The 487,587-nt window shown below is 33.4% G+C and overlaps 22 protein-coding genes and 1 pseudogene across 45 annotated transcripts; 10 read left to right on the forward strand and 13 right to left on the reverse strand.

The window, feature by feature from the left end:
- Window positions 1-44,411: 44,411 nt before the first annotated feature.
- LOC113515192 (T-box transcription factor TBX3) lies at window positions 44,412-186,779 on the forward strand. Its single transcript, XM_052895847.1, has 9 exons — window positions 44,412-44,884; window positions 96,739-96,852; window positions 98,239-98,352; window positions 99,222-99,375; window positions 148,262-148,357; window positions 171,164-171,322; window positions 172,178-172,254; window positions 181,787-181,923; window positions 182,424-186,779. The coding sequence occupies exons 1-9, from the start codon at window positions 44,565-44,567 to the stop codon at window positions 183,005-183,007; spliced, it is 1,755 nt and encodes a 584-aa protein (XP_052751807.1). The 5' UTR covers window positions 44,412-44,564; the 3' UTR covers window positions 183,008-186,779.
- On the reverse strand, window positions 100,779-103,620 carry LOC128200915 (uncharacterized; annotated as a pseudogene).
- Window positions 107,834-108,832, reverse strand: LOC128200914 (uncharacterized). Its single transcript, XM_052895846.1, has one exon. It carries the CDS (start codon window positions 108,789-108,791, stop codon window positions 107,877-107,879), a length of 915 nt encoding a protein of 304 aa, XP_052751806.1. The 5' UTR covers window positions 108,792-108,832; the 3' UTR covers window positions 107,834-107,876.
- Window positions 186,780-226,465: 39,686 nt separating the features above from the next.
- LOC113515083 (Fanconi anemia group J protein homolog) lies at window positions 226,466-310,426 on the forward strand. Of its 2 annotated transcripts, none has more exons than XM_026899222.3 (19): window positions 226,466-227,191; window positions 227,799-227,910; window positions 269,922-270,056; window positions 290,245-290,340; window positions 293,950-294,112; window positions 296,721-296,970; window positions 297,833-298,063; window positions 298,726-298,845; window positions 299,129-299,223; window positions 299,755-299,882; window positions 300,677-300,790; window positions 301,390-301,508; window positions 302,782-302,973; window positions 303,758-303,942; window positions 304,957-305,050; window positions 305,782-305,895; window positions 306,684-306,808; window positions 307,853-307,979; window positions 308,634-310,426. In XM_026899222.3, exons 1-19 carry the CDS (start codon window positions 226,748-226,750, stop codon window positions 308,733-308,735), a joined length of 2,946 nt encoding a protein of 981 aa, XP_026755023.2. In that variant the 5' UTR covers window positions 226,466-226,747; the 3' UTR covers window positions 308,736-310,426. The 2 variants fall into 2 exon arrangements, with proteins under 2 accessions (XP_026755023.2, XP_026755024.2); XM_026899223.3 differs by having other exon boundaries at window positions 296,781-296,970.
- LOC116412854 (fatty acid-binding protein, heart-like) lies at window positions 282,271-284,860 on the reverse strand. The gene is made up of 4 exons (XM_031908457.2): window positions 284,490-284,860; window positions 283,663-283,832; window positions 283,321-283,431; window positions 282,271-282,422 (listed from the first exon to the last, which is right to left on the reverse strand). Exons 1-4 carry the CDS (start codon window positions 284,560-284,562, stop codon window positions 282,363-282,365), a joined length of 414 nt encoding a protein of 137 aa, XP_031764317.1. The 5' UTR covers window positions 284,563-284,860; the 3' UTR covers window positions 282,271-282,362.
- On the reverse strand, window positions 287,075-289,412 carry LOC113515084 (fatty acid-binding protein-like). Its single transcript, XM_026899224.3, has 4 exons — window positions 289,207-289,412; window positions 288,763-288,932; window positions 288,092-288,202; window positions 287,075-287,460 (listed from the first exon to the last, which is right to left on the reverse strand). The coding sequence occupies exons 1-4, from the start codon at window positions 289,277-289,279 to the stop codon at window positions 287,401-287,403; spliced, it is 414 nt and encodes a 137-aa protein (XP_026755025.1). The 5' UTR covers window positions 289,280-289,412; the 3' UTR covers window positions 287,075-287,400.
- A 77-nt stretch (window positions 310,427-310,503) lies between the features above and the next one.
- LOC113514992 (zinc finger protein 585B-like) lies at window positions 310,504-317,916 on the reverse strand. Its single transcript, XM_026899103.3, has 11 exons — window positions 317,679-317,916; window positions 317,365-317,596; window positions 316,482-316,644; window positions 315,977-316,053; window positions 315,340-315,470; window positions 314,729-314,877; window positions 313,665-314,608; window positions 312,486-312,646; window positions 311,862-311,971; window positions 311,119-311,223; window positions 310,504-310,657 (listed from the first exon to the last, which is right to left on the reverse strand). The coding sequence occupies exons 1-11, from the start codon at window positions 317,709-317,711 to the stop codon at window positions 310,642-310,644; spliced, it is 2,121 nt and encodes a 706-aa protein (XP_026754904.2). The 5' UTR covers window positions 317,712-317,916; the 3' UTR covers window positions 310,504-310,641.
- A 286-nt stretch (window positions 317,917-318,202) lies between these two features.
- Window positions 318,203-324,628, forward strand: LOC113515022 (transport and Golgi organization protein 2). Of its 6 annotated transcripts, none has more exons than XM_026899146.3 (8): window positions 318,203-318,356; window positions 320,089-320,199; window positions 321,380-321,525; window positions 322,074-322,178; window positions 322,680-322,803; window positions 323,177-323,395; window positions 323,843-323,941; window positions 324,198-324,628. In XM_026899146.3, the coding sequence occupies exons 3-8, from the start codon at window positions 321,384-321,386 to the stop codon at window positions 324,319-324,321; spliced, it is 813 nt and encodes a 270-aa protein (XP_026754947.2). In that variant the 5' UTR covers window positions 318,203-318,356; window positions 320,089-320,199; window positions 321,380-321,383; the 3' UTR covers window positions 324,322-324,628. The 6 variants fall into 6 exon arrangements, with proteins under 6 accessions (XP_026754947.2, XP_052752091.1, XP_031764331.2 ...); XM_052896131.1 differs by having other exon boundaries at window positions 318,215-318,356; window positions 320,111-320,199; XM_031908471.2 differs by lacking the exon at window positions 318,203-318,356 and adding an exon at window positions 318,854-319,151.
- On the reverse strand, window positions 324,576-326,179 carry LOC113515023 (serine--tRNA synthetase-like protein Slimp). Its single transcript, XM_026899147.2, has one exon. It carries the CDS (start codon window positions 326,176-326,178, stop codon window positions 324,823-324,825), a length of 1,356 nt encoding a protein of 451 aa, XP_026754948.2. The 5' UTR covers window position 326,179; the 3' UTR covers window positions 324,576-324,822.
- Window positions 326,168-326,925, reverse strand: LOC113515024 (zinc finger protein 593 homolog). The gene is made up of 2 exons (XM_026899148.3): window positions 326,695-326,925; window positions 326,168-326,511 (listed from the first exon to the last, which is right to left on the reverse strand). The coding sequence occupies exons 1-2, from the start codon at window positions 326,804-326,806 to the stop codon at window positions 326,168-326,170; spliced, it is 456 nt and encodes a 151-aa protein (XP_026754949.2). The 5' UTR covers window positions 326,807-326,925.
- Window positions 326,926-328,100: 1,175 nt separating this feature from the next.
- On the reverse strand, window positions 328,101-357,800 carry LOC113515193 (clathrin heavy chain). Its single transcript, XM_052896128.1, has 29 exons — window positions 357,647-357,800; window positions 357,389-357,497; window positions 354,085-354,310; window positions 347,188-347,442; window positions 346,285-346,473; window positions 344,374-344,628; window positions 343,517-343,717; window positions 342,679-342,855; window positions 342,118-342,311; window positions 341,494-341,720; window positions 340,864-341,035; window positions 340,015-340,293; window positions 339,190-339,408; window positions 338,775-338,917; window positions 338,249-338,383; window positions 337,608-337,830; window positions 336,970-337,144; window positions 336,599-336,753; window positions 336,108-336,332; window positions 335,640-335,880; window positions 334,883-335,040; window positions 334,191-334,358; window positions 333,659-333,808; window positions 333,012-333,254; window positions 332,565-332,679; window positions 332,072-332,238; window positions 331,534-331,620; window positions 330,840-330,966; window positions 328,101-330,404 (listed from the first exon to the last, which is right to left on the reverse strand). The coding sequence occupies exons 2-29, from the start codon at window positions 357,428-357,430 to the stop codon at window positions 330,304-330,306; spliced, it is 5,049 nt and encodes a 1,682-aa protein (XP_052752088.1). The 5' UTR covers window positions 357,431-357,497; window positions 357,647-357,800; the 3' UTR covers window positions 328,101-330,303.
- A 632-nt stretch (window positions 357,801-358,432) lies between these two features.
- Window positions 358,433-362,493, forward strand: LOC113514964 (ubiquitin fusion degradation protein 1 homolog). 2 transcript variants are annotated; one of them, XM_026899063.3, is made up of 7 exons: window positions 358,433-358,587; window positions 358,658-358,778; window positions 358,861-359,015; window positions 359,128-359,257; window positions 359,567-359,709; window positions 360,360-360,581; window positions 361,085-362,493. In XM_026899063.3, exons 1-7 carry the CDS (start codon window positions 358,585-358,587, stop codon window positions 361,244-361,246), a joined length of 936 nt encoding a protein of 311 aa, XP_026754864.1. In that variant the 5' UTR covers window positions 358,433-358,584; the 3' UTR covers window positions 361,247-362,493. The 2 variants fall into 2 exon arrangements, with proteins under 2 accessions (XP_026754864.1, XP_052751763.1); XM_052895803.1 differs by having other exon boundaries at window positions 358,462-358,587; window positions 358,664-358,778.
- Window positions 362,494-362,552: 59 nt separating this feature from the next.
- LOC113514965 (actin-related protein 2/3 complex subunit 4) lies at window positions 362,553-363,977 on the reverse strand. The gene has a single exon (XM_026899064.3). It carries the CDS (start codon window positions 363,858-363,860, stop codon window positions 363,354-363,356), a length of 507 nt encoding a protein of 168 aa, XP_026754865.2. The 5' UTR covers window positions 363,861-363,977; the 3' UTR covers window positions 362,553-363,353.
- Window positions 363,978-364,695: 718 nt separating this feature from the next.
- On the forward strand, window positions 364,696-369,354 carry LOC113514988 (ras-related protein Rab-35). Its single transcript, XM_026899097.3, has 4 exons — window positions 364,696-364,925; window positions 365,015-365,314; window positions 365,864-366,012; window positions 367,022-369,354. The coding sequence occupies exons 1-4, from the start codon at window positions 364,874-364,876 to the stop codon at window positions 367,121-367,123; spliced, it is 603 nt and encodes a 200-aa protein (XP_026754898.1). The 5' UTR covers window positions 364,696-364,873; the 3' UTR covers window positions 367,124-369,354.
- Window positions 369,355-371,242: 1,888 nt separating this feature from the next.
- On the forward strand, window positions 371,243-372,324 carry LOC113515107 (cytochrome b-c1 complex subunit 9). Its single transcript, XM_026899253.3, has 2 exons — window positions 371,243-371,469; window positions 372,210-372,324. The coding sequence occupies exons 1-2, from the start codon at window positions 371,329-371,331 to the stop codon at window positions 372,246-372,248; spliced, it is 180 nt and encodes a 59-aa protein (XP_026755054.1). The 5' UTR covers window positions 371,243-371,328; the 3' UTR covers window positions 372,249-372,324.
- A 660-nt stretch (window positions 372,325-372,984) lies between these two features.
- LOC116412624 (leucine-zipper-like transcriptional regulator 1) lies at window positions 372,985-387,163 on the reverse strand. Its single transcript, XM_052895983.1, has 16 exons — window positions 387,009-387,163; window positions 386,463-386,617; window positions 385,437-385,608; window positions 384,054-384,190; window positions 383,220-383,334; window positions 382,805-382,968; window positions 382,030-382,200; window positions 381,758-381,899; window positions 381,374-381,537; window positions 380,648-380,823; window positions 379,366-379,561; window positions 378,004-378,164; window positions 376,645-376,823; window positions 375,667-375,793; window positions 375,009-375,166; window positions 372,985-374,467 (listed from the first exon to the last, which is right to left on the reverse strand). Exons 2-16 carry the CDS (start codon window positions 386,603-386,605, stop codon window positions 374,273-374,275), a joined length of 2,400 nt encoding a protein of 799 aa, XP_052751943.1. The 5' UTR covers window positions 386,606-386,617; window positions 387,009-387,163; the 3' UTR covers window positions 372,985-374,272.
- Window positions 387,164-387,616: 453 nt separating this feature from the next.
- Window positions 387,617-390,375, forward strand: LOC113515047 (ran-specific GTPase-activating protein-like). Its single transcript, XM_026899179.3, has 4 exons — window positions 387,617-387,802; window positions 387,932-388,123; window positions 389,097-389,331; window positions 389,844-390,375. The coding sequence occupies exons 1-4, from the start codon at window positions 387,791-387,793 to the stop codon at window positions 390,089-390,091; spliced, it is 687 nt and encodes a 228-aa protein (XP_026754980.1). The 5' UTR covers window positions 387,617-387,790; the 3' UTR covers window positions 390,092-390,375.
- A 3,338-nt stretch (window positions 390,376-393,713) lies between these two features.
- On the reverse strand, window positions 393,714-395,631 carry LOC113515061 (protein windbeutel). Of its 2 annotated transcripts, none has more exons than XM_026899196.3 (3): window positions 395,532-395,631; window positions 394,863-395,420; window positions 393,714-394,435 (listed from the first exon to the last, which is right to left on the reverse strand). In XM_026899196.3, the coding sequence occupies exons 1-3, from the start codon at window positions 395,532-395,534 to the stop codon at window positions 394,226-394,228; spliced, it is 771 nt and encodes a 256-aa protein (XP_026754997.2). In that variant the 5' UTR covers window positions 395,535-395,631; the 3' UTR covers window positions 393,714-394,225. The 2 variants fall into 2 exon arrangements, with proteins under 2 accessions (XP_026754997.2, XP_026755000.2); XM_026899199.3 differs by having other exon boundaries at window positions 395,566-395,584.
- Window positions 395,632-398,146: 2,515 nt separating this feature from the next.
- Window positions 398,147-405,670, forward strand: LOC116412878 (seminal metalloprotease 1-like). 2 transcript variants are annotated; one of them, XM_052896125.1, is made up of 6 exons: window positions 398,147-398,288; window positions 399,408-399,491; window positions 401,161-401,345; window positions 402,358-402,496; window positions 403,451-403,584; window positions 405,086-405,670. In XM_052896125.1, the coding sequence occupies exons 1-6, from the start codon at window positions 398,216-398,218 to the stop codon at window positions 405,461-405,463; spliced, it is 993 nt and encodes a 330-aa protein (XP_052752085.1). In that variant the 5' UTR covers window positions 398,147-398,215; the 3' UTR covers window positions 405,464-405,670. The 2 variants fall into 2 exon arrangements, with proteins under 2 accessions (XP_052752085.1, XP_052752086.1); XM_052896126.1 differs by having other exon boundaries at window positions 398,209-398,288; window positions 399,389-399,491.
- Window positions 405,671-406,074: 404 nt separating this feature from the next.
- Window positions 406,075-411,528, reverse strand: LOC116412858 (uncharacterized). The gene is made up of 12 exons (XM_031908555.2): window positions 411,330-411,528; window positions 410,692-410,978; window positions 409,685-409,865; window positions 409,404-409,600; window positions 408,934-409,072; window positions 408,640-408,767; window positions 407,902-408,145; window positions 407,508-407,819; window positions 407,250-407,407; window positions 406,950-407,091; window positions 406,703-406,836; window positions 406,075-406,200 (listed from the first exon to the last, which is right to left on the reverse strand). The coding sequence occupies exons 1-12, from the start codon at window positions 411,415-411,417 to the stop codon at window positions 406,075-406,077; spliced, it is 2,136 nt and encodes a 711-aa protein (XP_031764415.2). The 5' UTR covers window positions 411,418-411,528.
- A 3,524-nt stretch (window positions 411,529-415,052) lies between these two features.
- On the forward strand, window positions 415,053-441,726 carry LOC113515190 (retinaldehyde-binding protein 1-like). Its single transcript, XM_052896035.1, has 5 exons — window positions 415,053-415,246; window positions 425,937-426,052; window positions 433,988-434,179; window positions 436,609-436,861; window positions 439,135-441,726. Exons 2-5 carry the CDS (start codon window positions 425,961-425,963, stop codon window positions 439,492-439,494), a joined length of 897 nt encoding a protein of 298 aa, XP_052751995.1. The 5' UTR covers window positions 415,053-415,246; window positions 425,937-425,960; the 3' UTR covers window positions 439,495-441,726.
- Window positions 441,727-444,803: 3,077 nt separating this feature from the next.
- LOC113515188 (peripheral-type benzodiazepine receptor-associated protein 1) lies at window positions 444,804-480,885 on the forward strand. Of its 15 annotated transcripts, none has more exons than XM_031908478.2 (21): window positions 444,804-445,566; window positions 461,389-461,610; window positions 461,970-462,168; window positions 462,253-463,167; window positions 463,301-463,421; window positions 463,945-464,122; window positions 464,635-464,767; window positions 465,545-465,759; window positions 465,985-466,188; window positions 466,275-466,472; window positions 467,047-467,241; window positions 467,498-467,752; window positions 468,729-468,788; window positions 469,897-469,986; window positions 470,811-471,026; window positions 471,115-471,336; window positions 471,536-471,769; window positions 473,446-473,623; window positions 474,814-475,008; window positions 476,476-476,549; window positions 478,050-480,881. In XM_031908478.2, exons 2-21 carry the CDS (start codon window positions 461,392-461,394, stop codon window positions 478,413-478,415), a joined length of 4,467 nt encoding a protein of 1,488 aa, XP_031764338.2. In that variant the 5' UTR covers window positions 444,804-445,566; window positions 461,389-461,391; the 3' UTR covers window positions 478,416-480,881. The 15 variants fall into 15 exon arrangements, with proteins under 15 accessions (XP_031764338.2, XP_031764334.2, XP_052751941.1 ...); XM_031908474.2 differs by lacking the exon at window positions 444,804-445,566 and adding an exon at window positions 460,456-460,605 and having other exon boundaries at window positions 478,050-480,883; XM_052895969.1 differs by lacking the exon at window positions 444,804-445,566 and adding an exon at window positions 461,049-461,141 and having other exon boundaries at window positions 478,050-480,883.
- A 1,161-nt stretch (window positions 480,886-482,046) lies between these two features.
- LOC113515187 (phospholipase A2-like) lies at window positions 482,047-485,790 on the reverse strand. Its single transcript, XM_026899349.3, has 4 exons — window positions 485,539-485,790; window positions 484,618-484,777; window positions 483,144-483,296; window positions 482,047-482,446 (listed from the first exon to the last, which is right to left on the reverse strand). Exons 1-4 carry the CDS (start codon window positions 485,711-485,713, stop codon window positions 482,362-482,364), a joined length of 573 nt encoding a protein of 190 aa, XP_026755150.1. The 5' UTR covers window positions 485,714-485,790; the 3' UTR covers window positions 482,047-482,361.
- Between the last annotated feature and the right edge of the window lie 1,797 nt (window positions 485,791-487,587).

Below are 487,587 nucleotides of genomic sequence, written 5' to 3' on the forward strand. Positions count from 1 at the left end.
ATTTTATGATATCTTGATGTTGAAAATATCTATATTATTTCTTAGAAAAAAATATGACAATACAATATATCATGGTCAAGTAATATAATTACGAGCTACGTTTCCATTTTGTTGAAAGCTAGAAAAACAAAAAACGATAAATAGATCGTAGATACATTAGACTGGACACATTTAAATTTAGAATGCTGAATCGTATTTACAAGTAAGAGGTTCAATAATCTTGTATCGACCCCATATTTCGGGAAATATCTTGTAGACAGTACAGTAGTAGATTACAACCGAAACACAAAATGAATTATAAAGATCGTTTCATCATTGCCAACGTCATCGCATAACACATACACAGAAAATACAGACGATATTAAAATCTAGTAGCTCTACATGTTTTAAGCGATTTGCAAAATAACTGATTTTAAACACTTAAAAATATTAACGCAGGAATCACAGTTTAAATTAAAAAAAAAATCCAATCTACTCCACTAGCACTCGTGTCCACACAGGGCACATTCAAAAGAATCGCGAGTTTCTGAGTCCCGCGCCACTTTCATTTCATATTTTATTTTATATTTTTATTTATCCCGTGCTGTATTTTTATAACGTCGGCTAGAGTCCGCTTTTTATGGAGGTTCGCGTTTGCCGCGTTTCGCTTCGCATCAGCGTTTTGCTATGATATCTACGTATAAGAGAAATGTCCTCATTGTCGTAATGTATATACCTTCCTAGAATTTCGTATTATTTGATAGTAGTACTTAAAATAAATTTTTATATGGCACGTATTACAGACTACATACAGTATTGATATTGGGTTACACGCGAGAGAAACCTATAACCTGTTTCATAATTAAAAAGTTAACTTCATAGAATATAATACTATACTAGGTAGAATATAATTTTCATATCCCATGTTTCTGAAAATCTGGTCTCTCTTTCTGTAAATAATCGACAGAAAAGGCGGCCAAATATAAAGCATAGAGTTTTTCCTAATAATTCCTTATATACAACACTTAAGCATTAGAAAAAGAGATTGCACAAATTTTTACGACATCTAATGATAGAGTAAAATAAAAGATTCAAAGTACAGCCGCGTGCAACTGCTAGTAGCAACATACATTATAAAAAATACACATATTGCTTCGTTAATGAAAATAAAATTATTTTTACGACTTTGTCACTTTAAATATCTTATCAGTTTATTCGCTGAAAATACATAGAACTGTCTCTTAAATCTATTTTAGGATACTAATAGTACGAAACTTGGTACACGAAATTAATTTCTTCAAAAGTTTTACGTGTGAACTTCTAATTTACTAATCAATGAATTCGTTTCACGAAAGTAAAACAGTACGTACCTATTGTAAATTAAGAAAAAATAGTGTTTGTTAATAAGTTATTTTTCATAATTTGCCATATGATCCCAAAATAGAACAGGCTACCTCTTTTTTTCCATGGGTCTCATAAGAGGCCACTAAGGAAATTTAATAGACGAAGAATGGGCAGCAGCGTCTCTCATAAAATATCACCAAACCCTAACTGCGGGTAATCGGATCTAACTGACCCATTGCTAGCACCTAACTTATCAGGTAACGACACCCCTGGAAACCTCCATGATTAATTCTAGTGGAATTCGTCACGATGGGCTAACTGACCTGCTTTCATCATCACCTATAATCCCTCGCTGTTGCCTCACCAGCGTATACCGATAGCGCAGGCGGGGTTACCATTCCATTATCACCCATTAAAAAAAGCCTAATTGCGGTTACCAACCAGCATGTCAAGCGTGACAACTACTGGCAAACCCTCCCAACGGCCTATGTTCAACAGTGGACTAACTGTCCACGGCTGATATCATCATTATTAAATGTGATTTGAAACTAGTGTTACAAAGTGTTAAATAAGGACGAGACCATTATGGTTTTATCAATAATGGTGATTGTATGACTCTTTTCTAGTACTATTAAAACTACATTGTACTTTTGTTGTACAAAATTTATCCTAATTTCAGTTTAATGACTATACTGTTACCTATCATTTGTGATCGTAATTCTTACACTACAATGCATACATTAAAACATTTTCTAAATTTTAATTATTCTATCTTCTATTGACTCAAAAAAATTACAACAAATAAGTAGTTTTACAATCTATCATAAGATTGTTGACGTCATCAATAATTGAACTCGGACGAAGTCACAGCTGACACTTAGCTAATTCGTAATAAACTAATACCTAATACCTATAAGAACTTTTTATGATGTCCACAAAAATGGACGCGCAGCTTTACTTTTATGATCGTTACTATTTATTAAGGCGATAGAGTGGAACAGTTTCTTTATTATTTGGATGGACTTAGTGATCATAAAAATCGAGTGAATCCATTTTTGCTTTCACAAGCTTTTATACTGTTCAATCGTGAATAATTTTAATGGACAGTATCAGCACTTTTAGTTAAATATGCATTTGTATTAATAAAAATATAAAAAAAAACATTCAATGTTTTAAAGATTATGAGTATTGGCGACCGGCCAATGTAGTATACATTGCCGGTCATTGCTTGCACTTTATCACATATTTTTTATACAGTTTAGGTAACTTTTTAGAATGTTATAATTTATAATTTCATATTTTTGACACTATCATTCTTTGCTTGTTCTCTGTATAATATATTTTCTCTACTAAAACCCACGTCTTCATGATTTAGCACTTCATTACATTCCACCGCTCTCTAATAATGACGGTTTTTTTTATTAAATCCTGAGTTCAATATAATCTTTTTCCACCGTCAACCGAAAAGAGATTTTTATGAATATTACAGAAAATGGAAAATACTGGATAATTCATTCATATAGAAAAGTAAAAAAAAAAAGTTTTCTTCAAAGACAACTGCCTGGACTGTGACAGAGTCAATGTTAAGGATAGATATGTTATTTTAAATAAACATAATTTTTAAGAAAAAATGAAATGTTACATTTAAACTGTCATTTGATTATAATCCATTTGAACAAAATTATTATTATCATTGTTATTACCGACCGATATAATTTTATTTAACATTTAATCTCTTTTCATGTATAATCAAAGAAATTAAAATGGCCTTTTATATAAATAGTGCCTAATAAATTGTTTTCATTTTGTATAAACTGCCGATTTAAATAGGTTTCTAGCGCAGAGTGCGTAATATTAAGGAACTAGTACATTTTTATCGGTGGGGTTATACGAAACGAATCGCTTTTAAATTCGCATTTCCTTTTTACAAGTCTATAAGAAGCCAACCAGAAGCTTGCACGACACGTCAATAATATAATAATTGTTAATAATTTCGTTTACAGATGGCGTGCCGAGATATATCTTGTCTCTTTAGGTATCCATACAATACAATGCAGTATATTTTTTGTATTGGTTCCCTGCAGTCTCTCATCTTTCGTATCTGATGGGATTATGAGACGAAATTGAAATGGTAATTTTGGTAGATGAAACTAAGTTATCTAATCTGTAGTAATATAATTAGATAACTTACTTTAAACCAACTTGCCACGATAATTTATACTATATATTGTATTAATTTGTATTATATAGGTTTTATAGTCTTTTTCAATACCTAGAGTTAACAAAAAAAGCAAAATTTATTTGATATTTTACATCCTTATAATTAGAAATCACCAAAACCTAACTGCGGTTACCAACTCGCGTTTCAAACATGGCGACTACTAACAACCCTTGGGGGGAAAGGGATTGTTAGTAATGGAGACTGAGAATCCCATCCCAATATACCCAATCAGGTCGCCCTCCTCGCGGTTCTCCCTGGAAACTATCATGGTTAATTCCTTATAAATTCATCATGATAGGCTAACTGGCCTGTTTTCATTCTCATCTATCACCCTTCACTGGCACACCGCTAGCGTATCCCGTCAGCGCAGGCGGGCTTACCATACCATTTTCACCCATAAAAAAAAACCCCCCCACCTTTTTGGAGAGGCGTATGTTCAGCAGCGGACAGTTAACGGCTGATATGATAATGATGTTGACACTTATAATTAATTTTTTGATGTACTCTAATAACCCATTCACTCATTACATTAACTCCACTGTTGAACATTGCTCTCTCTCCCCATAAGATGAGAGTTAAATTAAATTTAAATTTATTGCTCTAGCGATAAGACCGCCTTTTGTACTTTATAAGAGTAATATATATGTTTTTTTTTATGATTCTTTAAGTGGTGCAATAAAATCATTAAATTTTATATTAATTTAATTTACAAATTGTTTTTTAAATCAATGCACCGCGATTTATTCTCTCTCTCTCTCTTTAGCATAACGGTTGACTGATAAAGAATGCCATCAGGCATTAAGTCCGCACTGTAAACAGATTTTAACGTGTTCAGAAGAATAAATAAATTTATCTTTTAATAAAATTTCGATTATTAATAGAAAATCTTCACTGTATTTAAAAAACAACTCTCATTAATCTGTTTTATTGTCCATTATACAAAAGCAAATTATATAGCTTTACCACAACCTATATAATATTTGAGAGGTACATGAACATTCCGCGCCATGTCCCAAGACCTGTAATGTGTTGTCACATTAGTCAATGTCCCTTACAGTAGTACAGACGCCAACAAATTACTTTTTGTCTTTTTTTTGTATTAATTTTTCAATTAATAAAAAAATATTTATTATCAGAAGTGGGGGTTAAATGTTTAATACATATTTATGATGCCTTTAAATACTTAATACTTGTATAAAATTTTCAGAAACGTGTTAAATAAATCCTGACAAATTTCTGTTTTCGATGTTTATTCAAATCATTTAAGACTAAATGTCTTAAATGATTTGAATAAACATCGAAAGAAAGAAAAGCTTGTGTTTCTTTGATTAACAACCTAAATATGATTACGTAATGATGATAAGGCTAAACCTCTTTTGCAAAATATATCTTCTTATGCACAATGTATGAACATCAGAAATAGGTACGTATTTTTGTATAAATCAATTAGTAAGTCATTATATTTATATCTAAATATAATGTATTGTATTGTAAATATTACCAATATATAAATATTGATTTTAACCACCTTTTAATCATTATTACAAATGACAAATGTGTAAATTTTTACCAAAGATCAGTTTTAAAATACAGAGAATAGAGCTTTAAAATATAAATATTATAGCTCATTTTATCTTATCATAGCTGCTTAAAAATCAAAGCACATTTGCGCTAACTCGTAACACAAGTTATCGAATTGCATTTATCGATATGAGAGTACAGTCGCAGGCAGAAGTGGCACGCGGGGGGACCGAGGCGCTGCTCGCGGCGCCTGCAGCCAGCGCCCGAGATAAGCGACGCCCGACGCCCGTCCTATGAAATTATAGCACCCTCCTGGCCAAGGCTCGCGGTATGGTGAGGGTGCTAGATTCAATATATATTTTATTTTTCTAATAAAACGTATCTATTGATGATTAGTAGATTATACCAAGAATGACAATGCATAAAGGGTAACGTGAGCGTTATAGTATATTCTGTGATTTCCCTAGTGCTATTCAAATCTATATGCGACGATTACTGCTTTTCAGTAGACCAACCGGTCAGTCAGCTTTCTTACTGAAAAACCTCTAAATGCACTACAAATATTCAATTATTTATTTATGTTAATAATAAGACAGCTCTGTTATCATCACTCATATTGATTTTAAATATTTATTAAAAGAAAATTTAAATGCCTGGATAATTCTAGAATATTAATCCATGTAGTTTAATATACTTCAATTATACATATAGATCAATTAAAGATTTGTTGATAACTAAAATTTGTACCATCATCGAAGTTATATACAGATTTGGATAAGTTGTACAATTGAAACTTGGTATATCTATTAAGAATTAATTAAATGGCAAGTACCTAACTATAAACAAATTCAAGTAATTAGTTTTTGTTTTCCTAAATAAAAATGTATATATATATCCTAATTATCTCTACGCTAGATTAAAAGGTAATCGCCATAAAATATGGCGTATCTTAATCTACTTTAAAAAAAATTTATAATCGAAGAAAAATTAACAAATGGTTTTAAAATATCCAAGATACACCTCTACAACACTGCGAGCCTAGAGAGGGTGCCGGGGTCGGGCTCTCCTCCGGGCCATTTGTCAGTGACAGGACGTCGCACGGGGGGTCGGTGGCACCCATCCCCTAACCTCTATATTCCTCCTCACTAGTGTTGCCAAACATTTCAAATTGTGTGGAAAATTCTGTGATATACAGGAAGCCTAATCTACGGTTTCTTGTCCGTCGACATCTGTCTTCCATCGTCTGTCTTTTCAACTTCTTATCTTAAATTATAGATAAGGTTTTTATAATACTACCCACAATTAATAATAATAGTTTACTGAACTAAACACATAGAAACAAATAATAAAATAAATAATATAAATACACCATGTACACAATTAAAGCTTTTATATTGTATATTGTGCTATAAATTATAACCTAATACAATTTTCCAGTTAACGATATATTTAAAACTACCTCCAAAAAACTAAATTTTCAAATCGACTTTTTTAAATAAAAGGATTTTGAAAATGATCCTATAGATATTAATTTAAATCGAAAGTTCAACAATTTTGTCGTCAAAAACTAATTAACCGCCCCTCTTTGTACCGCTTTGTACGAGTATACTATACTAATGAAGGAAATGAGACGTAGCTGATCCTTCTTTAACCCATTTTTTTTTACTTTTCCTTACAATTTTTGAATTTTTTCCTCTAACTACCAATACAACAAAAAAGAATTAGCCAAATGTATGCAACAGTTCTGTAGTGATGCATTTATATACGTACATACAATACTTTAAGCAATTGCTTTTTATTTATTATTTCACGTTATTCTTTCATGTCCTACAATTAACATAAAACATGACAACACACGCGTTTGTGGCTTTTGCCTGCGATTGTACTAGTACGTGATAGTGTTAAATTACTGCGAACGCTTGTTGTGTTATAAATGGGGTGCCGTTTGGCTAGTCTAGATCTTGTGAGATGGCTAAGTGAATACACGAGTATATATCCCGGTCTGTACACAAGCTAGCCAAATAAGCTGCGTTTACCTTGTTTCTATATTAGGAATCGAGACTGTTTCGTATTTATTTCGGTTACCCTATGTTAAACAGTGGAGTTTACTTATTCATAAATAAATAGTACTGTTTAGGTTTCAGATTTTCGAGTCTAGTTTAATGTAGTACTTAAATCTAAAATGTATAAATACATAGAATTTCGATTATCAAATTTATTATCAGAATGTTCAGGTGAACAAAACTGTACTTACTGAATATTACAAGTAACTCGAGCATATTAGAATCCTACGCAGTAAGGATTAACCTATTGTAGTCTCAATTAGACTTGTTAACAGTGTTTATCGTCACAAGAGAATTAGTAGGAAATTTAAAACGAACTTGAACTTATGGTAATATTTAATCACTACAAGTGAATTGACACAGGATGGCAAGTTCTACTAGGCACCTACTAGTTTGGACAATACTTTTTTTGCTATCTTATTCTCTGATATAACGTTAATAAATGGCTTATTATACTCTTAAACTAATTTAAAAATATACCCATATTCGCCAACGCTTCGTCATATACATTTAGTAAACTTACTTAAAATCATATATATTTATATTCTTACAACGCATTTCGTGGTATAATTATAAAGTACCGGTGTTACTTTTATGTATACTAGTATGTTACTTCGTTTTTATTTAACAAAATGTGAATTATATAGTAAATAACCGACATTTTATTAAAAATAATTTCCAGTCAAAAAAAGATCCAGTGAAAAAATGGAATGAACTAGAATTGTAAATAAATAATGTAAGTTTTATAATGAATCATAGATAGATATTCTTTATTGTTTCCTCCAAAAAACTACAATAATAAACTTATTATAGATGCAAATATTTACAATTACAATAATCACAGTGGAAAAACAATAGGCGGCCTTGTCGCTAAAAGCGATGTAATTAAGCAACCTAATAGTTGTAATTTTTTTAAACCTATTTATATTCCTAATTAGTAAGATAAAACAAATAATTGCAATTAAACGATGTTTGTATTTAGAAAATATTTAATAAAAAATATATATATAAAAGAGCAATTAAAGTCAGAACAGTCATTTTAAGATTTTTCTCTGTTTGTCTGTATGTTTATTCAGGTATCACGCAAAAACTACTCTATCAAATTAGATTCAGTACGTACCTATGTTTCTAAAAGATCTAATTTAAAATCTGGTGTATGTCTTATCTTGATACGTCATCCAGAAATGGGCATTCCGTTGATTTTCCTACTTCTAAAATACATTCATACGAAATCGCAGGCAAAAGATAATTTAAGACAATTTATTAAATTTAATATAAAATCCTTTATTATAAATCTACAAATAGCTGAGCGACTCATCAAATAGTGCAAAGTAGGCATTAAACTGAAATAAATCTGTACACAGTTATCTGAACAAAGACAGTCCGATCTGTCTACAAATAAACAAACTCTTGGCGATTGGCAGAGCTTGTATTTGGCAGCTACCATGCAAATGGTTGGGACTATTTGGAACTGCAAATGATAGTTCCACATTCACCCTGTAATTGTTTCATTCCGCAATTTTTTCCCAACTCTACCGATTTCTATTTCTTACTTTTATGGCAATTATTTTTGTTTTCTTATTAAGCATTTCATTTTATTTATTTTTTGTGTAGTTAGTCTTTTTTTTTTTGTCTTCTAATTGACATTTTCCTTTGTAGAAAAATTATTGCTTTATTTTATTCGTTTACTTACTCTTTATTGCACCATTTAAAGAATAATACAAAGATATACATATACTTCACTTACGAAGTACAAAAGACGGTCTTATCGCTAAAGTAATCTTTTCCAGACAACCTTTGGATAGAGGTGAAAAGAAAAAAGACGGTAGCTATTTGGCGCAAGAAGTGTAACTTAAAAAAAATAAGAAAAACGCTCCTGTCAATAAAACATATGAAAGATCATGAGATAAAAATGCACGCCTTACATTTAAGTATATATATATGACTTTAGGATAAATTTATATCATTTCTGTTTTATATTGAGAAAATATTAATAATAAAAAATACTCTGATTGAAAGAGTTTGAGACAAATACAGAATATTGTATTTAATAAGATGAATTCTAGTACATTATAGCTTCTGGTACATTTTTGTACAATTGGAGCAGAATTCTTACAACATAAGTAGGTACGGGAATCAAATGTACAATAGATAATCAATATTTTTTTATGTAACTTAGAATAGCAAACAAGCTGACGGTCCACCTGATGAGAAGTGGTAACGGTCGCCTATATACATGAACAGTAATGGGCATACCAGAGTACACTGTCTCGCCCATGATACTCCCCATGCGTTGCCATTCCTGAGAACTAAGATGTTATGCCTCTGTATCATGTAATTTCATTGCCTTCAGAAAACCGAAACACTGCTGTTTAAGGCAGAAACACGAATGGGACAGAGGTACCCAAGAAGATGTCTTTTATGTAGTCTCCCTCTGATGATAAATTTTGAGTGAATTCATAAATTATACTAACATAAAAACATTGTAAATTCTGAAAATGAATTCTGAAAGAAAAGTGACTTGGCTTATTCTAAGCCTCTCAAAACTTCGCAAAAATCTCAATTAGTCTAACAGAACGGACTTCTGCATTCAAAATTTATTAGATGAACTAAAATAAATATATCTATAAATAAGTAGATATTCACTTTCAGGGATCACTCTCCTTCATAAACGTAGTAAAACCAGCTTTATCTTTATATCTACGCAGTATTCCTCGTACGGCCGACTCACCCATATTATAAGCCTACAAGAAAACCACATAACGGCACTAGGGTCCAGTGTAAGGCGATTACTCCGTCACGCGAGCCGAGAAGGCGCGCTCTGAAATTGATCCCCAGGGGAGAACTCATCCCACCCGGGGGTGGGTGGGGGCCATCCTTTGTGCTGCCCCGCTGGCCCTTTATTCGGGGACTATGACTTACGGGTGGGTTTACACGGTCTTAGAGGAATTTTAGAGATTGTATACGATCACGAACATGGAGTCAGCTGGTGTATTCAGACGCTACAGCGCTGTTAGCGTTTCAACTAAATTAAAGTACGTAGGTGTAGCGTGCGTAGCGCACTCAAACATCGATCTCGATATATCAGTAAATACTAATAACTGGGATTATTATTTTACTGAAAATGCCTGTAACTTTCTTTACATAATAGTTAAGTGATAGAAAATAATTAAAGATTAGGTTTAGAACTTGGTACCATTAGAGTAAAAAGTATAAAATAAATATAAATAATATTAAAAAAAAGTTATAAAGATAATAATTAAAAACAAAGATTATTTTTATTAATAATATTAAAGATTTTTCAATGTTCTTAAATCTGAAGTTATACACCTGATGTAAAAAGTAATAAGGTAATAAAATGCTGCTCATAATATTTTATTTAATCTGTGTCATAAAGGTTAGAAAAACAATCCACCATATTATAATTTAACATTTACTATGTTAAATTATAATATGGTGGATTGTTTTTCTTGTCCTGTCTGCGTTTTGTGTGTCCTTCCTGGCCCTAAAACTAAGATAAACAAGTATATGAAATCTAGACAAAGATATCTATATCAATAAATAGAAGTTACACAATATATAGACTATAAGATATCTAACTATATTTTTAAAAACTGATTAAACACATAGGCAGTTTTTATTTTCCAATTTCTTCACTTCATAATTAAATAGTATCTAAAACTTATATAACATACTTAGAAATACTTTGACAAATGCCCTATACGCTTTTCACTCTCTTCTCTCAATTAATACTTTTATTAAAACTAGTTGTACGAACTTATCTACAAATCTGTACAAAACAAAGAAGACACAAATACAACCTTATACATACACTGGACACAATTCAAAATACACTTTATTTTCTAAAGGGTAAAGTCGATATGAAGTGAAAACTCTATTTATATGATATGAAGCGACACGCGCGAACGTCAATATTAGCACGATAAAGAGAAGAGACCAAGTAAACGACGCACTTGGAATAAACCGACGCAATTTTAATATAAACCTAATATCAATTTAATGCAATTTTAACTTTATTCTGTTAAAAATAAAGACTACAATGGATATTTAAATGTGGTATATTTATTTTTGTCTTCGAACGCCTGCTCTTAACGGTTTGCTTTTGATACTTGTTCTGAAAATAAATAAGTAATGGTTATATTTTTTGTTCTTTAACATCTGAAAACTGTAAACATAGTAAACTGAAAATACTTTTAATCTACAGAGAGGATACATAAACGGATATAAATTAATACGGATAAACATTTGTTTAAAATATCTTATTTTCTATATGTACCTACTTTCATAGACAGGGGGGAAAGGGATTGTTAGTGATGGAGACTGAGAATCCCATTGCTAGCAATATACCCAACCAGGTCGACCTCCTCGCGGTTTTCCCTGGAAACTATCATGGTTAATTTCTGATGAATTCATCATGATGAGCTAACTGTTTCATTCTCATCTATTACCCTTCACTGGTGCTCCGCCAGCGTATCCCGTTAGCGCAGGCGGGGTGGGGTTACCATACCATTTTCACCCATCAAAACTTTCATAGACATCAGAGGAAGACTTTGTACAAAAGTCGTTTGCTTAGGCACCTCTGTCTCATTCGTGTTTCTACCGTGAAACAGTTGTTTGCATGGCTGGATTTCGGTTTAAAGGGCGGCAGTGGCAGTACCTATGGCAGTAAGTTTACAGGGTACAAAGGAATAACTCCTGAGTCCTCGGGAATGACAACGCATGGGGGGTATTATGGGCGAAACAGTATACTCTGTTATGCCTATGGTACTGCTCATGTGTTTTAGGCGAAGATTACCACTTTCCGCCGTGGAACGTCAGCTAGTTTGCTATTCTAAGTTACATAAAAAAGACTCCGTAAGATTTCATAGTCACATTTCGAAGAAGGTAATATAATTTTATCTTGTATGGTATAGTCCAATGGTTACAGACAGTGAGGCAGTATAACCCCAATTGAGCTAACGGTAGACGCTGGTGGGGCACCAGTGAGGGATGATAGGTGAGAGTGAAAAGGCAGGTCAGTTAGCCCGTCGTAATGAATACACCGAGAATTCATCATGATCATTTCCAGAGGCGACCACGTGGAGATCGACATGACAAGATATATTGCTAGCAATGTAACTAGCAATCTGCATTAGTAACAGTTCTTTCCCCCCATACTACCAAGGTTGTTAAATAGTAGATATATGTACGTACACCTGTTAACAACGACAGATGCTATATTTTATGACTTACAATATTATTTTTTGGCCACGCTCGATTTCCCGCCACGCCACAAGATGGCGGATGGCGGTAATAGTTATTTCTAGTGTTGGACACAACCTGCGCTGCCAGTTTGGGTTTTTTAGCGTTTTTAAGTAAAATTTCACCCGGAGTTGGAAAAATGTTTGGGAAAAAATGACGTGAAGAATTTCGAATTTAAGTTGCTATGTAGGTAGGTCGTTTCAGTTATCGGTTATTTTTTTCTTTGTCCTATTGGCATTTTTGAAATTATTTTCAGGGGAAATTCGCTTTTTAAAAAAAGGCACATTAAAATTTCTTGATAATACATAATGCAGTCGGTTTGGTCGTACAAAATCTTAGTGTTTAGACAGAACTAAAGAAGATAGTAAAGTAGAAGATGCACTGTTGTCCCGGCGTAGAATCGACCACCCTTTCCATTCCCGTGGGTGTCAGGCGATTAAGGGAACTTAATGGTCAATGGATGGGCAGCAGCATCCCTCTTAAAACATCACCAAAAGCCAAACCGCAGTTGCCAACCCGTTCGTCAAGCGTAGCAACTATTGGCAAAATCCCCCCAATGGTAAACTCTTATAAGAACGGCCCGGTGTCTTATGGCAGTCTATGGGGGAGACCTCTGTTAGCAGTTAACGGCTGATATGATGGTGATAAAAGAAGATATTACATAATTTAAAAAACAAAATAGACAGATACCTACTCTTTATCTTAACTTTGCAAAATAAAAAAAATTCAAGACAATATTACCACCAATGATGTAAGTAAAAGGGTGAGTTGTATTCTAACTTAATACATTTTATATATATTTAATCGGACACTTTTTATATTGGTACAGTAATATAGAAATAATTTCAAATTTGGATCTAAATAAAAGACATATGTGGCAACCCTGGCTCCTACCACGTAACACGCACCGCGCGCCGCGCCGCGTCCTGACTGCTGACGCTTCGTCGTGACGCAAACGGAACGTGATAGACGCGAGATACCGGCGACGAGATTTATCGGCTCCGGCTTCTAAGAAATTGGCCATCTATTTTAAATGCAGCATGTCGAGAATTATTTTACAGTGAACATTGTTGTAGATTATTACAGACGACCGATTGCCATTGAAGACAAGAAGAATATGTAATTAAAAAAAAATAAAACTCATTAAATTAGAATTTCAAATTATTTTAAAAATATATTGAAGAATCATTATTTATATAGTTTGGTTTTATAAGAAGTAATGCCTAAATAAGTGGAAAAATAAAAATCCTATAAGTGCTCTTACCTATGTTTTTACTGTTAACTCTTGTAGTATTAAGTACGTATGGGTATGTAATAAGTGCATCGCTGCATTACTAGGTAAATATTACATACATGCAACATAATCTTTCGTAATCAACACCTAGCGAATGAAAGGAGGGAATGTTCACCAATCAGGACACAGGACGACGACCCTTCACACCCGAGGCGAGAAACCCGACACCTTTCTAAGTTATATTTCTAAAATGACTAAAGTTAATACATTTCGATATTTGAATATACGTCGTAATTCGACTGTGAAGAGGCGAAAGTACAATGAAGGCCGAGGTGTGAAAATTGACGCCTATACCAAAAGAGTCGATTTAAATTGCATTTAGTCTTTAATGTATTGTAATAAGGTTGATTTTACATTGATATTTGTATTTTTAATAAGAGTCCTACAGAGTGAACTCGAAAACAGACCAATATGTACTTTATGAGTGCGATGGAAAGTTGATAATTGTGTGATGGTTGAAGGTGTTAAATTTAACACCTATAGACCGTTGGTTGTATACTACGTCAGTTTGCTATTGGTCGGATCTATTCGATATATTTATATAGAGACCCAATTCCAAAGTTTATAAGTGTATCTCGTAAGAAGAAATACGACGGAAAACTTTAAATCTTTTTATTTAAAAAATGCATAATTAAATTTATTAAGCACATAAAAAGATCTTTTTTTTTTTATTAATATATATATTTTTTTATTTTTAAACTATAGTTAAGGTATTTTAGTTAAATTTATAATAAAATTATGATTTATGATTTAATAAAATATATAAGTAAATATAATAACAATTAGAATTTCAAACAAAAAGAATTTCAAACTCTTGTCTCGTGTCTGAAGCTTGGCACTATACCAATATAGAGATAAAACAAAATTTATGTAGACATTTAAATAAAAATATAGGTATGCATATACTATATAGGTATACCCCCCAATAGAACGAGGCCTAAGTTCAGCAGTGAACAGTAACGGCTGATATCATCATCATCATATGATAACTGTCCACTGCTGATTATAGTTCTCCCCCATAAGGGGAGTTTTACCAGTAGTTGCCACGCTCGGTAGGCGGGTTGGCAACCACAGCTAGGCTTTGGTGATGTTTTAAGACGGACACTGCTGCCCATTCCTTGAACATTAAGTTCACTTAGTCATCCCTGACGACACCCGCAGTAAAGGAAAGGATGACCCATTCTATGCCAGGACTTACTTACTTATAATTTATATGTAAATTTATGTGTAAAATAAAGTATAAATAAATAATAAATAAATAAATTTAAATACAGGACAATAAGATATTTACAAAACAAGGTATTGTATATACAGAGGTATACACTATTTTCCAGGGCCGTATCTAGACCCACGTTTAAGGTAGGACAAAAGAACTTTTTGGTAGAGCAGAAGCCTAAGTATAAGTGACTTCGAAAAAGCGAATCTGTCTAATTTTCTTGGGGCCTTTCATTTTAAAGTAGGGCATTGCCCCTCAATGCACCTACTCTATAGCCATGCTAACATATCATTGTTTATCAGTGCGTTCATAAATGAAATTGTTTCTTAATTGCAGAATAATATATACCCTATTATTATTGTTGGTTTATATATTTTGTTTTTTTTTTTTGTATTATTACTTTTTTTTATTTTCATTCTTTTATCTCTTTTACTATGTATTATGTATATGTTTTTATTGTAATTTGTATGCAGTAAGTAATGTAAATAAATTATCTATCTATCTGTCTGTTAAACTATGTTGATATCTATATAGTTATAAGTAGGTGCTTATAAACATTTCCTATCCACGCAAAGCCGAAGGGTTGTCCGCTAACAGTATAATCCGAAACAGACATTGGATTTCATATCCAATTAAGTTCCGCCTCTTTGTTTTTGCCGCCACAAAGCTGTCACATTCACGCGTCGTTGGACAATTTATTTTTTAATTTTCACCGTTCATATTTTTTTTTACGGTATCTAATGTCAATTTCGAGTTAGTTATCATGTTACGTTATGTTGCCGCGGTTTTTGAACACGCCTTTAACACGAGTAAAAAAAAGAAACATGATAGTTATCATATTTTTTCAATCTGACCTATATTGTCTATGGATTTTTTTTGTTATGATTAGTAGCTATCGGCTAGCTATCGGTTACTATACGTATCTTGATTTTTAATAAATACTTTTTGTTTTCTGTCCCCATGTATAACAGATAGTTTGGTGATGTGAACAAGCCTCTGTCGCCTTTGTATGTTCATAGAATGTGTTTTGTGGCATGTATTTGGCCTTTTTTTTCGAGAAATGTGGGTGTATGGTGACAAAATGTCAGTGAGGAATGATAGGTAAAGGTAAGAACATCACCAGGAATATATATATATATATATATATATATATATATATATGTCCAAATTAATTGTACAGCTAAAGTTTGTTAATTCTAGTGAAATCTTTAGAAACAAAATGTATAATTGTTACATGTATTTTTGGTTCCAATAAATAAATTATTATTATTAATTCAGATGGAACTACAAGGCGACCAGACCGATCGACATCGTCCTAGACAAGGTACAATCGAATCTTTTGATATAATCGTTTTCGCTAGTGAGTTCATGAGAAAACATAGTGGTTAATTTTTGTTCAATTAATCACTATCGGCCAAATGACCTGCCTTCATTCTCACCTGTCACCCTTCACTAGTACACTGCCAGCGTATACCGATAGCGCAAGCAGGGTTACCATTCCATCGTTACCCATAAAAAAAAAGAAAAAAAGCACTGGGGATTGACGTCTCCATTACAAACATGAAGTCTTTAAAGTGGGCCGTACATTATCACTATTATCGGTTGCTCAACGGCGGAATAGATAATCCTGCAACTCTTAGCCGTTGTTCTTTGTACGCACCCCAACGCTGTCGACTACTATCGGCACCGCCGGTTCGCACTTGTACTGCTCAGTTTGCTCCCACTTATCAGGCTATTTCTCTACTCAATTCTCTGATTGCCCAGCAGCCAGATATTGATATATTTAATGGCAAAGTAGATATATTTTTAAAATGTTATACAAAATTTGTAAGTTTGTAAAATAAACCTATGGCTCACTACAGGTTTTGGGAGACTGTGAGTGTGGTGAGTAATTTTCAAATAAATAAATTATGTCATAAAAATCCAATCACTATAATACATATAGATAGGTAAGGTATATTTGAATACAAATAATCAATATATGAGTAGGTACGTCGTAACCCATTGTAAAACACCGACAATGGGCTACCGTTACGTTCACGACTGATCGCTCGCCGGCTTGCGGTGCCAATTAGTAACCCCGGCTTACACTTTACGCGGACAACCGTGTACTCGACATAATTGCTTGCCAAGTAAATAGGGATCGCTGTCTGAGAGGTAGTTGCGTCTTAGAATATTGTTCTTTTGAAGTACATCACTATTTTACCCAGGTAACGTAATTATCCATGACATTGTCAATGCAAATGTAAGGTGGTTTTGTATATTCTATACATTTTTACCACAAGAAAAGCAAGAACATGATGTTGCAATTTTGCGTTTTGTTTTTTATACAACTTAGAATGGCAAACAAGCTGACGACCCACCTGATGGAAAGTGATAACCGTCACCTATAGTCATGTGCAGTACCATGGACATATCAGAGTATACTGTTTCGCCCATGATACCCCCCATGCGTTGCCATTCCTGAGAACTCAGGTGTTATTCCTCTGTACCCAGTAAATTCACGCCATATCCCACCCTTCAAACCGAAACACTGCCATGCAAACACAACTGCTTTACGGTTGAATTTCGAATGGGACAGAGCTACTCAAGCAATCGACTTTTGAACAAAGTCTCCCTCTGGTATAATCACTCTGGTATCTAGCGTTTCAAATTTCTTTTTTTATTCTTTATTATTTCTTTAGTACAGTACACAGCTGACCAATTAGCAAAGGAAGGGGCAAAGAACGCCCGAATAGGACCAGAGCCTTATTGTGGTATACCTCGAAACCAAAAGCTTAGAAATCTCAAACTTGGAAGCTTAGAAGCAGCAAATAATAGCTCTTGCAAGGATTAAATAACTCAAAAGCCCTGATTAAGAGAAGATTTCAGAAAATTACTCTAAGAAATAAATTCTTTTGAGTAAAAAATAATATGTGTGTGTTAACAAAGGCTTTCACTAGACACAGCAAACTAAACAAGCACATGGCCTAACTGGGCTTATGCCCAAAACGTGTTTGCAGATTTTGTCACAATGAGGTTGAAACACCGCAGCACTTAATTCGTGACTGTAGCCCACTGTAGCGGGTTGCCAACCCGTCTGCCAACCTCCTTTTAGGGAGGCTTACATTCAGCAGTGGACAGTAACGGCTGATATGATGGTGAAGTAAGTATAATATTACATCATGTAATGAGAAATCTATGTAGGTATATATTCTATCGTACTCCTACTAGTTTAAATATGAAAGTTTGTAAAAATATTTAAGTGTTTTTTTGATGGGTGGAAATGGTATGGCAACCCCACCTGCGCTAACAGGATACACTGGCGGAGCACCAGTGAAGGGTGATAGATGAGAATGAAAACAGGCCAGTTAGCCCATCATGATGAATTCATCAGAAATTAACCATGATTAACCGCGAGGAGGTCGACCTGGTTGGGTATATTGTTAGCAATGGGATTGTCAGTCTCCATTACTAACAATCCCTTTCTCCCCAATATTTAATTGTTTGTTACTCATTCACTCTTAAATGAATAATAATAATACGGAAATACGTACCTATCGTGATACAATTTCAATGACTGGATAATATTGTAACAGATCCTTAGACTATTTCTAAAGTGAAAAAAGTGTCGTCCTCCTCTGTACTTGCTGTGCCCAACAGGGTCCATAATTGAACTTGAAATGTTGTCTACTAATTATATTATGGAATGCAATAAGAAATAAATAAATAAATAGTTGCACGAATTCGAATAATAGAACGATCCAATATTAACACAGGACTACTTTCGTCATAAGTCACGCGGGCAAACCCCACCATACACCATAATGTTTAAACTGTCCTATGAGAAAAAATATGAGATGAAATCTTTCAATAACTTTGGCGTTTCATAATTTTTTTTTTATAACTAAGCTATGTGGGTAGTGAACGTGATCTACGGAGGATTATTTTAAAGCGGAATATTCCCATGTCGGAGGGGGAGTGGAGAGGGTGCGGGGGTTAGTCGATCGTCAATTAATATTAAGTTGGAATCTGTGGGATTCCGCGCCACTGTCCGAATTTTATAGCGGCGGGCGCCACCCAAGCTGCGGCACATGGCAACTGTAGAGCTGCCCTACAACATTATTTTAAGATTAGCCGATAGATAAGTGGTATATAGTTCAAATTCAATTTTTTTTTCAATTCCTTAAAATCTATTAATCGAACTATTTCAAATTAAAAAAAAAATGATAATTTTACTTTACTTTTTTTTAATTTTTTTCACTACCCATTTTCAAGTAACATTATCAATACGCGTACCAACGAATGACATGTTTTGTGGTATGAGATTATATTTTTTATACGAGTTTCACCTAATATTTTAGCCAATTCTAAACTGAAACTAACCAAATTTCGATAATTCTTTTTGCAGTTGATTGTACGATTTGCGTGTTTGTTCCATACTATTTTTGGCAGCTTTAAATTAGAGTTAATTTAAAGAAGCTAATAGGTAATTACATGCCTAATATTTGTAAACATATATGATAATATAGTTTTATAAATTTTGTGCAGTAATTATTTGAATTCACACATGGGGCTCATTATGAGATAATTATTTTAATTAAAACTTTTGTATTATTATTAGTAGGTATTATTAGTTTTATATGAATTCGAAACAATAATAATTTTTTAAATTAAATAATTAATTGAAGCTTTAAATTCATATTACCATACAAAAATTTCAACTAATTTATTGAATTAAATAAATTATTATCTTTAATAATTAAATAAGTAATTCAAATAATTAGAGATATTCTCCAATTCAATAAGTAACTGTATTATTTTTTTCTATAATTAATTCATTTAATTACTTTTAATCAATTTATTAATTATTTAATTACTCATGTATTTTCTGCATATGAATGAGTAAGGGCGTCTCCACACTGTCCTGTTCGGTCGGCGGCGCCTAGGCCGCAGCGAGCGGCGCGTTGTGCCGACCGCGCTCCATTATTTATACGCGGGGCACTCGAGCACCGACACAACACATAATGTACAACATGATATTAACGCCGCTTTTTCTTGTCCGCCCGTTGGCATTCTTTTTTCTACACACCGGTGTGACTCATGCCCTATTACCTTATTAGATTAAGGCCATAAACTCATTCGACCATAGATCACAGAAGTCTTTTATCAAATTGTGTTTTCGTGAACAGTGAAAAGATTTCCATACGACTGTCATGATTTGGTATCAAATAGGAACCTTGAGCATCTTTACACTTTCATAGTAACGCTATTTTTTTTTTTCATTACTTTTGTATTCTTTTTTTTTTACTAACCAATGTGACTTTTGCCCTATTATCTACGTTATTAAATTAAGTCCATAGACTAATTTAAACCATAGATCGCAAAGAAAATATTTTCTATATTTCCGACATTCCTTGAAAACTACTGTTTTTTTTTAATGGATGATAATGAAATGGTTACCCCGCCTGCCCTATCGGTATACCTACACTGGCGGGGCACCAGTGAGAGATAATATATGAAGATAAAGCAGGCCAGTTAGCCCATCGTGACGAATTCAACAAGAATTATTCACGATGGAGATCGACCTGGTAGGGTATATTGCTAGCAATGGGGCTGTTAAACACCATTGCTCACAATCCCTTTCCCCCAACTGTACTGGGTTACCAACTAATATCATGATTAGGCAACTAATAGAAACCCTAGTCTTATATATAATATGATCACTACATTTCTTGTTCGTCCGTTAGCATTTTTTACACAAAAGTCTGACTCATGCCCCTTATTAAATTAACTTCATAGACTCACTCGAGCATAAATCATAAAAATCATGGAAAAGAATTATTAGTAATAAGGGCTAGCAGCACTATTTCTAATAAAATATCCTAACAGACAGATTGCCGTGTGGTCCCGGCATATGGACGATAAAAAAATCACACTTGTTAAAATGTTACTTTAATAATCTCTTTTATCATCATCATCATCATCATCATATCAACCTTTAACTGTCTAATGCAGAACATAAGCCTCTCCCTTTGGGGGGGTTTTCCAGTACTTGCTTAGAAGGCGGATTGCAACCGAAGTTAGGCTTTAGAGATGTTTTAAAAGGGACGCTGCTGCCCATCCTTCGCCCTCCTTTAGTCGCCTTTTACGACACCTACGGGAAAGGAAGAAGTGGTCTATTCTATGCCTGGACCACGCAAATTTCTTTTATGATCACCATAAACTACCATCATCGATCTTGATGAATGCAGATTGCCAACCATATCCTGACGATGACACATGTACCTATGTACCTACCAACTTTCACAACAATTTATGACTTTTTAATTCAACACCAATTTCGGAAAACCGTTTTTAACAAGCTCTCCACATAAAAGAACGCAAAGTAGCTTATTAATATTGTTTGATTTCAACTTCCCTACATTTGTATGTAGGTGGTGATTCGAAGGGCCCCATACACGATCACCGGTCGCCGCAAAATTATAGTAAAATCGTATAATTAGGGATGTTCCCGGCAATTTTGACGTCTTGCGGTCTCCGCTTCCTTCCCTATTGTTCGATATATTTTTTTTTTATTTTCAAGTTTTTAGCCATCGGTATTAACAACGGTAAAGACAGGAAGGCGTCTTGTTAATCGATTTTTATATTTTGACAGTTGCGGTTGGCGCGCGATTTTTGACGTTTCTTACGTATGAGAACTAATTTTGTGTTGTCTGGGTCACTTTTTTTTATAAAAAAAACTAGGGTCGTTTTTTACGAAAGTTACTCACATTAATATAGAGACTTATTTATATCTTAGAAAAATAATAGATGATTTATTAGCATGTAAGAATTTATACCTTAATTTAAAAGCAAAATTAAGGTACCGATTTTGATGTGCCCTTTCTCTAAACTCTAATTTAATAATTTCGCGAAATTGCAGTTTTATGGACCATCGTAAATTAAATTTATAATAATTTTGACATATTTCTATTATAAAAAAAATAGATCACATCGGTCCTTACAATGAATATTTTGCTGTGACATCAAATTAAAATTGTAATTTTAGAGATATATTTATCAAAATAGCATCTTAGAATCCATCCCATTGAGTCATTTTGCTTTTAAATTAAGGCATTAGTACTGTCTGCTAGTCATTTTTCTATTATTTATCCAAAATAATAATAAATCTTTATATTAACATAAGTACCTTTTATAAAAAAATCGGCCTTAGTTTTTTTATAAAAAAGAAAGTAACTTAAACAACACAAAACTCAATACCTCAGAATCGACACCACTATTAATAAATACAATTAAAATATATTTTTTATGTCCCAAAATAAGCATTCAGCTATTGCACTCGTGTGTCTCTTGTGACATTATACACGAAGTTGACATTACGTACCTGAAGCTACTTATTTCAATCAATAATATGTAGGTATTTAATAAAAATACTTATGAACAAGAAGCCTGTCAGTTTAATTAAAAATAACTTGAGAGGTTTAATTAAAAATTTATTTCTTCATAGAATACTACAGTTCCTTAGAATGCAGTTGCATCCTATTTTTTTTATAGTTTGCCCCAAGACCACTGTTAATTTGAGCGTGTTTGGCTAAATATACTATGTCCCAGCTGCAAAGAATGTAAATTTTATTGAGGGAAGACTTTGTACAGCTGTACTTACATGGCTGTATTTCGGTTTAAAAAAATATGATATAGCAGTAAAATAACACGGATAATGATACGGAGGCATAATTCCTTGAGAACTGCAACAGATAGGGTGTTAACATGGGCGTCACAGTATACCTACTTACTCTGTGATATTCATGACTATGGATGATTTAACCCTTAGCGTGTCAAAACTTTGTTAGATATTTGGAGTATGCTACATACACCTTCTAGAATGGGCATAGGTATGTAAAGAAACTATCCTGGTAGCATTCTGATAAAGCTTTAAATAGCTCACGTATAGTTTAATACAATTATATTTACATGGAATGGTAGTTTTATATTAAATTCTTAAGTATATAACTGACATTATAACTACCATGCACAAAAAAAAATCAAATACGCCTCGTTCCACGCTATTCCACAGCTACAGATATCCGATACGTTCCAAAATCACCCGTCTATTCCACGTCGTAGCTCGAAATCCAACACTGGATTACTAAATACCGCCCTGTACCAGTGAAGCCGTAAAATATGTAATCCAACTACATTCAATGTAAAACCCATACAAAATTATATGGCAAACCGAATAAGGTTTAAAATTGTATAATATTTTTAACGAGTAAATAGATTACGTTTCGAATGCACAATGACGTTCGAATAGATTCGAAAAAAGAACGGTGACAATACACGCTATTGAGCGTCGACAGATGTTCAATTCGAAATTCGAAATCTCTTACCAATGAAAGGAAAATAACATACGTAGGTATAAATTGGTATTATTATAATGGAGGACAAATTGGTAGCTATGTATGTATCTGCTATGCTGTTGTGATGTGACAAACCGCAACACGACTGTTTGTTATTAGTAGGTATGTGTACAACATATGTATAGTACTGTATTAAATAAATATATCGTCTTCATCATCAATTCAACCATATATTCATTGTCCATCTTTTCGCATATACATATATACACGTACAATGACGTACCTACATAGAACTTTTCCATGGGCTACCACAAGAAAAATTCAAAAATTAAGGATCTAGGATAATGTTTTCCTCCTCATAAATTGTCTCAAATTCATAATCTGACTGATTACAATGACTTTTAATTGACAAGTATTTTTCTACGTCACCATACAGAGATATGTATATTATATATTTTTTTATGGATGAAAATTGGATTGTAACATCGCTTGTTGCTGTGATTAACCCTGGTGGAACACCAGAGAGTGATGATGATGACAAACAAGGATGAGATTAAGTCAATTGGCCTATCATGACGAATTCATGACGGGAAATAAGGCGACCGTTTAAATAAATTATCAAGTTTTACCTCGACGATTACCTAAATGATCGTGTTAATAGGTCGGCAACCCACCTGTAATTTTTCTGAAGTTGCGAGTGCCTATGGGCGGCGGTAATCACTTATCTTCAGGTCAGCCAAATACTCCTTGCCCCCTATAATATAAAAAAAAGATCCCATCTCTTATAAACCATAAACTACGCTGCGCTAAATTGTCATTAGATTAATGTAAAATAACCTTGTAATTGACTATATGTCTTTACTGTTTTTTTTTTTTAATTTTTTAGCTGTCGGTTTGTAGGATTTTCTTTTATAAATAATAGGTAAATTAATTAAATATTAGACAAGTATTTAAAGTAAGCAATAGACAACTACAGCAATTTAAAGTGTCTGTAATTAAATTATAATTGAGCACAATGGGCATTAAGGAAGCGGAACACGGGATTCTATTTCATGTGTGGTTGCCGCATGCTTTATTCAAATTTGACAGCCGGCGTCCTTTCCGGGTCCCTTCTGGGGGATAATTAGAGTAATTTGATACTTTTACACTGTTATGTTGCTGTTGATGTGAAACGCAATAGAACTATAGTCTGTTTCAGTTGAACTTAATGAAACAGCAACCAAGTTTTAATAATAATAATAATTTATTTGTAAAAAACATTGCTAGTAATAATAATATGTTATAAACAGGCATCTTTCGCCAAAAAAAATGGCACGCAAAATTTTAGTACCTATTTATAGTATTTTTTTTTTTTAATTCCAATGGAAAAGTATCCTATTTTGAATGTGTTTATAAAGAAGAAATTTTTTTTCTAGTCTATCTAGTCCTTAATTGAATAATAACACTTCTCCAAAAGCCATTTGTACACTTAGCTCTTAAATTGTCTCAGTGTTTTTTTTATATTTATAATGTTTTCTGGTATATTATTAAAAATTCGTATACCTATCCATATTACAACAATTTTTTTAATAAATCATAGTCCTAAGTCATCTATTGTATTTAATAATAGCCTATTTAGATTTTTATTTATTCCAAGTTTTCTTAAAATTATCATGGAAACATTCGTTAAATGAAATTAGTAACAAATTGAAACATTCAGTCCGTTAAGTAACCAATCTATTGTTTCTTACCGCTACTGGAAATCAGCAGACTGCTTATGATTGGATGAATTAATAGTTTTCTTCTTATACAACTTAGAATGGCAAACAAGCTGACGGCCCACCTGATGGAAAGTGGTAACCATCGTCTATAGACATGAGCAGTACTATGGATATAACAGAGTATACTGTTTCGCCTATGATACCCCCCATGCGTTGCCATTCCTGAGGACTCAGGTGTTATTCTTCTGTAGGTACCCTGTAAATTCACTGCCATATCCCACTCTTCAAACCGCAACTAAAGCCATGCAAACACAACTGCTTCACGGTAGAAACACGAATAGGACAGAGATGCCCAAGCAAACGACTTTTGTACAAAGTCTCCCTCTGGCCATAATAGTTTATTTATATTTTCAATAAGTTATATTGAAATTAACTACAGTGTGGATGGTATTGCTATCTTTATCATTATCATCATCATAGCCTTTAACTGTCCACTGCTGAACATAGATTTCCCCCTATTGGCAGGTTTTGCTAGTAGTTGCCATGCTTGGTAGGCGTGTTAGCAACCGCAGTTAGACTTTGGTGATGTTTATTAGGCATGCTGCTGCCCATCCCTCGACCATTAAGTTTCCTTAGTCGCCTCTTACGACACCCACGGGAAAGGAAGGGGCGGCCTATTCTATACTGGGACACGCACGGCGATGTTACATATATTAAAATAACTTTTTTCTTATAAGTATTAAAGTGATTTTTTTTTAATATTAATTCTGGTAACTAACTTATTTTTGTTATTCAATTACAAACATTTACATATTACGCATAAACCATAAGAATAAAAATTGATAAATTTAACTTTAAAAAAATATGCAAGTAAGTATAGACCAAGATTTGTTAACTAAATATGATGACTGGACCGCCAATCTCAAAATCGATTTGTAAATTTATGAAATCCGCACATGGATATTTATTCAGCCATCAAATGCAGATATAAAACAAATAATCCACGATATTAACGATAACAATACAGTATGCACTGCGCCGGTGCCGATCTATAGATCATTTTACTCGATCCCTATTAGTGTGGATCACCGACGCCCCGCCTACTTGGAAGCCCACTGAGCATTAATTGGATGCAAAATTCGAAGATGGAACGCCCATATAATATCTGTCTCTTTCTATAATACCGCAAGGAGTGATTCCCTCTCGCTCGCCGAGCGTCGTCAAGCTCAGGCTATTCTTGTTCGTTTTATGCGCAGGCGCAGCGGAGTCGTCACAATGCGCGCGCAGGCTCTTTCCAGAGAAAAATAGGTGTATTTTTATTTTTATTCGTTGTAATGCTGTCGTCGTGTGCAATATTTGTATCGAATAGATCTTTTTTTATCCGCGTTTTAGACATCTAATTTGAAAGTAACTCGGAATCGTCGGGCTTATGTGGAGGCCAAACTTTTAGCGATACGATTTCTCAGTCTTTTTTCCAACGACGTCTCGAACGAATTGATGGAGTTAACAGTGTCGTGGAATTTTAAACGGAATTCAAACAGTAGATAGGCATCTACTTGCCTTACTTTAACTAATTTAGGGAATTTTTAGAGTAAGCAACCTCATTCTTAAGCATAAGTAGGTATTAAGTACAAATTATTGTAATATTTTTCGAGATATGCAGTTAAAATAAGGAGATATTTTTTATTTGATACGAAAATATAAATTACTTAATCTACTTTTATGAGGGAAAAAGGTAATTAATTGTTAGCAATGGGGTCTAACATCGACTGAGGGTGACAGTGGAAACCAACGTGATCATTTCTTGTCAAATTCGTTTTATCATCTCTCATTTAAGTAGGTACTGCCAGTATATACCGATAGCGTAGGCAAGGTTTACATTCCACCGCCTCCCATTAAAAAAAAAATACTATTTTAAATAGGTTAATATACTATTATTTTTTAAATATACTAATACCTATCTACGTGTAGTCATTTATTTAAGTAATCATTTAAAACCTTTAGAATTGCCATTATAAAACTAATTAGATACATCTGCATTTATATGTAAGTATTATTTAATTTGATTTTTATTTTAACTGTAAAGTTGTAACTTATAAATTGATAAACTCACCAAATCAATCTTTTATATCATAATAATTTGTTCTACTCAACAATAGATGGCGTTGTATGCACGGCAATTTTATAAAGGCGCTCATTTTATTTGCATTGGACCGGGTAGATAGATACAGGTATAGTTATAATAGATATATACCAGCCAAAAACTCGGTAATATCTGCTATAAACGAACAACTTGGCCCAAATAGCATAATAGTACTTTTCATTTGTATTCATTTTAGATTCATACGTAAAGACTTACTCCCTTTTTCGTAAGGAGTAAAACCTCCTATAAACCCATTTTAACCATAAAATGGTTATGTCACTGTCTTTCAAATTGAGAATTGAGCACAAAAGAAAAAAAACAAAATTTTTTAATAGCTAAAATAGGTTTATGAGCTATGACTTTTTTTTTTAATAAAGTAAAACTTTTGGGACACTGGTGGTCTCTGGTGTTTGGAGTGTTTATGCCACTTTCTTTATTCACGAAGGCTTACGAAATAAGAGTTTTACACACATTCCGAAGCATATAGACGTGACGTGAAGTTTTAATTTGTTTTACTTTTATGCTTAGTACGACAAACAAGCTGATGGCCCACCTGATGGAAAGCTATTACCATCCCCTATAGACATAAATAAGTACCAGGTACATAGATTATACTGTATCGCCCATGATACCTTTCATGTGTTACCATTCCTATGGACTAAGGTGTAATACCTCTGTACCCTCTAATTTCAATTTCATCCCATCCCATCTTTGAAACCGAAACACAACTGCTTCACGACAGAAACACAAATGGAACAAAGATATCCAAGCAGACTTGAAGGCTTGAAAGCAGAAAATAATAGCTGGCTCCTGTTGCCAAGATTAAGTCACTCAAAAGCCTTGATTAAGAGAAGATTTCAGAAAATTACTCTAAGAAATTAATTCTTTTGAGTAAAAATAATACGTGTGTATTAACAAGGGCTTTCACTGGACACTGCAAACTAAACAACCATATGGCCCAACTAAGGTTATGCCAAAAAAGTGTTTGCAGATTTTGTTACAGTGAGGAAGAAGCACCGCAGCACATAATGTGTGGCTGTAGCTCACTCATACATAAACGACATATCGCCTTTGGAAAACACACTACATCCTGAGAAGATAAAAACGTCGCTAGAAAAAATATATAAAAATTCCTATCATTGATAGGAATTAGGAGCGAAAGAAAAAAGAGAAGAGAAGAAAAAAGAGCGAAGAGTACAAAAGGGCAAGCACAAAAGATCATGGAAAGGTCGCAGTGTCACAGGTTATTCTGCCTGAAAAAATCAGTCTTTCAATAATAATATCTAATAATAATCCAAGCAGATGAGTTTTGAATTCAGTCTCCTTCTAATAAGAGTACTTATTACATAATAAACAAGCTTCAAAATCCAATGGTGATCGCGTGACAGCGTGTAATAATACAAAAATTATAATAACACCTGTAAATGAGTTATAATTATCGGCTGCAATGCATTCGATGGCCATAATCGTTCGTTATTGTTATGGTGCACGCCGCGTTTCCAGAAATCCCATGGTGACTTGAATAATTTAAGTATCGAAACTAAGAAAATTATAAATAAATATATGTTTTTTTATTTATTTATATCATTCGTATGATGGGAAAGAAAGGTTGTTGAGTGGCGACCCCGTACAGGCAAACGCAGTGTAGGACTAAGGCGAACTAGATAGAGTGACGACCTCAAATGCATTGCAGGAAGTCAGTAGATGCAGGTAGCTCAGGACTATTCCTTATGGCAGTCTAGTCTATAGGAGAGGCCTATACTCAGCAGTGGACAGATAATGGCTGAGAAGACCATACTGTTATTCTAATAATATTGATTTATATTAACCAACTGAAGCACTATTTTTTTTTCTTATAAATAACTCCATAGCTGTTAGCTCCATATCTCAACAGGAAAATAATCACATATTGCTATCTTATATTCACTCATGACGACAAAATACTAGAATTCTCAGAAATAGCGACGTAGGAGTAGTACAATGGGCATCACAGTATATACTGTGACGTCTACAGTACTGTTCCTGTCCTACCCCCTTAATATTTCGCACTCAGGTAGACATAAGTTGTTTATCTAAGTTACACAAAAAACATTGAGATTGTATGTAATGTTTGTTGTAATAAAAATGTAAAATTCCATTTTTATCCATTGAAAAATATACAACTTAAGCTGTAAAAAAAAAACTATTTTTGTACAGATGTTTTTTTTTCAAACACACAATCCAAGGTACTACTATTTTCCTAGTTCTATATCTAAGACTCCCTCATACACGCTCCGGTGCTCTCCATGAACACTCGAGAGCTAAACATATAGGTATGTAGCTAGCTACTTGCCTAGGGGAATTGTGGAGGAAGACAGCAAGCTAAATTTGTGCCGATTTAGGAAGCATGTGCATTCTTCCTAAATTTACTAAAAACTAATAAATATCCATCCATTGTTTCAAATTTTCTTATTTATAATTCAGACAGAATGTTACTCAATAACGCTTAAACGGTTTATCTGACTTTAAATAAATATTGGTACACAGATATTTTTTTATACAATTTAGAATGTTAAACAAGCTGACGGCCCACCTGATAGAAAGTGGCAACCGTCGCCTATAGACAAGAGCAGTACCATGGACGTAACATACTGTTTCGCCCATGATAACACCCATGCGTTGCCATTCCTGAGGACTCAGGTGTTATTCCTCTGTACCCTGTAAATTCACGCCATATCCCACCCTTCAAACCGAAACACGGCCATGCAAACACAACTGCTTCACGGTAGAAACACGAATGGGACAGAAGTACCCAAGCAATCGACTTTTATACTAAGTCTTCCTCTGGAATTGGATTGATTATAACCTGACTTGACACATCGTAACGTATCAACCATTGACTGTCCACTGCTGAACCTAGGCTTCTCCCATTAAGAGGGTTTTACCAGTAGTCGCCACGCTTCACAGCCGGGTAGACAATCGCAGTTAGGCTTTTAGTGATGTTTTAAGAGAGACGCTGCTGCCCATTCCACGACCATTAAGTTCCTATAGTGGCCTCTTCCGACATCCACGGGAAAGGAAGTGGTGGCCCATTCTATGCCGAGACCAGACGGCAAATTTAACACACTCTTAGAATATTGTATATAGATAGATAGATTGTTTCCTCTAAAAGAGTACAATAATAAACTTACTATAAAAACAAACAGTTATAACAAATAGGTATGTACTGCGGGCAAAACCGCAAGAAGCAAGTAGTATTCAGTAAATAATGTCCTTGTACTACGCGAAAGCAGTAGGTAGTAAGATAATTATATTTGGACTAATAAAAACTTTGGTTTGTTGATATTTCCTCGAACATTGTTGGCTATGTAGGTACTTCGTAATTGTTCGACTTGATAATAGTATGGAGAACAAGGGAAATATAAAGGAATGGTCTTTTTAAACAGAATTTAGAAATAGATAGCTATTTTTTACTTTTATAATGACATGATACATTTTTAAACAATTAACGACAGGTATATCTTTAATTGTTGAGAAATTATTTTTTTATGAGTTTAATAATTTACTAATTAACCGACTTCAATAAAACAGAAGGTTCAATGTTCCACTGTATATTTTGTTACGCAAAAAATACTGAACGAATTTGAATGAAATTTGATACACGAGTAGGTTATATCTTAACTTACCACATTACGCAGTTGTCTATAAATATAAATTGTTTTGATAAACAGCAAACCAGTTTTTTTCAGTTTCAATTAAGAAATTATGCCATAAAACACATATTATTACAGGTAAGTGTAAGTATATTAGGTAATTTGAATGAAGCTGTATTCTGCACCGTGCATTAAAATGTATCGTGCTTCATCACTATAGGCCACGTTTATCCCTGTTCATAATTTCAATATTCCAAGTTGCATAAAGTACTCGTATAACTTACCTAAGATTTGAATTTTTTGTATTAAAAAAAATCTAGTCTAATTTTAATACAATTAATTGAATATCGAATCATCAGACTCACAGCACTACCTATACTGCAGCAAAAATAAATAAATACACATCAAATGATAGAAAAAATAATAATTTAAAAAGTAAATTGCCCACAAGTTTATAATTATCTTCGTCTTTGTATTACTTTGTTGCACAACTTGCTAATTGAAACTTGTTACTGACAATTAGAATTGACGTCAGCAAGATTGTTGATACCTACGGTCAATATCAACAATCAACAAAATCAAAGGTCACAAATCAGATAAATTCAAACATACCTACCTAAGGTCGTCTGTTGATGAATTAATACGATAGCGACAGAATATTAATTAATTATTTTTTTAGTACAAGATAGAATCGTACAAAATGGACTTAATGTTAAAAGCATTCAACCTTGAGAAAGTGTTAGAGAGCTCGAATGCGGTACTAGAATTAATTGATATACATTCGTATTAAAATTTATATACACAAATAAATAAATAAAAATGTTTATTTGGGATCCTTAGTTTAATTTACAGTTTTCTTTTTAGGATCGATAATAACTGCATTAGTCACAAAGAGACTGTGTCGCAGCTATTAACGCCCGCTCCATGACGTGGGGTACAAAATTTTAATAATAATAACACAGGAACACAGCCATTTCAAACCGAAACACAGCCATGCAAACACAACTGCTTCACGATTGAAACACGAATGGGACAGAGGTACCCAAGCAATCGACTTTTGTACAAAGTCTCCTTCTGGTAAATATATACAATGTATATCTGATAGACTTACAAAATAAATAGTACAGTAATGTACAAAAAAATTGTATGAAGTTTATATTTAACAAAGGCAGACAAGTCTATTCGATTAAAAAGACTTTTTATCTATCTATTCTATTCTAGAATGTTACAAGTGTCAGAGTTTCTCGAATACGAAATAAGTTGGTTCATTAATTTAACGGCCCTTTACAATATCAAAGTGTCGCATAAAATTCGCTATTAATATATTTCTATATTCAAGTGTGAGGTGAGTCGCTCTTCTTTTGATACGGACTTTATATTCACAGGGCTGTCACCTGATGAAATATAAACTGTTTACTTCAGGACTTAAATATTTGCTTTATGCGATATAGAAAATAAAAGAGTATACCATATCATATAATATAACATAGGCCTCCCCTTATTGGTTGTTGCCAATAGTTGCCACGCTTGGCAGGCGGGTCGGCAACCGAAATTAAGCTTTGGTGATGTTTTAAGGACGCTGGTGTCTATCCCTCGAGCATTAAGTTCCCTTAAATCGCTTATTACGACACCCACGGGAAAGGAAGGAGTGGTCTATTTTATACCGGGACCACACATCAATAATAATAATAATATAAACAGTTGGAGAAAAAGAGAAAATATCTCGACCTGGCTCATGAAGTGACCGAAATGTGGGGGATGGCGTACACCGAAATCATTCCAATCGTTTTGTCGGTGAACGGTCTTATCCCAACCAGTCTGGAACAACATCTCAGCCGGTTGGAAATCCGAGGCGGCTCACTCCCGGGAAAGATGCAGAAAGCGGTGCTCTTAGATTCTGCCCACATTGTACGCCGGTTTCTGTCTCTGGGGCCCTGAACCCCGGCCGACTTTTGCCGGGGGTTAGTTTGCCATCTCCTCTCCTTAAGAAGGGAGATAATAATTTTTGTAAAATATAAACAGTTGCAATATATAAAATTGTATAAGTACGATAAGGTCTTACTGTTAAAAGCCTAAAAATTAAAGCAACCTTGGGTAACAGACTTCTTAATGAAAGAAATAAATATATAAAAATAATTAAAACAATATATTTCGCTATAAATCTGAATAATGACATGTTTAATTCGAACATGATTTACATTAAAACAACCCATGAGGCTGCCCGGCTGAGGAAGAAGTCTGACTTTGTTCCCTATTAATAAAGTCGGATATGTATATATATATAAGTAATTATATTTTTTTATGGGTGAAAATGGAATGGTAACCCCGCTTGCGCTATTGGTATACGCTGGCTGGGCACCAGTGAGGGATGACAGATGAGTATGAAAGCAGGTCAGTTAGCCCATCGTGACGAATTCAACGATAAATTAAACACGATGGTTTCCAGAGGGAACCGCGTGGAGGTCGACCTGATAGGGTATATTGATAGCAATTGGGACTAACCTCCCAATTACTAACAATCCCATCCCCCCAAGGAATTATATTACACATAACATTATACATCAGACTGTGCTAAATGGACAGCTTTACTAACTTTCCACTGCTGGACATAGCCGAATAAGAAGATTATTCAATATTTTATGCTATTTCCATTTTCACATTTGAAATAAATAAAATAGTTTGCTCGCAACTGACACCCCTTAATCTTTGCATAACCAAATTTTTTCAATCACACAATTTGAATCACTTATTATATCTTCCTGATCCCCTTACCGTTCAGAATTTAGAACCTTGTCACATTGTATTAACGTTTTTCTTCCTTGAATTCCGCCAACAATTGTGTTGATAAATTAATTTGTCAAGGTTCCTTGCTAAGGGACGTTTTAAAAGGATCTCCACTTATCGGGTATTATTGTGGTTCGTAAAATCCAAGTGTTATCGAATATTTCTCCAGAAATGAGGGTGAAAAGTTTATTTGAATTTCAATTACGTATTTCTGTATTTTGCCGTGGATTCGATTTCTTGTGATCAAATTAGTATATTTTACATTTTGTATAGAAACCTGTTATAATTTAATGATCAGCAATTCAAAGAGACAACTATGTTAAAACTTAAAACAAAATCCAAAGAAATTTTTACTATCCAACTTAGAATAGCAAACAAGCTGACGGCCCACCTGATGGAAAATGGTAACCGTCGTCTATAAACATGAACAGTACCATGGACATAGCAGATTATACTGTTTCGCCTATGATACCCACCAAGCGTTGTCATTCCTGAAAACCAAGATGTTATGCTTCTGTACCCTATAAATTTACTGCCATATTCCACCCTTCAAACCGAAACACAGCCATACAAACACTACTGCTTCACGTTAGAAACATGAATGGGACAGAGGTACCCAAGCAAAGATTTCCCAATAGTTGGCATACTTGGCAGGCGGTTTGAAAAGCGCAGTTAAGCTTTGGTGATGTTTTAAAAAAAGAGCATATGCCTTTTAAAAAGGTCGGCAGCACACCTACTGCAATGCCTCCAGTGTTGCGAATGCTCATAGGCTGCGGTAGTCACTTACCATCAGATCAGCCACATGCTCGTTTGCCCACTGTGTTATAAAAAAAAGCTGCATTCGTTTCGGTTTGAGGGAACTTAACACTGGAGTACTAAATTTGTTAGGATGTTATTCCTAAGGACTACCACAGGAATAGCAATACATGTAGATTGTTATTTGCATCACAGAGTATTTTTTGATGTCTATGATACGGTCTATAGGGGAGAAAAGGATTGCTAGCAGTGGAGTTTGACAGCCCTATTGATAGTATCATGCCCTATTAGGTCGACCTCCACGTGGTTTCCCCTGGAAACTATCGTGAACAATTCTTGTTGAATTCGTAACAATGGTCTAACTGACCTACTTCATCTTCTTCTATCATCGTTCACTGGTGCCCCGCCGGTGTATACCGCTAGCGCGGGTGGGGTTACCATTCCATTATTACCCATTAAAAAAACGCTCTATAAGTCACACTTCCCACTTACCATCATCTGTTAATGACAGGAATAGCAACTATGTAGATTACCATGAAAGTTACAATATTATCATTTATCAAGTACGTCATTTGCTTGCTTGCCATTTCATGTAACACTAAACACCAAAAAACAATTCCATACAGCATCTTCTTTTTTTTAAGTCGTTAAAGTTATTTTCCCAAATTGGTCCGATCGATAATCGATCATGAGACCTCAAAGTAATGTAATGTACCTTGAAACTGCGCTATATGGAGGTCGTCCAGTGGAACAGGATTTAACAGGAAACTTAATGTATTTTTAAATGTAGGTATTAAAAAAAATTATAAAAACTTGGTCAAGAGTCAAGATGTTAAAATTAACGTTCCCATACCATAAGTAGGTACGGCATAACATACTTATTTACCTAAGATTGTCACATAAACTTGATAAACTGTGAAGTAAGTAATTGATGTCTTGCGAACGACAGATGGGGAATTGAAATGCAATTAATTCGATGCATGTTTTAGGGTTCCGTTACAATGCGACAATATTTATTTTCTTATGAATCTTAGAATAGCTGACGGCCCACTTGATAGGAAGCATTTAATTATTTTATTTAAATAACTTTATGGACCAGAAGCAAATATGATACAAAAGGCGGTTTTAATGTTAGTAGCATTCTCTACCAGCTTACCTTTGGGATAAACAGTGAATCACGAACGCGGTAGGTACTTCATTATTGGAATAGGTAAAGGAAATAACAACTAATAATGTATAGATAGATACTCTTTATTGTTTCCTCCAAAAGATTACAATAGTAAACTTATTATAGATATAAACAATTACAAGAAATGATCACAGTGAGAAAACAATGGGCGACCTTACTGCTTAAATCCTATACGAAATAAATAATGTATACATAACATACAATTATAATTATTATATACATATATAAATAAAACGATATCCGTCGCCTGTAGACATGAACAGCCACCATAAAACATATAGTGTAGAATAGTGACAGAACACACTGTGATATCCATAGTATCCCTCGTGCATTGCCATGCTTAAGGACTAATGGTGTTATACCTCCGTACCTTGTAACTTCACTGCCATATCTCTTACCACATCCTTCAATCCAAAACACAACCAAGAAAGTAAAAAGAAACAGGGGTAGAGCTGATTTTTTTTTTAATTAATATACTAAATCGATCACGTGATTCATACAACAAACTGACAGGCGGCGAACAAACTGGCAGCCCAACTAATGAAAAGCGGTAACCGTCACCTGTAAACATGATTAACACCATGAATTGACATTTAGAATACACTATTATGACTACGGTTAACCATCTCGCAGGATTTACAGTTCAACAGACGACGAATTTTTAAAAAATAAAAAATAGACATGTATATAATATGGTATAATCTTCCCTTTTTGTGCCTAATCTGTTAAAAAAATCAGATATAAATGTTCTATACGGAACCCTAATAGCAATTAAATATCATACTCCAATTAAATATTCCATATGGGTTTCTGGTATTTACGGACGACCCATAATTATGTACAACATAATACATATGGGTAGATATAAACATCTCGGTTTCCTTGTCACTTGATGTTTTTGATTGACAAGAAAAAAGTATAGATACTCGGTTACTCACTGTTCGGTATTTTTTTATAGGTGAAAATGGCATGGTAACCTGCGTTAACGGTATACGCTGGCGGGACACCAGTGAGGGATGACAGGTAAGAATGCAAACGCAGATCAGTTAGCTATACAGCATATAACATATAGTAATACACCTAAAATTCAGCACAATGGTTTTCAGGGGAGACCACGTGGAGGTCGACTTGACAGTATATTGTATAGCTAGCAATAGAACTAGTAGTCCACATTACTAACAATCCCTTCCCCCCAACCGTTAGGTATTTTTTTAATGGATGATAATGGAGTGGTAACCCCGTCTGCGCTATCGGTATACACTGGCGGGGCAGCAGTAAGAGATGATAGGTGAGGATGAAGCAGGTCTTTTAGCACACCGTAACGAATCTAACAATAAATCAATCATGATGGTCCCAGGGGGAATCGCGAGGAAGTCGACCTGTATATAGTATATTGCTACCAATGGGACTACTAATCCCCATTACTAACAATCCCTTCTCCCCCCTACCGTTAGGTATAAAGTACCAGTAGACAGAAATACATACCTATATAATTTTTATACGACTTACTGGCATGACAAATGGACGACGCACCTGATGGAAAGATAGATAGTCGTCAATAGACATGAACAGCATTATTAATATATAACTAGCCGTTTCACGCAGCTTTGTCCGCTTGAATCATAATATAAAGTATTTTATGTGTTAGGTTAGGATATAACCTCCCCGTGTATCAAATTTCATTTAAATCCGTTCAGCCATTATTCGTGTTTGAGTAGCAAATATTGCAATACCTATACATTCTTTTTTTATTTATAAAATTAGTAGAATATACTTAGATAGTTGAATATAAATACTATTTATATGTGCGGGTTTTATTTTTTTATTTAAAGGTCGTCGGAGTAACAAGTTCATGTACTCTCCTTCGACCAACTCTATTCCAGGCCATATCTTTGACTTCCTTACACGACCCTAGTCTATCCTTTATCTGTCCAATATAGCTATTTCTCGGTATTCCTTTCTTTTTTTTTCTCTATATTTCCTTCCAGTATGCTCTTTGTAAAACTGTTGTCATATAAGGTGCCTAGCATTTTGCCTCTTTTTTCTATATCGTCATAGTCGTAGAATACTAACGGATCTATATATGTAATATTTGTCAGATCCGTCAGTATTCTACGACTATGACGATATGAATATATTTTATTATAATTTGTGGTTTAATTCTTATAGTAACGTCAAGCGAATGTTCCATATATGATGGCAAGTGGCCACATAACCCATGAACGCTTGTAACACCATAGACATTTTACTGAACTAAATGTTATCTTGCGGAATACTATATCACTGGTTATTTGATTAAGAATTATTTTGTTTAATTCCGCTACCATTAGTATGTGTGTGATTACCAACACTCGAAGATTGACCACCACTTTTACTACCTCAAGTTCCCCAATCTTCCATATTAGCCATCAATCTGACTGCCATTTCGTTCACGCACGTTTTGCGACACATGTTTCACCTCTAAACGAGGCATATTCAGGCAAATCATTAGATCGCTGCTCGTACATCTAAAAGGAGAATGACTAATTTTCAACCGCGTTTACTTTTTTATGTTTTGTTTCATATTAAGTACCTATTTGTTTTTTTTTTTGCTCCGCAAAGAAAAACGGTATCTTTGTTTATACAATTATCAAACAAGAGTTTTTTTTTACAACTAAGGGGGCAAACGAGTATGCGGCTTACCTGGCGGTAAGTGACTACCGCCGCCCATGATCACCCACAACACTAATGGCATTGCAAGTGTGCTGTCGGCCTTTTAAAAAGGAATATACTCTTTTCTTGAAGGTTATGTTGTCGTATCGGTTCGGAAATACTGCTGCTGGAAGTTGATTCCAGCAATTAATTACAAAAATAATTATGAAAATCGGTTAATAATGGTCTAATCGCAGCTATATATATACCTACTACAAAAATTAATACAAATTCTGAACCTCATTGTTTTGAAAGTTCTCAAAAATTGTAAGTAGATAAATCCTTGTTTAAAAAGAGGTTTATAAATACAGAGTTTTTCTTGGAAAAACAAAATCATGAACACTTAGATAATGTATCTCCCAAATTATAATGAAATAATTTAAATTACTTCAGTTTGAACAATTTCTATTGTGCATATATAATTAAGCATTATAAAGAGACTTTATTCAAAGGTCAGAATAGTGTATCAGTGTGTTTACTATCAGAAAATATTACTGTGGATCATTTCATACTAGGTACATTTAGGTACTTAGATAAAGCTACAATAATTATAAACTAAATCTCATGCACAATAGTGATGTTATTGTATTTTGATTATTTATTTATTTTAATTTCATTGCATAAAAAATAGATAGATAGATGATAGAAAGATAGATAATTTATTTACATTACTTACTGCACACAAATTATAATAAAAAAAAACATAGACATAATACACAGTAAAAGAGATAAATAAATGAAAACAAAAAAAAATATATAAACTAACAATTTATATATATATATATATATATATATATATATATATATATATATATATATATATATATATATATATATGTTGTTATAAGTTAAAAAATTAACATAAATTTTAAAAAGAACATAAAATTTATTTGTTTGAAAATTTTTGGAGAAATTATTATTGCTTTTTAAATCATTGGAGTAAAATAAAATCGCTACGGAGGAGCTTAATTAAATTAGTAAGCCGGATATCAACTACTTGACCCGGCAAATGTACCTCCACTTTACCGTTTTTTTCTAATCGGGATAAAAACTATTCTACTTGTCCTTCAAATTGAAGCAAACAAATTACATTTATAAAACTTCATTAAAATTTCAGAAATAAACCTCCTTTAATGAATAAACATCGAGACGTGAAATTTTTATATATTAAATTAATATATACCTAACATTGAAATAACAAACATACATACGGCCCACCTGATAGTAAGCGATACTGATGCTTATGGTCAGCCAATACTTCAACGTATCTATCCTTAACAGGTCGACCTCCACGCGGTTACACCTTGAAACCATCATAATGCATTGTTTTGAAATTCGTCAAGATGAGCTAACTGACCTAATTTCTCCTCCATCATCAGCCTCATCTATCATTCCACACTGGTTTACTTTCATTATCACCCCATGAAAACAAATATCTATATGTAAATTTGCAGTACATTTACAAAACATACCTATATAAATTTTCTGTTTATGAAGTGACCAATTTTTACGTCGATACGTGAACGTAATTTACATACCTAATATCTACAAATCAATTTACTTGTTAAACAAATGTGTAACATATCACATATAAGTAAGGATCTATTTACTTACGTAGCCAAATGATAACTGTAACTCATAAAGTACCTGTAAATCTACCTTATGCTTAATTATGACATCATAATTACGTAATTTTTATATAAATAGTAACAAATAATTAGGAATAAAATTTGATAAGAAGGTGAATTTTTGTAAAATTTCTTTCTTATAACAATTCCTTGTAGTCCACTCACCGATAGATGGCGCTCTTATTAGAACTAAAAGTTGGCAAATAGAATAAGAGTTCGTTATAGCCTGGCTTAAATCATCAGCATCCATAATTTATTACTAATATCTAGGAGAATACAATTTAAATTACATTTTAATAATATATGTGTAACACTACCTAGTAAACAACATTTATAAAGTTGTAGTCATTATTTTGAATACTTATTTTAAACTGGAGAATTTAACATGTATTATTTTTTAATTAATTTAATTTGTTACTAATGCCTAAATGAATACGATTTAATCTATATTTTAATAATATATGTGTTAAATATAAAACAACATTTATAAAGTTGTAGCAATTATTTTGAATATTTTTTTATATTTATTTTAAATTGGAAAATTTAAAATGACTAATACTGACCTAGGTTACACATTATATATTTTAAGATTTGCATTATAAAATATAACACTTTCATTCAAACCAGCTCGTAACACTGTTTGATATTAACACAGGTTATTCAATAGATACACACATAGATATAATTTATTGATATGCTAACAGATACATAATAAGTAACAAAACCTGTTTCACAAGCTGTTGATAAGGTAACTTTTAATGAAATAAAATTAGAAAAATAAGTGTGCAACCAAAAAAAAGAAAACTAGTAGTATGTAGATGAAGTAGGTATTATTGTTTTATCTATGGTACAGTCATTGTAACAAAAGCCATAGATGTAAATTTGAAAATAAAAAGACTCAAATGGAGATGGGCAGGGCACATGATCAGAGGAGAAGACAAGTGGAGTAAGAAAGTGACAAGATGGTATCCCAGAGAAGGCAAACGGAAAAGAGGCAGACCCTGCATAAGATGGGATGATGACATCAGGGAAGTGGCTGGAAAAATATGGGACAGAGTGGCTCAGGATAGGCGAGAGTGGAAACGGTTGGAGGAGGCGTTTACCAAATGGCAAACAGATCTTCAAAAAATAAGCAAGAAACAATTATTAGAATAAGTTATTTTTTTTTTTAATTTATGTTTGTTTTAATATACTAAGTTGATCTGAATAAAGGCTATATTATTATATATTATTATACAGTCATTGTACTCGATTCTGAAGCGTCGTTATCTATCCACCTATCTCTTTTCATTACTTTGCCTTGGGTAGTAAGTATGAAAAATGCACGAGACAAAATCGAAACGGAAGTGACATCTATCGTGAATACACACACGACAAGATATCTTGTAGACACGTTACATTGAAAATATTTGAATTTCGAATGTGGAATCGTGGATCTACTACGTGTTTTGCCTCGCAACAAGTATGTAGTTTTTTATTCCGTTAAAAAAAACAAATGAGAATATTTCTTATTAAGTTTAACAATTACAAAAAAATATATGTATCCTGTTGGCTATTACAAATAGGAAAGTTTATAAAGATGGATGGATATAATAGGATTAATGTTTGTTTGACTTTCACGCAAAAACTACTAAATGGATTTGAATGAAAACTAATACACAAGTAGGTTATATTTTAACTTAGCATATATAATATTTTATGCACTGACTTGCGCAAGCAAAACCACGAGAAATATCTAGTACTAAAATAGGTTTAGGATTGGCGACGTAATCGTCTAAAATATTTGTTAAAAAACTCAGATGCATTGAAAGATTGGATATTTTGAAACTTGCTTCATGTTTTAGTTTTCATTTATCTTTTATGTAGAGAATCTAAAAGCCGTTTTTTATACTACTGAGGTGGTAAACAAACATATGAACCTCCTGATAGTAAGCGGTTACCGTAGCCTATGAACGGCTGCAATACCAGGAGCATTACACGCGCGTTGCCAACCCTGATGAAACCTCTACCCTTTTTTCGAAGAACTCCAGTAAATAGAGATGTGAGCTGAGTTGAAAGTATCTAATTATTGGGTAGTTGGTAGTAATAGTAGTAATTCTGTTGATATTAGAACTAAATAGAATAGAAATAATCTATATTCAATTAGACTTGTTTACAAGCTCTTTTAAATCATCTATTTTTTATGATTCTACTGCTATGTTGAGAATGTTGTTATCCGCTGAGAAAAACCCAGCGAAAAACACAACAATTAGGCTCTTTTCTATTTATTTATGTTATAACTATAATTTTATTAGTATATTCACTTCTATTTATATGTATTATTCAACGTGAAATAAACAGGCAAACATGAGCAAACCAATCGCTACAAACAGCATCCGTTCACGAGTATGACTGAAAAGCCAGTCGTCATTACGGTCAACCACATTTGTTAGAGAACTCAACGATTCGGTCCATTACGCCGCCACTAGTCTAGACCTTAGTGCTCCCTATCAGGGGGGAAAGGGATTGTTAGTAATAGAGACTGAGAATCCCATTGCTAGCAATATACCCAACCAGGTCGACCGCCTCGCGGTTCCCTCTGGAAACTAACATGGTTAATTCCTGATGAATTCATCATGATGGGCTAACTGGCCTGTTTTCATTCTCATTTATCACCCTTCACTGGTGCTTCGCCAGCGTATCCCGTTAGCGCAGGCGGGGTGGGGTTACCATAGCATTTTCACCCATCAAAACTTTCATAGACATAAAAAAAAAAGACCTTAGAACTCAACTATTTCTTACTAACCTCGTAATTGAGTTTACAATAAAGAATTAGATCTCTTACGTCTATAATTAATTTTTAGTAAAATAAATAAATAATATATTAATAATAATGTATTATTGGGGGAAAAGGGGTTGTTAGCAATGGAGTTTGACAGCCCCATTGCTAGCAATATGCCTTATTAGGTCGACCTCCACGTGGTTCCCCCTGGAAATCATCGTGAACAATTCTTATTGAATTCGTCACGATGGGCTAACTGACTTGCTTCATCTTCACCTATATCGACCACATATGTCGATAGGAGGTCGACCTGGTTGGGTATATTGCTAGCAATGGGATTCTCAGTCTCCATTACTAACAATCCCTTTCCCCCCTGACCCAATATTAGATATCGGGTATTAAATATATGGAAAAGAAAAACCCGCTTTTAATGAATATAGATATCCAACTTCTATGGGCGATATCGCAATGGGTGGTCATCAATATCCAGAACTTAATATATAGTTATCGGACATCACTCGTCTCTACTTAAAAGATATGGATGAACTGTATGAAAAATGGGAGTGAATGCCTAGAGAAGAATGGAAGACGACAATATAGGTGGATGTCAAAGAAATAAAAATTGGGGTAAGTTTTTGACGAGTGATAATATAATCCCGCCTGCGCTTTCGATATACGTTGGCGGTGCACCAGTGTGCATCCCTCAGCATAGGTGAAGATGACATCAGGTCAGTTGGCACACCGTGACAAATTAAACAAGAATTAACCACGACTGTTTTCAAACAGAACTGCGTGGAGGTCGAATTGACCTATCAAATAGGTATACCGTCGACTGATAGAGATTGTGGAAATAAACTTAGTCAAGCAAATTTATGTGAGTGTAAATACGTCTAAAAATTAAAGACTTCATTCCAAAATCTAAATCCGGATCAAGTATACTTAACAGTCGACAATCTGTCTATTTCATCAGTGATTATAAGTCTTAATTGGTTATAGGTATATATTTATTTTTAATTTTTATCTACTTATGTAGATATGCCATAAAAAATTATAGGTACTATTGGGATTTAAAAAAGCCGTTCTTATTACTTTTCTTAATATTATAGTTTTACACCTTCATACAAGGTAGTATACTAACTCTTTACGGTCTACTTTCTTATAGTCACCTTGATTGGATTAGTAGACCTCAAGTCCTATTAGGTATATCTGATAATTATTCTAATATTTAAATATCTAGATTGTTTAGACTCTAAGTCTGTTCAAAATGAAAAGGTCCAATCAAACATAGGCAAAGAAAGAGATATAGACAATAACGATGCGAAACACTAATCTTCAGAATTCTCTTCTTAATTGAACAACTTCTGAGAAGTTTTGAACGTGAAGCCACGAGCGAACTTGGTGTTCGCAAAAACTTTACATTCCAACTTCGGCGACTAGAATAACTCCGGCTGGCGCGGCGGCGTCGCACCGCGTCGCTGGTGGGTCGAACGGATGAGCTGATGAGGACCACTATACAAGGATACCACTAGCCGCCGCACAAAAGATATTGCGAGAACGTAACGAGCTCAATTGATGAACGAACGGAAACGTGTCCAATTAGAAGGAGGCGGCGGCGGCGGCGGCGGCCGCGAGTGTCGCCCCCGCTCGCCGCATTAACCAGATTAGCGGAGCCCCCCGCGGGCCCCGCGCGCGTCTCCGGCGCGCGAGGTGTGGCGGCGGCGGACACCTCGCTCGCGACGAAAAAACAACGCGTCGTGGCGCCGCGGCCCCGCCTGCCGCGCGGGAGGCGCGCGCGCGGGGCGCCGCTCGGCGCGCCATTGGGCGGCGCGCGGCGGGAGGGGTGTCGGAGCCGGCGCCGCCGGCGGCCAGTCGTTTGACGCCTGCCGCGCGAGCGGGTGTCGCCACGGGACGAGCGAGTGTCGCGAACGAGCCGCCGGCCGGCGCGTTATGGACGTTGCATGAGCGGGCGCGAGCGCGACCGCTGGAGCCGACGGGCACGCCGGTCGTGGAGCGCGCGCCGTGGGCCCCGGGCGGCGCGGGCATGCGCTTCGAGGGCGCGGAGCGGCGCGACGCCGTCGCGTTCCACCCGTTGCTGGCGCCGCGGCCGAGCGACTTCTCGGTGTCGGCGCTGCTGACGGCGGGCGCGCTGCCGCCGCCGCCGTACTTGCCGGCCGCGCTAGCCGCCGCCGCCGCGCTGTCCGCGCCTTGTCCGCTGCTCAAGCCGCCACCGCCGCCGTACGCGCCGCTACCGCCTGACGACGACGGTGTCGTCGACGATCCCAAGGTCACACTCGAAGGCAAGGACCTCTGGGAGAAGTTCCACAAGCTGGGCACCGAGATGGTGATCACCAAGAGTGGCAGGTCAGTACGGCCCCTCGTCACCTTCGTTGCTCGTTACCAAACGTCGCTTGTGATCGTGTCGCGTTGTTGCCAAATTATGGACGTGCTAAATGTGTGTTGTGTGTGATATAAATCACAAATAACTAAAAAAATACATGTAAGATGGGGTAAGTAAAGATAGAACTAGGTTTTAAGGTGTACAAAACGTTACAAATACATACAAGTAGGTCACATGGAGTTGTTTACCAAAACAACAAAATTATTATTAAACGCATAAAAAGTCATAACCATAACAAATGTTCTACACGACAATGCACCTAATTAGACGCTAACTTATTTCATATAGATAGGTGAATATTTGTTAATTGATTATAGCGTGAAATGCTAAATTAGAAATAAAAAAAAAAGTACCAAAACGAAATTAAAAGTTAAGGATAAAACGGAAAATATTTGACTACAAAGAAAACTTATTTTATTACGTGTTAAATCTTGATTTATAAAACGCCTTAAGCTATCCAGTGCCACTGAACATTATCTACTCACTTGTCTTTAAACTATTAAATGTTGAACGTCTCTTAATTTGAAATTTAAGTACTATTATTATAGAAAATATAGATTATTTCAAAGTAATAAATGTTATCTACGAACAAGCCGTGTCTAGTATTAGGCGCATTTTTTCTTGCATCCTGCATCCGACGGTAGGTGCCGTGTCGCTGCATTAATTGCCCTCTCGAAATTTCGTAAGCAGGGATATATTTTTATCTACATATATTAAATTTCACACAAAATTTAAAATTAAGAAGAAATAAAAGTTTTATCTGATTAGATGTAAACAGTTTTATCGTGTATAATACTTATTCGCCCAAATTGTTCATTGCATCAATACCTATACTTTATAGGTAGGTTAGAGATCTTTTTACTGTCTACTAGTTGTATAAATCTATCAATAACTTTTTGGGATAAGCAGACATAACCAAGAACCTCTGTTGTCGACCGCCATATTTCATCATAGTTTTTTTTTTTTTTTAATAAATAAAACGGCAAACATGCCAAAAAAAAAAGCTTCGATATTTAAATTTAACAATAATAATTAATGAAAGTTCTATATTGTTCTACTAGGCACTTTAATAGCTATAAATTAGATTAGAAAATTCTTTGTAAGTTTTTGACCGTCCCTGTGGTCGGAATCTAATCTTGAATATTTGGTGTTAGTTACCATTTAAATAGCTGTCCAATAAGTATTTCCTATAGCCGAAAATTAGACCTGTATTGACTCTCGGTCATTTTTAGTATATAGCCAAACTTTTTACTCACTATCTTTACCCGCGAATTCGTCCACATAACCGGAATATATTGATTGATCTGTATAAGAAATGGCCTATGTTTTTCATCCATCAATAATCTCAAATACGTACTACTTTTGGTGGCGATTTGTTGAGCTGTTAAAAGGCAAACAAGTAATAAACAAACTGACTTTTATATTTATAATTTTAATAAAGACTGTATATATATATATATCTTTAAGAATATTGCATAAATTGATGACCGCGACTTTATAGGAATATTATAAAACGTTTGTTCATAATATTAGAAATTATGTTATATAAAACAAAATAAAAAAATAATAAGACTGATGATCATCAGGTGGTCGAAAATTAAACGTTTATATAAACAATTGTATTTATTTTTATACAACTTAGAATGGCAAACAAGCTGGCGGCCCACCTGATCATAAGTGGTAACCGTTGCCTATAGACATGAGCAGTACCATGGACATAACAGAGTATACTGTTTCACCCATGATACCCCCCATGTATTGGTTATCGGCAACAGAAAACATCATCATATCGGCCCTTAACTGTCCACTGCTGAAAATAAGCTTAGGAGGTTTTGCCAATAGTTGTCATGCTTGGCAGACGGATTGGCAACCGTAGTTAGGCTTTAGAAATATTTTAAGAGGGACGCTGTTGCCCATCCCTTGCCCTCCCTTAGTCGCCTCTTACGACACCCACGGTAAAGGTGGCCCACCTTGTGGAAACCCACCGCCTCTTGGTGGTCCATTCTATGCCGGGAGCTACACGGCAAAATACGTACGAGTAAATACAATGTGATTTTGATACATTCGGATTTCTTTCATTTAACGCTTGATATTCTGCGTAGCTACGTATTTGATTATTTTTATGCTCTAAATTGGATTGCTAACGCCGTCCGTGCTACTAGTTTATGCTGGCTTGGATGGATTATGGTATGAATGATGATGATGAATTGCTCAAAAATCAACTGGGAAGGACCGCGTGGAGGTCGACCTGGTAGAGTGTATTGATAGCAATGGGGTCGTTGCTAATAACGTTGTAATAATTACCTACTCATTCGCAATTGTGGGACTTTGGATATAATAAATTGTAGTGATGATGATGACTTTATCATTAAAAGAAGTCGCTGGTCAGTAGTCAACTTTAGTATAATAGTATAATAAAATGATTTAGTATAATAAAAGTATATAATATAATATAATATAACTTTAGTATTGAAACTGAAGGTAATCCAAGTAATTCGATATTTGTCCTTCTCCGGTTCAATTTATTTATGACTAGCTTTTACACGCGACTTTGTTCGCGTAACCGGTATATGTTTATTGACCGGGATAACAAGTAGCCTATAACCTTCTGTATCCCATATAGTACGTGTATAATAAGTTAAGAAGATATAAGACATCAAACAAACAAACTCACTTTCATTTTATTATTATTATTATATATAAGTGATATTAGTAAGAAATAGTTTTTTTTTTTTTAGTTTTAATGGCAAACAAGCTGATGGCCCATAAAACGGAACCGTCGCCCATAGGAAGCAAGATTTCTAGCATGTAGTAAGTACCCTGTCCTATCCTATCAAGTCGACCTCCTCGCGGTTTCCCTGAAAACTATTGAGCTCAATTCCAGGTGAATTCGTGACATTTTTTTTTAATGTGTGAAAATTAAATAGTAACCCCGCGCGCGCTATCGGTATACACCGACGAGGCACCAATGTAAGATGATAGGTGAGAATGAATGCAGATCAGTTGGCTCACTATGATGAATTCGACAAGAATTAACCATGATGTTGTCCAGGGGGAACCGCGTGGAGGTCGACCTGAGATGGTATATTGCTAACAATGGGGCTATTAGACCTCATTATTAACAACCCCTCCCCCCCCCCAGTTCGTCATAATTGGCTTACTGACCTGTCTTTTCATCCTGACATACATCTCATCCCTCGCTGGTACTCGGTCAGCGTACGAGGATACCGTTAGGCCAGGCGGGGTTACTATTTCATTATCACTCGTTGGACAAAAAACCCTTCGAATTTTTTTTTATACAACTTAGAATGTTAAACAAGCTGACGGCTTATCTGATGGAAAGTGGTAACCGTCGCCTATAGACATGAGCAGTACCATGGACATAACAGGGTATACTGTTTCGCCCATGATACCCCCCCATGCGTTGACATTCCTGAGGACTCAGGTGTTATTCCTCAAATATTGCGCCAAAATTAGTATTTAATACACCATGCACCCTCTTCTATAGACATTTCATCACCCGTATCCAATAGCGAGGACAGGATGCCTTAAATACTGTACCTATACCGGGAACCATAAAGGAAAATGTTCGCCATAGACATGAACATCTTGTGCGTTACAAAATACACTATACCTTCCGTTGCCTTTATACCCAAAACTACACTTCTGAACTTCACAACTTCAAAGCTGTAGAAACACAAATGGGACAAAAATACCCATACTGATGACATTTGTTCAAAGTCTCTCAGATATACATTAATCCTTGCTAATTTATCAATGTGAAAGTGAATTTGTTTGTTTGTCATCTTATAGCGCCTTAACGGCTTTACCAATCACTATGATATTTAGTATACACAGTATAGGTAGAAGAAGGGTATAATAGGCTCCTTTTAATAAAATTACGCCTATACTCAGGGATTTTTTGTTTGATCTACCAGATGAGAATGAATGCAATGAATTTATCAAGAAATACAATGTTATCCAACACGGACCGCGTAGAGGTCGACCTAACAGGATATATTGATAGCAATGGTCTTCTAGACCTCGTTATAACAATGTCTTTCCCTCTCTATTCTCAGGGATTTTTTAATGGATGACAATACAATGGTAACCCCGCCTGCGTTAACGCTACACGCTGGCGGGCCACCAGTGGGATGATAGGTGAGGATGAAAAGGCAGGTCAGTTAGCCCTTTGTGATGAATGCACTTGGGTTTCAGTACGACGATTTCAAGAGAAGGTTGACCTGTCAAGGTATTTATTATTACTAGCAATGGGACTAGTAGTCCATAATTACTAACAATCCCTTCTCCCTCCCATCTCCAAGGATTGTCCCATCTGGGATTGCAATCGTGAACATATCGGAATATTAGCTACCTGTAAAGTATCCGTGCGTACAAAAACACTTGAAGGGGCGTTCAGTGCCAAAATTCGGAGGGTAACACTCGAAACATCAAAGCGAAAGAAGTTTTCCGAAATAAAAAAAAAAAGAAATTTCTGGAAAGTGAAAGGTACGAATTTATTTTTCAAGGCGTCAGCTCCCTTCGTTAGAATCCTTTGGACGTTAAATATCGTACACAAAGTTTCTCCCTTTAACTTTTTTTTTTTTTATAGGGCCTATGAAATGGCACTCGGAAAATTGTTTCCTTTATCTTTGTATTTGTTTAATTTGAAAATTAAATGCAGATTTGAAAATGAGATAGCGATATATTTTTTTTATTAATTAATTTATTTAAGTAATATCAGAGAATGACTAAAAACAATTAAATGCTGTGAATTAAAATATGATCGGTGCATTAATATCTCCATATTTCAAGATATTGAAAACGGGGTCTGTTCTGAGAAAGTATTCTTTAAAACTATGTCTGAAATAAAAAAAATAATTTGATAGTTTAGGGAATCTAACCTAACCTCGCCGTGTGGGGGGAAATAGATTGTTAGTAATGGAGACTGAGAATCCCATAGCTAGCAATATATCCAATCAGGTCGACCTCCTCACGGTTCCCCTTGGAAATTGTCATGGTTAATTCCTGATGAATTTATCATGATGGGCTAACTGATTATAGTCGCTCTTTTCTTTCCCGTGGGTATTGTAAGAGTCGACTAAGGGAACTAAATGGTCGAGGAATGGGCAGCAGCGGCGCTCTTAAAACATCACCAAAGCCTAATTGCTGTTGCCAACCCGCCTGCCAAGAGTGACAACTATTGGCAAAACCCCCCCTTATTAGGAGAGACAATTAACATTTATTTAGCAGTGGGCAATTAACGACTGATATAATAATAAAAATAACCTAATTTGACAATGTTTCTACATAAAGAGATATTTAAGCAAAACCTATATTATAAAATCTTAAAGAGCAATAGAAGTCAAAACCATGATTTATATTTTTATTTGCCTGTTTGTATGTTTATTCCGGTATCATTCAAAAACTACTTGACCAAATTGAATGCGGTGTTCACAGCTATGTTTCTGTTTTAACTTAAAATCTGGTGTATGTTTTATCTTAATACGCCAGAATAAACATAAAGACAGGGGGGAGGGATTGTTAATAACGGAGACTAATGATCCCATTGCTAGCAATATACCCTATCAGGTCGACCTCCACGTGGTCCCCCCTGAAAACCATCGTGCTGAATTCCAAATGTATTTATTCATCACGGTGGGCTAACTGACCTGTCTTTCCATCCTCGCCTATCATCACTCACTGGTAGGTACCCCGCTAGTGTATACCGAAAGCGCGGGCGGGGTTACTGTTCCATCATCACCCATTTAAAAAAAAAACATAAAGACAGATAGACAACATTTCTAATTATTATTTTAGCATCTCTTGATCTTATTAAGATCCCCTCATATCATTTTTTCTTAAATATCTCTCATGTCTCTGGTATCTCATGCATTCATTCTAGTGTAGTTACAATTTTATTATATTAATAAGACACTAAATATAATGATATCGGTCTTTGGAGTAAAGATTACGCTAAGGTATGGGACTAAGTTTTAATTTTAGACATAGAAAATGCCGTTTCAGAATCAACCTAATATTAGTACTTATTTATTTATCAATTTCATTTTTTTTTTATCCTCTTTGAATATTGTAACTGTCAATCATATAAAAAAAATAATCTTCAAACTACAACAATCGCTATTAACCTATAGAGATAATAAACAATGGTTGCTAGCGGTGTACTCTGTTGGGTCGACCTCCACGCGGTCGCTGTGCTTCATCATTAGCATAGGCGGGTACACTATTCCATCTGCATTCTTAAAAAATAAAAACCTACCCTTAAAAAGTAAAAGTACTTTTGTCACTACAAGTAAAAAGTAAAGTCATAAATAGCTTTTACCCCCGACTTTATCTAGGTGAGTGAGATAAAAAGTCGCTTATGTTCTTCTCCATCACATTTTGTGCTTAGTGTACTTTATAATAAATTTAATAGATTTTGTTAAGACACTTAGTGGTAACAAACAAATAAATATTCACTTTCAGGTTTATAATATTTGTAAGTACCGGACGGTGACTTTGTACAAAAATCGTTTGCTTCGGCACCTCTGTCCCATTCATGTTTTTACCGTGAAGCAATTGTGTTTGCATAGCTGTGTTTCGATTTGAAGAGTGAGATATGACAGTGAATTTACAGGGTACAGAGGAATAACACCTGAGTCCTCAGGAATGGCAACGCATGGGGAATATCATGGGCGAAACTGTATACTCTGTTATGTCCATGGTACTGCTAATATTTATAGGCGACGGTTACTACTTTCCATCAGATGGGCCGTCAGCTTGTTTGCCATTTTAAGTTGCATAAAAAAAGTAAATATAAAACAGATATTCAACAAACGTGTTTAAAACTTTAAAACAGCCACGGAACCCTCAAAAGCATGTCCGGCTCGCAATTGGCCAATTTTTTCTAATCCATTTGCAGTATAGCTATCAACATACACTTACACATAATGCAATGATGAAGGCGTGCAAAATTACACTATCTTCCATCATTACAGAGGACAATGGCAATACCTAGTGTAAATAATATGGCGTTCCAATGTTTGAAAATTGCCAGTTATTTAATAATTTCCGAACAAAAAGATTAAAAAAAAATGCGGAAGGCGATGACGGAAAATATTTTAACCGCAATACATATATACGTTAGTCTGTAACTACATATAATAGTCGTTTCTATAATCTAACTGGATGACCCGGCATTTGGTATTGCCATCTACCGGGTCCAGTTTTTTTTTTTTCTTATCGGAATAAAAACTATTACAGTCTCTAACAAACTGTAACCAAATTCTGTTATTATCAATGAAATATATTAATTATATACAAAATTCTATATATTATATACAAATATGTAAAAAATATAATTTATCTATTATATACACACCTTCCATCTACGTGGTATAAATATCAAAAACAAGACCTTAAAAATTATTTAAAGATAAAAAATTTCTTTGAGATCACTGCCAACTGGTAGGGTACCTAGGAGACTTGCTGCATTACCACGCTGAATAGCTATGGAAACGCGTTGGAAACACTAAATGAAGTTAGTAATAAATTGAAACATTCAATCGATTAATTGATTTTTTATTTGTACTAGATGTTATTTTTTTTTAATGGATGACAACAGAATGGTTACCCTGCCTGTACTAACGGTATTCGCTAGCGGGGCACCAGTGAGAGATAGATGAGAATGAAAGGCAGATCACTTAGCCCATTGTGCGGGATACACCATTCAACACGATGTGGACCCCTCCTCCAGAGGGGACCACGTGGAGGTCGATCTGATAGGGTATATTGCTGGCAATATGACTGGTAGTCCGCATTGCTAACAAACCCCTATCCCCCACTAGATGCATTTTTTTTAAATGGGCGATATTATATATAAAACATACAAACAATCTTTTACTTCCCCATTAGATGCTATAAGGCTAGTACAGGGTTTCTTAAAGTGGGGTCCACGGACCACTTAGGAGTCCTTAGCATGTATATCAGGGATCCGTAGTAGGTCAGTTGACTGTAAAAATATTTATTACGAAATTGTGTAGTAAAGTCAACGAGACACATCGTCGTCGTTACGCAGCAAATTCAATAGAATCTATTGAAATTACCAATATTATTTTTATATTAAAAAGCCTGTTTTCCTCAATTTTAGGACCTAACTAAAATGTTTTTTAACAGGCATCCATGGAATTGTTTAAATTGTGAAAGTGCTCCGTGATTGCAAAAAGTTTAAGAAACCCTGGGCTACAGTATATACATACTTGTATAGTCATATATGTATATACATATATGAAATTATTACACGCAGAATGTAGCTTAATTATATCAAATGGGTGTATGTGTTAAACGAGAATATTGTAGGTCTGTACAGATTAATCAGCTGTTGTGAACAATAATTTAATACCGTGACTGGAGAAGATTTAATGGCACGTTACTTGCGTTATCTTTGTACACATACGAGTACATACATATTTACGCTAAGGTTGGACGTCTTCCATATTCGTCCAACGTATTTGCGTATTATGTTCTTGTGCTGAGTCAGGAGTTGGATACATTACCTACTGTGATTGTATATAATTTCAATTCGGGGTTCCGTACTGGGAAATGCGACAATAGAACACTTGTAGCTGTAATAACGACGCGCCACTGTTTGAAAGGACTCTTGTTTTAAAATAAATTATATAGCGAAGAAAATCGATATAAATAATTACAATAAAATATAACCCTTATTTCTCTCCTATAAGGTAGATTTTTGTACATGAAATAATTTTTAAAATAATAGTATAAGATTGATTAGTAAACAACTTTTTTTTAAATTGTGGCAAGTGTAAGCAGAACATTCCTTGTGGGTTCATTATACAGTATTAAAACTTCGCACCTTGAATATAATATTTATTTAATTTCTACTTCAAGGAATGTAGTAAACAATCATACAAATTACCATTAATAGTAAGCTATTGCTACAGACTGCGGACGCCTGCAACAGAAATTATTATAACTAGTGCCAGGGGTGTCACTCGCGTGTTACTGAATTGTGACGTGAAGGCCTTGGGTCACAGTACCTAATAATTTCACATTAGATATACCACTTTTTAAATCGAAATACAGTCATTTATTTATTTATTTATTACATTCACTGGGTGAGCCTTACAGTCTTCCAATACGCTCACCTAGAAAAGCATAAGTACAATAACATATAAAAAAGGAATATTACACATAAATAACAAGAATAATATAAAACTTATTATATATACTATACTATACCACTCCACACCACACCATACCACACCACACCACACCACACCACACCACACCACAACACAACACAACACACCACACCACACCACACACCACACCACACCATACAATACTATACTATAGTTATAGAAATTGACTACAGTTGTAGACGCCCTCAGAGAGTACAATCTCCCTGATGGCTTCATTGTTTATAGCATAATAAATATTCAGGTAGAACTAATAGCCCCGTGAATTCAGTAACAATAACCATATTAGTGTATTGACTTCTCGCGTTCTATTAAATCAGGACTTGCAAGCAACAGATATCGCAATGTGAGGGTGCGTCTCACTCGCTCATACCTCTGTACATTTGTAATAAATTTAGTTATAATAAATTTGAGACAACCCTCCCAACCGGTGCGCGGTCTGAAGGGAAGCATTTACAAAGGAAAATATTTGTTCTTATTTATAGTTTATTACTTCTACGTGGTGGTGTAACGTCACCTTTACGTTACGTTAACACGTTATCTTCATGTAGCAATATGTACTTATTTACATAAATATTTATTTACTTATTTATATGTTCTTTATAACACAAGAAAATTTGTACAAATGGCGACCTTATTGCCGTGTGGCATTCTCTACCTGCTATTAGATACTTAGATATGGGAAACTAATAAAATTTTCAAATTATATTTACTAAATAAATAATGACTTAATTACAGTTTTCAAGTCAGCGAATGAGTTTACAACATGATCAATCAATAGCAACATATTATTTATTATTTAAAACTCTATGAAAGCGCGGGTTTTGAAAACAACGTCAAATAGATACCTAGGTTTAATTTACTCCAATTTGCCTTTTATAGGTAAATCGTAACCTATAATTGTGCATATACAGAGTGTCCATTAAACAGTGGGCTGCACAATATAATAGTTTAATCAATTACAGGCCAGGATTTTATGCTTTTCCAATAGAATTATGCTATTAAAATAATATGAGTGATACATGTCTGTGGATTTTGTCATAAATCAATAACAATTATGTCCCCCACTGTACTGTAATTATACGTAAGTACAGTTGACTTAATAATTTTGTAAACATTCAATGTAGATTTTTTTTTTTATATTACATCTAAACTGACCTGTATAACTGCTCTAGAATATCTAGTTTATTTATCATTATAAATATGAATTAAGTAAATTTATCATTCTGTCTGTTACAGTTTCACAATTAAACTACTAAACTGATTTGAATAAATTTTTTAGCAGGGAAATAAAATGTAGGGTAACAATTGGTCCCAAGAAGATAGGTAGTAAATTTTTGTCAATATCTTGACAATACCTATTTTTCCAGTGGATTGTACTATATGTAATAGTAACAATAAATTATTTATAAAGTTCTTAAGTATTATTATGTAAATCAATATGCCTTAATCTGTACATAGATGTTTTTATATTAATTTGCCTTTTTAAAGTTAATTCCGCTAATATTAGCATAGTTTAAAATAACAATTCGTATTCGGAACAAATAAGGATTCTGTACGTACTATGATACTAGAAAAAAAAATGACGAAACGTGTTTTCTCCCGTTTCCATGGGATTTACCAACAAAAATCGTGCCAGAAACCTCTGTCCCATTGGACCCTTAAAAATCTTGTCTCTTTATACCAAACCGTTCCACTCACCCCTCGAATAATTTAGTAGATCCATTGGGCCCATCAGTAAAAATCTACTAAGTACACTTGCACAAGTAAAAGTGGGATTGTGATGTAAAAAGTTTAAAGATTAGTATGTATCTGTTAATGAAATAGTACTTGATGATTTTTAAATGTACATTTTCAGTTTTTCATTATTATCAAATTAGTTTCTTTTTTCAAATGCTTGTATCATTTTAGTTATACGATTAATATTGAATTAAGGCTAGTGAATACTAGACGCCGTAAACAAATTTTTAAATAATCAGCAAGATTCAGGGATTCGGTGGGCAAGTCAAGAGCGTGTCGCGCATTATTAGACTTACGTTATACTTTGGTAAAGAGAAAAAAAAAATTTTACGTATTTTCGACTCCTTGAATATAATTGAATATATATATTTATATATATTTTATTATTATATAATTATATATATTGAATATATACAATTCATACTCTAATGAATATATTCATTAGAGTATGAATTGTATAAATATCTACTATATATATATATATATATATATATATATATATATATATATATATATATATATATATATATATATATATATATATATATATATATATATACTTGATACGTCGACCTTGATTCCATTGAATAGTTAGTAACCCTTCTGAATCCCTCTATTGTCATACTATTGTACCTACTATTTAAAAAAATAACAATCTTTATAAACTAAAGTACTCCTTCGCAGCAAAAGTCGTTTAAAATTCTATCCAAAATGGAAGCATCAGAAATTCATAATTACATACTGAAGTACATACATAAATCCTTATAAGATTATCTTTCTACTTTCGCAGTTGCGTAAGTAATAAGATCTTTATGTATTTGTAACATTAATATGAAAAGAAACCTAGATACACAATCACAAACTAAAAACTGCACTGGAAATAGAGCGCAAGTGTGCTAAGTAAAAAATGAAATGGTTAAATGACCAAATTATGCATTTATTTTGAACGATCCTTAATGAATGATGAAGAATAAATGTATAATTGGATTGTAGTCAAATATGCCCAATTTTTTTTCAAATTTTCTATATATTTCTAATGGTCAAATGCGTCGAAATATTCTCATAAATTGGGTAAGGTTTAAATAATTATGTAGTTACTTATGTAGGTACATAATGCTACTTAATTCATGCTTTGATCTTATTTATTTTTTACATTTAAATGCAGGATAATTTTATGTGTAGTTAATGTCAATTCTGTTTTTTTTTTCTTTTATTTTAAAATTTTACAAACAAACAATGCCCTCGTTGTTGTTACGGTTGTTATTGTTTCATTAACAATTTTTTTTATTTAAATTGGAGACAGTTTTTATTAAATAATTACCAAGGAATTTTTCTAGTGGAATTAAAATCTTATGTATCATGCAAAAATAACGTTATGTTATTAATGTTGTCTTATTATTTATTTGTTAATTTAAATTTAGAACAGTTTTAAAACTGTTCTAGATTTAAAATTAGTTCTAAAATTAAACTAATACGCTTAAGCGTAACATTTTGTAACATGTGAATCTTGAGTTTTTGTATATCAATGGGTTTACAAATAAACAACGCTCTGACGGGCCGTTATCGTTATAATTACACACACTATCACAAAACATGACGTTGTGACACGCAACCGACATGTGTGTTTAATGTAACTAACTCACCTGTTCATAAATTTAGGATTTTGCTTCATTAAGAAATGGCGACTTCAATCATTGCTTTAAATAAACTTAAAGATGGTAAATTTTGTCAATTATAAAAATTACTATCAAAATCTCATAAGTCTCGTAAACAAATAGATAGAATTCCAAAAATAAAAAAAAATACCTACGATAATTTCAAGGGCCGCGTGGAGGTCGACCTATCACAATCAAACAGCCTTTCCCTCCTCTATGGATGGACAATGATATTGATGAATTGAAATGTATGAAATAAAATACAAGTGTTATAACGAAGTTTAAAGCCTGACTGCAGTTGCTAACCCGCCTGGCAAGCGTGGCAACTACTAGCAAACCCCATTATGGGGAGGCCTATGTTTGGATTATAATAAAATAAGTAACGTTTGGCGGCCATATTGTGGGAGCGGTCTGTAACACGATATGCAAAGAAACCGATAATGTCCAACACGCTATTATCACATCATTTTTATTATATATTTATTAATTAAACATTGTAAGAGGTGTGAGGAATTTATACGTATTAAAATTAATTTACAGATATTGTATTATTGCTTTAATAAAATATAGACTTGTTTACAAGTACGTTGTAGGTAAGTAACCGTGTGCCAATTACGTTATCTGGCGTATTGTGTCTCTGGCTACAAAGTGGAGAGAAGGACGCAGATTTGTAGTTTTATGAATAAATTATACTTGAAATACATGTGAAAGTATGTGAAAACTTATAACCAGTTTCTATTTTTTTTTTAACAAAAAAACACATGTCACCTTTTTATATATATATATATATATATATATATATATATATATATATATATATATATATATATATATATATATATTGTAGCTACAATATATATGTTATATAAAGAAATTCCACTGGAATATTCACTGTCATCACCTACTTCATCTCACACTTAGGTTGCTGGTTCAGGGCTCCCGTAATTCTCGTTACCATTGTTTATTTTTCCTCGATTTATGTGTATTCGTAGATAAACAATAAATATAATAAATAATACCTAAACTCACCCCAAATAAACGAAAGATTTTTGATATTTTCTAAAACTGCCGAGCAGGTCGATGTTACTTTTCCCGCGTCAAAGTCATACTGTCTTGTTGCACGGCATTCACACCAGAGGGCAGGCGTCTCCATATATTCCCGTCGTGAGTCATTTACATGGACGATATATATTTATTTATTTATATATGTGTGTGTGTTGTGACAATGACAAAGTGTAAATATTGCAGATAAACTAAACAATATAGATATTGCTAAATATTACCAACGCTTATAAATTACGAGTACTAACAAATAGGTATCATTACAAAGTCACCAGGCAACAAAGTTGCTTGCATAAATCGAAATCTACAAGAAACACGCGAACATGTAAAATGACGAATATGCGAATACCTGTAAATGATACTAGATGCGTAACGAGTGTCCGTGCGTGAAATTTACTTTTGTCGGTCTGTCAGCATGTTTGTAATAACCAATTAATGGTTTCTCAACATGCCACTATAGCCACTTAATAAAGAAAACTACATCGCACATTCTGTTACCCTAGTACAATTTTAATCCTGTTATCTACTATCATATATGGTTTTTTCACTCAGTCTAAATTCATGTTTATATAAATTCTTGGCTCTGTATAGGTATTAATATTCTATTAGGCGGTAATAAAAAAAATTATTAGTCAAAAATGCTTAAATTTAATAAAAATATTTCTTTCTTTTTTTAATATTGTTTTAGAGAGAGACAGTGATTGTTAATAATGGGGATTGCTAGCAATAATGGCTTTTATAATGGGTGAAAATGAAATAGTGACCCCGCCTGCACTATCTGCTCCCTTACTGGTGGTAGAGTAGTATATACTGGCGGATGATAAGAGAGAATGAAGCAGCAGTCAGCTATTTGACCCGAAGAATTCAACATTTATTAACCGATATGAAAGGATATATACAATAGAGATCTAATGGGGTAGTTAGACCCTTAATGTGTCCCCCTTCTCCCCCCCCCCCCTCCCGCCTAAACCATCGTCTAAACCAACTCTTGATAAATTCGTCACAATTGACCATTAAGCATGTAAGATTGCATCATCGCCTATCATCCATCATTAGTACCTATATACTGAAAGTTTATAGGTACCATTTCATTTTTACGAGTAGGTATCCCATAAAAAATAAATACAATTTTTTTGAAGTTGGTTAAAAATTGCAATTGCGAATCAAAAGCGCACTATATAATTAATATTCATAGACAATAATTATAGATATATAAAGTTTTCAATGTAGTCCACCTTATATTTATTTCCTCAATATGTCTACAAATGTTACGATTTGTTTAATGTAAATGTAAATTGTTTTCATTCTAATTGCTAGAGTGCTTACGAATTGGCTAACATGCCATTGGAAGTTAATTAGTGGGCCCTTTCTTATGAGAGAAAGTACGATCTACCTACTTACCCAATGACGTTAAAAACATTAGTAGAATCGTCACAATAGTACGCGTACACATGCTACGAGTGTACTCTTACTTGCTTGATAATTGTATATTTAACGCCATCTATTGTAGATCAAAAAATTATGAATTAATCTAGACTATATCAACTAGTGATGTTATAGCTATTTTACTAAATGAAATAGAAAATCTATTGTGGTATTTAAACTTGATTACTACACATTAAGTATACTCGTAATAAGTTTTTTTTTTTATGTTTTTTTAAATTTATGTTTGTGCTAATGCCAGTACTAAGTTGATCTGAATAAAAGCTTTATTATTATTATTACTATACTATACATTAAACCATAAACGAATAAGAAAAACATTCACAATGTAATATACATTTTACACCAAGTTCGTGAATGTGGGTGTCACTTGTAGGTCGTAATAAAATTAGTAATAATTTACTTTTGTGAGTGTAATTTCAATGCGCACTTATAGTAAATATAGAATTAAATAAAACAACATTGAATGTCTTATAATAATTTAATTAGGTATTACAGTATATTTCAGAAAAAAAAAACTGTTATGTTAAAGAAAAAGAGGCGGCCGAAAAATTCAATTCGAATAGTAAATGCAAGAGTAGCAGCGTCCCGTGGCAAGTCAAGGGGAATAGGTAAGTAGCCGCGACGCGATTGCGGGCCTAGCGACGCCTCAAGGCGACGGGATGCTATCAAATGTGGGAATGAAAAAGAATTTTGGAACGAAAGCATTCTATTTAAATTTTACTTTTTTTTAATTGAATATTAAAGTTTTTTATATATATTTTTTTCTCTAAATGACAATAAATATCTCAGTAGGTATATCAGGATCCATATAGGTTTAGAACTCGTTAAAAATTATGTAGAGGTGTGAGGAATTTGCGTTCTGTTACCCAATTTTTTGTTTATGTAACGCGTTAGGAAAATTCTATTTAAAAATATTGCATTGTTGACTATTTCCGCGAATGATTTTATATTGTACTTGCATTGTTCTTTTAATATAAATCCTCTTTTATAATATTACTTTATTTAAAAAATGTAACTGCATATTTTTTTTAAACACTAATTCTCTAACAGTTTTTCACTTACATTATCTGCTGTTCCCAAGATGTAAATGTAATAGGGAGAATCAGGTTTATCACTTTAGAGAGTATCACTTTAAAGAACTAAAGATATACAACAGCATGCATTAAGTCTTATAAAACAGTTGAATTAATAACAATTAAACTCGAACGCAATAGATATTAAGAGTCAATGTCAAAACAAAGGAAATTGAGCACAAAAAAAAACAAAGGAATAACTACATTTGCAATGAAAATTATTCTTGGAAACAGAACGACCGTTTGCGTTCCTACGTAGCGTAAACGTAGGATGGCTAAAGCAACGTGTACACTATATATTTCTGTAAGGATTAAAGTCTGTAGAACTAATGGGAAAAATGACCAAGTTGTATTGAAATTATTACTGAGACACCCTAAAATAAATTCGTAAAAAAACTAAACATTGATACAAATAATTAATTTTTGGTTTGCACTTCTATTGGGTATTAGCAAACTGTCTCTATTAAAGAAAGTTACTGTCCTAGAACTTATAGAATAAGTGGATACTTAATGTAGTTTTTAAATCGTTATAAAACATTATTACCTACTAAAAAAATTAGGTATCTTTCTTAATAATGCCATCATACCTATAGACATAAAATATCGTCCCTCAAATTGTTTCATATAGTATTACCTATTGTAACTTGTGAGATTGTGGTCCCTTAGTAGTCAAGAGCTTCTAGTCGATATATTACTAGTGTTTATTGTATAAATTAGATATTTAATTAGCTTTTAATTTATGGTAACGTTTAAAATATGCTATGTCATTTAATACCGTTTGTATATGGGATTGTATTCTGAGGAATTGATCAAATAATTCCCACAACCATCTTTTATCATCGCACCGCTAGTCATGAACAGGGAATTCTACCTCACACGCTAGAACCTAAATGGTCGTGTACAGTGCGGTTTCAGAGGAGTTTCCTCACGCGAATATTCAGGCTATGGAATGGACTCCCTACCGAGACTTTCCTTAGAAGCGTATGAAGTTTTCCAAAAAGGGTACAATAAGGTTTCCTCAGGTTCGGCAACGCGAACATGATATCCCTAGTATTGCAGGCGTCCATAGGCTACATTAACCGTTATTATCAGACGGGCTGTATGCTTGCTTGCTATCTTATGATATAAAAAAAAATCCGAAATTAAAACATTTTTTTTTACGAAATGTATTGGATAAGTGAACATGCAACTTTAGCGTAAGGTACTATTTACGAATATGCAACAATTATATCAATTATAATCCGTGTTGCCAACAATGGGCTTATAGTGCGAAAATTATTGTTTTTTCTTTACAGGTATTTTTATTCCACGCATAATCAGCAATGCTAAACATCGTCAATAAATATGTATTACAAATGTGGTTATTTATTAACTGTAGATAAGATATTTATGATATACTTCCAGTAAAGGTAGATGCATATTTATATTACTTAGGTATGGATTTAATCTGATTAAATTAAAGTTCAAAATAATATTTATCTTGATTATTAAATTGAATTTCTTATCATTCAATATGCTGAAATAATGTTTCCTTCGATATAACAAATAATAAAGGTCCCAATACACTCCCTTGCAGTACACCGTTTTAAAACAATAATTGCAGTTCGATGCAAATGTTTTTTTTCCGTTTAAGTTATCGGACATACCTCATTAAGTGTCTGAGTTGCTTGTTGTCTTTTTGTCAAATTAATTTCAAAGTATTCCCCTTATATATTCTTCAGTTTTTGTGGCGTTTATTTTCCTGTTTGCAGTTTAGTTTCTATTATACTTTTATTTTCAATGCAGTGTTAATTTTATGTTAAAAAAGTTTCGCGACAGACGTCGTTCTGTCAAAAGTTATAAGGAACAGTATGTATGGAAAAAATGGAGCTTACCTAGCAATTTTTAACTACAAGATCTTTTCTCAGATTACAACGAAAGTAAAATATATATAGCTGAAATTATCCAGCCGCTCTAGAGTTTTGCACTTACACGATCCATTTTTATTTATATAGATATTTAATTTATATAATTAATATAATTTAAATGTATACAGATAATAAAGAGTTTACACGTGTGTACTGATTTTACGCTTTACGTCGACTGGAAATGTCACAAAACTTATATGGGACTGATACTGCTGTAAATAAGTCTCATTGCTTGCAAAAATAATTGGCAAAATTAGTTCAAAAAAGAAATACAGACAAATTGATTTAATTCTTTTTGAAGTCCCTAAAAAAACAATCAGAATTATGATAGGTTTCAACATTTACTATAATAACTTAATCCGCATTTAGTTCAAATTATGGGAGATAAGGGTAATCGCGTGTCTCTATACCGAACCCTTCAAAGAGACTACCAATTTAAGGGTGTCACTTGACGGTCTTTATTATAATCTTCAACCTCTGTAATTTCTTAATTGATCTACATTTTTTTTTTAAATAATTTTTATATTTGATTTTATATTATTATGAAGGTTTACTGTAGATTGCTTACTTGATTTGTAGGTAGAAATTGTAATAAAAGATTTTTTTATGTTACATTGGCAAACAAGCTGATAGCCCACTTGATGGAAAGTGGTAACCGTCGCCTATAGACATGAGCAGTATCATAGACATAACAATGTATACTGTTTCGCCCATGATACCCCCCATGCGTTGCTATTCCTGACGACTCAGCTATTATTCCTCTGTACCCTGTAAATTCACTGCCATATCCCACCCTTCTAACAGAAACACAGCCATACAAACACAACTGCTTGATGATAGAAACACGAATGGAACAGAGGGGGTGCCTAAGCAAACGACTTTTGTACAAAGTAGAATAATATTTTAGGTAATATAAACATAATGACGTGTAATCTTGGTCATAGCTAGCTACTTATATTTAAATGCTAAAATACTAATCAGGTAATAATCAGTGTGTAAACTAGTCGTCAAATAAACATCGCTGCACCCATGTTTAAACAGTAAATAATGAGAGAAAGCAGTAATTGTCGTTAACATTATGAATTTTCAACTGTGTAATGTTGTTTATATTGGTTAGGAAATTAATTCAAAAAGCTTGGAGGATGTTTATATATTTTTAAGTTTTATTTGAATAGAATTGGCCTCAGACTTGTACAGATATGTACACAAGTTTCTAGAAATGCTTTTAGAAATATATCATTATCATATATCATCAAACTTTACAAAAAAATAGTCCCCTGGACATAAATGATTAAAGTAAGTACGTGTTTTGTGATGTAGAAAAATATATAGTTACAAAATTTGCACTAAAAATCGAAAGGATTATTATTTGTACTAATTTTATAAAAATAAAGATGATATTTTACAAAATAGATATTTGTGCAAATGCACGATTTACTTCTTGGCACTTTTTTCACTTAAAAAAATGTGTCTATTATAATATAGAATATAATCTATGTACCTCATTTCATTCAAATTCTTATAGCTTTAAAGCTAAATGTATATCCAAATGTTATAAATTTTCACAGTATTAAATCTACAATAAATTGTCTATATATGTATCAAAAGTTAATTAAATTCGTTCAACCATTAAACCGTTGATAAAGTATTAGGTATACAAAAATTTTTTTACGCATCTTCATTATAAACTTAGTTATGTTTGCTATCACCATAACAAAAGTTGCAAACGATAGGAAGTGGCATTGTTTTTTTTTTTAGATTTGCGTATTGTGCCTGTGCGTATATATAATAGAATAATATATAAAAGGGACCACCTTAGTACAGACCTTGGCATCAAGTCATGCATTCAGACCTCGTCGCGTCGCTTGCTCTATTGATTGGAGTCCTGTGCCAGCCACGTGAATATTTTGTAAATCGCCTGTATTTTTACATCGAAAATTTTGATAGTACCAACTTCACTTGGCATATTTATTTGAGTATATTTTTCATCTTTTTTTTTTTATTTCGCTTTGCCGTAGGGCTGGTGGTTTTATATAGAAAATATAAGTAGATATTTTAAATAAAAAAATATGTAGTTTTATAATGATATCGCATTAAATGGAGAGCTAGTAATTAGTAGGTACTTAAGTAGTAAGTATATAATTGTGCACACATTTTTTCTTATGCGTTCTGATGTTATACGATAATGACCATATTGTAAGATAAGGTAATTAAAAATTATAATTCTTATTGCAATTTTAAAAAAGATATTTAATTCGAAAATAAGGTAATTATCGCAATATCTTAACCAACTGGCTCTTTGCCACAGAATACTAATCACGCAGAGTAGATTGCGCGTTTCATCTGCCGTTTTATGGATACAAGTCGGTCGTGTCGCACTAATTAAAGCTCTCGTAAAATACGAGGATCCCTCGTCAATCAATGTTAAGGGCAGCCCTGAGTTATGGCGGCGTCATCGGCCTCTGAACCGACTGCGCGTACTTACTCTGCTCCATTCATTTCATACACTGCGGTAATTTCAAGAATTTTTATTGACTTTTTTTCGACGGCCAGTGCTAAATTGGAGATATTTTAATTGTTTTAATTTTATACTCTGTGGGTGTGCTAATTTGGGGTTTTTACGGGCGGTGTTTACTTGTTAAAATAGGCGTTTGAACTGTTTGGAATTTGCTGTAATTAGATATGTGTAACGTATTTAATTAAAATTATTCCTTACATATTTATAACATTATATAGTTATATAGGTATTAACCGAGTGTCCTAAATTAAATCACATATTTTTTATTTTTTACTTAAAACCTTTATAGTTAACATTAAATATTATTAGGAAAAAATTATAACATTTAAACAAATCTTTTTTTATCCGTATATTACTTTTTAATATTAGTAACCTAATAAATTTTCCATAACGACAAAAACAGAAATCTAACCTAAAACATAGAAACCTTAGTTGTCTGTTATGCGCACACTACTAATTTTATGTGCATAAACTAAATCAGAACCTCCGCAATTATTCGCACATCCGCTACCGCACCCAGCGTGGGACTAGGGTGTCCACAAAATCACAGCCGGCATCCGTCCAAAATACAGTGTGTCACAAAATACATTGGGCTGATGTCATCGAACCCGTCTGAAGGTTAAATGAATTGTCATGTATGCAGATTGCAGAGTTACGGCCAATTTCCGCGGGTACACGCTGACGAATATGTTTGCCCAATCAAGTGCAAACATTGATATTTGTTTAATCAACGAGAAAACTGTACTGAGTGAAATTAAAATGCGACGTTTGTTGCCCGACGACCATGCAACAAGTTAGTGATAATTGTACTGTACCTACAATAGCTATATATGCGTACAATATTCATAAATATACTTATCGGCGACATACTTATTCTCGTCAAAACTAGAACACACTCGTAATGCAAGCACAACCTGAAACCTGTATACTTTTACAAGTTAAATAATAAACTACATAATTAATATTAAGTCATTAATTAATAATTAACTAAAGTAAAGTTTTCTACTACCTGTCTAGATAGACAGTACAGTAGTAACTCTATTATTAGTGTTATAACCTCCTGCTTTAAAAACACAAGTAGGTATTTTGGTCGTATCTACCGGAGAAAAAAATTGTACATATGATAGAGACAACAGTACAAAAATTTGTACTGCTTAATGATTGTCTCTATCCTACTTATATTTTTGGAGTGAGGCAGCTATGCACTTGTATGGCTATATTTCGATTTGAAGGATGGAATTGATCTTAGGGTATCATGGGCGTTACAATTAATTTGTGATAGTACTGTTTATTCCTGTTCCAGGCAGAGTTTTAGCTTGTTTGTTATTTCCAATCATTTAAAAAAAAAGTAATTTTCAAATTCACGACAGAAAATATTACTCAGATACTTTACCTACCGATTCTTTTTAAATGTAAAGATTAAAAACAATAAAATACTTAAGTAATTCATTACCTCTATAAATAACAAAAACAAAACGTTCTTGAATTATAACATTAATAAAAAAGAAACGAAAAACAAAGACAATCTGGTCAGACAGTTATGTTAGACTTAATATTTATGAGAATGGTTAATTATTACATATTATTATTATTTGATCATAAAACATCCTCTACCACGAATTTAAATATAAATAATATATTAAAGCAAAACGAGATTCAAATCAGAACTCAATTTGCAAAGATAACGCGTAAAATATACACGAAAAATGGAAATCCTTAATTTATTGGCATTCATGGACCCTATAGGGTAAGCCTTATACTCATTGGCAGTAGTGTGGTCACAATGTAGAGGTATTATAAAAAAATCTGAAACCAAAGAATTCCGAAATAATAGATTTCCTATATGCAAGATTTCTAGCGAAAATGTATATAAGAACTTTTTTTATTTTATTTATTTTTTAAATTATGTGCCGTATAGGCCCCAGCAAAGAATAGACCACCCTTTCCTTTACCTTGGGTTGTCGTAAGAATCGATATAGGGAACTTATGTTGTAGGGATGGGCAGCAGCGTCCCTCTTAAAAGTCACCAAAAGCCAAGTTGCATTTGGCAACCAGCCTGCCAAGCGTGGCAACTACTGGCAAAACTTTCCTTATGGAGGAGGTTATGTTCAACAGTGGACTGTTAATGGCTGATACAACAATAAATGCTTATTTTATATAATATACCAATCATATTTGTCGTGACAACCTGGTGCCTCATATATTAAAACAACATAAGAACTGTTTTCTATTACGCTATCTCACGACCCCAGGGTCACTTTAAAAGGCCCCTTTCATGAGATTCAAGTAAAGAATCTTTGTTACTATCAGTAAGATAGTGCCCACTTAAAAAGCAGTATAATTTTATGATTTATAGGCATTTAAGTTAGATAAGTTGTTTTGAATTATAGCCGTGTCCGCTCATACTGGACTCATTTTGGATGTCTCCACTTATTGTATTTTTATGATTGTCGGTGTCTTTTTATTGGCTTTGAAAATAAACATGTCAATTCTTATCTGTATTTGTCATTACAGACTACGTTTTAGCCCGCGATTGCGTTTACTTTTATACGGAAACATTTTAAAGCAGTTGGTTAACAACCAAAATATGAAGTGAGATATATATGTATATAGTGATAAGAAGTAGTAAATAATCATACGTACTCTATTATATTTATAAATATATCATCATCATCATCATATCAGAATTTAACTTCCCACTGTTGAACATAAGCCTCCCCCATGGGTATAATTTTTAAGAAATTTATAATTGATTAATATACACGTCTCGAATACAGGGATTGAAATTATCTAAAATGGAATATTTAAGTTTTTATTTTAAACAAATTTTGCCCATTTTCGCACGTGTCAATTTTGAGTTTTATTAAATAGCTAAAAAACAAGGTTAAATAGATACTTCTAATTGTCTTGCCAAGATAAAATATACGCCGGATTAATTTGACCTTCAGAAACACAACTATAAAAGAATTTATATATATATATATATATATAAATATATATATATATATATATATATATATATATATATTTATTTATTTCATTCTTGAAATAGCGTTAGCACTGTATCAATCAGGAATCAGTTTCTTCCTATATACATACATACATCACTTCACAACTGATCCAACAAAGACAGACAATAAGTTATTAGTTTTATACATTAATATACAGTAAGTTATATACATTCAAACATTAGTTACATTGATATGACATATTTGTGCAATAGTACATATCGTATTTTGCTTGTGTATGTGCATTTAGTGTGTATAAAGTTTGTCCTTTACAAATAAAAAAAAGCCAATCTTTCCGCTTTATAAAATTAGTTTGTACATACATTTATTGCGTCTTTAATTGTGTAGTATAATGTTTTTTTCTTGGAACAAAGCAATTATTATCTCAGACTGTTAATGTCTAGGTTTTTAGGCTAATTTAGTGCCCCGTTGTTTGACCTTACGTGATCTGTTTGGTAATCATCGCCTATCTATTAGTAAACTAAAACAGAATAAAAAATACAACAATTTTAGTATTTTATACAGATTATCTGTAAATTCTTACTGTGTATTTACTATCCTTTGTTTGCTTTGTAACCTCTAGGCACCTTAATGGATGAACCAATCATTGCGATATTAGGCAAACACAGTGTTTGAAATGGAGAAGGACATAGGCTTTTTTTATCCCACTTAATGGATATATCTCTAAAAACTAGTATTTTATATTTTATATGTTAAAAAATATCCTACTGATAGTGTACCGTGTACTCGGTTTGGACAAATGATCATATATACATCGGCAGGGAATTCATCCTCACACCTTAGAATCCAAATAGGTACCATCAGGTTTCAGACGAATTATCTCATGTGAACCCTTAGGTAATGGTGTGAACTTCTTACAGAGAATTTTCCTAAAGACTACGTCATAGGATTCTTCAAGAAGGGCATAATAAGATATCTGAAGCTTTAGCACACACGCACACAAACAGTAAACAATCTATAATAGGTTATGGTAACTGTTTACCATCAGAAGAGCCGTATGCTTGTTGCCAAAAAAATCATGTTTTTGTCATCATATAAAATGCGTCACAAATTTGTTATAATTAACAACTAATTTTTAGCCGCGACTTCATCTGCGTGACCGGAATATGTTCACTGACTTGGATAAAAAAAATAACCTATGTTCTCTTCCATCGCATTTTGTAACTGTATACCAAATTACAAAGTGATTGGTTGAGCCATTAAGAGGGAACAAACAAACTCATTTTCACATTTTCAATATTAGTAAATACAATGGTACCTCGACATACGAGTTTCATTCGTTCTGTAACCTTGCTCGTATGTCAAATTGCTTGTATCTCAAAGCAATTTTCCTTATTGAAATTAATTGAAATGCCATTAGTCCGTACTCCCAAAAACCCATATCAGTTGTTTTTGTTAAGTGTTAGTCTGAAATAAGAGAAACTGTAAGACACCAACATCCTACCATCGTGTGCAGCGGTGTACTGTGCGATTCCTCGTATCTCAAATCTTGCTCCCATCTCAAAGCAAAATATCAGCAAAACACTTGTATAATTAGGGCACTCGTATATCGAGGTACCACTATATAGTCATCATCATAGTATCATATCAGCTGTTAACTGTCCGTTGCTGAACATAGGCCTCCCCCATAACGGGGGGCTTTGCCACTAGTTGCCACACTAGGCAGGCGGGTTGGTCAAAATAGTATTGCTATATATGTATGTATACAATATTGTAGTAACACTACCGTCTTACCTGTGCACCTGCAATAAAACCTTTGACACGCTTAATTCGTTTGTACAAGTTACAATTTTTTATAAAATAATGATATAGTATTGATTGAGAATAACATAACTGTTAATTTTCATAATTTTATAATATTTCTACATTAATTCATCATCATCAATATTTCAACCATCATCTGTCCATTGCTGAACATAAGCCTCGCCCATAAACTTCTATAGGATTATAGGAGGTCCTTTAGTCTCCTGCATCTACTGACTCCTTGCAATCTATTCACGGTCACTCCATCTACATCAATTAGTAAATTGCCAAGTATGTAATCATAAATAAAAAAATTATATAATTATTTTCCATAATTCTTGTTCGCCATCTTGATGGTAAAAGATAATGAAAAATTAGAGTGGAGCTTTGTATGCCAGTGTCAATAATAAATATCACCTCACCATAAACTTAAAGTTCAAGTGAGGAGGATTATTAATAATGGGGATTGGTGGCTCCATTGCTGGTAATGGAGACTGGCTGATCGACCTCGTGGTTCCCCATGGAAACCATCGTGTTCAATTCCAACTGAATTCATCACGATATGTTAACTGACCTGCCCTTTCATCTCTTACCTGTCATCCCTCACTGATGCCCCGCCAACGTATACCGTTAGCGTAGACGGGGTTACCATTTCATCATAACCCATTAAAAAACACTTGAAATTCAAAGTTGTATTTCTCCAGGAAAAAACCAGGAAGAGCGTTAAAAACCCCATCAAGAAGCATTTCGTAGATAGATTAAATATGTACTTATTATGTAATCGATGTCATTACGATTTGCAACCAGAGGGAAACTGAATAAATCTTGAGTACGTACCTCCGTCACATTCTTGTGTTTACAACTTACCAGCTACCTCGTTTTAAAGATTAGGCAGTGAAATCACTGGTACTAAGGCTGATCTTACTCTTCAAGAATAGTAACGCATGAGGACACAATGGATATCAGTTTATTCTCTGATGTCCATAACGCTTTTTATGTGCACAGGTGACAGTTAACACTTTCCATCAGGTGGGCCGTCAGCTTGTTTGCTATGCCATATTGTAGGTACAAAAAATCCATTCTTTATCGTTACTAATGTTATTAATATGAAAATGAGTTTGTTTATCATCTCTTAGCGTCTTAAAGGCGCAACTAATTACTGTAAATCTTAGTACATATATACTCTATAGTATTGAGATGGATTTAGGCTCCTTTTTATCTTGGACAATGAACAAATCTCGGCAACACAACGAATCTACGAGTAAATGCTAGTTATATATAAATTACAAGAACGATGACTTAATCTTGTCTACATCGATGTCCATCCATCACTCCGGCAGACTACAAGTCTCCAAGAACTAATAACAATTGCAAATTGAACAAGGAAGCTAAAATTTTACAATCCGTCCAAATTAAGTATTCATTAAGCGTTCATAACGTTTGTTACCGATTAGACATCGTCCGAAATAGTGTAAGATGTATGAGGCGTCGATATAGGAACATTAGTTCATCGTGACAGGAATAGTGTTGAGAACAATAGTGCCGACCGCACCCGGACGTGGATTGATGGTTTACGTGGAATCACTAACATAATATGGTGCGGCGGCAACAATATTTACACCATAAATGATGCAGCTTGCAATTTGTCACACGTGATATGCAAAATGCAGTTTTGTTGTTCGATGCCATGTTAGCGCTATATTTGCTTTTTACTATTCTCGACACAATTTTCTATGTAAATTCCGTAACTGGTCTGATGGTAAAAAGTTTAGAAAACTCTCGTTAGTCAGCATTTATTTATAAGGAGTATTGAGTCTTATTGTTACAGCAATTAAGTTCATGTTTAAAAGCTTTCATTACCTTACAATATTTGCATGTAAGGGTCAAATCTTGCACGTGACTTTTGAACTAGTTAGCGGTATAGTTTCTCAGCCATTATCTATCCGCTGCTGAACATAACCCTTCCCCATAGACTGTCATAAGGAACGGTTTTGTGCCATCTGCATCCACTGACTCCCTGCATTTGATGTTGTCAACACATCTAGTGAGAGCTCGTCTTACAGTGCGTTGGTCCATATGGGGTCACTACTCAAGAACCTTTTTTCCTCATTGGTTGTCAGTTTTTTGAGCTATGTGACCAGCCCGTTGCCACTTAGCTTGCTTATCCTTCGGACTATGTTGACCGACATATATACTTTGGTTCTTCTGCAAATATTCTCATTTCGGTTTAACCACGCAAAGAAACTCCGAATATAGCCCTCTCCATATCTCGCTTACTTGACTTAAAGCTTTTACATATGGGCAACCGTACAGCAGTTAGTGGTATTAATTGAAATTTATTATGTGACACCCACGGGAAACTATCTTATTCTTCGTAAATGTATCATGATGGACCCACTGATCTGACTTCGTCCCTCACTGGTACACCACAGGTTACACTCACTGGTTATTTCATTTTCATTCATCATCATTTTCATTGCTTGATAAAATTTTCTGGTGCCTATGGCTATGTCCAAAAAGTGTAAGAAAACTGCTGTGATGTTAATGTGGGCAAATTACCTTCCTGAGCGAATGAGGACCTATATGGTCCATGAATGTGCCTAGCCTATAATTAAAGATTCCGACGTTCCGACTTCAATTATTATAAAACCAGTTAATTTAATCTAAAAACTAAACTACTTAACCGATTTTGGTAAAATTTCTATGTGACCAATCTGTAACTATATCCTTTCAGATAAAAAAAAGAACTTTCCAAAATGATTTAGAACGGACAGACTTATGTGGTAACAAAAAAAAAACAAGCGAATTGAGAACCTTACTTTTGAAATCAGTTGAAAAGAGAATGTGGAGTCAAAAGAGAGACATTTCCGCTATAAGGTCGTCTACCTTACAAATAAAGTAGGTAATTTCATTGCGTCTTCCAAACAACAGTTGTAGGCGTGCGTGGTTCGCGACTACCTACTGCGCGCACTTCTTAATGTTTTGTGATTTAATTTTCTTGGAAATGTATTTCCGACATGAAAGTTCGGTGTGTTCTGCAATATTTACAATACTGCCAACTTTTAGCAACTGATCAACAAACTCTTGCGAAAGCACAGGCGAAAGTTCAAGTTATGAGTATAATATCTTTTTATATAAATCCTTACTAATATTATAAATGTGAAATTGTATTTATCATCTCTTGGCGTCATAACGGCTTTACCAATCGTCATAAAGTTAGATATACACATACTACATATATGGGATGGAGACGGAAATATTATTTATCACGCCACGGACACGCGGACGAAGTCACAGGTAAAAGGTTGTACCTCTATGAAAACATAGCAGCTTCTACTGCTGAAACATATACATATATATAAGTGGTATCGGTATTCCTTACACTATAAATGTGAAAATGAGTTTTTTGCTAAATCTTGACTATTGATCAGTTCATATAGTATTTGAGACGGATTCTTCTCTTTTCTAAACATTATATATAAATCAAATTTCGTGTAAATCATAGATATCTAGTGTCGATATAAATTGGCTACCAACGCCCGCGTAATTATAATGACTACAAAATGCTTAGTAGTAGAATTCTTTATTATATTTCAAAAACATATGCTTCTTTATTAATATTATGAAGTTTAAATAGTCTCTGAATGCATGTTTAGACAGATTTTAATATAGAAATAATCTGACTCGAACTAAAATATAATTAAATATATCAAATGCAATAACGTCAATCACTAAGTTCGATACTAGAACAACATTGACATTTAAATATGGAATACTTTTAAAATTCGTTTTTTCGTTTAAATAAATTCTAATGTTTCCAATATATCAATGTTATGGGATTTCTTCTGTTTTATAAGTTTTATATGGAAACAAGTTTAAGAACACTTTCAAAGCATTTTGTAAACATTTCGCAACTTCACCGATGACCACCACGAAAAGTAGCTAACATGCGTATGCGAAGAGATCGGTCAATTCGCTTCCATCAAGCGTCAAGCTACGATCGTTATTATCTATCGATATATATCTATGGTGTGAACCACTATCGATCTTACCACAAAAATAATTTAAAACGCTGTTTATCTGAACAAAGTTTTGTTAAACTCTAAACAATTAAACATGTCGATGTATAATGTTTATTTGTAATATGTTGTTCCGTAATCTATATATCTATTATAAAATATGATGTATCAATTTAAACACCTTTTACTTATAATAATACAGACTATTTTTATGACCGTTTAAAATCGATTATGTTTTGTCATATTGAGAATTTACCGCAAATGAAAAACACAAAGCAAATCAATAGCATAAATAATAGAGATTTTGCATTTTTATGAATAACATGACAGTTATAGCCCACGGTGCTTCTATTTTAAAGTCGAAAACACAACGTTCAGTAAGTCCATTCTCGTGTCATAAAAAATATAAACTGATATTATTAAATGGTATCGAGAACTTCAATTATTGTCACTGCAGACTATTTTGAGCGTTGCGTGTAGATAAATGGCCACAAACAAGGTAGTCGCGGCGCCTATGAGCACCATTCAATGTTCAATAATTACTTACATGACAACTTAGTGACAATTTGTTTGCATAGGCCCTGCGTATTAAAATATTGTATGCTCGAACACGTAAGCGCTTTTTTTTTCTTTTTTTCCTTAAAGTATCTACAGTTGGAATCGAAACATTTAGCATTCATTTTCAACCGACTTCGAAAAGGAGGTTCTCGATTCGGTTGTATTCTTTTATATTTATAGTATTACCTCGAAATTGTTTACCCGAAATTGAGAAAAATATACCCAATCCAACAACGCTGTACAAGATGTCTAATAAAACCAACTAAGTACCTAAATATTAATTCATTATAAAAAACTAGACCGAATATTGTACATATTTGTAATAACAACAAATCTATGTAAATTTTGCTTAATGTTCATGAAACTCGCTTCACAAATATAAAGTTTTCTTCTTTATGAAATTACAACAGAATAGACGAAACGCGATAAAATTTAGGAACAGTTAGTTCAGTCAAGGTTCATGCATATCGTGTGCAATGTAAATGTAACTTAATAATGTAACCTTCTAACTTTTTGACAAAATTCAAGATTTCCGTTCTTGTAAGATGTTATTAAACTTCGAAGTAATAATTCCAAGCTATACCTAGTGGAGTTTATCGATCGAGTTTTATGCAAAGACTATTTCTCGCGTCTTTGCCCTATATAAAGTATTCTATGGGGCACTGTGATTTCATATGGAATGATTTTTCATTCACTATAACCTAATATCACAGATGCTCGGTCATCTGTTATTTATAAACCGATTTGGGAACAATCTAAAATTTTATACTTTTAGATTATTCCCATAGCAATTTAATCAAAATCTATTCAGTAATTTAGTTTTTTAACCAAAATAATTGGATTAGCCATGATTAAAGTCATTAATTTTTGTAGAACAAAATATAAATTTTTTTTACACACAAGTTTTTAATTAATATATTTATCATTTTCCATATATAAGGAATTTACTTTGATTCAGAATGTAATGCGGTTTTGCTTTTAACACTCAATTTACCGTGTTGATCCAGGCGTAGAATAGGCCACCCCTTCCTTTCCAGTGGATGTTATAAGAGGCGACTAAGGGAGCTCATGCTGAAGCAATGGAGAGCAGCGTCCTTAAAACATCACCTATATCCAAACTGCGGTTGCCAACCGCTTGCCAAATATGGCAATTACTGGCAAATCTTCCCTTATAGGGGAGGCTATGTTCAGCAGTGGATAGTTAACACCTGATGCAAGAACTCAATTGAAATTCTAATTTAATTCGAGGACAGATTGCATAATTTGTTAATTTTAGTACAAAATAGTAGCAAACTGTTTAACATTGAACTCTGTCCATAAAATGTATTATTCAGCACCTGCATTTGCCTTTAGAATGGACTATTATACTCCTGATATTATATACTGAGCCACTTGCATCTTCCGACTCCCTGATGTAAATTAGAGATCGTCACTTCATGTAGTGGGAATTTTATGATGTAGAAAGCAAAATATGCGTCTCATCTAATGGTAAGTGATGACCACGGCCCATAGGGGTACCTAGTAACATTAGATAAACTGCGGTTGGAAGTCATCTTGCATTAATGAAACACTTGAAATCGGAATGATGACTGTGCTATCGGGGTGAGGGGGGGGGGTTGTTAGTAATAGAGACTGAGAAGCCCATTGCTAGCATTATACCCAACCAGGTCGACCTCCTCGCGGTTCTCCCTGGAAACTATCATGGTTAATTCCTGATGAATTCATCATGATGGGCTGACTGGCCTGTTTTCATTCTCATCTATCACCCTTCACTGGTGCTCCGGCAGCGTATCCCGTTAGCGCAGGCGGGGTTACCATACCATTTTCATCAATTGAAAAAAAAAAGACTGTGCTATCTGTATATGGTAGTGGGGTATCAGTGAGTGAGAATAGGTGTGAATGAAGCCAGTTCAGTTGACCCATCGTAACGAATTCCCCAGGAATTAACCACAGTAGATTCCGAAGAGGGCCTTGTGGATGTCGACCTGACAAAGTACATTGCCTTACTAGTAATAGGGTTGATAGACCTCAAACAATCCTTCTCCCCTTCCCCCTACACTAGGTTTGCCAGTATAGGGTCGCCACTCAACAACCTCACATTGTCAATTACTCCAGCTATCTATCCGGAACATCGCCACTTCATCTTGAACTTCCTTTGAACTTTATCGGTCACTTTGAATCTTATGTGGATGTGTCCATGCACATAGTCCTCCAATATTAAACGTACTAATATTATACATAACTAGAGGGAGACTTTGTACAAAAGTCGTCTGCATGGGTACCTCTGTCCCATTCATGTTTCGGTTTGAATGGTAGTACACGGTAATGAAATTACAGGGTAGAGAGGCATAACACCTTAGTCCTCAGAAATGGCAACGCATGAAGAGTAGAATATATAGGCGACACAGTATACTCTGTTATGTCCATAGTACTGCTCATGTCTATAGGCGACAGTTACCACTTTCCACCAGGTGGTCCGTCAGCTTGTTTACCATTCTAAGTTGCATAAAAAAAATGTTTGTAATGTTTCTAAATTAATCGCGTTTAAACGACTTAGTGGATTTGTAAGTAATTTAGTACCAAAGTAGACCTTATGCTAGATTAACACACGGATTAATTTAAATGCTAATTCACGCGCACAAAACCACTTGATACAACGAGTAATTAATAATGTGACTAGGTAATAAAATCTGTCAATTGTATCGGCCATCACTCAGATAATGGCCATTCGTATGTTGTAATAATCTAATTTTTGCAATGATACCTCACGCGTCACGGCACGTCTAGTGCGTGTGACCGGAATTGTTTATAAGGTTTTTCTTGTTATTCTCACACTACCTGGTCATTTTGTATTCAAACCATTACTGGCCAGTTCCCCATCTCGGCTGCGTACGTGGAATAGTCGGTTACAAATTTCGAGAAACGGAACCTTGGCTTTTTGGCCAAATTAGTCGTGTGCGCCTCGAGAACCTTTCGTTGATGTCAACTGGAATATAGTACCAGCTTAGATGGAGAACTAAATAATAGAATTGTAGTTTTTAAATTGCGAAATAATCATATTTATTCGTTTTTTTTTTATTAAAAATAAACGCAATTCATTATTAAAATAATTTAATTTCGAGTATAATAAAAAAAAAAAAATGTTCAGGTTACCAATTAGGTAGAACAAAAATTATAATATAATAGTTATTACCCACAAAACAAGAGTAAATAATCACGGTTTTAAAACTACATAATTAAGATTATTTAGGTAGTAAACCTACACTGACAATAGGTGCATATGTTTAAAAACCATAGATTTATTATATAGAATAAATATATTGATCGAAATCATTAACATCGCTTTATTGTTTCTTTTCCTTATCCTTTTCGTGTTTTTATCTGTGTAACTGAATAATTAAAAAAAATGGGGTTAAAATCGTCAAAAAATGTAAACGGCCACAAAGTAGTAACCCTCACTTAAGACATGCCTCTGAAAACTATGGTAGTCAATTCCTAGTGAACTTCTCACGTAGCATCAACTGCCCTAATTTCATTCTTACCTATTATCACTCACTGACGCCTCGCCTGCGTGTACCGATAACGCAGGCGATGCTACCATTTCATCCTCACCCGTTAAAAAAAAGACATGCACAGAATCATAGGAATCAAGGCATACACTATGTTGTCCATCGTAGCCTCGTACATTGCACTACCATATCTCATCCTTTAGACTAAACAGCTATATAAGCACAGCTTGCCAGCTGAAACACGAATAGGACCGAGGTATCTAATTAGACGTAAAAAATAACCTAATAAACGACCCACATTTGTTCTTATATAAAATAAAAACTCACAGTGCATAGTAGTAACTGTTATATAATATGTAGTACAACTTACATCTGCAATCTTGCTTTGGCCAGTTTAGAGCTAATATTCAGAGTCGCCATTTCGCCGACTAACAAAAAGCTCCTTGTAACTCATAAGTTCATGTCGGGACACATTCTTTTGGTCCAGTTTGATTCCGAACACGCTACAGGGTGTTACCAAAACAATTGTCGCGTAGCTATTAGACAATTAGACTTCGAGATTTCATAATGACAGCATTCCTTATTTACTATTTATTCATGAAGTTATTTAGTCTATTCCTTTTTTTAGATAAATCTTTAGATATTACTTTAGATATTAGAACAAAATTAATTTGAATACTACGAAGGAGTTTTAATTTGTGATCACATTTATTCATCAAGATTTGGTGTAAAATTTATATTTTAAAATTACAATGCCATGAAAATTTTGAGTTCATAATTCCAACAGGAAAAATTCTTCAAAGTTACAAACGAAATTAAAGAACCCAAAGTTCATTCCGAGTATTTTAAAAAATATTTGTATGTTTAAACTACTACATTAGATATAAGTAAATATCTATTGAAAACATAATTATATAGCTATTTCACAACACTACGAACTTAAACGTATATACATTTGCAGGATTATTAAATAATTTTTATCTACGACTTTATCCGATTGATCCACATATATTGATTCTTCCGGAACCGTGATAAAGAATAGCTACGTTCTTCTCCATCCCAAATACTTCATCGTCACCACTATATTGGCCATGATCTGTCCATTGCTCAACACAGGTCTCCCCCATAAGAAGAGTTCTGTTAATAGTTGCCACGCTTGGCAGGCAAATTGGCAACTGCAGATAGGCTTTTGTAATGCTTTAAGTAAAACGCTCCTGCCTCGATCATTAAGTTCGATTAGTCGCTTCTTACGACATCCACTGAAAAGCCCATGTACTAAAGGAACTCAGTGGTCAAAGGATGAGCAGCAGCGTCCCTCTTAAAACATCGAAGTCTAACTGCAGTTGCCAATCCGCTTGCCAAGCGTGGCAACTACTAGCACTGGTCTAACGACTGATATAATAATGACGATATATAAAATATAATTTCACGCAACACCCTGTAGTCAGGGCGGGTTTCGGTGGCGCCGTCCCGAATACCCTCGCGATGCCGCGATACGGACCCTACATGTATTATGTATAACAAATGGGCGACATCAAAAATAAAGCATAATATGGACAGCCTTTGCCCAAATTCGTGGGCCACTCCACGTGGATACATTCCCGGCATTTCGTCGTACCGTGCATACGCCGCCATTTTCTTTTGATTTTGGCTCGCGACTATGTGATATCTCGTTTTGTCGTCTAGGTTATAGTTTTTTCTTATATTCAACTGTTCTTGATAATTTTATTGTTGTAAAATGAATTATGCACGTTCTGTATTAATATTCTATGTATACAACTATTTTGTATGCAATAAAGTTTGTCGTATTATGCATCTGTTTTTACGCAGTTATTGAAACATGAAAATGATCTAAATTTTGATTGCAAAAGAAATATTAGACCAATTATTAACATTTCTATTCAATTATTTTAGTTAATTATTGTTCATATAAGTACTGTTAGTACTTTTGTTTTTTTTAATGGATGGTAATGAAATGGTAACCCTATCTGCGCTATCAGGATACACTGGTGGGGCACCAATGAGGGATGATTGATGAGGATGAAAAGGCAGGTCAGTTAGCCCATCATGACGAAGTCAACCACAAAATAGTCACGATGGTTTCCAGGGAGAACCATTTGGAAGTCGACCTGAGGGAGGTTAGTCCCTATTGCTGTCGATATGTATACCCTATATTAACAGCAATGGGGATTAACCTCCCCATTACTAACATTCCCGTTCCCCTTGAGCTCTGTAGCTTAGTGGCAAATATGCATGCTTTGCGCAATTACATCCTGGATTCAATACCTGTTCGTGTAAGAGTTGTACTCTCAATATTACTAGTGCCCACGTTATTCACCTAGTATTACAAGTGTCTATAAATGTATGCTTCTTATTAACCATATTTTTTTTAAGATTAGGTACTAAAAAGTCTTAGCCGTGTAGGTCCCGGCACCCCTTCCTTTCCCGTAGGTGGCGTAAGAGGCGACTGAGGGAACTTATGATGGACGCTTATAGGGATGAGCAGTAGCATTTCTCTTAAAACATTGACAAAAGCCAAGCTGCAAAATCCCTCCTTATGAGGAAAGCTATGTTCAGCAGTAAACAGCTAATGGCTGGTACAACTAAAAAAATATCGAAAACGGTTCAGAACGCTAATTATTGACGGATTTTGATGATTCTTTATTTAACCGAAATTTTTTACTCTCTTACTAGCCACATTCTAATTTATCGACATTAATAGCTATATCCTAAATCATCAAAAAAAATTGTAAACCTTTTAAAATTATTTATTACATTGCCGTGATCGCAATAGACAAGTGACGCTGTTATAGAATATTCTAAACATATACACTATACTATACTATCGCAAATAGTTCTCACGCATCGTCATAAGGAGTCACGTCACGTATATGGATCACTAAGACACTGAATGCGTATCACCCTCCTTCAGTTAATTAATCGTTGTTACTTAATTAGACCGATGTAATTAGACCACTTGTGAAACGTTCAATTGACGATGCAAAGAATACTAACGATATCGCACTGCGTAATCGTAATCAATCGATTGTTTCAAATCGATCTATATGTAAAATAGATTGTGTCGGACTCGAGTGAATTTAGAGATTTGGCAGCTATAACTCGCTGACCCAATCGTGTTTCTGCCGTGAAACAGCTGTGTTTACATGGGCGAGTCTCGGTTTGAAAATCGAAATATGACAGTGAAATTATTGGCTACAGAAAAATTTTCATTTTTTATGTAACTTAGAATGGCAAACAAGCTGACGAGCCACCTGATGGAAAGTAGTAATCGTCGTTTTAAGACATGAACAGTATCATGGATATAAGAGTATAAGACTAAGATATTATACCTGTGTACCCTATAATTTTATTGCCATATTTCATCCTTGAAATAGAAACACAGCCATGCAAACAACTGTTTCGCGGCAGAAACAAATGGGACAAAGGTACCCAAGCAGACGACTTTTGTACAGTTTTACTCGAGTAAAACATGACACTTTATTACTTAGGAATAGTTAACACATTGCATTTTGTGATGTCCATGGTGCTGTGCATGTATACAAGCGACGGTTACTAATTTCCTGATAGAAAGTGGACTGTCAGCTTGCTAATCATTCAATAAGAAGTAACCGCTTACCGTCAGTTGAGACATGTGAATCAAGGAGACAGGCCGTACCTCCTTGATATGAAATATTCTAGAAAAATCTGTTTTCGTAGCAAACAAAGAATAGTCTGGGGTTTAATAGAGTTAAAGCGAAAGTACATTTTTAAAGTACTAATGAAACAGTGTATTTTTCAATGATTAGAAAAAAAAGATTCTTGATTCACCTGTATCTTTTATGGCTCTATGCTTAGAATGGGTTGTAATTATTTAGTTAATAATTATTGTATTAAGAATTTATAAATGAACGAGTTAAAATTTTGTTCTACAAAATATGCTTTCAATAGACCCTGTCGATTGCAAACAGGAGATTGAAACATTAATCGGAAATTGAAATTGTCATTAAATAATGGTGTTGGCCATAATCGAAGAAATACCCTTAAGTCTATTTATAAAAATAATTATAGTAAACCTTAGGCCACTTTGCTTTCAGCGCAACAAGCTATATATATATATATAGTTAGTACTTTTTTATACAAACTTTTATTATTAGGTATTAGAACTCGTTAGTTCCTCTCGATTCCGGTTAAATTTTACATACACCTTTAGAGGTGACAGCGTAATATACAATAGTCAATATTGCGATATTTACAAAATGGCTTTCGACACAAAATGGCGGATGGTATACATTTTACCCTATTAATATGAGTATCAAATGAAAGAGCTTAACAATAGGTAACGATAAAATAAATGATATTGTTTTAAAATGGTAGCAGCCACAAGAGGGCGCATTACATTATAAAATCTTGTTTTTAAACAGACTTGTTACTTTACGCTTATTATAGACAGCATCAATCTTAAAACGATTTTATGACATTAAAATAAAAAAGAAAATCTCGGAGCATGTTAGATATATTTGAATAATTATTCATCTCTTATCACAAGATCTATTTCTGAAACGGGCCGTCGTACGACACGACAGCGACAAGATGTTACTGTCGACTTTTTGTCGCGCGCTAATCGACACTCGTCGGGCGACAAACGACATGTCGCTGCCGCCGCTTGGCCGATCAAACGCCCCGCGTTTCGGATACACCTTTTTTGTTAAACGAAAATAATATGACCGATGACAACGTCTGTAGAGATTATTTGTGCTGCCTTTCTGTAGGTGGTGCGTGTAATTTCTTTAATGGTGTAATCTGCAAGACACTTTACAATAAAAAAAAAATATTGGATTTTTACGATGATTTACTACACAAGTAACAAAAATAATATTGTCAACTTATCCCACTGTTCTTAATTTAAATTTAATTTGCCGAATATCAAACTCTACAGATTAGATTTTAAAATTGTTTGAATTTAGAACGCTGAACCGTGATAAAATTGATTAGTTAGAACCAACACAGGAATAAATCCTATTAATACATAAAAGCATACACATACAAATGTATGTAAGGGATGGTCAGTAGCGTCCCTCTTATAACATCTCTAAAAGCGTAATTGCGGTAGCCAACCTGCCAAGCGTGGCAATCACTGGCAGAACCCCCCTTATGGGCAAGGCTTATGTCAAACAGTGGATAGTTAATGGCTGAAATAATAAAAAATACACACAAAAAGCCAGGTAAACTGAAAACCTCTTTTAAGATACAGGTTAAAAAGAAAATATCTTTAAAAAATGTTAGAAACAGCCATAGTGATATGAATATTCTTCCTTGCAAGTTGAGTAAAAACAACTCATGGTTATTATTTGATTTAAATGCGAATAAGATGCACACAAGCCCAACATGTAGTCTATAATACTTACTATTTATCAAATAGAATAACATCACTAATTTGTTATTCTTTTAAAGTCATAATTTTTTGATAATAAAAAAATAATTATTATAGAATGCGCTCGATTTGCGTCGGCGTAGACTGTGCAGGTGCACTGTGAAATGCTACATTTTTTACCTGAAAGCCTTAAAGAGGCACGTATGTTGCGTTTAGCGGTTTGCAAAAAATAATTGACACCTTATTGTTTCGAGTGAGTGACGGCCGCTTTGTATCGAAGTCTCGTTTTGTTAATTGGACATCTTTTGAAAATATTCTTCTTTTTAAATTAAGCACTTAGGCGGCGGAGTTCCGTTGACAAATACTATTTCATTCAATAAAGAACACTGTTACCTACTAGTTTTTGCCTGCTACTCGTGGATTTGAAAATTAATAAAATATATTCCTTCTGGATAGCGTAACCTGGGTGTCGTAAAAGCCGAATGGGAGGCGAGAGATTGGCAGCACCTCTTAAAACATCTCTAAAGCCTGACTACGGTTGCCAATCTGCCTGCCAAGCATGGCAACTACTGGCAAAACCCACCAAGGGGGAGGCTTTTGTCCACCAGTGGACAGGTAAATAACTGATGTCATGATGATGATGATGGTATACATAATAACCATGGGCATAACAAAGTACTGCGTGTGTGTGTGTGTACGTACGGTAAACAGATTTATATGTAAGTTCGTATGAAAATGACACTTTATTCGTCATAAACTCTACCATAAAAATTATACAAACGAACAAATTGTACTACATTTTCTTTTGTTATTTTCACTTCATTTCTTTTTTTGTTTTATTTGGGTCCGATATTTCGTAAATTTTCACGTTACGTTGATTGGTATTGTAAGCCTTTATCATCTGCTCTGTAGCCGCTTAACATAAGTCGGACCGTATGCTTGATACTACATTTGTAGTCTTAAAAAAATATATAAGTTAAAGATAAGTATAATGATTAGACAAAATTTACTCCACCTGTGTTGTTAAGGGCGACTCTGTGTAGATGTAACGAGACGGGCCACCCCGCGCGGCGTGGCGCCAACCAGAGCCGGTTACATCAAGTTGGGCTTATCTTCATCTAGCTACTAGCAGTTACTGTGGAGTCGTTGTTAATTTAACTATTATAGAAATAACATGTTTTTAAACGGCTTCCGGAAAAAGCATATTCTCAATTTGTATTTTTTTTTTTGTGTGTAAACTACACGTCATTATCATCAATTTTGAACGGATATTGTTTATTCTCTCTTGAATTGATTACGTTTACTCATGTTAGACTAAATTTTATGATAACGGAAGCTGCAGTTTTCTTTGCGAAAAAGAATACAAAAAAAGATTGGTAGAGTTTTAATTGTTTTCGAGTATAATTTTAATAGATAATTTCTAAAAATTATTGTATGATATAACTATTTCCGTCTTTTATTAAATAATACATCAACGCGTAGTACATTTTTAGGTGACAGTTAAAAATTAAGATTATTTAATTAATAGAGAAAATATAATAAAATAAGATCATTTCGATATGTTTGATAGATTTTAGAAATTGCTTAAGCACCTTCTAAGGAAGTCTATTTTGAAAATTTTCACACTCTGCAAAGATCTACTTTGTATGGCATAAAACAATAATTGTATAACGCATCCGCTCCTTATCTTCCGCTGTCGATTAACCGGAGCTACCGTCAACAGGCCACGATCCTTCGATAAGGCGAACGAGATGACACCGCTTTTGTTAATCGTTATTTATAGCTTTTTTATTTCAAACTTTAACTAAAAACAATGCCGACTTTTGTTTAAATCACATTAGCTATGAGGGAGCGGTCCTTTTTGTTTTTTTTTCGAAGACAATATGGCTTTTGTTTTATTTTGTGAACTTAACAAAGTTACCGTCAGATTTGGCGTTCATTGTAGGATTAAGCTACGTACTGGGATCTGTAGGCACTGGTTACCACTTTCTATTAGGTGGGCCGTCAGCTTGTTTGCTATTGTTTCATTATAAAAATCTGTTTTAATAGAACTTAATAAAAATATAAACAAACGAATAATTGACCCAAACATAAGACTTGATAAGGCAGCTTGCTGATGTCCAATATTAGTAAAGGGTATATTAAGGTTTCTTCAGAGGCACCTTTATTTTGATTGATAACGAACGAAGTCGCGGGTGATAACTAGTAATTAGATTATTTCCATCCTAACCTATTACTTCCACATAATAAAAGCATAATTTACTTCAATTTGGATATAAAATTCTAACGATTTATTGTTCAGTCAAGTTTACGAATAGCAAAATCGCATGTTTAGTGTTTCAATGCTCGTAAATTGAATTGAATAAGTATCTATCTAGTACTGTAATAAAACTTCGTGTCATCAATTTGTTAACATACTTAATGTGGTTAGTTCTTAGATAAATTGAATGATTTATTAAGTGTAGTAGTGTAGACATTGCCATATAAAATATTGTTGTACGTAAAAATAAAATCTGTTGCCACTTCGGAACATAGTATTGTGTCAAAGATTAGAGATTGCAATTGATTTTCGAAAGTGGTTAAATCAAAAATAGAATATGAAATCCATTGTAATTATTCAAAATTAGAACATGGTAAAAAAAGTTTTACTAATAGGGATTTCACAAAAAAAATATAAACAAAAAAAAAATGAGTTCAGAAATTATTAAAGAATAATTATAGATTATTGATAAAATATTTTAGCTATTTATAATTTTTTTGATAGCTGACTAGTCTCGAAAAGTTATTAGATTTAAATAGTTTACTGAACTAAGTATTATCTTACGGAAATCCATATCACTGGTTATTTGATTGAGAATTATTTTGTTTAATTCCGCTACCATTAGTATGTGTGACTGGCCAACACTTGAAGATAAACCACCACTGTTACTATCAGTTCGACAACTTTCCACATTAGCTATCAATCTCCGACTGCCATTACGTTCACGCACGTATTGCGACACGTGATTCATCTCTCAACGAGGCATCTTCAGACAAATTAATAGATCGCTGCTCGGAGCCTAATGTTAACACTTCGGCAGCCAAACTGCGAATATTAGACTTAACCTGAAATGCTTGGAATAATTAATTTTAATTCAATTAATACTACTTTTTCTTACAATTTTTTTTATTGAAAACAACAGATAAAGTAAATCTATATCACATGTTTTTATTTAATGGGTGATAATGGTATAGTAACATCGCCTGCACTATCGGTATATACTGGCGGGGCACCAGTTATATATGACTGATGAGGATGAAAGCAAGTCAGTTAGCCCATCCTGACGAATTCAACTAGAATTAGCCACGATGGTTTCCAGGGGGAAGCACGTGGAGGTCGACCTGACAGGGTACATTGCTAGTAATGGTGCTATTTGAGCCCATTGCTAACAATCTCTTTCCTCTCTATATCACATGGTTACGTAACGCGCAGCACACGACATTGTTTTGTATTATTTCTACGAAATTCTATAATTATTTTTTATTAATTAGCTAGATGGTGTTCAGTAGCGGAATTTGGCTTATCTTTATAGTCGATCATGGCACTATATTATTCGGGCGCGGCGTAGGATGTACCCCACATGACGGCCGAGTGAAATGCGCATATTCCCTGGAAGTGGCAATCTTTGTGATTCTAAAAAAAAGCGTGTCCACCACGGATCGTGTACGTGACTACAATCATACAAGTGCTGAACGTCCATAGGCTACGGGGGGGGGGGAGGATTATTAGTGATACGGAGTACCAGTCCTATTGCTAGCAATATACCCTATCAGGTCGACTTCCTCGTGATCCCCCCTGGAAACCATAGTGCTGAATTCCAGGTGTATTCATCACGATGGGCTAACTGACCTGCTTTTTCATCTTCATCTATCATCCCTCACTAGTGCCAACGTACACCATTAGTGCCGGCGGGGCTACCATTGCATTATCATCCATTTAAACCATAGGCTATATAGTTGTTTGCCGTAGTATAAAGAAATAGCTTACAATGTCGAATTTTTCTTTTTTGAAGAGATTGCTTTAGCGATGAGACCGTCTTTTATTGTACTTTAAGTATAATATAATCATCATCATCATATCAGCCTTTAATTGTCCACTGCTGAACATAACCTTGGATGGTTTTGTCAGAACTTGCCAAAAGGGATGCTGCTGTCCATATACTGATTCCACTTTAATTCCCATAGTAAATATAGTCAATGAAATTCAAATACACTATACGAAATTGGGAAGTGTTCTGACGAATTGCTTGACCATACTATTGGATATATGCACTATACCATAATGCATAACTATACATCGTGCATACATGCATATATAACATCGCACCCATTCACTAACATTTCGTCACTTCTGAACAGAAATTGATTGATTCTAATTTTTGCAATCCAAAGAATCTACTTCCTTACAATTTAATTAAAAAACAAACAAAAACAACAATTTCTTTAATGAATTAAAATTAATAGGAAAGATCTAACCTAACTATAAAAATATTTTTTTTTTAATTCTAATCTAGTAATCAATGATGTTCATGTTAATGATATTTTTTTTACAACACAGGGGGCAAACGAGATAGTTATATTTAATACGCTAGCTGTAGCCACTTCCAAATTCCCTATGCCATGGTGTCGTCCCACGTATAGTGATACACAGAACTAGTTGAACGATGTTGTGCCATGTATTAGTAAAGAATTTTAATTCGCCCAGCTGACTGTGTTACACTTTTCATATTTTTAATTATATTTTTACATCTGTCTGGTTTTTATAACCGTTCAGTTATTATTATTTTAACAAATATACAGGGTGTGATGATGGATGTAATTTAAAAAGTAAAGCAATTAAAGTATTGTATATAAATTCAAGTTGTCGCGTGCATAAATAATAAAAAAACCTTAATACTAATTGTTTAAAACATAATGATAAATGATGATAAAGCCGTCAACTACCCACTACTGATAGGCCTCCCCCTTGGGGGTTTTACCAGCAGTCGCCATGCTTGGCAAGCGGGTTGATATTATTGGTTAGGCTTTGGTAATGTTTTATGAGGGTTCGTTGCTGCCCATCCCTTATCCCGACAATTGATTTCTCTTAGCCGCCTCTTACGACACCCAAGGGGAAAGAAGGGATGACCCATTCTATGCCATGACCACGCCAGTCGAAGTTCGACATAAAAAAATAATTTTTTTATGTATTTTAAAATAGTATCATTGCCATATATACTATTAGATTTTGTATATGACAACTTACCTAATAAACCGGCGAATTCAAAAGACTTGTTTTAGTTTGCACTGAGCAGAAAAATTATTCCTGCTCACTTCACTAATATTATAAAGAAAGTGAGTTTGTTTTTTACCTCTTAATGTTTTAACTAATCACTATAAAATTTGGTGTTTACGTACCTACTATATGAAATCCAGTAACGCAGACGACTTTACGAATATAAGCTAGTATTTTCATAGAAATATTAAAACAAAGTACAAATACAATATAGAATCGATATTCAATATCATTCCTTCACTATTATTCGATTTAAATTCTTGTACACTTATTTATTATTAAAACATACAATCGTATTTATTGCTACATGTATTTTCATTTAGTTTTCTCCCGCCAAAGCTAAGATTATAGATTGAGTTCCCTGTCGAGATTTTTCCTAGGGACTATAGGATGGGACTCAAAAACCCCAAGTGACAACCTAAGTGTTGTAGGTGTCTATAAACTACAGCGATTGTTTATCATCAGACGGGCTGTATTGTTTGTTTCCTTTGTAATGTAAATAAAAAATAAGTCTGTGAAGTTCATTACACTAATTCGATTAGGTTTTAGTAGATAAATAAATATACAATTAATATCATTAAACTATATTATGAAGCCTACATATTGACATTTTACAAATCAGTATTAAAACATAATGTTTTCTAAACACTTGTCAGTTACATTCTACTTATAATAATTCCAATTTGAATTTTGCAACTACCGCGCTAAAGATATTATATGAATGATCATTTCTACTAAATTGTAGAGACTCGATATGAATTATTCTGTATCGAATCCTATGCTATTTGAATAAAGTGTAAAATGTAATGTTGTGTCTCCAATATGAGGACAAGTAATTCACAAGTTGCTTAACTAATTACCGACAGTAAAGCGTTGATTAGGAGTGATGAGTTTAAATGGTTGTTGGGACAACAAATCTGTTACGTGGTTACAAGATTGTTTGTTCCAAATTGGACTGTATTATAACAAAGTTAATTGTTAATTTACTATGTATGTTTATTAATATTGTTGATTTACAGATATTAATATTTAACAATGTTTTCTAATATGTTTTTAATATTACTTTTACTTATAAACATAAAACATTTTGCAATCCTTTTGTAAGTATGAAATATGTAGATAGAAAGCTAACAATAAACATCACAGAAATAAATCAATAATATAATTTTATAATGTAAATGCGTATATTATTTTTAGATAAGAAAAAACTTGTGTTCTTGACACGAATAATTTAATACTTTATTTTAAAAACAATACCATTTTCAAACTTGGCATTTAATATTGACGGAATTAAAACGATATTCCTACATGTAATGTAGGAATTTCGTTTTAATTCCGTCAAATTGTTTAAGAATTGGCTAAAATGACGCGTGACATTCATGCAACAAAAAAATCTATGTATTTAAGATTTTCCTCCATTATGTAATCGGTTAACATGGGAGCTCATGACTCTAATGATGATGTATCTAGCACTGGTATATCGGTATAAGTGTATATATGTAGTTGAGAACTCGGTCGCCGCCGTTCGTCGTTGGAAGTATGCAGTGAAAGACGAACTGTGTCAGTTATTAGCGCCCGATATCACAATATTTTAAACTATAGTTAATCGATATTAAATTGAAATTCACTTGCACTCTTCAACAAGTTTATAGATAGTCTTCATTATATATAAATTATGACAGACAAATCGCCAACTACATTTGTCAATCGACTTCCAAAAAAAAGAGATTGTCAATTCCGTTGTATTTTTTTATGTTTGTTATCTTATTTACATCTTCAATTATAAACTGATTTGGAAAATTCTATTTCATTAAATTAAATCGGTACAGTAGTTTAGTTTCGAAATGAAAAAAAGTGGCTTTGCCACAATTGAAGCATTTTTTTGTGGAAAATAATCTTAAATTTTTAAAAAGACAATGAATTTCATTATATCTATTTAGCTAATCGTTTTTCTAAATTACTGAGTAAAATATATATATATAAATATTGATTACAAAAAAAAACTTTTTAAGGGAGTCTTTTTAAAGGCTTAAAATCTTAAAAGGCTAACATTTAAATGTTTATAAATTGGAAGCTTCCATCGCAACTCTTAAAGGCATTATGAGAAATTTACTCGTGTCGATCGAATATGGTGTTAACCTAAAATTAACACATCGATGCAACTTGTCCCCGCGGGAAGCCACAAGAATGCGTTGTATCGTGAGCAGATGCGCTCCCCTCCCTCGCACCCCACCTACCATTTTTAATGCGAATTTCCACATACCCCCTCCATCGATGTTCGTGTTAAATGACGAAGTAATGAACGACCTTTTAATTAATTACTTTTTATACACCCGTTTTTAGAGTTTGCTGCTATGAACTGACGGTTATGTATTAAATGGTTTTGCTACAATTACAGGTATAGTTAATGGTTATTGTACTTCTATGAAGTGAAGGAAAATAAAATTTACCAAATATGTAGACAATATTTACCTATAGGAAAGATATAAGAAGAACCCAAAGATACTGTCATATTATAAAAATATAGATTATTTTATATGAAATCAAACGAAATTGGTCACATTAATAAACCATATCTTGGATGAATAAAATACAGAATGTTCTTTAAGAGTGATGCCGCAGAATATAGTAGGTAAATTAATATTGCTAGAATAACAAAATATTAATAGCATAGCAAACAATTATTATAACTGTACCTTTGCATACGTAGCTCATAAATGCCTCTAGAAATAATGAAAGTACGTGCGGATCTTAAAACCTTACAACGTAACAGATATAAAACAGGTGGTACTCACTGTAATAGGGTTTTAATTCGAGTGATCAAATTATAAGCAAATATACCTACTACATATACAAACAATCTGTATATCAAATTCATTTATTTATATGTCATAATCAATTCCGTCTAGATTTATTCTATTTAGTATACATACTAAACCATAAAACTATATATTAGTAATCAACACTTGCTATACTTGACTATATCACGAATATTTACCTTACAGTATTACTGAAATTATTAATATAAATGCTTGTAAACATGTTTGAATATTACTCTGTAATGCTACAAAAAAGTTGATACTTTACATTTCCATTCAATGCGTAAGATAAATCAATCGTTAATTTTATGCAAAAAAAAAACTTTATAGGCAGATACGTGTGTATCTAGAAATTAACCGATAATTTATATGCTTTCATCTACTAATTGACAGTTGTTTACAAAGACCAATTTAATGAGCACATTTAACATACGAGTCGGACACACAAGAAGCTCTAAAAAACACACAGACTAAACCCATAAATACTCGTAATCATAACTCATATCGAACAAATCGTACAAACTCGATAAAACATTAAACGAACTATTAATCGTCAGATCATTAATTAGCGACTAACGGTCCGTCGATTCTATCGGCCGTATAATTTTACATTGCAATGATAATATTCTAAAGGTGGATTTACACTAAATGAATAAATAATAATATATTAATAAAGGCTAGAACGGTCATAATATTGAAATAGATTAGACTAAACGATCAACGAAATAATGATTTTAGAATGTTAGTAAAATGCCCTTAGCTCGTTCGTATTTAAACAAAAAAAAAATGCTACCTATAATACGAATTGGAATAGAAAATATAGAGATAACAAGCTTTTACCCGCGACGTCGTCTGCGTGACAGAGATATGCTAATTGACGAAGATAAAAAGTAGGCTATATCTTTCTTCGTAGTTCTAGTGCCAACGTCTATACCAAATTTCATAATCTTCAATCAATCAATAAAAAAGAAAGGATTGTTAAAGTCCTCCGCCATGTCTGTCTATCTGTATGTTCGCGATGATCTCAAAAACTACTAAACGGATTTTTATGTAGTTTTCATTTACCAACACAGTTCCATTCCTGAGGAAGGTGTAGGTGTATAATTCTTATAAGGTTTTATATAAATCGGTTGAAAGTTAACTATGATTGAAAATGTCGGAAGAAAACAAACTGTGTATTATGAGCTTTCGTCAAAAACGCAGCCTAATCCGATATAACAAAACAATGTATGATAGGATTGTTTCTATTTTATAGGTTTACAAAAAAGTCTGCGACGGCATATGTTTATGTTTCATAAACAGTTTACTATACCCATTATGATATTTGCAATTGCAAAATCTATTATCAGTATTTATGGGAAATAAAATTAAAAATTAACCAAGTAATCTGATAATATGCTACATTTAAATCTAATTCATACTCGACCAAACGAGCTAATGCAAAAAGAAATTAAGTATGCTCTACTAACCGTGCGAGGGAGAAAGGGATTGTTAGTAATGGAATGGTTAGTCCCTTTTTTTTATGGGTGAAAATGGTATGTTAACCCCGCCTGCGCTAACGGTATACGCTTGCGGAGCACCAGTGAAGAGTGATAGATGAGAATGAAAACAGGCCAATTAGCCCATTATGATGAATTCATCAGGGATTAACCACGATAGTTTCAAGGGAGAACCGCGAGGAGGTCGACCTGGTTGGGTATATTGCTAGCAATGGGATTCTCAGTCTCCATTACTAACAATCCGTTTCCCCCCTATACCTATATATTTGTTATTAGGCCAATATATAGATATTTTATGTGTAATATATATTTTGTGCTATGTTTTTTTTTACGGTAGATGAAAATGGTATGGTAACCCCGCCTGCGCTAACGGGATACGCTAGAATGTGCTATATGTTACCCACCCCTACTTGGCAGGCGGATTTGATTGATTTAATGTTTTAAAAAGGTTTTAAGAATAGGACAGTTAGTCCGCATTACTAGCAATCCCTTCCCCACCCAACATGCAATATTTTAGTGAACCTGTTTACTGAGAGCCATCTATATATTTGATATCAATAATGTGCGCAGGTCAAATATTTTTGGTTGATGTTTAGCGTATTTAATTACGTACCTATTGGCGTGTGGTTTACGAAGTGAGAGTGTTTGATACCACAGACCGCAGAATACTAATACAATGTTGCAAATATACTGCAAGATGCTTTAACTTACAGAATCTTAGCTTTGCCTTCTATACAGGTTATATTGTATAGTGTAATTAAACCCTTACCGGCCACTCTTTAATCCCGTAACATAGCACATAAGGGCTCTTTTTACCCCAATTTATATTGGAAGTCGAATATGCAGGTTAGAAAAGATTGTTAGTAATTAGGACTAGCGACCAAATTACTGGCAATAGACCTTGCAGATCGACCTCTACTAGGCTCCCTAGAATCATAATGCAAGTTAATTCGTCACGATGATCTAACTGGCCTGTCTCTTCTTGACTCATTGGTACCCTATCTATGTATATGGGTAGTACAGACAGAGTGACTATTCCATTTTCATCATAAAAAAAAAATACCTTTAAAAAATTCATAAACATTTTCTAACAGGTATTTTTCTTTTTATTATGGAAGTAACTTACATCCTTGACTATCGGTAGATGTTCCAATGAGTATATATGGCAGCCTTTAAATTGCATATATTTTTACCTGAGATAAATAATAACTTTTTGTGGCTTTAAAGATTAAAGAGAGACCCATATTCAGCAATGGACAGTTAATTGCTGATATCATAATCATCATTGTATGATATGTATTTATTTAAATACATTAACATTTCAAACAACAAAACAAAATTATACTACTTTCATTAACTGTTGAGCATAAATCTCCCCTAGTTGCCACACTTGGCAGACGGATTGGCAACCGTAGTTACGCTTTAGAGATGTTTTAGACCCTCCTCGGCCTCTCTTAGTCGTTTTTTTACGACACCCACAAGAAAGGAGGTGGCCTATTATATACCGGGATCATACGACGTACCATAAGTAGATATTAAAACTTACACTATTGATTCATATCAATTGAATCAATTGTAAATATTACAGTGCTATGACGTAATTCACTCTATAACGTAATTATGAGGGTTTTGTTACGTATTTTTCTGCAGAGCCCTGAAATATTGTCAAGCAAATTAGCTCAATAAAACGGAATGCACGGTATTTAAATCGTTTTATGATAAACGCGATTATTTAATAAAATCGTCCATTAGGTAGTCAAATTTATGGTGTCCTTCAACTTGAATAGAAGGCCATAAAACCAGATTTATTTATATATCATTTTAGACACTTTGAAACTTTATTTTTATTGTCCAAATTTCACATCACAAATCGACCACACATCGAATAAAAAAGAAATAAGCTCACGACAGTAATCTCAGACTGTGTGATCAGAAATAATCGTTGACTATGCTGATTTAAACAATATAACCGAAAAATATATATATATGTTGATAAAATACGATCTAGACCCATTTAAACAGGATTAGTTTGAGGTGAAGCTGGAAGTTTTAGAAGATGGGGAGACCTTTACCCAACAGTGGAACATCATGAGTTAATAATATAACAGATAAAAGTAGAAAAGGCCACATATTTATTTAAATTGTCTGATATCCTCGAGATTAATATATATTGCACGTATTGAGGTACAATCCAGAATAATCTGATTTGAGTTTTAAATTTTTTTGAAATCATCCGATTGATAATCCAATCAAACCCGAGATCTTTATATAACCTGTAATGGCAAACAATCTGACGACTCACCTACTTAAAAGTTGAAACTGTTACCTGTGGCCATAAACATGGTGTTCCATGTACATTACAGAACATTCTGTGATACCCATACCCTAAACATTAAGGTGTTATGCCCTCGTACTATGTAATTTCACTACCATGTCCCACTTTCAAACCGAAACACCATCATGCTCGTACATCGACAGTACTCGTACTTCGCGGTAGAAATACGAGCGGGACAAAGGTCCATACGACTTTTGTACAAAGTTTCTCTGGCAAACCTAATTTTTTACAGAGCAAAATGCTTAATATTACACCACGATCATTATTGAAGTCGCTCCAAATCTTTAATTATTTGAATTTAGAATAAAGTAGACGGCTCTTGTTAACACTCTCACGTCCAATTTTTTATGAACTGAAGTTTATCATCAATAAACAATTGTATAACTGTTACTACATTTGTATTGTAGTAATTGTAGTTCCGGGTACGATTCCCACAATGGCACACGGATTTGTATGTTCAAGACACGCGTAGAAGCTCATTTATCTAATTGAGACACCTCAGCGCATACAGATTTGTTCTTAAATCAGGATTAGATGCGGTCAACTGTACACTGCAAACGCGTATAAACACATTATATAAATGTTAATGAAGTAAGATTTGTACTTATTATGCTTAGATGATACAGTCGCTATTATAACTTATCTACTAAAGCAAAGAAAAAAAATAAGTTACACTTAATTATGCACGATTCTTAAATACACTTGTTCTTAAAGACTAACTTTTGGATTAAATTGAGTATACTCGTACGTCAACTGAATGATAGCTTATTAGCCTTCTATGCGATGTGATTTCAATCAGATCGAAATTCGATTGCGACAAAAGTAAGCCTGCCATCCTTCAAAGACAGGAACAAAATTTGGTAACGAGCAACATCAACTATGCTGTCATGTAGATATTAGCATATTAATCATTTAACTATTTAATATTAAATGTCAATGAATCACGAAATGTAGATGAGAATCAAGTAATTGTAGTAATCGGAAAATTCCGGATTACAGGCAAATGTTCCCTCAAATGAAGTTCCGCGTCTCCGGTTTGGACGCGAAGGCCAAATACATCCTGCTGCTGGACATCGTCGCAGCAGATGACTACCGCTATAAGTTTCACAACAGGTAGAGCCCACTCACTCACTGCTGGAACGTCATTTCACACTACGACCATCTCACGACACCGATCCGGCATGCTCGGGCCAGACTCTCCCATCACCGGCAGCCACGTCGTTTGTAAACAGCACATATAAATGATCCGTTACACGCTTCCATCATTTAGCTTGTGATTCTGCCCACGCATTGCACTAGTTCCCATCACAAACCATCGATTCTTAATTACGTCTAAACAATTTGTAAGAAACGCTTAATTTAGGGTCAACGACATTTTACGACAAGTCAGCACCGACTGGAATCATCTGTCGATTAAGAATTCAAGTCGCATCCAATGGGTAATATCATTAAAATATCTTTGTCTCAAACACCGCAGTGGTAACGAAAAAAGCCGACCGTCACCGCGACAGAGGTGAGAAATACTGCGCGCTCCTCCGTCGGATCGAACGAAATTAGAACTAACGATGATCTTGTTGATCTGGTCCACATTAATTGTTATCTTCCGGCTCTCGATGTCTAAAGCATCCTTCAAACTCACATCACAGAACGATAATCATCATATTTGATCGTGTACATTGTTTAATTCCCGATGACAAGCATCGATAAGGAACGTTCGTCCGCTTTATGTGCGCCCGATCGACGAATATCAAAACCGCCGACGCGCAGGTTTGGCAACATCAAGATGTGGCCGATAAACTTCGATTTAATAACCGTTAATTAATACAACTCGAGTGTTCTGACCGAAAATGCGCTGTGACTCAGCAGTAAATGGTAAACGCCGACAAAAGGCGGGCTGGCTAGCGCCGTTAATATGGTAATTAATTTACAAATGTTTAGCATATAATTTCTTCGATTTATAACCTCTTATGTGGGCGCAGACTTGATTGTTTTCCAAGTTCTCTGCGCACCAGAGTCATGTCCGCTCGTGTTAAATTTTCGCATCGTGCCACATTTGATCACGTGCGGCAGTTTCAATGTTGCACGTCTGTGCGAAACCGCACAATGGCCGCGTACCTCACCATTTTTGGTCGGTCTCTGGCGGAAACATTGTCTTTTTGTTCGTCAAGAATACTTTGTGACACCTCATTCGGTTGTCGCGCCTCTGATTAGACCTGATTCAGATGAATACACCGAATATAGGTTTAACAATTTCAAATGATCTTCCATTTTCTGTTCCGACTGGACATAAGTAGTCAGAATATTTGAGCCCAATAACGCTAACAAAAAAGCACTAATTAACGCGGTACAAGATCACAAGCTAAAAGGATCGCTTCTCGGGAGCAAATGGATGTAAAAAGTGAAACTAGTCCAACAGCATGTCTTACAATCGACGTGATGTCAAATCGTTGTCGCAAAGAACGAGTCCCAACCCATGTTTTTCTCTCGTATTGCTTGCAGACGTATGTTTCCTGCCTACAAAGTTCGCGTTTCTGGTCTTGATAAAAAAGCAAAGTACATTTTGCTAATGGACATCGTAGCTGCCGACGATTGCAGATACAAATTCCACAACAGGTATAAATAAAGAAATGAAGGAATTAAATTAAAATAAGAAAGTTCTAGTAGTATGACTTAAAGGGTTAGCGAGGTACTATCGTCAGTTTATCTTATTTTAATGTAATTCGTGATACTGAAAAAAGAATTAAAGAGGCAAGAAGCATGCGTATTGTTTACATATTGATGTGGAACAGATAGGGGATCTGCGTGTTTTGTACAATCCATTATATATAGGTACGTCAACTTGAAGCAAATATTGCGCAGATGTATTTCGGTTTTCTCAAAATCATACACCACCTTGTTTGTTGTCCAAACATTTTCTACCAAAATTTACGTTGTTAATTTAATTTGTATCTTTATATTTTAATGTTTGATTACTGACCCAAGTTTTTTATTTAAATTAGGACCATATTATTTTTTATTCCGTCGAACGCAGATCTCTTTTCGTTCATATTTGTTTTCATGCTATTGAATTGTAGTGTTATTTAATAAACTGCTTGAATAGCGCTATTTACTGACAGCATGAGCTTATTCATCAACTGAATCATAAACTAGATCACCGCATGCTTTACAAATAAATTCATAATTTATTATTTCCTTGAATGCTTTAGCTACCAATTTGATACATCAAATATTTATATCAGAATTCAGAACAGGTGTTCCTTTCTAATTAACATAATTGATTGGATAATTATACAGACACCTGTTAATATTTATATCTTTGTAATTTTCTATATCTTACTACAAAAAAGTATATAAAGCATTATAATTTTATCTTAGTAACACCCGTAAACCTCAGCTTTAATTTTAAACTGCTACCTAGACGGAAAATAAACAGTTTCTAATGCTTGAGCAGTTCATTATATCTTGTGCCTTTGTTTCCGGAGCCGATGGATGGTTGCCGGCAAAGCCGACCCAGAAATGCCGAAAAGGATGTACATACACCCAGACTCACCTTCGACGGGCGAGCAGTGGATGCAGAAAGTGGTATCATTCCACAAACTAAAGCTGACGAACAATATCAGCGACAAACACGGATTCGTGAGTACCGACTTTATTTGCTCTGGCTTTATAATAGTGAAATTTTATTTTAATGTTTATAACCAGTAATACGAACTCATCAAGTATATATATTATCTTTTAGTTATATAGAAATTATAAAAATTATAGTAGAAATACAAAATTACAATCGTTTAGGCAAAAAAAAAACCAAAAGTAGCAGTCCGCCGAAACATCGTATTCTTTTTTGTAGCTAACAAAAAGTTTATAATGTGGGTGATATTATAATTAAAAAGAGGATCACGGCCAGGACCCCTGTCGACGGACAGCGGGGGGGCATTGTGCCAGCCACGGTTATTATGGCTATTTACTTTGGGTACCCATCATCTCATGCAGTTTAGTAATTCTCTATAGATAATCGTGACATTATGCTTTCAACAATAGCTGTTGGAGGTGAATAATCTGCAGTTGAAGTGATGTTGCTTTCTAGACACCAAATGCTATTGGTATTTTAAATTTCGAATTTTGAATTTCATTTTAAATAATATAATACATATATGTTTTAACATCTCTGCATTTGCAGCTTCAGATATTCTTCACTAGATGGAAGCAAAAACTAAAATTAGAAAGTACACAATTGTACCTCTTATCATTCTGCTCCTCTTTTCACATAGCTGACCTCCCACCTTCCTCTTTACTCGCATCAAATATGACTCTAATGTGTACATTCGAAAAAAGAACTTACCACGATTTCTATATACCTATAGACATAAATGCGCGTGTAAAAAACATCGTCTATTATCCACGCAAAGATTCATTCATGATAATGACATTTTTGTATGAAGTATTTGTGATGTTAGGTAAAACGATGCCCAATAATGAGATATTATTGGGTTGTTATCGTTATAATCTTCGTAATATAATAATATATCCATACTCGTTCTTTTAAATTATCAATTGAAAAAACATCACAGAACTGTGCTAATTCATCACGCATCTTCTCGGTGGCATTTCAGCCAAATACATCAGTTTCTCATTCTAATAGATATTTCGCAAAAAAAAATTGTATTCTGTTATGGGGCAGGGTTTTAACACAGTTGGTATTTTTGAAATGACTAGACTCGTAGAGTATTCTGAATTGAACTGTATTTATTATTACAAATCGTCCATATATATAGTAGAGATATCTTAATTACTATTTACAATTACAATAGTCAAATACTTCCATCGAAAGAGTGACAACAAATACAGATAATAACTTACTAATGGAAATTTGTATGAGATAAACAAATATACAAATATGAATATTAAACAATATAATGATTTCGATATCAAATGGACAAATACAAATATACAAATAGGAATGTCAAATATTATAATGATTAGGTCGTAGGCTGACACATGGTCTTAGGTCACGTACTCTTAATATATGTAACACCTCCCCCTTAGAATAAAGATTGGGCTTGAGAGCTTGATCTTTGAACTCTCGGTGTTGAAGTTCTTGGATAATTTTCTTCATTTTCCTCTTCGTCTTCCGTTACGCAGGTACTTGTTGCTATAGTAGTCATCGGGACGGCAACTTGGATTCTCTGACGTCGTGATGTGTTTGAAAAACAGTTGTTAAATATTTGTATACAACTATTATCACGGCTTGGTCTTCGGTTACGCAGGAGTAGGTCAAAATTAGCAAACGTAGTCCTAATCCATTAGGACAACGTTTGCTAATTTTATAAATGAAGTATCCTAGCATTGTTATGAATAACACGAAGTATATCCATGTAAACGTTGACGAATATCTTTGTAAGATTGGTCGAGATCTCATATTTTCTAAGCTTTCCTTAAATTTATCGACATGATGTTTTATTTGTTTCAGTGAATCCAAAGGCATTTCATTAATTTTAATAGGAATTAAGTTTGGAGCTTCAAAGTTCTTGTATTCTTCAAAGCAATCGTCTGTTCTAATGTCTGGAACTATTACAGGATATGTTACATTTTCTTCAATAGATTGAAAGGCTGTTAGCGTACTATACCCAGTATAAAGTTTGCAGTTTTCCGGTAAGGATAAAATGCCTGCTCCTTGTAATTTATGATGTGTAACTTCCGTTTTACATTGAAGTATACAATTAGTGTCTTCTGTAAGTATGTAAAGCCATTGGTTGTTGTCAATGTTTTGAAAAGTGTTAATTCTTGCTTCAAATGTGGATGTGGTACAAATTTCAGGTAAAGTCTTTGAAATGCTTAACAGGATCTGGAGCTCACATAATGGACGTGATGCTGCTTCATATGCGACAAAAGAGGTGCAGATCTTCTTCTTTATAGCGTAGGACTTGCATGAAGTGAGGTCGCTCGTAGATACGTATATATTACCGCTAGGATTTGTAGCCAAATGCATGTGCTCAGGTAGGATGGTTGTATGCAGAGAGGAATTAAAATGTTGGATTGGAATGGAATATATGTGATAGAGATTGAGAGGTTCGCCTTGAATTAATGGAAAATCTAATATGTATACAAGCCTATCAGAATATACATAAGCAGAAAGAGAAGATAAGTTTAATATTTGATTTTACGAACAATATGCTTGCTAAACAATCATTAATTTCATTTTCTAGATTTATTACGGATTCTACTATCTGCAAAGAAATTACGGAAATGTCTACACTAGCCTAATCTAAAGATTTAAAATAAAGAACCTTTTAACTTGAATGTAAGTCATCGTTGAGACTGAATATTTTCATTAATTATTCGATCATCATAAGTTATCTTAAATATACTTTCATTGAAGTTTTTAGTTGTTGAAGAAATAATTAAGATTTGTTCGAGCATCAAGAAAGAAGATTCTATTACAAGTTTTTTTCTAATTTATTAAGGTAATATCGAATTGAACAAACATAAGAACTATTATTTATAAATTTATGTTTTAATTATGTTTTATTTTTTATTAGAAATAAAGACGATTTTAGGACGATTCGTAAGCTAACGAATATAACAAAAATGATATTTTGTATAATGATTAAAATTGATTGATTATTGAAGAATTATTGATTTAATTGATTATTGAAGAATTATTGATTTAATTGATTATTGAAGAATTATTGCTTTAATTGATTATTGAAGAATTATTGATTTAATTGATTATTGAAGAATTATTGATTTAATTGATTATTGAAGAATTATTGATTTAATTGATTATAGAAGAATTATTGATTTAATTGATTATTGAAGAATTATTGATTTAATTGATTATTGAAGAATTATTGATTTAATTGATTATTGAAGAATTATTGATTAAATTGATTATAGAAGAATTATTGATTTAATTGATTATTGAAGAATTATTTATTAAATTGATTATAGAAGAATTATTGATTTAATTGATTATAGAAGAATTGTTGATTTAATTGATTATTGAAGAATTATTGATTTAATTGATTATAGAAGAATTATTGATTTCATTGCTTATAGAATAATTATTGATTTAATTGATTATTGAGGAATTATTGATTTAATTGATTTTGAATATTGCTTATAATAAATTAATACTATAAGTTGTTTGATGTGGAAACAACTTAACATGTTAGAGCTATTCTTTGTACAAGCCGGCGTCTATACGGCTCATTGTTTGTTAGTCGCCTTATACGACACGTCAAATCTGAACGTCAGTGCTATTCTTTGGTAAAGCCGACTACTACACGGCTGATTGTTTGTTAGTCGCCTTATACGACACGTCAAATCTGAACGTCAGTGTTATTCTTTGGTAAAGCCGACTACTACACGGCTACTTGTTTGTTAGTCGCCTTATACGACACGTCAAATCTGAACGTCAGTGCTATTCTTTGGTAAAGCCGACTACTACACGGCTACTTGTTTGTTAGTCGCCTTATACGACACGTCAAATCTGAACGTCAGTGCTATTCTTTGGTAAAGCCGACTACTACACGGCTAATTGTTTGTTAGTCGCCTTATACGACACGTCAAATCTGAACGTCAGTGTTATTCTTTGGTAAAGCCGACTACTACACGGCTACTTGTTTGTTAGTCGCCTTCTACGACACGTCAAATCTGAACGTTGGTGCTATTCTTTGGTAAAGCCGGCTTCCACACGGCTACTTGTTTGTTAGTCGCCTTCTACGACACGTCAAATCTGAACGTTGGTGCTATTCTTTGGTAAAGCCGGCTTCCACACGGCTACTTGTTTGTTAGTCGCCTTCTACGACACGTCAAATCTGAACGTTGGTGCTATTCTTTGGTAAAGCCGGCTTCCACACGGCTACTTATTTATTTAATTAACGAGTTTATTTATTTCATATTAACGAGTTTATTTATTTCATAAGGTCTTAATCTATTTGCGTGAACTAACTGATGTCTCCCGGATTTACGAATAACATAATTTTCATTAAAGCCTACACGTATCACATCGAATGGCCCTTCCCACTTATTATCTAAATTATTTGGGTTAGGGACCTTGATCATCACCTTGTCACCTACATTAAATTTAGCAATATTTTTAATTTTCCCGTCGTAACGTTCCTTGGCTTTTTCTTTCATTTTCTGAACGTTCTGTGTTGCGACATCGCGGGCTATTCTAAGTCGTTCGTTTAAATCTTTAATATAATCGAATGCAGTATAATCGGGTATTGTTTTTAATGAATAAAAAGGTCTTGGTTTAAAACCAAATAGAAGTTCGTAGGGTGTGAAACCTGTAGAGCTATTAACTGAGGTGTTATGACATATAATAGCCAGTGGAATAATTTGATCCCAATTTTTCAATTTACGTGCCTGGTACATTCGTATGTGATCTCGAAGTGTGGCATGAAACCTTTCTAATGCACCATTAGTTTGAGGGTGGTAAGCTGTATTAAAAGTTTGACTTGTACCGAGAAGTCTTATTAATTGCTTCATTAGTCCATTCATGAATTCAGTACCTTGGTCAGAATGGAAACGTCTAGGTACACCGAAATGTTGACAGAAGTGAAAGAGTTGCTTAGCAACTGTTAGAGCTTCTTTATCAGAAATTGGATAAGCTTGGACGTACCTAGTTAGTTCATCTTGTAGTGTCAATATGTATTTGTTATTATTGTCACTAATGTCAGAATATGATACTAAGTCTATAGAAACACGTTCAAAAGGTTCATTAGATTGGGATGTTAATACCATTGGAGCTTTAAAAGTTTTTCTTTGAATCTTATTGCGCTGACATATTTCACAAGAGTTTATGTAATTTTTGATGTCTTCGGCCATGTTTTTCCAGAAGTAATGTTCTCGAATTTTCCTAGTGGTTTCAATTATACCTCGATGTCCTGAGAGCGGTTCATCATGGTATGTTTTTAGAATGCTGGGAATTTCCTGAGGCGAAGGATGAGTAATTTTATTCTCGCAAATGATTATATTGCAATTATATATTTCTGCCAAATAAGCTGAGATATGTAGCTGTTGGTTGCCCTGAAGCTTGCAAGTTTGATCATATTTCAGGTTCGGTATATACAAAGTTTCAATATTATGCTTATGTAAGCACGATAACAATGATTTAAAATAACTCTCCGCGTCCCATGGATCATAGTATGATGTTCTAGTATAACAAAGGAAAATGTTTTGCTGATATTCAGAAGTTATTTTATCTATGTCGTAGACTTGCTTTTCTGTTTCAGGTTGATTGCTTTGGGAAGCACATAGATCTAAAGCTTCGTTGTATAAGTTATTAAGATCTGATTTCTGACACGACACAGGGATGAAGATATTTTTATGATTAGACTCTAAAAGATTTTCAGGTGAAGTTTTAAGCTTGTGTGAATTAGCGCTACAACCTTGAGATAAGAATTGTTCATAGTTTGTTTTTAATAATGTTTCAAATTGTTTGTCAGGATTGTCTGTACCCATATTTAATATAGGTGGTCGTGATAAAGCATCGGCGTTTGTATTATTTTTTCCGGCTTTGTAATTAATTTCATATTCATATTCTTCTAGTTTCAGTCTCCAGCGAACGAGACGTGATCCCGGATCTTTAATGGAAAATAACCATGTGAGTGGTTTGTGATCAGTAAATATTTTAAATTTTCTACCGAATAAATATGGTCGAAAGTGTTTCACGGCCCATACTATTGCGAGAAGTTCGCGCTCTATGGTAGAGTAATTACTTTCAGCTTTATTTAACGTACGTGATGCGTAAGCAATAGGTAAATCTTTGCCAATTTCACCTTGCGAGAGAATCGCTCCGATAGCGTGGATTGAAGCATCCGTAGTTAATATAAACTCTTTAGTAAAATCGGGATATTGTAACAGAGGAGTCGTTGTGAGAATTTCCTTACAGGAGTCAAAAGCCTGCTGTTGTACACAACTCCATGTAAACGGAACATCCTTTCTTAATAAGCTTGTTAAAGGCTTAGTGAGCTTACTAAAGTTAGGTATGAACCTACGATAGTAGCCTGCGAGACCAAGAAATGATTTAATATCTTTACATGATTTAGGGACTGGAAACTCACGAACTGATTTTACTTTTTCGGGATTTGGCTTTACACCTTCACTCGATATAATATGACCCAGGTAAGCAACTTCTTTTCTCAAGAATTCGCATTTATCTGGTTGTATTTTCAGACCGTATTTTCGTAACCGATCGAATACTTCAGTTAATTTCTGTTTATGTTCTTGAAGGCTGGATGCAAACACTACGATATCATCAAGGTAAACAAAGCATCGTTCTCCTTGTAATCCGTAAAGTACACTATCCATGGCACGTTGGAATGTAGCTGGTGCATTTTTGAGTCCGAAAGGCATTCTTAAAAATTCGTAATGACCAAAAGGAGTGCTGAAGGCAGTTTTGGGAATATCCTTGGGGTCTAATTCAATTTGATGGAAACCGGATGCTAAATCTAAAGTTGTGAAATATACTGAATGTCCTAACTTATCTAGTATGTCAGTTATGTTAGGCAACGGGTAACTGTCTCCAATAGTGACGTCATTTAATTTTCTATAATCAATTACAACACGCCATTTTTGTTTTCCAGACGCGTCTAATTTTTTTGGAACTACCCAGATTGGACTGCTCCATGGAGAAGTACTATCTTTTATAATATTCTGTTGTAACATTTTGTCTATCTGATTTCTTACTTCTTGTTGGTGTACTTGAGGGAATCTATAAGTTTTAGTATTAATTGGTATATCTGACGTAGTAGGAATAGAATGTTTAGTGTGATTCGTGAACGTTAGTGGATCGCCTTCCACGTAGAAAATGTCCGAATATTCTGAAGTTATTTTATCGAGAGATTCGCTTTCTTCTTTATTTAAATGATCACACCTTATAAGGCTCCCGATATCTATTCTTTGTTTTATAGAGATGTTGTTAATTTGTGAATTGGGTAAGGAAACAGACTGTTGAATTAGTTCCGATTCGTTAACAGAATTTACATCTATAATAGGCGTTGAAATATATACGTCATTATCACTCGAGTTTACACAAGTAATGAGAAAGCTATTATTTTTGACATTAACAAGAGCATTAGGAATACAGATATCGTTACTAATGTTTTGCTTATTTATCATTGCAGTTCCGTCTGAGATATCATTAGTTAAACATGATATAACTGTCTCCGAACGACGTTTGATAATTTGTTTACCATTATCAAAGTACTTTGGTTCATCTCCCAGAAGGAACAACTGATAAGTCCTGTCATGTATTCGCATCGTTTTTGATTGAATATAAATATTGACATTGAATTTTGACATGAAATCATTACCGAGTATACCATCAGCGTGTATGTTTAAATTTGCGACATGGAATTTAAATTTTGGAAATTGATCTAATGAAATGTGGGATGTGCCACATGTTTGAAAAGGCGAATTTTCATTAGAGATACCAATAATAGAAACGACGTTTGATGTATCGATGGTATTTTTACCGATTTTATTTTTATTTATAACTGAAATGGCTGCTCCCGTGTCTACTAATAACGTAACTGGTTGGCCATCAATATGAAATTTACAGTGCAAAAGATTTTCAGGAGGTATATTTAATGTAGAGATATTGTAAGATTCATTAGGATAAGCTCTTTTCTTTATTTGATTCGATTTTAGTTTTATTTTTGATTTTTGTTTCGATTTACGAGATTTTTTTGATTTTTTAGTCTTTGTAGTTTGTTGATTGCACGTGGGATTTGAATTAGATTCTTTTAATATAGGTTTTAGACATTGATCTTTTTCAGAATTAGTCGAATTAGTGATACAATCTACAGAGTTAATAGGTTTCTTTGATTGAGTTAGTAAGGTTTCTGTGACCTTTATAAGTGATTCAGTGATTTTTGTGAGGTTAATGATTAATGATTCAGAGAGCTCTAAGTTTGTCTTAGTAGCTATCGTAGTTTTATTATCACAAGTACACACATCGCTTAATTGTCCCCGATGGACTGGAATTGTTTGCGCTTGTGTAGTGATGTTTGTATTAGATAATGTAGTATGACACTGATTACTATTAAATTTTATTGAATTTGAAGATCGTTTATCTGAGGTTCTAGAGTAATATCCTGACCCTCGGTGATCATCGAAATATTTGGGCATTACGTGGGAACCGTTTCCGAAACTGTGCCCGTCAGATCGGCCGGTTGCAAGTTTAAATGATTTACTCGAGCTGGAGTCGGATTATTTCGCGGAAATTGGTTATTACGACTATTATTAAATATTCTCTTTCTACAATTAGTTATATGATGCCCGGGTTTTTTACAATAATTACATATAATAAATTTTCGCGGATTGGTATTAATAGTATGTTTATCTGGTGGTTTATGTATTTGAGGTTGATTGATCTGAGGTGGTTGACGAACGACATTGCTATATAGCGGTGTTGTTATTCGACTATTTTTAAACAAACTTTGCCTAGCCGTATTCATTTTTCGAATTTTTTCTTCTTGAATTGCAAAGTTTCCAGCATGAGTTAATGAATCAAAACCTTTTGTTCTTAACATTACACCTATGTCAGAACTTAATCCATTAATAAAAACGTTCAGAGCTGTTTCTTCCGTAGTAGTTTTCCGTCCTATTAATGTCGCATCTACCACTTCAGTTGTTAATTTTTCTAAGATTTTATTTCTACATAAATCTACGCGGTGGAAAAATTCCGTTACCGATTCATTTGGTTTCTGAAAGAGTGATTGTAGTTCGAGATTTAGATGTGAAAGAGTTTTTGTCTGCGAAAATTTTTGTATAAGGAACGTTTTTAAGTCGTCCCAGTTTGAGTATAGTTTCGCGTGGATATCAGAAGAAGTATTCCCACTTATTTTGTTTAAAGCGTAAATTAATAAAATTTCTTCCTGCTCTAGACTTGCTAATTTAAAAGCTGAATCGCACGATCTTATGAACTTATATACTTGACCCGATTGAGTTGTATCGAAATCCGGTATTAATTGTAATAAAGTATTTAGCGGAACATTTTGTTCGCAAAATTTAGGTTTTACGTCAATATTTTGTTGTGACATAATGAATGTTGAAATTAGAATAATTGAATTCGTAAAATTGATATAGTATAATAGAATATTAAAAATAGATAGAAAAATAGATTTTGAGTTTGAATAATAAAATTATTTTATGATTTAGGCGAAAAAGATTTATGAAAAGGAAACAGAGAAAGGAAACAGAGCAACATGTGTTGACCACTTACCCCAGTAACAGCAACAGGATACGCATTGCAGAGTATAGATTCGGCGAACTATTCAAAGCCCTTCAGGCACCGTCCTAGGATTGTTGGCGATGTTTGTCCGAGTCCCAGACGTTAAGTTCGACTTGCACTATTACGCGACGGATCCTACCGACTGCGCCAAAATTGTTATGGGGCAGGGTTTTAACACAGTTGGTGTTTTTGAAATGACTAGACTCGTAGAGTATTCTGAATTGAACTGTATTTATTATTACAAATCGTCCATATATATAGTAGAGATATCTTAATTACTATTTACAATTACAATAGTCAAATACTTCCATCGAAAGAGTGACAACAAATACAGATAATAACTTACTAATGGAAATTTGTATGAGATAAACAAATATACAAATATGAATATTAAACAATATAATGATTTCGATATCAAATGGACAAATACAAATATACAAATAGGAATGTCAAATATTATAATGATTAGGTCGTAGGCTGACACATGGTCTTAGGTCACGTACTCTTAATATATGTAACAATTCCTATTCCAGTTTCATTATCAAAAACGCTACCGAAAATGAAAGCCGCCTCTTAAAGGTAACATAATACACTTGAGCGCGTTTACACGACCGCGATCCAATCATAGATAAGACGATTGTTTTTTTAATTCGCTCGGTGAGCGTTTGTTTTTGTTTTTTTCTGTTTTTTTTTTTTTCGTGTCAGGGTCTTTTGTCTTTGACGAGGGACCCGAGTAATTGAAATAACGACGCTCGCCACGAGGTATGCGTAGAATTTTGACAACAGCTGACTTTTGATACGGTGTGTAGTATGTTAGAATTTAGAATTTTTTTATTTTATTTTTGATGGTTATATTCTTGCATATTACTAATGCCATTTTATTTCATTATTTCAAATATATATAAAAATGTAGTTATCAATAAAAAATAAAAACGGTAACACACAAACAACTCCTCTCGTTTTGCAGGTGTTCATGAGCGAAGGTAGCCGCTTACCATCAGGTGGACCGTCTGCTCGTTTACCACCCTAACAATAAAAAAAATCACTCTTATTCTAACGATTTCTAATATTGTATCTGTCATTTTACCCGTAAAACTTTCTACCTATTTTTTTTTTCTATCGTTACAATACTTTCTAATTAAAAAACTAAAATTAGTTTACTTAATAAATTAGCTACTAAAAGCTCACACAAACAAATAAAAGGTATCATCATGTATGTTTGACATAGTAACAGGTAGACAGATATGAAGGCAGATAGGCGCTTTTTATTTGTTTTGTTTTTTGTCCCGCGCTATTCTGTTCAACATGCCGAATTTTGAGCGGCCCACTATTTTTCATACAGATATTATCTGTGGTTAACGTCGATTAATTTTGTATTTCGATTTGTAAATGATAATAATGCTCGTTTCCATCATATTTTGATAAATATGACTGAATTTTTAATTTCTTGTTGATCGTATTTAATCATCATATTAGGTATTAGATATGGTATTAGTTCGATTTTCAAATGTTCTACCTTAACTGCTACATTCAAAACATTGTCCTCATTAGAAATTTCAGATTTGGAATTTATCTGATAATATCCTCTTTTACGTGTACCACATAAAATGCACAACTAGTAGGTATGCCGTTCTAAATATTCCTTATAACTCTTGTACCCCACAAGGGGTTTGTCGTGAAGTTAGGTAGGTAGATGAGCAGAGAGATCCCTGTGCTAAAGGCTTTTTGAAAATTTTTACTACTCTTGCTTTATTTATTTTCATTCTCTCGTTGTATACACTCTACGTCGTTTACGATTAAACAAATCTACTTGCGCTAAAACTGTTCCTAAAGGCACGGCACAACAGTATTCGAGCTCTAAAATAGCTGTTACCTACTGCATGGTTCTGGTATCCTAGTACTTTGTAGGAAATCAACTAGGTTCTGACACGTATCGTAAAAAAAGGTATTTGAAATAATTTCACAGTGTACATAACTGCCCTTACTAAATAGTTGACTATTGGTTATTCATATAAGAAACTTTTCATGTTACTTTTTGTTCCTGTTAGAGATATTAAAAGCTAATTTATGTGTATTAAAAATATATTAGGGTCTCCATCGAATCCACTAAGTTTGCTTCAAGTGCTGATACAGTAAACTAGCAAATAAAAACGAATCAAAACACACAACTCGGCCGTTGTCGGCTCATGAATCAAATGAATATAGGGCCGCCATCAAATTTACAACGCTCTCAGTTTGGGTTCACGCCGGTTTTATGGCCACACCGAGTGGCGTGTCGTCAATTATTGTAACATAGTATATAGAGAAAATATAGGCTCCGGCATATAACCTGAGCGTTTGGAAGGAAGAAATTGTATGTAACAGGGACTAGCAGCCCCATTGCTAACAATATACGCTGTCAGGTCCTCCATGCAGACTGGAAACCATCATGGTTAAATTCTGCAAATTTAAATGGCAAACAAACTGACAGCCTCTTAATATAGGTAGATCAAGGCCAATTTAAGAATGCAACTGGCTTCAAACGAGATAACTGACCCCGAATTCCTAGATCCCGGAATAAAATAGGCTACCCTTTCCCGTGAGTGTCGTAAGAGGCAATTAAGGGAACTTACAGGATGAGGGATGGGCAGCAGTATCCCTTTCAAAATATCACTAAAATCTAACTGCGGTTGCTAACCCGCCTGCCAACCGTGGCAAGTACTGGCAATATCACCTCTTATGGGAGAGCCCTATATTTAGTAGTGGTCAATTAACTGCTGATATAATAATAAATAATATAAAGCAATTTTTTCAGTCGAAGTAATGAAGTTTCCTAATATATAATCTATGTTACGGGATCGAAGTGTGTCCGCTAAAGATTATATTGGACTCTTTTGTTTTATTAAAAAAAATTACTAATTATATTTAACCGTTTCGAAATAACAAATGGACATCGTAAAGTCACAAAAAACCCGTATCTTAAATTTTACAAGGTTTTTGTCAGTTTATGGCCGCCATAATTACTTTAATTATTTATTTTTATACTCTGTCGTCGTCCGTCAAACCGTTTAACAGTTGCGCCGAAGATCTGTAAGTTTACTATGAAACCTAACTTCGAAATTTCGGAGTATTTCACATTTTTTTTTTTATACAACTTAGAATGGCAAACAAGCGGTAGCCAAAAAATAATATTGTATAAGATTTTTAACATATTCGAAAATAGATATCCGAGCGATATGGGCAATATCGAAATGGTTGATGACGTTTTTTTCCGCCTGGGGGGGGGGGGGCGTGTTAATAATGCGGACTAACAGTCTCATTGTTAGTAATATACCCAAAAAGGTCGACCTCCACGTGGTCCCCCCTGGAAACCATCGTGCTAAATTCCAAGTGAATTCATCACGATGGGCTAATTGACCTGCTTTTTCATTCTCACCTATCATCTCTCACTGGTGCCCCGCCAGTGTATACCGATAGCTCAGGCGGAGTTACCACTCCATTATCATTAATTAAAGACCTTTTTTCCGCCATCAATGTTCAAAGGAACCCAATATATAGATATCGGATCGGTATTCATATTATTCATGCTTACTTACCACTGAGTAACATAAGTTATATTTTATAAAAAAAAAAACTGCGTGTATCCGGTACGGGGCGTTCTGTCTATCCTATTTGAAAGCTGCGCTCTTGTCGGTGGAGCTCTTGCCACTTACTACGATTTTCAGCGAGTCTCTTCACCCCTTGATACGACGCAACATCAACTTTTTCCTTGATCTGCCTGATGTAACTATGTGTTGGTCTCCCCCTTTTCCTCCTTCCTTCTATTTTACCTTCTATTATAATGTTCATACGTTCGTCGTGTCCTATCAAGTGTCCTAACACTTTTTCCCTTCTGACCTCAATAGTTTTTAATTTTTCTCTTTGCTGGTCGTTAGTTCAACATAAATTCACCCATAACATTATCAGGTGTTTATTATATATTTTGAACATATTAGATAAAATCTCTTCTGATTAACTGTAAACTTAGTACTGAAAGTATCCAAACGCTGGGAGCGTCTACCAATAATGCAAGCGGACACCATTCTATTTTTATCCCTTAAAACCCCTTCGCTGTAGGGTAAAGAGAAACGACATAATACAGTTTCCATATTTAATTGACATAAAAAAAAACCTAAGACCTAGCTGCGTTAACGAAGCTTGAAGGAGCTCCCGTTTTAAAAACATCTTGAGCGCATTGTGAGAAACCAGGTTTTGTAAATAAGCGACGGCGGAAAACGGCGTCTACCCTTTCTGATTGTTGGCGGATAATCCGCCCCTTTGAAAGTAATTCGCTTCAAGTAGCATATTGTGTTTATAAACAGCTGTGGGTAAAAAAAAAAGTTGGCCGAATATCTATTTCTCTCGCTCATAACGGTGTTTTATAAGAAGGATGGATATAGAATGAAGATGTAGAGGGATACGTTAGCAGTCTTTGAAGCTATGGTTTTTCGGTGATTGAATAATGAACTATTACAAAAAGGCCTCTGGCCAACAAAAGTATATATTTCACTACCATAACCTACCATACCGATACGACAACATAACCTTCAAGAAAAGAGTATATTCCTTTTTAAAAGGCCAGCAGCACACCTGCAATGCCGCTGGTGTTGTGGGTGATCATGGGCGGCGGTAGTCACTTACCATCAGGTGAGCCGCATGCTCGTTTGCCCCTGTGTTGTAAAAAAAAACCATAATCGTTGATGAGGTAGTTAAGAGACATTCTTTCACTATTTTATTGTTATAGTAAATAAAACACTCGTTCACATTTCACAGAGCATATTAGAATTAGCCTACCGTCGTTACTCGGATTATTATTATTATTTTTAAAACAAACTACCATTCGGCTCACCTGATGGTAAATGATTACGGCCGTTCAAATTGAATTCGATTTATTAACAATGTTTTTCTTTACCCGCAGAGTTAATCGTATGTTTAAAATTGTCGATTTTGCCAACTGATAGTATTCCTTCTGTAATATAGATGTAACTGGACACCCTATCACATTAATAGAATGTGAGAAGTGTTAGTTCAAATGTAGTTAGATCAAGCAGTCCAAGAATATCTAAAGATTAGGTTGGAATGATTAATTCAATATATATTTGATAAGTGTACTCAAACCTTATTACAACAGTTTCATTGTTGTAAATATAAAATTTCATAATCAAAACAAATAAAACTTCAGATACCTTATTAAAAATCGCAATGGACCTGATTCCACCACCCTCATATTCCCGCTTCTAATATTAAATTAACAAGAGACCCCCCCGTTACTGAACCTGAATTATTCCTGAAGGGTTCTCGAAGCTTAACCGCAACCAATAACGTAGCCATCGGAACCCTATCACCGATTGAAGATCTGATACGAGGAAGATTTTATCACCCCTACTTAATAGACAATTTGTTGGGTTCGCCGATGTAGGACGCTCCGATGCGTTCCAAAGGACATCACCTTTTGATCAATAGGTGTATATAAATTACTGAGCATATGCCCTTTGCTGCTCAAGCAAGCGGACTGTCCCGCCGTCCTTTGTGTCTGTTCGTATCTACCAAACGCTTCTTGCGTAAGATGTAGTAAGTTGTAATTCCGTTACTACGTACGGAATTTCGTCACACAATACCGGGGGTATTGTTTTAAGTTTCCAAATTCTCGTAAATGCACAATTGATTGAACGAGTTGGTAGGTTGATAAAGTTTTGCGAAGACTTACAAGAGTAAAGTACTCAGTATCTCAAAACTCGTCCCGAAACATTTGTTTGACAACTTTTATAAAGTTCTTATAGTAAAGAGACAAAAGAAAATGAAAGAGAAAAGACTGGAAATACTCTTTTTAAAGCATCATTAAATTGTTGTGACATAATTACGTTCTTTCCTAGAAAACCCAAAAACTACTTTCTAAAATGCAAAAATCAAATTGTACTGTGCTTACATAGTGATATACATATTACAAATAATATAAAATGATAACAAGCGGAGATTGATAACTAATAGTCAAGAAGCCTCTACTAATGGTGTCCATTCTTCGTGCCAATTGTTTGCAGTCTTACCCATATTGATGGTAGCTAAATTAAACAATTATATAATAATGTAATAACCGATTCTGGTTTAGGCATACCCTAACTACGGAACTTTATATTCCTATACAGTTTAGCAAATACTATTGCAAAGTCGGCGCCAAACGTAATCAAAATTGGGTGGCAAAAAAGATACCACTTATCCTGTGTAGTCAAGAACGTAAAAAGGATTAAAATTTACACCTCAACTGCTTGCGAAAAAGGCAGCTGTTTCGGTAAAAACCTCTATTATGAAATATTTAAAAGGCTTGAAATCAAGTATTAGTAGGGTATATTAGTTTTTGTTGAAATTTGTATAAAAAGGTTTTAAAGTTTAACATCGGTAGTAGATACCTGTATTAGGTTATCTTCTGAACAAGTTTTTTTTTTATAGAACTCCTGTATTCGAAGTGTTGATATCATGAAATGATATTTAGAAATAATTCTTAAGGGAGTTCATACAGATTCACTGTCGAAGTCGCTATTTTATCCATTAACGATAATTTAGTTAGTATATTATGGTTATATAAATTTAGTAACACCTTACAATGCAAAAATTTTGCTTTTCTATGATATAAGGACGAGAAAATTATGCCGTGCTACGATTATATGAAAGCACTCGTTGACTTTTTCTTTAACCCTTAATTACATTTGAGTTCACTGTACTGTATTACTAAAAGTGGCATCAATATGGCAATAACTGTTTTCCCAATCAATCAAATAGAAACCGATATCCACATATAGCATTGCAAAATGTCCGTCTGTCATTCGATCTGACATTAAACGTAACTAAACAACATGAGGACAAACATAGGGTCAACTATATAAATAGTGAAAATAGCAACCTTTTCTAGCTGATATCAAGCACCTTTATTGCAGTAGGGCTGTCACTTGATACCATGGTTTTAATGTAAGATTAAATAAATTATTTTTTTGCATCTTCTATCGAAAATATTTACGAAATTTCAAGTTAAATAGATTTCTCTTCAAGACATGATTATCTAGCCGATTCTATTATGATTGTCGAAAATAGGTGAGCTACAATTAGTTGGTGACAACATTGAGGAGTGTCGCTTCTAGAGTGACAACAAAGGAGTCTATTCTTGTTGAAGGAAAGCTGTTAAGGTCTTTCTTTTGTATGAGAAACGAAGAAGACCTACACTCGGAAGTAGTCAATTATATAATGATAAATAGTCGTTCTGTGTACATTTTGGGTAAGTCTCTATAACGTCTAAGTGTGCTAACAATAATAATATTGATATTCTTATAAGATGACAACCCTATGTTACTGTGTATTTATTTGTCTGTGATTTCAGTAAGCGTTCAGAATAGGGTTTGGCTTCGTATGAAACTGATAGTAGTTCTTGTACGGTTACACTATCCATTGTCACCTTTTATATAAAATCTGTCAACACAGTAAATCGAAGTACATCGAAAAAAAAAAAAAGAAATTGATGTAATTTCTTTTTCTCCAAGAGCCATAACCTTCCTTGCATGTGAGTGTAGTAAGAAGCGACTAAAGGAAGTTAATGGTAGAAGGATGGGCAGTAGCATTCCTCTTAAAGTATCTCTAAAAGCCTAACTGCATTTGCCAACTCGCCTGCTAAGCATAGCAACTACTGGTATAACTCTCCTTATGGAGAAGGCAGTTATTCAGCAGTGGACAGTTAAGGACTGAAATGATGATAACATTTTCAGTTAGTTTACTTTTAATATAAACAAAAAATTTGATTCCCATTTGTAAGTTTATAATTTTTGAAGCAAATGTGCAAAATAACTTCTTCATGAAGTACCTGTGTTTGTACGGCTATGTTTTCGTTTAGGTTGGATATGACTGTAGCATTATGGGACACGGAGACATAAGAAGCACCTAAACCATCAAGAATGACAACCCATAGGCTATACAATGGGCATGACGGTATACTCAATGGTGTCCATCTGGTGGCCTGGTTATTTACTATACCAAGTTCTATAAAATCTAATCCAAAGGTTGCCTGCAAGAGATCACTTTTAGTCATAAAGTCGCCTGTTGTTTTCTTACTGTGATCATTTTTTGTAATTGTTTCTGTCCTTTTGGGGAAAACAATAAAGAGTATTTATCTATTATTATTATAATTTTTGCATAAAATGATGAAATCTCCACCAGCTAAGGACAACTCTTTTAGTTTATTAATAAATAGATTTATCTATAATTATTATAATAATATATAGATTTAATATATACGTATACTATTCGTAGTTACTTTTAGTTGAAAATGGCTACGTAGATATTATTAGGTAATCTCTCTTTAAGATGAAAAAATGTTACGTTTCATCCAGAAACACATGTAACAAAACGAGACACGTCGGCCCGTTCCCACGGGAGGCGGGTTTAGCAAATATTTGCACCACATCAGCTTGGGATCAAATTCATTGTTGTGCCACTTACAAACCACTACTAGGTGTTTTCACTTCACTTTATACTCGTTAGCCTTTTCGAATAAATTCCGATAGACGATTTATTCATTGTATTTTTCTATACTATAATCAAATCTCTAATGCTCTGTTTGTTGAATAAATAAACTGTTTATTTTTATATCATTAATATATTTTTATAACGGATAAAAGTGCTTGAAATTGTATGATAATATTTGTTTACAGTGTTATTACCAACATATAATTTATACAAAGATGTGTCTAATTAAGTTAGATCTTGTAGTATAAACCTCTGAATTTAATTCAAATTCGTGTTTAGATCATTAAAATATTAACGATTAATCGCCTCGTGCTTTGAAGGACAAGTCAGGCGTCCCTACAGTTACATTAGAAGTCTTAATGTATAATTAAAGCAGCCTAGAAACTCTTGATAGTAAAAGGCACCACTCTAAAACTAGTTGTTTTGTACTACTGTAGTAGCAAACAAGCATATGCCCCTTCTGATAATGAGGTCTCTTATTAGGTTAAAACGCGTAATCAAGATTTGTTCGCTGACTGAGATAAAAAATAAACCATGTCGTTCTCCGTCCCAAATAGTACGTATATATCTAATTTCATAGTGATCGGTTAAGCCGTTAATGCACCAACAGATAAACAAACAAATTGACTCTAATATTTATATTAATAGTAAGGATCCTACTGTAATACCTTAATGTCATTACAAAATATACCCAATTTAAATCGATATAGAATCGAGTAAGTTGTAATTTCAATCGAGATCTATTTCTGTTATAATTATTGTCGCCCGTGTTACTTCAATACTGTAAAACTATACGACCGATGTCTGTTTGTATCAATCCGCAGTATTTAACATTCGCACTTAACATTTGTTTGTTCTGGGGCTTTGGCAAAATATGTATTACTTGTTTACAACAAGTGCCTTTTGTTAGTACCGCATTACCGGTATGCACACATTCCAAACATTGAACATTTGTAATTAGATTCAAAATGTACAGTACGCCATGTGTTTTCCTACTCATTGTATATTTAAAACAATTTTATCTAAGCTAATATTATAAAGAGGAAAGATATAGTTTTTTAAAACTTATATTAATTTTTTATCTTATTAGGTTTGTCGTTTCCGACAATTGTTTATTTTTTAATAGGTGATAATAGGATAGTAAGGGGGGAAAGGGATTATTGGTAATGGAGACTGAGAATCCTATTGCTAGCAATATACCCAACCAGGTCGACCTCCTCGCGGTTCTCCCTGGAAACTGTTTTATTCTCATCTATCACCCTTCACTAGTGCTCCGCCAGCGTATCCCGTTAGCGCAGGCGGGGTTACCACAGCATTTTCACCCATAAAAAAAAAATAGGGTAGTAACCTCGCCTGCGCTAACGGTATACGTTGGAAGGGCATCAATGAAGAATAATAGGTGAGTATGAAAAGGCAGGTCAGTTAGCCCATCATGATGAATGTACTTGAAATTCAGCACGATGGTTTTCAGGGGGAACCACGTGGAGGTCGACCTTTCAGAATATATTGCTAGCAAAAGGGCTGGAAGTCAGCATTACTAACAATCCCTTTCCCACTCCTACAATTGTTTCGACTTCATTCGGAAGCCTTCAACGTCTCGTCTCGCTCAGCGACGTAAAGCACGGTACATGCCTCGAACGGCAGACGTGGTACGTGTAAATTCATGAAATTCCTAAATTCATGAAAATATAGACATCGATTTGATTTTTGTTTCTAATTGATAAACGCTACATTATTAGCGAGTTACGTGGCCTCTATTTTTTTTTTATACTTTACTAATTTATATTTCTACCTATCTACGCGTACAAAGTCGGGGGAAAGTCGTTAGTTATGTTATATATTTCCAATCGTATACGATACATCTCGTTTATGTGGTGTGTGTATATGTCGACTATTTTTCTTTTTTTTTTTTTTTTTACTAAACAAACCTATTTATCACATAACAAAATGTAGCTGGAAAAAACTGTTGTTCCGTTTATGATTTGTTTTTCTATTTTAAACGTGCGATTGGGTGTTGTGGGTGGTGCGTGTTGTAAGCGCTAGAATCGACACTCGACACCTGCCGTGAAACTGGAGTGTCGAAACGGCAGTATATTACTGGTAACACCAGGGACGTATTTAGGCTTCCATTAGATACATTTTTTCGTTCCTTACTTGGATTAATTAAATACCGATATGGTGACGAAATTCACTTGATCTTAGGTCTAAGTTTAGGTCTAATATGGTTTAAAATATTGTAAACTAGTTTTTACTCCCGACTTCGTCCGCGTGACCACAATGTACGAGTATTGATTGACCGAGATGAAAAGTAACCTATGTCCTTCTTCATCCCAAATAGTACCTACGTATATACACGTAAATACCATTTCTATTGTATATTTCTATTATATAATACAATTTGTCCGTCACGAAATATGGCGTATGCCAGTGAGTTGTTAAAGTCGATAAACAATTAAGTAACAAACAAACACACGTTTATAATAATATTAAAAAGGATTTAATCTGTAGACATAATGGCCCTCGTCTGCGCAAACCATAAATGTGAAAGATTATAAAAATGTCTAGATATTTGTTAGTAAATCCCATTTAAAGAAATAAAGGGATTTGAAAAAATTGTGGTTCACAGATAGTCGATATCCTATTTAGAACCTAGAATTAATGCATAGGAGAGTTACTTTTGTTCTAACGAACGCGGACAAAGCCTCGAGACAGTTCATTTAATTCTCCTTATATAAAAATGTTTTAGGTGGTATTATGACCATACACAGTCCTCTTCTTACTGCCTTTTCCCAAATCTATTTGGAGTCGACGTAATATATTTTCTTCTTCCATTCATATCTGTTTACAGTAATTTCATAAGTCAATCATTTTCTGGCCATGTCATATTTTCGCACTGTCTATCCGTCTCTTTCTGGGTCATTATCTGCAATCATAACCATCCACATTCATACGTAATACCTTTCTAACCACATTTTCTTCTTCTCTGTGTATCTCATGTCCATACCACGAATACCTCACAAGTTCTCTATTTATTGAGGTAACTTTCAAACTTCCCCTTATATACTCATGCTGGATCTTATTCAGTCTTTTCACACCACACTCAATTCAGCATACGCATCTCAGTCGAAGCTGTCTTTCATCCGTTTACTTTTACGGGCCAGCATTCAGATCCATACAAGACAGTAGGCCCTATCGTGGTCTTATAAATCTTCCCCTTAAGTTTTAAGACTATATTCTTACTATTAAATTTTAAAACTAAAAGATGTAACTGCTGGTGACGAACCTTGTAACATCTTTCGTCGAGTCAATAGACAACCTAAATATCCAGACTATCTTGTAAGTTAAAATTACTAAATAAAAAATAAATGTTACAAATTATCACATTAAAACCTCATGAAATAGTTTTTTATTGTTCAAGGAAAAGGGAAGAAAGTCCGTACCCATCGCGTGCGTAGCATGCGTGTCGTGCCTGAGTCGGCGCCATTTTGTTGCCCTAAAATTGGCGGGAAAATTGAGAAAACAACACTTCCATGTGCTACCACAAACTTACTCAATAAACGCTTGGGCTTGACGCTCTTTGCTATATCGATAAATCGAAATTAAAAAAAAAGTCAATGCCTAAACTTTTAGTCGAATTCCTTTAAAGAACATTCTAACTTAGATATTTATATAACTTAAAAATACTGTAGCCTCGTTTACTCTTTCTACTCTTTAAATGTCTATAATAGTGTCGGGTGTCGGTATATCTAGACTAACGTACACGTACATATATTGATAGATATATAAGCACCAATTTTAATTTATTACATTTTTATGCATAATAATAAAACATGTTTGCTTAAATTATATAGATGGAGTGTTTCCATACAAATGCTTCTAGAAAAGCAAGTCAACTTTTTCATACAATTTTGCTTGATACTATTTATTTTGTCTTATAAATTTTGCATCTTTTTAATGCGATACGTCAATGTACATTGTATGCGTAAGCATATAAAACACTAATAAAAAACAAGTCGGCTAATTTGATAATTAGCAGACAAAAAGGTGACCCGTTTTTCAGGTTTGATGCACTATCTATATAATTTAAGCATGTCTACGTATATTAGTATGGTACATTTATAAACATTCCAATAAATATACCTTTTAGCAATATCTTGTATCATGAGACAGTAGCTATAAATCAGTTTAAAATAAAGAAGTACGCATTCACTTGTTTACGATACTTTCATAATGAAATCTCAATAAGATTGTCAAATCGAGGGCATACAATTTGAAAAGGCTTTTCTCAAATTTTACGTCGCCTACAAACGTCTAAGAATACTTTGCTGCATTTTAATATTTTCGTATTTATTTGAAATTTATTTTATTTGAGAGAGATCTATGGTCCCGATCTAATTTTGAAAATAAAGAGGTTCGAATTATAGAGGTAGCACTGTTATTTTATGCAAACGAGCGAACGCGCCCCGGGCTGCGTTCCTGCGGAAGTATTAAAAAATAAAACAACCGAATCGTACGGAAATATTCGGAATAATTTTCAGGCGGAGCCCGCTGTTCATTATGATCCGGATTTTATTGCCGCCGTCAAAGAAGTTTCCAGTTTGATGTGTCTATTAAATTCTCCGCGGTCCCCAACTCGAATTAAATTCATCGTATGATTGTTTCGAGTCCGTAACTTTATTCTACTCAAGGAAATTATTTATTTATTGTCTCTAATTCTGGTTACTTTTAACGGTTAAAATATACCTGTAGACTTTTTTTTTTATGTCAGTTTAAACTGGCTAGCTGATCCCTCGTAAAATAGGGTAAATAGTGGTTTATGTGCAAATTTGACATATGTAGTCTATATTTATACCAAATTTTGTTCTAATCCGCCAGTTAAACACGATCGGTTTACAAACATTTAAACACCTTCAAAAACGTTTATTTTCTTTACAAACTTGTTACTCTTTACCTCGTCTATCGATATTTATTTGTAAAAATTTGTTCTCTATTTATAGAATATAAGTACAGTTTGATCACTGGATTTTTGTGATTTTCTGTGTTTATGTATCACTTGTAAAATTACAAGTGATACTTATGTATTACTTGCAATCTTGCAAGACACACAAAGAAATTCATTTACTTGTGTCGCCTTTCGTTTTTTCGTCAAAATATTCAACCACGAAACCCACAACACTTCAACTTCACTTTTATTTTGTCTTTAGAGTCAATAAAAGCGTCACCAGAACATACTTTCCACAATTCAAGCGCCACAACTCACGGAAAACTGCCAGCGTGTGACAATAGAATGCCCAATACAAGTGGCATTAGACTAAAACCATCAGGATGGGTTGGAGACACGCAGACACCTTCTGATTTATCTTGACCTTCCCGGTCCCCCGGTACCTAAATACGATTCGTGGAAAAAATGACCTGTCGTCGACAACCATGGATCAAGTTGTGTTGGATGTATTTTCCCCGTAGCACCTATATGTGGGTGAAGGGGGGCAAATCACCTATTATTAAAGGGGGTGCCAAAGTAACGGTTCCACGTGTTGTTCCTTTTTATGGTGTTCCGTTTGAATGGTGCGCTGATGGTGTAATTTAGGTGTTAGGAGCTTTGTTGGTTATTTACCCAGTTTTATTTGGAACGCGTTGGTTTGTACCTTATTAATTTTTATGTGTTTATAAAATACGCTTATAATTAGCTTACAAGTCAACTCTCGCATGTTTATTGTTTTGTAAATGGTTATTTTTTTTAACATAGTGATTAATTTGAGTGAAATATACCAATTTCAACCTAATAAATAGACATTTAGATCATCAATAAACTCTTCACTAGCTATTTCAATTTTGATTTAATTTTTGTTTTAAAACAAATTCATAAAAAAGTCAATATTCAAGTCAATAATTAGAATCGAAATTGAGCTAGCATCTAAGTAGGCTCTTTTGAGCTTACTTGCAGCAAGAAATTACGCAATTGCAAGTGTTACATCTATCATGAATCTATATTCTATGGTCATATCACATACCATAGCACAGTAAGCCATTTCTTTAATCACTCAAAGTACTTTCGAACATTTCTAATTGACACTTCGACAAACTAGATCAAGATCGAATAGATTACGTCTCTAGTCTCTCCACGACATATTTGTCCATGAACTATGTCGTCTTCTCATATGAGCTCACATCAGACACGATTCACGGAACTGACTGTTTCGAGTTGGAGGTAAACTTGACATACCTTAATCGTCCGATCGAAATAGACTTCTAGGAAGTATAGACGTACTAAATACCTTCTTGAATTATTGATGTACAAGTGAAGGACTTTATTGTAATGAGTTACGTAACAGAAATTATGCATCTAGTAATTTTTAAAGTAAGATCTAAAGAGTCGGATCTGATGCTACGTTTACATTACTAATATTATAACTATTATCTGTGTGTTCCCGATTTAAAATGGCAACCCAACTGTGGCTGTTGTAAAAAACTACTAACAAAATTAAATCGTCCAGATATGGGCAGCAGCGTCCCTCTTAAAACATCACTAAAGCCTAATTGCGGTTGTCAACCCACCTGCCAAGCGTGGTAACTTCAGACAAAACCCCCAAAGGGGGAGGTCTATCTTTAGCAGTGGACAGTTAGTAGGTGATGATAATTATAGAGAAATTAATCCTGTTGTCTATCATTACTAAGATTTATTATATAAGTTTGTCACGTCTTGCCATTTTAAGGACTTAACCAATTGTCATGAAATTCAGGGCCACACGTTTTTACGAAAAAAGACATAAGCTTCTTACTTACTTATATTTCTCGGCAATCATGATCACGTAGACAGTTATGGGAAACAACTAGTGGACTATAAACACCAAATACAGGCAGTAGATTCTTATACATGAGACACAAGAGATAATAAAAGATTTTTTTAAAAGACATCCTATAGGTATTTTGTGGAAACCTCTGCCAATTCTAAACTTATATTTAATTTTTCTTTCTAATCTAGTCATAAGTGACAGAGTAACAAACATCTCAAGAGCCATATATTTACGTACTTTTACATTTGCAACATTAATAGAATGTATTAGATCACACAAACTTCGTCGAATTTTCGTATGACCTACATAATGATGGTACACCAAAATTGACGTTCATGTCACCTTGAAATATTACAGAAGGCGTCCACTCATCTATTTTCCCGTAATTTGCATAGAATAATCGTAAAACTGCCAGGGCTGACAGAGCAACGCCGAGACACCGCGTGACGTGAGCTTTCGTTCGAGTTACTTCATTTATTTGCTCGCTTGACAATCGAGAACTACTTGAGTTACTTTTATTTTTTCAATACCTACATGAATAGTTCTCGGAAGGTTGCTCTTACATTTTGAGTTTCAGAATACGAGCAACATAGTAGGTACATATTAAGTCTCATATACTCTTACTTATTTTTCGATCAATCTGTGGAGTACAGTCCACATATATTATTTATAGTTTTTATATTGTTATTTACTAATTTAGAAATTGATACGTAACTCTATTGTTTAATTTTTGGCTTCACTAAAGTGAAGCCAAAAATGAAACTTATAAAAATGAACTTATAAAACTAACGCCATTTATGGCGTTAGTTTTATAAGTTCCTTCTATTAATATACATATATTTCTACTTTCTATTCCTGGTTTCCTTTGTCGCCCACACAATTGAAACGACAACCAAAGCTATCTGTTTTACTATGTACATCGACCATACCTATCAACGATATAATCGGACGATTTTCAAGAAAAATACTTGATGATCAGACATGGAAAAATAACATCAAACCAATGTTACCACGTCAATAAACTAATTAATAATACAAAACAATTTTTGGAACTAGCTAAATAAATTTTATACATTTACAAAAAGTTAAGGATAAAAGTTGCTAGATTTGCCCAAAAAGTGAATAACTTGGAAACATTCCTGAGGACGATGATCGAATCCGATCACGCCTACACGTGCGATTGATTGATCGAATAACGAATTTGATCTCAATCGCGTCTAATATTTTTAACCGACTTCAAAAAGAATGAGATTCTAAATTCGGTTGTTTATTCTATGTATGTTACCTCATAAATCTGTCAGTTGTAAACCGACTTGGAAAATTCTTTTTTTTTTATCTAAAAGGATATACTTACAGATTTTGGTCCCATAGTAATTTTATCAAAATCGGTTCAGTAGTTTAATTTTTAAATCAAAATAAATAGTTTTGCCACAATTGATGTCGATTTTTTATTTGTGGAACCCTATTTAATTGTCATTGAGATCTGAGATCGGTCATTTAACAAACAAAACTAATGCAGTGTTACCATATACATAAATACAATCCGTCAATCTATTTTACCATAGAACGACAGATCATTTTGATTATCGCACTATTTAAAGAGGCTCTTAGATATTTCTGTCAAATGCAGAAAAATGTACGTTATTGTCTTTCAATCTTAAGGTGTATTATTACGAGTATAATAGAAGATAATTCATAATCTTCTTCCTTATAAAATAGTGCATAATATCTAGCAGGTATGAATTTGAAACAATGAAGTATTTAATTCAATCAACTGCTAATAATGATATCCCATGTATAGATTATCCATCATCTTAATTCGTTGATCAATTCTTAATTATTATATTTATTTTATTTATTGTATATACTCAAAGGATATAAAGGATATATAACAGATAAATATCACGTAGGTATCATATATAGTCGTATGCCAATCAGTAATTTTCACCAAGAAACGTAATACACAATATGTAGTTACACTAGTTGCAATATATACACGTTGCAAATATAGATTGTGTCTATAATTCATATTAGAAATAAATCACGACGTAAACAAATATAGTTGTTAAAATGTAGATTTTTATAGCCGAAAATGGGTGGTAAACAGTCGTGTTTACACAAAACACGGTGTCACGAGCGGCGGCGCGGCGGCGCATAGACAGTGTCGCCACCTAGCAAATTTTGAGTTCGTTGCTATTTTATTGCAGTTTTGCCGACAATAGCCATGTTTATTGCCAACTGTCGCATTATTTTCCAATTTTCCATGCTTCCAGTCTTTGTTTTTTCCAGTGTTAACTTGTAATAGAGGGCAACATCACATTGTTTTGAAGAAATTCAATAAAATACAGTGGTAAATTTAAGTTTGGGAATTTTGTCGTGCATTCTGTATTCGAAGTTTTTTATTATTAAATTATATAAATAATGATGTTTAAAGTTTAAACATTAATTTCAGACCTTTTTTCCGAATTTCTAACTCCCTTTATACTTGATAATAGTTTCAGGACTTTACGTAACCAAAGGTGTTTCGAAAATATTATAACGTAAATTTAATTCACATTCCTTACTTTTTAAAGTGTATATGAATCATTAAATAAATAACTATTACTAAAATTGTACACCTATTCAATTGTATTTATAAAAATATGTGTATTTCTATAAAATGTCGCGAGAAAATTTTTATATTCGCTATTTTTTTTTTCTCAGACGGAACGTCAAAGGAACAAACATTCCCGTCGTCCGTTATTAGACGCGGCGTACGTGTGAGGAATTTCTTTTCTTTCCGTGTAGGTTTACTATAAAATTGTATAAAAGTGTGTCCGTGCGTTTGAAAATACACATTAATTTACAAAATAGTGAAATGTGTTATAATAATATTTTATAGAATAAATTAGGTGTTATCAAGCACTAGATTCAGAGCACTATATACCAAAAAGAAAAACCTATTAGTGATTAACGTATAGCTGAATCTGCTAGGACTAGTAATATAAAATTTTACACAGGAGCTCTCCATGTGACGTTACTGAATACTAAAACAATACTATTTGTAAAAATGCTTATGAAAATAGGAGATAATGGGTTTCATGCGGATGCCACAGGAAACTCATAGACTGTGTGTTTATAACACAGTGCTAAGCACAAAAATGTATTATGTAGAGGTTACTACTAAATACTAAATAATTACTGAAAATGAATGCAAAGAGTAGAAGATCGATTGAAAGACACTGGTGGATATTGGTCTCCTTCAATAGATGGAGGCCTTTATCTCGCAGTGGCTCGGAATAGGCTGATAATGAGAAATGATGATTACAAGATACCTATTGATTACAGTTTCAGATAAACATTCATATAAAAAGTCGACAATAATCATACATGGACATTAGTCATAGATAAATTGTATTGGTTTAAATCAAAATTATCTAAAATTTTGGAGGGAACAATAAGTAATAGGTTATATATCTATTATTAGAATCATTTCAAGAGAGTATTCTGAAATTAAAATTGATCATTTTCCCAAACAGACATATATGTAGTTATCAAAGTCTGTCAGTATAGTCTAGTTACAAATGGAGTCACGGGGCAATACTAGTTCCGAATATTATTATTGTGTCGCCCTCACACCTGTTTTCTCACTCGTGAAAACGTCAATTTAACATTTTCAGCATACTGAGACTGTATTTGATATTCCCCGTACCACCCCGAGTATGTACGGAGGAAATATTTCAAGGGGGTGCCGATAAACAAAACAGAATAAATACACTTCAAACTTTCTCTTGAGGCTGCCCTGCGTACTCTTTGTTTTTTTCCTCAATAAGAAATTTATTATCCCGACAAGTTCAAAATGAAACGAGCAATATTATATTCATACAGGTTGAAATCGAAAAAATAAAATTAACGGGCAAAACCTGGAGTTCTACCAATTGCTAGCAATATACCCAACCAGATCAACCTCCTCGAGGTTCTCCCCGGAAACTGTCATAGTTAATTCCTGATGAATTCATCATGATGGGCTAACTGGCCTGTTTTCATTCTCATCTATCACCCTTCACTGGTGCTCCGCCAGCGTATCCCGTTAGCGCAGGCGGGGTTACCATACCATTTTCACCCATCAAAAAAAAACCTAGAGTTATGACAAGTGAAATTATAAATGTGTCTTTACCGTCATTTCGCCCGGTACCCTTGGTTGTTACAACGTGAAAATTGTTAGTAATTGAATTTGAGTGTATGTATTGTATTGGAGTAACCCTGTATAGTAGTAAAGTAGAGTGTGTAATGTAATATTCCGTCAGATCAACCTCAGTGTGTTCCATTAGATGGAGGGTCCAAGAGTTAAAATCCATTTTTTTTTTATACAACTTAGAATGGCAAACAAGCTGATGGCCCACCTAATGGAAAGTGGTAACCGTCGCCTATAGACATGAGCAGTACCATGGACACAACAGATATATATTTTTTAATGTCAAAATTAAAACACAGCGGCGAACAGCGTGCTAATCGCGTAGTGCAACTCGCGACACAGCAGTGAACCGTGCTCATGAATAAGGGCTATTGAGTTCGAAGCTAGTCAGGCAGTCCCATATTTAAAACATGAGTAAACCCGACATAAATCAATACCATATAGTTTGACTCACGATAGTTATTATTTAATAATGTCAAAATTCTCTAAAAATACACAAAGTAAGAAACCGATGAAAGCTAATCATCGTTTACTCGCATGTCTCTGGACTTCCACCGCACCTCAGCACATGTCGTGAAAGCTCGTGGCGGGCGGGGTTGGGCGGCGCCGGGGGTGACAAATGATACCAGCCTCTGTAGGCGGTAGCTAATGATTGATACCGTGACGCACTCGTTTAGTTCCGTGCCACGTTTGACATGCTGCGGTGGCCTAAGGCGTCCTATTGTGGTATTTTATCAACCGACTATAAAAGAAGGAGATTCACGATTCGGTTGCATTTTTTTACTTTCATGTATCTTTTTAGCCGTTAATTGTCCTTTGCTGAACATAAGCCTTCCTCGTGAGGGGAGTTTTGCCAGTAGTTGCCATGCTTGGCGACTGCTAACCTGCCTCATAACTCCATCAGTTGAAAACAGATTTGGAAAATTCTTTTTTCGTTCAGTAATTTTCGTATTGCTTTTTCAAGCAACAAACATCGATCTATCCGACCATCTATCCGTCCATCCATCGTTACAAACTTTCGCTTTTATAACTAGCTTTTACCCGCGACTTCGTTCGCATGACTGACTTGTGTCCCTTTTCCTTCCCAACCAAATATACTACGCGTGTAAAATAAATTCAAGACAGTTTGTTAAACAGACAATGTGCACAAAATATAACAAATTTCTTTTACTGAACTATTTTTTTATACCACTGAGGTAGCAAACGAACATACGGCCCACCTGATGGTAAGCGATTACCGTAGCCTATGAACGCCTGCAATACCAAGGGTATTACGCGCGCGTTGCCAACCCTGATGAAACCTCTTTACCCTTTTTTTGAAGAACTAGGTGTTATCTTGCGAAAGTTCATGTAACTTGTTATTTGTATAATTAATGATTTTGTTTAATTCCGTTACCTAGTGTTAACCATTCAATGTTAATAGCAGTTTGGACGCCGAATGATTACCACTAGGCTCCAAGCAGCAATCTAATAATTTGTTTGAAGATATCTCGTTTAAAGATGAAACACGTGTCGCAAAAGGTACATGAACAAAATCACAGTCGGAGATTGATGACTAATATAGAAGGTTATGGAACTTCTGCTAGTAATAATGATGGTCAATGTTCTAGTATTGGCAGTAACTCACATACCTACACATAATGGTATCGAAATTAAACAAAATCATTCTATTAATATTAGAAATCCACATCTTTATGATCTCTAAATATCTATATTTAGAAATACAACTTCAATATCAACGCAAAACTGTCAAATATTTTAAGCATATTGTGTTTACGTAGTAACTTTGAATGTAATTTATGATATGGATCAATCTGATTTGGTTTTAATGTAAAAGAGCTTTGTAATAGAGCATTATAAAGCGATGTCTGGCGGCGCACGCAAGACCAGTGGCTCTTTGGCCGCGTTAAGATAAAACAGGCTCCCATAATGTTTTTAACGGGTTGTTATTTAAAAAAAAAAAAGCGTATTAAAGGGAGTAACATTCCGTGTCACCGCGCACGCTGTAAACTGGCCGAAAATATGGGAGTAAATGCTTAAACAGGGCCGGTGGTCCTAATTGTGTTTATGGGCTAGGGTTGGCGCAATTAAACGGTAAACTTATATCAGACTAGCTGTGCCCCACGGTATTGCTTGTACGAATCAGTATACAAAATAACTAAGAACATAAATTTAGGGCTTAACCTATCCGTATGTCAATTTTTTATTCAAATCCGTTTAGTATTTTAATAGTAACAAACATCTGTCCGTACGACATCTTCACAAACTTTCGCGTTTATAAGATATGTGTAGTAGTAATATAGGTAGGTGATTAACGTAAAGTACATTATACGTATTGTTTACATGTACCTATCCTACGTGGAAACTATAGTATAATACTTATATTTCTGAAATATATTGTTTTCTAAAAATTAATAAATAGATAGTAGACTATTGACGCTGTTAATTGTTAGCATATTGTGCAAAAAGTTTGTAATCGTTGTTAAAAACACCTGTACGCGACCAGCTGTCATGTTACTTTGTATGGGAACCTAAATATGTTTTGTCATTTTGCGATTCATGTGTTTTTTGGATAAAATGCGATTTCACGTTTAGAGTATATACTTTTTTTAAGACTTCAATTTTAGCCCATATATAAAAAATGATTAAAATCGTTAGCATTCGTCTCTGCTTGCCCACTTTAAAACTGCCTAGCGTCAAAATATTTTTTTTAATGGCTGAAAATGAAATGGTAATCCCGCCTGCGCTATCGGGAAACGATGGCAGGGCACCAGTGAGGGACGATAGGTGAAGACGAAACAGGTCAGTTGGCCCATCGTATTGAATTCATCAAAATTTAATCACGATGGTTTCCAGTGAGGAACCGCGTGGAGGTCGACCTGTTAGGGTATATTGCTACTAATAGGTCTGTTGGATCTCATTGCTAACAATCTCTGTCCCCCCAGTGTCTAGATATTATTACCTATGTCAAATGCTTAAAATATAAGTATGGTATATTGTTAATATACCATACTTAGGAAACATTTTAAAAATTAAAAAAAAAGCAAAATTCGCTATTTTTATTGGATTCGCAATTTCGTATCCTATCATAAAACTTATCAACCATTCTATCTTAATGACACCCACAATTTATTGTTGTTAATACCAAAACCATTCGACACAACTCATTAATACATTAGCCCGATAACACATCGGCAAACTTTTAGCTTCTTTGGGAAACATCTTAAGAATTTACTTATATGTTATTGCTATCGGATAATTAGAGATCAACCCTATAATTATGAGAATAAAGTCCAAAACGAAAGACGGTCAAGTATTAACCGACAAATTGAAGTTGTCAGCAGTTTATGTGTGGGTGTGTACAAATAGATGTGGAATAAAAGCCGCCGTGTGTGGGTGAATGAGCTTTAGATGATAAGGTTCAATAAAAAGTTGAATTTAAACACCTTATCGTGGTATCGGAGGGACTATTGGTGGTCGGCGTCTTTAGGACAAGGATGGTGTGGAGTAGCCAGAGAGAATAAAATATTTCCTACCCTTTTAACTATTGCTAATAATCCTTATTAACCCTTAAATACCTGAAGTTTCAAATTTGATACCGGGGTTGTAATACGCATTGGACGCCTACAATCGATTTAATTTTAATATTTGGCTGTTTACATGTTACCAAATGTTTTTTTTTTTTTTAATAAATATATAAAAATATCGTTTAAATTTTTTTTTTTACTATTTTTCCCTATTAGTAAACACAGTAAAAGTATAAGGGTATTATATATTTTTAATTTGATTTAAAAATCAGGCTTTTAAGGGTTAATATTGTAAATCAGAGTTTGTTTCTTTGTCACTATAGCGCCTTAACGGCCCAACCAATCACTATAAAATTAGTATATGAATACACGTAAGTACCTACTATATGGAATGGAGAATGATATAGGCTTCTTTTTGTCACGGTCATGTGGGCAAAGTCATGGGTAAAAGATAATTTAGAAAAAAAAATATTTTATCGATGAGAAAAAATATTCTCCTAACCATTTGGTATTATAGCTAATTAATAAATGTTTGAAATATTATTTATTACTCTATACATAACTATCTACGGTACCTATTCTATTTGTAAAGAAAACGAGTTAAAAGCAAATACATCTAATAATTACAATTGGGTATTGATTAGAAGCTTGTTTTGTGATTATATTAATATATATTGAGTAGTAGAAATAATTTAAAATATTTTCTAAAACAAGTCACATGTTCTTTATCTCTCCTACAATTTCCATTGTAATCCGTATAAAATAAACATGATTAAAATAGTACATTAATTCAGTATTGAATTCCTTATTTATAAAAAAAAAGATTCAGTGCTAAGAGATACTTGTGGAAACAAACTCAACACTTAAAATATTGTCGATGAATTAAAACTTGGTTTAATTTTAAAAGTATTAATCATATTTTTATAATCATAATTAAAAAATTTGCAGGTCAAAATTTTTCATTATTTTAAGATCTATTTTACAAAAAAATCATCTTCACAAAAGACAAAATTAATGGGAATAGATATAGAGTGGAAAAAAACAATAAAATCTGATCAAAATTGACTAGAATATGTAAAAATCTGTCTTATCAAGTAAATATCTTTTTGTAGTCGCTTAACTACTGCATTGTTTTATCATTACATTAGTTTTAGAGTTCGTCGTATTATAAAATAATATAGATTACATTGAAATGCTGACTACCCCTGGCTACCGTCGGCAAGATGAAAGCGGTTTGCCTGATAGCACTAAAACACTCATTTGTTTTGTCACCCGACCGCCACCACCGCGCACCGCGCCTCGAGTGCTTTGATGCGAGACGGCGAGGTTGGCCAGCAGTCGTCAATTGTTTATTGACAAGTGAATAATGCGTGTATTATTTATATAGTAACTATTAAGAAGTCATTATTAATAATAAATTTATTATTACATAGATTAACAATATTTGATAGGAACAATATATGTATTAATTTGGGTAGTTTTGAAGAGTGGGATATGGCAGTGAATTTACAGGGTATAGAGGAATGACACCTGAGTTCTCAGGAATAGCAACGCATAGGGAGTATACGAGTATCATGGGCGAAACAGTATATTCTGTTATGTCCATAGCACTGCTCATGTCTATAGGCGGCGGTTAACACTTTCAGGTGGTAACCGCCTCCTACCAAAAAAAGGTACTTATATAATAAATATAATTTTCATTTGTTCATTATTATAGAATGGCGCTCTTGCTAGTTACTACGATTTTCCATCGATTTTTAAATAAATATTCATAAACATTCACAATTACTATTAATAAAGTTTTTTTTTTTTTTTTGCACAAACAAAATAAGAGTCTGTTCAACCAGAAAAAAAAAACAATTATGATAAAATAAATACAATATCAACACGAGATGATTAGTGAAATCTCTTACGACTAAAAAAAGAACATAAAAATTGATATCAAATTGACAAAGATATAGATAGTGCAAAAACAGTCGAATTGAGAACAATCTCGTTTTAAAGTCTATTAATAAAATAAAAAGTCTTAATATTCAATACATAGACACACTCATCCGTTATACGATTTTATTATAAAACATATATAGATAATAGATATAAATGATAATAATATCTTCATTTTATGACCAACAAATGGACTTATACCGAATACCGAATTACGCGTGTCTACGAATATTAATGGAACCACTTAAATAGATTAAGTCTCGTTCAAAACCACCTTTATTTGATTTTAATAGTAAATTTCTATATGTTTATCCTAATACAACGTGACTGGTAATGTTCACGTAATGCTTGCTCTTAGGTAGCATAATTCTAATGTGTTTTAGTAATTAGCTCTTTGATGTTAAGTAGAAATTACACTTAGTATTTATTTTATTTTAACACATACACTACACTATTTATTATATTTTTTTTATACAACTTAGAATGGCAAACAAGCTGACGGCCCACCTGATGGAAAGTGGTAACCGTCGCCTATAGACATGAACAGTACCATGGACATAACAGAGCATACTGTTTCGCCCATGATACTCCCCATGCGTTGCCATTCCTGAGGACTCAGGTGTTATTTCTCTATACCCTGTAAATTCACGCCATATCCCACCCTTCAAACCGAAACACAGCCATGCAAACACAACTACTTTACGGTTGAAACACGAATAGGACAAAGGTACCCAAGCAAGCAATCGACTTTTGTACAAATTCAATTTGCGAGATTGGGTATTTTATCTTGATAAGTAACCTATAACTGAAAGAACATTATTTGCCGTGTTAGCTACCAATTTCATGTTTTTTGAGAATACCTTAAATATACTCGAAATTAATAATATATATATATATAATATTATTATTAAACAACTAACAATAATAATAACATTATTGTTACTTGTTTTTCAATTATTTTTAATATTTTTTGTTTATTTATTTAATTAAGGATAACCAACAAAGCATACGTTTATATCTACTTTAAAATACATGTAAATATGGTTACATTATAAAATGCTGCCTTAATTAAAATGTTAATAATAACTTAAGTCTTATTTTTAAAATGTGTATGTTCCAATGGTAAAAGTTTATTATAAAAAGTACTTACATATAAGTATGTATGTTTAAAAATATTAAAAGCCTTTATACAACAATAAAAAACGTCAATAATAATAAATCGCATTACCTGGATGAAGTGATAAACCTCTAAGTGTGGTCATTGAGTGTTTTTATATGTAAGCGGCAGATTATAACGGTCTCCGAGATTTAAATACCGGTAGCCTTGATGTTCCCGAATGTTCGATAAACTCTGCTCTTTATGGCTGCACAGCTTGGCTGTATGTGGGACCTGTCTGAGCCTCGATTATGCGAAATTATCTGCCTACTTTCTCAGCCTACGCATTTATGTTTTGCATAAGAAAAACGTGTGTTTAGGTGTTTGTAGTGTTGTTTATCGCCAAGTTTATAAGTATAGTATAATGTTCGATACTATCTCTCCTTTACATATAATAGATATATATTAAGATACCTAATGGTTACCTGGTACATTTGGTAAATATAATAGATAGCCTAAAGGCATTTAATAACACGTAATAATAAATTTATACAAACAATATTTATATATATTTCCCCTGATATATTATTATGTAAGTATAATAGACCTAAATACATATATATTTATATATATTTAACTATCACACACAGTGCTTCTAATAAAATGCGCTCAAACTTTATATGCGTTATAATACAATTATTTATATACGAAATACAAGGAGAAAACCCGATGTAAACCACTAGCATTGGGATTTTCAAATACCCTTATATATATATAAAATTGTTACCTGGTAGAGAATACCATATGATATTAAGCTCGTTACATTTACAAAGTTTTATTGTGCAATAAAGAATAAATAAATAAATAAATATATTTTGTCATAATAACGTGCATTTTGTAATAACGACACGTTGTAGATAGCACTAGAAATTTTATAATAAACATTTCATTCTTTACGAAAATTAGATCACTACGAAATTAATATGGATTCGTAATTCAAATTTAAATCATCTTTATTTAAACAGACATGTTTACGAGCACTTTTAAATCGTCATTTTTTATGAACGAAGGGTTATGAAAGTTATCTGCTGAGAAAAGCCAGTAAGAAACTCAACAGCTAAATTATTTAAATATCTGTTAACATTATGTGTATTTATTTAATTGTTCTGTGTCTTAAATTACTAGTCATTAGAAAGTCTGTGCATGATTGACTAACACCATGCACATTTGTCATTCGAGTAAACATTTTGTGTGTAATAGGCTTCGTTCAATAAATGTTTTTTTAATAACAGTTTTAAATTAATTAAAAGGTAGATCCAAAATATCCTTCGGCATCTTATTATAGACAGATAGTTAGATAAATAATTTATTTGCATTACTTACAGCACACAAACAACAATAGACATTAATGCATAGTGAAAAAAGATAAAAAAAAACTATTATAACATTATATATTATAAATGGTGCAATAAAGTGTACATAAATAAATAAATAAATATAACATTTAATGCCCATTTTCATAAAAGACCTATAAACGTTTTCTAAATTATAGAATTGAAAGAAAACACATGATATTGAAACAGTTTTCAAAAATGACATATTAAATACATTCCCTAATTTAATAATGAGAATGTCAACGAATTAAGAACCTTTTTGAAATTGCTTAAATAATTTGCAATTAGAAAAACTGTCAATAAAATCAATCAGCGGTTTTTTAATTTGACACATATGAGATATCATAATAAAAGCAATGAAGAAATTTCGTCTGTCTGTCTATGTACTTATTTGCTTTGCCATCACGCAAAAACTGCATCTGCATCAAATGTGATACAGTTTTCAGAGTTATGTTCCTGGCATGTTTTCAGAGTTTTGTTCCTGAAAGATAACCAAAATAAACACATAAACCAGATTTTCTATTCAGTTCTATAAACTGTTATCTTGATACGCCATCTAGAGTGTTATTTCATTCATTTTTCTATTTCCAAAATATGTACGTGTGCGAAGTTATGGGCAAAAGCTTGTTTAAATATAAAATTTACCATTTTTTTTTTTATTTTATTTTTTTTTAATATGAGGATTATTTGTGATGTCTATGATGTTCAAAAATATGAACGACGTTTATCAGCTTTCTTCATCTGATCCATGGACTAATTTGCTGTTCATTATATTACAACTAAACTTCGAAAGTCACTAAAAGGACTTCACCAACCAGTACAACTTTCATCAGCTTAAAAACATTTAATACCGAGCCTGAATAATTAAAGAATATTAAACATTCCCAAATTTCGGCAAACGTGATCTTTTTCCGTCCTCGATTGCATTTAAGGCGGAGAAATCCGAACGATCATTGTGCCCCATTAATTGAATTGCAATAATAACCGCGCAAATAAATTCTCATAAGGCCGGTGTAGACGTACCTATAAAGAGCTCTTTATGCCAAACAAATCGGCCTCCTTTGAGAGGTTCAAACGAGCCGCGAGCGAAATCGCGTTATTTTATTTGTCGTTGTACTGCTCGAGCGGTGATCAGTGATGGCAGATGCGCAAAGCTTGGGGTAGATAACGAAAGTTGTCTCTCTGAGGCATTCGATAAAAAATTTTTATTCTAATTCCGTGACAAGTTCATTTATTTTTGTGACACGGCAACCACAAGTCTGCTTAACCTTGTTGAGTTTTATTTATCAGTGTATTTTTTTGCACATATCTTACGCAATATCTTTGTCAATTCTAAATCAATGTTAGTGATTTTTTTATTAATAAATAGATTTTCCTCTCATATTAGCTCTATTATAATATAGTTATTTATGAAAAAAAATTATATTATTTAAGTCGCTTTTTTGCGAACAAATTTCAATTCTTTTAAAGCACAAAACGTTTAAAATTATGGCACCTATTTTTCTTTAATCTGTGTCTATATATAAGACTTATACACTGGTACATACCTAATTATACATACGATGATTTTCATTCTCCCAATTTCTAACCTAATTCGCTTATTTTTGTAGAGCAAAAAGTCATAACCTATGTTTTATCATAACATGAGTATCATTATCACTAGTACATAATCCTATGATGATTATCACCTACCTCTACTACTACTACTACTCGGTTATTGTAGAACAACATTTTAATTGAAGGCACAAAATGTGCAAAACATTTGGCACCTCTGTTTTATCATAACCTATGACTGTATATGGATAGCATGATGCCTAGTACATAATCATATGGTGATTATCACCCACCTAATATCTATGCTAAGCTAACGTGTGTCATGGCCGGCACGCTATTATTTGCACAAGTTTTTGTTGACACCCGCATATTATGTCAAAGCCCGCATTTTAGTTTTTGCTTTGTTTTTAAGACTAGCTCCTTTGTGTGGAATCAGGCAATCGTGAATCAAAATGGGGTGTTTATTACGTGTTTCTAAGGAAGATCTCATACTTTTTATGTTTATTTACATCAATTAGAAAGTTAGTGATAATATTTGGTTAACAATCAAAAATTATTCATCACGAAACAACAAAGATAAACAACAACTTATTGGATTATTTTTAACCGAAAAAGGAGGATCCACTCAATTCGATTGCATTTAGTTTATGTTTGCTACCTCATAACTCCGTCATTTATAAATATATTTGGAACAATAATTTTTTATCTGAAAAGAGATATACAATCAGATTGGTCTCATTAAAATTTCATCGAAATCAGTTCAGCAAAACCAGTTTGATTTTGATTTAAAAACTAAGCTATAGTATCGTACAAGTGTATTGAACAACTTAAAGTTATCATTTAAAGTTATTGACTTTATTTTTGCGATATCTTCAAATTTGCTATGTAAATTGATTATTATTTTACAATAATCCAATTTTTTTTTTTGTAATTCAAACCCATTTTTCTGTAAAACATTTTAAATTATTATATAAATACTAGCTGACTCTGCAAACGTTGTTTGCCGACAATTATACATGAAAATTTATCGTACTACATTTATTATATTGGATTGCCATCTTGTAACCCTATTGCAGCATATAAAAATCGTGATTAAAAAACAGGAGCTGATCGTAAAACGGTGAAAATTTGAGGTTGTATGTATTTTTCAATGCCTAATCATAATAAAATAAAAATGGAAAAATTTGTCAAAAAATAAAAAATAATTTTTTTGGGGAGGGTTACCCTTATCATTGAGGGGTATGAAAAATAGATGTTGGCCGATTCTCAGACCTACCCAATATGCACACAAAATTTCATAAAAATCGGTAAAGCCGTTTCGGAGGAGTTTGGTAACAAACACCGTGACACGAGAATTTTATATATATGATACTTACATATTCGATTGTCAATAAAACTTAATCTATTTGAATTATTGAAAATTTTATCTAATAAATAACTGTTACCATACATGTGGAATCACATAACAAATTCGTCCATCAAAATAAAGCATCCGTATCGGGACCACCAGAAGAGAGTGCTTATCTATCTAATTGCTGGACTTTGAACACGTTTTAAAGTTAATTGAGGCGCTCCCGAGAACGCTTTCAGATTAGCACCCACCGATAGACGATTTACGAGCGACGACAGATGGAGATAATGGTATGTTGTGGACATCCCCTGTTTGTTTTATTGGTAGCGGCCTTTAAATAGTTCGGCTCGTAATAAATTACGATTCTTTCTCAATTTACCGCAATAGGTTATTTTTTTTTTTATAGAAGGCTAATGAAATATTAACTCCTAAAATTATTTTTTTTTAATGGATGATAATGCAATGGTAACCCCGCCAGCTCTAACGGTATATGCTGGCGAGGCACCAGTGAGGGATGATAGGTGACATTGAAAAAGCAGGACAGTTAGCCTATCGTGATATATATATCTGCAATTCAGCACTATGGTTTCCAGGGGGAACCACGTAGAAGTCGATCTGACAGAGTATAGGTATTGCTAGCAATGGGATTGGTAGTCCGCATTACTAACAATCCCTTGCCGCCGATGAAAGCAGGTCAGTTGGCCCCTCGTGACGAATTTAACAATAATTAAATACGATAGTTTCCAGGGGAAACCGCGTGGATTTCGACCTGATAGGGTATATTGCTAGCAATGGGACTTTTTGACCCTTCTTGATCTTATTATCTTTTAAATACTCATCAATAGAATAATAAGACATTATTCATAATTGATGCTTAATTATGAGTTTTTAACAGATAAGAGAAGCCAACCCGCCAACCAAGCGTGGCAAGTACTGGCAAAATCCCCCAAGGGGAGGCCAATTTTTAGCAGTAGACACTTAACGGTTGATATGATGATAATGATTAGGCTATCAATATACTATGTTAACCAGACGGCCTAGTATAAAGTTTGTTTAAAGTTTCCCTTTTCTTACATTAATGCGTTACGTTTTGTTCCACTAATCACCTCTTTCTTTCTGAGAATAAAAAACTAATTAAGTAATTGATGATAGTAGATAAGTAAATACTAACTTATGCTATAAATCCGAAAGTTTATAAAAATATTTCGATGTCTTACTCAATCATCTACTAGTAGTACTCCTGTGACAGCTACGCCCTCTGACGTCAAGAGTTTTTAGGCCACCTTATTCATTCACAAAATCTAGCTACTCAAACATATTATCTCAAGATTTACTTGACCATTTCTGATAAAACGTAGGACACCAATTTTAAATTAATAAAATTTCGCTAAAATTCCTTCACCATTTTCTACAGACATCAATTTTAGAAATGGCTATTGTGGATTCCGTTTTGTTATTTCTAATCTCTAAAATAAAATTAATACAAAAAGTACCCGCCCAAAAATTACAATACATACCACCCCTCACGACGATGTATACAATTTTCTACACAAATAAACTAACAGTTCCTAAATAATATTTCAACGCTTTCATATTATAAAATATAACATATTATTTAAAATATTAGTAATAACCCAGCGGCCATTGCAGGCGTGACGTAATAACTTAAACCCCTTACACACGTACTGCAGTGCAACTAATCCCAGTCCGCTATTGTGCACCACCCTACTTCTGTCACCCTAGTTCTGATTTGCCTTTACAATCTTACACTTGCCTCCACACAATCCATAATTTCCCTTATTGCACATACACATAGGGCTCATTTACGGATGATTTTTGTTTTATTACCTGTAAAATATATCATAGACCTTCAAGTATAATTGGGGTCATAAACTAGAGGTAATAATAATTTTTAGTACAGTCAGCCAATCTCACATGAAATTTCGCATTGAGTGCACTTTATTTGACATTAGGACTGTCTCGCGCCTTCTCTTGATTTAACATAAGAATGTCCTATATCTTAATCTAGAATATGATCCATGCGTGTACCAAACTTTATTTATTTTTGTTCAGCAGTATAAACACGGGACAGATAAAAGAAACACTAGGTATCATGTCGTATAGGGAGGTCAAGGATTTGGCCTGAGATAGAGCTGGCTGGAAGAAGATACATGAATTAGTTGCACCGACAAGAGGAAACTCTTAACTGATAAGAAAAGTATAAATACAGTATCTTTTTGAATTTGTTTTAATTTTTCTTATTTTCACGTTCTAAATTCAAATATTTAAATCGAATGTGTCTAGAAAACATCTTGTTGTCCCTATGTGTGTTTGATTATTATATTTGTGTATTCATATCATCATTCTTCGACATCATCTGCATCATATCAGTCATTATTTGTCCACTGCTGAACATAGGCCTCCCCTGTAGATTACCATAAAGAACGATCCCGAGCCACCCGACTTCCTACAATGCATTTGAAGCGGTCGCTCCATCTAGTGGAAGGTCGCCAAACTATAATTACCTAAATAAATATAAGTAATTATGCCAGCATTATTCTTATTGACTATATTTAAAACGAACTTTTAAAGTAAAATTTATTATTTACGGGTAATTTATTGGACATAATTACATTTAGATTATTTTTTTATTTATTTTTGATTGCCTTTTGTATATAATAAAGAGTAAAGAAAGGAAAACCTATACTATATCACATTTGATGCCTTCTGGTAAAAAAATATCCCAACGTGAAATGCTCAAATCAGTTACATTACTAAATATCTTTGGTTTAATGTAGGTGCAACAAACGGAGTTCCGTACAAAAAAATACAATTAATAGGCATTAGATTCTAAGTATGTCAACAAATCATATTTTATTAAATTCCTACTTAGTAATTTACAGATTTTTTTGTACAAAATCTCTATCACTGTCATCATAATCATCACTGTTTCATTGTCATATCTGGATATATGTACCTAGTTTGAGTAAATTTTTTAACCTAGCTCAGTAAATCCTTATTTATTGCTATAAAATTTTATTCTGAATACCTGTTAACAGGTACATTACATAGTATGTAAAAATCATTTAGAAAATTATCAAAAACCACTTTACAGATAGTGTTTTCTAAAAGGTAAAACTTCTGTACGGAAGCGAGTTAGCAATCTATAGACAACTACTGTAACAACTAGTTTACTACATAATAAGTTAGTTTTCATATAAATTGAGTTAGTTGCTTCGTCTAACGCCATCTACGTCTATGAGTCTGCGCCACCTCACTTTCCCTACCTCAATTACCATAGACAAGGGGTGACCGAATTGGAATAGAGTATAGACGATCTATCGGTGCTTGTGGGGTGACAATGAGATTAGCTTCCCGCGATGCGATTGGTCCGTCGTTGTGACGTCACGGGGCGTCGGTCACGCCCCGTTGCCTACAGAATTCGAGTGACCGGTGCAGCACTAAGATTTCATCTAGAGAAATCTATCACTACGTTATTTAGGTCGGCACTGCCCTTGTATTAACAAAATAGGACAATAAATCTATGCAACCACATAAAAGTATCAACATAATATTGTAATTGTAAAAATGAACATTCATTTTTACAATTACAACTATGTCTCTGTTCAAAATATCTATATAGATAAGTAAGCTAACTGAGACGAATTTTGGTGATTCACCTGGTTTAGCAGAGCTTTTTGAAGCGGTTGGAAAACCAATGGTAGTAACGCTTTAGAGGTACTTTGATTTTATCATACTCTATCGATAGCGACCAGTTGCATTAAACAAATTCGGAGGTTTGTTTTTAAAGAAATGCAAACAAGCCTTATTTAGAGAAACATTTTTATGTGGATACTCGAAATGCGCCTGTGTTATAACTATTAGTATCCTGATTTTTAATGCTGATTATCTAGTCTTTCATTTATCCAAGAGTTGTATGAGGAGTTCCAGGGTGCTCTTAGATTATAGATCGATAGACGGGACACAGTCTGAAAAAAGTAAAAAGCTTTAATAAGCTGAAGTGATAATGACTTGACCACGTCGTTTGAAATTCAGTAACCAACGGAAAACGAAGGCTCTTATGTGATGATCTCATAAATTGACTCAGAATTTCAATCTTACCTTAAATATCATAATGACGCTTGAAGATCGTTTTTAACTGCATTAGTTGGGTTAACCTATGTTAACTATGTATTCAGACTATGAATTGCTGAAACATGTGAAAATGGCGACTTTATTATATAATAAAGGTTTCGTCGGACACTCCCGAACTTTATTGTTACAGTGTTACAGATTTCTAAGAAATTCATTGCAAAAATACCAAAGTACAATGTAGACCGTGTAAAAAATTCTAGCTAGAACTGCCTGCGTTCCGCGCATCGCTATGTCCGCCAAACTCGCGGGGCTTAGGAACAGGGTTGCCACATAATAAAAATTGCATTTTAGGCTAATAAAATCCAAAGTTACAAGTATTAGTGATAAAATATCATTGCAAGTTTGCAATGTATTAACAGTCTTTTGAATATTTTAAATAGGTGTATTGACCTATATTTTAATTGTGGTTCTGTCTATTTTGACTAAATGTAATTAGAAAATTTAATTTAAGTTTTTCATTTTCTTATTCAAACAAAGTCAACTTGCCTGTTGACATTTTAGCATACTCCGTCTTAATATCCTTATTATATTAATTATTATAAGAAGTAAAGAAAACTATAACTTTTCACTTTACTTTCTTTTTCACATTGAACATTTCAAAATTTCCGAGGTCGTCAACAGTTTGTAATGGCATTACACCAACACGAAATTTTTTGACATAATATATTTTATTGGTGCAATCCAATCAAATACCGGTCAGTCTACACATCACCAGTCACCTGGCAACCCTGTAGAGGGCCACTGTGGCTCGTAATAGGCCCTGGCGCCCGTCTGCTCATCGTTTTATCCCTTTTTTGGCTTCGATCGTTTTGTTTTGTTCATCGCTTGTTGATTTTGGGAATTAGCATGTCTTATTAGCATAACTGTCTGATAAGACGTGATTGCTGTTTTAACAGCTTTCCGCGGGGTATGTTAAGGTGAAATAGATGGACTCCTTTATTTAAATAGTTTGAAACCTACTTTAAATTGTATTCTAATATATTGCTACAGCACATCTCATTAAAATTCGTAGGCAATCCCCTTTAAAAAGTTTTTACATGCAGCATGTTAAATTTTTTTTTAAGTGTGTTTATTGAATTATATATGTAAATATTTTCATTATTATTAGTATGATGAAACAGGAATTCTTAGATTTAAAAATATGTAAATTAATATTTAGAAACATACCTACATTTAGGGTTAAATCTCGAAATGCAAAATTTTGTTCGGACTTCTTATCAACTCCATACCCAATGAAGATACGAATAAATCACTCGAATATTCATCGAATACAATGCTCGACTTCGCAAACGGACCATGTTTTGGATAAAATATGCGTCTGCGGTCCGGTCACCGAATTGGTAATATTGTTAACAGGGAGTAAAATCACTACACAGGAAACCAAAACGAGAATTATGCATCATCTCGAGAATTTCTCAATAAGATGTGTTGTGTGGGGTCGACGCGGGCGCCGCCCCGCGGCGAACCGGTGGCGCCTCTATCGATTATACTGCCCTCTCTATCTTCTATAGAGGCGCGTCCTTGTCGAACACGCGCGGGTGGCTGCCGCCGCGCATCATTGCCGGCCGCGCGGCCACCTCACGCGGCCTGCGCAGACGCACAGCACACCGACACCGCGATCCCTTTCCTATAAGGATTTTCGTTTAAATACAGACCTCGCAGGCTATATCATTAATCTATTACGAGCGTCGTAAGGTGGGCTCGTGTATGTGCGGTAATTCTCGTTTTTTCATCGTCTCGAATAGAATTTGTTGTCGGCCCGCGGTGAAAGGTAACGATGGTATGAGAACGATATTCGGTTTTATGGCGGTTAATTAGCGTTGATCTTTTGCTCTGTCGGCGTCTCGTCGCCGCAGCGGCCTACCCATATACGTCATCAGTTTGCCTTTATTAGCTAGTAACTCTGGACAGAGTCGTAGATACCTCAACTAGATGTCATGTTAAGTCCTGAATTAGTCTGCAAAAAAGGCGTACGATGAAGCGATCTGATGAAGGGTCACGAATAATTTCGCATTATTTTGTTGCGTCGTGTCCATATTTAGAATATCTGAATTGGGGTCCGATTTTATGGGAGTTTCGGTCCGCCCTCCGGCGTCGTCGAGGCGTGCCGGCCGCGCAGGCGCCGCGCCTGGCCATTCATATTTTGTACAATTACTGGTCTCTAATTACAGCTCTCCAGCAGACCACGTCCTGTAGCGATCTGGCTGATTAAGTCTTCGACGTGTTATTTCATCTTGAGTAATTGTACGTTCCGTTCAGCGTAGAACAAGTAATATTTGTCAACTATTCACGTTGGAACGCTTTCGACAATGGGTGGCTGCAAACTAGGTGGTTTCAGAGAAAATTACGGAATTTATGGCAAGCCTGTGGTTTCACTGGTCTAGAGCGCTGTAAGTGGGTATTACGACGGGAGTGCGGCGGGCAATCTCCCATAAATACTGCTTACCGAGTTGTAAATTAAATTCTGATGTCGTAGCATTAAGTTAGAACGTCTCTAAGACTAAGGGGAGTGGAGCTGGCCCTGTTTTTCAATTTCTTGTGATGGAATGTCTCGGCGTACGGAACAGTGAATATCAGTAATTAAATTTAAATGTAATGTAAACGCCGTGCTCAATTTATATGAATAAGTCTATGCAATCTTTGATAGTTGATAGATAATCAATTACGATAATAAGACAGTCAGGAGTCACTAACTATAGAATAGAAGCAAATTTATTTTAAAATATTTCAGAAACGTAAGGAACTACAATATATCTACTTATATAAGTATACAAAAAATACAAATCACGAATTAAAATATTAATATAAAATATTCAAATAAAAATATTTTTTTCTTACAATTTTGATTTGTTTTCCGGCACAAAATTAATTTCGAATTCAATACTTGCAACACAAAGTCGAATACGGTGGAATATTGACATTAATTGAGGAAATGACGCGTGAAAATCCGTAAATAACTTTCACACACACACACACACATGAGATCCTGATTGTGTAATAATTGTCAATTATTTGAAATTCTCAACTCAACGATATTTTTGAATGGTGAATCTGAAATTATTTTATCTATCGTTTATCCAATAATTTACAAATTTTGCATTGCTTTTATATTCCCATTTTTATAATTTACATGGCACGTAAATAGTGGCATATGAAGTAACAATTGTAAAAATAAACAAAAATATTATATATAAATATTGTGCCAATTTAACTATTATTTAACGGATTTTTTTTTTCGTATTTTTCTGATAATCCTTGTGTTTTCCACATTTTTTTTAAATACAGTACAATGAACGGATCCAAAATAAAAACATCTCGATTTAAACGTTAAAATTCAGTTACATATTAAATAAGACAGCGACTTATAAATCTAATAAAACATAATAAAAAATATATATATTAATTATAGAAGACCAAGCATAAGTATAGTTACGTTCGATAACTAGATCTGACTATGAGGATGTTTTAGGACAGCTGTATTATATAAGATTTATATCGATCATTGATGATTTACATGTAATATCATGCAGCCCACTTCCCTCCCCCCAGCTACATAGATCAGTTTATTAGAAACAGAAACTGCAAATATGTGAGTCATAAACGTAACTCTATATAATATCTGTATAATTGTATTTTTTACGAACAAATTATTATTACTATATCTCTCATATACTCATAATATAATTATTTAATTCATAATATCAAGAGTCAGGACCTTAACTACAGCTAATTTAATGTTTTTCAATCCTCTTATGTGTTCACATTTGAAATAAAAAATCAATTTAAATTTACCAAGTGTCTACAAATCCCACAAGCTCTACATTTCTGACATATAACCATAAAACACGAGAATACTCAAACAAAACTTAATGACAGCAATACTAAAACGCTACGTGTACGATAAATCAAAAGGTTGCAAGTCTCGTCGAAACGTTAAAACTTGGGACCAAAGCGACCCGAGCGTTATTAAAGTAATTTAGCACTCTCTGAGTCTGGCTGCTCTGTCGACTCTGTTTGTTTTACAGGCGAGAACTTTGCTCAACCTATTATTATGGTCTCGTTATACTTTTTGCTGGTCAGGAGTGGACAACACTCGGTTCATCAACTACATTCTCTTTGAAATATTATACACTTTTGTTGCATAGAACTTTAAAATTTAGTATTTTCATTTTAAATGTTATTTGTATTTTCTTTTCCTATACTAATGTATTCTTTATTGCTTATAGTATGTTTTAATTTAATATATTTGCTAATATCTGCTTAATCTTGATTTTGGCATTTTTATGTTCTATATTTTAACAATGTTGCTATTACTTTTTACGAATGTGCTTCTAAGTGCTTATTTTATGAAGATTTATATAAGAATATAATACAAGCAACAATAGATTATTTTTTGAATAGGTTTTATTTAAATTTTAATTAAACTTGAACCAAATGTTGACGAACAATGTAACCAACATTAACTCATACCAAGCCGGAGGCGCGAGCGCAGAACTCGTAAAAACGTGTTATTATTATTAATAATCTCACTCATTCAACTAACTTGCATATTCAGTATCAATAAAATTTTCACAATTCTTATTAGAATGCTATAATAACAGTAATAAAAAATCATATAGTTAGTAATAGATAAAGACAGCACTTTGTCAGCTCCACATTCGAGAATAATCGCAAATACGAGTACAAGCTCAATATAAATGTTTCAGCCAATATCAGGCGTAACATTCCAGTATTCTTTACTAAAGTACGTTTTTCTCTCCTTCGTAGGAGCTCATCTATAGCCAAAGTCAACGGATGTTGTCAAAGTTGCTGTGGCCCAACCCAGCCCCTAGTGCACCCAGAGATCCCAACTCTGATCATTTGGTTAGTAGACTTTTATTTTTATTTTATTTTTTTTTTTAATCAAAAGGAAAGTGCACAAATTTACGATACGTTAAGACAAAAGCATTTAATTCATACAGCTCAAATTGATACAACCTATTTTAGATAGTCGTTTCTGTAATGTGAATTATTAATAACAAATAGGTAAATTAAAATGGACTTATTATTTAGTTAGATACTTGTTATAAAAAATCCTCCAATTTTCGCGACATAAAATGCAAAGGAACTTAATTCATACAGCCCAAATCGACAACAATCAAATATAGATAGCCAAATAATTCGATCTAACTGTATGAATTATTAATAACGAACAAGGAAATTAAAAATAATAGAAATGGTGTAACCGTCAAAACACGTCTTTTTCCGGCTACGCCCCTAACTAGCCTCGAGTCAAGAATTGTGGTACAACTTTTTCGATGACCAAAAAAATTGATGGTCCAAATCATAGCGGCAGATGTTAATGATTCTATTATTTATGATCGAGCCTCGTCTATTATACTTTTTTTTTTTTATTTTACTGCCTACCTACTGGATACGTCCGTAAACGAAAGGTTACTCAGCCGTATAATTTTCTTTGGAGGGTAACAATGTGGGTACAAACACTGTATTGTTGATATTTAAAAAAAAATGTGGAGGGTATTTTTGAAGTATTGTAAAATTGAAAAGTATAATCTTACGTTACATTTCAATATAATATCACATTCTTCAAGTATTTATTTATTTATTTATGTAAACATCTTTTATTTATATTTTTTACTATGCAATGGTCATATATTTTTGTAAAAAAAAATAAACAGATATTACTGGGCATACAACACAGATTAAGCACAGCTTTCAAGTATATATAGATACTACAATAGTATTTAAATACTTGTAACCTACTGTTACTTGTAATATATCGTTCTTGTTACCTATAAACAATAAAAAAAGGCTTAGAATTAGAAAATACGAACACATAGGTATCATCATGAAAATCTATACTCGCATAAAACAAAAAGATTTGCATTGTGCGAGGTCAATCTTGCAGTTTTCAATTAACAACGTATAAATATACAATTTTCAAAAATAGTAGTCAATATTACAATGTATATACATATATTACAAAAAAAAAACTTTAGTTTTTTTTACAGGTAAATTGTTATTGTTATAATTATTGTTAATTACATTCATGAACTCACAAAAAAAAGTGAAAAATGTTCCGTTGTAAAATTCAATAATTTTGATTTATTAATCAAAAATTAATTATTTTAACATACATATTAATGAAGCAAAGTCAAAAGTAATTAACATGACACGAATCGCTGGTTCCTTTGCTCTACCTAATATAAAAATTAAAAAGTTTCTAATTCGTAGTGTTGCAGTGGTGTTGCACTAATTAATTTCGGGAGTGTTAATCTTTTAATTGGGTAATAATTAATATTTTCTAATGCATATATTATTGTTTATGCTGAACAAATTTCGGTTAGTAGAGTAACCTAAAATTAATTTAAAATGAAGTGTTTAACAGACAAAATAATAAAATTATTCATTACTAAATTTTATCAGAAGACAAAGGAGCTTCTTTGTTTTGTTTTTAAAATTATTTTTTAATATTCACTTAGCTCGTATCTCTATATATTGAATTAATATATTTCTCTTTACAACTTGAAGTCTTTAGTTTGTGAGTTAAAAATCAACCTCTGATAAACAAAACCCTTAAACAGGACACGATATACAAATTCTTTATTTAGACTTTAACTATGTAGTTCATAGTTTTATTAGCAGACCGACTACATTATGCCATACCAGGACCACTGCTCATATCCAATGCTTACTAGTTCAAATCTCGTCCATTTAAAATTTTTTCAATGACAAAATTACTATTAAATTATCTTGGTATATTATCCATTTGCAATTAATAAATTTCCCAGTGTCTAAAGAAAAAAATAGTAGACAGAAATTATTTAAAAAGGCTTACAGGTTTCAGGTTAATATAACCATTAATTTCCCCAAGAAGCATGAGGTGTAAATATGATTTTTTTTTTAAACTTTCATACTGATTACATCACTTAGTCACAGGGTTTATTTATAAAATGATAATTAACTAAAGAACCAATGAATTCCATTTCCAGCACTCGTGTTTCTTTTTTTTTTCTGCTGTGAAGCAGTTGTGAAGCATATCGAAACACAGCAATACAAAATGTCTGTGTTTCGATTTGAGGCGTAGGATATGGCATTAAAATTACTAGGTACAGAGGTTAAACCCCTAAGTCCTTAAGAATGGTAACACATGGGGGCGACACAGTATACTCTGTGATGTCCAAGGGGCTGGCTGTTCATGTCTATAAGTGACTGTTACCACTTTCCATCAACTGGCCCGTCATTTCGTTTGCCATTCTGAGTTGCATAAAAAAATAATGAGAAAATGAAATTCGGAATTCAGCCTGTGACTTTAGCAATAAATTTATCCAAATATAGCCACTACGAAGCACTAACTACTAGTAAAGCCTTCTTAATGAAGCAAACATACACGTATTTTTCAATCACAGAATAACTCTAATACTTATCGACTCAAAAATATGCGCCTAATGATTCCCACCGTACGATCCGACATTATTAAATCTCAATTTCAAATCGGTCAAGGCACTAAACCTGATCAGCCTTAGGCGCCAACCATCAACGAAGGTGTCTGTTCCCTAATTATATGGAAGAAAAACACCTTACAAACTCAAATATTTGTTAACTGACACCATCAAACGAATTGACACCTAATTGCTTTACATGTAGGATCATTTTTCAAATGTGCGCCAATGAAGCTCGTTATAGATGATGTATTAGAAATGGACTTTTGGTGAATTGGCGTAAAAAAGAGCTTAATTGCAATATGATTAGGGGTTTGTTCTTGACAAAACTAACAGGCGTTTGTTGTTAATTAAGGTAATAAATAGTTATATTGTCGTTGGCAGCTGACGCTGTAGTCGGACTGATGGCGCGTCTGTTTGTTTAGCTAGTTCTATTTTGACATGTGTACCGGATAGATACAATTATAAAGGACAGCTCGTTTATGAGATAGATGTTGTTCGGAATCGTTTAAACAACTGCTTTGTTATTTATTTTATATCGTACATATACACAGTAGATGAGAACGAGTATTTTCTAATAATATCAGTATAACGTACATATATTACAGTACATATATACAGATTTTTTTTTAATGGATGATAATGGAATGGTTACCTCACCCGCGCTATCGGTATACACCGGCGGGGCACCAGTGAAGGATGATAGGTGAGGATGAAGCAGGTCAGTTAGCTCATCGTGACGAATTCAACAAGAATTGTTCACGATGGTTTCCAGGGGAACCACGTGGAGGTCGACCTAATAAGGCATATTGCTAGCAATGGGGCCGTCAAACTCCATTGCTAACAATTCCTTTCCCCCCTCTCATATATACAGATTGGTGTTCCATTCTATGCCGAGACCAAATATGTACTGTGTATTCATTCCATCTCTTCCTTAGCCGTGGGTGTTGTAAAAGGGAACTAAGAGAAATTAATGGTCGAGGGATGTCATCTTATAACATCACCAAATCCTAACTATAGTTGCCAATCCAACATGGGATGTGGGGGATATGGGGGAGGCTTATGTTCAGCAGTGGACAGTTAACGGCTGATTGTGATGATCAAGATGACAGTGCTTTTTATTTATTTGCCATATTTATAAAAGAGGAGAACTCGTTCTTTTGTGAATAATTCTATTATGTTACCTATGTGATATTTATTTTGATGATTCTATTTTTATGGCTGTTTTCTCATTGTATTTAAAAAAACATGAAAAGTCGAGGTTACCGTAAAAGGAAATTTATTCAAGTACAATTTATTTTTTTACTTTTTTTTACAAAGATTACGTTGTAATTTAGTAACTAAATTAGTCTGAAGATTTAGTTTACTATGTAACTAAATAATAATGTAACATGAACTAAAAAGTACAAGGAGTACATAACAACTAAGTAAGTATAATACCTACCTTTGAACGTAAGCTCATCAATCACTCAGTCAATCAATTACTCGTCTCCCTCCCCAACTCATATCGATGATAACCCATGGGATTTGCTGAATTTCACCCTACGCATTATGTTTTTTTATTCCCTTTTTTCGTGTTAAAAAAAAAAGTATTTACATAGATTTTGTATATTATTAATGGCATTAAAATGGTATGTATCTAGCCCATATAATTGAATTTTTAGCCAATTTTAAAAAAGAGATTCTTAATTCAAAAGAGGAATTCTATTCTATGCCGGTCTTTTTCTCCGTCCGTCCGAAATTCTATTATATGTAGGTCCCGGCATAGAATAAGCCACCCCTTCCTTTCCCGAGGGTGACGTAAGAGGCGACTAAGAGAAGGCGAGGGATAGGCAGCAGCGTCCCTCTTGAAACATCTCTAAAGCCTAACTGTAGTTGCTAAACCACCTGCCAAGCGTGGCAACTATTGACTAAACCCCTAAATAGAGAGGTTTATGTTCAGCAGTGGATAAAGGCTGATATGATGATGATGATGATGAAAGAGGCTTGTAATGCTACATTGTCAGCGAGCAACAGGTTTTTTTTTGTATTTAAAAAAACCTAATGAAGACGGGTGGTTTGCTAATATATGTAATTTGTAATTATTTGTAATTAAAATTGTATATTTTTTTTTTTAAGTTTAATTCGCCTGCATTTTTATCGTTGTAGGCAACATAGCCATCGTCGTACTTACATATTATATTTACGTGTAGTATAAGTATGATACTGCAATTATATGTTTTTAGGGTTCTGTACTAGATGGTACAAAGGAACCCTTATGGTGTAAATTTGTTTAGTTATACAATGCATTATTATTTACTATAATGTACACATTTCCAACATTATTATTAATTCAGAAACTCGTTTATTAAATGATCAGATTATTTAGAGTATTAAACTAATCACAATATGTTTTTTCAAATTAACTATCATAGACGAAGCCAAAGACACGGCTAATAAAAAAAATAACAATATCCAATTCTTGATAGTGAAGTTCCCTCGTATGATAATTACGTATTGAGTCAGCGGCGCCCGCGCTAGCACATAGTTACGCGTCAACGCCGGCAGGTGGCGTTGATCCATTGATCATATAATTTTATGGAGGTAGTTTTTATAACCTGTATAAATAATGTGTTTCACAAAGTTCTTTTATTGTAAGGCACTTTGCTTTTGTTTTATCTGTGGTAGGTATAGTTTAGGTGGTTAATTGTAATGATTAAAATCTTTTATTGTTTTTAACGAGAAACTTGTTTGGTTCGGTGATCCGTATATTATCTGGTTTCTGTGAGTATTCATTGATATTTTTAATGTTTACTTTAAACTCAGATAATTAATTCATTTTATTTAGATAGATTTATAAAACGAGAGTAGAATTGAATTCTTATAACTTACATTTACAAAACTATATATAAAAAAGCCGGGACTCATAACTTAAAAATGGCCCTGTAAAAAAAATTATTTTATGATTTTCTTCAATTCAACATTTCCTTAAAATTTAATTAAGAGTTAACTTTTGTTGCTATGAGCATAGATTAAATAATCGTTATATTATTTCGCTGCAAGTACTATCACAATATAATAACAAAGAGATGTGACGAAATCATAATTTTTCAGTTTTTCGTCTAACCCTTAAAAGTCTTCAAATGCATTCAAATTCTGCATAGACGGAGTCACAGGAAATTTTAAAATCAAGCAAATAAATAAATACCATGGTACATAATAGTACACAAAGAATAAATACAATTACACGCTGCCATCTATTCACAAATTAATCGGCGCTTGTACTATGAATTAATGCCTGCTTTCAACGTATGGTCTTAATAATCCGCGCGCACATCCTTCTTCATATAACTCTTTACATGCATCAGATTTAAAATGTGGAACAGGCGCGCATTTATGAACGACAGTGGCGCCACCTACAGCAATTATAAATCACATTAAAACTATTAAAAACCATTAGAATAGATCTCTCTCAGCATGTCGAATCGTTTCAACGAGGGTTTACTATACACTGGCTAGAATAAAGCTCCGTCGATTTTATACTTGAGCTATGATGTTAAGAGCGGCCGAGATAAAAGGTTTTTATAGTTTTATACCTTCATTCGACTGTTTTAGTATTTATAATGCGGCTTGTTTGCGTATATATGCGTATCTCTGGTAATGAAGTTGATAAGTGTGCTCCGGTATTTTATATTTTATACTTTAAGGCGGTGCTTTTAAGGGCGCGTGAGAGCCTTTGTGTGGAAAATAGAAGCTCACATTAGTATTTAGATAAAATGTACAGATTAATATCACTTATATATCTTGCTGGCCTTTAGCGGCTTTAATTGAAAGTGTAATTTTTTAAATACTTGTCATAAAATGTAATGATTATTTGATATTTTTTTTTTTTAATATTCTGTTCGAGTATAAAAAAATCATATGGATTCGATCTTAAGAGTTTATATAATCTTATATGCGTAATTGATATACCATATCACGGGGATGAATTGATACGTAATAAATTATTTTTTTATTCATTCCATATTAAACTAGAACATCTTGTATTTTCTATTTCTAGCAGAGTATAGGTAGCATTTGATACCTGTGGTGAAGTTATATATAGGCAAGGGTTACGACATTTCATCAGGTAGCTCGTTTGACGTTTGTCAACATTTTTTTTAATGTGTGAAAATGGCATGGTAACCCTGTCTGCGCTATCGGTATACAATAGCAGGGTACCAGTAAGAGGTGATAAGTGAGGATGAAAAGGCAGGTCAATTAGACTATCATGAAGAATTCAACGATAAATTAGTCATGATAATTTCCAAAGGGGACCGTGTGGTAGTCGACCTGATCGGGTGCATTGATAGGAACGGGGACTAACCTCCTCATTCCCCCCTTCCCCCTGTCAATAATTTAGAAAATTTCTTCATCATTACAATCTTCTTGATCATCAATCTTATGCAACGTAGTATCAATTTAGATTGAATTTTGGAATAATTCATTAAAATACTTAACCAACTTGATCTGAGATTGGAAAAGATGTAAAAAGAAATGTAATTATTCTGTCAGGAATTCTTACAGATATTTGCTTAACGACTAGACTAAATAACGATTTAGGCAAACATAAGCATATAATGTTCTATGCAATTCTCAAGCTTCCAAACTAAATCACAAAAAGTTTAACATTAACTCAAAACTATCACAGCGGCGCTGATCAGGTAGGATTTTTTAAATGGCTAAAAATGGAATGATAACCCCGCCTGCGCTATCGGAATACGCTGATAGGCAGCAGTAAGAGATTATAGGATGACCCACCATGACGAATTCCACAATAATTAACGGCACGATGGTTTAAGGAGAACTGCGTGGAGATATACCTAATTAGAAGGTATATTGCTAGCAATGGGGCTACTAAACTTCATTACTAACCCCTTCCCTCTTCCCATCCACTAAAGGGATTATCAAGGAAACCATTAAAAAAATATCGGACAATAAATAAAAAAAAAGTATCTACTATAGGTGATCTTTTCTTACCGACTATTTAATCCCTTCATGAACAGATTCTGTACTGGTCCAATTACTTACATAATCGACACCTATCGGATTACATAGAAGTGCTCCAAAATCTTACCTACCTAACGGGCACACACTGTTTGATTGCCGTCTGTTTTCCTAACATATCACTCGCTTCTTTCCGTTTCCTGTTGCCTCTGACTTTCTAAATGTATACCCATATTATCAATCATACCATAGACTTATATGGTATTGGTTTTAAGGTGGCTGAGACCATTTTGTATAAGCTTTTGTCACAGCTTCATTCAATTCATTTTACAAATTAAATCGACTATTAGTACCTATCTCTTTATTAATACTATAGCATATATCTAGTTCTCTAAAGATATAATAACTTCCTCTGTATAACTTATTTTAAATGAATTTAAGCTTTTCTTTTTTAAATATTATTTGTCTTGAATAGTTTAAGCCACTTTCAAAAGAGTTTCAGTTCGTCTTGAAAATTTTATCACGTTATACAATTATGTCACCAATTATGTCACCAATTCTGACACAATTTTTACAGTATTTTTGCAATCAATAGGGATTGCTCCCATATTGGTCTCATTAATTTTGTGACCATCGAAGCTGTTGAATTTCTTTTTTTATATTTTTCTTTAATAAAAGATTGCCTAATTAAGAAAAGATTGATAGATTACCCAATTTGTGACCTACTTTCGTTTGGACATTAGCAATTAAAACAAGTTCCTTTTCACAGGCCAGATAAATGCGTAAGTCCTAATTAACAAAGCACGTAGAGCATTCCTGGGCTTTGCCCATAGACGACACACAATGATCGAGTTAGAATGCAGACAGTGTGGCAATACGTGACGATGTTTATGTAAGTACAAGTGCAACTAGTTTGCAACTTGCAACTGTCTAGTGAGACCGCCACTGCTTTGTCGTTTAGTACAACTCAATCGCCCATAATTCGAATTTGGACTTCGATATTATTGTAAAGTTTATCGAGCGTTTCTATGGTTGTACAATTGTAGTGGGAAGTGAGCTGCAAATGAAAAAAAAATCTTTTTTACTTTTTTTTCCACTTTCATATTGTTATAATTTTTATTGCTTACGTATTGGCAACTTTTATAGCCTTATACTTTAATTTTTTTTCTTATACTTCTTTATATTTTAAATATTATTCTTATTGACTGACTATATATAAGACAATTTTTTTTAATAATTTATTTTTTTACAAATTACTTTTTTACAATTAACAACTAGATACTATTTGTAAATTATAGGACGCATTAAAATAGGGACAAAATGTTATATATTACTTCATAGCGCCTAATAGTTTAACCAATCTATTAAATTAGGTATGTACGCTATATGGGATTGGGAAGGATATAAACGATTTTTTTATACATATCCTGGATATTTTCATTTACCGGGTCATCAAACAGATGAAGTCGCGAGTAAAAGCTAAGAAATTACCATTTCTCTTACAATTTTTTTTAATAAAGATTTACTTTACCTTATTTATTTCGTATCTGGATGAATTACAGATTAAACTGGTGAGACCAGCAATGGACATGTAAATTGATAAAAAAACATCATTTTATTTAATTCTAATTTGAACCAGACAACCAGTTTTAATTAAAACCAAAATTGTTCTAATGTAAGTCATAACTTGTGTACACGACAGTACGCAGCGAGCGGCACCTGTGTCGGCGTACATGAAAGCTCAGGCGCTGCCGGCAAATATTTATTTTAATTTAGTGCCCGCCCGATCGCTCGTTAATCGCTAATGGATTCGCTCCCGTACTCGCGCGCAACCATGATTGTTACTAAGTTTTGCAAATGATTCTTTTCTCATTTGTGTTTCGTTTATGATCACGTGTCATTTGTCATAATACGATATTGCGGACGTGATTATACGGTATATTTTTTAATGGTTGAAAATGTAATGGTAACCCCGCCTCCGCTATCCAGTAAGAGATAATAGATGGAGATGAATGCAGGTCAGTTGGCCCATCATAATCAATTCGACATGTATTAACCGCAATGGTTTCCAGGGATAACCACGTGGAGGTCGACCTGATAGGGTAAATTGCTATTTGTGGGGTTATTAGACCATATTACTAACAATTGATATGTGGGGGGAAGGGATTGCTAGTTATGGAGACTGAGAATCCCATTGCTAGCAATGTACCCAACCAGGTCGATCTCCTCGTGGTACCCCCTGAAAACTATCATGGTTAATTCCTGATGAATTCATCATGATGGGCTAACTGGTCAGTTTTCATTCTCATCTATCACCCTTCACTGGTGCTCCGCCAGCGTATCCCGTTAGCGCAGGCGGGATTACCATATCATTTCCACCCATCAAAAAAAAAAACAATTGATATGTGTAAATACGGAAATATTTTTTATAAAAACAAATAGGTATGTATAAAATAGAAAATCACTTACAAACAAACACTCAGAACTATAATAATAATTATACAATATACCAATATTGTGCGGTGTACGAACCCACACCAAAACTTGAAGCGGTACTCTAAATCGATCACTTTAAAAACCATATTTATAAATGACAGTGTAATATGTTCCTTACTCATAATTTTTTCATGCCGACCAACTTACGTGTATGTGTTTCATTCTATCATGCACTTAAGTGCTGATTGCCAAATTCATTGATCACTTATTCAATCTCATTGGCTAATCAGTCAGTGTTGCCAGTCATTGCTAAATAAAAATAAATCTAGAATGCGGGCGGTCCATAATCGGTTGGCTACACTTTGACCGGTTTGTTTAGAAGGTTAGGCTCTGTGTCGGTACTTAAATCATTAATTGTCTACCAATTAAATCTTAAGTACGTAATTCATCATAATTTTTTGCAAAATGAAATTTCATTTCGATTTGCTTTTTACGACGATTTTTTCGCCGTCCGGACCACCAATGTCTGCCATTAATTTTATTATAGGTATGATAACAATCTACCTTTTTAAGCAACTTAAAAAGGAAGAGATGGTGCGTATTTTTTGTGTGTATATTACATTATATGCTCTCTAACATTCTTATTGCAATTGAGAAAATTATATTGTCCCATATTAAATATTGCCACAAAAGACTTTTTTTCTGAACTATTAAGATTTAATTATATTCTTTTAACTATATAATGACAAGTATTTATTACATTAAACATATATACGCAGATTTATTTTTTATTCATATTTTCCTAATAATGAAAAAAAAAAAAATTAACGCACCCCTACACAATATAGGTGTCAAAAATAGTGCATCCACTCGCCCCTAATAGTCAGCGGCGCTGCTATCGTTTGCCCCAATATTTGCCCTCGCTTTTTGTAGAAAAAAGGGCATTAGTGAACCCTTTTGTTGACACACAGTTAAGACGGTTTGCGTGTCAACATTTCAAGTAAATATTGATGCATCGGCGGCTCCTCTGAACATAATCTGCTAAGGCAAACTTTTCGACGGTGTTTTATTCTTTTACACTTAACCGCGGTTAAGTGAGGTAGGTTAGTGGATCGACTTCCCTGAGAAGCTGCTTTAGCGACACATTTCATATTTATTTATCGGTTATCCATACATTATTCGGTTTATTCTTCCTGCACTTACCTGTAATTGTGTGACAGTAAGTACTTCAATGTATAAAATATATGTGGCGAATTTTTGTAAAGATATTTGTACGTTTAATTTAGATAATAAATTTTTCAATCAAAATTTGTTACTACTAGACTAGTCGAATTTATATGGAATTTGATACATCAGTCTCTGGTATATCAAGAATTAACATTAGCTTGTTTAACATACGTTACTTTTTTTATTTTGATCCAAGATTTAGGTACAGCTATATAATCAATGACTATAAAACAATATTACATAAACATACTGCTATCTACTATATAATCTTTGTGTTTTTGGACTAAACATTTTTCTTCATTTTTCAAGATTTTTTAAATGTTACTTATTTCAAATAAAAGAAAATACTTTATATTACTTCTATGTAATGAACATTTACTAGCAATTAAATCAATAGGTACTGCAGAAAGCACCCATGGCTTTGCCGAAATCCTGTCGTTGCTTCAGCGAATTCCGAACATCGCAATAAAAAAGTTCTATAGAATCAAATCACGTTTCGATGCCGTTCTGCGAATTAAAATTACAAAAAGCGAGACAGGGACGCCGGTGAAATTGTATACGAGAAAGCGAGTAGAAGAATATGCAACATCGCTGCATCCACGCCCCTATCGGAATAAAATTCAAAATAAGATTTCAAAGGAAGTAAAAGGAAAAACAAATAGTCGGCTTGGGTTTCTCTAGTTCGTTGGAGCGGGACAGTTGTATATGTGAGGGCTCCGTCGTATTGGTTAGTTAGTTGATATGAGTTATGGCGCGTATGTTTACCGCGCGAATTAGCCATTTGGCGCGAACGTACGGATGGGGAGACGCCCGTCGGGGCCGATGCGTTCGGAATATGCAATCGGATGCATCGAATCAAAATCAAAAATTGCAACTTTCATCTATTGTCACATCACTAAAGTATATATTTTATTATTTAAATAAACTATTTAAAATATTAAATGCCTACATAGTTACTAAGTAGCATCAATGGGTATGCCATTTGAAACACTAACTGAGCTTTATATTTCAATACGTGAATTGTAATTATATAAAACAAACAAGTACAAAGTAATAAAATCAAATCATATTTTAATACACAACTACTTGGTTAAATAATACATACATGTTATTTTATAATTTTTTTTTTTATGTTATAATTTATTCTAAAGAACTCAAAAAGAAATTGTGAAATACTTGTCTGTCTACGATACTTGATTAAACTAAATCGTTTATCGCTATCATAAGGATCTTACTCATTCTGTTCATATCGCAATTACAAACACTAAAATTTGTACCTATACTACAGAGTGCAAAACGCCATCTAGCGGTGAATAGCTTGTACCAATTGTTTGCTGAAAACTGTAACCAATCGCTAATATCAATTTAAATATCAAATTCCAATGTGCACTTTTTATTGTCTTTTTTCTTACAATAATCTTAAAGTATTTCGTGTAGCATTGATATTCTTAAAATAGACATGACAGCTATCTGAATCATACCTCAACAGTATTAAAATATAGATAACATTTATATGAGTAAAGCCTTACATCACTGTTAATTAAGGAACTATTAATAAGACTATCATAATAAATTTCTTTATGATCTGTGACCGTATCGAAATGATTGAAACGCCCGCCGACTCGTGGCGCCATCTCTTGCTTGTTATAGTAAACTGCATTAGTGATTTCCACTGTATATCGATGATAAAATTTGTTTTCACATTTTATTGTTATATATTTCGCATACCTCAAATGCATTACAGGGAGTCAATGAATGCAGGTAGCTCAGGACCGTTCCTTATAGCACTCTGTGAGGGCTATGTTAAGCAGTGGAGAAATAATGGGTGAGATGATTATGTACCTTAAGTGGACATGAATACATCTAAAATACGTTCCTCATTAGGTTACCGAAAAATTTTAGTTCCCATCTTAGATCCTTCTAGAACATTCATAATATTTATATTCAAATGTTTATATTATTTATATAATATCCTAATAGTCTGGTTGTTAGTACTTTGTTTATATAATAGTGGTATCTATACTATTTAGCTATATACCTAACTACAGACATCTTTCAGTAGCGCTCACTTATTTTGACAGATTAACTCTAATTACCTACTACACTATTCCATATACGAAATACCATGTGACACAAAACGAAATTCAACTTAATATTGGTAAAGTAAGGGTTCAATGTTAAACGTTAACAAAAAAATATACCACTTCATCTATTCCAAGCTTTATGATCTAAATTGAATGTTATGTCTAAATCCATAGGGACGTAATTTTTATGCTGTCCCCGTACCACGACAGCGGGTCAATTATTTTTTAATCGACATGGGAATCATCGATACGGCGCCGCGGACCACCGCGCCACTCGATTTACATATTAATTTGTTGTCCAACCGTAAAATAAAGAAATTGGACGGACGAATGAAGTCCGTAATTAAAGCCGACGCTCACGATACAACTATAATTTTAATGTTATGGCTTTACAAAAATGCCTTGGCCTTGTCTTAGACCGCTTCGTTAGCTTATCTAAAAAAAAAATGTACTTTATGTCGTCATTTGGAACGTTCCTGATGACGCGTCGGAGTCAAAATAGGATTAATTGGAATTGTTTTTAGAGATGACTTACTTTTTGTCAGATGTAAATAAATATCTATTATTTTAATTTTTATTATTTTTTTTTATTTTTAGCAATTTATTAAGTAATTTATCAGCTCTAGTCGCCACTTCGTTTGCGTGAAAGGGATAATTTGATTAATAGGAACTAAAAGTAGCCGTTGTCCTTACAAATACTACGAGTGTTAAATAACTCACATTTATAACTACTAAGTTAGGAGGCGGCTAAAAATTACATGGGATTTGTTTTTTATTTGAACCTCCTCCTCCCCCTTGGTGACATTTGGTGTGAAATGGTACTAAGTGTGGAGAGAGAGAGAGTACTACTTTTTACGTGAAGTTTAAAATTATTGATTTATTCGATTATGGCATATAAGCAAATTTCGATAATATTTTACTTAATTTTACTAAATAACTTTATCTGTATTAATATAAATTATAAAGAGGAAAGATTTTATTATTTGTTCATTTCTAATGGATAAAAATAAAACTACTCAACCGATTTTCAGTATTTTTTTTTACTTAGAATGCTACATTATTGGCGAGTATCATAGGCTATATATTATTCTCGAAAATTTTATCTACTCATGCGAAACTGGACTAAATTACTAATATTGTATATTCTAAATATAAGATATTAGTTATCTAGTTCGGAAAGTAAAGCACATATCTATTTTCCCATTTTTGTTTGTAAAAAATCTTTATTATCAAGTGTTTCATTATTGGTATATCATCATGTCATCATGTCAGCCTTTAACTGTCCACTGCTGAACATAAGACTCCCCTTGGGGGTTTTGCCAGTAGTTGCCACGCTTGGCAGGCAGATAAGCAATTGCAGTTAGGCTTTATAGATGTTTTAAGAGGGAGAGAGCTGCTGCCCATCTCTCTTTCTCCTACAACACCCATGGAAATGTAGGGACGATCTATTCTATACCGGGACCACACATATCAGTAATTTATTTAATTTTGACCGTCCTTGTGAGAATTACTTAAAATTAAATCATAAACGTATAACATGTAATGATTTTCTAAATGCTTACTTATATATTAAATGCTGTAGGTACCAAACGGAAGCTGTAATAATCAAATGATTTAAGCGAATTACAAACAATTTGTAGTAATCAAACGTTCGTGAGGGGTCAGCAATTAGTCAATAAAAACATTTACTTTCATGCATTCAATGACCGTGAGTGGCTCACGAAACAATAATATCTTTATAGAATAGCAATACTAATAAACAACAGAAGCGCTAGTACGTACGGTTTAACTCAAATATTTATCATTTCAGCCGTTACCTGTCCACTGTTGAACATAGGCTTTACCGATAAAACGAGATTTGCCAGTAGTTGCCACACTCAGCAAGAGGATTGGCAACCGTAGTTAGATTTTAGTTGGTTGGATGTATTAAAAGAGACGCCACTGCCCACCCTGGACGATTTAGTTTCCTTAATCACCTCTTACAACACGCACGGAAATTAGAGGGGTGACCCATGCTATGCTGGGACCACGTGGAAGGTCCATTGCACCAATATTGCAGTGATTGTTGAAGAATTTTCAGTTAGTGTAGTACAAGAGACGGTCTTATTGCTAAGCAATCTGTTCTCTATTAAATTTCTTTAAAAAAAATTTTTTTTTTCTTTTAAATTACTACGTAAACTGTAAAATACGAGTAGTATCTGGACATAGTAGAACATGGTCAAACCACGAAACAATATGAATATTGATAATCTCGGACGTATGCAGCGGGCGATATCAACTGCGAATACTAAATGAATATTTTGCATACAAACACATTTTTGCAATACCCTCCTGCTTGTACCTGTATAACGATGCAACTAAATATGAATACGTACTCGTATATGATATTGTGATTATAGCCTTGTTAACTTTTACCCGTGACTTCGTTCGCGCGACCGGCATATGTTTATTGACCGGGATACTCACTTACACATTTATTATTTATTAGTAAGTACAAATTTTTCCAAGCCAAAGACCAATCCGCCTGGCAAGCTGACTCGTTAACTCGTTTATTTTTATCAGTGTTCTATATATTTATCACGCAAAATTTTATGAAAAAGATGACCCGTTTTTCTCGAAGCATTTCTATGGAGATACTCTATCTATATAATCTAAGTCTATAATGTTAGTAAGGATTCATGTGACAACTATTAACAATATTTTTTTTTACATCGAATCCGAACAGTACATTTGAAACACAAATTGCTATCAAAGCATAAAAAGAATGTCAAGCGACGCAGTAAGACCGTGCAAGTCCGGGGAGACAGCTCAAATTAAATGGATAATGTCCGTCATTTAACCCACCGTTGGGTCACACTAGCCTGTCATTACGCAACGAAAAACGCCCGAATTGTCCATCCCACTCGAAGAGTAATATTTTAACGCTTAATGCGAGGGTGCGTCCGTGACAGGGTGTCCATCTATATCTGTAAATGTTCAGGATATTTTGTAGGTTTTATTTTAAACTCATTCTGAATAATGTCGTATCGTCGTGGTATATGAGTTGGCCTTCTGTCAATTTATAAATCCTTCCGTAGGAGTACTGTCATCTGCACTCATGACGTTTGCGTCCAGTAAACCTGTAAATGCCATCTGTTGCGAACAGTGTTAAAAGTAGTCGAAAAAAATATTTAAAAAGATTTATTTATTTCGATGAATAGTTTAGATTTATTGTTTTTTTTTTTATAGAAACCATTAAGAGTGTTTATAACGTTTGCTTACCGCAGTATAGCGACGTCGCAATTATGTCATTTAAAAAAAAATTAAACATTTTTCAATGTTTCTAATTAATTATTTAAAAAGTACTCTACTAGCGAACTAATTCCTCAATCTTAGAATACATATAAATTTACCACTAAAGACTTTATTACGCTTTATATTTTGCTGCGAAATTTTTCAAAAATGTTTTTCAGTTAAAATATAAATTTTCAGTAGGTATAAGAATATTATTGCATTAATGGTTTTTTGATTCGTTAGCAGAGAACTTTTTAAATAATCATTTACATCGAAAAATGTTCAGTGATTTTAGAAATTTGACAGTAAATCGCGACGTTGTTACATAACCCGATATGAACCAATTTAGTTCATACAGTTTAAAACCCTACACACATCTCAAAATTTGTAAGGATAATATAAATTTAAACGAAACTATTAGCCATAACTAGTTTCGTTTACTTGTTACTGCTAACCTTTAACTACTAATAGTATATTTATTTATAACAATCAATCTGTTTATTTATTATATATGACTAAAATATTACAAAGAGCGAATTAATTTTTTTCTTAAATGAAAAAAAATACATATAGTGAGTACATGAAATTATTAAATTTTCACGTTAAAGAATTCACGTCTAGGTGTTATCTATGACACTTCTTCTATGATAACGCCTAGACGATAGATATATATGTATATATTGCTTTAATGATGATAAAATTAAATGAATGAATAAAAATATTCCCGGGTTTGACTAAACCATCGTATCAAACTTAGTTGATTCATGGTTGCGCCTCACACTAAATTAATTAGTCATATTATTCTAAAGTCATTAATTAATTACCAAGAAGCACACATTTTAGATAGCATTCTTTAATCGAAAGGAATCTAAGTAAAAAAATTCGTCTATCGGACAGACATTCCTGAATCTGTTTAACATAATATTAATGTTTATTTCTTGTTATACATATTGGACATCAAAGTTTTCATTCATGCATTCCATTTTAAGTATTTAATTTTTACAACAACAAAACGTGCTTTCTTTTTCCTGATTGATTACAGAAAAAACTTAACCTAATTTAAGTGTTTTTATTTTTTTTTTTTATTTAACAAAACTTATAATTATACGTCAATACATACATTCTATACCAATCAGAACCCCTATACAAGTACGAAACAACAGATATACTCGTGTAAATAGTAGGCTAATATCCTCCTTTTATGGAAAGTGGCCTTTGCCCAGCAGTGGGAAATTAATATCTTAACATTGATATCTATATTCTTTCAATTACTTCTATTTATTCAATTTTAAACTCGAAAAATGTTTATAATGGGAACAAACCGTAAATATCCGGACGGGTGGTAACCCTATTAATTGAAACAAAAAGGATTTTATCGGCTATTTTTCGGTCCAAATGACAATTTACTTGATGGCCCGAAGATTAGATCCTTCACCTACTGGAGTTAACTGAGTGGAATTACACAAGGAAGAGACAATTTGTTATATAGCTCCTAGTAGGTAAGTAAGTAGGTTGTGGCAATGTTTTTGTTCGACTCTTGTTATAGCATGGACTTGAATTAAATACATAGAATCTATCTAGCCTTTCGACTCTTATGAGTAAAGTCGTAATCATAATAATTAATTTGTTTTATTATTAATTATTACCAAAACTCGATTTTATATGATTCTAGAGATTTAATGACTTTTGGAAAATAATATAATATGTAGACTATATTAATAGCCTGTATTACTTGCTGATAATATAGCTTTATATACATAAAAGAGTTTTTAAAATCAGTTGAGTAATTTTTGAGTTTATTCATTACAAACAAACAACCAAATCTTTCCTTTTTTATAATTTTAGTATAGACAAGCCTTGCCTGCGGCTACGCTCGCGTAGAACATACTCGTAACTTATTGACTAAGACGAAATGTAGACTTCTACACGTGATTTAACAATAAAGAACTTATCAGAAAATTATTCTCCATCTATTGATGGAATTGATTGAAGGTGTCCAAAGACCATCTATCATCATAAATAAATTAATAATTGGACTTCCTCGTATTCTCCGTTTTGAAGTTCCAATTATAAATGGTAATTTGTTGTTTACGTACTGGCAGCTTTTATAATCATATATTTGGAAACATCACTTCTCATTACTGGAGAATTCTGCGGGCAGTCACCGTACATCGTATTGACTTCTGTAGGATCGCTACTGGGAACTTCTCTATTGTCTTTACATTCTTCGCGCTCAAATTCCATAAATAATATTATAGTATTTAAAATTGTATACCTAAATGCCATTTTATTTTATACAACTTAGAATAGCAAACAAGCTAACGGCCCACCTGATGTTAAGTGGTAACCGTCGCCTATAGACATGAGCAGTACCATGGACATAACAGAGTATACTGTTTCGCCCATGATACCCCCCATGCATTGCCATTCCTGAGGACTCAGGTGTTATTCCTCTGTACCCTGTAAATTCACGCCATATCCCATCCTTCAAACCGAAACATAGCCATGCAAACACGACTGATTCACAGTAGAAACACGAATGGAACAGACTATATGACGACAGAACGCTCAAAGCCAAATTAAAACAATTCAGTTCTCTAGAAAATTATTGTAACATTTCTATTATTTCATACAATTAGCATTGCAATTCCGTAATGATTTCCAATAACAAGCACCTTGGTGTAAGGTCCCGATCAGCTATGCATCATTCAATATGTAATAGTGGGGCTAATGACACGGTGTCTGCCCTCACCCGTCGACGCCCGTAGTCATGAACCGCAATTTTTATTATTAACCAGGTTAAATTGTCTTGAGTTTTATTAGACACGCCTTAATTGATACATTTGCGCATTATTATTTTATAATATCCGATATTATTTGTTGGAAACTACATTTTGTTATGACAAGATGCCTACCCAACGTGGATTGAAAAAAAAATGTGTACTCGTAACTATTACGAAATAATTTACGAAGCAATTAAAATTATAAGATTGTTTCCTACATTAAATCTTGATAAAACCTACACGATAACTATTATTTTCGATTGAAAAGAACAATCATCAAATTTGGTTTTGAAATAGCCAAGATATCGCATAGATATCTATACAAACAAAAATAAAAAAATTAAGCCGTGTTGTTTTAGAAATTAAAGAAAAAAAAATTGAGAAAACAAAGTCATAAAAATTCGACTGTTAATATTAAAATGTATGAATATTTTTAACGTTTCCACTTGCATTTCAACAAACCTACTTTTTTACTGATGAATTATTTAATATTTTCATCAATTGAAATAAAAAAAAATCTATTTTGATGATTATTATTGAAGTTCTCGTACCAGAAATTTTAATCGATATTTTTTAGGAAAAACCTTAAAGTTATCATTGCCAAAACCTTCGACAAACCGCTGTAGTTAACGCACCTTCACCATCATCATCATCTATGTGAAAAAATAGATACATATAAACTTTTCTGTGAAAAAAATGATAAAATTAAATATACATACATTCCATAGTTCTGCTTTATTATATATAATTGCTCTCTACTGCAGAATATTGCAATGTTCATAATATTGTCAAAGGCATCGGAGTGCATTTCAAAATTACATCTAATTTGGTTTACGGAATGATTGCTAGCTTCGGTCACAAGTTATTAAGTGGAAGGTTTTGCCCCAGTAATGAGCAGATGTTTATCAAATATTCAACATACTGTATCTGGGATTCCATCCATGTGACTTGTTTGGAACGTACTCATTTTCTAACATTGTTACCGTCTATGTTAGAATATTTATCACAGACTGGATTTAAACATAATTTGTATTTTTTTTTTACCTATTAGCATTTTCGTAGACACAGTATGTTTATTTATGCAACTTAGAATCGCATACAAGCTGACTGCACATTTGACGGAAAGCATCATCTATCAAAATATCTTTATGAATTATCTACATATTTTCATGATTATTTCTTAACAGACTTCAAAGACCTTCGCTTATAATGGAGCCTAAAAAATTTTGACACCAGACGACGGCATCAAGTTTTATTTTAAATTAATAAAAATACTTTTTTTTTTTTAGTAATATTGTCCATTTACCTACACTTATCAATTCACCTCAATATTTGAATCACCTCATGCTTATTGTAAAAAAAATACTAATATAGAATTATAAGAGTGTGTTCAAGTAAAAATCTACTTCAATTCTCGTAAAACCACTTATTTTGGTTTAAAAACTAAACTTCTGAACTGATTTTGATAAAATTTCTATGGAACCAATCTGTAAGTTTATTCTTTCAGATAAAGATTAAAAGGAGTACAACCGAAATGAGAACTTCCTTCTTTTTGCAGTCGATTGAAAATTTACCCTTTGTAAATCTATTTTTCTTGTTAACATTTTATCCACAAATGTACCTTCAAAATAATCAAATTATTCCTCTAAAGAATTATAAGTACTCTTAAATTCAGATGACAATACTCTATCTATATTTTAAGTGGAAATTTTCAAAAATCCTTTCTTAGCGGTTGCTTACCAATAAACCTACCTATGTTACAAAGTTTCAGCTTTCTAGACTCGTAGTTTTGGCTATGGAGTGATAGTCTAGACAAACAATTTTATAAGTAAAAAGGAAGATTATGTTAATAAGACCACCTATGTAAAAATGTTTTATAATTATATCCACGCAGACAAACTATTCCAAACAACTAAATAATATAAGTTTAATTTCATAACGAGCGAGAGCGCCGCTGTTTACAGTAGGAGTAATTTAAAAAATAAATAAATTATAGAAACTGGCCGACTCGGTAATTCTTATTTTTCATAACGATTGCTTACTCCGTCGTGTGCGGGTTATGGCTGCAATTAATCAATCCAATGGGTAGAACCATTCTCTTTTCATATACTAGTTAGTTATATTACACTTTAAAACTATTAGGTTCATACATCTGTAATTTGTATGTATATTATACAAACATTCTTTTTTATCTATTACTTATTCGTACATAAGAGCAAAAAAATATATCTTATTCTAAAATAAAAAATCTTTAACAAAAAGTATTATTTCTTTTAGGTATATATACATGTACAATGGATGGGCAGTAGCGTCCCTCTTAAAATATCACTAAAAGCTTAACTGCGGTTGCCAACCCGTCTGCCAAGCGTGGCAACTACTGGCAAAACTGCCCTTATAAGAAAGGTTTACATTCAGCAGTGGACAGTTAAAGGCTGATATGATAATGATACGTGTAATTTAGATGTCCCACTTTTAATATTTTGACGAAGAATTAAAACGATTCAAAATCTTTATATTTTAATAAGAAGGCAACATCACAAGCAACAAAGAAGCACAAAGCAACGATCACAGATTAAGATATTTAAAAATATTTATTTAATGTCGACTAATTCATACTGAGTGGTGATATAATTACAGTATTTAGAATTAATTATTGTTTCTGGTAATTTCATTTTTGAAATTGGAAGTAATTTAAAAATTTATTTCTGGCAACACTTCAAAAAATCTATCATTTTATTGTCTAAATACTTACCCCCTTATTCATTAAAGCTAAAACCTTCTACAAAAATAATTCCAAATTTAACTATTACAGTGTTTTGTCACTTTTTTTCAAATTGACAATTTAGTGTATAAGAAACAAAGCGTTCAATAGCTAAAATAGGCTTATGATAGATTTGACGTTTTATGAATAAGGTGGTTTAATATATTTAATTTAGAATATAGTTCAATATATCCTTAAAATTTCAATATACCTACGTAAGTTTCTGTTTTTGATATTTTAAAGGAATAGCTCTACTCATGTATATAAGTAAAAAACTTACTGATAATGAAATTTGAATTCTTTTGCATTTGTAATACATTGCAAATTTTAACCACACTTTTTTCTCCAACTATTACCCTACTAATATGGCATAATATTTAGATGTTTGTTAGTCAATCATGTTGGAATGTATTTCAATGAAATTTGTTACATCCGCCATGTCTTAAAATGTTTTATTATAATTCACGCGGGCAAAGCGGCGAGAAGCAACTATTTCTGTAATATAAGCTGAAAAGCTGTTGAAAATAGAGTACGTTCATCAAAAATTACACTCATTTATATTCAGGAATAGTATTTATTATAATTTTTGTACTATAATAAATACCTATATTTTTTATGTAACATACATCAATGGCCATAGACTATTATCTTATTCTGTAATTAGTGATAACTTGGTCAAGTTCCTAAGCTGTTTAAAGTGTGTTACGCAGACGATCCTCAATTCGATGCACAAGTACCAGCCGCGATTTCATCTGGTGCGCGCCAACGACATCCTCAAGCTGCCCTACAGCACGTTTCGCACTTACGTCTTCAAGGAGACCGAGTTCATCGCCGTCACGGCTTATCAAAATGAAAAGGTAAGAGCGTGTATACACTGTGAATATTTCTCCTCATTTGTATTAAAACATTTTTATTATAACCTAATATTTACATATATTATAATTGAATATACAAAAGCATACAAACACATAAATATATATGTATCTATTGCAATCATAGAAAATTGTCATCCACGTTTTAAGAAATACCATGAATGTGCAAATAAGACCTTTGTATATTTGTAAAACAACTAGTAACTATGTTATAAAAACTCAAACTCGACTACAACTAAGTACTACTAGAGCTAACGACAAATTATACTCGTTTATACCAATAACTCGATTGGATTTATATAAAAGGAACTCGTACTGTATATTTATTAAAGTATATAATAATTTTTCAAAAAATATCAGAGAAATGGCAACTCATACTAGTAGAATATTTAAACGTAATCTTAAGGATTGGCTGTTACGTAATAGATTTTATAGTATTAAAGAAATATGTATTAATACAAAGATTTGAATTAAATAAATATGTAACAAGTTTCTTTTAAAATAAAGTTCTACTAGTAAAATTGAACTTTTTCAAATAAAACGGGTCGCTAAGTTAAAAAAAAAAGAATGTAAAGCTTTCCGTTAAATTTTCATTTTTCGATCTACAAATATCTTTCTTAAATTTTCACCACAACGTAAAGTATATGGCGTGCCTATGTCCAGCAGTAGATTGCAGTGAGCTGATAGTGATAATGATAATGTGATAAAGAATACGAACTTGGAATTAAAGATTAACTCTTTTTTTTAAACTTTATGATCAAACGAAAGGCATATTTAAGTCCTCTTTTAGTTGTGAGACCTTATAAATAATCTGTGGTTTAATCAAAACACTTGTTCCAGATAACACAATTGAAGATTGATAACAACCCTTTCGCGAAAGGCTTCCGGGATACTGGTGCTGGAAAACGGGAGAAAAAGTAAGTATCTAACCTTTGATATATATTACATACAATTCTTTATTGTATGAACATGTATAACGCTATATACACAGTAAAAAAAACTGGAAAAAGTCCGTAACTAATCTATCCATGCGAATGCGGAAAAACTACGCAGCGAAAAATCACCATGTGGATATACCCTTACAGTCATGAGTACATAATGTATTGTCTGTCATGTTGTGACAAATGGCAGAACAAAAAAGTAAATGCATGCAAATAAAAAATGTAGGTAAGGCTTTCTAGCCTTCATATGTTGAAAGGGTAAAATATACATATTCAATTATGTAACTCATGAATGATTATAAATCTGTATAAAGTTTGCATCGATAATACACAAAGCCCTCTAGACAAATGGCGAGCGAATTCGTCGATGGATTCGAAATTGCTAGCGAGTCCATGAGATAGAATGAGATGGCCAACTCGGATGTTTCATTCCAACTCATGGACTCACTTTGGGTCATGATTCCATCGATGGATTCGCTTGCCACTTGTCTAGGTGGGCTAATGACTAGACCATAATCATCTTAGGAATAATTAACAAAAGAGAATATCAGTAGTCAATAGACATGATGTATCTTTAACTCGAGATTCTCTTTGTCTGTACGTGAGTGATCTTGCAAAAAATCAAAATCATTTACTCATAGAACATTTTTAGTCACTTATGCACGTTTCTTTTTTTTACCCCACCATTGAAATTAATAGATATCTACAACTACCCTTAGATACATAAAATTTTATGACTTACAAGTTTTGTCAAATACTTTACACGTTGCCTCCTACGACCGCTCTAGTTATGGATATTATTCATCCAAAGGTTACTTGGAAAAGATCGCTTTTAGCGATAAGGTCGCCCATTGTTTTCTCATTGTGATTATTTCTTGTAATTGTTTATATTTATAATAAGTTTACTATTGTAATCTTTTGGAGGAAACAATAAAGAGTATCTATCTATCTATGAAATAAGTTTCCTGTCGGAATTTTTCCAAGAGACTAAAGCATGGGGTTATTCAAAAAAGGTGTAAAAAGATTTCTTCAAAGCCGGCAACGCGCGTGTAATGGCTCTGGTATTGCAGTCATTCATAGGCTTACCATCAGCTGGGCCGCGCGCTTTGCTTGGCACCTCAGTGGTATTAAAAAAATAATATCAACGAAATGTGATAAAACTTGAACAGCTGAGCTTGTTTGTTATAAAACACGCGAAAATATGCCGTAAATAGAACATAAATCTATTTCAACAATGCAGCTTTGATATAAGTACCTAATAAATTTTAATTTTAATTCCGTAACACATTATACTGAGAAGCGTTGTAGGTGGTATCCATAACCAAAAGGCGCCCGAAAGATTAACGACTGTAAAAACTGCCGACTGTTTAACTAAAGTTAAAAGCTAACTAAATTAGCGTCCTATCTGTGAATCTTCAAATTAATTAGGCCACGAAGCGCAGACATTTCCGAACGAAGCGCTGCCAACACGCCCGGCGCCGTTCGAAATTCAAATTAAACCAATCCGGCGCCTCCTTATTCGTGTTCAGAGTTTAAACATGGCGGGTAACGGCTCAAAATGGTGGAGTCATTCGACTTGGCGCTTTTTTCCAGCGTCTTTAGCGTGCAAGGGAGAAAATTGGATTTCCGCGATAAAATCAGCTTTAGTTTTTTTCTTCACCGCATAATTTGCTAGCGCCCGCCGCCGTAGGGATAGGTTGGCGTTCTGTTAACTTGTTTGAAATTCGAAGGAGAACTCAATTAGTGGGTAAGCAGTGGATCTGTGGAAGAACGCGCTTATTTAATACACGCAAAATACAGGGGTGCCGTATTCTTTATATTCAATTCTTAAATTGAATTATAATATATACACAGTGAGATGACTACTCATTAGCATTATTTTAAGCAAATCAGTGTAACTGCACGTTTTTCCCAAAGGAACGTGGAGCGAATAACAAAATTTTAGTCCCTCACATTAGCACAATATGTCCACATGTCATGGTATGGGTGTCATGTTTTTTTTAACCATATTTCTTTAGAAAAAATGTTATTTTTTATATAGTACTGAGATGGCAAACAAATATACGATCCTCCTGATGATAAGCGGTTACCGTAGCCAATAAACGCCTATAAAACTTTACATTACGCGGGCGTTGCTAACGCTAAAGGAACCTCTTTATCCCTTTTTTGAAGAACCCCATGGTGTAGTCTCTTGGAAATACCTCGACAGAGAGCTCTTTATATAACCTGAGCATTTCGCTGCTAGAACATGTTCTATTGATTTCGATTTCAACCGCTTACAAATTACGCTGGCAAAGCAACGAGATACCGTGGCTTTGCCAGCCTAATTCAGTATCCTGCGTGTTAAATTAGGATATAAACTACCCACTTACCAAATTTCATTGAAATGTATTCAGTAGTTTTTGCATGAAAGAGTAACAAACATTCATCCGTCCTCACAAATTTTCGCATTTATAATACTAGTAGGATGTATGTAAAATAAAATAAAGCAATAATGTCTGTGAAAAATTAAAAGCACATCGCATACCGACCCTTTTCACTTTAAACGATCCATGTTCTTATTTCACGTATAACCCAAACCGACTTTTATCATTTGCTTTTCATTAAAAGTAGGTGAGTTTTTTAACACTCGGAAAACTCCCTTCTGTATAACATATATCAACATCCGACACCGGAAAGTATATTTAATTCAGTTAAATAAAATTTCTCACCGGATGGGTTCGCGGTGCGTTCCTGAAGCGAGCCGGACACTGGACTCATCTTTACAAAATGGCCGGCAGTCGGAGGAAGCGCGGGAAACGTGAGCGTTTTATAAACGGCATGAATGGGGAAAATAAGGACACAGAAGCTTAGGGTTATCACGAAACTGTTTTAATAATTGTGTAGAGTTTAGAGCAAGTAGTGTTTTGTAATATCTGAATACTAGAATGAAAAATAGCACTTTTTTATATGACAATTTAGCACATAAAATTATTATACATTATTATATTATTACCTCTTTACTTTGTCTTTATATATCATATCAGGCGGTAACTGTCCACTGCTGAACATAGGCTTCTCCCATAAAATGGCTTTTGCCAGTAGCTGCCACGCTTGGCAGGCGAGTTGTGGATCGCAGTTAGGCCTTTAGTGATTTTTAAAAAAGGACATTGTTATCTATTTTTTATTATTTAAATGGTAAATGAGATAGATACATACATACAGATATATATATGTAAGTTTTATAAGCACTCGCCATATTTAACAAATCGCGGCTTTGCCCGTGTGCCTAATTCCATAGTTTCCTATGTATTAAGTTAGGATTTAACCGCATATCAAATTTTACTCAAATCCGTTCAGTCATTTAAGCGTAATTTAATGACAAATATCCAAACATTTTTACAAATGTTCACTTTTATAATATAAGTAGAACTGTATAAGCAATAGATTTACTAGATTAGGTTACTAGATCACTTATATGTCCTTTCGTCGATGTTTAACTAGATTAATTTCACATTCGCATCATGACCACTCGTGAATAATTGGTATTTTTTTTTTTACTAAAGATTTATATGTTATCTCCGACACATCCTAATTAAACTTTTAATGTTTTGTACGTGCGCGTGCGAAACCATCGCTGGTCGCTAGTATAATGTAGTCTGTTTCAAAAAAAAATTTGACGAAATTTAGTTAAAATTAATTAAAACTTTTTTATTTATTTATTTATTCATAGGAAAACCAGGGCTACACTAGAGCAAAAAGATGCAGTTTCGGATCACAAAATAAGCCACTAATAGGTTTTCACAAGTAGCAACAATATAGATACAAGGCGATTTATGATAAAAAACAGTAACCGTCGCTTATAAATATGAATGAATGAATGAATGAATGGTTTATTTTCTCTTCACAAAAGGTGGAATAAAGTAACAACATCAGGTACAATTTGAAATGAAGACCAGTTTTGTGAGAGACTGGTGCTTGCGGTAGGTTTAGAAGAACCTGTGTTACAAGTCACCAGAACGAACGAAGTCATATGAACGAATATACGTACATACATCACCAAATACACTGATACTCATGGCACCCGTCACGCTGCCATTCCTAAGTCCATACCACAGAATACAATGTGATACCCATGATACTCGATCGTGATGCCATTTCTGAGGACTGTAGTATTATGACTCCGTACTCAGTAATTTCTCTGCCATATTCACACAATTGCTGTGTAGTCTCAGCAAAGAATGGGCTCCACTTTCTTACCACTGGGTGTTGTAAAAGTCTACTAAGAAAATTTTATGATCAAGGGATAGGCAGCAGCGTCTCTCTAGAAACATCACCAAAACCTAACTGCGGTTGTCAACCCGCCTGCCAAGTAGAACGACTCCAGGCAACCCCCCAATAGGGTAAGGTTATCTGGCCACTATGGAACATGGTCTTCCCCATAGACTATCATAAGGAATGGTACTGAACCACCTGCATCCAAAGACTTCCTGACTACATTTACATCTGCTTTATATCGACGCGGCAACCCTGTGCCATGGCGGGCACGCCGTCATTTTCCCCGTTGGATATTGTCTGTGACCGCATTACCGCATGCCTTCCGCTACGGCACCGAAGGTACCGCTTTGATCCCGTTCAGTTCGCCGTTACCGCGCCCTTTGTTACCGCAGTGTAGCTCTAATTAAGACGTCTAACTACGTGGTCAAACGTCGTAAGTCCCACCTTGTATCCTATAATATTGTATTTTATTTTATTTTTTTTTTAATAGATGATAATATTATAAACCCCGCCTGCGCTATCAGAATACGCTGGCAGAGTACCAGTGACGGGTGATATATTTTTTTTTTTGTTGGATGAAAATGGATTGGTAACTCCGCCTGCACTAACGGGATACGCTGGCGAAGCACCAGTGATGGGTGATCGATGAGAATGAAAACAGGCCAGTTAGCCTATCATGATGAATTCATCAGGAAGTAATCGTGATAGTTTCTAGGGGGAACCGCGTGGAGGTCGACCTGGTTAGGTTATTGCTGGCAATGGAATTTTCAGTCTATAGATATTACTAACAATCCCTTTCCCCCCCCCCCCCCCCCGGGTGATATATTAGCCCATCGCGACGAATTCAACAACAAAAAACTATATGGATTTAGAGGAAAACTACGTGAAGAATATATTGAAGAATAGAATATATTGCTAGCAATGGGGCAATTAGTTCCCTGTTACTAACAATCCCTTTCTCTCCGCATTTATATAGTAGATACCATATTCAAAATCCACACTCGAAATTGAAAAAGTATGATGAACCGTAAGAATAAATAGTCTTATTGTTATGATTGAACTCGAGAGTTCACCACTTTCATGTAAAGTGCTTATAAATATCAAATTTACTTTTTTTAAATAATTTACGGACAAACAGACGATGTCTAAACTAATATGAAATATTTCTAGTTACCTACAGAACCCTAAAAACCACGAGTGTATCGTAAATTTTCCTTGGCAAAAAGACAAGAATCACAACACCTTATTAATAAACATCCCTTGTCTCGCCGCAGAATAGCGTCGATAAAAAGCTTTCCTGCGGGGGTTACGAACTAACCGCACGTCGGGGGTAAAAATTTGGCAAAATTACAAGGCGGGCCACCCCTGCATCGACAGTTTACATTGTAACGCGAATACCCTAATGTGGACAGTTTAAATTAGGGTTGGCAAAATGTTAAATAATAAAAAATTATAAATGGAAGATTTATTTATGAATCCCACTAATAATATAAGTGTAAAAGTTTGTAAAGTTATTTGAATTTGAAAGCACGTTTAATTGGCTGAAAGGGTTTGTATGAAATTTGGTACCCGCGTAGAACTATATCCTAACTTAACACATAAGATTTCAAAAAAAAACGTTCACGCTCACTTTTTATCTTTATCCGAGCAATAAGTGCTTTATATTATTACCAAATTCGTGTATAATATAGTATTATCAATATGTGTATAGTATATATCATATATTTGTTATTCATATATATTTATTCGTTTATATATATAATTTTAGTATGTATGTATATCAATAATTAGTTGTACCGCATTCGAGTATTCTGACACTTCCCTGTGGTTGACTGGGAGAGAATGCTTTTAGCATTAAGTCCGCCATGTACACATATTTGTACTAATAAATAAATAAATAAGATACATTAAATACTAATTCACACGGTCAAAGTAGCGGTATATAGTTTGTATTATATATAACAAATGGACATTAAACAGAATAGTTCTCGAAACTTTGATCAAATCAGATATCTTTGAAAAGTATAGAATTGCTTGAGTAGTATGAAATCTATGTCTCATTAAAAATAATCATCAACAAATTGACAAATTTGATATTAATTATCTAAAAGGCGTGTCATTACGCGTGGTTAAACAGCGAAAGCCGATTGTCAGTAAACTCGACATGACAACTTGGTAAAAATCCATAACTTGCATTCCATAAGCATTCATTGAATCATTATTAGAAAATGAAATCGTACTAAAACTGTCTAACGAGACCGACTGTTACAACAATTTAGATAAAAATATCAAAGTCTAGTTTCAAACGGAGACTATTCAGTGTCATAATTTCTCCTAAATAATCTTAATATATATGTTGCAGTCAAAACTCTTAACCAGTCAAAAGTACTAATAACTAATAATTTTCAGTCAAAACCACACTAATTTTGCTAGTCAATAGTGCTTTTGACTGGTTAAGAGTTTTGACTACAACATATATGTATATACATGTATTAAAATTGTAACTAGATGATACATAAGAAATATTTATAAATTTAGGATGATGGGGGTATTTAGTAAGAGCAATAGAACCAAAAACAATATTTATTTTTACTTTTTTGTCTATCAGTATGTTTATTTCGACATCACATAAAAAATACTGCAACTAATTGGATACGGTTTTCATAATTCTCTTTCAGAAGGAATTTAAAATCTAATAAACGTTATATCCAAAATCTAGTTGTACGAAATCGCGGGTAGAAGCTAGTAACTAAAATATAATTGAAACATCTTTTTCATTTGGAAATTGCCAACCCTAAATTGTAGGGGTGGCGCAAATTAAATTCTATCAGTCGGCGATGAGACGAGTTAATAAAATGAATTTAGTGCGACCCCAATCAGTACCCTTACGAGATAGGATGAAGATACGCGTTTAGGGTTTCGTAAAACAATGCGAATGTTAAACAGTTGTTTGTTTTATAGGGTGACAGAAGGCAAATAATTGCTCTGGCATTTTGTTTCTCTTTAGGGTGACCGTTTTGAATCTTCGTGTGTGTATTTTGCGGTTCATTCCGGTTTAAAATGTATGCATACTCGTATTAGCATAAGTATTAAATGTTAAATACCTCAAATAGTTCCTTATTGTTAATATTTATGTATAAATTTAACTGAAATCCTAATTCTTCGCACTAAACATAAAAAAATAAAATGAAAATAAGAGTGCAAAATTTAGACCATAAAGTAGGTATAGCAGCATAATAACAGCTTATCCAGTATTTCCGAAACGTATTTCATTTTAAAAGGCCAGTAGCAACCTGCAATACCTCTTGTGTTGCTGGTATTCATGGGCAGCGGTAGTCACCATCAGGGGTTGTCACTTGTATTAAAAAAGATTCTTTACTACTATAAATGTGAAAGTGTTGTGCTTGCATGTTTCGATTTGAAGAGTGCGATTATAATAATGAAATTATGGGGAACGGAAGCATAACTCCCTAATCCCTAGGAATAGTAACGCATACACCTTAGACGTTCCAGTTTTCAGTGATGCTTATGGTGTTATAGGCGTCAGATATCACTTTTCATCAGATAGATCGTTAACATGTTTGCCATTCTCAGCTGGCTAAAAAAAAACCCGAAGATTTATACTGTTGTATTCGATAGTTTAAAATAATCTTCGAATTGGAAAATATTTGAAAGCAAAATTGAAAAAGGGCACCGCATATTCCCGACGGCGGTGCAAGGGTCAAATTTCGGTGCTATCATTAGAAGATGATTAACCTTTCGGCGGCGGCGGGGGCCGCGGCGACCCATTACTGAAATGTCAACCGTTTGACACCCCACACAATTGATGCGCCCGCTAAAATGCAAACTATGTCATTGTAAAGGCACGCGACGCGAGCTTACTTCGTTTGGTGTTTTATTTCTTTAAAAGAAAAAAGTTTAATGCGCTAAGACTTGCGTGATGGTTGTAGTTATTAATGTTTAATTCCATTTGCGAATCGCGATCTGACTGAATATATATAGCTACATACAATTTATCCGCTAACTTGGTTACTAAAATCTGCAGTGAATGTAAATAAAGTAAATAAGGTACATTAACATATTTTTTTTTACTTTGTCAACAAACTGTTGCAGTTTTGTTTGTGTTAAACAACATGCTAAACACTTGATACTCTGTTATCGTGGATTTTTATGAAGTGGTATTAGAATCATTATTACACTTTCAAGACAGAGAGACTACCAGAGACTTTGTACAAAAGTCGTTTGCTTGGGCACTTTTGACCCATTCGTTTTTCTACCGTAAAGCAATTGCAAAAAGCATGGAGGGTATCATGGGCGAAACAGTATACTCTGTTATGTCCAAGATACTGCTCATGTCTATTGTCTTGTTGTTTGTTCGTATATATATATATATATATATATATATATATATATATATATATATATATATATATATATATATATATATGAATATTTTTAGAGCGCAGTCGAAGCGGTTGTCGTGATCAAAATAGGTCAGGATTCATCATCATCATCAGAGAATACTCATAAATTAAAATATTCCGACTTGAATGACTAAGAACTAAACCACTGAATCGATTTTGGTAAAATTTCTATGGGGCCAATCTGAAAATCCTTTCAGATAAAAAAAATTCATAACAGTTTATAAATTACAGAGTTATGAGGTAAAAAATATTGAAAAATGCAACCGAATTGAGTACCTGTTGGTTTTTTGAAGTCGGTTAAAAATGGGTAGAAGAAAAAGAGCGTCGGTAGGGACAGGTCAATAATAAATCAAAATTAATTGGGTACAATTATAGACGTCAAACTTATTAATCGGTCACACGATACAAATGTCGTGTTGCTAGAAAAAAAATCTAATTATTTGCAATTAGTGACTAATTAAGGAATTTATAACGTGGTTATCGAAAATACATCATTTTGAAGTCATCAGTCAGTGAAATGATCGACAACACAATAATATTACACAATAGTATTTTTTTTATGGGTGAAAATGCTATGGTAACCCCGCCTGCGCTAACGGGATACGCTTGCGGAGCACCAGTGAAGGGTGATAGATGAGAATGAAAACAGGCCAGTTGGCCCATCATGATGAATTCATCAGGAATTAACCATGATAGTTTCCAGGGGGAACCGCGAGGAGGTCGACCTGACAGGGTATATTGCTAGCAATGGAACTGGTAGTCCGCATTACTAAAATCCCTACCCCCTGATCAAATGGTTACCATTGCCACAATGATAACACGAGTAGTTTGTCGGTGTACCGCAGGCAGGCGCTGCTGACGGCGCGCTCCGACCCTCGGGACGATGATGATGAGCGGCCTCTGGACGTCGGCGGACCTTCCAGCCCGCCGCCCCCACCCTCGTCCACGCAGCACACGACTAGTTGTGAGTACTAACCATACAGACAGTATTATGTTTAAGTAATTATATACTTACCTATTTGTTTTTCTGCTGGTAGAATTTTATTTAACTGAATAAATTACCTTTATCTAAATATTTTGTTCACTAAAGGATGCAGTGTTTGATGTAACATTCGAATTCATTTAATCTTCAGGTTTCCCATTATTATCGAAGAGTCTGATATAAATAGTCAGAAATGGAATAGTGCAGCCACTTATACTAATATTGTATAATGGCAGGCCACCAGGGTAAGATGAAACTTTGAAGATGATATCAAGTCAATCGGCTCATCATGGCACATTTACTAGGAATTACCACCTTGAGTTCCAGCAGGATCACATGGAGATTGACCAGATGGGATATACCTGTTATTAACAATGGAGCCGCTATTGTCATTTACTAAGTTCTTCCACCAATACGAATACATACGCATACAAATCGAATTAAATTTCTTATTAGTGGCTAATGTAATAATATTGTTACAGCGTGGTTTAGTTCAAGTGGTGGCGGCGGCGCTGACTCCGGGCCAGAGGAAGGCATCGAAGCTGGTTCCGATTCGTCGTGCTCGGGTGGCGCCCGTGCTTCCTCGCCCCCCGCGGGACCCTCGCGCCCATCCCCCGCGCCGGATGTGTCCCTCGGTCCGCCGGTACAGCCGCCGTTACTGCCGTACCTCTATCCACCGTCGCTGTACCCGCCGCCGTTCTTCCCCCCACACCAGATGCCGCCAGGTTTGCTGTTCAATCTGCACCCCTTGCTGCAACAGTACTCTCTGCCGCCGCCCCCCGCGCCCCCTGCTCCGGCCCCAGCGCCGTCGCTCACCAAAACGCACAGGTTCGCCCCTTACGCTTTGCCAGGGCTAGGCTCAGCGTTCGAGCAGGTTGCACCGCGCGCACGTAGTCTCAGTTCGTCTCCGGCGCGGCCGCGAGCGGGCTCCCCGCCCACGCGAGCTGCCTCTGCAGACCCTCCGCCCGACGCGCCGACCTCCACCACGTCCTCGACCCCGCCAGCATCCGACCTCAAAAGCATCGAGCGTATGGTCAACGGGCTCGACGTTGAAACCCAGGACTGACTCGTGACGTAGCCTTGTACATAGCGTGTATTTATATTGTAGCCTCCTGCTTCACACCAAAAAGTCATCGGGGAATCGCTGAAGCGAAGGGGCATTGTTTTGTATCGTTCCTATTTTGTTTTTCTTTCGAGTTCTATTCGGGTCGATAATCGTATACTGTTTGTAAATAGTTAAGATTATGATAGGTTCAGTCAGGTGCGGGCGACGGCAGTGTGACACGGCTACCTGCCCGTCACTTCATGTAGTCACTCACAGCACTCATGGGGCGTTTGACTGTTGAACGTACATCTACGATAGCTGTATACTTCTATCAGTAGACTCCATTATATTGACTCATATAGCTATCACTCATCCATTTCTTTAACCTGCTAAAATTTAAGGAAATGACTGCGTGTCTGTCCTTAAACCTTTTTCGTTACCATATGAACAAATATAATTGAGACCTCTTGGAAAAATATGTACTTATCGTTGAATCGACCCTTGTCGTTAAATTGTTATGATTTTATACTAAAATTATTGACCTAAATTCTGCAAAAGATATAGTTATCGTAGATACGTCACAGTTAGTAGCAAGATTCCTGAAACAATTTGGCCTTTTCAATATATTTGAAATGGAAATTTACAATTAAAATATATTACTATATATTCTCAAGGTAGGCCAACAAAATCGTGAAATGTTTAATATTTATTTTTATCTATTCAAAATTTGTTATGTGTAAGTTGATTGTTGATACTATAAAATTATTATAGGAGTCACAAAAAAATAAATGCTTCAAACACCTGGATTATAATTATAGTATAAATTGATCTTGTAAAGTATTAGTACAGTACTATTTAGTACAAATGAGTATTATTCAGATTTGGATTATTTAAAAGAACAAATGAAAAGATTAACATAATGAATGTAGAATCTAGATGTCGCTAGTAGGAAATTACAGTAAAACAATAGAGGCAGTGATAATTGTAGTGGCGCCAGTAGCAGAATTAAGATCGTCAGAGTGGCAGCGAAAAGTTGTAATTCGGTCGCGTCGTACAGTATTGCATCGTACAATACACATACCGGTAACATATGTTCTCTCACTTTCTTTCATTATGTAAAGTTAATTTTCAAATCCTAATAAATTTGCCTTTTTGTCTGCCAGTATTATCCCTAAAGCGCCACTAGACTGATGACTGCCTCTAAATCGACACTTCGTACTGGCAGTCTGCATCACCTGACAAATTTCAAGAAATTTTATAAGTATGTAACGAAACGGGCGAAATGTAATATATTTACGAAATTCAGATTTTTTAATCTTATATAAAGTCGCACAAGGGAACGTTTTAAATATTTTCTTATTCTTTCAAAATAAGTTCATTAGGAGAAATACACAAATGTTACCGTCAGCCATTTCATATTTTGGTTTTGTGATGTTTTTACCACAAAGTATCAAAATTTCAGTCAACGATTTATAGAAAAATATTTATATAATAATCAATGCTAAGTCACTTATAATTTCTTGGCATATGTAAGATGAATTAATTTGAAATTTGTCGTGTAATGCAAGCATTACAAAGTCCAGTTAGTATGCGCGCTCTAAAATCAGATATGCGCAAGACACAATGACAATGAAGGGGTACGAAATGCAATATAATTTGTATATATCGAAATGAGCACCAAGTAAGGGTCTTGCTACAAATATTCAGCGTGAGATCCAACATCGAATACCTATCCACATGTAGTATCAAACACAAGTAGATACTCATAGATACTCCACTGCAATAGTGATAGTGTAACTCCAGCATCTCTCGACAAATCTTGCTGTAGACATGACTTCATATTAACAAATTGTTTTTATTTAAATTTATTTACGAAACTTAATGTAACGCGATTACAGGTAAATAGTACGTAAGTCACGAAAATAAATTTAAATATATATGAATGTAATAAAAATATGAAAGTATAAATTTTGTTCTACTCGTAATAATCTTTCAGTACGAATCTTTATAAGTCTATTTAGTAAACAACGTGAACTCTAAATCATTTGAATTAATTAATGAAACATATTTTTCCGAACAGTAGACTAAACATTTTTCCAGAAAATGATGAATCTAAAAACAAAAGAAATTAGTTTTACCAACAGAGTCAATGCAGTATGATAGTATTATTTTTCGACTTATATTTCTCTAAAAATGTTTAGTTTCACTAGTACAACTCTCCCTCAAAGGATGCTTCTGTTATGTATGATCCAAATTAAGAGGGAATAAATAAAAAAATATTGCAATTTTCCTAAATTAGATAACAAGACCTTAAACGTTAATAATAGGAAAGGAAATAGTTATTTTAAAAATAGAACTCGCTCACGATACTGTACTGTTTAATTTTTTCATTGTAGTGTACTTTTTTTTTTAAATAGTCCTATCGCCAAGAATTAAATTATAATAATATCTTTTTTTTTTAACTATGTTATTTTCATTCAATTTCTTTTAGTAAAAGAAATTTCTGTTAGTCTAGTAAATGACAAGTCATTTCTCAGAATTGAACAATTTTGGGACTACATAAAAAAGGGATGTAAGGGAAAGTTTATAATAACAATAAAATAATAATATCTTTTAGTACTTACTAATTAAAATAACTTTTTTCTCTTCGATAAAGCTACAGTGTAAATAATAGTTCTACTTTATAGTAGTAAAACGTAACGTGTTGTGAGTCAAGATTGATCGTATCAGCCTTTAACTGTCCACTGCTGAACATAAGCCTCCTCTTGGGGAGTTTTGCCAGTAGTTGCCACGCTTGGCAGCTGGATGGCAACCGCAATTAGGCTTTAGAGATGTTTTAAGAAGGGCGCTGCTGGAGATATGGGCACCCTCGCCCTCCTTAGTCACCTCTTACGACACCCACGAGAAAGAAAGGGGTAGCCCATTTAATGCCGAGACCACGCGGTTATAATGGATAGTTTTAAAATATTATGTAATTTTTATTGCCTAGCTTTGTAGTTGTTCATGTATTTTATATGTCGATAAAATATTATTTGGTTAAATTTAAACTTTTTCTAAAAAAAAAAACATAACATTACAAATCTACTACAAATTATTCGTCGAAAGATGTTGGACTCCTTTCATTTCCCACTTATATAACAAAGTAATTATATAATATTGCTTTATTTTGTAAATACAATTGTAAGGTATAATATTTACGTGTTTACTAATTAATAGACATATTTTGAAAATATGTTTTGTCAATTGTGCTGTGAAGATATCATTCGTTCAATTGTTGCTTTCAAATTATAAAATGTACTACAGATTTTAAAATAAATATACGAGGTATGTGTTTCAAAATTAATTATAAAAATAAATCAGCCGACACTATTGTAAAGAGGTTGAGAGCAATAATTGGACGGGCGTACAATGAAACGATTGATGAAAAATCTAACTGTAAGTTAAAGTTTGTAATATATAGTTGATAAATTGTAGTTAAAATACAAAATATATAATTATAAAATGAATATAATTTTCCATGGAATTCATTAAATTTAAGCGCATTACATGTTTAATTCGTAAATCAAATCCGTATACGTATAATATACGTAAACACAGTTCTAACTTCCGTTTGTAACTTAGTATTTTTCATATATTAACATCAGCGATTTGATTGTATTAAGATAATGTTCATTTGGGATTTTTCTACAAAAGAAATACTGCTTTGTTAAGTGGACAAGAGACTGTAACGTGCAACACCTGTAATTGAGATTTATTCATTAAAATATATAGATAAATCTATTGACGAAATTAAGTGTTGTTTCTATTTATTCAACCCTTAAACGAAAATATTAAATGCGCATTTTTTTTTATACCACTGCGGTAGCAAATAAGCATATGGCCTACCTGCCTGCAATACCAGGGGCATTACACGCGCGTGGTCGATCCTGAAGAAACCTCTTTACCCCTTTTTTCAAGAAGCCCGTACTGCCTATTGGAAAAATCTCGACAAGGAGCTCAATCCATAGCCTGAGCGTTCATGGGAGGAAACATAAGATCAGCGTCTGCACTTCCTGATTTCAAATAAACAGTTTACTAAAACGTTATCATCATAATATCAGCTGATAACTATCCACTGTTGAAAATAGGCCTCCCCTATAGACTGTTATAAGAAACGATCCCAAGCCACCTGCATCCACTGACTGCCTACATTTGAGATAATCGCTCTATCTATAGGAAGATACTGGTGGATTACTAAATGATAGTTTTAGAATAAATCTGTTATGTATTAATAAGAGAATCACAGTAGAACAATGAATGTAGATAGAAAGAAATATTTTTATCAAGTAAACTTAGATTTAAATATTTTTGAATAGTCATTTTTTCATTACAGCCAACACAGAAAGTGAAAACAGATTTCGGATGCCTAAATAATTATTGACAGGTGTTCTGTACGAATTCAAATGTTACTACTTTTATTAAAAATTTAATTCAACTATGCATAATTGCCTTTAAATTTGTGAGCATTTGAAAAACCGTGTTGAAATTATAATTGCTACATAGATATGATCAGTCCACGATTCAACATTACCTCTCGCCTTTAACATTAAAATATAAAAGCTTAGGTGGGTCTATGACAAAACTATGATACTGCTTTCCATAGTTTATATTGTAGTTATATAAAATCGAAACTTAAGGAAATTTTATATATAAATAGTTGATTACCTTACCAACCCTTAAAAATTATTGTATTTTTATATTAAAACTAGCTTTTGGCCCGCTATTTGAAGTAGCGGTAGTAGGTAGTAGCTTAGATTTCAGAAGTAAAACGACTAATGAAATATACTACTTCTATATGGCGTTTCAAAATAAAACATACAATAAATCAAACTTAAAATCTGCTATAGATTTTAAGTTTGACCTTCGAGAACATAATTGTAAGAACAAAGAGACAAAAGATTGTTTTGGTAACAATTCATCTTACTAATTTTTCTTTAATATCTCCCATGTACAGACGTTGTCCAGTTATAATTTTATTATAATAGTAAAATATAGTCAATTTTATAAATTCTCAATGACCAACTGTACAAAATGCGGCGTAATCATGGACTGGTCCCATCAAACGAACTAAGCGAGCACCGCTGACACGACCCGGATATTACCTCCCTCTGTAAACCTATTTACTTTGCTTTTTACCCACGACTTAGCCATAACTTGCAACATTTTACGTACAGTTAACTTCGCATTAATTAAAAATCCTCTTATCCTTGATCGAGATGTCTATCAAAATTCAAAGAAATCCATAGAGCTGCAAATATTCTATTGTGCGGCATATAATGAGTCAAATAAAATTAAATGACACTAACTATGGGTGGGCGAAAAATTTTGCAACACAAACCAGTAAATATAAATGTGAAAAACAAAGAATAGGGTCATAAAGTTCTATTTTAACGTAACGAGACTCATAACCGAGCAAACAATAATTGGAGACGCTCCCAACACTAAGGCTGTGTACACATAGATGTAATCGCCTCGCGCGCCTCGCGAGGTGTCACGTACGTAATTGCTGTGTCCGCTATCTGATCTCGTCGTTGCGTTATTCGCCCACTTAGTGGATTTGTATGCTAAACTAGTTTTTGTGATGACTGGGCGAGCGATAACTTGAATGAGGTGCAACGCGAAACACACAACAGATGTACTTACGATAAGCGACAAAGTAAGGACCACTGTCACAAACGTCATGGTGTTAGATTGATAAACGAGCCAGATTATGGCACGATCTAGAGATATCCCATTCATGTTTCCAGTATGATATGCGTTAAAAATAACGTGACTATTATTTAACGTGCAAAAGTTACTTGACTAGCAACTGCCTAGATACGAGTATATATAATCGCAAAAAATCTGGATGGTAACAAATATAAAACAACAACTTAGTACCAACACGGTAGTAAGTTGTATTAATTGTAAAATTGTCATAATTTAGAATTAGCTCTTCAAAAAATGGTGACTTGAATAGTGACAACATTTATATGAAATCAACATGGAGACTAATAACCCTATCGATTGTAAAATCAATTGTTAATGTCGATTTATAATGGACGAAAAGTACAGGCAAATTGAGGACCTCCTTTTTAAAGACACTTAAAACTCAGATCACATTTATTTGGTTACAAATAAGATACTGGAGAAAGTAACTAGTACAAATAAAGTATATATAAAGTTTTGCTCGACAAATACTTTCTACAATTCGTACAAATTTTAAATTAATCCGAAATAAAAACTCAACATTAATTTTGCACACAGATTATAAGTTTGTTCCTATCTGATGTCACACGAATAGATTATGGTTAAGCATGAACTGTCCTCTCTTTATAATGTCCAGCGCGTGATGATTCTCCAGATATACTGTGGGCCTTATCGGCCCCACGTCGAGGCGCGAGAGGCCAAACGTGAGTGTGCACCGGGGTTAACTTGCACTTATAAATGCCGGAACGGGCCGTGCGCTGTACAAATGTTGAAAAGTAGGTAATAAAATTATCTGATTATTTTACAATTTGGGAGTCGACACCAGGTGAACTCGGCCACACCTTGCTCGGTTAACTTCCTCATTTGTTTGAAAAGAGTATAATATAGTCACAAACGTAAGTAGGTACTCGTTAATAATCAAGCTACAGAAATTATTAGGAAAAGATTGTTAGTACTAATGAGCTATGACAGCCCCATTACTGGTATATATCACGCGTTTATCCCTGGAAACCATCGTAAATTACAGGTAAAATCATCACGGTTGACCAATTAACCTGAATTCATACTCAATGGTTTTTAATGACTGATGATGGAATGGTAACCCCGTTGGCACTATCGAAATATACTGGCTGAGTACCAGTGAAGGATGATAGATGATGATGAAACAGGTCAGTTTGCCCAACGTAACAAATTCAACAATAAATCAATCACGATGATTTCCAGGGTGAACTACTTGGAACTCGACCCGGTATACTGCTAGCAATGGGACTGCTAATCTCCGTTACTAATAATACCTTCTCCCCCCTCATTCTCATTAGTTTTTTTTTGATGGGTGAAAATAGTATGGTAACCTCGCCTGCGCTAACGATACTGTGATAGATGAGAATGAAAACAGGCCAGTTAGCCCATCATGATGAATTCATCAGGAATTAACCATGATAGTTTCCAGGGGGAACCGCGAGGAGGTCAACTTGGTTAGGTATATTGCTAGCAATGGGATTCTCAGTCTTCATAACTAACAATCCCTTTCCCCCCCATTCTCATTAGTATACCTTACCAGTCAATACCAATAGAGGGAAAAGTGGCATATTTATTTAATTAATCCCTACTGATCACACAATGGAAGGCAGGTGGAAAAAATCCAATCTTTCCCCCAAGGGGGAAAAGTTGATAGTGACAAGTGAAACCAGTCTTTCATTTAAAAAAATATATATATTTATAAAAAAAATAATACTTTGTTGAAGATTTTAAATTTTATATTAATACTTATGTTTTATGATTTTTAAGAGACAGCAATTAATGCTGTCATAGTTTTTCATTAAAATTTTAAAAGAATTTTTTCCAGACAGTACCTGGAAAAGATTACACTCTGTGGCTGCCATGAGAGAGATTAATTGAGTAATCCTGCCGCAGTAGTGGTTGGATTAACAATGTTAATAATAATTTTGTTAAAATATATTTAACACCTACTTATAATTACTTCAGAGGGCCTACCATGAAATGTTTTCCGAAATTTTGGAGCCAAACGAAACAGAATTTTGATGTTAAAATTACATAATATGCCGTTTGGAAATAATAAAAAAGTTAAAATATTGTTCCTTTGACTTTTATGATAGGATGTATGACGAACGAAATGTTAAACTCCATTTATTGGTCCGATTTTGATATAAACAAAAGCACGAAATTGAGTCCGAAATTTCGGAATTTCATTTCATGGTAGACCTGCTGTTTAGTAGTGTTCGAAATTCGAAATCACATCCTTTAAGGTTTGCAAAGGGGGTTTAAATATATATAACACTAAACTATTATACTTTCTTGACTCACTAATATTATAAATGTGTAAATTTGAAAAAGAAAAAAACCACATTAAATAGATAAATGAATTTGTATTAAATTTAATATACGAGTAGGTTATATCTTTATCATTAAGTCTGCCTTTTGTACCATATTTTATTGGTCAATAAATTTTAAATAAATAAATAACTCAAGGTATCAAAAAAATTGGCCTATTGCAACTAATAGAAGATACTAATTCATCTTTCTATTTATCTACCCATGCGAAGCCGGGGCAGATCGCTACTAACACAATAACTTGACATCTTCCATGTCAATGTAATGAGGTCACAGATTCGATTCTCAGCGGGACCAATTTGGGAAACGAACCTGGTCTGGGTGTAGTGGATTGTACATTCGAGTATTCTTTTCTCTTCATTCCTCACACACATCACAGGATAAAGTACCCTGTAAACTAGAGAACTAGGTAATTGGTCTAATTGTGAAATATAAAATAGCAATTTCTACATAAGTATTTACTGTAAAAATTAATTTTACTTTATTCTAATTAAAATGTGACAAAACAGAGTATAGGAACTAAAGTTGTAAACCTTAGTTTTAAATTTTAAATTCAGTGTGAAATAAAATTTGTGGAATCCAACTTTCGTGTGAACAAAAATAAAATGCCACCGATAGATGCAGCCCATTATAATTAATTAAGGCTAAAGCGATATTGTTGTCTCTATCTAACGTATTTAATGGTTATATTTTTGTTGCTTTCTAATCTTATAGCGGACTGTCGTCGCAAATCACGGGAGACAATGAAAAGATTTTACCGAAACAAGGATAAAGGAACTGTCTCCGGCATCAGCAGAATAAAGAAACTAATTCAATATCTACTGTGATAAATTACACATGTAAATGATTTTATTGTAGGTAAGTATAAACAAACCATAAATACTTTATAACCTAAAATGCGATCGTTTGATGACTTATATCAAGCCTGCGTCACTTCGAAAAAAAACATTTCTTTGATTACATACAAATCTATGCAACCAATTCATTGTATTTGATATTTTACACTATAAAATAACTGTCTTATGTGATACCTATCAATATTATATATCTAATTATATAATATGTAATTATATAATCAACAGTATTCTCTTGAGTTTCAAATTAGGTTTATATGGCGATAAATAGCCACAATTTTAATGAAATATATTACTTTACTATAGTATCAACAATAACTGTCTGGGTTACCTTGTCCTTAGAGGAATATCAATTATATACTCCTAATTATTGTTTATATAACGGCCTGAAACAGCCTATTACGATAGCCAGATGTACGCTTTTACTACAATTAATGTATTGTACTTTGTTTCCAAGTGATCTCTACACATACCTTGTGGATGAAAAATGGTGATAAGAAACACATTGTTATCATTTTTTTTTTTTTTTTTTTTTTATACTACTTAGAATGGCAAACAAGCTGACGGCCCACCTGATGGAAAGTAGTAACCGTCGCCTATAGACATGAGCAGTACCATGGACATAATAGAGTATACTGTTTCGCCCATGATACCCCCCATGCGTTGCCATTCCTGAGGACTCAGGTGTTATTCCTCTGTACCCAGTAAATTCACGCCATATCCCATCCTTCAAACCGAAACACAGTTATGCAAACACAACTGCTTCACGGTTGAAACACGAATGGGATATCAATATACCCTATCAGGTCGACCTTCACATGGTTCCCCCTGGAAACCATAATGGTTAATTCTTGTAGAATTCGCCATAATGGACTAACTAATTTGACTTTTTTACTTATCATCTCTGACTGGTACTCTACCAATTTATACCGATAGCAAAGGCGGGGTTCCCATTTCATTTTCATCTATTAAAAATATTTCTTAACTTGCTATTCAATTACCACATGGACTTTTTAACATATTACATGTTCATCTTTGATTAACTATTGCCACAGATAATATGATAATATATTAGAACTATCCTAGGTCGAATAACGAAGGAATGGTAAGCAGGTGCCTACCTTTAATTATTATTTTTAATGATTAATTACGAAACAAATACATAATTTTATAACATTTTTATTAATAATTCCGTAATTTAAACCTTAGTCACATAGTTTTTAACAAAATTCTCCTAATGTATCAGTAAATATCTCATGTTAAAACGTCGATTTACCCTCCAATCGTTTAGCCTACAAAAAGTGACGTGCACTCGCGCGTTTTCGCCGCGACGAATTTCGTGTACTTAAGTATATGGCAAAAACATATCAGGCTTCGGCCATTTAGACTTTTGAGTCCAATGTATGTTGATTAAGGACATTTCACAGTGTCGGTGTCAAGTTTTTGTCATTTTCGGGATATTTATTAGGGAAGCCCCTTCGTGTGACGTCGTGTCTTGTCGTTCCTAGTCGGAGGGGTTTCTTGCGGACGAAGAATCTAATGACTCGTGAAATTAACTTTTTGACGGTGATATACCAGTGGCTAATATTCACTTTTCCTCCCGGATAGATGGGATGACTGTTCCGATAGAGGGGATAGCTGCCCATATAGTATATTGATTGCGTTGCTTACGAAATTTGAAATGTTTTAAAGTTATCTTTGGTAGGAATACTATTTTTTTGCAAAACGAAATGGCAAACAGTCTGACGACACACCTAATGCATTAGCTATACGTACTCCTATAGATATATTATAAAGGGAAAAAATTTTACGGTTTGTTTGTTTGTAAATCAGTGATAACAGTGACTAACAATTGGTTGTATGTATATTATTTTCGAAAATTATATAATTCTATCTATCCATGCGAAGTGGGGCCGAATCACTTACTAATGATTCTTAAAAATAAAATACTTGGAACTATTCCACTTCCCTAAAACACAAATTATTACTTACAATACACTTGGAACTATTTCCATTTATCCAAGAGAATTTTTTATAACCAAAATATGAAAAAGCACCCAATCTGTAGTCAAGTAACACCCAAACTAACACAGATAGAGCCACGAGACATCATATCTGTTCACGGTAAAAATGTTGTTAAATTGTAAACTCAGATGACCTAAACAAACTCTCGTACCTGTCCCAATGTGACTTACGTCGTTTTGCACGGGACGGCTCACGTTTCTTCTCAGGATCGTGACGTACGATCTCAGCACGACAGATGGGAGCGTGAGCCTGGGTGCCGACAGTCGACATTAACTCATATTGCATGTAAACTTTAAATATGTACACTACAACGTGAGATATTTCGAAGATTACACTCGGTCTTGCATAATTTGCTTTACCTACTCCCATTTAGGAGGTCTCTTTGTTTGTTTCGTCAGTTAATAGATAAAGATCAGTTGAAATAAGTGCTACGTCATATTTATTATTGTAACCTCACGCCATCTGGACTATGTTGTAGGATGGAGAATTCTGGTCTAGGTCTGCAATTCTTTCCACCTAGACCTGTTTAACAACTTTGGATTATTCTGGTTAAACCCTGACAACCGCCATTCAGATGTTTTAACTTACTTCATCAATGCCTGAATCAATAGAGTAACAAGCATTTTCAATAGATTGATCCCTTTTATAAAGTATACGTATTCACTATAGAATTCCCAAAATTTTACAGAAATGGAAAATAACGCATTAAGTACGGATTACACCACAGTACAGATAATTAGACATATTATAAACAGAGGTGGACGTAAATAAAAAAAATCTACCATAAAATTAATCCAATAAATCTTCATTGAAAAAATAGAGACCTTTTTTTAATTGTCTATATCTTAAGGAGTCAATATGATAAAACAATTATTTCAACGAATTTAAACTTAAAATTCTTTTCCTATATTCGTTCTACCCCGTTAATATATCCTGGATTTAAAGAGGCTACGACTATTACTTTTGCTCTCTAGAGGTCGACATCGCACTATCAATATTCAACATTATCTACATTGACATTGCATACAGCAATAACGTATTCATCTATCGCTTCATGTTTTTTGGTTATTTTCGATTGTTAATGCACAAAATCGCATCAAGAAGCATATATGTACGGTGCATACAAAGTGTCTTTACTAAGAAACTAATCGTCGGCCAATTTAGATAAACATCCTGCCCATTTTATAACATTTTCGATGTGTGTTTTGACTTTATTAAGTTTATTTAAATCATTTAAAAGGTGGACGTTATCAATTCGACGGTTTCTTGTGATTATTTTTGACAGAAAATCTTACATGTTAAAGTAACATCTTTGGCACGATTGAATTTTAAAAAATTCATATTTTTTATTGGAATCAAATTCCTGGTTCATAATTATAAAAAAGTTCACTCTGCTAGAAATAAGCCTGTATTGGCCAATTGAATGTCTGGCACTGAATTCATTACATTTATTTTATTCATAATTGTCTTGCAACCAAACGGATCTTTTATTCACTATGTTGGGAATTTATTTCTTTTGATATTTATAGTTATCGTACTTGAAATTTGTAATCTAAATATAAAGTTATACTCGTACATGTATCATTCGTAAATATATACAATACCTATATAGGTTTTCTACATATTTATGCCTCAATCACTTGTCATTGAAATATAATTCTATCAATACTTACACAGGTGAATACAATTCTATCAATCTTCTATGTACTGCTTACTTTAATTCTAAGGATGATTGTAACTTAAAAAATTACATTATTTGATCAGAACACAATAAATAGAGGTTACAATAAATGTCAACCGAACATGTTTTATTCATCAAAACAATCACATTTAGGCATTACTTAGTTAAGATGCGCGGGAGTGGCGCAGACGGCGGACGTCGTGACGGGTGGGCCGATCTATTTCCGACAGCTACCGAGAACTGCCGAGCTTCTGCACTTCAAGATTACCTGCCACGATACACTAAATTAATGGCCCCAGCGACCCCGATATATGTCTTTCAGAGTATGTTAATATCCACAGATTTATCTTACCCCAAGCTTTTAAAAGTCAATTCGTCCGCATCCCGCGGATCGATTTAATACCGAGCTAAACGCGCGGTGTCGACGAAAAAACAGAAAGTAATTCTTATACCAATCAATCACCCGAAAAAACGGGCCTTGCTCGTCTGGTAATTCGCTAGAATTCCGGGGGAGATTTAGTGGCGGGGCGCGTGCTAAACCAGAGACGATATAATGAGCACCGCCAACTCATTGTCCGATCCTAAAAAGCGGAGATAAATAAACAAATGGGAATGGAAAAACGGCAAAAATGGTGAAATAAAGGAAGCTTCAATTGGACAAAGGCGCCGAAGGAGGATAATTCGTCGGGGATATGCACCAATTGTCACTGTTTTGCTCGATTTTTTGCGGCGTGACAAGGCCTGGGAAGTGGCGGCTCGGCGCGCTGGCGGCACCGTGCGGAATAGCGATCAAATTGTCACACTCACGACGGCCACAGGCAACACTATATCAACGTATCCATTAACGTTCTAACACAAGACAAGATCCTGCTGAGCTGAAAATATTGTATCGAATTTTAAACATAGGCATATCGAAATAAATATCGTAAACTAGATATACATACTTACTTAAATACTTCAAGTACAAAAATTTTAATTGCAGTCTGGTAAATACCTAGTTACCTACCTATGGTAACATAATGACTAATATACAAAGTTAGTTATAATACGTAAAGCCCATCAATGAAACTGAACAATCGAAATTTTCCATATTTCAAATTTCTTTTGTGATTTCATTTTTGTTCCTTGGAGAAAGTCATTAAAAGTTATAAATACTATCCTTGGGGGTACAGCTTGTCCTGTACCATTACAACTAGTCCTGTATTTGTTATCATCATAATCATTCTAGCCGTTAATTGTCCTCTGCAGAACATAACATTCCCCATTTATTATACGAAACTTTAATTGAGAGTAAAAAATTGTATACTCCTTAAATAGGAGTTAAATAAATTAATTACGCAGTATAAAATATTAATTACTAATTAACAGTAACATTTCTTATTCCAGGTCCAAGAACTTACGATAGGATTACCGCATACCACCGTGACAAATTGGCTTCCTTAACAAATTGTTTGGTTAACCTAAGAGCGGCCCTATTTTAGTCATATCAACCCAAGTCGTTTACGTCTAATCCAACAATCAGCCATGACCAATCGCTAGCAACGAGATACCAAAGAAACGCTTAATATTCCACACCGGTCGCAACAATAAATGTCCAAATATTTGTCGCAACGCATTTTGGCGAATTCAAATAAAACCATGACTAAAGGCCCTACTCAAATCCCTAGAGATGGGTCAAGTTAGTATCCCTCACTCTAAATAATAAATATCAACTTACGCTACATAAAAATAAGGTACTTTTCTCTGAAATTGTCCCCCAACTGTATACAATTTTGACTGAAAAGGCCAACCATTTCAATTTGGAACTCGTTCACTACTACCGTAGAGTATCAATTTCTATATCAACTATTATTTCTTCCATACAACGATACATAGAAAATGCAACGCTATCATTAGGGCGAAACGATTCATTTCAGAAAAATATAGTACACGTAAAGTGGACAAGTCTTTAAAGTTAGGATTCGCAACGGTTAATATTTTGCGGTAATATTGGCTAGTAGATGCTGGATAAGATTTATTTGTACCGCGACATTGGCGTCACGGAGGTTTCCATATCAAAATTAAATATCTAAGAGAGGGAGAGATGGAATTTCTTCAGATATTCGTTTATTGACACCAATACGGACTTCCATCAGGTTGAGTCGTGGCTACTTGTTTGCTGTTCCATGATTATGCAAATTGTAAAATACATTTGATTTCTTTTTATTGCATTTTTTCACTTTCAGTGATAAAAATAGTTTAATAATAAGTAGATATTATAATTATCACATGATAATTTGACAATCTGCGGTGCGCAGTTAATAAATTGTTTCCGTAAGAGATTCCGGGTTCAAATCAATAGTCAGACACATAAAATTAAAAAACAAATTTTTAACAACTGAAGAAAAAATGAATTCTATTGTTATCATTATACTGCATTTATTACGTGAATTTTTTTATATTTGTTTTTTCTAAGAGAACTCAAATTTTCATCTGATTTATTCATTCGTATTGAAGAGCTGCACTCTTGTCGGTGAAGCTCCTACCTCCTCTGATCTAGTATCCTGCTAATATTGTAAATGTGAAAGTTTGAAAAAATATTTGTTATTAAGCAGCCAAATTCAAATATATATTATACACTAAAGTGCACGGCCACAGCCACAGTAAACAGCTTGTAACAATAATATGTTTTTGTAATAATATCAATACTTATTATTTGTGCTACTACTACTAACAACAATAAGTGGGGGGAAGGGATTGTTAGTATAATGGATCACCTATTGCTAGCAATATACCCTGGCAAGTCAACCTCCACGTAGCCCCCCTGGAAACCATCGCGCTAAATTCTAGGTGCATTAATCACAACAGGCTAAGTGACTTACCTTTCCATTCTCGCCTATCATCCCTCACTAGTGCCCCGCCAGCTTATAATGTTAACGTAGACGAAATTATCGTTACATTGGCATCCATTATAAAAAAATGTGTTTGTAATAATATTAATACTGGGGGAAAGGGATTGTTAGTAATGCAGATTACCAGTCTAGCAACGGCTAGCAAAATACCCTATTAGGTCGACCTCCACGCGGTCTACCCTGTAAACCATTGTGCTGAATGTTAGGTTTATTCATCACGATGGGCTAACTGCCTGCCTTTCATTCTCACCTGTCATTCCTCACTGGTACCCCGCCAGTGTTTACCGTTAGCGCGGGCGCGAGATACCATTCCATTACCATTCATTAAAAAAAAATATCAATACTTATTATTAGTGAACATGTATTGAAGGCAGGAGACAATCAGTGATGAGAATTAATGTGATGAGTACAAGCCACAAGGCGCGGCGCGTCACGGCCGATGCGCGACAATGCGACCATTTTCACGCGCCACCGACGCAGGCGCGCGTCTTCACTCTATGATGTATTGATTTTTGATTAATCCAATACTGTTTTTAACCAACTTTAAAAAAGGAAGTTTCTGTAACTTTATGTATATATTAGCTGACCCGGCAAACTTTGTTTTGCCCCCTACCTCCAACTATCGGGTTCACTTGTCTGACAAGTTAGAGCAAACAATACAGATTTACAAAATTTCATTATAATCGATTGAGCAGATACGGATATTAATATATTAAGATGCGGCTGTAGATTATATAAATGAACTACATTTCCTTTATTTAATTTTTACCTGACTTTCTAAGAAAGAAGGCTAATGTTTTTAAGACTTAGCAATTCTTTGGCGAATTTTGTAGCTTTAACAATTTCTTTTTTAAACTACATATTTATTTAAAATGGTAATGTCGTTGATTTCTTATATGTACACAATACAATAAATAAATGTAAATTAATAATTAGTGCATATTAATTATAGATTATAATAAATTCGTAACAAAGTCAACGACTGACATTTTATGATCTGTAATATATAAAATAAGTATGGAAACAATAGAGAATAGAAGAGTTTTTAAAGAGCAAGTAGTAGAAAGAAAAATAAAGGGCAAAAGAGGAAGAAGAAGTCCGAGGAATAACTACATGCGACAGATAAAGGAAACACTAGATGTCTTGTGGTATAGGGAGGTCAAGAATATGGCCTGGGATAGAACTGGCTGGAAGAAGACGCATGAATTAGTTGCATCTACAACAGGAAACTCTTAAATGAAAACAGAGAAATATATAAAGTAATACGCATCTATGAAGAAGAAATATACGTTACCAAAATGCAATGATCGACAGGAAGCGGGCGCTATATTTATTAGCGTTTGATTTATGCATCGGCTTTCAAAATGGATCTAAGGGCGCGGTCACATTGTCGTCGCGCATCGTCGATTGCACGCGTACAGATCATTGTTGGTACTGAATGTGCCATAAGGTCAAACAGAATAATATCATTACTTGTTTAAAAGCATTCATACCGAATTGTGACAACGTCGTAATTATAAATGTTTTTGATTGAATTTTTCTGATCCTTACTGAAATGTTAAATTGTACGTTTATATTGAGCGCGATTGACTACTGATTTACGTCCAAAAATCCAATCTGTACAATCTTTCACATCTTACTTCCTATTAAAATACTATTACCTTTACACTTAAACGGCAGAACATATTCGAAAAATATTTCCTATAGCTAATAAATTATTTACGTGGCTAACTTAATGAAGAAAATGTAAAGAAACAAATAAATTGACCTGTGGGGTTACTCTTTAAATAAATTCCAATAGATCGATATTGGAATTGAGACGTTTCACTCTCTCAAATTGCAATACTAGCGACATAATGGTTCCGTATTGTTCTGCAAACCAATACTAATTCTAACTTAGTTCCCATGTTAATTGTTATTTCATGAGTACAGTACAAACTTGTCATTGACAATAGATTGAGTTGATATCAAAATTAGATTTAAGGGTAGACCTAATATCCTATAATAATTTGCTGATGTCTATTATTTCCAACTTTTTTTATGCAATATAGAATAACAAAGAAGCTGACGGCCCACCTGATGGAATGTGGTAACCATCGCCTATAGACATGAGCAGTACCCAGGAACTTACCAGAGTATGCCCCATATATTGCCATTCCTGAGGACTCAGGTGTTATTTCTCTGTACCCAGTAAATTCACTGCTATATCCCACCCTTCAAACCGAAACACAGGCATGCAAACACAACTGCTAATGACTTTTGTACAAAGTCTCCCTCTGGTATAATTTCATCTCTTTCTCTTCCTCTAAGTGTTTCTGAGATAATTTCAACAAAATTTTATTACCGATTCATTAATTTTGTTAAAACAGACTACAATATTAGTGCGATACTATGATAAAAAAACACTAAGGGCACATCCAGCATTAAAATATTTATGTCTCGCTCGACACAGCGTCAGTTTTCACGCGCCGCTGCTACTATTAATATTCAAATTGGTGCGATCTGTCGCCGCTCGCCGCCAGTGTGGACGCACACTATAATTTATTCGTGAACGAAGCACAATTGTATTGGTATAAAGTGGAAAATGTTTTGTAATTGGCATAGATGTGGTGTGTGACCTTTTGTCCAGTAAAAAGCGATATAAATATTCGAACGGCTTATACGTTTGTTGAAGCAAAGTTTTTACTTCTCAGGAACAGAAATGAATGGAGTGAATAGACGCACGTATTGAAATCTCTAATGTAATTAAGTTCATCTCAGTTCTACTACCTAATAATTTCGACTTTTTAGATTTAATAAAAACAATTACTAAGAGAATAAAAAGTATTTTTATAAACCTTTATATATTTTACATTTTTTAATTTTTCTGGAACTAACAATATTTCCAACCATGAATTGTGAATGACGGAATATAATAATATGAAGGTGCACTTACATCTGAAACGATAGTTTAAAATAATTAATTGTTAAAGTACACCAATACTGTACATAATATAATCTGCACAACAATAGTATATAAAACTAAATATACACATGACTGTAATCTCGTATGGTGTAGTCAGAGGCACTTTTAACAAAAGATTTTGATTTCCACACAAAATTTTTGATGTCAGCCCGTTTCTAACTCACGCTCTTTGGAGTCGTTCAGCCGGATAGTTGGTCTACTAGCCCATGTACCAAAAGAGGACTACTGAGATAATTTATTATCATCACATTCTTATGCCTATGAATAACACATAATATATATCAATAGATGAAATAATGAAAGGGTAAACTAGTCTAATTTTATGAAATTTACCTGAGACGCTATTAATCATAGAATCGCAATGTTCCATGCTTCAAAAATGACTTTTTTTTAATGATAAGTAGACGTAGGATTCATGAATATATAGGATAACAATGAAAACGCGAAAACCGAACCTAACCAGCACATATTTCTATATATATTTTTGTGGTTTTATTATATTTTAATGTGTAATTTAGTTTATCAATTTTGATATAACATTTATACGATTTATTTTATAAATATTACATGACAGATGTAAATAACATAAAACGTATATGATTAATTATACCAGTACTTATCTACGACACAACTCACCTCACAAGCAAAACCATAGAGCAAAACTGAGGATGTATTAATTACTTATTTCCATAGGACCTTTTCTACGCTTATTTCATACACAAAAAAATAACATTCGAATATTACCCAAAGATATTATTACCCTACTTTCTTCCAATGACCCTGTTATATATAAAATACTATCATCATATGTATATGATGACAATTTTGTTACATTATATGAATATATTTATATTTGTACCAATTGATTCTCTTAAATATCTATGAGTATATATATACATATATAAAATTATTTTTAAATAAAGACGTTTCTGTATCTATATTCAATAGCCGCAGGTGGACTATTTTTATCTACTATTTTTATCATTAAATTCCATCACTGTGATTTAATAATAAACATGCAAACATCTTCAGAAACTTTACAAGTATTAATTTGTAATGAATAAAATAATTCAATTCTTGGGTTTTTATTTAATATTTAATAATCGAGCATATTAGACCAACTTCACATTAGGTGTAAGTGTTTATAATAATGAAATATCCCTCAAACACTAATATGATATTGTAATTTATTATTGGACAAAATATTTATTGTAATTGTTACAAATAACATTACGAAACTGTCGAGATGACAATAACGTTATTACATACGTACATAAATGCATAAATGTATTTTATAGTTTACTCCCCATTAACGCTCATAGCATTAGTCAAAACGTCTGGCTGTATGTTGAATGTTGCTTTTGCCTTGCATCGCGAACTCCCGCCAAAATGCGACGCCATTACACGAGTGAATTGTCACCGGAGGTTATGGCGCGTTATAATTTGGTTTATAACCCGACGACGAGATGTTTAGCCAACGCAATTAGTAAGACGCGTATCTAGCGATAGAGCAGTCGGCACAGATAGCGCCTCTTACTACTTTTTATGTTTTAAGTTAATAGAAGGAATCAATTCTAATGAATCCGGACAATGTTTGCAACAACTTGAATCTTCGATGGCACGCTCTTAACGATAAGGCATCTAAATTTCCTTAAATAATCTGAGGTTATCAATACAAGGCAAACGTCAAAATGTTAAAAGACAAAAGTTATTTCGATGAAATGCGGTACACATAATAATTTTTTTCTCAAGATTGTATTTTTCTAGAAAAATAAACCAAATGTATCTAATAGACGCAATTCCGAGTATATACCATGGCAACATCACAATTTATTTAAGTAGGAGCTTAGATATAGATTTCTCGACATAATTAAGTACGTTTTTACAAAATTCACATAATGTAGAAGAGACCAAATCCACAATTCAAATAATATACGCCTAACTATGAACTAACATTTTACGAGAATAGCTAGCGCTGTACATGCTAGTAATTCGTCTGAATCTAATCCACCACGATGTAATGTAATTCTATCACGGAGGTGCCCTTTTGATACCCGTGACGGTAATTCTTCAATCTATAATCCTATCTAGGGTGCTACCTTATATCTTTAAGTTATAAGATACCTTTAGCTTAATACCTATATGGATAACTTATTTAAAAATTAAAAACGTAACGTCTTTCTTTAACGAGTATTAATAGTAAATTATCAAACAAACCATTTTATAAGAGAACTTTACGATAGATCCTTGTCATTATCTTAATTTTTGACGACCTTCACATAAATTTTGTAACTGATTAAATAAAAATATGTAAGTGATTTACAGATGTCAATTTTCATTTACTTTCCAACATTTGTTTTGGTTTCAATAGAAAGCCTCATAAGCACGGTACATTTTAACAGTCAGAAAATGACAAAATATAGGTATAAAATTATAACACAACTACAAAGTAATGAATAGAAAATAAAAAATAAAGAAATTTAATGTGTCAATTACGATTATTGAGAGGCACTAAATAAAAGACTCAATCATTTACATTTTAAATTAATTTAAAATATTGAAATGGCAAGCTTATAATTTTAATAGCAACACTCAAATAACACCCGGGGTAATAGACGCGTAAACAGACAGCATTAAACAAAACGCATCTTTATTCAGGGTTGGCACCGTCACCCCATTTTTCGGTCCATTCAACAGTTTACGTCGGCCTTTTAATACGATTCCAACAAATTGGTATCCGTCATAAATTACAGTGCCAAGACGCAGCCCTTGCTCCCCTTTCCCTTCAAATAGATACATGTTCAAATTGTGACACAGAACTTAAATTAGGTGAAATAAATTAATATCAATATGCTAGGTTCATCACCATGCCGGTGACTTATTGTCCACTTGCTAATATGGATTCTGCAAAACATTTGAGATTATCGCTCCATGTAGTGTTTTTCTTGTCCATCTGTAGTACTTTTTCCTAACTACACGGCTGGCACAACGATTTTTTTTAGCTTTTTTCTTATATCACGAATACGACAAAGAAATAACCAGCCCATCTGTAAACAGCTACTGTATCATGCAGGCGCCTAGAACATTAGGGATGTCACGTGCATATTGCAGATCTTTCAGGATATATCAGTCATATTGGACCTTCTACGGTTAGCATTATTCCGAATTGTGTCCTGCAAAGATCAAGAATAGCTCTATACTTGACTAGCTAAACAACTTGCATTATTTCATGTAACTAGAAGCGTAGATTAAGAACAATATATATTTAATATTTATTTATGTTTCGTCTTTCAAACCGGATTAAAGCTATGAATAGAAATACTTATCTTACGTAACTTATCACGTTGACTATTTTGTCAATTTAGTAAATATTATCAGTCAAATAATTAAAATTTTCTAAATTAGATAGAAAAATAAAAGTCAAATGAACAAAAAAATATCCGCATGGTGCTATAGACGCATTTCTTCTAACCTCTAAACAAGCGTGCCATTGCTAAAGCCACAGTATAAAATACTCAGTAGACTATTAACAACATCACAGCACATTGGTCGCTGGCAATAAAGTCGTCAAGTAGGAACATCAGTCTAGTGGCCGCTCCGTCTACGTCCCTACCAATTATTGACATGGTTTATTGCGCTTCCTCTATCTCGGCCGCTTTTATTCAACGTATGTCGCTCTACTAGTTACTTCTGCATCTATTTGTCGCACTGCCATTAATATCGGACCTTAACCTTTTGCATTACGGGTTATCTTATTTTTTAAACATGAAATAATTATTTAAATGCCCGCTTGCCAACTGAACTTTTTGATAGTTTTACGTAGTTTCTATAGATTTTTTAATTTAAAATGTTATATAGATTTAAAATGTATATAAACTTATCTTGCGTTTCACAATATTTTATTACAAATTACTACACTAGTCAATCGCCCCCTTAAGATTACGTTTCTACTTAATTTGATGGCAAAACTTTTGGTATCGGACTCATTTATAAGAAGTAACATTGTCAATGGGGTTCAGGCGATAGTCGCGGTCAATATAACCCAGGATTTATATCTTTACTTCAATACAGTTGCAGTTTATCTCAATAAAACTTCAGATAAGGTTCATTTTTCATCTAAAAATCTACAGAACATATTTTATGACTAGTAATCATAATGAAAATTTTAATTGTTGTAAATCATGGTTAGTAAAATAAATAAAAAACAGTCCTCTTAAGTGTGGTACGAACTATATTTATTTTTGGATCAATCGGTACTCGAAATTACAGATTGACATATCGATTTTTTTAAGATTCAACCTCACACAGAAAGCCTAAATGAAGCTGTATTGTAGACATTTTACTGTACGTCTATGAAATATATGCTGACATATCTAAGGCTGATATGAAATTTTACAGCTCTACAGTTCTGGAGAGATGTAAAATTTCTAATTCGAAATTTAAATGAATTTTAGGAAATCATTTGTTTAACGTATATTTGTTATTTTAATAAATTTTCATTTGTTTGACGTATAATATTTAATGCAACTTGTAAAGGCAAAGCAGGCAAAATATTGCTTTAGAAACAAAATAAATAACTAAAAAATTATAATTTAAGAATAATAAAAGTGACAATCGCGATAAGTTTGTTCCACAACAGACACGTCATTCAAAACGTTTTATTGTTTCCATTTATTGTAGTTAACGGTAATCCCTCGAGAAATCCTTAACTCTACAATTAATCTTACGACGCGCAATTGTGGGTAAACTCACATAAAAGTTACTGATAAAAGGACAATTAACAGAAATCGAAACAACACTGCTTAAGATAACAGAATCATCTCAGTATCGTGAAGTTTGTGTGAACATTTATTTCACATAGAGCAATAAATTACATACCTTAATACCATAGATATAAGAAGAATAGAAGATTCTCACTGCCATATAAATGTTACGGTCAAAATTGTTTCGAATTGAAATATAAAAATTTGGTACACAATCTTAGACAAAATATAAGTAAAATGAAATCAATGTTTTTTATGCAATATGTAATGGAAAACAGACGGTCCACCTGATGGAATGTGGTAGTCATCGACCGTTACCTATATATATAAATAGCACCATGGATATCACAGAATACACGGTGATAATATAATCATCATCATACCAGCCATTATCTGTCCAATGTTGATCATAGGCCTCCCCCATAAACTGCCATAAGGAACAGTCCTGAGGCACCTCCATCCACTAACTTCCTGCAATGCATTTGAGGTCGTCGCTCCATCTAGTGGGGATCGTTCTACACTGCTTTTACCAGTACAAGTCTCCACTCAAGAACCTTTCTTAACCATCGGTTGTCGGTGACACTGTGACACTTTCTTTTTACAAAATTGCAAGAAAATTGCGACGCGTTTGAGTACAAACATCACTGGATGGTTAGATAGAAGTTAATGCGTTAATTAAGTTGAATGCGCTGTATTTCCACTGATATTTATTGTTTTCTGATTGTACATCTAAAATTTTTTTCTACATCAATATTGTAATACATAGGTACATTTAATCATTTAGTCTATAATTTTACCAGTAAATTTCAAACTTGAATAAAAACAGCTGGCTGACAGTGCAATAGAAAACAATAGATTTACATATATTTGTACACAAAAACGTATCCCGATAAAGCATTTGGCGTCTGAGTGATGCGTGTATGGCCACCATCAGACCACAATGACGCGATTCAGTTTGCGCGGCCGTGCGTTATAACGCGAACCGTTCCACAATTCGCCCCCTGTCCGAATAGCGCATTTGGATGTCTCTGTTGTGCTAATTTATCGATGCTAGAAGTTTTCTTAAACAATATTACAAAATCGATATTTTTGTTTAGGTAATAGTACCAACTCCTTTATATAATTTTTAACGAGAACAGTTCTTATTCCAGATCATGTTTTACTCTAATTGTATATTATTAATTCATTATTAACAAAATATACAGGTTAACACAGAACCATTACAAATAGTATTTGCGCATGTGTGCGTTGGTTGTTTTTTTTTTTTGATGGGCGAAAATGGTATGGTAACCCCGCCTGCGCTAACGGGATACGCTGGCGGAGCACCAGTGAAGGGTGATAGATGAGAATGAAAACAGGCCAGTTAGCCCATCATGATAAATTCATCAGGAATTAACCATGATAGTTTCCAGGGAGAACCGCGAGGAGGTCGACCTGGTTAGGTATATTGCTAGCAATGGGATTCTCAGTCTCCATTACTAAGAATCCCTTTCCCCCCTGTGTGCGTTGGTTTGCCCTTGCCGATTGGGTAGTTCCAAGTTTATGTTACTGGATTTGCAATAATAATGAATTGTTGTTGTTTTGGATATGGTTCTTAATATTACAACTAAACTATATAAATTTACAATAATTTGAATACATTTGAAACGAAGAGGTGACGGTATATAATGCAATTCAATTGTAAACGAATGACGCGAATGCGGCTGCTGATTAGTGGGTCGTCGCAATTTGCTTCACACTTCACGTTCCTTTCAGCAACCATAGATTATGCAGTAACAAATAGCGCGCGAAAAAGGAGGTATATTTCCAGCAATAGGTTAATGGAAATTGATTAAATAGTACGAATATAAGTTAAATTATCATAAGATAATTATTAATTATCGTTTAAGTATCGAGTCTTTTAAATAGTACCTAAATATATTATTATATTGTATTACATATGCACTAGTGACTATATTAAAAGAATATTTCTAATAGTTTAAAATCAACTAGTTGTTTTTAATGTGTTTTTGTTATTATTAAAAAATAAACATAATTAATGTTTATCATGTTTTGTACTTAATTCATACTAGTGTATATGGTGATATCATATATATTATTATTTATATAGTTTATAATATATTATTATTTTTATATGTATAATGAGTGCACCAGTTCAAACTTTCAGGTTTATTAATCTAAGAATATTATTATACCAACGTATCTTATAAATCTAAATAAATACAATCATTTGTTTTTCTAGCAAATGTATTTTCGATCCTCCTCCCCTTGGTGAATGCTTGTCTGTATGCGACATGTGTCCTAAGCAACGATAGTTTGACCAGACGTGAGTAATTTGTAGCAATACGCATTATAAATGCGTTTGTGTATATATTTTTGGATATTTTGTTTATTTATTTATTTAAATAACTTTATTTATGATATCAAAATATGGTACAATAGGCGGACTTAAAGCTAGCAGCATTCTCAGTCAACCTTTGAAATGAACAGCGAATTACGAACATATTTTAAAAGTATACGTATGTACCATAATAAACATACCGTGTTGCTAGCTTTAAGTCCGCCTATTGTACCATATTTTGATACCATCAATAAAATTATTTAAATAAATAAATAAAATATCCAAAAATATATACACAAACGCATTTATAATGCGTATTGCTACAAATATAGTGTAGTCAAAAGCATTTATCTACTATTGTCATATGGTGAATGTAAACCTCGACTGAACATGCTCAGGATACGGACATAATTGACCTGTCGACGTGAGATTTAATGTTACAACCAATAAATTATTAAATATTATTAGAATATGATTATGTTCAATAATAGACGGTTAACGTAATATCATAATTATCATTAGAATTATATTATTTAAATGCCTATATCAAATATATTCATTAATTTTCATTTAAGAGTTTCCTCTTGTCGGTGCAACTAATTCATGCATCTTCCTCCAGCCAGCTCTATCCCAGGCCATATCCTTGACCTCCCTATACGACATGACGCCTAGTGTTTCCTTTATCTGTCCCATGTAGTTAATCCTCGGTCTTCCTCTTCCTCTTTTGCCCTCTATCTTTCCTTCTGTTATGCAAATATATACAACTGTATAAAATATAATATTTTACATTATACCATTAATATAAAAAGCTTTAAATTTTCAATACATTTACGTGTACAATTTTTGTTTCGTGAAGTTGAAAGTGACAAACAAAAAGACTGTCCTAGACTAGATCTTAAACTTGAATATGAAAATACTCCTCGTAAAATATTTCTTTTTTTATAAATTTAGAATTATTATTAAAAAACACTTGAACAAAGCTTATTACATACTAAACGATTACTTAAATGACAAATGTACATATGGTTTGTTGATCATGCATAGGCTTTTTAGCAACCATGTAATTTAAGACATAATAGATTTAAATAAATACACATAATGTTAAAAAAGATTTAAAATAGTAATTGTTGAGTTTCTTACGGACTCTTCTTAACAGTTTTATTATGAAAAAAAAAAACTATTAAAAAGTGCTTATAAACAAGTCTATTTAAATAAATATGATATGAATTTGAATTTGAAAAAAAAAATACATTGAAACCAGTCCACTCGTCTAGAATCTACAATGCCACAGACAGATACATAAAACTTTCATACCCCTCTTTTTGCGGCATCAGTTATTGATAATTATAATTGATATTTCATTTAAAAATTCAGGAACGACGTTGACATTTGAAAATGGATTAGTTTGTTTACAGCATAAAATACCTATAGATCAGTTACATATTACACATGTGATCACAAAAACTAGATACAATGCACAATAGTGAAATGCTCTATAGAGAGCAGTGGTTCTCAAACTTTTTTTGAAAAATTACTTCTTTAAAATATTAAGAAGCTTTATAATATAAAAGTTTATTTTATTTCTTCAATAAAAATCACAAATCTTACAGCTACTACAATTATGATAAAACGAATAAGGAACCCTATCGACTCAATATCAATCCAATCGTGTAACACACATACATAAAATACAGTCAAATTAAGAAAATACTGCTTTCTGAAATGGCTTAAAAACAGTTTACTATCTATTATGATTGATGCTATAAACTTGTGAATTTCTTTTAAAATCGTCGCTTAAATCCAAATGGATTGTCGCCAATTATTCCCAACAAAATGCCCTTTTCTCATAATTAAATAGTTTTTTTTTTAAATCGTTGGATCTTAAAAACTTTTTTAAAAACAGTCACGAAATAGACTTTTTACCTCAGAAGACAGGGACTTAATACTTGTTAATACTCGTGAACATAAGTCATACTATATTACACTAACCTTCTCAAAGGTATTGAAAACCCTGTAGAGCTCACTTTGAGTATCACATGTGCAGTAAAGGTATGCACAAGGAGGTTCGAAATATGCTGTACCTTAGCATATTTATGTAAACAGAGACCTTACACCTGCCCACAGCCGTAGCTAGTCGTGAAACGATTACAATCGGAATAGATAAAACTTTATTGGTTATAGCGTAATTGTCTATTTGGTCACCCATCGCACGATCGAATAAGCCATTCACAGTTCAGTGAATTCAATTTTTTACAATATGTAATTGCTTCAGTAATGCGTTATTTTAACATAATAACTTTGAATTTGATGGCCATCATGGAAAAGACTTGGAGGGGTATTGTTTATTTAATAGCGCTTATAAAGTGTGTAAAATAACGCCTTTTCACAGATTATAATAAAATGTAATTCATTATTCTGTATATTAAATTAATTAAAATACTATCTCCCATTAGAGTAGTGAGAAGCAATGGATTTGTATTATAAAAGTACATATTTATAATTAATGTCACTGCTTGCATTAAGACCTATTGCAGAAACTACACCTAACTTTTCCAAGAAAACTGAGAAGACTTTCGTGATCGAGTCAAGAAACTCGATTAAAACCTGGTGGAAACTAATTACCAGTTTTATATACATATATATTATTCACAAGAATCGCTTGTTAACGACTACCGACCTAATTACCAATCAATACTGGAACCACTTGCAAAAACAATTAAAGCCCATTGTCACTATACGTATTTAATTAAAAAGTGCTTATTCCCTCCAAAGTGGAACGTAAATCGTCAATTTTTTTTTTATTTTACGTGACTGGATTTTTACTTGACGCTATAAAGGTCAAGAGAATTACCGTCGCGTTGACTGACAACTTTGTACGGACCCCAACACACTATAGTCGTATGAACGCATGACTGCGAATGTGGATTGTATATTTAATGAACAAAAATGCGAAACTGGAAAAAATATGTCTATTGAGCTCGAATGGATGGAAATAAACTTAACTATTTAAGTACCTTTATGTACAAGATAAAATCTAAGTCATTGGCATTCTTATAAGTAAATGTTCTACTAGTGAAAATGTTTTTACTTGACATATTTCTAAAGAAATTTAAATCGAAAAAAGATGGAAATTTTGGAATCTTTCATTTTAACTTAATAGTTGAACGAAGTATGGAAGGCATATATTTTCGTTATTTTCAGTTCCGTTATTCGTGTTTTCTTCAATCATATGATTTATAAGTAGGTTATCCGTGATGGTGTCCCAATGGTTTGGACAATAACAAAAAGACTCCACAATATCTCTGCAATCAATATTTTTATTCATTTCTAGAACAATATATTTTTTTTTATTTAATTATCATACATAAATATATTAAAAAAATTAGATTTTTAGTACCACTTAAACCTCTTGGGGTTGTGTGTGATACTTTACATTCGGTTCTCAAATATCATTATTTACATTAATATTCTGCTGTTTTACCAAGGTTGGACAGTAATGATATGTAGTAATGATAGTATGAAATGCATTAGACAAATAATTTTGTCTAAATTAATAAAAAGTCCTTGGTTTACATAATATTCATAAAAAATTTTATCTGATAACTTTAGGAATACACATATACACTGTGCGCCGTTCAAATTGGCTCAAACTTACCTCGAACTTCAAGATTCTGTAGCAAGCACTTACCTTATTTTTCATCCAAGTTTAATTCTATAGTTTTACTTGCGTATTATTTTGTTTTGCGTGAGCAGGACTTATATTTCGTTGCTGTGAACGCATCAAAGTAACGAGCCGACGTCAGCTTCGTGCGAGGCCACCCAGAGGGGGCATTAGAGATAATAGGCGATGCGTTTTCGCCTTGCTCCAAAACAAACTTGGCGACACTGACAGACAAGGCTCGTTAACTCCTCATAGTCAAAAGTATGACGGCCATTGTCTGAGTAGGAAAAAATAGCTCGATAAATAAAATAATTTTCTCCACCAATCGACGAATGCGTCTCGATTTATTATGTAATCTTCGAGACATGCCAAATAGTTTGAATTCAAACACTAGTTGTTTCTTACACAGTGATATTAGTCCATCATTTATACCAAAATCTATAACCAATCCTTTAGCCTCGGTACAGATTTTATTCCAGGTATCCATCGTATTTTTTTTCTTTAATCACTTCTTACTTTCTGGTGATGAATAAAAAGAAGTTGTGACATGATATTCTTTTAAAAGTTTTATTTTAGTAGATGCTTTACCAAGAAAGTTCTCTTAAAGGGCAATCATACAATTTCCCACAGCAAAGCTTAATATAACATGATTAAACCATCGTTTATCATTTTGATCTGCTATAATGAGAGCAAAATGTATATGCAACAATATTGATAATGTCCACTGCAAAACGTTTACGCATTTTTTTATATAACTTAAAATGGCAAATTAGCTAACGGCCCACCTGATGGAAAGTGATGACCATCGCCTATAGAAAAACCATGGCCATAACAGATATATACTGTGTGGCCAAAATTTGAAAGAATCTGTACTTAATTACATGTATTTTGCTTCTCCATTACATCGTGATGCTAAAATCTCTCTAATAAATTACTTCAACAATACAATAATAATAATAAGTATTTACCAATCATAGGAATTGCCTCAAAGTAAATAACAAAAAATAGGATAATCATAACACCCGCAGCTCTGTGCCAATTTGGACAGGTTTGTACCCCAAATTGGGTGTACTAACAGTCGGAAATAAGATCTTATTTACGCATATTAATTCTTACTCAATGTTATTTTTGAAGCATCAAACTATGTATTTATACATAAGCCTATTGATGTACATATATCTTAAAGTCTAACATATATATAAGAGTATATAATATAATTGAAAGCATTATTATGAGGTCCTCGTTGGATTCAGTTATAAATTCTGCTTCAATAAATATTTTTTACACAAAGATACATATTAAAATTATTAAAAAATAATAATAATTGTTCATACCTAATCTAATGGAAAACAAACATGACAAATATGTATATATGTAAATAACGGAAGTCTAGAGCAATTTAGGTAAGTTTAAAAACTGAAAAATATGTGAGGCTGTACTATTTTTGTAGTTTTACATATTGTAAAAAAAAGCAGTTTCATTGATAAAACACTTAATTAAAACAAAAATTAAAACACTATTTAAATAGAGAACAATATTATAAGTCTATATATATATATATATATATATATATATATATATATATATATATATATATATATATATATATATATATATATATATATTTCACATCTAACAAAACGAATCATTTAAGCATATACTCGTACCTAATTTTTATTTTTATATTAGAAACGAAACCTGGAGTATTTTTCCTATTTTAAAAACAATCCAGCCCTTTGACTATTCAATGGATTTTTCGTCCACGTTTTTCACTAACTTTCCCCAGCTTGAATGATCGCTGTCATTTTTTGGGAAAACTCAAATGAGCTGCCATCACCCCTCGGGGAAAACAAAAAAAAAACAATCAGAATCTCATTATAACTAAGCGTGTCGTCACACGCAACTATTTTTTTTTTGCCTTACACGAGTTCCGTGTCAGATTCTTTGTTAATGTACGCAAATCGCTTGTCTGTATACATTTGTTATGGAAGCCAATAATCTTGTATATTACTTTTCAATATTTTGCCTATACTTTTCTCTAAAAAAAATTATTTGTAAACATTATTATTTTTACAACAAGTGTGTGTAACTGACAATAAAAAAAAAATGTTCACAATTCGCCTATATTGTTCTCATATGTGACGTGATTTTAGCCAATTCTAAACTAGATAATTGTTAATATTATTTTTACAACTAGGATTTCCTCCCATATCAGCACTATATTTAATTTATCACTATTAAAATCTGATTATAATATTTGTAAGGACACAAATATAATATAATTGTAATCCTTAAAACAATATAAAGACCATAAAAAAATACTGTATCTAATGAATTTCCATTACAGATAAAATTCAATGAATCAATAGATGTAACATGTATAGAGATAACGTAACTATCGTGTGTTTGTGAATATGTGGATCAATTATAAAGAGATAATATCACACAATGATTATATAATGATAATAGTGTACAAACAACAATTGTTATAAATATGTACCTAAATCATTTAGTAATCGACAAAAGTTTGGACAGACAATCCTATGCATCGAATTGTTAGAATAATTGATCTCGCTGTTATATTGAACAATCGCTATAAATGTAACAATGGAGGACATTAGAATGGACTTTAATTGAGTTAAGTTTAGGCGCCAAACAATGATAGCGCAGCACGCCCCCGCGAGGTGTGGTACTAACAGCAACTATAGAGATCTCGAATTGCTAATAGAAAAGAGTAGTACAGTGTCCATGTTTCACTTGGAAAATAATTGGAAATATTTTATTCATATATTTCCTTATTAATATTATAAACATGAAAGTGAGTTTTTTTGTTTGTTTGTGTCTCTTGAAGGCCTAACAGCTGTACAATCACCGTATCATCATAAAATTTATACGTATCCAATATAGTTAATATTGGATACGTATAATATAAATGTAGTACATACAAATTTCACAACACAGAGCGATAAAGATTTATTATCTCGGTCTATCAATGTATTTTCCGTTTACAGGTTAATTTATTGCTTTGTCATATCATCATCATATCAGCCGTTAACTATCCACTACTCCTAGTAATAGTAGAAAGTAGTTGCCACGCTTGGCAGGCGAGTTGGCGATCACAATTAGGCTTTGGTAACGTTTTATAAGGAACGCTGCTGGTCATTGATTGATTGATCCATTGACCATTAATAATAAAATTTCGTTACTTGTTATTTTATAATTATGTAGATCTTACTAATATTATTGTTATTGGAGAACATTACAAGAACTAAGATCTTTTCTAATTACACTGTTCATCAAGTTTTCAGTTTTCTTCTAGGTCTAAAAAGAGAATGAACAGTTTCAATATAATCAAATCTTCGTTTTATGCGTCCAAACATATTCTCCTATAGCTTGCCAAATTTTATCATCATATCAGTTAACTATCTACTGCTGAACATAGGTCTCCCCCTTTGGGGTTTTGCTAGCAGTTGCCATGATTGGGAGGCGGGTTGACAACCGCAGAGGCTTTTTTACCAAATTTACATCCTACTAATATAAACATGCGAAAATGTGTTAAGATATTTGCTACACAATCACGCTCAAACAGTTCGAATGAAATTTAGTACACAGATGAAAAATATCTTGTATTATCACATAAGGTACTTTTTACGAGTATCTGAAGTCGCGTCAAGTTCTTTCTTTTATATAACTAAATGTATTTATTCTTTCCCAAAAATACATTCAATTATATGTAAAACAAAAGTTTAATAAGCACACGATTAGAGCTTCCCTTCATTTAAGACTTGTTAAAACTCTACCTATAATATCTATTGATATTGAGAATTAGAATTATTAAAAAAAAAAAGATATCCTTAATTTTCCTGTAAAATTATAGATACCCTAGTGCTATAAAGGACAATAAATGTCCATAGCATGGGTGTCTCTTGACAATCGGAAACCCATTACGGTGACGGGTGTCGCCATCGAGTTATGTGGCCTAGTCACGAATGTGCACACACGCACTTATTGTCTGTAATGCGTAATTTAGCAAAATGTCTAACTTGCTACTTTCTAGATTGATACATACATATCTACGTTTCACTACCCAGTTATAATGGGGCCAATTCTGAGACGTCGGTTCTCTAACCTATCTCTTAAACTTATATTTTAATTAGATAATTTCGGGAAATGTTGTTATATGGCTTATCATTAAAATTATTGGCATAAATCGAAAATTAGTTCATATTGGTCCTTAAAATAAAGATTTCTTATAATTTTCATAATATCAAATTGAATTTATAATTTTAGAACTAGATTTATAGTAGGAAATGGTGGCTCAGAATCGACCCCAATGTACAAACTGCTCACTTAGGAACGTACTACATTAACGATTGAGAATCGATTATTTATTAACTTATTTAACACTTTATTGCGACAATCGATAGGGTATCAGGCGGAGTGTATCAGGGTATCAGTGGAGGTGGCCACTCACACTTCCAGAGAGAAGTAAACAATAATGTGGAAGTAATGTTGAATTTGTCACGATGGCCCAACTGACCTACTTCTTCCTCACCTATCATCCCTCATTGATGCCTCGACAGTGTATACCAACAGCGCAGGAGGATTCACTATTTCATTTTCACCTATTAAAAAACCATCTTATTGCAATTGGCCTCATAATAATACAAAATAAATTACGAGTTGAGCAAATCTACACTACATCTACGACCTCCCGAAACAATTCTTAATGTTTTGTTTCCAATATTTATTAATTCAAGTGTCGGGGATGGTCCTCGTACGAGCATCAGGTGTCTATGAACACGTTAACAGGCTATTACTGTAGTAATCGTTAGGTAGTATTGTTTGTGGCTGGCTTACATGACGCATTCGCTGTTGTAAATAGGTCAAACAAACTTGTTTGACCTAACCAGTATACCCATAATAATAATAATACACTCACAAATTTAGTGCATGCATGTGAAATACCATATTTTCGAAATGTAAGATTAAAATTAATTGCAAGAAAAATTGTTTACCGGTAAGCATAGAGGTATAGTGAGGGCCAAAACAACTCTTTCCAAAGAGCTAATTTTAAATTGACCGATTTTCTTTGTTAAACATAATATTAATTAACTAATTTAACGAATTTCGTTTGCTTGGTCATTTAACTTAATTAATATATGGAATCTATAAAAATATATAATAATAATACTTAAACTGTTTTATTATTACCTATTATTTGACTTCACATTCAAAATCTACAGCCATGTAAACCTTGCAGACATAACACCCGCGACAGTGACCAGGTGTTGTAATGCTATTAATATCAATTGAACATTGACCGTCTGCCACTCGCGCGTCCACTATAACCAGACCCACCCCACCTCCTCGACACCACAAAAACACCCCAACCAAAGAGGACTTCCATAGTAGATCACAGTTCAATGTAAACTAGTCGCGAAATATTTTATGAGCCGATTTCCGACGTCGGAAGACTAATGCGATTTTAACACTAATAATGACTTTCCGTATCGTCACTATGTTGCCTTATAGGAAACAATATATTTTGATGTCATATTTTTCAAGTCTTTACGACATCGAACATAATAAATTTAATGGTATGAAAATGTCAACTGCATGTATTTTGTATGGAGATCAAAGATACCGCCATGTAATTACATTAACGTTCAATTAACCGCATTGTCATTCTCAATACGTGTTTACAATACTAAGCTCTTAGTTTTTATTAACTATTTAGAAAAATGATACATTTACTAGCTGTTACCTACGACTTTGTCCGCGTGATCGGGATATGTTCACTGAACATGATAAAAACTAAACCTACGTTCTATTCCAATGCATATAGTAGGTACGTGTATACCAAATTTAATAGCGATTGATTGGGCTGTTAAAGCGCCAAGAGGTAACAAAAATAACTTACTTTCACAGTATTTATATTTTATAACATCATTAACGTATATATCTCTGATAGCAAAAACTTTATTTCAGTAAGTTTCTACTAACTCTCCGTTGATGTAAAACACCAATAACAAATCAAATTAATCCAAGTGACGGCTATGGGATTGTTTACTGGCACATTAGATTCAAATCAATTTGTAGTCGGAATAAAAACTGGAATGAAAAAATCGATAAAAAAAACTAGGTCGCGACGACAATTTAAAACATAAGAAATCATTAATAAATAGATAAACTCAATAACAACACATCCGTGCTGTCAATTCCAATACAGTGTTCCATCACGCCAGTCAGAAGCACCCCGTTTCATCACGCGCTGCCCTGAACACGACCAGAGGCATCCAACCGAAAGAGTCAATAAGGGCTGCGAAAAGAACAGGGGTTGTTTGCCGAGGCCGATCTGTTTGCTGAGACGCAATTATATTAAGATTACATATTTATCTCCGTAGACGGACCGATTTCTTATACGGGCTTGTAATGTATCCCGAACTTGTATAGAGCTGATAATACGTAATTATATATTTTTTTCAACCAGGATTTATTAAAACTGGCAACTTACCTACATCAAGTAAGATTTTATTTAAAACCTGTTATGATATTTTCACTTTCAATTCTAATTTTTCTTTATTTAATTTAGAATGGCAAACAAGGTGATGAATGATAAATAAAGGTCACCTATAAACATAAACGGCACTATGGATGCCACAGAATCAAATTTTTACATATATCACGAATATGATAAAAAATAATACTATACCCAGAGAATTTACATTCAATGTGGATCAATATAAAGAGATAATGTAACCAAAACGCGACTGTAGTTACATTCTCACATGCAATAATAGAACTACAAAGCACTATTGTGCTATGGTAACCATTTGTACAGGAGTCGCGCTAGGTCACGGTCCTTTCAGAGTACAAGGTTAGTTTACAAGGTACACTGATTGCTCCTGCAGACAAAAAAATTCAGGACAAGGAAGTGTCAAAGTAAAAAACATGATTTTATTATAAAATTTAAACAATTTTTTGTCCACTGTAGACTCCCATCAATGGTTTATCTACCTATAGAAAGGTACATTATTAGCATGATTTATACTCGTATTTTATTTAAAAATTTTAAATAACACACATTCATATTGATTATTACTTAGATAATTTTCACCGACACAGGAGAAAAATATTATGTCGCCGTTAAATCAAACTGATAGGTTTCAAATTAGGTATTAACATCTCTATTAATTTCAAACTTAGTCCAGTCCCTGCGTTTGATCTCAATATTGATTCCGAGATCAGTGGCTGTCGGACTCTCGCCCGATCTTATCATTATTTTAAATGTTCTTTCCTCTGCAATAAGTTCACGAACTGGTGCCCCTTCCGCCGCCGGACCAAATGAGATTTGTATAGCTGACAATTTGATTTAGTGGCTTATGTGTGGGGATCTTGCCAATCTGTGTATCTATATCTAAAATGGATGGGGCGATCGGATATACATATATCGAAGAATACGTTACCTCGATAATCCCTTTTTTAAAACGTTCTTTGTTATTCTCGTACACTGTAAAATAAAACTGGCCTTATAATATTGTAAATTATAAATAAATAATTAATGTATTTTGTTAAATTATAGATAATAAATTTCAGCTATATTTATAGGGTGAAACGGTTTGAGTGTAAACAACTGGCAATGACGATCCTGAAATTTTCTGTCCAGTATGCATAAGTCATTCAAAATAATTTCAGAGTTGATTACCAACCTTCTACAGGTCATAGGTATGTAAGTGTCATAGGAATATATATATAGAAATTATAAATAGACTGCGCGCTTCACCCAAAAACCATTTAAAAACAATTAAGTAAACCGTATTTTGAAACATACCTACTTGTATATGAAATCTTTTAATGTGGCCAATGTAAATTATGTACAATAAAGATTTACAATACAACACGATGACATGAATAAAGTACTAGCCTTTTATTTAAAAAAAAAAAACAACAATTTTCACTTTAAAATTATTTACTCTTTGGAGATCTACTTACCTACCTACTTAGAACTAATTTTTTTTATCTAAATTTAATAAACAAACAAGCCAGTTGCCTTGTTCAACAAGTTTTGACTTGACAATGATATGTCGGCAGTACTTTGTAAATGATATATATAACCATTAAACGTTTCCGGATTACTCGAAAGCGTTTGATTTATACCTACCTGGTTCCGTTCGATTGCGCTCGCGCACCGGTTGACGCCCCACCCTCGCCACATGTCATGGGAATCGATTACAATGACTGCGGACAGTTCGATCAATTGTAAATCGACTAATGACTATTGTTAGTTCTTTTAGGGTATTCCCGTTGTATAAGTTATTAATATTGTTTTTTATATACAATAAAGAGGCAATAAGTATACAGATCTACAAAACCAACCTTAGAATCACTCGGTCATTGCAAATCTTTGTGGCACGAAGGTTTTAAATCAGTCTTACACAATTATACTTTACTCCAATCGATATAATTTTTCGATTCAAACAAATAAATGAGCGATTTATTTTATTACGAATAATTATTATCTAATCTACGTAATATATGCAAACACGTAGTGTTTAACGGCAGCAATTGACAAATGTCTGTAACTATTCCATCTGAGTCTATTAATCTTATATGTTTTTCATTACATTAACGACGTAACGAGTAACGAGATTTTTATAAACGCAATTTATAAATATATTATTATATTTTATTATTATTTCTGCCGTTCACTGTCCACTGTTGAACATAAGCTTTCCCCAGGGGAGAAGGGCAGTCTCGCCAGTAGTTGCCACGCTTTGACAGACGGATTGGCAACCGCAGTTAGACTTTTACAAGTGTTTTAAGAGGGACGCTGCTGCCCATCCCTCAACTATAAGCTTCCATAGGTGCCTCTTATGACACCAACAGGAAAGGAAAGTGTGGCCCATTCTATGTCATGACCGACATTTATTATATTCTAGACAAAAAAATTTCGCATTCAAATCATAGATAGATATTTTTACACCACACACAATATAATACTACATCATTTAGGAAAGAAAGGGATTGTTAGTAATGGGCTGTAACAGCCTCATTGCTAGTAATATACCCTATCTGGTCGACCTCCACGCGGTTCCCCCTGGAAACCATCGTGGTTATTTCCTATTGAATTCTTCACGATGGGCCAACTGACCTACCTTCATCTTCACCTATCATCCCTCACTGGTGCCTCGCCAGCGTAAACCGATAGCGCAGGCGCGGTTACCATTTCATTTTAACCCATTAAAAAAAAATACTACACCAGTTTTACGCACACATACCTACATGACACTTATCTCTGTGTACGCTCGTTTATCTCATAACTTGCCTTCGTTAACATTTTATCGAGTCTGAGGTGTGTTAATAATCAAGTGCATACCTAGCGGAAAATTGTTAAATTACCGCTTTTTCTCAGTATTAGTTAATTCGTGTTACATTTAGGTGGGAAGTTCGCGTGTGGCGTCCACCGGAGCGTTAACGATGAGTACCAGGGTCGGATAAGATAGTAGCTAATGTCCGACGCAGTTGTGTATCGCCCCTGTCAGTGCATTATACAAACATATATAGATATTATATAAATAAATAAAATAAAGGGGCTCTAGCCCAAGTTTAGTTATAATAACGCTGGTTTATAACCTGCAACTCTATCTGAAAAATATAAACTTATAAAAGGACCGAATAGTTTACAAAACAAAAGAACTTACTAAGCACAAGCGTTTCTAGTAATATCATGTAATTAATTGATAAAAATTAAGTTACATCAACAAATCAGTTATTAGCTAACTGTTCATTTTTGACATTGAGTAAATGAAACCTGCACCAATGCCAGTATATAATTGAACTTCGAACGAACTATCTTCTTTAAAATTGGCATCATTAGCACCGTTTAGTAAAACAGACTAGTGTAACTGAAACTTTTTTTCCAGATAAATATGTGTCAAAAAAATTGGGAGACAAAAATAAAATAAAAAATGCATGCTTTATTTGCAATTTTTAACACCTAAAGATTGGCAACGCATAAGAGGTAAATCTTTCTAGAGATTTTTTTTTTACACAACTTAGAATGGCAAACAAGCTGACGGCCTACCTGATGGAAAGTGGTAACCATCGCATATAGACATAAGCAGTACCATGGACATAACAGAGTATACTGTTTCGCCCATGATACCCCCCATGCGTTACCATTCCTGAGGACTCAGATGTTATTCCTCTGTACCCTGTAAATTCACGCCATATCCCACCCTTCAAACCGAAACACAGCCATACAAACACAACTGCTTCACGGTAGAAACACGAATGGGACAGAGGTACCCAAGCAATCGACTTTTGTACAAAGTCTCCCTCTGGTAGATAGGTTCGCTTCCTAGTTTAATTAACTATTTTATTCTATTTCTGTCATTCAAGTATGTAAATATTAATGCCCTATTTAGCATTAGTGCATTAGTAGGTAAACTTATTTATAACAGTCTTAAATATCCACTTATTATTCCACATTCCTCTTTAAAATAATGCCCTACCTTCCCATCAGATAGCAAAAACACTGTTTCTAGAAACTATAAATTTTGCAATTAAGTTCCGTACGTAAACTAGGCATTAGAATGTTTTTTTGGAAGCACCCATGTCTCACGGGAATAGGAGATAACGGGTTCTGGATGGGCGAAGTCGCGGAATTTCTTACTAGCTATACATTTTCAAGCTAACAAATGTCAGAAACAATGATCCTAGAAATTGATATACTCTACGTAATTATATGAAGTACGTACATAATTACATATACGATTATATACGAGTAATAAATGAGACAGGTCATCTAAACTAATTAGGTAAAATCAATATTTTTTTCCTTTTTTAGACCTCAACAACATCTAATTGAATTAATTAATTATTTTGTAATTTGTACCTACAACAGCGTTCTCTAATTACTGTATAATTTATATGAAAAAACCGTGACAAAGTACTAGCACTTAATAAATAACGAGGAGTCATTAAATCGTCGGCTGAATAAAAAATTGCGTTTCTAGATCAATCACAGGATAAAAAAAAACTCGCGGGACCTAAAGAAATTACAAGGATAATAATCTGTTGTCGCACAAAATGTTATAGTATTAATCAGTGAGTGTGACCGAGGTGTCTCCCTATCATAATAATATAGCTGCAGGTCATGGTACGTAGCCGCAAGCGGCTAACGTTCCTAACTAGGTAGACACCTATATGATTTTGTATAATTATTTCATAGTTTAACAACGGAAGTCTTTTGTAACGTAGTTGTTCTTTAGTGTGTGAAATATACAACAAAGCAAAATAGTCAATAAGACGGGAAGTAGGTATACAGTGGACACCAATTACAGAGAACCTAATAGATATAAAATGCAAGCTTCAGCCAATAGTTAATGTAAAATATAGTAACTGTCATAATACAAACGGTTCTGTGGACATTATGTGCCTAGCATTTACTATTTTCGTGCTAGCTGTTCAATCGCTTCAATCTATAAAGTTTTCTTAATGCTAAGGTAGGATATTATAATCTATCCGTTCATTCAAATTCGTTTTGCATGAAACAGTGGCAAACATGCAGTATTCCAAATATCTTTATCAGCTTTCACATCAATAATAGTAGTAGATAATAGAATAGTAAGATAATTAAATTACTTAGTAGAAATAATTATTCACAGATACTGATCTATACTTATACCTACCTGCACAACTTTATTTGAAACTAGAAAAAAATATTTAATGTGCCCATACTAAATTTCATAACGATTAATATTCGACAAGAGATCTATAATATAGATGAAACGTCGAAAGTAAAAAAAACATTCAGGTGAGCGGTTGGTTGACATGTCATTTATCACATACTGACATAGTTATACAAATTTTCAATCTATTGCCAAGAAGTAAGTGTATAAAAATAAAAAGAAAATAACAATTTGTGTAATTAAGCTACTAATTACACATTTACAAGCGCGCCATCTACATAAATAAAAATCAATTGCCTAAACGACAAAGATGAGACGTTGTATCACATGTATTTATGGTGGATTCATTAGGGCGCCAAGAAGAAACATACCTACTCACTTTCACATTATAAACTTGAACGCTACAAAACATTCTCATCACGTGATAAAACTCAATAATAACAGAGATAAACTCAACAAACAATATCTACTGAATACTGTATACGAATAAACGATAACGCTCGCACATCTCAAATTCTCATGACTTCTTCGATGTACAAATTAATCGTTAGAAACAACTCAGCAGCGTATCGAGACACGTTTTTGCTATACCCGTATAATGACGTGCTAACTATAATTTCCGTGTAAATTCAATTGTTCGATGCACTGACATGGCAAATTGCTCGATAAACGACTCTTTGATCCTTGCTTTCACATGTTTTTGCTATGAGGCATAAGCGAGGTCCCATTCACAGACGACAAACTTAACGAATAAGTAAAAAACATAGTATCAATACTAAATAATATATTATCTATTTGATGACTAAATGAAATCTTATATACTTGGCGAAAAATGCCTTAATGATTTTTGTATTAAATAAATAAATCACTGCAACTTTATTCAGACTCTTATTTACCTAACGTCAAGTGCCATCATCAAGTGTTAAATTCCAGGTGTATTCATCAAGATGTGCTAATTGGTCTGCCTTTTCATTCTCACCTATCATCCCTCACTGGTGTCCCGCCAGCATATACCGTTATCGTAGGCGGAGTTACTTTTAGTTAATTAGTTAGTAATTATTATTTATTAAAAAAAAATCCTTTTCACATAGGCGCTTCTCAAATGGATGACATTTTTTCTGGATTAAAAATTGAATAGTAAATGACCAGTTAGTGATAAAGATATATGAGAAAGAAGTCAGGTTTGTATTATTTTTTTTAATTGGAATGGTAACTCCGCCTGCGCAATCGGTATACGCTAACGGAGCAACAGTTAGGGATTATAGGTGAAATATCAACAAGAATTAACCACGAGTTTCTAAAGGTATCCGCATGTAGGTAGACCTGATAGGATATATTGCTATCATTAGACCCCATTACTGACAATCCGTTCCCCCTCCCCCTCCATTTAATAGTAAAAATTAACTGAGATGCTTTTCACGGAAAACCAGAGCATGGAGGTCGGCCTTACAGGTTTATTCTTATTATGATTATATCAGCCGATAATTGTCCACTGCTGAACAGGGTACATTCCTAATAATTTTTACAGTGATAATTATTTCTTGTCAGAGAATAACTACCTATTATTGCTAGTCTTTTTATTCACCTTAAAAGTATGGAAATTAAAAATCGGAAAAAATATTTACTAACTTAACGCCAGATATGTCACTGTCAGTACAACTTTGACATAACATGTGACGTTAACAGTTTAGTCTTTTCTCGAAGTTACTTATTGTTGCTACTTTAGCCGTTTTAACCAGATCTAATAAAAAATATCGATAAATAAATAAATCGTCTTACCACTTTTGTAGCAAATTACAATAAATATTTCTATATGTTTTGACGACCAATCTCTTCGTAACTATTTCGCAAGCACGACAGAGAATAGACTTCATGACTTTGCATTATGTTTTTTATATATTGTTTACTCACCCTACAATGTACTGCAAATACAAGATCGTACGTAATTATTACTTTTTTAGTTCATATGATTAAAAATGTAAATAAATTATAAACCGAATAACTTCGACAATCGGCTACGGTCAATAAATACAAATAACTACTTCAATAGGGATTATAAGAGGGAAAGGGATTGTTAGCAATGGAGTATGACAGCCCCATTGCTAGCAATATGCTCTATTAGGTCAACCTTCACGTGGTTCCCCCTGGAAACCATCGTGAACAATTCTTGTTAAATTCGTCACGATGTGTTAACTGACCTACCTCATCTTCACCTATCATTTTTACTGGTGCCCCGCTTGTGTATGCCGTTAGCGCGGGTGGGGACACTATTCCATTATCACCCATTAAAAAAAATAGGCATTATAAATGTGAGCCTATTTATAAATTACATATATAAAATAATTAAATTACTTATTTGTATAAAATTATAATAATCATTATAAAATAATGTATTTAATATATACTTGCCAACCACTTTTTATTATATATTTCTATAGGCATATAAGTCCTTAAATATGGCCTGTATTAATACTATTTAGCTACTAAATCTTTAGCACTGATGGCAACACTCATTATCTGATATGTCACTAGTGTCATCTTTATATTTCAAAACTTTATCATTTATTTTATTACAAAAACTATTTTTAAAATCTAGTCTATAAAAAAACTAGGTAGTTATAAAGTATTTTTGCGTATCTACACGTACGTTCATCTACGAGGCTTCAATATTTCGTGAAAATACAGTGTAATTGCTTGGTAAAGTGTCATTGTTTTCTATTGTTGATAACAGTTAAGTAAAACCGCGGGAATTTCTACATTCATCAAAATACTGATATAAAGTTGATAACTGAAAGAAAATACACTATGTCTACTTACGAAATATCTGACGATGAAGACACTTTTGAAGAAGCTCTTAATTCCAATCAATATATATCTGAAAGCTCAATTATGATAAGCAGTGACGATAATTCAATGGACGCCTCAAATCTCAAGGACAGTGATAGTTCTGATTGTGAAGTTAATCACCCGAACGTGAACTTAAAAAAAACGAGATCCGCTGTTATCAAGAGATTATTTCCATTTAGTACAAATAAAAACAATTTAAAAAATGATGTGAATAATGGTAATGTTCAGAAGGTAGCTCATATGAACCCTCCAAAACATGTAGATGATATTAAAAATGCAGCTTCTGTGTCTAAACCATTTATACCTGTGGAAAAAACACCTGGAGTTAATAAAATGATTGGAGGAGTTTTAGTGAACATGCCGGTCGAACCCTATGGATGTCAGTTAGCTTTAATGTCCAAGGTATGGTATTAATATACTGAAGTTTTTTCTTCTTGATTACTATTTTTTTAGAATATATTCAAAAGTCTGCAGTTTAAGCTAGAATCACACACACATTGAACCAATAATATCTAAAATAATATAGAGCTCTTCATATTATTGATTGAATAAATATAATTAAAAATTATAAATAAATAAACGATTAATTAATTTTGTTTTAATATGAGAAGTTTCAATCTTTACAATATATTAGCTTGTTTGCCATTAGTATGCCATAAGTATCATAAAACATAATGTTAGAGTAAATTTTAATATTTAATATGATTTAAACATTATTATGAACATATCGACACTGGAAATTATGTATTTATGAGACAATAATGTAAAGCCTTTTTAATGTTTCAGTTTTTTTTTCTAGAAAGGTCTTTTGGCATTAGTCATTTTCTTCTACAAGTAATAAATAAATCTATTATTAAAATTGCTTTGGTTTATGCTTACTTAAAAGAAAACAAGACACTATATGTTGTATATTCTATCTCATTAATGGGTAGTTTAAGACAAATCAATAAATATTTATACAGAATGCAACTAAGCTTTATCAGATAGTTTTGTGTTCTTTAATTTTTAGGTGATAACAGCTATTAAGACAAGTCAAAACTGTCTACTGGAGAGTCCAACTGGCACAGGAAAGACACTAGCATTGTTGTGTAGCGCTTTAGCCTGGCAGAGATCAGAGAAAAGTAAGTCATAATTCACTGTAATTTAATTAATTTTCTTTATTACTCTTACTATGCTTATCCTTTTTACATTTGTCTTATACTTATGTAAATTGTTATTTTAGTACCGAGATATTGTTGCAACTATATCTAGGCAATTTATATAAATGTTGTAAGTTTTAACTATAATCTGCTTACTTACCATAAAATTTGTCTGAAATTTCAGATCTGAATGAAACATGAACTTAATATTAATGCATGAAATAAAATACTCGAGGTATAATTTTGGTTATTCAGACTGATCCAAACACCTTGTATTAGAGTATTGAAAAAATATTACTCACCGTCTGTGGAATTGATTTCAGTATGATTGTGTCACATTACACATATGAAATTTCAAAACTTGGATGATATTTCATGGTAGACCCTCAATTGTCATGTAAATTGCAATTAATGTTTGTACCAGTGTTTAAGAGATTGAACCACATAGGTATTTATTAAGACCTGTTGAAGTCAGCTGAACTAAGGATACTTTAAACTGTTGATACATCACAGTAGTATGGCTTGTGCTATAATTCCCATCTAAATAGCCTGCTGAAATGCTGTTTCATACCTCAGGCTATTCGGAGATTTTCAAAAAGAAGAAACAGAGAAAAGGTATTCTTAATAATGGGATAAAAGGTATTCTTAATAATAGCTCCATCGCAAGCATGTCAACCTCCATATCATTTCCCCTGAAAACCATCGTAGTTAATTCTTGAGGATATATTGATCTCTGAAATATCCCACCTTTCTAACCAAAACAACCATGGCAGTTCAGCTGCATGACAACAGGGGTCTACTATGAAATGAAATTGATCCTATATATGAAACTTAACATTTTTCGTCATAAATCCTACCATAACAGTCGAAAGGAACGATATATTAATATTTTTAACGGTATGTATTCTGTAATGTTAATATCAAATTTATGTTTGATTCGGCTCAGAAATTTCGGAAAGTATAATATGGTAGGCCCTCTCAGATATATACGAGTGAAATAAAGGTAAGAAACAAAGTGTCCTGCAATGTTCTCAAGTCACTCGTGTAATGGCCCTTGACTGACTCTTAGTTCTATAATTATACTTATCAGATAGAAGTCACGCTAATATTTCCCATTTGAAATTATATTAAACTTACAGTAAAGGCTGTTTGAGCATAACAAGTAGAAAGCGCCAATTGATCACAAGTGTTCGCGTGATGCGTACCTACTTATAAATCATACAAGACTGTCGCCCGACAAGGCAACAGCCTAACACGAAAATTGCGCTTCACCGATACAGAATGCATTTATTGCATGCAATGCGCTCCATTTGATATGTACGAAGCTGATATTTGTTGAAATTTTCAACAACTACCCTTTGAAGACTGCAAGTTTTGAAATCAATATTTGCATAATCATTTTAGCAAATGGTGACAAACTTTTTAAATGTCCTGCTATAATAATATCATGTAGTAATTGTTTGGCTGTTTTGATAAATAATTAAAATGGCTTAACAGGTGTCGAGATTTTCTAAAGAGTTGGTATTAATAATACAAGCCTATTTAAAAAGCTTGTATATTTTACCAAAATCAATATTAATAGATGAAAATATACAAAGATATGCAAAGTATTCTTTATCGCTCACCTATTTTTGTCTCCAAGCTGCTTTTTTGATGTACTATGTTCCGATTTTGAGGGATGAGATAGCAGACAAATTCATTGACACTGTGATTGTTAAGAAAAACATATTAGGACAGTCAAAAACATCCAAGTGATTCCTCTGGTATCAACAGACAGATACAGTTTGACTGGTTGAAAAATCACTCACTATCATTTCCAGTCTCGCTGTTAAAGAAAGTTTCGATAAAAACTCAACAGTTTTGAAAATTTTTGCTTGCAAATTTTATGCCCCATATAGAGTACGACAAAAACACAGCACTTGCAATTTTCACATACAAATCTATGAACTTTATCCAGACAACATTTTAATACGAGTTTACACCGAAACTTGTGCCCACTCGAGCATAAGACGGCCTGTAAAATATTTCGTCACGAACGAGTTCGCCAACTCGATAAATTATGGCACTACTCCGCCAATTCGGAATATTCGAAACTCATCGAATTTCGCAATATAGTCGATGCGAACTTCATTCGTCATAAAGACATGGCGCAATTAAGGATATTGATTGTGTACAATTGTGCAAGCGATCAGTGATCACGTGCCTAAGTCATTAATCTACTAGATTAATGTTTTTTGCCAGGCATTTTTTTTATACCACTGAGGTGGCAAACAAGCATACGGCCCACCTGATGTTAAGTGGTTACCGCAGCCTATGAACACCTGCAATACCAGAGGTATTACGCGTGCGTAGCCGACCCTGAAGAAACCTCTTTACCCCCCTTTTGAACAACCCCATGCTGTAGTCTCTTGGGAAAACCTCGGCAGGGAGCTTATTCCACACCTTTGAAACCTAAACCAAAAAATTACTAGATTCTAATAATTTATTGGTTATTAGCCAAAATCATAAATTGTTCTCAATAAAAAATTTTGAATGTGTGATCACAATAATCTTAATTTTAGAAGCTCTGAATGTTAATGAAAATTGTAAGGATTTCATGGTACGGAAAGTACAAAATTAATCCAATAAATTACTACTGTGAATATATACGTTTTATGCAACCTGGAATAAATAATAAACAAGTTAATAAAAAGTGGTAACAGTTGCCTATATACATGATTAGCACTATGAACATACATTAAAATGCCCATGGGGCATTAAGACTAACATGTTATATCTGTAATCTTACTGCTATATCCTACCCATCAAACCGAAACAACCATACAAAGCACGCCTATTTTGCGGCAGAAATATTATTAGGATCGAGTTTAGTTAGTCTAAGTTAATCAGTTAAATACATAATTATCGCATTCAAAATGTTTTATAATTGTTCAGTACTATCAATTATCAGTAACTAAACTGATTATAATACAAAACAATTTTATTAATAATTCTACTATATAATGGCTCATTACAAATTACATTTTTTCCTCTTTATTGCTAAGAAACAAATTATTGACAATTATAAATTTCTTGATACTTACTAAACATTACCGTTACAATGCTAGAATGTTTACTATTTAAAAAAGGGGGATTTCGATAATTCCTACCGGATAAAAATAACGGGTTGGCGTGGACAAATTCGTAGAAATCGACTAGCTGCTGTTAATAATTGTATATGTAACTGTATATGGTAACCATGCACTTGGACTTTTTTCAATAAAAACATAAATTGACTTGCCACCTGTCGCAACCGCTATCTGGAAGTGGCTGTTGTAATTGCTAATCATTCGCCATGGTTGATGATTAAAGACACTCGGTTGCACCTTACCAAGACCTAGTTCGTTTAACAATTGATATACATTTGTTTCTTGATGAAGTAGGAACCAGCTTTTTGTAGGCTTTATAAAGAACCGAGTGCCAATAGCTCATATGTCTCTTGAACATTTAATCCAACAACAATAAATATGTTAATCGTATTCATATTCAATATTTTTTATACAATATTAGCGGGTTACGTTTGTAATACGCTATTTAAAATGTTGTTACACAAAAACCAATCTAAGTTGTTACAAAATTATTAAGAGACCACCAAAGGAATAACCCTATCATCTGTAAAAAGAATTATCAAAATAGATTCAGAATTGGTGAAGATATTGCACGATATCTCATCATCTCACACAAAAATTGTCAAATTGAGTTCTTTTTTAATTCCGCAAGTAAAACGATGGCAACTATCTATTACATACATGATAGCTCAATCGTACCATAGATAAAGGAATACTTAGAACTTTTCCTTGTTCTATGACTGATTCCTTCAGTAATCGTTACAACCATATATGTAAATGCAATTATTAAAATACTGAAATAAAATTTTCTTTATTAAATATCAAACAAAAAACAGACGAAACTTAATCTACCGTACAAATATAAAACTACAAAAGAAACTGTCAAGTCGGCTGTAGTATCTAATTACAGTTCACCAAACTTTGGTGACTTTTTAAATCCCGACGACGTTTGGTGAGAAACGACGACCGCTAACCATATGGTTTTGGCATCTAGCGTTTTGGCCCGCAGCGTTTTTGATCACGAAAATTTCGCGCCCAATTTTCTTCGTGTCAACCATTTTGACGTCTCAATCGCGGGAATATTCAGCTCGCTAACTTGCAATCAGAAACTCACGGAATAGAACTAACGAATGTTCAGTCGGATCAATATTTTCTTAAACAAAAACGACAAGTTATAAATGACACTTCTTTCTTATTTGAACTATTATTAATTTGTTATTCTTTCCAAGTTAGTAGTAATTATTAAAAACTAGCTACTTTGGAAATCAAATAAATAAATTACATCTAAATGGTGTAACCATAGAAAAACCATATACCAGATTTGAAAATAGGCCTTCAGGAATACAATTATGAAAATAGTATCCAATTTAGTGCATAATTCCGGAACAAACATACAGACAGACAAAATTTCCTATTTTTTTTATGTATCTATTAGTCTTATTAATTTTCTTAGACAAGTCCCATATACAGGCATCGTCTAATTACAATTTTACTATATTTGCAAGTTGTTTACAAGGCACTTTCTTCTACGCACAACCACACTTTAGAATCAACTTCCGGGAGCAGTATTGGCGAACCGATATGCCAACTCAACCTTCAAGAAAAGAGTATATTCCTTTTTAAAAGGCCGGCAGCACACCTGCAATCCCGTTGGTGTTGTAATTAATTGTAATTAATTTTATATTTAAATATTAGACTATATATATGTACACGTTGATAAGTACATAATTACGAGTATTTATAATAATTATTGAACTTCATGTTATTATTAGCCGTTTTCCGCGGTTTTGTCCGCGTGAATCAGTAAATATATATCTGTTAAATTAGGAAATAACCTACCCATGTATCTAATTTAATTCAAATACGTTCTGCCGTTTAAGCATAAATTTTTACATCAGATTAGTTGTTAATACGTGATTCGAATATCTAATTCTATACAAGCTACCACATTTACTGAATAAAACGATCTTTATAATCAACTCTAAACACTAAAACAAATCGGTAACCACAGAACGCATCAATAACCCGAAGTTGCCGTATAACGCGACACGTTGCCGCCCCTAGACAAGTCTTTAAATTTCTTTCTTCCCTTCCTTCACTCCCCACACTTGATAGCCGGCTCCCATTCCGCGTAGCTGGCAACCCTTTCGCTAAATTGAATTAGGATTCGGATTGTTCACGGTTGTGCCGTGTCGGTGTCAGTTGAATTAACGAATGATTTTGTTCTACTTGCACTTATTGAAATGCATGATGTAAAATAAAATAGTCCTACAAATATCTAAAATCACAAGATTTCTTTTTTTTTTATTTTTTGTTACAGAAAATTAAATAGAACATTTTGTTTACTCCCTTGCTGCATATAATACTTCACTATTAAAATGTAGGTACCTTCAATTGGTCCTTAACCAAATAACACGCTAGCAATTCCCAATACGTCATTTAATGAAAATTTTGCATATTTTTACCCGACCGCCGAAGAAAGTAAAGACGATGCTTAATGTGTATGAGTACTGTCGCTCATCCATCAATTCCTTCATTGCTTCGACAGTGCCCAATGTTGATATTATCTCCTAAAAATTATAGATTTAGTGAAAGAATAGTTTGATTTCAAACCTTTTAAATACAACAATCGAATTCCTAATATCCAATCACTTGTTACCATTCGCGTTCGTAAATCTCATGCACTCATACTCTCAATCTTAACGTCAATTAGCCTAATTTGCATGGTATGCTTACCTCTGCCGTAAATACTAAAAGGTCAACCTTATTGCTTATATTATAAAGTTCTTAACGGCACATTCATCACAGCGTACCGTACCTCCCGCGTCGCGTTAATTTCCAGCAAGGGTTGCGATGTCGTCGCGTCGTAACTTTATTTACGACTGGGAGCGATTATTGCCGCGACGTTCTTTGACTCATTTGCATAGAAATTTATACGCAGTAGCAATGATCATACCCTTCGCTTCCGTGCTCGATCGAGGGAGATTCGGGAAGGGACCGCCATCGACTAAACTTAAATGTGGTCGACCTCGTTCACACTCGACTCTTTGGTATCAATTGATCGGTTTTATAACACAATATTGCGATAACTTACAATGTTGTTCAGTTACTTAGAAACGGCAGCGGATTAGAAATGCTATAGCCGTAACAGTATATTCTTTAATATCCATGGTTGTCCATAATGTCCATGGTACTTGTTTGTTAATCCAAAGATATTTAAAGTTATTTTTCATGAGTAAGTGAAATAAAGAAATATTGTGTTTGCCTTCGCATTAGGACCCTTAAGACTCAGAAAACAAAATCTCAAAGTCTTTCTATTTTTTTTTACAAATACATTGCTTTCTTCATCTACTTACAAAACCTGCCAAACATTAATGACGTTTCGTAGACTAGTCTTCTCTCCCTCCAACGGAATACAATCTATCTAAGACTACATCTAATCTATCAATAGTTCGTAACATTACAAGTTCTAGAATTAATGCCAAGAGACAGCAGTCCTTAACAAGCTCAAAGAACGATACAGGATAAACATTGAAAACCAAAGAGACCATTATATCCCTCCCCATAAAGTACACTATTACACGGTCATTTGCGTTAAACAAAATCTTACGTTTCGTGCTCAAAGAAAAAGCCTAGTTTCCTTACTGCTATGTTAAACAGCCTTCAATGTGAACGACATAGTAAAACATCCCGTTTATGTAGTATACAGAGTGTTGGACGACCATATGCTAATGGCCGCGAGCGAGCCATCGAACCCTTTTTCTTCAATATAGAACATATTAGTTTACATACGTCCTACTGTACGAGTAATGTGGTTACCTCATAACTATCTTTGTAAATAATTATGATTATTTCACAATTATTAGGAATTTATATTCTTTTTTGTATGTATTGTGTCAGTGTAGAGTACAAAGCCTATTTTAACTTCGCTTTTCTTTTGTTTTTATACACATTCAACAAAGCGACACCTTGCGATTGCGATTTTAAATCTATATATTTTATTATATTTCTGTTAGTACATATATGCATTCAACTTCTTGCCAAGTGCCTTGCGAGGTACCTATACAGATAGAACTTAATATTAAAGGTCTCTAGTCCTACATACTTTTCTTTCTTCATCTACTTTCTTAGCTCGTTTCTTTCATACATATAATTTATAATCTCTTTTGCAGTAACTTCGAAAAATGTAAATACATTTTTTTTTATTACATACATACATTTATACATTTTGAATTATCGTTGAAATTTATAGAATAAAACGACTCCTTGCCGTGTGAGTTTTACGATTTCGATTTATAGAAACGGAAGTTACCCCGTGACAATAAAGGGGTAGGCAAATTTTGAATATTTAACAGTCATTTACTTCGTGAGCAGGAGAATAAAAATGAAAATCGCCCGATCCGAACGTCCGATAGTGTTTTACGTCGTTTCCGTTATAAATTCTATGCTTTCTGATGATCCGACTTCTCGATACAACTTATCGATTTGTAAAACGTAATCATTGTCATTCAGCTTATGGGTTAGACATTTATCTATTAGGCATGGGTAATATCAATACCACTCTCATTCCTATATATTGGGTTCCAGTAGACATTGATGGTAGAAAAAAGGTTACTCATTTCAATATCGCTCATACGAGTCCGATATCTATAACGTTTTGATCGGGCTTTCATTTCGACATTATGTATTGGATAACCGACATTTTAATACGTCCGTTATTGAATCAATATATAGATATTGTAACTGCAATAAATAGATGTCTATATATTCTTTAATGGGTGATAATGGAATGGTAACCTCGCCCGCGCTATCGGTATATGCTGGCGGGGCACCAGTGAGGGATGATAGCAATGGTGTATTGCTAACAATGAGTCAGTTAGACCCCATTACTAACTATCCCTTTCCCCTCTGTCTATATATTACCCACCTATATTCTATATATATTATATCTGTATATCTACTTATATCAGCCCTATCGGGCCATTGTTGTTATAACCTCCTTGTTAGGAATTATGTTAAACTAACATTCTTACGTTAGTCAAATTATTTGTACTCGTATATAGGTTTCTTTTCGAATTGTAGTACTCTTGTACTGAATTTTGTATCCCTGTTGTCACATACGACATCTTGAGGATTCGAAGAATAAGAGTAATTATTATATTTATATAGAACCAATAAATAATCACATTTTATATGCTACACAGAATAGCAAACAAGCTAATGCTCCACCAGATGGAAAATATTAATTGTTCACTGACATGAACAGCCCAATGAACAGGTAGGGATTATCAGTAACGGGCACTAGACCAAACAGAGTATATACCCTGCTAGGTCGACCTCTACCCAATATTCCTTTTGGAAACCATCGTAATTAATGCTTGAAGAATTCCTCACGATCGACCAACTCATTTGTTTTCAACTTCACCCTTGTTAGTGATAATGGTAGTGGAAATATAATATATATTAATGCGTTTCCATTCTTAAGGACTAAGGTGTTATGCCTTGAAAAACTTGTTCGATTGAAAATGACGCATGAGATTGTACTATCCTTCCAAGATGTTTTTATTACATGAAACTGTTAAAATCATTTTAAAGCTGCCAAACTGGCACAGCTATAAATATACCGCGGTAATGTCACGTGAACGGTGACTTAGCGAATCCTAACTATTCGATTGTTCAAGATTTTATCTGGAAACTAGCCGTTTATCGCGACTTCGCCCACGCCAACCTTTTATTTCTGGTTCTTTATATAAAAAAATCTGCATTTAATTTTATGCTTCTAGATTCAAACTGTTCGTTACATTTATATACATTCATCCATTTAAGCATAAAGAAAAACGTTAAAACTTCACGTCTAATATTAAGTAACTCATACGTACAATGTACTTAGATATTTATTGCTATAACACGTATTCGCTGTGTTTTCTACTTGTGTCATATGCTATTTACCAGGTTTAGACAAACTACCTGATAAAATGAAAACTGAATACAACATCGCAAACTAGTATTTTGAATAATGCTATTCAAAACAGTTTTCGATTTTTGCTTTACTAAAGTGAGAGTTCACAAAAGATAAAATCTGTTTGTACCTTTGTATGTTACACAATATCTTGCCAATTCTAAAGTCCCTGATTTTGTGTAGAGCATAATCTAGGTATTTAATCTAATTATTTTCAAAATTTTTATTCGTATGTTTTAGTGTTTTTTTTTTATGCAACTTAGAATAACAATCAAGCTGACGTCCCACCTTCTACTATTTATTTATTATGTTTATTATTATATCCTTACGTTATCGATAAATGAAGTACCTGGTTCCATACGACCAGTCCCCGTTCTTTCCACTAGTTCTTCAATTTTTATTTAGCATAAAGGTGCTAAAAGAGGTTTTACTAGAAATGTAGCATTTTACTTAGATGATAAAAATACATTTATTCTAGGAACACTGTCCGACTGTATCTGCGAACGATATTGTACGATGTTCTTTTAATCTAATCCCACATTGTTCGTTCTAGCTGTTGTTCTATCTTTTGTTCCTTTAGTATTAATTTGAAACACCATCACTAACCCTCTTATTTGTTTTCTAAACTTTGTTTTCTCTTTATATAGCATGGCACAAAGTGCATCCGCCAAAAACAAAGTTTGGGAAAGTACATTTTTGTAAAGGGAGTCTTGGACGCCGCAATTTGGGACAAGGATCAGAAAAATTATGGATATTGGTAGTTGAAAGACGGATAGTTAATAGATATTACAATATATTTAGCCTTATATTTGTTTAACCATTGTTTTAACCCTCTAATAACAACCTATCTTCTACAATGAAGAATGTCGCGTAAATAGAATTAAAGATTCCATATATGTTTAAAGAGTTTACATTAGAAGGAGATATTACATTGATTTGATCATTTGTAATTTCTGTTTTGGAGAATTTATTACAAATATACAAAATTAAAAAAAACAGTACATAAAAAATTTGTAAAAATACATAAAATATTATCATCAAAGTCAATCCAAATTTGACAAATTATACTCGAACGGGCTTAGAAAAAATATTAGAAAAACATGAATGTTGTACAAGACATCATTTGAATTTCTCCGTCCCTCTGACGACAGTTGGCGTTTTTTCCCTGCTGTATTTTTTTAACAATATAACCCTATAGTTTTTTTCATCAAAGTCGTTTACAACTCATTAAAATTATGTTTATAACTCGGCGGTTCGTGCGCGCCGCCGCTTACACCCCTAATCGACTATTGCAACGAAGCTATTTGTCTTTTTTTTTAAAGCTTTTTTCTCGAATCACATTCGGCATGGTAATTTTACAGTTTTGAGCACGTCAATCTATTAATGTGATGGGCTTTGCCATTACTTGTTTCGTGACTCGTCGCCAAACGTTCTGTTCACGAATTAGTATTGTCTCTCCGCCTTTTATTTTACTGTGACGTTGAAAGGATGCCCGTTTTACATCGTCAGGTGATTTATTTCCGTCGCAACCAAAAATGTTAGTTCTAGTTATACAGCTTATTGAGTGTCGTGATCGGAAACTGTTGTTTCGTTTTAGGCCAGTTATCATCATCATTTTTTACTTTTTATTTGAATTTCGATTCTAATTTATATGTTATTTGTAACGTCTTTCATGTGATAATACCTCTATTTATTACAGCTAATAATTTTACTCCTTGTCATTGACTTCAATCCGATTTTGTTCCATTTGTATGTGCACATTTCTATTTTCAATGTAATACTAATAGCCAGTATTTTAATAACCATTATAATTTCAATTTTACGAATTAATTCATGGTCGCGTTCATCAATCATTTTGTTTCTTATTTTCTAAGCTTAGTTTCCTAGTAGAGAACATCTCAAGCGATAGAACTGGTATAGTACACATACTTGTAAACTCGTGTGCAAGATATTCGAAAATTGTTAATTTTCAAAACATTTAACATGTAATGATTTTTCCTATACAGAACAACCACAGAAAGTATTCGCAATACATTTAATAAACATCATTTAAAAAACCTCTAGCAATACAAAACTACTAACGCCATCTAGCGTGAAATAGCGATAATAACCTATTTATATTTGTTATCTGAAATATAGATAAATAACTGTTTAGAAGCTTAGTATTGTATTTAATTGAGACTTGTTCTTAAACTACTAAAATCTGTTATTTCTGTATAACCTTTATTTCTTTAATAACACTTACTAATTAAAATTAAATTTTCTACAAAGTATATCGTATTTTATGGAAATACTAGTTGTATCTCGCGTGAATCAGTACATAAAGTTGCGCTAAGTTAAGATATAACCTACTTGTGTATTAAATTTCATTCAAATCCGTTCAGTAGTTTTTGTATGAAACAAACGTCTATGTAATGATGGATGGATATCCATCCATTATTACAAACTTTCTCATTTTTTATATTCATAGAATTAACGAAATTGAAATTAGCAAAGTGGTACCCAATATATTTATATAGATTTTTATCAATAAATTCTGACTTTTAAGTTAGAAGGCACCTATAATTGAACATTTTAAATGTATTATGGAGCAGTTTTTTTTTTCTAAATATATAGTAAAACTATTTTATAATTCTTCTATAACCAAAATAATTAATCTTACAAAAACAGACAAATTTTAGTCGATACACTTTTTAAATAAAAGTATTTAGAATCCTTTATCGAGATTGAATACAGAATGCTTTAAGTAGGTTTTTGTCGAATTGCAATCATTTAGATTGTCTTAAAGAAAAAAAAAAATATAATGGTTATAGTTGGAAATATTTATAAAAAGATTCGTTTCCGTCATTTGGTCATTGAATCGCAATAATTTAATATTGTGATCTTTATCAACCGACTTCAAAAAAAAGGAGGTTCTCAATTCGGTTGTATTGTTTTTTTATTTGTTACCTCATAACTCCATTAGTTGTAATCGATATGCCTTACTCACTCCATTTGGAAAATTCTTTTTTATCTGCAAGTAGAATATACCTACTTAAAGATTGGTCCCATATAAATTTATTCAAAATCGGTTCAGTAGTTTAGCTTTTTAATCAAAATAACTAGTTTTGCCACAATTGAAGTCGTTTTTTTTATCAAACACAATTTACCTACTATTACAAAATTAGTATACTTAATACTATCTTAAAACTACGACAATAAACAAATATTTCCATTACAAATCGTTAAATTTGTTTACAATCGGTTAACATACACGTCACATACAATTTTACAGTCAAGTTAAGAAATTTCTTTTTTTTTTTTTTATACAACTTAGAATGGCAAACAAGCTGACGGCCCACCTGATGGAAAGTGGTAACCGTCGCCTATAAACATAAGCAGTACCATGGACATAACAGAATATACTGTTTCGCCCATGATACCCCCCCATGCGTTGCCATTCCTGAGGACTCAGGTGTTATTCTTCTGTACCCAGTTAATTCACGCCATATCCCACCCTTCAAACCGAAACACAGCCATGCAAACACAACTGCTTCACGGTTGAAACACGAATGAGACAGAGGTACCCAAGCAATCGACTTTTGTACAAAGTCTCCCTCTGGTAAAAAAATGCATATAAAAAGAAAATAAATGCATGTAAAATTATAGCTCTACTTATTTTCTGACTAGATGGCGATGTATAATTTGTCTATTGATGTGGTATTTATAACAGATTTACAATTAAATATACCTATTTAGTATTATACTACCGAGTATACCTATTTTATAATTTTTATTTAATACCTATTTAATAAATAATGAATGGTTTACATTCATCTACGCCGACCTTAATACCTTGTCTTATACCGAAAAATTTACAACGTCTCTATACAATTACATACATTTTGCTTTCCTTTAATAACATGAGGGTACAATCTTATGATTGCGTACCGTGCTACAATAAATTATTTATCGTAGCTTCAGCAACGTTTTCGTAGTCACGGGTGCTGCAGTAAATTTTTTAAATTATATTTTTCCAATCTAGTTTCTTACTCCAATTTATTCAGAATATTAGCAACGCTACTCACTACAACATCTAGCAGACTAGCTTTCTTGAGACATTTTCACATTCTTTATAATATCTAATACTTAGAATAGACGCCTAGAATAAGCCTTATAGTTATTCAAATTTAAAGTTGACATTGTAAACACTTTCAGTGTTCAGAAAAGATAAGGAAAACCTTATTTATTGTATATTTACAAAGATCGTAACTCCTAAATCCTAGAATTGAAACTTATTTTTGGCTACTTATCTGTACTTAAATTTCGTGGAAACAGCGCCACCTATGCAATACTTACTGAAATGCGATTGTCTTTTCGTGTCATCTGACTAGCAACGCCATCTGTGAGAGGGTGCGAACACTAACAGTGTAGACAAAGTTCCAAGAGCAGTTAGTAGCATATAAACTCATTTTTAACTTATATGATAAAAATATCGCGTCCCATCGCCAATTTCAGAAATCCCAAGTTTAGAATAGAAATTAAAGGGAAAAGCACAATGACTATAAATTAAAAACAAATTAATACTGAAGAGAATTAAACATACTCAAGAGAATTATTAATAAATATTGTAGCTTGCATGGATTTTTTTACATAACTGTAAGAATCAATACTTATAAATTATAATAATTGTTAACAAAAATTCTCTCTTAATAAAAATTGTTATGCGATACAAATTAAACCATTTTTGATCCCCGGCAAAATATCTGTGTATATCCTCGTCAAGTCTAGAACATGAATAGATGCAAGGGGCAGATATAAAGGGTAAAGAACCTTACACACCTCTTATTAGGGTTGGTTTATATATGGCAATATCTATATATTTTAGTTACAATGTATACTATATACTGGTAACGAATATGTAAAAATTTGTTATTCAAAAAATAATATTGGATAACAGACTTTTAAAATATTCGTAAACAGATATCCTATCGATATGGGCGTTATCAAAATGGGAAAACCTGCAGCCATCAAAGTCCAGAGGAGCCCAATATATTAATATCGGATCGGTATCCATGTTACCCATACCTACCTCTTTACTTCATCTATTTTCATTACTCGTCCAATACATACTCGCTGGTCTCTTAAACTTTCGGCTCTTCCCTCGGACAGTATGTGATATATCTAATATATAATTCAAAAATATCTGATTAATTAAGCAATAAAGTGACTCTACGATATCCATCAATTTTAATATGGTAAAAGGAGCAAAGTTTTTCTATTTAAATGATTTGCCGAAACGATGGCTTAAGACTGTTCCTTAGCATTCTGAGTTTAGCAATGAACAGTGAAAGAATTAAATGATGGTTAATATTGACGATATCATATTTTTAATCCTAAAAAATTTAAGAAAATTTTATCAGCCAAAATGGCAAATACATATCTACTTAACTATCACAAAAATAAAAAGAAATAATCTGAAATATATATAAACATATTTCGGATTTTCAATATGAATAGCCAAAAAAGATGACAAACATCACGCAAATATAATACAGAAGCCTACATATTAAACGGAAATCTTTTCTCTTTATGATAATTTATCTTCAAAATTTAAAGTATTGATTGGAAGATACTGAAACTAATTCAGTAGACCTTTAACACTAAGCTATATAAAATACAAGCTTAATATGCACCAATAAATACTAAGCACACTACTTCAAGGAAAAAAACGTTTTGTTGACTTGCAATCACGTCAATTTGGGATTACAGTAGCGCCATCCTATACGAGTATATTAATTACAACGGTACGACAACCCTGCACTTTACATTGCTTTTAACTATACACATCCTTTACGAATGAAATAATACATAATTTTTAAACCTTAATACCTTACTTTAAGATTCAAATTTAAATAGAAAAGACGAGCAATTAGCATATCAAAGGAACAAATATAGAGTTCGACGCAGTCTACTTTGAACACTATTGCTATTGCTCTAAAATGAAAAATTGTTCAAATTATTAAATCGCTAGGGGTGTGAATTAAGATATCGTATAAGGGACACAAAGGGGAATGTCACACTAAAAGCGCTTAGTGTCAACCTCATATGTCTTTGATGTTATATGTAAACTGTAGAGGGCTATTTATTTGGGGACAAATGGCTGGCGGGGCGTGTTGCTATCCGTGACATGTTCACAATGATATTCTACATTTACGTTGTATAATATGCCAGCTTTGTTAGGAAAAGTATGGGGTAAAAAGTGTATATATTTTTTTAAATCCTTTTTTATAATATTTGTTTTAATATTTTATTAGGGTAGGTAACAAAACAAACGACATGTTCATATTTAGAAATAGCAAACTCACAGTTTTACCCTGCTTAAATTAGAATGAAATTTTCATTTTCACTCCTACCCGTACCTCTTAGGGACTGAACTTGGCTAAACATAAGCTTCCTACATAGACTTACTTAGATATTTAAAAAGGTCTTAATTTTATTATTCGTCTATAAGATTTCTCGGCAATTTCCATACAAATTTTCAGCCCTACCCGTACTCCTTAGGGGTTGAACTTAGCTAAACATAGGCCTCCCACATTGACTGTTATACGAAGTATCTACATCTGCATCTACTAACTCCATATTACTGGTTCGAGTTCATCGCTTTATATAGTTCGGAAATCTAAAATGAATATTATAATACTTTTTCTATGCCTACCTCTGTAGTGCTTAACTATCATGTAATTATCTACTTTTTAATGTAGAAATAAATTTTCCTGCCAGACACCTAAATAAACGGGGTTAAAGAATTGTAAGGACTTACCATTCAATTCTTTAACTCCGTTTAATAATACTAAATACACTCTATGTACAGCTCCCAGTACTTACTAACTCATGTTCCCATAAGTACCCCTTGAGTGTGACTGACGTGAAGGGCCGCCACATCAATTTCCTGTGACCCGCTTGTCTACTTCAGATCCTGTATTATTTATAAACACAACTTGAATATAGGTACAAAATCAGCAATCATCAGATAAGAAATTGATTTTTCACAGACAATTTAATTTTTCTCCGCAAACAAGGTTTGCTAATGTAGTCGATCAGTTGGACGATAAAGATTTTTTTTAATGAATAAAAATGGAATGGCATCCCTGCCCGCGCTGTATTATACGTTGACGGGGCACCAGTGAGGGACGATACGTGAAAATGAAAAGACAAGTCAGTTAGCCTATCGTGAATACACCTAGAATCCAGCACGATGTTTTATAAGGGAGGCATGTGGAGATCGACCTGCCAGGGTATATTGCTAGCAATAGGATTGGTAATCCATATTACTAACAATCGCCTTCCCCCGAGTATTTCAGGGTGTCTCCCTCTTGTTTGCGTTTTTATATATTTAATGCCTAAAATCTATAAAAATAGTTGTCTTAACTTTTCAATCATTTATAAGCCCAATAAAAAGTCCACAAATAAAAAAATAAATGACACGAGCACTTTTTATAAGACGACAATCAAAGAAAGACTGTCATTTCAACTACATACATACGACTTAAAGAAAGGATTACAAACAGATCGTTACAAGATTTTGCAGTATTGAGCACAAGTAGTCATTTGTTGCGCACAATGGTGCGACGCGGACACAAAAGGGTCTCAAATAGTTTTTCAAGTTGTAATAAAATTTAATCCGAAAATCCCTCCGGCAAGGCTGCGGGCCAATTATTTGCGGGTAAGACGCTTCTTTCGAAAGCGTTATGTTAAAAAAAACATTGAGCTGCCTACTTGCCATTGCTTTTTCAAAACTTAATAATTATATTTATTTTCATTTCTAATTCTGAGAGTTTTGACATTGAAATTTGAGTTTTTGAAATAGATATAGGTAAATAAACAATCCAAGTATCCAATCCTATTTTTTTATACCATAAAAGTGTCAAAAAAATCATACAGCCTGTCTGATGGTAAACGATTACTGTAGCCTATAGTCGCCCGCAACAGTATGGATATCACGTGCGCGTTGCCGACCCTGAAGAAACCTTAATATACCCTTTTTGAAAAATCCCATTATTATTATAAACGTAAAAGGTTGTAAGGATATGGATGGATATTTGTTATACTTTCACGTAAAAAGTACGTAACGGATTTTGACCTAATGATATTTGGTACACGGCTAGATTATATCCTAACGCATAGCTAGGGGATTCAACTACTTTTTAAAATTAAACGGGCAATATAAATCTACTCACCATGTTTTTACTATAAAACTATTGAAAATTAGCTTTTTGCCCACTAAGTACTTCATATGCGTGGATTTCAGAAGTAGGAAAAATAATGAAAAAAAACACTTTCAGATAACGTATCAAGATAAAACATACACCAAGTTCTAAATTAGACATACATACATACATATCTGTCACGCCTGTCTCCCATTAGGGTAGGTAGAAACAATGGAACGCCAAATGCTTCGATTCAAACAAACCTCTTTCGCTTCTTCCACATTCATCAATCTTTTCATACACGCTCGCCGGTTACGGATACTTTTAATTTGGCCCTTCTTCAGCACGTCGCCTATTTGGTCGACATACGTCCGTCTAGGGCGACCCCTACCGACATCTCCATTCATTCTTGCTTGATAAATCTCTTTCGTAATTCTTCTTTCATCCATCCTCTCCAAATGACCAAACCAACGCAACATTCCTTTTTCGATTTTTGTCACTACATCGTCTTTCAGTCCACACTTCTCTCTAATCACACTGTTTCTTACTCTATCTTTTAAACTAATACCACACATACTTCTCAAAGCTCTCATCTGTACAGCATTTATCTTACTTTCACTTCAGTAATATAACAGTGTAAACTGCATCCAACTTGTTTTAGTAGTTTTTGTGTGATGTCGGAACAAATCGGACTTAGCATCCCTTGGTTTTATTAAGACCTCTCGGATTTTTTTTTAATATCTCACATGCAGTTTTATTATATTGTACGATATTTTCAAAATAACATTTTGTGATTCTGTTTTTATCAATATTTTAACACCAGCTGATGCCCGCGACTTTGTCCGCATGGTAATTGTTATTCCTGTTTAGTATGTATCGATGTATGTATTATTTATTATATCTGAGAAAACTGGACCAAAATTAACAAATGACGTGCCATTCTCCATCTTTACCTTATGTCAAAATTACTCAAGTAGGTTGTGTACTAAACTGTATAAATTATTATATTTTTTTAACTATTCCACGGGAACTCTTTAATTTTCCGTGACTAAAAGTATCTAAAATGTTGACCGGGGATATAAGGTACCACAATTTCATTTAAATCGGTCTAACAGTTTCGAAGATTAGCCCGTACAAACAGACAAACTAAGAAACAAAAAATTTTAAAAATCTAAATGTGTTCTATTTCACTTCTAACATTCCCTTGACTCAGTTTTTATCGTTTTTTTTTTTCTATGAGACATTTTCTACAGACATTCGCTCTTTACTGTTTTATTATACGAGTATGTATAGATAAATTTAATGAAGAAATTGTTAATCAAAATAAGCTCTTTTAAGTCTATGTGTTTTCAATAATTGACACACCAAGTCACGTAGTGTTACGTCTAAATAAAGCTTTATAATTAGATTATGTAAGATATGGAATGTGGGATTTTCCCCTCAATATTTTTACTTTATTTGTAATTTTTCTTTCACGTGTAATGTTTTCTTTTATTACCATAACTCTTAAAAGAAACAAACAAATTATTCTACTGTTTGCCTGCGGCGTCAAAGCTCCCAGTGGAAAATATATTTGCACGATATTTTAAAATTTTTAAATATTTTTCCTACTAATATTTAGTAAAAACCAGAAAATTAGACATTTTAAAATCGGCAATTTCCGTAATTTTTTTTTACAACTTTTTACCCCTACCCGTACCCCTTAAAGACTGAACTTAGCTAAACCTACGCTTACCACATAGACTTACGTATATATTTAAATGGTATTAATTTTATTATTCGTGTATAAGACTTCTCAACAGTAATTTCCGTATAAATTTTCACCTCTATCCTTTAAGGGCTGAACTTAGGTAAACATAGGCCTCCCACATAGAATATCATGAGGAGAGTTTACATCTGTATCTACTAACTCCATATAACTTGATCGATTTCGTCGCTTCATATAGTGGGGGATGGTCTACTCTGCATTTGCCTATTTTAGAATCGCTGCTCGAGAATCTTCCCCACACTGTTAGTTCTTCGAGCGCACTTCTGTTTGCATGTTCTTCGTGCATCAGTCATTTTGCTTTTTTGCAGATATCCTAACTTTAGATTTCATTAAAAACCTAAAAATAAATATAAATACAATATTATCAATATTGATTTCACTAATCACACAAATTACTATTACAAATGTATCTTCCGGTGTATGGAATATAAAGGACATTGAATACCTCGGGTATTGTTGTTCAACAAGCTATATGTAGGATTTGAGACGATTTTCAAACAAAAACTCACAATATCCACACAAGTTATAGTGTTACGGATAAGTTCTTTTGTGTTTAAAATACTTTACTACGATACTACAAACATAATTGGATATGTAAAATAGACCGTAGTAGGTGAATATAAGGTAGCATATTGATAATTTCGTTGACAAAATAAACTGAGTAACGATTTAGATTGTCACTAAAGATTGTATTTTGACATTTTCATCCTATTTTACGAGACCGCGCCGCTTGAGGCTAATCGTTCGGAAGGATTCGACAAAATAATGATGCCTGTCATTTTTTTTTTTTTATAATAATGGAGTATTTTCAACGCACAAATGTTTTAACAACTCTATAGAATGCCAAAATAATTTAACAGATTATTGTCCTATATAGACGGTTAGATACAAGGTTTTATTGGTGTTTATTTATTTGAAATTTTATGAACCAACAAAATATGGTATATTTATTACTATAGACGTATACATTCTCTACCTAAAATAAATAATAATTTCTTTCTTTAATCTAATTTTCTATGTATATATATATATATATATATATATATATATATATATATATATATATATATATATAAACGACACCCCTAGCGTTGTAGGTGTCCGTTACCATCAGACGTGCTATATGCTTGTTTGCCAACTTCGTGGTATAAAAAAAATCTCATGCACTGATTTATGATTTACGTTTCTTTAGTTTTCTAAGTCAACTCTTACGATATCCTAAAAATAAAAAGTAATATAATGACACGTTATATTTTTAATTCATCATCAAACAAGCGATTACCATTACCTATTTATTACAATATTTTCTACATTCTTGTCTATTCCAAACCAGCGTGTATGCGTGATATGGATTAAGAAAGTAGAAACATACGTCAGAATATAGACCTTGGCACTCGATTTTCTTTGTCTATCCAGCAAGAAGTGTAACGTCAAAATAGGTTGATTGTTTGTTTCTACTTCATATAATTATACGATCTGTTAGTAAATACGAACAAATAATCGTCATCTTAGCAATACAATAAAATTGTAACTAGACTATGTCTATATATGGGAGATATTAAAAAAAATATATGAGGGGGCCTAATAAGAGCAATAGAGGACAAAACGAAACGTTTATAGAAATTTTGTTTGTCTATTTGCCTCTCTGTATGTTTGTTCCGGCGTGACACAAAAACTACTGCACTGAGATGGATGCGTTTTACAGTTGTAATCCTAAAGGCCTTAACATTAGAGTATGTTTATATCTTGACACAACATCTAAAAGTAGTCTACGAGTATTTCATTGATTATTATTCTTCTGAAATCCACGCGTACTGTTACAACCCTAGCATATAGACATTATTGCTGATTAGCAATATCATTTATTTCCATTTAAATTAGCAGTATTATGCCTATATAAACTCATACAAACTCTAAATCAGTCAGTCGTAATTTAGCAAGCCAAATTACTGCCCAGCTACGGACCTGGTTTCTGCCCGCCAGTCTGGTCAGTAAAATTAACTAGTTAGATTCATCCAGGTTCAATAAAACCCTGAATCAAGGGTCTCGCGCGTCACGAGTCAAAGTGAACCTTCAAATTAGTGAAAGTGTACTATTAGGTGTGTATAAAAGAGAATATTAAATAAATAATTTCAGTGTGTGGGATCTTTTTTTTTTTTTTATATTAAACAAGTGTCCCACACTAACATTACGAAGTAGCTGGGAAAAAGCTAATCATGTATATTTTAGATTATTACAAAACTTTTTTTTTATCAAGTTTTTAATCCTTGCTAATATTATTCCTCAATATTAACGAAGTAAACTGCAACTGATTCGACACGTATAACATTGTGACGTTCCCTATTTTATTACTGTTAATATGTCTGTCAATCATAACGTATAAGCTTGAAATATTGTATCAACACAATAATAACGATCTCAAAACATTCTACAAGCTTGAAATTACAACTAAAAGGTATTTCAATGAGAACGCGCCGAAGTACCCGACGATTCGTAACACAATGGGCACAACGGAGTTTAAAATATCTCTATTCTCGTCGAAATAAGATTTAATAATGTTTTGTTAGAGCCCAATGCTCTTTTTAATGAAACTCTTTGTACACATTACAGATAAATATCGCCAGTTTAAAATGATCCCTAACTCATGTCTTGAATATTTGTGGCTAAATAATTGTTAATAATAAAATAATAAATAACTTTGCGTACCAAATAATGCGCCAATTTATAATTAAATTAAGTGTCCCACAAAAAAACTGACTTAAATTGTGACAAAACCAGTTATTTTTGTCTAAAAACTAAACTACTGTACAGAGTTTGATAAATTTTTTAAGGGACCAAAAGTATATCCTTTCAGATAAAAAAAAGAATTTCCCAAATCGATTTAAAACTGAGAGAGTTATGAAGTAACAGACTTAAAAAATACAACATAATTGAGAACCTCCTTCTTTTTTAAGTCGGTTTTAAAAAAAAATTAATGCATGGTGATATATAAACTATACGGCTTTCAACATCTAGCTTTCCTTAGTTTATTTTTATTTTAAAATGACCTATTGGTCATTATCACATATTTTTCATTATAGTACATACATACTGTAAATAATTTAAGTGTAATTTCAAGTAATTATTTAAATATCAAGCACTCGACATGACATCTTCCAGTCCACTCCCTTATGCGATAGCAGACCGGTCACTGTCGAAAGAGATTTAAAGAAAATGAATATAATGACAAACAAGTGTAAAAATTTTAATAAACTAACACAGTGTAATAAGTGAAAAAAAAAAAAAAAAGAAAAACGTGTAAAATGATATGTAAAATATCATCAGCATATTAGCTGTTAACTGTCCACTGCTGAACGTATCTCCTATTTTAGGAAATACGAGTATATATACTATATTAAATATACTACAAATATATTTTTCTCAAACATGCTTGGAAATGTGAGCATTATTTTGACAATTTTCTTAGAGATAAATCAAAATTGCCATACTGGCCAGATACATGCGGGCAGCGGCCGGCAAAAGTTGTACGAAAATCTATATCTGTCGTGTTTTGCGGCCAGATAAATTACTATGTAAACTCATATCTGTCCTGTAATTTAAAAATGGAATGACCTTTTACTGCGAAACATGGCTACCAAGGAGGTAACTAATAAAAGGTTTTATTTTAATTTCGAACTGGCTAGCAAATAGAAATCTGTTTATTGCAAAAAAAAAAAAAAAAAAACAAAGGAACATTATGTGAAACGTGAAAAATTATTCTTGTTCGTTATTCGTCATTGAACTTAAAAAGTAAAATTGTGTTTTTAATTTCCACGCATTGTTTGAGAAAAGTACTATACAAGTCTTGGCCACAACTAGGCATCGATGGACTCACGTATGTGTGCCTCTGCTACGCCTCGGCCCACATTTGCATTTTCGTCCATCAACGCTTCAGTTGCTGGCCGCTGCAGTAATGTACTATTTATACTCTATTTAAGTTTAGGTATATATAAGGACCGAAAAAGGAACAGGCTGTAACTCAAAAGGAGTCAATTTATCACCTCATGTTGTCTAGATGTCGTAACAGGTAGATCTAGTTATATGAAATGTAGATCGGGATTCCTAGGGTTGTATGGGGATTGTATCAAGATCCATCAATATAATATACTCATATTGCATACCCAACCCAATATCGTTAGAATTTTATATATGTATGATGTGTTGAGTGTATGTGTTATTTAATTCGATCGAATTTCGAGAATTTCAAAAATCTCTAGACGATTCAAATATAGATATCGCAAAATTGACAAATTCTAATCGACAATTAATCCAAATTAAACACAGTGAACATCTTACGAGTTAGCAAAATATAACTTACCACTTGACATGTTCAACTGGGGTATAATATAGTTTTGTCATTACAGTTCTGTGTGGGGGCCACCCCCCGGGGGCTGCGGTTGGCCCCGAAGATCGCCCTCGGCATCAATATTGTCCCTCTGTCCAAACTAAAGCTCTAACTACGTAAATAATGTGGTTATGTTGTGTACTGCCTATTCGTAGATAAATATATGATACGAAACAGTGTATCTACCTAAAAATACCTATTTTAAGCAAAATTATTTACTCAATTATGTTAACATTACCGTTAATATTATGAGTTAATTTTGTACATATTGCACCGATCTTTTGTAATAGACGAGTTTTTGTTTAGGTATGTTTTCTGTTTATAAATAAATATTTTCTCTGTAGCTAGACATAGACCTTTACCTAGTAACAGTAGTATTTTAGAATCTATTTTTTATAGAAGAAAATTTTAACTTGGTTTTTTGTGTTAAATTAGTAACGCTTATAACTATAAATAATGTGTTTCTTTGTCAAGGATGTGAAAAATACCACAAATTTGATTCCATTAGTCTTTAATAATAGCATTTTAGTGTTAAAAGCTTGAAATAAAAATGTTCGTTTTAACACAGACAGAGTACAGTAATTAACACTAAATAACTCTGTTACTTACTAAATTACCTCGCGTCGTTCGCTCACATGAAAATCTAAATAAAGTAAAACACTCCAGCGTACAGGAACGTCCAAATTAGGCGCGAAATCACTCACGAGAGCCGCTCGCAAAAACCTCGTTAGCCGCCGCCATGTTTGTTCGGCGACAGCGAGGGGCGCGCCCTCTATGTACACAAAGACCAAGGTAACAATGCATACAGCCGAAACATTATCCGAATAAAAACTACATAACACTGAGTCGCAAGGTCTAAAATCGTCCTTCACTTACGTTGACCAAACGCAGGAGTGATGTGATAAGGGTGTATGTAGCTGACACGAGGGGTGTGGGTAACACCCTCCGGTGTCGCGATTGTACGACGCAATAGCTCGTATGTGAAATGGATATGCAATACGATACGGGAAAGTGATATTTTGATGAGCCACCACTACTAGATGTACAGTTTTCGCGGTTGGTATATTTTTATTATGTACTTCATGTTTTAATAGAGTCGTAATACTTTCTATAAATTTTTACGTCATGAAAAAATAAATTTTAGTCCAGCTCTCAATATTTCAGCACAATGATACAGTTAAGATATAACTGCCGATGTAACATTCTATCCTTGACGCTTCAACGACTTTACCAATGCTCATTATATTTGGCATACATATTCTTACTTTCCTTATTAATATTATAAATGTGAAAGTGAGTTTGTAAGTTTGTGACAATCGCTATAAAATTTAGTATACACATACTATATGGGTGATGCGAGAAATGGGTAGCATCTTAAAACACCACCAAACCCAACTCCGATTGCCAGCCCGCCTGCAAATCGAGACAACTACTGGCAAAACCCTGCTTTATAGGGGAGGCCTATGATCAGCAGTGGACAGTTAACGACTGATACGCTATGGTATATGGGATGGAGAAGGATTAAGCTACTTTTTACTCCGATCAGTAAACACATCCTTGTCACGCGGACGAAGTCGGAAGTAAAAGCTAGTATGGCTATATTAAGATTTTTAATTCGAGTTAGGTTGTGGGGGTTATATCAGCATTAATATCGTCTTGTTTTTTTATAACTATGTTACGGGATTACGCAGCCAATTCTGAATAGAGTTAAACAATTATTTTTGCAATCGACTGGATTTACGGAAGTAAATCCGATCGATTGCAAATCTTTAGCCAATTATAATTTTATGATGATTGAAGCTACTGGTTTTCAACCGACTTCAAAAAGCAGGTTCTCAATTCTATTGTAATTTTTTTATATTTATTACTTCATAACTCCGTCAGTTACGGAAAATTCTTTGTTTATCTAAAAGGATATACTTACAGATTGGTCCCTTTGAAATTTTATAAAAACGGTTTCAGTAGTTCAGTTTAAAAATCAAAATAACTGGTTTTGCCACAATTGAAGTTTTTTTTTGTGGAACATAATCTAAATTATCTTTACAAAGCGAAAAATTGCTTATTATGTAGCAAAATCTCGTATATATATATAAACACGTAACATTTATACGAAACAAGGCATTGCAAACATTATTAAGGTCACTTCATCAACTTCAAAAAGAAGGACGTTCTCAATTTGGTTGTATTTTCTTTTTGCAGAACAATATACTATATATCCCGGTAACGTGGATAAAAATGCGGACATAGCCAATCCACATGTAGTATAATGCTGGTATTAGAAATTTTAAAGTGATTTTGATAGTTATTTCTTGATGTATGATTCAACTAATGATTATAAAATTTCTCACACACTTCGACGTACACATCCTAAAGAAGATCTCCGGATACAATAGAAACAATTGACGGAAATGATATAGTAAGATCCATTTAATTTCGTTGTTTAATCCAGGTATCCAAATTGCCTGAAAAAGTTCGCTCTTAGCGATAAACCTTCCATTGTTTTCTCAGTGTAATCTAATAATTATTTGTAATAAGTTTACTATTTTAATCTTTTGGAGGAAACAATAAGGAGTATCTATCTATAATATTATAAATGTTAAAGTTTGTAAAGATGTCTAGATGTTTGTTACTCTATCACGCTATTAACCAAAACAAAAAAGAAAGAACTGAACGGATTTGAATGAAATTTGGTACGCTGGTAAGTTACTTTCTAACAGTAAATATCCATCCATCATAAACCTACCAATTTTTACCAAATTTGATACCAAATTTCGCCATTCTTTCGCTGTAAAAAGTGTAATCTCGTATAGACGAGATTACACTTTTTACATCTTTTTTATCTATAGAGATAGAAATCCTCTGTAGTAAAGGGTGATAAGTGAAAATTAAAATAGATCAATTAACCCATCAAATATATATATATATATATATATATATATATATATATATATATATATATATATATATATAGTAATGTAAATATGTATCTTGTAATTATTTTTATTATTATTATTAATTGACGTGGCAAAAGCCACAGGGAAAATTGAATCTTACTATTATAAAGGTGAATTTTGCGAAGATGGACAGAAGTTTGTTACTATTACAAGCAGAAACTAGTGAAAAAAAATTGAATAAAGTTTGGTCTAAATGTGTATTATGATTATATCCTAACCTGACATATGGAATAGCAAAGCCATGGGGTACAGTACTATTTATATATAAATGAAGTATTTAACATAAAGATAAAAATCATAAGTTATTATTCCAGCTGATAAATTATAATTAAAACGACAAACGCCAGTTTAGTATAAACGTAAGTAGTACAACTGTGATAAAGCTCTCCATAACCAGTACGCACAAGCGGAACGTTCGCACAAAGCTCAATCGGAGGCATCAATAATTGAATCGGCGAATGGAGGGATCACTTCGGTACTACCCTAAACCCTCCATTAATTGCTAGAATTAATTCTTCCCCTCGACTACAGGGCGGCACAGAGGGAGGTATAGAAATAAGAAATTTTATCGACTAATTTCACTTGATTTTCTATAAAATTTAAATGAAATGAACGAATATGGAAAACATTTATTTATAACTAGCTTTTGCCCGCGACTTCATACGCATGAGAACAGAAAAGCCAATAATATGCACTTCTAGACTCTAGTATATCAAAATAAAACACTAGTTTTTAAATTCGACTTTCAAGTATACGTCAATGGAAACTGCATTCAATTTGACTTAGTAGTTTATGTGTGATGCTAGAACAAACATACGGACAAACAAAAATTCAGATAAATATTGATTTGTGTTATATATATAGCTCCTATTAAAGAGAGTTGACCTCCTCCCAAAGAAGGATGACGTCAGGCAGGCGACCGGTCGTAAAACTATAAGCCAAATCTTTTTGTAATATGGATAAAACATTACGCCGACACCATATAATAATTGGGATAAGAGTAGGAAGATGATGATGTAGCTCCTATTAAGACCCCATATTTATTTTTTTCTTAAGAGAGTTCATAACTAAATATGGAAACGTCGCAGTTCTTCGTAAATTTTCAAAAACAAGTGAATTATTTTTTATGTGTTTGGTCAATTATTTAAAAAGTGTTCTACCTGTAAACTAAAACCTTAATCATGCAATAATATATATAATACTTATAAGCTGTCACTTAAAATTTACAATCAAAATTCAAATTATTCAACTTCGTCGAGCTAAAGTTATAAACGCTTAAATATTTCTTATGTATAGACATCATTGTTAAAATATCTTCGAAACTTTTTAATCAAACTATAATTATAGAAATATAATTTACATATTTTAATAATAAGCCTATAAAATATAGCATGACGAAACTGTCCGTCTAGGAACGGACCTTTTAGATTTTACAAATGACGACAGGTAAATAACTTTCAGGAAATATTATTTTTTTGCGTTTAATTACATAGTTTGTTTTTTTATTTTTCATTATTAAAAGCTTTTTGTCATTACTTTTATTTTTTATTTACTTCTAGGAAAATTACCAGTAATAAAACAATATTCCTTTATATATATGCAAAAAATAACCTGGAAAAGGGAGATAATGATAATAGTCGTGTTTATTATAACAATTTGTGAAAGAATACAAGTATTTTTCTAAAGATATCAATATGGGACATAATGAGTTCTATGTAGATAAAATCCCGATAAAGAATTTTTATAGCAGATATAAAAAAAATATATACAGGTAAACTACTTAAGACTCTCTCTCTCTTCAGTCGTACACTCTTGACAGAGTGGTCGTGGTTTTCACAATGACAGTGGATCGTCGATGAGGCTCTCTTTCGCGATTAAGGTCCTCGCAATATGTCTCCATCTACTTCTGTTCGCCGCCGAGCGAGAGCATTCCACAATAGACTGCTGTGTGGCCGTTTTGATGAGGTCAGTCCATCGCGTTGGCGATCTACCCCGAGAACGTTTGCCTTGTACCGCTCCTTGGACAATTAGACGTTCCATACAATCTTCATTCCGAATGATATGGCCGAAGTACTTGAGAATTCGTATACGAACAGTTGACGACAATTTCTCTCTGATTTTCAGTTCGTTCAGAATGGAAACGGTAGTTCGAAAGGCAGTCCAAGGTATTTGCAACAGTCATCGCCAGCACCACATCTCTAGAGCATCAATTTTTCAACGTTTTTGTTGCCTGATCGTCCAAGTTTCTGCACTATAAAGAAAAATTGGAAAACCAAACTCATTATATGCATTTTGGTGTTCTTATTATTATTGCGGTTCTTCCAGATTTTATGCAGTTTATTCACAGCTGTTTTTGTGATAGCACATCTCCTTTTTATTTCGTCCTCATATTCTCCAATATCTGTGATCGTGGAACCAAGATATACGTAACTCGTAACAACTTCACAGTTGCAGATTGTCATTATATTTGGTCTATTGTATTCAGCTCTGTCCACGATCCACTTAAGACTAGGTACTCACAATTATGCAAGGATTAGAAACTTCAGATACAGAAGTTTCTTTTATGACGTTTTTTATTCCTTAGGGATTAATTTTCTAAAATTTTTACGGAAATTTCTGTTGAAGGGATTACGAGAGAAGCCGTGGTATACAGCTAGTTTGAAGTAAAAACACAATGTACCCAGTACATAAAATAGATAAGAATAAACTTTATTCAAATACATTAATTTTTTATTAACTTCGAACGATATTACCAAGAAATAAGGTATCATTATCAACATCAAAGTTCAGCCGTCCAATAAGATGGATTGAAGAAGTCCCAAAAAGTTTTTACCTACACCATAAGGTTGCTTAGCAACCAACGCGGTGTGAAGCCCGACCTCTAAGAACAGCCCCTAAACTTCCGTCGACCCACCGTGGTTACCCCCACAGAAAAATATAGAATATGTACCTATTATTGCGAACACACATAAATATAATTATTGTCCGTTTAGTTATTAAAAATACCTATTCAAGTACACTAATTATCGGGGTACTAGCTTCTGGAGTATATATAATATACATACTCTTTATATCGCCGCATAATCAGGTACCGACTTTCAGTTTCCACATGTATGTTAGTGGGAACGGTTGTTGAAATATTTGCCCAAGCAGTCAAGTACTTCGATCGTGACAAAATTCATACGCAACTAACACGAGAGTAAACCCTATCAATTGCAAAAATTCGTTTCAAAATGGTCGTCATCACTTATTACGATTTTCCGTCAAATGGGCTTTCTATTGATCAATAAACATAGTAATAAGTACACAACTAAATACTCGATTTTACAATAAAACATACATTTTAAAACTGGATATGAATAACAAGGAAGAGAATTCAGAAACGCGGGCCGAGCGGGCGACAGAGCTGAGTACACGCTAATTGCCACTTAAGTGCCAATTACGACGAAGCCTTACGGTACGAAGCTGAGGTGAACTGGCAGTGTGTTCTGTCGGTGCTCTCCTATTAAAATGTTGGCATTAAATTAATACATAGGTACAAACAAAAGACATTGAGGTATACAATACATTATTGGATTTTCCATACAAACCGTGACTATCATATAATATCAAATTGCTATACAAAAAACAGAATACTTTATTCATGGTAAAATAAAAATTGATGAGTAATCACCTCTTAGTTAAAGGAATAAAACTCACCTATAGACCGCGTGAGATTTAGATATAGGTACACGTTTGAATTTAGAACGCGAACTCATATGTATACAAATAGATTTTGATATGTAATAAGTAGTTTTTTAGTGCGCAGTAACATGGAGTGCAAAAATTTTTTTCAAAATGTATGTAATATTAAGGATGTAAATTATACAACAACATACACACAATTTTTTATACACAAATTTGTATTTGATTTGTACACAAATCTCAATTTTTTTCTCCACTTTGATCTGATCTCCACTTTTACTCAATCACAGACTTATGTCCATTTCCATGTTTTACCATGTAACCAACTACGTGAACGAAAAAATATTGTCTCTATTTTTCGCCAAAATTTCGCCAACACAAAATTTTTTACTCATAATTACGAAAATATACCCAATAGCAGTGCTGCATAAATATTAAGCTCTTGTCTTTAGCCGACTTTAAAATCGATATTTTCAGCTCTGAACCGTTTTGATAAATGTTTTTGCAATTGATAAAGTTTCATTTCAATTTGGTCCATTATTAATTTTATTGACGTTTTGTGGAAGAAAATACTAAATTGTCTCTACCCAAAAATTGTCTTGCCATATTTTTTTTATTATATTTTTTTACTGTTAAAGGGTCTAGTGATTGATTACGCTCTCATCTGATAAAAAACGATAATGTGGTCTAAGCTGATCTAAGATCCTAGTAATAAAACTTTAGTACGGTAACTATTTAATGATCGTTTTATCTTATTAATTTTATAAAAGTACCTAAAGCGAAGTAAATTTAAATAGATAAATAAACATAAGCATAGACAACCAAACCCCCTACGAGTGGAACGTGAAGCTGAAGAGTAAAAATAAAACGATGAAAACAACGCAGCTAGTGAAGTACCCTCATTTGAGAATGTCGCAGTGCATGTACAGTCGGCCTCAAAAAATCTATTAACATATTTAGATTTTTAAAACCCGTACACAGCGATCCATACATAAATCATTACAAACATGCAACTAAATTTTACTCATAATAATGTCATCTAATTTTAAACTAATCTTATGTATACAACGGTGTGTAGGAGTTTTCAAAATCAGGTAATGTTAATTGATTTTTGGTGCTGATTGTACCTAGCACCACTTATGATACCTTGTGCGTACCAAAAGCCTACAATACATAGAAACGACCTGAAGAGATTCCCTCTTAACTATACTCACAAATGTTTTATGCCTATTTTTGAAGAAAATTTCGAGAGAAAATATGAATTTAACTAATATTTACATTTTAGCTATATTTTTCCTCGTATTTGTATTGATATATGACTCACAACTTCTTTCTTATATCGTACAAAAGGCACTATGTTAATATTTGTGAAATGTTTTAATAAGCAGGAGACCAAAAGACCTAAATTCGGTAATTGTCAATATATTTCTTTAATACTGACTAGGCATAGCTGATAGCCAGTAATAACCCTCACTTACAGATATGAGTACATACAACACTTTGAATAACACAGAATATACTGTGCTGCCTTTTTATACATATTACCAGATATGCCTCATGCTACACCACGGACTAACAAAAATCTTTGTGTTATTGAAATCTGTAATAGAATTTGTTCGACTCTAACCACCACTTCAGAAAATAGTTTCAGCTGAACTAATAGGCATCATACTAACTTGTAACACTTATATTATAGAAAAAAAAATCTAATCTCTGTATTAGAACAATATGCATCGCTGTAATTACAGTCAGTATAGTATGGTATCTGTACAGGAGATGTAGCTAACGTAGGACTTGATTGCCAGTACACAAAAATAAATGTTTTAAAAATATTTAACATTTCAATTATAATCAAAACAAACCAATACATACGGTAAATAACGGCTACACAAACTAAGGTTTAAATCTATTACCCCCATCGCATAACAGGTGTGCTTTTCTCGGCATATTTTCACATCGTCTACATCCACTTTATAATTCAAATCTCTAAACGAAATATGGGCACGATACAAAATCATGAATAATAGATAAACGACAAACTACGCTCCCTATTTACAGAGATGCGTAGCTACGAGTATCATTACTAACCTCTTCTGCGTAATTAATCGGTAGGGCTGTCCATACTCCCCGAGCAGGGCTTTATTAAATTTTAGCGCTTTCCAACTCGCCCCTCGTCCACCCCCACCGGCCCCTACTCCACTCCCCCGAATGAATAGACCCATCACTTTTACTATTCACAACCTCCCTTTGGATTAGCGAGATGAATTTCCTGATCCTCAGGGGGTTCAAATTGTGCGTGGGGCCCTATTGATGCGGATTTGTTGCGATTGCGTCGCGATTATGCAAGTAAGTACCTACGCTCTTTATGGCTAAGTTTTGTACTTCTGGTTAGTAGTTAAATAAATTAGTGAAATGATATTGTGAATCTTCTTTGAAAAGATACATGATTTAGTTGCTCCATAGAGAGAAAACTCTTGTTGAAGTAACAGATTGATAATCGAGTAACTTTTTTCATTTGGTTGTAGCAATCAAATAGTATAAAACTTTTTTACAGTATGTACTATAATAATTCACCTATTTCTAATTTGAAATAAGCAGAAACAAAAACATCAGTTACTGTTGCTTTTATCATATACACCATATATGTTTACATTCATGTATCATAATCGCTCTCACTTTTTAAGGAAGATATTGCCAAGATATACCTAAGACGGCTACCTTATTTACATATTGGTATGATTATATACTACTAACATTTTTTCTTTCAAAATACAATATCTTTTCAAGAATATAAAGAGTCATCTTCAATCTTTTGTTTCACTTGTTATTCTTGCATCTAATTAAATCTATATAACAACAGTAAAAACCGTATATCTAACACAAAAAATTTACATATGTTTTTTAAAATTTTGTGCAACAGATTCCGACGTGGAAATTCCTCTGTGTGAATATTTACGTGAATTATATAAGTATTGATGCATACTTTACGAGAAAGAAATAAAACATAAACTTTGTTCATAAAGACTTTCCTTTTGAACATTTCATTCTTTACAGGCTGAAATTGAAATGATAGAATATTGGATCAGACGTATATTTATATACCTACGGCTGGTACATTTTTTCCCAAGGCAGCATTGCCAGATGTGATTTTTTATTTCTACTAATTACAAACATGTATCACAGTTCACTGCATGTTACTGTGTAACTACTAGACGAACAACTTAAAAAAAAACTGTTCTCCTTCAATAACTGCTGTTACTTCACTCTTCGGTATATTATATGGATATATATAAAGTTTAAAAATTATCCAATCTCCTCCACATTCATTTCATATTATTTAAAAATTTCTCCATTAATTTAATTTCTCTAAAATTTCAGCAACACAAAAATTACCCAATTTGCAAAAAAATACTCAATCTGGCAACGCTACCTAAAGAAACAAAAGGGAGAAATAATTTATAGCCTCTAATTCTAATTTATAACATCTGGACTCTTCATGTACATGGGATACACAAAATCTTTGTCTTAAAGAAATGTTTAATTTTGATGATAAAACACTCTTAACCACTTAAGCATCTCGAACTAGACCCTCTCGCGCATCAAATGTGTTTCGATTTGAGCTATCCCGAGTACCTGTCGCCACTTATAAATATTATGTTTATACTTTTATCTAGAACGATACCTTCTCACTCGTTTGTATTTCATAGAGCTTAGTGTATATTTATTATATGCTCATTCGAATTAAGTGCGTGCACCAGTGCGCCAGTTGACCTCATTTCACAGAAAAACCCTCGCATTAAGTAGTTAAAAAGATAATTTAAATCTAAAATAATGGTTTCGATTTCATCTGTATAATATAATATCCCTAGAAAAAGAAAAACTTTTTGCAAGAGTCCAGTTGATAGATAGATTCCCTTTCCGTTGTACATTGTATAGACAGATTAGATTTAAATGACCAAGCGATTAGACAATTCTGTCCCTATATACCGCACACATGTGTTACACGAGCCCGCGGGTGTAATATTTTTCACCCTACCGCTGCAGACAACAAAAACAAACCAAGTTCGCCCTGAGCGAGAATTTCGCCCCTTTTGTCCAAGTACAATACATGTTCGTTATATTTTTTTTTAATAAACCGGTACGAGTAAGCGCAGAATCGATGGCCTCCGGCGACGGGCTCCCGAATCACACAGTTAATTATTGACACATCCTTTTTTTATTCGGCTCTCAGCATCAAAGCGCCATTGTGGCTGGCTAATATTATTCCTTTTGTGTGTATAGCTCTGAAACTGGCTATTTCCTTACCTTTGTACCAAGAGGTGGTCTTTTGTTCAACACTCATTGTGTTATGATTGTTCTGAAATTATTGGTTATCAATTTTCTTAATGTTTATATTGAAGCGGAAAAGGAAGCGTATTCTAACTGTATTTATGTTTAACGGAAAACTTCAATCAATACTACTTATTTATTTAAACTTTATTGACCAACAGAATGTGGTACAAAAGGCGGACTGAATGCTGTACGCATTCTCTATCAGTCAACCTTTAAGATGTGTAAAGACACTCGATGGCGGTTTAAGAAATGTTATATATAAGTACAAGATGGTAAATTACATAAATACAAATCTTAAATTACAGTGTCTCCATACAAATGCTTCGAAACAGCTTAGCTTTGATTATTTTTGGGAAAACGACGACTTCTAATTTAACAAATAGGAAAGAACTTAGAACCATCCGGGAAGCGTATATAAACATCTTCGTTATATCTTTTGTACTGCTATCAAGTTTTATATATTTCGATCAATCCTAATACTATTTCGAAAGTTACTTGTCTAATTTGACTCATCAATACAACTGACGAGTGACGTTATATAAAAAATAGTATAGATGTGTAAATAGTGTTTGCTTATTTGCTAAGTAGTAGTAAATAAAAAATAGTAAACATGGGATAAATGTTTACTTTTCCATAAAAACCTCTAGCCTGCATTAACCTATTTAATCCTTTTCTTTCAATAAATTCTAAATTTGAAATACAGTGGCAAAACACTTTAATAGTTAAAGTAAGTCAGTAGGATGTTTTAATCTTATAAAAATTATTTAAGACTGTATATACGTTTTTTTTTTTTTCACCCAACATAAACTCGAATTATATTCTTGACGGTGATCTAGGTACTCTATTGATTATATCACTATGTGCAATTGTTGGTATTTAGTGACACCATCTTTAGGAATATCAATGTAGGCATCGCAGCCTAAAACTAGTACCTAATAAATATACAAATATAAACAAAGAACAGAAACGGCGAATAAAATGTTATTTGCCCTTACTGAATATGGCATATTCAATTCTGTTTATATAGACAAATTGAGACAGTTGTTTACACAACCAACCTGTATATTCAATTATCAGAAAAAAAAAACACGAAAAATAGCTATAATGTCGTCTCTGTGTAACCGTCATATTTATTTACTGATGGTACAGTTTTGTGTAACTCGTCTGGATAGGAACAATCAGCTTCCAAAAACATCTTAAAAACTCGAGGACACACAATACCTAATAGTAATCATACAAAGCATCGAAATACATAACTATAACCACGTAGGGGAGAAAGGGATTGTTAGTAATGCGGACTATCAGTCCAATTGCTAACAATATACCCTATCAGGACGATGGTTCCACGTGGTTTTCCCTGGAAATCATCGTGCTGAATTCCAGATGTATTCATCACGGTGGGCTAACTGACCTGCCCTTTCATCGTCCCTATGATCCCTCACTGGTGCCCCGCTAGCGTATACCGTTAGCACAGGCAGAACTACCATTCCATTATCATCCATTGAAAAAACTATAACCGCATATATTTAACTAAATTATATATATAAACACATATGTAAGTATGTAGATTCAAAAATACCTAAGCAATAGAGAATACAGAAACCTTACTAATATTATAAATCTTAGTTTGTTTCCTTTTAGTTGCTTAACGGCTTAACCAATTGTTATGAAATTTGGCACACAAATACTATGCGGAATAGAAAATGACATAGATTATTTCTTATCCCAATCAATAAACATATTCCGGTTGCTCTAATGAGGTAAATCTATACTTAATAATATACTATGTATCATACGTATTATGTGACAACAAAAAAAACAAGGATCAATTACTTGGGAGCACAAAATACCTAAAATATTGAGTATCATACGCACTTATCACCGAAGGTAACTGAGCAACTCGGAGCTATAAAACATAAATACCATATTGCGTATCATATGAACCTAACATCAAAAGTGCCTTTTGTATTCTGGTTTGGAAAATATTTTTATTTAGACTATGTTGTATTGTAAGAATGTTGTTTTATTAAAATAACAAATACGGAATAATAAATAACTGTGTCCGGACGGATTCATGAAGAAGCCTATAAGAATCCTATATACAACGATGAGTGACCTAGGATGTCTGTATTTGTAGGTACTTGCTGTTCTGACTATCTATTATTATTATTATTAAAAAACAACTATTAACAACGATCACATCTTTATAAATCTCATGCGTATATCGCTTTTAATTTGTGAATGTCCCCGATAGAAGCATAGATATTGCGCAAAGCGATGAATAATTGAATATTTTTGTGGTAATGAAATGCGGAGCGCGGCGGGCGGCAGCGACGTCACCTCGCATCCCGATCTTGATAAAGGGTTGTCGTATCGCGACCGACATGGCATCTAACGGATAATATCGCTTTCCGATAACGTTCCTTTGGCACGAGAATAGATTACGAAGCTTTTTTTTTTCAATTTCTTTCGTCACGTAATCGCTAGTTCGTAGACATTCCGATTGTAAAATTATGGTATCTATAGCAAATAATTTTATTGCTTTTTTGTATGGACATAAGATTTTTTATGCAACTTGAAGTGGCAAACAAAATAGAGAAAGAGCTAATTGTCATTTATAAACAGCATCGTGCACAGCACAAAATACAGTGTGAAGCTTGTAATATTCCTCATATTTTACCAGTCCTGAAGACTAGGATATTATGATTTAACTCCCTCTACTATCATATCCTTTTCAAACGAAAATATATCCGTATTTGCATTACTGCTTGACTACAAAAAGAACAGTGAGACAGAGGTGGTAATACGATAATAATGGTAATTGGTGTTGCGTTGATAAACCGTATTTTGCCAGTGGTACTGTGTATTGCTCCTTAATTGATCAGTCCGATTCTAGAGTAACGGCACCCGAGTATGAACTGTAGTTCCTGACCAGTATCCTCTCCGCAACTCTAGTATCCCTATTTCCTCGATTCTTTCCTTCATACCATATACGGTTGCCACAAACAAATGTACCTATTCCCAAGGACATCAGCCAGGCAATCTGTCGTAAAATCAAAACCTAAAACCTTGTGTTGAATAAAATCATATTACGCTGATCCTAAATAATTGATATAAGGGCATATATTTATTTATTGCATCATGTAATGGTATCTAGTTACCATCACCGTTACAATAAGTAAATATAAATTATATGAGAATCCTTTATGTATCTACTTGTGTATTTTTTTTATTTTAGTTGATTGTTTCTTGAGTATGCTTGGCGAATCAGACCATCCTCAGCAACTAAAATTAAAATTATCTGGTTATTTATATAATTAGAACATTGTGCTAATCATTTCATTCATGATTTGCATAAGTTGCAAGTGATTTAAAATAGACATACTTAGTTTTCATGTACACTTTGGTAGGTACTTACGTCTATGCTAATTTCGGTGATTTGACAGGTTTTTTAACCACATTACACGAATTATAATTTCGTCACAATTTTAATTGAATTCGTACATATATTTAACCTAATGTAGAAATCTCACGATCTCTCCATATTAACAGAGTTTCACATGGAGTTTTACTATTTTTTTAATCACACTAAAAGGGCTTTACAGCCCTACTAATAAATATCCATCATTAGCATATTAGCCTTTAATTGTCCACTGTTGAACATAAGCCTTCCCCTTGACTTTTGCCAATAGTTGCCACGCTTGGCAGGCGGATTGGCAACTGCAGTCAGGCTTTAGAGATATTTGAAAAAATACGCGGTTGCCCATTCCTCGCCCTCCCTTAGTCAGCTCTTACGACACCCACGGAAAAGGAAGGGGTGGCCTTTTCTACATCGGGACCACGCGGCACACATATTCCTAATAAAATATATTTCTATAAAAGTATCTATATAGAAATCTGCGGATTATCACGCTTAGAACCTTGATGGATTTCAATATAAATCGTATCCCGGATAAACAAATACATACGACATTTTTTAACTGAATTCATTTGAGCAAATTCCGAGTCATAATTAGCGCATTTAAATAAAGGTTATTAAGTATAAAAAAAAACTAAAGCGGCACTGCCTCAAGATGTCTATGGTTTGGCTCTTTTTATTAAATCTATGAAAGGGTGTGCAAATCAAAGCGGCGCGCGGCAGTGTAATGCGATGCTCATACAAATCGGTAGATCCTACAAAGCTTTAACTTCGGCCGCAATGTGCCGCCAATCATATCAGTTATGTGAAAAAAAATAAGTATTAATACTTGTGCGAACGAGGAACAGTCCTCGGAATACTTTATTGGGCGATAAAATAGAATATAATACACTTGCAATGTGTAATGCATAAAAGATTAGATATATTGCAGTTCCGCAGCTGACAACGGGAATTTTTCTCTTTCTGCAACAACACTTCCTTGTAACATAATAAGGTAAAAATCAACCGTAACGAATCGAATGAAAGAGTGAAGCACAATACCACTGTTTTATATAAATTAATACTTATCGATTGGTAACCCTAACAAACAACCTTATAGAAAATAATATCTGACACATACAAACGCACGGATATACAACTCCATGGACATTACAGAATACATTGTGATCATAGTACCCATTGCCATTGCGTTGCCATTTCTGAAGAGAATCGTCTCATCTATCTCATTCTTCAAACCGAAATACAGCCAAGACCAGCTACTTGTCAGATATACGAATGGGACAAAGTTGCCCAACTACACGACTTTTGTACGCGAATTAAAACCTTATACCAAGCCGTTTGGCTTTATTTACGTTTTTTCTGGGATTTTATCCATCTCAGTCGCATTTTCAAGTATCTCTGCAAAAATACATCAAACAATTTCCATTCTTCGAGAATAACACACTTGCATACTAGATTACTAAGAAAATAAGTATTTTAATAATAGATAAGTGACTTAATTAGTACTTAATTATTATTATAATTTGTAAAACTACCTACCTATGTATTCGGCGACTGTAAACGCCCGGCTAAGCCCACCTAATGGAAATGACAAGACTAATGTAACAACTGAAAACATTCCGTTGGACGGATCTAACAAAGCATTCATTTTCTGATGGCGGTAATCTCGCCGAAGGGCAGCATTGTTCATGATTTTTTTTTCTGCGAATTTTTTCGTATTTTCTCTACGAAAAGAATAAAAATACTGAACAGTATTGTCGACGCCGACGCTCGCGCCGTGATCGCGCAAAAAGGAGCCCCGATTAGGGTTACCAAGCGATAAGTTTCTCCTGACACGTCTGGAATTTTGACTCTCTCTCGAGGAAACAAGGAAGAAATATAATTGCTAGGATTTTCTTATTATATACAATTAATGTAAAAAGTTTATATTCTTAAATAAAATTAATAACCAGGCGGTTTTTAATAGGTCTTTTTCATTTCATAGAAGAAGACTTGATTCAAATTTTCCAAAATGTGTTTGTTTATTAATCATATTTTTTTAAATGGATGAAAATGAAATTATATCCCCGCTTGCGCTATCAGAATACGCTGGTGGGACGCCAGTGAAAGATGACAGGTGAGGATGAAAGAAGGTCAATTAGCCCATCGCGACAAATTCCACAAGAATTAACTACGATGGTTTCCTTCCGTGTGAAGGTCGACCAGATAGAGTATATTACTAGCAATGGTAATACACTTATAAATAAATGGTATACTAGCAATCCCTGACCCTATTGGTATCAAGTAATAATCAAACCCTAAAAAGTTTATTTATTATTAATTACTAGCAAGGTATATATATTTCTAATTTTTTTAAAATAATATGCAGAATTTGTTAGTCTGATAAATTTCTAATGGTGAAAGAATTTTTAAAATCAATAAATATTCTTTGAGTTGATTCTTTACTATTTTAAATTGTTTATTCAATCTACTCGTATCAGTTTATAGTTTTACTTTTTTTGTTTTTGATGTAGCTTTTAGCAACTGCAAATCTTTTATTGCCTTTAAATATCGCTGCTTTCACATATCACATACAGAAAAGTCTGGAACATTGTCAGGAAATCTCATGACTGAGTCTGGTAACCCTAGCCCTGGATGACAACGAAATGACGGGAGCGTCCGCGGGTGGCCTCCACCCCTCCCCCTCTTGTAAAAATGTCGCCCGGGGAGGGGCGGCATGCCTACGACAAGACGGCATTTTTACACACCACCACCGAACCGAGAAATCCTATGCACCGATTTGGGATCAACAGAAATTGAACTGTGAGCAGGAGTAACAAGAGCGATTACCGCACAGAGAGTCAGGCCTCGACTTTTTAAAACTGAGTTGTGTTTGCGATAAATCGATAAGTATATACATACACGGCAAGAGACGAGGGTACAAATTGCACGGATTTTACAGCTCTTTGTGTTAACAGAGCTAGGGGAGGGGCGTTTAGCGGTTTCCGACGGCTGTTTCAGGAAATAAAAAAATTTGCTCTCAAAGTTCGATGATTACTTACGTGATGACAAAAGCGTTATATAAGAAACAACCTTTGAAACAAACCAAAGTATAATTAATTGTATTTAAATTACTTGAAGTATATCTTAAATTAAAATGTTCTGATTTTTTTTTAATAATATAATACCTGTATTGTCGTTATCACCTTATCAGTTCACTACAGTACAATACCGGCCTTAGGCCTTTTCCAAGACACGTCACTCAGTACGAACTTCAGCTCTTCGTTTCCAGTCATTTACAACCACATGCCATCGCTCTAAATCGTAGATCTTCATCCCTTATTAGCAGCTTTGTGGTCTATACTAAGACATATTTACTTCAACTCTTGTTAGTTTAACAGTAGATATAACCAACCTACTGTGTTTTGCACTTGCAAATTCTTTAATCTACGTCCATATTTTATGTTCTCTAGCAAAATTACGTCATGGTTTATCGTAGTTAACTGGAAGAACAAGTACAAGAACAAAACTAAATTGTTCTTGCACTTGTTCTTTCAGTTAACTACGATAAATCATGCTAAGCAGAAAGCAGGTTGTATGTTTAATTACCATCTTTGTGTTTCCGCCACAGTTCAGTAGTTTAATAGTCGTAAACTAGACATATTATGCACTGACTTCCCTCACGTCTCCTAAAACTAACATATAACTCAACCACGGACATAAATAGAAATAGATGCCGCAAGCATCCCAATATGAAAACTAAGTGTATTACTACTGAACTATTTACAATTCTATTAATAGAAAACCCTTCGCACTAAATTATTTCGAAAATAAAAAGAATCTAGTCCGAAACTAAACAGAGCTTATATTATAGGCGCTAAACAACTGTTAGGAATACCTAAAAACTTTTTTTCGTAATTATTCATAGAAAACACGGAGACCAATACAAACAGATTATAAGATCAATGTATACAGATTATGGATACAGATGTTTGTATATGCGTGACTGGAACCCACAACTGTTGAAAGAAAGGTGGTGTGTCAAATTGTGGATTATCAATTCCCTAAAATTTTTCAATGTTTACGTAGAATTTAGCCAAAGTCAATATTGAGCCTAATTAAGGCCCAAAAATTTACAATATCTATACAAGTTCATGTCTGTAATTTCTATTAAAATTTTTAGTATGTCATAACCAAATTTTTTATTTTTTTATTTCAGATCGTATCGGACAAATTCAAGTGGAAAGTTATTTCTCTGATTACCCCGAATTGAAGAAAATGGAAGGCGCAGCAAACTACATTGCCACACCATCGAAAGTAAGCCCAGAGAAAAAATTCGAGAGACCAGTTTTTGGTGAGTTTAAAACTTGTTTTCATTAATTGAACTCAATTTACATTGTGTTATCTTATACTTCACTAACTATACCCGCGACTTCGTCTGCGTGGTAGTTGAAATTAATGTAACCGAGAAACTCCAGCAAAATGATCCATCCACTCGATTACGTAGAAAGCATATCTTCATTAGTTGATTATGTTTACTTAAAAATCTCCTACATGGTGGTTTATGAAATAAGTTAATTTCACCGAAGAAGTTGATAGTGCTTGAAATATCTTTTGTTATTAATAAAACAGTTATCGAAGAAATGTGAGAAAAAGACTTTTATACTTCTCTCCCATTAGTAAACATTACATTATTTGTGTATTCTTTTCTTTTTACTTACAATTTTGTCTTAAAATATCTTTTGCTTTTGCATTGCCACTATAAATAGTATAGCAACAAAATAATGTAACATCTATTCCATGATAGGCAATATCTGCTCAAATAAAACCAAACAAAATTATATTTTCTACATTGAACAACATACTTGTACCTACTCACACGATCTGGTTGTACGCCTGCTCAGACGCATTACAGTCGATCGCGCCCGAATGCGTCTACATATTTAAATTATCAGATACGTCGATCAAGGCGCGAACAAAACACGTCGGCATTATGCGCTTGCGCCGGCCTTTTTGCCCGTTGTAAAATTAGACGTATTAATTCGTATTACAAATGTGAGCTTTTGTTTGTGATGCGTACGCACATCTGCCCTCTTGTGATGCTCGATTGTATGGAATCGGAATTAGATTTCATGTGTAGATGTTTTTTTTTTGTACAACCGGTGTTAACATTACGTTTTTGGTTAACACACGAATGATTGTTGTCTGTGGTAACTCTATAAATGTTCTTTTACTCAATGCCTATGGTAATGTAATGTTTAATTTATGGTATATTATGATCTTCCAGTCTTTTACCGGACCAACAATTTTTTTTCCTTTGGATATGCTTTGTATAGGAATTTGGCTTACATTAAGAAACCTATACCTACTTCTGAATGTAAAGTTGGTTTAACTCTACTGAAATAACAAAACATTCTTCGAGGATTAATGTTTAGTAAGAAAATGCTCGCATCTTATTCAGTATTAAAAAACAAAAACAAAAAAGGAAGAACCACAATTCGTAAAATTCTCCTTGAGGTATAGTGGTAAAGTTGTCTTTGGTCATTTGGAGAGGATGAGTATAAGAAAAATTGCAAAAGAGATTTTTCGAGCACGTTCGGTTGAAGATATCGGTAGAAGCCGCTCTTGGCGAGCATATGACGAGCATATGAGGTGGCATGGTGTTAAAAAGGGATTATGTTAAAAGTACCTAATCGAAACCAGCGAGCTTCTATGAATGATTGAATGGATTGATGAATGTGGAGGAAACAAAGGAGATACTACATACTACGTAAGTAAGTATAACCAAACAACTGTTTAGTTATACTGTCAAGGTACATTGCTAGCAATATACTGTTAAATCACGATGAGCTAACTGACTTGATAGGTGATTGAGAGATGATTCTCTCACTGGTCCCCTACTAGCGTACATTGATAGCGCAGATGGAGAATTCCCATAATCACGATTAAAAAAAAAAGTATGTTTGGATCGTATATATGTATTTGTACATATATATCGTCATAATCTTAGAATACTGACGGATCTATATATGTAATATTTGTCAGTTCCGTCAGTATTCTACGACTATGACGATATGGTAAAGTTTTGTGTGATATTACCATCTTAAGAAGCAGCAATATACCACCCAAAATTATGATTATAAGGATTAGTGTTAGACTAAGTACTGCTATTTTCTGTAGTTTGACGACTACCTATCGTTAAAAATAATCCCTAATATTATCGCTGAATTTCGAAATCTTATATTTACCCGTTCAGATGTAACAAAATATTGTAGGTATAATATTCGGCTGAATCTTAGCTCGGTTTTCAGAAAACAGTTCACTAATTGTTCAACGCTCGGAAAATTAGATTAACTTCGAGTTGGTGTTACCGAGGCGCGTGTGTGTGTGCGTACTTCGAGCCGTCGGAGCCAGCTAAAAGCTGGCTCGGGCCAATCATCACCTTTCGTGTGAATTGTAGGCGGAGCTTTACACCCGCCGTGTCAACCATGCGATCGATGTGGCACACGCGGACATTTTTTTTTTTTAATAATATATTAGTTATAGTACATATCATTTAGCTAAACATTAAGTTTTATTTTTAATCTAAATTATAATAGTTTATTGATTTACTGCTGATTTACCAAAAAATTTGAAAGTGTTAGGTATATAAAATAATTAGATACCTATGTGTTGTATTTTTATGTTCGTAAATAAGCTAGATACATAGGTAACTCTTACAAGGGGGAAGGGATTGTTAGTAATTCGGACTCCCAGTCCCATTGCTAGCATTATACACTGTCAGGTCGACCTCCCCATGGCCACCTGGAAACTATCGTGCTAAATCCCAGGTGTATTCATCACGATGGGCTGCCTTTTCATTCTTACCTGACATTCCTTACTGTTGCCCCGCAAGCGTATACCGTTAGCGCTGACAGAGCTATCATTCCATTATCATCCAGTACATGCTGTGTTGATGCTATTCTACATGGCAGATAGAACCAAGTATCAGCGACTGTTGACTCTTTTGTGGTTTTAATGCTTCCTTATATAAATTCTTATCTCGGGCATGCATGTCGATTCATAAAGATTTAATATGTAAAGGTAATAAATAATAATAAGTACAATCTATCCAATCATGTCCGAACTTTTAAAGAGCAGTTACATCTACTATTATTTCATACGAATAAATATTACGTGCCTTGTAAACGTTTTTTTTATGTATAATTCAATAATAAATTCGTAAATTACGAAATAATTTATTAGTGCTAAATTAAAAAAAAAATAGTAATTATTTTCTGGCCTGTAAGTATAAATTATACAATTATCTTACTAAGAACCGATTTACATATTAAAAAAAGAAAATAATACCATATTTTAATTTGTTAAGCGTTATATATAAAAATAAATCTCGAACAATTCCAAGAAATCTTCTAAGACCTGTTCCGGAAGCTCCAACTTGAACAACTTAATTAAGTTTGAAATAAAAAAGTTTCTTGTATCTGAGTTCAAAAACTAAAATTTCCCAATGATTACTTAACTGTTAATGAACTATTTTTTCAATACAGCTTTGTATAACTAATAATCTATATAACGACTCACCTAATGCAATGTGGATGGTAACCGTCGCCTATTTGTACAAAGTCTTGTAAATAAATATAAAAATCAACTTGTACTTAACCTTCAAGAAAAGAAAGAGCATATTCCTTTTTAAAATGCCGGCATTCCTCAGGTGTTGCGAGTGGTGCTAAGAGTTTGTTTCCTGTGTTATAAAAAAAACTAAGAAAAATGTACAAATATCTACCAGTATATTGTATTTTTATAGAGTTAATATGAAATTTATATTTATTCTTTAAATGATATTAAAAAAATCATAAAAATTTTAAATGAAATAACAATTGGCTGATCTTATATACTGATTAAAAGGAGATACGAGTATTTATTGCTCCCTGTTGAGATTTTTCCAAGAGACTACAGCATGGGATTGTTCAAAAAAGGGTAAAGAAGTTTCTTCAGGGTCGGCAACATCCGTATAATGCCTCTGGTATCAGTTCATAGTTACGGTAACTACTTACCATCAGGTGGATCATATGCATGTTTACCACTTAGTGTTATAAATAAAATTATTACCAAATCTATTTATATAAAATCATAGGAAGATCGAGCCTGTAAATATTAAATAAGTTTCATACAATCACGCCATTCGCATGGTCCTCAACCTGTGTTATGAGGAACCAGGCAATGTACATCTCATATAAAAAGTTCCCCTTCCCCGTAAGGGAATTTATACTAGTTTCTATATACTATTTCTACGTATCTAATAGTTGTACAAGAAACCCAAACTGTGACTCTTTTACAGAACAGCAGCATTACATACTCTCCAAAATAATAAAAGTAATAAATAACTCTCAGTTTTGTCATTTGCTTCTAATGACAAAACCAACAGGTTTGAATGATCTCAAAACTCAAAAGTTTTGATTGAAATAAGATCTTGACAACCCTGAACAGTTAATCGATTGATTTTGCTCTTGTTTCTCCCGCCAAGCAGCTGTACCTCTATGTATATAGCCAATAGTATAGTCCATAATATAACGAACAGCTCCAGCTTATTTTTTTTTTAAATAATATAGTCATATTACTCGCAAATAATGTAGCATATAGGAAATATGTGAAATATTTTTTAAAAACAATAAGGTATTTATTGAGTTTATCCATTACAGAAAAAAAAAGTTTGAGTAAAGGAAACGAAAATGTATAAAAAATATTATTTCTTAAAATGACCACAAAAATCTTTTCATATTGATCTATGATATTAATTGATAATGAATATTATGCAAGCTGTCCCTTGATTCTGTATTTTATGCCTACAGATACCCACTCCTTACCACCCTTAGGTACACTAGACAAGTTAATGCAAGCACAAAAAGTGAAAACGTGACATTTCCCTCTACATTTAGGCACCTAAACCGTTTGCAAACAGCACTGAGAGCGGGACGCGAGTAAATGAACAGGGGGTAATGGGGGTCCTAAACAAAAGGTGCGAGCCCCCACCCCTCTACACTGGATCGACCCAGCCTGAAGGGTAGCTGCTGTGATGGCCATGATAATATTTTGTTTTTTGGATATTTATAAGAAAAAACTTTTGCTTTTCAATAACTGAAAAAGAATACGGTATACCTACATATATGAATGATATTATTATAACAGAAGAAATTGAATATTTAGATGTGTAATCTATTACTTATACATATTTTTAACTTACTAATTTCCAAGGTTTGCCCGCGCAAGTTCCTTTAGTTCCTGTTCTCATGGAAATTCTTGGTGAATTCTTAATACTATATGTAAGTAGCATTAGATAAAGAAACATTATGTAAAACCAACAAAATTATGTACGAATATCTTGGTCAATTAATCCAATTAACTTTTTGATGACAAAGACCTCCACGTTCTACGCGACTTCATATTATGGAAATGTCAAGTACATTCATTCAACTGATTTGAATAAAATATTCGCCAGTTTTTGAGTTGGACTTATATGTAATACATTAATGATATGTTTAATTTTATTCAGCCATTTTCTAGAGGCAACTTTCTCGATAATAATCTCGTTTATTAAATAGACAGACAGACATCAGTTTTAAAAATGTATGTAATTAGCTTTGTTTCTTACTCCACTGGCAAAATTTTCTTGAAAAAATATTACAAACATTCAACCTTTAGGATTTTACCGTGAGATAAATAAATATATATTTATAAAAAACAAAACCGTCCGATATCCGACCGCAGGCATGCAAGCCCTACATCCAGGGTGGTTGTGCTTTTTCGCAGCGCGTGTCACTTGTGCGGCGGGGCGCGGGCGCGGCGGCCGACACGGCGGGCGTCGGGATCCGGCGTCCGGGCGCCGCGTTGCCATGACGACGACACCGCGACACCCGGCCACCCCCCCGTTCCCCTCAACACACAACCACCACACGAAACCAACCCTTACCGCCCACGACATAAGAGCCACGATGCTCACTTATATACACAACAAGGGGGCGCCACATAAGGGGTCGACTACATAAGACGATACGGTCAGGCGATGTAAATAACGCGAGATAACTTCGAGAGGGTCTAATGGAATAGGGAATCGTGTTTTGGAAAGTGCCCCGGAGAGAATGTTCTGGGTTGTTAGCCTCGACTTCCATGTTAAGTGAAAGTCGATATGGGGATTAGGTCTGCGGAATTTGATTATTCAAACGTTCGCTTAATAGTGTCTAATTGCTGAGGGATGTTATCCTTTGATTTGTACGACACGAACGTATTAATCTACTCCCCTATGTATAAAATATTCATGTTTGTGTCCTGTATAATGTATATTTATCGTTTTATTCATAACCGTCAAATATTATTGAAGGAAAATGTTTAGGCATACCAGTCTTTATTAAATTATTGATATTTAATGGTCCTTAAGTAAATTTGAGACAAGTAAAAGTCCTCTTTAAGATTTTAGTCACTTGCAAGCACTCCGACCATAGATACTTTGAAAATATCAATATTTTTTTAAAACTAGGTATTCTATATAGGTAATTACCTACTTAAATGAAAATAATTAAGTCAATCATGAACTGATATACTTTTACATACATACATAATTATTTTATAAAGTTTTTTTTTTATAAGAATTTTTCTTATGCTTTTTCAAATTTTTTCTTAATCTACCTATTATGGTCCCACTGCTGAAGTCTCTTCCCATAAAAGGATCTTATTCTCTTTTACTACGCTATCTATCTATCTTACTAATATAAGATTTCATTTTGATATTTCCTACTATTATACTTATGTATTGTGCCGCGTGGTCACGGCATAGAATGGGCCACGCCTTCCTTTCCCGTGGATGTTGTAAGAGGCGACTAAGAGAACTTAATGGTCGAAGGCAACAATGTCGCTCTTAAAACATCACCAGAGTCGAACTACGGTTGTTAACCGGCCTGCCAAGCGTGGCAACTACTGGCCTAAAATAAAGGGGGGGAAGGGATTGTTAGTAATGGAATCTTACTGACTCATTGTTAGCAATACACCCTATCAGGTCGACCTCCACGCGATTCCCCCTGGAAACCATCGTGGTTAATTCTAATGGAATTCGTCATGATGGGCTAACTGACCTGCTTCATCGTCATCTATCATCTCTCACTGGTGCCCCTCCAGCGTTTCCGGATAGCGCAGGAGGGCTAAAAAAAAACCCCAATAGAGGAGACCTATGTTCAGCAGTGAGCCATATCACAACTGATATGATCATTGTGTTTTGTTGTTTAGTTGCCTTTTATGCCTGTGGTCAAGATAAAATTCCTAGAATCGATAAGATATTCTATTTTTACTCCAGCAGCCGGAGTCGTATCGTAAATATTTACACCTAACCGTTCGTGTCTTACATTTAATCCTTGCTAATATTAATAATTTAGTTGTTAAATTAAATAGGTTATCTTGAAAAGTTTGCTCTCAGCAGTAAGATCGCTTTACTGTACATATATACGAGTACAATTGTATCGTTATACATATATTAATTGTTTTGCTTATTTCCTATATTGTATAATGGAAATAAAGTAAACTCATTCATTCATTAAATTTAAAATTGTGTTCCATAAAAAAACCGGCTTCAATTGTGTCAAGAATTATTAAAAGTTAAATTATTTATTTGGGATCAATCTTTAATAATATATTTTCTGATAAAAAAGATTTTTTTAAATCATTTTATACCTGATAGAGTTATGAGGTAATAAATATGAAATAACTGCACCTGAATTGAGAAGCTCCGTCTTTTTAAAGACGGTTGAAAATGTGAGTGATTTTTATTTATTTGTATGTTGTCTCCGTGATTTTTTATAAACTTTCTTGAAGGTTACAAACAAACAAACTCACTTTCACATTGGCAATATTAGTGAAGAATTTGGGAAAAAATCTCTTTGAGAAGTTTTGAAAAAATGAAATTATTTGAAAAAAAAATCACTACGAAAAACCCCGCCATTTGTTGTAGTAGTGACTTGGTTCAATGTAGTGAAAAATGTCATGTTAATATACACAGTCATCAAAGAGAGGAAAATCATAACAATTTATAAGAAAAACATTTGAAATGTATAGACAAATAAAAAAAAAACTTAATGAATTTATTTATTTATTTTATTAATGAAAATTATTATAAATTACTTATATAAGATTTTTTTTTATTCATAATCATCATTTACTTTATCATTTTTCTTTGTATATTCTATTCCACCACCTTGAAATATCTTTTAACAGTCTTATCAAATCCCAACGCCGTTGTCGTCTGCAATAATAATAATAATAATTTATACAACAAAATATACAGATACAGTTACAAGATGTATATCATAATTTATTGATTTACAGTAAGTGTCCCTGGTCTTCATGCTAGGAAAATCCTGTGTTATGTAGGATTTTTTTTGATCGGTGAAAATGGTATGGTAACCCCGCCTGCGCTAACGGGATACGCTGGCGGAGCACCAGTGAAGGGTGATAGATGAGAATGAAAACAGGCCAGTTAGCCCATCATGATCAATTCATCAGGAATTAACCATGATAGTTTCCAGGGGGAACCGCGAAGAGGTCGACCTGGTTGGGTATATTGCTAGCAATGGGATTCTCAATTTCCATTACTAACAATCCCTTTTCCCCCTGTGTTATGTAGGTTAGGCTACCGTACTTTATATAATTAATTTTCTTATATAAATTTGATTTTTTTTAATAAAGTAATAATAATAAATGATAGAAAATAGTATGTAAAGAAGTGTATGATAACATTACTTATACCTATTATAACAGCAAGAAGTTTTAAGCCTTCTCTTATACTTACTTAATACCTTAATGCACCGTAGAAATTAGTCAATATGATATACTCAAAACTTTTTATCGTTTTTCAGCTGTTGTTAATTTTTTGTTAATAAGGTTGGGTTTCTCTAGTATAATATTCTTTTGATATAGTAACTGCTATTTATTATGATCCTTAGAATGGCATATAAGCCAACGGTCCACCTAATGAAAAGTGATAACCATTGCCTATAGATATGATCAGCACCATGAGCATTGCAAAATACACTATGAAGTCCATAGTACCTCTCATTGCTGAGGACTACGATATTATGCCTCACTTTACTGCCATATGCCCAACTTTCAAACAGAAACACAGCCATGCGAACGCAGATACTTCATAGCAGAAACACATATGAGATAAATTTACCCCATACAGACAACTCTTGACAGATATCAATTATTACTTACAACAATCATTTTATCAGGGTAATATTCTATAATACTTTTTGATATTTTGCCATTCCTGGATCTCTGTATCATTGTCAATACGTTGCCGTCAATCGTAATAACGGATCGTCCCTTTAATTAAACGAAAATGTATTAATTAACATTGCTGTCAACTAATTGATGATCAAAGATAAATTAACAATCTTATAATATTTTTAATTATTACAATACTATTAATTTATTATAATAAATTAATAACTTAATCACCGCATAACTAAACAATCCGTAAGAATAGTGAGGTTTTAAGAAACTAATGTCTCGAATGTGGAAATACCTTGGAAATTGTGATCCACTTATTATTATACGAATCATTAATTAATGCTAATTAATTCACCATGAAAAAAATAGTATGATTGAAATTAAAATAAAAATATTTTAGCATTTAAAACGAAACCTCTTGATACTTTAAACTACAGTTAATATAAATATCAAGTTCTCTTAGCTAGAGAATCTGGTGTATGTGGAAACTTAAAAATAAATCTTATTACTAAAGTTCTAAACGATATTCAATTTACCACAGAACTCCTGAAGTCTCGAGGGACTATCCTCTTTAATAAGTTACCGAATCTCGTCAGTTTTGTGGTCATCCAAGTTAAAAAACCAGAGATTTGCAAAGATGTTGTGTCATTCTGAAAAAAATCTTGTTATATAATGCCAACCCATCACAAATCACAATACACAACTATTCCTTAAAACTAGTTTAATACATAAAAAAATGAAAAGAAGAAAAAGAGAAATTAATTAACTAAAAATTTATTTTTATTTATACCATATTTTACAATATCTCCTTCTGGTCTTAATACTCATACCAGAAACATAATAGTGTTCCCTATTTAGGGACTAAGCAATTGATACGGTTGTCAAATATTTTCTATTAAACTGAAAACTATCTCTTCATAGTCAATGTCCAATTCGTCAAACTCTTCCCCAGGCGTGAATGTATGTTCGAAGTCACCAAATCGCGTGCTTACTCGAAAAGTAAACTGTCCCTCAGAATCACGATTCAATGACATCACTGCGTCTGCCCTAAAAATCAGGTTTCGTGTTATTTGTTTCATCCCTGGAAATACGAGACTATTATTAGCGAATAAAAAGAGATGTCTCTTCTTTTAAGAAAAACTGTACAAAAGCCATCTCCATTCATATAAAGTGTCCATATAGACGGCTGGTATAGAAACATTAAGTAAAATTTTAATTCTACTCATATTACTCCCAAGCAGCTGTACTTAAATACCTCTTTCTAACATAACGCATGAAATAATTAGATAATTATTCTCCTCATAGTGCTGTTCATATCAATAGGCGACGGTTACCATTTTCCTTCATGTGGTCCGTCAACTTGTTTGCCATTCCAAGATGCATTACATAAAACTAAATATAGTATTATAAGTATTACAATATCATAACAGGATTATGGTAATAAACTACAAGGTTCAGCGACATAACAGCTTAGTCCTCAGGAATCGCAACGCATGAAGGGTATCGTGGCCAATACAGTATACTCTGTTATATCCATGTTACTATTCACATCTGTAGGCAACGGTTACTACTTTCTAGATTTCTGAATAAATAAATTTCAGTTGAATCAGTCAAGCCGTTAAGTGTGATTAGTAACAAACATTTCTTTCTTTCTTGTTTGTTTCATCGACAATCTTTCACATTTATAATTTTAGTAAAAATGCGACGAAATATATCATCTAGCATATTTATTTATTTATTGTTGGAAGCATAAGAAAACTAAAACCAACTTACCGATAAACGTTAGATATTCAGCCAAATTTTCCTCATGAGATAGCACGTATTTTTTACCTAAACATGCCTCCATTTTCACTAAATATATTCGATTAATAGCGATGATTTATATGACTAATATCATTAGCTAACTTACTCTAATAGATCAATGAGCTTTTGATAACATGCTTATCTCCGACAATGCTAATGTGCTTATTTACAGACAGTGTTGCCTGATGTGATTTCTTATCACTTCCTAATTTTTTTTTTCCTAAATGTTACCATTTGCAAAATTTTTACTATGCTACATTTTACCAAGACCCCGGCTGCGAACGATGCCGATGGAAAAAAAAGGATTCTCTTTATTTCTATTTACATGAACATTATTTTACTATCTGCAATGCCATATATTTATAATGAGGCCGTGTGGTTCCGGTATATAGAAGTAATATAGAGGGAGAAGTAATATATTTTAACCAGAGGGAGACTTTGTACAAAAGTCGATTGCTTGGGTACCTCTGTCCCATTCGTGTTTCAACCGTGAAGCAGCTGTGTTTGCATGGCTGTGTTTCGGTTTGAAGGGTGGGATATGGCGTGAATTTACTGAGTACAGAAGAATAACACCTGAATCCTCAGGAATGGCAACGCATGGGGGGTAACATGGGCGAAACAGTATACTCTGTTATGTCCATGGTACTGCTCATGTCTATAGGCGACGGTTACCACTTTCCATCAGGTGGGCCGTCAGCTTGTTTGCCATTCTAAGTTGTATAAAAAAAAAAAAAAAGACTATCCCTTCCTTTCATATCATCATGGGTATCATAAAAGGCGACTAAGGGAACTTACTGATCGAGAGATGAGTAGCAGTATCTTAAAACGTCACCAAAGCCTAACTGAAACCCAGCCCACCTGCCTGCCAAAGAAGGCAACTAATGGAAACATCCCCCAAGGGAAAGTAGACAGTTCAGCAGTAGACAGTTAACAGCCAATATCATCATCAACAATGCCATATGTTTATATACGGTAAAACTAAAATAAATTATAATAGAAAACAATTTTATGTTTCTTAAACACTTTTTCAAAAAGCAAATTTTTACCCAAACTTATGAAATAATACCTGTTCTGGCAACGCTGTTTTCAAAATAATTAGTATGTTTTTAAGGTTATGCTCTACTAGTGAGCTATATAGTGTACTGTTTTCTTTATTCCAAAAAATATATGTGTCGGAATAAGTTTTAATCCTTCCGTACTAACACGAAGTGTCCAGATGTCATGATTAATTTAGGTGTCGTGTTTCTAAGAAAATTGCCCCTTTCACTTTGTAGTCATAGACGTTATCATTCAAACATGAAATTAAAGATTCCGATTTCATCACATTCATCAATCTATTTTCTGAGAGGTTCACGTAACCTTTATTATTCTAAATAAATAAAATAAATATTGTTTACGTTTTTTTTTTTTATTAAATATTAACAAAAAATATTTTACATATACATAAACTAAAAAAATATTTTCTATTTTATATATAGTTAATCAGATAAATGCTTATTTTAAAAACGTAAAATATTTTTATTAATCATAAGTGACAATTTTTTTTTTGTTTTAAAGGTTATTACTTCTAATGTTTTCGTTATGCTTACTGCACCACCGTGTACTGCCTCTTCACAATCTTTTTAAATCCCAGTGCTGTTGTAGTCTGTAAAATACAAGTATGTAAATGACAATCTCTTTGCGTTTCATTGCTGCGCAGGAGTCTCTCCTTATAAGAGGATATACCAATTTTTCTACTTTTATACTGGTGTTCTATACTTCGTCCTCTTAATAGTCTCTTATAATGTCCAAGGAATAAAAAAAATTGGTGACTCATTGTATTCTTAAAAATGTATTTTTATTTGCTATATATACTATATTAATATGTACACACTGAAAAATGTATTTTATTTATTTATTGTTAAATATGGACATTCATGTGGTCCCGGCATAGAATAAGCCACCCCTTCTTTCCCCGAGGGTGTTGTAGAAGGCGTAAGGGAAGACGAGGGAGGGGCAGCAGCGTCCCTATTAAAACATCTACTAAAGCGAAACTGGTGGCAACTACTGCCAAAACCCTTATGTTCGGCAATGGACACTTAAGGGCTGATATGCTGATATATGCATATCATGCAGAGTATGAAAAGCATACATTGAAGAAGGAATGAAATACAAACGTAGATGGATATAAAGCATGTAAAGGATGACCGAAAATATTTTGTTTTAAAAATTAAAGTACTGAACTGATTTTAATAAAGTTTTTATGGGACCATATATTTATTTATCTGTAAGCATATATTTACTTTAAAAGGATATCCATTCAGATAAAAAAGAATTTCCCACGAATGAATTTCCCAAAGGTCGTAACTGATGGGGTTTTGAGGTAACAAGCATAAAAAATACAACTGAATTGATAACCTTCTTTTTGGAATCGGTTGAAAATTATATGCATAAAAGGAGTAAGCTTAGGTTTGACTACGGATAGAGATTTGCGGAAGAGGAAGATATACTATGCCGACTCCAAGTAATTGGGAAAAGACGGTAATGACAAATGGCATACTTACAACGATCAATTTGTCAGGGTAATACTCCATGACACTTTTTGATATCTTTCCATTACCAGATCTTTGTATCATTGTCATTGTGTGACCATCAATCGTAATGACGCACCTTCCCTTTAAGATAAAATATTTCATTTATATAATAATATAAAATAATAATTGTCAAATTTGACAATTAGCTGACTCGTTTTGTTTTGACTCGAACAAAAAGTTGACTCATTTTGAAGGCTTAATGCTCTATCTATTTAATTTAAGGTAATAACATAGCTAACAATGAAAATACATATGAATTGAGATGTTTTCCGTTGTTTGCAAGTGGCTTAAAAAAATAAAATCAACTTATACCTTTCTAAAATCGAAATCGAAATCATCAAACTCTTCCCCTGGTTTAAATGATAACTCGTAGTCGCCAAACTGCGAGCTCGCTTTGAAAAAGTACGACCCGTTCGACGCTCGATGCAACGAAAACACCATTTCTACTCTAATGAAAAAGCTCTGTGATGATTTGTTTATTCCTGGAAAGAATATTTCTTTTGTTAATAATTGTATATGGATTTCATAGGAAAAACAACATACGAACACTTTCAATTGGAGCACCTAATTAAATTATTTCATGAAGCCCTAATATAACATATATACTTTTAATAACAGCTATGACTCTATGACTGAGTACAGGGATCCCTTGATCGAATCCCGGCATAAATCACTTTTTTAAATGTTTAAATCATTTAAAAATTGTTATAATTACTTATCATTATCTCTATATCTATAGCTGTATTATTACTTATTTCGGGTCTCTCTTTTACTGAAGACGTAATAGCGAAAATAATAATAAATTCAAGTAATTTTGTTCAGCATAAAAGAGTACACATACAAATACGCCACACTCACACGGATAATAAAATTGACATGTTTCGTAAGACACGTTACATGGAAAATATTTGAATTTGGAATGCGGAATTGCGTATAGTATAAATAGATTTTACTTTGAAATATGCAGTTATTGCTCCGTAAAAAAAACACAGTTTCAGTCGTTACAAAATTTTATTCACAGACATTGATTACAAAAAGAATTATGATAATCGGTTTAAAATTGGCAACATAATCGCGTAACGTAGCCGCAAAAAAATTCAGACAAATTGAGAAGCAAATGAAGATAATGGTCTACTTACCAAGAAATGATAAGTACTCAGCTAAGTTCTCCTCATAGGTCATCATATACTTTTTACCTAAAAACTCCTCCATTGTCACCAGATAGCTTATAACTTAAAGTATACACTGTCGATAATGATAATACGAATGCATATGACTAATGTCACAAATCGTAGTGAGCTTTTAGATAACAGGCTTATCACTAATAAAGCTAATATCTTTATCGAATAGAATACCTAACACAGTATTGGGAGATTTAATGTATTTATCAAGTAAAACTATTAAAAAAGCACAATAACATTAATGTAATAGAGTACATTCGTATTTATTGCTGAAAACTAACTATTGGTATATACAAGAGTATGTATATACATATATCAGTAAGTTTCTGCTCAGACTTAATGGATGATAATGGTATGGTAACCCCGCCTGCGCTATCGGTATACACTGGCGGGGCACCAGTGAGGGATGACAGGTGAGAATGAAGCAGGTCAGTTAGCCCATCCTGACAAATTCAACAACGAATCAATCATGATGGTTTCCAGAGGGAACCGCGTGGAGGTCGACCTGATAGGGTTTATTGCTAGCAATGAGGTTGCTTATCCCCATTACTAAAAATCCCAAACCATTAATAACAAGAGGGAGAATCTCTTGCTCAGATGGTTGGTATTTGGTTGGTGGTTGTAGAAAAACTATTTATACCTATTGATTATCATCATCATATCAGCCATTAACTGTCCACTGCTGAACATAAGCCTCCCCCTATTAGGGAGTTTTGCCAATAGTTGTCACGCTTGGCAGGCGGGTTAACAACCGCTGGTAGGCTGGATGTTATTATAAAAGAGGCGCTGCTGTCCATTCCTCCACCATTAAGCTTCCTTAGTCGCCTCTTACGACATCCACGGGAAAGGAAGAGATGGTCCATTCTTTGCCCGGGACCACACAGTAATTTATACCTATTAACAACTAGTTTTTTGCACGCTACTTCGTATTCATACATTTCAGAAGTAGGAAAACCAAATAAAATAAATCACTTCTAAATTAATCAGACTTTACTTTCAAACACAACTGTGGAACTTCTAATTTTGTGCAGTAGTTTTTGCTTGATACCGCAAAAATCAGGCATACAAAATTTCTAAAAATTATTGTTTTGGTCTGTATTTATCTCCCTTATTTATTATATACATTTTCTAGTAACAATTTTATATTAGTAAGATATAGCTATAAATGGAACTAAAAATGTTGTTTAACGTTTTGAACATTGTGATCATTTATGCTGTAGAGATGACAAAATAAAACAAACACACAGTGCAAGTATCTTTTTCTATTATATTGTGATTCTAGTTTTAAAAGGAGTGTCTATAAATATTAGATTTTACCTTATTTAACACGTTAGTTTCTTATATAAAGTAACAAGAAATATATTCTGTATTTTTTTTTTACTATCAAACTCCATCGCAACTTATCAGTATTGTGTAATCTATATGTATCTGTAACAAATAATCTCTCATCATAATAACACAGATAATAATACCAATGTTTTTGTTTCTTTAAACATGTTGCTTTATATTTTATACTAGCGACCCGCCCCTGCTTTGCACGGGTGCAATGCTGATATTAAATATACCTACCTACTACAGAACACTACTGCCATTTTTTTCCCGTAAAATGTAAAGGATAAAAATGGTTATTGTGGGTTATCCTTAAGAGATAGATATATACCATCGCGGACTTTTTTGTTGACCTTTTTAAGGTGTACAATACTGTAGTACATTATTTTGATTTATCTCTAGGGCTTTAGCCAGCGTTTACAATGTAAGCGCAAACATGTGTTTATTGGGGAGAAACGGATTGTTAGTAATGGAGACTGAGAATCCCATTGCTAGCAATATACCCAACCAGGTCAACCTCCTCGCGGTTCCCCCTGGAAACTATCATGGTTAATACCTAATGAATTCGTCATGATGGGCTGACTGGCCTGTTTTCATTCTCATCTATCACCCTTCACTGGCGCTCCGCCAGCGTATCCCGTTAGCGCAGGCGGGGTTACCATACCATTTTCACCCATAAAAAAAAACATGTGTTTATTTACGACGTCACATTAGAAACCTCTAAATTTATCAGTGTTTCTCTGCAATATTATACATGTATTATACATATAAACCTTCCTCTTGAATCACTCTATCTATTAAAAAAAACCACTTCAAAATCCGTTGCGTAGTTTTAAAGATTTAAACATACATAGGGATGGACAGACAGCGACAGCGACAGCGACTTTGTTTATACTATGTAGTGATAGTGAAATAAAAACTTTCGTCTACAAACATAAAATTACACGTATTTTATTATATTTGGACAAGAGTAAAATTGAATAAATGCTACCTATATCCCACTATTTTACCACCGTAAATCAATGCATATAGTACGAGTATCATATGTGCTAAATTAGGATAAAACGCACGCGAGTAACAAATTTTATTCAAATCTCTTCAGTAGTTTTTGCGTGAAAAAAATAATAAATATCCATTCATTCATCCATCCTTGCAGACTTTCACATTTATGATATTAATAAGATTATTTAAATGGTAAATTATTAAACATAATAATTTATTGTGCATATTTTATTTTTTGCTTTTTTTTTAATCTAAAATATTTTGTCGAAAAAATAATAGTAAAATTTCAAAGTAAGCTGAGATTGAACTTACACCTACATCTATCCGTCTTAGTAAGTAATCTTACCATTTGCGAAATCGTATTATTGATTCTGTAATAAATAAATAAAGTATATATGATGTATATACGATCAAACCGCGAAACACAACTAATAATATATGTAAGATTAAATGATACATTACATACAATAATACAATACATATTTTCACTTATTTTTAATAGCACGATGTAATAGTTAACGTAATTAAGTCTCTATCTTCAGGAGACTAAAGTATAATGTCTTGTGACTACTTTTTCCAATCCGGTCGCTGTTGTTGTCTGTAAAAAATAATAAAATATTTTAATGAAATTTCATATTGTACCCATTAATTGACTGTAGCAATTAAAAAAACGGGTTCTTTCCATTTTCACTCGCATAACAATTAGTGTTTAAAAATGGCAACACAAGAGTACCTACTATGAGCATCATAGATTTTAAATTCCTTTCCATAAAGTAGGCCATTTACCATGTCATATACACAGCTGGTGGGAAGGGAATGTTAGTATATGGAATAAGTAGCTTGATTACCTACTACAATTAGATCAACCTCCACACAATTCCTCCTATAAAACGTTGTTAATTTCTTGATGAATTCGTTATGGTGGGCCAACTAACCTCCTTTCATCTTCATCTATCATCACTCATTGGTGCCTTACCAGCGTATACCATTATCGTAGACGGGACTAACAGTCCATTATAATTCATTTAAAATAAATAAATTTAAAATAAAAATTAAATAAAAAAAAATTAAATTAAAAGCTACAAGTTTTACAGAATTCAATAATAAAAAGATAACGGATTATTCAGATATAAGTGGAAACTGTTCCACAATTCGATCATGATATTAAATTGTCTAAATGTGCAATAATTTTTCTAAATATCAAGATTTAGTCTATTTTGGATACTAACCACTATATTTTTGTCTGGATAAAATTCAATAACATGTTTCGATTGTATCCCATTTTCATCTACTTGTATATGTGTCATTATATTGTCATTCATCAAAAATTTTGCTCTAACCTAAAAAAAAAATATTATGTGAATTCATAGTATAAAACTTAATAGAATGAGCCTTTACCTAAAAGGCCTTGAACAATTTTAATCGCGGACAAATTTATCTTTGTATAACTTACACAATACGTATATGTATACTTGCACACAACAATTGTAAGGATTCTCTAATGATCAGACTAAAATATACGTTGATACATCTCTCGTCGGCCTTGCCTGGGAAAACGAGGCAAATTTGAAAGGAAAAATTACCATCTTGTGGGCAGGCCATAGTTAATATATCAGGACTACACATATTTGGGCAAAGTATAATATTAACATAATCATATGAGATATATGGTTGTGACAATATTAATATATATATTTATATAATACATTATTATTATATGTAACTACACCTAAATTAAACATACAACTAAACATTAATCTAATAATTAAACAAAAAAGGTATCTACCTTTATCATTCTTAGAGGTTATTTAACAGTGCAATTAATTTTTAAAAAAGTTATTTAAAATATTGGATAATAATGGATGAAGGTCCATTCTGGTCTAACAAAATCTAAATATACCTTAGACCCATCTGGTTTTGTTTCCTCAAATTCGATTCCAGGTGTGAACACAATTTCCCAGTTGAAATACGAAGATGTTATTCTGAAGGTGTAAGTTCCATCATTATTCCGGTGCAAGCTCTGTACTGGTTTTAAAGTTAAAGCTATCTTCCTTCCCAGGTAGTTTACACCTGAAAAGACATTATATTTAAAATGAAATGATAGTCCTACATATGACCCCCAGCGCCATCTGACCTCTAAACTAAGCAAAGTTTGTACTATGGATATATATGGATACTAAACATCTGAAAGGATTGGACCTTCAGCCATTGAAAAATATAACATTGGATTAAACTTCACATCATGACCCAGACATAGTAAATACATATAGTAAAAAGAATAGAATACATATATAGTTAATTAATTAAACACACATATAAACAAAAATATTATAAATCAACATACCAGTATAAACAAGGTAATCCTCAAAATTGTTTTGATTAGTTTGTTGATATTTTTTATCCAGGAATTCATCCATTTTCGTGCCACTTTACTTATAGCATCTTCAACATAAGATACTGGTAACAACTTAAGAAGTTAACGTAAGAATTGATAAGGACTAACTGGTATTACAATTAAAGGTTACTACAGAAATTCTTTATAATGACTTCTCGTACTAGTGACAATGCTATTATAATCGACAAAGATATGCATATACCAAGCGATAACACCAGATGGCGTTCTTTGTCTTGTTATCTCTCGTTATAGCTTGATCTTATTTTTGTGACGTTATCTGGTTGTTATATTAAAAATCTTTCAATTCAATTCTTGCAACAATAATATAACAATTGGTTATAACTCTCAATGAGCAGTCATACTATTAATGTATATTTTTTTTTATTATTATTATTTTGTATTACTATAATCAAAAAGTAGCAAGTCTTATCTTTATCACGTTATCAAGTTGTGAAATTTCATTTCAAGATCTGTTTCTTACTTAATATGAATTCCTTCATCTAAGCCGTGAGACATAGATTTCATGCAGCGTAGAAGAACCTGTGGCCTACAAAGATAAATTTCATATTACTTACCACCAATATATCTTGCCCGTTTAGCAAAAAAATCTTTTTCTTGCAACAGTTGCAAAGGTTTACTTTTTGCCACCTTGCTTGGACTTATAGCTTTGTGACATATATTCCAATTTAGTGTTGCATTGTGTATCACATGGATAATAATCGATAAAATACTATACATATCTATAATTAATTTACTACTAAACATCAGAGGAGTTAAAAAGCCCACTTTACACAAATCATTATAGAATAACTCATAGAATTTAACAGGTCTTTTACACTGAGGGCGTATAAATATTAACGGCCTAGTACATGTATATCATTGGGTTATACAAAGCAAATGCTATTATAATCCGTATACAGGTGGGTCTTTAACCTCCCCCCCCCCCCCCCTTCGCCCTTTTTAAACATGTTTTATTTCCATCAACAGGTGAAAAAAGTATATACGACAAACCAGAAACCAACGAAGTAAACTCTATTGGCTATGGCAGCAAACGTCAGGAGCCATTACGGGAAGATTCTCAAGGTATACTTAAATTAATTTTAAAACAAGATGATTTTTTTGTACTCATATTACTGGTATATTGCTTCCCAATTGGATATGGATTCTTCTCGAAAAATCTATGTCCTATTGGGAAACAAGATTCTAATAGGATGACCCCTACTGATAAGCATAGTAAAAATATAAAAATACTCGTTACGTTTATAAATAAATCAATCCGAAACCTAGTGATAAATATTATTCATGAAACTGAAAAACTTGCCCCAAGCACTAAGCTATGGAATGAATATTCAGTTTCAATTTTTTTTTATTTTTCACGCATACCGCACTGTCGTGTCATCGATCTGGTATAAAAGATTCAAATATTATTTTTAGATTTCAGTTGTACTTCTTATAGCCACTTATTTATTTCATAAGTACTATCACTAGGATTCGGTTCAGTAAACCCTTTACCAAAAACCCTGTTAACTGCCACCATCAATACACTGACATGTGTCCATCAACACAGGAAGTTTGATTGCAGATGACTTAAAGTATCCGTCTAATTGCATGAATTATAGGACAACATTTTTATATAAGATTAGCTGATACCCGCGACTTTGTCCGCGTGGTATATATTTTTTCTGTTTAGTATGTATCGATGTATGTACCTACCTATTTCTGGGAATACTGGACCCAAATTAACAAATGACCTATCGTTCTCACTCTTTACCTTAGGTCAAAATGACTTTAAGTATGTAGGTTGTGTACTAAACTGTATAAGTTACTAAAGTTTTTTAACTATCCCACGGAACTCCGTAAGTGTCCGTGATTAAAATTATCTGAAATGTTGACCGGGGTAGTAAGGTATCACCATGCAAAGTTTCATTTAAATCGGTCCATTAGTTTCGAAGATTAACCCGTACAAATAGACAGAGTAACAAAAAATTAGAAAAACTCTGGATGTATTCTGTTTCACTTCTAACATTCCCCTGACTCGATTTTTAGCATTTTTTTATGTACAGACATTCGACCTCTACAGTTTTATTATATGTATAGATATATATATAGGAGGCAAATGAGCATATAGATCACCTGATGATAATTGATTACCACCGCCGCCCATCAGCAACCGGAACCTTAGAAACATTGCAGATGTATTGCCGGCCTTTTAAGAACGAATATGCTATATATATTATTTTGCGCTACACTGTTACAAAAAGTAAAGCAATGCCTTTTAAATATTATTTTTAAGAGGAAACAAAACAATTCGCGTAGAAAACATTTCCCTCTTATATGCAGAGAGGAACAAGATGGCGGCACGGTGTAACAATGACGCCATTACCGGGATTACGCTGACGCAATCCGCAGTCCCGGCCGCTCCCTAATGAAAGTATTGAAATGTACCCCTCGCAATGTCACCAACTCTATTCGAAGTCGCTACACCGTAAACGCGTGCTAACAACGTATGCCACAACAAGTCCAGCAGATTCGACGTTTCAATAAATTAACATGGGTACATCTTACACGTGATTACGTCGTTCTTTTAAATGTTTGAATGTTACACAATCATACTTAAGTAATTGAACAAATTTATATGAAATTTGTTACACGAATAGATTATATGTTAACCTAACAAATTGTGCATTTACAACTAGCTATATCTAGCCTACGTAAAATAATAATAATGTTCGTGAATATCCTATATGCTTAGTTAGGATATGACTTATTGGAAAGGAGCATCAATGTCAGTAGGTAGAGCGCATTGAATAAATCCAACAGTCTGAACTCGCCAAGCACAGACAGTAGAATGTATATCGCATAAAACACAAACACCAATGGGATAAAGAGAAAATCGGAACAAATAAATAAGAATTTAAATCATGCTAAGTATATGAATGAAAAGTGAATAATGTAATGTATAAAAAATGAAAGGATGGAAAGTAAAATACAAAAGAATTAAGCATTACCAATCACACATAGTCTTAAAAAACTGTAACTTAATATCAGATAAACGTACTCTTCCTTGAGGGGGGAAATAAAATAAGTAGGTAGAGCGGTGTCCAATATTGTGACAATTTTCAAACAAAAAGAACGGCTAGTTCTTTTGTTTGAAAATTGTCACAGTAATTAATAAATTTAAGTTTATACATAACTAATTATATTAAATAATATAATAATTAAATATAAAGGAATAAAAGATGCTTGAGGTATTTGAAATGTTGACATAAAGGAGAATGGAAAGGATAAGCTGGACAGAAAAACTAACGAATGAGGAAGTCCTGAAAAGAGTGAATGAGAAACGAACATTAATTAAAACAATAGAGAATAGAAGAGGCATAATACTGAGCCACTTTATACGACATGACGATTTTTAAGAGCATATCATAAGGAAAAATAGAAGGCAAAAGAGGAAGGGGAAGATCAAAGAATAACTACATGGGACAGTTAAAAGAAACACTAGGTGTCATGTCATATAGGGAAGTTAAGGATATGGCCTGGGATAGAACTGGCTGGAAGAAGAAGCATGAATTAGTTGCAATGACAAGAGGAAATTCTTAAATGAAAAGAGAGATAAATAATTATATTGTATTTAATAGTCATATAAATAGTTTATAATTTTATAATATTGATAGGATATATGAGATTAGTTTTTAAAACAAACTAATGGATTATATCATTTCCATGCATAACATTATTCATATAAGCATACAGAATATAGTCGTAGTGGCAGTCGAATTCAACATAGCCGGTTTACGTTCATAACATGCCTACGGTCAGTATGGCGGAAATGTCAAATGGTATTGCTTCAGGGTATACAAGTATAATGCCTAACAAATACATGTATTTTACATATTTAGTAGTAGGTAGTTAGTTAAATATATTAATGTTTCTCAAACACAGCATACTGTAATTGTCTCTAAATGTAAGAACAGTTAGAGATCCACGAGTATACTGTATTAAAGTGCTTTACTGTATCTTATGTTGGTATCCCTATAAATAAATAAATTTAGAGAGAGATTAATTATGTATAAATGTGATCTATTTACGTCGTACCTCTGTCCTACCTGCATTTCTGCAGTAAAGCAATTAAGATTGCATAGCTGTGAAAGTTTGAAAATTGACTAATGACAGTGAAATTACAGGGTACAGAGCCATAATACCTTAGTCCCGGAAATAAGAAGCGCATAAGGGATACCATATTGTCGTATGGTCCTGGCATAGAATGGGCTACCCCTTCCTTTTCCATGGGTGTCATAGGACGCAACTAAGGGACGTGTAAACGTTCTTCTTACATGCATTTCGCTTGTATGCCATTCTTTGTTGTATAAAATGTTACAGTACAATCGATTAGGCAGTGTACAAAAAACTACACGACATCGCATCCAAAATGCCTCAAAGCCCTGAACATATTACCAAACTATTTAGTGAATATCTTATTTTTATTATAAAATCGAAAATTTATAAGAATGGATGGATGTTTCTTGCTCTTTCAAGCAAAAATTATTAAACGGATTTAACTGAAATTTTGTACGCGTCTAGGTTATATATTGCTTAGCACATAGGACAGTATATGTTTGAATTCACACAGACAAAGGTGCAAGATACAGTTAGTGTCAAATAAAACCAAAATTGAAATCCGTTGTTCTGCAGATTCGCCGGACAGCTCTCTAGTCACGATACACGCAAAGCGACAACGGCTGAAGTCCAGCGAGATAGGCGAATGCTCTAAGAGCTCGCCATCTGTCACGCCTGTTATATCTACACCCGGGAAAGGAACTAATACTGGGAATCCTGAAACACCGCAGCATGTAAGGTAAGACATATATTAAATGAACGATAATAATATGGTAATCTCATCTGCGCTATCGATATACGATAGTGGAGCACCAGTGAGGAGTGATAGGTGAAGATGAAGTACAGGCCGTTTGGTCCATCCTAACGAATTCGACAAAGATTAATCACGATGATTTCCAAAAGGAACCTAGTGGAGATCGACTTAATAGAGTATAATGCTAGCAGTATTACTAACAATCCGTTTCCTCCCGATAAGACATATAAGTTACACAAACGTGGGTGCCATGAGCGCCGGCAGCAGAGGCGAGGGGATGCATTTCCTTTTTATCGGGAAAGAAAATACATGCTCGTATTTTTTTTTTTTTTAAGTTTTTAAATGACTGTTCAAGTTTGTTAAAAATACATAGTATAATATGCAGATGCAGATGAAAGTAATTCTGGCAGCGCCCGTGCAGACGTCAAACGAATAAAATATTCAAATTCATTTATTCTTTCTCTTTGCGTACACACGTAATATCCTTTATAAAAATGTAAAACCTAATTAATAGATGTACAAAAACGATAGATGACGCAAACATTAGGCGTAAAAATGTAATTGAAAGATTTGTCAACGAAGTATTTCTTTCGTGCTGTAATCATTTTGCTCAGATAGTAGTTGCAAAAAACTACTCGTAGTAATTTAAATCCTGTTTGATTAATATGTATGAACACGAATATCATACATACATACATATCTGTCACGCCTGTTTCCTATTTGGGTAGGCAGAAACAATGGAACGCCAAATGCTTCGATACAAACAAACCTCTTTCGCTTCTTCCACATTCATCAATCTTTTCATACACGCTCGCCGGTTACGGGTATTTTTAATTTGGCCCTTCTTCAGCACGTCGCCTATTTGGTCGACATACGTATATACAACACAGCAAAAAGTATTATCAAAATATGTTTAGAATTAGCTACGATATGGATATATTTTTTATATAAACAAATCTTGGGTTACTTTTTATAAATAAATAAACATTAATAAGAGTGTGAAAACAAGTTGTAAATGAACCTATATAATGAATACGCAGTCTTACAAATACCTACTGAAGTGAAATTGCAAGTCCGCTTGGTATGTTTTCTATTTTGACTTCTTTTTTTTCAGTATGTAGTAGATATAATTATATTTTCATTTAATATTTAATTTGCATTATTATTATTATTTATTTTATATTGCTAAATTTTATATATATCAAATTGTATATACAAATTTAATTCTGTATCTTTATATATTACGTTTGAGATAATAATTTGCAGATGTATTGTTGATTTGTTTTTTATTGCATGTAGTTTGAAGAACAAATTGTAATTCTATTACAATTTATATATATATATATATATATATATTTATATATATATGTATATGTATATATATATATATATATATATATATGTATATATATATATACTGATTCACTAAATATCCATCCATCATAAACCTACCAATTTTTACCAAATTTGATACCAAATCTCGCCATTCTTTCGCTGTAAATAGTGTAATCTCTTCGATGGATAGAAATGGTATGTAATCTCGCCTGCGCTATCACTAGTAAAGGGTGATAGGTGAAAATGAAAACAGGTCAATTAGTCCATCGTAATAAATTTATTAGGAATAAAATACGATGGTTTTCAGGGAAGTGTCGAGGACGACCTAATGTTATATATTATTATTAGGAATGAAGCTATAGAGCCTCAATACTAACAGTCTCTTTCCCTCGTTCTAAATCTATTTGAAAAATATCCTAGGTCTTCTTTAAAGAATATCGTCAGTCAATCAATACATTATTATATTATACTTACAAACTATTATTATATTATTAAACTATACATTAATTAAATTAAATAACAGATAGCAAAGTACAATACGAAAAAATATTAAGAAATATTTATAATTTTAATTTTAAATATAAAAAAGTTCATTTTGAAGATTGACAACGGTGTTTCAGAATCGCCCCTAAATTCCCTCTACTTAGATTTCACGATTTTTATGGCGAAAGCATAAATTTAGCATAATAATTAACTAACTGTCTACTAACGGTGATAATAACCTAAAATTCTTATGTTGAGAGACGTACTCACCAATAGGGCGTATGATGAATTGATCAAATTTAATTGATTGTTACCCAATAGCTGTTAACGTTTGAATATAGAATTACATTAGTTGTAGATACATAGTTTATTCTGTATTGCATTATTACCGGTCTTACTACAAAAAATAGTTAAAACAATTTCTAAACAGTGTTTAAAAAAATATCTAACTGATTAAATATTGTTTAATCAGTGTAATAATGTTTATTTATATTTTTATTTATCAAAATCTGTAGATATTGTTATAAAACTTATTATTAATTTATTATTTTAAACACCTTTTGTTTTAATAACATAAACTTTCTTTTGTTTAAACATAAACAGATATTATACATGCTTTACAAACGTGTAAACATTCATTGAACCTATCGCAAATTAACTTTTTTGTGGTAAGACAGTATATGTTTGTCATTTAGATATATATTTATATATTATAGTAGATAGCAATATTGTTTTTAGTGGAAAGGTGGCGGATGTAGACGGTGGTTGTTTTCAGATCCCTATACAGCCTGGTCGAGAGCCTCCAACTGAGGACGTCCATGATTGTTGATTGCAGCGTGCCCACCATATACTATGGCGCGAGGACCCACAAGCAGATCCAGCAGGTGATCAAGGAGTTCAAGAGAACCGCGTACTGCGGCGAGGCGGCCATGTCCATACTCTCCAGCAGGGAGTACAGCTGCATCAGAGAGTTGGACAGGAGCCAGTGGGGCAATAAGAACGACATGTGCAGGGGGTGCATCAAGGTCAGTTTATTTTTTGCTACCTTCACAGATAAGGTTCGTTCATATTCGTGTATATTTTTGTATATCACAAAAATGGTGGACAATAAAATAGTGCGTTTAGTAGTAAACGATTACTGTACTCTACAGGTATCGAAAACACTAGAGGTACTTCAGACCTCTATACACAAAAGCGAGCATTACCAACTCTGAAGAAATCTATTGCCATATTTTCTCTTTTCCTCGACCCATTTTGCCTTTTTTAATAAATAGGGACGATTATATGGTTCATGATTATAGTGTCACGTTTGAAGTAGGTTTTTACAACTATGTACCGGAGGGAAAGGGATTATTAGTAATGAGGTCTAACTGACCCATTGCCAGCAATATACCCTATCAGGTCGACTTCCACGCGGTTCCCCTTGGAAACCATCACGGTTAATTCTAGTGGAATTCGTCACAATGAACTAACTGACCTGCTTTCATTATCACCTATCATCCATTCCTCACTAATGCCTCGCCAGCGTATACCGATAACGCAGGCGGGATTATCATTCCATTATCACCCATTAAAAAAACTCTATACAAGCTACATCTCTTACTATACCAGAACCGCAGCTTCTATTAATTTTATTGAGCCTTCTTAGATCCTGGGTCTGAATTTTTCAATTTAAAGTCTTTTATTATTATTTATTAGTATTTCCCAAAGAGGATTGAGGTCAGGCAGGCAGCCGGTCGTAAAACTATAAGCCAAATCTTTTTGTAATATGGATAAAATCATATTACGCCGACCCCAAATAATAATTGGGATAAGGGTAGGAAGATGATGAAAGTCTTTTATTATTGTATCATCCACATCCTTTTTTCCATAATTTTAACTTTCCAGGTAAAAAATTCTGGCGATAAATCAAAGGGCGAGACAAACTGCGCCTACTACAACAACCGAACTGCCCTTAACCATCGCACTCTGCCGCCGGCTTTCGACCTGGAAGACCTGGTGAATGCGGGCGTAGAGAAGACCGCATGTCCATATTACGCCGCAAAGCACATGGCCAGTAACGCCCACATCGTGTTCTGTCCGTACAATTACTTGATCGAACCAAGTATCCGGAGCAGTGTAAGTTATTTATTTGCTCACTAGCCATTTCCCGCGGTGTAGCCCGCTTCTATTTAGTTCCCATATATCATTCTCATTCGAACTCTTCATGAATCCGGTCTTATATTGTATTTTATACTTAAATGATAATTACGTTTCTAATACCTTTATAAAGTTTCGATCAATTCAACTGATCGATTATTTTATAGCATTTTATATGTGATTCTTTAGATTGATATAACTTTTTCATATATGTACCTATTGAAATTAAATATACATTAAATGTTAAATGGAACAATTCGCAATGCATTGGTGAAAGCCGCTTCTGAGATTAGCGTGCACAAACGTACAGACAAACAGACAAAAATTCTAAAAATCATTGTTTTGCGTTCTATTGCGTTCATAAGGCACCCACCCCTATAATAGTTTTTCTTACATATCTTCAATGACAGCGATCAGTTACGATTTTATTATACGTTAAAAGTGAAACTTTTTTTTTTCGTTATTCCTTCTTAATTTCGCGAAACCCTGGTGACTTTTGTAAAGAACCCTTAGGTTCCGCGGAATCCACTTTACACACACATACATAGAATCTATGTCCATGGTTGTGTTCGTGTCTGTAGGAGACAATTGTCGCTTTCCATATGTCGAATGTTGGTAGACAAAATTAAACCTTATTTCAGATGCAAATAGAACTTGAAAACAATATTGTGATTATCGATGAAGCTCACAACATCGAGGACATTTGTCGTGACGCTGCCTCTATCACATTCTCGCGGGACGACATACTAGCGGCTATAGTTGTAAGTGGACGATTTTTTTATATCATTCTAAAATATCTATTCCATCTTACTCATTCCAAATTTGATAATTTTGGATATTTATGTTAGATTTTTTTTTATATTAGCAAGTATGCACTTTCTTACTAATTAAATTTACTTTTTTCCCAGAGTGCTTATTACTAAGTTAAAACATTTAATAGATCCAACAAAATAATAGTTATGTTTTAATATACTAAAATTTTTCTTTTTTTTTTATTTAAATTATTTGTTATCAAATTATATCATCCTGTACATTATTTTCTAGGAATTAGAGAAGGTGTCAGCACACCGGTACAGCAACAATGACGCGCTGTTTTACATCGATCAACTTTTGAAGACCCTAAAAAGTTGGGATTATTGGTCTGTACTGTCTATCTATCCAAATAGACCACCAAACACCAGCCCTTCGTAACATGTGACAAACATGTTTAGAAGAAATAATAATTTCGGTTAAATACAAGTTAGCAACGCATGAGTAGAGTAGAGTACCAAAGGGAGACTGTATAAAAGTCGATTGCTTGGGTACCTCTGTCCCATTCGCGTTTCTACCGTGAAGCTGTTGCGTTTGCATGGCTGTGTTTCGGTTTGAAGGGTGGGATATGGCGTGAATTTACAGGGTACAGAGGAATAACACCTGAGCCTTCAGGAATGGCAACGCATGGGTAGAATCCTGAGCAAAACAGTATACTCTATTCTGTTCATCTGTATAGGCGACGATTACCACTTTCCATCAGGTGGGCCGTCAGCTTGTTTGCCATTCTAAGTTGTATAAAAAGTATTTACTAATAATGCGGTCCTCACGATAAATTAACCTAAATTGTTTAACTAACCGACTCTTTTCCATGTACGCCTTTTCCTTCGCCAGTCCTGTAAAATGTGTTTTAAACACAGGTTCGCAAATCATCTACAATTACTGGCGGACAAACCGGTGGTCAACAATGAGGTGGTTCACACATGGCAGGCGGAACACTTCGTGCAGACACTCGACAACCACAGCATAGGACAAAAACAGTTCGCAGGTATGAATAAAAATAAAAATAATAAGTTACTAGCAATGGAACTAAACCTTAATAATTAAATAATAAAATTAACTAAATAATTAACAAATCTCTCAACCCAACGGGTACCTCGATATCGCAAACGTACTTCCATTTTCATCCCATTGAATATAAATATAGTAGGGAAGGTAATATATATATATATATATATATATATATATATATATATATATATATATATATATATATATATATATATATATATATATATATGTGTGTGTGTGTGTGTGTGTTTGTGTGTGTGTATATATGTATATATATGTGTATATATATATATATATATATATATTAAATATTTATTTAATTTACTATTTTTTAAATCTGTGCACCGCCATTTGCTCTCTCTGTTTGGCGTGGCAGTTGACTGGTAGAGAATGCCATCAACCATTAAGTCAACCCTATAGACATTTTTCAATGTGTGCAAAAGTATAAATAAATAAATTATTATTATTATTGAAATCAAAAAGACACAATTAATATAACAATTATACATTTGTTCCCAAGAGTTAACACTAGAATTTCCTGTGTCGCGAAGTTATGGACCCTCTTCTACTTACAAATCTTATTAATTAATATACAAACTAGCTATATATTCTATTTAGACATATATATACATCTTTATACATATAGTTTATCCTATATACATATAAATCTCATATACATTTACAAATATACGTACCAGTATATATGTATTTATATATATACTAAAATAACGTCAGCTATTAGCTTATTTATCGTTTATACAATACTTCCAGGGTTCCAAACTAGCGCGGATACTTTCTGCCAACGTTTGCGGGATGATCATCGCACGCTACCAGGCGTCACTCAGGCCACCGGTACCCTCGTTGAGTCCATACTGATGGGACTAGGTCAGTTAATAAATACAAACAACTTACAAATAGGTGACTTTAGGTGTCTCAGGTGGCTCAGGACTGTCCCTTATGGCAGCCTGTGGGAGAGAGACTTTGTACAAAAGTCGTTTGCTTGGGCACCTCTGTCCTATTTATGTTTCTACCGTGAAGCAGTTGTGTTTGCATGGCTGTGTTCCGATTTAAAGGGTGGGATATGGCAGTGAATTTACAAGGTACAGAGGAATAATACATGAGTCCTCAGGAATGGCAGCGCATGGGTGGTATCATGGGCGAAACAGTATACTCTGTTATGTCCATGGTACTGCTTATGTGTATAAGCAACGGTTACCACTTTCCATCAGGTGCGCCATTAGCTTGTTTGCCATTCTAAGTTGCATAAAAATCCCTATATTCATCATTGGACAATAATGCCTCAGATGAAGGAAATAACTTTAACGAAATTTTTATTCCATCTGACCTTCGCAGTACCTATTTTACATACTTACTTTTCTAACTTACGAAAAGATAGGAATATTTAAAAAATCCAATTTATACCCTGGTTTTTTAATGTGATTTTGTTTTTAAATAGAAGATAAATAATTAATTGTTTTCAATAGGATATCTCTTTCGTTCATCTGGAAAGTATCTGGATGACTTCACACCAGCTCTAGTGAAGACTGTGGCGATGAACTCGTCTTATGGCGCCAAGCACTGGCGACGCTCGCAGTATGCGCAGGTATATCTTATCTTATATTCGCATATGGGGTCAGCTAAGCCGTTGCACGTCAACCCATCGGGATTTTTTGTGCTTCCCCCTGCCTTATACCATCATTTCATAGATCCTTCGTGTTACCTTAACGATATCCCGCGGTTTAAGATATCTGTAGTCCCCTGGCTCTGGATAAGCCGTTCCCAGTAGACTCATGCGCATGCATAACGAATCACAGTTGCACATCAAGTGCTCCATGGATTCCAATTTCTCCCCGCACAGTGTGCACAGTGTGTCCGAAGATAGACCCATCTTGTATAGTATATGCCTTATTGAAAAATGCGCAGGTGTATAATTATATTTGTAGTATATAATTATTTATATTTATCAGTAATAAAATTATACATTGACATTATTTATAATTACCATATATGTTTAAAAAATCGAATATCGTGGCAACAAAACTGATTAAAAAATAATTACTCCTCGCCATTCATTGCCTAAAACAAAGCTCTTAGCAATAAGGCAAACAAAGCAATAAGGCTGCCAATTCTCTCTTATATCTGTGTGATCTTTTACTTTTTTTGTAATATTAAAGATTATTACATATATCGACTATATATATCGATAGATACCCTATATATTTTTTCCAATATTATTTGATTCGTGATTGGGAAATGAGTATTAAGCTTAAGCGTCTTAGCTAAGTTAAGCTGCGATTTGATACAGCATAAGTCTCTAGTAGCTATTTAAATCTTGTAAGCGTAATTTATTTTGATAGTGGTATCTATCAATGTATATAGTCATGTAAATGTTCCTTATGTCCAGACAGATGGGGATATGAATATATGGGAAATACTATAGTTGTGTTTTTTATTACATTTCCAAAATCGTTCATTTAAAAAGAATTTTTAATTATAATGTTACGCATTTTAACCGATAGAAGTTGTCACGGCCTTTTCTACGATTCTCACCCGAAGCGACAACAGACAGAAATTACAAAATAATCAATATAAACATCCACTAATCATTAGTAATATTATAAATGTGAAAGTGAGTTTAATTGTTACATCTTAGCGTCTGAACGTCTTAACAAATTATGAAATTTTATACAATCGTACCATATAGGATAAAGAAGGACATAGGATACTTTTTATCTCTGTCGCGCGGACCAAATCGTGCATAAAATATAGTAAATGAATAAATAGTACTAGACATATATTACACAGTACGCGCCATCTAGTCCCCAAACTAAGCAAAGCGTACAGAGCCTACTATAATAAACTAACTTCTGTTATAGAACGTAGAAAAAGAGAAATTGGAGTTGCGACTGATGTGCATGAATCCGGCGGTGATTTTCGAAGACCTGAAGGTGGCCAGGTGTGTGGTGCTGGCGTCTGGCACGCTCACGCCCCTCATCAGCTTGTACTCGGAACTGGCGACCGAGTTCCCCCTCAAGGTCAGCCCCGGGCACGTCATACCGAAGGACAGAGTAAGTAGTTCTTGAATCGTCAGTGTAGACGGTGAACTAAATAATTTCATTTTTGTAAATTCGAGATTGAAATTTTATAAGTAACATAACTAATTAAATATATCACTTACACCAGAGGGAGACTTTGTACAAAAGTCAATTGCTTGGGTACCTCTGTCCCACCCATCAAAAAAAAACATTTTTCCTTTAATTTTGAACATGAATTATATCACCTTGATTTATTTGACCAATAAAAAAAAATCATGCAAAGAAGGGTTAAGACCCGTCATATAATTTTTTCTTAAATATCTCCCGTGTAAAAATATCGTCTAGATACAATTCTAATAATAATTCCCATGAAAAGGTTTTCTGGAAGAAATCTCTTATTAGAGATAAGCTCGCCTTTGTACATTTCGTTTAAAATTAATTGTTCTTAACATTATGTTTATAAACAATATATTATATACAACTAGCGACCCGTCCCGGCTTCGCACGGGTGAACAATTTTACATTTTAAAAAGGGGCCATTAAAGGGGCTCTGCTCCTATTGATCGTAGCGTGATGAAAAGTATGCTATAACCTGCCCAGAAGTATGAAGAATAATTGTACCAAATTTCGTTAAAATCCGTCGAGTAGTTTTTGTTTCTATAACTGACTGACTGCGATTTCTTTTCACTATTAACTGAGCGTCGCCGATGACTCATAATCAAATCCGTATGACGATTTTTTACTAAATACTACTTGTACCATTCTATACGTATGTAAATAACATATGTAACGTAGGATTTCAAATATGTTATTTCAGGTATGGGTGGGCTCGCTGGGCTCGTGCAGCCGCGGAAGGGAGCTGCAGTGCCGCAGCAATGACACCTCGCAGCCGGCTGTGCAGGATGCGTTAGCAGACGCCATCTTACTCGTCTGCCGCGTAACACCCAACGGCGTGCTATGCTTCGTACCGTCGTACAAAGTCATGGACAGCCTTGTCAAGAGGTAATGTTTTTAAACTAGGAATGCTAAACACGTGGTTAAATTAAACTGGTGGAAAGTGTATTGACATGATCAGCATCATGGACATTACAGAACGTACTGTGATTTTGTGGAAGATATTCAACTTACTTTATTTTTTTCTTTATACAACATGCCATTCTACGGCAAACAAGCTGACGACCCACCTGATGGAAAGTGGTAACCGTCACCTATAAACATGAGCAGTACCATGGACATAACAGAGTATATTGTTGCGTTGCCATTCCTAAGGACTTAGGTGTTATTCCTCTGTACCCAGTAAATTCACGCCATATCCCACCCTTCAAACCGAAACACAGCCATGCAAACACAACTGCTTCACGGTTGAAACACGAATAGAACAGAGGTACCCAAGCAATCGACTTTTGTACAAAGTCTCCCTCTGGTAAATTTTCGTCAATTATAAAACTGATTTGAAGATTATTTTTTTATCTAAAAGGATATACTTATAAATTAGTCCCACAGTGGAACTAAATATTTCTAATACATACATACATATCTGTCACGCTTGTCTCCCATTAGGGTAGTCAGAAACAATAGAACGCCAAATGCTTCGATTCAAACAAACCTCTTTCGCTTCATCCACATTCATCAATCTTTTCATACACGATAGCCGGTTATTTACGATAGACGGGTACTTTTAATTTGGCCCTTCTTCAGCACGTCGCCTATTTAGTCGACATACGTCCGGCTAGGGCGGCCGCTACTGACACCTCCATTCAACCTTGCTCGATAAATCTCTTTCGTAATTCTTCTTTCATCCATCCTCTTCAAATGGCCAAACCAACGTAATATTCCCTTTTAGATTTTTTTCACTACATCGTCTTTCAGTCCACACTTCTCTCTAATCACACTATTTCTTACTCTTTTTAATAATACAATACATAATCTAATGTAATTTTTATTACTAATTTAATTGAAAATGTTTAGTAAATAAAATACCTGCATATTGTGAAATGCAATTATTTATTTACATAGGTGGACGGAAACTGGAATATGGAATGAGCTCGACCAATTGAAACACGTATTCACTGAGAGCAGGAACGTTCGGGACCACAACGATGTAATGGATGTGAGTTTTCATTATATTTTTATCTTTATATAGAGCATATTCCTTTTTAAAAGGCCGACAGCACACCTACAATGCGTCTGGTGTTGCGGGTGTCATAGGCGGCGGTAATCACTTACCATCAGGTAAGCCGCATGTTCGTTTGCCCCCTGTGTTGTAAAAAAAAATACAAAACATTTTTATCTCTCTTCCTATACTCTTCGCCTTTTATTCTTTATTGACCACATTTTATATATGATCAAAGGAAGACTGTACAAAAGTCGTCTCATTAGGTATTTCTGTCCCATTCGTGTTTCTGCTGTGAAACAGTTGTTTGTATGGCTGTTTCAGTTTGGATGAAAAAAAATGTAACAGTGAAATTACAAGGTACAAGACACCTTAGCCCTCAGGAATGGCAACGCATGAATGGTACCATGGACGACACAATATACCCTGTTATGTTCATGTCTATATGCAACGGCAGTAGAGGTTTGCCAGTAGTTGCAAACTTAGCAGACGGGTTGACAAACGCAGTTAGGTCCTGGTGACATTTTAAGAGGGACGCTGCTGCCCATCCCTCGACCATTAAGTTCACTTAGTCGCCTCTTAGGACACCCATAGGAAAGGAATAAGTGGCCCATTCTATGTCGGAACCACACGGCACCATACTTTGCTGCGATTGACTTAATATATATGAAGAAGGCCTATGTGAAGTAGTGGGCAGTTTCATGATGACAATGGTATCAAAATTTCAGGATTACTACAAATACGCAGCGACTACTAAAGGTGCCATATTGTTTGCGGTGTTCCGCGGGAAGGTCTCTGAAGGAATGGACTTCAAAGACCATCAGGCCAGGGCAGTAGTAACGGTATGCAAATATACATACATATGTTTCACTACAATCACAGATTAATGGGCAGAAACAACAAAAAGCTATAGCTTTTAATATATATTTCAATTTGTACTTAATGCTACTGTATTTTACTTGAATTTTCTAATTGTCATTGTATATTTATACGTTTTTGATGCAATAAAAAGTTAAATAAATAATTATTATAATTTTAGTCATTTTAAATTTTAATTATTAATATTATTTTATTAAAGTTTATTGTCAATTCATCTGTGGTAATTTGACCTAGTATACCTGTTGGCGACTTGCCGATGCAAACTCATACACATAATATTTTACCTCATCACAGTCCACCGCTCCGTTATAATGCCTAATAAGAATGGGGGGAAGGGATTGTTAGTAATGCGGACTATCAGTTCCATTACTAGCAATATATCGTATCAGGTCGACCTCCACGTGGTTTCCCCCTGGAAACTATCGTGCTTAATTCCCAGTGTATATTGATCGCGACAGGCAAACTGACCTGCCCTTTCGGGCGGAAAGGGATTGTTAGTAGTAGGGATTGTTATTTAACATCCTCATTACTAGCAATACACCCTCCTATCAGGTCGACCTCCACGCGGTTCCCCCTGGAAACCATAGTGATTAATTCTTGTTCAATTGGTCACTATGGGACAACTGACCTGCCATCGTCCTCACATGTCATCCTTCACTGGTGCCCCGTCAGCGTATACCGATAGCGCAGGTGGGGCTGCCATTTCATTAACATCCATTAAAAAAAATGTCTAATAAGTCTTTGTACGCAGATCGGTATCCCGTATCCGAATACTTACGACATGGCAGTAAAAGCGAAATTGATGTACAACGACAAGTATACCAAAGAGAGAGGTCTCTTGCCGAGAAGTGACTGGCTTCTGGTACAAGCTTACAGGTACAGTATTTTTTATTGAAATAAAAACTTCATTATCGCGTTGGGCGATTTTTGGATAGATAAAATTTGATGAATTCGTGACACCGACATGCATGTAACCATATATACATATATGTCACATACTTTATGATGATAATTTTAAGTAGAGATTGTTCTACATAAAAAATACCTATTTCAATTGTGGCAGAATCAATTATTTGAATTTAAAAACTAAACTACTGTACCGATTTGATAAAATTTCTATAAAATAATCTGAAAGTCTTTTGGATTAAAAAAAAATAAGCGAATTGAGAACCTTTTCATTTTTTGAAGTCGGTTGAAAATTATTACACTAGCTATTACAATAAAAAAAATCAATAGGAAAACGTGTGTTGGGCACTGTTATTCCTTTGCGTACCAAATGGTGCCGATTGTCTATTTTTCTTTTAACAACTCGCTTTGCCTGCCATAATTACTTCAAATTTCCTTCATTTTATAGTAAATTTTATTAAAATGTTAGACTGTGTCTGCTACTTCGTACGCGGACAATTTGAAAGCAAGTACTAGCTAAATTCTATATGACGTATCAAGGTAAAACATACACCAGATTTTAAGTTACACTTTCTGGAAAACAACCGCATTCAATTTGATGCAGTAGTTTTTCCGTGATAACAGAACAAATATATGAATAGATAAGAATTCTGGAAATATTGTTTTGACTTTTATTGATCATATTAAGGCCCCTAATATCGTTTTTTCTTAAGTATCTCCTATTGACAGACATCGTCACAATTTTATTATATTTTTTTATGAATGATAATGGAATGGTAACCCTGCCTGCGCTATCGGTATACGCTGGCGGGGCACCAGTAAGAGATGATAGGTGAGAATGAAAGTAAATCAGTTAGCCCATCGTGACCAATTCAATAAGAATTAACCACGATGGTTTCCAGAGGGAACCGCGTGGAGGTTGACCTGATAGGATATGTTGCTAGCAATGGGTTGGTAGACCAATTCCTTTTCCCTCATTATATTATAATAGTAAAATAAGTTTGTCGGTCGCAGGGCGTTGAACCAAGCGGTCGGTCGTTGCGTCCGCCACCGCGCCGACTGGGGCGCCGTGCTGCTCATAGACGCTCGCTTCCGGCAGCCCTGCTACACCAAGCACCTCTCCGGGTGGGTGAGGAACCTTGTGAGTACACTCTGTCACGATAGAACTTACGGAAATATCACCAAATTATGTCGAAATTATCACAAATACACTAGGTTTTTTTTTAAATCATGAACATAGTAAACAGTCCGTTTGATAGTAAACGGTTACTGTTAACCTTTGGACGCCTTTTTTTATATACAATTTAGAATGGCAAACAAACTGACGGCCCACCTGATGGAATATGGTAACCGTCGCCTATAGACATGAGCAGTACCATGGACATAACAGAGTATACTGTTTTGCCCATGATACCCCCTATGCGTTGCCATTCCTGAGGACTCAGATGTTATTCCTCTGTACCCAGTAAATTCATACCATATCCCACCCTTCAACACACATGAAACACGAATGGGACATAGGTACCCAAGCAATCGACTTTTGTACAAAGTTACCCTCTGGTTAATCGGGGCAATTGCCCCGAAATATAAAGAAACGGATAATTATTAGTTTCTTTACATATTCATTAAGTTAATTTAACAATGAATGCTTTTTGAGTAACTTAAAAAACAAAAAATTATTGTGACAACATAGGTAGCATTGATATACTTTTTTTTTATTGTAATAATGTTATTGGCGACACGTAAAAATAACACCCTTTTTTTCTAAGAAAAATGTTTTGTTTTATACTTACAGTTGGGTAACAATCATCATACGTTCAACAGTCTAGTCAACAGCCCCAACAGTCTGGAGTCATTCATGCAATATATGAAGATCTCGGAGAGCGAAAAGGCGTGACAATGTTTACCATTGTACGAACTGGGAGGTTAAAAATCTTACCTTACGAAAATCATAATAAGATTTACTTTGCATAACCCGCAGAGTTTAATAGGTCTTTCACGATGAGGGCGTAACATTAATGGAATAGTACATTTACATCGGCGGACTATACGAATCAAATCCGATTATGATTTTTATACGAATAATGGATTTTTTTTTCTTGTTAGATGATAATGGAATGGTAACTTCGTCTGCACCATCGGTATATTTCTAGCAATGGGGCTGGCAGTACCCATTACTAACAATTGTTATCGTCACGTATTATTGGATCATTGATATACAATTTATATTACAAACATGAATTATATGAGAATTATCTTTTTATTGTATTTTTTTTTATACAACTTAGAATGGCAAACAAGCTGACGGTCCACTTGATGGAAAGTGGTAACCGTCGCCTATAGACATGAGCAGTACCGTGGACATAACAGAGTATACTGTTTCACCCATGATACCCCCCATACGTTGCCATTCTTAAGGACTCAGGTGTTATTCCTCTGTACGCAGTAAATTCACGCCATATCCCATCCTTCAAACCGAAACACGGCCATGCAAACACAACTGCTTCACGGTTGAAACACGAATGGGACAGAGGTACCCAAGCAAAATCGACTTTTGTACAGTCTTTCTATGTATACTACTATACTTTTGTTTAATAAGACTACACTAGTTACAGTTATGCAGTACATAATAAGTATATATTTTTTGAAATTGTATATTTTCCTTGATAAATAAGCTTTTATAATGTAAACGTCATTCGAATGAATCAACTACATTCAACGATACGACCTAATAAATACTGCAAATAATTGTAAAGTTCGATGCAATACTTTGTAACTTCGGTCGCTACTCTCCATGCTCAAGCCTTATTTTAGGACCTTATTACACTATGTTTTTAGACTGGAAAAATGATCTCATTAGTTGATTTCTAAATCTGTTTATTTAAAATATTTTTAATGGATCATTATAGAATGATAATGCCTGCGCTATCGGTATACACTGGCGGGGCACCAGTGAGTGATGATGAGTGAGGATGAAGCAGGTCAGTTATCCCATCGTGCAGAATTCAACAAGAATTAGCCACGATGGTTTCCAGGGGAAACCACGTGGAGGTCGATCTGGTAGGGCATATTGCTAGCAATAGGGCTGTCAAACCCCATTACTAACAATACCTTTCCCCCTATAAAAGATATTATCTATATATAAGGATGCTAATTGACTGACTGATTAACCCATATGTCAACGCACAGCCGAAACTGTTGAATCAAGATTCTTGAAATATTCCTAAGAAAGTAAAACAGGAGTTGAAAACTTATATGGAATTCAATCAGTTTAGATACGTGAAATTTTAGATTAAAGCTTTAGGTTCCGAACTAAAATTAATAAGTTTTCAAAAGCCAAAAGCTTACTCCCCTGAATAATCAATTACACACGCGAGCGAAGCCGTGAACAAAAGCTAGTACTAGATACTTTAAAACATTTTAGTAATATTTGAAATTTTATACTAGTCAATTGATAATTTGGAATGTTTGATAGTGTAATAAGGTTTTATTTAATTGTCGTTAAGTAGGCGTTTGTAAGAGGCCAGGTTTTATAAATAATTATTCATAATGTCTCGCAAAAACATATTTTTTATTTGTTAATTTTAATTATAGAATTGTAAATTAATTATAGAATCTACAAAGTAAAATTGTATAATAAAGGGTTATTAATCAAATATACTATAATCTTTGTACATAATTCTTTTATTTGATTTCCATATGTTTAATTCACTACACTAAAATAATAAATTTATTATCACAGAAGTATCGAGTTTTCCTGTGGCTACCTATATTGAGGTAGAACTTGTAATACTGTGTAGTTCTTAACGTTTACGAGCACTGAAAATTAAAAATCCAATGTTAAAAGATAATATTAGTATAAATTATTTAAATTATCTTGATTTATTGCATCATCTCCGGAATCGGATCTCAAAATTTTGTTCCACTAAAATAACACCGACTTGAATCGTGACAAAACCAGTTATATTAAAAACTAAACTAACCGATTCTGATAAAACCAAGGTATATCCTTTCAGATAAAAAAAATATTCCAAATCGGTTTATTCTGAGTCCTGAGATAGCAAACTAAACAAAATTACAACCGAATTCAAAACCTCCTCCTTTCTTAAAGTTAGTTGAAAATGGGTACACATATATCTCTAGTCTTTAAAATTCGGTGTTTTCTCTGCGTACCTCACATTTGACAAAAATATATAGCTAGCATTGGGGCTGCTACTCCCTGTTACTAATACTTTAACCACCCAAAATCATATTAAAGCTAGTAAGCAGTAGGTACTCACTGCTTGGTGCAGTCGACGGAGCGCTGGTGTCGGCGGAGGTGCGACACGTGCGGGAACGAAGCGCGGCAGATCTCGCAAGAGTACGGACGCTCGCCCGTGTGGTACCTGCGGGTAATACCTCGTGTTGTACACATTCGTGCTCTATTTAAGCCGAGTCCACGCAATAAATCACAGACGTGTTAATAGATGTCGTCACTATATTTACTTAGACCATAGAAAGGAAACGCCATAGAAATGCTACGAGCGTATTATGAAATATTGTCAATGAACAAACGACCAAATAAACAAATGTTGCCATAGCTATTTAATTTGAACGGGCAATACAAACAATACTTTTAACGTGACAAATAAGTAATCTCTCCTTTTAATCTAGTCCTTTTAATAAGGGGAGGCCTGTACCCAGAAGTAGTATATTAATGGGCTTTATTATATGCTGTTGTTACTTCGCCGTTTGCGCTCCGGCATAGAATGAGCACCCCTTCCTTTCCCATAGGTGTTGTAAAAAGCGACTAAGAAAGGACAAGGGGTGGACAGCAGTGTCTCTCTTAAAATATCTCTAAAAGCCTAACTACGGTTGCCAACCTGCCTGTCAAGCGTGGCAACTACTGGTAAAACTCCCCTTATGGGGATGGCTTATTTCTAACAGTAGACAGTTAACGGTTGAAATAATAATGATAAAATTACTTATATGTGATGATAATTTACTTTACTTTTATTACCCTTATTATTATTATTATTGTTACCTTTGGTGGACGACGAGATCCGATTTCTTGTAAAATTTCCTGCCACAGTCCTTTTCATCACAGACGTGTGGTGTTAGTTTCTCGTGGTCACGCTCTATGTGCACTTTCAGCTGAAATGTATATTTAATATATAAATAAATAATAGTGATATAACCTAAAATAACCATAAAAAATAAAGTCATATGAATAAAGGCTCCTTTAATAAATTGATTACATTTGTTTGTCATTTATTTATTTATATGCTTTTCCAGATTCACTTATAACATTGTTATTAAGTTATAACAAAAATGTACACTTACATATCCCTTAAAAGGATTTCTTTCAGGCAACCTTGAAAATTTATGTAAATCGTGTAAATAAAATTAATAGATGAAATGGCGCGTAACAGTAGCGACAGTGTAGTATCAATATCACTTCCGTTACGCATATATTTATAGATGTCGTAAGTGTGTGTACTGATGAATGATGTATGAAATTTTTGCCCATAAAGGGAGCTTTCAAGAGCTTCATTTCCTTTTAATGCTCGTATAGATTTAGGGTTCCTATTGAACATATATGTCAAAAAAAATTAAAAGTTTAACAAAAATAGCAGATGAGATTTTAAAAAATGCATCATGTACTAACCATCCAGTTGGCGCTGAAGTGGCGGCCGCAACGCTGGCAAGGGTGCGCGGGCAGCACTCGCGGCCGGTGGGCGGCGGCCTCGTGCTTGGTGAGCGTGGAGCGGTAGCCGAACCGCGCGCCGCACACGCCGCACACGTGCCGCCGCGCGCCGCCGTGCAGCGCTGCACACACCCAACAATAACAACAGTCAGTGCACACCAATTACGAAGACGATTATTACCTAGTTTTTTTCTTTTTTTAATGGATGATAATGGAGTGGTAACCCCGCTTGCGCTAACGGTATATGCTGGCGGGTCACCAGTGAGGGATGATCGGTGGATAATGATGCAGGGGAAACCGTATGAAGGTCTGCCTGACAGGGTATATTGGGACTGGTAGCCCGCATTACTAACAATCCCTTCCCCCCACTATTACCTAGTTAGGCATTTACGTCATTTACACGAAATTTGGTTTCGATAGTGGCTAGCTATGTAACCCACTTTACCTTCAGAACGCTTGGTTAGCATCAGAGCTAAGGGTGTGATACGCCAGTTATCACACCCTTAGCTCTAAACTCAAATTTGCAACTATTATACTATATTGGCTTTTTAACATTTCTAAGACATTTTAAAACACTGCAAACTTTTACCGCTTTATTCATAAAAACCAAAACGTTCTACAAACCTATTTTAAGTATGTCTATATACATACGAGAAATTAATGAACTCTCTGTGTTATTGTCACTACCTTTCAAATTGAGAAACTAGCGCAAAAAAAAAGTGAAACACTTCATTAGCTCAAATTGGTTTATAAAAGATTTGACGTTATTATATATTAATAAGAAGGGTAATTCTGAAGTTTAATTTTCAATGTTCCTGATTGATTATTGAAAAAGTGCATTAATTATTTATTATTAATACCAAAATAAAACATTAATCATAAAATTTGTTGCATATAAATCTACCACATGCATTAGTTTTATGAATCAAAAACAGTAGAGTGATTTTTTTATTTCAATTTGATCCCAGTATGATAGTGTCAAAAGACACCATACAGTTTGTACACTATACCTTTTTATAAGAAAAGTGGTATCATGCTACTAATTTTATCATGTAAATGCTATGTAAAACTTTACACATGTGATTAAGATTGACTTGAATTACACCTTCAGGACAGCTGAAATTAACAAATTATACTCACCCAAATGTGACTTATAGTTGTCTTTCTTATTAAATATTTTGTTACATGTCCCACATACAAACAACATCCACTTCTTCCCTTTGGCTTTGGTTTTTTTATTATCTACCTTGTCACTTTTTACAGTCACTGCAGCAACTTCAGTGGTTATATTGGGTTCTTCTATTTTGACCACAATTGGTTTTTCCTCTTTAATTGTGAAGTCTGTAGTTGTTTCTGCTTCACTATTATTATTGTCACCATCAAGTTCCACACCAATGTTCAGCATATCAGTTAACTGCTCAGCATCCACTTCACTGTTCAAACTTATTATAAAAGTGTCATCATCCTCTGTTGATATATATTGTACATTATTTTCACCTATTAATTGATTCAAATTTGCCGCTAGATTAGTGCTTGCTTCTAGATCCACATCACTCTCAAATATAGTTGCACATTCGTTAACAGAAACAGCAGGATTCACTGGTAAATCACTTTTACTGGGAAACATATTTGTGTCAGTTGCATTCAAAAATTCATCTGGTAAATGTTCTTTAACTTGGTAGAATGCATTCATTAAATCTTGGTCTATACTTCTACCACTTTCTATGTAATCAAACAGCACCTCTCCATTCTTATCATTAGCACCATAATCCACAAGACTCATGTTCATATTGAATATTTGATTACTTTGAAAACTATCAATGTCTATGTCATTGTAGAATAACTCGTCATCCAATATGCGCAACTGATTCATTTCTTTGAGGAACTCTATCTGCATTTGGTTATCAGCATTGATGTCAACATCATTTTGATTATTATACATGTTTTGTGAAGACATTCTCATATAGTCATCCTCAGCGGATAGGATGTCATCTACAATATTGTCATCTGTTCCATTTGCATCTGTGTTTATTATGGATACTTTCTCTTGTTTAGGTAACTCACTTGCTGTGTTACTATGTTGCCTGTAATATATCAAATAATTAATTAATTATAATCTTTGTACATTACATGCATATTCCATATGTTGAAGGAGTATCTTCGATAAGAAGAAAGCCAGAACAATTTTAAGTAACCAAACTCACCGAACACAATGTTCCAATAAACTGCTTTTATATTGAAATGCCATACCGCAAACACGACAGTAATTCTTCCTAGTAGCACTGTTGGTTGGTTCCACATTGATGTACTTGTTTAATGCACACTTCTGCAGGTGACGTTTTTGTGATGCCAACTGAAGTAAGAATGTGTTTAATTTCAATATTTTAAATCTTAATATACAAAATTTGTTCATCAGTCAACATGAACAATTTTTGTTCTTAATATATATGTATAGAGAACAAAGTTGACATACATTTATTTTCATATACTATGGCTATTATTAGTGATTTTAAATCACAATTATAGATATTTTTAATTTGTGTTATAATAATAAATGAGCCTTTCCCATTATTCATGGTGGGTCAAACAAATTTTGGCATTATATTATTTTGCAGTGTTGTGTACTAAAGTGGATAGATCATTAAAAAGTTTATCTGTAGATGTTATTCTGGCCAGAGTGATTGAGTGCTACAAGAATACATACTTTACACATTAGCCAGTGCTTATATAAGACATTCCCAATGGGAAACTCCTATTATTTAGAATTTGAATATGTGATCTTCAAAATGAGTACATAAAGTATACATGTACCTACCTGTTTAAACTTATTTCCACATCCTGGACAGCAGTATGGTTTTTCATTAGTGTGAGTGAGTATATGGCGTTTCAAGTTGGACTTATCTTTGAAATGCATATCACAGTACTTACATGCATGCCTCTTGATATCTTAAATAAATAAAATATGAAACTTTAAACATATAAATAAGTATTTAGTAAATATTTTTATATCTAAATTTAATCTCACTACTTCTATCAGATACAAGTAATGCTACTTTGATCTTGTTTATGGGACTTGAACCAAAAAAAATTAATGCTTCTAGACTAAATTCTCCAGATTAAGGTGTGAATTTTTGTCTATCAGCCAATATAAGTTTTATAATAAGTAGACTTAAATAATATTATAATAATATATAATAAATTTCATATTTGTTTTAAAAATAAGGTATGGATAAAAATACATATTATTTAAAACAAAAATATTTTTCTCTGCTTTTTTTTTATAATAACATGTTATGAATATTCATGTCAAATTTGTATGCAATTAAATGTGCCAAGTATAAGACAGATTACACATAATAGGCTATGGTTACTACTAAACAAACTGTCCACAGTTTGTTTATTATATAACAAAAATACTTTGCAGTCATTATAAAATATTATGTAAAACTTACTATCATGTACATCTTTATGCTTTTTTAAATCAGACAGTTTGTGGAATGATTTATCACATTTGTCACATTTATGTGGTCTGAAAAATAAGAATTTAAAATTAATTACAGCTATGTGAATTTGATACCCCTGATGTTGCAGGTGTTCATAGGCTGTAGCCAGTTGCTGTTTATCACCAGATGAGTGGTAAGCCTGTTTTTTATACTGCAAATTAATTGAGAAAAAACAATACCTAACAAAATCAGTGAATATTACAACATTGAAAGTATATAGTGAATAAATAAGAATTTCTCTCCACCATATTGTTATTATTTGTATTGACTTTACTCATATTTTTATATTCAGAAATGTCCAACTAGCCACTGTGTACCCCACTCATGATGGACTATTCTATCAAGTTCAAAATTAGTTGAGCATCTCTGAATATTAAAATGTGAGTAACGCCAATATAAACAATTACAACTTCTCTTCACTTGTGTTGCTAGTAAACTATGTATAGAAACAAACCTATAACCAAGGTGTTTTGCAAACAGATGTTGCTGAAGTCTCCAGAGAGCTTCGAAAGCCATTGAACACTGCAGACATTTCCACACCCTCTCCAAAGGTTTATGGGTTAGACTATGCTTCATGAGGTGTTGTTTAGTTGAGAACTTTTGGTTGGGGCACTTATCTGAAAGACAATTATAATCAAGTATTGTACTATATATTTACTTATTTATATAGAATTACTAAAGCATATTTAATGTACAGTTTACATAAAATTAACTTAATATTGTAATATTATATACTAATTAAAAATCAATGTACAAAAGAAAATATTTACATGAAATTTTATCCCAACTTAATATGTAGGATACAATATGTACTAAAAAAGTAGCAGGATACAACAAGTATCATATAATTTGTTACTTAGTGAAGTTTCAACAAATCACATAATGAAAATTATAGAAATGTAATGTAGGAATTACAACATTCTATAATAGGGGGAAAAGGGATTGTTAGTAATGGAGACTGAGAATCCCATTGCTAGCAATATACCCAACCAGGTCGACCTCCTTGCGGTTCTCTCTGGAAACTATCATGGTTAATTCCTGATGAATTCATCATGATGGACTAACTGGCCTGTTTTCATTCTCATCTATCACCCTTCACTGGTGCTCCGCCAGCGTATCCCGATAGCGCAGGCAGCATACCATACCATTTTCATCCATCAAAAAAAAATTCCATAAAAGTTGTCAATGTAAATTTCCATCACCATACAACCAATGTTTACATAACTTGTTGATATTGCAATTCTTAATATTCACTGTCAAGTTATCAAAATAAAAAGTGAAGGAAAATAAATTTACTGATTATAATTAGCTGTAGTCTTTAATCCAATATAACATACCACAAACCCATTGATTTCCTTTAGAATGTGCCTTCAGGTGTCCATAATATTTTGTTGCATTGTCAAACCGCTTCCCACAAATTTCACAGTGTAAAGTTGTGGGCCCGTTTAAGTCTGGCTCTTCCAAAGGCTCATCTCCTGGTAACAACTGCGCCAAGACATCATCTGTGCCCAAAAGTGACCCACTGGCCTGGAGGCCATGTTGCAATTCAGAAGACTCCCCATCCGCACACTGTTATAAGTAAACAAAAAGAAAACAAAATTAAAATTACAGGCAATTATTTATTGTTTAGAACAACGCAAGAATTACTTACTAGCACACTGTAAAAAGGTAAATTGGCCTCCATGATATAGGGAACGTATTATTTAGAGATAAATATTTTCTAACACAACCAAACTATATAAAATGGTTAATATTTAAAACTTGTGATATATACATCTTCGATCAAATACGACAATCCACAAAACAAAATACGTATAAATTAAATTTAGATAGAATAGAAGAATAGATTAAGACTATTTATTAATACACACAAAAAGTGACATGTGACAAGTATCTCTCTAATCTGTGAACATAGATTAAATATACTACCTGCGATTGAAACAGAGTCATAGATTAAGAATTATCGTTTTTAACCTTTATTCTAATTATATTTTTGAATTCAACTATATACATATTGCTCAAGATGCTTTCAGTTTTATGGCCGGCTATCTACCCGACGTCAATCCTCCTTAGAATAAATTAAGAGTCACAAGATTATTAACATCTATAACATGTTGCTTTGAAAAATAAACATTTTTTTTATTTTACCAGTTGTGACCTTGTGATATTAGACAGTTGTCATCACTGCCTTATCTATTCATAGAATTTGTTTTATGATTTTAAACCTATTCCTATAATTTGCGTTGAAGGTGTTGATTGAAAGTAGAAATTAGTGCACGTCATTGTGTTAAATAGCTTAAATTGCAGTTTATGAATAAAAAACATTCAGGTAGGACATAAATGCCATGTGTGATTGTTGCCACCAAAAAGTTACCTATGCACATTGTTTTTTTCCACAGATAAAGAATAGCATCTACTTACGTAGTTTGATTATCTATCTATAAATTAGTATTTAATAAACACGATTACTTTTTGCCGTGTAATCCCGGCATAGAATGAACCATCCCTTTTTTCCTGTGGGTGTCGTAAGAGGAGACTAAGGAAACTTAATGATCGAGAGATGCCAATCATGGCGACTACTGGCAAAATCCCCCTTATAGGGGTAGACCTATATTATAACAGACATTTCATTCTCACATATCATCCCTCATTAACGCAGGCGGGGTTCAATGCCATTATCACTTATTATTACTCACCTTAGGTCGATCTCCACATCGCTTCCCCTAAACGCCGTTGTGGTTGTCAGTTACAGGTAAATCGGACTTAAAATGACAAAAATTGCAGGTAAATAGTACTTCTATCAACCGAGCGTTATTTTTATCCTCGGATAGTACATGAAGCAATTGAAATAAAAAAAAAATCAATAATAAAGATGGATATAGGCTTTCAACAGCATAGAACCCAGTGATTAATATAGTTAAAACAGGCGATAATTTATTTTAAAGTAGTGTAGATACGGTGAGTACGGTATGTAAGGTGGATTTAGACAATAATACTAACAATGTGAGGGTAACCGAAGAGACTGAGCGGAGTGTCAAACGAAGACGCAACTAGACGAAAACGCCGCTTACTTCTGTCGTGTATGTGCTACAATCCACATCAAAACGTCGGTAATAAAAATTAGGTATGTAGGATTAATTTACCTGCAATTTTCGTCGCGTTGAGTCTTGATAAGTATATTTAAAATATGTGTTTAAACGCGAAAATTAAAGAAAAATAAATAAGAGGCTGTTTGTCTAACAATATACATAAAAATCTTATATTAATAAAAGGATTTTTTTCTTCTACTGATTAATAAGCTGCGCTGGATTAGTTCTATTCTATTTACATTACTTAATACCTAACTATATTTTTTTATATTTCAAATATGTCATGAAAAATATTTTGTATTTTGTATTATAAATACACACGAGATACGATCCTCTGTTCCATTCGTATTTCTACCGTGAAACAATTATGTTTCGCTTTAAAGGGTTTTTTTTAATGGGTGATAATGAAATGGTCACCCCACCTGCGCTAACGGTATATGCTGGCGGGGCACCAGTGAGGGATGATAGGTGTCAATAAAAGCAGGTCAGTTTGTCCATCATGACTAATTGCACTAGGGTGTATTGCAGCTTGTTTGTCATTCCAATTTGCATAAAAAAAGATGGTATTTTGTAATTTATTATTTAATTAAAGCCAAGCATGCATATTGCTCAATTCTGACCGTTTGTACAAAAAAGTACCATCGTATTGAGAGCTACCCTTTTTTAATTACAAATCGCTTTATAGTACGAAGCCTGAATCTGACTCATACTTCTGTGATTTGTTGCATTGCAAACAAGGTCGCGGGCATTACTAGTATATTTGAATAAGAATTATATATACTTGCCTACACGTTTCTCGTTATCAACATACTAAAGATAATCAAGTTAGCAAGTTTTGTACTACTGTGGACTTTGCAATATATCATAAGTCAAGATACCAACACCCGTTATTTAAATTAAATAATAACTAGAGATTATATTTAGTAATGTTATGTAATTGACTTCAATAACCTAATTATTTTTCTTCTTTAGTTTACCAATATAATACCTATAGGTACTCGAGTACCTCCCCGCTATCTGTTGGGACTATCGCTCGACTCGCCACCATTTGGGATTAGACAACATCCACTTAATAAAATTAAGGTAATTTTAATGCTATGTGTCTTTTGTATTGAATTCGATTTCTTGAAATACAAAATACCTTGTAAAAAATACATAACATCTCAGTATGAAACCGTTCAGATCGTACACAGAAATAATTTAAGATTTTGTTCATAGGCGTATTTAGAGGGTGGCTGGGCCGTGCCTACCGCAAAATCGTCTGGTCCCCCAAGATGCGAGCGTAACTTCACAAAGACATGTCTTAGAATATATACTTACCTTTTTTAAAGGCACAGTAAGGTTGCTCTTGAAATAATTTCTAATAAAGCGATATTCAAATTGAAACATTTCGTACTCTCTAATTGCAATATTAACGACATAATGGTTCCATATTGTTCTGATCGATGCATATTCGTATAATTTGCCAGTGCAGACTATTGTGAACTGATCCCAATTATAGCCTAATTCGTAACTGTTGTTTCATGAATGCAGTATAAAATTGTCATTGGCAATAGATTGGAATCAAGAGTTTGTACTTTTGAATCTAATCTCAATGTCTTATCTAATCTAACCTTAATCCGCAGGTCATTGCAGGCCCCTTGGAAAACAATCTGAAATACGCTAATGATTTGGTTAAAAAAAAACATTAACAACTAAATTACTTAACCGATTTTCGTAAAATTTCTATAGGACCAATCAGAAAGTATATCCTTTCACAAATTTCACAGAAAAGATCAAATCGGTTTATAAATTATGAAATTATAGAGTAACAAACATAAAAAATAAATGAGATTTTTTTAAATTTAGGTTATTTTAGATTTTACCCATTCCTTTTTTGAAATCGGTGGAAAATAATAAATAAGAACTATAATCTTTTTTTATAAGTAACGGTCGTGACATATCGTGTATATAAAATAGTAAAATTTCAAATTCTTTCTTTTGTTCTATGATAAAAAAACATATAGGCTGATAAGAGATATTCTATCATCATCACAGACTACCTTAAGGAACGATCCCAGGTCACCTGCATCCACTGACTTCCTGTAATGCATTTAAATCGTCGTTCCATCTAATGGGGGCCGTCCTACACTACGTTTGCCTGTATGAAATTGCCACTCAAGAACCTTTCATCCCTATCAGCTGTCGTCTTTGTGCTGTACATTTCCACTTCAGCTTGATATTGCTCTATCTCCTATAATCAATGAATATTTAATATTTTCAGGAAAATGTGTATTTTATTCACGTACAACGGCGTAGTCGATGAGGACAGCGACTATAGTTTTATATTGGCTTCAAATCGAGACGAGTTTTATGACAGACCAGCGGACAAGATGGCTGTTTGGAGCGACGACCCCAATGTTGTTGCAGGTTCAATTATCATTTATCATTTTCGAACTACTTGATTCGACAATCGTTGTTTTGCCCCCTAACGCCACCTGTTAGATCCATTTTTTACCGAAATAAAAAATATCATATCTATCAAGTTGAAATATCTTACAATTTACGAAAAAACGTAAATGAATGTCGTGACACGGAATTTTTATATTTTACATAAAAATCTTATATTTTACAATTCATATGCCATTATGTATTCCAGAATCTTATTTTTAAATAAATATTAAAATTTTAAATCATATTTTTTTTATTGGTATCAAAAATATCACTTAGTAAAAACCTTCCGATCGTTTGCTTCTATGAGATTCGAATCACCATCTCCTAGTAAGTAAACGAAGTACATTCCCGCAGTCGCGACGTAAAGAGAAAAATCGCAAAAAATTCTCAATTAAACAATATCCTAAATTACTCAAATTCCAATAAAGCCCAATGTAAATAGAACGTCGTAATAAAAAAAAACTATTACACTAAGTACAATTTCAATTATATCTATAATTTCCAATGGCTTTTAAACAATACAGGGCGTGACCTGGAAGCTGGTGGGACTTGGTTGGCGGTTTCACCTTTACGGAAAAAAATTGGAGTGCTCCTCAACCTTCCTGGATCGACAAAGCTAAATAGTCAAAGTTAGATTTGTTTTATTATTACTATAATATATATATATATATATATATATATATATATATATATATATATATATATATATATATATATATATATATATATATATATATATATATATATATATATATACACACATACACACACATACGCGTAAAAACAAGTATAACAAGCTAAAGTGCAGCTTAAATTTTATTATACTTTTAAGTGTTCTACCACTGAAATTAGAAATATATCTCAAAATGTTGTTTTATTTTGAGTTTTTTCTTTTGATTCAATAGAAAAATGTTGAGCTTCCTACGCTGAGAACATTCAATTGTCGATATTAGGAACAAAATCGTAAACATCAGTTTTCATTATCTTTAAATACGTCGTACATTCGCAAAGAACTTAGTGTAAAAATAAATACCCGTACTTACATACGTAGATATTCTAGCGAAACATCTCGCATAGGTACATAACATATATATGAAAACATTAACATTTGTAATTACTAACATTTTCAGGCCGAGGGAAGGTCGTATCGGACTATATAAAATGTGAAGCGCCAACCAAGGAATATATTGAGTCAACGAAATCTTATTTTAAAGAATGCAACGACTTCTTGTTCGTTACTGTTGAAGATTTTGTGTAAGCGAAATAGCTAATAAAATTAAATTCCTAATGCCTATTGATAATTAAACTAATAGCATATTCTTTTTATGCAATTGGAAACAGCAAAGAAGGTGAGGATCAAGGTGAAGGAATAAATGTAACACCAATGGTTTCCCCTCAGGAATAACCATTCCCGAGGACTAAAACGTTATGTCTCTGCTAGTTTAACTGCTATATCTCACGAAATACAGCCATGCAACCGACATGGGTGGCTACTACAAACGTATCCAATGCCATCCAATAATATAATAATAACAATATATATATATAGTCTATTATTTAAAAATTAAAACTTCGATAGAATAATTCGTAATAGAAGACTAATATTTTTTTTTTTTTATACTTTTAGAAAGTCACCTCTGATTCAAGCCTACAACAACAGTACATGTACACTAACGGAACACAGAAGTAAATGTGAAGGATTCGGTAATTGTTTGCCGCGTACCCCCCTGAAAAAAGTCGAAGGCGGCAAAAATGTAATGCAAGAAATATGCAATAAATTCAACAAACTTACTATGAAAGATGAACTCGTGAACGAACTTATAAAATTTTTGAAATCTGACCAAAGGTGAGTTCACTTAATTCTAATTCATCAAGTATTTAAAATTTATATATAAAGTATAAAATTTAATTAAATATGTAAAGTCACGTGCTTCATAAACCTTAAGGATATTAAAAATTGAGGATTCTATTAAAAATAATAATACATTATTCATTATCCCACAAGGGGACTGCCAGTAATTATCAGACTTGACAGGCTGGTTGGCAACCGCAGTTAGACTCGTGATAAATTCGACTCGTAAATTCCTTTAGACATCTCTTGCGACACTCACGGGAAAAAAGGGTTTAGTTTATTCTATGCCAGGACCACACGGCTGTAAATCTATATTTCCCACAAATATAAAAATAAAGTAATACTGGCTGTAACGATGTTATTATTAGTATCATATTATTTCTTCTATTATATTCTCGGTTTATACATCCGTTATACCCAGAACTCATTTACTTTTTACAGGCATCTACCAGACCAACTTCTGGAGAAGCGTCGGCCAGACTCGTATAAGGAATTGAGTTCTATATTTGTATCCATACCAAGAGGAAGATATGGAACAAGGTATGAACACTCTAATACTTAATGTTTTGGTATGCACATTATATCACATTACTCTTCATATTCTGTGCTACAATATTTGTTCACACCAGTCTCCGAAAATGTTTAACCAAATTTTAATAAAATTTATGAGTACTGTTCTCGCCTATTTGAGACAATAGTTTTTAGTCTGAAAAAATTGGTCCAGTAAGTAGCGATTGGAAACAAATCAACATTTACTAGGTAAGCTAGTATTTAATTTTTTTGTCTATTTTTGCAGAACACATACATTAGTGCTTGTAACAAAGAGTGGCAAAATGGATATAGTAGAAATCGATTTAAAATCATCAGATGATCTACTCAACCCAGAATGGGAAACCACCAAGTTCCAGTATAGTTTATAAGTGAATGTGATGCTAAAATTAATAATTTTTATATTTGATATTACTACCACTTTTACAATTACATTTAGATACACAATTGATATTTTAAAGGTGCATATGAACACAGTATGTATGCTTACAACCTTCTAACTAGTAAAGCAAAATTTATATTTCAGTATTCTTATATTATCATTTTTTGAATAAACAAAATTTAAGAATGAACTTGTAAATATGGTAGTAATTTCATAATGATTTAATAAATTATAAAAGCAAAGTAGTTTATGTAAAACCTATATTTACAATAAATAAATTGTTTTTGTTTAGTTTATATTCAACGTTTTAGCAGCAGAAAATTTTCTAAAGTATAACCTATAGAAAAAAAGCATTTTCCATTATCTATGGTTTGATCATCAAATGATACTATGATGATAAAAAAAAATACTATTTCACCACTTTAGGTGTTACTAACAGGACATTAGGTTTGTTTCAATGATAATTATAATTATATAATCATATAACTTTCTATATTTTCCATTTGTCAACAGTAAATTCTTTAGGTAAAGAGAAATCATTATCTTGTTCTAAAACACAAGCCAAAAACTTTGGTACATTTAATACTGTACCAGACAATATATGAGGGAAATGGCTTTCTTTATTTTCAACATAAGTCAGCATAAGTCTCTTACTTATATAATCTTCAGAGACTGATATATTTCCAATCTCCACATAAGTCTGCTGAGAAGTAGAATACATCTCAATGATTAGCCTTAAAGATTCCCATGTGTGTAACTGATCTGCAGTTACAATAGATAGTCTAAAATGATAGCCCAACTGAGAATATGCTGATTTCAATATTTCAATTAAATCATCAAGTAAAACACTTAAATCTTTCTCATTTCTAGTAGCACAAAATATCTCCACTACTGATGACTGACTCACATGGAACAAGCTGTCTTCTTCAAAAGATGACGGTGTATATTGTCGACCCATAGTAAAGTATCTTAGTGGTAAACTCTTAGGATGTAATATGTTCTTAGTGTAATAAGCAAAAAAGGAACACAGAGATGCTCCCCCTGTTAAATGCAACCGACTATCTATATTTACTTTGGAATTTTCATTATGATGTAGTATAAAGGAAGAGTTTGGATTTGTATGGTCAATACCACATCCTTCAACAATCAGACTTTTCACAAAGTCTGGATTTGAAAATTGATGGAAATTATTCTTCCTCAATATATTGTTGAAGTAAAACTTAGCTCCAAGTTCAAATATGGCTGCTGTTCCTTTCAAATAATAATTTTCATTTTTTATTAATTCAATAAGGCCAAGGTCTTTTCCTATTACTAAATGATCTTTTTGTATTTTTGGAGGTGAAAGGTGAGTATACAAAACTCTATTTTCACCATCTGGTGTTCGAGAATGCAGATTATTGGGAAGTTTCAGTATTTCAACTATTGCAGCCTCTTCAGCAAACCACAGAGGTTCTTTGAGCTTTTTTATATTATCTTTTAAAAGGTTTACTTGAATTTTAAGTTTTTTTGTAAGAATATTTTCAGGATCATTTTTTATCATTTTTCCTAATTCTCTTGATACTTCTTCCCTTTTCTTCTCATACTCAAACTTTCTTTGTTTGAGTTCTTGATAAATTGACCAGAGACTCTCTAATTTATTTAAATCAATATTTAATTTTCGTTTCAATAACTGCTCTTGAATTAATTCTTTCTGTTTGATATCATGTTGAAAATCAATATAGGGAATTACATAGACAAAGTTTTCTGTTGCTTTACTTCCATTTATAAATAGAGCAGAATTTCTTGCAGATATAAATTTGCAATCCCACAATTTAATGGCAAAATTAATAACAGGATTACGTAGCATTTTCATCAGGTTTCTTCTTTTTATTGGGACTTTCTTCTTCCAAAACAATATCACCGTCTCTATCGACTATGTCAGACTTATTAGAGTTTTGGGACACAATTTTTCTTTTGGTGGGTAACTTGAAACTACCAAGACCAGCTGCCCTTTCTGACTCCTCAATGCTGTAAGGCTCTAACTCCAAAGCCTTTAATCTCCGCTTATGTACTTTTGTCTTAAAATGCTCGTTAAGGGCTTGCTCGTCGATAAAGTACCGAGCACAATGTAAGCAGTAGTGTTGCGCTGCACCAGGTAAGTCTAGATCCACATTCTGGTTGAGTAATTTCTCAGCGTTTTCTGAAAATTATATCATGGATAATTGCCTTACTAAAAATATATGAAATGTTTTGCATAATATACAGAAAGATATTAGAGCTTAAAAAAATTACTATTTGCAAATTTAATAATACAAATATAAACACAGTAAGATAACCTTAATAATTATTTTAACCATGTGTCGGATTTGACAAGCTGCCTTACCTTCTTTCAAATCTACGTCAATCTGATCCAAATCCTTTTTTCTGTTGCGCACTCTCCAACGTTTCTTGAGATGAGTATCCCCGTGGTGATATTTCTTACGTTTGTATGTCATTATAGTGATATATATAAATGATAATTATTAATTAAATCGATAAAAAACAAAGAAAACGTGCAATTACTCATTGAATGAATTAATTCACTTCTAACAGTTGACAGCAATGACAATTGACAGTAGTAGATTAGTAGAAAATTTTCGACATATTCACAGATCAGAGCACAGGATTAGAGCGAGATTCTACTCGATATATAATCATTTGATTCTACTGATCTTTAAATTTTTTTCGTTTTCTTGCATCTTGACTAGTTTAATTACACTATTTTAGCGTTATTTATGCAAGAAATAAATTCTTCTGCAAATTGACAGACCTTGCAGTTATTTTCGATAATTGATAATTGAAAAATGTTAATTCAATAAAACTTAGTGCTGCGGCAATATTAACTTTTATTGCTGATCACTTGCTAATCGACCTACCTCTTCTTAACATACCATTTAGGAGGGAAAGGAATTGTTAGTAATAGGGATTTACTAGCTCCATTTCTAGCAATATAAAATAGAAACCTTTGTGGATTCTTGTGGAATTTATCACGATGACCTGCTTTCATGCTCACTTATTATCTCTCACTAGTGTCCTGCCATCGTATGCCGATAGCGCAGCCGGAGTTACCATTCCATTATCATCTCACAAAAAAAAAAACCATTGAAAAAATTGAAATTATTGTATATTAGTTCTAACTATTGCTATTTAATTGCCAGCATTGTTGTTTGGCATATATTTATCGAGCAATAAGAAAATCATGGTAAAAATTAAACAAGCACGAATGAATGATGTTGGTTAGGACCACCTAGTATGTCGACGAAATAGATTATAATTTATAGAAGTATAAGCGGGAATAAAGAGGAGTAAATACTATTTTGAAGCTAATAAATAGTCTACTGACGTATACGTTCCAATATGTATATAATATTCTGTGATGTCTATATTAGGCCTTATTAATAAGGGTGGGTAATATTTAACAAAACTATATATTGTAGGTAGAATATATAAAAACATATTGGCCCAATAACAGATATATTAATTATCGGTTATCCAATTTATAATATTGAAGGGGAGATTGTTAGTAACGCGGACTACCAGTTCCATTTCTAGCAATATACTCCATCAGGTCGACCTCCACGTGGTCCCTAATCATTTCATTTCACACCTCAATGTACACCGATAGCGCAGGCGGAGTGCCAAATCCATTATCATCCATTTAAAAAAAAATCACTGATCAATATGTAGTGATGGTGCAAGATCAGAATATTTACGACTGATGGTATCATTAATGCAGAAAACAAACACAAGTCATAATTTATTCATATAATATAATCTTACTATAATAAAATTCAGGGAAACAGTATCATACATGAATAAATACAATGCTAATAATAAACAATGAACTTTTGCTTTTTACGTTATTATTTGTTATATTTATTACGAAAGAAAGAGAAACTTGTAACAATATTGTTAATGATAGGAATGATTTGAATGAATCATTTAACATCAATGATTATTATTTTATTAACATAACGGCTCGCAATCACAATGTTACACCAGTGTAACGCTGCATGGAGTCGGCTGGACTACATTATGCTGACGAGGCATTTATGGGGATGTCATTATTGTTAAAAAAAAATAACCGTACTAATAATAATTAAAAAACAATATAAAATACGAGAGTGCCCCAAAACGCCTGCCAATACATAATAATTGTACCTTAATCATCTAATGAAGGCATCAATCAATGTGATAATACATTAACGCAACGTAAGCAACACGCGTGATTGTTACAAATCATTGCACACGCCAATACATTACTTGGAAAAATAACATCGTACCGCTAACTATTCCACCTAAACTATATCTAAAATATACCTAGAACATATTCATTTATTATTAAAGTAAACTCGAATAATCCGGTGTGATAATTTCGATTAATTTCAACTGGCCGTGCCGACATCTACATCGTAAGCATTATATACATATAACTTGACAACTTGTAGTAAAATTTACATATTTTCGTTGGTTGATTTCCATTTATATTTTGCATTGGCTGGAACATGTTAGTGTAAAACACGAGTAGTACCAATTTACTGCACTGTATCTTAATGTACCGTCAGACTAGGCCTGTATCATCAAACCAATATATTGTTATAAACCAGTATCTAGTATTTCTTGTATAAAAATAACAAATATGACTCATTCATTATTTTACAAAAAGAAATGAGTAACTCTATATAATAGTGATAATAAATCAAGTACCATTACAGTAATTATTACAATTATTTTTTTTTCTTTTCATCGATATAATTTATTGCGACGTACAACAACTATCTACAAAAATGTATTTTTCTATTGATTTACCTGCAGAACTAAGCTCCGACGGCAAATCTAACAAATTTGGTCGCAGCTGTTGCACTAAATTCACAAAACTAGAAATGCGCACAAACGAATGCACTCACTACATATTATAATATTTTACAATATAATTTTTATTAGTATTTTAAGTTATTGTTTTAGGAGTATACAGAAATGCCGATATAGAATGAATGCACGCATTACAATGTACACTTACGGTGGTAGCACATGTTCATGCATCACTTTTTAGAGTTATAGCTATAAAAACATAAATAGATGGATGTAATCAGCTTGTATGCATTTCATATTCCACAATAATTAGCAATGAAATATGTATCCAACGGGGCATAAGTTTGGACATAAACAATTTTACACAATCATATTATTGTGTAGAGAATTTTACCCCTTTGGAACTATTCCGCTAATTGTTTTAAAGGCATGATAATTAAATTTCTCTAGATCACTCTCACTCCTGATAAAAATAAAGCACTTTTAGTCGTGAGAGTTACATAGCATTCTATATATATTAATATAATTTGTACACGCTAACAATTTTCATTCCATATATAGCCGAAATGGCTAAATTTCCTCATTTATCTCTATGCACCTGCGACTACATTTATAATACTTTTTTACAAATATATTAAATCCAAAATACTAACTCGAATGTTAGGCCTCGACCAGAAAAGAAACAAAACACTTAAGGTGCTTCTTTATAAATAATTAAAAATGCTAGATCTTGGGCAACATTTGTGAAGACACAAAACCACAACAACATAAAATAATTTATCGTTATGTAAACATATCACTTGTTGCTATGGATACTGTCACACTAATACCGAGTTAAATAGAGTAACATAATATTAGTTACCTCCAGCAGATGGACGGGCTATTATTATTAAAAGAATGACCCATGTAAGCACACCTAAACAAAGTATATACGGTCACGAAAATGGGGAGTCACAAGTGCAAAGAGTTCAGGAGCGACGTGACCGCGAGCGGCCGCAACCCGTCCGCCGGTCCCCGAGTGATGAAGACTGGTGGTAGTGGGTGTCGACGGGTGAAGGACGGGTGGCGGCACGCGGTGGTGCGAGGGTGCGGAGGCTCAGAAGTGAGCGTAGTTCCCCCAGGCATGAGGGGAGGCGGTTCCCTACATGCCGTAGCCGTGGTAGGGCGCGGGTGAAGGCGCCTGCGCCGCGTACGCGTATGGGGACGCTTGCGCCGGCACGCCGGGGTAAGCCATCGATGGACCTGCGATAATAACAAGCAGCTAGAGTTAGTCTTTTTTCAAGAATGAAAGCTTCATAAGAACAAAATATTATTGAAACTAGAGATTGTTGGTACTTAATAAATATAATAAAATTTGAAATTTATTTTTATAAGCAAAACAGTTGTAGTCTAACTACAACAAACTTGTGAAATATTTTCTAACTTATATATTAAATCATGTGATGTGGTTTCCTTTTCTATTTACCTATACATATTAAAATATAAAAAATGTCCTATGCATGTTTCATTATTTACTACCTATATAACAAGTAATTCGCCCATTGTTGCATGAATTAGAATAAAAAATATATGATCTACTCGAACGCATAGTAAGTTTTAGTCATTTCAGAGTCATTGAATGATAAAGATACATTCATTTTTACAAGCTTTCCTAATATAAACATATTTATAAATTACCTGCTGTAAGCATAAGCTGTGGCTCCATAATCATGGCAGGTTTGGCTTCGTGTTCCGCACTCTCTGTGCTGCGCTTCGCGTCTGCTTCCTCGAGCTTCTCGACCTTTGTCGTTAGCTCTCGAACAGTCTGTGGTAAAAATATTAATAAAAAAAAAAGAAAATGTAACTCTGTTATAGTTCCATGAATCAATTATGTTATTTAATTTTTGTGTTTATTATTAATCAATGGAGATATAGTATTTTTTTTTTGAATTGATGAAAATGAAATGGTAACCCCGCCTGCGCTTACGCGATACGCTGGCGGAGCACCATTGAAGGATGATAGATGAGAATGAAAACAGGCCAGTTAGCCCATCATGATGAATTCATCAGGAATTAACCATGATAGTTTCCAGGGGGAACCGCGAAGAGGTCGACCTGGTTGGGTATATTGCTAGCAATGGGATTTTTAGTCTCCATTACTAACAATCCCGTTCCCCCGGAGATATAGTATTAACGTCGCATTATTGGAAGGTCTCGTAATGATAGCATGTATTTGTGTGTGTGAATGTGGTATGTATCATATATTTATATATATATATATATATATATATATATATATATATATATATATATATATATATATATATATATATATATATTGGAATGATTTTGATTAAATTTTATACATAACAGTATAGTTGGCGACACTTACCTGAATAAGGAATGGCATTGCAAAGTCCATGATGTTATGCCTCCACGCTAACTCGATTACAACGTCGGGTTTAAGGAGATCGTAACACTGTAAATAATAATAACAAATATTCTATAAACATCATACAAAATTGAATCCATTCATGCGGGTCTACAGTTTGATTTAAATTTTTTTTTTTTTTATCAAAGAACAAAATAAATATGTCTAAATCTTATATGAAAACTTATAAGACTGGCACAATCACCCAAGAATACAGAAGCTTAAAAATGGCTAAGAATGGTAATATTTGAGTTATAATCGGAATCTACTTGTAAGTATGTCAAAAGAAGTTGACTTAATTCCGAGTACAATATCGAAAAATATCCGACCATTCATACCCACTTTCCTCACAAATTATTCTCATTTATATGAGAAAGTAAGTGAGAAATATTTATACAAAGATATACAAATGCAAGCTTATGCTTGTATCTCAATCCAAATATACCTCACTAGGTCATCAATCATTTCTTTACGCATGAATATTCCACACATCCGTTACCTGGTAGAGGCACGCGGAGAAGCACTCGTAGTTATCTCTCTCCAGGAACCAGTTGAGTAGTTCTTCTGCCACTTCAGGTTGACGTGATTCAGACGCATATTCCATCGCATCCGCGTACAGAGCGTCCTTCTTACACAATTCCACACTCTGCTTCCATCTGTTGTTGCCTGTAATCATGCCATTATTAGTTATAAGTTCCACACAATGTATACATTTACACTACTGCAAATACTAGGAAGGGACAGCATGTCCAGTGTTTATAAAGAGGCTCTGAGTAAGTGTATGTTTTTTAAATATATAGTAAAATTTCATTTCGCCCAAAGAAACGAAACACGAAAAAAAAAACAATTCGTCTATTTGTAAAGTTATTATGTAAATTAATGTATTATTATGTAAGTTAAAGAGATATTAAAAATGATTTTATTATGATTTAATAAATCACTACCCATTGAGATGTGTACGCACAATTTGGAAAAATATACGTTGAATATACCTTTGTATAGATAGGCGGCGATTCTTCTAAATTCAGTGAGTTCATGTTTCTCAAGTTGTTGCGCTAATGCGATTGTATCGAAATTGTCAAATGCATCTATTGACGTTCGTAGGCCCTGTAAAATAAGAAATATAGACAAATGACAGTCATTAAATTCTATCAGTTGATTCAAGTTATGACTTAGATGGACTATAGAAGTGGATATAGATACGTAACCCACAATAGATACCCTATACATAACGGATTAGGTAAATTCTAGGGTACTTCCATCGAATTTATATCGATAAATTTAGAAATTCTTTTTGTATAAAAAGAAGTATATTATAATATTAACATTATTATGTAACTTTATCGCTTATAACTGCTGTAATTATACAAATTTATAGAATTCACGTTGTGTATTAAAAATACATGTGAAAAACAAACTACATAAGTTAAGAAACTAACCTGATAATCTTCTTCATCAATAAGTAATGAATTGAGTGCCTCATTGACAGCCTTGTTGTTGAGACTCTGTACGGATCTGAGATACGCTTTCACGAGTTGTAAATGACCAGCTTTGGTGAAGAAGTTGACGGCGCGAGTATGGTCCATACGCGGTGCCAGCACCAGCAGGAGGTCATTTAGAAGTAATGGTTTGTAGTCGAGGTAGAATTGGATCGCTTTGTAGTACAGTTCCATGTTCGCCACCTGGTTATATTAGTAACATTATATTACTGTGTATTTAACAGTCTCAAATACACAGTGAAGATATAATAAATCTAAGATTGATTAATGTAGGCTTTTTCACTTGACACTATTAATTTGTTGTGTAAGTAGATAAAAAAAAGAGATCAAGAACTACAGACTTTCATACTTAAGTAAATGAACCATATTCATGTCAAATATTAAAGAAAATATAGTATATACAATCAAATAGAGTATAGGACAAAAATTATGCTACTTTGTGTTATTGAATTAACCTAACACAAGATATTAAAAAAAAAAATTACCTAGCAACGAGAATTAAAATTATATCTTTCTAAACCTCTATACATGATTATGTTCAAAATATTGTCTTGTAATATGAAAGTGATGAGAAACGTAATGTTTACCTTGGTAATAATGTCTTTAAAGTGTCCTTCACGCCATGCCTCGGTGGGGTGTTGCATCATAGTGAGTGCGGCGTTGTCGTACTCCTCATATTTATCGTACAAGAACACCAGCTCGGACCATAGGTGCGCATGTTCCGCGGCGCGTAACACCTGTACAATATTTGATTAAACATTTAAAATTATATTCAAGTCAATTAATGACAAAAAGACTTCAATGATCATAATTTGAATTATTTATATAATTTTTAACAAACTTATACTTGTGTATAAATTTTAAATTAAATAGTTCTAAAAACTGTAGTTTCAACTCTGCGCTACTTATGGGGACCAAATAAACAAATGGAAAACAAAAATCATTCCTAATTTGTGTATACAATGTTAAATGTTCAAGTAAAATTATTATAACTGTAATTTAATTTGTGTTATTGTAATAATATATATACCTACACATAATTTTCTAATCAACACATTCCATAATTTCAAATTATAATTTTTATTACATATTTCAATAATACCATTTAGTACATCTCACCTTAGGTATATTGACTCGTGACCAGAAAAGTTCGAGATGTTCCCTCATCTTGGCGGGCTTGTACTTGGAGTAGAGGATGGCCAACTCGGTGAACATACCCATGTGTGCTCGCTCCAGGCCGAGCGCTGCCTCCAATAAACTGATCAGTTCGTCGAAGTGACCTCGATCCTGTTACAAATACACTATATCTTACAAAAATGGACTAATAATATAATTAAATCTAAGGACATCTAGATTAAAATTAAATTTTAAAGGTTTAAACTTTCGTAAGAATAAGAACACTTATTTAAGTTTGTTTCCGATGATTGCAGGCAATGGGAACATAGCGCACTATATATTTTATAACTTCAAATTTATAACTATATTTATGTTTATGCAAATAAATAATTGATTGTTGGCAAGAAAATTAAGAAAGCAGGTACTATTTTATATAACCGTATGAAATCGCTTCAGGTTAATTTCCATTTATGTTAGTAAAAAATATAAATTTGATTAATCAACAAATTTTTTAGTGTAATGGACTTTTATTTCTAATTTAAAGGAATCGAGTAAAATATACTTAAAAATTATCAAGACCTAGCCACAAAACGAAATGGCCGTCCATTTTTTAATCAGTGTAATCTAAAACTTGTATTTTTTTTTACTATTAAAATGTAAACATTTGGAAGGAATAATAAAAATCATATCTTCACCTGGTAGTAGTTTATGAGGTCCTCAAGTTCGTCCGCGTGTACGACGATGTGGAGACCACACATTTGTGCGAGCCGGAACTCTCCGGCGTCCACGCACGCGAAGCAAACTTCCTTCCATGTGCGGGTTGAGTTTGCCTTGCGAGCGCTATCCACCGCGCCTGTAACCGACCAACGAAGGAGAAATTAATTTAATAGGCTTTTCTTTTCATTTTGCGTGAACATCCATGGTATCGGTATAACGTTATTGTCCATTAAAAATTAAAAGTGAATGCATTTGATTTTTAATCTGAACTTACTATTACATACATTTTGCTTACCTAATATAAATTGTGGTGAAAAACGATTTACAGAGGCTAATACTGACAATAAACTAATTTTTATTAATATTATAAATGGAGTAGCGAGTTTGGTTGCATGTCACATCTTAGCACTTTAATAGCAATCATCATCAATCATCATAAATAACAGTATTTCAGATAGAGAAGGATATACCGCAATTTATACTTTTTAATTATCATATCCTGGTCAGGCGAAACTAGTTTAAAAAAAAATTAGTATTTTTTTTATCAATAAACATTCTTTAGCACAAATCACATAGAATACTATATTTATACCAATATTATAAATGTGAAAGTGGTTGTTTAATACCTCTTGGTGTCTTAATAGCTGTCTGTTATAAACCTGTCTTTATGAAATTTAGTACCTACATGTACAAGTTCGGAGGGAGAATGGCATAGACTACGAAATTGTTGCATACCTTGGAATTCCTTGAGGTGTACGAGTGTGATGGCAAGTCTTGCGAAGTTGCTGACATTATTGTACAACAGTTTAGCGGCGTTGTACATCTTGTCGTCGAAGCACCGGTCTCCAATTTTCTGTATATCCGCGTGGTTGGGCCCCGAGATGAACTCTTCGAGGTCGGCAAGGCGGCCAGTCCGGGCGTACGCGTATATCAATTCTGATTCAATGTACGACTCGCGCGCCTTTTTACGGGCCATCTGTTTGTAAAAATAAGGTTATAAAATGTCTGTCCAATATGTATAGTTTAAAAATAATCAATTTTGATTGATAAAAAATATACAAATCCATATGCATATGTCTATATTCATTACCGTATGCAGAAATAGAATACTCATGCTACAAAAAGCTCAGTGTTTGATATAAATAGACTTATTAGCTTCTTCTACATTTATTTTTTGAAAGGCAGTATGTCTTTGCAACGTACCTGCAAGTACCGCACGAGGTCCTCCCAGGATTGCTGTTTGGTGGCGGTAGCGACCACGTCCATGTAGGCGGAGGGGTCGTCTGCCTTGATGTACGAGTCGATGGCTTCCTTCACAAGCCCTTGTTGCAGCTGCGCCTTCGCTAGCTGCGACCACACGCCCGGCTCATTGCACCGCTCGGCGAACTCGTACGCACGCTCCAGGTCTTTCACTTGCTCGATCAACACCTGTTATTGTTTTCATTACTTTAGAGAATAAGGCAAGGTAGTGGCAATTTTTTATATATATTGGCCCAAGCTTCGCATTTTTTTAATAAAAATACAGCCCATTGAAGGAATTCTTTTAAATTAGTTCAAGTTACAAAAAAAAAACCTTTTTATAATATTAATTTAAATTTACTATCTCAACTACAGCAAAATTACTGTGTAAAAGGGTAACTTGTGGGAAAAAATTTGAATGTAATTAAAATTTCTTCTGAAAAAAAGAAAATTACCTGAATGGCAGAGGTGTTGACATCAAACTTCTTGAATATAGCAAATGCTTCTTCATAGAGTTCATTATTTATAGCAATGTTAGCGATGTCTGGCGCATCGTAGTTGTCCAGTCGGTTGATATATTCCATTACACGTGTGCGATCCGCCTTTATTGCTGTAAGTATAAGGACCAATATTGAATAAGTTGAATTGTCTTGTTGTCTATGAAGCCCTTTTTGAATAGTTTAAAAATTAGTACAAATCAAACTAATGACAGTGTTCATACCACCTCTAGTATTAATGCATTTATGGGGTAATCTTATTTTTTTTATTGAAATCTTTATCATCAAATTTATTGTGTATATGTGACGTGAGTGATAAGCAAACTCACCTGTCAGTATAAGCAAATTCTGCAAATTCCTGTGGTCTGAAAATACAGAGTTGTCGAGAACAATCTTTTCGAGTAACTCAATCAGTTCATTTGGTAAATCTGCAGTCATGAATGCCTTCACTGTTACAGATATATCTTCTGGGTCTTGGGTTTCAGAGAGAGCTGTTTGAACCACCTGTGAAAAAGTGGAATTCCATATTATGTATAAACATTAACAGTTCTTGTGTTACAAAATATATTTATTATCTTTTGTAGTTTATTTTTTTGTTAATATTATTTATTTAATAAAATTACAAACAAGTATACATTACACTTGATTAAAAGTAGTAATTATTACCAATAGGTATGAACAGGACTATGGATATCATCAAGTATGCTAATATGCCACTATAACCCCTCATAAATCGTCATCCCTGGGGACTATGGCGTTATGCCTTTATACCCTATAATTTCACACCCATCCATCCCTCAGATCGAAACATAGGTATTTATGGAGATATTTAGTGGCAGAAACAGTAGTGACCCAAAGGTTCTCAAGACTTTTCAACTAAACCGTCGATAACCGGTTAGACAAGCCTGGCTGTTTGGAAAAAGGGGGGGGGGGAGAGATCTATGACCTATTTTATGAGAAATAGCACCTGGTCGATGAGTTGCCGCTTGTAGGGGTTGTCCTCGTTGAGCACGTCGAGCCAGAGGTCCTGGTCGCGGCGGCGCACGAGGTAGCGCGCCTGCGTCTTGAAGAGCGAGTTGTCGTTGCAGACAGCGATGAGCTCGCGGTCGCACTGGCCGCGCTCGTACGCCACGCACGCCAGGTGCGGGTCGCGCTTCTCGCAGTAGCGGCCCACCACGCGCGAGTCATACCTGCCGCATCACAAACAATCCTATTAATCATGACACTAGTAGCCCTAGCTTCATGATTTGTCCTCATTATTCCAACTATATATAAATAATAACTAATATAATAAAATGACCATTATATATTAATGATTATTATATTATGTGTATGAGACAGCCCTCTATGTCGAGGTTGTTTCGACGCCGAAGAAACAGCTGCTCACGTAATCCTGGAATGTGAGGCTGTGGCCCATCAACATTTAGAAATCCTTGGAACAGTGAGGTAGCTCCATGAGGCCTGTGAAGATCCTAGGAAGCTTCTGCGCTTCTGAGCGGAGCTAGGTTGGCTGTACTAGCCACGACTCATACGCACAACGGCCCAAATGAGAGGCTAAGCGCGGAAAATAGCACTGTTTAATAAATAAAATAAATCAAATTATCTTACCATTGGTTCTCTTTGAGGAATCGTTCTGGGTTATTGTTAGAATCTATGTAAATTTTAGCGAGTGCATTATGCGTGGCCGGCTCTGTACATCCTTCGTGCACGCGAGTCTCCAACCATGGTAAAAGAAGTTTTAATCTGAAAAGGTTGATAAAAACGTAAGTATACTTGACTTTCTGTTTAAAAAGTAAGATGTCTACTGCAGTTTATGAAATAAGAAAAAATACATTAATTCTCACAGGTAATAGCTTGTTTACCATAGACCACAGAGTATTCCGAGATGTTTATGCTGCAGTATCTATAGATGGCGATAAACACTATGATGTAGGCAAAAATTAAATAGGTTGTGCCAGGAAAATCGTCAAAAATAAAAAAATAAACCAATAATGGTAATCTAAGGCTTTGCTCATGATGTGAAATAGAAAAAATGGTATCTGGTTTAAATTTAGAACTTGGTCCACTTACATACAAAATTTCATACAATTTTGCAATGTATAATAATATCAGAAAAATAGCATTATCAACTGACCTATTTCTCTTTTCGACTTCGGCAACAAGTTCGTCAGTGGAGAACTGTCCACGTACTACCAAAATCAGGTTCTTAATGATATCCTCAGCACAGTCCACATCCAGAAGACCACCGACAACCACAGGCAGGCGAGATGGGTTCACCTAGAATATATGTCTTTTACTATTTAGGGGACTGTTTGGGTTACATTATAAGAGTATAATTACATGTGATTTATTACACCCATCAAAATAGACTTTGGTGATTCTGAGCCAGCAGTAATTTTTATAGACATAAGCATATTAATATTATTGTAATATAGTATAGTTTTAAGTAATAGTAATGATTCTAAATAGTGAAATTTCTTTAAAATAAAATTGAATTGTATATTTCCAAAATAAGAAAAAGGTCCAATGTCCTAGAGACACAACCTTACCTTCTGTACATATATCTCAATGTACTTTTGCAGACTGTTCCTGTACAGGTAAAGTACGAGATCATGGACGAAGTCGAACCGATCGCACACAATTATCAATGGCAGTTGATCAGGCAACTTGGCCTCTTTGAGGAAATTCTTTACGCGCTCCGCGTTGTAGCAATTAGACTCGCGACAGATACGCTCCACTTCCTTGATCTGGCCAGTCTTGCAGGCGGCCTGTACAAAAATAATTATTAGGTGGGATGTCAGAGGCGCCCTCTGGCGTACTAAAAAAATATAATTAATAAATAGCTCTTGTTTGTATAATTAATAAATTGCTTGTTTGACTAGATTATGGTTAGAAGTATGGATACTAAATAATTAATAAAATTCTTAAATTCTTATAATATATAAAAAAAACCCCAGACCAATAACAATACACTTGCAGAATTTTTTTCTACTGCATAATTATGTCATAGATACAGTATGAGGTTTCAAAAATTATTTTCCATATTCATAGTCGAATAGTAGTAATAGTAGCTTTTCCACCACCTCCAAAAAAGGCCTCCTCCTTTTTTAATTTGGTTATTTTTTTTTTTGTTCACTCTTAATTCCATCAGTTATAAACTGATATCGAAAATTCTTTATTTGAAAAGATATACATTTAGATTGGACACATAAAAATTTTAGCCAAATCAGTTTAGTAATTTTTAAATTAAAACACCTTGTTTTGCTACAATTTTTGTAGAACACAAGTTAGAAAAAGTTTTCTGTGTCATGAATATTATCACTGGGTTTCAGCTTGTTATAGTCATTACAACTAACCCTGTATACTTTACTAACCTGAATGTATTTGAAGTGAACTTCAGAATCCTGGCTGAAGTTAACAATTGATCCAAGGAAGTAGAATAGACCCTCATAAGTCTTGAAGCTCTCAAACAGCTCAATGAGTGCCTTGGTGGTAAGCTGTTCATGGTATTTGGTGGCAATTTGGACACAGATCTGCAGATTCTGTCGGATGTTGGCTTGGAGCATTGCCTTCAAGCACTCAAGGGAGTCTTCCACTGATAAGCTCCCAAAGTATGTGACCAGCCAGTCAGCAGAGAGCAGGTGGGTGTGAACCTGTGAATTTATAGAAACTGTAAGAAAACTATTCTAAAATATGTTTTATTATTGATAAGGGCAATGAACCAATTTTTTATCTTTTTTACTACAATTGAAATATTAATAAGTGAGTGAGATAATGTTTGTGATGTTTATGATAAGGTAAGAATGTAGTGATAGTTGTCAAATACATTTATTCATGAATTACCAAAACACATATGAGACACTTCATCACAAGTCAAGTACAAGTGATTTATATGATAAAGTGATATGGAGGGGTGTGTTAGTATGATGAGAAAGTGGTGATATACATCACTATGTATACCACTAAGTACTTCACTAAGTAGGGGGTATTTTTAATGGATGATAGTGGAATGGTAAGCAAATGGAATAATGCCAGTAAGAAGTGACAAAATTAGGTAAAGCTAGATCAGTTGGTCCTTTGTGGTGAATTGATCAAGAATCAACCACAAGAATTTCTAGGGGGCATTGAGTGAAATTTTTCCTGACCTCCTCCCCCCCAGTAGAGGGATGTGTGTATGCGTGAAGTGGTGTAGATGGCGAGATGATAGTAGGTCGGGTACTCACCACGGCGCGCTTGATATCGTAGAGGTCCGTGTAGTGCTCGAGCGCGCGCTGCAGCAGGCCGGCCTTCTCGCACAGCTGCGCCACGTGCGCGCGGTCGTAGTGCGTAAACATCGCGTTGCCGAGGATAGCATCCGCCACCTGCGGCGCTGACATCAGGTTCATCTCCAACAATCTGCAATCGGACAGGAATATTCACATAATATTCAGAGAACCACACAATATACAAGTATGTTTAAGATGGATTGATTAAAGCGTCTATATTCTTATTAACAGTAGTTAGATGTAATTATCCACAACGAAGTCTATTAGGAAGTAGAAAAAATGTGAGTCTAAGTGCATAGTATTCTTAAGACCTTACTACATTCATTTTTCATAATTTTTATTATGGATGCACATCAGTTTTAAAAATAGACTTTCCGGATGCTATTAACTTTTCCATCAGATGTTATAATACCTATCTGTTCATATAGTTCAGGTCAGTATAATTAATAACCAGTAATAGCAAAGGACAGCAATGATTGGATATTTAGTGAGGTTTAATTTGGTCACCTTAGACTAATTTTAAGCTTATCCTAATACCTATATTTTTCACCATCAATAACCATTATAAATAATAAAATAATACGGTACCTAGTCTGCAGCGGCCCCTCTTCGGGTCGATTGTTCTTGAGAGCATCGAGTAGGAAAGCAGTGCACTGCTGCACCATGTTTTGTTCCATAAACACGTCAACTATCTGATTAATATCGGCCAAAGGAGGCTCTTCCGCGACTAGCATTCCCGCAAACCCTGCTCCTTGTTCAGGATTGGTACGCATTACGGAACGTAGCAGGAAAATATAATCAGGTGTGTAGCCAACCTGCCAAAAAATAAAAATGTCTGTTATTATTTCTTTTTTAAATTTTCAATCTCTTTTTCACGAGTCTCCTTAAACTAGTGGTATATGCATCTATTTGTATCAATAAGTATGTTATGACACCATATGCAAGAGAAAGAATGAGATAGGAATGTCCAGTGTCTCGCTCTTTTTTATATGTGTACTAACAAAACATACTGTTAGATTTGTTTGCTATTATTTGAACAGGTACTATATGATCGTAGTAACCTTTCTTTAGTAAATATTAACACTCCATAATTACTAAAAGTACAGAAATATGTGTATATTATATAATTTATCATTAAATAAATTATTTTAATCAATAAAAATTGATAAATGCATGTTAGGTTTTACTACCGATTAGACAAGTTAATTTCACCTTCTTGGCATACAGGACAATTTTCTGGAACTGGCCAGTCTCCGCGAAGCACTGTATCACTTTGCTGGCTACATTGGCGCGCAGATACACTGATAACGCGAGCGTCGGATCCACCTGCTTCACCAAATCACCCAATTCTTCAGAACATTCCAGTTTTTCTTCTTTCAGCCATTTTTCAAGAAGTTGTTTGCGGCCTGTGTTGCAATATAATTAATTTAAATGGGGCTAACATAAAAGCAAACCCTATCAATCGCAAAGAATTGCAAAAATCAGTTCAGAATTGTCGACGTAAATATTTAGACGAAGTAAGAACCTCTTTTGCTTTAACTTTGCTTAAAAAGTCTTACATACATACATACATATCTGTCACGCCTGTCTCTTATTAGGGTGGGCAGAAACAATGGAATAATAAGTCTTAATTAACTAATAATTAAAACTAATTTCTATATGAATGCAATATAAATAACTGGATAGAAACTTGCATTAAGAAAGGATTTCCTGAAATTCCTGTTGTAATAGGGGCTTGGATAAAGAAGAATATTTATAGAGATATAGACTGACCTTGTAGCAGTACGGGCCGGCACAGCTCGAGTGACTCGAACTTATTCAACTGTGCCTGGTCGAGCAGGATGCCGAAGTACTGCAGCAGCGGTGACGTCTGCCCCGGCTGTGTGGGCACCTGCTGGAATCGTTGGATGGTCTGCGGCGTCCGCAGTATACCACGGGGAGCCATTGCTGCTACCTAAACAAAAATAAAAAATTAAGATGTAGAGACTAGCTGTAATCTGCGACTTCAGCCTCGTGAATTAGGATAAACATAATTACATGTCTTATGGAAGAAGTACAAGTATTTTGCCACTTATAAAGATTATGTAATGTATGTAAATATTAAACAGCTAATTGTAAAGCTGTTTAATATTTCGTTTATTTGTTAATTATTTTCGAAAGTTGAAGTAAAAAGACGAATAGAATTTCGCACTTTCGATTAAATCGCTTACAATGACTCTTCTCCATCCAAAGGTTGCCTGAAAGAGATCGCTTTTAGCGATTAGGCCACCCAGTTTTCTTGGAATTTTTTATATATATTTTTTTGTAAGTTTACTAATGTAATTTTTTTAAGGAAATTATGCCGATTGCTCATCTAGATCTTTTCCAACAGACATCGAGGGACTTTTAATATAACAAAATACCTAATTAAAATAATAGTTGTTAGTGCACTTTAGCTGCCTGCTAACGACATGCTTTCCAACTGTATTGGGTTGACTGATCAAGCTTAAAAGTTATCTGAGCAAGCGTGGACTTATCTCTGTCAGAAATAAGTCTATGCTTGCTCACAATATTTATAAATGTATTAACAATGTAATTTACAAGTGCAATAAAAAAAATACATTTAAAAGACCTACCTTAGCGGCCTCGCCGTACTGTCCGTTAGTGAAGAGCATGTTGAATTTCCTAACAAACAGCTCTTCAGCTCCGGCGAGGTTGTTGCGCACCGCTAGCCGCAATGCCAGCTCGGGGTTCTGCAGCACCGTGTTTATGTACGGCACTATGGAGTCTTCCTCCACTGTTACAGAGAGCACTTGACCTTTGCGGTTCACGCCTAAATATAAACACAAAATATTGTTGAATTTTGTATAAGACTAAACTTGCGACCAAAGTATTTTTACTTTTAGTCTAATAAATTATTAAATGGAAATACAACAAATACATTGTAAAACTTTAGAACTATTCCTAACCATCCAAAGGTTGCCTGGAAGAGATTGCTTTTAGCGATAAGGCCGCCCATTGTACTTCTTTTCTTAAGAACTCTGTATCCTATAAGTTAAAACTTTACTGTACAATAAAGTGTTACAAACTAACAAACACAGGTTATCATTCTTCTTGTATGTACCATAATACAATGGGATCCATTCAGTCATTTAAGCATAATCGAAATATTGCAATGAATGAATGAATGAATATATATATATATATATTTTTTATAGTAAATCATTATTATTTTACTATCCAAGAGACTTATATTGTAAATGTTTATTTGTTTATTACCTTTTAATTCAGGGTGAACGATTCTCGTAATTGTTTGTATCTATTTATAATAAGTTTACTACAGTAATCTTTTAGAAGAAACAAAGAGTATCTATCTATTGTAAGATTAATGAATGATGTCGAAAAAAAGTCAGCATATTATTAAGTCCGAAAATCCAAATCACAAATGCAATTAAAGTTAGTAAATGTTATATACACATGTGTACTTACCAATAATACCACCAGTTGCTTCATGAGGGGCAGTCACAAAAATGGTGTCGGATGAGATACGGTTCATGTAGATGCATGTGCCGGTTTCGATATCATACATGTGGATATAGCCATACTTAGTGATCAGGTATATGACGTCGTATTTCGGTGACACCTGCATGGCGACTGGAAAGTCATTCTGTGCCTCGGCAGGGAAAAACACGTCGACCGCTTTCTTGGGGAAGGGCTGATTACCCGCAGGAGTTTGGCCCACCTCTGTACGAATTAAGAATATAAATTTACTAAATGGTTCTTACTTTAAAAGTAATTTTAATGTAATAATTGTACACAAGAAGATAATAGGCGATTTCAAAATCATTAGTATCCTTATTGAACCTAACACAGAACTGAGGGGTGAAAGGGATTGTTAGTAATGGAGACTAAGAATCCTATTGCTAGCAATATACCCAACCAGGTCGACCTCCTCGCGGTTCTCTCTGGAAACTATCATGGTTAATTCCTGATGAATTTATCATGATGGGCTAACTGGCTTGTTTTCATTCTCATCTATCACCCTTCACTGGTGCTCCGCCAGCGTATCTTGTTAGCGCAGGCGGGGTTACCATACCATTTTCACTCATCAAAAAAAAAAAACAGAAATGAACATTTTGGCAAGAAAATGTATTAAAAACACAACAAAACTGGTTAATATTATATTGTTTTTCTATAAATTATTGTTATTTATTATTTCAGCCAATGTTTTAAACAACCGAATACTTTATTTGCTGAATAGAAGTGTTACAATTAAGAAGATCAATTGGAGCGACCAGTAGCTATGTGCGAGTAGATAGACATTGATGTTCCATTCATTATGAAGAACAGTTGAACAAGCAAGCTCTCCTCTTTCTTACATTGGATTACTTGTTGATGTTATGAACCAGTATTTACAACTAGACATATTTGCCTCCAACTTGCTGGAGTTTCGTCGGATATTTGTGTTCAGTTAGTATAGAATTTTATTTCTATTATTGTTATATATTATTGCATGTTAAATGTGTTGCTTCATATTTATTTATCATATATTGTTTGTATATTGCATTTTTATTACAATATTTATTTTTGTACTGATACCTTCCTATGTATATATTTGGAAACTATCTGAAGCACACCTAGTCAATGAAATAAATGATTGACAATATTTCCATTCAACATCTTTGTTTCTCGAGAAAGAAATGTTTAATCCCACTAGTATAACATTCCCTTAAAATGATGCTGTATACATACACATTTTTTCGGAGAATAGTCTCCGAAAATCACGCAAATGTTTTCATAAAATATAAAAAAAAAAATATGTACAACTATAACTACTATCATATCATAACCATTTCAGCCGTTAACAATCATCTTCTGAACATTGGCCTCCCCCACAAGGGAGATTTAGCCAGTATTTGCCACTCTTTGCAGGCGGGTTGGCAACCGCAGTTTTGTTTTTGCAGGCTTTGGTGATGTTTTAAGAGGGATGCAGCATCCCTCTTAAAATGCCCATTTCTGAAGTTCTCTTACGATATCCATAGGTAAGGAAAGGGTGGCCCTTTCTATGCCAGGACCACACGGCAATATAACTACCATGTAATAACTCTTTAACATACAATTTCCCACCATCTACTCCATAAGGTATCTAATATAAAAATAGGGGATAAGGGACTGCCAGTAATGGGGTCCTACCCTATCAGGTCGACCTCCACGCAGTTCCCTCTGGAAACCATCGTGGTTTCTTGTGAAAGTTGTCACGATGGCCTAACTGACCTGCTTTTATCCTCGCCTATTATCTCTCACTGATCCGTTAGCGTATACCAATAGCGCAGGCGTATATTATTCCATTTTCATCCATCAAACAATAATATATAAAGATAAAACAAGAAGTATACTTACCAATAATATGCAGTTTGCCACCTTGTGCCGTTCTTACGGCAAAACAGAAAAGCGTTGACGGCTCAGCGTTGCCCTCGGCCTTGAAGGTGGCGAACGACGCAGCGTGACCTTCGATCGGTTGCGAACACTTGCGCTCTACTGAATAGAGTTGCATTGCACCTACTACGCGATTCTGTTGTGCGGAGATGCCTGCAAAAAAAAATTAATTAAAAAAACATGTATAAATTTTCATATAAATACAAATGCAATTGAGCGAAAATAGTTATTGAAAATGCATAACCATGCAAAACCTATAAGAAGTTTTTAATGAATAATTTTGAATCAACTGTTATGAAATTTCTCGGTCTGGTTGTCTAAAAATTACGTTATTAAACTGTCGCTATTACTGTTGAGAGTTGCATGTTACAGGCAATTTAATACAGACATAATGTACCTTTGTTTAATCCTAAAAAATATCAAATAGGGGACATAACAATGTAACGTAATAGCTTCGTGACGTATGCTTACTCGACTCAAAATTGGCCATAATTTCTATTCTGACTGACAAAGCCTTGTACATCGATGTCTTTAACTATATGTCCGGCAATGATAAACAGTGTTAACAATCTTAATTATGCAAGTGCGAGACAGAAGCGGTATCACTCTCTAGTGCAGTCAGTACATGTCAAAGACAAAAATCTACAAGTCCAGTGTTCCATATAAAATATTTATTTTAATCTTGAATTCTATATCGTCATAGTCGTAGAATACTGACGGATCTGACAAATATTAAATATATAGATCCGTCAGTATTCTACGACTATGTTATCGATATGAAGTCTTGCGCAATATATCTTGATAGCTTAATATTTATCTTAGTTCTATAATCGTTACTGCTATGATGCAGCAATGTTGATAACTTACCAACTAGCAACAGCCACTGCTGTTTCGGATCAGTCCGGTAATTAATGATTTGGCAGTCGGCTAGTGAGGAATGCCTGTCGAACATTTTCACTGGCGTCGAGTCCCCTTCCATCGACCAATGGTAAACGGACATCTTGGTGACCAGCGCCAGGGTATTTAAGGAGATCCACTTCCAGAACACTACGTCTTCAGTCATGGTGTGCGCCTTCATCTTGGACTTCATCTCAATGTTGAAGATTTGAAGCGTTTTTTGGGCTGCAAGAGAACAAGATAGATAATTATAATAATGTTTTGACCAGAATTAGAGGATATTTCTTTTCTGTTTTCTCACTTGTATAAATTTCCAGTTTTTGATTCTACAGACACATTAACATAATAATAATCAAATTATATCAGACATAGTTTTATGTACCGTGCCGTTTCCACATAGTACCACATTATAGGTTTGACTATTAGGGCAAAAATGGTGCTTCGTAGTTTTTTTTTAATGGGTGATAATGGAATGGTAATCCCACCTGCACTATAGGTATACGCTGGCGGTGCACCAGTAAGTGATAAGTGACGATGAAAGCACATCGTAATAAATGGTTTCCAGGGGGAACCATGTGGAGGTCGACTTGATAGGGTGCATTGCTGGCAATGGGTCAGTTAGACTCCATTACTAACAATCCCTTCCCCCCGGTGCTTCGTACTTATAAGCCGTTACCACCTCACAGATAAGTTATTTTTTGGACACTATTGTATAAAATCTATCAATGTATTGTAATTGTAATAAATAAAACATGTAATAAAATGTCAAAATCTAATATTTTGCCGATCGACATTTCGTGCACACAAGATTCTACACGTAGTTCGTCACAAATTTCTACTTTATTAGTATAATCTTCAATTTCTTGCATTAAAAATCCTCGTCGCCAATGTAATAAATAAAACGTGTTTTATTCAATTGTATATCTCTTTTTTATAAGCTATCAAAATCTTACCTACCTACATACAACATTATAAAGTACCCACATTACAGTAATGTAATGCGAAAATATTTGACATAGTATAAATAAAGTCAATCCAATTATTCTATTGGACTTGCAGGACATCTTGGTAAATAAGGAGCTGATTTTGATGCGTCATTCTTTAAAACTATATTAAATATAAATTTAAACTTATATAAAATTAAAATCTCAATTTAATATCACGAGTTAATCTTTATTATAAGGACCAATATAAACTACATGTATCTCGTGGTTTTATTCGCGTGATAGAGATACATAAAATACCTCATGTGCTAAGTTCTAACTTAATATTACCGCGTCTTAATTTAAAATTCCTTCAATTATTTTTGCAAAAAAAAGTAACATCCGTCCTTACAAACTGTTGCATTTATAACGTAGACAATAGGATTTCAAATAAACATTGTTATAAATTAATTCTATGATAACCTACAAAATAGTACTTTTGCAAAACTATCAAAATAGAAATCGGTTTAATAGAATAGCGCTTTAGAATCAACCCTTATATATAAAAACGAATGTATGGCCTGAATAAAAAATTAATATTAATAGAACAACGTAAAAAATGCGACCTAGCACATTGCACTGATCTTTACCAAGTTCTACATTCCCTATAGATGTCGGGGTCAACACATATAGGTCATCAAAGACCCAATGGCCCATATACTGGAATTTAGTAACGACATTATATTCGTTGCCAGCAATCTTGGCATAGATCTGGAATTTAATTTTTTACCAGCCTTGAAGAGCATAACCTTATTTGTTTTACCATTATTATCTAATGTTTACAATTTTATTATTCCACGGAATTTTTTAAATAAAAAGTAGCCTATGGTCTTCTCCGTACCAAATACCTAATAAGTGTATGGCCATTTTCATAATATTTGTTTGAGCTGTTCAGAAAAATAAACTCTTCTTTACATCAAAATTTGTAACAAACTAAGAACAGCGCATAAAACATTGTTCAAAGCGTGACAAGGACGTTAATACTACGCCCTTTCTTCGAAATTAAAAACAATAATAGTCAAAGCAATTAGTATTTTATTATTGTACATGTACAGAGGTCTATAGTTTATCAAGGCTAGTTCACAACTGTGACTCATCGTATCTCAAGCACCGCCCCCGTGTTGTGATAGCGTGATATAAAATATGCCGCTACCTGTCGCATACACAATTTACGACGTGTATTAATAATAAAGGTCTGCGGACACGGTGAACATTTACACGGACAAAATATCCTTTTATTGTCTCGTCTTACGCTTTTAAATCCGATGGAAGACAAACTTCGATATAAATAGATAGTCCAACTCCTAAAACTGCATGCAACAACGCACACGTATTGTGCTAGTACAGCTCACACAAAGGTTTTTGTCCGCCGTATGCGTGGGCCTTAGAAGGGTAATAAACAAAATAACGGACGCATACATTATGGCATAAATAGAATATTCACTACAGGGGGTACCACAGATTCAATTCGGTAAACACTTTAATATTTTCATAAATGAACGAGTAACTAAAACTGGCATTGTTTAAAGGGAAGAAGATAATTAATATTTTTATTTACATAATTTTAATTTATATTAACATTTTAATGATATGAATTATATATATTAGATCGTTAATATAAATAAAAAGAAATTAAAAATATAACTCATAATAATTTTTCTATGCCAATAAAAAATCCCCATCATATAACATTATTAGCAAATTTAAAACAATTTATGGATAATTTATAATTAATTGCATGACATAAACAGTTATAATTGTTATAGTTATTATTATAAATTATTAAAAAATAAAAAAATATTTAAAATGTAAAGTTAGTAATGATTTATATCACATAGATAATGCTTTTACTAAGGTGACGTCATTTTGTCGGTCGTTCTAAACAATGAGTCAAACAGTACGCGACCGAGAGCAATGGCACAATATCATAATATCCTTAATATTGAAAACTAGCTGCTTCTCGCGATTTTGCCTGAGTGAATCAGTGTATAAAATATTCTATGTACTATATTAGAGTATAAATTACTCGTGTACCTCCTTTCTTGTTCATTGAAATCCGTTCAATATTTTTGTATGAATAACAAACATCCTTATATGATAAAAGAATGAATGGATGATTCATTCATCTATCTTTACAGACTTTGGCGATTTTAATATTAATACAGTATAATTATTATACTGATTTTTTTTTTATTTCGACTATTATTTATTGCAATGCTCTGTAATGTCTATCAACGTACCATTATTTTCGAAGATCTGCATAACAGTCCTTAAAAGGAAAATTAGATTAACATCGTCGTTACTACCACTCATGTGAGGACGACGCTCTGTTATTAAGAATTTCATAGCCGCCTTCATTGTACACGAAATACATGGGCCTGTCATATTAATTTTATTTACATTTAGACATACGATCTGCGGTCCAAATTAAAACATTTTCAATTTAACGTGTCGTCAAACACGTCTTCGTCAGTTTTCGTTTATCGGTATTTTGTCACGAAATCGCAGTTTTTTTGCCGAACAAGATGTAACAAACCGCCTACTGTAATATCGTCTATTAAGGGGGACATCTTTTTTAATTAGTAGTGGTCAATCTGTTAATTTTTTTTTTTTTTTATTGGATGAAATAACCCCGCCTGCGCTAATGGGATACGCTGGCGGGGCACCAGTGAAGGGTGATCGATGAGGATGAAAACAGGCCAGTTAGCCCATCATGATGAATTCATCAGGAATTAATTAATTATGATAGTTTCCAGGAGGAACCGCGAGGAGGTTGACCTGGTTGGATATATTGCTAGCAATGGGATTCTTAATCTCCATTACTAACAATACCTTTTCCCCCCTATTAATTTTATTTAAATACCTAATATTTATTCATCATGCGTACAAAATTAGATACTATTATAAAGGGCATCAATCTGAGTTGATTAAAAAAAGGTCAGAAGCCTTCGGTGTCCAAATAGTTCATTGCAATTTAGTTATAAACTTCTAATGTTTGTTTGATAAAAATCAACCTTGTTCTCATTTAATTTTAAACTTATATTTCAAGAGTATAATCATATATGCAGGAGTATAATCTTTGAAAACGAGTGGTAGGCTCGTCCCCTGCTACACTTTTAATTCTAATATACTTGGCGAATAGTAGACACTGAATGTCACGTTTACTATAACTGCTACAATGGAGGAGTGCCTCTGGCTACCACGACTATCACGAATATACCGTGATTAAATTAATTTTTTTTATCGTGTAAATAACAGTACACGACTATAATACAGATTCTATATTTAAAAATAGGCAACTTTTGTCCTATTTGTACAAATATGGTAATCGCAGAACCTATGGCTGATATTGTGCATGTTATAGTTTAAAAAAATTGTTAGTCTACAAGTCAGAGTACTGGAAACGGGTGATAATTGTTCATTACAATCATTTCTATAGTAGTGAGAATTACAAACACGATAATAACATAATGATTATTAATCTTAATGAGTCAAAACAATAAATTTTAGAAATTTCGTTCACCAAATTGAATGCCGTTGTTACAGTTGTATTCCTGAAGGTCTAACTCAAAATCTGGTGTATTTTTATTTTGATACACCACCTAGAAAAGGTTTCCAAAAATCCATGCATATCAAATTACGGACAAAAGTCAATAACAATAGAAATATGTAAATTTAAAACGATTATTAAATTACTTCAGCCATACCGAAATAGATGTAAGTCTATTTAGTTGTGTATAAATATTTAATAAAGATTTATGATCTTGAGTTAATAGTAACATTCATAACTAATTGTTAGTGATAATTTTAAATCCCATTTCAAATAATACGCATATTAGACAGGGGGCAGTGACATACAAGTCTTTGTGAGAATGTGTTTGTTTTAACTGTCGGTTTCCGTAATTCCGTTTCAGTTTCGTGCCAAGAACATTAAATCACAAGAGAAGTGACTCATTGCCAAATATGTTTTCAAAACATAAATTACATTTTTATAAAACGCAAAAGAAAGTTAATAGCAGATTAATGGATCATCGTTTAACCCTTTATTAACTGAGAAACATTCAAATTATTCCAAACATGTAGGGAGGTCAATACAAATCAAAACTCACTTCTTTAAGTCACCACTCTACATTTATTTGTAGTTTCATATAATGTTACATATGTTATATATAAAGAATAAAAGACAGACAAATTTATAATTAACAAAATTATAAGAATTACTCCTCTATACATAAAATATGTTTCTTTAAATATACACTATTTATATTCTATGCTATGGTCCCGGCATACAGTGGGTCATCCCCTCCTTTCCCATGGGTGTCTTAAAAGGCGACTAAAGAAACTTAATGGTCAAGGGATGGGCAGCAGTATCCCTCTCAAACCATCATCAAAACTTAACTGCGATTGCCAATCCACCTGTCAAGCGTGGCAACTACTGGCAAAACTCTATTATGTTTTCTATTCTATTTTCTTCGTTTAATCAAGAATCTAAAAAAACCCCGTTGAGAATAATAACTATATTTCCAAAGATTTATAATTTTTTTATGCAATTTAGAATTGCAATCAAGCTGACGGCTCACCTGATGGAAAGTGGTAACCATCGCCTACAGACATGAACAATACCTTGGATAGAGTATACTGTGTCGCCCATGATACCTTTCATGCGTTAATTTACAATTACTGGACAAATAATGAAGCGTAGGAATGTTGTTAATGATCATGGTGTTATTTTCAATGACATACTTTCTTTTAATCTACATTATGAATCTATTATAAACAGAAGCAATCAATTGCTAGATTAACAAAAAACTTTAAAAATCCGCGCAGTTTTATTTCTCTATATGAATATCACTGGTGAGAAACATTTTAGAGTATTATTTTATAGTATGGATTTTTTTTTGTTTCTGTTTAAATCCTTATCCAAATAAATCATATTGTTTTCAAAACTGTTTCAATTCATGTAGATTACTTTTTGAATCGTTCAAATCGGCTATTCCATTCAGTAGATATTACGAATATAATAAGTCATAGAAATAGAAAAAATAACGCTGTCGCATTGTATATGTTATTCATACCTATTTATTAATCCTTATCCAAATAACATATTTTGTATTTAAAATTGTTTCAATACCTGCAGATTACTTTTTGAATTTTTCAAATCCTAAGTATATTTCATTCGAAAGATATTATGTTAAAAAGTCAGATATAGAAAGGCGCCGCCCGTCATCCGCGCCGTGTCGGTCGTGTGGCTAGCTAGCCAGGCATTGTAGCGATGCGGGAGAGGAGCAGATGGTTGCGGGCACATCTATGAAATAGGTAGCTAGGTAGGATCAGATAAAAATATAAAATATTGTAGAAATGTCTACCCGTGCGAAGCCGGGATGGGTCGATAGTCTTTAATATATTTATATAGTATTTTCTTCTTTATATGTGCTTGTTTCAATTGCACACTCTGTTGCAAACTGTTTTTACATGAATTACTCAAGCCGTACACATGTAATTAGTTTGTAAATTAGCTGTATCACAAATGTAACTACTATTTAAGTTTTTTATAGTTATGATTTGTTTTGTGTCTAATAAAATAAAAAATATAATCCGTTGCCATTCTTGAGGACTAAGATATTATGCCTTTATATCCTGTAAATTCATTGTTATATTCCAACTTAAAACACAGCCATGCAAACACAACTATTCTCAGAAGAAACACGAATGGTACAGAAGTGCGCAAGCAGCCGACTTTTGTAAAAATCCCTCTCTGGTAAATTTTTTAGTATATTAACGTGTATTAAACGATATATCATTATAGTTAGGTGCATTTTGATTAACAGCGGCTTTTTAATTCTTTAAAAAATTTAAAAATCTGTTAAACTGAATATTTACATACCTTCAACTCCAGCCTTCCCCTTGAGTGCAATGACCTTACTGGCTGGGTTCATAATAGCAGAATCAGCACTGATTGGTCTGCGGATAGGGTTGGTGGGATCTGCCATATCGATGATGACCACCTGTGCTGTTTCCCCCACCTTTTCTCGGACACAGATGAATTTGTCCGACTCCATGGTGAGGGTGCTGAATGATATGGATGCTGGGTTGATGCCCACATTTGTGAGCTGCAACAAATATGTTTCTTTTTTATTTTTACTCATCAACTATTTATAAGAGGTAATGTTTTTTGTTCAATGGATGGTAATGGAATGATAACTCCACCTAACAGTATAAGCTAGTGACACCAATGAAAGAGGTTAGGTGAGAATAAAAAGGCAGTTCAATTACACCATCATGATGATACATCTTAAATTTAACACAATGGTTTCCAGAGGAGACAAAAGGGAGGTTGATTGCTAGCAATAATGCTGGTACTTCACATTACTGACAATCCCTTCCCCGCCCCATTATTAATAAACATTTTGCTAGTGCAGAGTTCAGATTTTCTCCATTTTCAACCAACTTTAAGGTTCTCAATTTAGTTGTTAGTTATAAAATGATTTGCAAAATTCCTTTTTAAACTAAAAGAAAAAAAAAATTAAAGATTGCTACCATAGAATTTTATCCAAATCAGTCCAGTAATTTGGTTTTTAAATCAAAATAATTGATTTTGCCATAATTGAAATATTTTCTTTTATGAAACAATCTTATTTATATTTAAACAGATGAATGCTACTTTCAAACATTGTTATACCCATTATACATGGAAGATGGAGTCAGGTCAATTGGGCCATTGTGTAACAAAATGTTTAATCTGCAGTAAATTTTACTACACTATTAAGTTTAATAATAATAATCTTATTCTCCATATACATAGTATTACCATAGGCTAATGAAGTCTCTTTATTACATAATTAAACACCTATATTGGGAGACCCCACTTTTTTAGGGTTTCTTACAATAGATGATGATAATAAACATGTCTGAATCATTGGTGCATTGTTGTAATATCTCAGGAATTAAGCAATGAGATAAAGCAAGCAAACATACTATTTCAAATTAAAAAGAAATATTCCTAAATGTTATTTTATAACATGAGAAAAAACTAATAACCACTGTTCACAAAGAATAATTAATTTCTATCATAATAGAAAACTATTTGAAGTAGTAAACAATTGCTGGGAAAAAAATAGAGATATAAAGAAACATTGCAATCACATTTATCAGGAGTTTTTTTTTAGTGTTATGGCATTATGTAAATACACAAAAAGTTTGTTATTACTTTTACACACATATAAAAAAATATAAACAAGGAAAAATATAAACAATGTAATCAAAGTTTATCAATATAATGTGCTGAAGATACACAAAAAAATTTTAGCTGTGTGAATATACATAGTAAAAATTTTATTAAATTTTTTTAATATTTCATATTATAAAATTAACATAATATTATTGAATGAATAAAAAATATATGTATACTGTACATATTTTACTGATCTGTTGATATCTCAAATTTTTATATTGATAATTAATTAAACTTCTTTAAAAAAATTAAGATGAATATAAAATGAGATTATAATTATCCTGATAATGTGTTTTTGTAAATTAATAAGAAAAATTAAATTATTTCAATGATTAGTTCTTCTAATATATAATATTTTTTTTTACATTATAACTTAACAGTTCTTTATCAGTTTGCTATGGATAATCCATGTTACTATTATTTTACTAATATTAGCAATTGCTACACATTTAAACTATATAATATTTTTCACCTTATTTTACATGGGCAAATAGTTGTGAGTTATATTATATTATTGTGTATAGCTTTTATATAAAATCTGTTATTTTACTGATATTAAAATATATATGATTAGAAAAATATTGAAAAACAATTTAAATTATTTAAATGTAATAAATATATTTTTACTGATATGCAATTTAATTATTGCAATGAAATTGTTTATATATAGAATAGGCCACTGCTTCGACTAAGGGAAGGTGAGGGATGGGTAGCAGCATCCCTCTTAAAACATCTCTAAAGCCTGACTGTGGTTGCCAATCTGCCTGCCAAGCATAGCAAATACTGGCAAACCCCCAAGGGGGAGGCTTATGTTCGGCAGTGGACAGTTTAAGGCTGACATGATAATGATGATGAATGTAATTGTTTAGTTGTTTGTTAGGCTTTAAAAATGTTACACAATACTTTCAACTAAGCTGAGCCTTACAAAATATAAATGAATCATCACTGCAACTGCAACATTTATATTTCAATAATCAATTAAATAAAAATATATAATAAAATTAGTATAATATCTGATAAATAAATAATAATCTTATTCAATGACTTTAAAATAAATAAAAATAATAAAAATTATTTGTTCATATTACCAAGACCCATAATATTTTATGAAATTATTTTTTTATTGAAGTTCTAGGTTTTTTTTTCAACATGTAAAAACAAGATTAAGACACTATGAAGGCACCCTAAAGTACCAATTATTATATAACTAACTGTAACCCATTTGTTCCACCCAAGTAAATTATTTGGAAAAAGTGCCCAATCTGTTAATCCTACTGGATGAATATGATCTATCTATGTAATTTGATTCAAATAATTGATAATAATATTAATAATAAAGAATCAATAATAGTCATTTTACTGACATAACCATTTCATATTGATTTTTTTTATTAGTACTATTTCAGTATTTGTTTTAATTTTACAGCTAAACTAATAATTCAAAGATCTTACATCTTTTCTCATTAATTTTTAGGATTTATTCAAGTCTATAACAGATTAACACATTCCACTTGAAAGAAAAGTGATTAAAGAAGGATTAATGGTCCATTTTCTTATATCTCTTTTTAATGAGATTACAAATACAGAATCCTTTCAATAATAAAAAGGCTGTAACATTGGAAATAGTCTCTATGATTATATTAAAGTACCTATTATTTTACATTATATTAGAACTTACTAGTAACCTAAATATTCATAAACTTGGCAGAGAGACCATAACATGATCTTGGGGAATGTGGAACAAATCAATACCCTATCGTACACTCCTGTAAGTACGGTAGGGGGTGGTAACTGACATTTCGTAATTGCGCAATGTCACCAATAATCACTTTATTTCCGTATATAAGAAAATACGGAACATCCTATTGTTACTTTCCATATCTTTCATCTATACATTGTTAATTTTGTCAAGAGGAAGCGCTATCGGTAAATCTAATAAACTGATGGGCGTACTCACCTGTAAATGCTCTTGGAAACGTATAGGTAAAACTTGGGCCATAGTTATTCGATCTATTACCGCAACAACACTGAACCGGACAAAATGCGACCTTAGAAAATCGCGGAGTCTGAAAAAATAACACAAATGAATTCACTGCTATTTCACCCGAAAACACTTTTGACAATCAACATGGCGTTCAAAAGAAAATTGACAACGACCGGGGACCGGACGTGAAAAATGTTTAAGTTGTTTTAATTTAGCTAAATTATTACTCACAAATTTATTAAATTCTACATGAAGGAAAAAAGGGGGTAGATATTTGTCCTAATTCGGAGAAATATAATGAATAATCTACAACAGCAGCTGCCTGCCACATACACAAATGAATGAAATGGCAAATGTCGAAAAAAAAGTATTCTACTGATGCGTTCATAACTTACAAAAATTCATGTCTAAGGTTTAGATATTATCCGTAGACGATCAGTCATTGAAGATTATATATGTATAAACGAATTAACAATTTTTTTCGAACCATATACTAGGTGTAATTAGTGAATTATATATATAGAAATGACATGATATTTATTTTATTTAACATGTTACTTCAGTGTAATAATTAACCGCTTTAATTTATGTATATTTTAGTCGAGAAAGTTTAACTAGTTTTTAAGTTTAGATTAAGAGTCCCGGATGGTCCCGAAATTAATCAAGCTTTCTCCACAAAATACTACATGTAGTTTAATTGGTTAGTAATTATATTAAAATAGAATCTACAATTACGAAATTTTTAATAATAAAACAGAATATATATGTTTTCTTTTATTATTATAGGTATAATAGTTTTTAATTTTATCATGTAGTAGAGTAGAATATGTTATTTTTGGTAGCTTTTCCTTTAAATAATTGAATTTTTTTTTTTATTAAATTATATATCTGCAGAATTACTTTTAGCAGTGTTTAGTGAGTATATAGTTTTAGAAGAGACAATAAGTAATACATTCTTTATCTATGCATCTACCTATCTAAAATGTCATTTATGTCAAAAACAAATGATAGAATGGTACTACTGTCAACACCACCCACTGTCAAAAAAAACATAAAAAAACTACCTATCTAATGTTTTGATTGAATCAATTCTATTGTCTCCGTTCGACGAATGATTTGCACTTATTTATTTGTCTCATATTTTGTGTAATAGACAATAAATATTCAAGATGGTAAGTTCAAAAACCTATATAACAATTTGATTTAAATTCATAATCACGATTGTAATGTTCACATTTGTAGTTTCAGTTTGGATTCAATATGTTTCACGAAATTACAAGACCATTCAACATGACATATAGATGTTTTTCTGTCTCTATGTTGCCTGGAAACGAAAGGCAAGACGTTGAAAGAGGTGGAAAAAGTGAGTAGATAAAGACCAAAAACTGTATCAGTTGAATTGTGTATAATTTATTAATGTAATAAAAATTATAATACATTTCCAGTAATCATGCCTCCATCAGCTCTAGAACAGCTTACTCGACTTAATATAGAGTATCCAATGATCTTTAAATTGACTAATAAAAAAACAAAAAGAATTACACACTGTGGTGTATTGGAGTTTGTAGCTGACGAGGGTAAAGTCTATCTACCGCACTGGGTTAGTATAATTTTATATAGTTGAATGGCCAAAAGGAACCTTTTAGAAATGGACTAAATGAAATGGATGGAAGAGTATTTTAATTAATTATTGTAATTGTATTCATCCTCAGATGATGGCAAATTTAGTATTAGAAGAAGGAGCTCTGATTCAGATTGAGAGTGTTTCATTACCTGTTGCCACATTTTCAAAGTTTCAGCCACTTTCAGAAGACTTCTTAGACATAACTAATCCTAAAGCAGGTACTTCGAAAGACTAAATTTATATTAGTAAAGATTTACATTCTGATAAATCTATCTTATTACTTTGAACACTATTTTGAATTTTTTTTTTTGTATTTTGCTAGCCAGTTTACATAAATATACTTAATGTTTAAATAAATTTATTTTTATGGAGCTTTGTATGGTCATTTGGCTTTTAATCTTGCAACTGAATTAGAATAGAAATAATCTTCATTCAATCTATATTCTGTACATAGATGAGTTATATTATTGATATATTATTCTTGTAAGTGTAAAAAATAAATACACATATTTGGACATTATTTCCAGTATTGGAGAATTGCCTCCGAAACTTTTCATGTCTAACAACTGGAGATGTAATTGCAATAAAATATAATTCAAAAGTGTATGAGTTGTGTGTATTGGAAACAAAACCTGGCAATGCTGTTATCATCATTGAATGTGATATGAATGTGAGTATTGACATATTTCATAAATAAAGAGGGTATGTATGTAAAATATTTTTTGACCATTGCAATCTGGCTTCTTGTTATAAATCATGAAAGTTTACATTAATTTTTATCATGCCAGCCCTTTTTTTAAACTAATAAAGATTAAATAATAGATCAGTTGTATAAATCTGATCTAAGAGCCACACCTCCCCAAAAATCTGTTTATAAATACTAGTGGACTACTTGCACCTGAAACCGTCTGCTACACCACAGAAATAGACTTGGTACTTATGTGCGAATTGCATAAGTTTTCAAAAAGAAGTTTGAATTGTTATTTAGACATAGAAACTGTCTATATCAGTGCCTAAAACTATTGTTTACGAGAAATCAGTGAATTTTAAAATATTTCTCAGGAATTTTCAAATGAGTGATGATGTAGTCAGTGTTTAATGACCTATTTTTGTAACACTGACCTGTCTTAAGTTTGAATTCAATAGTTGTTCCCATACCAACCTGTACTAGTTTAAAATTTTGCATGAAATTAAATAACTTCATTTCCATTTTACTGATAAAAAAATCTGTTTGCTTCCCAATAATATATCTATTTCCTATTTTATCTGTAGCAAATTCCAAATGACGAGAACATTAAATAAATGTTATTTACTTATTAGGTGGAGTTTGCACCACCAGTTGGTTACAAAGAGGAAGAGCATATATCAAGAGGCGGTGAAGGTGGTGCAGGCGCAGATGGTATGGATGAGGACCCTGCATCCATGATGCCAGAACCCAGTGGTTTCATAGTATTTGGCGGCGAAGGGAACCGATTGGACGGTAAAAAGAAGAAATTGATAAGTGAGAGTGACTCAGATCAACAACCTTCACAATCTAGACAGGTTTGATGTTATAAATTAAATTCATATAAAATTAAAAACAAACATTGTAGAAACAAACATCAAATAAACAACTGTAACTTGAAAACTATAAACGTGTGTGCATATTTTATGTAAAGATAAAATCAATTTAAATTTCTGACACACTGTCTAGTGATGACACCTATAGCAAAACAAACTAAACACACTGATGGCAGTGTGCTTGCCTCTGTCATGTTGGATTCTAATATGTTTGACAAAATATCGACTGTTATGTTCCCGGGATAGGACCATGGTCATTTAATCGATTTCCACAATATTTATTTTCATCAGTGACAACTGATAATATAAGCAGGCACTGTGTAATGTCACTGGACATATCATTGTACAACAATTAGACGCAAAAGTGGTCCCAATATTGTACACGCTATTGTCAAGTTTCTTATTTAGAACTGTATAAAGCATGAGTTACAGGTATTTACACTAATTTTATACTGTACAAATAATAATATAATTTTTCCCCTTAGGCATATGTACGCGGTATCCCAGACTACGACTACGTAATCGGCACATTGAAGTTCATTAGAAACTCACGACCACCTAGCGCTAAAGAAGAGGCGCCGTCAGAACCTTTCCAAGCATTTAAGGGTGAAGGTTTCACTCTACGCACCACTAAGCCTAAGAACTGAGTAGATATTTCTCAATTAAATTTTTTTATATAAATGTGAAATTAATGTATTTCTTTTTAAAACAATTAAGATAGGTAAGGAGATGTTTAGTGTAAACACCTCAATAATAAATGTATCATATAATTTATAGCATGCAATTTATTTTAATCTTTTAAATTGTTAAATTTTGAAACAGTACTATGAATATGACAGAATAGACTATGACGCCCATGTCACCCCTCATGCATTGTCATTCTTAAGGACCTCCACATAAATATGTGTCAGAAAATTGTTACGGAACAAATCTTTTGCAAAAGAATTAATCGAATAGAATTTATAATTCATGCTAATTTTATTACAGAATGTGTCATAGTTGTTATAAGTATGTAATAATGTAGTATTACATACTTATAACAACTATGATTCCACTTCTTAAAATACCTGCTCTTATTGTTATTGTTTCAACATTTTCCTTTTTTTTTAAGTATGTTTATACAGAATTCAATGGTTTCCAGTACAAATATGGATGAAGTCAGGTTAGTTGGCTTATCGTGATGAATTTCACAAGAAATAACTATGATGATTTATAAGAGGTACTGCAAGCAAATTTCCTTGATAGGGTATATTACTAATAATGGTAGTAATGGGACTGTTTGAACCCATTATCAACAAAAATGTTTCCCCCGACAATGTGAAGCCTGTATGAGGATGAGGCGTAGCCAAGGCATGCAGGTGAGAAGGTAGAAATAAATTATCAAGCTGAGGGTGTGATACTATGCTATCATAGTGGCAATGTATTCCACAGATATTTCATTTTATATTTAATGGTCTGTGGTATTTTTGATATATTCTCATAAATTTGACCAATGCGTCGTGTCATATTTTGTCGTTTATTAAAGCTTGTGCAGACGAAGGACAGTACGTAATAGAAAAAAAAAAAACACTTGTCTAAACTACATAATAGCACATAAATGTATTGCTTAATGTTAGTCTATAGTTGCATAGTACAATTCAATATATGCAGAGAATTGTCTATTATATATAAAGGTCTAGAATTAATATATAAAATGTTACCTTTTATGGTGTTTAGACACAAAAAGATAATATTTTTGTGAGAGAATTTCTCGATCATTGTTACAGTCTTTTATTATTATAAAAGCAGAACATGTTATTTTGCATTTTTAGTTGTTTTGATTACCAGACCAAGTTTTTTAGAAATCTGTGACTGCAGTTATTCTTTTTTAATAAACAAAGAAAATCTCCCTCCAGATTTTGTTTTCTTTTTCCACTCATATATGTAGATTATATCTAAATACACACAATGACATTAAATTATAAACAAATATTAAAAAAATATAATTTATTTAATAAACAATAATTAGAACATAATAATCAGACACTCGGCAATTTATTAATTGCACACTTAAAGAAATATTCATATAATGCAATAATATTGAATGTTTGATAAGCTATTATATTTTAATATTTCTATTCTATTGATGACCTTAATTTATATACAATTACAAGTCAAAATAATAGAATGTTTTATATGAAGCCTTTAAACCTAATAAATGAAGAAACTCTAGAATTACTGCATCTTATCCTAACTGGAATAATAATACAATTTACAGTTATTAACTAAATACTTCTAGTAGATATACTACTAGAAATGACACAAGTTGATAGTCCACATAATGAAAAGTGCTTTCACTTAAGTAGCACCTTGGATATCACAGTATATACTGTACTATCCATGGCACTATGTGTTGCCAATTTACACTAATTACATACTCCTATCATCAGCTAATGCACATTGATTTTTACAAACTTATTTTTATATTTCCATACACTTAAAAGAAAAAATACTGTCCATAGAAAATCTATCAGTTTTTTGATATTAGTCCTAAAATTACTAAGTATATAGATATATCTTTAGTAACATAATATTATTGAAAAGTAGCAATAAATGAACAAATTTATATAATAAATTCTTTAAAGAATACAATGGAAATAAAACAGGGAGATCTGTGGGTGGTGACAAGTTATTCTTATAAGAACCTGAGGTAAAGTGTAAGTTTATTAAATTTGAGTCTTAATCATAAGTTAATAAAAACAGTTCGAAAAACTTTTAGAATCTCTTCAAAAATTCTTCAGCACATACACGGGCCCGTGCGTTTACGGCCAATTTCATTTCACTGATTTCTTTGTCTATCTCTTCCATAAAGTGAATGACAAAGTCAACTAATTTATGCTTGTACATAGCTTCAGTGTGGAAATTTGTTATCAGAAAACTAATGTCATATCCGTCTACTGGCTTCCGTCGTAATACGATAAAGTTCTCCGCTCGCATCATCATGAAACGCATGAATTTCTTACACAAAATTTTCTCTATTTCGTCTGCTTGTTTGATCATGATACTAACTCGTATAGAGTTAATAGATGACTCTATCAGCACCTTCTCGTTGGCATTTCGTGAAATCACCACCGGGTTGAGTAATAATTCTTTGCTGGTTCTAACCTCGACCTCTGGTTTGTTATATCTCTCCACCACTTGTGACGAGAAATGTTCTAAGCACATCGCTGCAGTGAGCGTATGACGCACAGCAGTTAAATAAGGTTTTAATGTCGCCGACATTATTGTATTTCGGCAAAAAAATAGAAAAATACACCACGCCTACTTCTGTATTTCAATAGGTAAATTTTGAGCCACAGATTCTAGAAACTGGTTTTGGCTCCTGTCAAAGTCAAATAAAAGTAGGTAAGGTACAAGGTTGTACTGAGGTTGTTGCATTCATTTAGGCTACCCGCAGACATACAAATATGTCAATTACCTTAAATGGATGCTCAAATGTATGTCGAAGTATTATCCACTGTTATTATCCGAATGATGTTCTCTCACAGACATATAAATAATGACATATTAAAGAAATATATATATTCTTTGTTGCACTTATAAGTTACATATAAAATAATGTATTTATAAATGTTGTGAGCAAGGGTAGACTTATCTCTGACAGAGATCTCTTCCAGTCAACTGGGCAGCTGAAGTGCTACAACTATTAATACATAAACAAATATACAGTTAAATAATATTATAATATACAGTTCTCTTATTCTCTACACATCAAACACCATTTCGCAAATGATTGTAAAAAAATATTGTGAAGCACAACTAATTTGCAATTTAGTGTCAAAAGTTGAATAATTTAAATACCATTAGTCGTTTACTATTCGTTTATTGTTAATCACGTCATTCACGACTTATTACAATGTTGCAATTTTGGCGGTTGTAGTCGTAATAAGTCGTAGGAAATCGTTCCTCATAAGACACCTTTTATTTAAACACAAATTAAATAATGATACTATCATAAAAAGTACGCATTTAACTAATTTAAAGACCGTTTACGAAAGTCATGATTTTTATTCAACTATTTTACTGTTGGTAAGAATAATTAAAAATACAATCATCACATAGCCACAGATCCAGAAAGACAATAATGGCGGACGTATTGTGAAGTGACGCAAGCTTAACGTTTTACGGCATGCGTTTAAATACTATTTCTATAGTTAGAATTGTTTTAAAACCATTCATTAGATTACTAGTGAACACATGACCAGTTAGCTAAATAATAATAACAAAGTCAAACAATGGCTCGCGAGTTTGATCATCTTTTTAAACTACTGATAATCGGTGACAGTGGTGAGTGGGCGAGGCCTGTGATATTGCTAGTTCGTAACGACATCCTGGATATTCCTGGGCGATTTGATGACGGTAGTGTTATGTTCCAGGTGTGGGTAAGAGCTGTCTTCTCCTGAGATTTGCTGACAACACATTTTCGGGTAGTTACATTACAACCATAGGGGTAGACTTCAAAATCAGAACTCTAGAGATAAATGGTGAACGAGTGAAACTGCAAATTTGGGATACAGCCGGGCAGGAGAGGTTCAGAACCATAACGAGCACGTACTACAGAGGCACCCACGGCGTCATCGTCGTGTACGATGTTACGAACGGGGAGTCGTTTGCTAATGTAAAGAGATGGCTACATGAAATCGAACAGAATTGTGATGTCGTGAACAAAGTCCTGGGTGAGTAAATTTATTTAAAATTCTTGATTGATCTATTGATGTATATCCAAAATCTAATATATATTCTATTTAAATAATTTAAAAAATAGCATAGAAATAGAGTGCTTTATACACAAATTTTAAACTATTCACTGTCCTTTGTAGTCAATGTATTTATACATTTTGTAATGTGGAGTTTCATATTTTACATCTATAATTTCATAAGTTTTCAATTAGTTTAATAAGTAATATATAATTACTTATTTCTTTTAACTATTGAATTATTCTTTTAGCTTGAAGCATTTGAGTTTAACTTTCATATAATAATTTGAATCTAGGACTTTTATATTTCTATGAATTAAATAGTAATATTACTTATCAATTATATAAAGCCATCAACAACAGTAATTTAACTGTGACGGTAACTGTATTTCCTACATCTTTATTTTCCTGTACAAAATAAATTATAAATAAAATAAACATATGAGTACCCTTGCTTTCTCTGTAAGACAATAACTTTACTGTACTTATTTAATTGTTTATTTATTTAAACTAATTTGTGATTGGCAGTTGGTAACAAAAATGATTGTCCATCAAGAAAAGTGGTAGTCACAGAAGATGCACAGAGATTTGCGAGTCAAATGAACATACCACTATTTGAGACTAGTGCAAAGGAGAACATAAATGTCGAAGAAATGTTTCTCACTATCACCAAAATGGTAATCGTTTAATTATTGATTTCTTATTGAATAGTAAGTCTTATTGAATATGACAAGGATTGTAGATAAAGTAAGCTATCACACAAAAAAATGTTTTGAAGATTAATAATAGATACTATAATATATATCTATTATATATAAATGATATAATACTACTAATAGATAATATAATAATTATGATAGATAATACTATATAGTATAAAGTAGCCCATTGTTAATTTGTTAGAAAGAGTTGATTCATATACTAAATAATTTTTTTTATTCGATTGTTTAATAGAATGTTTATAAGGGAAGTTTTATCTATGAAGACATGTGTTCTATATTAAATTAACAATATTTTGTATATTTTTAAGTTGAAGTTTTTCAAGTTTTATTGCCAGAATTATTGAATTATCTTGTTATGTATTTTTTAGAATTTAGTATTTTAAAAATAACAAATAAAAAGCTATGACCATAATATATAGTGTAAGTTAATAAAGAACCTTCTAATTTTATTATTTTAATAAAAAGTAAAGATAAGCAAGGACATGCAAATTTTGTTTACTAAAATAATACCGAGTATAGAAACTGCATATAATATATTCATATTAAAATATGCCCCATAGTAAAATATAGAATTTCTTTTATTTCATATAAGAGCATCTTATTTTCTAATTTTATGCTGTAAAAGTGGACATTGCTAAATTAGTGATCTGAAAGTGGTTTTATGTAACAATTTTCATGGTCTAGTTTTCATACAACTGCCTTACGACATGGATTACCTAATGGACAAAAGTTATACAATATCATTGTTTTATATAAATGAGGTTAAATTGAAGTTGAGCCCTTATTTGGTAGAATATTTATTTAAATAATAATTAAGAAATTACAGATGCTTATGTGATATTTTTTTATTTTGATATTTAATTTTATTTTATGATAAATATAGTGCTTGATGCATTATAATTATCAAAAAAATGAAATGTTAATATTCATTTTGTCCATGTTTTAAATTTGATCATTTTTGCAGGTACTAAGATCAAAGCTGGAAATGAAAGAAAGACAAAATGTTACATCAAATGACACAGTAAATTTAAAAAAGAATCACAAAACCAAGAAGAAATGCTGCTAGTGGTTGCATGTTGTGGCTCCATGCCTCGGATGTTGCTTACACTATGCTCAAATATTGAGAGATATGCTGCACAACCTAGCAGGCTACTACAGCACAGTAAATTGTTATCAACAGCAAGTAATCTTTGTAAGATGTAAAATTATGCTGTTTAATATTCACAAATTTGATGGTTCTTAACAGTGTAATTTTTTATTTAGTATAAATCGCTAGTTTTGTTTTTAAATTAATTTCAATGTTGATATCCCGAAGTAGAAATATGAGTAATACACCGATATGTTTGTATTGTATTGATGGGATGCTGAAATTCAAAATGTTAGTTTTATGTGCTAGCTAGGTGGCACTGTCTCGTGTTTATGAGCATGTACATTGTATGGAATTATTGACTCCAAAAATTATATTAGGATATTATGAATGCATAGTTAAAGTGTATGATTGTATTCTCATATTATCAAAATTAATGTGATGGAATGCATGATACGGGATGCGTCACACATAGGATATAAATGTATACCACTAATTATTACATTTTTTATTCAGTATATTCACAATCATGGTGTATTTCATTGGAACAAACATGATTGTCTTATGGTTTCGTGAGGAAAATATTAGTCTACAAATGGGTAGTATTTATAAAAAAGGAAATCAAACACTGTATGAATATTGTGGATACTGTGTTGTACATTACCACTCATTTTTAATTTTAACTCTTCACATTCAATATACCACATAGTGAGATGATTGTTTATTTATGGTTTATTTAATATTGGCAAAGTAAATGCAGTATTTTGTAACAATCCAAATTCTATGTTTATTTATTAAAGTACCTAGGTAGAACATCAAATATTTTTCATTTTAAAACTTAGATAATAGAAATGGGAGGTGTTGATAGATGTAATTATTATTGGAATTTTTTACTTGATAATTATTTGGTCTAATAGGAATTGTTGGTAAAATGTGTCAAAACAAATCGTCTATATAATAAATATTACACAATAATTGTATGGTATTTGGTGTGTGGATAACATACTGTGATAAGTGCAAGGGCAATTATATCATAACATATCTCCTTAGTTTCTATGATCTGAGATTTAAATTGCGTACTAATAGTCACTATGATATTTTTATTTGATAATGTTATCATTTTTGTTTTGTAGCTGGCATCTTGCACACATTTTTATACTATGTGCTTTACATAGTTAGAGATGAAGCCATTAGCGTCAAATCTACTTTTTGTCATGCATCGTGCGCACGTGCACTCCACATGTTACCCTTAAAGGCGTCACATTAACGTGGAAAGATCTCAGACATTATTTCTGCAAAACAAGGTCCAATATATTATACACAAGGGAATATTTATTGCATTTTTAATTTTATTCTTTGTAGAATATAGAGATAAATAATTAGAATTGAACACATCCTAGATGAATGTCATACATGGTATTATTACTTACCAGTAATTTTTTTATAATCCATGTGATAGTGAAAATTTTCAATATTCATTTAAGGATTTTTTCTTTTAACCTAGTGTCTCAATGCTACCAATTCCTATTTTGTTCTGTCGTAATAATGGGCTCGATTCTGAGGCGCCATTCCATAAACTTTCTCTAAAATTAAAATTTGATAAGTTTATCATGTTACAGACCACCGAGAACTAAATATAGTAACGGAATGAGTTCATTACTCTGATCCTTAGAGTAATAATTTTGTTGTAATATTAAACTGAAAGTTTAATTTTAGAGATAAAGAGGTATAGATAATTTTAGAGATGGAACTTTAGAATCAACCCCAGTGACTGATATATTGTGTTAAATGTATGACGTTGTAATGCTTGTGTAAGTAATCCGCTATTAATTAATGCCAAAATATTTTGTGCTGTTAATATATAAATATTGCTTTGTCTAATTGGTAACAAAACAAAGTACATACCATCTATTTGAGCATATGAAACTGCTTATGATACATAGAATTAATGTCTTTTAATAGCAAAGGAAATGTTCAAATAGATTCTATGAAAAATAATACAATGTTAATTAATTCAGTTCTTGATTCTGTCAGTTACATATACCATTATTAGCGTACATTCCGTACATAGCGTTTGTACGACTATTTAATTATGGTGTTTATAAACTGCATGATTTTCATATATTATTTTTAAGAATTATAAATTGTTCATACCAGGTTTTTATTTGTTTTAAAAAATGTAAATAAACAGTATATTTTGCCCATAATAATTGTTTATTTTAATATAAGCCTATAAGACAGAGCTCTCCATAAAATATGAAGACAAACTGGTTCTTGGTGTTTAGATCTATAATTTTGTAAATATCAATTCATAAATAACAATACATTACAGCACGGAGATGCGGCGCCTTGTAGTTGCCTTATTTTACACGATTTTAGTGATTTAATCGAAAAGTTTCAACAAAATTGTTTCAGTTGTTTAGGCGTATGACAACAAAGCAGGCGGGTAGAGGAAAATAATTCAAATTAGTGTTTTTCTGGTGACACAACTAGACACTTTGCGGTTTTTTTTTAATGAGTAATGATGGAATAATAACCCTTCACTAACAGTATAGTGGAGTATCAGTGAGGGACGATATGTAACCTCCACGTGGTCCCTCCTGAAAACCATCCATTCGAATTCCACCTATATTCATCACGATGGGCTAATTGACCTGCCTTTTTATTTCCACCTATCATCCCTTACTGCCCTACCAACGTATACTGTTAGTGCAGGTGTAGTTTCATTCCGTTATCTTTATCCTTTAAAAAAATGTTCCAATTCCAAGTAGGAGGGAAAGAGTAATGAGATCTAAATGCTCCTTTGCTAGTAGTATACTTATAAACTTTATCATATCGATCTCCACGCAGTTCCCTCTGGAAACCATCGTGATTAATTCTTAATGAAATCGTCACAATGGACCAACTGATCTGCTTTATCCTCATCTATTGTTCCTCACCGGTACACCGCTAGTGTATACCGTAGTGAGTAAGTAGTGTAGGATCATTATTTTATTTTCAGGCATAAAAAATATGTTCCAATTGGATCAACATTTGGTTAATTGAATGACTAACTTTCTGAATTTGCTTTTGGATTTCTGAATTTTATTTCCAGATGTTCCTAATCTTTTATAATCTATAATTTTATCATTATCATCATCGTATCAGCCTTTAACTGTTCACTTCTGAACATAAGCTTTTCCCTTGGAGAGTTTTACCAGCAGCAGCCATGCTTGGCAGATGGATTGGTATCCGTAGTTAGGCTAATAGTTGCTGCCCACCCTTTACCCTCCCTTAGTCGCCTTTTATGACACCAACGGGAAAGGAAGGGGTGGCCTATTCTTTGCCAGAACGACACGGCTAATCTATAATTTATTAATATAAAATCCTTTAGTATAATTTTTTTAATAATATAATATACTGATGATTCTATTTCTGTGGCCAACAGAAAATAATCGTTTTCAAATGCAAATGTACTCTGTGATTGACAATGTCAATGTCAATATCTGTTAAGAGTAAATCTGTGATCAATTCACGATTACTGCCAACTTAGCTCTTCTATGGTTAGGTCTGTTTAAACTTTACCCCTATTTATTTATTCAGCCCTTAATAATAAGCGTAACTTTGAATTGAGATATGTCGAGATCTGATGGTAGAGAGAAAGAAAAACATTTATATTTATAAAAAATGTCGTTGTTGTGAAACTTCTTTATATTTCGCTATTTTATTTTTCTGTCAATGACAAATAAATTGAATATTTTCTTAATGTTCTTTTACTTAAGGAATTGAATTGACTTATTAAAAAAAATCTGAACTCATTATCTACTATTTTTCTTCACCTGCTTCCATCGAAATCTAATTTTATTTTATTTATATTATTCGGATTACTCACATTAGTCGTAATGGGACAAAGGTCTTTTACAATATCATTTGACGATCATTTGTTATTCCTATTTTATCGCTTTAAATATTTAACAATTATATATTTGATAATAATTATGTTTTTAACTTAAATTTTATACAAATAAATATACATTCAGGATTATGCATTTTTAATTTAACACGTTTTTTATTAATCCAACTTTTAATTTTTTTAATTAGCTCATATACCCGATATGATATTGGCAACACTCAATCGATCGTTGTCAGTCGTCATTTAATTTTTCTTGTTCATTGGTGTCGTGAATATTATAAAATTATTAAAAATGTCTTTTTTGGCGACGCTAAACCGTGTTGTATTTAAACGCACATCTACATTTGCTCTCGCTGTAGCTTCAGGAACATTCTTTTTCGAAAGAACGTTTGATGTAATCTCTTTAGCTATATTCGAAAGCATAAACAAGGGAGTGAGTATCTATTGGTTATGTAATTTATGTAATAATCTAAAATATTCTTTTTTTTTAAATCTACTTCACAAAAGAACGTATAAGTTAATGTTTAAGACGATATCACTGAAACTTTTATGATAATGTATTTGCCTCCTAAGGACAAAAAATAATTAGTTGCAGACTTGAATAGTATTCAATAAAATCGCCCTGTCAAGTCATCGCCCCTATGACTTGCTCAGGAATTAAGTAAAAAGCCTTATTTTTCATTTTCATCATTCAGTGCTCAACCTCTATTCCTATATAACCAATAAAAATGAAAGTGAAAATTTATATAATTAAAAGAATATTTTACATTTTATGATCTAATACTGCTTAGTAGATAGTATTCACATAAAGTCATTTTTTATATAACTAAACTTTTTGAAAAAAAAAACAGTTAATTTTCTTGCTCATTCTTCTTGGCTGAAATTGCATTCCAAATGGGTGTTAATGAAAAAAATTATTATTCAAAAATGCTTAAATCTAAAATTAGAATCATGCATTTTTTAATAGTCATTTTGAATTGAAATTTCTTTCTATGTATATACCATGACTCATATATAGAAATATATGATTTTAGTTATGGTATATACCTATTATGAATTCACACTAAAGATTGAAAATGTAAAAAGATCTACCAATTAAAGAAAAATATACAATTTTCAATTTTTTATTTATTATTGATTTTTCTAGTGAATGAAAAAAATATTTCTTTTCAGAAACTATGGAAGGACATCAAGGACAAATATGAAGAATAAATAGTTTCAAATTAAATTATCCATTATAATAGTTTATATGTTAAATACATGATTTAATTAAATTATAATTTTTTAATTTGTATTATTTTCATTAAGAATTTTATATAAATTATAAAATGGTATATATGTATTATAGCGTGATATGAAATGCTATGACATGCCCACAATGAGTATATCGTCATAGTCATCATAATACTGATGGATTTGACAAATATTACATATAAAGATCTGTCAGTATTCTACAACTATGACAATTTGGGATGCTTCACATTACTATATGGATAATTCATTGAACAGAATTAGTCCATTGGACTGCTAGGAAGTTCTACACATACATAACCTTCCCATTAGGGTAGGCGGAAGTTATTTTTAAAGCATATGTTCATTTTTATTCAATGTCTATATAAATATGGAAATAATAAACTCTTATTGGAAAATATGAAAACACAATGTTTTCGTATTTTCCGACAATTATTTATATAGACACAGGCAGAAGTTTTTTGGGTTGCTAATATTTTATGTACCTACTTAGATTTATAATAAATACAAAATTGATTACAAAATGCATCTATGTAATAAAAGAATAGAAAATGCACTTTTTTATACCATGAAGGCAAACAAGCATACAGCTTATTTGAGGGTAAATGATCAATCTTAGCAAATTTACATTAAATAATGTTCTTTTAACAAAGTGTTTTTTTTAAAAGGTTTTCACTGTAATTAAAAGAGAAGTATGTAAGTATTAAGAGGTTTAATTAAATACTTTCCAATAAGTAGATAAACAAAAATGTGTTAACAATACAGATAAAATGAAACATTTCAATATTTGGTTTAACAATAGAATAAATAGATACAAATCTAGATATAAAACTATCTATTATAATAAATTAATAATATTAGTCACTAAAAATAAAGATTAAGTTTAAAACATGCAGTTTTTTGTACAAGTTATGAGTACTATCTGTTAACAATTGTGCAGTAATCTATGTACAAAAGAAGCTGAACTATCAACAGATAAATAATCTCCCAAAAGTGCTAAAAATTACTGGGGCTAAAACTTTAAAATTTTGCATGGAGATATTTAATGAGACCCTCAGAACCAATAAGACTTTTTTAAAATCTTATTTGAAAAATTTAAGCTCTTAATAAATTATTATTTACACACATTCCTATAAAGTATTAATAAGAGAACTGGCTTTTATAATATATTTAGAAGCCTTAACAATTCATTTTATATGGGTCCAAGCGTATTATACAAAGTGTTGGAAATAATAAAAGCAGAAAAACCTATTTTTACTGTATATCCTTAGAATAGTCATTCTTACATTTCCCCTATTTCTAAAATTAAATATTCTTGTATTAATCTTTATTAAAGCTGTGTATTATATTTTAGTACAGATCATATTACAGAACACATTAAAACTTCTTTCTGTTGGCACATTCATATTTTGTAATCATCTATCATTCATTTATATATATACACATTCGTTACGATGATAATAAAATAATTAACATATAAAACTACTACTTCCGCATCCCATTGTCATCTACACCCGTAACAATAGGAAACCAGTCAACTGTCAAGTGCAGTTCCAAACAACTTCGAAATTAGTGACTTTAAAGGCCTACATCTTTAAACACCGATAATGCACCAGCAAACGCCAGAACAGTAGCTAAAGTGTATGCATTACTATTTGATCAGTAGCAGAATCATGTGTCTCTCCATTTCAAAGTAGACAACCGCTATGACCTCGGCAATGACGAATTGGAACGTAATCAATGAGTACAATAAGTTCAACATAATATGTAGTATTTTATAAATAACTGATATTTATTAGTGTTGACTAGCGTCAAGATGTAAGACGTTAATGTATAGTTTAAATGCTACCCTATTTCTTTAATAAAAGAAGGGCCAAGACTTGTATTGCCTATTGGCTTCTACCTATGTTAATCTGGCCTTATCTGGCTCGTATGAAGCATTAGTAACCCTTAAGAGTTTGTTCACTCATTCTTATGTAGTGACTTTATATATAATTTTTTACTTTGTGTCTAATATAATCAGTCATGTCGTCTGTAACAATGTCAGTTGATGACGATGAAGGCAGCGAGCGAGGTTGGAGTGGCAGAGGAGTGTCAAAGTGTGGTTCTTCAGCTAATGCCCAGATAATATCAACCAGTAATGGCTGTGCTAGATTCTTGATGGCTTCTTGTCGCGCGACCTGTATAAATAATAAACGAATGCTGCTGAAGCGTGTTGGTAATGATTTTTTATTTCGAGTTTACCTTCCATGACACAAATAAGCTGACAGTATATGTGATGGACAGAATTAAGCATCACGAATTGACATAGACAGCATCGTGGACATAATGCTCTGACGTCTATGGCACCCCTAATGTGCAGCTATTTCTGAGTGTTAGTCCTCAGGAATGGCAACCCATGGGAGGTATCATGGGCGAAACAGTATACTCTGTTCTGCTCATGTGTATAGGCAACGGTTACCACTTTCCGTCAGGTGGGCCGTCAGCTTGTTTGCCATTCTAATTTGCATAAAAAATTTTTTAAAAATAAATGTATGATGCCTCTGTACTCTGTAATTTTCCTCCCATATCACTCTTTTTCAACTGAAACAGCCATACGAGGTTGGTTTGCAACTTTTGAACAAAGTATTCCTGTGGTAAAACTTTCCACTAGTCCTCATTCAATATCCTGGGCATGAAAAGGAGTGTTGACATGTTCCTAAAGGAAAAGAATATTCTTACCAGTCCAAAATGGTGGACGATCATTTTGAGCGCATACTCTTTGATGTCTGTGGCGCGCATCCTGTCGGCTGCTTGCAAAATGGCTAATACGTTCTCTGGTGATACGTTGCTTTGGAGGTTATGCTGGCAGAATACTTGTAGACGATTATTTGTGAAGCCTGCATTAATAATAATATCATACAAAAATGAGAATATTAGAAGTTTCAAAAAAAAAAAAAAAACAAGAACTAGGGATATCGCAGAATTATAGAAGATACTGAATAATGTAATTTATTACCTTGTTATTTCTTGGTAAAGAAATTTAGTGACATAAAAAATACTAAAATATGTTCAATCGACGAACACGGGAAAGGGTTCGATAGCAACGAAATCTAGTAAGTAGTCCAGCATTTATGTATTCACATAGAAAACTTCTTGTTTAATTTCTAATGAATTCGTCAAGATGGTCATTTGACTTCATTTCAACACCTTATTTAAAGCTCAAATTAAATCCATAGCGTAGAAGGAGTTACCATTCCATTATTATAAATCAGAAAAGGTCAATAATTTCTGTAGCAATGACAGCAATAGATCATGCCGTTTTTGTGTACATAACGGTTTACATAATATATGGCGGATGAATGAATGAAAAAATCTTATATGTTAACAAAAAAATTACCATAATAAATAGGTGCTTGGAAAAGATATAACGAGTCTTCAGTCGGCATGTTCGTATCTCCGTAGTATATGTACCGAAGTAGTGAGTCAAACGCCTCCTCTGAAGGGACTGTATCACAGATTTGGATCTAGAAGAACAATAGTAGCATTTATTAATATACTAGTTATCTTGATTTTTAATTCCATTCAGTAAAATTCTGGGATAATAATAACTTGAAGCTCTGCAAAGACAGCACAAATAAAAAAAAAAAAAACTAGTATAATGTTGTGGATCATGAAAAACATGCAATTGTAAGAATCCTACAAATATATTTTTCTCAAACATGCTTGGAAATGTGAGCATTATTTTGACAATCTTCTTAGAGTTAAATCAAAATTGCCATACTGGCCAAGATACATGCGGGCAGCGGCCGGCAAAAGTTGTATGAAAATCCATATTTGTCGTGTTTTGCGGCCAGATAAATTACTATGTAAACTCATATCTGTCCTGTAATTTAAAAATGGAATGACCTTTTACTTCGAAACATGGCTACCAAGGAGGTAACTAATACGCTACTACTACTAAGGTTTTATTTAAATTTCGAACTGGCTTGCAAATAGAAAGTTTATTGAAAAAAAAAGAAAACATTATGGCGCGTGAACAATTATTAATGTTCGTTATTTGTCATTGAACTTAAAAATTAAAATTGTGTTTTTGATTTCCGCGCATTGTTTGAGAAAAGTACTATACAAGCCTTGGCCACAACTAGGCATTAATGAACTCACGTATGTGCCTCGGCTACACCTCGGCCCACATTTGTTCGTTCGTCCATCAATGCCTCAGTTGCTGGCCGCTGCAGTAATGTACTATATCTATGAATATGACTTGTTATATTCATGTTTAGTTGTATCTATTAGTAGAATCCTTACTAAATGTCATGCTCCGATTAGCCACACGTGACCACCAGCATCGTGCGACAGTGGCAAGGTCGATACTAACGTTTACGATATTGTCGTGCGGCGAGAACGAGCGGAACATAGCCTCGAAGTAGGCAGCCCTGGCGGCCAGGATGGAGCGGTGCGCCGGCCGCAGCGCGCCGCCCACCCGCAGCCGCACGTCCGCCAGCTCGGCGCCGCCGCCGCCCACGAACACGCACATGTCTTGCTCCAGGGTCGTGCCTGCCGGACACACGCTCCAACTATGGAAAATGCTATGGTAACCCCGCCTGCGCTAACGGGATACGCTGGCGGAGCACCAGTGAAGGGTGATAGATGAGAATGAAAACAGGTCAGTTAGGCCATCATGATGAATTCAACAGGAATTAACCATGATAGTTTCCAGGGAGAACCGCGAGGAGGTCGACCTGGTTGGGTATATTGCTAGCAATGGGATTCTCAGTCTCCATTACTAACAATCCCTTTCCCCCCCGCCCGAACTTTTAAACACTTGTCCCTCCCATCGCTCTAGTATTGCACCGCAATAGTATTTTATTTAGTTGCATGGTGTTCTGGATGCTTGACGATCAAGTAATAACTGTGTTTGTGTGCCACTTAGTATTATTATAACTCCCATATATGGTGTGGCCTATGTTCAGCAGTGGATGGTTAACAGCTGACACGGTAATGAAGTATTATCGCCATTGGCATATTTATAATTATTTTTCAGGAGGGAGGACCCCCTTAAAGGAACATGTACTTTAAGACTATCCTGGGGTAGGCACAAAACATTTCTGGTATGGGTACTGCCCGTTCGACCCTTTCTTAAATACGCCTATGATTTTAAAAGCATTTAAAAGTCCTGTTACCTTAGTTGCCTTCTATGATATTTTATAGAGTGAGAGTAGTAATGTTGCTCTTGCTTTACTCAAATAGACTGGTTTACAAGCAATTTTAAATTGTCAATTTTTTTTAATCTTCTGTAGGGTTCAGAAGGTCGTTATCTGTTGAGAAGAGCCCGCAAGAAATTCAACAGTTACTCTTTTAAATGTCTGTTAACATTATACGTATTTATTTTAATGTACTGTGTGATTACATGGTCGTTAAAAGCCTGTGCATGATCGACTAAACCATGCACATTTGTCATTCAAGTAATCATTTAGAATTTAGCTTTGTTCAATAAATGTTTTTATGACAGTTTTAAATTTATTAAAAGGCAGATCCAAAATATCTTTAAGTATCTTATATAACATTTAATGTCAATTCCCATAAAATACCTATTAACTTTTTCTGAACGATACTTTTATTAATATCATTATCACTTCTAATTAAATTTATAGACAACAGATGGGCCATCAGTTTATTTGCCATTAGAAGTAACACATAAGAAATGGATTAACAAAACTATTCATAGTTTTGGTACCTATAATCTCTTCGTCACACTCGTGCTGTGCCGTGGCGCTGGGTTGCTTTGGTGGGGGCTGTTGCCGGCGTCTGATCACTTCCACCATTAGGCTCTGTTCCATATCCTCAAACTCTGGTGACATCACGATCGGTGTGAAATTATAGTCTTTCACTACGAACCTGTGAAAATTTAAAAGAGTTCACTTCAAAACAAATATTTTAGAAATGAGGAGACTTTTTATGTGCAAATTAGAACGGCAAATGAGCTGACGGTCCACTTGACGGTAAGTGGTAACCGTCGACTATACAGATGAATGGCACTGTGGATACACCATAAAACATTGTGATATCCATGGTACCCCCACGCGATGCCATTTTCAGGAACTATAACGTCATTCCTCCGTACCCTGTAATTTCACCGCCGTATTCCAAACCGAAACACGTTTCGATTTTCATTTTCTCTCTTTATAAAAGGCAACATCAAAATCAAGTGAGATTTATTAACTTGCACAGTGAGCACACTTTAATGTAAAATCATTCACAATAATTATAGGATTTGGGTTAGTACATAAATGCAACTTAAACAATGCATCACAGGAGATACAATTGCATTAAAGAATGGATGTGATGGCATACAATCTGGGCAGCACAATACTGTATGCAGAGTTGGCCTGCGACCTTGGGCAAATTTTTTAACGCGTCTCACGAAAATTAAAATAGTCACCAGGAGATCGGGAGGGTCGAGTGAGCAGACAGCGACGGCTTGGCTTCATAGTTTCACTGTTGAGTGAAAAGCACCAAAGTCAAACATTGATACCCTTGGACGCTACGTGACCTCGTCCCCTCTCCCGGAGGCGCGTGCAGGGCCGCGCGAGACTCACCGCAGGCAGTACTCCTTGATGCAGTGCAGCTGCGCGTGGTGCGAGGCGCGCAGCGAGGGCAGCACGTTGCTGTAGCACAGGTTGGCAGCATGAGACTCACCGCAGGCAGTACTCCTTGATGCAGTGCAGCTGCGCGTGGTGCGCGGCGCGCAGCGAGGGCAGCACGTTGCTGTAGCACAGGTTGGCAGCATGAGACTCACCGCAGGCAGTACTCCTTGATGCAGTGCAGCTGCGCGTGGTGCGAGGCGCGCAGCGAGGGCAGCACGTTGCTGTAGCACAGGTTGGCAGCATGAGACTCACCGCAGGCAGTACTCCTTGATGCAGTGCAGCTGCGCGTGGTGCGCGGCGCGCAGCGAGGGCAGCACGTTGCTGTAGCACAGGTTGGCAGCATGAGACTCACCGCAGGCAGTACTCCTTGATGCAGTGCAGCTGCGCGTGGTGCGCGGCGCGCAGCGAGGGCAGCACGTTGCTGTAGCACAGGTTGGCAGCATGAGACTCACCGCAGGCAGTACTCCTTGATGCAGTGCAGCTGCGCGTGGTGCGCGGCGTGCAGCGCGGGCAGCACGTTGCTGTAGCACAGGTTGGCGCGTAAGAAGCGTGCGCACAGCCCGCGCAGCCGCGGGATGCTCAGCCGCAGCGCCAGCCGCAGCACCTCCATCACCAGCAGTATCGTCGCAGGTGAAGCTGGGTCCTCATCTGATCATGGAATATAACCACACAAATTACAGTGTTCTTCTTTGCTAGAGCCAATATGATGACCACGGCCACTTTCTATCTTCGAAAAACTCACCATCGATAGGGGAGTTCACCCCCATACCTTAGAGCGTATGATGTATATTCAGAGATGTTTCCTCCCAGGAACATTCTTCAGGTTATGTAATGAACAAATCCCTGTCAAGGTTTTTCCAAGAAACTACAGTATTGGGTTCTTAAAAAAAGGGTTAAAGAGGTTTCTTCAGAGCCAGCAACACGCGCTTAATGTCCTTGGTATTGCAAATATTCATAAGCTACGGTAACTGCTAGGCCGTATGCTTATTTGCCACCTCAGTGGTATAAAAAACCCATGTTGCACACGCATTACAGAATAAAGTAATACTGAAGTTGCTATATATTCGTATACTATACTAAGGGACGTTCTAGTATTACGTAACACAATTTGAGGCAGGAGGGTTTCGTGTAAAACGTTACAATGCGTTACAAGGGCGTTCAGAACAACGCGTTACGTAACGTTGTTTTTTAATTAAAAACAAAAATTGTAATCTTTTTTTTTATACAACTTAGAATGGCTAACAAGCTGACGGCCCATCTGATGGAAAGTGATAACCGTCGCCTATAGACATAAGCAGTACCATGGACATAACAGAGTATACAGTTTCCCCATGATACACCCCACGCGTTGCCATTCCTGAGGACTCGGGTGTTATTCCTCTGTACCCAGTAAATTCACGCCATATCCCACTCTTCAAACCAACTGCAAACACAACTGCTTCACGGTTGAAACACGAATGGGACAGAGGTACCCAAGCAATCGACTTTTGTACAAAATCTACCAAATTGGTAACCTTTTTCGTTTATGTTTTATGGGCAATCCTTTGATGGTATTATATGTCATTTTTATTTTGTTTTCGTTGTTAGGGAAGAGGAGGGAGGTTACAGAAAAATGTTATGGCATTACATAAGGGGAGGAAGGGTCAAAAATCTTTAAAAATTGCATTACGTAATACTTGAACTTCCCTCTATATGGAAAGAGGCAAATACAAGAGAAGATCCTTCTTTACTCACCTTTTTCTGTAGGATCTATCCTGTCAGTATATATATAATTGAGCACCATCTGGAAAGCTTCGGGCGTGGCCTCTGGTAGTTTAACTGTTAGTTGAGGTTTGGCCTTATACGAGTATACTTCGGATGCTTTCTCCTCACCAGATGCGATACGTTTGGACAACTCTTCACGAGCCTCCCTGTGAACGAGATGTATGTACTATAGTAATAGAGAGTAAATTGAATTAATATGGTTTATATGATCCATCCATAGAAATTTGAATTTAATATTCTTTAAACTTGATCATATGTATGGTCTGGATAAAAAATAACTTATGTTCTTCTCTTCTATGGTATGTATAAACCAAATTTCGTATTGATTGTTTAAGCTGTTAAAGCACGAGGAGATAACAAACAAACAAACTCATTTTTACATTTATAATATTAGTAAAGTAGTAAGGATTTTTTGAATAAATGATAATGGAATGGTAATCTCGCCTGCACGAACAGTATACGCTGGCGGGGTACCAGTGATGGATGATAGATGAGAATGAAAAGGCAGGTCAGTTAGTCCATCATGATGAACACACCTGGAATTCAGTACAGTGGTTTCCAGGAGGGACCACGTGGAGGTCGACCTGACATATACCCCATATTGCTAGCAATGGGACTGGTAGTCCGCATTGCAAACAATCCCTTCCCCTTAGTAGTAAGGATTGTACTGCACAACTGTAGTGGAAAGCACTTTACTTGATCTTAGCCCGGAGATACTGCGAGCGTGCGGCCAACATCGCCTGGTGGGCCAGTATGGGAGTTTGTTCGTCACCAACCAGTAGTGTCACGTCGCAAAATTGTTGAGATTTGAGCACTCGGCCAAAGTCGTCGTGTAGTGTACAACGAGGATAGTTGGATAGCTGAAAAACCATATAAACTGCTATTGCTAGTATAGGATCTAGGATTTTAAAATTATTTTTTTGAAAATATTTTATTGTCTATTTTTTTATGGTTTTTAAATTAAAAAATTACGGCTTAATAAGAAGCTTTATTCTTAATCTAACTCGCGTTCTCATCCGATATATTATAAAACTATTTTTTATTTAGCTTTGTATTGACGAGTTATCGAGTTGCACTTACTTGAAAGCGGAAAAGTTCGCCGCTCCGTACGTTGTTGTCGACTGTCCCACCAAAAATATAAAGCGCGTCGCCCACTACGGCCCCTGCGTGGAACAGACGGCCCGAAGGGGTCGCCGAGTCTGCCGCAGGCTGTACAACAGACCTACACCCGACCATATTTCATCATTATATAATCAAGGGTGTATTGTTTTACTACCTCTGCTTATAGTAAATATTAATAGTAAAAAAAAAAAATTGAAAGTTTATGTCGTCGTAGTATAAACTTTACTAACCACATCTGCGTGTCGAGATCGTAGCAGTGCAGATCGCTGGGCAGCGTGTTGTCGGCGGCGCCGCCGAACACGTACAGGTGTCGCGCGTGCGCCGCCATCACGTGGCCGTAGCGCCGCGCCGGCGCCGGGCCCGCGCACCGCAGCAGGTGTTCTGTGCACACGCGGCTCCACCTGCGCACCACGGACAACACACGTCACACGCATCCACGCACACGCACACGCACGCCCACGATACCCACACGCGCAACTCATTTTATAAACTCATTTAATGTGAAAATCGACAGCTACTCAGTATCCGGCCGTAGTACCTTTCAAATGCTCCTCAAATATTGCGTCTAAATTGCGTCCACCATGTACCCTCTTGTATAGGCATTCCGTCACCCGTATCCAATAGCGAGGACAGGATGCCTTAAATACTGTACCGCAAACCATAAAAAAAAACCTAAACCTAACCTAGTGATTAATTTGGTTAATTGCGATAATAAATATAGCTAATAAATATAATAAATAAATATAGATAATAAAGCTCGCCATTTGTACAAAATTTTATTGTGGAATAAAGAATAAATAAATAAATAAAATAACCAATCCGCCTGCCAAGCGTAGCATAGGTCCCCCCCCCCCCCCCACCATAGAGAGAGGCTAATGTTTAGCAGTGGACAGTTTGAACAGATTGGTTTTGAAAAAAAAAAAAAGGGTTTTGTTTGTACGAATAGCATGTAGACACATCAATCATAATGAGTGGAACATATTGTCCCTTCAGGTAAATACTTACGTGTGTGATTCAAAATCAAATTGAAACAAAGCATTGGTAATCTTGGCACCACTCTGACCACTGAACACGAACATTTTGCCACGCGCTACAGCCACGGGAAAGTTACAACAAGTTGGTGGACACTGGCCTTTTTGTTCTACCCTCTCCCATTGATGGTTTTCACCCTATTCAAACAAAAAATAGCGTAATTAGATTATTTCAATTGAAATTGGAATTTTATCCTTCTTTATTTGAAATTTGTACGTATAATTTATGATGCATATGAAGTGACAATAATACAGAAAGAGAGACAGTAATTTTTGGTTGCAGCGGTACTTACGATAGAAATAGAAAAAAAAAAATACAAAACGCATTTTTCTTTTTAATTTTCGTTACAATGTTATTTGTGAGTTAAAAAAATCTAGACAATACATACAACTAAGTTGATAGTCCACATATCGTTAAGTCGCGCATTGCCGTCGTAGCCGGCGAATATCCATAGCTTGTCATCATACACGGCTGCACCGTGAGCCGACCGCGGTACTGGCTCTCTGAAGATAATATTTCAGAACAGTTTTAAATTACAATTCTTTATTTAAAATTACTATAATGTTGAATAAAGAACTGTATTATTTTTATTATTTTTTTCTTTAGTAAATTACTGGTATAGTTTTCTTATAGTTTGCTGACAAAGAAATAATATTAAGTGTCACAAATAATTTTTATGTCACCTTCTTTCAGGAACTTCATTTAAGAGACAACTAAGGGACATCCCTTATATGTATGTGATGTATACCACATACATATGTGGTATACATCAGCGCAAAGAAGGAAAACTCTAAATAAAACTAAAATATAAAGTCACCTTATTAGGGTGGTAATAGTAATCTAATATCATTCATTTACAAAGACTCATACTTAATACTATATACATTGTATATACCTATTCATGTTTATAATAAATAGTTAATGTGGTACAACAGTGGCTTGTTCTTGTTTAGTACATCGCTGTTCATTAATGCAGTCGTTAGGTTCGATGCTCGACCGACTGATTTAGATAACCTTTTTTCGTAACTGTTTCAGATTTTTGTAAGTTTTTATAACTACTCATAAATAAATATTGAATAAGTGAAGGGTTGTCTTCCGAGAGGAGAGATCCTACTTGCTGTGCCCAACGGGGTCCATAATTGAAATTGGAATGTTATCTACCAAGCATATTATGGAATGCAATAAGAAATAAATAGATAAATAAATTATTTGTATAACTCACTGTCCGGTGAATTTCCATTGGACCCATTGTGCGCTCGGGAACTTGTATTCAAACAGGTCGTTCTTATTGGTGAGATTAGAGTTAGCGAGGATGTCGCCAGTGTACCCGCCGAACACGAACATTGATGATCTGTGCACCTGAATTAATATTTTTTTTTAACCACTAAGGCGGTAAACAAACACGGCCCACCTGATGATAAGTGGTTACCGCAATCTATAAACGTTTGTAATACCAAGGGTATTACGCGTCGTCGACCCAGAAGAAACCTCGTTACCCTATTTAATATTTTCTTACTTATATATAAGTAATAACATTGCAAATAATAAAATTGTATAATAACTTGATGTATTAACCTACAGAACATAAAAGATATATAACAAAAAACAACGGTTGGATGTCAGTTAAATTCATACGCCGAGGGTTCCGTGCATAGAAAAGATACGAAATAAAATTACCTTCTTTGTTTTCTTTGTATGATACTTAATAGTTATTATTATTGATATTTAAATTCGTAATTTCATATTTTGGATCATAATTTTGGTTAAAAAATTGAAGTTTTTTGCAGGTTTTTTTATAATTAATCAAGAACAGTGTTAGCTACAAACATTGTTTTATTTTTTTCTGTAATATTCACATATACCTTTATAAACTGTATTTCAGATTTCTCTCGTCTAATAAATATAAACTTAGTGATAAGCGAGAGGAGGGAAGGGGAAGGTATTTTTATCACATTTTCGATAAGTCAAAATCTACACACTACAAAAATAAGTAATAATAAGTAAAATAAAAATAGCTTTTAACATTAATAGCTTTTAGGTACAAATGAAGACCATGTGGACCCCACATGGACTTATTAGCTTCTTTTTGAAATTTGTTTACCCCTTTTGAACTTCTTAAGAAAAAAGTAAAAATATTTTTCAATTATTTCCATTGCAATATGTGCCAACTAATAATATTTTTTATTATTTACCAAATTTAAAATCAATAGTATTAGTACTTGTTGAAATATAGTGTTGTGACAGATGGATAAAGTTGCGTCATAAGGGTTCCTTTGTACCTATTTGGCATGGAACCCCAAAAATTTGTACAAAGTATTAATAAGAGTATTAGAAGACAAAATAATAATTTTTTGTATTTTTTATTTGGAAGAAAAAGCGAAATATTTTTTTATTTGCTTTCTCTTCTATAATAGATTACAGTGGCTGTTTACCATCAGATGGGCTGTATATTCTTGTTAGCCATCTTTTTTTTAAGGCAAAATAAAATTTAATATGGCTGGCAGTTGTATTCTTAATATAATATTGAAGAAAATTTATAAGGGCTGTAAATAAAGTATATAAATTGTTTACATAAGAATTGATAAAATTAATTTTCATGACTTACCACTGCTGAGTGGTGATATCTTGGTGCCGGTGGTACTCCCATACAACCCATTTTGGTCCAGGACTTCTCCTTGATATCAAATCGTATGAGGTCATTCAACATGGACTTGCCGTTATCGCCACCAAACACATATATAGCATCTTTATATGCAACAGCAGTGTGTTTACTACGTCTGTAAATGTAGCAATATATCATTAATATACAGGTTGGGGGGTGAAAGGGACAACCCAAACAGCTCTACCTCCTCGCGGTTCCCCTTGGAAACTATCATGTCTAATTCCTGATGAATTCATCATGATGGGCTAACTGGCCTGTTTTCATTCTCATCTATTACCCTTCAATGGAGCTCCACTAGTGTATGCCATTGGTGCAGGCGGGGTTAACAAATCCATTTTCATTCAACAAAAAAATACTAAGAATCAACCCATACTATAAAATATATTATTTTTGGCTCATGAAATTTATGTCCATAATATATTTTATAGTATGGGTAGATTCTTACCATTAAAATTTAAATTTATCTCTATATACTTTATATAAGATATTATGAAACAAACAAACAAACTCTTCTTTAAATATGAAATCTTTAAATCTTCTTTAAAGATGGTAATAGAATGGTAACTCTGCCTCTGCTATCAGTTTACACTTGGTAGAGCACCAGTTAGGGATGATAGGTGAGGATGAATTCAGGTCAGTAGGTCCATTGTGACAAATTAATCAACAATGATGGTTTCCAGGGGAAACTCCATGGAAATATATCTTTCTAGCAATGAGGTTGAGGTTAATTCTTATGAAAAATGGTTGAGTTAGCTAACCTGCTTTCACCCTCATCTATCACACCTCACTGGTAAACTACCAGCATATATCAATAGCAAAGGTGGGGTTACCACCCCATTTTCACACCTTAAACAACAAAGATACCCATTGATATAAGTTTTATTTAAGTCTTTCTCTTCCTTGCAGTTAGTTATACTAATCAATAGATATGCTTTTTGGTTTAATTAATATACAAAACAAACAACATACCTGGCACCAACAAACTCATAGCATTCAGACATCCGTTTCCACTTGTGCACCGTTTCAAATGGACCAAACTCCATACGGAGATTGATGTCTAGTTCATTCGGGTTCCGGAGTTGCTCCGTTATCATTTTTGCTATGTTTTGCATTTAGGCGGTTTTCTAAAATGGTAGGTAATTGTTTTTAAGTATTCAATAATAAGTAATTTTATAATTAAACATATTGTACAAAGTCACTGTATTTTACATTCTTATGTAGATTTGTAATAATATAAATAGGATAAATTTAATAAATGGGACTATATTATTTTAATGATACTGTCTCATAAAAATGTTAGGGTATTTATTTATACGAATGAGAAACTTAAAATAGATATTAACTGGGTTACCGATTTAAAGCCAAGACTGGAAATGTTTCAGCACACCCGGAAAATAAAATAATCTTAAAATAAACTGGGAACACTATAAAAATGGGTCGTCAAAATAGTCAATGACTTTTTGACCGGTTATTATTTTGTGTAATCTATATAAACTTTGACATATAAGACTTTACCTTGGACTTTTGGGAAAAATTTAAAACGCTTAAAATATTTAGCACTGAAATAAAATGCTGTTGTTTATTAAACAATTAAAGAGCATTTAATAAAATATCAACTAAACGAACAGGTAAAGGTATCTAGGTATTCAAAATATCAATCAATCATTCAAGTTTCAAGTCAAATATCTGTCAAAGTGTAAAGTCAGCCGTCAATCAGTAATTCATGCAATAATGATTAACTTATTCTGACCTTACATTTTGACTTATTTAAAATATTTCTTCTTCCTCGCTTTTTTTTATTTTATCTAAAGTTTAGATTCAGATAAGTAGTATTAATACTTAAGTATATATAAAACACTAACTAATGAAGTTATCTGGTGCATAATTTGACACTAAGTGACCATTTCGTAGTATATAACACGGATACATAAAAATCCATTATTATATATTTATAGGTAATATGAATAAAAGATTACATTGTAGTCATCTAATTTTTTTGTCTAATTATAATTAATTCAGTAATACTTCTATCAAATATATAAAAAATATATATATCAAACATAATCAACTAAAGATCAAGCTGCATGGTTGAGTTCCTTTGCCTTCTCCATTGCGAATAATTTAATACTACTACTACATTAAAATAAAACATAATCATTCAAATAATCATTCAAATTCATTCGATTTGTAACTGAATTTAATAATTTTATAATTAACTTCATAAGTCTAATTCGAAATTTATTAGAAAAACTTTTTTCAATTATTTTCTTAAAACATTGTAGCAGATAATTCTAAAGATGTCTTCGCCGGTAATGTTTTTAATATTTATTTTATTTATAGTGGCTTGACTTTGTGAATTAATAGTGGATCTTTATTACAATGGTTCTTAACTTTACGCTCGCTGAAATTAATGTTGTATCTTATATTTTTGTATATAGACAGAAGAAAGTGTGAGGCGCAATAGTGAAAGCGAAGGCGCTGAAGCGGAGACTCCAGAACACGACCCTCACTTCGAGCCTATCGTGTCGTTGCCCCTTGTTGAGGTACAAACTAATGAGGAAGACGAAGAAGAGCTCGTGAAGATACGTGCTAGGCTTTATAGATACGATACGGGTGATCACGAATGGAAGGTATTAAATGCATATAATATAGTCATGTGTGTACAAAAAGATAGAGGTTACTTAATGCATCATAACAAAGAAAAAGTTTAATCATTTCTAAATCTAGATAATACTAAAAATAATGTTATTTTTTTATCAGTGTTTATAATAGAAACACAAGAGATTAGCAAATATACTATGTTTATTAAATTCCAACAATTGTTGGGATCTTCATCCAGTAGACTTTCAGGGTACATTGCCTATGTTGCAGCATCTTGTTTTGAATTGTGAACCGCTGCTTGCATTTCACAAAATGGCAATAAATTTTCAGAAATGACAAACATAGTATGTTCATTGAATTTCCTTATTTTGATGTGAGTATGCTGCTTAATGTTGAGGCAATACACATATTGTGGGTGAGATGTATTTCACACTATGACCTTTGGCAATGCAAAAAAGATTTAAAAAAAGGTTCAAAAAAATTCTAACTAATAAATTAGTAGGGCAAAAGACCCTTCAGACTTTTGAAGCGGTGGTGGCCATATATTGCCCATTCCTTCACCCCTCTGATGTCAAGAGATTTTTGACCACTTTATATATTAACCTATACACTAATAAAATTAACTTTATTTTAATTATAGACATTTACTTCATAAATTTTTTTTTGTTAATTGTTAATACAGAATTTGGTATGTACTTGTGACCGCTTTAACAATTATAAGAAAAATATAAAATCCAATAATCATTTTAAAATCTGAGTGTCTGTTATTGAAAATTATTTACATTAATTGTACTCTTATATTTACTTGCAATAATACTATTAATTATATTACAATAATAATATATTTTTTTTTTATAATAATAATAATATATATGTAGATATCATAGTAAATCTGAATTTATATCAAATAAATAATGTTTAAAATAAATTAATTAAATGTTGGTTTAATTATATATAAATAGTGATTTTTTGTTTTAATTTCAAATATTTTAATTTTTTAAGGAACGTGGCACGGGTGACATTAAGTTGTTGCGTCATAGAATTAACAATACTGTCCGGGTGGTAATGAGAAGAGACAAAACACTGAAAGTATGTGCGAACCACTTCATCACACCAGATATTAGGATGAATGTTCACTGTGGTTCGGACAAAGCGTTTAACTGGTCAGTGTTTGCAGATTATGCAGATGAGACCTGCAAACAAGAACTTCTTGCTATTAAGTTTGGCAATCCACAGAGTAAGTAGTGCTATTAAGTTTCAACATTTAATAATTTTAAAATATGGTCAGTTTGTACTATAAAAAAAAAAAAAATTCAGGTGTGTGTATATTTTTTTTATTTATAGAGATATATAATTTGTTTCTGTGGCCAAGTTCATTACATGTAATTTATTGCTATTTATTAAATAGTAATAAATTATATGTAATAAATAGTATTTATAAAGGTTAAACATGATTCAGTATCTATGAGATTATTATATATTTATGAGATTGTGTTAGTTGAAAATTTGCCACGAGTAATATGATATTTTAAAGCAAAATGGTAATTAGAATTTTTTAAATAATTTAAACTTAAGTGTAAGTAAAATGACAAATACAATGTCAGCTTTCATGTAATACATAATTTTTTAAATGGTTTTTAGAACATCTATAATTTTTTTTTAGATATTTTATATCAATGTACTGACTAACTTATTTAGATCCATGGAATCCATTATTTAACATATTTTAAAAAACACTACTATTTTCAGATGCCGAATTATGGAAAACAAAATTTGCTGAGGCACAGGAGATTGTAAGAACGAAATGTAGTCTATACACCCAAGACCAATTTTCAGATGATGAGAGTAGCATTACCAGGAGTGAAGATACTGATACACCAGAACCCAAGGTTGGTGAAAAGTCTCCTGACAAAGGAGACAAGCCTGAGGAGACAGACTCTGAAGGTGTTGTTTTAAAACTTAAAGAACTCAAGGTGGAAAGTGAAAAATCGGAATGAATGTTATTGTAAAGATCTGCATAAGAGGCCAAGCTGTAATGTGTAGTATTTTTCTACAAATGATTTTTAACATTCTTATGTCCTAAAGAAGATATTTTTAATGTTTTTATTATTTTACAGCTAGTAGTTAATTACTGAATACATGTAAAACTTGCAAACATTAGGGGACAATTTATTTTGTTTTTACAATATTGTTAGATGCTTTTTATTGAAATTGAAATGTTGACTTTATTCTGTCATCACAGAATAAATAAAAGAGCTGTATTGGTTTCTCAAATATTATATGATTTGTCAGCTTATAATAGTAAAAAGCATCTATTTACTTTTACACATAATGTCTTAATTATTATTCATATCTTTTAAATCAATCTAAATATCTACTTCCTTATTATTTTGTAACTTTTTAAAAAATGTAGTTGGAATTTAAGATATTATATTGACTATTCAAGTCTACCAATTATTAATTTGTCAACCACATTGTAAGAATATATTGCAGCTATTTCTTTGTAATCTATCATGATTAATACAAGGTGACTCAAAAGAAAGTTCACATTTAAAAAATCCATAAAAAATTAAAAAGGAGTTTATTAAAAAAATGTTTATTACATATTAAAATACAGTTTTTGGGAATTTATTTCTTAAAAAATGATATTGTCCAAATGTAAACCGTTGTGTTCACGACATTCTTTTATTCAAGATCTTAAAATGTCTATGATGGCTCGGCATGTATTCTCCGTGATGGTTGCCATTTCGTGATGGATATTTTCTTTTAATTGTGTCAAGGAAGTCGGTTTGTTGGCATAAACTTTAGATATGACGTAACCCCACAGGAAAAAGTCTATAAGGGTTAAATCGGTACTTTGTGGAGGCCAATTTATGTCACCTCTCCTGGATATCAATTTGCCAGGAAAAATTTCACGAACTCGTGGTAAAGACCTGTTGGACGTGTGTGAAGTTGCTCCGTCCTGCTGGAACCATGTTCTTTGGTTATAACCAGGAAAGTTTTGCAGTTTAGGCACGAAGAAGTTGTCTAACATCTCCACATAACGCTCCGAGTTCACTGTAACTGTGCGTCCGCTTTCATCTTCAAAAAGTAAGCGCCGACATTGCAGCCCATACTGTCACTTTACGCGAATGTAGGGGTTTCTGATGTTTGTGTTTTGGATTACTTGCACTCCAGTATCGGCAATTTTGTTTGTTTACATTCCATGGAGATGGAAATTAGCTTCATCCGAAAAGAATATGTTGGTAAACATTGAAAAGCGCTTAATCATCTGATTTAGGAAGTCGAGGCTCTGCCCAGCATCCTGAGGCTTTAATTCTTGCATTAATTGAATTTTGTAGGGGTGCAGCTTTAAATCTTTGTGCAAAATACGGAATAACGATGATCTATGCACGTTTAAAGCATCAGCACGCTTCCGAATTGAAAGGTCTGGATTGTCACGAACAGATTGAGAAACACTGTCTATGTTTTCGACCGTTTTCGAAGACCTTGGATGTCCGGGTTTTAATTTTTCTAGCGTTGAACCGGTCTCTTCAAACTTTTTGACCCATTTATCAATGAGTTTAGGGCTTGGCGCGTCATTTATATGTCGAATATTGCAAAATTTAATACGCGCTACAGTCGCTGAATTACCGTTTTTGTAAAACTCGCGTACGCACAACGCACGGTCCACTCTCAAGAAACGCTCCATAGCGACTAAATTCCCAGAAGCTAGGCTACCGAATAACATACCCCCCGCACCCCTCAGAATAGTTGCGTTCACGTAATAACCAAAACAAATGTCACCTTTCTTTTGAGACACCCAATCCATTTTATCCCTGAATCAACTAAAGCAATCTAATTTTTTATATAAAAAAATAGTGATCTTATTTATATAACTGTCACTAACTATAAGTTTGTCTAACTAATTCATTATGCAGCTGATAATACTTTAATAATAATAAAATAAAAAAACCCCTTACTTTCTGGGAATGATGTATAAGCTCTTCATCAAAAAGAAGTTGTGTTCCAAATAGTACCTACTAAAAATATTTATAGCCAAAAATAAAGTACAACGTAACAAAAATTAACAGTTGGTAGACTAAATAAATACATTCATATTCTTAATGGATGTATAAGATTGAGATAATTATTGTAATAATAAAGGTTTTTATAATTTTCTGTGCTGTATGTTACATGTCATTTAGGATTTGCTTTTAAATTTTAGTTATGAACAGAGCTGACTGTAATTCGTTCGGATTTGATATTCCTGCTGTACATCACTCGAATAAGTCTTAAGTCTAGTTTAGGTAATTAGGAATGGTGGATATCGTTGTGTGGGTTGTTTGTTTTGCACCAAATGGTAATAACAAATTTTTTATTGCACTGAATATACGAATTCATGGCTACCCTAGGTGTCAAGTTTTTAGGTCTCATTAATTGTACAATTAAGGAAGTGTCATCCAAAGCATGGAGTAATTATATTATATTGTACTGACAATAACTTTTAAATGATCCAAACACCAAATAGAAATTTATAAGTATAAAAACTGAAATTTGAGAAGGATCAACAAACTACAATTAAATATTGTCACTTATTGTAACTTAAAATGGTGCAATGGAAATAACTTAAATGATTTTATATGGGGTTTTATATTGAATTTAATTCAGAAAGACGTTATGTATTTTAATTTTCATATAATTACATATAAATACCCTATATAAAATTTTATTCAACATTCATATCTGGATATGTTGAAATGAATATCAATCAACAGATTCATTTATGTTGAAGATTATTATAATAAATAAATCATTGAAATGATGGCGATGTATTTATAGTTTCACTTTCGAAATACTTGTAATAATATGGCAATTGTCGAATGTTTAATTGAAAAAACTATATGTATTTTTTATTAAATTGAAAACAACACCGATCTCTCTTCAATTTAATAAAGGACAACATTCTAGCATATGGCTATGTGTTTGTACATTTGCAGTATTAGTTCTCATATTTTTTTTGTGAAAAATATAATTAGAACAAGATAGTAATAAATGTAATATTCAGATTTCAAGATAAATATTTTGCAGGAGTAATGCTACAAAATTGTGAATTATAAATCTTCATATACATATATCGAGAAGTAATTAGTTAGAAGCCAAATTGATGTGAGTTAGAATGCTTTATGGAAATGGTAGTGTTGGTCTGCTGCTGTGGCAGTAAATCAATTAGGGCATGGATGGAAACATTTTTATCTGTAATTGAAAATACAAGTATACCTATGACAACTATCAGTTTAACATTCCGGTTTTTTATGTGAAAAAATGTGGTCCAATTGAGTGACAAAATTGTTTTTAAACAATGATTAAGCCATTAAAATAGATGTATTGGAAAAAATGCTTTTTTATTTTTCCTATAAGACAAAGTGCGAGCTTAAGTTTGGGAGTTTAGTGTAAAAAGAAAATACTGTGCCAGCATAAATGTCACCATATTTGTGATAAAAGGAAGGAAAGGTAAACTTAGAAATACTTAGTTTTTTTTTGTCACAGAACAGACCCATGTGCTGTATATAAGGATTTTCAGGTTGTTTAGTGTATTATATTTCTATTTTCTCCCCAAATGTCAAATGAAACAAGAAATTTTATCACACTTTATTTGCATACATTCAGTGCATTTGTGCAATCTATTCTCACAAACATATGTCCATCACAGTTTAATTATAAAAAAACTTAAATATCAAAATTAAAATTCATTAATTCAGCAGCAAGTTGAAAAAATAAAACCCTAATTGTGCACAATGAATAAATATTGGAAGATATTCAGACGTAAGTCCAACCTTGCTTACAATATTTATAACTGTCCTATCTATGTAATTCACAAGAGCAATAAAGAATATATATATTAAAATTTACAAACTATGGTGGCTTGGCAACACAGTTAGCCATGGCCATATTTGGTTATATCATGTCATCGTAAACACCTTAAGATATGTCTAGAATGATAGAAAATGGAATGTTGAAATATTTAAACTACTTTATTCAGCACTTCTCAGGTTGACAAAATCAAAGTTGTCAAAAGTTACTTTTTTACATATCAGTGATAAGCAGATATGAATTTAAAACTTTTTAATGAGGAACTGTCTTGTTCTTCATCACAGTTCATCATTTTCATTTTTAATATTTGTGGCTAGTTGGAATGTTTGCAATATATTAGTGCGGATTCCAAGTTCTTTTTTCTTCTCCTCTGATACTTTGCTGTTGAGGATTTTCTTCACTCGTTCACTCTCTGTGTTGATAAAATCATCACCTTTTTCTAAGATCTTTTCCATTATTGTTTTATAAATTTTTCCAGATGCAGCATCCTGCAAAAAATATTATCTTACTAATGTAACAAAATTGTAACTGGACAATGTCTGTATATGAAAGGCGATTTGATGTAAGAGGTTTTAGCAAGAGCAATACAAGTCAAAAGTTAATTTTAGAAATTTTGTATATATGTGTTTTGTTCTAGTATCACACAAAAGTTAGTGCACCAAATTGAAGGTGATTTTCAGTAGGATGTTCCTAAAGGTCTAACTTAAAAACCGGTATATATTTTATCTATACATCACCTAGAAATAGTCTATTGTATTGGTTTTCTAACTAATAATAAATAAAATACAGTAAATTTTAGTAATTTACCTAGTTCCAGCAGTGATTACACTGTGAGAATATGTCAATTCATTGTATCTTGGATAAATGTCCAGTGATTAAATGAAAATAATAATTCATTATAACAGGAAACATTACCTTGCTTGACAATTTCTTTTGGATATCTTCAGTGTCCTTCAATAACTTCTTTCTATCATCAACATTGGCCTTCATAAATTTTTGAGCAAATTTATCTAGTTCTTTTACACATCCTGGTAGGCTCAGGTACATCCCTGTCTTCTCTCTAATAAACCTCCTTAATTCATCACTAGTGAAGCCTTTACTTTCATCAAAGGATATGGGTTCCTTCCTACCTTTAATAAACAGTTTCACGACAGGAAAATTATCTTTTGTGGCGCTGTACTTACTCGCCAGTTCTTCATTATCCTTTTCACCATAATCCTTTACTCCTACTTCCGCGATCAGAAGATCGTCCAAATCTTTTGCATCCTTCGCGAGTGCCACGAAAGCATCGTGTTTGTCGCCATACGGGAACGCGACATCGAATTTCACCAGTGAAGCTTCGAATTTATTAATAACTTTATCAAATGAAAGCTCGTCTAGTCCAACTGAACCGGTTGCAGCATTCGAAGCTTCATAAACGGAAGGTGCAATTAAAACAATAAGTACGAAAAAGAGCCACTGCATTGTCAGCATCTGAGAATTTGAAATTGAACAATTTATTTACAAGTACGTAGTTAATCACAATTGAAGTAAATGAAAAGAGATTTTTTCGTAATATTTCACAATTCGTATACTTAAATTTACCATAAAATAATTTAACCGCTAACCGGTTAAGTACCTGTATATATATACAATTACTGCTGTGCTGTCATTTAACTATCAATGTCACTGGCTGAATGCGTATGTTTTCATTTACATTTAAAAGAAACTAGCTTTTACCCATGACTTTGTTCGCGTGACCGCGGTAAAATTTTTATCCATTCTATGTAGTATGTGTACATTAAATTCCATAATAATTAGTTTAGTTGTTAAGGTGCTAACAGGTAATAAACAAACAAACTCACTTTTACAGGGGAAAGGGATTGTTAGCAATTGAGTTTGACAGCCCCATTGCTAGCAATATGCCCTATTAGGTCGACCTATACGTGGTTCCCCCTGGAAACTATCGTGAACATTCTTGTTGAATTCGTCACGATGAGCTAACTGACCTGCTTCATCCTCACCTATCATCTCTCACTGGTGCCCCGCCAGCGTATACCTATAGCGCGAGGGGGTTACCATTCCATTATCACCCATAAAAAAAAAACTCATTTTTACAGTTATAATATTAGTAAGGATTTAAAACACCTACCTAATAAAAATTTATAAATGTTATTTGTATTGTACATTTCAAATACAATATATACACAAATTCTACAGTAAGTCAGACTGTCTGTGTTTTTTTTTAATGGGTGAAAATGGCATGGTCACCCCGCCTGCGCTATCGGTATACGCTGGCGGGGACCCAGTGAGGGATGATATGTGATGCTGAAAGTAGGTCAGTTAGCCCATCAAGACAAATTGCACTAGAATTAACCACGATGGTTTCCAGGGGGAACCACGTGAAGGTCGACCTGATAGGGTGTATTACTAATAATGGGGCAGTTAGGTCTCATTCTTAACAATCCCTTTTCCCCCCGGCAGGTCAGTTAGTCTATCGTGACGAAATCAAGTCACAATAGTTTCCAGGGGGAACCGCATGGAGGTCGATCTAATCTATTGATAGCAACTTTATATGAGGACTAACCTTTCCATTACTAACAATCCCTTCCCCCCAGACCGTCTGTGTTTGGTTAGTATTACTTTATTTTATGGTTTGGTTTTGCGGTTCCCTTATTCTCTATACCATATATAATAGTTAACAATGTATTAACATTTACGAACGTTTTTTATTTGTAAAAAAAAAATGTTACGTAGTACTATTAAATATTTTTTAATTAATGAGCGGGTTAAACGCATTTTTTTCAACCTTGTTTATTGTATCTACCCGGAAATGACAGAAGAGCAAATATTTTACAAATCAGTATTAATTTTCAAAATAATTGAAAATTGTATGTACCTATATCAATTAATAACGATTGATTTGCGTTTTTTTTTACATAGTAATTAAAATATAATAGGTAGTAATAAATTACAAATAAATATAATTCTATCTAAATAATCTATCTTATATTTTACTATGAATAAGAATTTTATTGAAATAATCAATATTATAATAGAAATAATCTTATATATATTTCAGTTTAAGTTTTATGCCAAAATCTTTGGTTTTATGTAACCTACCTTCTTTCTGAAAGGCTAATAAAACTGAATAATATTTTCGTGTGTTTCTATTATTGGTCCAAATACACTAGTTTGTTTTCGTTTTCATTTATTGAATATTTCTAAATAGCATAGATAAAATATTGAAGCGATGATTCTAAAAGATTCTATTCTGTGTCTATGGCAAACATCAATATATACTTAGGATTCTAATGAATTTGTCTTTCAGGATTTAAGCTGGATGAAAATATTTTTTTTGGTATTTATTATAAGATACAGATGATCATCCATTAGATGAAGCGACGGCTTCAAAAGTATTGCAGGAAGTCAATTGATGCAGGTGATTTTCTTATGGAAGTCTACGGGGAGGCTTATGTTCAGCTGTGGATAATTAACGGTAGAAATGATGATGCTATTATAATATTATAAATGTAAAAGTTTGTTTGGCAATCCAAGCGTGGCAACTATTGGCAAAACACCCTAATAAGATGACAATAATGATGATGAAAGTTTGCAAGGCTGGATATTCACTCATCTTGATGGATGACTGGATATTTGTTACTCTTTCACGCAAAAACGCATTTGGGTAAAATTTTGTATGTAGGTAGGTTATATCTTAACTTAATACATTGGATACTTTATATACAGATATACAAATCGTAGTAATTTAAATCCTTATTTCAGTTAAATTCAGGTATTATCAAGTAGTACAAATAATGTATCTATCCGTATAGTTACGAAAGGAAGAGTTTATTGCATATGAGTTTTTACTATGGCTTCCAACCAATTTAAAACAAGTCCGTTTTATATCGTCCATGTAGAGACACTCTACGAGGACGATATATTATAAAACTTTTATAAAACTTACCATGTATTGTCTATAACCGACCCATATATAATTTTGCTTGTTTTGCACTTGATTATGTGTAAAATATCTAAGTGATAAGAAGAAGGATTGAATAAAATAGAAAAAAATTAAGCCGAAAATACGAATGTATTGTAGCCGTCTACCTACCAGGCAGCATTATTGAAAGAAAATCGCTTTTTTAGTTTACAAACCTAGAGTTATATCGTAATTTTTATTGCACCACAAATAGCAAATTGTGTTTGCAAAATTTTATTGTCTATGTATTTATATTTTTATACGTATTGTTAAAATAAATAAGTATAAACGAAATAAAGGCACAATGTGGTCGATACTTTTGAGTTTCATAATCCCCTTCCTAGATAAGATTTGCGCTATTTCAATCGACAGATTAAGTAAGTATGTCCTACGTATTGTCGTGCTGAATCATCGTTTTATTTATTTTTATAGTCTCTATTATATAATATGAACGTTTAGATTGAATTTTTAATCATGCTTGAATCATCATACTGCAAATTTGAATTAGTTAATCATGCTTAAACATCCCATTATACATTAACACAGTATAAGTAATAGTACTACAAATATTACTTAGATAAATTTTAATGCGAAAGTGAATTTAGTCATTTGTTACCTCTTCAAGCATTTATATTATTATTTATATTATAATATTACAGTTTAAAATTTTCTTTTCTACTAGTTATCCAAAACATACGTCGAATAATGAGTCTCAAATTGTTATGTAATCGTTCAGGATATCTCAAATGTGTCTTTTTTAATGAGTGAACATAGAATGGTAACCCCGCCTGCTTTATCGTCATACGCTACCGGGGCACCAGTAAGGGATGATAGGTGAGAATGAAAGCAGGTCAGTTAGCCCATTGTGACGAATTCCAAAAGAATTAACCACAATAGTTCCCAGGAGGAACCGCGTGGAGGTAAATCTGATAGGGTATATTGCTAGCAATGGAGCTATAAGACTCCCATTAGTAAAAATCCCATTTCACCTCTCTCAAATCTCAAAATCACTGAATGTTCTTACTTAAATTTAATCTTTCTTTTTTCAATTCGAAGTTTGTACTACCATATGATAAACGGCTAAACGGATTTAATAAAATTTCGTATATTATTAACATATAATAGAGTGCGTTCTGGAGTATAGATTTTATTCCTTTTATACGCCTAAAACCGTGATTTACAACTAGTGATTCATATAGGTATTTATGACTAGTTTATTGCCAGCTTCTTCGTATACATCGTTTCAAAATTAGGATAATCAATGAAGTAGACCACTTCTAGCATACACCAGATTTTAAGTTAGATTTTCAAGAATTCAACTATGAAAACAGTATCTTATTCGATGTAATAGTTTTTGCAGACAGACAAAATTTCTAAAAATATTGTTTCGGTTGCCCTAATCGTTTAGTTAAAATTTTATTAATAACAGTATAAAGAACTATAGAAATATATGATAACATAAATAATAATTCGGTAGATTAAATAATTTTTTACAGGACAAAAGATAAATATCGCCCAAGAGGAAACATTACATTGGCCAATGGGAAACATACCTTACTATTTTGATACTAAAAGTTATGGTAAGTTTATAACAAAATACAGGTTAATCTCAAGCGGTATACAAAACCAAATGATGGTGTAAATGATACTGAACAACATTATTCAAGGATCATAATGTAAATCTCAAAGTAGAAAGCTAATTTTTGGATATTTTCTAAATTTGTCAAATGCCGGTCGATTTATAAGTAATACAGCCGTGCTTGTACGGTTGTGTTTCAATTTGAAGGTAGAATATGGCAATTAAATTATTAGAATATGTCTATATAAATAAAAATAATCTTTATTCAATTATTTATTCAATTTACAAGCTTTTTTGATTCGTAATTGTTTTATGATTGTTCTCCTGGGTTTGGAATATTGTTATCTGCTGAGAAGAATCCGCAAGAAACTAAACAGTGACTAAATACATGGGTACTGTGACTGTAATTAGAATTATGATCTTTTTATATATAATGATAATTTCTAAGTTCTAAAGCGGTGTGATCCAGGCATAGAATGGGTCAGTTCTTTCTTTCCCGTGGGTGTGGTAAAAGGCGACTAAGGGAACTTAAGGGTTGAGGGAGGGACAGCAGCGTCAGGCTGAGGAACGGGACCGGGAGTCGGATCCAACTTCAAATCCACTCCGAAGAAAACGGGGCCGACAGCGAAATCGCAGTCAGTCCTCTCAAGAGGGGCCTTAAGCGCTGAACACGGGGGTGTCCGATGCACTATAATGAAAAGGCCTCTGAGTCGGGAAACGTGCTCTTGTTTCGGCACGTCTTCTTCAGAGATGGACTGGGAGTTAGGCTCCTAGAGGCGGGCTCCCCCTTCGTGGAATGGGGTTGAGCAACGACGTTGGCGTTGTTGCGGAGTAGTAATAAACCGGAACCGCAGCAACGCTGCCGTTAGTCGTAGCCGAGGAACACGTGGTGGTTTTAGTCGGTAAGAGTCCGGCAGTATCCACATTCCTCCCGCGGGGTGTGTGGGTCTCCATGAGGATTTCCCCAAAAAAAAAAAAAAAAAAAAAAAAAAAAAAAAAAAAAAAAAAAAAAAAAAAAAAAAAAAAAAAAAAAAAAAAAAAAAAAAGGGACAGCAGCGTCCCTCTCAAAACATCAACAAAGCCTAACTGCGATAAATCACCCGCCTGCTAAGCATGGCAACTATTGACAATATCTCCCAATTTATGGGGAAGCCTTATGTTCAGCAGTGGACAAATAATGGCTGATATGATGACGAAATAAGTTCTATTTATAGACAGAAGTGTACTACTAGGAACGGCAATGCATGAGAGTCATGAGTGTCATAGGTGATACCTATGGCGCTATTCGTGTTTATAGGCTGTAATTACAATTTACATCAGTTACCTTGTTTTTATTTCAAATCGATACAACCCGCCATAAATTAAAATTTCGTCCCAACTATCTGGACGAGTGGCGGTCTTCTATTGTGCGTTTTTCAAGACACTTTTCCACGCAACAACCACTCTTTGGAATCAACTTCCAGCAGCAGTATTTCCGAACCGATACGACAACAGAGCATATTCCTTTTTAAAAGGCCGACAGCACACCTGTAATGCCCTTGGTGTCGTGGGTGATCATGGGCGGCGGTACTCACTTACCATCAGGTGAGCCGCATGCTCGTTTGCCCCCTGTGTTGAAAAAAAGTCTTATAAAAAAAAGTATGATAGTGATTTACCATATTTGTTTTTAGATTATTTAATAGGGTACCGTGTAAGAGCGGCTATGGACATTTTGGAAGAAGCTTCTTGTGTAAGGTTTAAACCATTAACTGTAAAACCGACCAACGCTTCATCTTGGATTCATATTACTAATCCAGAGAAGAAGAGAGAATGTATTCATGAACCACGGTATCAAGACAAAGGATCTGGTGCTGTCGTAAGTTTTAATTTCATTTAACGTGTGGTCATAAAAGTGTGGTCCCGGCATAAAATAGGCCATTTCTTTTTTTTTCCGTGGGTGTTGTAAGAGGCGACTAAGGGAATTTAATGGTCGAGGGACATGCAGCGATGTTCTTCTTGAAAACAATGGCTTTTGCTAAATTATTAAAAAATCCCTTGATATATATTAGTTTGAATGAATTTCAATTTGTTCCCAATTACATATTAGACTATGCACAGTTTGCATCCTTTGTTAACATTTTAAGTCTTAGCAGTTTAGTTCACAAACATATATATATATGTATATCATATATGTATATCTTTGCGCATAATTAGAAGATCCCCTCGGGTCCTGGAGTTGGCACCAGATAATTCTAATGTGGGCACTGATTAAGGTGCTAGGATATTTTTATTTTCCACAAATTTATATTCTCTTGACCAAGTATCCTGTGAAATATAAAATAGTAAATATAACTGGCCACTAATAAAAATGAATTTCATTATATTCTATAAAAAATATATTCTCCAATTTGTTATTATTAATACAATTTTCCCGCTTAGAAATACATCATATTCTCTTACTGTTTATTATGAAAATATACATTTTTAATGTGCCTTCACGTGTATTTGGTGAAGATACCGCCGTATGAATAGTTGAACTATTTGCGAACGATTATTGATAGATTTGTAGTGTTTTTTAATTTTCCGTAATACACTATTTCCATATCCTATAGCCGGCTGCTTTCGTCACTTTGATTTCAGTGTGCTATTTTTAACATTCTGGGGATCGGACCTGCGAGGTCAGATTTTATGGGTTGTTGTTGTTCCGTAATCACACTATTAGAACAATAACACCCCTGTAGAATGGGTTGAGTTTTCGTATAGAGTGACCATTTACATGGCGTTTCACCAGACACGGTTCACAAACTGTTTAAATGCCATCCTTAAATACGCTTATGACTGTTATTTCCAGTTGTTGTAGTTTGTTAACATATAATTTGGATTTCCAGATATGGGTACTGGGGTTCGATTGCCTACAACGAAGAGAGTTGCTGCACTCTTTGATGCACGCTATTGGATTTAAAGATGAAGTGTCACATTCACAAAGGGATCAGTATGTTCGGGTAATGTGGGAAAATATACATCCAAGTAAGATATAACGACTAATTACATACCTACATATATAAATATTTCAAGTAATGATTCCAGAATGCAACCGGCATTGTTAAGATAATGGATAGAAGTCGAATTGGCTAAAGTACTGACTTTAGGTCATGGCGTGATCGGACGGTGACCATGGGTGCCAAGATTCAAGGGCGTCGAGGTCCGAAAGGGGCGCCGAGTCATGTTATGAGATCTATGAGGCGTGCACCCAGTGTGGACGACATCGAAAGAAGTAATGGTTTTTAAGAATCCGATGTATGATATCGGACCAGGTGGACCTGGCATTCGATACCTAGATGTAACTTAGACATAACTTAGAATGGTAGAAAGCAACATCATCATCAGAAAACAGAAAAGAGTCATACCCTTGTGATTATGTAGGTCTACTACTATATCAATTAATAATCAATATGTAAATATTGATTTCGTAGACTCTTCTGATCTCTTTACATAATCAGCCTATTATAAAACTATCGTGAGACATACTATGTGGTCCAGGTATAGAATGGGCTACCCTGTCTTTAGCCGTGGGTGTCTTAAGACGCGACTGAGGGAAGTTAATGAATGAGGGACCTGCAGCAGCTTCCTTTTTAAGATATTATCAAAAGCCTAACTGCAGTTGCCAGCTACTGGCAAAATTCCCCTTATAGGGGAGGTCTAGATTCAGCAGTGGGCAGTTAATGGCTTATATAATGATGATAATGACGAATCATACTGTTTTTGTATATATTTATGTCGCGTTGTGCTGCTCATGTTCACAGTCGCGAAACGCGTAGTTTCAAGTCGGGCATTCTTAAATTTTAAAACGTGTGTAAAGCCGACATTAATAATTACAAGGATCAATCTGAATCACTCGAAGCTTAGTCTTGGCCTTATTCAATTCCCAAAAAAAAAACATTAACAAGATTATTAAGACATTAATTAATTTTTTTTTTTCAGAATATCGTCCTCTCTTCCGCATACAAAATAATGAGGCATCTTCTAAATATTCTGTTGAGTACGATCCGTTGAGTATAATGCATTTTCATGATCGAGCTTACAGCAATAACGGACATCCAACGATTACACCTTTGGTAAATATGTTTTAGTATGTATATAAATACATACTTTTCATAACAATGGCTAGTTAATATTAATATTGCAGAATGAAAGAGAGAGAGAGTGAAAGATAAAATGTTAAATTTTATTGTATACTAGTTGTATCCCGCGTAATCAGTATATAGGGTATCCTAATTATTAAGTTAGTATATAATATATTCGTGTACCAAATTTGAATGAAATCTAGTAGTTTTTGCATAATAATTTGCATAATAAATAAATAAATAAAAGAATTACAAACATCCATTCATCACAAACTTTTGCGTTATAATAGTAATAGGAAGTTGATCCGTGTACCGTATATAAAAAAAAAATGGTCAACTGTGTGTTGAATTCACTCGCTGAGGGTTCCGTACACGAAATAGCCTCTAAAAAGTTTTCTTTTGATACAAAAAAATATTTGTATTATATGTATATGAGATTATTATCTAAATACGTTATTTATTCGTAGTTGCTTCAAAAATAAACCGAAACGCCTAGAAAAATAGAAGTATTTATCCACTATAAGGCGAACGTGAACGTGTTAAAAGGTTGTAATTATCATTACATGCAAAACTTAATCGGTACATGAGTAGAGGTTTAAAAATATAACAATATTTACATTTCCTTGAAAGAACAGAACATCATATCGCAATCTAAATACATTACAAAGACTTTTTATACCATTTGTGACCTAAATTTTAATAATTCCACCTATTGAGTAAATATAGTACTAAAAAGGAATTGAAGGATTGAAAATATGTATTTAATGATATTATGATATAAAATGACCTTCTCATTATAAAGTGACAATAAAAAAAATTATTGTTATTTTAATTAAAAATCCATATTTTAGTCGTGTCTGGGTCTAGAAATCCGACCTGAAAATTAAGTTTGTTTTTGGAAGTTTTTTTATAAATTCTTAAAAATTATGTTAGTTAGAAACATCGTTTTACTTTTCTTGTAATATTCTTTTAGATTTTTAGCTTTAGAAATTTCAGATATAGATTTTTTCATAAGTCAAAAACTATATAGTATAACAGTAAATAAAAATTACTTTTGACTATATAAATGAAGCATTTTTTGTAATATTTCACTTGAACCATTAAGCCCACATTGAAATTTTGAGTATCCCTCTAGCAAAGAAATTAAAAATATTTTTTAATTATTTCTATTGCAATATGTAAGGTAAAAATAACATATATAAAACAAGTTCAGATTAATAGCATAGCATTTATTCAGCAACTGCTGAGATATAGCGCTGTAATAGACAGACGGATGGACAGATAAAATCGCAACATAAGGAGTTTTTTTATGAATGATAATGAAATTTAGTTAATATAATTCCGTCTGCGCTATTGATATGCGCTGGTGGGGCGTACTATAAGGGCTTTTTTATATCTTTTTAGTATGAAATCCCAATCGGGTTAGCTAGACTGTATTTAGAAATCGAAAAGTCGGTATCAACTTGCAGTTACAAAAGATTTTAATTTCCAGGTGTCCGGCCTGATTATAAGTCCCTCGGATGAACTTTCTCAGTTAGATAAAATGAAACTACGTATAATCTTTGGTCATGAATGCAATAGAAGAAAAGTAGGTGATCTATTGGATTCATGTAAAGATGCTTTACATGATCATACATTTAATAAAGAAAACGATAATAAAAATCATAACGGTACATATTATCTAAAGAAAGAAGAAGAGACAATTGAAATAAAATCAAATATGTCCCAAGAAATTAATGAAGAAAAACCTAATGAGATAAAAAATGATCTAGTTGCTGAATATGACAATGTAGAAGTTTCTGATAGTGAAGATAAAAAAGTAAACGACAATGAAAGTGAAGCAGGAATAGAAAGCTCAAAAAATTATTAAAAGAATGATGATAAATCTGAGAAGTCAGGCGAAGTAAGACATGATGTCTCAAAAAATTAAAACGTTAATAAAAAGTATTACAAAAGAAGTCTCAGATAAGAAGTCTCAGTTAACCAAATTTTCATATTATATAAATTTTTTAATGTAGAGCAAACTAAAAAAAAAACACTTCTTAATAATGTTTAAAATAAATATTGTTAAAAGCTTCTTCGATTGTGTTACATGTTTTTACCTTCAGTCAATGAGACTACTACGTTCTGAGATTTATGTAAACAAACTTCAAGTACTAACTAGGTACTTAATTACTCGATTGAGCAAATAAAGCGTGCCCGGTTTTTTTGTTTTAGTGTAATATTCCATTAAAATAATGATGTAGGTTTTACATATTTAACATGCGCCATTACTTTATTATACTATGACAATAATAGACATAAACATGTCTATTTGACACACTAACAATATTTTAATTTTTTAAATCTATTATTTTTTTATAATATTTTATCTTACACCTAGACTAGTTGAATTTTGTACCAAAGTGGAATTTTAGAGTGACATATAAGTTTGATGTAAATAATAAAGTCAGAAAAAGGTAAAGAAATATATATATTTTATTATTGTGCAAGCACTTGATTTTCTGCAAATTCAAGTGCACGGCATTCTTTCGTATACAGCAGATTAATTTTGCTTACGTCTGTCGAACTCAAACCTTGCCAGTGACCCATTGCCCAACCATCGTTCTGAAATTATAAATCTTAAAATAATACCTAAGTATTTACCGTTATATCTGTAGTTCCGTAGTAGGTATTTTATTAAAACTATAATTACTAAATAAGACACAACGTGTAGCAAAAACTGGTAAGTGTAAATGTATGAAGTGAATTTTGCACAGGAAAATTTTGTACGAGTATAACATAGACGAGCTTTGGTCACTAAGAAGCGATTTTCTGTAATTTTAAAGGAAAATAATGGATTTGTTCCGTGAACTCCGGAGTCTTTGTTTGTAAAACCTTTATATTAACAACTTTTGTTGTTATCACATGTAGGTAGGACTATTTAGTCCTACTTACATATGAATTCACGATTAGACGGCTAAATTGATTTAAATGAATTTGGTGTACAGGTAGGTTATACCTATACCTAAGACTATAGTTATCCCTTTACTTAATTCGCAAATAGTATAATAATAAAAGTGAACTAGTAAACATTTTGAATGATTTAAATTTTTTTATAACAACTTACCCAAATTGGATACATAATATTAGAAACGCCATTTTTTATTTGTAACCATGGATAATGCATTACGCTTTGGTAATCATATGCAAAACCAACAGATGCAGCTGGAGGTAAAATTTGTTGCAAATCCGTTTTGATATCTGTCATTAAATAAATGAAATTTTAAAACATAATTTTAGGTTTTATTATTTCTTCTCGAGTTAATCATAAAAATTTTGAAAATAATATGACAGAAAATAAAAAAAATTAAAACCTTCGGTAAGATTTTTCCAAAGTATATGCAAAAAGGAATCGCGGTCGTACATATTGTGTTGATGATCTAGACCCAATATATGGACGAATAAGTGAAGTAGATCATTTACTGAGTTGAAACAATCGGAATTAATTTGTAATACCTAAAAATATATAACAATTAGTATATTAAAAATTGAATTTTAACAGTAGGTGTACTGATTATAAAATCATTACTACGGTTATAACTCTAATTAAGAGTCGGCTTATATATAAACAAATGTAAATTTTTTTTCTAAGCTGCTATTAAATACAGTAATACTTTATTTCCTTTAGGTTTTCCAGGTTCCGGGCATGCACACCCTGGCTTAAGTGATCTCGTAAATGTTAGTATATTTTCAACGTGTCGACGACTAGGCGACCCGAGTTTATTGTCTGCACCTTGCGTGTTTTTTGACGTCGTTGCGTATTGTACAGTAGCTAAAAAATAAATGATATTACAAGTAGTAGCATTAGGCAATAATGTGACTTGTATTTCAATCATATTTAATTGTATCTTATTTAATATCTCAATACTAACATTCTGTCGGAACAGATGTACTTCTAGTGTCATTTTGTATGTTATTAGTTATAATATTATCAAATTGGTTTTTATCATCAATTTCGGGGTTATTTTTATACTGTCTCCTTATTTGATGAGAAAATCTATTATTACTGTTGTCATCGTTATAAATTTCATTTTCTAACACACTTTTATAAATATTTTCCTTGTTATCAATATCTTTATAATTAGGTGTTTTGTCATCTTTATCATAAAGCTCTCGAAACTTAATACAAGTTTCTTGTTCAATATGACGAATAACTGTTTTAATATTCTCAATTTCTTCTGCAGCTGTAAAATATGTTTCATGATTAATTGTGAAGAAACAGAACACAACTTTACTAATATAGTAGAATTCTGTTTATTAACTCACAAAATTCCATTTTGTCTTTAATTTTATAATTGACCACTCCATATGGCCACAATCTATCTTTGAAATATTCAACTACTTCTTTATGTGTTACGTTTTTCGGTTGTGTTCTTATTTTTACAACGCTTGGACAAGTTTTTAAGAGATATTGTTTGTTACGATCCACACATTCATTTCCATATATTAGTCCAATTTTCTCAACATCTGTTTCACTTAGTCCTTGGCGTTGCCCAAGTTTTATTCCAGACTGTAATATAGTTAGAAATATATTTTATCAAAATTTTTCGTTACTTTACATTAAGTTCTTATTTTGCACATTATTATTATTATATCTTCTTGCTGTCTATAGTTTACCAGAGGGAGACTTTGTACAAAAGTCGTTTGCTTGGGTACCTCTGTCTCATTCGTGTTTCAACCATGAAGCAGTTGTGTTTGCATGGCTGTGTGTCGGTTTGAAGGGTTGGATATGGCGTGAATTTACAGGGTACAGAGAAATAACACCTAAGTCCTCAGAAATGGCAACGCATGGGGGGTATCATGGGCGAATCAGTATACTGTGTTATGTCCATGGTACTGCTCATGTCTATAGGCGACGGTTACCACTTTCCATCAGGTGGGCCAGCTTGTTTGCCATTCTAAGTCGTATATAAAAAAATAAAAAAAAAAGTTCTATTGACTTGTTTAATTGCAAAATATTTTTATCCATTTAAATTTTTCTTAAACCATAAAATAAGGCCTTACCTTAGTAAATATAGTGACTTTACCATTTTTAGAAAATGCACGTGGTGGATAATGCAGTACACTAGCATAGTCATATGGAATATTTTGTAGAAGATCGTCGGTTCTAATTTCAAAGTATTTTTTATAACCTGTAATACAAAATTACATAATTTTCTTATATTAAATGAAACAGTAGTAACGTTGCTAAAATTGAATATTACCGTATTACATGGCATGTAGAAAGACATAGGCTACTCTTTTTATCCTAGTCAATGAATATATCCCATTCATGTGGACATAATTGTAATTATTTACCTGACTTAATGTTATTCCATAAAACAGTGATATACTGGTCTCTGTCTGGTCGAATGTGCTCATGAGAAAATCCCAGTACGTGCATTATTTCATGTACTATTTCACCTACAGAGAGGCAATCGTAGCCGAACACCACCATCTGTTCATGTAAATATTTAACGACATAAATTATATAATACTTAATAAAATAAAAAATAACATATTCTTTGCATATTCTACAAGTAAATGGTTATTAATGGTTATGCTTACATAAATTTTGCCGTATATTAGACACAAGAAGCTTAAATCTTAGGCGTTTGCTTATTTATGGATAAGCAAACGCCTTAATTATTTATAAATAAGGATTTTATTATGTGTTATAAAAAATTCACAAGCATAGATTACAAACTTATCGTAAGTAATTATTCCCGTAATGATAATTATATGATTACAAGAACATATAGAAGAATATTTGTAACGAAATGTCATACCTGAACACCTTTGTTGGCTTTACGCTCGTTGCTGTGTACGCATTGTCTAATGCCTGAAGGATTTGTGATATACAGCCATTCAACATTCTGCAAAGAGTTCTTATCGGTGGGTCTATCGCGGAGTCGTTGAAGACGAATGCATGTAGTTTTCTCGAAGTAATCAAAGGCATTTATTAAAATGCCAGCGAGTTCAGAGTCTGGTAATAATTTAAAAATTATTATAATTGGCTCTTTGATTTTATCTTAAGCCATGTTTGTCCCAAATATTTTTTTTTACTTGCCATAAGTTTTGGAGTCAATAAAATAAGGCACAATGCCGTGTTTCCATTTTTTTGGCCATGCTATTCTTGGAGCTTCGCCTTCAGTACTGGGTGGGCGCGTTGAAACCTTCATTGCATTTGCAGATCCAGTTAACTCGGCTGGAGCAAAGTTAAATCTTCGTATGGTTTTATTTAAGTGATCCTGTTAGTAAGTGCATAAAATCAGAATAATAACAATTATAATGTAAGTTGGTCTACAGTTTTCATTTGGAATGGTCTAGATTTTGCTCATAAATACGTTATAATTGAAATCTCTTCATCGAGCCCTATGTCTCTGATGAGGGATAACATATCTGTATAATATAATAATAGATGTATATTATATATATATATATATATATATATATATATATATATATATATATATATATATATATATATATATATATATTTGGCGTATTTAGTATACATAGGCATATAATTTTAGACATGTTTTATGACATGTATTTTGGTGGAAATGGAGAGCTAGATCTAATATGTAAATAATTTATATTTATTTCTTAGATTCAATATTTATAATATGTAACAACGCACAAATTTTTGTAATTATTCATATATCTAATAGAGAGACATTTTGACAACTTCTCTTTATGTTTCTCTTATTTTCCTGAGATTTTAAAGCTGATAATTCGTAGTATTTTTTTTTTTGCATTGACTTATAACTTTGTTCCTTATGAGAAGTGCTTTGGGTGTGTTTTTCATGTTTAGTGTAAGCGACAATTACGTAATACTTTCTATAAACTAAATATATACATATGGTAATATTTATTTTCCATCATTTACTTGTTTGCTATTTGCAATAAAATAAAATACAAAATGTATGGACGAACAAATATAATAATTTATTAGTCTATGCAGTCAGATAGACACTTTATTCATAATCCTGTAATATACCAGAAATAATATAAATAATCTCTAAATTTCGTAGGAGTATATATTATATTTTTGGTTTTAAATAGTTCCGTTACCTTATCATTACTTCCGAAATCCCTACGCCTGTATGCCACTTTCTTACCATTTTCTGTTATGTCGTCATATAATTTGTCCACAATACTTTCAATTCGTCTCGCATTACTCACGTCAAGGCCTTCTTTTTTAAAATTTATTTCCCTTTTTGATCTGCTAAGTTCTTTCTCATGATTCGCAATCTTTTTAATTGGATTTAGATTGGAGGATAATTTTTCACCCTCAGCGGCAAATAGTCTACACATATCTAAAGTGTCTTGGCGTTTTCTTTCAATAAGTTTTTTGTCGACTGTAATTATAATATGTAATAAAGCAAAACAAGAAGAAATTGAAGCCTTTAATTTTAGGGATGCAAAAAATTACTAAGATTTTGGTTGGAGAAACTGGTTATGTTACTTTTGCTTCGGATGTTACTGTCTTACCTATTTCTATCATGAAAAGGTAATGTTATAGTCTAAAGGGGAAAACTGTAATCTCTAACATTAGATACTCTATTGGGCTGCAATTCGTGATAACTTTAGTCCTCAAGAATTGCAGTTCAGTAGAGCCAAGAACAAGTCGATAGCTACTATTGTATATCAGATGTACTTTAGAAAATATTTTTTATATAAATATAAAGTTTAACTTTAAGTTAACTTACGTTTGTTTACTTTTAACCCAGGTATTATACATTGTACTAACATACATTGCATAAATATCCACAAAAATACGTCGTAAACATTTAACATAATGGATATAAAAATATATTTGATCTTAAGACATTTTTTTATACAATTTTACGGCGATAACAGAATCTAATTTCCTTTTCTATACTCAATACTTTTATATCGTCGTAAATCTAGTGTAATAAAATGTGGTAGCTGGTAACTATTAGGTTTTAAACTAATGCTTATCCAATGGTTGGTCTCTTTGAATTTTAATTTAACGTCAAGATTGTGCGTCACTACCGTTATCACAAGTTAAAAACAAATACATACTCGTAATGTGCATTTTATTCTTTGCTCAAGCGTTACTGTTGTGTAATACGTTACTTTATACTTGTTTAATTTCCTCTATCAATATATTACTTGATATTTATTCTTATGATAGATACATATCCACTACGCTAAAATGAAATCACGAGTTTTTAGAGTACTCAAACAATAAATAAATAGTACCAATTATTAGTATTCTAATAAAAAAAAAGCAACTATATTTATGCAGGTCCATTACATATAATTATAGATTAAGAATAGTACTTGCGATCCTAAAAACTTATTTTTTGGGTAAACATTGACAACTGGCCGAAGCTATAACACAGAATAGAAAATTCCTAGAAGATAATATATTGGGAAATATGCTGTGACAAGAGTATTATTACAAGTTAGCGATGCTTGTGTGCGTAGGTTACTACTCACTTGTTGCGTACACAAATCTAGGTTTACATGACTCACGTCTGTTTGAGCAAAATTTTTGAATGCACTGTACAATGTGAAAGAACAAAAATAAAAAAAAATATGTTTAATTTTTTTTAATTAGTCTAAAGATTACTAGGTAATTACATAATCCACAATTGGACGTACTGGCTTCCTGGCTAGAATTTCGTTGGATGACCACAGAGTATTTGTGTTCGGAGATTTGGGATCTAATGTTATGTTTATTTGAGTTAAATCTTTTTAATATTATTCCTTTTTATATGTGATACTGTATTGATGCTTTCCTGGGTGCATATTGGGAGATTGTAAAGCTCATTCAATTGATGAAATAAATGAATATATAATATTATTTAATTATAATATGACAATATATTTATTACAAGTAAGTAGATACTGCGTGATTGAATATAAACGTATGCTGTAATATGTAGGTGATCAAGTTGTAAGTATTAGTGGATTTTATAAAAAAGATAGTTATTATAAAACTTATTTTTTTCATCATGAGTATGCTTTTTGACTAAGTTGGTGATTAAAAAAAATGTTTTTTTTATTTATTAATTTAATTTTCTTGACAACCCATACACATTTGCTGGTACAACAAAAGAGCTTTCCTTCTGGGTATTCTCTATTCTGTGGCTATAATGCCAATCTATAAATGTAGATAGAAAGATTATAATGTACCCATTTAGACAAGTGACAGTGTTGTCGAAAGCCTCAACACGACAAGATATCAAGCATCGGCTTTCATTCTGTCTTATGGACTCGCTAGCGATAACGATTCTATCGATAGATTATTGTTTGAAGATTGTTTTTGTAAAATACACAATTTTCTATGAGTGTGCTTAAAAGTTAAAATACACACATAACTTTTGCATACAATTTTGAGTGAGAAATAATTAGGAGTGATTTTTTATAACTTCTATATTTATTTTGTTTTCATAATTTCTGCATCTTTTAATGCGTAAACACTCAAATATTTATTAAATAATACGCCAAGATACATTTTATGCGTAAGTATATAAAACACTGATAATAAAAAAACAAGTCAGCTAATATGACAATCAGCTGACCAAAAGTTGACGCGTTTTTGAAGCTCATACCCATATGGTATGGGGGAAAGGGATTGTTAGTAATGGAGACTGAGAATCCCATTGCTAGCAATATACCCAACCAGGTCGACGTCTTCGCGGTTCTCCCTGGAAACTATCATGGTTAATTCCTGATTAATTCATCATGATGGGCTAACTGGCCTGTTTTCATTCTCATCTATTACTGGTGCTCCGCCAGCGTATCCCGTTAGCGCAGGCGGGGTTACCATACCATTTTCACTCATAAAAAAAAAAAAACCATATACCCATACCCATATAGCACTCGTAGTTTAAGTTAACCATTGTTTCCGTGGTATATATTGTATATACTTACCTGTGGGAAATTATGTTTCCAGTTAATAGGTAGGTAGTTCACATATAGCTTGGCGTTAATTTTCAGGGTTCGGTGAAGTAATAATAGGAACCGTTATCAAGAGGGTTTGTGTTTGTGAGATGTTTGTCCGTTTGTTTAGCTTACAATGCTTTTATTTGTAGTAATATTTCTAATGCAAATCGATGAGGAATTTCAGACAATGCAAGGGGCTTTTACATCAATCATTCATTTGTCTTATAACAATTTACATTGTGTTGAAAATATAAAGTTGGAATTAGCCGATACATTGTAATATGTACCTCATATTCTAAATATTGTATGTAATAACGTAATATTGTATTATAATGGTATCATCATCATCATCATCATCATCATCATCATCATCATCATCATCTTTATAATCACTACAATTATTGCGTTAATCTAAAATTGTTCTTATAGGCAGAATGACGCGATTCTGTCTACTTAAAATACCAATTTTTTTTTATAATAAGTGAGCGGAAATAGCATAAGTTGTACATTTCTGTTTCGACTTTCTATTTGAAATTGAGGTTGAAAAATTTTACATTATAAAAACCGAACAAGTGTGATTTGGAATCGAGGGTTGCGTAGATAAACTAACCAATAAATAGGTTTTTGTTTTCTTTAGATGACAATTTATTGAATAATGTAGATATAAATTAAATTTAACTATACATATGTCGCTAAAAAGAATAAAACAAACCATATTTAGACGTTAATTTAAATATGGAACCCTTGATCAGCGGGTTCAATTCGTAATTGGCTTGTTTTGTTATTGTTACAAGTTTTCGCTATAAAAAGGTAATCTGTGGTTACAATGTATATCGATTATGTTCCTTTTATGCGAAACACATTCGAAATTTACAATAGAAACTTGTGTAATGGAAGAATAAAGGTCTCACCTAAGACGCTATTATCATTGTTTTGCTGCTTTTTTAAGGTGCCATAGGACATCATTATAATAGCCGATGATAGATATCTGTCATGGGTTTTTAACAACTGAAGTACATCAAGTAAGAGCTACATTATAAATCCTAATCTACATTTTTTAAGTGTCGCTTATGGTATCCGCGATGCGGTAAAAAGCTGTGCGCTATCAAGGTATTTGTTGTTGGATGTTTGTTACTTAAAAAAAAAAAAAACTACTAAACGGATTTAAAATAAATTTGGTACTTGGATAAGTTATATGCTAACTTAATATATAGGATACTTCGTATACGCGTGCAAAGTCGCGGAATACGGCTAATATCAGTGTACACATGTATCTAATGTCTATGAACACGGTGCATTAAGAAAAGACATGCAGTTATTTAAGACAGAAATTATTATTTAATAGCGTTATATTGTCCTCGTGTGTCCGAGCATTTCGTGTCAGCGTCTGGAGAACTTGACCTCACCTAATAGCTCAGAATCCGTTAGGATTGTGGTGGTATTGTTTGTGCTAGGTGCGATGACTGATGCCGCGTCGTCTACACCTGCCCGAGTGGCTCTTGGAAATTAGAAAGTTAAACTTTTATTCGGTCCACCTCAAGTTGTACAAGGTTGTGGTGACTCGGCGTAGCAACTGGCAGCCAGTCGCGGATTGTGTGTCAGTGTATTCGCACGTCTCCGTACGATATCAAGTGATCGGATACCGTTTTCCCGCGTTCCGCGTGCTCCCGTGAACTAGTTTTGCTATTTCAAAGACGATATTGAACAAGTATGTATTATTATAGTTATTATTTATGTTTAAAGTGACACGTTCTAGTTTGTTATCAATAAATTAATATAGTAACTTTGTATTAATTTATTGATAACTTGAAGCACATTTTGCAGTGAGCAGCGATATTTGCGTCTTCGTAAACAAATACGACGATATTCGCATCAAATTACCTAAAACAATGTTGTGTGAATTGTACAATGTGTTGCCAATTGATTCGATTGATTGAATTAAGTGTTTATGTAATTAAACAAATAATTTAGCTCTCTATTGCAACATTTTCTTTTGATATATTTTATGTGAAAATTTTTAGGAACCTTTTATCAATTTTTCTCAACCGTCCCATGTAAATTAAATGAATGACATAATATTATTTATACCGTGTAAGCTTGCAATAAATACTTAAAGATAATTTTGTGTTTAGTAAAAAAAAGTAAGTAATTACTTACTTAGATCGAATATGAATGTCGCTGTGGTACCGTTCGATGAGAGCATTTCTTTATGTACTACTTGGAAGCTTTTATGAAGGAATGTTATCTGAGAAATAAGAGGTTTAAGGGGCACTGATATGATTTATTGATTTTATTATTTTAAGAATAAAAACTTTAAATCGGAACAAAATAGTTCATAATGGATGGACTGTCTTTAACTAATAAAATAAATGCGATGTGAATTTGTTTGTTTGTTATGACTTCACGTTAAAACCTCTAAATCGATTATAATGAATTTTGGTATTGAGATAGATGAGAACCTGGAGACGATTATAGGTTGCTTTTCCTCCCGTTTATTGAAAATATTTCAGTAACGCAGACCAAGTCATGGGAAAAGCTGGTTAAGTATAAAACTTCCTGATTAAAACATTGGTTCACAAAAAAATTGGAGAGATCGCGTAACATATAAAAATAATACTGCGAAGATGAGAAAACGAGCTGCTAGACCCCAATCAGTGTCAAGTAGTGACTAAATCAAGTTTTATTATTCTTGTTAGGGATCACAGAATTGATGTCGATAAATTTGACCTCGAATCGAAAGACGTTGCACTTCTTATAAGATTTTTATAATAGTTGTTGATTGGTCCCAGTTTTGCACGAATAGATAAATAATATCTCTGAACTATTAATTTTACCACTACATATATTGATGCCGGAATCGCCATTTAAGAAATACAAGTACACACAAAAAAATCACGTGTGAGGTCATTTATAAATATTTGTTCGTACGTAGAATCCGGGAAAAAAGTGTCATAATATGCAATTTTGAGAATAATAAATTTGAATCTAAATGATCACGTACAGTGAGGTTTCAGAGAAATTTTCTTCCACCAACGCTTTAGCTGTGGAACGAGCTCTCTGTCAAAGTTTTCCCTAGGGACTACAGTATTGGGTTCTTCAAAAAGGGTATATTAAAGTTTCTTCAGGGTCGGCAACGCGCACGTGACATCCGTAGTGTTGCAGGCGTCCATAGGCTACAATGAACGTTTACCATCAGACGGGTTTGTTTGCCACCTTTGTGGTTTAAACAAAATAACTTTTTTATGAAACTCACAGTGGCATGCTACATTTAGTTTATTTTGCAACTTAATTATAATTCATATTAAGTAGTATTTATCAGTATTAAAAATATTTTTCAAAGAAACAATATATATTTTAAATACACTATCGGGATTTACTGCGATGAAAAGTTGCAGGTGAATAGTACCTACATACCTGATTTTTATTGTCGACAAGGAAACGTGCACGTTGTGGTCACAACAGGACTGAAGTGAGCGGCGTCTTCATTTACCTCTTCGGGTATCCTCACATTGTCACAATTATTATCTAGATTCAACGGCATTCACACTGCCTTTAAATAAGTTATCGCCTGTTTTTAGTGTACCAAACACTGGTTTCCACACTTTTGAAAGCCTATATCTACATATCTTCCTTATCGAAAATTTTCGAATGTTTCCTAATTTCAATTGCTTTACCTACTATCCGAGGGTAATAGTGACGCTCGGTTAATAGAACTGTCTGGTTATGCAGCTTAATCCAGTGATTAGTAGAGCTGTTTAATAAATGTTCTGCGATCGTCGTTTTATTTGTTTGTCTGTTTTTGACTGCCGCTATGTATTCTTTGACCCAAATCTCAGTAAAATTAAAAACAAACAACAAAAAACAGTACAAAGTGTAAGCTAAAAATAAGTTATGTAGGTATTATTTACTTGCAAATTTTCATCGCTTTAAGTCCTGATAGGGTCTTTAGAATATATGTCAAAAATGCGAAAGTTAAGAACAATAAATACTTCAAATTTTATTAGATATATGCTATATAAATACTACCCAAATACACATACACTGCATATTTTGTAGTATTCGTACGTCAGTAATGAAGCGCTTTCAATTTTCCCTCTTCTGTGTGGTGTCACACTTTCGTGGTTCGCACTTTTATTCATAATGCAAACGAAATATACGTCATTAACTAAGATAATACTGCTTTGTCTGAAATTTAAAAGCTTTCAATATTTTTGATATACAAATAACACATAATAATATATTGTTCGCCATAATATATAATTAACATACACGTATACTAATATGTAGTCTCAATACATATGAATACACTTTTCATGCCATTCGCGATGTGTGCTCTCTATACGTTTTTTGCTCCTTTATTTTAATCACTTTACTATGATAGAGAGAGAAACAGCCTAAACTGTTAATATATAGCAGCCTCTTAGCTTGTACCAATATTTTTTTTTTGATGGGTGAAAATGCTATGGTAACCACGCCTGCGCTAACGGGATACGCTGGCGGAGCACCAGTGAAGGGTGATAGATGAGAATGAAAACAGGCCAGTTAGCCTATCATGATAGTTTCCAGGGAGAACCACGAGGGTATACCTGGTTGGGTATAAAACTAGCAATGGGATTCTCAGTCTCCATTACTAACAATCCCTTTCCCCCCGCTTGTACCAATGTTTCTCTGTTTGAAATATTATCACAAATATATTACGTATGGTTGAGGGATAGACAGCAACGTCCTTTTTAAGACAGCCAAAGCTTAACGGCGGTTGCCAACCCGCTTGCCAATCGTTACTACTACTAACTACTGGTAATATCTCCCTTATGGGGAGGCCTATGTTCAGCAGTGGACAGTTAATGGCTGATATGCTGATGATTACGTAGACAGGGAATTTAGATGTATGTTCACTGCTAGAGAGAATTGATTGTAAACCGCGTAGCTGTAACATGTTAATGTTATACGGGATATGATTTCACCAGAGGGAGACTTTGTACAAAAGTCGATTGCATGAGTACCTCTGTCCCATTCGTGTTCCAACCGTGAAGCGTGTGTGTTTGCATAGCTGTGTTTTGGTTTGAAGGGTGGGATATGGCGTGAATTTACAGGGTACATAGGAATAACATCTGAGTCCTCAGGAATGGCAACGCATGGGGGGTATCATGGGCGAAACAGTATACTCTGTTATGTCCATGGTACTGCTCATGTTTATAGGCGACGGTTACCACTTTCCATCAGGTGGACCGTCAGCTATATGGGATTTTTTTTTATTATTTATTAAAGGGCTTTTACCTTCTTCAGGTATATCATTCCTATCGATTTTGCACTTATTCGTTTAAAGAAGGTTTCTATTTGACTTTTAATTAGGTTGATTAATTACTTTTAAGGCACTATCTTTACAAAGTTGTCTCTGGCTTGAGTGTATCGGGTTTTGCATTTGGAATTTCGTGTCTATTTTATTGTTTGATTCTTTAATTTTAATGCGAAATGTTGTAAACGCGAAATTAATATTATAAATGCGAAAGTTTGTAAGGACGAATAGATGGGTGTTTGTTAAATAATTGCAAAAATTACTCAATGGTTTTGAATGAAATTTGGTACACGGATAGGTTTTTTTTCTAATAGATGATAATGATAACGGAATAGTAACCTCGCCTGCGCTAATAGTAATCGCTGGCGATATCAGTGATAAATGATAGGTAAGAATGAAAATGCAGGCCAGTTAGCCCATCGTGATGATGGAATTCAACATAATGGTTTTCAGGGGGGACCACGTGGAGGTCGAGCTGATAGGGTATATTGCTAGCAATGCGACTGTTCTGCATTAGTAACAACCCCTTCCTCCCATATAGCAGGTTATATCTTTTACTACTTTATATACTGGTTTCTGCGGATGAAGGCGTGGGATACAGCTAGTATAAATATATGTGTTCATTATGGTGGATTTAATACTTGGCGATATCTCTACCAGTTAATCATTATCAATAACAATAGATATTTCATCAGTGTTTGTCAAAACAATTAGGTAATTAATATGTACTGTGTTAATGTTTAGTAATTATTATTGAAAATGGGTAAGTGTGTCTGTCGGTAAAATTGCAGTATTTTCATGATTAAACTACCAAAAAGATTTTTTTTTATGAATGATAATGAAATGGTAACCCCGCCTGTGTTAACGGGATACGCTGGCGAGATACCAGTGAGGGATGATAGGTGAGAATGAAAATGCAAAGGCTGAGCAGTTAGCCCATCGTGATGAATGAACCTGGAATTCAGCACGATGGTTTCCAGGGGGGGCACGTGGAGGTCGACCTGACCCTATATTGCTAGCAATGGAATTGGTAGAAGGATTTGGCAACCACTATGGCGTAGTGGTGAAGTTCCGAGTTAGGTTACCGGTTAGGTCAATTGAAAACCAACTTTTCTGATTGGCTCTGATCTGGGTGTATACACTTAGATATTCTTTGCCTCATAATACAAGATAACATAGCTTGAGGACCAGACCATGGGTGTGATTATGTTTCACTTATAACATTATTATATATATCGTATTTTGTAAGTTCGTCGACTTTTGTTGCTGGCTGTACCTAGTGATAGCTTTTAGTGTTAGTAGCAACCATAGACTTAGTATAACGTACTCCAAGGTAGGAACAGTAAGGAGATATGCACTTATGCAGTTTCAATTACATAGCGTGACTTGTAGTTGTCACGTAACGTATATAGTATACGTAATAGTATAGTATCAGTTACGTATCGTACGTAAATACGATTTTCGTTATGCCAAACCTCACTAAACATGCCGGCACGACAATATGCGAACACACAATATGATTGTAACCGTATTGAAACTGCTGTAATTTCCCTCTAAAACTTTAGACAAATTTATTCAAATATTATCAATTTTCAAGGAGTTTTTGAAAACGTTAAGAGGGACTATTTCCCAATAGGTATTCTTTATAGGTGTTAATGAAATAGTAACCCCACCCGCGCTATTGGTATACACTAGCGGGCACCAGTGAAGGATGATAGGTGAGGATGAAGTAGGTCAGTTAACCCATCGTGACGAATTCAATAAGAATTGTTCATGATGGTTTCCAGGGGGAACCACGTGGAGGTTGACCTGATAGGGCATATTACTAGCAATGGGGCTGTCAAACTCCATTGCTAACAATCCTTTCCCCCCTCCCAATAGGTATTAGAGTAGTGTAGAACAACCAAAGTGGAGGGGGGGGGGAAGGAATTGTAAGTCATGATATCAGATCAACCCTCTCGCAGGCAGGTCATCGTGATGGGCTAACTGACCTGCCTTTTCAGTTTCAAATATCATCCCTCACTGGTGCTCCGCCAGCATACAGCGCAGGCGGGGCGGGGTTACCATTTCATTATCATCCATTATAAAAAATCTCTAAATAACGTTGCATACAGTAGATAGACGGAATAATTAGACTAATACGCAAAGGTTGAGTAAAGTATTGCATTTGTATGATAGAACAAAATATCCGACGTTGCTATTACTTTTTATCGTATTCGAGTACATGCGTCAAAATAAGCCGATTCATCGATAGATTTCATTGCCTCTCGTATAGCGAGACTTATTAAGATCTTTGGTGGTTTAATTTTGAAAATATTGTATAACAAATTGATGATGAACATATTAAAAATATATATGTTGAATATACGCAACGAATTATATACAGAGTGAAGTATAAAAGTTTCGTCCACTTTTGATGCCGACTGTACTAAAATATTTCTATTCCTGAGCACGTTACGTTACGTTATATATAAAAAAATCTGGACTAAGAATATTTTTATTATTCTTTAATCCTTTATATTGTTAGTAATATTTTCATACAATATAAAGCTCCAGTTACAATAACATAATCAGGATTGGTCCCACAGGTTCTGATAAACAACATTCATTTGTTTTTGAATTGTGTTAATAATAAAATTTCGTTGAAATTTGTTCAGCTATTTGTAGTGATGGAAACAATAGACTTTAATTACATTTTTATTAGAGTAACATTTAAGTTCTTCAGGTTAAATGTAAGAACATACGAATTAGGGGAGAAACGGATTGTTAGTAATGGAGTCTAATAAGCCCATTGCTAGCTATACACTCTATCAGGTCGACTAGTAATCATTGTTGCATTATCATCCATTAAAAAAAATATACGAATTACATCTTCTTATATAAAGGACCAAATATGAAAAAAAAAATATAGATTTTATTATAGGTAGAATCTTTTTTACCCAGAACTTAACCGTTTGGTTTGTATGGAAAGATGAAATGTAATTTCATATTTCGACATAAATATGTCCCTTAGCGAAAGTTGATCAGTTTCATAAATACTATCGTAGCCTTGTTATATCCGTTTTCTTTGAACGCAATATGCAAGTCTAACGTGTTTAAAAAAATAATTTATTGAACTTTAATATACCTAGATAGATGGCAAAAGTAAATTGATACAAATTTATTTCGTTCTTCTTAAAGAATCTTAGTTAACCTTAGTTCAGAAAAAACTTTTCACGCCTTGATCATTGTATGATAATGTGTTTGTCTTTTTCGTAAAAGCTAAAAGAAAGACGTATTTAAAATTATATTCCAGGATATTTCATGGAAAAAGACCTCTCTAAAATGCATATATGTACGCTAAGACATGTCTTTTCGCATAGTTAAAAGCTCTGTTCGCATCCTGGGTGTGGGCACGGACTTTAGTCCGTAGGGCTTTTTAGCCCTAAATACAAAATTTTCATCAGTTATCGACGAAGAGAATATGGTAATGGTAAATTATATGGATAGAGTGTCGCCATACAAATGCTTCGAGAAAAACGGGTCAACTTTTTCATACAATTTTGCATAATAAATAGTTATGTTTCCTTTATAACTTCTATATTTATTTTGTTTTATAATTTTTGCATCTTTTTAATGTGTAAAAACTAATTTTATTTTTAAATATAGAAAAATTTAAATACGTTAAGATATATTATGTGCGTAAGTATATAGAACACTGATAAAAAAATGAGTCAGCTCATTTGACAATTAGCTGACAAAAAGTTGACCCGTTTTTGAGGCTCAAAGCTCTAGCTATATAATCTAAGATGGTAACTTATATATTTTGCACTTGAAGCTTAATTACATTGACTCAACGACTTAAGAGATTTACTTTCTCGTATGTTGGTTTGTTTCTTATGCAAAAGTGAGTAATAATATGCTATGTCGCTGAGAGAAAATGCAAATAAGTATGTACTTTTGTTTATTGCGTAATACACAAATACAATTCTAAGGTTAGGTTTGCATAATTGCATTTTAAATAGTAGTCATCTCATTTTAAATATTCTTTGTTAATGATAAGTTATTATATAAACTCGTTTAAGATTAGGTACCTCATACTAGTATAAATATTTACTGTATTGAATTTTACTAAAGTTTAGGACGCATGGCTGTCCTTTATAAGATGTAAGATGAGCATCCACTATCCTTAGAGAAGGAATTTGTAGTCCAACGATATGGTATAATCCTACTACTATGTTATTATGCGAATTCTTTCCAATTGGAACACCAGAATACGTAGATCTCGGTCTGTGTTCTGGGATGTATTATATTTTTAAGCGACTTCCAGATGTGAGTTTTCAATTCGACTGTTTTTTTTTGCGATTATGTTATATTACTTTCTTTTTTAAAATCGATTGGGCTTATTCCGTCAGAAGCTATAAATTCTGCTCCCATGTTGGACTTAATTTAATTTTATGTCGATTAAAGTTGCTGATTTTCTTTGCGGAGCAAAGATGTACGAGTACAATAAATACATTTTTGCTATTTGTACTATTTACAATGTAGTATTTACGATACATCTCGATGTGTTTAGGCTTTGATGATTGTTTAGATTGAATTAGTTTTTTTTTTGAGAAGTAATATGTAATGTAATTGTAAGAGATAGTCGTTTACAAAATCTCATGCTTCTAGACTCACCAGTATAGATTGTTTTGTCACTGTGTTAGATTTTTATAAAAGTGAAATGCATTCATTATAATTACATACAAAAGTAGAGTACGTTCGATAGGTTTCTTTTTATTAATAAGTAGCTAACGAACAATGTATTCCGTGACGACGATTACATACAGACGGACTGGACCGCATTGTTTCCGCATCACTGGTTATGCCGTAACATCGTACCATATGCCCGAATTATACGCCTACCTGAAATTCGCAATAATGCGTTGTTGCATCGAATTTTTACATTTTAGGTCAGCGATTAAAAATGGGTGTTGTATATAATGCTATAGTTTTTTGCGCTTAATTAATTTGAATCTAATCTCAAAGTATATTATATTGTTTATTATTTATTTATTTCATATTACCAAAATAGGTAACTAAAATTCATATGTATTCTTATATTAATAATTATAAATCTTTATATTTCTTTATAAAAATCTTTATAAAAAAAAATCTTTAGGTAGTTGTGTTTATGTATTATTGCAAAATGTTTGTTATAATAATATATTTTTTTTAATTTTATTATGATAAATAGATTTTTAGCCGTATGGTCTCGGTATAAAATGGACCACCCATTCCTTTCTTCATACTCGAGGCAGCAGCATCCTTCATAAAACATCAAAGCTTAATTGTGGTTGTCAAACTGCCTGCCAGGGGGGAAAGAAATTGTAGTAGTAATGAGGTCTAATAGCCCCATTACTAGCAATATACCATTTTAGGTCGACCTCCACGCGGTTCCCCCTGGAAACCATCATGGTTAATTTTTGTCGAATTCATCATGGTGAGTCAACTGACCTGCATTCATTCTCATCTATCATCTTCCACTGGCGCCTTGCCAGTGTCTACCGATAGTGCGGGCGGGGTTACCATTCCATTATCACTCATTAAAAAAAACCTGCCTGCTAACTACTGGGAAAACCCCCTTATGGGGGTGCTGTCCACTGTTGAGTTTCAACAGTGGACAGTTAACGGCTTATGTTAAATAAAAAAAAACAGATTCTATTAAGGTGTTATATTAAGATTATAGAGGTAAAATACAGTGTTCGTTGTGTCTCGCCATAAGGCATACAATAATACAGACAACTTAACAGCGAAATAATAAAATCAGTTAATTCACAAGTTAAACAAAGGCTTTGTTTAGTGTTATATAGTGGATAATTCAAAATTTTCAAATTATATTTGTTTAATTTACCTTTATGTAAATTGTAAGTAAGTTGTTTATTTCACACCTTAGGTATGACGTTTATTCATCTTAGGTCAAGAACTCATGTTTATTGTTAATTTGACTAGAGTTATGATTTCCTGATTCAAGTGTAAAAACAAGAATAATGGCAGTTTTGTTTGTTACAAATTTAATATGGGACTAACACGTCGATGGGAATTATTTAAATCGATTCAGAAATGGCGATGTTTTTGTGTACCATAGAACCACATTAAGAAACAATCAAATTGACAATTTCATCCTTCTGAAGTCACTTAAAAATCAACAAAGAGCACGTTAGCATAACAGATAAATTTTTTTGGACAATATCTCTCCGGTAACAGTTGTCGGCGAATGTCATAAATTGCTTCATAGTGCCTCTCAATATTGATATACTGCGGTGCCAATATTTAGCAACAGTTAGTAGGCAGGTATATTTAGTTGCCAAATATTAGCATCGCACTAATTTGCTTAATGTAGACGTTACGCCATAATTAATAAATATTGTCCCGAATTGCGTCATTAAGTTGATCGTCTATTCACATCTTTAGGTACCAGGGCTAGACCTCAGGATCGCCAAACCTATATAATTTATTAGAGCTAAGATCATGTATTTCTGTTGAAATATTATTAAAACATATTAAAAAGCCAAACGTAGTTGAGCATTTTTTTGGTATTTTATTGCCTGTTTTATGCCTTAATGCATTCAACTTAGCTGATTTCCATTCGTTCTTCCTTATTTCTCCCTCCTTTTTATACACGCCTATAGAAAATATTTTAGCTTCAATAAAATTATTTTATTTTTAATGGGTGAAAATGGGATGGTAACCCCGCTTGCACTATCTGTATACGCTGGCTCCCGTCAGCAGTGAGAGATGATAGATGAGGATGAATGTTGGTCAGTTGGCCCATCGTGACGAATTAAACAAAAATTAACCATTGTTTCCAGGGGGTACCGCATGAAGGTTACTCTGATAGGGTATATTGCAGTAAAATGATCTTGGTCTGGCGGCTGTGTAATCTTGGTTTAATAATATCAATAAGGGCCATATTCTTGGTCACATCCATTTGGTCTTCAAGCTACGATATGCTGTGTTACATCGAGCCAGGCAATAACTATCAGGGGACACGATTCAGAACACCCAAACCCGAGTCAATTCGGAAAAGGGATAACTGATAATGAAATATACCCATATTAAGATAAAGTTTATTTTTCAGTAACGGCGGGGGTGCGCACGCGCAATGTCGGCGACCAAGTTCTCGCATCCGTTTATGCGCGGCTTGAAGCCGCTACCGGAGGGGCATGAAGAGGACATACAGCAGATTAGAGAGTGGTAAGTAAATATTATTATATTTTATTTCGTAATATGTGCATTTTATGTTTCAATTCGGTATATCAGTATAAGAGGCTAAGAATTTTGTTGTTTCAAAAATTTTTTATCTGGAATCTATAGATAAAAGAAACACTAGGTATTATGTCGTATAGGGAGGTCAAAGATATGGCCTGGGATAGAACTGGCTGAAGATGCATGAATTAGTTGCACCGACAAGAGGAAACTCTTAAATGAAAAGAAGAATATTTTTTACAGCATGTATAGATGACTTATAGCTAACGACGTTGATTTCAACCTAAACACATTAATAGATATGAGTATAAATATAAATATTATATATAAACATCAATAATATACATTTATAATAAAATGGTTATTAGAGAACGGTGGACTGTGATGAGGTGATAAATGTAGACACAGATTTTAGCCGAGAAATGTATAAAACAGCGATCAAACAAGAAATAATACCCGTTGTCAAAAGATATAAAGTAAAAAATTATAAATTAAAACAATTTAAACGTAAATCTGTATAAAAAAGTATGTAGTAAAATGTAAGGATTTTGCATCGGCCGGTCGCCAACAATTGTGCAGTACTATTTAACATTTAATTCTCGGGACTTCGTACATAAAGTTTCTTTAAACTTTTAAATTAAAATTTTAGTTATGAGTTTAAGTTTTGATGCTTCAGAATCGACCCTAATATTTTTGGCATATCGTAAAATTATTCTTTCTTTCTAATTTATCATTAGACTAATTTTAATCTGTCTTAATAGTTAAATAATGGTCAAGTAAGAGACCTTAACAACTCTATTATCTTATGTATGTATGTATGTATGTATGTATGTATGTATGTATGTATATATATATATATATATATATATATATATATATATATATATATATATATATATATATATATATATATATATATATATATATAATAAAATACCGTGGGTGATAGGAATATTCTGTGTCATCCATTGTACTTCCCAATAAATGCGTTGTTACTTTACGAATCTGTAAGTTTATAAGTATTAATCAATCAATCTTATTTTATTGCTTGGATTTATGTAATATGCATTAACACTGCACTATTATTAAATAAACATTACATACATACAAAATTTGCAAGATAATTATCCTTTTATTATTAATAGCACTTCAGTTGGTACTATTTAAGTTTTTTTTTCCAGGAGTCTTCACTGTAGTAGAACCTACTTGAGACTTTTTTTGCAGTATCCTGTGTACATAAAATATATTACGTCTATCAGTTCGGGTGATTGCGAGCGCTAAGATAAAATTTAAACTTAGTATTTAAATAAAAAATAGGTTAATTGAAGGACGTTGATTTAGTTGAATTGTATCTCAAACTTAGATCACAAATAGAGAATTCATATATCATAGATTAAAAATAAAAGATGAGGTGCGTTAACGATATTCAATAGTGTCACAGAACAAGTAATCAATACGTTGAATGTTTGATGGATAGTATCCATTATCTAAGGTTTATTTTAGAATTTATTATTTTAAGAGAAATCTCGCTTTCTAAATGCCGTTACTTGTAGCTATTCGTGACCTATTACTGCAGGCGGCGTATTTTTGATGTCATTATTTTTCTACATCATCTTTTGTTGGGGTTTTTCGGGCTCCAGGTTTCTTTAATAAATTTTGATCAAATTAATCCAGTAATTTTACCGTAAAAGTAAATAATGTAAATTATAAAGCTCAATATTCCGTTAATAATGTGGTTTAGTATGTATTACTAATTAGACTGAGATCTTTACATGTGTTATGAAACAATGAAATGCAATAATAAAGGAACCAGTCCGACAGCTAGTTTATCCGAACATGCAATGTATATGAGCATTTTAATAGTGAAATGGTACAGTCAGCATCAATAATATGAGTATAAATAATTTGTTGCCTTCGGTGGAATAGCGGTGTAACACAGTGCTTTACTTTCCTATAATTGTGTGTTCGCTTCTCGTGAGGATTGTAACAAAATTGCAAATATTAAGGTCACAAAATTTATCGAACAATACAATGTATTTCTGTATATCTGCGACATAAGTGTACAAAGTTGTTTACTTTGCTGTTATGAATGAATGACAACAGAGCTGCATAAAAAAGGTTTTATGCAACTCTGTTGTCATTTTTAAGGAATAAAATTTTATATAGTTTTTTGTTATGACTCCGAATTTTGTAACTTCAATGCTACATCTATCAAAACATATTTGTACAAGTACAGTTTGGCAAAAGAAATACGGTTTTACAAATCCGAACAAGTTCACCGATTTTCGTTGTTAACTGTACTTATATGTAGATATTATTTCGTTTGACTGCAACTGCAACTGAAGCGTGAAACTTGTAATTCGGACAACTGCTATTACAGCTGGTGTAAACCTGTTATGTTATATAGGATTTAGGTTGCATATCATTATATGGACGTATAAATATTGGGTTAATTGTTATGTATATAGTAGTAGATACTTTTTTATATTGCCTATTCTATGCCGTGTGGTCCCGGCATAGAATAGGCCGCCGCTTCCTTTCCCGTGGGTGCTGTAACATGCAACTAAGGGAAGGCGAGGGATGGGCAGCATCGTCCCTCTTAAAACATTTCCAAATCCTAACTACGGTTGCCTGTCAAGCGTGGCAACTACTGGCAAAACCTTAGAAGGGGGAGGCTTATGTTTAACAGTGGACAGTTAAAGGCTGATGTGATGATGATGACTCTTCTATGTAAGTACTTGGGGTTATTTAAAAATTTATCTGTTTTTGGCAAAGTGTTTGTATGATGCCACTCTATCTATATATAATTTAAACCTATTTGTTACATTATTTTAAAGCATATTTTAACATGCTATTTGAACAGTTATGATTACTGGATGATTATGATGAGAAAGCGGAGTAATTGCCGCGGTTAGCAATATTGCGGGACACTAGTTCTCTTTAGATTATATATAGCCGGATATGATTCAGAAGTGGTCAGCTTTTTCTGTACCTAACAGCATTTCTTGGTATTACATAACTACGAACTCAAGTTGTGAAGTATGAGAAAAAAAAATGTTTTAATTTTATATGAAAAGTCGGTCAAGTTGAACAGCTGTAAATATGTGTAATACCCGTTATTGTGTTCCAAAAGAAAGAGGTTCTAAATTCAAAAATTCAGAATTTTTACACAATGATGACGCGAATTAAAAAAAAGGTTTCTTTTTATATAACTTAGAATGGCAAACAAGCTGACGGCCCACCTGATGGAAAGTAGTAATCATCATCTATAGATATGAGCAGTACCATGGACATAACAGTATACTGTTTCACCCATGATACCCCCCATACGTTGCTATTCCTAGACTCAAGTATTATTCCTCTGTACCCTGTAAATTTACGCCATATTCTACCCTTCAAATCGAAGCACGGTCATGCAAACACAACTGCTTCACGGTTAAAACACGAATGAGACAGAAGTACCCAAGCAAACATCTTTTATACAAAGTCTCCCTCTGGTATGGTGTGTTGTTTTCGAAGAAACATTTACTGAAATTAATATAGTTAGATATTTGCACAAATTAAATAATAATAATTACTGCAATTTGAACGAATGGTTAAACGGCCGGATTCAGAGGTTTATTATAATATGAAATATTACAATATATAATTTTCGCAACAAATATTCGCAAAAAAGAATTCAATGTACGAAAGAGCCGTATGCATAATGAATAGATTCCTTAGTACGAGTGTTTACTTCGACCCTGTTGCAAGAGTCATGGTCACGTCTCGACATAACTAATAAATAATCATGGTAAGAAGCCATTAATTATGTATATTAAAACAAAACTATTATTTATGTATACGAGGTTTGTCCGGAAAGTACGTATAAAAGTTTTTTAAAAATTTTATTTTACAATTATTCAGGTAAATCAATTTTATCCCCTTCAAAGTACTCCCCCTGTGACATAATGCACTTGTGCCAACGCCGTTTCCACTGTGAGAAGGCTCCTTGAAAGTCCTCTGGTTGTAGGTTTCTCAGCTGCCCCGTCGTAGCTTTTTTTATCTCATTTATGTCCCCCAAATGCCGCCCCCGAAGTACCAATTTGGTTTTTGGGAACAAGAAGAAGTCACACGGGGCCAAATCCGGCGAATAGGGGGGGTGTTCGGTCACCGTAATGGAATTTTTACTCAAAAACTCACGGACAACAAGAGAGGTGTGGGCAGGGGCATTGTCGTGGTGAAGAATCCAACGCCCCTCTCGCGCCAATTCTGGACGAACTCGTGCCACACGAGCTTTGAGGCGTCTGAGCACATCGACGTAGAATTTTCCATCAACTGTCTGGCCTGGAGGGACGAATTCTTGATGCTTTCTCGGCCCTCTCTGAATCTTTTTAGCCACTTGTGGACGGTTGGTTCCTTCACAGCATCATCCCCATAAACTGTTCTGAGATCGGCAAAAATTTCACGGCCATTCTTGCCGAGTTTCGAGAGAAACTTGATTACGACGCGCTGCTCTTCAACGGAAGCGGGCTCCATGCCGACGGGGTTTCGTTAAGAGGTAACTTCACAGATGGCGTGACAAGCCAGTTCGCACCGCACGGCGGTCAGACCAGAACTGAAGCATTGTTAGGGACATAAGGAAGGGGTCCTGCGCTTACCTGGCCTCCCCACTCCTCTTTCTCGCATTCCAGAACACTTTTATACGAACTTTCCGGACAGACCTCGTACAAAGGCGAAAATCTAAAAGGTTTTCTAATAATACGGAATGTTCGACACTTATAATTTTACTTGTTGTAACCCGTGACTTTGTTTGCGTCATCATATATACGAGTATAAATCATTTAAAGGAACAATTTTAAAGATTTACTAGTTGCTTTTAACATTTTTAGGTCCAATTTGATACACTCTAAATCTGCTGTGCGGTGTGCCTGTTTAACACCATATTTTTTATTTTTGGGTTTCATAGTTGTATGTAACGTAACGGCAGTTAATCACCATTACCTCCTAAAAGACATTTATAAAACAGTTGTAGACACTTTAGACTAACTTAGGCACCTATATCCTTACTTATGTTATATGGACAAATAATGTTGATATTATAATTTGAAAATTTATATTATAGCTAATAAATTTCTTTTTGATTAACATCTTATTTTAAATAAATTCATAATTAGGATGTTTTCTGTGACACTTGAAAATTTGTTAGTTAAGAGTTATTAGTTAAGGCGGTTAAATATTGATAGACCTTTCTTCTCCAGCTTTAAAGTGAATTCTATTCTATTCTAAAGTTACCTATTTTGTAAAGATTTAGTGTTAACAGAATAGCTGAGTATGGGCGGTATACAGCGTTAAGAAATTTAGATAGGGCAAGATGCAACTATTTGACGGCTGGGCATGGTGGGACAGTCTTTATTTTTATATTATTCGTATATTTATTTTATAACAAGCGACCCTCCGCGGCTTAGCTTGGGTACACATTACATCACATCATACATTAGAAACCTTTAAAATTATCAGTGTTTTTCTACTATATTATGCATGTATTATACATATAAAACTTCCTCTTGAATCACTGTATCTAATAAAAAAAAAACCGCATCAAAATCCGTTGCGTTGTTTTGTAGATCTAAGCTTACATAGGGACAGACAGACGGGAAGCGACTTTGTTTTATACTATGTAGTGATGATAGGGTAGGCACAGTAGTTCACAGAAAATGGTTGAAATTATAATGATGGTATGTTTGATTCATATGTACTTACTTAAAATAAATCTCAGATACAATATTTTTGTTAATCTTTAGTTATAATAATGATTTATCTTTACGCCAGGTTCTTTGCGAGTTATGTAGACATAATTAGGGATATACTAGAGGGAGATCTTGTACAAAAATTGTTGTAATGGGTACATCTAAATTGCAACGCATGAAGGGTATTGACATAGTATGTCCATGGTTCCTATTTATATGGGACGGTTACCACTTTCCATTAGGCGGGTCGTTAGTTAGTTTGTTATTCTAGGTTGTATAAAAAAACTAACAACTAAAATTTTTATTTAAGATTGCTTAGCAATAAAGCTGTATTTTCTCATTAATATTTATTTATTATTTTCTAAATAATGCAATAAAGTGTAAATAAATAAATAAATTACAGATTTAAAAAATGTAAATAAAATTTTTATATTAAGGATAAAAAATAGGGTTTGGAAGATAAACAAAAGGAGCGTACTTATTATAAAAGAAACATGATAAATACGTAATTATAAGTAGACTGATTGTATCTAATGACGGTCTAACTCATCTGGCTGATGATACTCGGCAATTATTTACAAGGCAACTCCTGAATTGATCGTAGGTATATTCCGATTTACGATTTACGAATCGTGAATTAATTCCACAAATTTGCGATTAAAATTATATTAGTATTCTTTAAATTGTAAAGATGGGATAAATTTATTTATTTTATATATTTTACCAGAGGGAGACTTTGTACAAAAGTCGATTGCTTGGACCTCTGTCCCATTCGTGTTTCAACCGTGAAGCAGTTGTGTTTGCATAGCTGTGTTTCGGTTTAAAGGGTGGGATATGGCGTGAATTTACTGGGTACAGAGGAATAACACCCGAATCCTCAAGAATGGCAACGCATGGGGGTATCATGGGTGAAACAGTATACTCTGTTATGTCCATGGTACTGCTCATGTCTGTAGGCAACGGTTACCACTTTCCATCAGGTGGGCCGTCAGCTTGTTTGCCATTCTAAGTTGTATAAAAAAAAGAAAAAAATATTTTATTTGCAGACTATTTTTTTAAATTATTGACCATATATATGCCAAAGAAGCGGACGACGTTACTACGCTTTTTTTATTTATTTCTTTATTTTTTATTTATTTCGAATTAGGTACACCAACAGTGTACATACATTAAACATACATTAAATAACATTTTTTGTGTAGCATGCTGATATGCATACCTATAGCAGGTGTACACAACATGGATTACAGATTACACGCATATAAATGTCATAATATAATTAATTAATTATTTATTAAACTGGAATAGTTACACCTCTTTTGTCATTGTTTTCTGATGTAGGGTACAACAACAAGAACATTACGCGTTGCTATTCCTGAGGATTGTTATGCCTCCAGTAATTTCCATGCTACATTTTATCCTATAAATGGAAACGCAGCTATGAAAATAGCTGTTTTACAGCAGAAACCCAAGTAGGGCAGAGGTGGGCATGTAGACAAAGTTGTGTCTAAACTCCAAGTCCAGACTAAACTCCAGTCCAATGAGATCTTCAGTCGGGTTAGTAAACCAGTGGGCCACAACATTCGCAGTTAGCCAATTATCGGATCGGAACGGCTCGTCAGTGGAGAGCTAATTCATTAAAACTGTATATTCGAATGTTCGACTATTTTTATTATTTTCATTTTATAATACAATATACAGTTTATTTACTGTTTCTTTATTGATTTTTAATGAATTTGATTTTTTAATCTCATTTAAATCGATAAAGGATGATTTTTTTACATACCTACCTTAACGCAAAGAATCGTGAGTGTTAGACACTAATATTGTAATAATAATGTTTTAAATTAATGTATACTATATATATATATATATATATATATATATATATATATATATATATATATACTTAATGCTCTGTGAAAAGGAAAAGATAGTAAACCTTCGGCAGAAATTGTTAACTTATTATTATCATGCCTAACTTTTAACTATAAATTAAAATCTAAATTAAAACAAACTGTAAATGCACTACCATGTATCAAAGTCCTTTACATAACTGACCAAACACAAGATTGCAAGCACAACTATTTCATGGCAGAAGTACTAGTGTAATAGAGCATATAGCAGGCGACTTTTGTGCAAATTTCCCCTCTGGTATAGCCATCTTAATAAATGAAGACAATTGTAATTCCAGGATGAAAAGTCAGCCGCACCTGCCCTACATTCCGGATGAATATGTGATATTGTTTCTCCACTCCAACTACTATAAAGTGAAGGAGACGAAGTACACGATCGAAAGTTACTTCACCATACGAGCGAATACACCGGACATCTTCTCCAACCGGGACCCATTGGCACCCAAAAACAAGACTATTATGGATATCACGTAAGTTACAATTTCTATAAAGGTTATTTTTTAAAGTTATTGTTGATATACAAAAAAAGGAGATATACATTCTCAGATTCTTGAAGTCAAAAGCGAATAGTGGTCTTTAGGGTAGACGCGTTTCATTTTAGGTCTTGCCATCATTTTCCATCATTTGAGTCATCCAGCCCAATTAATCAACTAATTCAATAAAACGAACAGTTAAAGTATTAAACAGTATAATACTAAACTTACTGTCTAGAAGTAACGAACAAGTAAGTAAGTCCGGGTATTTATTATTAAAACTAAATTATTGATAGACAAAGAATAATTATTAGTGGATATTATTCTTTGAAGTGTTATAATATTAATAATTTATTTATTTGCTAGAAATGTGGTAGAATGTGAAATGTGGTTTGCTAGAAGTGTGGTATGGTGGTGTGAAGTGTGGTAATAATGGTCTTAAATATTATTGATCTACACATTTCGCCTTATCTAAAGGCATGCAAATTTAGTATTATAATTTAGTGGCTTACGTATATTAATAGCCTAATAGGATTCAATCCATAAATATTGGCAGCAGTGTTGACGGTTTTTTGTTTATACAACTTCGATCTGCGAACAATGACCATTCTGATGGAAAGTCGTGGTGTTATACTTCCATATTATGGAATGTCAGTGTTATATTTCAAATTTCAAACTGAAACACGACCAACGAAGCTTTGTTTTAGGTATACGAGTGGAACAGAGGTATTCATTTAAATTGGTAGTTTAAACTGAAAAGCGAAATGAATAAAAAAAATATGTGCATTAATTTATGACTACGTTGAATAATTATTGAAAACGAAATTATAATTTATGATTTATTTATCAACAGAAAATTATAATACAATGCAAATTTCACATATTGTTATTGTCTGAAGAAGTAGGATATTAATAGCAGAATGTTAATTAGCAAACACATGGTAAACAGTGTTAAATTATTGGGTAACATTGGAGGACATTTGTAAATTACAGGATATAGAAACGGATGATGGTTTCGAGGTACTGTAACACGTATTTGAAATTACTAAAATACTAGTTTTTTCCTGCGGATTTACCCTTATGAATTAGTATATAAATTATCCTATAGTCATGTTAGGATATAACCTATTTATGTAGGGAAATTTAAAATTTATATTCGGTTCAAAGTAAACGTCTATTTAGCACGTTGACTACATAATGAGTGGGTACCATATATACAATCTGAATCGTTACATAGTTATAGAAACAGGAAGAATGTAGACACGTCCATTTGTTGACCTTTCCTCATGCGTTACTATGCATTAAAACGAAGTTTCAATGATTATATCAGAAATTTGTTTGTTTTTAAATACTGCAAATCGAAATACAATACGTCTGTTTTGCTGCTTCACGGTGATCTAGCCTGTTTATGGCTTTGGGAACCAAAAAATATTTGCCGTCCTATAGAAAGTAATAGTAGAGGGGTATAATTATTACATAAAGCGTCAAATGTAAATTATACAATTAATATCAAGGGATGTTAAAGGTGTGTACATCAGTAATTAAAAAAAAAAAACTATATTTATTAAGTATTTTTAAATCTTTTCATATTTGTAGCATACTTTGTATCTACTGTAAGTAATTTCAGTACATTTTCATACAATACTTACATGAAATAAATAAATAATAATAATTAATAAATACATTACATTTCATTTTTAACTTTTATACGCAGAATTTTTTAATAGTACTTATATTTTTTTTTATACCACTGAGGTGGCAAACAAGCATACGGCTCACCTGATGGTAAGCGGTTACCGTATAATATATTTATATATAATAATATTGTAACTAGGCGATGTCTGTACATGGGAGACATTTAAGGAAAATTTTATGGAAGTGTTAATAATATATGTTAAAAGAATAACTTTTAAAAATTGTGTTCGTCTGTTTATATATTTGTTTCGGCATCGCTCAGAAACTACTGCATCAAATTGGATACGATTTTCACAGTTGTATTTTTTTGAAGATGTATATTTTATCTAGATATATTTAATTTATTTATTTAATTTAAATAGGGAAGCATACAATACCTAAAACTTAGTACGTAATCTGCTTTATTGGTTTACTTACTTCTGAAATCTACGCGTACGAAGAAGCAGTCATAAAGCTAGTACTGAATCTCTAAAGAACTTGGGTAGAGATTAAAAAAAATTACATCTCCATATTACTTGTAAATAGACAACTGCACAGTATGTGGCGTATAATTATGAGGGATCAAAAAGTTTTTGCCGTTTTTTAAATTTTCTTTGTTTTTGGGGGAAATGATCAATTTTACTGGTAACATACTTTCTTAAAAGAACGCTAATGATTTTCGTTTTCACTTAGCATGTAAGTACGTCACATACATTTAGAATTTATTCAGAAAATTATATTTTATTTTTCAGGCATATGGTGGCACTGCCGAACAAGACGTCTGAGGGGTACCACGTCCTTCTATACCGGTTATCTGACTTCGACTATAGCAAACTCAACTTCGCGGACGCTGTCCGAGTGTTCTGTATGTTTAACGACATCAAACTGTCCGAGGACCGGTTGTCCGAAGGTTACATCGTCATCTTCGATATGAAAGGCTGCAGCATCGGGCATCTGACCCGCGTAACGCTGCCCGCGTTGAGAGCTTTCATGCAATATATACAGGTTAGTAAATTAAAGTATCAATCGTAAAATGAGTAAAATTTCAAATAACAGTATTCTGCTTGCTGTCTGCCCTTCCCAAATTAATATTTACCTCGTTAAGAACTCTTTTTTTATACCACGAAGGTGGCAAAAAAGCATACAGTCCGTCTGATGGTAAACAGTCATTGAAGCGTATGGACATAGCTTCGGTTTAATAGGATATAGTACTAATGCTATTACGCGTGAGATGATCAAAATATTTTAGACCATCTTATTTATCTATGAAGATTTCTGAGGTGGTTTATTGAACGACAACTTTGCCTTCCAAGGTATGGGGGAAGTATGGAAGAAGGTTGTTAGTAATGGGGATTAGTAGCTAGTAATATACCCTATCAAGTCGACCTCTTTATGGTCCTCTCTGAAAACCATAGTGCTTGATTCCAAGTAAATTTATCAGAATGGGATAACTATTATCCTTCACTGGTGTTCTGTCGGAGTATGCTATTAGCGAGGGAGGTGTTATCTTATTATTGTCATTTATTAAAATAAAAAACCTCTGAGGTACGAATGAAGTGAGGTACATTCTCAAATTATCCAAACATAAATTTAAGAGACAGAGTCAAGCAGCGTCTGACTGAGATGTCCCCGCGCATTAAAAGTATATATTTACTCGTATTAGACGAGAGACTAAATAAAAGTTCTTAAGTAGCTTGTCTGCATACCACTATCCCAGTTATTACTGAAGCAAAGTATCTGTGCAAGGGTACGCTATAAATATATGGTAGTCAAATTACTGGATATCTTAGTTGTCAGGTATAGTATTTACCAGAGGGAGACTTTGTACAAAAGTCGATTGCTTGGGTACCTCTATCCCATTCGTGTTTCTACCGTGAAACAGTTGTGTTTGCATGACTGTGTTTCGGTTTGAAGGGTGGGATATGGCGTGAATTTACTGGGCACAGAGGAATAACACCTGAGTCCTCAGGAATGGCAACGCATGGGGGGTATCATGGGCGAAACAGTATACTCTGTTATGTCCATGGTACCGCTCATGTCTATAGGCGACGGTTACCACTTTCCATCAGGTGGGCCGTCAGCTTGTTTGCCAATCTAAGTAGTATAAAAAAAAAAAATTAATCTATAAGAAGTTTGAGAAAGGGGTAGGAACTGGCATTAGTGTATGTAATAAGTAATTACTTAGAATTAATATATATTCTGTAGTAACATTATTTAGACCATGGTAGTAGTGATAGTGCTTATTAACACACACACACATGTACGCTATACTGTGGTATGAGTATAAGGAGTAAGTTAGTTAACCTATGCCCTAATGCATATATTGTATATCTACTGTAACATATATAAACCTAAGGGCATTAGGTTAATGACAGATATATATATGTATAACAACTATATTACCGTGCAATAAATTGTTGTATATAGTACTTATTAATTCATATCTCAAACTTTAGTATTTTTTTAATGAGTGATAATGGAACGGTAACCCTGCCTGCGTTATCAGTATACGCTGGCGGGGCACCAGTAAGGGATGATAGATGACGATAATAGCAGCCTATCGTGACGAATTCCACAAGAATTAATCACTCTGGTTTCCAAGGGGAACCGCATGGAAGTAGACCTGATAGGGTGTGTATTGCTAGCAATGGGTCAGTTAGACAATTCCTTCCCCCCCGTCCCATACTTTAGTATTATCAGAATGTGAATATTTTCGACCGACTTAAAAAAAGGAGGTTTTTAATTCGGTTGTATTTTTTTTATGTTTGTTACCTTATATTTTCGTTACGTTATCGATTTGTAACATTCTTTTTTAATTTGAAAGGATACACTTACAGTTTGATCTCATAGAACCATGGGCTCAGATGGGTGCAGTGTGCTTGGTGATCTCTATGATGCTGTTCACATAGGTGATAGATACTGCTTTTTATCAGATGCATCGTCAGTATATTTGCTATTTTTAATTGTAGGTTTACAAAGAAGTTATGTCCTTTATCTTATGATTCAAGTATCCTCAGGAATGGCAACGCATGGGGGATATCATGGGCGAAACAGTATACTCTGTTACGTCCATGGTACTGCTCATGTCTATAGGCGACGGTTACCACTTTCCATCAGGTGGGCCGTCAGCTTGTTTGCCATTCTAAGTTTTATAAAAAAAAAAATTTATTACTACAATTAAATATTCTTCTATATATATAAAAAAAAGCTGTTATTTGAATAAAATGTTATGTAATGCTTATTCTCAATCTTGTCTTTCCTGATTAATATTATTTCAGAGCGCGCATCCCTGTCGTCTCAAAAAGATTCATGTGGTACACACAGTTTCCTTCATCAACCAAGTGATGTGCCTCGTGAAACCACTTATCCACTCCAACCTTCTGAACTTACTGAACTTCTCATCAGAAGGACCTGCTTCTGTCGTCGACAAAGAACTACTGCCTGAAGACTACGGCGGTCCCGTAGCTCCCGTGAGACAGCTCCATGAAGAGCAAAGGAAGAATATGGAAGAAAATTATAGGGAGTGGCTTATAGAAACAGAATTGTTCAAAGCGGACGAAAAGAAAAGGATTAAGAAGCCAAGCAAAGGCATGTTCGCAAGCTTCACGAGTAGTTTTAAGAGTCTTGATATCGACTGATCCTTATAGTAACCACATCGCGCTGGGGACCTGATAAAGTAACGAACAACATATAATTTTGTATTTCAATATTAAAATTTCATATAAAAACTAGATACAGAAACAAGTTCAGGTTTTCTCTATAAAGTTTCTTTTACATGCACATTACTTTCTCCCTTGTTTTAAACTTCCATATTTAGTCTCGCACTTTTGTGCAATTAAAAAAAAAAAGAATTTAGATAAAAAAGAATAAGAGGTTCTGTTTTTGTAGATACAAAAACAGAACCTCTTATGGATCAATTAAGGAATTCTTTAAGTAATCAATATTTGGTAATATATGAATTAATTTTTGATTACTGATTGATGGATCTAGTTTTTACAATAATGTTTTATATAATGCATTATACTTTTAGTATTGTAATTTCTTTTTGCTGTGACTCTAGTAAATTTTTGTATAATTTAATTTTAATTATGTTGGCGGGATTACATTCTATGGAGCTTAAAAATATACATATCAGATTTATGAAGATTTTTTTTTAGAATTCAACTGTTAAATATATTACATAGTAATTTTTTTTTTTTATATATTTCAAATGTGCTCACTATTTTATTTTTATAATTCTAGGTATTTTAAGAATAGAAAATAAAGTTATTAGATCGTCATTGAAATCATTAATATCATTCAAACTTTGGCTTTAAGTAGATATAATTTTCTACTTTTTTATTACAGCTACCATTTTTATGACTAGTCGCCTAACATCTGATTGGCTATTATCTATAGAAATAAAGAAAAAAATTATAAAATCTTAGCTCGTATACATATGTCTAAACAGAGTATCGAACGTCAAAACATATGTCATAAAAACCAGCTGTTCGTTGACGCGTCATTTGTTGTTTTTATACTAAGTATTCAAAAATCTTGTAATATTGTCAGGGTACATGATCAATTTGGAGTTTGAAAGTATGATATTAGAAGTTTTTAAGATAAAAGAGACCGAGCGTAACCTAGCTGTGGCTGATTTAACAGCGGGATGAGTAGGCTGGAGCCTGGTGTAGCCGGGTTTAGGGGTGGCAAATTTGGGGTCAAAATTTTTATAATCACGAAGTTACAATTTCATTGATAAAAAGTTGTAACTAATGTAATTATGAATTAGTGTATCGAATTTCAGAGATCGGTGGGGGCGGTAAAATTTGAACAGCCAACTGACGGCAAATGTAAGGCAAATTCGCCATAGAGGTTTAGTGTTTAAAGGATTAAGAGAAGGTAGGTATATGTATACATTTATGTATCGGCGTCACACTACTGTAGTCAATTTAAATGTGATATATGGAACTTTGACATTATATGTAATATTTTTATATTAAATTGTGCATAAAAACTATTTTTCCTAACGACATAGAGCACTATAAATCTGTTTACATAAAGAATTTAAAATTAGTTACCATATATTTTAGTACCTATGTACTTATAAGAGTGTTCATACGTTCATACAAAGTAAGCTAGTAGTAAACAACGTCGGAATTATCTGTGAATATTTTTTGACCATTTAAAAAGTAATCTAAAAGCTTAATAAAACGTAAACAATAGATTGCTATAAAATAGACAATTAAAATAATTACGTGTTGAATTGTTTTTCGAATTTTGACAGATGTTTGCAATGTTGTATTAATAAAATTTCGTAATTAACGCTCTTAGGATCTACGCTTATAATGTTAAAAGTGTGTCTAATAGCTTCATCTAATTTGGTTGTTATACGATGAAACGGCGTAAATATTAAATATTCCATATATTATAGCTCACTTAATTTTCTAATAAGATTAACACGAAGTTGGTAGACGTACATATTGTTTATGCGAAGCCTTTGTTTTTGCGTGGTGCTCTCTCATTTGCCAATTAATGTTTAATAACACAATCTATAGAGTTTTCGAATTTATCATATAGCATGTACATATATAGAAGTTACTATTAGTAGCTATTTTTATATTTAATATTTTTTCATGTTTTATTAGTGGGTACGAATTATTTTGTTTGGGTAAAGTAATTTTCTTGTAAAAAAATAACGTCCTAAAAATTCTGTAAGATGGCTTTGGACTCTATTAAGGTTATTTTTATTTGTTAGTTACGTGTAAAATACTATAAGTATTTTTCTACGATATTTTCATAATAAATGTTTATTCCTATGGATAAGAAAAAAGCCAAATTATAGTACTTGTATATAAAATCATATTGTAAATAGAAAATAAATTTATAGTCAAATACATTTTGTTTTTTTCACCTGTCATCTTACGCCAATATTACTAAATAGGGCACATATGTTTATTTCATGATTAACAGCTCGTATTTAGACTCTTGTTATTATGTATAGTAAAAAATTATAATAAGCTAAAGTAAGTCGCTACCAGAAGCATAAAATTAATAGATTAACAAATAAATTGAGAAATAATTCGAATAGAGATTAAAAACTTTACAGCAAAACTCCTTGCTTCACAAACAGTTTAGTGCAAAAACTTTATAATGCGAATGATAGCATTTTGGTTTTCTGCCTTGCTTTGGACTTTGGACCTACATCGAATCTGTCAGGTTTTTATGATTACAACAGACGGACCTATTTTAAGGCCTCCCTATAAGAAAAGGTAGAACGTTAGCATATTATTACCAAATTAGTCAGGCCACGAGTTAATCATTCCGAGTTCAAGTTTTCTGTCCAGGAAATGAAAAATAGTGGTCATATTCTTTCTTCATAACCATACAGTAAATTAGCTGTTATAAGTTCGAATGTTGTTCCTTCGATGCAGATGATCACCATGGTAGACTTTCAAGTCTACCGTTGTTCTACATTCGTGTTTCTACCGTGAAGCAGTCGTGTTTACATGGTTGTGTTTCGGTTTGAGGGGTGGGATATGACAGTGAATTTACAGGGTACAGAGGAATAACGCCTGAGTCCTGAGGAATGGTAACGCACGGGGGGCGAAACAGTTTACTCTGTTATGTCCGTGATACTGCTCATGTCTATAGGCGACGGTTACCACTTTCCATCAGGTGGGCCCTCAGCATGTTTGCTATTCTAAGTTGAATAAAAAAAAAAATCATTGAAGAAGAAGATTCGGAATTTTAAATTGACATACAAAGTTTTTGGCGTTGGTCAGATTCGAGCTCACTACCTGTATAGTAACACTCAATAATATTTTATTACTAAATCCAGGTTTCTAAACAAATAATGTGGATAAAACTGTACATAGCAAATTTTAATTAGCATAAAATGATTAGTGTAGATAGCTATCAACAAAATAAAACTACTAGGTTTATTATCATTATTAGTCAATAGATAAAGAATATATATTGAATCGGTAGTTACGCCTTGCGACTTCGTTCGCGTGATCGGGGTATATCTATACGTATTTGATCTTGTACAAACGATTCTGTTATTCCATCAAAATTTTTTGTAGAAATATAACTTTCAAAAAGCAAGGAAATAAAAATATATATATAAAAATTTTTTTTTCTTGGAATAAAATTTGTAGGAAATAAACCTTATTAGATAGATAGATAGATAATTTATTTATATTACTTACAGCACACAAATTACAATAAAAAAAAAAAAAACATACACGTAATACACAGCAAAAGAGACAAAAGAATAAAAATAAAAAAAAGCACAAATAAAAAAAAAATACAAAAACAAAATATATAATCTAACAATCTCCTTTGTTACCATTCCTTCATGCGAGTGCCATAGTAACACAAAATGGTCACAGCTCAGTTTATTGCTTTGCCCTTAAAAGAGCAAAACACTGATATTCTGCTGTGGCCAAGAGTCAGTCGCGAAACTATGAATGAAATTTCACATGAACGGACACAAGCAGCATTTTATGATAAGATTATGAAATCGGACAATGGTTTATCAGAGTCAATAAAATCTGATCCAGTATTAATGAAACAGTTTATTTGAATACACAACAACAATATGATATTGCAAAAAATAATAACAAAATGAACTTTTGTTATATTGGAGATTGCTTAAATACTGTAAGAATAATATTTACCAATTTCTTTTGTAGAACTACTAACAGAGAGGTTTCAGATGAGGAAACAGTTGTTAGTGATTGGAGAGCTGAAAGTAAAGTTAATAATCGCATTACAAGATCAGTTTATGTACAAACTGTAGAACATATTAATTCCAACGAGAATCCTATTACTGGTAATGAAAAATCGTGCAGTAACAATACGAAGGAAGTTAATAATGATGAACATAAAGAAACTAATAGTGGTGTTACGAATAATGTGGTGGATTACGTGTTCGTTAAAGTTGGAAGTAAAAAGCCTGAATCTAGTGATATCTCTGAAGATGTAAGTATATTTTATTTTTAATATTACCGATATACGTGTGGTGTGGATTGATAAAAAGTGAATAAAATAACTATTAAAACATATTATTATATTGTATAATAATATTTTTAATAGTGCATGTCTTCATATTATTTTCTCTTTTATAAAAAAAGTACTGACACCAAACATCTTCGTTTTCCCTATGATAAAGTGATTTAGGTGTTATGTTTGCCTTGTTATGAACATAAAGTTAAATAAATAAGTGAATGAAATTGGTAGATAGATATTCTCATTACTAATTATAGTTGAATTATTATTATTAGAGGCATACGTATTCAAAGGATATCTCTGGCAATCCAACGCGGAAATGCCGCAAGTGTCATGGGGACCTTTGGGTCGGGTACGGATCATGAATGGGACTGATCATTAATTTTTTTTGTGATTCTGTGAAATGTATTAGTTTTATGTAAAATAAGAATTATTTTATTTGTATTTTATTAATTAATTGAAACATTATTTTATTTTATAAAGTCTTCCACTGGATTTAACTAAACATTAACACATTCACTTGTATAGAACCATTATCTCGATTATTATTGGATGTATTAATTGAGAATTAGAATAAATTTTGTGCAATGTTTTAGTCAGGGATACTGTTCATATGTGTTGCTGCCAAATGACATACTGTTTTTGTAACAAAAATCTATATTTCAAACATAAGCTTTATTTAAATTTCATTATAGGTATTTTACTGGTTAATCTTTAAAAATTAATTAGTCTAATCGTTGTTAAGAAATCTCTGGAAATTATAAATAAATAATTTATATAATGAGTAAGATTTTTAGAGAGTTGTAGTGAAAGTAACCGAAAAAAATCTATCTAGTTCATTAAGTAGGCAGTAGTAATAACAAAATTTCTTGTATAAAATTACTTTGGTGATAACTTAAAAATAATGCATAATTTTATTAATATTTATTTCAATTACAATAATTAAAGAATGATGTATACTGGAGCCTTTAGGGAATCAGGGAAGTTACAATTAATTACATGAAATCACATCATTGGGAGTTGTAGGATTTGACACTAATTTGGTAGAGTACAAGTTGTAGATTTCCAAGCAAGTAAGTGTCACGTCCAAGTGACTGATTGTTAAATAATTAAGGAGCAGACGAGTAGAGGTTAGGGCGGCAGTGTGACGGCTATGGCGGTGGCGGCGACGGCGGCGACCGTCGGCGGCAGCGGCGGCGGCGGCCTATTGAGAGGCAGCGACGGCACGGCGGCGGCGCGGTTGCGGCGTGACGTCACGGGGCGCCCGCCTCGCGCAAGCGCTCGACTATCGAGCGGCATGTGCCTCTCGCAGCCGGCCGACCGCTACGCCCGACCATTTCACACTTTTTTATTTTCCCTCCGATAGTACCGACCGCTGTCACATCTCGTTTTTCACATAAAAGTTCGCCGAAACTGTGAAAACGCAATCGGAACGGGCGCGCGACACTGGCGGCGGCCGTCGCTCGACACCGCCCAACGCGCCGCGTAGCCAGATCGAAACCAAAATGGCAGGACGAAGCAGGCTCCTGGGCTGTGCGCGAGCTCACATCTGACCGAGCGGTTCTGTTCGCGAATGGCATGTGTCTCGTTATATAAATGTTACGCAAGTTGAGGACGGAGTGCCCACGATTAGGTGCATCTGTTGTTACACGAACTACTAGACGGGGCAGTTGGTGCAGTGTACTATTGAGCCCATGTAACGCGCGTGAGGATATACCGTGAGTACCACTATCTCATTCAATTTGCATTTCTTAGGTAATGTTACTATAAGTACAACATTCAATAGTAAGTGATAAGAATGTCTCAGAAAGACATTGAATCTGTTGAAGCCAGTTTCGCCTTTATCGATCGCCTCGTTATCCGAGCTCGTGAAAATTGTTTATATTTCCTGTTCGAATAAATGGAGCTGTGAAACAGTGGGGTTAATGTGAAAATAACGAGCTGTTTTGTATTCGAATCGTTTTTTTTTTTCTTTTTCGATATTGTCAATCGTCAAAAAATGGCGATAATAGAAGAACATAAAATCTTGTCGGCTAGACGTACTCTCGCACATAGACTTTAGCTTTATTGATCAATCTAGTTCACTTAATATTTTCGGGAGGCTTCTATATTTAATGAACTTAGAATCGTGACCTTTAATTGACAAAGCTTTTAACAATAGCGTTTATGTGGATATATGGACCTACATACTCCACCAAATTTAAAGATCCAATTGATTGTTTCAAATTAAAGATTATCATCAGATATCAGATTCTTATTTTATTTAAATAAATATGCATCTACCGTATTCAATTAGATTGTACATTAAAATAGTATACATGATTACGGACATTAATGTTTCTTGGGAGACTGCTTGAAATTTAAGTCGGCCGAGACAAATAAATGCGGCAATAATTTTAAGAACACACCTTAATGTTCATGTAACAATAATTATATTTTAAAGGTAATGTAATAATGTGTCACCATTCATTTATAAATACCAGGATGTCATAAAAGGCGACTTAAAGGTAAATTGTATTGCACTACACTACACTGGTTTAGGACAAGAGAAAGTCTCGAATTAAACGATACCTGACTAGCGTGGTACATATATAGGCATTAATATATTATTAGGATTAAGCAAGCTGCCTTTGTGGGAGAGACTCATGCGCATCGGTGGGAGGTACAGGTTCTACGATAACTGGAGACCACCAGAGGGAGACTTTATACAAAAATCGTCTGCTTGAGTACCACTGTCCCACTTTTGTTTTTGTTGTGAAGCTAAACAGCTTAGCATAGCTATATTTTGGTTTGAAGGGTGAGATGTGGCAGTTAAAATATACAGTATGGACGTAAAATGTCGTAGTCCTCCGGAATGGCAACACAATGGCAGGGTACCATTAACATCACAGTGATATTGCCGATGCTGCTGCTGCTACTGTGCTGTGCATAGCAATGATTACCACCTTCCATCAAGTGCGCTGTCAGTTTGTTTGCCATTCTAAAACGACGGAAATATTTATGAAGATCTATATAAGGAGTGGTAAATTAGCAATTTATGAAACAAAAGAAGGCGTGTCAGAAACAAAAGAAATGCGCATAATTTGTATCACGATGTGAATGACAACTGACATTTTTGGTAGTCTATAGAAATGTATGAATTGAATGAAAGAGTAGAATGATATTTTTTGAATAGCAGTGAATTTAATAATTAATAATTGAATCCGTAGGTTAGGTTTTTATAATGCTTGTTTCTATGATTTTTATAGTTTGTCACCGCACTATCTATTAGTACAAGGAGATATATTATGCTTTATTCCGATTAAACATTATTTATAACGTAACATATTATAAGTGAAATATTATAGAGATGTTTGCATATTTAGTTACTCAATTATGTTTCAAAGCTTAAATTGAATTTTTAAATATTTTGACACTTCTCGTTTAGGTTTGTTTTACAGTTACCTACAGATAAAATATATTTTAACCTAAAAAATTATATGAATAAGATACTTTATGCGCTGATGCTAATAAAGCCGTGGCTTACAGCTATTTTTATTATAAAAACAAACAAATCTACGTAACAAATACTCAAACTAGGTCAAAGGAATAGGGGCCCAAACAAAATAGAATTGAACAAGTCCAATATCAGAGCACAGCGGTCCGCGCACGTAACGTCAATCTTAATATACCGTAATCCTGTCCGAGACTTAATTTCCATGGCTCCATTATTAAGAAACACACCTGCCGTCGCTATGTTAAACAAATTAAATAACAAAGAAAAACAAAGGAAATCATAAAGCCATTAACAAGTGGATGTATCACAGACATGTTTCTCACTCGACTGTTTCTCGCAACATTTAGACAGTCCGTGGGCGCTTTATTTGTTTTGTACTCTAATCATGTGCAATACTCTCTCAATTAAGACAAATGCAATGACATAAAAAAATTCTACATAGTATAAAACAAAGTCCCTTTCAGCCGTCTGGACGCTTAGATCTTTTTAACTACGTAAAGGATTTTAATGCGATTTTCATCAATAGATAGAGTGATTTAAGAGGAAGGTTCATACGTATAGTTTCATATTGTTTTGTGTTAGTTTGTTGAAATATGACGATAATTGTACAAGATAGTAATAAGTAAGATAGTAAATGTAGTAAGATAGATAATAGGGTAAAGAGGTTTCTTCAGGGTCGGCAACGCACGCATAATATCTCTGGTATTGCAGGTGTTCATAGGCTACGGTAACCATTTACCATCAGGTGGGCCGTATGCTTGTTTGCCACCTCAGTGGTATAAAAAAAAAGATATCGGAAGAAATCTGGTCGACTAAGAGCTTTCATTGAAAATATTGAAATATAACAAAATAATGTATTTCTCTTTACTAGGAGAACAGAAAAGTTAACGTTGGCATTCTACATTATAGAGATAGCTTCCTGTAACTATTTTATAGTTTAAAAAACGTATACAAATGTGGAGTTTGGAAAGCTATTTCGATAGATACAATACTCGTAGTGGTATTATTAATCACTTCACCCTGACACCACAATGTTTCTACGTTGTACTGGTGGGAACCCGAGGCGGGTCTCTAGTTCGTTAAAAACCATTAAACGATGTTTAAATTTACAGGGAGTAAAAATGATACTTATGTTTTCTTAACTTGAGATGCCTAATAAGTTCGACGGGTTAAAAGAAATTAATCGTGCTAGGTATAGCCAATCCGTGTAGTTCGCGTTAATAAATAATATAAATATGTTACAACATTAACTTCACGATACGGGTATTGTAACATGATTTATTTCTTATAACCTGCTGAATTTATTAGACATATTATAATGTAGAGTAGTAACGTAGTATTAATAAGCTATCACAGCTAGCGTAGTGTTTCATGTGAATTGTTTTATAATACGCATTAAACATGGACATATAAGTTTGTACTAGTATATAAATGTATGTAATGATTTATAATTTATGTAAATATTTATTTTAACTACTGTTTAGCACTACTACTGCCCACTCACTACTTCCTATGCCACTGTGTTGACTGGAAGAAATCTCTTTTAGAGATAAGTTCGCCTTTGCTAACATTGTTATTAACTTATTGTTGTTACTGTATGTTTTAGTGCAATAATATATATATATATATATATATATATATATATATATATATATATACTATATATATTTTTTTCAGTAATCCGATATAAAGCAATAAAATTTTCTTTTAATCGAATCTAGTAGGTAAATGCTACTAATTTTGGCAGGTTTTTCAATCAGCTATTAGAGACATTCTTAGATATTTTAAATTAGGTATTCCGATCATAGGTATAAAATGAATCGATTTTGTTTTTTATACGTTTCTAATGTATTAGGTAAATGTGTTTGTTTAAGATTGTAAATAACACCTACTTATAAAAAAAGCATACAGCAAAAATTTATTTGTGTTGATATTAAATGTCGTATTTTATCTTTAAATTATTTTATAGTACAGGTATATAATATACAAAACTAGTAATTCCAACTTTTACTCGTATTAGCAGTTAAATTTCTTGTTAATTTTTTACTGTTTTTTTTTTTTTTATATAGTTCAATGTTTCCACATTAACTGTCAAAAAAAGCCTAAAAACAACTACTGATAGTTTGGCTTGGATGTGGTATTTTTTTTTATTAAATAAAGCGCATTATTTTTCCATGTAAATATATTTAATAACTGTCAATAAATAAACTTTAAGTAAATAATAAGTAATTTGGTTAATCGATTTGATTATAAAAAATTTCTACATTAGGTGGATTCATTATGAATTGAGAACTACTTTTTTCGTGTAATATTAAGTCGTATACAATGTATGTTGACAAATCCATAATAATAGTATATGTATGTTTTGTATACAATATATGGACCATTCTTAATGATTCTGATAAAGAGAAAGAAATACAGTTTTGAAGTTTATTATCAGACAGCGATGAAAGTAAATGGTGAAAATAAATCACGAACATAATGTTGCTTGTTTTCACAAAATAATATATACTCTGTCTACCCCATTCTTTCAAGTATAGACATGAGAATATTAGTAAGTTTAATTAAATACATATTGTATTGATTTAATTTTTTAACTTAGACTTACAATATATATCTCGCATACAATCTAATTCAATTTGAATTTAAGATTCAGTCTAATTCTCTGTTTCTACAATTGAAAATTCAATTTGATATTACAACGAAATAGCTATTCTAATGACTACTAGCATAAAATATTTTTTTAGGAAAAAATGCATCAGAACTACTATATATTTAATTTGCAATATTCGATACCATTATAGTTTTGCTAAGTTATCAGTTAAAATTGTAATTTTGGTGATAAGTTTAAAGAAAAATATCTCAGAATCGATCGCACTCTATCTTGACATATGATCTATAGATACTTTCGGTAGAGACGATACAACGAAGAACAGTTTTTCCATCATAATACATTTTGTAACTATAATAAACTTGATTAAACGGTGAACTCTAATGATGTCTCAAGGGAACAGGCGGAATCGAGAGGGCGTGGTCCTGCTTTTGGCATCTAACAGCAGCTTCCCTTATTTGTGGGCAAGATTTTTTGCCAATGAAGAATAATTTGTAAGGCTTCGCAATGAACGGCGTTTGGGGAATGGAAATTGGTCGCGGATATTTTATGGCGATGCCCTAGTCTCTTTCCTACAGTAACAGTAATGCTTGCTCGATCTTTTTACGTTAGCAAAAACCCCTTTCGTTATTGGATAGAAATGGATATTTAGTATGATTTATGTAAATCAAATATCTAGAATCTTTCTTGAAATATACCTACTTACCTAAGTATCATATGAATTAACATTTTCTACGCTTTTGCTATTTGATGTAATTTTTAAGCGACTTTAAAAAGGACGTCTTAGTTGTCGTCTGGATTTGTTTGTAGCTACGTAATACGTTAACATTGTCAATTCTTTATCGATATTCTTTTCTACAATCATTAGGATTTACTTCTATATCGATGTCTTATTTTTTTGACGATTATAGTTGTTGTTTTTCTTATTCGGAGCAAAAAATTGCTCAAACATCTATCCACTTATACGACATCTACTTCGGCATTAAATTTTTTTTTAATTTAACTATCATATTTAGTCACATTTGAGTAGTCATTTTTGGAAAAACTAAATCAAAATGTTTTTGTTATTAAAAAAAAAAGATACAAAGAAGAAAGAAAGTGTAACGTTAAAATTAATTTGGTCTTTTATTGTTGATAGATATTAGTTATCCCGTCTTATTTATAGAATATTTATTTTAGAATTTGGTGTCTATCTCTATGTTTGTTCTAGCATCACGCGAAAACTTTTTTTTTTTATACTGCTTAGAATGGCAAGCAAGCTGACGGCCCACCTGATGGAAAGTGGTAACCGTCGCCTATATACATGAGCAGTACCATGGACATTATAGAGTATATACTGTTTCGCCCATGATATCCTCATGCGTTGCCATTCCTGAGGACTTAGGTGTTATTCCTCTGTACCCAGTAAATTCACGCCATATCCTACCCTTCAAACCGAAACACAGTTATGCAAACACAACTGCTTCACGGTTGAAACACGAATGGGACAGAGGTACCCAAGCAATCGACTTTTGTACAAAGTCTCCCTCTGGTAAAACTACTGCGCGTAAGTGAATGAGGTTTTGGATAGTTGTGTTATTCTTGAAGATTTTACTTAAAAACTGATGTATGTTTTATCTTGATACGTTATTTAGAAATAGTCGATTTCATTGATTTTCCTACTTCTAAAATCCACGCCCGCTAAGTAGCGGTAAAAAGGTAGTATAATCATAAAATTAATATTAGATACAATAATAAGAATTATTAAATTAAATATAGATCTCGACTTACGTTCCTAACAATACAATATAATGTTAGATTTAGTCTAATATAGATTAAACGTGGCGCCGACATTCTGAAATATTCATATTTAATTATAGCTCTGCACAATATTCGACATTCTGGCCGGCTACCATACTCGGATATTACCAACAAAAATGCTGTCAAGTTTTACCACGACCTTTATTCGCGTATCTGGCTACACCAAGGAAATCTACATCTTATAATATGTTGGGTTAACTTAAAACAAACGTTGAGGTAGCTAAATGACAATTGTAATGCCCCACGGAGTAGTCAGAGGTTTTTTTTTATTATTTATTAGCTTTTTCCAGCTACTTCGTACACATGGATGATGAACATGATTTTAAGTTAGGCTTTCAAGAACACAATTATTAATTACCGCATTCAGTTTGGAGTATTGTATTTGAACAAATGTTCCGGCATCACGACATACATACATACATATACATACAGACAGACAAAATTAAAAAAAAATGTTTTTTTTTTGTATTTATTAAGATTTTTTTATTATTATTATATTACTACCATGTATAGATGTCATTTAATTACGATATTATTATATTGGTAAGATTTTCATTATATAAACCAAATTAAGTAATAAAGCATACCAAACCCATAGAGTTTTGTCTGTATGTTTGTCGACTATTACCTACTGGCATTGTGGGGGACGTAAAACTCGACATTGACATTTCGTATAACGTTACAGACCTAGCAGGGTTCGAGACTCTCGCTGTACGTGGATTGATAAAATATGATCTTCTCAAAATTCAAAACTGAAAAACGATTCATAAATATTAGAGCCTCATACAAATCTATTTTAACTATTACAATGTTTTGTCACTTTCTTTCAATCAGAATTAAGTACAAAATAAAGAGACAAAACAGTTCAATAGCTAAAATAGCCTTATGAGACATTTGACATTTTTATGAATAAGTTGTATAAGCTTTTATTTCAAACTAGCTGTTTGAAATAAAGGCTTATTAAAAGCTTATTATATTAATTCCGCAGATTTTTTTTGTTTATATATATATATATATATATATATATATATATATATATATATATATATATATATATATATATTAATGGGTGATAATGGAGTAGTAACCCCGCCTGCGCTATTGGTATACACTGGCTGGGCACCAGTGAGGGATGATAGGTGACGATGAAAGCAGGTCAGTTAGCCCATCGTGAATTCCATTAGAATTAACATCAAAGGTTTCCCGGGGGCACCGCGTGGAATTCGACCTGATAGGGTCAGGTTAGATATTGCTAGCAATGGGTTAGTTATACCCCATTACTAACAATCCCTCCCTCCCTAATATTCTATATGTTAAGTGAGAATATAAAGTTCATTCAAATCCGTTCAAGCGTGATTGTTTAACAAACATATAAACTTCTTTACAAATTTATACATTTATAATATTAGGTATTATGAGCATTTCATACTAAATCGATTAGCGTGATCGTGCGGTTTTTGTATGATCAGTTTGAAATTTATTTTTAGATTTCAACTAAGTATCTAGTAGGGTGCCAAATAGAGTATCGATGAAACGGCTTTACATATCGGATATGTAAAACTCTATTACCATCGCCGACATTCTATTGATTTGATGTGCTACTCAATTTATCAACCTCTAATTATACTTTATTGAAACATTTGTAACATAGCAACAAAGTTGGTTGGTAGCAACAGTTTTGAATTCGAAATAGTGGCGTCATTAATTGGTGTATGTACTTCAATTAGACTTTATGGCTAATTACGGCTTGCTGTAGTACTTCTGTAGATTCTGAATGTCTGGAACAAAAGCAGTTATATTTTACATTTTTTAAATAAAATAGTGTCGTTAACAAAAACCAAACGGTAATGAACGATGAGGCCATAGATTAAAAATATCTCCTTATAAAAACGTCAAACCTCTCGTAAATCTACTTTAGCTATTGAGTGGTTTTGTCTTTTTCTTTTATATTAAATTCCCAATTTAAAAGAAAGTGACAAAACAGTGTAATAGTTAAAGTAGATTTGTAGGTTTTAGATTTTGTGAATAAGAGGGATAATATGTGAAAACCCTTTTCTCGAACGAGACGTTTCATAGATAAGTAACATTAAAAATATTTTGGGTTCGATTTTCGTTCGGGTCAATTTTGAAAATTTTATTTTCTGAATTTGCTCGGGTCAGAATGTTCAGAATAATTTTTAGCTTTATAAACTTAAACGTATACATTTTTGAGTTGTATACATATATTGACTAAATTTAGATTCGAAATTTCTACATATAATTATATATATACATATATAATCTAATATATATCATATCTGAGCTTGATGGCATGTGAATTTAGTGCTTATTTCCCATTTAAAAAAATGCCAACCTAGCTTCAATAAAATTTTATCCTGAAATCATGTGTCTAATAAAAATAAACTTTGCCGCAACCAATTTTCTGTTTGCAGCTTCAATTGTAACATAATTAATATAGGACCAACACGGAAACTTTTGGAAGTTGCTCAAAAAATATGAAAAGAAAAAATACGAATAAAATCGGTCATTGCCCAGCTCGGCTCAGTTGAGTATGAAATATTCAGAAGTCGCGAGTCACGCGAGCATGCCAACCCGCATTGCGAGAAACCTATATTAAAGAGAAAATAAGTAATAAAATACTTTATTCCGTAGTTTAAGTCGATACAAGCTCCGATTTTTAATACAACAGGATTCAGATGGATATGAATTTTCTGGATGGAATGGAAAAGTTCCCTGGAAGTTTTGCCTGTAATATATCTACTTAAAGACTTTGCACTTAGTTCCATTTCTCGTGGAAGTTCTGATTTCGAGATTGTACTCGTACTAAGAATACAGCGGTAAGGAGAAATTTAATGTACCCAAATAAAGGACTTATATTTCTCCGACCGCATTAAAACATAAATAGTAAATACTTGAAATTATTCTATATCTAGTATGTCTTTTGTCTACAATTTTGTACGTATGAATTTCAGAAGTAGGAACATCAATGAAATCAACTACTTTGTTAACTGTTTTTGCGTGATCCCAGAACAAACAAACCAGCATATAAACGGACTTATAAAAACAAAAATTCTACAAAAATATTATTTTGACCTTTAATCTTGTCATATATTTACTTAAATATTTATGACATCCTCTAATTGCAATTTTATCCATAATAGAGTTACAAATTACAGATTATCTAAAACTAATGGCAAATTGTAGGATCACAAATATATATTCAAATATGTTCTGTTACCTTAATTAAGGTGCAATAGAATTTAATTTATTTTGACTAAAATTAGATTCAAAATTTCTACACAAAATCTAGGTATATAGGGATTGCCAGCAGGACGTTCGTCTTAAACCATCATCAAAGCCTAACTGTTGCCAATCCGCCTACCAAGTGTGGCAACTACTGGCTAATCCCCCCGTTATGGGGCAGACCTATGTTCAGCAATGTAATAAAAGAATTAGATAGTTATAGAGTGTATTTTCGTAAGGGTATATACAAACAAGTATAGCGCGAGAGGGTGTTTGCTATCAATAAATAACTTTTGTAACGCCAAGTACTAGTAACGACACGCGTAGTTTTCATATAAGTTGAGGAAGTTACGACATCTATCTCTGCTTATGTCTTTTGCCTTCTATTCTATTTCCAGTCTAATATATCTACGAAATATCTTGCCATATATAGGTGCATTATACATAATAATAATTGATAAATTGCTAGTGCTTATTAATTTTGAACTAGTGAAAACATTTTTCTAACAGAGTGAAAGTATTTTTTACTGATTATTACTATAAAGATTTGTTCAGAAAAAGTTGTAAAATTCGTGTAATTTTAAAAGTTTAACTCCTTCAGATACAAAAGATTGTACTGTGCAGTTTATGAGTATATTCAGTGCTTCCACTTTTAATACACAACTTTTTTTTTTAAGACATAATCGAAAACGATGTAAACGTTGATTCTCAAAGGGAGAAACGGCTCAGTATCATAATCACCATCGCTTCCAAAGCCATTAGCACTCTGATACATGTCAGAAATTGATGGATGGATAGGTACAGATATCGTCGAAGATATTTTGTGTGAAAGCAGATGGTTAATCATTCAGTTCGCTTTATCAGAATTCTGTTACAGTGGCACCCTCATCATTTCATCTTATGACGTCTAGACGTCTAAAGAACCCGTGAATCCATCGAAATATGACTTAGTTTATACTTGTCAACTGTTAATTTACGATAATGTTCAATGTTTTTGTGTGAATTGATTTCATGCGAGTTGTCGCTTTGTTCAAAATAGTTAAGAAAAATATGACAAACGTAAACATTTTGCGTTTACAGAAAGCGACAATCATAGTTAGTTAGCTATTAGCAATAAAGCAACAGTCATAGTATTTTTTTATGGATGATATGGAATGGTAACCCCGCCTGTACTAACGGAGAACCAGTGAATGATGATAGGAGAGAATCAAAAAGGCAGATTAGTTAGCCCATTGTGATGACTACACTTGAAATTCAGCATGGTAGTTACCAGGACTATGGAGAGGTCGACCTAGTTGGGTATATAACTAGTAATAGGACCCTTAATCTCCATTGCTAACAATATCTTCCCCCCTAATAGTCACAGTTGTGATTATCTACAGTATTAGACGAATGAGTAGGCTTGGATTTCAGGTAATTTTGCTTTTGCTTGACGTTTCCCTTAGCAGATTTATATTCATCCAATTATGATGACCAATCTATTATTCCGGTTATAATGTTCAAGGAAACCATAAACAAATTAATTCAAGGAACGTAATATTTTTAATTCATATTCACATAAAGTTATAATGCAGTTTGTATAGTTACAACAATTGTAAACTTTCAACGGCTGAAGTAATAAAAAATATCGCGCACCCTACTCTACAAACTGCGAAATATAAAAAAAGAAACTGTTCAGCAATTTTCATCCTTGTAGTATAAAGAATTGTGGACGTGTTATTTCATGCTGAAAATAGAAGACTGACGTATTTTATGAAAATAAAAAAGCAATTTCCGAGGATGTATAAGAGAAAAAAATATTTGGAAAAAATCAAATGTTTGTCATTACATGCCGTGCCATAATATAATTTCCTCTAATGTATAAGTTATTATCTATTCATAGCTTATTAAATCACCCATATCGTGTCTATAGGTGATTATATAAGCACATGACGTATGTAAATATTGGTGTTGGTAAACTAAAACATATTTTATTGTCTTTATATGTGTACAGAAATGGAAAAGTAGAATTATTTCTATGTGAAGTAAGGTTAAGATTTCAAAGGTGGTGTAGACAACTGTACCTAGATATAAGTCACTAACATATCAAGAAGATTTTCAAGAATTTACGACGATGCGTTGATTTAAAAATATCGTTGTGAGATCTGTATATTATATAAGATTTATCAGCGCGATTCTTAGTTACTGTATTTTTAATCTCTGCGTACAAATATATAAAATAATATATAAAATCGAAATTTTTAACATACCTATATATTAGTGGTATTTTACAAGCGAAACTGAATATTCTTTTTAAAATAACATGAGCCCTGAAAAAACTATAACTAAGTAGATAAACCAAGTTATAAAATATAGAAAATAATTCAGAATTTAAAACCGATAATAATAATTTAACTTCCTATGATAATTTAACTCAAAACTTTATCTCATTTTTCGACGCATGTTTCTTTAGTGAAAAGAAAAGTTTCACAGATAGTATACTCCCTTAAAAGGATTCTAAATAGAGTTTCTTAATATAAATGTCTCCACAAAGCAGTTAGTCTTGTAATTAGTGACTTACCATTAAACTGTAGGTATTAATATTATAATAAATATAAACAAATAAAAGAACGGCTTGCAAGGTAACTACCTTAAAAGGTTGCTAACGATTTCGACCGCTAACTATTATATATTATAATTACTTATAATTAAATTACTTCTAAAACTCTTATTATTGAAACCACAACGTTATCCTGGTAAATTATATTGTATCTAAACTGCTCGCAACAGCTTTGCATAAATGTATTAATAAAGAAAATTTTCACTTCTCCGTACAATTTTTAAAACACTTTCTTTCATAAAAATCTTGTTCTAATAGTCAACAATACAATAAAAAAATAGCCAAATACATGCAGCCGTTCTGAAATGATGCACTTACATACAATATATTCGGTAATTAATTTTTTATTTTTATAGATTCTTTCATGAGAACATATAGGACTATTGCGCTAATATTTCCTGGATAAAATAATTTAGGTAGATACTCCATCATCATTATCATATCAGCCTCCACCTTGGGGGTTTGTTAGTTGGTTCCACGTTTGGCAAGCAGATTGGCAACTGCAGTTAGGTTTTAAAGATCTTTTAAGAAGGGACGCTGCTGCCCGTCTCTAGCCCTGCCTTAGTCGCTTCTTACGACAACCACGGGAAAGGAAGGGGTGTCCTATTCTATGCAGGGACCATAAGGCCATAAAAACTGATAATATTTTTTTCTAAATTGTAAAATATTTCTATTTATGAAAATTGCATTGACTTACTAAAGTACTTGGTATAAAGAACCCGATTAGGAAACAATTCCTTTCAGTCAGGTCGTAAAATTTATGTGCGTGATGTAGTCCCATAAAAGGTGCTCAATCAAATTATACGATTATACCATTAAACATCTTTTATCAATCGAGATCAGTAAGCAGCTATTATGAAGCTTGCTTTAATTAGCCACTTATATAATGGGTTAACATTTAGATTATGGTTGATTGTACATTTTGATTTACACGTATGTACTTAGGTAATATGCAGTAGGTACCTATTGTTTATTCATACTCGTATTTAACTAGCTTTTACCTTCTCTTTTCTTTCTGCATTTCTCTCTTTTTCTCTCTTTTCCTTCTGCATTCATCCATCCATTATGTATGTGTATACCAAATTACATTATGATTGGTTTAGCACAATATTAATATGATACAAAATAAGGTTAAAAAGAAAAATTGCGTGGATAAATTTATCTGTCTAGTCGCCATGCCTAATTTCAGACGTCGAAACGTCGCCACAGAGTCTGCCAAGCTCGAGAGAGAGGGAGGCGTACCAACAACCAGGTCAGCGTACTATTTCAACTTATGAGAGGTTTGAGACATAGCGGCGGCGCTCACAGTCGTTGCGTGTTTGTAGGTATTAGTAAAATCTAGCATTAATTTTCTCTATAGCTTTGTTGTCAAGTGTACATTGTTAAAGAGAGTATGAAAACCTATAGCTTTAACTTTGAATGTAATTTGTATATAGCTTAAGTCCTCTCTTAAAGTGTCTAAACAAATTAGTATACATAGGTGCTTAAAATTATTATAAATAAAATAGGTATGACCAATCTTTACTTATAAAGGTGAAAGGGAGTCTTTTGGTTATTTGTTTGATATCTCTTAGTATTATAATAATAGTCCAATCTACTATCTGAGATAAAGAAGTACATAGGCTACGTTTGATGCCGGTCAATCAATATACTCCAGGTATGCGGTCAGTCTTTGGTAAAAATTAGTTATTAATTAGAAATATACTGTATATTTTTTTTTTATGTTTACTAATGTAAATTAAAAAAAAATTTGGAATATGGACAAAACAACGCTTGTTAGGTTAGATAGTAACAAGAAAATATTTACATCAAAATTGTGTAAAAAAACCCAAAATAAGTGATTTGGAAGTGAGGTAAAATATTGAGTAATGTATTTTCTCTACCTATAGGTGTTTGAGGATCGTTCCCTTTGAAAAATATTTCACATATTCCTTATAGAAAATCAGAGCACGTGTCGCGCGTGGGACTCCCTAAAGTTTCATTATGGTATAAGTTTGTAATGTTTGGCATAGTGTACCCGATTATATTACAAACTAGCTAACCAGATACATGCTGTTTTAACCAAATTTCTTCTTTTTTCTCTAAAGTCTCAGTCTCTAATCATATATCATATTATGATCCTAATCAAGCGATTACGATTATAACATGATATAAAATTGCATTTGTACGATTTTTTTAATTCATTGCGCAATCTTTACTAATATTATAAATGTGAAAGTGAGTATGTTTGTTTCTTACACTTTGGCGAACTACAATTTAGAATTCAACCAATTGACACGTAATTTATGATAATTATTGAAAACAAATTAAAAGAGGTAATGAATTAGTCTATAGAATAGAAGGGATCGTAAATACTTATCTTAAATCTACGAATTAGTACACAGGTAGGTATCGATTTATAAAAAAAGATATCATAGCATTCGGATATCAGGCAGTTATCGATAACTAGCGAAACTGGATCTTAATAGGAGGTTAAACACATTGACTTTTACTAGTTATATAAGTACGTAATAGATTTTTATTTAACATGCCAATATTATGTTCATGATTGTGGATAGTAGACAGGATGTATCTATATCTAAGGTGGATAGGCCTACAGCTCTGTAGGTAATGGACGTTCACAAGGGCTGGTTAGGGCATATTATATCAGTCCTTATCGCCTATGACGTCAATCGATGCTACGAAGGGCGAACAGCTATCGACTAGAATTTACCATAAAATCGATAAATTATTCATACACTGGTTTCATGGGTGAAAGTTTTCTATTGTACGTTAAATTTTATATAGCTAAGTCCAATAACGGATTATCGGTCAAAGGTGTAATACTTGAAATGTGGGTAGAGTTTATACTGTATGTAAATGGTACACAGTGGATGTGACATTTGCTAATATAATAAGTCGATATGGCAGTTTGTATTACACGCCAGAAATAGAAACAATCATAATTTATTAAAACGAACTACTGTTTCAAAGGAGTGAAAATCAAAGACCGAGTAATGATACGTTATGTTAGTAAAAATATCCATTATTATTAGACTAGTATAGTAATATATTATCTGTGGTATCAGTAAAAATTTTATTTCTATATAACGACACGCGAAAAGAAAATAGTGCTAGTGCTAAGTTTAATTTCATTTTAGATGTATAGGTACGTCAATATACGTAGTTACATCAACTGTTTTGTATTGTACCAAACGAGAATCGATTCGATTTGTTTTGTGCCTTTTAATTAGTGAAAATAGAAAGGTGCCCTTGCCTATGCTAATACTAACGCTAGCGGGGTATCAGTAAGGAGGATAACATGAGGAAGAAGTCAGATCATTTACGTCATTGTGACGATTTCACTATAGAAATATGGTATCCAGAGGGGACAGTGCAGAGGTCACCCTGATAAGAATTATTGCTAGCAATGGTGTTAGTCACCCTTTCCCGTGGGTGTTCCTCTTAAAACATCTCCAAAGCCTAACTGCAGTTGCCAATCCGCATGCAAAGCGTGGCAGCTACTGACAAAACCTCCAAGAGGAGAGGCTTATGTTCAGCAGTGGTGAGTTAAAGGCTGATATTATTATTATTAGTTTTCAGGTTAATAACACATGATGGCTTTCTTGAAAGTATTATGTTATATCCATGGTGTCCTTCATGTCTGTAGGCTACTGTTAGTATTTTCCATCAGTTTGGTTATCAGATCATTTATGTCCCATTCCAAAGTGTATAGAAATGAATATGTAAAATATATATATATATATATATATATATATATATAAAAGTAATGCAAAAATTATGTTGTTCAGAATATGAGCGGTTACGGCGTAGGCCCGGGTGGAGGGATGTCGGCTGGCGGAGGAGACACTGACTCGCTGACGAGGCGTCTACGAGAAGCAGAACGAGCACGAGCAGATGCCGAACGCGCTCACGCCGATGCGCTCGCGCAATTGCGCAGCGCTCAGCGATCACCCCTCGACTCATTAAACGTCGAACAGCTCCAATCTAGAGCTAGGGAGCTAGAAAAGAAGGTTGGTTTTTTAATAGTACTAAATTTTTTTTTTATTGCCTACAACTTTGTACGCATTAATGTCGGAAGTAGATGGTAAGTGGATACCACTTCCATCTGATGTATCAAGATAAAACATATATCAGATTTTAAATGAGACCTTTAAGAATATGATTATAAAAATGGCATATAATTCAGTGCAATAGTTTTTCCCAATACTCGAACAAACAGACAGACCGACCAAAATTATAAAATTATGGTATGGACTTGTCTTGTTCTTACTAAGGCCTCTCACATCAATCATGTTTAGGCATCCTCTAGTTACATTATTAGTTAAACGTAAACGTGAAGATAACATTGAAATTACCTGCTTGCTCACAGGCGGCATTGGAGACCGTTCGTTGCGAGGAATTACAACTTGAGCTATCAGCTACTCTGCGCGCTCGTGGTGCATCCTCAGGCGGGAGTTGGTCAGCGCCGCCTGCGCAACCGGCCTCTGAAATAGAACGCATAATGGCCAAGATCGAGCAGGATAATCGTATTCTTGCTGAATTGGAACATACTAGATCTACTACGCATGGTAAACACATAATCTACTGTTCTAATTTATTTACTACTTTGTATGTTTCCATTTAAAAAATTAATACCTTTTTATTCTTTGCAGGTATGCAATCCAGTGGATCTAATCAAGCTCTGGGCGAGTTCCATTCACCGACACCTTCGCCACTACCACACTCGTACACGAGTACGACTGGCCACGTGGCCATTTGCCAAAGCAACACGATGCCCACACTTTCTTCGCTTCATGCTACCGGGCAGTTTACAGTCCCTAGCTCGAACTCTGTAGCCTATTCTATAAGTGCGCATAATCCTACTTCTTACTCTAATCCCGTTTCCGCTTACTCCACCAATTCCTACTTAACAAACACTCATCAAGTTACTTTCACTAATCCCGTGACGGCGCCACTAGTTAATAATATTGGTCAAATTTCTAACACCTTGGCAGGATTACAGAGCAACCTTCAAAATATTACTGGTAATATGTCAGCCATGAGTCTCGGCAGCGCTTTAACTGGTCCGACACTAACGGGCACTATGGCTGGAAGTGGACTTAGCGGTTGCTTAAATAACGTGCAAACTAGTTTATCTGGAGGCCTGACTAGTACACTCGGTGGAATTCAATCAACATTAACAGGAGCTTTATCTAATCCCCTGGGAAATCTCACGGGCGCAACTCAACTTAGTGCACTGAATACGAGCTTGACCGGTACAAGTGCATATGGAACGACTGGTACTTATACAAATCCACTACTATCAAGTGGCTTAGGAACAAATACTATGAACATTAAATTAAAACCTCTAGACGAAATCGATCTCGGAATAGGTAGATTTGGGACGACCACTACAGGAGTAGGTAGAGTAGCAACTCCTGTAACACCGCATCAACCTTCGTGGAGCTTAGGATTAGATAGCCAATTTGGACCTGATAGACTAGGAGGCATGGATTCTGGATTTAGCCACGATCGAAATCAAAGAGCTTTGTCAAGGATCTTACCAAATTCTGGATTGGAAATGGATGGTGAGTAACAATAAAATAAAAACAATAAACGCGCTTATTTCATCTAATGATATGATCATTTGATAGATAATAAAGTTATAATTTATATATTAAATAACATATATTAAAAACAGAATTTATTTTATTTTTACAGTTCGAAATACACATTACATGAATGGAGGTGCGCCAGCTGAAGGTCAAGTTGACATGCTAGATATTCCAGGAAAAGGGCGCTGTTGTGTTTACATTGCACGATTCTCGTATGACCCACCTGAGTAAGTTCAATTATTCTTATAATATAAAAAATAAAATTTAGCATCCAAGTTATTCTTTCTTACATATTGCCACATACATGGCAATTAAACGTACGATCCGCCTGATAGCGAGACGCTACTTGTGGTTTATGAATATCTTGAGTCATATTATCCAATTCTTTAATTTTCATTGTCAAAATGCCACATTTTATCTTTCAGTCTGGCATATAATATGTCTCATAGAGACAATTTTGTACAAAATATTTTTTTGGACTTGACTGAACATTTTAACTATCATGCTCAGATAGTTAATATGTGTTGGTAATATGTCTATTCTGTCTGACGGAGAAATTTAACGAATTACATGATACATACATACATACATATCTGTCTCGCCTGTCTCCCTACAATTACATGATATGAGACAAATTGTTTGAAAATCAATGCCACAATGATCTTAAGTCAGAATTTCTATTCTGACTTAAGGTTATTAAACCGTAAGTGACTTAATATAAAAACTGAGCAAATGTATTGATACTTTTAGGATTGAAAGTGCCGAAGGAGAATTATCTATCTGTGCTGGCGATTATTTGTTGGTTTGGGGTCCGCCAGATCCCAATGCTTCTATGCTCGACGCAGAATTATTAGATGGGCGTCGTGGCTTAGTTCCTGCTAATTTTGTTCAAAGATTGGTTGGAGAAGATCTATTAGAGTTTCATCAGGTAATTATAGTACTAGTAAGATTTCACGTAAAGTGAAATCAAATTAGTTCTATAGAGTAATAAATATGTTTAATATGTCGCCCATTTATTCCTGTAAAATATTTTCGTGGGTTTTTTGTGTAAATGTACTGAACGGATGGTCTTGATTTTTCGTATTTGTCATATATTTATCTATACATAATGAATAGTAAACAAGATACTAGAAAGTAGACAGTGGAACGGTTCTTTAAAGAAGTTTTTACAGTAGCTATTAGGTATTACTATTTGAACTGATACTGCTCTTAATTATGAACAAAATATTCTTAAGTTTAACCTACTTTTATTTATATGTAATGAAACATAGTAAATACAATGCAGTATTCCTTTTCAAAGATTAAATAAATTAAGACATTTAAGTGTATAGAAACATTCAGATCCATACTTGACTGAATAGTACATAAAATACTAAAATATTTTATTAATTTTGTTCTATATATCTATTAATATTTATAAGCTAAATAATCCTATTACAGGCAGTTGTAGCTACCCTTCGTGACGTGGACGAGTCTGCAACTACAGCGGTCAGCGACCTATCATTGAGTCGCGACGTGGCACGTCTCAGTGAAGTGGCCGATATAAGCGAAGGACCCGAAGACGATGACAATGGTAAGGCGTCCCTCAGTTATTCACTTTTTAATAGAAACAATTCATAATTATTTCTAAGACACTAGTTTCGAAGTATAGCACTCGAATACAAGCTCACAAATAAATATTTATTACATATAGATGACTTCTATTATAGTAGGTATCTACATATCAAAATTAGACGCTTTAATACAATTTCATGACTTAAAAATATATTATTTCCACATTTTTACAATTCCCTTTCAAGTTTGAAGGAGGATGGGCAAAAAATTATTCAATCTAGTCCGAGACTTATAATAATCAAACAAATGTCATTAAATAATAGTTTATTATTATTAAATATGTAAATTGTAATATTTTGTAATATAATATGAAATGAATAATTACATTTTGTGAAAGTTCATTTACTTACACTAATATAGATAATTCGAGGGTCATCTAACGACGCTTGGTTAATGGTTATCAATTGGAGGGCTATTTATATGTTTCTCATCCTTCTTTCGCATGTTGATCCAGATGCATTATATGCGCCCTTTAAAGATGCTTGTTAATTTGATCATATTAAAATAAAGCTTGTCACGGCATTGCGTCAACCGATGACAGTTCGATAAGTTTAGCATATAGAATAAATGCATTGGCCATGTTTTCTGTAGAAATAATAGATCTATAGTTGAACCTTTATCCTTCCTTTGTCCTCATCCTGTTCCTACTGGACTTCGCTGCACGCTTCTTCGCATATCACTCGCACTTCGCCTGCCTGGCTGCACTCCTACGCGATCAACCCTCGGACCTGAACAGCCGAGCTGTTTTTCTCGTCGCTAGTGCCCGCGCCACGGCAGCTCACGCTGGAGAGGCAGTTGAACAAGTCTGTGCTGATTGGCTGGACGGCGCCGGAAGGCGTTCAGCAGGCCAATATCGAGAGCTACCATGTCTACGTCGACGGAGTACTCAAGACTACCGTCAAAGCTACTGAGCGCACTCGTGCTTTGGTCGAAGGAGTCGACTCCAATCGGGTGAGTTACATAGTTTTTTATTCAGTATTTGATTAGTTTTTCCAATTGTCAATGTTACTTAGATTTCATCAATACTTAAAGAGCACCAATTAAGCATTTAGTTCATTATCACTGTTCGCTTTTAGATAAAGGTTTACCGACCCCTACATTTGGTATATGCTACAAAAACTGTATGTGAACGAAAATAATTAGAACTTGGCTAATATACATCATATTTCTTCAAAGCCTCATCGTATCAGCGTCCGTTCAGTGACTGTTACTCGGCGCACCTCCCGGGATGCAGCTTGTACAATGGTAATCGGACGGGATACTGCAAATATGGGTCCGACGTGCGTGAGAGCCACAGGCGTCACTTGTTCGCAGGCAGTGATTTCTTGGTTACCTGCCAACTCTAATCATCAGCATGTCGTCTGTGTTAACAATGTTGAAGTAAGTTGTACTACAATATAATATGAATAAATATAATAATATGTTCTTCATAATTGTGTATACTATTTATTTGTATTTTATTATAGGTACGAACTGTAAAACCAGGAGTATATCGCCATACTATTACTGGTTTATCACCAAGTACTCAGTACAGAGTGACGGTAAGAGCAAAACATTTGAGAGCTGGACCTCCATCAGGTATACCCATAGAAGAAGCTCCAGGGGCATATACAGACTTCCGAACCCTGCCGAAAGGATTACCTGATCCACCAAATGAAATTATGGTATGCAAATACACCACGCCTTTAAAATTAGCATGAAACGAACCAAGCATGCTTTATGACCCAACTTATTACATTTACACTCACATTCCTCGCTCGCTGAAACTTTATATGTAAATAATATTTCATCCGACAGACAATAATTGCAATAAAAATATATTACAAAATACTTGACTCCAGTTACGAATCGGCGAAAGCCTATATAGCACACGCACTTGAAGTCAGCTTTTTAACGCTTCACAAAGTGTGTGATGGACGATATTATATTATTTTCACCAATACTGATACACTTCTGTTCCTTTCAAATAATATCACAACCTCGAAGCACACAGCACCACCGAAATTTGAGGAAGTCGCGTCAATCGCAACCATAAATCCAGCTCCAGGAAAAATTATCTTGACTTTTCCCAATGCTCACCCTAGCTTAGCAACCCTGTCTTTGTGATGTCAGTTTTTCCCTCCATGTGGCTTATTAGTGGATTCCACATTGATCAAACATAAAATATTGTCAAAACCCAATTGGCTAGCCTCATGATGTTTAGCTGGATTGTTGGTGGTGATTGGTGCGGTGTCGCAGGTGGAAGCGGGACCCCAAGATGGCACGCTGCTGGTCACTTGGCAGCCGGTCCTGCGCCCTCCAGCTTCTGGTCCTGTCACTGGATATGCGGTATATGCTGATGGGAAGAAGGTGACAGACGTTGACTCGCCTACCGGTGACCACGCCCTCATCGACATTGGCAAATTGATTGGCCTCAATCCTAAATGTGTCACCGTGAGTATAGCTGTATGGAGCTTACTTGGCTATGTGAATGCTACGTTTTGGCAATATTTTCACAAAATCTATAACGTCTCTGATAATGTACAATTTTTTTCTGTACATTCATATTTAACAAAATACTTAGCTTTCGAAGCGTATGATGATGTCAAAGTTCATGATATTATCATCGCTCTAAATCAATAAACATCTTAATTGAAACTAGAATTAAACCAGTTCCTATTTTTTCGCATAAATATTAATTTATTTTCAGGTTCGTACAAAATCTCGGGACAGTCAATCTAGTGACAGTGCACCTACACCTATTCCACCAGCAGTGCTACGTGGAGTAGCATCCAGGTTACCCCGAGGGCCTCATTCCATGCCTAATCAAACAGGCGTACCATACAGAGGTCCACAGCGTCCCCAACCTTATCAGCACCAGCAGCAAGTGATCGAACATGATGAGAATTTATCTGATAAAGAAATATTTCCAACAAGTAATCGTCACGACCAACATGCTGCTCAGGTGACAACCCCTTTTTTTCCTAATGTGTTTTTATAAGGGTTATGGTTTTGATTCTTTTGTGTTAGTAAACATTTAAGAATCAATCCCATTATCGTATATTTCATAAAGCTTCATAAAAGTGTAACGTCCAGAAATGGAATACCTAATTTAAGAACGATTTTTTAATTATTGAAAGAAGTATAATAATTTTTGATTATTTTGCTAATTGGATTGAATGTTCTAAAATATATTAGATTTAAGTAAATAATTTATAAAAAATATTTAACTAAATGTTGGTCGTCACAGCACTCTGTATACATTTGGTTTGCAAATCAGTGTTGTATAATTCGTGTGTAACTTCAAATTTCATTTCGCCAGTACATTTCTTTATGATGTTGATTAAGTATTTATGAGCTTCATATTTTATTTTTATATCTGATGATTCTTCGTCTGTGTCTTCTTAGCTATCATTATAATGATCAGTGTCATATGCTCTCTTCTTGCGCGATAAGCCATCTTTTCTTTGTTTAGTTTCTTGCAATATTTGATTCACAAGTATAATTTTAAAAATATTATTATATGTATGCCCAATAAAAGTACCTGGCCCACAGATGGTTTGTCGCGTGATATCGGTGTTGCAAACTGCACTCTTTATACTATCTCCTGTGGTTCTGTCGCGGCATCTTCTAAATGTCTAGTAGTTTCTGCCGAACAGTAACACGACACGACCACCCGCGCCATCGATTAATAGCTATGCACTCGGCTCGATCGTTCAAAATTAAATGCATACTGCTTGCGACTAGATCAGTAGTCTCTAGTGCTATTGGCCGATACCCAAACAATGCACAACACCTTACAATAATATACTACCTAAAACAAATAAAGAGCTTGTACTTTGTGACACAGAATATAACGTCCATGGAGCTCATGAGTTGTATCATTCCACTTAGTCTTACCTTACCTCGCTCTCACATAACTGTTATACACCTTTCCATAGCCTACGAGTGGATTCGGCACAGGCCTCCTAAAGAGTATATTCGACAAAATAACCCCTTCGGTAAGGAATTTTAACACGTCTTTTCAAATATATTTTGTTTTATTTCTCATATTATATATGACACACCTGTTTTATTTAGCATTTTATGGATTATGTTTATTTTGAGATTGTTACTTGTTTATGTTATTAGTTATGTAATGAGTTTATTTTTATTATTTCATGACTTATATTTCACACAGTGTGCCAGTATGTAATAGTATATTATAATGATTATATATACTAACGTAGTCATATAATCAGCATATGAAAACAGTATAATTTACTTTATGCTTATACATAATATTATATGAAAGTAGACGAAAACAATTAATCGTAGCAAAAGTCGTTTAGCAAATTTATGCATAATTATTCTTGTCACTGATTAAATTAATAATCGATACTTCATTTTCTTATGTAGGTATAAATAGAAGAATTAGAATATACTATGTTAGAATCATGTAATAGAAATATATACCTTAATGGAAAAATTGCTGATGATTTCGGGTAATGTGTTGATCGTCATAGATTATTTGTTAGAACTTATATATCCGTGATAGCTGCAGTCATCATATAGAATGGGAATAATTCGACAAATCGGCACTAAATTAATATTTCATACATCGTTATCTCATTTACATATCATCAAACATTACACGTATCCATTATAAACTGACTTTCAAACACATGGAAACAACGAAGTCGCATTAAAGCCTCTACGAACGACAACAAAGAGTGTTGAATACATTCAGATGCTTCCACGGCAGTGAATTTCCATGTTTCCACTTCAGCTTTCACAGCTTCACTTGCTCTACGCGCCTGTAACTATGTGTTATGGTCTCAATATATCCATGAACTGACTTTACACTTCTGATTTAGCTTATTATAGACTCGTCCGCTTCCTGCGTATTCTATGACGATATCTTTATTCGCTTATCAATATTGTTACGTAAAAATGGTAAAATCATGAAAAATCAGGAGCAAAAATAAATCATTTCACCAGACAGCGACTGTGTATTTCAGCACCATTACGCCATGAGCATCGACCATTAACGCATCCATAATTTCACTTTGTTTTGTCTTGTTTAAAGAAACAAATTTATTCTATGCTAAAATGTTGACCGTGTGGTAGCAATCGGGAATACCAGCCATCGAAATCACTAAAGAGGGCGCGGCGGAGCTGGGTAGCGAGGATGAGGATGCGTCGCGTCGCCGCCCGCAGGTCTGCGATCTCTCCTAGTTGTCATCGATGTGCTCTCTATGTGCTAGCACTATTCACTATGCTCTCTCTTTCTCTCAACTTTGTGCGGACTCTCTCCCAATCACGAGTTTTCATTTCTCGGTGTTCTATATGTTGTAATCTTCACTTACTGTACCGTCCTTGATGTTCGATGCTACACACTCGACACGGGATCACGCGTTTTGACACGTCCAGGGTTTTGATGAAATGTAAAGCACATAATATTCACGTAAAGTTTCCCATCCAAAGTGATAGGTAATCCAAAATAACAGGCCCCACAGAGCACTCGATACTACAGAATCATATCACTCGAGCATGTACAGCGCGTGTTTGTATGATTGTTCCTGCATGTTGTCTTGGCTTCGACGCGTACACTCAGTACTCCTCTCACACACCTTCCAAACCTAATATCTCTTAGCGTTTGTCGCTAAGGGTAAGACCCAGAAGAGTTTTCGGATATATAGCATATTGGAAATGGTTCTCGAAGATTATTTAATATATGAGTTAGTTTACTTATGTATACTGCTGACAAGCACTTTTGGAACCAAATGTTATAATTAATTATCTGCTATGAATGATGTGGTTTCAAGTGTAAGCGCTGCACGCTAGCTTTCGTTGTGCATGGGGGTTGACTAGAGCTACAACGGAATGTCTTATTTATTTAACATCCAAGGAAAAGGTAACATTTTTATCGCTTACTTTTATGCAACGCCAATGAGGAATATATGGCTTCGAGCTTTAAATTGCTGTTGGCTTTTTTATGGAAAATCTAACCTTATTAATGTGTTGGTTCGTACGGACGTCAGCAGCAACCGTCCCAACCAGCGCAAGCGTCGCAGCAGCAATCGGGTCAGCCGTACCCGAGTACACAAGCCTACCATGGCACGCAGCAACCCCCCTATCAACAAGCCGGCCAGTTTCAAAGTAACCAGCCAACCCAGTACACCAGCCAGCCGCAGCAGTACCAAAATCCACCACCGAGGAACCATCACGAGAGAGGACGGCCTCCTAACCCACATCAGGTGCTTTCCTTAACTTTCTTATTCATTGATTAATGTGGAAAATAACAGATTTTAATTAAAAGATTAACTGTCAACCATTAAATAACAGCAACAGACCCAGCAGGGTGCCATGCAGTACGGGCCACGTGGAGCCCCACCATCTGGCCCTCGTGGTCCTCAGCCTGGCCCGCGCCATCCGCAACAGGGTCATCCGCAGTCTAAAAGAAGTCGCTACTTCATAGCGCTTTTCGACTACGACCCAGCCACCATGAGCCCCAACCCTGAAAGTTGCGACGAGGAGTTACCGTTCAGTGAAGGAGATACTATCAAAGTTTGTATTTTCTTCTTATTTGTTTTTTTTTAATTCTCGCACATTTAATAGTAGGATAGACCACAAATGCAAATATTGCTACTTAGTAAATTACCATGTTTTATGTCCTGAAATTGTTACATAAAAGTTTTCATGTCATTAGAATGGCAGATTATAAGCTGTTTCACTTGAATGTAATTTTCCCCATTTTTGTCTATAGGTTTGGGGTGACAAGGATGCCGATGGATTCTATTGGGGCGAATGTCGCGGGCGCCGAGGATATGTCCCTCACAACATGGTAATGGAGGTTTCTGAACAAGAGGCAACTGGTCAAGCTACAGCGGCTAAGCCACGGGACAGATGGACCGACGCCTATGCCACGCAGCCTGTACGGAGAATGGTCGCCCTTTATGACTACGATCCTCAGGAGCTGAGTCCCAATGTTGATGCTGATGTGAGTATTTATATCGCAGAACTGTATAACTGCTGCTACATAGTACGTAGCCCACTGAATTTTAGTTAGAGCAGCTAAGTAATCTGGTGTTTCATATATATATGAGAATTGTCGATGATCCCATGCTTGCAAGCGGTATCGAACCCTTAAGTCTTAGGAGAGATTTTGCCTCACTCTGCGTGTTCTACCGCTTATACAACGGATTGTGCTCAGAGGAATTATTCAATATGATGCCTACGGCCACTTTCTATCATCGTACGGCTCGCCATCGGCAGGGAGTTCACCCTCATACCTTACAGCCTAAATGGTCGCGTACAACGCGGTTTCAGAGATGCTTTCTCCCACGAACACTCAGGTTATGAAATGAGCTCCCTGCCGAGGTTTTCCCGAGAGACTACAGCATGGGGTTCTTCAAAAGGGGGGTAAAGAGGTTTCTTCAGGGTCGGCAACGCGCGCGTAATACCTCTGGTATTGCAGGCGTTCATAGGCTACGGTAACCGCTTACCATCAGGTGGGCCGTATGCTTGTTTGCCACCTCAGTGGTATAAAAAAAAAAAATATCTTTAGGCAACAGATTCCCACTTTTCATCATGAGAACTCTTAGCTTGTTTACCATTTCCAATCTTAATATTAAAAAAATCCCATACCTTGATTGTTTGCGCTAATTTCTAATACTAAATATTTAACCGATTTAAATAAAATTTTGTAAAAATGTACTTTTTTATTGTTTTAAACTTTCGCGTTGTTAACGCATATTTTAAATACATTACCGAGGCTTTCGTTGTGGCCACGACAGGACTAAGTAAGTCCTGCCATGACTACGACGTGGTGCAATTCACGTCGAAAAATCGCCAATAAAAATATACTGGTACCTTCAATTTTTCATCGCGTTAAGTTCCGATGGTATGTTTGAAATATGTATTTTTTTGCTCAAACTTGACAAAACTTGAAAAACGCAAGTAGATGATGATAAAAGACAAAACACAACCTGTCGGGTTAACTTAGTTTACTATTATAATATAATAAAATTGTGTCTGTCTCTATGTTTGTTCCGGTATCAAGCAAAAACTACAGGACTGATTTGGATGCAGTTTTCACAAATATATTTCTGAAGGTCTTACTTAAAATCTGATGTTTTGCCTTGACATGCCATTTAGAAGCGGGCTAGATTATTGATTTTCTTGCTTCTGAAATCCATCTGTACGAAGTAGCGAACAAAATGTCAGTTTATAATAAAAATAGAACGGATTGCATTTTAAATATTACCTTTATTTTGTTTTTGTATTCATATTTTTTTTATACAACTTAGAATGGCAAACAAGCTGACGGCCCATCTGATGGAAAGTGGTAACCGTCGCCTATAGACATGAGCAGTGCCATGGACATAACAGAGTATACTGTTTCACCCATGATACGTCCCACGCGTTGCCATTCCTGAGGACTCAGGTGTTATTCCTCTGTACCCAATAAATTCACGCTATATCCCACCCTTCAAACCGAAACACAGCCATGCAAACACAATTGCTGCACGGTTGAAACACGAATAGGACAGAGGTACCCAAGCAATCGACTTTTATATAATACAAAGTCTCCCTCTGGTAGCAGTATTAGTACTTTAAAAACTACTGCATTGTTGAAGCAATGTTTTTGTTCTACAATAAGTCCACTGTAAGCAGAGGCAACGATTGCAGGCCGAGCTGAGTTTCCAGACGGGTCAGATCATTCACGTGTACGGCGATATGGACGATGATGGGTTTTACATGGCCGAAATTGATGGCGTCAGGGGCTTGGTGCCGAGCAACTTCCTTACTGATGCAAATGATCAGTACGCCTCCGCCGGACAGACCAGTCAAGGTTTGTTGCTTGTTACAATCTAGTTGTATATCGCGTCTTTGTCCCTGTAAAGTTAAAGTAAAAGTGGTTTGTATTAGACTATAGTCTATTTGTAAACCGAATTTCTTTCGAATCTATTTAGCTGTTTAAATAGTAAATATCTAAATGACTTTCATATTAATATGTATAGTATTATTTCTACTAAGAAGACAAGAAAATATTTGCTTTTTCAATTAAGGTTTCAAGGTTAAGATACTTATGGCTGTGTAGTCTCGGCATAGAATAGGCCACCCCTTCCATGTGGGTGTCGTAAGAGACGACTTAGGGAACTTAAAATCGTAGAGGGATGGGCAGCAGTGTCCCTTTTAAAACATCTCTAAAAGCCTAACTGCTGTGGCCAACCCGCTTGCCAAGCATGGTTTATTGGCAAAACTACCTTTATGAGGAAGGATTATGTTCAGCAGGGGATAGTTAATGGCTGAAATGATGATGATAATACTTATGATAGTAAAGTTGCTGGAAATATGTAAGGCGAAGGAAATTGTAATGGTTTTATGACAAATTATACAAAATAAATAAATCGTTATTCTAACTACTGACTAATAGTTAGTATATCTGATTGTCTGAGACCACAGTGACGGAATTTATCATTGGGTTCGAACCCCAATTTTGGAAAACTATTAAATTAGTTTTTGATTAGTCAAATTTACGGCACTGACGCGAAACTTATTCGTAACTGTTAATGTAACCATTTCATGTCTACCATGATATCCTTCGATTACAAATTGATTGAACCCTATCTTGCATGTCCAGAGTACACATTTTACTATTATACCTACCTATAACTTGTGATTTATCTCTGTCTTTGCTGTTTACCCCTTTGTTTTAATCTTGGGCCTGGAGGATAGCTTTTAGAAAATATACTAAAAATATACAAATACAGTTTAAAAGAAAATCAGTGCTCCTATGAAACATATTAGCGGAGACAATCTGAATTAAAATAAATATCCTCATTAGGCCAGGACCGTGTTAGGTTTGATTTAAATTTACTTAAAATATTCTTTTAGATAGAAATAAATATAAAATCTAATTTAAATACAGTACTACGAACTTAATATCATACCTTAAAGAATAAAAATTAATAGCGCTATGAAAAGGCATCGGGGTTAGAACGGCTGAGAACATTGCTAGGAATGTAATGTAAAACGCAGGCGTTGCGGGCGGCGTGGGCGGCATGGGCGGCGTTGCGGGCCCGAGGGGCGCGGGAGGGCCATTGGCGGGCGCGGGCGCGGGGCGCGGGCGTGGCGGGAGCGCGGGCGCGGCGCCGGGGCCCGGCGCACGGGGCCCCCCGCCGCCACCGCGGGACAACGTCGCGCCCGCGCCCCGCAACCACCACCGAAAGGCAGGTGCGTCCACCCGCCCTCGTAGAGCCGCGTATCGGCTTTCCATATTCGCTGTCATAGTTACTTTCCCTGTTAGACTTATTAAAATATAAAAAAATTATAAAGATGAAATTATATATGTAAAATGACCGGGTTGTCTGTTCAGGTAGCGTAAAGAGTAAACAGTGAGAAAAATGAGGATATCAATTAGGAGTCATTGATTAAATATCATGCATTTTAGGCGCCACTACATCGGATTTTAGTCATATACAATAAATAAATAAAGTATACATTCTCTTCTATACTGACAATAAAGAAATGTGGAAAAACATAGTTAATTATAAAGCTGATACGATTGAATTCTGTTTGTTGTCTCACTTCATGTTTCTATTTTCTCATTGTTTGAAGCTACCAGAACAGTCGGCCCGGGCCGTTTAGGTAAGTTCGGTGACGATGAGTCCCGATCACCGAGAGCTTTGAGTGTTTCATGTTTGCACCTTGGACTTGCTATGTGACTACTGAGAGACGCTAGCTATTTCGCTCTGGTACCCTCTATCATCTTTCCTGTACACGGTTTTGAGATTGCGACGGGACTCGCTTGGCGAGTTTCTGATATTTGGTAATCCACATTCATAATGCTACTTTCAAATTTAAATTTATATTCAAATTCCGTACATTAATTCGTTGGCTAGTACTCTCCAAACTCTCCTCTGTTTAGCTAAGTGTAAAACACAGTGGAGTAACTAAAATCTATTTTATATTGATTATTTAAGATTTTCGTTGATATTACTAACATCTATCTTGAAAGTAATTTTAGAAATATACACACCATTTGATTATCCATGTCCATTTAACTTGTGGTATTATTACCACTTTAGTAGCAAAGTAAATTTTTAGTAATTTTTTTCATAATAAATAATAAAATTAAAAAATATCCGCCTACTGTAGCATCTTAAAAACATAATCCTTTGTCATTATTAGAGCTATGGTTTCTAAAGTAACATGATTATATATTAGACAGTAATTTTAATAAATGCGAGTCCGGTTGCAATCTACGGAGCACAAAGACTCTTGGTGTACACTTTGCTAATAACACTATCTTGGATTACACAGTCACAAACATCGTAACGGCTTCACAGGAATATATCATATAAATACTTAAAGTAATAACAATTGTAGCTGTTTGAAATAACACAATAACAATAACATCTGAGAAGCATCTTTCAGGACCTCCGCCTAAGCAATAATTCTAAGTGCTATTTTTTTTATCTACATTATCTGTCCTCCTCTCTATCCTATTTTTATTTAGTTTACGTACTCCTCTACCATGGCATAGTTCCACCCGTTTCCTCCATCAATGGGTAGGCTTGTCTGAATAAATACACGCAACATAGCTATACACAGAGCGCACGGTGCGCGTGAGGTGTGATCCAAGATTCAAGTGGTTGTCTGTGGTCACTATATATGTTGTGTGTATTGTCTGTTTGCTAGATGCCTGCCCTCTTCCCCCTTCTCAGTTAGACCACAACACATGCGCCAGTAATCCAGAACAGGCGAATTCTCAGGTAAAATACCGTTTATAATCGACCCACAACAATACTGTTTCAACTATACTATGCAACGATACTAGACGTTTTTTTGTTAAACTGTCACTTCATATCTTTAGATTTTATTGTTTTCACTGTTTCTTTTACTTCATTTATTTATCTATTTTTACCTTGCGTTTCATTACTACGCTCAGTGTACAGTTGAGGGCGTCTGGTGTTAGAGACGGCCCTACGCGCTCAGTTGGTCCGTTAGATTGTTACGGAAGTTCATTGAGATCATTGTTGTCCTCGTACACATCATTAGCTATCATACCATTTGCCGGACCAGATCATACAGAGACTAGAACAGAACAGACACTGGCGTATACTTCACTCACATCAGAATACCATAACCCATTCACCATAATGTAAATACAATATTTCCGAGGCCTGTGAACGTGGTCATTACTAAGAGATTACAATACGACGTAGACATTAGTTTATCAAATAATTACATAAACGCAGGTTACAGAATGGAATGGCTCGTTATGTAATCGATTAGTATGATTCTTTGAATGCTTCTTGTTGTAGTTTATTTAAGCATGATCAATGTACAGAAAATGTACAAGACTATTTCAGGCTAAACATTTTCTAAAGAATTAAATTCCTCAGCAAAAAGCCTGTTTAAAGACTGAGTAACCAATGGGTTTTTGATAACTATGATTTATAACAGTGTTAACATCTCTTTCACCTGCTTTAATGTATGGCGATGCATGTTTTTTTTAATCGCACACGTTTTTTTCTATAACGACTTTATTTGTATTTTATACTTATATTATGGCATGTTTTCTTTCTAAATAGCATAAATTGCATTATACTTTATTAACTTTATCATCTTAAAATATATTAATAGATTAACAATATAAGTATATTTATTATAAGTATTTATTCATAAAATAATATTATTACCCACATCAATCAAATATAATAAGATGGATAAATTCTATTTTATTAATTTATTTTTGTGTCAATATTGTATTCGCTAAGAATTATATTTATTGTTCTTAGCATCATTGTTCCTAGTGCCTGCTGAAAAATTCTTATAAAGAAAGTATCCGGAGAATAAATATTGTATATATCTTTTGTTGTAGTTGATTGATGAATATTATTAACACAAAAGTTTCTGACTGTTTGTACAATCAGAAACTTTTGTTATTATGATCAATCAGAAAATATTGATTCTGAGATGATAAGATTTTTTAATTTAAGAAATATATTTTTTGGGATGAACGTTGTATTTTACTGAAGAGAAAAATGTTTTCTATTTTATCTCTTAATTATTTTTATTGTAAATCCGGATATTTTTATTTCTTGGTCCAACAAAATTTTGAGATGTGATAATTTGTCTTTATGATGTATTTTTATATAGGAGATTTAATATAGCATAATGCCATCTCAGACATGATTATTGTGTTTGGACCGGGAGAACATATCACAATTGATCGACACACGTTAGAGTGGACTGTATTGGGTGTGCAGGCGAGGGCGAGAGGCGCGGTGATCGCACAGCCAGCGAGCACGATCGCGCGCACGAGCGCTGGTAACGCGGGCACGCCTACGGTACAGTCGCCGGGCACGGGCACGGTCGGCACGCCGCTGGGCAGCGCCGGCGCGGCCGCCGTGCCCGGCGTGTCCACCGCCATCTCCAACGTGTCGCCCGCGCGCCGCGCTGGCCCCGCTGTGGTGCCCGCGCCCGCCGCCCAGCCTCTCCCCGCCGCGCAGCCTGTCCCCACCTCCCAACCAAACCTCATGCAGAAGTTTTCCGAAATGACTGCCCCCGGAGGCGACATTCTCAGCAAAGGCAAAGAGCTCATCTTCATGAAGTTCGGTCTCGGAGGCAAATAATGTTGGCGGAGCGGGCCTCGAGCCCCCCTCGTCGTCGCCCCTCGTCCGATAGTTCTTCGAGTGTGAACGACTCTCCGAACTGGCTCATATCCAAGTTCGGTACCTGGTTTGGAGTATTGCTGCGACTGTTCTGGGAGTTCCGCCAAGGTTGTACGCGGGCTCCCATCATGGTGTTTTTTGAGATTTTCTACTTGTAGGCCGGTCGATTCACAAGTATGAGAATACTTATTAAATAGGGAATGTTGTAAATAATATAAAATTCAATAAACGCACAGTCTAGTGAATATTCAAGTATTAGTGCTGTCTCGATAGTACCCACAGTTGGAGTTTAAACACCTGAAATTAGTTGTGTATCAGATGTTTTCTATCTCTCGGACTTTTGCCCGTCTGTTAGGTTAGATTATGAGTGAATTGTTTACACTTTATTGCATTGGAACTGCATTTTTCATATATATAGGTATGAAATTATATATAAAAGTTATTGTCTAGTTACAAGTATTATTACTTCACACTCCTTGTGCGGCATAGTATTGTTGTGATTTCTTATAATTATGTTTACGATCGCTAGTTGTGAGTTACTCTTTAAAGACTTCTACAAATATTCTAATTTCACATTATGAATCAAAGTTCATTTTATAACTATTTCATTATAAAGATATTTAACAGGCACTGTGTCCCATTGTTACCGTCCTATTGACCAATAATAATTTCTGTTAATCTCAATTGTCCGCCGGTATATCTACATTACAAAAATATTCAATCGTGTTCAACTATATTTAATGAATTGATTATAATAATGTCATCTAGGTAACCACAATTAGCAACTACTCGTTTAAGTTTTAAAATAAATGCTACAAATACATTGTAATAAGGTATCTACATAATATACCTATTCTTCATAACATTAATAATCAGGATTTTCATATTGCAAGTACTTAAATGTGGTAATGAATAAAGATAGGTGCCTAATAAAATTTGACATTACCCGTTTATAAAGTCAACTGCTAAAAATTGATAACTTAAGAGTTATGTAAGAGCATTGAATTTATATGCCTGGTCCCTTAAATATTCTCGAAATAATAATATTCTGTGATAGTAGACGTGATACCATCTTTATCATCCTTGTAATATTATAATAAACTACTGCGTCATTTATCACTTAGAAAATTTATACTTACTTAACATTTCAGAAACTTCCAAATTAATTGAAATCGTTACCTACCTATTTACATGACCGAATTTGATGATTTACGATTCACCAATTTTTTGTTTATTTTTCATATTGAGCATGTTTATTTAATAATCTTATCAATTCTGATAATGTAATTCATTATTTCTCATAATGAGAAAGGGATTGAACTATCTTGTTTAAATATATAGGGTTCGTGAAAGGTATAAAGAAAATAAAGTTTTCTATATGATAAGGAACCGACAAGACTGCTTGCATGAAAGTTTTTTTTTTTGTTTAAGAAGTTACACTATTTGTATCTACTGCAATTAAAATGGTTCATTGAAGTTAATCAAGTTTACTCTCATATTGGAAATTTTGACAAATGTGATTTATAACGTGACGTAGTTGTAAAAGGTTAGCCCTGCAGAGCGACGTTGAATCTAAATAATTTATTAATGTTCTAAAGTTGTTGTTGTATATATTGACGGTAAGGTCGCTTGGGTTGTAGGCTATTTCGAGATTGCTCACTTCGTACAAGGGATTCTCTATTAAGTCCTCTATATGCTTCGTATCTATCCAACATTCTCGTTCTCGTGTATTTAAACTTTTCACATATAAATATCCAGATTTAGCTTGCGATTCCTAGTTGTAACCATCGTATGTAACATGTATAACCCCACTATTTAGTCCGTTATATTATATTAATAAATATATATATATTTAAACATTGGTTGTACATAATCATGCGTGCGCTGGGGTCAAATATTATTAGCTAAGCACTGTGCTACATATCTACCTATATAACCTGTATTTGAAGTTTTTCTATCATTAATTAATGGATATTCTAGAGTTATTTCTAACACCGTTCAAGTTGTTCACTTGTTTATACATTGTTATGAATCTGTATCCATATCTTTTATCACGACATGTATAACTACGTGTATGGTTATTTATACGAGATAATATAAAATATGTATATTAATCGTGCATTTATGTGTGCATAATTTAATATAAAGAGTTGTATATTACTTATAATTATAATGAATTATGGCAAACACTATAATGGATAAATCTTTAACAATGTACCAAGGAAAAATATGCTGATGAAGAAAATAAATAATACAAATGCCGCTTCTTTATTTAAAGTATTTTTACACATTCATACACACAAACGATATCTGTACACTCTACATAAAAAATATAATACCCCTTAACTGAATACCTTAAAAGGCGATACTGGCTAGCTATTAAGTATTAGTACCTGTTTGATGTATGATAAAACGCGCATAATTACGAGTAGGCTTAAAATAAACTTCGAATATATAAAAGATTAAAAATACATTGTCAAAATATAAATAGTTACATATCTATTTTAGAATCTTTTTAGTATTTCAATGATTCTTTTCTTTTTTTTTTTCTTTGACAACCGTTTAAAATATTGAAGAGCAAGTTTTTTTTTTCTAGAATGATCACGGCAATCAAGCTAAGGCATTTGGCACGTGCCACGGCGCCAAGCCATGCGCATACGCTTTTCATATAATACAGTACAAAATAATTTACTGTGCCATAATTGACAAGTATGTCCATAATAAACAGCATATGAAAACCGGAAAGTCTTTTTATCAGTTTTATTGCTAGCAGTATCAGTATGAATATGTCAAATAGACCTTGCAGTGTTTCCCTCTGGAAACCGTCATGCTCAATAAGGTCTGTTTATCACGATGTGCCAACTGACCTATCTATTTATTTTCACCTATCATCTCTTACTAACCTCCAGAGCTTTACCAGCGTATTCCATTAGCGCAGGTGAGTTTGCTATTCCATTATCATCCATTAAGAAAATAATGAAATATGCCTATGTTTACTCTTTTGAAAATGGAATACAGCGTAGGAGGAAGTTACTCAGCTAGGAAAAATAGGTAACATAGAATTTTTGTTATATATTATTGAAACGGGAAACGAGCTGAAAACCTACCTAGTTAAAGGTAATAAAATATCGCCTACAGACATAAAAACTACTACGGGCTTCGTATTCGTAATAGTCTAAGGAAATGTTTTAAGATTTATGTCCATAACCTTGTATTAAGGATATCATTACATTACGCTCCGCGCTCCATACGTAGTAAGTAATAATTTTACTGCCACATGGTCGTATTCAGTCGATTGTTAGCAAAATAGGAAATTAAACATAGTACCAGGGGGGTAAGGGATTGTTAGTAATAGAGATTGAGAATCCCATTGCTAGCCAACCAGGTCGACCTCCTCGCGGTTCCCCTGGAAACTATCATGATAAATTCCTGATGAATTCATCATGATGGGCTAACTGGTCTGCTGTTTCATCCTCACCTATCATACCTCACTGGTGCCCCGCCAGCGTATCTCGTTAATGCAGGTGGGGTTACTATTCCATTTTCTACCAATAAAAAAAAAACAACACAGTACCAATGCAGACGACTTTGTTTGTTGTATGTTTTTATTATTAAAATGTCCTTCATTACATTTAGAAATATTGAAATAATCATATTTACACAATTTTTTTAATATGATAAAGATTTTTAGTTATGCTACATTCATATTTATAAATAAAAAAGTTACTCAAGTGTAAGTAGTTTCTTCTAAGAACAAGTGATTACAGAAATCTTTGAAACACTCTAGAGAAATCCGTATCGACACTTATAAAGTTCACCATTACCTATTCAAATATTTTTATATATATATAAACGAGTACAGTTATTTATTCACAAACAGTATTTTAATACATATGAAAACTGAAACTTAATAATTAGGAACATCAAACCATTGGTATTGCTTGTCTCCGTTTGTGTCATATTCGTACTCTACACATTTTCGGTTGAACCATCTGAAAACAAATGAAACGTGTTTATGGTATCTTTTTTTTTTAATATTGGCAAGGGGCTAGTGTTGCACATTGAACATTTTCAAGTAGTTAAAACATAAATTAAATTCAATAGCATCTAATTTATGTTTAAAAAATAACAACAATAGAAGGAAAAGAAAAAAAGTTCATTATTTCCATAAGGCTCATCCGTTATACAACTTTTTTAATCTTTATCCCAAATCATGTCATCCAAAATTCCCTTCACATTAGGATTGCGTTTCACAAAAAAATAAACAACAAAAATTGTGGCAAAACCAGTTACTTTGATTTAAAAACTAAACTACTGAATCTATATAAAAAAAACTTCGGTCCCAATCTATTATATGTATATATTCTATTTATATCTGAAATGATAGATGAGTAAAAATATAATTTTCATTTACCAGAGGGAAACTTTGTACAAAAGCCATTTTGCTTGGGCACCTCTGTCCCATTCGTGTTTCTACCGTGAAGCAGTTGTGTTCGCATGGCTGTGTTTCGATTTGAAAGGCATTTTCTTTGATCTGATTTGATATGGCAGTGAATTTAGAGGGTACAGAGGAATAACAGCAGAGTCCTCAGGAATGAAACGAAACAGAACACTTTCCATCAGGTAGACCGTTAGCTTGTTTGCCATTCTAAGTTGCATAAAAAAAACTTTTAAAACAAACAAACTTACCCTCCTTTCTTCTTGCACGACTTAATCGGATAATCTTCTCTGTAGCACTGTGTGCCCAAAGCGTTAAAATAAATTGTGCCTATCCGCTTCGATGTGGTACTGTTTGCGTTGTGTAGACAATCTCGAAATTTCTCGTCACAATCGCAGTTTAGACTAGATATAAATAAAATTTCATTAGGTATTTTACTATAGTCTGATAATAAAAACTATTAGTTATTACTTACTATTAAAGAAAAATCGTAGCCCAATTCTGTCCAGGGGGAAAAGAAATTCGTAGATGAGTGACACTGATTGTTCGATATCGACTAATCAAGGTTTTTATGGGTGAAAATGAAATGGTAACTCCGCCTGCACTTACGGTATACGCTGGCAGCACATAATGGATGGATGAAGAACCAAAAGGAAAATTTCACAAAAAATAATCACAATGATTTCCAAGGGAAACTGCGTGGAAATCAATCTGATAGGGTATATTGCTAGCAATGGAGTTGTTAAATACTATTGCTAACACTTCCTTTCCCCCTGATTAATAATGGTAAACGGCGCTGACTGTGGTTCATCCAATGGGTGGTGTCATATTAATTTGAAATGAGATGTTAATAACATTACGGAGAGCATGTTTATAATATAATAATTCTTGGTACGGTAAGCACTAAACTCAAATTTGCGTACATGATTTATATGCTACTGTATAACTCAACTAATTTTGATCTTATACGATGTCCAGCCAACTGGCGTTGATTCTAGGTGTTTGAGATATGTAAACAGCAGTGTTTATAGGTTTTGAAAGGCGTACGTCGATTATGTGACGTCGTTAACGCTGATAGTACTGATATAATTAAGTATTTATACATTGAATGAACAATTAGGCTTTTGAATTCCTGCGATATCAATTCTTTCACCTGCCATTGGTTATTCATAAAAACAAATTTTCTCGGTATTTTCATAGAACTCATATTGTAGTAATACAGAAATCCCTAGCCATAGACACAATCTGTATAATATGCCGTTAATAGAATGAAATTTCTTTGAAATTGTATTGAACCTAACAATTACATCTTTTGTTAATGATGCTCGCATGTTTTAAAAAAGGTATTCAATATGAACATAAAAAGTGGATGGATTATGTGAAAGATGATAAAGAGGACAGAGATAATAAAGATGATAGAGCGCTGAGGCATGACGATTAAAACAGTCAGTGGAAGTATCACACTGTACCGACTTCAAATAAATAAGATTAAAACAGAGTAATGATAATAGTAATAAGTGTCAGATAATTGCACCAATTGCCTAGTCCTTTCTATTATAAGTAATCAAGCAAAGAACACCTTGGAGTATAATCCAAGATATACGGACCCGATCCAATTCAAAAATTGGCCTGATCGGGAATTGAATTCGAACTCACATTTACGAAAAGCAACGCATTCACTATTGCATCATGGAGGTCGAATTAATGATATTAGCATTTACTGACCGAGTGTAGAACGCCGTGTTGGTAAGGTTGTGTTTTGTCTCCCCAGCTTCTATGAGATCTGGACAATTATCGTGAGTTCGACAGCACTTGTCGGTCTCCTCGGATGGGCCGAGATCATCGTAGTCATCGGCTATGTTGCCTGCACCACACCATTTTGTACCTTTAAATAAAAATAGGAGCTATTCAAGTCTTCATCTTTAAAACGTAGTAACGGTTTCAACAGTATCCCGAAGCATTTCCACTGTTAGAGTTATTTACGAATATCTATCTATCTATCTTCAGGCGATGTCTCTACACGATAACTAGAGAGAACCAAATATCAATAGCTTATGTCTCTATATCTTTTAACACCTCTCTTTTTTAATTAATTTCTTGCAAATACTTCTTTAAGTAAGTAAGTAGTAAGGGAGTCAGTGGATGCAGGTGCCTCAGGACCGTTCCTTATGGCAGTCTATCGGGGAGGCCTATGCCCAGCAGTTGACAAATAATGGTTGAAATGACGACGATGATGAAATACTTCTTGATAGGAGATTATAATTTTTTCCTCTAGAGTTATTAAGTAATATAATTATTAAGCAAAATGCAAAATCATAAAGTTTTAATAATATGTACAATTATAATTAATATTAAATTAATTATAGTATTATTAAATAACATACAGAAAAGATGAGAAGACCGATAGGAATCATTAAAAACAAATGTGCAAGATTAAATGTAACGAGCTTTATAAGTCAATAAATCCAGAGAAAACTGGAATACAAATACTCAACAAGCAAAAGGAAAAGAACTAGGTCTTACAAATAAAAACTAAGAAATATATAACTAATAAAAACCGTTTAAAAATAGGTCAGCGTTATATTTTATATTTTTCAATATTCCTGATCATGTAAAAAGATTGGGCTTATAAATAAAAACACTGACCTGGATATATTAAACTTAATCTCAAATCTCTCAATTCATCGTCAGATATATCTGCATCTGGATCCTCAGCTGCCCTTGCCAATTGTTCGTAATTTAGTTTATTAAATACCCAACAGTCGCCGCAATTAATTGTAACAAATACAAATACAGCCAGAACTAAAGCGTAATGTCTCATTTTACTGTGACAAATTTAGTAATTTTGCTTAATAATTAGCGTGGCTGTTTTGAACTAAATAACGAATTCGTAAACACTTTCTTTATATATATACCCTTTGAGTTTATCTAAGGCTATGGTTTGTAAGGCGGCGTGTGTTTGCGAAGGTCGCGGAAGATTGTCGCTGTTACACTTCCGACAATTGCCCTGCTTATTTATTTTTTGATAAATGTACATACGTGTAATCACGTGTGTGACGTAGCCTAGTCGAATTAGTAGTTTATTTACTCCCCCTATTTTTTGGATTAGCAAACAATATGAGGGTCGATCTGATGGAAAAAGGTAATCGTCGCTTTTAGGCGGTATAGGGAGTGTTAGCAGTGGGTCTAAAAGATCCATTGTTAGCAATATACCCCATTAGGTCAACCTTCACGAAGTTCCTCCTGGAAACCATCGTAGTTAATTCTTACTGAATTTATTACGATGAGCCAACTGACCTGCTTTTATCTTCCCTTATCATCACTCACTAGTGCTCCGCCAGAGTATACCGATAGTGTAAGCGCGGATACCATTCTATTTTCACCTATTAAAAAAATATTGTCGCTTATAGATATGAACAGTACTTTAATACAATACAATGGGGTCGATTCTGAGATTTATTTCTCTAAACTATTTTATTAGATTTTATTAGATTATACTCTAAAACAACCTCTAAAATTAAAATTTGAAATATGTTAGAAGTTAATTAAAGATTAATTTTTTAATATTTATTTATTATAGAAATTTTTCTTCTATTCATCATAATCATCATCATCAAATGATTATTATGATAGTCTATAAAACAGTAAAACTATAAAATTAAAATATTAGTATAAGAATTAGGTTTAGTGCAATGGTGCTTCAGAATCGATCCTACTGTCAGTCCTGTATTATTCCGCTATTAATCTCTTACATAAACCATTGCTTTATTACGTCTATAGGGTCGGTTAGACTTAGATACTCGTCCAAATACGTTGGAAGAAGTAATTCACTTGTTAATAGTATAATGTATAATCTTTTTTTTTTTATTTTAAACAATGACTCGTTTAACTTTTTTTATATCTACCTACTTTGGATTTTCAAATGGCAAACAAGTTGACGCCTCTCTTTATAGTAAATGTTGTATAAACAATACCATAATAACACTTTTACATCAATGATTAATTCTACGAATCACACAGAAGACATGCAAGCCTGTATTGTGTAATTCCAAAATATGATTTAGCTATAGCGATAAATTAACACATTATATCCCTCATGAGTTATTTTTGCCTTTCTTTTTTCAACACAACCACTGACTGGCAACTGGTAAAGAATATCATCAGGAGATTTCGTACAAAAGTCTGCTTGGATACATTTGTCCTATTCGTATTTTTACTGCTAAGCAAATGTACTTGTATGGCTGTATTTTGGTTTGATAAGTGGAATATATTTCACCTTTGCTGTATGTAGCAATGAAATTATGGAGTTCGGAGTCAATTCATTAAGGTATTTAAAATTCTTTTCCAGTCTGCTTGCATAGTGGGGTAGGTAACAGGTATTTTTGGGGTGGACACGGCCTACATGTCCCCATTTTTAAATATATCTTTCATAATATATAGGTCTCGAGAAATTGCAGAATTTAGATTAAAAAAATCCACTAAGTGTCCAAAATTAAATATCAATGTAACCAATATATAGACAAATATGTATAACCAGGTATTGCCATATGAATTACAATTACATTTGTAGCATGCAATTTTAATTTATTAATAGAGAACGACAGAAGTATGTTGTCATGTCTGGCTACCCCGCCAAGAACTCAGCGTGAAGATGCAGTGCTGTGTTATCTTTGTATGAATAATTGAAAAACTTAA

Source organism: Galleria mellonella, unplaced genomic scaffold (genome assembly GCF_026898425.1).
Source record: "Galleria mellonella isolate WM207_F2 unplaced genomic scaffold, CSIRO_AGI_GalMel_v1 utg312, whole genome shotgun sequence".
In the NCBI taxonomy this organism is placed as follows: domain Eukaryota; kingdom Metazoa; phylum Arthropoda; class Insecta; order Lepidoptera; family Pyralidae; genus Galleria; species Galleria mellonella.

Excerpts from the sequence above, each read along its gene's own strand:
- LOC113515192 (XM_052895847.1), top strand. The coding sequence starts at position 44,565 with ATGCGCTTCGAGGGCGCGGAGCGGCGCGACGCCGTCGCGTTCCACCCG. Across the intron at positions 44,885-96,738 it reads GTGATCACCAAGAGTGGCAG|GCAAATGTTCCCTCAAATGA; the intron begins GTCAGTACGGCC and ends TCCGGATTACAG. Across the intron at positions 181,924-182,423 it reads CACGCAGCACACGACTAGTT|CGTGGTTTAGTTCAAGTGGT; the intron begins GTGAGTACTAAC and ends ATATTGTTACAG.
- LOC128200914 (XM_052895846.1), bottom strand. The coding sequence starts at position 108,791 with ATGTCACAACAAAATATTGACGTAAAACCTAAATTTTGCGAACAAAAT.
- LOC113515083 (XM_026899222.3), top strand. The coding sequence starts at position 226,748 with ATGTCTACTTACGAAATATCTGACGATGAAGACACTTTTGAAGAAGCT. Across the intron at positions 296,971-297,832 it reads TGTGCAGGGGGTGCATCAAG|GTAAAAAATTCTGGCGATAA; the intron begins GTCAGTTTATTT and ends TTAACTTTCCAG. Across the intron at positions 306,809-307,852 it reads CTTCTGGTACAAGCTTACAG|GGCGTTGAACCAAGCGGTCG; the intron begins GTACAGTATTTT and ends TGTCGGTCGCAG.
- LOC116412854 (XM_031908457.2), bottom strand. The coding sequence starts at position 284,562 with ATGGAGGAGTTTTTAGGTAAAAAGTATATGATGACCTATGAGGAGAAC. Across the intron at positions 283,432-283,662 it reads TCGATTTCGATTTTAGAAAG|GGAAGGTGCGTCATTACGAT; the intron begins GTATAAGTTGAT and ends TTTATCTTAAAG. Across the intron at positions 282,423-283,320 it reads ACCCTGACAAATTGATCGTT|ACTACAACAGCACTGGGATT; the intron begins GTAAGTATGCCA and ends TGTATTTTACAG.
- LOC113515084 (XM_026899224.3), bottom strand. The coding sequence starts at position 289,279 with ATGGATGAATTCCTGGATAAAAAATATCAACAAACTAATCAAAACAAT. Across the intron at positions 288,933-289,206 it reads GGATTACCTTGTTTATACTG|GTGTAAACTACCTGGGAAGG; the intron begins GTATGTTGATTT and ends ATGTCTTTTCAG. Across the intron at positions 288,203-288,762 it reads CAAAACCAGATGGGTCTAAG|GTTAGAGCAAAATTTTTGAT; the intron begins GTATATTTAGAT and ends TTTTTTTTTTAG.
- LOC113514992 (XM_026899103.3), bottom strand. The coding sequence starts at position 317,711 with ATGGAGGCCAATTTACCTTTTTACAGTGTGCTA. Across the intron at positions 315,471-315,976 it reads GCATAAAGATGTACATGATA|ATATCAAGAGGCATGCATGT; the intron begins GTAAGTTTTACA and ends TATTTATTTAAG. Across the intron at positions 314,609-314,728 it reads TTATTGGAACATTGTGTTCG|GCAACATAGTAACACAGCAA; the intron begins GTGAGTTTGGTT and ends GATATATTACAG.
- LOC113515022 (XM_026899146.3), top strand. The coding sequence starts at position 321,384 with ATGTGTATTTTATTCACGTACAACGGCGTAGTCGATGAGGACAGCGAC. Across the intron at positions 322,804-323,176 it reads GTTACTGTTGAAGATTTTGT|AAAGTCACCTCTGATTCAAG; the intron begins GTAAGCGAAATA and ends TTATACTTTTAG. Across the intron at positions 323,396-323,842 it reads TTTTTGAAATCTGACCAAAG|GCATCTACCAGACCAACTTC; the intron begins GTGAGTTCACTT and ends TACTTTTTACAG.
- LOC113515023 (XM_026899147.2), bottom strand. The coding sequence starts at position 326,178 with ATGCTACGTAATCCTGTTATTAATTTTGCCATTAAATTGTGGGATTGC.
- LOC113515024 (XM_026899148.3), bottom strand. The coding sequence starts at position 326,806 with ATGACATACAAACGTAAGAAATATCACCACGGGGATACTCATCTCAAG. Across the intron at positions 326,512-326,694 it reads TGACGTAGATTTGAAAGAAG|AAAACGCTGAGAAATTACTC; the intron begins GTAAGGCAGCTT and ends TATAATTTTCAG.
- LOC113515193 (XM_052896128.1), bottom strand. The coding sequence starts at position 357,430 with ATGGCCCAAGTTTTACCTATACGTTTCCAAGAGCATTTACAG. Across the intron at positions 338,384-338,774 it reads GAAGTCGAAAAGAGAAATAG|ATTAAAACTTCTTTTACCAT; the intron begins GTCAGTTGATAA and ends CAACCTTTTCAG. Across the intron at positions 330,967-331,533 it reads CAATGCCATTCCTTATTCAG|ACTGTTCGAGAGCTAACGAC; the intron begins GTAAGTGTCGCC and ends TTTTTACCACAG.
- LOC113514964 (XM_026899063.3), top strand. Across the intron at positions 359,016-359,127 it reads AAGTCTATCTACCGCACTGG|ATGATGGCAAATTTAGTATT; the intron begins GTTAGTATAATT and ends ATTCATCCTCAG. Across the intron at positions 359,258-359,566 it reads CATAACTAATCCTAAAGCAG|TATTGGAGAATTGCCTCCGA; the intron begins GTACTTCGAAAG and ends CATTATTTCCAG.
- LOC113514965 (XM_026899064.3), bottom strand. The coding sequence starts at position 363,860 with ATGTCGGCGACATTAAAACCTTATTTAACTGCTGTGCGTCATACGCTC.
- LOC113514988 (XM_026899097.3), top strand. The coding sequence starts at position 364,874 with ATGGCTCGCGAGTTTGATCATCTTTTTAAACTACTGATAATCGGTGAC. Across the intron at positions 365,315-365,863 it reads TGTCGTGAACAAAGTCCTGG|TTGGTAACAAAAATGATTGT; the intron begins GTGAGTAAATTT and ends TGTGATTGGCAG. Across the intron at positions 366,013-367,021 it reads TTCTCACTATCACCAAAATG|GTACTAAGATCAAAGCTGGA; the intron begins GTAATCGTTTAA and ends TCATTTTTGCAG.
- LOC113515107 (XM_026899253.3), top strand. The coding sequence starts at position 371,329 with ATGTCTTTTTTGGCGACGCTAAACCGTGTTGTATTTAAACGCACATCT. Across the intron at positions 371,470-372,209 it reads TCGAAAGCATAAACAAGGGA|AAACTATGGAAGGACATCAA; the intron begins GTGAGTATCTAT and ends ATTTCTTTTCAG.
- LOC116412624 (XM_052895983.1), bottom strand. The coding sequence starts at position 386,605 with ATGCAAAACATAGCAAAAATGATAACGGAGCAACTCCGGAACCCGAAT. Across the intron at positions 382,969-383,219 it reads TGTGGACTATCAACTTAGTT|GGTGAAAACCATCAATGGGA; the intron begins GTATGTATTGTC and ends TTGTTTGAATAG. Across the intron at positions 381,900-382,029 it reads GATCTCGACACGCAGATGTG|GTCTGTTGTACAGCCTGCGG; the intron begins GTTAGTAAAGTT and ends GGTCGGGTGTAG.
- LOC113515047 (XM_026899179.3), top strand. Across the intron at positions 388,124-389,096 it reads CGGGTGATCACGAATGGAAG|GAACGTGGCACGGGTGACAT; the intron begins GTATTAAATGCA and ends TAATTTTTTAAG. Across the intron at positions 389,332-389,843 it reads TAAGTTTGGCAATCCACAGA|ATGCCGAATTATGGAAAACA; the intron begins GTAAGTAGTGCT and ends TACTATTTTCAG.
- LOC113515061 (XM_026899196.3), bottom strand. Across the intron at positions 394,436-394,862 it reads AAAAGAAATTGTCAAGCAAG|GATGCTGCATCTGGAAAAAT; the intron begins GTAATGTTTCCT and ends TATTTTTTGCAG.
- LOC116412878 (XM_052896125.1), top strand. The coding sequence starts at position 398,216 with ATGTGGTCGATACTTTTGAGTTTCATAATCCCCTTCCTAGATAAGATT. Across the intron at positions 401,346-402,357 it reads ACAAAGGATCTGGTGCTGTC|ATATGGGTACTGGGGTTCGA; the intron begins GTAAGTTTTAAT and ends TTGGATTTCCAG. Across the intron at positions 402,497-403,450 it reads GTGGGAAAATATACATCCAA|AATATCGTCCTCTCTTCCGC; the intron begins GTAAGATATAAC and ends TTTTTTTTTCAG.
- LOC116412858 (XM_031908555.2), bottom strand. The coding sequence starts at position 411,417 with ATGTTAAATGTTTACGACGTATTTTTGTGGATATTTATGCAATGTATG. Across the intron at positions 408,768-408,933 it reads ATGGAATAACATTAAGTCAG|GTTATAAAAAATACTTTGAA; the intron begins GTAAATAATTAC and ends TTTGTATTACAG. Across the intron at positions 406,201-406,702 it reads ATATTATGTATCCAATTTGG|AACGATGGTTGGGCAATGGG; the intron begins GTAAGTTGTTAT and ends TTATAATTTCAG.
- LOC113515190 (XM_052896035.1), top strand. The coding sequence starts at position 425,961 with ATGTCGGCGACCAAGTTCTCGCATCCGTTTATGCGCGGCTTGAAGCCG. Across the intron at positions 426,053-433,987 it reads ATACAGCAGATTAGAGAGTG|GATGAAAAGTCAGCCGCACC; the intron begins GTAAGTAAATAT and ends TTGTAATTCCAG. Across the intron at positions 436,862-439,134 it reads CTTTCATGCAATATATACAG|AGCGCGCATCCCTGTCGTCT; the intron begins GTTAGTAAATTA and ends ATATTATTTCAG.
- LOC113515188 (XM_052895969.1), top strand. The coding sequence starts at position 461,082 with ATGCAAAGCGTGGCAGCTACTGACAAAACCTCCAAGAGGAGAGGCTTA. Across the intron at positions 471,027-471,114 it reads GGCCTCCTAACCCACATCAG|CAACAGACCCAGCAGGGTGC; the intron begins GTGCTTTCCTTA and ends ATTAAATAACAG. Across the intron at positions 471,770-473,445 it reads GTCCCAATGTTGATGCTGAT|AGGCAACGATTGCAGGCCGA; the intron begins GTGAGTATTTAT and ends CACTGTAAGCAG.
- LOC113515187 (XM_026899349.3), bottom strand. The coding sequence starts at position 485,713 with ATGAGACATTACGCTTTAGTTCTGGCTGTATTTGTATTTGTTACAATT. Across the intron at positions 484,778-485,538 it reads ATTAAGTTTAATATATCCAG|GTACAAAATGGTGTGGTGCA; the intron begins GTCAGTGTTTTT and ends TTTTATTTAAAG. Across the intron at positions 483,297-484,617 it reads AACACGGCGTTCTACACTCG|TCTAAACTGCGATTGTGACG; the intron begins GTCAGTAAATGC and ends ATTTATATCTAG.